The 502,596-nt window shown below is 44.1% G+C and overlaps 1 protein-coding gene and 1 long non-coding RNA gene across 2 annotated transcripts; both read right to left on the bottom strand.

Moving 5' to 3' along the window:
• Positions 1-19,587: 19,587 nt before the first annotated feature.
• LOC126175836 (uncharacterized) lies at positions 19,588-53,046 on the bottom strand. Its single transcript, XR_007535618.1, has 3 exons — positions 52,929-53,046; positions 39,947-40,126; positions 19,588-20,792 (listed from the first exon to the last, which is right to left on the bottom strand). It is a non-coding gene; the product is annotated as an uncharacterized LOC126175836 (long non-coding RNA).
• Positions 53,047-96,321: 43,275 nt separating this feature from the next.
• Positions 96,322-462,653, bottom strand: LOC126176564 (uncharacterized). The gene is made up of 5 exons (XM_049923724.1): positions 462,594-462,653; positions 284,444-284,567; positions 135,159-135,285; positions 115,373-115,498; positions 96,322-96,650 (listed from the first exon to the last, which is right to left on the bottom strand). Exons 2-5 carry the CDS (start codon positions 284,552-284,554, stop codon positions 96,322-96,324), a joined length of 693 nt encoding a protein of 230 aa, XP_049779681.1. The 5' UTR covers positions 284,555-284,567; positions 462,594-462,653.
• Positions 462,654-502,596: the final 39,943 nt, after the last annotated feature.

The raw sequence follows: 502,596 nt of genomic DNA, 5'->3' as shown, positions 1-502,596 counted from the left end.
AAATAAAGTATCTTGTGCTATGAGAGAGAGCTTTATATAATTCAGAGAACAAGCAATAGTTAAAATTTGAATTTCTGTTATCACAAGTACTGTTGAATCCTCCACTCTGTCAATAAAAACAAAACCTATGTACTATGTTCAAAACATCAAACACTTTAAGAATAAAGCAAAAATTATTTGGAACATTATTAAACAAGAAAGAAGCAAAATAGAAATTCAAAAAGAAACTGAGTCCTCAGAAAATAGCTTTGGCAGAAATGGTCATACTTTAAAAACATTGGTGACCATATTCAACCATTACTTCCTCACAGTGGCTGCAAATAGTGTCCCCAGTAATAAACAACTGAATACAGATATGTTAGATTTACTTGTTATGTTAGATTTACTTGTGCAAACACTGGATGCATCACTGCCAGACATTAGTCCCTTAAGCATAAAACCTTAAGGAGGTTACACAGTTCATTAGGTCACTAAATTGTAAAAATTCTGCTGGTTATGTATGATGGTGTTTGTAGTAGAATATTAAAATTTTGTGCTGACTTGAGGGGATTATGCTTTTGCTGCCTTTGTAAGTAATTTATCAGATGGTACAGATTTCATGATAGACTATATTGTGCCATAGTATCATTCACCTACAGAACTCTAATTACAGACCTATAGCTCCTTTCAGTCTTTTCAAAAGTACAGTAAAACTTGATCATAGGCAATTGCGTATAATTCAGAAAGATGACCAAACCCTACAAATAGTATAGTCCCGAGGCATACAATACAATAGAATTTTATATGCTAATTGGTGGATAAAATAGAATGTGCCTAATATGGAAATGGAATGCAAATTTCAAGACTTAATTAATAATTCACTCCATAAGGTGGAGAAAGAGCTTACACAGTACTACTATATTACACTATACCTAGGTTATTCACATCTATACGAGGATAGTGTTTTCAACACAAAGACTGTACAGCTCTGACAGTACTTTTATGTGAAAGAGATGCTTGTTGTTCCATCAAACAATGGTCCAGCTTGGCAGGATCAAGCATTCCAAAGAAATGCACTATCTGCTCTGCTTTCTGCATTTCAGTTTACTTGTGGCATTTTATGTGACAGTGTGATGTCAAACAAAAAGTATGTGTTGCTAACAAAGATGTGCGCTAAGCAACATTATTTTCTGCCAATTTCAGTTACTTAAAGTGATAACATGATAACACAAAGTGTGTGTCATAACATTTAATGAAGAGATTAGGGCAATCAAGGCAAATGAGAAAGACAAGCTCCATGTGCATGAAATAATGTTATGTTTCAAATGCAGTAAAATGCAAATTTAAGAAAACAGGGTAAGATATGGAATGAATGGATGAAAGAGAATGAGCAAATGAAAAGAAATGTGAAGAAGATAGGAAATGAAGGAATTAGAGAGATACTGTTGGAATGGTTTATAAGTGGACATACAAAAATCTTACTTTTGTCTGGCTGCACATTGCAGGGTGAGCATCTGAAAGTCACTAAGGAGCTTGAGAATACAGGTTTTAACGCATCCACAGGATAGCTGGACAGTTTCAAAATGAGACATAACATTGTGGTGAACGAAGGGGATGGAGAAGTTATCAATGTACAGGAAAGTGTAGCAACACAATGAAAGACAAAATTGAACAATCTAATTGTGAACTATGACCTGAAAGAAATGTTCAGTGCCAATGAAACCAGACTGTTTTATCATGCACCATCTTCAAAATCTTTAGCAATTCAATGTGATGAATGTCCAAGAAATATTCACAAGCTACAGTGTGGAAACATGTTAGGTTGTTAGGTTAAATGGAGAAGCCACTTCTGATTGGAAGGGCAGCAAAACCCCATTAAAAAAAAAAAAAAGTATTCTTCCAGTCACATGGAGAAGTGATAAAAAAGTGTGGATGGTGAGAGGTCTTATGGGTGATTGGAAAGGTAGCAAAACCACTTTTTTTTAAATAGATATCAGTAACTTTCCAGTCATATGGAGTAACAATGAAAAGATGTTGATGGACTGTGATCTTATGGAAGAGTGGTTGGGCTCTTTCAGTGCCAAAGTGAAAAAAGAAAATTACCACGTCATCCATTTCCCAGACAGTGCAACCTACCAGCCAAAAGACAAGTTAGCACACATGAAAGTGGCTTGGTTCAACCAGCTTCACATGACCCATGGACCACAGGGTTATTTTTCACATTCAAGTCCCATTACAGGAATTTATTAATGCTACCTCTTGTTTTTAGTGTTGAAGCAGTCAAAAGGGGATTTGCTCTAGCGTGGTCAGTTTCTCTCCTGGATGTGATAAACTGAATTGGCTTGGCAGTAAGGGAAACAAATCCTGCAACTGTCACCAAGTGCTTTGACATAGCCGGGTTTGAAGGCAATGAACAAGATGCGTCTGTACTCATCAAAGTTCAGGAAAATTTAGCAGCAATTGCTGCATTTGTCCAAATGCAAAACACTTCATGTACTTCAGATGACTACATTGAAAGTGATGACCCTGTTAATTCACTCCATTTTTACTTCGACATTCACCCCCGTTAGCTGAGTGGTCAGCATGGTGGGATGCCATGCCACAGGGCCCAGGTTTGATTCCTGGCTGGGGCATGAAATTTTCTCTGCTCATGGACTGGTTGTTGTGTTGTCCTCATCATCATTTCATTCCCATCTCCGACACGCAAGTTGCCCAATGTGGTGTCGAATGCAGTAAGTACTTGCCCTCAGCAGCCGAACTTTCCCAAATGGGGGACTCCCAACCCACAATGTCGTACGCTCATTTCCATTTTACTTTGCCAACAGACACAATAGAAATCTGCAACACAGAAGGTGGTGATGAGCAAACAAAGAAAGAAGAAGAGAAGCAAAATTATGTACCTAGAAAAAAGTTATATGCCTGAAGAAGGTATGCATCCATAAACGATGTAATGCTGTTTGTATTACACACAAATTCTTCCAAGCTGTTGAGAATTCTGTAAGTGCAGAAAACTACCTAGAAAAATAAATTTTCAGGAAATTCAAACAGGTTTTCCTCACTAATATGTGGTGAAAAAGTTATACATAAAGCACATAAACATAGGAATAATATGTATGTACACTACATGAATTTAAAGTTACAGTAAAAAGCAGACATGCTGTATCATGTATCAGAGTAAGAGTTTAATGTTCTATTGTATGGTACACATTAAGTGAATGTATACTGAACAGGAGTAAAATATGTTTATAATCACAAATTTATATTTTGGGTATGTTACTTAACAAATTTTATGCAGCCTAGTGGGTTCTGTGTAAACTTGTTCAATCTGGAAAATTATTTTAGTCCCATGCAATTATGTTTTGAGGAAGTTTTACTGTATTTCATAAAGTTGTCTATGACACTCATTTAATTGAACTGAAATTGTTAGTTGCTTGTCAGTTTGGCTTTTGTAAAGAATTCTGCATGCAGAAAGAAACACAAACCTCACAAATAAAAAGCTAGCAGAACTAAATGAGAAAAGTAATCCTGTTGGTATACACTGTAATCTTGCCAAAGTCTTTGATTGTGTGGGTCACAAAATTTTACTTAACAACCACAACTGTAATGAAATTAACAATTTCCCTGTAACATGGATGGAATCTTACCTCGATATAAGAAAAAAGATGTACATGTAAATCACCTCAGAATGGGGGAACATAGTACGTGGAGTGCCACAGGGATTGGTATTGTGCCTACTCTTGTTTCTAGCCTACATAAATGATTTTCCAGTGACTAAAATTCAAAAAACTGTAATGTTCACTGACAACAAAAACATCTTAATCAAAAGTCCATATTCAAACCTAACACAGCACAGATGATAACTGAACAGGCCTACAAAACAGGTCTACAACTGCTTCAAAGCTAATACTTTAAGTCTTAATCCCACAAACTATCACTTTATGCAGTTTCAAACAAGCAATAATTATCATAAATTGAATAAAACACAATGTTTTAAATTCCATTTGGTTCAGCTGGATAACATATTAAAATGTAGTCAACACATGGATAAACTTATCAATAAGCTAAATTCAGCATGTTATGCTCTTAGAAACATCTCTCGTTATGTTGGCCTAAAGAAAAGTGTGTTGGCTTCTTTTGGATTTTCTCTCTGTGTTGTCTTACTGGATTATCTTCTGGCCAGTGTACAAAAAGTAAATGAGGTGTTTGTTCAACAGAAACCAGGATAACAATATTTGCAAATTAGATGATCATACATCTTCCTAAAACCTTTTTAAGGACTTGGAACTTTTACATTCACTTCACATTATATTTACTCTCTAATGTTTTTCTTGCTTACAATAAAAATCAGTCTCAACTGAATTGTGTATGCATAATTTTCATTTAGAATTTATTTCCCTGTCCAGGGTTCAGAATGGATTTACGTACTGTGGTGGTAAGATATTTAACAAGCTCCTACATTACATTTATCATTTTCCATGGATCCCTAGAGAGGAGTATCTAGGATGTGGAAAGAGTCAAAGTTACTCATATAGATATTGTACAATCCCAATGCAGACAGAATTATGAGCTACAATCCTTGTGTTGGCCAACAGGAAGTTCCTTAATTCACTGTGAAACCGATCTTTATCTCTTACAAGACCTTAGATATACTCTGGTAAGTTATTGAATATATGAGTACCCATGTATTTGACTCCTTTTGTACTAATGTTAAGCTTCTGTAGCCCTTATACAGATAGCTTTTGGTTCTGGTATTATAATCATGTTTTGCACTATTTTGTGTTAAAAGAGACATGTTGTAAATGACAATGGACATCAATGAGTATATGTACTGAGAAGTAGTAGTTAGAATACCAAGTTTCTTAAAGAGGTCTCTGAATGATGATCTAGGACTGACACCAGATACAATTCTAATAACTTGGTTCTGAATTTTGAAAATGTTCTCTTTGTGAGAGGAGTTTACCCAAAAGATGATTCCATAACTCATTAGTGAATGGAAGTAGGCTGAATAAACTAACTTCTTGATTTATAAATCACCTATTTCTGCTGTCATGCGTACTGCAAATGTAGCTGAACTAAGGCATTTCATTAAGTCTACAGTGTGAGTTTTCCGATTTATGTTGTGGTCAATTTGTAGCTCTAAAAACTTGACACTATCTACAGCTTTAATTTCATTGTTTGAATACGTTACGCTTATAGGGTCAGGTATTCTTTGTTAGGTACTAAACTGTACAAAATAAAGCAGAAAATTCAAAAGAAAATTAAAAACATACTTCAGCAACCAGTCGTCTGCCCCCGGTAGCTGAATGGTCAGCGTGACAGACTGTCAATCCTAAGGGCCCGGGTTCGATTCCCGGCTGGGTCGGAGATTGTCTCCGCTCAGGGACTGGGTGTTGTGTTGTCATTTCATTCCCATCAATGTGCAGGTCACCGAAGTGGCGTCAACTCGAAAGACCTGCACCAGGCGAACGGTCTACCCGACGGGAGGCCCTAGCCACACGACCTTTCATTTCATTTTTTATCAACCAGTCATTCCAAACATTATATACATGTCTATATTTAGGATGTAACAATATTAGAGAAGGAAAGTTGCTACTCACCATATAGCGGAGATGCTGAGTCACAGATAGGCACAACAAAAAGATTCTAACAATCATTTTTGTCTATATTTGGGATTTGACAAGTCTTTGAGCTAAATGACAAATATTGGTGCTTGTTGTAAATCTGTACAAGTAATAATGCACTATAAATGGGACTCAGTATTTATAGAAGTAAAAATATTTCATTTGAAAATTACCATTGCAATCAAGTAAATATTAAACTTCTCATAGAAGATAAACAGCAGCTATATAGTAAAACGAAGGGGCAGCAGCTTGTCTTTTCTTTTCCTTTTTTTCTAAAGTAGCTGTTTTATTACCAATTTATTCAATGAAATTTAAATTGTATACACACAAATAACATTAAGTAGTATAGTGACAGTTTATTGTTAACAGCTATAGTACACAGATAAAATTTGTCTTGTGTCGTTGCACAGCTTGACTCATTCCATGGCTCTAAACAACCTCCTTCTTGGTCTGATATATGGAACATGATGAGTGGAGGATTCTTTAAGGTCCAGCTGAGTGGAGTCAACACGTTGATTAACTAATCAGGAAGTTCGTTTCACCTTATTTTGTTCCTATAAGTACTTCTCATTGAGATGATATTATGACAACAGTGTTGGTTTATGGAAATATGTTAAACAATAATAAACTTTATAAAAATAGGCCATTTATTCAGTAGAAATAACTGCTAAGAATACTGTATAAAGTAGATACTGAACATCTTGCAGAAGCCCATTTAAGGATCTCTGAATTCTTATACTGATTTCCTGTTCATTTAACTCTTAATCATATCTGTTACTCATCACAAAAATCAATTACAAGAGACAAGATACAAAACTAGACTTTTCCTTCTTATCTAGACTTCAGACTGGAATTGTGTATTCTGGCGCAAAAGTATTCAAAAAGCTTCCATCTAACATAAAGCAAAAAATTGGGAATCCCTAATAATTCAATGGGAAATTAAAAAATTGTTGTCACTACTTATTTTTAAAAATTCCAGAGTAATTCAAGGACTGAAAATTAATGCTAATGTCTAGCAGCGTCAAGCAGAAGGATAAGCTTCATGAGCCTATCACCCAAGATAGATGTGTTGTTCAATCGGTCACATAGGATAATTACAAACACGTTTCATACTTTGAGCCAGGAAATGGGATGATTTGCAGCAATACGGGTATCTACACAGGCAATGTGGCAATATCTGGCAATGTGGACTTTTCACACAGTGACCAATGTTGCAGCTTCCCTTAATGTGACAACAGAAAAAGGTTGACTAACAGTGTTTCACCAACCTACAATGGTGAACACAGAAACGACACTATGTCTTCTTTTTTCATGAGACCCAGTTCTGCATGCAACATCAGTATGAATGTATCCATGTGTGGAGGCTTCAAGGGGAATCCACATTGCCACATTATATTCAGTATCATCATCACATAGGCCCAGTGCCTGGTGTGATGTTATGAGGTGCTATTAGGTACACAACAGGATCAACGCTAGTTTTCGTAGCAAGTAATTTGGACAGTGGTCATTACAGTTCCAGCAAGTTAAGAGTGGTGAGAGTGCCCTATCTTCAATGTCCCTGTGATGTTACCTTTCAACAAAGAACGCATGATCGCATGTTGCCCATATTGTCCTGACCTGTCTCAGTACAGAAGGCATTCAAGTGCTGCCCTAACCAGCCAGTTCTAGAGACTTCTTACCTGCTGAAAACACCTGGTTATTGGGTGCCAAGAGACTTTGCCATCCACTACTATGAACTCTGCATATACATAGATGGAAAAATAAAATTTAAACACCAGGAAGGAGTTGTGTGACGTAAATGATAGTTGGTAGATGTATTTTTACATCTGAAAGATGATGTTTATTCAAATTGCATGCCAGTCACATAAGAGTGGCAGTAGTAAAGCCACTATGAGGATACAACTCATGTTCGCTTTAAATATATGCTGTAATGACTGTGAGCATTAGACACCTTCATGTTAGTCAAGAATGCCTTTAAGGTGACAAAGACACCATTATCAATACCTCACTGAGTTTGAACCAGGTCATGTAATAGGTCTACAAGAAGCTGAATGTTCCTTCTGTGATATTACAGAAAGATTTGACTGGAATGTAGCAACTCTAACAATTGCTGGCTGCAGTGGTCATGAGAATGTAAGGTTGCAAAAAGACTGGGTTCTGGATGGTCACATGCCACTACCAAGAGGGAAGACCATCATGTTTGGCATATGGCTCTGGTGCATCGTGCTACATCTGTACCAGTAATTTGAACAGCAGTTGGCAATACACTGATGCAATGAACTGTTACAAATTGTTACTTCAAGGACAGCTTCAAGCCAGTGTATTCCACTGACCCCAAACCACCACCATTTGTGACTTCAGTGCTGTCAAGTAACAGCTCATTGGAGGGCTGGGAGGAGGTCTGTTGTGTTTTGTGATGAAAGCTGGTTTTGCTTTGGTGCCAGTGATGGCTGTGTGTTGGTTAGGAGAAGGACAGTTGAGGGCATGCAACCAACCTGCCTGTGTGCTAGATGCATTGGACCTATATGTGGAGTTATGGTCAGAGGTGTGATTTTGTATGACAGCAGGAGCACTCTTGTGGTTATCCTGCACACCCTGAATGCAAATTTGCATGTCAGTCTGATGATTCAAACTGCCATTCGTGAACAGTATACCAGGGGGGTAATTTCCAAAAGGATAACAGTCTCCAACATACAACTGTTGTAACTCAACATGCTCTAGAGGATGTCAACATATTGCCTTGGTCTGCTCACCAGACCTGTCTTCCATTGAGTACATATGGGACATCATGAGATGACCACTCCAGCATCATGCACAGAGGGCATTAACTGTCCCTGTATTGACTGACAAACTGCAACAGGCACGGAACTTCATTTCACAAACTGACATCTGGCACATGTACGACACAATGCATGCACATTTGCATGCTTGAATTCAGTATTCTGGAGGTTACACTGATTATTAAAGCACCAGCATTTCACATTTGCAATTGCTTATCTTGTGCTTACATTAACCTGTGATCTTGCACTGTTAATTACTTACGCATGTCAATCAAACAATGGAAACTCCAGATAGGAATATCAGCAATGCAGGAAAAGACAGATTTATACATCAAGTTGCAGGCAAGCACAATTAAAAGACACTTACATAAAGCTTTTGGCCACAGCCTTCATCAGTAAAGAGAGACACACATCATTAACACACACAAACAGGCACATCTCATGCATACACGACTGCCAGCTCCAGCATCTCAGGCCAGAATGCAACTATCATGTGGGATTCAAGCAGCAGTCTGGAGGGGGAAGGGAAGGGGAAGGGATAGTAGTGTATGGGTGGAAAGAGAGACAAACACTGTATGTGCGGGTGTGCAGGGACTAGACTGCCAACAGGCACGCATCAGGAAATTGTGGGGCAGGGAGATGGGAAAAAAAGGAGCAAAAAAGGAGAGGAGCAGGGCAAAACAGGCAGATGCACTGGCAGAGGGCTGCAAGTAAACTGTGTGGTAAATGAGAACGAGGAGGAGATGAAAGAACAGAGGGAGTAGAAATTGTTGTGTGGATGTTGTGGGGTTAGCATGTTACCAGGATAATTACGAGAGTGGAGAATGTGTTGTAAGGATAACTCCTATCTGCACACTTCAAAAAATCTGGAGATGGAGGGGAGGATCCAGATGGCTCGGGTAGTGAAGCATCCATTGAAATCAAGTGTGTTATGTTCAGCTGCTTGTTGTGCCTCAGAGTGATCTACTTTACCAATGCAGCTACCCGTCTTTACCCACTCCCCTCCTTTTTTGCTCCTTTGTCCCCACCCCCTGCCCCATAACTTCTTGATGCTGCACCTGTTGGTAATCTGGTCCCTGCATGCTCTGCCAGACAGCATTCTTCTCTTTCCCCAGCCATATGCTACTATCCCTTCCCCTTCGCTGCCTCCTCCACATTGATGCTTGCATCTCACATGGCAGCTGCATTCTGGTCTAAGTTGCTGGAGTTGGCAATCATTTGTGTGTGAATGTGCCTGCTTGTGTGTGTGAATGGTGTGTGTCTCTCTTTACTGAGCAAGGCTGTGTTCAAAAGCTTTATGAAAGTGTGTTTTAATTGTGCCTATATGCAAGTTATATATGTTTCATAGAGAAATGTACTCCAAAAATTTCATTACTCTACATAATTTTTTTTGTTGCAATTTTTTTTCTGATGATCTTGTTGAAACAACATGAAATGAAGTAGCTATATCTGTCATCCAAGCTTAGTTCAACTAGATAGAGCCTTTGTTAGAGCCTTTGTTGCTGACAGGGTGCAGCTCTATGTACCAAATTTTGCATCCAACAATTTTCTTCATGTATTTTTCCTACTATACTGTATATGCTCAGTAAGTAAGATTTCATTTGCTGTCCTCTCAGGCATTTAAGTTTTAATGGAGCAGTGTATAAGACACGATTCCAAGTTTTAGCAGAACCAGTGAAAGCTAATGGGACACAGTACAAAATGCGTCTTCAAAGCAATATGCTAACTGCTAGGATTTAGATTTTCAAGGGGAACGTTTTTGGCACTTGTAATATCACTTGCACAATAAGAAAATACTAAATTTTATTTTAAATAAATAAAGGAAACATAAAGATTTTATACTTAGTTGATTTCGCACCACCTTCTACGGCAGTCAGCCAAAGATGAGCACTATACCATCAGTCATTCCATTAAAAACAGCAAAAATTGGAGAGCACAACAAAGAATCTCATTCATATGATGTGGCAAACAATGTAAAATTATTATAATTCCATACTGTGTATGAGGTGCCCCTACTGCTAATTACATTTTGTCAATTAATGGTCATTCACAGAATAAATCACCATACAGCTATGAGATGTATAAATCATTACATGTGCATTATCAGACATAATTGATAATGAATCTTATTTGTTCTTAAAAAATCCTGATACACTGAAGTGCCAAAGAAACTGGTGTAAGCATGTATATTCAAATACAGACATTTGTAAACAGGCAACACATATATAAGACAACAAGTGTCTGGTGCAGTTGTTAGATTGGTTACTGCTGCTACAATGGTAGGTTATCAAGACTGAAGTGAGTTTGAACATGGTGTTTTAGTTGGTGCAAGAGCGATGCTACACATCATCTCCGAAGTAGTGATGATGTGGGAATTTTCCTGTATCATCATTTCCCAAGTGTACCATGAATATCAGGAAGCTGGTAAAACATCAAATCTCTGACATTGCTGGAGTTGGAAAAAGATCCTGTGAGAATGGGACAATGACTACTGAAGATAATTGTTCAATGTGACAGAAGTGCAACCGTTCCACAAATTGCTGCAGATTTCAATGCTGGGCCATCAACAAGTGTGAGCGTGTGAGCCATTCAATGGAACATCATCGATATGGGCTTCCAAAGCTGAAGGTCCACTCATGTACCCTTGATGACTGCACAGCACGAAGCTGTATGCCTCACCTTGGCCCATCAACACTGAAATTGGACTGTTGATGAGTGGAAACATGTTATCTGGTTGAACGAGTCTCATTTCAAATTTTATTGAGTAGATGGATGTGTAAGGGTATGGAGGCAACCTCATGAAAACATGGACCCTGCATATCAGCAGGGGCTGTTCAAGCTGGTGGAGGCTCTGTAATGGTGTGGGGTGTGTGCAGTTAGAGTGATATGGGACCCCTGCTACATCTAGATACAATTCTGATGGGTGACATGTACATAAGCATCCTGTCTGATCACCTGCATCCATTCATGTCCATTATCCATTCCAACAGACTTGGGTAATTCCAGCAGGACAATGCAACACACCACACATCCTGAACTGCTACAGAGTGGCTCCACTATTCTAAGTTTAAAAGCTTCTGTCAGCCACCAAAGTCCCCAGAAATGAACATTATTGAGCATATCTGGGATGCCTTACAATGTGCTGTTCAGGAGAGACCTCCACCCCCTTGTACTCTTACAGATTTCTGGACAGCCCTGCAGGATTCATGGTGTCAGTTCCCTTCAGCACTACTTCAGACATTAGTCGAGTCCATGACAGGTGTCATTGTGGCACTTCTGTGTGCTTGCAGGGGCCCTACATGATATAAGGCAGGTGTACCAGTTTCTTTGGCTCTTCAGTGTATGTAGATAGAAATTTTCTGTGGGAACAATGTTAAGATGTGTCAGCACTCAAGGTTGTCATCACTGTGAAAACGGTTGAGGAGGAGATGAGAATTTTCTGTTGTCAACAGATACTGAATTTTTTTCTCTTCACACGTCACTACATTTCGAAATGCAATACATTAAATTACCTATGTCGTACCTGAAAGCTCCTTTCCTCAGTTAATTTATATCTTGATTTATTTCACATAGTTTTAGATTTTCTATAATGATAAGAGTATCTCTAAAAATGTTTCAGTAACACAACTAGTGAGAAGCCCAGTTCATGCTCTGACACATCAAGAGTTGGCGTTCTGGGTCACATGTAAAATACAGTGAGATGACAAAAGTCATGGTATAGTGATATGCATACACACTGAAGAACAAAAGCATTATGATCACCTGCTTAATAGCCCGTCTGTCTGTGTTTGGAACAAAACACATAACTGATTCTGGATATCAGGAATTTGACAGTTTGTTAGTAGGTTTGTGGAAGTATGTGGCATTTGATGTCTATAAACAGGTCATGTCATTTGTGTAAATAACGGGCCGCTGATTTGTGAAAGTGGTGATGGTGTCCGACATCGACACATGTGGGTTCTGTAGGACTTAAATCAGGAGAATTTGGTTACCGAGATGAACATGAGTTTACTACAACGCTCCTCAAACCACTGTAGCTCCAGCTCCAAGACATGGAGAATAATACTGCCAAAAAATGACATTGCTCTCAGTGATGGCATCAAGCATCAAGGGATGCAGATGGTTTGCAGCTGTCAACATGTCTTTGATTAATATGAGGGTTGGAACTTAATCAGTGGCAACTATTTATTCACAACTGATACAAAAGAGTTACATGTTTTCATATGTTACTGTCCTTCAGGGTAGTCACCAGTGCTGTGTAGAACCCATTGCCAGCAATGTGGAAGGCATAGTATTCCATTAGCAGGGCATATTCTGTTGCCTGCTGTATATGCTGTTCTCTGGCATGGTTTAAGTCAGTTTGTGTTCATGAGTATCTGGAAACTGCCAAGACTACTGGCAAGTGATTGTAAGCTGTAGCAAATTAGTATGCTTGGAGGGCTACCAAGAGTCATGTACCAGAGCTACCAAAGATACCTCAAAGACTATCCTCTTCTGTGGATACTCACTACTCTGTAGGAAGTACAGCATGTATCACTACTCATTCATTTGACTGTGAGTGGTGTGTCAATGGTAGGTCAACGGCCCATGTATACAGAAGACAAGGACCAGGGAGAACCAACCAACAAGTTCAAAGTGATGTATTATGCTGAAACTGAAACTAACCTAGTGTGCTTCACTTCCTCTGTTGGTAAACAAGCTGTGTCCAGTGTCAAGGAAAGGCAAACACATAAGGATAGGTGTTGATAAATAACTGGCAGTTGAAATGTGTGGTGAATACTGGTACCTTTTGGAAATGGCAACAAGGGATGGAAAGGAGCACTGTACACACTCAGTATGCATGACAGAGAGCCTCGTTCAACACATTTAAGAGGCTATTCTGGTAGCTGTTGAAGGAACAGGGTGCAGCCAACTGCAGACTGTGATGAATGTTGCAAAAAATGATGCCTGTTGTCTGGGCTGCAGTCACAGTTTGATCATTACAGTGACTGGCAGAGAAGCATGAGAATACCAGCCTTGATCACAGAGTTTATATGACGCATGCATTATCCTCAGAACTCATCATGGTCCCATAGTTCTGATTCAAATGGATGGCTTGATGCAGAGATTGCAAAGATTCTGTGACAAACAAGGCTGTGACTTCCTAGACTTGTGCTGTAGGACAGAACTTTAAATAGGTTGGGTGTGCACTACACTTCAGATACTGCTGTCTAGGTGGTGGAGGACACAAAACCTTTTTAGATTAGGTAACTCTCCATCCAGTCCAAACAATGATTGCTGTAGGAGACCTGTAATTGTCAAAGAAATGCCACCATAGGCAAGAGTATTAAAATCCTAGTGATTAACAGCTGAAACATATGCAATGAAGTGTTAAGAGTTTGAAATGCTCTTAAAAAGCAGTGAAGCTTGTGTAACATTAGATATAGTAAACTGTTAAAGTCCTAAAATTGACAGTAGTGATATTTTTTGGGAGAAAATTTAAGTATATATCAAAAGGATAGCCTAGTAGGAAATGATGGTGGTATTTATTGCAACAGACAAGAAACTCTTATCTGCCAAGATGGAGGCCAAGCTGTTTGGACAAGACTCACATACCAATTGTGGGAATAAACATAACAGGATCCTTCTACCGATGATCAGACTCTTGTGTTAGGTAAGTTCCTCAATCGTACTAAAACCATCACAGGAGACTTTAATCACCCAACAATCAATTGGAGTAACTGCAGTTTCCTTAATTTTTGGTGTGACAAAACATCCTGCAAAATATTATTAAATGTCTTCTCTGAAAACTACCTAAAACAGACAGTTAGGAACTCCACTCATGTTGGAAATATTTGGGATACAATGGCAACAAATGGACTGGGCTTCTCTGAGGATGTTCACAGTGAAATTACCATCAATTTTGAAACAATTATTACCAAAGTAAAAAAGGGCAAATAAAATGAGCAGAAGTGATCCACAAACTGACTATCTAATATGCTTGCCATCTATCTGTTGTGAAATCTTAGAACATATAGAACAAGCACAAACATAATGAGGTATATTAAATAGAATGACTTCCTCCGTGCGAACAGCATTTATTCTCAACACATCTACAATATGAAACCATCTCCTGTTTTTATCATGTGACATCCTGAAAGCAGCGTATCAAGACAGTCAGAAAGATGCAATGTTTCTGGCCTTCTAAAGGTACATTCATCAAAAAAAGTTTTTCATCACCTCGGTTCTGAGAGTTCCAGAACCTATACAGAAAATTGGAATAGATATCAACATGAACATCATTTCTGCCCTTTTTGTTGCTCATGAAAATCACACATTGCATGTTGTACCACCATACAGTGAGACCATCAGAGGTGATGGTCCAGATTGCTGTACACACCGGTACCTCACCTCTAATACCCAGTAACACAACCTCTTGCATTGATGCATGCTTGTATTTGTCATGGCATACTATCCACAAGTTCATCAAGGCACTGTTGGTCCAGATTGTACCACTCCTCTATGGCAATTCAGTGTAGAACCCTCAGAGTGGTTGTTGGGTCACATCATCCATAAACAGCCCTTTTCAATCTATCCCGGGCATGTTGGATAGAGTTCATGTCTCGAGAACATGTTGGCCATTCTAGTCGAGTGATGTTGTTATCCTGAGGTAAGTCATTTACAAGATGTGCATGATGGGGGTGCTAATTGTCGTCCATGAAGATGAATGCCTCGCCAATATGCTGCCGATATGGTTGCACTATCGGTCGGAGGATAACATTCACATATCGTATAGCTTTTACAGTGCCTTCCATGGTCACATGTCAGCTCCACATAAAGACAACCCAAAACAGCAGGGAACCTCCACCTTGCTGCACTTGCTGGACAGTGTGTCTAAGGCATTCAGCCTGACCATGTTGCCTTTATCCGGAGAAAGAAAACTGGTATTCTATGGATCGGAGCATGGAATGTCAGATCCCTTAATCGGGCAGGTGAGTTAGAAAATTTAAAAAGGGAAATGGATAGGTTACAGTTATATATAGTGGCAATTAGTGAATTTCGGTGGCGGGAGGAACAAGACTTTTGGTCAGGTGAATACAGGGTTATAAATACAAAATAAAATAAGGGTAATGCAGGAGTAGGTTTAATAATGAATAAAAAATAGGAGTGTGAGTAAGCTACTACAAACAGCATAGTGAATGTATTATTGTAGCAATATAGACACAAAGCCCATGCCTACTACAGTAGTACAAGTTTATATGCCAACTAGCTCTGCAGATGATAAAGAAATTAATGAAATGTATGATGAGATAAAAGAAATTATTCAGGTAGTGAAGGGAGACAAAAATTTAATAGTCATGGGTGACTGGAATTTGATAGCAGGAAAAGGAAGAGAAGGAAACATAGTAGGTGAATACAGATTGGGGCTAAGAAATGGAAGACGAAGCCCCCTGGTAGAATTTTGCGCAGAGCATAACTTAATCATAGCTAACACTTGGCTTAAGAATCACAAAAGAAGGTTGTATACATGGAAGCAACCTGGAGATACTAGAATGTATCAGATAGATTATATAATGGTAAGACAGAGATTTAGGAACCAGGTTTTAAATTTTAAGACATTTCCAGGGACAGATGTGGACTCTGACCACAATCAATTGGTTATGAACTGTAGATTAAAACTGAAGAAACTTCAAAAAGGTGGGAATTTAAGGAGGTGGGACCTGGATAAACTGAATAAACCAGAGGTTGTACAGAGTTTCAGGGAGAGCATTATGGAACGATTGACAAGAATGGGAGAAAGAAATACAGTAGAAGAAGAATGAGTAGCTTTGAGGGATGAAGTAGTGAAGGAAGCAGAGGATCAAGTAGGTAAAAAGATGAGGGCTAGTAGAAATCCTTGGGTAGCAGAAGAAATATTGAATTTAATTGATGAAAGAAGAAAATATAAAAATGCAGTAAATGAAGCAGGCAAAAAGGAATACAAACGTCTCAAAAATGAGATCGAGAGGAAGTGCAAAATGGCTAAGGAGGGATGGCTAGAGGACAAATGTAAGGATGTAGAGGCTTATCTCACTAGTGGTAAGATAGATACTGCCTACAGGAAAGTTAAAGAGACCTTTGGAGAAAAGAGAATCACTTGTATGAATATCAAGAGCTCAGATGGAAACCCAGTTCTAAGCAAAGAAGGGAAAGCAGAAAGGTGGAAGGAGTATATAGAGGGTCTATACAAGGGCTATGTACTTGAGGACAATAGTATGGAAATGGAGGAGGATGTAGATGAAGATGAAATGGGAGATACGATACTGCATGAAGAGTTTGACAGAGCACCGAAAGGCCTGAGTCGAAACAAGGCCCCGGGAGTAAACAACATTCCATTAGAAGTACTGATATCCTTGGGAGAGCCAGCCCTGACAAAGCTCTACTATCTGGTGAGCAAGATCTATGAGAGGCAAAACACCCTCAGACTCCAAGAAGAATATAATAATTCCAATCCCAAAGAAAGCAGGTGTTGACAGATGTTAAAATTACCGAACTATCAGTTTAATAAGTCACAGTTGCAAAACACTAATGCGAATTCTTTACAGACGAATGGAAAAACTGGTAGAAGCTGACCTCAGGGAAGATCAGTTTGGATTCTGTAGAAATATTGGAACACGTGAGGCAATACTGACCTTACGACTTATCTTAGAAGCTAGATTAAGGAAAGATAAACCTACATTCCTAGCATTTGTAGACTTAGAGAAAGCTTTTGACAATGTTGGTTCAAAATGGCTCTGAGCACTATGGGACTTAACATCTGTGGTCATCAGTCCCCTAGAACTTAGAACTACTTAAACCTAACTAACCTAAGGACATCACACACATCCATGCCCGAGGCAGGATTCGAACCTGCGACCATAGCAGTCGCGCGGTGACAATGTTGACTGGAACACTCTCTTTCAATTTCTGAAGGTGGCAGAGGTAAAACACAGGGAGTGAAAGGCTATTTACAATTTGTACAGAAACCAGATGGCAGTTATAAGAGTCGAGGGACAGGAAAGGGAAGCAGTGGTTGGGAAGGGAGTGAGACAGGGTTGTACCCAACCCCCAATGTTATTCAATCTGTATATTGATCGAGCAGTAAAGGAAACAAAAGAAAAATTCAGATTCGGAATTAAAATCCATGGAGAAAAAAGAAAAACTTTGAGGTTCGTCAATGACATTGTAATTCTGTCAGAGACAGCAAAGGACTTGGAAGAGCAGTTGAATAGAATGGACAGTGTCTTGAAAGGAGGATATAAGATGAACATCAAAAAAAGCAAAACAAGGATAATGGAATGTAGTTGAATTAAGTCGGGTGATGCTGAGGGAATTAGATTAGGAAGTGAGACACTTGAAGTAGTAAAGGAGTTTTGCTATTTGGGGAGCAAAATAATTGACGGTGGTCGAAGTGGAGAGGACATAATATGTAGACTGACAATGGAAAGGAAAGCTTTTCTGAAGAAGAGAAATTTGTTAACATTGAGTATCGATTTAAGTGTCAGGAAGTCGTTTTTGAAAGTATTTGTATGGAGTGTAGCCATGTATGGAAATGAAACGTGGACGATAAATTGTTTGGACAAGAAAAGAATAGAAGCTTTCGAAATGTGGTGCTACAGAAGAATGCTGGAGATTAGATGGGTAGATCACATAACTAATGAGGAGGTACTGAATAGAATTGGCAAGAAGGGTAGTTTGTGGCACCACCTGACAAGAAGAAGGGATGTTCTGAGGCATCAAGGGATCACCAATTTAGTATTGGAGGGTAAAAATTGTAGAGGGAGACCAAGAGATGAATAGACTAAGCAGGTTCAGAAGGATGTAGGTTGCAGTAGGTACTGGGAGATGAAGAAGCTTGCACAGGATAGAGTAGCATGGAGAGCTGCATCAAACCATTCTCGGGACTGAAGACAACAACAACAACAACAACAACAACACACATGCACTTATTACTAAATGCTCAATCATAAACAGTATCATTTGAGATTTGTGACTGGACTGAGACTTTCTTGATGGAGAGTGTACACTATGTTCTCTTGGATAAAGAACAAGTGACAGATGTAAAAGTATTTTCAAGTATGTGTTAGGGCAGTGCTTGGAACTCTGTTGTTCATGTTGCATATTAATGACCGCACAGATAATATTAATAGGTTCCTTGGACTATGGACTATTCACAGCTATGTAGGATGAACCTGCATAAATATTCCATCAGATCTTGATCAGATTTAAAAGTGGTGCAAAGATCGGCAAGTTGCTTTACAGGTTCAGAAAAATAAAATTATGTACGTAAAAAAAAGAAAAGAAAAAGTTGTATACTACGGCTACATTATGAATGTTAATGTTGGAATTGATCAGCTTAAACAAATACTTATGTGTAACAATCGGTAGGGATTTGAAATGGAATGACCACATAAGCTCAGTTGCAGGAAAGTGGGAGACAGACTCCAGTTCATTGGTAAAATACTATGGAACTGCAATCAGTTTACAAAGGAAATTGTTTACAAATCACGCATGCAACCCATCCTACAAGTGTGTGGGGCCTATATCAAATAAGACTAATGGGGGATATTGAATGGATACAGACAAGGCCAGCATGAATGTTCACAATTTTTTTGATCCATTAGAGAGTGTCACAAAAATGCTGAAGGAACTGGCAGATACTTGAAGACAGGAGCAAATTATCCCATGAAAGCCTACTTAGAAACTTTCTAGAATCATCTTTAAATGAGGAATATGGGACTATACTATAAGCTCCTGTCTATTTCTCCCATAGGGATGACAAAGACAAAATTAGACTAAGTACAGTGCAAACAGAGGCATTTAAGCAATCATTGTTCTCACAGTCCACATGCATATGGAACAGGAAAAAATCTTTAATAACTGGTACAGTGGAAAGTACCTTCCACCATGTACTTCAGAGTGGCTTACATTATGTAGATGTAGATGCAGCATAGAAGCTTTTATCTACTATAAGGACTTCTGAATAGGTCTTGCTGTTTGTTAAGAGGCTTATGTTGTACTTACCATCAGCACTATCTGATTGTAATCGAGTCACATGATTTTCATTGTAGATCACATTTTTTTGGTCTTGTTATTCCTCTGTTTGCATTATGTGTTTCATAATGGGCATTTCATACAGTAGAATACAATGAGATAATGTGGCAGGATTCTCTGAGCTGACAGGATTAGGATACACTTTTACACAATAGTAAACAAAACATTATTTAATAACAATTCTTATAAAAACCATGTACACATTTTCACAATTTTGATTCTTCATCACAAGTAACTTGAGCAATTTTTGACATCATCATTATTCATTATTTTCAGTGCAGATCAGTAGATTACACATCTCTCTCAAATTAATGATAATGTGTGGCAGCACATATTAATATTAAATTTATGACACTGAAATGGAATGGATGAATGAAAAATGAAAACCAATATATGCATTTCAATGAGCATTTCTATGTGAAGGCTAATTAGTGAATGGCTACAGTACCATACATAAGTAATTTGCTATGGATATTATTTATCATATGTCTGTTGATCATATTTGTCATTCTGCTTTTGAATATTTGAAATTAAATTTGAAGATTTTTAAGTAATTTCGTATAATGTAGAAAAGACTGAAAACAGTTTTGCCACAATCCTCTGAAAGGCACTGCACAAATATGTCAAACAAAATTTTATCATTTATTTTTTTAAAATGTTTCTTAAATGTATTGCTCCTCATCTATTGGAGCTGCCAGAACCCAAAAGTCTTTGAGGATTGTTACTGAAATGAATACTGCATGTTCATAAATGATAAACTATGATGAATTATGTACTGAATTTCCTATCGTGTGTCAAAGGCGTAATGAAATACTGCACATAGAAGTTCTAAGAGTTCAGAATTTTTCATGGCATTTTTGCTACTGTAATACAAAGCCACATTACAGATGGTATGCCATGATTATTAAAATTTGAAACTAAATGCTGTAAAATAATTGTGGTGAAAGACTGTGAAGCACTGTTGTGTGTCTGCTGGCTGTAAACCAGTATAAAATTAGTCTATTCACCAAGACACAACATAAATGTCAAAGTACACATCACAAAAGTCATTCAGCTTCTTCTGTCATTTACAGTCCTTGTCCTTCACTCTGTTGTTCTTAGTTAATAACTAACACTCATGCACACCACTATTTTCTCCATCTGACAACATTCACTTGTCTATTCACATAACATTGCTAACTCAAGGTGAGCAAATCTGCACACTGTCGCCATTCTGTGGTCCCAGGATGTTCTTGTTGGAAATGTGATGTTATTGATTGTACCAGTGGCCTTAGCAGCCACACTAGACTAGAAGCAACTTGTATGAGAGTAACCACAACGAGACAGAGGGATATTCCTGATGAAAGAGAAGACAAATGACCTAAAAACAAAAATATGTTATCTTTTAGTGAACTTACTGAAAATATAGTCAAAATAAAATACACATAACATATTGATGGCACCATACACATAATTATCAACATCTATTACAAACCATGTGAACAACAAAATACATAATTACAATTAGCTAACACTAACTATTAAGCTTAATGAGTGAAAATAAAACTATTGTGGAACATGAGGCAAACCCTAGAAACCTGTACTAGTGAAAGTGTAATGCAATTAACACTATGCAGTCTGAAGTTGCTAAAATAACTAACATACAAATTATTAATAAATTAATTTTTCATATTCATTCCAGAGTAGCATGCTACATAGGCAGTCATTAAGGAAAACAGCAGAAGAGAATGCAAAATATTCACTGCAAAGGATTCAGAAAAGATAAGAAAAGAAAATTGAAAGTGGGCTGAAAAAGAGAGGTGATGAGAAAAGTTAATAATGCAAATAAAATCTGCAATAAGATGGATGCAAAGCACCAACAAAAGACAATGGAAATAGGGTAACATACAACAACAAACTGACTGTGTTGGCACAGATTAATGCATACAATAAACTTCTTAACTGTGCACCTTTGCTATACTGCTGCCTCAGGTACAATCAAGTTTACTCGAGAGGTGACACAGAAACAGTGATTCCCTGTGATTTATGCTACAGGGCCATATGTTACACTACTACTGGGTGTTCCACTTAATCTTAAACATCATCAGTGAAAAATTATGTAAATGCTTAAGTTGAACAGTATTGCAGAAATATTGCTACAGACATATACATTTCTCTCATCTACATCTGTGTAATGGACTGATTTATTGTTTTTTTTTTTTTTTTTTTTTTTTTTTTTGTAACAGTTTCTTCATTAAGAAAAATCTTCAGGTAGGTGGAACAATTCAACCTATACATTACCAATGTTAAGCAGCTGCTACAAACAGGATTAATACCAAATGATCATTAAATTGCTATGAATAATATTTGGGACACTTGGAATATACTGCAATGCCCTACATATCTCTCCTATTGAGATTTTGAGGACAAGATTATATTAACTACAGCACATACAGAGGCATTTAAACAGTCATTCTTCCCACACTCTACATGAGAATGGAAGGGAGAAGACCATAATAACTGGTACAGTGAGACATACCCTCTGCCATGCATTTCACAGTGGTTTGCAGAGTGTAGATGTAAAATTATTTATGCTTACTCACTATAAATTTAAAATTGTAGAATAAACAAGTATGCTGATACTATGAAACAATCTTCTGCTTCTTTAAATATATTCAATCGTTGCTATTCATATTCTATTTCTAGCTTAGTATTTACATGACTACATTTACATTATAATCTTTATTTAATTAAATTTTATTTATTTATAACAGAGCCATTACTGAAGGAACTAAAAGAACTCTGTTACAGGATTTGAGTTGGAGGTGATCCTTGAGATATGAACCATGGTGTAGTAAAAGTTGTCTGATTAGGTTATGAAGTGTTTATTGTTAGAGAGAACACTATCTCAGAATCTCACTTAAGATCACTTCTCAAGCTCAGGAGCTGATTAAAGACTTCAGAACAGGCTGGCAATAAACCAAACAGAAACAGTCTTCTGACAGTTTATACAGCAAGAGGTAAATTACAGAAGTATTCAAGCATACAAGATATTGGATGCATGAAACCTATATTTTGAGAAGTTCAGTGTGGAATTATTACAAGTACATAAATGTTATTTGATATTTCAGATGGTGTTTTCGAATGTTATAACTAAACATAAATTCTTAGATGATTAATTTTTTCTGTCTGATGATGTTATGACTGATACAACATTTTTAAACTTATTCATGTAATAATAGTTGGTGATACATTTTGATTTTCAAGAAATATGTAGGCCAAATATTCCACTTTAAAGGATATGCACGTAAAGACAATGTAATAGAAAGCCATTTCAGATTGCTAGCCTTCTCATTCAACCACTTCAGAGGTATGGAATAAGTCAAGAAAGTAGTGACAGATGCCCATTCAAATGCTGATTATGCAACTGTGTAACCACAAAAATATATTTAACATTAGTGTGGCAACACTGCCAACAAAAAGTATTAATTGTGCTGGCCTTTGGTGGCCTTTTCCAGAACACTGGCCAGCACTAGGAAACATTGTATCACAGGTGCTGAACTAAGTGCGCGTATGACAAGAGAAGACCAAGACTTGCCCCCAGGCTATGGGCCAATAATGCCCCTTGGGCAGCAGGCATATACGTTGTCACCGCTGCTGACTGAGCTGCCTCAGTCTCTCAATCTTAGTACCTCAGTAAATCACATCAGGACTCAGTTTGCATTGCACCTTAGTACATCACTCTGTACTCCAGTCTTCCACAGTGATAGTCATTTCCTCACACCTTAGTCATTTTATATAGTTGTGATATGGACATGGACAAGATTCAAGAATTAGTACATGTTACTTGATTGCTGTTATCCACCAAACTTCAGACTGGACATTTTTGAAGATAAGTACTCAACTGGTTCCTGTGATAAAGTGTATTTTAACCATGTGTGCACTTTGTGTTGTAGTGAGAGGAAACCGGCCACCCAGCTATCATACCACCCTCTGCTCATCCACCCAGGAACCACAAAACATTACAAGAGGGTACAGCCACAACAATAATTGTACTCAATACATGCTTAACAAGAAACAACAAGTAGAAGAGCTGTTACTTCGTAATAAACAAGACAAGGAGAAAGGGTAACTCATACTTTGACATTTCTAATATTCAGCTGTGTTGCATGTACCACTGAATATCCATTCTCTTGTCACTGTCAGTCCATTCACTATAACTTGTAAGCCATGTTTCTACAGCTTTAGTGTTGCATATAATTTATTATTTGCTTAAATGTGCACAGTTATGTGTAAGTTACATAAATTATATAGCTTTGTGATGTCTCACCTTGTTCATCACATTTCAGTATTCACATTGTTTATTATTTACAGAGTTCTACCTGTGATTTTACTCGTTTTTTACAGCCGGTCACAGGGTTGGTCGCACAATTCACACACACAGTTACTGCTGGGGTCGTGGAAACTCTTGTTCTGGCATATTTTGTGTTGGTGTCCATGCACTGCTGTTGAGTTCATCAGGTGTCAGAGTTCTTGATTTGCGTTGGTTCAGGATCTGTTTGTCATTGCTTCTGTTGTATAAAAGTCCAGCCAAATTTCCCTTCTCTTCTTCTCTTTTTCATGTAGGGGTTTATTCAAGTTGTCGGTGGATGGGAGCCTCATACACAGTTCCTCTATGAAAAAGGGTTCCCTAGCGAGTTCATATACTAGCCTCAACTTTAAGTGTTTTGAAACACCTAGGGCAGCTTTCAAGAAGCTTGATTTAACTGTTTCCAGAGTCCTTAGGTCTTTTAGACTTAACTTTTCCCAAAAGAGATCTATTCCATAGGTTGTGATGGGAACTATTTTTGCGACGAAAAAGGCCATGGCTGATTTCAGTGACAGTCTGGATGTTGCCTTGATGTCAAACATGGATTTTGTGTCAGTTGCTGCTAGAGATTCAGAATGATCTGGCAGTGCTTGTGTTACATATAATTTGCTGTTCTGATTATCTTTGATTCCACATGTGTGTGTCTTGTCTTTCAAGTATCTCTGTCTATGTTTATTTGTGAGCATCTTTGTTAATGCTTCTGGTCTGGACAGAGTTTCTCTCTGTTTTAGTCATTTCATGCAGCAATCTTCAATATCATTCTTTACAACTGAACAATATAACTTGCTCATCAGAAAATCTGACAATAAACAGGTTGATAAGGAAAAAGTTTAAAGGTGCTAAGACTGACAACGGGGCTGAGTGCATTAATCATCACCTTCACTGACATTTAAAGGAGAATGGTATTATCCGTGAGAGCAGTTTACCATATGCAGTATGGTAAAGTTGAATCAGAGCTACAGAGTAGAGTGCTTATGCAATGCTTACGGTATCTACTCTGGCCTACCATGGACAATTTGCACAGAAGATATCATTGTGGTAGTTTAGATAAGCCTTTATCCTGGTAAGCTCAATTATTATATGATATATCTTATTAATATTATAGTGTGTCCTATTCCCATTTTGGTGGCCAAGAAAAGTTTTCAGTCATTTTTGTTTATTCTAGAATGAATTTTCACTCTACAGCAGAATGTGCCTTGATTCCAAACTACCTGGACATGAACCTGGAATCTTTGCCTTTTGTGGCAAATGCTCCACCAACTGAGCCATCCAGGCATGACTCATGATCTACCCTAACAACTCTACTTCTGCCAGTGTTGATGAAGGACCCTTTCTGAATGTATCCACTACAACTATAAACAAAGTACTAGCAGAATTCAAGATTTTTTTTTACATCACAACTGATAATCAAAATTATTTTGTAGATTTATAAATCAAATGAAACCATGAAAGTCAGTATGTATTCATTTGTCAACTGCTCTTAGAAGACTTCAGTATTCACAATTGCAAGCACAATGCAGCACATATTAATGGCAGTTCAGAGCTACTGTTGGGATAATGTACAATGAATGAAAATCACAGAAAGTGTTCTCTTTTGTGAAGCTGTAGATAAGCTGATGCTTTCAACTACTGCAGTCAGATCTGGCATAATGTTTTCTGACAGCCTTGTAAGTCAGTTTCTATAGAACCTTGGAACTGAACGTTTGGCTAATGTTGACTGTGTCCTGAATTGTCTTCAATGGACAAGAGATATGGATGTGAAATACAATCATAGTAAACTCACACTTTGCATGTACTCAGATTCTGGTGGATACACACTGATGAGCCAAAACATTATGACCACCTGGTTAATAGCTCGTTTGTCATCTTTGGAACGAAATACACCACTGATTGTGCATCTCATATTAGGTTTGTGGACGTATGTGGCATCTGATGTCTATGTGCTGGTAATATACACTACTGGCCATTAAAATTGTTACACCAAGAAGAAATGCAGATGATAAACGGGTATACGTTGGACAAATATATTATACTAGAACTGACGTGATTACATTTTCACGCAATTTGGGTGCATAGATCCTGAGAAATCAGCACCAATAACAACCACCTCTTGGCGTAATAATGGCCTTGATACGCCTGGGCATTGAGCCAAACAGAGCTTGGATGGTGTGGACAGGTACAGCTGCCCATGCAGCTTCAACACAATACCACAGTTCATCAAGAGTAGTGACTGGCGTATTGTGACCAACCAGTTGTTCAGCCACCATTGACCAGACATTTTCATTTGGTGAGAGATCTGGAGAATGTGCTGGCCAGGGCAGCAGTCGAACATTTTCTCTATCCAGAAAGGCCCGTACAGGAACTGCAACATGCAGTCGTGCATTATCCTGCTGAAATGTAGAGTTTCGCAGGGATCGAATGAAGGGTAGAGTCACAGGTCGTAACACATCTGAAATGTAATGTCCACTGTTCAAAGTGCCGTCGATGTGAACAAGAGGTGACCGAGACGTGTAACCAATGGCACCACATGCCATCACACTGGGTGATACGCCAGTATGGCGATGACGAATACACACTTCCAATGTGTATTCACCGCGATGTCACCAAACACAGATGTGACCATCATGATGCTAGAAACAGAGCCTGGATTCATCCAAAAAAATGACGTTTTGCCATTCATGCACCCAGGCGCTCCTGTCTGTGATGTAGCATCAAGGGTAACCGCAGCCATGGTCTCCGAGCTGATAGTCCATGCTGCTGCAAACGTTGTCAAACTGTTCATGCAGATGGTTGTTGTCTTGCAAATGTCCCCATCTGTCGACTCAGGGACCAAGACGTGGCTGCATGATCCGTTACAGCCATGCGGATAAGATGCCTGTCATCTCAACTGCTAGTGATACGAGGCCATTGGGATCCAGCACAGCATACTGTATTACCCTCCTGAACCCACCGATTCCATATTCTGCTAACAGTCATTGGATCTCGACCAATGCGAGCAGCAATGTCACGATACGATAAACCGCAATCGCGATAGGCTACAATCCGAGCTTTTTCAAAGTCGGAAATGTGATGGTATGCATTTCTTCTCCTTACACGAGGCATCACAACAACATTTCACCAGGCAACAGCGGCCAACTGCTGTTTGTGTATGAGAAATCAATTAGAAACTTTCCTCATGTCAGCACGTTGTAGGTGTCACCACCGATGCCAGCCTTGTGTGAGTGCTCTGAAAAGCTAATCAAATGCATATCACAGCATTGTCTTCCTGTCGGTTAAATTTTGCATGTGTAGCATGTTATCTTCGTGGTGTAGCAATTTTAATGGTCAGTAGTGTATTTTGCATAAATAATGAGCCACTGATTTGGGTACACAGTGATAGCACCCTGTAGCAACTCAGATGAGTTCCATAGGATTTATGTCAGGTGAATCTTGTCACCAAGAAATCAAAGTGAGTTCACTATAATGCTTCTCAAACCACTATAGCATGGTTCTGGCTCCAAGGCATGGAGAATTATACTGCTGAAAGATGACATTACGGTTGGGGAAAACATCAAGCAAGAGGGGATGCAGGTGGCTGGCAGCTGTCAGTTTGTTGATTGCTACCACAGGTCCGATGCAAACACAGAAGAATGTCTCCCAAAGTATAATACTGCTCCTACCAGCCTATGTCTGTGGTGTGCTGGACATTTCAAGCTACTGCTCACCTCGATGGTGCCACTTGTAGAGACAACAATCAACCTAGTGCGGGGTGCACCTGTAGAGCAGACACATTTCCATCAATCACTGATCAAATTCCAATGGTTCCATGCCTGCTGCTATCATAATTGACAATGTTGTTGGGTCAATATGTGAACATGTAGGGGTGGTATGCTGTGGAGCTCCATGTTCAACTACGTACAATGAAATATTTGCTCCAAAACACTTGTGCATGCACCAACATCATTGTCTTTTGGAAGAGATGCCGCAGACCATCATCCATTCTATTTTACACAACAGACAAGCCTCCAAACCCCATGTTCTGTGAAGAGTCGTGGACATCAAATCATTTAGCACCTGATGGTAGTTTCACTATCTTGCTATCTCTTTCTATAGGTGCTCATGACAGTAACACATGAACATCTGACCAGCTTCATTGTTTTTGAGATACTTATTTGCAGGCTCTGAATAATAATAATCTGCCCTTTGTTGAAGTCTTTTATCTCAATGGATTCCCCCATTGCAGCCCAGATCTTCACTAGAGTGATCCCCAATCCACATCTGCTCCGCTTACATACTTTTGTTACTGCGTCATGTGCCCACAACACCACCAGGTGACATTCAGTATCGTGGTGGGCAGTGGCCATAATGCTTTGACTTATCAGTGTACTTATGTATATTTTATATGTTATACAATGTGCTACATGAATTATTCCCTAGAGAAACTGTTGCTTCACTATCTCACATGTAATAATGTGTCAGCAAATCTACAACAAAAGCAGAGTATGTTTCAGCTTCAGATGTTGCTGTTGGAGTCATGTGAGTCTGAATGTCCATTTAAGGACCTGGAATCAACACCAGAGCAACCAACTCAACTGTTCGTGGACAACCAGATTGTATTACAGTTGAAGAAAAACTATACCCATCATGAAAGCACTCAATACAGGGACAAAGTTTCATTACATACATGAAAAGAAGATAATGACTCATTTCTTGTTTACTATACCAGATCAAAGGACCAGCTAAAATGACTCCTTTCTTTTTCATATGCTAGATCAGAAGACCAGCTGGAAAACATGTTTACAAAGCCACTTACAAATATTCTGAACTAACTGCTATTAATAGTACTGCCTTTAAAATCATTAAACACACAAGGGAGTAAAACAAAATACACACTGGTGTGCAAAATTAAAGCATCAAATGGAAATTTTGCAAGGTTGCATTTATTTTGCCACAAAACAGTACACATATGTGACGATAAAATACAAAACGTGTTCAGAATACAGGACGTAAACAACTGCAACATGCATAATGGTAGACAAAAATGTTCTTCATTTTTTCAAACTTAACAGATTTGCACACACGGATTCTGACAGCTGGTTAATGTTCTGTGTCGAGTGTGACCACATCTGGCAGCAACACAGGCATAAAAACAACGGGGCATGCTGTGAATTACGTCATCAGTCTCATGTTTAGACAATAATGCATGTTCCTCCTTCAGAGCTGCTCACAAATCTTAGTGAGTGGCTGGTGGAAGCTGAGGCGATTCAACCCATCTCCCAATCTATCCCAAATATGCTGTATGGGATTCAAATTGGGAGAGAGCCATGGGTGCAATATCTTTCATTTCCAAGAAAACATCAACCACCTGTGCTCTATCGAGCATTATCATCCTCCAGTACAAAGTCTGGGCCCACAACACCTTGTGACAACTGCACATGAGGTCTCAGGATCTTGTCATTATAGCTGACAGCAGTTAAACCTTTACCCATACAATTTTGTGAAGAGGTATTTGTGTGGTTAACATAATACCTGTGCACACCATTAGGATCTTCCTCGATACCAATCTCCTTCCACAGTGTTTGGGTCCCCAAAATTAAGTTTCACATTCCCTCCAGATGTGAATCCATCTTGAATTACTCTCCAGACCAAATCAGAAATCATCTGTGAAAAGAACATTGGCCCACAGCTTGTCCATCCGGACAGCACGCTGACAACACCACTCTAGACGTTCCCTTTTGTGAAGGTGCATCAGAGGTATACATACAGCAGGTTCCTGACAATAAAGGCAATTCTGCCGAAGTCTTCTGTACACCATTTGCCTCAATACAAAATGTCCAGTGGATGCTGCTGGGTCAGATGCTATTTGCCACGCATTACTAAGGCAGTGCTGTTGGGGCCTTACAACCAAATAACAGTCCTCTGTTACTGATGTCACAAATGGTCAGCCCTACCCTGGTCTTCAGGATACAGTTTCAGTCTCTATAAACTGTTGCCACATCCAAAAACAACAGAATGATTCACTTTAAGCCATCAGGTAACATCATTTTGCATCTTCTCTGTGCCATACTGCACCATCTGTCACTGTATACACAGCAGTTGTGGATGAGGGACTACCCAGAAAACACTATTCCATTGGATAGATGGCCTGACATCATCACTGGTGTGGTTGTCCATTGATTAGAATGCCACTTTCTGTGCTGAACACAATCGTACTGACGTCTGTTGACAGTTTGCATGATTATATCATGAATTAGACACAGAAGGGGGAAACAACAGTTTATTGCTTTATTTTTAGATGCCAGTGTAGCTTGTTATGCTGATTATTTGTGATGTGTATGTGTGTGTGTGTGTGTGTGTGTGTGTGTGTGTGTGTGTGTGTGTGTGTGTGTGTGTGAGGGGAGCTAATATGTCCTAGCTTCAGTGTGTGTGGTGGGCGATCATAGGTGGGTCCATTTCCTATCTAATGTCATGTCATTTTTGTGGTCTCTGATGAGTGGAGGTGGTTCTTCATCTGTCATGTATTTTATTAACTTAAAAAGCATGTCGCTGCAAATATTTGTTTGGTTATTTACTATACGTTTATTTTCTTTTCTTACCTTTTATTACCTTTTGAGTCTAGAAATTCTCATGTCAGATTAAAAGATACATAGGTGACATCCTCTTCTCAGAAACAATCCAGAAAATAAGATAGAACAACTACACACAGAGATAAACACACTACATAGAACAGAAAGTTCACTTTAGAGAAATAATAAGCAGGGCAAATAGGCATCATAGATATACCCATCATAAAGAAAAATAACCAACATGCATTCAAAATTTATGGGAAAACGACCAAAACAGACATAGTAAGACACCTATCATCTAACTACTCACAGTCCCGAAAAACAAGCAGCTCTCTGATACAAGCTCCACAGACTAAACACAGTACCACTTGACAAATGCAACTACAATAAGGAGCTAGACATAATTCAGATAGAAAAACATAATGGATACCAAAAATCTATAGTTACAAAATTGAATAACAAAAGCCAGAAAAAAAACAAAAAATTATAAACAAAACATCACATAAATCCACAATCCCACAACACAAACCATCAACACACAGAACAACAACAACATCAACAACTACACTACACAAGGCACAACATCAAACTCAACAGACAAGCTGGTACTCATTCACATACAAAAAGAAACCGAAACACAAGTTGTGAACATTATCAAGAAACAAGGAATAAAAACAGCATACAAAAACAATATCTCAATATGGAAATGTCTGAGGAAGGAAGATGACACTGACATATATTTTTAAAAAATCTGTTATTTGCCAATTCCAGTGTAACAGTTGTGATGCTCTATATTTAGGGCACAGCAGTGAACATCTGAAATAATTTATAAAGAACATAAAAGGGCATGGAAACATGGTGCCAGCCATTCAACATTTGCAGAACACCTCTGACATGAAAACCACCATCCTAACACAATAAAAAGAGACAAGAAAAGAGATTCAGTAACAAAAACATCTCCTAACCTTACAAGAGTACTTCCGAATCCAAAAGGCAATAATAGACGAGAAACATATAATAAACAACCAAACAAACATTAGCAATGAAACAGGATCCAAACTGATAAAATATGTAGGTAAAGAACAACTTTGCTAGCCTTCCTAGATCACCTACCATTGTACCATAATGAGGCATTCATTTACACACACAGAATTTGAGAGAGAGAGAGAGAGAGAGAGAGAGAGAGAGAGAGAGAGAGAGAGAGAGAAAGAGAGAGGGAATAACAGATACTCTCACTACCACCAATGCTAACAAAAAATGAATGCATCCTGCAATATTACAACAAAGAACACAGAATGGCAGTCAACCTAGATAACATATAGTGTAAGAGAAAGTGCTGTGTGCAAAATTCTACACATATGTGGAAGATAATGTTACAAATGATGTAAGAAACAGAAAAACCAAGAGTAAAGAATATAATTTTTGCCATTTAAGTAAAAACATGAGAACTGTTCAAGATCCTAGCAAGCAAAATAGTTCCCTGCACCGAATTCCTTTAAAATCTAGAACTATTCTGTAAACTTAGTGGTTAGACAACCGGATATGACTGTAAAATAGAGAACAACTTAAGATAATCACAGAAGGAAAGGTGATATCTTGATGAAATAAACTGAATAGAGCATTATATCTGTGGAAAATATAGTAAGATGTGACTAGCAGATCAACTGTTAAACATTGTGTATAGATTTTCTATTTTGTATAGAATATTTTATACATTTTATGAGATGTGATATAGATGGGAGGGTTTGTATAAATTTTGAAAGTGATGGGTATTGTAGCTGAAATGTGTGATTTACAAGAACTGATAAATCATGACTAACACAAAACACGCATCACACCTTTCAAACAACCTTCACAAACAAGTGTGCCTGATTTATCATCATTTGCCATTTCAGTAGGTTTGGAGGGGTTCCTGTCTTTGGGGATATCTTCTTTCTCTTCTCCAATCCTAGTATATGTTGCTATTTTTTCCTTTCTTACTTCTCATTTGAGGACCTGTCTATTCCCTCTTTCTATATTCACAAACTCCTACCACTGAAGACCTTCCTTATTTCCATGGTTACAAAACACCTAAATCTTATCTTTAGATATGAAGGCCGAAGAATCAGACTATACAGACACACATCCACATATACACAAATATACACTTCTACACAAACATTAAATCACATAAAAGGAAGGCTGTCATGACGTGACAACCATAAGGTGTGGTAGGGAAAATGTGTGTACATATGGAAATATGTGCACATATATAGGAAGCTATGATGGTTCTACATTGAATATACATAAGAAGAGGTGCACATACATAATGAACAACTATAAAGTGGTAATGAGTAATGTATAAGTAAGAGAGGTGCGTGAGCAAAGAAAGAAAACGAAAGTAAGAGTAGAATTAGTCATGTTGGTCACTAAGAAACATCAGCGTAATGACTACTCTGATGAATTGATGGATAGTGGAACATAAATAGAATAGAACTCTAGAGAGTAAATGATATATTAAAGAATGAATGCAAAGTTTAAGATAGATTTATATCTTTACCAGAAGATACTTAATTATGGTATACATAGAAATGTATACTATGGTAATGAACCATGAGGCCAACTCAGAAAGGATAAGGGGGGCGTACCTGACATTCAATAAGTACAAAGGGCAGGTGTACCTACGTAGAGATAGGATGATCTGTGGCCTAAAAAATAGGGATGATTTGTAAGGGGGTACCTACCAGAATGAAAGGAGGAAGTGCTCTCATAAGGTCAACCCACAGGCAAGAAATAGGTGCTGATCCTAGGAGAAGGGGACAGTATCATGACAAAAGTCACAAATTTTATAGGAATTATTCTGGGAAGTGTGAATTCTATGAACAACTAGCGTTATTAGGTTTCGTGGAAACAAATGAGTGTCAAAAGAACACTTTGATTTCGCTCAAAGTTCCTCCAAGCTACAAATAATAAAAGTTATACATACTTGAAAAAGTTAAAGCAAAAGATAAGAATAGAAAATACATTACTCATGTGTCATAAACACATGTAGTTTATGATTGAAAAAAAAAAAAAAGACAAAAAGGAAATAAAGAAAAGAAAAAGAGTTCTCAGAATTACTAAATATTAGTAAAGCTGACTAAAACCATGGGTAAATGCTCATGTCTTAATAACAAAGTAAAATAAGAAAAGAGTAGAGAAACAAGTAAGTGAAAGATTGTTCAAGAGAGGACAAAGAATTGTTATTAAAAGAAAATATATGTATATAAACATATGTAATAATTGTATACTGTTAAGATATGATATGTTGTTATGAGTGATATTATTTGCATAATGATTATGTATAAAATATCATGTGTTCGATCTGAAGGGGGGGGGGGGGGGGGGAGGATATGTAGTGATTCGAGAATTTCTCAGTAAATTCTAGAACCACTCAGCCTTCTACCGTCTTGAACATACAATATTCTGGATATGAGTGTTGGATGGTAAATTCTACCTACTGTGCATCACATGTTTGTGTGTGCAGGTTTAACATCAATCGCAGGAAGAAAGTAGATGAGGCGGTCGGACGGCACTGACAAGTAACTGTCGGGCAATCTATAGATGTTTTAGTGAGTGTGTAAGGAAGAACCACGAAGTTTATATGCAGCTCTGTACTTATTGTGTCATTGATTATTGTTATTAAAACAAGAATAGTTGAAAAAGTACTCTTGTAGGCTCTTGACTCAGCCTTGTTAGAGGCAATACTCATTTTATGATTCATGTTTAGAAAGGTCAAAGTATCCAAGCCAACTTTCTTTTAACTGTAATTTAATTTGTTTCTAATGTATGACTGTATGAAAGACTTACAGAAAGTTACCTATTTATGTGGAAAGTGAGAATTTTATGGTTTATGGAGATCAAATACACTGTTAATTGACAAAGAGTAAATTTTGTATGTCTACTTATTTCATAAGTAGAAAGATGCTTAGAAGTTCCTGTACCTAGCATTACTCAATGGAGAAGAAGTTAAGAGTGTTTCCAGCAGCCGGCTAGCCAGTAGAGAAGAGTGACTGCTAATTCCAAATAAGTCATCTCGTAAAGAAGTGGAGGGTGGTTTGGGGGAATTAATCGACATAACCCTGATTCACACTAACACTTTAAGTCATCAGAATGTTAGAAGCTTTGTCATAGCCCTGCAGAGACCACAGACACTAGCAAATACTGACACCTAAAACAACCATCACAGAATTTTCCACAGCATTGTTGTAGTAATTTCAGTGAGATTTATCTCACCATGTTTAGAAGTCATAGCTGAGGGTGCTTGTGTGTTAACTCTATCACACATCTCTGTTGTCAGCACACACTCATTAACTTCATAACTGGAATTGTATAGTCTAAAGACTACAAAGGGGTAAGCAGTTTGTGTATGGTCTATGCTTTGACCTGGAGGGGCTGTTGTGTACTGGTGATTTCTGCAACATGGGAGGCCGTACACCACAGGATGCACCCTAAGATTGGCATGCAGCATGGGCATTATGGCCTTTCAGACCATCATTTCATGATAGAAGTTTGTGTGTTACAGTACATGGAGTTTTATCACCATGATCCATGTTACAGTCTCCTATTGAACTACATTAGGGTAACTGAAATCTTACCCATTTTTACTGTATACCACACAAATGAGTAATCCTCCATCAATAATATTCACTCATAAATAATGAGATCTTATGTGAAAAGTCTGACATTGCAATTAGCATTGCCAGCTAACGTACTAATATAATTTCATGAACAGTAGTGTTCTTATCCCGTTTCCCTTCAACCCAGCCACAACTACTTTTGTGGCTTTAGATGAACACACATTTAGCAAGAATGCTGGATTCTGCATCTCATGTAAATGTAACCACAAAACAGGCAAGGAATTTGCATGAGTTGCTGAAAGTTAAGAATCACCTGCTTCATCTTATTATTTTTGTCTATGATATGCACACAAAGTAATGGTCAGGTCTGGCACACACATTAGAAATCATAGCAGAAGACCTGAGTTTATGATTGGTATTTTTACTGTATCATCTCTTCCTGCCCTGTCCTTCCTGCTACAGTGCTCATGCCGAAGGCTGGTGATGTGACTCACCGATCTTTCAAAGTGCTGCTGCGTAGTTACGCACGTCCTCTACACGCGGCGCTGTCTGCCAGCCATGCAGCAGCAGCGCCACCTAAGCGGCCAGCCAGCCAGCGGCCGCTAGACTCGGACTCAGTTATGATTTGACTGTTAAAGTGTGCACACGTTTTACTTTATTTACTTGATCTGTGACTTTCATGTATTGTGTCATCCTTGAAATATATTTGTTCAACTTGAAGTTATAACAGCTGGTTTGGTGCAGCTGACTACCTAATATGTCCTGTGTTTTCTTCAGCTCTGCGCAAGTAAAGTAACCTACATCTACTTGAATCTATTTACTACACTCGAGCCTTGCTCTTTCTATACAATTTTTGTCCCCTCTCCTTCCCTATATTAAAAAATTTACAATCCCTCACACTTCTATGTAGTCATGTTGCGATGTAAATTCTGTTCCCCTTAATTTCTTTCTTTCTTTTAACATCACATCTCAAAAGCTTTTATTCTCCTCTTGTCTTGCCTGTTTGCTGTTAATGTTTCACAATAGTATTTTGGATGAAGCTGAAGAATATTCATATATTTCCTTCTGAAAATGGGTTCCTACATGTTTCTGGGTAGGTCTGTGCAAGACAGTTAGGTGTCTTTCTTCAAGTGTCTGCCAACACAGATTTTTCATAATTTTTATGCCATTCTTGTGTAAGATAGATAAGTCTTATCAAAGCATGGTCCTCTTGTATATGTGCCCAGTATTCTTAATACTCTGATATCCTGGTATGAACACTATACACTTCAGAAGTTATCCATCCTTTCAATAAATCCCAGCTTGACATTTGCTTCAACTGTAACTGAACCTATGAAATCAATCTGTTTGATTTTGCTGTGCATTGTTAATGATTTCAGTTGTGCCTCACAAATTATACAGGCAAATGCTACTGTTAAGTTAGGTTTAGCAGAGTGCTCAATTTTATATGTACCTATATTTATAGGTAGTCTACAATTTTTACTTTTAGTTAATGTTACACCAGTAACAAATTAGATGTGTCTATGAAGGTTTTTTTGAAGTTTCAACACAATAAAACCTTTATGGGTTTCTCACCACATAACACTGCAGTGTGAGTGTAATGTTTCAGAAAGGTTACTTTCTCTCTCTTCTGGCAAAGTGGTGGTGTCACTGTCCCTCTCCTTACATAGGAAACTGGAATAACATTTCAAACCTTGCATGTTAAACTTGTTCTGCCACCGCTTAACAAAAACATACTTCCTGTTTGATGGATACTACAAGGGCTATTCAGAAAGTAAGATCCAGTTGGATTCAAAACGGAAATCACAGTGAAAATTTTATGAAGCTTTCACAAAGGTGTTGGGCAGTGCCTCTAGTACACCTCACAATTATGTAGTAGTAGTAGTGATGTTACTCTTTTCAGTTCTGAACAAACAGTGAGCACACAAAGATGCTTAGAAAATAGTGTCTCCCACCAAGTATGAGAGCCTGTTGAGAGACTTCATCTGCTTTCATGCAGCCACATAATATAATTGTCATGCAGTTCCTTCTTCACAACAATTTTCAGCTTCCCTCTTCAGGGGCAATTGAAAATGCACCTGCAGTATTTTAAATGGAAAGTGTCTGATCACCCACAACAAAGCCCGTGATTGGTCCCCCTGAGTTTCACCTCTGCTCACATTAACTGTTGGCTATGAAGACAAAATCTGGCACAGACAATATGTTGCAGACCACCACAGAGAACTGGTGGAAAACATAAGTGGCTGCCTTCTATAACATGGGTATTGGAAAACTGGTACAATGCAACAACAGATGTTTAAGTTGGAGCAATGGCTATGTAGAGAAGTAGCTGGAAGGTGTAGACAACAGTTGCAAATAAAACATTTTTGATTTACACAGTGATTTACATTAATGACTAATCAGGTATTAATTTCCAAATAGCCCTCATACTACGAACAAGTTGATGGGTTTCCAGTGGCTCCATCTCTATCACGTGTCATGGATCATGGTGAACTTTTACACCAAAAAGTTTGAAGAGATTGCACTAAGCATGCCCAACATGTTTATAGTGTGACAATATGGGAGGGACACACTAAATGAATTCATCACCAGAATATTAGATTTACCATGGAGGTGGAGGGGAATCAGCTGCCTCCCATTTCTGGATGTCTGCATTGTAATGAAACTGATCATTATCTCTTGTACTTGATGATATATGCAAATAATTCGAGTATGCAATACGTACAAACACTCAGAATACCCAATACACTTGGACAACTGAATTACTCAATACCCAAAAATACTTCAGAGATCATATAAATTATGGTTTTCTTTGTTGTGATTGAACAAAATATAGAAAATTGTTTCACTTAGTTACAAATATATTAAAATGTACTATAACAAAATATTTCAAAATCTGAAAAATTGTGTTGATTTTAAGTTTGAAAGAAACTTTCAAAATAAATTGAATTTTGTATTATTACTATTCACAAATATTACATTATATTTAAAAGAAGTTCTGCAATGTAAATGTCATGAAACATTGCTGAATTACTTTTTATGCAAACAATCAATATGTAATAATGATATCTTTGAAATTATAGTGAGTCATGAAGATCACTGGTTACTTTGTATTTCAGCTATTTATTTTTTGTTGGATGCTGAAAAGAGTTAGTCTGATTTGTGAGGGAAGTTGGAAGTAGTTGTAAAGATATTACTATTCTGGTATGTCACTTAACATTAAATGCCTTTTTCTGTGATAGAAAAACTGCCTGTAACAAGGTTATTTCCAGTAAACATTTTGAAGCTGAACCTTTTCATCCTCATGCAAGTAGGAAGTTTATATCACTGGATACTTAGCAACAATAAAGACAATAAACTTCGTATCATCAATGGAATAAGTTGGGTAATGAAAATTACCAAATTCTTATAATTCATGAAAATTATTTTATAAGTAATTCATCATCCTCTCATACTGGTTGTAATTAGTAGAACATTTCATAAACAGATGCAAAGTACCAGTTTTCCTAGTTTAACAATAAAATTGATCTTGAAATACAAACATAGAGGTTTTAACATGCAGAAGAAACCTGATGACAAACTGGGACATGAAGTATACCCCCACATACCTGTATCTTCCAGCAAATAGCTGACACCATCCAGGGCAGCAATACCTGTCTGTCGATGTGTATATGCAATTGTAAGTCTGCACTAGTCAAGCACAAGTTGCTCAGTTAATAGTTTCTGAACAGCATTATTAAGGAGGCAGCTGAGATACAAATGACAACAAATCTTGTTAGTCGAGATAACGGTTTTGCCATGAGTGGTGCTTGGCAACAAGCCTTTGAAGAAATAAGATGGAAGAGACAGTGTCTCCGTCACATAGGGCACCAATGGACAGTGGATGCAAGTTGCCATCTGCATAAGCAATTGGGCAGGCCACTGTTATACATTGTGGAATGGCCACTGCAACATTCAAATGCCTGCTGCTGATACCTATTTAAGAAGATAAGCTGTGACACACTGGCCCTTCAGCAGAAGATGAAAAGAGAGAGTAGCCTTTCTGAAACATCACATTCATGCACTGATATTATGTGGCCAGAAACCTGGGATGATTTTATTACAACAAATTAGACATCACATGAAAAGTAATGCATATGTCACAGTTACCTCAAATATAATGTAAATTACTTCTGCATCATTAAATGATAACCTCTGATGAGGCTCTGCCTGTCAATATGAAAGAAATTTGAAAACAAACGTTAGCTGAGTTGAACAAGGAGTCGAGGAAATAGTCTGATGCCTCATTTTGATTCAGAATAAGTTCCAGATTTAGGCAAAATATAGAGCTGAGTGATACGTGGCAGTGCTTCTGTGGACCACTTCTATCACCTGAGATCTGATTTCAATAATCAGTGATTAGCTGGTCTGTGTGGAGTGATGAAGCAGCATTCATTGGAGGGTCAGCTAATTACTGAAAGTAAATTTTACCAAAACATAGTATCCATTGTTAGTCTCTCTACATACTTTCAATTTATTCTCCACAAATAAAATGGTAACCTTTCTGTATCCTACTATAAGGTGAAAAAAGTATATTTTCTTGCATTTCATTTCAGTCTGTTATGCTTTCAAAACATAATGTGAAAAACAAGCTTAAAACTTTCATTCTAGAAACTGTTATGACAGAGATTTGGATGAAATGTGGAAAAGTGAGTAATATGTGACCAGAGTGTCAAAGCTGCTTATATGGATTCATTTCTTTTTGGAGCTTTCTTTTTCCTTACCTTTTTGCTTTCTTTTTATTTCCTTTAATTATATTGGCACTACACAAGATGCACATAAACCAACATGTAACTACATGCTATATAAAAGAAGAGACATTTACTCCAGAATGCACAATCTAATTCATTAAAATTATAATATGGTACACTAAAAACTTATTTCAGAAACCTTTTGCCATATGAGACTCTCTAGACCTGTGTATTATTATATATTATTATATGATATTATTATAAGCTTCATTTCAAATGTTAAAATATCATACCTAGAAGTGGGATAAGCAACAATGAGAAGGTTCCCACAAGAAGATCCACAGCAGGCTGCAAGAGTGAAGTATCTGCATCATCCAGAAAGCTTGCTCCACATGCTAAGTGGCCTCCTTCACCCAGTCCAACAATTGCTGCCCCTAGCAGCAATGCATCATGTGTTGCAGCTCCCAGCAGCACTGTATCAATAGACCAACATTCATGGAAATAATCATTCCAACAATTGACTTGTGTTAGCTTTGATACAAGGGATATCTTTGAATATACTCTCAGTTGTCAAGTTATTTATTTTTGCTTATGAATATGTATTGTGTTGATCAAAATAAAAAGTAATTTTGTACACTTTGTTTTATGAGAAGTATAAGTCTTACCTATAGTTCAATAGCTCATACCTAAATACTGATTTGAAAACATATCTTAATTTTACAAGCAAAATTACCATTCCAGAATCAATATAAGTACACAGTTGCTAAACCATCATTCATTCACATCAAGATTGAGTTTAAGAGAGTCAGATCAATAGGTCAATTAATGAAGAATTGGGGTTGAAGGTAGCCAAAACTTTATCAAAGGGGCCCATTATATCATTGCAAGAAGTAATTTCTGATACCACATTGGACTTAATGATGATGGTTGGAAAAGAAACATAATAATCTGAATGTAGCTACTAGCTGCGTAATGGCATTAAATTCTATACATAGAGAACACTAATTTTTAACACATCATTACAATCCAGTACCATAATTAAAAAGATGTGGATTTTTGTTCCTTTAATTGTCTTCATCAGATTTCAGTATCCAAAAAGTATTTTCTGTCTTTGGATTGAGACAGTGTAGCAATATAATACAGCACAGATTGTTATAAAAAGGGTCTTTCTATTTTATATAACATGAAGTAATGATGTTAAATAAAATGAAAATAATTGTACAGCACAACACACTACAAGCCAAACCCGTGCAAGAGAAAAGGACAAATACCACACCATCAAAAAATAAATAAAAATTAAAGATTCTTCAGAAATAGAATAAAGCAAAAACTTTCTGGATTATTGTTAACTAAGAGATATTTAAAAACAGTAAAGTGGATGGTCCTCAAATTCAGTAAACAGTTATGGCAAAAGTGATGATACTTTGAAGTCACTGTTCATTAAATTTTATGATTTCAGCCAATCAACATCCATATGTTAAAAATAAAACCAATTAAGTGAAAAGAAATTGAAGCATACATTTTTTACTGGTGTATGTCATTGAGCAGGGCCACGAGAGGCAGTTGCTTTTGTGCCACTGTGCCACTGCCACTGTGCCACTGTGGTTAATCAGTATTATACTGGTTAGGAGATAAAATTGCCAACTACATCAGTGGAAAAACATGCCATTTTGTTGAAATTTTGTGTCTTCCTGCCCCAATTTTGGTGGCCTAGGCAAACCACCAGATGTAAACGTACACTGATGGGGGCTACCAATGGTGTGCTATAGGGTTATTATTGTTCACTATCTATACAGAGTGAGTTTTTGATGTGCATGTAAAATAATGTAATGTAAAGATAATGCTAAAATGATTAGAAGGTTATATAGTCCCTACCATTTTTATGTAAACCCATATTTACAGAGATATTAGTATTTTCTGTGGCTCATTAATGACAAGCCAGAACAACACCACATTAATTCATATGTAAAATGATCACATTACAAAGATTTCATGGAGCTGTTTCATCCAAATGAAGCATGGTGGTAGCAAAATTCATAAAAAAACATCAGCAGTAAATCAACTGAATATGTGTTGTAAATTTAGAAATACCATACCTCCTCACCAAGCTTGGCCAACAGGGCTACTTGGTGAGTACTGCCGAATCAATTTAGTGTACTTTTCCTGGTACTGCATATCGTTAAAATGAACCAGGAAGTTCCTGTGCAGCTGCCTGTTCCAAGCAGTCAGTTTTGAAAGGTTTTTCAAATAAACAAAAAAAAATTGAAGTTAATCAGCATTATTAAACAGCTAAAATGGTTGTCCAGTCCTAGTCGCATCTTGCCTACTAATGGCTTCCAGGGGTAACTAAAATTTGATTCTTTAGTACCTCATATAATTATTGACTAAATTAAAAAATTTAAAATGCCGTCATTAGGACATATAATGCTATGTTAAAGGTTTAACACAACAAATCAAGTATCAAAGTTAGAAACTGTGTACATGTCAATAGGCAGTGTAGCTCATGGTATTCAAATTACTCAGACTATAATCATCGAATATTTGAGAATGAGAGTACTTAGCAACTTCCAAAAAACTTTACACATAATTGCAAACCATTTCAAAACTTTTTTCCTCACTGACAGTTCTCTCCACACTGCTCCAACCCCCAAACCCACCCACCTCCCCCCCACCTCCCCTTCCTACTGCCACCAGAAAACTGTGAAAGGAAAAAAGTTTATTATTTACTACATTTCCACTGTACATTCAGTAAAACTTCAGCATTAGCGTGTGGTTCTAATTTATTGCTTCTCTACTACTAATTCTAGTCTAAACACTTTTTGTGGACAGTGTACTAATATACCACTGAATGCACCTGCAGATTACTCAGACGGTATTTATTCAGTGAGAAACATGAAATTAACAAAACAAACATAATTAGTGCATTGTGTCCTAAACCATAGAGATTTTAAATGTTTAATATAAAATTATTTATTTAACTCATTAATCAGATGTTTGAAGCCTTTTGCAGATAGGAGTTTGATTCTTTAAAAATTTGGGGGAGAAAGGGGGGCGGGGTTACTGGCATTGATAAAGTGTTGGCTAAACAAAAAGATGGTAGAGGAATTCTGGTCTGCAATCTGTACTTTCTGTATGGATCAGCATACACTGCAAAGTCACCCTCATAATACGTGTTTGGAGGCAACCCGGTCAGTCTGAATGCCTTATACACACTGTCTGGCAAGTGCAGCAAGGCGGAGGTTCCTGCTGTTTTGGGGTGGCATTATGTGGGGCTGACATACACTGCTGGTGGTCATGGAAGGTGCTGTAACGGCTGTGCGATACATGGTAAATTCCATCCTCTGACTGGTGGCGCAACCATATCAGCAGCATATTGGCAAGGCATTCATCTTCATGGACAACAATTTGTGCCCCCATCCTGCACATCTTGTGAATGACTTCCTTCAGAATAATGACATTGCTTGACTAGAGTGGCTAGCAGTTCTCCAGACATGAACCCTATTAAACATGCCTGGGATAGATTGAAAAGGGCTGGCTGCTGTGGCTGAGCAGTTTTAGGTGCTTCAGTCTGGAACTGCGCTGCTGCTAAGGTCTCAGGTTCGACTCCCGTCTTGGACATGGATGTGTGTGATGTCCTTTGGTTAGTTAGGTTTAACTAGTTCTAAGTCTAGGGGACTGATGGCCTCAGATGTTAAGTCCCATAGTGCTTAGAGCCATTTGAACCATTTTTTAAATTGAAAAAGACGGTTTATGGATGATGTGACCCACCAATCACTCTGAGGTATCTACACTGAATCGCCATTGAGGAGTGGGAACATCTGGACCAACAGCGCCTTGATGAACTTGTGGATAGTATGCCATAGCGAATACAGGCATGCAGCAATGCAAGAGGATGTGCTACAGGGTATTAGGGGTACCAGTGTGTACAGCAATCTGGACCACCACCTCTGAAGGTCTCACTGTATGGTGGTACAACATGCAGTGTGTGGTTTTCATGAGCAATAAATGGAAATTATGTTTATGTTGATCTCTATTCCAATTTTCTGTACTAGTTCCGGAACTCTCGGAACTGAGGTGATGCAAAAACTTTTTTTTTATGTCTGTATAAAAAGGTTGCAACTACAACAAATTGTAGTGAAATGCTGGTATAATTAGAGAGGACTGATGTTAGTTAGAGAAGATCCACATGTCGTCACAGGTTTGTTTAGTAACCGCGATTGCATTATGGATATACTCAAGCTGCAGTGGCAGAGAGTAATTTTCCATCGCAAAGAGGACAACAATTAGAATTCTAAGACCCAAACAAGAGTTGGGCAACATATTACTTCCTCCCACATACATCTCACGAGAGGACCACTACAAGAAAATTAGATAATTAGAGCTCATATAAAGCGCTAGCGACTGTCTTTCTTTCCTCAAATCATTCTCAAATGAAACAGAAAGGAAAGAAAATCATAGCGGTATGATAAATACCCTCCACGACACACAGTAAGTTAGCTATCTGAGGATACAGGGCATCCAGAAATTAAGTATCGATTTTGTTGAAATGATTATTGTATTCTTATTATTTATGGTGGCATATGTTTATCACATGTTACATTCAACATGAGCACTACTCACATCCCGACAAGATTCCAATCTGCCGACTGCGGCACGAAAGAAATTCCGTAGCATTTGTGGTGTTATAGCTGCAGCAGCTTGTTCAATTCGGCTTGGAGCATCGCGAATCAGTTGGCACTGTGTCGACGGAACATACACCACTTGGTAAACTCCCAGACGAAGAGGTCCACGTGTGTGAGATCGGGAAAAAGCGCCGCCCAGATAATGGGCGCTGCGTGCCCAATTCACCTTCCAGTAAACACAGCATTCAAAAACGTACACACACCTGTAGCAGAATGCTGAAGTATCTCGTTCCGTTGGAAGTAAACATTATGCACAAGTTCATCCTGCACAAGCATCAGCCTCAATGATGCAGCTATCACGGTTAACTCTTCCACAAGTGCGGAAGATTGGATCGTCACTGCCTAAGATCTGATAGAGGATGCTGCGATTTGCATCTGCTTCGAGCAAATCCTGACACACGCTCATACGCTCTGCCAAAATAGCGTCACGTAATTGGTGGAGAGCCCGCAGATGGTACGGCGTTTTCTTCAGAGTGTGTCCCAACACTTCATGTATTGTCGAGCGAGGAACGTCCAGTTCCACCGGCAATCGCCACACCGATTTTGGACTGCGTTCAATGGATGTTCTAATCTCTTTTATTCGGTCAGCAGAGGTCGATGGATGGACTTGTCCGGTTTCCTTCTTAAAGGTACCAATGCGCTTCAACTCCTTGACTAATTGTTGAAATGCTTTCTCTTTAGGTCCACGTATATGGGAAAGGCTGTCAAATCTCGCCCAAATTTCACCATACGACAACTTCTGCAACTTTCACGTCACTACAGCTACCCTCTCCTGTACAGTTAACACTAAGCCTATTCAGGTACCTACAACAACAGAACACATGTTTGGTGATGCCATGAAGCCAATCTATCGTTTCCAGCACCAACTACAACTTTTACATCTAGAATGCACCTGCCTGGGTGCAAAGTTTAAACCTTTTTCCAACACTGAAACCGTGACATCATCCAGTTCCTTACTTGTAAGATTAATCGCAGTCCGTCGACAAGTATCATTTCCTGATATCCAGTGTCGACGACAAAGAAGTTGAAATTTAGAGCACTGCCTACTAGAACCACTCCTGTGCACCCAATACGATAAAGCATTCCCACCGTGGAATTCATTTCTTCTGTTGAACAAGCTGTCTTTCGTCTTCCGGAAGAGCAGGCGGAAGAGATTAGACAGGAGGTTACTCACCTTTTGTATCGGGCTCGGCCTCCACAAAGTAACATTTCTTCAGCCGAACGAGCAGCGATTCGGTCTATTAGAGAGGACTCTGAATTGTTAATTTTACCAGGAAAGGTAATGTTACCGTTTTAATCTCTAAGGCAGATTATGTGAATAAGATGTATGATTTACTTAAGGACCCGTCGTATCGTTATAGTACAGAAGTATCCCACGGATCGCATAAAAGGAACTACGATTTCACTTCCGAAGAAGAGTTCTTTACCTGAGAACACTATCAAAAAACTACGCCCTGCTGCGGCCGTTCCACCTATATTATACGGTTTGCCAAAGATCCATAATGATAGGGTCCCATTGCGCCCTATTGTTTATAATTTGGGTCCACCAACTTACAACTTGGCAAAATATTTAGCGTTGGCTCTCAGCCCTCATGTGGGTAAATGTGAACGCCATATTTCCAATTCCATGGATTTTATTCAGCGTTTAAAGTTGCTTCGTCTTGGTACCTCTGATTTACTTGTTAGTTTTGATGTGGTGTCACTTTTTACTCGGGTCCCTCTTGAAGAGTCATTGATTTTAATTAATGAATAACTTGATATGGAAACGACGAAGCTCTGCCGCATGTTCTGACGTCAACCTATTTTTCATTTGATGACAAATATTCCGAACAAACCGACGGTATTGCTATGAGGAGTCCTTTATCCCCCATGGTCGCTAATCTTATTGTGGAGGACTTTGAGGATATGGCCCTGAAAACCTCTTTTTTGAAGCCTTCGTTTTTTCTGAGATAAGTTTCTTGTTTGGTCACATGGAATAGACTCTTTGCACCAGTAATTGGACCGTTTTAATTGTCTTCATCCGAACATCAAATTCACAACGGAAATTGAAAAGGAGGGAGAGTTACGTTTTTAGGATGTACAAGTTTATAGTTTTGGATGCTCAACTTTTCGTTTCTTCAGGTGAGGACTGGTTCAGCCTGCCGTCGTTTTTGAACTCACAGAACATGTCCCATCACGCATTAGAAAATCTCTGTCAGTACTTTGAAGAGCCGTTCCATAATCTCTAGGTTAGCGTTTGGTGCGCTATGTCTATCGTCCTCATCGTTACACCGTTCTTTCGCCAAACTGTTAACGCTATCCGGGATGTCCAGAAACCGTTTAATCCATATGTATCCAGAACGAAATTTTCACTCTGCAGCGGAGTGTGCGCTGATATGAAACTTCCAGGCAGATGAAAACTGTGTGCCGGACCGAGATTCGAACTCTTGGGCAGCTTATTCAATAGAGCGCTTGCCCGCGAAAGGCAAAGGTCCCGATTTCGAGTCTTGGTCCGGCACACAGTTTAAATCTTCCAGGAAGTTGCATGTGTGTATCAACTCACAAAAGATAAACGACTGTATGGATGTTTGCAGCAAGACGGAGCAACTGCACTCAGTGCATGACAACCTCATACGAGTGCATGAGGTGTTCAGAGAGGAGAGAACACCCTAAGGAGGCAGTGCTGTCTACTTTCCGTCTCGCTCGCCTGAGCCGGCCAGTGTGGTCACGCGGTTCTAGGCGCTTCAGTCTGGAACCGCGCGGCCGCTACGGTCGCAGGTTCGAATCCTGCCTCGGGCATGGATGTATGTGATGTCCTGAGGTTAGTTAGGTTTAAGTAGTTCTAAGTTCTAGGGGACTGATGACCTCAGATGTTAAGTCCCATAGTGCCCAGAGCCATTTGAACCTTCGCTCGCCTGATCTCTGTGCCTGTGATTTTACCTGTGAGGTAAATTAAAGAATCAGGTCTACTCCAGTAATCTCCAGACACTGCAGGAGCTGCAGCAGAACACTGAAAATGCTGTTGCTGCCATCCTTCAGGCACAGCTGGTGCGCGTGTCTCACAGTTTGATAAACTGAGGAGAGCGCTGCATCGTTGTCAACGACGGTCATTTCTAACATCTTCTGTGTTGTTCATTAACAAGGATTCCTTTGATAGAACCCTAACATTCAAGGAACACCTATGTAATACAGCCGCAAAACTTAAAACTCGAAATAATATCATACAGAAGCTATGTGGGACGTGGGGCTCTTCCGCGGCTGTACTGAGATCTTCGGCTCTGGGACTTGTCTACACAACAGCAGAATATGCCGCACCGGTATGGCTAAACAGTAAACACACAGGTTGATCGATGCTCAACTAAAGTACACAATGAGGATGATATCAGGAACAATAAAGCCAACGCCTTTACACTGGCTACCTATACTGAGCAACATTCCCCTACCGGACCTGCGCAGAGAGAACGCTCTCTTACGCGAATATGGAAAAGTGCTGAACAACGAGAAACTGCCAATCCATAAGGATGTTCCTGCCCTGGAGATGAACAGATTGCGCTCCAGACACCCCTCTTTAAAAAAGGCAAAAAATACGCATCGTCTCAACCCGGATTATGGCAACCTCTGGAAAACGCGGTGGAGAGAAACCACCAGGATTCAATTTGCCAAGGAAAACTTGGACGACCTTGAATCGAATTCGGACAAATAACGGCAGATGTGCAGACAGCCTCCACAGGTGGGGTAAAATCACCACCCCGAGATGTGACTGCGGTGCGGACCGGCAGACGATTCGTCACATCGTGGAAGATTGCCCTCTGAGACGTTTTGCAGGAGACCCCAATGAGTTTCTGACCGCGACTGAAAGTGTAATAGACTATGTCACAAATCTGGATGTTTGTTTGTGAACTTTTGTTTGTTCAAATGGCTCTGAGCACTATGGGACTTAACATCTGTGGTCATCAGTCCCCTAGAACTTAGAACTACTTAAACCTAACTAACCTAAGGACATCACACACATCCATGCCCGAGGCAGGATTCGAACCTGCGACCGTAGCAGTCGCGCGGTTCCGGACTGAGCGCCTTAACCGCGAGACCACCGCGGCCGGCTTTTGTTTGTTATATACACTATTTTAAACACTTTTATATCTACAACTATATGTCATACACTGTGACTACTCTTTATTTCTGTGTCTTATGATTTTTATGTCTTTTTTTATATGATCTGTTACATGCCATAAGCTAAATAAATAAAACAAGGGTCAATCCACCGTCTTTTCTTTCTTTGTGCATTTCCTACTCCACTCTCAACTGTCGCCCTGCAGTTTCGTTTCCACGCAGCTCAATGTTTACGACGTCATAACTGCTGAAGTATGTGTCGTGCAATGATATAATTGTGCTGGCACGTCCAGTGGTATATGTAGAGACTGTGTTCTAAATGTGTTACGAAGAGAGTTATTAGTAAACAAGTAATAAATTAAAAGGTCATGACTGATGCGGTTGTTTTACGCAGTAAATGATATGTGTAGCAAGTATGTTTGAAATCGATCAAGAGGTTTAGGAGGAGATGTGGAACGAACATACATACATACACACATAGATATACTTTTATAATACACTGATCAACCGAAACATTATGACCACCTGCTTAATAGCTTGTTTGACCGCATTTGGAACGAAATACATCAGAGATTTTGTATGTCAGGTATAAGCCAGTTTGTTGGTAGGTTTGTAAAGGTATGTGGAATTAGATGTCTATTCACAGGTCATGCAATTCGCGTAAATAACGGGGCACTGAATTGCGTACGCGATGATGGCGCCTGAAAGCGACCCAGATGGGTACCATAGGATTTACACCAGGCAAACGTAGTCGCCGAGACACGAACTTGGCTTTTCTATAATGCTCTTCGAACCACTACAGCACGGTTCTGGCTCCGAGACACGGACAATTAGATTGCTGAAAGGTGACATCACCGCGGAAGTGGACAAAAAATGGCTCTGAGCACTATGGGAGGTCATCAGACCCGTAGAACTTGAAACTACTTAAACCTAACTAACCAGTCGACGACTCCGACCGGCGGAAGAGGACGCCAAGAATGAAGTAATGCACGTGGTTTGCAGCTGTCTTCGGTTACTATCACAGATCCCATGCAAGGGCAAAGGAATATTTCTTGTAGCACAATACTGCTCTGACCAGCCTACATCCGTGACGCGCTGCACGTTTCGAGCCGCCGTTCAGCTCGATGACGGCGATTGTGGAGACGACCATCAACCTAGTGTAGCAAAGATGTGATTCACCAGAAGAGTTGACACGTTTACATTGATCAATGGTCGAATCCCAATGCGTGGCCATTGCAGTCGTAACTGACGATGTCGTTGGGTCGACATGTGAACACGTAGGGGTGGTCTGCTGGAGAGCTCCACGTCCAACAGTGTACAATGAACGGTGGGCTACAAAACACTTATGTGTGCACCGGCACTGTGCTCTTTCGGCACAGATATCACAGGTCATCATCTGTCCTGAAAGTCTCTTCGGGTTTGCTGCCGGATCCTAAAATCAACTTGACTCGATATTTCGGCGATCCAACTGGTCGCCATCTTCAGGAAAATGCTGCTTCTGCTGATGAGTCCTGCTGAGAACTGCGGGACTCATCAGCAAAAGCAGCATTTTCCTGAAGATGGCGACCAGTTGGATCGCCGAAATATCGAGTCGATTTTAGGATCCGGCAGCAAACCCGAAGAGACTTTCAAGACTTATGCCGGCCGGTGTGGCCGTGCGGTTATAGGCGCTTCAGTCTGGAACCGCGTGACCGCTACGGTCGCAGGTTCGAATCCTGCCTCGGGCATGGATGTGTATGATGTCCTTAGGTTAGTTAGGTTTAAGTAGTTCTAAGTTCTAGGGGACTGATGACCTCAGATGTTAAGTCCCATAGTGCTCAGAGCCTTCAAGACTTATTACGCCGGGAAAGCCTAATAATCACATAATCTATCCTACTTTACAGGGCAGACAAACATTCTGAATCCCACGTTCTGTGAAGAGTCGTTTATGTCCAACCGTTTAGCGCCTAGTGGTACTTCCAATGTCCTTATACCACTTTCCGTAAATTCTCACGACAGTAGCGCGTGAATATTCGACCAGCTTCGCTGTTTTCAAGGTGCTCGTTTACAGGCTCTGCGTAATAATATTTTGCCCCTTGTCACCTGCTAGGGTGACCCTCCCCCCCCCCCCCACACCCCCGGTCTGTGTCCACTCCACTCACATTCTTTTGTTAGCGCGTCACGTGCCCGCGACAGCACCAGGTGGCAGCCAACGTAGCGGTGGGCTAGAGAGCCTGTATAGGGAGAGAGTGGCCATGGGTGAAGTTGCCCGTGATTGGTTGATTAGCTTTGGCAGAAAAATGGTGCCAAACGTCTCTCGCGCTTCCTATGTTCGCCGTGCTTTTGAGTTGATTTGAAGATTTTTGGAAACGATTAAAAGGTATTTGAATTAGTGAGAGACTTGTTATGCGTTGTGCGTGCATGTTCGATTTAGCTGTATATCGTTTTTAGTACGTAATTAGCGTTTGCGATCTTAAATACGAGTTGAAATAATGAAGCGTTTTGTGGTGAAGTCGGTAGGCCTACTTTTTTGAAGTAAACACGTTATTAACTGTACAGTATTGTTTTCGACATCTGTAATTCATTCTAGAGACGTTCGTAAACGATTCCAGGTTGTGCTGCATTTGGTTGTTCCAATAGACGAGAAGGTGGATTTCGCATGTTAGCATTTCCACGCAATGAAGGAAGGCGAAAGCAGTGGGCAGTCGCAGTCAACAGGGCTGAAATAAATCAAGCAAATGGTTCAAATGGCTCTGAGCACTATGGGACTCAACATCTTAGGTCATAAGTCCCCTAGAACTTAGAACTACTTAAACCTAACTAGCATAAGGACATCACACACACCCATGCCCGAGGCAGGATTCGAACCTGCGACCGTAGCAGTCCCGCGGTTCCGGACTGCAGCGCCAGAACCGCACGGCCACCGCGGCCGGCTAAATCAAACAGGGGCCTTGTGGAAACCAACCAAGTACTCTTATCTATGCGAAGTAAGTAGTTTTTGCTTTTTACTGCATATAAAACAACTTGCAATATACATAGTTAAATTTGAATACAGACCTGTATATTGGCTGAGTGAAAATTATTATAACACATTATTGTCATAAGTAAAAGCATTTAAAGACTGATTTCGCCATACTGTCTTGTGCTTTTGATTCGGTGAATGTGTACTCCACTACTCCACTACTGGCCATTCAAAAGTCCCGCCCGAAGTTTGGCAGAAAAATGGCCGCCGTATCGTCCGGTTGGCCACTCTGTCCCCATACAGGCTCTCTACGGTGGGCAGTGGTCATAATGTTTTGGCTCATCAGTGTACATGTTGATGTCTCAGTGTGTGTTTGTATCGTCTATAGTCCATAATAAAAAGTTTAAGTGGAAAGTTGTAAGTGAGTTTATACACAAGCTGTATTCTGCGAGTCAGTTTTAATTCTGGCGACGCTGTGTTTTGGGGTGGTTGTCTTTCTCACATGAGCTTAAAACCTGCGAAGATCCCGACACATAGTCCCCGCCCACCCCACTTAAGCTCCACCCCTGATCAGCAAGATGCTCCGCCCAACCGGAGCAAAATAATACACATCGTCGCAGATATGTTACTCCTAGAACGAGAACTAGAAAATGAACAATTTCCAACGTATAATGCAAAGACTTTAAGTGTCAGGTATTAATGTAAACGTTTACAGACACGACTACGATTATAACTGTATGTTATTGATGAAGTAGAAGTGTCTATAACTTAAAATGGATTTCCGGTACCTAATGGTATTTACAACAAGCGAACCAAAAAATCACGAATGATTTAAAATAATAAATGAAAGCGAAGTACAAACGTGCTGTCTGTTAATTATAATGTGAGCCAATTATCATCAAATTAATCGCTTAATATGACGTGATCTTTCGGGAGAACTACACTTCGCAAATAATGTGGTTGGAAATGTTGCGTATGTCGGTAATAAAAGCTTACGATGCCGCAGATGGCAACAGAGTTTATTTCTTTTATTCATCCAAAACAATCTTTCCAGATTATAAGACACAGAACAAACACAAACCAAAACAGCACAGTAAAAATACTGTGTTATGTCAGTAGAGACATAAATGTAAGCTTTATCCACCAAAGAGCTTGCACTATTTGCATTAGCTTCACTATCTTGTTTCTAGTCTCTGTTTATAAAATGTAGCTTGACTCATTAGACCTAAAGAAATGAAGAATATAAAAATCATACTGATAACAAAAACGTTATGAAGACAGTCGTATTTTCTATACGCAAATGCAGGTACTGTTTCCGGTCTTCCGTTGTGAGGGAACTGTAGGGGGTGGGGTGAGGTCCCGTTCCTGAGCGAGGTATGGGGGTGGGGTGAGGACCCGTCGTGGGCGAGCTGAGTGCGGGGTGAGTGTCGCAGGGAGGTAGAGTGGGGGGGATCCTCGCTGGGATCTTCGCAGGTTTTAGCGTTTGCTGTCTTTCTCGGCTGCCGCTGCCTGTAGTCGGGCCGTTCGCCAGAGCGGCGAACAGCTGTGGAGGGCGCCACTCACCGTAGAGGCCTGCGGCGGTGAGCAGCCCCGAGACGCCGGCCAGGTAGGCGGCGGTGGGCGGCGCGAGGCGCGCGCAGCAGGGCGCCGCGACGAGCGCGCAGAGGCGGCCGAAGGCGGGCACGGCGGCCGCGAACGCCGCCTCCTGCGTCGAGTAGCCGGCCACCGCCTCCCGCGCCAGCAGCGGCGTCAGCGCGCACACCAGCGGGCCGCTCAGCCGCCAGCACGCCTGCTGCGCCGCCGCCGCGTACGTCAGCCGCCTGCGAGCACACACACCACCGACACCTGTACTCTTGGTTACACCTCCGACCATAGATACTAGTAGCCTGGCCTTGCTGTGCAGAAGCTATAGGGCTGGTGTGGCTCCAACATAAACCACGTGACTGTTGGCAAAACGTGGCGGGATTTCAAATCAGCGGTCTGCCATCCTATGTTTGTATCGTATTTTACCCACATTTCTCAATTGACTGCCAAACGCTTCCTACGAAAATTTCTTTTTAATTTGCGAAAAATTATGCCAGAACTACAGTTGATCTGGATTTGTTCACAGTACCATTTTTAAAATCTAACAAATACAGCGAACGCCACTCTGGTGGGCAGCGGGACGAAATTACTGTAAACTATCAATTAAAGTAAAATGTCGTTAACATTCTTTTAAACAGTAAGAGAGCGCTCGTGTCGAAGCTTTAAACATTGGATTCGCCGCGTTATGAGCTCTAGTCACTTATAAAAGAAAATGGGATATGGGAATTATGTCTACTATAGGTGCCAAAATTGTCGACTTTAGGAGCAGGTCCATTTTAGAGTATCAATTTTAGGCGCATTTCAAAGGTTCAGTTCCCACTATTTTTACAAAAGTTTAAACTATCAGTTTAAAAAAAAATGATATTTTAGATGAAAGGTGCGACTTTGAAGTTTCAGAAAATAATTTTGGATCCTAGGTTCAAAAATGACAGAAACTGTAAATATAAATTATAAATATACATTGTAAATAATAACTAACCTTTGCTTCGAGCAAAGGCGCGTATGTGAAGATGGCTTAAAGTTTTTCCGTTTCAGGGCCTGTATCCAAAGCTGCCTTCGGTTTTCATCCTTAGGGAACTATGAGTAGGAACGAGAAACAGTTATACTTACTTCTGTAACCTAATTATCACAGATACTTTCCAAAATGTAATATGAGTCTGACTTTACAGGCATCACCTTCAACACTTTAATTTACGTGATATTCTATTTCAAGTGCAAAAAACATGTAAAAGTCACTTCAGCAGATTTCAATAAACGGATCTGCGCTATCGTAGAAACACTTCCACGTGAAATGTAATGCCATTTTCCCCGACAAAACGCTGAATGCAACCATAAGCGCAACACGAAACAACCATGTCTTGCCAACATTCACGTGACTTCAGCCCAGAGATGTTGGAGCCACGAAAATGAGGTCAGGGCCAGTCTATTATATTTATGGTCGAAGGGTTACACTCATAGGGCAAATAACTCTGGAGTGCGCACTGCGTTCTGCGCATGTTGTCAACATTAAACCAGGATTGTCACGTGTTTTCGGGACTTCGCTGTGGGTGTGTGCTTTCTGCAGCGTTTGAAGTTTATAATATCAATAGTTTTTGTTGTGTTTCACGGTTTGTTTATAGTGTAATAGCGATAGTGAATTACTGTTGTTGCTACAGATGCAAAGAAAAATATGCGAAAGGAGGGACAAATGGTTCAAATGGCTCTGAGCACTATGGGACGTAACTTCTGAGGTCATCAGTCCCCTGGAACTTAGAACTACTTAAACCTAACTAACCTAATGACATCACACACAACCATGCCCGAGGCAGGATTCGAACCTGCGACCGTAGCGGTCGCGCGGTTCCAGACTGTAGTGCCTAGAACCGCTCGGCCACTCTGGCCGGAAAAGGAGGGACAGTAACTTTTCATGGGTACATACCATGTAGCTCTAATTATAGTTATCATATTAGTAAGAGACACTGTATATGTTTAAAAATTTCGAGACACATTATAATTAAGGCTTGATTCTGTAGACCTATTTTTCTACGATTTTATGGCTATACAGGGTGTTACAACAAGGTACGGTCAAACTTTCAGGAAACATTCCTCACACACAAATAAAGAAAAGATGTTATGTCGACATGTGGCCGGAAATGCTTAATTTCCATGTTAGAGCTCATTTAAGTTTCGTCAGTATGTACTGTACTTCCTCGATTCACCGCCAGTTGGCCCAATTCAAGGAAGGTAATGTTGACTTCGGTGCTTGTGTTAACATGCGACTCATTGCTCTACAGTACTAGCATCAAGCACATCAGTACGTAGCATCAACAGGTTAGTGTTCATCACGAACGTGGTTTTGCAGTCAGTGCAATGCTTACAAATGCGGAGTTGGCAGATGCCCATTTGATATATGGATTAGCACGGGGCAATAGCCGTGGCGCGGTACGTTTGTATCGAAACAGATTTCCAGAACGAAGGTGTTGCACTGACTGCATTGCACTGACTGCAAAACCACGTTCGTGATGAACACTAACCTGTTGATGCTACGTGCTGATGTGCTTGATGCTAGTACTGTAGAGCAATGAGTCGCATGTCAACACAAGCACCGAAGTCAACATTACATTCCTTCAATTGGGCCAACTGGCGGTGAATCGAAAAAGTACAGTACATACTGACGAAACTTAAATGAGCTCTAACATGGAAATTAAGCGTTTCCGGACACATGTCCACATAACATAGTTTCTTTCTTTGTGTGTGAGGAATGTTTCCTGAAAGTTTGGCCGTACCTTTTTGTAACACCCTGTATAATAGATATTACGGCTCGTACAAAAGCTTACAAACAATCACTTCCTCTCGTAAATTTGCTAGTGGAACAGGAAAGGAAATGGTTAGTTGTTTCAGCAAATACAATCCTCCATGCATTTATCAGTGACTTGTCGATTATGTACATAGATTACTCAGTCTACTATTTATTTATTAAACTGGGAGCAAGTACGTAAAATGCGTTAAATAAATACTTCAAAGTGTCACTAGTAAGAAAAATTGTGCTTTAGGTGGCAAAAACGAGAAAATAAATACGCAGAAATACCAGAAAAAAGGACGAATTAGCGGGGATGTAATCGCTAATGTGTGGCAAATTCGGTGTTTTTCGGACACTTGCAAAAGTACTAGCGTACTGTCAAGTCGTTTACCAAGACTATCACTGCAAAAATGTACGTCAGGCTCTATAATACTATAAAGTGCCGTATCATACCGAAAACGATCAAAACTCGAGTGCATATGAACTGTGACACCTATCTCAAAGAAGCAGGATGTAATATCACTTGCCCTTAAAAGTTACGTAGCTGGTTTATTCTCGGTATCAAATGGGTACTGCTAAAATGTCTGCGCAACGTATGTAAATAATCCACGACACGTACGAAAAAAATCCGTCTGTATTAGGGATGTAGTGACATTCTAAATATACAGGGCGCTATACGGACAAACACACGACGTCCCGAGATCACGTGACCAGGCCGGCAATGTATGTTGACAACATAAAATCTGTTCTGCGCATGTGAATGCTCACTCCAGAGATATTTACTCTATGGTTACACTCACTTGCATCACATTACTTTTTTTTCTTTTGTTTTTGACAACGCATGAACCTGTGTTCTGTGTATGCCGCCTTTACAATCTGAAGACGGTCACTGTACGGCCGAAACCGGTTATGACTATGTCATAAACACGTCACTGCGTCTTAAATAAACAAAACAAAAAAACAATCAATCACGCACTCCATAGACAAAATGTCGTTTTTCCCAAAACCAGTGCATCACAGTCTAACACATACAGTGGTGACACTATGTGAAAACGTTGTTACTCTTTTGACAGCTCGAGCGACGCTATGCTGTGCTCATCATAAGAATAAACCTGATGTAAACAAACACAAACGCGGTGATTGGGCAGCAACCATGGTTTTTGTGCCGCTTTTGGAAGTAGGTCCAACTTATGTGTTAGATATCACTGTAAAAGAACCTTTAAGACATTCTGATGCAGCAACAGCCATCAATGAAACTTCCTGGAAGATTAAAACTGTGTGCCGGACCGAGACTCGAACTCGAGAACTTTGCCTTTCGCGGGCAACTGCTCTACCAACTTTTTTTTTCTTGATCTCATTTTTGTTCTATATTGTTCGTTGAATGTGTTCGTAGCGGACGTCCGATAACGACCGTTCGGGTTGTTCTTTGATCCGTTCGCTCTGTTTTTTTATTACAGAGGGTAGCTAACCGCTCTGACTGAACACGCTGAGCTACCGTGCCGGCGGCAACTGAGCTACCCAAGCACGACGCAAGACCCGTCCTCACAATTTTACTGCCGCCAGTACCTCGTCCCTACCTTCCAAACTTCACCGAAGTGCTCCTGTGAGACTTCCAGGACTGGAACTACTGGAAGAAAGGATACTGCGCAGATATGGCTCAGCCACAGCTGGATGATGTTTCCAGAATGAAATTTTCACCCCTGCAGCGGAATGTGCGCAGATTTGGAAACTTCCTGGCAGATTAAAACTGTGTGGCGGACCGAGACTCGAACTCGGGACCCGAGTTCGAATCTCGGTCCGGCACACAGGCACAGTTGCCGCGACCCGAGTTCAGGTCTCGGTCCGGCACACAGTTTTAATCTGCCAGGAAGTTTCGAAATCAGCGCACATTCCGCTCCAGGGGTGAAAATTTCATTCTGGAAACACCCATCAATGTCTTCCTTATCACACTTTAGCTACATAATTTCTATTTCATAAATCGCCTACAGGCACAGTTCCCGTAATCACTATTTGTGCCCTGATTGTCTCGCTGATAATACGTGCTGTGGAAATGGATGACACTGTTTCCTGCTTCCTAACAAAACACTCCCGCCGGACATGGTTACGCGAGAAAAAATTTGTTGTTAATGTTTTTCACAAAATCAGTTCTCTCATTTTTCAAAAAACAGTATGTAATAAATACACTATGTGCTCAAACGTATCCGGACACCTGGCTGAAAATAACTTACAAGTTCGTGGCGCCCTCCATCGCTAATGCTGGAATTCCGTATTGTGTTGGCCCACCCTTAGCCTTGTTGATAGCTTCCGCTCTCGCAGACATACGTTCAGTCAGGTGCTGGGAGGTTTCTGCTGCAATGGCAGCCCATTCTTCACGGAGTGCTTCAATCAGGATCTCGCTCGGTGGGATCTGCCACGAATTCGACGTTCCAAAACATCCCAAAGGTGTTCTATACGATTCAGTTCAGGACTCCGTGCAGGCAGTCCCTTGCGGGGATGTTATCGTCGTGTAACCACTCCGCCACAGGTCGTGCATTATGAGCAGGTGCTCGATCGTGTTGAAAGATGCAATCGCCATCCCCGAATTGCTCTTCAACAGCAGGAAGCAAGAAGGAGCTTAAACCATCAATGTAGACCTGTGCTGTGATAGTGCGACGCTAAACAACAAGGGGTGCAAGCTCCCTCCATGAAAATCTACCACACCATAATACCACCGCCTCCGAATTTTACTATTGGCACTACACACGCTGGCAGATGACGTTCACCGGGCATTCGCCATACGCACACCTTGCCATCGGATCGCCACATTGTGTCCCGTGATTCGTCACGCCACACAACGTTTTCCCACCGTTCAATCGTCCGATGTTTACGCTCCTTACACCAAGCGAGGTGTCGTTTGGCATTTACCGGCGTGATGTGTTGCTTGTGAGCAACCGCTCGACCATGAAATCCAAGTTCCCTCACCTCCCACCTAACTGTCATAGTACTTGCAGTGGATCCTAATAGAAGTTTGAAATTTGTGTGTGATGGTCTGGATAGATGTTTACCTATTACACATTATGACCCTCTTCAACTGTCGGCGGTCTCTGTCGGTCAACAGCGAGGTCGGCCTGTACGTTTTTGTGCTGCACGTGTCACTTTACGTTTCCACTTCACTGTCACATCGAAAATACTGCACTTAGGGATGTTTAGGAGTGTGGAAATTTCGCGTACAGACGTATGACACAACAGACACCCAATCACCTGACGATGTTCGAAGTCCGTGAGTTCCGCGGAGCGCCCCATTCTGCTCTCTCACGGCGTCTAGTGACTACTGAGGCCGATGATATGGAGTACCTGGCAGTAGGTGGCAGAGAAATGCACCTGATATGAAAAACCTATGTTTTTGAGGTGTTCGGATACTTTTGATCTCATAGTATATGTATTAGATATCTTATTATTAAGTCACCGTAAAAGAACATTTAAGACATTCTGATGTAGTAACAGCCATCAATGTTTTCCTAATCACACTTTAGCTACGTAATTTTTATCACGCGGATCATCGTTCGGCGAGAAAAAAAAATTGTTCGTAATGTGTTTCACAAGATTACAGACAAAAATCAGTTCTGACAGTTTTCAAGAAACAGTATGTTATAAATACAAGAAAACGTATTTGAGTTGGATGATGTCAGGTGAAACACCTTTCAGCCGTCTAGTTTCCAAACTTGTTTTATTTGGCTACCAGTTTCGGCGATTTACTACAACATCTTCAGGTTCCTGACCGACGTGTTGGAAGCTTCCACCTCGGTCCTGGTCAAAACAGGTGCCAGTAATACTGGTACTAGTAAATTTTTGCTTGCTATAGCAAGCCTTTCGACCATCATAAGTGATCGGTATAATAAGCAAAAATCTACTAATACCAGTATTGTTGGCCCCTGTTTTGACCAGAACCGTGGTGGAATCTTCCTACACGTCGCTGTTTTGACCGCAACCGAGGTGGAATCTTTCTACACGTCGGTCAGGTGTCTGAAGATGGCGTTGTAAATCGCCGAAACTGGTAGCCAAATAAAACAAGTTTGGAAAGTAGACGGTTGAAAGGTGTTTGATTTGACGTCCTGTTTGGAAAAGCCGAGTCCCGCAACCGTCGCTGAAAAGATGGAGATACAGAGTATTTTAGATGTGTTTGTGGCGTAACGATAGTGTCGTAGACTGATATTCGTGTGTGCTGGTGGAAGGAGGTTCGAAACTCGTTGTGGTCTATAATTTTTGTTTGTTCGGTCTCAGTACCTAAATCAATTAAATATGAAATTCATCAATATATGATATTAACTCATACTTAACCATCATTATTCAAGAAAAATGCACATCTTCCAGTTTCTAATTACATATCGCACGAAAAATTCTGGTTTTAATTCCAAATACGTATACATTCTTAATTATCGAAGAATAAATATTATTACAATTAAACTTTTTGGAGAAAAATGAAAAATCAAATACTGTTTAACTGAATTATTTTCCAAGACAGATGTAGTCTCACACGAGCCAGAGTGACAGGTGTCGTAGAAACATCGAAAACAATAATTTTCGAGGCGTCGAGCACACTGTACCAATACTGAATTTTTACAGTTGTCACCTTCGAACTGCAATCTGAACCCAATAGAATTGATTTAGAGCCAAGGTAAGGGATCTGACGGGAGAAATCAAGGCATTTAAGCTGCCAAACGTACTGGAACTAATGCATGAAGCTTTGCGACACGTCCTTGCCGAATACGGCGGAATGCAGAACAGCACGCCACAAAAGAGGAGGAAGAAATGTGGATTTCTTGGTGGCTTGGGATTCTGTTAGCGACCGCCTCATTATCAACGTAGCGGTACTGAAATGTATTCCACGGAGTCCGGATGCGTTCAGAGATTACCAGATGACTGACTGCAATACCTTCAATGGCTTCAATTTTTCACTAAATGGGAAATCAGCAGTGTGCTTTTACGGCACACTTTGCTCATGCAGAAAAATTGCCCTTGTTAAAGTCAGGAATTTTCATCATTCTTGTTTTTGATTCCAATACTATGTTAGCTAAGACCGAGAGAATGTTATGTTTTCCGCCCGGTCACCTGAGAAACGTATCGCCTGAGTTTTGCCATGTATTATTTCCTTCTGTTTAAAAATAAAAATTATTCAAAGCTGTATGTTTCTCTGCTTGTCTCTTTTTACATCTTTACTGTAGTTGTTGACATCACTGCAGATGAGTTGGATTACTTGCCTGGGCAGTGCTGTCGAAGTTAAATGCGCCGGTAAAGCTGTGGTCCCGTATTTATCGCTGAGTCGATGTACTCGTAACGCACAGCATTGTCGCATCCTCATTATCGTATTTCACTGTTCTCGAGACGGCTTGGCTTCCGCTCCACATGAAAGGAAATCCAATGAGGTTCCAGCAAACGCGGAAGAATACATAGTGTAATGTTTACATGAGATTTATTCTGATGATGAACGGTGTATAGCTCTCCAAGAAGTGAGAAAGCAGTCACTCACGTCCATCGTAAGGATATTGATGGTTCAAATGGCTCTGAGCACTATGGGACTCAACTTCTAAGGTCATTAGTCCCCTAGAACTTAGAACTAGTTAAACCTAACTAACCTAAGGACACCACACACATCCATGCCCGAGGCAGGATTCGAACCTGCGACCGTACGGCCGGATATTGATGGTTCTTAATTATTTTTCTATGTAATTAACGAAGTAGTTGCTATATTTTTGTGTTCCACGCATTAGTAAATTACCTAGAGACATGAATTGCTGTGAAATAAATGTAAAGACAGCCAATCTCACTGATTCAATGACATAAGCTACAACTTATTCATGAAGAAATACTTTCGAATAAGCGTATAATAGTGGTTTACTCCACTGAAAATATGAGAATGTAAACACATGCAGGGTGTTCAGAAATTCCCGTTACAAACTTCTAGGACTTGTAGAGAGGAGTGAGTACATAATATTTTGAATGGGAACCCTGAAGACATGTTTGCTATGTACGTGTAGGCATGGTGTGGAGTGGTTACATCGTATCAGCTCATGTCATTTGACCTCTGTCCTACCTCACTGACATGTTTTGAGTCTTATTCATATGGTTCAAATGGCTCTGAGCACTATGGGACTTAACGTCTGTGGTCATCAGTCCCCTAGAACTTAGAACTACTTAAACCTAACTAACCTAAGGACATCACACACATCCATGCCCGAGGCAGGATTCGAACCTGCGACCGTAGCAGTCGCGCGGTTCCGGACTGAGCGCCTTAACCGTGAGACCACCGCGGCCGGCCTCAGCAATGGTCTTGTGGTTATTGCTGTACACATGTCTTTAATATAGCCCCATAAAAAGGAGTCGCATGTGATCAGATCCGGAGAATATGGCGGCCAATCGAGGGCCCATGCCACTGCCCTTTGCGTACCCCAGAGCCAGAATGCGGTCCCCAAAGTGCTCCTCCAGGACATCAAACACTCTCCTGCTTCGATGGAGTCGAGTTCCATATTGCACGAACCACATCTAGTCGATTCCCCTTCTGAATTGGTCCTTGTCCAATTGGAACTATGGTTCTCCAAAATTATAATCACCTTCAGCAACATCTAAGAAAAACACCACCACAGACTCACACACAAAACACGACTTTAGGAAGGTAGCGAGCAAGAATATTTTTCTTTATCACTTCGATCTTAGACAGGAAGAAGGTATCTTATTAACACTTAAATTGAAGAACGACGAGATTTGTTTGTACACACTCATGAGGCGACCAAAAATGGTGACAGAGGTGTACCATTTCCAAAGACAGTGGCAGGGACGATATTTTGAAAGTAAATAAAATTATTTATCAATAATCGAGTACAAAAAGACACACATATGCAGAATGGTTATAATAATATGCAAGTACAATTACACCTCTCAAAAAAAAAAAAGGAAAAAAGAATACGAGCAAAATGAAATGGAATTATGTGTAAGTTTTCGCACACTTTGCACTCAGAATGGACATTCTAATCAAATATTCTCACATCTGAACCGTCTGTATTACTTACTAGAATACATTCAGTTGGTTTGTTAGCACTACTGCCAAAAACTTTTAAGTTAAGCAGCACTCGTTAAGAACGAAATGTCGGTAGATATAGCACACTTACTAGCTCTACATTCTAATTAAATACTTTCACTGTGCATAGCTCATTAAGACACACCCAGCATGCATGCTTATAGTGATACACAAGACCTCTACAAAAATTCGAGCAAAATGAAATAGTATTATATGTAAGACTACGCACACTTTAAAAGCACAATGATCCTTCAAATTAAATATTCCCAAATTTAAACAGTCTGTATTTAGGTCCTTCGCATGCATTTGAGCACAGCCCAGATGGGGCAACATTTTAATTGGCATTTTTATTTTAATAGCAGCTAGAATACTAGGGTCTGATTGGAGGAGAGGGGAGGACTGTGCTACATTATGCAGTGTGCCTTTGCACCATTTTACGTAAATAAGAGAGTCGGAACTTAAATAGTGCCAACTGTTTATTCACAACCGATACAAAAGAGTTACATGTTTGCGTCTGTTACTGTCCTTCAAAGTAGTCACCAGTGTTGTGTACAACTCGTTGCTAGCGATGTGGAAGGCGTAGTACACCGTTAACTGAGCCTGTTCTGTTGATGGTGCGAATGGAGCGGTCTACTACCAGTCGAATCTCTGGAACAGTTCTGAAGCGAATGCCACGAAGTGGTTCCTTCATATTCGGAATCAAATCAAAGTCACAAGGACTTAAATCGTATTACTGTTCGTTTTTGGAGCATCACCTGCAACCAGCTTTGCGAAAGAAGCGGCGACACTTTCTGCGCAACCCACCCATCATTTTGCACGACAATGCGCGGGCGCCTACAGCGCAAGCTGTGGCTGCTCTGTTTGGTCGATGGGGCTGGGAAGTACTGTACCATCCACCATACTCCCCGGAGTTAAGTCCTTGTGACTTTGATTTGATTCCGAAGATGAAGGAACCACTTCGTGGCATTCGCTTCAGAACTGTTCCAGAGAGTCGACAGGCATTAGACCGCTCCATTCGCACCTTCAACAGAACAGGCTCTGCTGACGGTATACTACACCTTCCACATCGGTGGCAACGGGTTCTACACAACGCTGGTGAGTACTTTGAAGGACAGTAACAGGTGCAACTCTTTTGTATCGGTTGTGAATAAATAGTTGCCACTACTTAAGTTCCAATCCTCGTACCACGGATATAATAGAACTTTCTGCAATTTTCACGCATCATTTTAGTACTATAGCCTGACTGGTTGGAAAAGAGAGATGAGGAGGTGTGTCTGTATAAAACACAATTGAGCTACTTCCCAATCTTCGATTTTTGAGCAGTTGTTTCATTTTTAATATTTTACTGAGACTGGTTGAAAGGAGAAATGGCGAGGGGGTGGAGCGTAAAGCACATTTGAACTAATTTCACCATCTAGGATTTTTGATTGCTTATTTCATTTTTAATACTTCGCTATGACTGGTTAGAGAGAGGAAAATTGGGGTGTGGCAGACAAGCACAATTGAGCTAGTTTCACCATCTTGGATTTTTTACTGGTCTTTTCAGTGTTAATGCTATGCTGTGCTTGGTTGTAGATATAGATGACAGATGGGTGTGGCTTTTTACGTGATAGGTAATAGGGACTTGGCTTGAGACGTCCCCTGCCCCTGCATGTAGGCAACCCCAATGCAAAAGTCAAATTTGTCCCAGTATCCTCATTACTTTCTTGTAACTACTTGCTGATGACACTGTGTATACGGGCAAGTATGGTCGTTGAGTGACTGTGGAATGATACAGGAAGAGTTAGACAGAATTTCTATTTCGTGTGATGAATGCCAGCGTAGTCTAGATGTAGAAGAATATATTTTAAAGCACGCGAGTAGGAAAAACATCCTTTTATATTTCGAATACAGTATTTGTGGAGCGCAAATTGTTAAAGTCATATCGATTAAATATCTAGGCGTGATGTTGCAAAGAGATATGAAACGAAATGAGAAGATAAGGACGATTGTAGGGAAAGCGAATGTTTAAATGGGAGAATTTGAGGAACGTGCGGCTCGTCTGCAAATGAGCCCATAGATAGAACACTATTACAACCTATTCTTGAGTACGGCTCAAGTATTGGGGATCTCTGCCATGTCAGAAGAAAGGAAGACATCGAAGCAGTTCAGATTTGTTACTAGCAGATTTGACGCGAGTATTGCGGAGATGGTTCATGAACTCGAATGAAAGTCTGCAGAGGTAAGTGTACGTTCTTTTCGCGAAACATTATTAAGAAAATCTACAGTACTGGCCATTAAAATTGCTACACCAAGAAGAAATGTAGATGACAAACGGGTATTCATTGGACAAATATATTATACTAGAACTCACATGTGATTACATTTGCCGGCCGCGGTGGTCTAGCGGTTCTGGCGCTGCAGTCCGGAACCGCAGGACTGCTACGGTTGCAGGTTCGAATCCTGCCTCGGGCATGGATGTGTGTGATGTCCTTAGGTTAGTTAGGTTTACGTAGTTCTAAGTTCTAGGGGACTTATGACCTAAGCTGTTGAGTCCCATAGTGCTCAGAGCCATTTTTTTTTTATTACATTTCCACGCAATTTGGACGCTTAGATCCTAATAAATCAGTACCCAGAACAACCACCTCTGGCCGTAATAACGGCCTGCTTATATCTGGGCATTGAGTCAAACAGAGCTTGGATGGCGTGTACAGGTACAGCTGCCCATGCAGCTTCAACAAGATACCACAGTTCATCAAGAGTAGTGACTGGCGTATTGTGACGAGCCAGTTGCTCGGTCGCCAATGACCAGACGTTTTCAAATGGTGAGAGGTCTGGAGAATGTGCTGGCCAGGGCAGCAGTCGAACATTTTCTGTATCCAGAAAGGCCCGTACAGGAACTGCAACATGCGGTCGTGCATTACGCTGCTGAAATGTAGGGTTTCGCAGGGATCGAATGAAGGGTCGTAACACATTTGAAATGTAACGCCCACTGTTCAAAGCGCCGTCAATGCGAACAAGAAGTGACCGAGACGTGTAACCAATGGCACCCCATACCATCACGCCGAGTGATACACCAGTATGGCGATAACGAATACACGCTTCCAATGTGCGTTCTCCGCGATGTCGCCAAACACGGATGTGACCATCATGATGCTGTGAACAGAACCGGGATTCATCCGAAAAAATGACGTTTTGCCATTCGTGCACCCAGGTTCGTCGTTGAGTACCCCATCGCAGGCGCTCCTGTCTGTGATGCAGCGTCAAGGGTAACCGCAGCCATGGTCTCCGAGCTGATAGTCCATGCTGCTGCAAACGTCGTCGAACTGTTCGTGCAGATGGTTGTTGTCTTGCAAACGTCCCCATCTGTTGACTCAGGGATCGAGACGGGGCTGCACGATCCGATACAGCCGTGCCGATAAGATGCCTGTCATCTCGACAGCTAGTGATACGAGGCCGTTGGGATCCAGCACGGCATTCCGTATTACCCTCCTGAACGCACCGATTCCGTATTCTGCTAACAGTCATTGGGTCTCGACCAACGCGAGCAACAATGTCGCGATACGAAAAACCGCAATCGCGATAGGCTACAATCCGACCTTTATCAAAGTCGGAAACGTGATGGTACGCTTTTCTCCTTCTTACACGAGGCATCACAACAACGTTTCACCAGGCAACGCCAGTCAACTGCTGTTTGTGTATGAGAAATCGGTTGGAAACTTTTCTCATGTCAGCACGTTGTAGGTGTGGCCACCGGCGCAAACATTGTGTGAATGCTATGAAAAGCTAATAATTTGCATATCACAGCACCTTCTTCCAGTGGGTTAAATTTCGCGTCTGTAGCACGTCATTTTGGTGGTGTAGCAATTTTAATGGCCAGTAGTGTAGGAAACGGACTTTGCGGCTGATTGCAGAACGATTCTACTGGCACAGACGTACATTTCGCGTAAGGACCGCGAAGACAAGAGAAGAGAAATTAGGGCTCTTTACGAAGGTGAATAGACGGTCGTTTCTCCCTCTCTCCATTTATGAATCGAACAAAAATGGAACTGACTCATACTGGTACATGAAACCCTCCGCCATACACCATTCGGTGGCTTGCGGAATGTGTATGTAGATTTGGATGTAGAAGTTCACCAGATGGATGCACCTGACAGAGCGTGTCTGCGCAGTTTTTGAAGACCACCTTATCTGAAGGTAAATCGTGAGTGGGGTTACCTGGTGAAGGCCGAGGCGAGCCCGCCGCACCACCAGTAGCAGCGAAAGCGCACGTCGAGGTCCAGACAGCAGCACAGCCGCCGTCTCAGACGCTGCAGGTGCAGCGGCAGCGCCGGCCAGCGCATGCGCGGACACGACAGCGCGCTCGCCCGGGGCTCCTCGGCCCTGCCGCAGCAGAAATGGCAACGATATATCACGTGCCGTATATCGATGTCTCCGTGAAGTAATATAGATATTTAAGCAACCCAATACTGCCATTGTATTGATGATTATCGATAAGTTTGCCTGCCGATAACATTATAATACTATTGGAGACGGCAGAAGATCTGGAATGTAGGATAAACGGAATGGACAGTATCTTTAAGAGGGATTGTAAGATTAATGGCAACAAAAGTAAAGCAAGGGTAATGGCATGTAGTCGATTTAAATGAAGCGATAGAGCCCGCACTGGATACGGTGGCCGATGCGCAGTACACAGTTTTTCTCCAGAGTGCTGGGAGAGTTCAATCATTTGTTCGGAAGGGGAGACCGACAAGTGTTTTCCACCTTTCGGTCGGTCAGCGATGACAAAATCGAAGCGCACATGGTGCAGTCTTTCTCAAACGACTTCACAGATGCTATTCGGTAAAAAAAAAAAAAGTTTCATAGCTACACAGGGTGGTCCATTGATAGTGACCGGGCCAAATATCTCACGAAATAAGCGCCAAACGTAAAAACTAGAAAGATCGAAACTCGTCTAGCTTAGAGGGGGAAACCAGAGGGCGCTATGGTTGGCCCGCTAGATGGCGCTTCCATAGGTCAAACGGATATCAACTGCGTTTTTTTTAACTAGGAACCCCCATTTTTTATTACATATTCGTGTAGTACGTAAAGAAATATCAATGTTTTAGTTGGACCACTTTTTCCCCTTCCATCTTCAATTTACGTGTAGCATTACGTCATAGCTGACGATAACGCCAGAGCAGCTGGTCTTCCGTAATACGGAAGTCTTGTAGCATACCACACGCAGGGTGGTGTTGAGTAAGAATTTCGTGAACTTCACTTTGGAACACTACCATCGCTGGAAGCCAAACAAGCTACAGCAGAGATGATAATACGCGCGCATTCAGCTAACAGGGATATTAGAGCCGTCACCGTGGTAAACAGCTGGCGTCATACAATGGAGCCGCTGGTCAGACCCATCATCTGTCCAGCATTCGCAGGGCAGCCACCACCAACCGCCGTTCATACACCGCGGCCTAGGATACGGAGCTCTCAGTTGTCCAGCCCTTCGGTTTCAGATTGCAACATAGGCTGAACCGCGAGGCCTTGCTTGTCAGCCGTTTCTGCTGCTGCCGTGTGACATCCAGGTACGCCAGACAGGCGTTACATTAGCCTGCTACTGCCTTCCACTCCAGATGCAGCAGCGCCTTCTCCCTCCACATTCATACACTCCTGGAAATTGAAATAAGAACACCGTGAATTCATTGTCCCAGGAAGGGGAAACTTTATTGACACATTCCTGGGGTCAGATACATCACATGATCACACTGACAGAACCACAGGCACATAGACACAGGCAACAGAGAATGCACAATGTCGGCACTAGTACAGTGTATATCCACCTTTCGCAGCAATGCAGGCTGCTATTCTCCCATGGAGACGATCGTAGAGATGCTGGATGTAGTCCTGTGGAACGGCTTGCCATGCCATTTCCACCTGGCGCCTCTGTTGGACCAGCGTTCGTGCTGGACGTGCAGACCGCATGAGACGACGCTTAATCCAGTCCCAAACATGCTCAATGGGGGACAGATCCGGAGATCTTCCCTTGCCGGTCTAGGAATGGTAGAATGATGGGTTCGATGACGGTTTGGATGTACCGTGCACTATTCAGTGTCCCCTCGACGATCACCAGTGGTGTACGGCCAGTGTAGGAGATCGCTCCCCACACCATGATGCCGGGTGTTGGCCCTGTGTGCCTCGGTCGTATGCAGTCCTGATTGTGGCGCTCACCTGCACGGCGCCAAACACGCATACGACCATCATTGGCACCAAGGCAGAAGCGACTCTCATCGCTGAAGACGACACGTCTCCATTCGTCCCTCCATTCACGCCTGTCGCGACACCACTGGAGGCGGGCTGCACGATGTTGGGGCGTGAGCGGAAAACGGCCTAACGGTGTGCGGGACCGTAGCCCAGCTTCATGGAGACGGTTGCGAATGGTCCTCGCCGATACCCCAGGAGCAACAGTGTCCCTAATTTGCTGGGAAGTGGCGGTGCGGTCCCCTACGGCACTGCGTAGGATCCTATGGTCTTGGCGTGCATCTGTGCGTCGCTGTGGTCCGGTCCCAGGTCGATGGGCACGTGCACCTTCCGCCGACCACTGGCGACAACATCGGTGTACTGTGGAGACCTCACGCCCCACGTGTTGAGCAATTCGGCGGTACGTCCACCCGGCCTCCCGCATGCCCACTATACGCCCTCGCTCAAAGTCCGTCAACTGCACATGCGGTTCACGTCCACGCTGTCGCGGCATGCTACCAGTGTTAAAGACTGCGATGGAGCTCCGTATGCCACGGCAAACTGGCTGACACTGACGGCGGCGGTGCACAAATGCTGCGCAGCTAGCGCCATTCGACGGCCAACACCGCGGTTCCTGGTGTGTCCGCTGTGCCGTGCGTGTGATCATTGCTTGTACAGCCCTCTCGCAGTGTCCGGAGCAAGTATGGTGGGTCTGACACACCGGTGTCAATGTGTTCTTTTTTCCATTTCCAGGAGTGTAGATCGATAGCTCACCAAGTGTACACATACCTGTCTCCGGCAATGTGTTTGGCAATTCGTTGTTAAATAATGAGAACCACTGAACTGTTGACGTCTGCTTTTGAATGCCTGGGTGTGAGAGCCGACAATGCTATTGTGACATACTGCAATAATGGGACCTCATCCCTCCGGCAGTGGTCCTCCCGCAACACGACCATTACAGTATTTACTACTTAACCGAAAAAGTGAACCATCGAGGAGGCATCGTCAGATATCAATGTAACTTTGTACACGTACTTACCATTGGTGGGTATGTAAATGATTAGATTTGCAATTCTCTTTGATAGGTTGGAATAGCCTTCAGAGTTCATTACTGTTGCTTAGTGTGTAGTGTTGTTACCAGGCCTGATGGGTTATACAAACGGCGTGAGCAGCGTCAGTTATTGAGTGATCACTGTGAAGAACACGGAGAGGCCACGTACTTGGGTAAGACTGAGCTACCAACAGCTGACAGAGTTTTAAAGGGGCATCACTGTGGCTCTATTTGGCTAGTAGGTCGAATCATGCAGTATCCAAATTTGTGGGGCAGCTGTGTGTGACAGCGGTTCGATGTTGGACTGTATCGGAACATGGAGCCACGCATACTCATCGTCAAGGTTAGGGTCGACTACATCGGACGACCCCAAAGGAGGACTGCGCTATGCACATCATAGCCCCTTTACATCTGCCCCTGTCATCTGAGAACAAATAATGGATTTCCTGCAAGATTCCATGTTATCCTGCACCATTGGCATGACACTAGCAGCAACTGGAGTAGGGAATGATCGATCCATGGTTATGTCCGCAGCTCGTGGTCTCGCGGTTGCGGTCTCGCTTCCCGAGCACGGGGTCCCGGGTTCGATTCCCAGCGGGGTCAGGGATTTTTCACCTGCCTCGAGATGACTGGGTGTTTGTGTTGTCCTCATCATTTCATCATCATTCATGAAAGTGCCGAGATTGGACTGATCAAAGGTTGGGCATTTGTAAGGGCGCCCCACAAACCAAACAAACCAAACATTAGCGTTCTCGCTTCCCGAGCACGGGGTCCCGGGTTCGATTCCCGGCGGGGTCAGGGATTTTCACCTGCCTCGAGATGACTGGGTGTTTGTGTTGTCCTCATCATTTCATCATCATCCGGGAAAGTGGCGCAATTGGACTGAGCAAAGTGTGGGTAATTGTACGGGCGCTGATAACCACGCTGTTGAGCGCCCCACAAACCAAACATCATCATCATCATCAAACCAAACATCGTCGTCCCATGGATACACTACAGCTGACAACAACAAAACGGCTGCGTTTGGAGTGGTGGCGTGGACGGGAAGAATTGACTGCTCATGAATGGTGTTACATCGGGTTCAGCGGTGAATCACTGTCCTGCTATACCCATTCTTCTAACGTTTTGGAGAGGTATAGCGTTGTCACTCCTGGTGTGATGGTGTGGTGAGTCATCGGATATGGCATGAGGTCACTGCTGGTAGCGACTGAGCTCTGACAGCACAATGGTGCGTCATGGACGTGCGTTGTCCTAACGTATTACCACTAGTATCACAGTGTCGTGGCGCCATTTTTATGCAAGGCAATAGTCGGCCACAAGTGACACTTGTCTCTGTAAACTATCTCCCTAATGTTGAGGTACTCCTGCTCTGGGTAGCAAGGTCCTCACATCTGTCTCTGACAGAAAATGTGAGGACATAGTCTGGACGTTAACTCCATCACAGTTCTATTATCCAGTGTATCAAAGACCAGTCGCAACAGCTGGCAGCCAGCTGTCCTCGGGAGAGGATGCAATGGCGTTATGACACCTTTCCGAACTGAATCAGAGCATGCATCCAAGCCAGAGGGACTGCAACACCATACTGATAAGTGGTCTTGTACTAGATTTAACTCTGTTTTTGTTATGAATGAAATACCTACCCCTTCGCTATATGACATTCTATTTGCTCATACGTTTCTCCTCTACTTGGGTCCTTCACTTCTTTGGTCAGGCAGTGCATGTGATACATTTTGCAAGTTGCAAGTAGAAGAGAAATAAAAATTAATTTAAAACTTTCGATAAGGATAGAAGCTGGAGTAATTGATTAAAATTTGTGTCAAGTCTGGGACTTGAACCCAGGTATCCCTCTTACTAGGCAAATGAGTTATCCAGTACAGGATCCTGGTTTTTTTGGCTAACATCGCTCCAGAGACGACCTTAGTCCAGTGTCCAGCTGAACACAAACTTCAGTTCACACCTCAGCCGATCTTGATTTTCCCCTTCTTAAAGCGTCAGTATTGCCGAGGATCACCGATAGTGGAATAGCACCCCAGCTTTGTACATAATGGCGAATGCCACTGTGGTCTACTGGATAACACATCTACCTAGTACGCAGGACGCCCAGGTTCAAGTCTCAGTCTTAGTACAAGTTTTAATTCACTACTTCAGCTTCTATCCTTATCGAAGATCAAGTTGAGACTCAGTATGTCTCCAAGAAGATTTAATTCCTTCAGATCAATTAAAACCAGTCCATCTCTTTTTATAAACCTGTAGTTTTAGAGTGCTATGGTCCCAACGTTTAAAGAAAATGGAATCATAATTTTATCCAGGTTTCCGATGAGATCGACAGGAATTGCAAAATGGCTAACAGGGATGGCTAGAGGACAAATATAATGATGTAGAAGCTTATCTCACTAGGGGTAAGATAGCTATTGCCTACAGGAAAATTAAAGAGACCTTTGGAGAAAAGAGAACAACTTGTATGAATATCAAGAGCTCAGATGGAAACCCAGTTCTAAGCAAAGAACGGAAAGCAGAAAGGTGGAAGGAGTATATAGAGGGTCTATACAAGGGCGATGTACTTGAGGACAGTGTTATGAAAATGGAAGAGAATGTAGGTGAAGATGAAATGGGAGATATGATACTGCGTGAAGAGTTTGACAGAGCACTGAAAGACCTAAGTCGAAACAAGGCCCCGGGATTAGACAACATTCCATTAGAACTACTGACGGCCTTGAGAGAGCCAGTCATGACAAAACTCTACCATCTGGTGAGCAAGATGTATGAAACAGACGAAATACCCTCATACTTCAAGAAGAATATAATAATTCCAATCCCAAAGAAAGCAGGTGTTGACAGATGCGAAAATTACCGAACAATCAGTTTAATAAGACACAGCTGCAAAATACTAATGCGAATTCTTTCCAGACGAATGGAAAAACTGGTAGAAGCCGACCACGGGGAAGATCAGTTTGGATTCCGTAGAAATATTGGAACACATGAGGCAATACTGGCCTTACGACTTATCTTAGAAAATAGATTAAGGAAAGGCAAACCTACGTTTCTAGCATTCGTAGACTTAGAGAAAGCTTTTGACAATGTTGAGTGGAATACTCTCTTTCAAATTCTAAAGGTGGCAGGGGTAAAACACAGGGAGCGAAAGGCTATTTACAATTTGTACAGAAACCAGATGGCAGTTATAAGAGTCGAGGGGCACGAAAGGGAAGCAGCGGTTGGGAAGGGAGTGAGACAGGGTTGTAGCCTCTCCCCGATGTTATACAATCTGTATATTGAGCAAGCAGTAAAGGAAACAAAAGAAAAATTTGTAGTAGGTATTAAAATCCATGGAGAAGAAATAAAAACTTCGAGGTTCGCCGATGACATTGTAATTCTGTCAGAGACAGCAAAGGACTTGGAAGAGCAGTTGAACGGTATGGACAGTGTCTTGAAAGTAGGATACAAGATGAACATCAACAAAAGCAAAACTAAGATAATGGAATGTAGTCGAATTAAGTCGGGTGATGCTGAGGGAATTAGATTAGGAAATGAGACACTTAAAGTAGTAAAGGAGTTTTGCTATTTGGGGAGCAAAATAGCTGATGATGGTCTGTTTCAGACAGAACCTGTGTGGGCCCAGTTCGAATATCAGCTCCTTCTTAGTGACACTATCCAGCATATTAAGAAACAGTTACAACAGTTGCGTGCGAGCTTGCCTCAGGAGAGGGTACAAAGGCTTTACGATACCTTTCCCAAACGAATCAGTGCATACACCCAGGTCACGGCTTGTACAAAGTCATACTGATAACTGGGCTCGTCCTGCCAAATTTTTTCCTAAAATTTGATTGTTTTGTAATCACTGAAGTAACATCACATACACTCTCAACCTATGAAGTTTCACTTCGTTTCCGCCTCTAGTTGTGGGCGCTTCACCTTTTTTTCTACATCTATGTGATGACTGTTAAGAAGAAAATTCGTTACGTTGCGCCGTTACCGAGTTATTCGGCATTGAAGTTAGCCAATCAGGACGCGCAAATTAAGGCAACCTGCCAGAAACGTATTCTTCGTTTGGTTTCCTCAGACCGAACAAACGTAGTCTTTGCTCGCCTTGTTTAAATTTATGATTTCCCGAAAGGCAAATTTTAACGGGAAACGAGCATTCAAACAAGTGGTAACTCACAGATCCAGAGATGCCTGTGCATCACCTCATTTTAGCACCTGTAGGTGCCTTAATTTGCGCGGGCTATGGCAAGGAAAGCGTTTCTGAAGAAGAGAAATTTGTTAACATCGAGTGTAGATTTAAGTGTCAGGAAGTCGTTTCTGAAAGTATTTGTATGGAGTGTAGCCATGTATGGAAGTGAAACATGGACGATAAATAGTTTGGACAAGAAGAGAATAGAAGCTTTCGAAATGTGGTGCTACAGAAGAATGCTGAAGATTAGATGGGTAGATCACATAACTAATAAGGAGGTATTGAACAGAATTGGGGAGAAGAGGAGTTTGTGGCGCAGCTTGACAAGGAGAAGGGACCGGTTGGTATAACATGTTCTGAGGCATCAAGGGATCACAAACTTAGCACTGGAGGGCAGCGTGGAGGGTAAAAATCGTAGAGGGAGACCAAGAGATGAATTCACTAAGCAGATTCAGAAGGATGTACGTTGCAGTAAGTACTGGGAGATGAAGAAGCTTGCACATGATAGAGTAACATGGAGAGCTGCATCAAACCAGTCTCAGGAGTGAAGACCACAACAACAACAACAACAACATGCTCCCAACGTTTAAAGAAAAGGGGAACATAATTTTGTCCAGGTTTCCGTTCCAGCGGTCTCACCTCTCGACAGGTGCGACGTTGTTGACGGCCTCCAGAGTGGTCCAGCGCTGGATGGCCGGCTCCTGCTTGTCCTTCTCCGCGTCGTCTTCGGCCCCCTCGCCGTCCTCGTCGCTCTCCTCGGGAATGCGAGGCAGGATGTCGACGCCCCCCAGCGGCAGCAGCTTGCGCTGGCTCTGCACGGGACTCCTCGGCAGCGGCATGCCCAAGGGCAGGCCCAAAGGGCCGTCCGACCCTCCCAGGGCCAGCGGCAGCGACAGCGACAGCCGCCCGTCCAGCTCTTCATCCGTGACCGCAGTGGCCGGGTTCCGCCAGCCGCGAACGCCCAGCAGCGGGCTGCTGCCTCCGGTGCCGCAGAAGTAGTCCCTGCCAACACTGTCTATGAATGCATCGGAAAAAATCTTACATTACATTTTTACAAATTCTCAAAAGAAAAAAAAAAACGTGTATTGCATAAAAAGTTCTCGGTTCACTTGCCGCATCAAATTCGTATGAAGTTCCAAGCTCTCGAACATAACACCTTCCATCATCGTAGTCAGGAACTAAAACTGACTGTTGTGAACAGTTTTTTTCCCCTTTAATTTCATTTCATGCCCCTCTTCCCTTCTGCAGCCAGCGGTATGAGGCCTAGTTTACACGACGACATTGGGTTGCGCCACTCGTTGCGTGGAATGAGTTGCACGAAAATACACTCCTGGAAATTGAAATAAGAACACCGTGAATTCATTGTCCCAGCAAGGGGAAACTTTATTGACACATTCCTGGGGTCAGATACATCACATGATCACACTGACAGAACCACAGGCACATAGACACAGGCAAAAGAGCATGCACAATGTCGGCACTAGTACAGTGTATATCCACCTTTCGCAGCAATGCAGGCTGCTATTCTTCCATGGAGACGATCGTACAGATGCTGGATGTAGTCCTGTGGAACGGCTTGCCATGCCATTTCCACCTGGCGCCTCAGTTGGACCAGCGTTCGTGCTGGACGTGCAGACCGCGTGAGACGACGCTTCATCCAGTCCCAAACATGCTCAATGGGGGACAGATCCGGAGATCTTGCTGGCCATGGTAGTTGACTTACACCTTCTAGAGCACGTTGGGTGGCACGGGATACATGCGGACGTGCATTGTCCCGTTGGAACAGCAAGTTCCCTTGCCGGTCTAGGAATGGTAGAACGATGGGTTCGATGACGGTTTGGATGTACCGTGCACTATTCAGTGTCCCCTCGACGATCACCAGTGGTGTACGGCCAGTGTAGGAGATCGCTCCCCACACCATGATGCCGGGTGTTGGCCCTGTGTGCCTCGGTCGTATGCAGTCCTGATTGTGGCGCTCACCTGCACGGCGCCAAACACGCATACGACCATCATTGGCACCAAGGCAGAAGCGACTCTCATCGCTGAAGACGACACGTCTCCATTCGTCCCTCCATTCACGCCTGTCGCGACACCACTGGAGGCGGGCTGCACGATGTTGGGGCGTGAGCGGAAGACGGCCTAACGGTGTGCGGGACCGTAGCCCAGCTTCATGGAGACGGTTGCGAATGGTCCTCGCCGATACCCCAGGAGCAACAGTGTCCCTAATTTGCTGGGAAGTGGCGGTGCGGTCCCCTACGGCACTGCGTAGGATCCTACGGTCTTGGCGTGCATCCGTGCGTCGCTGCGGTCCGGTCCCAGGTCGACGGGCACTTGCACCTTCCGCCGACCACTGGCGACAACATCGATGTACTGTGGAGACCTCACGCCCCACGTGTTGAGCAATTCGGCGGTACGTCCACCCGGCCTCCAGCATGCCCACTATACGCCCTCGCTCAAAGTCCGTCAACTGCACATACGGTTCACGTCCACGCTGTCGCGGCATGCTACCAATGTTAAAGACTGCGATGGAGCTCCGTATGCCACGGCAAACTGGCTGACACTGACGGCGGCGGTGCACAAATGCTGCGCAGCTAGCGCCATTCGACGGCCAACACCGCGGTTCCTGGTGTGTCCGCTGTGCCGTGCTTGTGATCATTGCTTGTACAGCCCTGTCGCAGTGTCCGGAGCAAGTATGGTGGGTTTGACACACCGGTGTCAATGTGTTCTTTTTTCCATTTCCAGGAGTGTAGTTTCGTATTTGACTGTAGACAATGCGAAACCAGTACACACTTCAGTTTCGTCGTTTTGTGGGTTACTGAGTCGTGTCTGAAATTAAAGTTTTGGCAGCTGCACGTCGCACGCGTTGTGTGGAGTTAAAGTGTGGCGTCACCGCCAGACACCACACTTGCTAGGTGGTAGCCTTTAAATCGGCCGCGGTCCGTTAGTATACGTCGGATCCGCGTGTCGCCACTGTCATTGATTGCAGACCGAGCGCCGCCACACGGCAGGTCTAGTCCACAGAGACTCCCTAGCACTCGTCCCAGTTGTACAGCCGACTTTGCTAGCGATGGTTCACTGTCTACATACGCTCTCATTTGCAGAGACGGCAGTTTAGCATAGCGTTCAGCTACGTCATTTGCTACGACCTAGCAAGGCGCCATATTCTGTTACTATAAGTACTATCTTCAAGAATGTTTTCTGAACAGATAATATTGTGACTCATGTACTGTCAAGAGCGACGTTCATCATTAATGGATTAAAGTTAAGTATCAAACTAATTATGTCCGCTTTCTGAATTCTCATTCCTTGTCATGTTCCAGACCTCACGTCAGTATAGTTCTTCCCTCCTCACGCCAGCCTGCTTGAGCTAAAACGCGTACATTTCGGCCTCCACTCGTAACACGGTGTTGGCTCTTCTGCTAACACAAAATAAAGCTTGTTGCGTGGAATCGCCGCATAAGAAAAATATAAGAAACGTGTTTCGATTCGTGAGTGGATAAAGAAAATACGTCAGCTCGTTTGCTCAGCATCCTTGCTGAAAAAATTTATAATGGGTGACCAAAGAAGTTCTTTTAATTATCTTAAAATGTTCACGTTTCCTCTAAATAGAGTCAATTACGCGATAAGAAATAAAGATACTGTAATACATGAAGCACTGTCGCCAAAAATGAAATTACACATCACATTGCGTGCATTACAATCGAGAACACTCGGCATGCTATAAGATGCGGCTCTAGTTGGTGAAGACACTTTTTCATTAACACCAATAATTATTAACATTAACAGCAGTAACTATTCGAAGCAGGCCGCATCAAGAAGAGTGGTTTCCAAACTACGCTCTTGAAGACAGATCTGTACTGTGGCAATATTTCAAAAGTCAACATATGTGAATGGGGAGCACCGCTGCGACGTTTTAAATAGGTGAATATTGAATAAAGAATGCAGCTTCTTGATTTGTGTAGCCTTTCCCCCTGTCAACAATATTCCTTAAAAAAAGAGAGTCGGCCAACTTTAACGATGGGATTTTAGTCTTTTAGACGAGAGCATTTCCATAGCTAGAATTACACTTGCTTGTATTTTTATTAATTCAGTTGTATATGTGCTCCTACTTCAATAAATTTTGCCCTTTAGCTCAGACATTGTCAAACTATCTATGTTCTGATCGCACGTCAAGGTCTCAGGAGCAGCAATATGTTTCTTATTTTTGTAGTCAGCATCACTTAAACCCCACAAACACCTAACCAAAGCATAGATACCCAAAAAGTGAACATTATTTCCGTTCCCCACTTCATATTTCTGTTTCTCTACATTCTACGAATACACACAACCTCAAAACTCATGCAACTAGTGTCGCCAACGTTGGAACACACCGAAACTGTTTAGTTTCATCGACGAGTTCCGCAAACGCGCGGCGCGCATGCGCAGTGGCCGGTAGCGCAGTTGCCTGCAACCTACTGTCGTCGTGTAAACCAGGCTTAATGCTGCTCCACTCTTCAGCCAACCAAACTTAAAACAATTATAATGAGAATATGCAAACAAAATGTGGGGCGTTTTCTGTTTCAGAGTAAAAATCAAAGAAGTACCGTTTAAAAAATCTAAAATATATACATTTTAAAAACACATAGCAGGAGGATAAAATTCTTCTGATAAAAGCACTGAATCACTGCACATTCACTTAAAATCTGAAGGACATGCACTAGGGTTAGAACTATTGCTGGAGGACAGAGTAAGTTACATAGGGTTGAGGGATGTGGGTAAAAAGATAGTGTGCTGTGGGGTAGAAAATATATGGATATGAGAGGTAGGACGGGAGCTGGATGGCGGGAAATGCAGTTGATGGGAAAGAGGCTGAGGAGTGGCGTGAATAGGATAGTGATTGCAGTAGGGAAGGGATGGGGATGGACGGAAAGAGAAAGGAGTCCTGATGTGGAATGGGGTAGGTAAGGAAGGGTTAAAGTTGTTATAAGGCATAAATATCGGGGCGGATCTCGTTGTCTGGGAGGGGGAGTTGGTTGAATTTGCGTTGGGATAGGATATGGAGGGCTACACTTGTGAAGGTGCGACAGTACACCAGGGTTGACGATCATCGTGAATAGGCTACTTCATGACGGCGCAACATCGAAAACTAGGTCAACGGCTAAATAAACCTATGGTATGCATGGTTTGCAACTGGTTGGCCGATTTCCTTCAACCTCTCTTTTTTTTGTTTCTTGAACGTAATACACTCCTGGAAATGGAAAAAAGAACACATTGACACCGGTGTGTCAGACCCACCATACTTGCTCCGGACACTGCGAGAGGGCTGTACAAGCAATGATCACACGCACGGCACAGCGGACACACCAGGAACCGCGGTGTTGGCCGTCGAATGGCGCTAGCTGCGCAGCATTTGTGCACCGCCGCCGTCAGTGTCAGCCAGTTTGCCGTGGCATACGGAGCTCCATCGCAGTCTTTAACACTGGTAGCATGCCGCGACAGCGTGGACGTGAACCGTATGTGCAGTTGACGGACTTTGAGCGAGGGCGTATAGTGGGCATGCGGGAGGCCGGGTGGACGTACCCCCGAATTGCTCAACACGTGGGGCGTGAGGTCTCCACAGTACATCGATGTTGTCGCCAGTGGTCGGCGGAAGGTGCACGTGCCCGTCGACCTGGGACCGGACCGCAGCGACGCACGGATGCACGCCAAGACCGTAGGATCCTACGCAGTGCCGTAGGGGACCGCACCGCCACTTCCCAGCAAATTAGGGACACTGTTGCTCCTGGGGTATCGGCGAGGACCATTCGCAACCGTCTCCATGAAGCTGGGCTACGCTCCCGCACACCGTTAGGCCGTCTCCCGCTCACGCCCCAACATCGTGCAGCCCGCCTCCAGTGGTGTCGCGACAGGCGTGAATGGAGGGACGAATGGAGACGTGTCGTCTTCAGCGATGAGAGTCGCTTCTGCCTTGGTGCCAATGATGGTCGTATGCGTGTTTGGCGCCGTGCAGGTGAGCGCCACAATCAGGACTGCATACGACCGAGGCACACAGGGCCAACACCCGGCATCATGGTGTGGGGAGCGATCTCCTACACTGGCCGTACACCACTGGTGATCGTCGAGGGGACACTGAATAGTGCACGGTACATCCAAACCGTCATCGAACCCATCGTTCTACCATTCCTAGACCGGCAAGGGAACTTGCTGTTCCAACAGGACAATGCACGTCCGCATGTATCCCGTGCCACCCAACGTGCTCTAGAAGGTGTAAGTCAACTACCCTGGCCAGCAAGATCTCCGGATCTGTCCCCCATTGAGCATGTTTGGGACTGGATGAAGCGTCGTCTCACGCGGTCTGCACGTCCAGCACGAACGCTGGTCCAACTGAGGCGCCAGGTGGAAATGGCATGGCAAGCCGTTCCACAGGACTACATCCAGCATCTCTACGATCGTCTCCATGGGAGAATAGCAGCCTGCATTGCTGCGAAAGGTGGATATACACTGTACTAGTGCCGACATTGTGCATGCTCTGTTGCCTGTGTCTATGTGTCTGTGGTTCTGTCATTGTGATCATGTGATGTATCTGACCCCAGGAATGTGTCAATAAAGTTTCCCCTTCCTGGGACAATGAATTCACGGTGTTCTTATTTCAATTTCCAGGAGTGTATTTATGAAAATAGAATCATTACAGTTATAATCACTCCGTTTACATGGGGCTCCAAAAAGCGGAATTCTTATACCGATTTTCCAATATCATTTCTGGGTGGTCATGTAAACACTTCAAAATCGCTTCTGGAAATCCGCTTCTAATTGCCGATTTTCCAATTCCGCAGTCGATTTTCGCTCCCATATAAACCCAAGCGGCTGTGAAAAGTGCTTAGGTTGTCAAGTTACGTCTTGTTTACAGAATATTCGGTTCATATGGACTTATTATGCAGTGAAGAAGAAGCAGGAATATTAGACTGAGCATGAAGCTGTCTGCCTGTAACATTTAAGTGAAGAGAAATAACGACTGTGTTGAATAAATCAGAAACTGGGTCAGCTGTTTTCCAGACGCTGTATTTAACTGGGCTAGCATATCCACTGCAAACCTTAACATGTTTAAAAGACAATTGAAAGCTATAATGTAACAGGCTATTATAATTAAAGTGTAGTTGCTCAAGTAGATCCATTGTGGGGTGTAATTAGCGTATGGCAGTGAAACCTGGTGGATATGCTAATGTGTTAATGTGGAACCGATATATGCTGGAAAAAATTAATTTCAAGTTTGACCACCAGGTAGAATTCTGGCGCTGTGCAGCATCTCGTCAATGTCTCCAATGCAGATATTAAACACGGTGTGCGAGTGGTTACTGATAATAAAATCATAATTATGCTTTTCTAACTAATTTGACTTTTTCTGTCGATGTCCCATTCCGGATCCATTACATTTCTATACATCTTTCTTGAATACACAGCACCAGATTTGCGCCTGGTGGTGTAGCGACATAACGTTGGGCGCCATATACGTTTGTAGCGACCCTTTTTTCTATCCCGACTTCCGTATCTTGCATGAAAGTAGGAATATTAATTTATCTATACATTGACTGGTATTGAGGAGCTTTGTTTTATCCCGTCTAGTTCTTAAATTAACCCCAGTGAGTCACTACACGTATTGTCTTCCCAGTTCTGAAGGAAAAAACCACAAGTAAATTAATACTAGTGTTTTCAATAGATTCTCGTTCACTTGTTTCTGTTAATAGTCTGCAGTTTATTCTTGATGAAAATCACGTAACCTAATTACACTCCTGGAAATTGAAATAAGAACACCGTGAATTCATTGTCCCAGGAAGGGGAAACTTTATTGACACATTCCTGGGGTCAGATACATCACATGATCACACTGACAGAACCACAGGCACATAGACACAGGCAACAGAGCATGCACAATGTCGGCACTAGTACAGTGTATATCCACCTTTCGCAGCAATGCAGGCTGCTATTCTCCCATGGAGACGATCGTAGAGATGCTGGATGTAGTCCTGTGGAACGGCTTGCCATGCCATTTCCACCTGGCGCCTCAGTTGGACCAGCGTTCGTGCTGGACGTGCAGACCGCGTGAGACGACGCTTCATCCAGTCCCAAACATACTCAATGGGGGACAGATCCGGAGATCTTGCTGGCCAGGGTAGTTGACTTACACCTTCTAGAGCACGTTGGGTGGCACGGGATACATGCGGACGTGCATTGTCCTGTTGGAACAGCAAGTTCCCTTGCCGGTCTAGGAATGGTAGAACGATGGGTTCGATGACGGTTTGGATGTACCGTGCACTATTCAGTGACCCCTCGACGATCACCAGTGGTGTACGGCCAGTGTAGGAGATCGCTCCCCACACCATGATGCCGGGTGTTGGCCCTGTGTGCCTCGGTCGTATGCAGTCCTGATTGTGGCGCTCACCTGCACGGCGCCAAACACGCATACGACCATCATTGGCACCAAGGCAGAAGCGACTCTCATCGCTGAAGACGACACGTCTCCATTCGTCCCTCCATTCACGCCTGTCGCGACACCACTGGAGGCGGGCTGCACGATGTTGGGGCGTGAGCGGAAAACGACCTAACGGTGTGCGGGACCGTAGCCCAGCTTCATGGAGACGGTTGCGAATGGTCCTCGCCGATACCCCAGGAGCAACAGTGTCCCTAATTTGCTGGGAAGTGGCGGTGCGGTCCCCTACGGCACTGCGTAGGATCCTACGGTCTTGGCGTGCATCCATGCGTCGCTGCGGTCCGGTCCCAGGTCGACGGGCACGTGCACCTTCCGCCGACGACTGGCGACAACATCGGTGTACTGTGGAGACCTCACGCCCCACGTGTTGAGCAATTCGGCGGTACGTCCACCCGGCCTCCCGCATGCCCACTATACGCCCTCGCTCAAAGTCCGTCAACTGCACATACGGTTCACGTCCACGCTGTCGCGGCATGCTACCAGTGTTAAAGACTGCGATGGAGCTCCGTATGCCAAGGCAAACTGGCTGACACTGACGGCGGCGGTGCACAAATGCTGCGCAGCTAGCGCCATTCGACGGCCAACACCGCGGTTCCTGGTGTGTCCGCTGTGCCGTGCGTGTGATCATTGCTTGTACAGCCCTCTCGCAGTGTCCGGAGCAAGTATGGTGGGTCTGACACACCGGTGTCAATGTGTTCTTTTTTCCATTTCCAGGAGTGTATTTATGAAACTAAATCGAAGTAAAGTTCAAGACGAATAGTCAGTTTCAAATGAACACGTTATTTTATTTAACAATAATTATTAATAAATCAGTTCATTCACACGATCGCATTCAAAGGGGTTCTTCGAATAAGTATCCAATCTGGAATCCCTTCAATATCAGAGATACTAAACAATGTTCTGTCCTTCGACTATAGGTACTAGTAGACTGGCCTTGCTGTGCAGAAGCTATAGGGCTGGTGTGGCTCCAACATAAAACCACGTGACTTTTGGCAAAACGTGGCGGGATTTCAAATGAGCGGTCTGCCATCCTGTGTTTGTATCGTATTATACCCATATGTCTCAATTGACTGCCAAACGCTTCCAACAAAAATTACTTTTTAATTTGCGAAAAATTATGTCAGAACTACATTTGACCTGGATTTGTTAACAGTGCCATTTATAAAATCTAAAAAATATATCGAAGGCCCCTCTGGTGGGCAGCAGGACTAAATTACTATAAACTATCAGTTAAAGTAAAATGTCGTAAAAATTCTTTTAAACAGTAAGAGTGGGCTCGTGTCAAAACTTTAAATATTGGATTCGCCGCGTTTTGAGCTCTAGTCACTTATAAAAGAAAATGGGATATGGGAATTATGTCAACTATAGGTCCCAAAATTGTCGACTTTAGGAGCAGGTCTATTTTAGAGTATCAATTTTAGGTGCACTTCAAAGGTTCAATTCCTACTATTTTTACAAAAGTTTAAACTATCAGTTTAAAAAAAATGATATTTTAGATGAAAGGTGAGACTCTGAAGTTTCAGAAAATAATATTGGAACCTACATTTATTTAATAGTATTAGGAGGTAGAAAAAAAATGCTCTTCATGTGTCGACTATAGGTGCTCTTACCTTACTATAATCTCACTTGTATATACAAAAAGGCGCGTATGTGCAGATGGCTTAAAGTTTTTCCGTTTCAGGGCCTGTATCCAAAGCTGTCTTCGGTTTTCATCCTTAGGGAACCTATGAGTAGGAACGAGAAACACTTATACTTACTTCAGTAACCGAATTATCACAGATACTTTCCAAAATGTAATATGAGTCTGACTTTACAGGCATCACTTTCAACACTTTAATTTACGTGATACTCTATTTCAAGTGTAAAAAACATATAAAGTCACTTCAGCAGATTTCAATAAACGTATCTGCATTATCATAGAAACACACGTGAAATGTAATGCCATTTCCCCCGACAAAACGCTTGAGTACAGCCATAAGCGCAACACGAAACAACCTTGTTTTGCCAACATTCACGTGACTTTAGCCCAGAGATGTTGGAGCCACGAAAATGACGTCAAGGCCAGTCTATTATATTTATGGTCGAAGGTTCTGTCCCTTTCGATAAAAAGATTGTTCCCGTTTAATATCCATAAACTGTCACGAACTGTGATTACTAGTTGCGTGAAGTAAAGCTTTTCCACTATCACAATACAAAGTCCGAATCTGTCCAAAAATCGTTGATTCCGTAAAATATTTAAGTCTTCACACGAAGTGACGTTAAAGTCAGAGAGATTACTGATCACCTCCCCGTTCCTCTAATATGACAAAAGTTCTAATTCTGATCTGAAATTAATGCTTCCCAAAAAACAATCTCGTCGCGATTTATTCTTGCGCCCTGGTTTAATAAAGTTCCTATTGTTGCTTCCTAAAGCTGTACGTCCTAATTGACTTCGAACAGACTAGAAGATAGAGACTGGAGTATCATAATTGCATTGTATGTCTATTTATACTTTAGTAAACGCTATCTTTGGTGTTCAAGACCTACGTTCTGTGACTATAATATTGATTTTCTCATATATAAGAATAACTAATAATTTAACCATTTCTATCGTTTTCCCCCCTCCCATGCTTCCAAAATTTATGATTAAAATTCTTTTCTTTTTCTACTATTTTTCTACTATAGATTTCCCTCTATTTGTCTCTTATTTCTATTTCGTAAATTACCGCTTGTGGAGGGGCTTGGGACATTTTCTGAATTTATATTTCGAGGGCATGGGAGCTAATTTGGGAGCTATTTTGGTTTATTAACAGCGAGAGGCGTTGTAGGTGTTACAGTGGCCAAAATTGGAACTTTTTTTTCAGCTTAAATCGACTCCGCATTAACGCATTGGAATATCTACCTAGTTTCGTTGCCATACGATAATTATATCCAGTAATGGACCTTTGTGAGTTGCTGCACTTTAATTATAACCCTTATGTTTTTATGTTACTTCATTAAAATATTGCCAACACATTTCGTGTAAATTAGACCTACTTGGGGTCTATCTGACTCCAGTGATATTCATTGAGACAAAAAAAATCCTTGGTATAGCTCACACAGGGTACGGTGGCCGATTTGCAGTGGTCTGTTTTTGTCCAAAGCACTCGGAGAGTTCACTCGTTTGTTCGAAAGGGGAAGCCGGCAAATGTGTTCCAAATTTCTGCCTGTCAGCAATGTCAGAATCGAGGCCCTAGTCCTGAAATCTTTCTCCAACGATTTTACAGATACTATTCGGTAAAAAAAAATTCCTTTTTACTTTACTTATAGCTTCATATGTCAGGTTTATAATGATGTGCCCATCATGTGTTAATGGTGATAGGTATTCTGATATTTACATGCATTTAAGACACTACGCAAAATTCGGAAAATTTTGCAATGAAAAATAGAGGGCGCTTTGCGTTTGGTGAGTATTACATAATATATTATCGCATAGGAAATTTAGCTAACGCATTGAATTTTTCTTTAGACGTGGATAGAAGTATCTGTCATCAGTCTCGAGAAAACTGATCTGATGTAGCACACTCATTTGCTGTCACGCAACTCCAGCGATAAAGCCAGAATGAAATATCTGCAACATTCCTCATATTTCATAAACGGTTCCAGACATTGAAATGAGATTTTGGCAAATGCCAGCATGCAAAGAGGTGAGTATTTTGCCATATCGTTATTACGTAAAATTTCAATATCTACCGTGTTATTCCACTAAGTGCAGACTTTTTCAATGAAAGAATGTAATTTTTAAGGGCCATCGATATGTGATGAAAGGAGAGATGCTGCGGGTTTTGGAACAACGTCAGGACATTACTTTTTTTTTTCTTTTTTTTTTACCGAGGATGCACTTTTCCATAAGCTACTGACTTTACTTTTCCTCAGTTCCTCACTTCATAACCTTAATAAACCACTGTTTCGGAATTCCCTCACAATTTTGTCTGCAAAACTTGTTAGTGAGGTGAGACTGTGTAAACTCTACTGCGTGTTCCATTTCAGACAAACAGAAGGACTCTCCACCGCGTATGTACAGTCAAGTAAAGGGACTGTTCAGACACACGTTACAAATGCCGAAATAAGGGGCAGGTACGGAAGACCTTCCAGATAGGAGGATACAAAAGCTCAAACAAAACTAAAAATGTGAGACTCCAGTTTCTCCTGGCGTATACAACTTTCAAGTAACTTCCGGCAATTCAGCAAGGTAACACTTTCAGCGACCGCCGATGTTTCGGCGGGAGAACACCCCGCCATTTTCAAGGCGAACTGCAACGGACAGGCGACGTACATGCAAATTTAAAACCTCGGTTCTCAGACTGATGCAGGAAAGATAACACACATACTGGACACTAGTGCCATCAAAGAAACTATAAGGACCTTGGAGGATCGATGTACTGAACATAAACGGCACACACGATTACAGATGCCAAGTAGATCTGCTATTGCCGAACATTGCTTGGATACTGGTCACCCTGTGTTATATAATAACACCGAGATATTGGCATGCACGTCCAGCTATTGGGACAGTGTTATTAAGGAGGCAGTTGAGATTAAATTAGCGGGCAACCTCGTTAACAGGGATGGAGGTTTTTGTTTGAACTCTGTTTGGAATACAGCTCTCTCACTTGTCAAAAATCATAGGGAGAGAGTCAACGCTACCTCTCCTGCGAGTTCGTGGTCTCACTATTGATATCTCTGACTTTGGTCATCTTTGATCTTTGGTGGCACTAGTGTCCAGTGTGGTGGTGGTGGTTAGTGTTTAACGTCCCGTCGACAACGAGGTCATTAGAGACGGAAGTGTCCAGTGTGTGTGTTATCTTTCCTGCATCAGTCGGAGAACGGAGGTTTTAAATTTGCATGTACGTCGCCTGTCCGTTGCTGTTTGCCTTGAAAATGGCGGGGTGTTCCCCGGCCGAAATATTGGCGGTCGCTGAAAGTGTCACCTGGCTGAATTCCGAGAAGTTATTTGAAATACTAAAAATGTGTGTGCGTGCGAGATTTCGGCTGTGGTCTCTGTGCTGGAAATGTTCAGTACGTGTGTGCAAAAAGTATTGATAAAGATTGTGGTTTTCATTGAGAACATGAGATAAAGTAAAACAATGTTATTTCCTCGTAATTGTCACAGCAATATATGTGCACTTTTCTTTCTATTTCCTAATAAATATATGTTTATGGCCTGTTTGAGAATAAGTCATAGTGTGTCCTCGGAGTCTTTCGTGACGGTATAGATGAATAAAACGTTTTCGGTTTTCAAGCCGCGTCAATTCGAATAAAATCCTCGAGCTTTCGATAGCCATCTCCGCAGTCGTCGTCAGGAGCTCACTGACTGCCGGGGCTGCTGCGGTTTCTCACTTATATAGGCATGATGACATCATCAGAAGCCAATCAGATAGACCCAAAGTAGCGCGCGCGCCTAAGTCGACCCGGGCAGCTAGCGGAGTTATTGCCCGTGGCAGCACAGGTGACGTCGGGTGGCGCCAGGGGCAGGCGCCACGTTTGAAACTGCCGCTCCCGCGTCGTGCATCTGTCTTTGCTTTCTTTCGATGTCCAGCATGCCCTGCTGAGTGTGTATCCCTGTTCTCTGTTGAAATTGTTGTTGTTTAAACGAATTTCGGCCGCATGAGCCAATCCTTTTGTGTTTCTAAGCAATGCTCCGCTATGGCTGACTTGTCAAGTCTCGCTTTGTTTTATATGGCGCTTCCGCCACTGTGCGTATTGTTTGTCTGATATACATGCTGCCACATTCACAGGCTACACCATACATGCCGGACACTCCAAGAGCAATGTCGTCTTTAACAGGGCGCAACATATTTCGTATCTTGGGGTCGGGCCGGAACACTGGTCTTAGCTCATTTTTCTGCAGCAGACGTCCTAACGTGCTGCTAATTGGTCCACAGTATGGCAGGAAAGCAGTCCGTTTGGCCTCTTCTACTGATTCACCAGGTGTCTTTCGTCGGCGGCCCTTGAGAATTTTATTCGAATTGACGCGGCTTGAAAACCGAGAACGTTTTATTCAACAAGTCATAGAGACAAAAAATATTATTTCATAACTACACGTTTTCTTAATTTGTAAGTCTGTGCTCAATCAGTATGGTGTTTACATCGTATTCTTTACTTCGACCCTTTTTTTCTTTCCGGTCCATCCAGGTGGTTCGCTGGTCACTCCTAGTGTTAATGAGCCAGGCTAAAATAAATCACTGCATTTTCGGCGGAATTCTTTTTAGATACTAACCAAAGCAGAGGTGACAGTAGATATTTTTGAATGATCACCATGGAAGTTTGGATGTGGAGGGCCCTCACTTGATATTTACAAAAAATGTGAGCGCAGGCTTCAATTTAGAACAGCACTTCCGCTCCAGCGCTCAGCACTCCCCCTATTGCCCGTAACCCCCACCACTACCTCTCTCCCAACTTGCGACCTGCCCTCTGCGGATCCGTTGGCCACGGCATTCTGTGCGAGCATTAGTAGGAGGGTAAATGTCAGTGGCGGCTCGTGAGTATAGATTCTGAGTGTTCATACATTTTTAGATTCAGATAAATTTGAGAACGCGAAATTAATGGCATCTGCTGAACGTGTGTAACTCTTATGCTTATCAACAAGTTTATGCAACTACAGGCATTGACGATAATAATAATAATAATAATAACAGTAATAGTTGTAATATTAATAATAAAACGCATAATTTATCTGACAAAGAAAGAACCGTCCTTGTGGATTTTTGTTGTGTTTCACATAATTATGTTCAGTTTAGAGTGATAACGAAATAAAGTGTAATATTTTGCAACTCTGTTTCGCTTTTTTGTATAAATCAGAGTTTTCGTGCTTTCCCATTTTTTCAGACATATGTACAAGATCCCTATCACAATTTACTTCAAGGCTGAAAATCAGATACGCTTGCGGTGCACCCACAGAGCAATTTGTGCTAATTGTACACTTCCTTGTTAAATGTTCGCTTGTAGCCACGCTAATTTAACTTCGTCGCTCTCTCAATAAAAAGGTCTGTTCTTGGAGACCTTAGCTCCTTTGCGGCTAACTTTTCCTGGTAATTTAGTTTTCTGTTCCCAGAATGTAATTTCCACTCTGCAGTGGAGTGAGCACTGATATGAAACTTCCTGGCATATTAAAGCCGTGTGCCGGACCGAGACTCGAACTCGGCACGTTTGCCTTTCGCGAGCAATTGCTCTACTGAATGAGCTAACCATGCACCACTCATGATCCGAACTCTCAGCTATACTTTTCTGTCAGCGTTTAAAATATGTTGTTCATGTTTACACTGCACACAAAAACCGATTCCCACACAATAAGCTACAAAATACAAATGTTGTAACTGCGTCCGGAATGGTCGCGGGATTGCAGAGAACGAAAGCGCGGCGGCACTAAACGGGAGTGGCCCGCGAACAAACAAAACAAACGGGGAAGGACGGACACGAACAACGAAGGACGACCGAGCAAGATCTATCAAACAACAACACGCAAATAGCAACAGGGTCACAAGAAAAACCTCACGAATCCACAATGTCCACTCGTACACAGAAACAAAGTAATGTAAACACGCTGTCTGTAGGCGAGACGTCGATAGACTAACGCGAGTATCAGACTGCCTGCTGAGCCTTTCTTTTCTTGTCATTTCCCTGCCCCATATGCGCAAGGGAGGGCTGTCAGCGGCACAATCCGCCGCTCTTCTGCCGAGTGACATGACAACTAAAACAAGAATAAAATGCTACATATGTAAGGCGATAAAATTGGGAACATAAAACAGAGTAAGAGGAAATAATGGAGGTAAAAATACACTGACAGGAAGACGTTCATGGGGGGACAATTAAAAAAGTCACCATCAAATTAAAAAAAACACAGTTGGCGATTCTTAAAGCACAAAGAAGACACTGAATGCACATGCACAGGTCAAAACTCGGCCCCAGTATTAAAAACACTTCAGAACAGCACACTTAGAACCCACTTGGAGCACACACGATGACGAATGAAACTGCCTGGTGGGACCTGCCGAGGGAGAGGTCGGAGAGGATGGAAAAGGAGGGGAGAGCAAGAGGCAGCAGGGGAGGCGGCGGGATGAAGAGAGTAGGGGCATCAGCGGGTACACGAAGAGGCAGGAGACACGTGGGGCAGGAGATGAAGAGGGAAGACAAGGCAGGAGGGAATGCAGAGACACTGAAGGGCAGCACGAGAGGGAGGGGGAGTAGGAGGGGTAAGCCGCTCAGGTGAAGGGAGGGGGAGGAGAGGCAGCCCTGTGGAGGAGGCAGGAAGATGGGGTTAGAGTTGGTAGGAAGGGTACCTGCTGAGCGAGAGGCAGGTGCTTAAATACATGATAGAGTACATCACTACTGGCCGCTGGGACCACGTACTCCACTGTGGCGCCCTCACATTATACAAGGGCCAGGAGTGCGTGTGCAGCTACGGCTCATGGTGTGACGGCTGGAGGCTCACATTATACGAGGGCCAGGAGCGTGTGCGCAGCTACGGCTTACGGTGTGACGGCTGGAGGCTCACATTATACGAGGGCCAGGAGTGCGTGCGCAGCTATGGCTTATGGTGTGACGGCTGGAGGCTCACATTATACGAGGGCCAGGAGTGCGTGCGCAGCTACGGCTTACGGTGTGACGGCTGGAGGCTCACATCATACGAGGGCCAGGAGTGCGTGCGCAGCTACGGCTTACGGTGTGATGGCTGGAGGCTCACATCATACGAGGGCCAGGAGCACGTGCGCAGCTACGGCTTACGGTGTGACGGCTGGAGGCTCACATTATACGAGGGCCAGGAGTGCGTGCGCAGCTACGGCTTACGGTGTGACGGCTGGAGGCTCACATTATACGAGGGCCAGGAGCGCGTGCGCAGCTACGGCTTACAGTGTGACGGCTGGAGGCTCACATTATACAAGGGCCAGGAGCGTGAGCACACCTATGGCTTATGGCGTGATGGCTGGAGGGACCTCCAGTGGTAATCGAGGTCCATGGCGTCTGGCGCAGATTCGAAACCCACAGCGATCGGTAGCAGAACAAACACAAACCTTCGTCTGTTGTGTAATGTCTGTGCAGTAATATCTACCAACATGGTCACTTGACTAGAATACAAATGAGGCGCTGAGATCCATAAGGGCCTAAAGCACACTGCCGACGCTGTTACATTTAAGTCAATATCAGAGAATTATGTACAGGTTTTTAACTACCGCTACCAGTCACAAAATTTGTTAACTAATGTATTACTTATTTACTGTGCGACGTGTTTCGAGGGAATATCTTATCATCTGGCTATATGGCATTACGAAAATAATCTCATTATAATATAAAACAGATGTTAAACAGTCTTTTCGTAAATGCTGTGGCTATCCTGTGGAAGAAGGGAAAAACCTAGTAAGAGGCGATGCCACTTTGTAAGGTGGCCTGATGTTTGCATTAAAATGTTTTGTAACAGTCATTCACTGGTGCTCAATTTGTAATGTATTTCGTCAACCTACACCTGTAATACGATAACAAGACGTGCAGGAGACATGTAAACATCTGATATCACACAGATCGACAGATCGATAGTCAATTCGAAACCAGCTGCATTTTGACCGCCATCTTGTCCACTGCTCTACAGATTTGTTACTGTGATCGTGTTTCCAAGTTACTGGTAGGTTTGTGAAAATTTGTGAACAGTGATCAAGAAAGCCAAGAGAGCCACAGAAATGAAAACACCTCAGCTCATCACAACGAGACTGCCACACCATAAGAACAAAATGAGTGAGTTACGAAATATTTTCATGCAAACATAAGTTCAGCTTACAAAGTGACATCGCCTCTTACTAGGTCTTCTCTTCTTCCACAGGATAACCACAGCATTTATGAAAAGAATCTTTAACATCTGTTTGATCTTATTATGAAATTGTTTTCGTAATGCCATATAGTCTGGTCAGGTATTCCCTCGAAACATGTCGCACAATAAATAAGTAATACATTAGTTAACAAATTTTGTGATTGGTAGCGGTAGTTAAAATCCTTTACATATTTCTTGACACAGTCACGGTCAAAATATAGTCAAAATGGGTTCTAATATCAGAGATATCAGTGATACAGCTTTTCGTGAATTTTCATACACACAATGCGGGCCTATAACATGAATAAACCTGACTCACCATAAGATAAACAGATTTCAGAAGCATGAGTAAATGCTACAACCTCACAATCGATGGTGATGTGATTTAGGCCCTTGTGATTCTCAGTGCCCCAAATGGATTACTGTATGACAAATTTCATAACTCAGTATATTATTACTCATTCAGAAAGCCACAAAATAGGTTTATTGTCAGTAAAACTTTAACGTATACTGACGACGTACAATCTAATGGTACTATGAGGGTCACTCCAAAAGAAATACACACTATTTTTGTAAAAATACAGTTTTCATTCTGCATGTGTGAAAGTTTTACAGTGTGTAGATACATCCTTCCCACTTGCTTTCAAACTTGGTTCAACCTGTTTCCGTGAGTGGCGCCGACACAGCATGTCTTCAAGATGGCTGCTACACTTGACGTTGGTCAGAAGCAATAGAATTGCTGTGCTGTGGAAACGAGACAGTGGGAAACATCCGCAAGAGGTTGAAAAAGGTGTATGGAGATGCTGCTGTCTATCGCAGTACAGTAAGTCGGTGGGAAAGCAGGTTACGTGATGAAAGCGGGACGGCAATATTGAGGATTGTCCTCACAGCGGCAAGGCTCGTACTGCACACACTCCAGACAATGTGCAGAGTGTTAACGAATTGGTGACTGCTGACAGACGCATCACAGTGAACGAATTGTCACGCTACATTGGGATAGGGGAAGGAAGTGTTTGCAGAATACTGAAAGTATTGGCGTTAAAAAAAGTTTGCACCAGGTGGGTTCCCAGGATGTTGACAGTGGCTCACAAAGAAACAAGAAAAACGGTATGCAGCGAACTTTTGGAACAGTACGAGAATGATGGAGATGAATTTCTTGGAATAATTGTGACAGGTGATGAAACATGGCTCCATCATTTTTCACCAGAGACGAAGAGGCAACCAATGGAGCGGCATCATGTAAATTCACCCAAGGAAAAAAAAATTCAAAACCACACCTTCTGCTGGAAAAGTTATGGCTTCAGTGTTTTTCGATTCCGAACGACTCTTGCTTATGGACATCATGCTGGGTAGAACCACCATAAATTCTGATGCATATGTGACGACACTGAAGAAACTTCAAGCTCGACTGAGTCGTGTTCAACCACATCGGCAAAAGCTGGATGTTCTGCTGTTGCATGACAATGCGCGGCCACATGTCATTCAAAAAAACCTGTAAGCGATCACAAAACTCGGATGGACAATACTGAAGCACCCGCTGTCCTGACCTGGCTCCATGTGACTATCATCTGAAACTTCCTGGCGGATTAAAACTGTGTGCCCGACCGAGACTCGAACTCGGGACCTTTGCCTTTCGCAGGCAAGTGCTCTACCATCTGAGCTACCGAAGCACGACTCACGCCCGGTACTCACAGCTGTACTTCTGCCAGTATCTCGTCTCCTACCATCCAAACTTTACAGAAGCTCTCCTGCGAACCTTGCAGAACTAGCACTCCTGAAAGAAAGGATACTGCGGAGACATGGCTTAGCCACAGCCTTAGCCACAGACTATCATCTGTTTGGGAAACTGAAAGACTCTCTTTGTGCAACAAGGTTTGAAGATGATGACTCCCTTGTGCACGCTGCCAAACAGTGGCTCCAACAGGATGGTTCAGAATTTTACCGTGCGGTATACATGCGCTGGTTGCAAGATGGCGTAAGGCAGTTGAGAGGGATGGAAATTATGTGAAGAAATGAAAATATTGTTCCTAAAGGATGTATCTACACACTGTAAAACTTTCAAAAATGTAGAATAAAAGATGTATTTAAAAAAAATAGTGTGCATTTCTTTTGGAGTGACCCTCGCACATAGTGACTGAATTAGCATATCTGACGGGTGTGCTGTAATCTATTCTAGTAGGATCTATGCCGAGTAAATGAAGATAAAAATCTGTCGCATTGTGCTACCACCTGGTGACACTGACGTGAACTGCTAGCTGAGTGGCAAGGGCTAGATGTGTACAGCGTGATCCGTGCATGTTGTTTATCATATCGGTGTGCATTTGGCGCAAGTCGCGCATGCACAAAAGCTTCTTAAAACGTGTACAACTGGCCCTATGCTCACGACCTGTTGGCAAGTTTCACATAGCCATATCCTTCCGAATGAGGCACGTATGTTACATTTAACAGCAAAGAAAGAAAAATGACAAGTAAATCCGCAAGGTGCCGAAAGTTAGGGTGTCAGGCGATCATCACAGGCCGCACCACCCGCTCCTTCCATCTCCATCATTTCTACCTCACTATTTATGGTCATCCTATCCACCTTACTCCTACCCTCAAATACCTTGGCCTCACCCTCGACCGCCACCTCACCTGGACTCCCCATCTCCGTACCATCCAAAATAAAGCTCACAACAGACTCCACCTCCTGAAACTCCTGTCTGGCCGGACTTGGGGTCTGCATCCTTCCACCATCTTTCACACCTACAAATCCTTGATCCACCCCATCCTCTGTTATACCAGCATAGTTTGGATTTCTGCCCCTCCCAGGTTCTATAAATCCCTCCAAATCCTCAAATGCCATGTGTTCCGCCTCGCCTTCCGCATCCACCTTCCGACCTCACGCGCATCCTCTACGACCTCATCCCCTTACCCCACCTTCTCCTTTTCCTTGAACACATCCACACACTATATATTGTCCGCTGCACTGATCTCCCTCACCCCCTGATGTCTCCCTTCCTCTCCACCCGCAGCCCGTTACCACACCTTTACCATTGTGTCCCACCCTCTCTCCATCTCCACACTCTCCGCCTCCTTTCCCAACGCAACTTCCACAATCTACCCCTCCCGGATGATGAGCTTCGCACTGACATCTACCCTTCCTACCAACTCGAACCCATCTTCATCCTGCCTCCTCCTCAGGGCTCCCTCTCCTCCCCCTCCCTTCTCCTGAACAGCTTCCCCCTCCTACTACCCCTCCCTCTCTTGTGTTCCCCTTCAGTGTCTGCCTCCTGCCTTGTCTTCCCTCTTCATCTCCTGTCCCACCAGTCTCCTGCCTCTTAGTGTACCTGCTGACACCCCTACTCTTTTCATATCGACCCTTCCCCTGCTGCCTCCTTTTCCATCCTCTCCGGTATCTCCCTCGGCAGGTCCCACCTGGCAGTTTTATTCTTCATTGTGTGTGCTCCAAGTGGGTTTTAAGTGTGTTGTTCTGGAGTGTTTTTAATACTGTAGCCGACTTTTAACCTGTGCATGTGCATTCAGTGACTTCTTTGGGTTTAAGAATTACCAGCTGTGTTTTGTAACTTTATGATGCATTTTTAATTGTCCCGAATGAACGTCTCCATGCCAGTGTATTTTTACCTCCATTATCTCCCCTTACTCTGTTTTATGTTCCCCTTATATATGTAACACTTTATTCTTGTCTTAGTTGTCATGTCACTCGACTGAAGAGCGGCAGATTGTGCCGCTGACGGCCCTGCCGTGCCCATATAGGGCAGGGGAATGAAATCACAATAAAGGAAAAAAAAAGTTAGGGTGTCCACGTGCCCTTACACAGCAGCCACCATCCTTTAATGTGTTTCGCTTACCCGTTCCACGCGGTGACCGGCGAGGGCGAGAGGTCGGCGAGCTCGACGTCGCCGAAGAGCGTGTAGGCGCGGCCCCTGCCGGCGGCGCGGCCGGGCCTGCGCAGCAGCGCGGCGCCCACGAGCGCGTGCAGCGAGAGGCCGGCGAGCAGCAGCTGCGCGCCCGCGTGGCCCAGCCGCCGCAGCAGCGCCTGCAGCAGCAGGGGGCCCGAGAACTGGCCCAGCGCGCGCGCCGCAGACAGCGCCGCGGACGACAGCTGCGACGGGCCGCCCACGTGCGACTGCAGCGCCGCCGCGCCCTGGCAGCTCGCCACCGCCACGCCCGCGCCTGCGCACAGCGCGCCGTCAGCGGCGGTACAAGGACACCCCACCAGAAACCAGCTTCCGCGAGCACTTGCTGAGGTGTTTACATCAGAATAAACATCGGGTGTTTATAATTAAAACACAGCAAATCACGGAGGACAACTGACGTCTGTAATTATCGTAAGGCAGCAGAAATTGGTAGATATACTAATGCGTTCATGAGGAACCGATTTACAACGAAAAAAATTTAGTTCCAATTTTCTCCACCAGCTGCAAATCTGGCCCTGTAGAGTGTTTGTTCGACGGAATGATATCCACGCTGTCATTTGACAACCGCAATGTGAATGAACACTGTCGCTATCGGGTACAAGACTGTGCGCTGTTGGTAAAAATTTCATGTACATCTACATGGATACCCTGCTAATCACATTTATACAGGGTGTTACAATAAGCTACGGCCAAACTTTCAGGAAACATTCCTCACACACAAATAAAGAAAAGATGTTATGTGGACATGTGTCCGGAAACGCTTAATTTCCATGTTAGAGCTCATTTTAGTTTCGTCAGTATGTACTGTACTTCCTCGATTCACCGCCAGTTGGCCCAATTGAAGGAAGGTAATGTTGACTTCGGTGCTTGTGTTGACATGCGACTCATTGCTCTACAGTACTAACATCATCAGTACGTAGCATCAACAGGTTAGTGTTCATCACGAACGTGGTTTTGCAGACAGTGCAATGTTTACAAATGCGGAGTTGGCAGATGCCCATTTGATGTATGGATTAGCATGGGGCAATAGCCGTGGCGCGGTACGTTTGTATCGAGACAGATTTCCTGAACGAAGGTGTCCCGACAGGAAGACGTTCGAAGCAATTGATCGGCGTCTTAGGGAGCACGGGACATTCCAGCCTATGGCTCGCGACTGGGGAAGACCTAGAACAACGAGGACAGCTGCAATGGACGAGGCAATTCTTCGTGCAGTTGACGATAACCCTAATGTCAGCCTCAGAGAAGTTGCTGCTGTACAAGGTAACGTTGACCACGTCACTGTATGAAGAGTGCTACGGAAGAACCAGTTGTTTCCGTACCATGTACAGCGTGTGCAGGTACTATCAGCAGCTGATTGGCCTCCACGGGTACACTTCTGCGAATGGTTCATCCAACAACGCGTCAATTCTCATTTCAGTGCAAATGTTCTTTTTACGGATGAGGCTTCATACCAAGGCGATCAAATCGTAAATTTTCACAATCAACATGTGTGGGCTGACGAGAATCCGCACGCAATTGTGCAATCGCGTCATCAACACAGATTTTCTGTGAACGTTTGGGCAGGCATTGTTGGTGATGTCTTGATTGGGCCCCATGTTCTTCCACCTACGCTCAATGGAGCACGTTATCACGATTTCATACGGGATACTCTACCTGTGCTGCTAGAACATGTGCCTTTACAAGTACGACACAACATGTGGTTCATGCACGATGGAGCTCCTGCACATTTCAGTCGAAGTGTTCGTACGCTTCTCAACAACAGATTCGGTGACCGATGGATTGGTAGAGGCGGACCAATTCCATGGCCTCCACGCTCTCCTGACGTCAACCCTCTTGACTTTCATTTATGGGGGCATTTGAAAGCTCTTGTCTATGCAACACCGGTACCGAAGGTAGACTCTTCGTGCTCGTATTGTGGACGACTGTGATACAATACGACATTCTCCAGGGCTGCATCAGCGCATCAGGGATTCCATGCGACGGAGGGTGGATACATGTATCCTCGCTAACGGAGGACATTTCGAACATTTCCTGTAACAAAGTGTTTTAAGTCACGCTGGTACGTTCTGTTGCCGTTTGTTTCCATTCCATGATTAATGTGATTTGAAGAGAAGTAATAAAATGAGCTCTAACATGGAAAGTAAGCGTTTCCGGACACATGTCCACATAACATATTTTCTTTCTTTGTGTGTGAGGAATGTTTTCTGAAAGTTTGGCCGTACCTTTTTGTATCACCCCGTATGCCTGGCAGAGGGGTCACCGAACCACCTTCACAATTCTCTATTATTCCAATCTCGTACAGTACGCGGAAAGAATGAACACCTATATCTTTCTGTGCGAGCTCTGATTTCCCTTATTTTATCGTGGTGATCGTTCCTCCCTATGTAGGTCGGTGTCAACGAAATATTTTCACATTCGGAGGAGAAAGTTGGTGATTGGAATTTCGTGAGAAGATTCCGTCAAAACGAAAAACGCCTTTCTTTTAATGATTTCCAGCCGAAATCCTGTATCATTTCTGTGACACCCTCTTCCATATTTCGCGATAATACAAAACGTGCTGCCTTTCTTTGAACGTTTTCGAAGTTCTCCGTCAGACCTCTGGTAAGGATCCCACACTGTCCAGCAGTATTCTAAAAGAGGACGGACAAGCATAGTGTAGCCAGTCTCCTTAGTAGGTCTGTTACATTTTCTAAGTGTTCTACCAATAAAACGCAGCCTTTGGTTAGCCTTTCGCACAACATTTTCTATGTGTTCCTTCCAATCTAAGTTGTTCATAATTGTATTTAGTTGAATTTACGGCTTTTAGATTAGACTGATTTATCGTGTAACCGAAGTTAAACGAGTTACCTTTAGCACTCATGTGGATGACCTCACACTTTTCGTTATTTAGGGTCTACTGCCACTTTTCGCACCATTCAGATATGTTTTCTAAATCGTTTTGCAGTTTGTTTTGATCTTCTGATGACTTTATTAGTCGATAAACGACATCGTCATCTGCAAACATCCTAAGACGACTGCTCAGATTGTCTCCAAAATCGTGTGTATAGATAAGGAACAGCAAAGGGCGTATAACACTACTTTGTGGAACGCCTAAAATCACTTCTACATCTACATTCTACATCTACATTTATACTCCGCAAGCCACCCAACGGTGTGTGGCGGAGGGCACTTTACGTGCCACTGTCATTACCTCCCTTTCCTGTTCCAGTCGCGTATGGTTCGTGGGAAGAACGTCTGAAAGTCTCCGTGCGCGCTCTAATCTCTCTAATTTTACATTCGTGATCTCCTCGGGAGGTATAAGTAGGGGGAAGCAATATATTCGATACCTCATCCAGAAACGCACCCTCTCGAAACCTGGCGAGCAAGCTACACCGCGATGCAGAGCGCCTCTCTTGCAGAGTCTGCCACTTGAGTTTGTTAAACATCTCCGTAATGCTATCACGGTTACCAAATAACCCTGTGACGAAACGCGCCGCTCTCCTTTGGATCTTCTCTATCTCCTCCGTCAACCCGATCTGGTACGGATCTGTTTTACTCGATGACTTTCCGCCAATTACTACGAACTGTGACCTCTCTGACAGGAAATCACAAATCCGGTCACATAACTGAGACGATGTTCCATAAGGAAGCAATTTCACTATGAGCCGCTTGTGTGGTACAGTACCAAAAGCCTTCCGGAAATCCAGAAATACAGTATAAATCTGAAATCCCTTGTCAATAGCACTCAACACCTCATGCGAGTAAAGAGCTAGTTGTGCTTCACAAGGACGTTTTCTAAACCCATGTTGACTGTGTGTCAATAGACCGTTTTCTTCGAGGTAATTCATAATGTTCGAACACAATATATGTTCTAAAATCCTGCTTCATATCGCCGTTAATGATATGGGCCTGTAATTTAGTGGATAACTCCTGTGCGAACGGGAACGGTAACAATTACAGAAAATGATGCTGAGGACGACAGAACGCCCAGTCCACGAGCGGACAAAATCTCCAATCCAGCCGGGAATCGAACGCGGGGCTACTTTCACGGGAGGCAAGCACGTTACCACCTACCTAAGCAGGCAGACAGTAACAATTACAGTATTGCACTGAGAGAATGTCCCGACTCAAATGTCTGAGGAGAAGCCCGGCGTCATTAAGTGATTTAAAGAATATGATAATGAAATTACAAAACACAAGTGAGCCGGGTGAGGCACCAATAAGAGGAAGCCATCCTATAACAGTGGAAGTTATTCGTAAGGTTGCTGTTGCTATTAACTGACATGCAGCACATTCCCCAGGTAGTGCTAGTGGTCGTGCAGTGTGGCGAGAGTTGTCCATCCCATGGTCAACAGTATGGAGTGATGTGTGGTCTATTTCACACTGATACGGTGCAGCAATTGAAACCTCATGATCCACAGCAACGTTCTGAATTTGCTCCTCAGTGTTTGCCACAGATATAAGTTGATGGCCTGTTGGCGGGAAATAGTCTATGGAATTACAAGTCATGTTTCGCACTAGATGGTGCAGTGAATACACAGAACCACAGAATTTTTCGTACTTTTAAACCAAGTGTCTTGCACAAAGAGCCATTCATCTCGCCGTATCTGAGGGTGTGTTGCATGGAACAACAAGCACCTTTGCTCTCGGTCCATTGTTCTTTGAAGAGCATACATCCACAGGCCCTGTCAGATGGCCGGCCCCTGTGGCCGAGCGGTTCTAGGTACTTCAGTCTGCAACCGCGCGTCTGCTACGGTCGCAGGTTCGAATTCTGTCTCGGACATGGACGTGTGCGATGTCCTTAGGTTAGTTAGGTTTAAGTAGTTCTAAGTCTAGGGGACTGATGACCTCAGATGTTAAGTCCCATAGTGCTTAGAGCCATCTGAACCCTGTCAGATGTACCGTGACATCTGCATGTTATCGAGACCTCTTTGTATAGCATGTGATTCCTGCTTTGGAAGGTCGGAACTGTGTGGAAACCACTGTTTTCATGCAGGGTGGAGCTACACCTCATGTCAACTGGGTGATGCCAATGAAAAATGTGCTTAATGCATCTTTCCACGAATGTATTATCCCCAGAGGTTTTCCAGATGATTGTCTTGTAACATCACCTGATCTGAATCGATTTGACTTTTGACTCTGGGGATATTTAAAAAGAGTTTACCAGGGGTACGTTCAGGCTCTCACTGACCTGAAGACCAGTATACAGGAATATGTTGCTGAGATTCCACCAGAACTGCAGCGAGCAATGGTTGATCACATCGTTTTACGTATGCAGCATCTCGTCGACGTCTCCGTTGGTTATATTGAACAAATTGTGTTAGTGGCACTTAATAATAAAATCAACGTTATCCCTTCCTCAGTCGTTTAACCCTTTCTGCCCACCTCCCGCTTCTAGTCCACTATATATGGAAACATTTCTTGCATTCACAGCGTCAAATTTGCACCTTGTGGCCAAAATTTGAACTAATTTTCTTCTACGGTTAACCGGTTCCGCATTAACGCATTCGAACATCTACCGAGTTTCCTTGGCATACGATAATTACAGTCCACACTGGTCCTTTGTGAGTTGCTGCATTTTATAACCACCCGGTACTTGCGCATGTTTACTTCCGCAAGTCGCTTGGGCAAGTTAGTTTCAGGCAGCTGTTGCAGGTACCTGCGAAAGTGAAACTTAAGCTTCTGGCGCGTATAAAACGTTCGAACTGCTTCTGGGAGTGCAACCGCGATATTTTGACATACGCACACCCTGTCATTTTCAAGGCAGAAATGCAGTGCCATAAAGGAGTGTAAGGAAATTTGAAACCCTCGATATGCAGAGTGTATGCGGAAACACACACACACACACACACACACACACACACACACACACACACACACTGAAAATACAAGCCACCACCCAACCAAAGATGACCAATTTCAGAAGTTATCGATTGTGAATATTAATTATAAAAAGTGATGGCGTGTTTTCTTAAATCCTGCGAGGAATCCTGTTCTGTCCCTGTTCAGGAAACAGAGGGACAGAGCTAATGCTAACTCATTTCTTGGGTGTTAATATTCACTATTGCTTTGGTTATCTTTGGCTGTATGGTGGCGCTAGCGTTTACAGTGCGTGCGTGTGCATATGTGTGTGTGTGTGTGTGTGTGTGTGTGTGTGTGTGTGTGTGTGTGTGTGTGTGTTATGTTTCCGCATATGCTTTGCACACCGAGTTATTAAATTTACTTGCACACAGTTATCTCTCTGCATTTGTGCCTTCAAAATGATAGTGTTTGCACGTGTCGAAATACCGATATGCAGGTGCACTTCTTTTTCATTTTATTTGATTTCACGCAGATCCCATTTCACCACCTACAATTATTTCACGTAATAATACAAACAAGACACTGCTCTGACTACTATTACAAAATATAAAACCTAGTTGAACCAACTAAGCAGTCAAGAGAGTACATTAGTCTGACACCACTTTTACAGAAAAAGCAATTAATTTTTTTTTTTAATCCATTTATATACATGCATAATGAAACGTACGAAAATATTCCCAAATTTAGAAGTTACCTTTTATAAAGATACAAAGACGGACGAAATGGCAGATATATCTGACAATGGACCTACTAAAGGAAATTAGAGCTACTCTAAGAGAAAGATAATGGTTAATTTTTTAAACACTGTGCAATGTAGCTGTTCTTGGATGATTGCATTCATCACATTCTACTAGTATGTATACTGTCCTCGTCAGTGTCGCAGGATTCACATTGTTACAGTCCCCCGCAAAAGAGTTTTCACCAGTCGCGTAGTGACATAGGCAAGCAGAAGTTTATAGTGTCATGCTTAAGAACCAGAGCAACAGCCACAGTTGTTACATAATTATTCTTATTGAAAAAATCTTGACGAAAAACGAGAAGTTACGAATAAAAGAAATATTTGGTTGAAGAAATGGATCCAAAGGCGTAGACTATAGAGTTATGTTGTCAAGAAACAGTACTGAATGCACATAGAGGTGGTGTTGATGTCAATAAAGTTTTTTGTTCCTTCCGCAAAAACATAAAGCTCTCTTACAGTGGGAGTGGCATTTTGATAGCTAATAGAGCGCAGTGTCCTTTCGTAAATACAATAATTGTCGCTCATAACGCCACTCCTCAGGCTTATATTCGTCCAATGAGGGCCCATCAGTTTCTCAGCTGAGAAAACTTTATTCTTCATCTACCTTCTATTTGGCAACATATACTGTATTCCAACATTACGAAATACCTCGAAGACACATTGAGGTGAGGTGTAACGAGCACGAATTCAGAAAATGTCGTCCTTGTCAAACACAGCTGGGTCTTTATTCATATGACCTAATGACTACTGTTGACAGTGTATCGCAAGATGATTCCAGTTTTCTACAGACTGGGCAAAATAAAAGTGTCCCAGAAAATATTTCATGCACCTTACGATAGGCAACCCAGCTTACACATTGATGCCCCGCCCCCGCCTGTGAGGATGAAATGTTGGATTGCCTATTTTCAACGTGCACGAAAGACTTTCGGAAGAAGTTGAAGTACCACCCTGTTCCCATCACTTTATTTTTGTCAACGAAAAACTTCATGAGGGTTTTTTTTTTTTTTTAATGGACTTGTAGTCCGGGGTGATATGTTACAATACAGCATCACCGGTCTATTGCGGTCTAACTGTGTTGGTGGGGCAGTAAATTTCCACAGGGCAGTGACTGCGTCACTGCAATTCACTTTGGAGGTGTGGCGGTGGGACTTGTAGTCCCGTACCACCCTCTGACGGTGATGGTACTACATGAGTAGGGCAGAGAATTATGCCTAGCATGGGCAGGTGAAGGTGTGGCGGTGGAACTTGTAGTCCCGTACCGTTTCATGAGGGTTTGTGCAAGTCGTCTATATGGATCAAAGACTCATTGCGACTGCGAGAGGGAGAGAGAGATTATCTCTGACTCGTGACATAAAAACTCTGTGTAAATAATGTGGAACATTACGTGTAGTATGAACTTACTTACTTCTGACTGAACTGTGATTAGCAACATTGTTGGAAGCTTCCATTTTGACTACGGAATGTAATTTGATTAATTATGATAAAATTTCATCTCATACAAGAGGATGATGTATACTGAAATATAGCTATGAAGATCATTTACGGAAAAATATAATTTCATGAATGGAAAAGGTACGTTTAATTCTTTCGTTGTTATATCTTATCTCTTGTATGCGGCTTGGGACATTATTTGGTGTGTCGGAACTGGTAGGGAACTTTGCATCCTGGGAATTAATTAAAATCTGCACCACGGTCGTTTATGCTTTGATTTGTAGATTAATTTCTGGACTTTTATCAAAATTAGTACACAACTTGCACACTGATTCCCGTGATGCAGAGTGAGTAGTCATGGCACCCAAGACGGCTTCCCTACGGCGTACGGTTGTGCCTCTGACTATTTGAGAATGTTTAGAGTCTACGATGACCGAGTCCACAGAAATTTTATTCCGGGTGTTGACTTCGACTTCGAGAATCAGACAGAGTACGATTACGAACTCTGTAACTGCCCTTTAAACACCATTAATCATTTTGCTTTGTGGACTTGAGGATTCAAACAGGAATTAAAGTAATACCTGGGAGTGTGGGAGATATCTGTGTTAAAAATACTGGGGAAGTGAATTCTCTCGCCCAAAAGTTTTCATTCAAGTAACCAGATATTATTCAGTTATAATAATTTAACTTCCGTTTACTGGGGAGAGAAGTTCAGACGTTTGCAGAAGACGTTCGACATCTGTTTATCTGTGCAAACGACTTAGGACACAATCTGCACAGCCCACTTCGATTTCCTGCAGAGGAAGCTGTCGTTTACTGGGGAGTATAGTCATCAGAATACCAAAACGAATTACAGAATGATTTAAAACGGTTGAAATGGCTCTGAGCACTATGGGACTTAACTTCTGAGGTCATCAGTCCCCTAGAACTTAGAACTACTTAAACCTAACTAACCTAAGGACATCACACACATCCAAGCCCGAGGCAGGATTCGAACCTGCGACAGTAGCGCCCAGAGCCCGGCCCAGAATGACTTAAATAAGATACCTGCACGGAGCAAAAATTGGCGTTTGACCCTGAACAACATAAAATTGTGAGGTCCTCTATGTGAGTATTAAAATATACAGTTAAGTTTTGGTTACACAATAAAGCATACAAACCTAAAGGCTGTCAATTCAACTGAACACCTAACGACCAACTTAAATTGTAACCATCACATGGGGAAGGCGAACCAAAGAGTGTGTTTTATCGACAAAACACTTAGAAGATGCAGCAAATCGACTAAAGAGATTGCCTACACTACACCGTCCGGCCGTCCTCCTTCTTACAACTCGTTGCTGGGGTACGTGTTTAAAAGTATGAACTCGTAAACTTGGAGAATACATCGTACTCTGCGCGAGCCGTGTCAAGTTGTCCACACCGAGTGATGTAATTCCCGAAGAACTAAACCGATCGAAACCATACACAACCCAGAATCGTCAACAGCATACGTAATACGTCAAGAGAGCAAACAGGAAGAGAGAGAAGGAGGGAGGGGGAGAGAGATGGGGGGAGGGAGAGAGACCCCTATACAAGCAGCCATCTGTGTGTGTCAGAATATTAGCAGATCTGGTATCTAAACAAGAAAACACACAGGAGAATTGAGTCGGCGGCGGCCTTACGTTTTCACCTCGGACACCAGAGACGCTCTCTCCAACAAACAAGGCGTGGAAGAGCTCTGTCGGCGGCCGCCCCAACCAGTTCGCTAGCTGCCAGCGACGTTGTTTCTGCGTCCTTCGTTTCAATGGCATTATTGGCATTTACATGTACATTAATACTCCGCAAGCCACCTGACGGTGTGTGGCGGAGGGTACTTTGAGTAACTCTATCGGTTCTCCCTTCTGTTCCAGTCTCGTATCGTTCGTGTAGAGAAAGATTGTCGGTATGCCTCTGTGTGGTCTCTGATCTCTCTGACTTTATCCTCATGGTCTCTTCGCGAGATACACGTAGGAGGGAGCAATATACTGCTTGACTCCTCGGTGAAGGAATGTTCTCGAAACTTCAACGAAAGCCCGTACCGAGCTACTGAGCGTCTCTCTTGCAGAGTCTTCCACTGGAGTTTATCTACCATCCCCGTAACGCTTTCGCGATTACTAAATGATCCTGTAACGAAGCGCGCTGCTCTCCTTTGGATATTCTCTATCTCCTCTATCAACCCTATCTGGAATGGATCCCACACCGATGAACAGTATTCAAGCAGTGTGTAAGAGGTCCATGAGTACGTCAGAGGTCCATGATTAAGGAATTTATTGCTAGCGCACTCGAGCAGATGTAATTTCGATGGATTGCTCACGCCCTGCCTGCGATATGTAAGCTATAAGAGAATCTCAGATCAGAGAGCAGTGTTGGCTGTAGTAAGAGCTGTGTCAGCAGTAGTGGTACTAGCGAGCAGTCTGGTGCATCGAGTTGGCTGGGCCGGTCGTAGGGAGCGATGGCGGTGCCTGAGCGATGTAGTATAAGGTAAAAGCAGCCGCGCACGTATGTAGTTTGTTACAACAAAATTTTTACTATTGTTATATCAAGTCTCATGTAATTTCTAAAAAGAAAAATCTATTTAACAATAACCTTTTTTATAAAATTAACTTTTTTCACAATCATTCATCTGAATTTAATGAATTTACTAATTTTTGCAGTCCATAGTCATCCCGATTACCATAAAAAAAATCAGTTGTTTCCTTTTATACACGACAAATCTAGCGGCCAGCATTGCACTCGGCTGTGCCAGAAAAATTTCTTAGAGGAGCAGACATATACGCGTTATCCGGCGACTTCATTGAGGTAAGAATTTTCAGTTTATTCAGTATGATCTTTCAGGGCCATGACGCAGCACTGCTGACGTCCAAATTTACCAGTTTAAATTCACAGTCAGTTAATTATTGAAAGGTTATATATGAGTCACATTTTTTATTAGGAGGTTAATCACGTTATTATTGCGAGGTTACGGAATAAAAATTTGTTGGGAGGTTACACTGAATGTGAATTATATAATTATTTTTTCTTTTGGGAGGTTACAAGTGGGTGAACAAGTGTACTGTAACTACTTCCTTGACTGCATTTCCTTAGGATTCTTCCAATGAATCTCAGTCTGGCATCTGCTTTACCGACGATTAATTTTATATGGTCATTCGATTTTAAATCACTCCTAATGCCTACTCTCAGATAATTTATGGAATTAACAGCTTCCAGTTGCTGACCTGCTATATTGTAGCTAAATGATAAAGAATCTTTCTTTCTGTGTATTCGCAGCAGATTACACTTGTCTACATTGACATTCAATTGCCATTCCCAGCACCATGCGTCAATTCGTTGCAGATCCTCCTGCATTTCAGTACAATTTTCCAATGTTACAACATCTTGACATACTACAGCATCATCCGCAAAAAGCCTCAGTGAAATTCCGATGTTATCCACAAGGTCATTCATATATATTGTGAATAGCAATGGTCCTACGACACTCCCCTGCGGCACACCTGAAATCACGCAGACGCGGACACCAAACTCTTTTGGAATATTGCTGCGCTGTGTAGGATCTGTACTCATACGACAGACGGAGGACATCGCAGAAGTCCAAAGAAAGACTGCTCGTTTTGTATTATCACGAAATAGACAAGAGAATGTCACAGATATGCTAGATGAGGTGGAAATCAATGAAACAAATTCGTTTTCGTTGCCGCGAGATTTTTTTTACGAAATTACAAGCACGAACTTTCTACTCTGAAAGCACATTTCGTTAACACCCGCCTACATAGAGAGAAATTACCATTCTAATAAAACAACAGAAATCAAAGTCCGCATGGAAAGATTTAGTGTTCATTCTTCGCTCGTGATAAATAGTATAAAATGGTTCGTAGAACCCTCTGCCAAACACTTAAATGTGAACTGCAGAATAATCGGTAACGAATAGTGATAATGATGGTTATTAGGACTTACGAGACACACAGTCATTCCAGGTGAACTCGTTAAATAATACGACGAAGAAGGAAGGAGGGCCGGCCGATGTGGCCGAGCGGTTCTAGGCGCTTCAGTCTGGAACCGCGCGACCGCTACGGTCGCAGGTTCGAATCCTGCCTCGGGCATGGATGTGTGTGATGTCCTTAGGTTAGTTAGGTTTAAGTAGTTCTAAGTTCTAGGGGACTGATGACCTCAGATGTTAAGTCCCATAGTGCTCAGAGCCATTTGAACCATTTGAATCAAGGAAGGATTATGGTTTAACGTCCCGTCGGCGTCAAATTCGTTAGAGACGGGGGTCAAGGATGGAAACGGAAATCGGCCGTGTCCTTGCAAAGGATCCCTCCCGATATTTTCCTCGAGCAATTTACGGAAATCATGGAAAACCTAAACCAGCACTGCAGAATGCAGTTTTAACCGTCGTCAGCCCGAATGCGAGTCCATTCCACCTCGCTATGTAATACGTCGAGAAAAGACTATCAACGTGCTGGAAACTGGAAGTTTAATAGCAATTTTTCTTCCACATCGTAGTGAAATTACTCTGTTTATCCTAATAAGCAGAGATGGATACTCATTAGTCCACTGAAAGTATACTGAAGCGTCAAAGAAACTGGTACAGGAATGAGTATTCAAATACACAGATATGTAAACTGACAGAATACGGCGCTAGGTTGGCAGCGCCTATATAAGGCAACAAGCGTCCGGCGCAGTTGTCAGAGTTGTAACTGCTGCTACAATGGCAGGTTATGAAGATTTAAGTGTGTTCGAACGTGGTGTTATAGTTGGCGCACGAACGGTGGGACACAGTATCCCTGAGGTAGCGATGAATTGGGGGAACTTCCCATACCACCATTTCAGGAATGTACCGTGAATATCACGAACCCGCAAAACAAATCTCCGACATTGCTGCGGCCGGAAAAAGATCCTTCAAGAACGCACCAACAACGACTGAAGAGAATCGTTGAACGTGACAGAAGTGCAACCCTTCCGCAAATTGCTGCAGATTTCAATGCTGGGCCACCAACAAGTGTCAACGAAACGCCATCGATATGGGCTTTCGGAGCCTAAGGCCCACTCGTGTACCCTTGATGACTGCACAACACAAAGCTTTACGCCTAGCCTGGACCCCAAACCACATTGGACTGTTGATGACTGGAAACATGTTGCCTGATCGGACGAGTCTCGTTTCAAATTGTATCGACGGGATGCACGTGTACGGTTGTGGAGACTACTTCATAAATCCATGGACCCTGCATGTCAGCAGGGGACTATTCAAACTGCTGGTGGCTCTGTAATTGTGTGGGGCGTGTGCAGTCGGAGTGATAGGGGAACCCTGATACGTCTAGATACGACTCTGAGAGGTGACACGTACGTAAACATCCTGTCTGATCACCTGCATCCATTTATCTCCATTGTGCATTCCGATGGGCTTAGGCAGTTCCAGCAGGACTGTGCGACACTCCACACGTCCAGAATTGCTACCGAGTGGCTCCAGAAACACTCTTCTACGTTTAAACACTCGCTGGTCACCAAATTCCCCAGACATGAACGTTATTGAACATATCTGGGATGCCTTGCAACGTGATGTTCACCCCCGCGTACTCTGACGGATTTATGGACAGCCCTGCAAGATTCATGGTGTCAGTTCCCTCAAGCACTACTTCAGACATTAGTCGAGTCCATGCCACGTTGTGTTGCTGTATTTTGCGTGCTTGCAGGTGGGCCCTACACGATATTAGGCAGGTGTACCAGTTTCTTTGGCTCTTCAGTGTAGAATAGTGACTTACACACAAAGATCCATGTTTTCTCGCTGAAAAGACGTTCATTCTCTTGCAAAAACACCTCTGAAGAAAATTCTCTCTCTCTCTCTCTCTCTGTCTGTCTCTCTCTCTCTGTCTCTGTCTGCCGGCCGGGATGGCCGAGCGGTTCTAGGCGCTACAGTCTGGAAACGCGCGACCGCTACGGTCGCAGGTGCGAATCCTGCCTCGGGGATGGATGTGTGTGATGTCCTTAGGTTAGTTAGGTTTAAGTAGTTCAAAGTTCTAGGGGACTGATGACCTCAGAAGTTAAGTCCTATAGTGCTCAGAGCCATTTGAACCATTTTGTCTCTGTCTCTCTCTGTTTGTCTATATATCTATCAATCTCTCTCTTTTTCTCTCTCCCGTTCTCGCCCCTCCTACCCACAGATCTGCGACCGATACATAGTTTTCCTAAGAGTCAGTACATGCGGCTGTTCAAATGAAGGCATTTTTAAGTTTCAGTTCTGGATGGCATTGCTATTCTTAAAGACAAAACACTAAATCGATAAACCAGTTATGGGGAAATGTACCAGCTGTGGCCGTTTTGGAAGGACGTTTCCGCCATTTACTTGCAGTGGCTTATGAAAAAGAATGGCTGTACGTGGGTTCCAAAATAGTTCCGACCTACAAACGACTGTGAAGTCTTAACTGTTGCGTGAAGTCACTCAATAGAATTAACACAATACTGCTCTGCACTAGAACTCTTCACTAACATCTATAAACCCTGACAAGCAGCTCCGTGGATCGAGAGGTATAAAGGGGTGGAGGGGCGAAGAGGGGGTGCTCTTCCAGTATTAAAGCGTATCCCACGAAAATTCAGGGAAAATGTACAATAATATTTGGATCATGCATAACTAATGATTAGCCTGAAGCTCCAGTTTGCCAGAATACTAGAAAATATAATCAATAATGTGGACGAGAGCATAACTTCAGTCATTATTGTGCCGAATATCAAATGTGGCTGATATACGTATTTTTTAGTGAAGGAAAATAGTTCATTCTGTTTACAATACCGATTGTCACTTCGAAAGAGCTGTGCAAGTAAATAGCTGCAAGTTAAGTTCAAATGGTTAGAGTCATCTGAACCATTTGAACTTAACTTGCAGCTATTCTCTCTCTCTCTCTGTCTCTCTCTCTGTCTCTGTCTGCCGGCCAGGGTGGCCGAGCGGTTCTAGGCGCTACAGTGTGGAATCGCGCGACCGCTACGGTCGTAGGTTCGAATGCTGCCTCGGGCATGAATGTGTGTGATGTCCTTAGGTTAGTTAGCACTATGGGACTTAACATCTGAGGTCATCAGTCCCCTAGACTTAGAACTACTTAAATCTAACTAACCTAAGGACATCACACACATCCATGCCCGAGACAGGATTCGAACCTGCCACCGTAGCAGCAGCGCGGTTCCGGACTGAAGCGCCTAGAACCGTTCTCAAATTAATTAACAGAATCATTATTTCACCATATTACGGCACTAGACGATGCGAGGTTAATTTGTTTGGGAACCAGGATATGCTGCTGTTGAAGAAAAAGTAGAACCATTTGAATGAAAAGGCCGCATCGTTTCTCTCTTTTTACGGACTCGACTACTCGCCCCTTAGCTAATATCTTCCTCAGCAGTCTTCTGACGAGCTCACAATGTTTATCGACCTAAATACACCAGGATATGCCAGTAGGGGAGTTGAAAAGTTGAGTCTGTTGAAGGTGCACAAGGGAAAATGACGCCACCTAATCATGCATAATTTCACTGACAGCGGCCTCAAAACCTTATATGTGTGTTACTGATATCTCGACCGCTTACCTTCAGGCCACCTTCAGAGTGGGCTGGCAATGCGAGCGCTGTACCTTCAGTCCGTCAGCTCACCCGGATGATGCCCAGAAGGTAGTAGTAGTAGTAGTAGTAGTAGTAGCTTTATTCATCCGAAGATATATTTTTTCAAGGATATAGGACATTTCAAAGTATTTGAAAATTTAGATCAATTTAAAATAAGCTAATTCATATACACATACATTTACAGACTTCTAGTTAGAAAAAAATGTTCAAATGTGTATGAAATCTTATGGGAGTCAACTGCTAAGGTCATCAGTCCCTCAGCTTACACACTACTTAACCTAAATTATCCTAAGGACAAACACACATACACCTATGCCCGAGGGAGGACTCGAACCTTCGCCGGGACCAGCCGCACAGTTCTAGTTAGAGATAATCATTAGATTTACTCCTGGTATAAAATACTATTTTTACAGATAACTTATTAAATAATGTAATGCGACATTGTTCACCCATATCTCACCATCAGTCACTGCGCACACTATACACACATTTTTTCATAACAAAGTGATCTCTGGGCCATTTACTGTACCGCAACTTCCCATTTGCTATCCTGGAAGACTGAGTCTGTATCCGTCCGTAATGAGTGAAATGTTGAGCTCAGAAAGAGGAAGAGGTGTTAGTATTGTGCTATGCATAGCTTAGAAGTAAGTATTTCTAGAAAGGAAAAAAACCTAAATTTAAGGTATATGTGGAATGTTGGATACATAATAATCATTATTATTTATTTGCATAACATTTTTTTATCAAACCCCTACTCTGTTTTAGCTAGCTAAGTAATCATTCAATGTATAAAATGTATTGCATAACAGGTACTTTTTAGCTGACTTTTTAAATAAGTGTATTTTTGCAATTTCTTTAATCTCTTTTGGTAATTTATTGTACAGTTTTATTCCTTGGTAGGAAATGCTGTTTTGAGTTTTATGTTTATTTTTTCTTGGTGAATGTAAGTTGAGTCTATCTCTTGTTGCATGGTCATGGACAGAGCTGTTTGTGCAGTAATTACGAATGTTATTTTTGATGTGTGCAACTGACTGGTAAATGTATTCACATGGGGAAGTTAAAATCCCTAGTGTTTTGAACAGATCTTAACAATGAGCTCTAGTAGTACTTTTGGTTATTATTCTTATGGCTCTTTTCTGGAGTTTGAAAATTGTGTTCATATTTTGTGCATTTGTTCCCCAAAAAAGAATGCCATAGCTAAGAATTGAGTGTACGTATGAATACTATGTAACTAAAAGACACTGCATGTTACACACTGATGATAGAATTCTAATGGTATAACATGCTGATGACATTCTGTTTGCAAGTACCTTTGTGTGTTCACACCACTTCAACTGAGAATCAATACTCATTCCTAGAAAGTTTGCATTTGTTGCACAGTCTGTAGAGGTGCCATCTACATTTAATTTAATACTGTCATTTTTTCTCTTCAAATTGAAATTCGTGGCATTAGTTTTCTTTATGTTCAATGTCACTTTATTGCTTATTGACCAGCCATAAACTTCAATCAGCGAAGAGGATTTCTTCACCATGAGTAACACTAGTGGGAAAGTCATTGATGTATATCAGGAACAGTATTGGTCCTAATATGCTACCATGCGGAACCCATATATTAATGTATTTTGGTTCAGATAAGTGTTTTACTAAATGTTTGGATCTGTTTGAAGTATGTGTTATCTCTGCGGCTGAAATACTGGGTGATCAAAAGTCAGTATAAATCTGAAAACTGAATAAATCACGTAATAATGTAGATAGAGAGGTACAAATTGACACACATGCTTGGAATGACATGGGGTTTTATTAGAACCAAAATACTACGAAAGTTCAAAAAAATGACCGACAGATGGCGCTTCATCTGATCAGAATAGCAATAATTAGCATAACAAAGTAAGACAAGAAGATAATGTTCTTTACAGGAAATGCTCAATATGTCCACCATCATTCCTCCACAAAAGCTGTAGTCGAGGAATAATGTTGTGAACAGCACTGTAAAGCATGTCCGGAGTTATGGTGAGGCATTGGTGTCAGATGTTATCTTTCAGCATCCCTAGAGATGTCGGTCGATCACGATACACTTGCGACTTCAGGTAACCCCAAAGCCAATAATCTCACGGACTGAGGTCTGGGGACTTGGGAGGCCAAGCATGACGAAAGTGGCGGCTGAGCACACGATCATCACCAAACGACGCGCGCAAGAGATCTTTCACGCGTCTATCAATATGGGGTGGAGCGCCATCCTGAATAAACATCGTACGCTCCAGAAGGTGTTTATCAGCCAGGCTGGGGATGATGCGTTTCTGTAACATATCGGCGTACCACTCACCCGTCACGGTAGCAGTTACAAAACCAGAATCACGCATTTCCTCGAAGAAAAAAGGCCCGATAACGGTAGATGTGGTAAATACAACCCATACCGTGACTTTCTCGTCGTGTAATGGAGTTTCCACGACAGTTCTAGGATTTTCGTTAGCCCAAAATCTGCAGTTGTGGGCGTCGACAGACCCTCGGAGAGTGAAATGAGCTTCGTCGGTCCACAACACGTTACTCAACCAATCGTCATCTTCCGCCGTCTTTTGAAACGCCCACACCGCAAATGCCCTCCGCTTCACTAAATCGCCAGGTAACAGTTCATGATGCCGATGGTTTTTGTTCGGATAGCATCGGAGGGTACGCCTCAGTGCCAACCAAACAGTAATGTATGGAATCCCGGTGCGACGTGCAACTGCACGAGCGCTGACTTCCCCGTGCATAGACGAACTCGCTACAGTCTTCATTTCTTCCTGAACTGTCTCAGTAGCATTACGCCTTGTGCTCGGTCAGCCACTACAGAGTCTATCGTCTAAACAACCCGTGGCTTCGAACTTCGAAATCATTGTGGCCACAGCTGCATTTGTCAACAGACCTTTACCCGTTCGAATTCCCTTCCTATGGCGATAGGATCGTGACGCTGAACTAGCACATTCCCCATTCTGATAATACAGCTTCACTAAAAGCGCCTTTTCAGGTAACATCAACATGCTGCGACTGCTGGCGCATCTGATTCTCTCTCTCACTGCAGCTCCTTTCATACACGATTGTCATATGCACTCACTGACGTTTTGCTGTCCAGCGCCATCTGTCGGACATTTTGTGAACTTTTTTTTGTTCTAATAAAATCCCATGTCATTCCAAGCATGCGTGTCAATTTTTACCTCTCTATCTACATTATTCCGTGGTTTATTAAGTTTTCAAATTTGTACTGACTTTTTGATCACCCGGTATCTGCAAGCCAAAAATCTAGTGGTCAGGTCAATACGCAGTGAAGCTATGAAGACGCACATGTGTTGCTTTGTCTGTTTGGCTTTGAAGTTTACCTGCGAAGATCCCGATGCCGAAGAGGTCTCCGCAGGGCAGGTACGCGATGGTCGTTCCCAAAGCCACCGCCGCGACGCCCACCGCTGCCAGCCACCGCCGCGGTCTCAACGTGCGGCACCATGCTTCTGCACACACATAGAAACACACACATGGCACAGTGCAGGGGAGCAGGACTAAGCCGACAGACTGGCATGCACTCATAAAGAGAACTACTTACCGGCGAATATTATTACGTTAGACGTCAACAACTACCGCCCAATCTCACTTCTGACTGCCTTAACCAAAATTCTTGAAAAGTAATGTACTGTACAGTAGCTTCAGACCTTTGTAAAACCAATGTTTTAACAAAATGTCTGTTTTGTTTCCAAAAAGGTTTTTCAACGGAAAACGCTATATATACTTTCACTAATGAAATATTAAATGCTCTGAGTAACCGGAAGTCACCCGTTGGGATTTTTGTGATCTCTCAAAGGCTTTTGATTGTGTGAATCATGGAACAGGAAGAAGATGCTCTGATATGCAAATTATTAGCTTTTCAGACCATTTACACAAGGTTGGCGCCGGTGGCGACACCTACAACGTGCTGACATGAGAAAAGTTTCCAACCGATTTCTCATACACAAACAGCAGTTGCCCGGCGTTGCCTGGTGAAACGTTGTTTCGATGACTCGTGTAAGGAGGAGAAATGCGTACCATCACGTTTCCGACTTTGATAAAGGTCGGATTGTAGCCTATCGCGATTGCGGTTTATCGTATCGCGACATTGTTGATCGCGTTAGTCGAGGTATGACTGTTAGCAGAATATGGAATCGATGGGTTCAGGAGAGTAATACGGAACGACGTGCTGGATGCCAACGGCCTCGTATCACTGGCAGTCGAGATGACAGGCATCTTATCCGCATGGCTGTAACGGATCGTGCAGCCACGTCTCGATCCCTGAGCCAACACATGTGGACGTTTGCAAGACAACAACCATCTGCACGAACAGTTCGACGACGTTTGCAGCAGCATGGACTAACAGCTCTGAGACCATGGCTGCGGTTACCCTTGAGGCTGCATCACAGACAGGAGCGCCTGCGATGGTGTACTCAACGACGAACCTGGGTGCACGAATGTGAAAACGTCATTTATTCGGATGAATCCAGGTTCTGTTTAGAGCATCATGATGGTCGCATCCGTGTTGGCGACATCGCAGTGAAAGCACATTGGAAGCGTGAATTCGTCATCGCCATACTGGCGTATCACCCGGCGTGATGGTATGGGGTGCAACTGGTTACACGTCTCGGTCACCTCTTGTTCGCTTTGACGGCACTTTGAACAGTGGACGTTACATTTCAGATGTGTTACGACCCGAGGCTCTACCCTTCCTTCGATCCTTGCGAAACCCTACATTTCAGCAGGATAATGCACGACCGCATGTTGCAGGTCCTGTACGGGCCCTTTTGGATACAGAAAATGTTCGACTGCTGCCCTGGCCAGCACATTCTCCAGATCTCTCACCAATTGAAAACGTGTGGTCAATGGTGGCCGAGCAACTGGCTCGTCACAATACGCCAGTCGCTACTCTTGATGCATTGTGGTATCGTGTTGAAGCTGCATGGTCAGCTGTACCTGTACACGCCGTCCAAGCCCTGTCTGACTCAATGCTCAGGCGTATCAAGGCCGTTATTACGGTCGGTGGTGGTTGTTCTGGGTACTGATTTCTCAGGATCTATGCACGAAAATTGCGTGAAAATGTATCCCAAGTCAGTTGTAGTATAATATATTTGTCCAATGAATACCCGTTTATCATCTGCATTTCATCTTGTGTAGCAACTTTAATGGCCAGTAGTGTATATTAATGACTTGCCATTCTATGTTCACGAAGATGCAAAGCTGGTACTTTTTGCCGATGATACAAGTATAGCTATCACACCCAACAGACAAGAATTAACTGCTGAAATTCTAAACGATGTTTTTCAGAAAATCATTAAGTGGTTCTCTGCAAATGGGCTCTCATTAAGCTTTGACAAAACACATTATATACAGTTCCACACAGTAGATGGAATGACAACATTAGTAAATGTACACTTCGATCAGAAACCTGTAGCTAAGGTAGAATATTCAAAATTTCTAGGTGTATGAGGGTTGAACTGGTAAAAACACACTGATGATCTGCTGAAACGTTTGAGTTCAGTTACTTATGCTCTTAGGGTCATTGCAAATTTTGGCGATATGCATCTCAGTAAATTAGCTTACCACGCCTATTTTGATTCTCTGCTTTCGTATGACATCATATTCTGGGGTAACTCATCATTGAGTAAAAGAGTGTTCATTTCACAAAAGTTGGTAATCAGAATAATTGCTGGAGCTCATCCAAGATCATTCTGCAGACACTCATTTAAAGAGCTAGGGATCTTCACTGTATCCTCACAATATATATATATTCACTTATGAAATTTGTTATTAACAATCCAAACGAATTCAAAACTAATAGCAGTGTCCATGGCTACAACACTAGGAGAATGGATGATCTTTACTACTCAAGATTAAATCTAACTTTGGCTCAGAAGGGGGTAAATCATGCTTCCACAAAAGTCTTTGGTCGCTTATCTAACAGCATCAAAAGTCTGACAGATAGCGATATGGCATTTATAAGGGAATTAAAATAATTTCTGAATGGTAACTCCTTCTACTCATTAGATGAATTTTTGAATATAGTAAGTGGGTAATTTCCCCACCCCACACCCAAAAAAAATTTAAGTGTCATTTAATATTTTGTGTAATGTAATACCTCGTATAGACACCTTTTATTAACCTGACACGTTCCGCATCATTACGGAGTGTCGTATTCATGATCTATGGAACAAGTACTAAACTAATCTAATTACCTTCCGATTTTCTTACCGTTCAACTAAATTCTACCACAAGAAAACAAGTCGCTTTGCTGTCAACCTTTCCCGAGGATCTGAGTCACTGCCAGGCGTAGGACTCGGATTCAGTTCTCGATACTGCAAAGGATTATTCCTTGGTGGGAGAACAGGAACGGGTGGACTCAGACTCGTGAGGCCATCTGAGGAGTCACTTGACTGAGGAGTATCGGTCCGAGGTCTGGAAAGCTGGCAACAGCCGGAAGAGCAGTGCCCTGACCACACGCCCGTCCACATCGCATCCACATATTGAGAAAGGCAAAGGATGACAATGCGGCCAGTCACCACCCTCCACTTCTCATCTAAGATATACACTACCTGACAAAAACGTGAAGCAGGAGGAAATGAAATGTTGAGTAGGTATGAGATGTTCTTTCACTGAATCCAGAATCGAGCCAAAATTACGAAGAACTCGACTGCAAGAGCCCAGTATGATGCACTTCCTCTGATCTAGATGCATACACTGATTCAGTTGTAGAGGGTGTCATCAAGTTATTGTATCCTCCCCTCAGAGAAGCTGCCCACAACTGTCTTCGATGGGCATGGGGCGAAGTTGACGTCATGGCTTGTCCGACAAATCTTCTGTCGGGGACAAATCTAGGGATGTTGCTGTGCATGGAAGTGCCTCAACATCACGCATACAATTCATGTGTGGATGAACATTATTCGTTTGAAATTTGGCACCACGATATTGTCACATGAGAGTTAATACCTTTGACTGCAGGACGTCTGTGACTTACCATTCTGATGCAGGGCTCCCTCGATCACTACCAGCCATGACTTTATGTCCTATCCGTTGGCCAAGAATAACATCGTTGTGCTTTCCACAACATTGGAAGAGTGAGACCTCAACCCAAGTCGCCGTAATACGCTCCAACGATGACCATCTAGGCTTGAGCAGAACAGCGATTCATCACTCTACAAAATGCAAACCCGTACATCAGTAGTCCATGTTCCCTGCTCGCGGTAACACCACAAAAGTAGATGTTTGTGTTGTAGTGTTAATGGTAGCTTATGCACGGGAATATAATTTCCTAGACTGGCAGATGCTAGCCTCCGCCAGCTGGAGTGGCCGAGCGGTTCTAGGCGCTTCAGTCTGGATCCGCGTGACCGCTAAGGTCGCAGGTTCGAATCCTGCCTCGGGCATGGATGTGTGTGATGTCTTTAGGTTAGTTAGGTTTAAGTAGTTCTAAGTTCTAGAGGACTGATGACCTCAGATTTTAAGTCCCATAGCGCTCAAGAGTCATTTGAACCATTTTTTGCTAGCTTCCGACCAATGGTGGTGGATGACACAGAATGTTGCAGAGAGTCCATTACCTGTTCCCGGATGGCAAGCATAGATGTGAAGAGGTAACGACGTGCTTGGTGCACAACAATGTGATCTTCCCTTGTAGTGACCGAACGTGATTGACTGGAACCTTGACGACGAGTATGCTTCCCTAATGCCGTCCAACATCAGGCCACTGTCACATCCAAATGCCCCATAGTTCTTGATATTGCACGATTCGTCCAGCAGACCAAATGGAGACCCACAATGGGGCCCTTTTCGAACTCTTTCAGTTGCTGATAACGCTGTCTCACACGAGTACGCCACATCTCCGTGCCATTCACAGTGATCCCTCAACATCTGTCCCTGCTGACGCTTTTTAAATAACCTATGAGGTTGCTAACAATACTATAATCGAATGATACTAATGCACTATCCTGCTTGTTCAATATGTCATTGGAATTGCAACTCTATACCCGCCGGCAGTCGGTAAGAGTACGAAGTTACGGTGACATCCGATCATGTATTTTGCGTACTGCTCTGTTTTTGGCAGGCAAAAGTAAGAGAAAAATTCCTCCGCTCTGGCCACAGTATAGCCACTTGCGACCGCCAACCGCCGTGTCATCCTCCGCCAAAGCAGTAATTTGGATGCGGTATGCAGGGGCATGGTGTCGGCCCAACGCTCTCACAGCCATTGTCAGCTTTGCAGGCCTTGGAGTTTGTACTTCTCATTCAAGTACCTCCTCAGGTGACGTCACGAGGGTGATGATGATGATGTTTGGTTTGTGGGGCGCTCAACTGCGCGGTTATCAGCGCCCGTACAATTACCCAATCTTTGCTCAGTCCAAATTTGCCACTTTCCTGGATGATGATGAAATGATGAGGACAACACAAACACCCAGTCATCTCGAGGCAGGTGAAAATCCCTGACCCCGCAGGGAATCGAACCCGGGACCCCGTGCTCGGGAAGCGAGAACGCTACCGCGAGACCACGAGCGGCGGACGAATCACGAGGGTGAGTGCGCCCCATTACAGTCCTCACACTCCTGCCTGGCAGTACCGGGGACTGAACCTCGGTCCTCCGCATAGTAGACATCTACGGTAACCACTCAGCTACGGAGGCGAACTTTTTTTTGGCAATGTACACGATGATTATAATTAAAGTTAAACTTTCAAAACGCTGTAGAAATAACACCTCTGGTCAGAATGACGTCAAATTGCAACGGAATATTATCGGAGAAGGGGGAAAACGTATGGCAGAAGTAAAAAAATAGTGTGAAAATTGATCAATAGATGGTTTTGCATGTGTTAGAATACGTAAATGAAAACACCTGTCATGCGCACGACCCGTTGAACTTGGTATAAACACGCTGGGTACACGGCTTTTCCTCCTTTCGCGTCTGCGACGTTCGCCATGACTGTCTCAATGCAGCATCGCGCCCTCCTTGTAAAGCTGTAATACCAGAATGATGAGTGTGCACATGTCGCTCTGCTGAAGTTCCGGACACTGAAGGGTTTGAAAGAAGACGTTAGTCCGAATACTGCCGTGGGTCTGGAGAAAATGATTCGGAAATTCGAAAGACGTGTTCTTTTTTGGTGTGCAACCTGGTAGAGGGAGGAAACGAATTGATTTGACGTCAGTGAAAGCACTGGCCGAGGCAATGCAGGGTGGTGCACGGAGAATTGCCCGAACATTGGACATACCCGTGAGCACGTTGCGTAAAATCCTACGAAACATCCTTCTCTGCTATCCATTCAAAATTACCCATGTGCACGAGTTGCTTGCTGTTGACCTGCCAGCAAAAGCGGCTTTTGCTTTAGGATTTCTTGCTCGCATGGAAGTGGACACTGATTGGCCGTGGAAGATCCTGTGGACAGACGAAGCCCATTTCCATGTGACAGCATATGTCAATACACAGAATTGTCGAATATTGGCAACGGAAAATCCACGCGCAACTCAACCAGTAACACTCCATACTAAAAAGGTAAATGTGTGGTGCGGGTTTACGGCATCATTTATCATAGGGCCATATTCTTTCGAAGAAACAGGTGCTTCCAGTCCTGTTACCTGTACCGTCACTGGTAAGCGCTATGTGTGTCTTTTGCGCAACCATGTCATTCCAGCTGTCCAACAGCGCGGATGTGTGGATGGGATCATTTTTATGCAAGATGGCCCACCTCCGCACATTGCGAATCCAGTTGAGCAGCTGTTGACGCGTCATTTCGGAAATGCTAAAATTATCAGCCGCCATTTCCCTACTGCCTCGTCGTCCCGATCACCTGATCTTAATCCGCGTGACTTCTGGCTGTGGGGCTATCTGAAAAATGTTATGTTCAGTGTTCTGATTGCACACTTAGCTGCAGTGAAGGCACCCATTGCGCAACACATTCTGAACATGACCCCGGGAACACTTCGATCAGTTGTGCTGTTTGCCGGCCGCGGTGGTCTCGCGGTTAAGGCGCTCAGTCCGCAACCGCGCAACTGCTACGGTCGCAGGTTCGAATCCTGCCTCGGGCATGGATGTGTGTGATGTCCTTAGGTTAGTTAGGATTAAGTAGTTCTAAGTTCTATGGGACTGATGACCACTGCAGTTAAGTCCCATAGTGCTCAGAGCCAGTTGTGCTGTTTCTCGATTTCAACTTGTTGCAGAAAACGGTGGCCAGCATATTGAACATGTTTTGCGCCAGTCACACGGAAATAAATAATCCGATTTGATTTTGACTGATGCTTTTATGCCGTTTTTGGCCTCAGGACAGTTAAAAACCGATGTGATTGATGCATTTTATGCGGTTTTCGGCCTCAGGACAGTTAAAAACCGATGTGATTGAAGCTTTTTGTGAGGTTTTTGGCGTCAGGACAATTAAAAACCGATTTTTCCAATCCGATGTGTTATGAGCTTGCCGTTTTTGGTGGACTTACGTAACTAACACATCATACCTGTGTACCCGTGCACGCTGAATAGTACAGTTAATTTAACATCAAACATACACCTTAGACGCCGGCCGTTGTAACCGAGCGGTTCTAGGCGCTTCAGTCTGGAACCGCGCGCCTCCTACGGTCGCAGGTTCGAATCCTGCCTCGGGTATGGATATTTGTGATGTCCTTAGGTTAGTTAGGTTTAAGTAGTTTTAAGTCTAGGGGACTGATGACCTCAGATGTTAAGTCCCATACTGCTTATGGCCATTTGAACTATTTTGAACACCTTAGGTGTTGTTGTATGATTCAAATGGCTCTGAGCACTATGGGACTTTACATCTGAGATCATCAGTCCCCTAGAACTTAGAACTATTTAAACCTAACTAACTTAAGGACATCACACACATCCATTCCCGAGGCAGGATTCGAACCTGCGACCGTAGCGGTCGCGCGGTTCCAGACTGAAGCGCCCAGAACCGCTCGGCCACACTGGCCGGCTTGTATGATTCAATTGTCATTTGCAGTCGACCACTATTAAATTATGGTGCTTATAGCGCCATCTATTGCTACATTTTGAAATTATTTATTTTTCTTCTGCCATAACTTTTCCCCCTTCTCCGACAATATTCCGTTGAAATTTGACGTCATTCTCACCAGTGGTGTTATTTTTACAGCGGTTTGAAAGTTTAACTATAATCATCCTGTAAATAAAATCGACTCATCTTCTTAGTGCACTGGTTTTCCCTGAATAGTATATAAAAAGTAAAAGGAAATGGTAATTCGTAAGCGGCGAGCAATGTAACATAATACATATGACAACTGGTACGGGCAATATTATTTCGAATGCCCGATAAAACAGACTAGGGACACCCGCGGGAAGGAAAAGAGTGAGGGGGAGGACTGTATTCCGCTCACAGTTCTCAGGCGTGCTTCTGAGCTGCCTGTTGTCGAATTCTTTGCCCGCCCATCCCTAACCCCAACCCGAGATTGTGCTCCCCCTCTAGTTACCTCGACATAAGTGGGACGGTAGATGCTAATCTTCATTTCTTTTGCTACATCCTTTGTTGCGCAGTTGACTGATCAGTGCGGAATTCGACGAGCGACTGAACAAATAGATCATTGTAACTCTATCATTCAGTCTTCAGGCTGCTACATTAAAAATCATGTAGCCTCTGCCGCATCACGAGACATGTCACCACATGAAGATCTGATGACAGTCTGCCTGTTCTGTACACATGTTACGAAACGATAGCATAGTGGTCCACAGCGGGAGTCAAGAGTGGGCACATGCCGCTTCACTGCAATATAATACAGGCTTTTTATTGGTTACAGAATTTCTAGCAATGATAGTCGGTTTCTCAACTAAAATTGAGATTCAATATTCCTGAGCACGTCGGGACGTGCTGTTATTTATACAGTTACTACACTGAAGAGTCAAAGAAACTGGTACACCTGCCTAATATCGTATAGGACCCCGCGAGCACGCAGAAGTGCCGCAACACGAGGGACTCGACTAATGCCTGTGGTAGTGCTGGAGGGAGTTGACACCATGAATCCTGCACGACTGTTCATAAATCCGTAAGAGTACGAGGAAGTGGAGGTCTCTTCTGAATAGCACGTTGCAAGAAATCCCAGATACGCTCAATAATGTTCGTGACTGGGGAGTTTGGTAGCCAGCGGAAGTGTTTAAAACTCAGAAGAGTGTTTCTGGAGCCACTCTGAAGCAATTCTTGACAGGCGAGGTATTACATAGTCCTACTGGAATTACCCAAGTCCGTCGGAATGCACAATAGACATGCACGGATGCAGGTGATCAGACAGGATGCTTAAGTACGTGCCAAAGTCGTATGTAGACGTATCGCGGCTTGCATATCACAGCAACTGCACACGCCCCATACCATTGCAGAGCCTCCACCAGCTTGAACAGTCCCCCGCTGACATACAGGATCCACGGATTCATGACGTTGTTTCCATACCGTACACGTTCATCCACACGATACATTTTTAACGAGACTTGTCCGACTTTTGTGGACTGACAAGAGCAGCCAGTCCACAATGAAGTAGCCGATAGGGCACGCGTCAACTCACGCCGTCTTGCGTTAAAGTCTGAAACAGGATACTTCATAAATGCTATAAAGAAAAGAACGGAGCGTCTCATATACTTAACTTTATTATCCTTGTGGTATACATCGTTCTTGTTGAGACATGCTTTGGACGATAATTATCAATTGCTATGTAAGGCTAATGGCGCCTTGCTAGGTCGTAGCTATGGACTTAGCTGAAGGCTATTCTAACTGTCTCTCGGCAAATGAGAGGAAGGCTTCGTACGTCTAGTCGCTAGCAATGTCGTCCGTACAACTGGGGCGAGTGCTAGTCCGTCTTTCTAGACCTGCCATGTGGTGGCGCTAGGTCTGCAAGTACTGACAGTGGCGACACGCGGGTCCGACATGTACTAATGGACTGCGGCCGATTTAAGCTACCACCTAGCAAGTGTGGTGTCTGGCGGTGACACCACACCGACCATGCAATATGTTTCTAGTCAAGAGTCCAATGCCGGTGTTGACGGGCGCAGGCGAGGCTTAAAGCTTTGCATCATGTAGTCATCAAGGATATACGAGTGGGCTTTCACTTCCGAAAGCCCATATCGATGATGTCTCGTTGAATAGTTCGCACGCTGACACTTGCTGATGGCGCAGCACTGAAATCTACAGTAATTTACGGAAGGGTTGCACTTCTGTATTTCTGTCACGTTGAACGATTCTCTTCGATCGTCGTTGGTCCCGTTCTTGCAGGATTTTTTTCAGGCCGCAGCGATGTCGAAGATTTGATGTTTTACCGGATTCCTGATATTCACGGTACACTCGCTAAATGGTCGTACGGGAAATTCTCCACTTCATCGCTACCTCGGAGATGCTGTGTCCCATCGCTCGTGCGCCGTCTATAACAGCACCCTAAGACTGGCTGAAATCTTGACAACCTGCCATTGTAGCAGCAGTAACCGATCTAACAACTGTGCCAGACACCTGTTGTTTTACATAGGCGTTGCCGACCGCAGCTCAGTATTCTGCCTGTTTACATATCTCTGTATCTGAATTAGCATTTTTTTCGCTTCAGTGTATACACTCGTTTTCTTTTTCACTGTTTCCAGCAAATTAAGCCAATCCTTGGTGCGATGGAGGTTTGACAATATTTTGCACACAATATCAGACTCCAAAATTCAGCCCTCAAAGTTTTCTCTGCCGCTGCCTCGTACACCTCTTACCGAGCTGCAGACAGGAACCGATGTAACATCCTCACGCGCTGATTCCCAGCACACTATAAACATGGCAGCTGTATAGAAGCCCGTCATTCGTCCCAAGTTCCCTCAAGAACTACCCTCCCTCTTGTTGCACGACGGAATCACAATAGTACTCTGCTATTTCTCTGTGGACAAAGCTGATCCATGATGGCTAGTTACTTCTATAAGGGGCAGTCAAATGAAAACGAGATAAAAAGGAAATAAACGTAAGTAAACTGCTTACTATTTCAAAAGTAATCGCCATAACTGTTAATACATTTATCCCACTGTGTGACGAGACGGTCAACGCCTTCATGGAAACATGTTCGCGGATGCCTATGGAACCATCATTGTACACAGGCGTGCACCTCTTCGTCCGAAGCATAGCAAGAGATGGCGTCTGTATAGAGGATGTCTAAGGGCTTCCCAGTGGCTCCTCAGTGAAACTTCTGCAACCTAGTCGAAACAACAGGGACGCCAGCTCCTGGAAACTAATGCTGACCTTCTTCTCTGACTGCAAGAGTCCACTGCTCATTAATTTTTTGGAACACGGCGCCACAATTAACGAAAAGCGGCAAGTGGACACTTTGCAAAAATTGAAGCGGGCTGTCAAGTTCAAGCGCCGAGGAACGTTGACGGACGCCATCAGTCTGTTGCAGGATAATGTCCGCTCACATGTTGCCAAGGTCGATTCTACTACTCTGCACGCCTCCATACAGTCCGGGTCTCTTCCCATGCGATTCCCATATTTTTGGAGCCCCGAAGAAAGACATTCGAGGTCACCGATTTGCTTTGAACGAAGATGTGCCCGCCTGGATACAACCCTGGTTTCGTAGGAAATCGCAGTCATTTTTCCATGAAGGCACTGACCGTCTTGTATCATAGCGGGATAAATCTATCACCAGTTAAGACGGTTTCTTTGAACTAATAACTACATACTTACTTGTTTCGCCGGCCGGGGTGGCCGAGCGGTTCTAGGCGCTACAGTCTGGAACCGCGCGACAGCTACAGTCTCAGGTTCGAATCCTGCCTCGGGCATGGATGTGTGTAATGTCCTTAGGTTAGTTAGGTTTAAGTAGTTCTAATTTCTAGGGGACTGATGACCTCAGAAGTTAAGTCCCATAGTGCTCAGAGCCATTTGAACCATTTTTTACTTGTTTCCATCTATGATATTTTCATTTGACTGCACCTTACACATTCCATTTTAAACGTCAGAGCTGTTGTAGTAGATTCTGTAGAACACAGATATGTAGATGTGCTCATTTATACTTAATCTATGGGTGCAGATGAAGCAGTCGATAAACGAAAATACCATTTTCGGCGCTAAAAGAGAGGGGAAACAGTGTGAAATTTCAAGGCTGAAGAGATTCTACTGGTCAATTTGAAGGGGGTTTTGAGAGATTTCCCACGTTCATCTAATCGTATACCGGCCGTGGGCGACACTTTACCTAACCAACCAGAAAATGTAGCTTCCAAAACACACTGTGTTCAACTTTAATTGTTGTAGTCACTATTAAAATACTGCATGACCAAGGTCCCAGGTACACACATGAAAACAGCAAATAAAAATATAGAAAGCATGAAAGTAATGCAACACCCATTAAGGTGATCAGATGTGAAGTTCTATAAGCAAGCAAAGTGTTGTGACTGGCATTAGCTTGATTTAGACTTTTTCAAAATGTTTATTCCCGGTCCCTACAAGATATATATTACTTATTTTCTGTTTCAGCGTTTTAATTTTTAGTTTCATCCTAACATTATGAACAAATAAATACATGAAATTGCAATGAATTCCAGATCAGTAGCTGCTTACAGGCGTTGATATATATCAATGGAGAAAGTTGAAAATGTGTGCCCCACGGGGACTCGAGCCCCGGATCTCCTGTTTACATGGCAGTCGCTCTATCCTATGAAGCCATCGAGGACACAGAGGATAGTGCGACTGCAGGGACTTATCTCTGGCACGCTCCCCGTCAGACCCACATTTCCAACTTACGTCCACACAATACAATTGTAGTGCTCCTGCCCACTACACTCTGTACCCGTGGTAGCCAATCTACCGATTCCCGTAAGAGTTTGAGCGCTGTGAGTGCATCCATACTGAAGAAGATCATTGGCTAGTAAGCTATAGCTATATGAAGATGGTATCTGTTCTTTCGGACATGTTCGAAAGGGGTTGGGTTGTTTGGGGGAAGGCCGGCCGCGGTGGTCTAGTGGTTCTAGGCGCTCAGTCCGGAACCGCGGGACTGCTACGGTCGCAGGTTCAAATCCTGCCTCGGGCATGGATGTGTGTGATATCCTTAGGTTAGTTAGGTTTAATTAGTTCTAAGTTCTCGGCGACTGATGACCTCAGAAGTTAAGTCGCATAGTGCTCAGAGCCATTTGAACCATTTGTTTGGGGGAAGAGACCAAACAGCGAGGTCATCGATCTCATCGGATTACGGAAGGACGGGGAAGGAAGTCGGCCGTGCCCTTTCAAAGGAACCATCCCAGTATTTGCCTGGAGCGATTTAGGGAAATCACGGAAAACCTAAATCAGGATGACCGGACGCGGGATTGAACCGTCGTCCTCCCGAATGCGAGTCCAGTGCCTAACCATTGCGCCACCTCGCTCTGTCATGTTCGAAAGAACAGATACCATCTTTATACATGTAAATATATGTTCAGTGTAAAAATTTTCAGGTCTTGTTTTACAGCTCGTTGGATATCCTGTATTTAATCATATGAGATCCTAACTCCTGCTCGTTGATTCAAAAAGGTGCCATCCAATTTATATTAATAACGTAAAAAGACGTACTTCGTATGCAATATTCAAATACACAGTCTCATCGAATGTATCCGAACACCTATTAGTGAAAATTAATAGGGGGTGTGTCGACTCTTCGCCATTGGCTTGAACGCTGTTGGGGGGCGCTTCAATGAGGTGTCTGAATGTCTGTGGAGGAATGGCAGCCTATTCTTCCCGAACAGCCGAAATCAGAATAGTCATGTTGGATGCCACGTTGTGGGGCAAAGTGGACGCTCTAACCCAGCCCGAAGATGTTCCATTAAGTTCAGGCTGGGACTCTGGACTAGCCAGTCCATTTCAGAAATGTTATTGTCGACAATCCATTGCCTGACAGTTGCTGTTCTATGAAAGGGTGCATTGTTTTGCGTGTAGAAAGAATCACAGCCTGCCGGAGTGTCCGAGCGGTTCTAGGCACTTCAGTCTGGAACCGCGCGACCGCTACTGTCGCAGGTTCGAATCCTGCCTCGGGCATGGATATGTGTGATGTTCTTAGGTTAGTTAGGTTTAAGTATTTCTAAGTTCTAGGGGACTGAAGACCTCAGAAGTTAAGTCCCATAATGCTCAGACCCATTTGAACCATTTGAACCAAACAACCAGAGTCGGCGAACTGTTCCTCTACTGTACGCAGGACACAGCACTGTAAAATATGTTGATATCCTTTTTCGTATATCATTTTCTTATTTGCCGTAAGGGGATCAAACCATATCGACGAGAAACGCCCTGCCCTTACACCGTAACACCATCAACTCCATAATTCGCTTTTGGCACGACAGGCGACTGGAGCTTACGTTCTTCAGGCATTCGGCAACCTCGAACCCTACCATCGGATTGCCACAGAGTGGAGCATGATTCACCATCCAAATCAATCGCTTTCAGTCACCCACTGTCCGGTGGAGTAGCTTAGCACAGACTATAGAAATACATTACTTGCGAGGAGGTCCTCAACCATTGTACTCGATTTTTCTTAAGTCCCTGCGCATGGTACAGGGTGGCACACGAAATGTGTTACCTACTGTTGCTTTCACAATTTACGACGCACATTAGATATGGGATCTCTACAGCAGTACGAGCAGAGCTTGGAAAAACAGATGAGTTACGAAGTGACGTGTAATTCACGATACTGCCGCTAGGAGACTAGTCAGCAGCAATGCCTGACAATGAAAGACTGACGACACAGCAACGATCGGCAATTGTGTTACTTTTTCATGAAAAGAAAAACCTTGTTGTGACTCAGAGGCGTTTTCGACAGCAGTTTAACACACGATGGGTCCCTTGCAAGAAGACCATCCACAGGCTGTGCGATAAATTTGTACAGGAAGGAACAGTATTGGAAGCGAAGCGACCTCGGCCTAAGCCTGCTTGCTCGCCGGGGAATATTGAAGCGGTACGAGTTTCTGTGCAGAGAAGTCCCGGGAAATCGTGTAGAAAGGCAGCAGTGCAACTGGGAATATCCAGACGCTCCGTTCAACGCATTCTTAAAAGTCACCTCCATATGTACCCATACAAGATGACCTGTGCACAGAAGCTCACTGAAGAACACAAGCAGCAGATACTTCTGTTTGCTCAGTGGGCGGAGGATAGGGAAGAAACTGTCAACGTTTGGTTTTAAGATGAGGCGCATTTTCATTTAGACGGTTTGGTTAACAAACAGAATGTACGCTTTTGGGCCACTGAAAACCCACAAGTGCTTCATGAACGACAACATTATGCTCCGAGAATTACAGCGTGGGCAGCAATTTCCAGTCAAGGACTTATTGGACCCTTTTTCTTTGAAGAAACTGTGAACAGTGAGCGTTATTTGAGCATGCTTCGCAATAGCTACATTCCACAGCTTGTTGCTGCTGCCTTGCCCTTCAACACGCAGTGGTTCATGCAAGATGGAGCAAGGCCACATACTGCAAACATTGTGTTGGAGTTTTTACACAAGCATTTCAACATGCGGATCATTTCACTCAGGTTTCCAGGTCGCTTCAATGACGAACAAAATTGGCCCCCCAGTAGTCCAGACCTCAATCCATGTGACTTTTTTCTTTTGGGGTACCTAAAGGAAAAAATTTTCCCGAAACGTCCACGTGATTTAATGGAACTCTGAAGACTTATTCTTCAAGCTTGCAGTGAAATTACGGAAGACATGTGCCGCAGGGTAATCACTAACTTCAGTGTTCGTTTGAAGGAAGTTAGGAAACGAAATGGTGGACATATTGAGCATGTGCTGAGTTAGAACAAATCTCTATGGGCGGTGCTTCATTGTAGTAGATGTTCCTTTCAGATTGTATTGACAATAAAGTTTATACTCAAAAACAAAATGGTAACACATTTCGTGCGCCACCCTGTAGTTGCACCAGCTGCACTGCTGGTACCACTTTGGAACTCACGAGTGTTTCCTTCCGCGATTTTCTTCAATCACCCTCCGCAATTCTCTACTGCCGCTGTCCGACAGTACGTGAGATCTGCCTGGCGCTGGTTTGGCTGTGGCTGTTGGTTCGCGTTTCCACTCCACAGTCACAACACAAGCAGTAGACCTGGGCAGCTTTAGAATGGTTCTAGTGTGCCTGATTGTTTCGTTACTGGGATGACATCCAATGACTACTCCAGGTTCAGGGTAGGTGAGCTCTCCAGAGCGACCCATTCTGCTGTTACCGCCTCTCTACTAGAAGCACAATTTTCCTCGCCTCTCTTTATTCTTGCGAGCCCGTCTCGTGACAACTAGTGTCCGTTCGGCATTACAGATAGGTGTCTGGATACTTTTGATCACACAGTATGCTAACCGTTTAGGTGTCACTGTAATCTACCTTAAAAGTATTAAGAGGAAATCTATCACTCGTCTGGAGTGCAAGAGGTATTGTGCACTTCTTGTCCATAGTATGTTTGGGCCATGGCATTTTTTCAAACTCTCCGAGAATCAGTTACATCAAAACTGGCATTTTTCATTTTATTTTCTACGAGTATCGGTCACAGTTGCGACCATGCTCATCTTTTTGTCATGGCTAGTTTCGGACCATTTTCAAATCATGCCCATTGACGTAAGAGAAATCATACAGACCCATCAGTGTACATACACTGAAGCGCCAAAGAAACTGGTATAGACATGCGTATTCAAACACAGAGATACGTAAACAAGCAGAATACAGCATGCGGTTGGCAACGCCTATATATGACAACAAATGTCTGGCGCAGTTGTTAGAACGGTTACTGCCGCTACAATGGCAGGTTATGAAGATTTAAGTGCGTTTGAACGTGGTATTACAGCCGGCTTACGAATGATGGGACACAGCATCTCCGAGGTAGCTATGAAGTGGGGATTTTACCGTACGACAATTGCACGAGTGTACTGTGAACATCAGATATCCGGTAAAACATCAGATCTCCGACATCGCTGCGGTCGGAAAAAGGGGACCAACGACGACTGAAGACAATCGTTCAAAGTGACACGAGTGCTGCCCTTCCCAAATTGCTGCAAATTTAAATTTTGAGCCACCAACAAGTGTCAGCGTGCGAACCATTCAACGAAACATCATCGATATGGTCTTTCTCAGCCCAAGGCCCACTCGTGCTCCCTTGATGACTGTGCGACACAAAGCTTTTGTAAGTAGGCTGTTTATGTTTTCTTTATGTAAGTAGGCCCGCATCTCGTGGTCGTGCGGTAGCGTTCTCGCTTCCCGCGCCCGGGTTCCCGGGTTCGATTCCCGGCGGGGTCAGGAATTTTCTCTGCCTCGTGATGGCTGGGTGTTGTGTGCTGTCCTTAGGTTAGTTAGGTTTAAGTAGTTCTAAGTTCTAGGGGACTGATGACCATAGATGTTAAGTCCCATAGTGCTCAGAGCCTTTATGTAAGTAGGCTGTTTATGTTTTCTTATTGGCAACGTTACGTAGCGCTCTATATGAAAATTACTGGCTGTGCTGTGTGCAGTCTGTGGCTAGTTTGCATTGTTGTCTGCCATTGTAGTGTTGGGCAGCGGCAGCTGGATGTGAACAGCGAGTAGCGTTGCGCAGTTGGAGGTGAGCCGCCAGCAGTGGTGGATGTGTGGAAGGAAATGGCGGAGTTTTGAAATTACATATATTATGACTTTTGATGATATTAAGGTAAATGCATTGTTTGTTCTCTATCAAAATATTTCATTTGCTAACTATGCCTACTAGTAGTTAGTGCCTTCCATAGTTTGAATCTTTTATTTAGCTGGCAGTAGTGGCGCTCGCTGTATTGCAGTAGTTCGAGTAACGGAGATTTTTGGTGAGGTAAGTGATTTGTGAAAGGTATAGATTAATGTTAGTCAGGGCCATTCTTTTGCAGGGATTTTTGAAAGTCAAATTGCGTTGCGCTAAAAAATATTGTGTGTCATTTTAAGCACAATCTTGTATAATTTTTCAAAGGGGACGTTTCACTTTATGCCTGGGCCCCTCAAACCACGTTGGATTGTTGATCACTGGAAACATGCTGCCTGGTCGGACGAGTCTCGTTTCAAATTGTATGCACGGGATGCACGTGTATGGAGACAGGTTCATAAATCCATGGACCCTGCATGTCAGCAGGGGACTAGTCAAGCTGGTGGTGGCTCTGTAATGGTGAGGGGAGTGAGTAGTTGGAGTGATATGGGAACCATGATACGACTCTGGCAGCTGACACAAACGTAAGCACTCTGACTGATCACCTGCATCCATTCATGTCCATTGTGCATTCCAATGGACTTGGGCAGTTCCAGCAGGACTGTGCGACACTCCACACGTCCAGAATTGCCACAGCGTGGCTCCAGGAACACTTCTCAGTTTAAACACTTCTGGTGCCCACCACATTTCCCAGACATGAACATTATTGAGAATATCTCGTATACCTTGCAACGTGCTGTTGAGAAGAGATCTCCACCCCTCGTTCTCTTGCGGATTTATCGACAGCCCTGCAGGATTCGTGGTGTCAATTCCCTACAGCACTACTTCAGACATTAGGCGAGTCCATCCAACGTCGTGTTGCGGGACTTAAGTGTGCTTTCGCGGCCCCTACACGATATTAGGCAGGTGTACGAATTTGTTTGGCTCTTCAGTGTATAACCAAATAATCATTATTGCTCAATAGTAATTACACTACTGGCCATCAAAATTGCTACACCACGAAGAAATTCAGATGATAAACGGGTATTCATTGGACAAATATATTATACTACAACTGACATGTGATTACATTTTCACGCACTTTTCGTGCATAGATCCTGAGAAATCAGTACCCAGAACAACCACCTCTGGCCGTAATAACGGCCTTGATACGCCTGGGCATTGAGTCAAACACAGCTTGGATGGCGTGTACAGGTACAGCTGCCCATGCAGCTTCAACACGATGCCACAGTTCATCAAGAGTACTGACAGGCGCATTGTGACGAGCCAGATGCTCGGCCACCATTGACCAGACGTTTTCAATTGGTGAGAGATATGGAGAATGCGCTGGCCAGGGCAGCAGTCGAGCATTTTCTGTATCCAGAAAGGCCCGTACAGGACCTGCAACATGCGGTCGTGCATTATCATGCTCAGATGTAGGGTTTCTCAGGGATCGAATGAAGGGTAGAGCCACGGGTCGTAACACATCTGAAATGTAACATCCACTGTTCAAAGTGCCGTCAATGCGAACAAGAGGTGACCGAGACGTGTAACCAATGGCAACCCGTACCGTCACGGGTGATACGCCAGTATGAGAATGACGAATTCACGCTTCCAATGTGCGTTCACCGCGATGTCGCCAAACACGGATGCGACCATCATGATGCTGTATTCATCTGGATTCATCGGAAAAAATGACGTTTTGCCATTCGTGCACCCAGGTTCGTCGTTCAGTACACCATCGCAGGCGCTCCTGTCTGTGATGCAGCCTCAAGGGTAACCGCAGCCATAGTCTCCGAGCTGATAGTCGATGCTGCTGCAAACGTCGTCGAACTACTCGTGAAGATGGTTGTTGTCTTGCAATCGTCCCCATCTGTTGACTCAGGGATCGAGACGTGGCTGCACGATCAGTTACAGCCATGCGGATAAGATGCCTGTCATCTCGGCTGCTAGTGCTGCGTGACCGTTGGGATCCAGCACGGCGTTCCCCATTACGCTCCTGAACCCACCTATTCCATATTCTGCTAACAGTCACTGGATCTCGACCAACGCGAGCAGCAATGTCGCGATACGATAAACCGTAATCGCGATAGGCTACAATCCGACCTTTATCAAAGTCGGAAACGTGATGGTACGCATTTCTCCTCCTTACACGAGGCATCACAACAACGTTTCACCAGGCAACGCCGGTCAACTGCTGTTTATGTATGAGATATCGGTTGGAAACTTTCCTCGTGTGAGCACGGTGTAGGTGTCGCCATCGGCGCCAACCTTGTGTGAATGCTATGAAAAGCTAATCATTTGCATATCACAGTATCTTCTTCCTGTCGGTTAAATTTCGCGTCTGTAGCACGTCATGTTCGTGGTGTAGCAGTTTTAATGGCCAGTAGTGTATTACATAAATACAAAAATATATTGACGGGTATTGGAAGAAAATACCCAAATTTCTCGTTCTTAAATTTATTAGATGTTGCCCGCTCTTGGAAAAATTCCTGCAGACTCCCACGAATGGTGGTGCCGCTGGAGCAGTAACGTGTGCTGACTTACCGGTGAAGGTGCTGGAGAAGACGTAGAGCAGCGGCGTGGCGGCGGCCTGCCACGGCGCGGCGCGCCCGTCCAGCAGCAGGTGGAGCGCCAGCACGCCGTACGACGCCACCGACAGGTTCACCGTCAGCTGCGGACACAAGCACACAGCGCCGACGCCGTTACATACCGGCCAGATTCAGCATCCTGATGCTGTTACCGCTCTAGCGCGAAACCATCCTGGCAAGAAGGCCGATGCTCATCCTTATTCGTATCATCGGATAATCAAGCGGAATGCAACTACAGAAACGCTGTAGTTAGGGTTGCCTAAACACGTCTGTTTTCGCAGAGGGAATGATGTCAGGTGTAGGAGATAGGAAAATGGCACAGGTCATCCCCGTTTTCAAGAAGGGACGTCGAACAGATGTGCAGAACTATAGACCTATATCTCTAACGTCGATTAGTTGTAGAATTTTGGAACACGTATTGCGTTCGAGTATAATGACTTTTCTGGAGACTAGAAATCTACTCTGTAGGAATCAGCATGGGTTTCGAAAAAGACGGTCATGTGAAACCCAGCTCGCGCTATTTGTCCACGAGACTCAGAGGGCCATAGACACGGGTTCCCAGGTAGATGCCGTGTTTCTTGACTTCCGCAAGGCGTTCGATACAGTTCCCCACAGTCGTTTAATGAACAAAGTAAGAGCATATGGACTATCAGACCAATTGTGTGATTGGATTGAGGAGTTCCTAGACAACAGGACGCAGCATGTCATTCTCAATGGAGAGAAGTCTTCCGAAGTAAGAGTGATTTCAGGTGTGCCGCAGGGGAGTGTCTTAGGACCGTTGCTATTCACAATATACATAAATGACCTTGTGGATGACATCGGAAGTTCACTGAGGCTTTTTGCAGATGATGCTGTGGTGTATCGAGAGGTTGTAACAATGGAAAATTGTACTGAAATGCAGGAGGATCTGCAGCGAATTGACGCATGGTGCAGGGAATGGCAATTGAATCTCAATGTAGACAAGTGTAATGTGCTGCGAATACACAAAAAGATAGATCCTTTATCATTTAGCTACAAAATAGCAGGTCAGCAACTGGAAGCAGTTAATACCATAAATTATCTGGGAGTACGCATTAGGAGTGATTTAAAATGGAATGATCATATAATGTTGATCGTCGGTAAAGCAGATGCCAGACTGAGATTCATTGGACGAATCCTAAGGAAATGCAATCCGAAAACAAAGGAAGTAGGTTACAGTACGCTTGTTCGTCCACTGCTTGAATACTGCTCAGCAGTGTGGGATCCGTACCAGATAGGGTTGATAGAAGATATAGAGAAGATCCAACGGAGAGCAGCGCGCTTCGTTACAGGATCATTTAGTAATCGCGAAAGCGTTACGGAGATGGTAGATAAACTCCAGTGGAAGACTCCGCAGGAGAGGATCAGTAGCTCGGTACGGGCTTTTGTCAAAGTTTCGAGAACATACCTTCACCGAAGAGTCATGCAGTATATTGCTCCCTCCTACGTATATCTCGCGAAGAGACCATGAGGATAAAATCAGAGAGATTAGAGCCCACACAGAGGCATACCGACAATCCTTCTTTCCACGAACAATACGAGACTGGAATAGAAGGGAGAACCGATAGAGGTACTCAAGATACCCTCCGCCACACACCGTCAGGTGGCTTTCAGAGTATGGATGTAGATGTAGAATCTAAAAAACTTGCAGACTTCGCTTTCTTTCATTCTACACTCACGCTCATAAATTAAGGATAATGCTGACACATGGTGAAACAACGCTCTGGTGGGCGGTTTGCGGGTTTAAATCACCTCGAGGTATGAACACGCGGTGCATTTGACCTGCGGTCGTCGCACGGAGGCGCTGGCAGCAGTCCATGTACGCAGAGGTGTGTTGGTGCGTGTCAGAGTACGGTGCAGCGAGTAAGTGTGCAGACGGTTTCATACGTGCTAAAGGTGACTGTGTGTTCAAAATCGCTCAAAGAGCACATATTGATGACGTTATGACGGGTAGAATACTAGGGCGACTGGAGGCTGGTCAAACACAGCAGGTCGTAGCACGGGCCCTCCGTGTGCCACAAGGTGTGATATCGAGATTATGGCAACGATTCCAGCAGACAGGAAACGTGTCCAGGCGCTACAGTACGGGACGTCCACAGTGTACAACACCACAAGAAGACCGATGTTTCACCATCAGTGGCGCAGACGGCCACGGAGTGCTACAGGTAGCCTTGCTCGGGACCTTACCGCAGCCACTGGAACAGTTGTCTCCAGCCACACAGTCTATAGACGACTGAACAGACGCGGTTTATTCGCATAGAGACCTGCAAGGCGCATTCCACTGACCCCTGGTCACAGGAGAGCCCGTAAAGCCTGGTGTCAAGAACACAGTACATGGTCATCGGAACAGTGGTCCCAGGTGATGTTCACGGACGAGTCCAGGTATAGTCTGAATAGTGATTCTCGCCGGGTTTTCATCTGGCGTGAACCAGGAACCAGATACCAACCCCTTAATGGCCTTGAAACGGAATTGTATGGAGGTCGTGGTTTGATGGTGTGGGGTGGAATTGTGATTGGTACACGTACACCCCTCCATGTCTTTGACAGAGTAAGTGTAACAGGTCAGGTATATCGGGACGTCATTTGGCACCAGTATATCCGCCTTTTCAGTGGTGCTGCGAGTCCCATCTTGAAACACTTCTTGATACGCAACTCCTTTTACTTTACAGACGAATATCTTAACAGAGACTGTTAGGCCAGCTTAAGTAAAAATGTCTGTTAGATTTCAGTTTTAACAGCATTTTGTCACAACACTCAAGATTAGGTATTTTGTGTACGATAAATTTATTAATAGTGCATAACAATGTTTCATTCTGACTCCGTAAATATTAGCTGTTCCAGTTTGCTCGTCAAACCGAGCAAAAGTTTTTAGCGTGCAAAAGCGTGTAATAAGAATCATTTGTGGTGCAAATTCAAGAACATCACGTACAAACCCCTTCAAGGAACTATGTATTCTAACCACTGCTTCTCAGTATATTTATACCGTACTGAAATTTGTTGCAAGTAATATATCTCTATTTCCAACCAATAGTTCAATACATAGTATCAATACTAGAAATAAGAACAACCCACATAAAGACCTAAAATCACTTACTTTGGTCTAAACAGGGCTCCAATATCTAGGAACAAACATTTTCAATAAATTGTCAGAAACAGTTAAACACTTGGTTTCAGATAAAGCACGGTTTAAGCAGAGTTTGAAACACTTCTTGATACGCAACTCCTTTTACTTTACAGACGAATATCTTAACAGAGACTGTTAGGCCAGCTTAAGTAAAAATGTCTGTTAGATTTCAGTTTTAACAGCATTTTGTCACAACACTCAAGATTAGGTATTTTGTGTACGATAAATTTATTAATAGTGCATAACAATGTTTCATTCTGACTCCGTAAATATTAGCTGTTCCAGTTTGCTCGACCGCCTGATCCAGAATATGCCAACCCCTCGTGCGGCCTGTGTATGTGTGTATGGTGATCATATCCCATATTGATGTCGGGGTACATGCGTTTTGGCGTTTTGTAGCACATGTGTTTCGGGACGGTTTTCTCAACTTATCACCAACACCGTGGACTTACAGATCTGTGTCGTATGTGTTCCCTATGTGCTTATGCTATTAGAGCCAGTTTTGCGTAGTGCCACGTTGTGTGGCATCACTTTCTGCAATTATCCTTGATTTATGAGCATGAGTGTATTATGTCATGTAGGATCATATTCTGGGGTAGCTCGTCAAACCGAGCAAAAGTTTTTAGCGTGCAAAAGCGTGTAATAAGAATCATTTGTGGTGCAAATTCAAGAACATCACGTACAAACCCCTTCAAGGAACTATGTATTCTAACCACTGCTTCTCAGTATATTTATACCGTACTGAAATTTGTTGCAAGTAATATATCTCTATTTCCAACCAATAGTTCAATACATAGTATCAATACTAGAAATAAGAACAACCCACATAAAGACCTAAAATCACTTACTTTGGTCTAAACAGGGCTCCAATATCTAGGAACAAACATTTTCAATAAATTGTCAGAAACAGTTAAACACTTGGTTTCAGATAAAGCACGGTTTAAGCAGAGTTTGAAACACTTCTTGATACGCAACTCCTTTTACTTTACAGACGAATATCTTAACAGAGACTGTTAGGCCAGCTTAAGTAAAAATGTCTGTTAGATTTCAGTTTTAACAGCATTTTGTCACAACACTCAAGATTAGGTATTTTGTGTACGATAAATTTATTAATAGTGCATAACAATGTTTCATTCTGACTCCGTAAATATTAGCTGTTCCAGTTTGCTCGACCGCCTGATCCAGAATATGCCAACCCCTCGTGCGGCCTGTGTATGTGTGTATGGTGATCATATCCCATATTGATGTCGGGGTACATGCGTTTTGGCGTTTTGTAGCACATGTGTTTCGGGACGGTTTTCTCAACTTATCACCAACACCGTGGACTTACAGATCTGTGTCGTATGTGTTCCCTATGTGCTTATGCTATTAGAGCCAGTTTTGCGTAGTGCCACGTTGTGTGGCATCACTTTCTGCAATTATCCTTGATTTATGAGCATGAGTGTATTATGTCATGTAGGATCATATTCTGGGGTAGCTCGTCAAACCGAGCAAAAGTTTTTAGCGTGCAAAAGCGTGTAATAAGAATCATTTGTGGTGCAAATTCAAGAACATCACGTACAAACCCCTTCAAGGAACTATGTATTCTAACCACTGCTTCTCAGTATATTTATACCGTACTGAAATTTGTTGCAAGTAATATATCTCTATTTCCAACCAATAGTTCAATACATAGTATCAATACTAGAAATAAGAACAACCCACATAAAGACCTAAAATCACTTACTTTGGTCTAAACAGGGCTCCAATATCTAGGAACAAACATTTTCAATAAATTGTCAGAAACAGTTAAACACTTGGTTTCAGATAAAGCACGGTTTAAGCAGAGTTTGAAACACTTCTTGATACGCAACTCCTTTTACTTTACAGACGAATATCTTAACAGAGACTGTTAGGCCAGCTTAAGTAAAAATGTCTGTTAGATTTCAGTTTTAACAGCATTTTGTCACAACACTCAAGATTAGGTGTTTTGTGTACGATAAATTTATTAATAGTGCATAACAATGTTTCATTCTGACTCCGTAAATATTAGCTGTTCCAGTTTACTCTATTGTATTCACCTAGTTTGACAAACTCCTGACAAATGTTCAAATGTTTTGTGATTTTTATGTTATAGTTTCTGACATATTCCACACCCACGAGAATCATCTCATTTTTGGGTCTATCGAACGTAAACTGAATCTAATCTATTCTAATCCTAGGTGTCCAGCTTTAGCCAGACGTGTCCGCTTTTTTTCCGCCCGTGTGCGGCCAGAGGCAGGATATTCGGAAATGCCTGTCACAAACTTCTAAGACTTATAGAGGGGAATGAGTACATATTTTGAATAGGTAGCCAAGTCCGGAAACCCACCGTTTCCGTATTACAGCCGTTTGAAAACATGTTTGCTAGGTAGGTTTGCAATAGGATAGTCATGGTGTGTGTCTGTGGGTAGGGGGGGGTGGATAGGGGGGGGGGCTTACGTCGGATCGGCTGATATCATTTCACCTCTATCCTACATCTCTGAGCCGGCCGCTGTGGCCGAGCAGTTCTAGGCGCTTCAGTATGGAACCTCGCGACCGCTACGGTCGCAGGTTCGAATCCTGCCTCGGGCATGGATATGTATGATGTCCATAGGTTACTTAGGTTTAAGTAGTTCTAAGTTCTATGGGACTGATGACCTCAGATGTTAAGTTCCATAGTGCTCAGAGCCATTTGAACCATCTACCTCTCTGACCGGGTTCCATCCTCATTCAAGTGTCAGAAGCAGTCTGAAAAGCTTGTAAATGTGATGCAGGGTAGGTTGTGCTGAGAAATAATTGTTAAGAAAAAAATTCGATAGGTTGCAGCGTTTGCGAGTTAATTAGCACTGCAGTTATCCAATCACGCCGTTGCGCGCTCAAATTTAAGCGGCTCGCCATAAACGGTAACACTAAACGTGTTCTTAATTTGGTTTCCTAAGCTGAGAAAGAGGCCGATAAAAAAATTGGACATGGGACGGTAGTAAGGATCGAACGCGAACCAAAGGCTGAGCAGTCACTTGCGCTCTCATCTACACTACGAGAACAAGTGGCATTAATTGTTAAGTGGCGGGCCGATTGAATTTGCGCGAGAAAAGGCCTGACTGGCTAACTGCAATGATAATTAACTCTGAAACGAAGCAACTTATCGAATTCTTTTCTTAACAATTATTTCTCAGCACACCTACCCTGCAACACCCTTACAAGCTTTTCACACTGCTTCTGGTTCAAATGGTTCAAATGGCTCCGAGCACTATGGGACTTAACTTCTGAGGTCATCAGTCCCCTAGAACTTAGAACTACTTAAACCTAACTAACCTAAGGACATCACACACATCCATGCCCGAGGCAGGATTCGAACCTGCGACCGTAGCGGTCGCGCGGTTCCACACTGTTCAAATGGTTCAAATGGCTCTGAGCACTATGGGACTCAACTTCTGAGGTCATTAGTCCCCTAGAACTTAGAACTAGTTAAACCTAACTAACCTAAGGACATCACACACATCCATGCCCGATGCAGGATTCGAACCTGTGACCGTAGCGGTCTCGTGGTTCCAGACTGCAGCGCCTAGAACCGCACGGCGTTGCACACTGTAGCGCCTAGAACCGCTCGGCCACCCCGGCCGGCATACTGCTTCTGGCCACCCTGTGTAAATATACTAACTAATGCTATTCTTATGCATTTGTCTTACGTTTTTCTTCCTAGGCCAGAGATGCCTAACATACAATGTCACACCAATGCTACACGCAGAGCGAGAGAGGCAAAGTAGAATGTGCCGATCAGACAATGACAACCCGCCGCGTGTCACCTCACTCGCACGCCGCCTCTGCTCGTGTTGAAACACGCAAGTGTCAATGAGAGCAACTTAGGAAGAAGACAGTAGTTAAGGAGCCTGAGCATTTACTTGCTTTCATAACAGCCAAATTATAAGGCTCTTGACTGCTTTTTTTTTAGTTTATGCTCATTATGATTCAGAGCTCAAAAACCTGACTGTAATTGACTACTAATAAACCACTGAAAATGTCCGTCTGATTCTGTTTTTATTTACAATAGGCAGTCCGGTATTTAGGACAAAATGTCTGGCTACGTATAACGCAGAATCCGGTTTTTCTCTCTTTGGACCTGGCAACCCTAACTATAGTGGAACGGAGCAAATAAATAAGGGGATAGTCAGTTTAATGTCAGGTGCTGCGGGAACGTTGGAAATCGGCGTGAGGGCTGATGCCGGTATAAAGCGACCCATCAGACTTCTCGAAGGCCTGGAGCGACCTCCGTAGAAGATTTGAAGGTACGTTACACTGCGAATTCTGCCTATGGGATGGGGCTAGGCCTGTCACAGTGCTAGTAGCAACGGTACATCCTGCCTTGTGCACCCAAAGTACTGTAGTCCTCCAGAAAACGAAGGGAGCGGATTACAGCCCTACATTTAAACTGTTTTCGTCCTGTTTACTATAAAGAAGATTTAGTGTATTCAAGACTTGTCGGAAAAGAAGGTCTTTCGCCCACTAAATAATCTGGGATATTAATTACTTTTCGAAAGTGTCAGTTACTATAAAATGATATTGAAAGCTAAAGCGATTCGGAGGAAGGAAACGGTCCCTGATTGGTTGGCACAAACACTCATTGTGAGAGCCAGAGTGGAAACGAAACCGCTCGATGACAACACTTGTTCCTAAATGTAAATGTCATGTGACTAGGGCCTCCCGTCGGGTAGACCGTTCGCCGGGTTCAAGTCTTTCGATTTGACGCCACTTCGGCGACTTTGGACGCTCGTGATTGGCAGACACGGAGGACTTCTTCACCTACGCTCGTGAACTGGTAGACAGATTTAAATATTGTGGTGCGTAATATTAGTGAGATGTATATCAGTTACCTTGCTACTCTGGCGTAGGTTTGCCATATCCGGGATCAGTTCTTGGCCTAGCCGTTTTAGCCAAATGGAAACAAGAAAGATGGAAAAGAAGGAAGTCAACTGTTTATTATTTCAAAAGTAATCGCCGTAACTATCAATACAATTATGTCACTGTGAGGCAAGACAGGCATTGCCTTCATGGAAAGATGTTTGTGGTTGCCTGTTGAAAGTAGGCTGTTTAGGTTTTTTTGTTGGTAACGCCACGAAGTGGTCTGTGTGAAAATCGCAGACTGCGCTGTGTGTAGTCTGTGGCTGGTTGGACTCATTGTTGGAATCTTCGCTAGTGTAGCGTTGGGCAGTGGGATGTGAGCCGCCAGCAGTGGTGGATGTGGGGAGAGAGATGCCAGAGTCTTGACAGGTTACTATGAGCGGACGATCTGGACGTGTGTCCATCAGAATAAGGAAATTTGTAAGACTGAATGTCATGAACTGGTATATATATTATGACTTTTGAACACTACTAAGGTAAATACATTGTTTGTTCTCTATCAAAATCTTTCATTTGCGAACTATGCCTACAGTAGTTAGTGCCTTCAGTAGTTAGAATCTTTTAGTTAGCTCCCAGTACTGGCGCTCGCTGATTGCAGTAGTTCGAGTCACGAAGATTTTTGTGAGGTATGTGATTCATGAAAGGTGTAGGTTATTGTTAGTCAGGGATAACTGTCTGAGTACGTTGAGTTTTGCTCAGCTGTTTGTAAATCAGATAACATAAGGGGTTTACCAGCACAGTCATTCTTAATTTTCAAAGGGGACGTTTCACTGTAGAACGATGATTGTACCCACGCGTGCACCTCCTATTCTGAAGTAAATCTACGACCCCTAATATCCTTCGTAAGTGTTCCAAAAACATATAAATCGCATGGGGAAAGATCACGACTGTATATCAGATGTTTAAGAACGTCCAAAAAGAAACTTCTGCAGCCTAGTCGAAACAACTTTGCAACAGAATGATGGCGCAAACATTTTTGGTCATTTGAACTTGATGGTGCGTGTACTGGTACGTGGACACTTTGCAAAAATTGAGGCGCGGTATCAAGTTCTCTTGCAGTATAACGCCTCCACACGTGTTGCCAAGGTTGTTTCGAGTACGCTGCGTAAGTTTCGCTGGAAATCCTCTACAAAATAGCAATCTCTTCCCATTCGATTACCATATTTTTGAAGCCGTGAAGATAGACATTTTCGGCCGTACATTTTCTTCGGACGGTGTTGCAAGCCAGGGTACAATTATAGTTTCGTAGGCAACCGCTAAATTTTTCTATCTTGCCATAGTTTCATAGTGGGATAAATGTTTTATAGTTATGGCTATTACTTCCGAAATAATAAAGAGATTACATACTTCAAATCTCTTTCGTTTCACTTGATTGCTCCTTATAATTACAGCAACACTGAACTTATACAGTACTTCAAGCAAATCGACGCTGCGTTGTGAATCGGGCATAGATATCGTAATGAAATCCACCCTTTTCGTTTCATTCGGGTTGTGACCCGGTGGCCACCGTGCCGTTTTAATTAGTTCCTGCTGATGCGATTGCACATGTCGTAAGCAGCGTACCGGATTCATCCGTTGTGTATCGCGGCACAAAGGTGAAAGTATACGTTGGGAACAGTTGTGCTTATGCACTGCAAAGCAGAGCTCTGTGCACTGGATTCCACAGGTCATGGGTGCAGGCCGTTAGCACAATACAGCAACAGCGTTTAAAATTCTTAATGTCACACGCCACCTATTCCATCGCAACGTACGTAGATAGTAATGTCATGGTTTTGTGTATATTACACAATAGTAGTAAAAGCTAATGGTGCAATACGAATTTGAAACCTGCGTGCATAACAGGGAACATGAACATTATACCCCTTTTTTCAGTGGCCGTGAAATAATTATTGCCGGCCGCGGTGGTCTAGCGGTTCTGGCGCTGCAGTCAGGAACCGCGGGACTGCTACGGTCGCAGGTTCGAGTCCTGCCTCGGGCATGGGTGTGTGTGATGTCTTTAGGTTAGTTAGGTTTAAGTAGTTCTAAGTTCTAGGGGACTTATGACCTAAGATGTTGAGTCCCATAGTGCTCAGAGCCATCTGAACCATTTTTTTTTGAAACAATTATTAAAAAGGTTCATATACTGTACAGCGCAAAACAGGGGAGCAGGGTTCCGTCATACCCTCCAGAATAGCAAAAATTATTAACATCACACTTCGTGCGAACCTTCCGAGGATATTTCTCATGTCTAAGAGACCAATACTAAGTAGTAATAACAGGGAATATTGAAGGTATACAATGGAAGGCAGTACATATGGCCACAGATTTATATGGGCCATGACAAAGAGTCATGGAGATGTTGGAAACCCTGAACTGGTAGAGGTTTCAGGATAGACACCAGCTACCCTGTGAAAGCGCACTTATGAAGTTTAAATAATCAGTATTATGCTAGGAAAATAGCAATAAACACGGTGCTAAAAATACAATAGGTCCAGAAAATCTTTCATGTTCTTTAAAGTGGGCACCCGAACTTACGTCATCTTGCACAGGTGCTGATAATTTTAGATGGGTTGCCTATTTTACGGTGCATGAAATATTTTCTGGACTATTTGTATTTTGCCCACCCTGTACTCTAATCCCTTACATATCGCCCCAATAGAGACCGTAAAGGCAAGCAGAAAATAATTACGACGCTCATTCAGGTATACAGGCATTTTAGCAGTCATTCTTCCTATGACGCTACTGGAGAGGGAAGTATCCCTAATATGTGATACAATGGAAAGTGCCCTCTGCCATCCACTTCACTGCAGTTTTCAGATTATTTGTGTAGATAAAGAACTGTCACATCAATGAACTGTGTTATAAAGTAGTTATATTAGTAAAAAAAATACTGTCATGTACTTGCCAAAGTTCACAAAAATGTTTTACACATGGCTACGAACATAAGAGGGCTTATTGTAAGATGAAAATGGAACAAGGAATGAAAGAGCAAGCTTTGTTGTATAACCAGAATAACATTACAGTGAAATGAAAATGCACAACGACCAAAAGAATGGCAGTTGTTTGCATGTTTATGTTTTTGCATATATGTGAAACGAGAATGTGCTGAAAGACAATATTCTATACCGTGTTGCTCGAGTCCCTTCACTGTAACAGGCTATAATCCTCCTTGACGAGCTGTCCACAGAGGAGTCAACAAATTAAATGTGCATATGGCATATTTTGACCGGGAGTCCACTTTCAAAGAGTTCAGCTGCCGATTCGCGTGTAGTTTTTAATGAAATTGTGATGGGCAAAACGCAACACCCAGTCCCTGAGCGAATAAAACCTCCGATCCAGCCGGGAATCGAACCCGGCCCTCTTGCCTGGCATTCAGCCACACTGACCACGCAGCTTCGGATGAGGACAAGAAAGTCAACAAGTTGCTGCTTAAGCTTGTCCACCCTGTTCAAACTGCCCAGTGTGTAAAGTGAGTCTCAGCGCCGCATATCTCAACTGGACCCACACGTTCCCTATCAGGTTCACGTCATTCCGTTTGGTTGTTTCCTGCAGATGTCCATGAGCCGGGTGCCGTGCACTCACATAACATCGTGAAATATGAACCCTTCACGACTTGATAATAAGTTGGTAAATACTGACCTAGTATTACATAACCATGAAATTACCACAGATAGGGTGTTGTGTGCTGTCCTTAGGTTAGTTAGGTTTACGTAGTTCTAAGTTCTAGGGGACTGATGACCATAGATGTTAAGTCCCATAGTGCTCAGAGCCATTTGAACCATTTTTTTTATACCACAGATAATGATGAGATGTGTTTCAGTGTCCACACATGATACGAGCCTAAGAAAATACACCCAGTTGTGTGTTATTGTTGTTTAGGAGTCCTCCAGAAGATACGGAACACAGTCATACACACGTGCAGCGACGTGCTGCCTAGTGCCCAGGTGCAACTGAGTTAAGAGGCGACGTTCGTGAAATTGACCGAAAATGTCATTTTCGAGTTTATTTTTTTATTTATTAGTAGAAGTCATGGGCAATAACTTCCCAAACGATGATGAAGTTGCATCCGAAGTAACTGAAAACAATTAAATATGTCTCGCGACCTTCCTGCACGCCCAATTTTGAAGCAACAACGATTTAACGGATTACTTTCAAACAACGCATTATGTATACCCTTGGGTTTAATAGATCATCTGTCACTCTGTTTTGTGTATTGGAAACAATAACTAAACGTCCGCTTTGTTTATGGCGAAGCAATTCCTGTTACGCCGCATTTTCATCTGATACAGTTGTCGGAATTGCAACCTATGATGCAGTTTTTGTATTTAATGATGGGAACGTAGGGAGAATTAAGGTATTAGAGAGAAGGGGCTTAAGGGCAGGAAATTCCATTCAAAATGTCCTAAGAAAAATCGATTTACAGCGCCTCTCTGCAGCTGAAAACTCAGTTGAAGACCTGCTAAAGGAAAGAAGGCAGAAAACGACAAACCAGAACAGAACTCTTGAAGGGAAAGAGGACTCTAGGTCCAAATCTGGGGCCGTCTGAAGAGGTGACATAAGAAAAAAATGTTACATTGATCCAAAAATGGCATTTTCTGTTAAATTATGCTTTTTTTAAAATTTTAGTAACCTTTTTCTCAGAATCCCTAATGATTAGAATTATGGAATTTCATTCACTTACTCCTACAGACCCAGCAATTGTCGTCTCCAGAGTAAATTTTAAAATTCTGAGTGTAAGCTTACATATAGGGCAAAATCTTGGAATTTTGCATGACTTTTATATTATCCTAAGAGAATTATAATTAAAAAATTATAAGCTTACTGTATGCAAAAATATTGAACAGAGAAAATTTTGTCGAAATCTGTTTAAGAGTATCTGAGAAAAAGGTACATATATTATTTCTTGAAAATAATTTTTTAAATTCTACAAAAAAATATTTAAATACATATAAGCGAAGGAAGTTAACAATAAATGCGATAATTTCATGTAAAGCATGTTACAAAATTTCGTTGCTGTATTTTCAGAATTGTGGATTTGGTGCATCTTTTAAACAGTGTGTCTTTTTCATAAACGTCTGCCCTTGAGGCTAGCCCCTGACAGGCGTATTTTGTAATCCCACCTTACGTCACACAAGTAGTTTCCAAGAGAATATCCATCCCCGAAACGCGGTGTGATTGTACTTATCATTGACGGGATTCAGGACTAGGCCAGAGTTGCGGACAGATCAGTGTAAATGAACAGTAAACTGTTGTCACCCACCACCTTCATAGTGCAGTTAATTATTTGTAAGGTTTTTATAAATAAATTATTGCAAATTGTTGTTAGTCTGTGTTGCTATCATTGCGTCACAGACGTCGCCTAACGCCGTTTGGCCATGTGACGAAGCGGTGTAGTTGCTGCATGCTCCTAATCAGGAGCGACTGATTTCTGTGGTGGGGATTCTCTTCCTGCAAAATATTTGTGTTTAACACCAAAAGCACTTGGTAAATACAACAGGAGACTACAAGGGGTAAGCTCACTTGCCTAACTACGTAGGATTTTCTTCCTCTGCACGCAATGACACCTTCCTAGACGTTTATGAGAGTTGTGAGTGTAGGTGACACTCATGGATGACACAAAGCTCTCCTGAGCCTGCTCCCTGTTGAAGAGGTAGGACAGTTACGTTTGAGACATGCGTTTGTAACTGACTGCCTTTATGATACGACGATCATCAGATGTCACCAGGTCTTGCACGTGTCAGTGGAGATATCACGACGTCTTTAACCTAGTCGACATTCAAGGTGTTCCTTTGCGTACCTTCTTCGTGCACCGCAGTCCTGGAGGGTGGGGTGCTTTCCGCTGTTGTCCGTGATGAACTTCTAGAGGTCAAAATGATAGTGTGTACTGTCTGGGTGAGCACGGCCCTCCCATTTTCTTCCGAAACGTAGGGCGCTGTTCTTTTGCATTCTCTACGATGTACGTATGAACCGTAATTTTTAGGTAACGAGAATAAACTGGTGGTTTTGACCGCGAGCGATCAATACGAGACAGATCTTGAAAGTTTTGTGAGTTCCTTTTGGGTGAGCAGATTTGTATGAGACCTTGACTTGTCATGGAGAAGAAGAAGTTACATTGCATTTTTGTGGGCGACGGACACGCTGAAGCCCTTTCTTCATTTGAGTGAGGGTAGCAGTGAAACGTGGGACTTAGAGAAAGTGGACGGGTCCTAATCAGTTACCGTTGGTTGTTTTTTAAAAAACAAAAGTCTCAACAATCATTTTTAAAAGATTTTACTACACTGGCGGCTGAAAGCCTTTATAGAAAAATTGCAAGTTATTGTCGGCTGAAGGCCACAAGCAATGTTACACACAATTAGCGGCTGAGGGCCTGATTAAGAAAGGATTCAAAATCATTGGGGGCTGAAGGCCAGAAGCAATTTTCAGAATACTCAACGGCTGAAGGCCTGAATTACAAATAAGGAAGGCGGTTGCATGTTAAAATACTAAAACCTTTTTAAAACAATCTTAACGAACTGTACCGAGCTATAGTGACAACTGCAGGCCTTATTGAGAGAAAATTCGAAATAATTTGTCGGCCGAAGGCCACAAGCAGTGTTACAAACAATTAACAGTTGAAGGCCGGAATTACAAGTGGGGAAGGCAATAACATGTTAAAACATTAGGGTAAATTTTAAACAATTATGACAACTTGTCCAAATAAGACGGAGAGATCTACAGACAGCGCTCCCCGGATCGACCTGAGGAAGGTGTAAGCGGTGAGACAGGCAGCCAAGAGTTGTACTCACGTAACAGGATGGCAACTCACACTAGGGGTAGCTTAAGCGCCGACCGACCGACTAACCAATCCGACTAACGTCCGATCACCGGTACAATGATGGAATATTTTTAGGCAAGGGCGAAGAGACGGATAGTACCATGTCCTCAGGAACACACCCAAGGCCGAAGGAAACACTAGAACCTAGGTAGACCTCCCAAAACGTTATGCACAGTACAATTCAAGAGGCTGTCGAACTATACGCCGTGTCGGACAGTATCAACACGACGAGGAAAGGTACACTGCCGGAAAAGTACTCTAACCTCCAGGGAAGGTAACTGGGGCGTTAGCTACCACAAGGTAGAAAATACCGCCGGTTGCACTTCACTAATAAGGATAATACTAAATCCAAACTAACATCAAGGAATAGAAGGCGGCTAATAGCTTCTGCCAACCTGACAGACTCCACTTGTTGCAGTTGGTCTCACCGACCCTGGGAGCAGCAACACGCAAACAACAGCGAGATCTCAAACAGTGGAGGTTTCTGTGGTGTCACCGCCAGACACCACACTTGCTAGGTGGTAGCCTTTAAATCGGCCGCGGTCCGCTAGTATACGTCGGACCCGCGTGTCGCCACTATCAGTGATTGCAGACCGAGCGCCGCCACACGGCAGGTCTAGAGAGACGTCCTAGCACTCGCCCCAGTTGTACAGCCGACTTTGCTAGAGATGGTTCACTGACAAATTACGCTCTCATTTGCCGAGACGATAGTTAGCATAGCCTTCAGCTACGTCATTTGCTACGACCTAGCAAGGCGCCATTATCATTTGCTATTTATCTTGTGATGCATGTACCGTCAGACCGATGTTCACCAATTATGGATTAAAGTTAAGTATTCCAGAAGCTACGTACTTTTCTTCCTACTATAAACTCCTATAACTGTTCCAGACCTCACGCCAGCCTGCGTGAGCTTAGACGCGTGCCTTTCGGCTACCAATCATAGTGGCTTGGCTGTCTTGCCAAGTCACAACAGTTTCAGTACTTGACACGGTTCACTCAACTTCAAACGTGCTGCCTTCGGTCGTCAGCTACAGCCCCTCGGTCTGACAGTGCCCTTACGCCGCCAGCGGTCCCGGCTTGCCCGCGTGCTGCGGACCTCCTCGCTGCTCCATCCAAAGCCAAACTGCCTGACGCACACAGAATACTAGCCGTGGCACCAAAGATAGTACCACAGTACTAGCTGTCGATAACCCTGTTGCTGCCACTCGCAGACTAACAAAACTAGCAACTCAGTGGCACCATTAACACAAGAAGGAATCGAAACGCCACTACCGCAATTACGCGACGTGAAGTTATGAACGGCAAGAGCAAGAGCCGCACACGGCTCAAGCACAATATAGTTCAGAGTTGATCGTTGCACAATAAGGAAGGCAATCAAATAGAATAACCCCTTCACAGTCCCAGAAGACCGTCAACATGTCTTTACCGGCTGAGGATGAGGTTTTCAGCTTTTTCTTGGAAGAGATGTGGTGTTGCGCCACTCAATGGATTGCCGTTTTGTTTCATCGCCTGTGGCAATATTCGACAAAAAAATTGTCACGATCAGTGTCACAAAGCACAAGATGATCCTCCGTTGCTGTTTATTTTCTTCTTTTATACAGGGAGGAACATAGCTGACACACACATTTGAGCACCCCAATTAGTGGACCAGTGTGTCAGCACTATCGACGGAGACGTCCAGTCGTGCAGCAAGGTGTTTGTGATCTGCCGATCACCTCAAATGGATGTATCCACACATTCCAATGCTATAGGAGCTACAGCTGCCTACGGCCAGCTTGCACACGGCAGATCGGACAGGTCGCAATGATGACAGGAGCCTCGCCGAACGACTCATTGTGCTTTTGTTCACTTCCAGGTCTCTGCAATCTCCTCTGAATATCTACGATGCTCTGGTTTTCCAACAAAAGAAACTTAGTGATAGCTCCCTGTTTGGGATGCACTTTCGCTGCAGTCGCCATTTTGAAGACTACGCATAGTGCTGCCACCGATCGGAACTTCATAAAACTATAGAGGCTGACAAACGTGTTGCATTGCTTACTGAACGCCCCTTCTTCGTACCAAGATATCTTGACAGACACTGTCCATGAAGTACAACAATTCTGTGAGTGTGCAAAGTAACTGCATCGGAAGGGAAACGGAATAAGCCGCGGAGAATAAGGGACAAAGCTGCAACAAGCGGAGCAAAGACACAGATGATGTCTTCACATGTTAGCCCCAGAGAAACTTGTCACAAACAGCTTCCACTTATCTCACGTTCCAGTTCGACGGCAGATTAACCAGTGGGATTTCTCAAGATATAAGGAATTCTGTTACAGATTTGTCATGTAACATCAAGACAATAGGTAGAGCTTGTGACTACAGACTGTCTTATATCATTAGGAATATAACAGTCAGACAAGTACTAGGACTCAAAGAAATACAGATGTAGAGATCGGGGTGTATAGAAATAAATAGAGAGATCATGCCACAAGAACGAATAAAAATATTACGTTGGTGGAAAAGTTCGTAGCGTTTTTGTTTCGCCTGTTGGTTTTCCAGTTGCCATTGGTTTATCTATCGATTGTCACGTTTCAGTTGTAATTCATTGTTGCCATTTGAGTTAACATGGATTTTGTCATCTGGAGACAATGACTGGAGCTGCGTATGCTAGAAAACGGAATGCCAAGCGGAGGAACTGCTGCATATTAGACATACTCTTCTGTTTGAATTCAATAGAAGGGTGACAGTAGTGGAGGCAGCCAGAAACATTTGTCCCGTGTATGGGGATAATGCCATTGGACAGAGCACAGCAAGAAAACTTTTCTCATCTTAAGGAGGATCGTTTTGACATTATAAACTCCACGTTCAGGAAGATGGACGTTGCTGAAGATCTTTTAAACGCATTAATCCATAATAATCCTCGTCAGTATACTCGAGACTTGGCAACTGTGATGCACTGTGGTCATTCCACCACCATGCGAAATTTGCAGAAGTGGGGAAGGCTGAAAAATCGGGTGTATGGGTACTGCATGCTTTAAGCAAAAATCACAAAAATCAGTGGGTGATCATATGTGCACTTGTTTGCTCGTCATCAATTGGCTCTTGAACAACACCGATCAATCCTATTCTGTATCGTTACTGGTGATGAGAAATGGTTTCTGTATGCTGACGTATGGCAAAGGAAGCAATGGTTGAGCCGAAACAAAGCAGCAACTCCCCGTTCAAAGACCTAGGTGCTTCTACAGAAGATAATGTTATGCATCTGGTGGAACAGCGACGGTGTGATATACTTAGGGTTACCAACATTTTTCTGTCAGAATAAGGGAGACCCGACAAAATTAATAGGCCTAACAATTTATTTAAAACTTAAAACATGTTTATTGCATGGACCAACCAAAAAACTTCCTCATAAGAATTATAAGCTGAATGTGTACAGAATTTTTTACTTAAGTCTATATTTGTTTACACTATTGGCAGCAGTCTGAAGCTGGCAATCGTTCTTTACAAACTGGACAAATTCATCACATGTGTAACAAAAATTAACACTTATTTGTAGTTCAGCTTTCGTTAAATCTAGATTACAACGGTTCCTATCATCAAACCATCTGCTGTTCATCAAAGAAAAAATTATTTCAGTGTGAGCATTAGATGCCGGTAAACTAAGAACAAAGCCAAGAATCTTATTTATCTCTTTAGCGTTAATTCCTTTGGCCTCTGCCTCAATCATCACAGATGCCCACTTTTCAACCGCACTACCGTCAGTCGAAATTTTTGTATTTATTATATTTTTCAAAGAACAAAATTCATTGTACAAGTTACCCTCATTTATGTCTACCTGAATATGCGTAAAGCACATTCTGAAAATCATTAAAATTAACCAAATTCTTAGGGACAGTGGGAGCAAGGACTGAATTGTAGCATTGGCAGAAATGTTTACATTTTTACAGTTTAAGTATGAAAGGTGTCATAAAACTCAACAAGATTATTTTGAAATCTTTTCTGATTGACAGGATCTAATCTATTTATAATCTTGTGTGTATTGCTTCCAAAAAACTAGTCATCTTTTCTTTGCAAAATTTTCTTTGGTAAAACTTCAATGGCACTACAGGACTCCATTATAGTTCAGTCTGAAATCCCTAGATATTTTGACATTTCTAAAATAATATTTCCAATATAAGAAAAAACTGGAGATGTGCTTTGAGAATTAACATTTTACTTGGATCCTCACCACTAAAATTCAAAACGTTTCCCTGTTCTTGAAATTCGACGCATCTGAAGCCACAGAAAAAAACGGTGCTGCACTTCTCTGGATCATTAAGCGCATCTAGGAAATCACTTAAACTTTTTGCAGTAGACTCTGCTTTCGTCCTACCACAACCTATTTTTTCGGACATATCCGAGACCATAAATACGTTCTTTGCAAGTTTATTTGCGCAGTCCCTGCTAATATACATTAGGTTGTGTTTCGCTGTATGATACACAAACGATAACTCACCCACAGTGACTTTGTCGGATTCAAAACTAGTGGGACTATTACTTAGGCATTGAAAATAGTTGGATATCTTAGATGTGTTACTTTCCCTAGCTCTGCTTTTGTGTCCTTCGGTGTTGGCGTGCTGTTGACAGTCTGTATGGCCACCTTGTGCTACGCTGAACTCACGCCTGCAAAGGGTGCAATACGCTTTAGAATTGATTCCTTTTACATGGTTAACCCACAAATGAGTTTCTTCCCATTTTCTTCTGATACGTCCTCTCTTTTTGTACGGAGTTTTGGATTAGGCGGAACGACAAAGAAACAAGATAATCGCAACGTGACTCGCGACACCGTGTTATGTTTTGTGTTGCCTACTCGTCGATTTAGTAAATGTATGGATAATACTAAATCGTATAGATTAACTGATGCTGTAACGAGATTTGAAAAATATGCGGAAGGGGTTTAAATCTTAATCGGTGTCATTTTTTCAAATGTGGGAAACTTTATCTTCCGTATCAAATAAAAACGGTAGACGGGAGTATGCTTAAAAATTCAGAAGAATACGGGAGTTCCCGTATAATACGGGAGAGTTGGCAACCCTGTACTACGAATTGCTTCCCGCAATCCACGAAAAACTACCAGGAAGACTGAGTGAAGTGATGCTTGTAGTGTCACCACCAGACACCACACTTGCTAGATGGTAGCTTTAAATCGGCCGCGGTCCATTAGTACATGTCGGACCCGCGTGTCGCCACTGTCAGTGATCGCAGACCGAGCGCCACCACACGGCAGGTCTTGAGAGACTTACTAGCACTCGCCCAGTTGTACGACGACTTTGCTAGCGACTACACTGACGAAGCCTTTCTCTCATTTGCCGAGAGATAATTAGAATAGCCTTCAGCTAAGTCCATGGCTACGACCTAGCAAGGCGCCATTAACCATTTCTAGAGAGAGTCTCACTTGTATCATCAAGAATGCTGTATACAAATGATGGATTTAAGTTAAGTATAACCGCAGCTACGTACTTTTCTTTATAGCATTCAATACGTATCCTGTTCCAGACCTCACGCCAGTCGGCGTGAGTTGACGCGTGCCCTTTCGGTTTCCTCGCCTTGTGTCTAGACTGTCTTGTCTAGACACAACAATGCTGGTCCACGATAACTCCCGCCCGCATTCTGCTAGGCGGACAAGAAATGTTGTACAGGAGTTTGGTTGGAAAAGCGTTCAGCATCCACCTGTTTCACCTTATCTTGCACCCTCAGATTTTCACCTTTTTTACTCTCTATCGAAAAAGGAACTATCTTTCCGGATGAAAACTAACTCCGAAAAAGGGTCGACCAACGCTCCGCCTCAAAACCAACGTCATTTTTGCAGTCGCAGAATCGAAAAGTTGCCTCAGCGTTGTCAGACTGCTGTAAATAGTGGAGGAGAATATATTATTAATTACTAAAGTCTCTCCTATGCGTATGTGCCGTGTTTATTAAACTTATGGAAAAACGCTACGAACCTGTGCACCGTAGAAGGCCTAAAGTAACAACGAAGTATCGGTCACTAGCGAAAAGATCAATAGTCAGACCAAGAACGAGGTGAAGAGATCAAATAGAAACTAATCACAGACAACAGGCAGATGCCGAACACTTGAGGGAACAAGGTGAAATTCTTCTTTCAAAGGCTTCTCTTATTTGATGAAACAATCTTAGTAATTCGTGGAAAGTTGAACGTAAGAAATATCCACTATTGTATCGCTGAGAATCTGTACAGCATGGGACATGTTCATCGTCGGGGATCGAGCAGAGGAAATGTTTGGTGTGGGATTACTAACCGACGGTAGATACGGGGATGCAAACTTACTGCCTTAATTTCCGTGTACTTGGTCATTAGCAGTTGTTTCCTTTTGTCAAAGACATTATTGGTCTGTTGGAGCACAATTGCTACAAAGCAAACTATAAGCACAAATGTTGCATACCTCATACTGTGGTATGACGTCTGGAATTCGCTTAGAAGTATTGTGCTTAGGCCAGCTAGTAGTATAACTGTTACAACTATGGAGAACGATTTTCTTGAAAGGTGGCAAAACGTCCCTTGGCACGCAAGCGAGAACACTGTTGCAAAAGGAACGATAAAAAGAGGCAGATCTGAATGAAAAGAAAATGTCTAGGGTCGTCCATGTTTTACGTAAGTTCGAAACTTAGTGAAGACTTCAGTGGGATGTTTTTAATAGCTTCCACAACGAAACTCCGTATAGAGGTCTGACAGAAATCCAAAAAGATTCTGGTCGTATGCAAGACATACCGGCGGCAACACACAATCATTAACTTCATTGTGCGCTAGCAATGGTATTGTTACCGTTGACAAAACCAGTAAAGCGGAGTTACTGAACACGACTTTCTGAAATTCCTCCACCAAACAAAATGCAGTAAACACTACAAAATTCGAATCAAGAACAGCTATTTAAATAATTTAAAAGTAAATACCCTCGTTGCGCGGGGCAAGTTAAGTCATTTAATAAAAGCACCCCGGCCTTTGGTGGCCGATCGGTTCTAGGCACTTCTGTCCGGAACCGCGCGACTGCTACGGTCGCAGGTTCGAATCCTGCCTCGGGCATGGATGTGTGTGATATCCTTAGGTTAGTTAGGTTTAAGTAGTTCTAAGTCTATGGGACTGATGACCTCAGATGTTGAGTCCCATAGTGCTCAGAGCCATTTGAACCAATAAAGGCAAGATATCCGGACCAGACTCTTACCAATTAGATTGCTTTCGGGGGGGGGGGGGGGGGGATGCTGAAAGCTTCATTTTTAGCACGCACACTACCACACTCTCGACGAAAGATCAGTACCTAAAGACTGGAAAGTTGCGCAGATCATACAGATATCCAATAAGTGCGTAAGTCGTAACGTTTCCCAATTTGTTTAATAAACACAACAGGTTCACGTAACACAGACTTTAGTCATCAATAATACATCCTCGTTTACTGTTTATAACAGTCTGTCAATGCTGAGGTAACTTGTCCATTCTGCGACTGTAGAAATCACGTGCTTCTGAGGCGGAGAACTGGTCGAGAATGTGCGGAGAGCATTTTTATCCGGAAAGAAATTTCCCTGAAGGTTGTTGGATAGAGAGCGGAAAAGGCGAAAATCTGAGGTCTCAACATCAGGTGAATAAGTTGGGTGGGAAATGACTACCCAATCCAACTACTTTATAGTGTTTTTTTGTCAGTCTATCAGAATGCGGGTCAGAGTTACTGTGGTGTAAAATCACTTCAAGCAGTCTTCTTAGTCGTTGTCTATATCTGCATCTACATCTACATCCATACTCCGCAAGCCACCTGACGGTGTGTGGCGAAGGGTACTTTGAGTACCTCTATCAGTTCTCCCTTCTATTCCAGTCTCGTATTGTTCGTGGAAAGAAAGATAGTCGGTATGTCTTTGTGTGGGCTCTAATCTCTCTGATTTTATCCTCTTGGTCTCTTCACGAGATATACGTAGGAGGGAGCAATATACTGCTTGACTCCTCGGTGAAGGTATGTTCTCGAAACTTCAACAAAATCCTGTACCAAGCTACTGAGCGTCTCTCCTGCAGAGTCTTCCACTGGAGTTTATCTATCAACTCCGTAACGCTTTCGCGATTACTAAATGATCCTGTAACGAAGCGCACTGCTCTCCGTTGGATCTTCTCTATCTCTTCTATCAACCCTATCTGGTACGGATCCCACACCGCTGAGCAGTATTCAAGCAGTGGGCGAACGAGTGTACTGTAACCTACTTCCTTTGTTTTCGGATTGCATTTCCTTAGGATTCTTACAATTAATCTCAGTCTGGCATCCGCTTTACCAACGATCAACTTTATATGATCATTCCGTTTTAAATCACTCCTAACGCCCACTCCCAGATAATTTATGGAATTAACTGCTTCCAGTTCCTGACCTGCTATACGAGGTGCAATCAAGTTCTAAGGCCTGCGATTTTTTTCTAATTAACTGCTCACCCGAAATCGATGAAACTGGCGTTACTTCTCGACGTAATCGCCCTGCAGACGTACACATTTTTCACAACGCTGACGCCATGATTCCATGGCAGCGGCGAAGGCTTCTTTAGGAGTGTGTTTTTTCCACTGGAAAATCGCTGAGGCAATAGCAGCACGGCTGGTGAATGTGCGGCCACGGAGAGTGTCTTTCATTGTTGGAAAAAGCCAAAAGTCACTAGCAGCCAAGTCAGGTGAGTAGGGAGCATGAGGAATCACTTCAAAGTTGTTATCACGAAGAAACTGTTGCGTAACGTTAGCTCGATGTGCGGGTGTGTTGTCTTGGTGAAACAGCACACGCGCAGCCCTTCCTGGATGTTTTTGTTGCTGTGCAGGAAGGAATTTGTTCTTCAATACATTTTCGTAGGATGCACCTGTTACCGTAGTGCCCTTTGGAACGCAATGGGTAAGGATTACGTCCTCGCTGTCTCAGAACATGGACACCATCATTTTTTCAGCACTGGCGGTTACCCGAAATTTTTTTGGTGGTGGTGAATCTGTGTGCTTCCATTGAGCTGACTGGCGCTTTGTTTCTGGATTGAAAAATGGCATCCACGTCTCATCCATTGTCACAACCGACGAAAAGAATGTCCCATTCGTGCTGTCGTTGCGCGTCAACATTGCTTGGCAACATGCCACACGGGCAGCCGTGTGGTCGTCTGTCAGCATTCGTGGCACCCACCTGCATGACACTTTTCGCAGTTTCAGGTCGTCATGCAGGATTGTGTGCACAGAACCCACAGAAATGCCAACTCTGGAGGCGATCTGTTCAACAGTCATTCGGCGATCCCCCAAAACAATTCTCTCCACTTTCTCTATCATGTCGTCAGACCGGCTTGTGCGAGCCTGAGGTTGTTTCAGTTTGTCGTCACACGTTGTTCTGCCTTCATTAAACTGTCGCACCCACGAACGCACTTTCGACACATCCATAACTCCATCACCACATGTCTCCTTCAACTGTCGATGAATTTCAATTGGTTTCACACCACGCAAATTCAGAAAACGAATGATTGCACGCTGTTCAAGTAAGGAAAACGTCGCCATTTTAAATATTTTAAACAGTTCTCATTCTCGCCGCTGGCGGTAAAATTCCATCTGCCGTACGGTGCTGCCATCTCTGGGACGTATTGACAATGAACGCGGCCTCATTTTAAAACAATGCGCATGTTTCTATCTCTTTCCAGTCTGGAGAAAAAAAATCGGAGGCCTTAGAACTTGAATGCACCTCGTATTGTAGCTAAATGATAAAGGATCCTTCTTTCTATGTATTCGCAGCACATTACACTTGTCTACATTCAGATTCAGTTGCCATTCCTTGCACCATGCGTCAATTCGTTGCAGATCCTCCTGCACTGCGTCTGCAAGACCTCTCAGTTGTTGACAATAAATGTCAGTAATGATGGTTACACCTCGGGGAAGCAATTCGTAGTACACCACACAGTCGCTGTTTCACCAGATGCAAGGCTTTGTACGGGGAGTTGCTGCTTTATTTGGGCTCAACCATTCCTTTATTTTCCATACATTAGCGTAAAGACCAATTTCTCGTCACCAGTAACGATTCAGAATAGGAATGGTCGGTGTTGTTCACGAGCCAGTTGATGACGAGCAAGCAGAGATGAACATACGGCCACCCACTGATTGTTGTGATTCCTGCTTAGAGCATTCGGTACCATACATCCGGTTTTCGAACCTTCCGCGCTGCATGCATCTGTCGCGACCGGTGTTGGAATGATTACAGTTCCTCACTTTTGCCAGCTCTCGAAAAATGGTTCAAATGGCTCTGAGCACTATGGGACTTAACATCTGTGGTCATCAGTCCCCTAGAACTTAGAACTACTTGAACCTAACCTAACCTAAGGACATCACACACACATCCATGCCCGAGGCAGGATTCGAACCTGCGACCGTAGCGGTCACGCGGTTCGAGACTGAAGCGCCTAGAACCGCACGGCCACATCGGCCGGCCCAGCTCTCGAGCACACTGATCTGAATCATTATACAGGGTGTTACAAAAAGGTACGGCCAAACCTTCAGGAAGCATTCCTCACACACAAAGAAAGAAAATATGTTATGTGGACATGTGTCCGGAAACGCTTACTTTCCATGTTAGAGCTCATTTTATTACTTCTCTTCAAGTCACATTAATCATGGAATGGAAACACACAGCAACAGAACGTACCAGCGTGACTTCAAACACTTTGTTACAGGAAATGTTCAAAATGTCCTCCGTTAGCGAGAATACATGCATCCACCGTCCGTCGCATAGAATCCCTGATGCGCTGATGCAGCCCTGGAGAATGGCGTATTGTATCACAGCCGTCCACAATACGAGCACGAAGAGTCTCTACATTTGGTACCGGGGTTGCGTAGACAAGAGCTTTCAAATGCCCCCATAAATGAAAGTCAAGAGGATTGAGGTCAGGAGAGCGTGGAGGCCATGGAATTGGTCCACCTCTACCAATCCATCGGTCACCGAATCTGTTGTTGAGAAGCGTACGAACACTTCGACTGAAATGTGCAGGAGCTCCATCGTGCATGAACCACATGTTGTGTCGTACTTGTAAAGGCACATGTTCTAGCAGCACAGGTAGAGTACCCCGTATGAAATCATGATAACGTGCTCCATTGAGAGTAGGTGGAAGAGCATGGGGCCCAATCAAGACATCACCAGCAATGCCTGCCCAAACGTTCACAGAAAATCTGTCTTGATGACGTGATTGCACAATTGCGTGCGGATTCTCGTCAGCCCACACATGTTGATTGTGAAAATTTACAATTTTATCACGTTGGAATGAAGCCTCATCCGTAAAGAGAACATTTGCACTGAAATGAGAATTGACACATTGTTGGATGAACCATTCGTAGAAGTGTACCCGTGGAGGCCAATCAGCTGCTGATAGTGCCTACACACGCTGTACATGGTACAGAAACAACTGGTTCTCCCGTAGCACTCTCCATACAGTGACGTGGTCAACGTTACCTTGTACAGCAGCAACTTCTCTGACGCTGACATTAGGGTTATCGTCAACTGCACGAAGAATTGCCTCGTTCATTGCAGGTGTCCTCGTCGTTCTAGGTCTTCCCCAGTCGCGAGTCATAGGCTGGAATGTTCAGTGCTCCCTAAGACGCCGATCAATTGCTTCGAACGTCTTCCTGTCGGGATACCTTGGTTCTGGAAATCTGTCGCGATACAAACGTACCGCGCCACGGCTATTGCCCCGTGCTAATACATACATCAAATGGGCATCTGCCAATTCCGCATTTGTAAACATTGCACTGACTGCAAAACCACGTTCGTGATGAACACTAACCTGTTGATGCTACGTACTGATGATGCTAGTACTGTAGAGCAATGAGTCGCAGGAGTCAACACAAGCACCGAAGTCAACATTAACTTCCTTCAATTGGGCCAACTGGCGGTGAATCGAGGAAGTACAGTACATACTGACGAAACTAGAATGAGCTCTAACATGGAAATTAAGCGTTTCCGGACACATGGCCACATAACGTCTTTTCTTTATTTGTGTGTGAGGAATGTTTCCTGACAGTTTGGCCGTACCTTTTTGTAACACCCTGTATATTAATGCGTTTAAACGATCTCCATTAAACGCCGAAGGCCTTCCTGAACGTGGTGAGTCGCTAAAGTCAAAACAATCCTTAAAAGGAGGAAATCATTTTCTTGCCGTGCTCTGTCCAATGGCATGATCCTCATACACGGTGCAAATGTTTCTGGCTGCCTCTGATGCTGTCACCCCTCTACTGAACTCATACATAAGAATATGTCGGAAATGTTCCGATTTCTCCATTTGGCACTCCATTTTCTAGCCTCCACATTTCCAGTCACTATCTCTAAATGACAATATGATTACATATAAACTCAGGTAGCAACACTGAATTACAAACAAAAATCACAATTGTTAAAATAAGCCCACAGTAACCGGAGCACCAACATGTAAAACAAAAACGCTACGAACTTACGTGCAAACCTAATAGAAGTAACCCGCCGAATTTTAAACCCATATCATTGACACTGATCTGAAGTAGCAGTTTGGAACATTACCTCGAAGAAAACGATCTATCGACACATACGCATCACGAATTCAGAAAATACCGTCGTTGTAAAACACAACTGGCTCTCTGTTGACGATAAGTAATGGATGCCTTCGACAGGGGATCTCAGGTTGGTACCGTATTTCTGTATTTACAAGGCGATTTCGACACCATTCCTCAAAAGCGGTTTCTAATCTAACTTTGATGTACGGAGTACCGTCTCACTTGCGCGACTGTATTCGTAATTTCCTGTCGTAGAAACTAGCGGGAAAACATCTAGTGAGATCAAAATGATATTTGGGATTCTCCAATAAGGTGTCATAGGGCCTATGCTGCTTTTAATCTATGCCAATGCTTTTGAAGAGAATCTGAGCAGTACTCATGGATTGTCTGCAGATGATGCTGTTGTCTATCATCTAGTAAAGCCGTCAGAAGATTAAAATCAATTGCAAAATGATTTAGGCAAGACATCTGTATGATGTGCAAAGTGGCAGTTGACCCTAAATGATAAAAACGGTGACGGCCTCCACATGAGTGCTAAAAAGCTTCGTTAAATTTCGGTTACACGCTAAAACACACGAATTTAATGGCTGTCAGTTAAACTAATTACCAACGGGTTACAATTACAACTTAAACTGGAACCATCACACAGAAAATGTTGTAAGGAAGGTGAATCAAGAAGCACAGTTTCTTGGCAGAAGATTTAAAAGGTGCAAAAAATTTCCTAAAGAGATTGGCTACTCAACGCTTGTACGTCCTTTCCTGGAGTATTGCTACGCGGTTTGGAAACCCCACCACGAGATAAGATTCAGGAAGTAGACCGGAGTAACAATTTTTTGTTAGTCTAGTTGTTTTATTGGCTTAAAATGTTCCTTAGAGAATCTATTTTTAAAATTGATTCATATAAAATATGCGATAAATGTTAAAATATGTTAAATCCGCTATTTACTGGTTGGCGGTCTGGTGCATCCGAGCGCTCTAAAGCAATCGATGTAATACTACAATTGTTAGCGACGGCACAGAGGTCCAGTTACTTTCGGATAATATCACAGAGGATGACTAAAATACTGTTCTCAACAAGCTTTCTCTTCACGATATGATTCGTTTATGCTAAATAGTCTGAAAGAATGTGGTTCTTTCGCGCCTGCTTGTCATTTCGCTTGTCTTTTATAGGATGTAAAACGTCAGTGCTTAAAAATGACAAACAAACGTATTTATACGGGTATAAATTCCAGTCGTGCAAAAAAATCTTCGATTGGTAATTGGAAGCCAGTTAATCGATGCAATCTTGTAAAAGGCAAAATGTGCGGTGCTGGCATTCCCGAGTAAAGGTTTGTTCAATTTCAACTTAAAAAAACACAACTTGAAACTTTCAACATCTGTTTTTTCCAAACAAAATTTTCGAGTCGGCCGGACCTATAACTCATGAAATATACATGCAGTTGCATTATACCTTTTTGTAACTTGTGAGTCGGTGTTTCTTCTGCTGTAGTACATAGGATTTTTGCAATACATTTGAATTTCGATTTTTGGTGCACGTTTTTATAACGACTTTTTTTGTCGAAAAAGTTGACTTGAATTTCAGAGTGCCGCCAGTTTCTTAAAAACCATTTTTTTAAATATCCATACATTCTACGTTAGACAATATCATCAATTTCAAAGTAGATATCGAAATTTTGTTCTAGGTTGAAAACTGTAGCATTCAGAGCTCCCACTAATTACCTTTCGTTGAAGCCGCATTGTGGCCTCTGTGTGCAAGTTTTTACTTTAAAAATACGGAACACAATCTTAAGAGTGTACGACAAGGGTCTAAAGTTAGTTTGGTTATTTGTCTGTTATGTTATTGAAAAAAATCTTGAGTATCTGTTCGAAAATCGAGTCACCTTGGCCTACCCCCTTAACGGAGGACATCTTGAAGCTCAAAGAAGACGACAAGGGACATATATCTCAGTGGACTCAAAAAACGTGTACTAAATTTTAAAGCGAGAAGTACTTGCCACCGCCTCCTATACACACTGTGTACCGTGATTCATCAACTGCCGTTTTTGCTGGATCCCGTGATCTTACATAGATAATAGTAACATGTTGCTACTCAGCGGTCCAGATAAAACTCAGATTAGGCTATCTGATCAAGAAACCAACGATCGCTGGCATTTACACTCCTATTAACACTTATTTTCGGTAATGGTGACATTATCGGCAGTGATGACTCCACATCATTTCCAATGTGAAATGTGAATACACGACGAAAAGGCCACACATAGCACTTCAGGGCGGTGGAGACAATCTTCCATATCGCTCAAGAGTGCGAAAATCGAGCTTATCAAAGTGACATGGCGGGCACGCTCAAATTATTCCAGCTGCAGGAAAGTGGACTGAATAATTAGATATCACTAGACGGAAAGTTGAAAGGAACCTCTTGTCAGAGAAGTAAAATTTTCAGTACAAGCAAAAACGTTATACAATGTCTAAAACATAAAATTCGCTTTCTTTTGTGTTATAGTAATTTACTTCATTCTGTACATGCTCATATCCATCTGAAAGTTGTTTCAAGTCAAATCAAATGCTCAAATGTGTGTGAAATAGTATGGGACTTAACTTCTAAGGTCATCAGTCCCTAAGCTTACACACTACTTAACCTAAATTATCCTAAGGACAAACACACACACCCATTCCCGAGGGAGGACTCGAACCTCCGCCGGGACCAGCCGCGTTTGAAGTCAAGAGGAGTCAAAAACATCATTAAAAGCAATCGACGTCAGTCTTTTCAAAATGGACCTCTTGTCGTTATGGGGAAATAACACTGCCTCGGTGAGAGGCCGCTTCTCTTCACAGCTGCGTATGCAGTACTTCAAAAAATTATATCTCCTAACTTTTTTAGGCATTTTAAGGAGCTCAGAGTAGCTTTGTGTAAAAGAAGAAGGTTTTGTAAATACACTAACACTGAACAAGGCAACTGGTCGCTTAGACCCATTATCAAATTTGGGATCTCAGTAATCCATTTTTGGGGGTTTTGTGAATTCTAAATTTTAGATGGTTTTGGGCCTATTAATGACTTCAGAGCCAAAAATTGGTCTAAAAGATTATATGACAAAAAATAAAAATACCAATATTCCACACAGAAGCTCAATTTGGGACGAATTCATTAGGTTTCAAATTTTTGTACATTCTAATGTACTGTTGTTGTTGTTTTTGTGGTCTTCAGTCCTGAGACTAGTTTGATGCAGCTCTCCATGCTACTCTATCCTGTGCAAGCTTCTTCATCTCCCAGTACCTACTGCAACCTACATCCTTCTGAATCTGCTTAGTGTATTCATCTCTTGGTCTCCCTCTATGCTTTTTACCCTCCACGCTGCCCTTCAATACTAAACTGGTGATCCCTTGATGCCTCAGAACATGTCCTACCAACCGATCCCTTCTTCTGGTCAAGTTGTGCCACAAACTTCTCTTCTCCCCAATCCTATTCAATACTTCCTCATTAGTTATGTGATCTACCCATTTAATCCTCAGCATTCTTCAGTAGCACCACATTTCGAAAGCTTCTATTCTCTTCTTGTCCAAACTATTTATCTTCCATATTTCACTTCCATACATGGCTACATTCCATAAAAATACTTTCAGAAATGACTTCCTGACACTTAAATCTATACTCGATGTTAACAAATTTCTCTTCTTCAGAAACGCTTTCCTTGCCATTGCCAGTCTACATTTTATATCTTCTCTACTTCGACCATCATCAGTTATTTTCCTCCCCAAATAGCAAAACTACTTTACTACTTTAAGTGTCTCATTTCCTAATCTAACTCCATCAGCATCACCCGACTTAATTCGACTACATTACATTATCCTCGTTTTGCTTTTGTTGATGTTCAACTTATATCCTCCTTTCAAGACACTGTCCATTCCGTTCAACTGCTCTTCCACTCCTTTGCTGTCTCTGACAGAATTACAATGTCATCGGCGAGCCTTAAAGTTTTTATTTTTTCTCCATGGATTTTAATACCTACTCCGAATTTTTCTTTTGTTTCCTTTACTGCTTCCTCAATGTACACATTGAACAACATCGAGGAGAGGCTACAACCCTGTCTTACTCCTTTCCCAAGCACTGCTTCCCTTTCATGTCCCTCGACCCTTATAACTGCCATCTAATTTTTCTGTACAAATTGTTAACAGCCTTTCGCTCCCTGTATTTTACCCCTGCCATCTTCAGAATTTCAAAAAGAGTATTCCAGTAAACATTGTCAAAAGCTTTCTCTAAGTCTACAAATGCTAGAAATGTAGGTTTGCCTTTTCCTAATCTAGCTTCTAAAATAAGTCTTAGGGTCAGTATTGCCTCACGTGTTCCCATATATCTACGGAATCCAAATTGATCTTCCCCGAGGTCAGCTTCTACCAGTTTTTCCATTCGTCCGTAAAGAATTCGCGTTAGTATTTTGCACCCGTGAGTTATTAAACTGATAATTCGGTAATTTTCACATCTGTCAACGCCTGCTTTCTTTGGGATTGGGATTATTATATTCTTCTTGAAGTCTGAGGGTATTTCGCCTGTCTCATACATCTTGCTCACCAGATGGTAGAGTTTTGTCAGAACTGGCTCTCCCAAGGCCGTCAGTAGTTCTAATGGAATGTTGTCTACTCCCGGGGCCTTTTTTCGACTTAGTTCTTTCAGTGCTCTATCAAACTCTTCACGCAGTATCATATCTCCCATTTCATCTTCATCTACATCCTCTTCCTTTTCTATAACATTGCCCTCAAGTACATCGCCCTTGTATAGACCCTCTATATACTCCTTCCATCTTTCTGCTTTCTCTCCTTTGCTTAGAACTGGGTTTCCATCTGAGCTCTTGATATTCATGCAAGTGGTTCTCTTTTCTCCAAAGGTCTCTTTAATTTTCCTGTAGGCAGTATCTATCTTACCCCTAGTGAGATAAGCCTCTACATCCTTACATTTGTCCTCTAGCCACGCCTGCTTAGCCATTTTGCACTTCCTGTCGATCTCATTTTTGAGAAGTTTGTATTCCTTTTTGCCTGCTTCATTAACTGCATTTTTATATTTTCTCCTTTCGTCAATTAAATTCAACATTTCTTCTGTCACCCAAGGATTTCTACTAGCCCTTGTGTTTTTACCTACTTGATCGTCTGCTGCCTTCACTACCTCATCCCTGAAAGCTACCCATTCTTCTTCTACTGTATTTCTTTCCCCCATTCCTGTTAGTTGTTCCCTTATGCTTTCCCTGAAAGTCTGTACAACCTCTGGTTTAGTCAGTTTATCCAGGTCCCATCTCCTTAAATTCCCATCTTTTTGCCGTTTCTTTTTTTTTATTCTACAGTTCGTAACCAATAGATTGTGGTCAGAGTCCACATCTGCCCCTGGAAATGTCTTACAATTTCAAACCTGGTTCCTAAATCTCTGTCTTACCATTATATAATCTATCTGAAACCTGTCAGTATTTCCAGGCTTCTTCCTTGTATACAACTTTCTTTTATGATTCTTGAACCAAAGTGTTAGCTATGATTAAGTTATGCTCTACGCAAAATTCTACCAGACGGCTTCCTCTTTCATTTCTTAGCCCCAGTCCATATTCACCTACTACGTTTCCTTCTCTTCCTTTTCCTACTACCGAATTCCAGTCACCCATGACTATTAAATTTTCGTCACCCTTCACTATCTGAATAATTTCTTTTATCTCATCATACATTTCTTCAATTTTTTCGTCATCTGCAGAGCTAGTTGGCTTATAAACTTGTACCACTGTGGTAGGTGTGGGCTTCGTATCTATCTTGGCCACAATAATGCGTTCACTATGCTGTTTATAGTAGCTTACCGCCATTCCTATTTTCTATTCATTATTATACCTACTCCTGCATTACCCCTATTTGGTTTTGTATTTATAACTCTGTATTCACTTGAACAGAAGTCTTGTTCCTCCTGCCACCGAACTTCACTAATTCCCACTATATCTAACTTTAACCTAATGTACTATACGTCTTAATTTGTAATTTTAACGTACCACTAGACAAAGGACTTTTAAGGTAAATATACGCATGCAGAATTTGTTTCTTAAGTATGTCATTTTAAACAATGACAATTAATAGATATTTTGAGATACGTTTCACTTTAAAACACATTATCTCAAAACATCTATATTGCATCATCAATATTCAACCTAACTCACCCAAATTTAGAGATAGAAATCTATGTTATTTACAAACTGTTCAGAATTTAATACTGAAAGTAAAAGTTACAATAGCTCAAAATCCAAAATTTTCGACAAGAGGTCACTTTTCACTTTCCGTCTCACATGTATACTTTAGGCCCACATGTTAGTTTTGACTTCACACTTAACTTTTCTATTCCTATTGACATGTTCCTGTACATACAGTTGTTTGCCTCGTGTGTGTTTCTGCCACACAATAAGTAAATAAACACGACAGGAGTGGAAGCTCGGCAACAAATGGCAGCATCTTCGTGACAGACAGGAAAGTGGCAGTTGATTTACAATCTCGTCATTGAATACTTAGCTGTCAGTTAATAATATAGTTGTGCAGACTGAGGAAAAGCATGGGAAGCCACACTGAGGTTGTGTCGTACACTGTCACTAAAAACAACAAAAAGCTTCGTCTACTCATAAAATCCTCTAATATGACGTCTGACATAATAAAGTTAGCAAAGGGTCCCATCATTCTCATTGCGAAAAGCTGAAACAACTGAATTGAATTGTGGGATCTGTTAAATATTTCTTCCCTGCGTTTTTAGCATGTGAATGAAAAAGGCAAATGCTGATATTTAGCTAGGAACACTAATTTAGCTTCTTCACTTTTAATATCAAAAGCAGTTTAGACTCTTTTCGGCTGAACACTGCCACCCCGCAGTGCCTACATTATAAATATAGAGGTCATAAACGGTGATTGTTTGCAACGTATCACAATGATGTAGTTGAAGTCGAGACGAACAATTTGATACAGGACGCTTGTGGTCCATCAAGCCGGGGAACATCCCCAAACTGGCCTACAAAAGCCACCTAAGCAAGAGCTCATGTTTGCCGCGCGAGATTTTGGCTAAAATAGTCGTTGAATAATAAAATGCCCTTCTTCTTGCACTTATAACATGTAAAATTGACGACCGTCTAAATTTTACTTCGCAAAAACTCGTTCAAATGGCACTGAGCACTATGGGACTTGACATCTTGGGTTGTCGGGTGTTCTGCCGATTATCAGCGTCGTACTTGCACGATATTTCGGTAGCGTAACTCGTTAGCTTCATCAGGTGCGACCTGAGACTACTCCTCGAGTAGACCTGTCCCAGTATTTATGCCTGTGGCCTTCCCCCTACACAAGTAGCTCCCTCTGCGGTCCGCGTCCGCTCGCTGCGATCTTCTGGGGCATTGCCACAGGCATAAATACTGGACCAGGTCCACTCGAGGAATAGTCTCAGGTCGCACCTGATGAAGGTAACGAGTTACGCTACCGAAATATCGTACCAGTGCGACGCTGATATCCGGCAGAACACCCGACAACCCATGATGTCATTAGGTCGCTGGGAAAGCCTGAAGAATTACGCTATGGGACTTAACGTCTGAGGTTATCAGTCCCCTAGAACTTAGAACTACTTAAACCTAACTAACCTAAGGACATCACACACATCCATGCCCGAGGCAGGATTTGAACCTGCGATCGTAGCGGTCGCGCTGTTCCAGACTGAAGCGCCTAGAACCGGTCGGCCACACCGGCCGGCTTACTTCGGAACACTGTGAGTTTTAACAGGATAAATTAAATAGTTTTCTTTGACTGACCTTCTTACTGTGAAACTATTGTGGCTGTAAGCGTTGAGATTAGATCAAACTGTAAAGGTCATTAGCCTTCCACAACGTTCACAAAACTGGTATTTTGTTTCATAATCCCCACTGAAAACTTAATAATGATAACGAAATAGTCGATCAAATTGTTTGTCTCAACTTCCCATACACTACTGAGGTACGTTCTGAACAGTTAGCGGTTACACCTTGTACCATGTTCCGTGGTACAAACTTCTTGCAGGTAGATGTGGCAGTTGAGCAGTAAATGTCTCTAATATCGTAGTATCATCATTATTGTTGACGACGGCATCTCTGAGGCATGCAGCAGCAATCTATTTTATTTTGCGAAAGCTCACAAACTGCCTCAGGGAGTCACTGAGATGATACAGGATTTGGCGTGGACTTCATTAAAACAAAGGCGTTTTCCGTGGTGACGGTATCTCAATCACCAACTTTCTCCCCAGATTGCAAAACTGTTTCTTGACGCCGATGTACGTATGGAAAAATAAGGGGAATCAGAGCTCGCACGAAAAGATATAGGTGGTCGTTTTTTTCCGCATCCTGTTCGAGATCGGAATAATAGAGAATTATTGTGAAGGTGGTTCGATGAACCCTCTGCCAGGCACTTAAGTGTGATCTGCGGATTATCCATGTAGACGTAGATGTAGATGCAGATACTCAATGAGACACAAATAGAATCTTTGTTCACCTCATTCCATTGCATTCACATTTTTTTTATTTTTTTTTTTATTTTTTTCCCCAACCATGACATAGGGGACCTAGCTTTGTGAACAAGGAGTGCTCTATGTTCATAAACATGAAGTCTGTTTCCAAATTATTGACAGAGTGTTGAGAACATGGTTTATCATTAATATTTCATAAATTTCTGAGTTTAATTTCTAAATGGTATAAGCGTATTCAGGAAAATGACATACACATAACGTGGGTGAATAGTATGGCTATCGAGAAGAGAGGCCTTGCGCTGTTAGTGACATTGTTATATGTGAACGGTAGCAATTACAGTGCTGCATAGACAGACTATCCCCGACTGTAAGGTCCGAGAAGAGGCCCAAAGCCATTAAATGGTTTAAGGAAGATGATAACGGAATTCGAAAACGCGCGTGAGTTTTGTGTGCCCCTTAGAAGAAGAAGGCCCCGTACTCCGGTGGAAATTATTAGCGAGGCTGCTGTTGCTAAAACTGGCCATGCAGCGTGGACCCCGGGTAGTGCTACAGCTCACGCAGTATCACAATTGTCCATCCTATGTTCAACAGTGGGGAAAGTTTTATGATCTATTTTACTCTAGTTCCCGTCCCAGATCCAGACGTTACAGCAACTGAAACCTAATGATCGGCAGCAACGATCTAAATTTCCTCTTCGGTTTCTGACACGAATCGAAGTTCACAACATATGGCTGGGCAATATTGTATCGACTGACGGGACACGTTTTAAAATACAGGGTGTAGTGAATATACAGAACTGCTGAATTTGGGCTACTGTTAAACCATGTATTGTGCATGATGAGCCATTGCACTCGCCATAAATCACTGTGTGGTGTGAATTCACAGGCACTTTTACTCTCGGTCCGTTCTTCTATGAATAGAATACACCCAGTGGGCCTGTCAGGTGTGCCGTGACGACTGCATTTTATCGAAACCTCCGTATACAGCATGAAGACCTTTGGAAGAGCGCAACTGTGTGCGAACCACTGTTTTCATGCAAGATGAGCAACACCTCTTGTCGCTCGCCCAGTGAACGATCTGCTTCATGCAGTATTCCATGAACTTCTTATCTCCAGAGGTTTTCCAGATGCATGGCCCGCAATATAACCTGAACTGAATCCATCTCACCTTTTTTTTTCATCCATACTCCGCAAGCCACGTGACGGTGTGTGGCGGAGGGTACCTTGAGTACCTCTATCGGTTCTCCCTTCTATTCCAGTCTCGTATTGTTCGTGGAAAGAAGAATTGTCGGCATGCTTCTGTATAGGCTCTAATCTCTCTGATTTTATCCTCATGGTCTCTTCGCGAGATATATGTAGGAGGGAGCAATATACTACTTGACTCTTCGGTGAAGGTATGTTCTCGAAACTTTAACAAAAGCCCGTACCGAGCTACTTAGCGTCTCTCTTGCAGAGTCTTCCACTCGAGTTTGTCTATCATCTCCATAACGCTTTCGCGATTACTAAATGATCCTGTAACGAAGCGCGCTGCTCTCCGTTGGATCTTCTCTATCTCTTCTATCAACCCTATCTGGTACGGATCCCACACTGCTGAGCAGTATTCAAGCAGTGGGCGAACAAGTGTACTGTAACCTACTTTGTTTTCGGATCGCATTTCCTTAGGATTCTTCCATTGAATCTCAGTCTGGCATCTGCTTTACCGACGATCAACTTTATATGATCATTCCATTTTAAATCACTACTAATGCTACTCCCAGACAATTTATGGAATTAACTGCTTCCAGTTGCTGACCTGCTATTTTGTAGCTAAATGATACGGGATCTATCTTTCTATGTATTCGCAGCACATTACACCTGTCTGCATTGAGAATCAATTGCCATTCCCTGCACCATGTGTCAATTCGCTGCAGATCCTCCTGCATTTCAGTACAATTTTCCATTGTTACAACCTCTCGATATACCACAGTATCATCTGCAAAAAGCCTCAGTGAACTTCCGATGTCATGCACAAGGTCATTTATGTATATTGTGAACAGCAACGGTCCTATGACACTCCCCTGCAGCACACCTGAAATCACTCTTACTTGGGAAGACTTCTCTCCATTGAGAATGACATGCTGCGTTCTGTTATCTAGGAACTCTTCAATCCAATCACACAATTGGTCTGATAGTCCATATGCTCTTACTTTGTTCATTAAACGAGTGGTTCAAATGGTTCAAATGGCTCTGAGCACTATGGGACTTAACATCTGTGGTCATCAGTCGCCTAGAACTTAGAACTACTTAAACCTAACTAACCTAAGAACATCACACACATCCATGCCCGAGGCAGGATTCGAACCTGCGACCGTAGCGGTTACGCGGTTCCAGACTGAAGCGCCTAGAACCGCCGGCATTAAACGACTGTGGGGAACTGTACCGAACGCCTAAAGCGTTGGCTCTAAAAGAACGCGTTTGCCAGGGACATGTACGGTCTCTACTCGATCTGAAGGCCAGCAAATACACGTCGCTCAGATTCCAAAAGACCTGTGCAAGCAACTGTTGCAGACCACGTCGTGTTAAGGACGCAGCATCTTGTCGGCTTCTCCGGTGTTCATATTGAACAAATCATGTAAGCAGCTGTTGCTAATAAAATCAAAATTATGCCTTTGTCTCTTGTTTGACTTTTCCTGCCCACTTCCCGTTCCTAATCTATTACATATGGAAACATTTATACGTCTTTCATGCACTCACAGCGCCAGATGTTCTGCTATTGGCGAAAATTGAAACAAATGTTTCCCAGCGTAAATCTACCAAGCTTCGCGAACGTACGACAATTACTACCCCCACTGGAGCTGTGTGAGTAGCTGCTCTAATTATGACCATCCGGTAGTAAAGCACACCTTTAGACAGTGAACAGCGGAAATCAGTCGTTCCTCTGAACATTTAACCTCGTTTTACAGGACGTTAATGTTAGCCATCGTGTCGCAATGTCATTAGACGGGATGTTCAAAAAGTCTCTCCGCAGTGCTGTATGATTTGTAGCCGCGAGTGCCGTATGATTGTTCGCCTGCCTGGGTTACTTCCCTTCAAGTGTACTCTCCCAACATTCAACTGTTTCGTTTATCTCAGCCAGCGCCAGTAGTATCGTTGCTGTGCGTCGTTACCAGTTGACGTGAACGTTTAAGTTTAGTTCCTTTGTTTCTTCCGTTTTGTCACTGTTAAGGTGCTAACCATTGAGGAACGTTTGTTTTTAGTCGAACAAGTGTTCAAAGCTGGCGGTAAATACACAGTTTCAGTTCGTCTAACATTTAATTCAGTTTTCCCGGAGACAACACTCCCACATCGCGATACTGCGCGAAATTTGATTAACAGATTTCGAAGTACGGGTTCAGTGACAGATGCACCGAGAGGTGGTCGTCCTAGCGTTTTCACTGAGGATAAACTACTCCATATTTCCGATAAAGTGTCCATCAGTCCGAACAAGTCAGTAAGAAAACTCGCCCAGGAAATCGATGTTAGTGTCGGAACCGCCCACACAGCTGCAAGGAAAAAATTAGAACTTTTCCCATACAAAGTGACAGTCGTGCAAGAACTGAAAAATACTGATCTTGGCAAGAGACTGCGTTATTATCAATGGTTCAAAAATTTCGTTCAACAAGATGGAAGGGGTATTCTTAATGAAACTTTTTCATTGATGAGGCGTGTTTTCATTTATCCGGGTACATGAACTCGCAAAATTCTCGTATGTGGAGTACTGAAAATCCATTTTGTATTCATGAGGAACCACTTCATTCAGTGAAAATAGTTTGGATTGCAGTCTCTAGACGTCAGACCGAGCGAGGTGGCGCAGTGGTTAGCACACTGGACTCGCATTCGGAAGGACGACGGTTCAATCCCGTCTCCGGCCATCCTAAATTAGGTTTTCCGTGATTTCCCTAAATCGCTTCAGGCAAATGCCGGGATGGTTCCTTTGAAAGGGCACGGCCGATTTCCTTCCCATCCTTCCCTCACCCGAGCTTGCGCTCCGTCTCTAATGACCTCGTTGTCGACAGGACGTTAAACACTAATCTCCTCCTCCTCCTCTAGACGTCAGATTGTGGGTCTCATGTTTTTCAACGGAACAATAAACGCACAACGATACTGCTGTGATATTCTGTACCCATTCATAGGAAAACTTGTGTTAAGTGAAACACCGAACGCTTATTTTCAACAAGATGGTGCAACCACGCATACAGCTCTCGTTTCAATGTCACTGCTTGCTGATGTTTTTGGTGATCGCATAATTTCACACGGACTTTGGCCTTCATGATCGCCTGACCTAACACTACCCGACATTTTCTTCTGAGGTGCAGCAAAAGCAACTGTCTGTAAAAACCGTCCAAAATCCATCGATGAATTGAAAACTGCAATATCCACTTTAACTGCTTCTGTTACAGAAGAAATGTTACAGTTTGTGTTTGGAAACATGATTAGACGAATTGAATTGTGTATTCAACAGCAGGGGGGGGGGGGGGGGGACACTTTCAACATTTAATGTGAAAATTTGTAAGTAAAATGAATATTCTATTAATTTATAACTTGTATTTCACTGAGTTTCATTTCGGTATGCTCACTGCAGCATACGGCACTCGCGGCTAACAATCATACAGCGCTGCGGAGAGACTTTGTGAACACCCCGTGCTTCACCACCGCTGTAGCTGCCAGAACGCCATATGCTGCCGCCTTCTCTCCAGACGTACGTCTGGAGTTTAGTTCTCCATAGGCACTATCATCTTCATCACGCCCACTCTTTCTCTTTCCGACCGTTATCAATACTACGCCCTTGGGAATCAGACGTGCAGTGTATTAAACTAGTCAACGTGTCAGAGGTAAGTTATAGCCAGACGCAATGATCGTTTATCTAACTACCTCTCTAGCGGTAAGGACAGAACCTACTTTCAGTGAAACAATTCCAATGAATTCTTCGCATGCAGTACTATAAATTCGCCAGGGGTCCCCTCTCTGGACCAGTCTCAATGTTTAATAAAGAATAAGACCGTGTTAAAAACCTCCTGGCGCTTTAAAACTGTGTGCCGGACCAGAAATCGAATAAGGGACTTTTTCTTTTCGTAAACAAGTGCTCTAACCACCTGAACTGTCCGAGCCCACTCACGAGCCGCTCTCACAGCTTTATTTTCTCTGATACATCTCCTACCTTCCAAATTTCACAGAGCCGGCCGGTGTGGCCGTGCGGTCTAGGCGCTTCAGTCTGGAACCGCTTGACCGCTCCTGTCGCAGGTTCGAATCCTGCCTCGGGCATGGATGTGTGTGATGTCCTTAGGTTAGTTAGGTTTAAGTAGTTCTAAGTTCTAGGGGACTGATGACCACAGCAGTTAAGTCCCATAGTGTTCAGAGCCATTTGAACCAAATTTCACAGAAGATCTTCTGCTTACTTTGCGGGACTAGCATTCCTGTAGGAAAGGATACTGCAGAGACAGGGCTTAGCCAAAGACTGCGGGGTTGTTGCCGAAATGGATTTTCAAAAATCGTTCAAATGGCTCTAAGCACTATGGCAGTTAACTTCTGAGGTCATCAGTCCCCTAGAACTTAGAACTATTTAAACCTAACCAACCTAAGGACATCACACACATCCATGCCCGAGGCAGGATTCGAACCTGCGACCGTTGCGGTCACGCGGTTCCAGACTGTAGCGCCTAGAACCGCTCGGCCACTCCGGCCGGCAATGGATTTTCACTCTGCAGCAAGAGTATGTTGATATTACACTTTCTAGCATATTGAAACTGTGTCAGAACGGCATTCAACCTGGGATGTCTTTCTCGGCAAGCGCTCTACCACATATGAGATACTGAAGTAGAGCTGTGAGGGTGGGTCGCGAGACGTGCATGAATAGCTGAGTTCGAGCACTTGCCTATGAAACGCAAAGGTCCCACTGTGGAGACTCGGTCTGGCACACAGTTTTAATCCGCCAGGGAGTTTCATATCAGCGCACAATCCGCTGCAGAGTGAAAATTCATTCTCTATAGAATCGTCTGACTTATTACTGTGTTAGTTTGTTGAAGCCGCCATCCTCATGCTCCCTTCTTTTCCACTGTGCAGTTATCTCGGCCACGGTTATATTCTGGAACACAACTACAATGACTGAAGTAAATCATGTGTCCGACTGCCAATTACCAGCAGTGTTAGCAATTAGTCAGTTCGTTTCCTGTTCTAGTCAATTCGCAGAAACAGATAAGGGGGCATTAGCCTATAGCCATGACGGGGAAGGTGATTACCTGCTCGCCTTCGCCAGCCGTTGTGGGCGAGCGATTCTAGGCGCTTCAGTCTGGAACCGCGCAACCGCTACGGTCGCAGGTTTGAATCCTGCCTCGGGCATGGATGTGTGTGATGTCCTTAGGTTAGTTAGGTTTAAGTAGTTCTAAGTTCTTCGGGACTGATGACCTCAGATGTTGAGTCCCATAATGCTCAGAGCCATTTGAATCATTTGAACCTGCTCGCCTTCCCTTCCCGAGGAGCAACAACAACTCACCAGCAGAGGAAAACGTTTTCCAGCGTAAATCCGTTCCGCATTAACACATTGGAATATCTACCAAATTTCGCTGCAATACAATAATTACAGCCCACATTGGACGTCTGTGAGTAGCTTCATTTTGATTGTAAACATCCAGCTCTAATGCACACGTTTAGCCAGATTGGTGAGCAGAGGAAGTCAGGCATTCCCCTGAACACTGAAGCTTCCATAGCCGCCAGTCGATAAAGCACATTTATAACAAAGGCACCCTTCATTCATTCAATTGTAATTCAACAGCTTCAGATTTCGGCGAGCCATGTCTGCTATTAGCTAACCTAATGAAGCATTGGTTTGGTTTAGCTATTCCTGACTGACCGATCTCACAGTAATATCCCTACCACTAGTGATGCCTACACGCAGCTCGCGTGAAATCCCCGATGGAATGCCCGAACTAATCGTGCAAACGGTGGGAAGGTTATGGTTGACCTCCTGTAGACGACGAAAGAAGAATGGAAGAACTGATAAAAGCCAATCTCGAGGAAGATCATTTTGGATTCCGGAGAAATGTAGGAACCAGCAAGGATTTTAATAGCCCTACGACTATACTTTGATGATAGGTTAAGAAAATGCAGACCTCTTTTTATAGCATTTCTAGACTGAGGGAAAGCTTTTGACGGCGTTAACAGGAATAATCTCTTTGAAACTCGGAAGGTACCAAGGATAAAATACAGGTAGCGCAAGGCTATTTACAACTTGTACAGAAACGAGACAGCAGTTATAAGACTCGACGAGCATGAAAGGGAAGTAGTGTTTGAGAAGGGAATGGGACAGGGTTCTAGTTTATGCCAGATGCTATTTAATCTGTACATTGAGCAAGCAACACAGGAAGCCAACGAAAAGCTTATTGTAGTTTAATCGCGACGTTATTCGATCTGGACATTAAGCAAGCAATATAGGAAACCAAAGAAAAACTTAGTGTAGGAACTGAAGTTCAAGGAGAAGAAATAAAAACTTTGAGGTTTGTAATTCTGTCACGACTTGGAAGAGCAACTGAACGGAATGGACAGTGTCTTGAAAGGAGGATCAACATCTACAAAAGGAAAACAGGGACAACAATGTAGACGAATTACATCAGGCAACTGTGAGTGAATGTGATTAGGAAACGAGACACTGAAAGCAATAGATTAGTTTTGCTATTTGAGCAGCAAAAAAACTGATTATAGCCGAATGGAGAGGATATAAAATATAGACTCGCAACGGCAATGAAAACGTTTCTGAAGAAGAGAAATTTGTTAACGTCCAATATAGATTTAAGAGTTGTCTAGAGTGAATGACAAACAGTTTAGACAAGAAGAGAATAGAAGCTTTCGAAATGTCGTGCTACAGTACTGAATATAACTGGGGAGCAGAGAAATTTCTGGCACAGTCGTAGAGGGAAACCGAGAGATGAATGCAATAAGCAGATTCAGAAAGATGAAGGTTGCAATAGTTATTCCGGGATGAAAGGGCTTGAACAGGATAGAGCAGCATGGAGAGCTGGGAAGCTGGGACAAACCAGCCTTCCGACTGAAGACCACAACAACAACAGACTACAAGGTCATTAAAGATAGAGCATAAACTGGGATAAACGAAGGATGGAGAATGAAATCGTGCACACCCTTTACAAATGAACCGTATCGAAACTGTCCTCTTTCGATTGGGGGAAAACTCACAGAACCAAAACGTGGATGAATTGAAGGGTGTATCAGCTATTCCCGCACACGAATCCAGTGCCTCAACCACTGCGCGCACCGAAAGTCAGAGACTGGGCACAAGATCGGGTGGAACAAGGATGAGGTAGGAATTTCATCGTTTCCTTTGCAAAATAACCATTCAAGCAATCGACCTAAATTGTTTAGGGTTAATGCAGGCGTCCATGTGTGACTCCTCAGATAAGAAATTGTGCCCCACTCCTCCGTAATGCAAGTAAATTACTGTAACCACAGCACCAGCTCCATCGGTATGAACCTTACGCCGGCCGGAGTGGCCGAGCGGTTCTAGGCGCTACAGTCCGGACTGATGACCACAGAAGTTAAGTTCCATAGTGCTCAGAGCCATTTTTTGAGCCTTACAGACAAGCCGAATTCGATGTTACTCATTCTTCTCCGCTATTCTTTCTCGGAGGAAACACGCCCATAACGCAAATTTTTGATAGATTAGAGCAGTGTTATTACTTAATCTATGGCTATTAACTTCCCGTGGCTGGGTTTCACACTCATTTCGTATTGGTAGAAGAAAAACATTTCTGCCAGACATGAGTTTTTCCGATCAGTTCATTGTCAGTTTTGCTCCTTTATAACTGACTTCATGTAACAACCAGGTGAGCAAATAAACAAAAGCCTCATTACATGCGTAATGATAGCTGATACAAATTCCTAAGCTTGATAAGGTTGCCGTATCAGTACTTGAGATTTCATTAAATAATCACAAACCGAAAGTGGCGTGTCCTTCAACTATAATCTTTGCGGCTTACATAAACAAAGGGATATGAGGAGTCAAGCTATCTGTTCAGCGTCGCGACGTATTTCTTTCCCCAACAGTGCAAGTGTTTCATCATGGAGCTTTTGGAGGAGATTGATGTTGAAGGCTTGTTCACATTACAAGCCAAACGCTGTCTAATAAAGAAGTACGTGCTCGGGAGACTGAGGGACTCCTCGTGCAGTTCGCTGTCTGGAAAGATGACATTCACTAATCTGCGAGAAACAAGGAATGTAGATTTTTGGACATACACTGCCTCGATACACACACATTTAAAAAAAATTGCATCACCTCTGTTCTGAGAGTTCCGGAACCTGTACAGAAAATTGGAAAAGAGATAAACATAAACATCATTTCCGCCCTTTTTATTGCTCATGAAAACCACACATTGCATGTTGTACCACCATACAGCGAGATCTTCAGAGGTGGTGGTCGAGACTGCTATGCACACCGGTACAACTAATACCCAGCAGCACGTCCTCTGCATTGATGCATGCCTGTATTCGTCGGTCGTGGCAAACTATCCACAAGTTCATCAAGGCACTGTTGGTCCAGATTGCTCCACTCCTCAACTGCGATTCGGCGTAGATCCCTCAGAGCGGTTGGTGGGTCACGTCGTCCATAAACAGCCCTTATCAATCTATGGTTCAAATGGTTCTAATGGCTCTGAGCACTATGGGAGTCAACATCTTAGGTCATAAGTCCCCTAGAACTTAGAACTACTTAAACCTAACTAACCTAAGGACACCACACACAACCATGCCCGAGGCAGGATTCGAACCTGCGACCGTAGCAGTCCCGCGGTTCCGGACTGCAGCGCCAGAACCGCTAGACCACCGCGGCCGGCTATCAATCTATCCCAGGCATGTGCGATAGTGTTGATGTCTAGATAACATGCTGGCCACTCTAGTCGAGCGAGGTCGTCATCCGGAAGGAAGTCATTCACAAGATGTGTCTAAGGCTAAGTGTGTACCGCTCTACACAGAGTGACCGTTAGATGTTTTGTTTTTGCTTTATGTCTGAGTAATCACTGTTTGAGGTGGTTAGTGAGCTCTTTGTTAGATGCCTTTTGATCACGCCTGCAGGTTTAACCTTTAATTACACTGCACGTGTCCTCTGGGTGGCGCTAACAAGCAACAAACTACTGACAACCACACAGTCCACCAGACGTATTGGAAGTTTGTGGCAAGTCCCTGTGGGACAAACTGCAGAGGTCATCGGTCCCTAGACTCAAACACTACTTAAACTAACTTACGCTGTGAACAACACACACACCCATGCCCGAGGGAGGACTCGAACCTCCGCCGGGAGGGGCCGCGCAATCCGTGACATGGCGCCTCATACCGCCCGGCAACTGCTTGCGGCGACACAGTCCCCTTGACTGTTCAGAGATGTCACTAAACCCGACAAAGTTGTACATAACCATGCATGAGCAGCGCCTATTAGACGGGGTGAGTCTGACAGCCGATCAGTTCCAGTCATTCCACCAGGAAGGAGGTACACGGCTTGTGTCGTCTGTAGTTCAACCTTGCGTACGGGTCAATACCGCGGCTCGATCGCGTCCGCATTGTTAGTTTGTGCCAGGAAGGGGGCTGTCCAGGCGTCTCGGAGTGAACCAATGCGATGTGATTCAGACATGTAGCAGGTACAGAGAGACAGGAACTGTCGATGACATGCCTCGCTCAGGCCGCCCAAGGGCTACTACTGCAGTGGATGGCCGCTGCCTGCGGATTATGGCTCGGAGAAACCCTGACAGCAACGCCACCATGTTGAATAATGCTTTTCGTGGATCCATAGGACGTAGTGTTACGACTCAAACTGTGCGCAATAGGCTGCATGATGCACAAATTCACTCCCGGCGTCCATGGCGGAGTCCATTTTTGCAACTACGACACCATGCAGCGCGGTACAGATGGGCCCAACAACATTCCGAATGAACCACAGGATCGCCATCACGTTCTCTTCAATGATGAGTGTCGCATATGCCTTCAACCAGACAATCGCCAGAGACGTGTTTGGAGGCAACCCGCTCAGGCTGAACGCCTTAGACATACTGTCCAGCAAGTGCAGCAAGGTGGAGGTTCCCTGCTGTTTTGGGATGGCATTATGTGGGGCCGACGTACGCCGCTGTTGGTCATGGAAGGCGCCGTAACGGCTGTACGATAAGTGAATGCCATTCTCCGACCGATAGTGCAACCATATCGGCAGCATATTGGCGAGGCATTGGTCTTCATGGACGACAACTAGCCTTAGAGACACTGTCCAGCGAGTGCAGCAAGGTGGAGGTTCCCTGCTGTTTTGGGATGGGATTATGTGGGGCCGACGTACGCCGCTGGTGGGCATGGAAGGCGCCGTAACGGCTCAGACATAAAACAAAAACAAAATATCTAACGGTCACTCTTGATAGAACGATGGGTTACAACCAATATCTTTTAAGAACAGCTGCCAAAAGCAAAACTCGAAACAGCATCATCCAGAAATTCTGAGTATATCATGAGGATCAAATGCATCAACACTCCGTACTTCAGCTCTGTGATTGGTTTATCCTGTTGCAGGCTATTGCTCACCAGCCTGGATGAATAGTGCTCATATAGAACATGTTGGTACACGGCTCAGCCATAGCATGCATCTTATAACCAGCACCATCAGACCCACACTTTCTTTAATGCTACCCATATTTAGCCACATACCACCTCCACCTCTGCGGCGGAAAACAGAAAACCACGCATCAGCGAAGGTAAGCTTCGCTCCCGTCACCCATCCTTGGAAACCGCAAGAATGTTAGTCGGAACGGCTCTAATACTGATGACTGCTGGAGACACACATGGCAGATTAATATTACGACAGAACAACTTAAGATCTCATGCATACCGATCAAGCCACCCGGCTTTTAACTACCGTGCAAGATCTAATCGGTTCTTAACAACCAAGAACCAACAGTGGAAAGTGTACCGACTCTTTGCACAAGTGGAAGAAAATAATTCACCAAGTTGTGAGTGTGCTGCTGAAAAGCAGACTGTTCGCCATGTCCTCTGAGAGCTGTCCCTAACGATCCAAGAGAATATCTGGTGACAACGGAGGGATCAATAGACTATATGCGTGACCGGTATATAAGTTTGTAGTTTGAAACAATCGTAATATTCAGCTTGTGTAAAGTTTGGAAGGTAGGAGACGAGGTACTGGCAGAAGTAAAGTTGTGAGTACCGGGCGTGAGTCGTGCTTCGGTAGCTCAGATTTTAGAGCACTTGCCCGCGAAAGGCAAAGGTCCCGATTTCGCGTCTCGGTCCGGCACACAGTTTTAATCTGCCAGGAAGTTTCAATCGTAATATTATTTGTCTGTGATGTAGCCATACGCTAAATAAAATAAATAATGAATAACTGTACCACAGACTGCTTCTCTATCCTGTCATGACCACACAACACGTACGTTTGGTAAAACAACTCATTAATCAGCCACTGAGTTAGAAGCACCCACCAAAGGTTCATGTAACTGCTGCAATCGCCGCGTGATAAAAAGTCATATAGATATTGTCAGATGTAGGCTCGGATCCAGGGTTCGGTTCCTACGGTGGGGGACGTCACAGTAGTCTGTTACCCCTCCCCCCCGCCTTCCACGTCCCTTTCATTCACCAAATACACCGACGGAAAAAATTGCAACAAGAAGGAGATGAGGGATATAAACGAAAGTTTCTACATCTGAAAGACGACGCATATTCGGAGTTCGGATCAGTCGTATAGGAGTGTCGCTAGTAGCGCCACTTTTTTTTTTTTTTTTTTTTTTATCAGTCTACTGACTGGTTTGATGCGGCCCGCCACGAATTCCTTTCCTGTGCTAACCTCTTCATCTCAGAATAGCACTTGCAACCTATGTCCTCAATTATTTGCTTGACGTATTCCAATCTCTGTCTTCCTCTACAGTTTTTGCCCTCTACAGCTCCCTCTAGTACCGTGGAAGTCATTCCCTCATGTCTTAGCAGATGTCCTATCATCCTGTCCCTTCTCCTTATCAGTGTTTTCCACATATCCCTTTCCTCTCCGATTCTGCGTAGAACCTCCTCATTCCTTACCTTATCAGTCCACCTAATTTTCAACATTCGTCTATAGCACCACATCTCAAATGCTTCGATTCTCTTCTGTTCCGGTTTTCCCACTGTCCATGTTTCACTACCATACAATGCTGTACTCCAGACGTACATCCTCAGAAATTTCTTCCTCAAATTAAGGCCGGTATTTGATATTAGTAGACTTCTCTTGGCCAGAAATGCCTTTTTTTGCCATAGCGAGTCTGCTTTTGATGTCCTCCTTGCTCCGTCCGTCATTGGTTATTTTACTGCCTAGGTAGCAGAATTCCTTAACTTCTTTGACTTCGTGACCATCAATCCTGATGTTAAGTTTCTCGCTGTTCTCATTTCTACTACTTCTCATTACCTTCGTCTTTCTCCGATTTACTCTCAAACCATACTGTGTACTCATTAGACTGTTCATTCCGTTCAGCAGATCGTTTAATCATAGCGCCACTATGAGGATGCAGATCAGGTGTGCTTTAAATACATATTGTAACAGTCGTGAGTGTTAGCTTTGAGACTGGACGTGGGTAGTTGATGTCAGTCAAGAATACCTCTAATGCGACTAAAACGCCGATAACAGCACCTCACTTTTGAACGAGAAGCTGGATTACAGAAAGACCTGACAGGAATGTAGCCACTGTACATTAATTCTGGCAGCGGTGGTCACCAGAGCGTACGGTCACAAGAAGACCGAGCTCCGGACGGCCACGTGGCTCTACCGAGAGGGAGGGCCATCGTGTTCTGTGTACGGCTCTGGCGCATCGTACTGCGTCCGCAGGAGCAATCTGAGCAGCATTTGGCGAAAACAGTTACACAACGAACTGTTACAAATCGGTTACTTCAAGAAGAGCTGCGAGACACACGCCATCTAGCGTACATTCCACTGAAACAGAGGACGACCGAAGAAAGGCAGAAATACTGAATTCAGTGTTCCGAAACTGTTTCACTGCGGAAAATCGTAACACGGTCCCTGACTTCAGCCGTCGCACGGACGCCAAAATGGAAAATATTGAAATAAACGATATCGGAATTGAAAAACAACTGCTATCACTTAGTAGCGGAAAAGCATCCGGACCAGACGAGATACCCTTAAGATTCTACAGTGATTATGCTAAAGAACTTGCCCCCTTTCTATCAGCAATTTATCGTACATCGCTGGAAGAACGTAAAGTACCTAGCGACTGGAAGAAAGCGCAGGTCGTTCCCATTTTCAAGAAGGGTCATAAATCAGATGCGAATAATTATAGGCCTATTTCGCTTACGTCAATCTGTTGTAGAATAATGGAACATGTTTTGTGTTCTCGTATTATGACGTTCTCAGATAATACAAATCTCCTTCATCATAACCAACATGGATTCCGCAAACAGAGATCATGTGAAACTCAGCTCGCCCTATTTGCCCAAGAAATTCACAGTGCCGTAGACACTGGCGAGCAGATTGATGCCGTATTCCTGGACTTCAGGAAGGCATTTGATACGGTTCCGCACTTACGTTTAGTGAAAAAAATACGAGCTTACGGAATATCGGACCAGGTTTGTGATTGGATTCAGGATTTCCTAGAAGAAAGAACACAACATGTCATTCTTAACGGTTCAAAATCTGCAGATGTAGAGGTAATTTCGGGAGTACCGCAAGGAAGCGTGATAGGACCTTTATTGTTTACAATATACATAAATGACTTAGTTGACAACATCGGAAGCTCCGTGAGGCTATTTGCAGATGACACGGTTGTCTACAAGAAAGTAGCAACATCAGAAGACTCGTACGTACTCCAGGAAGACCTGCAGAGGATTAATGCATGGTGCGACAGCTGGCAGCTTTCCCTAAACGTAGATAAATGTAATATAATGCGCATACATAGGGGCAGAAATCCATTCCAGTACGATTATGCCATAGGTGGTAAATCATTGGAAGCGGTAACGACCGTAAAATACTTAGGAGTTACTATCCGGAGCGATCTGAAGTGGAATGATCACATAAAACAAATAGTGGGAAAAGCAGGCGCCAGGTTGAGATTCATAGGAAGAATTCTAAGAAAATGTGACTCATCGACGAAAGAAGTAGCTTACAAAACGCTTGTTCGTCCGATTCTTGAGTATTGCTCATCAGTATGGGACCCTTACCAGGTTGGATTAATAGAAGAGATAGACATGATCCAGCGAAAAGCAGCGCGATTCGTCATGGGGACATTTAGTCAGCGCGAGAGCGTTGCGGAGATGCTGAACAAGCTCCAGTGGCGGACACTTCAAGAAAGGCGTTACGCAATACGGAGAGGTTTATTATCGAAATTACGAGAGAGCACATTCCGGGAAGAGATGGGCAACATATTACTACCGCCCACATATATCTCGCGTAATGATCACAACGAAAAGATCCGAGAAATTAGAGCAAATACGGAGACTTACAAGCAGTCGTTCTTCCCACGCACAATTCGTGAATGGAACAGCGAAGGGGGGATCAGATAGTGGTACAATAAGTACCCTCCGCCACACACCGTAAGGTGGCTCGCGGAGTATAGATGTAGATGTAGATGTAGACCCCAAACCACCACCGTTTGTGACTTCAGTGGCGTCAAGCGTGAACTCACTGCAGGGCAGAGTGGAGACGTGTTGTGTTTTCTGATAAAAGCTGGTTTTGCCTCGGTGCCAGTGATGGCCGTGTGCTAGTTTGAAGGAAGCCATTTGAGGGCCTGCAACCAACCCGTCTGCGTACTAGACACGCCGGACCTATACCTGGGTTTACGGCCTGGGGTGGGATTTCGTATGTCGTTATCCCACGCAGCGCGACTACAAATCTGTACGCCAGTCTGTTGATTCGAGCTGTTGTACTGCTATTCATGAACAGCATTCCAGGGGCTGTTTCCAACAGAATAACGCTGGCCCATATACTGCTGTTGTAACACACCATGCTCTACAGGGTGTCGACATGTTACCATAGCCTTCTCGGTCGCCAGCTCTGTCTTCTATCGAGTACATATGGAACTTTCTCCGATTTTACTTAATGTATTCGTCTAGGTAGCCGTTCAGATCATGAAGGAGAAGAGAAAGGTAATAAAAGACAATGATGAAAGAATAAAAAGTGGTTTAAATGGCTCTGAGCACTATGGCACTTAACATCTTTGGTCATCAGTCCCCTAGAACTTAGAACTACTTAAACCTAACTAACCTAAGGACATCACACACACCCACTCATCACAAGGCAGAGAAAATCCCTGACCCCGCCGCGAATCGAACCCTGGAACCCGGGCGCGGGAAGCGAGAACGCTACCGCACGACCACGAGCTGCGGACGATGAAAGAATACATTGTACCAGAAACTGCCTGGCAGATTAAAACTGTGTGCCTGACCGAGACACGAACTCGGGACCTCTGCCTTTCACGGGCAAGTCCTCTAGAGCACTTGCCCTCGAAAGGTAAAGGTCCCGAGTTCCAGTCTCGGTCCGGCAGACAGTATTAATCTGCCAGGAAGTTTCATACCAGCGCACACTCCGCTGCAGAGTAAAAATCTCATTCTGGATACATTATACCAGATTTGCTGATGACATCGTAATAGTTGCAGACAACGAGAAAGAAACGAATAGAATGCTGCAAGTCCCGTGATTAAAAGCGAACTGGCGGAATATGAAAGCAACTGTATCACGGAAAAATATGGGAGAAATTAAAACCAATATAAAACCTGATGAAGTTAGAGCTGAACAACTGAAATAATTTTGTTATATGAGTAGCGTAGCCATGGAGGACAACAGCTGCTTAATGGAAGTGAAGTAATGGATGATATTGGCAAAACAGGCATTTATGAGTAAGAAAAACGTTTTAACCAGCAAACATACGAATACAGCTGCCAGAAAACCCTTTGAAAAATTATTTGTGTGGAGTACATCGCTCTACGGAAGTGAAAGCTAGAATCTGAGTACAATGTAAAGGAATCGACTTGAAGTTGCTGGAATGTGGATATGGTAGCAAATGGGAAGAACGAGCTGGTAGACAAGAAAACCTATCCGGAAGTCTCAAGGAAAGTCAACGAAGAGAGAAGATTATTGAAGGAAATGTGACAGCTATCATTCGAGATACATCGGCCATACAGAAAGGAGCTCTGAAATAAAATTTAGGGAGCATACTGGTCTGAGCGCTCACTTGCAGGAAACATCACACACAATATCCGATATTGCCGCTAATTTTTAGATACATCATCGGGAAGGAAAGGGTAAAATCTTAAATATTCTAGAAGGACATGAGCTTACTTAAATGATGTTTCTACATTCTTACCAAGCTGAAAAATTATCCGTGCAAAAACTGAAAAAAAATTGTGTAAGTAATAATTAATTGTAACGACTTCGCATTTGGTATTAATGCCCTATAGCAGCTTTGAAAGTAACTGAAAATGTTTAGAAATTAAGTGTAACAGTGATTTGGACATAAACGACGCAAATAGAATGTAATTAGAATTATATTAATACCTTCAGCTGCTAACAGGCATTGATATATATCAACAGGGACAGGTGAAAATGTGTGCCCCAACCGGGACTCGAACGCGGTATCTCCTGCTTAAATCGCAGACGCTCTATCCATCTGAGCCACAGAGGGCGCAGCGGATAGTGCGACTGCAGGGACTGTCTCGCGGACGCCTCCCGCGAGACCCACATTCTCACCTTGTATGTCCACACACAACATTCGTAGTGTCTCACCCCAACACACTCATTCATTACTCGTGGAAGACATACTTACCAAGTTCCGTAAGAGTTCGGGGAATATGTGCGCATCCGCACAGAAGAAGAAGGTCATGACCGGTGTTGCCAGAAAGAACAGACACCATATCCATATAAGCAAACAGAATGTGGTGTTTCTGATTATTACGGCTTGTTTACAAAAATGCAGAGCGCGGTATCTTGTTACAGCTTGTTTACCACATTGCTCATGCGGGGCTTTCCGATTAGGCCATTTTGCAGCTTGTGGTTAGTTTGAATACCGGCAACAGCAACGCTTCCTCCCTTGGCTGTCTACATTGAAGGTTAAATGTGACTTCATTCCAACCGATTTTCTCCATCATGTTTTAAAAGCGATTCTTTTGCAGAATATCTTTATGAATTATTAATTTAATATCCACTTCGTTCTTGATTTTAACGTTTTACTGGGTTATTTTTTAGGCTTCGGGATAGCCTTAGCCCATAGATTTTATTTCTCGACTTCCGCATATTTTTGAGTCAGAAATTTTAAGTCGGGTGTGTGCTTTTACCGGATTTTAAACAGATCGCTCTTATAGATTGACTGTAAGTAGAGACAAACCTAATCGCTTTTATTTTCCATTAGCTTCTATTCCTAAAACCCCTATAAATTGTTTTATACATTCGTATGCAGATAAACACCTAATAACGCAAATATAGTACGTGAAACCGGTCGTGTCTTTCAATAAAGTCCGCAGCTCGTGGTCTAGTGGGTAGCGTTGCTGTCTCTGGATCACGGTGTCCACGTTCGATTCCCGGCCAAGTTGGAGATTTCCTCTGCCCTGGGGCTGGGTGTTTGTATTGTCCTCAGCAATTCATCATTCGCATTATCATTCGAGACAGTTGCTAGCTTGGATTGAGTTTAACATTGGAGTGTGTAAAAATCGGGACTTTGTAAGGGCGCTGATAACCAAGCAGTTGAGCGCCCCACAAACCAAACATCATCATCTTTCAATAAAGATTTCATACAATCGCTACAGTCCTCCTTATTCAGCATAAATCAAAATTAATTCGACATGTCATCAGACAAAAGACATCCATCATTAACATTCTTGAATGGAAAGTGCTGGGAAAGAAAGGAAGAAGACGGCATAGGATGAACTATTGGAAAGACATCGAGAAGTGGATGGGATTTGATAGCTACCGGGTGATCAAAAAGTCAGTATAAATTTGAAAGCTGAATAAATCACGGAATAATGTAGATAGAGAGGTACAAATTGACACACATGCTTGGAATGACATGGGGTTTTATTAGAACCAAAAAAATACAAAAGTTTAAAAAGTGTCCGACAGACGGCACTTCATCTGATCAGAATAGCAATAATTAGCATAACAAAGTAAGACAAAGCAATGATGATGTTCTTTACAGGAAATGCTCAATATGTCCACCATCATTCCTCAACAATAGCTGTAGTCGAGGAATAATGTTGTGAACAGCACTGTAAAGCATGTCCGGAGTTATGGTGAGGCATTGGCGTCGGATGTTGTCTTTCAGCATCCCTAGAGTTGTCGGTCGATCACGATACACTTGCGACTTCAGGTAACCCCAAAGCCAATAATCGCACGGACTGAGGTGTGGGGACCTGGGAGGCCAAGCATGACGAAAGTGGCGGCTAAGCACACGATCATCACCAAATGACGCGAGCAAGAGATCTTTCACGCGTCTAGCAATACTTTGTTTTTTAGGTTCTAATAAAACCTCATGTCATTCCAAGCATGTGTGTCAATTTTTACCTCTCTATCTACGTTATTCCGTGGTTTATTAAGTCTTCAAATTTATACTGACTTTTTGATCACCCGGTATATGGAAATGAAACGAGTAACCAGTATAAGAGGAGACTGGTTGCATAGACAAGGCATTAAGCAGCCTTTAGATGTAACTTAGGATCAAGAACCACGAAGGTACATGAAAAAAAAAACACAAAAGAAAAACAAGAATCTTATTATTTCCGTTGACTCTGAAAATAAGAAGATTATTCATCGTCGAAATATAGTATGTTATGATAGAATTTTCCAGCACGGAATTCCGCCGGGAATTTTATTATAAGTTACGCTGTCCCAGCCTTACAAAATTGCAGACCTACGATCCTCGCTGGATGTAACGTCACTAGTTGTGCTTCTTTCTTCTTTCTCGGCATACGAATACTTTTTATCGTATAGCGTATTGATTCATCTGAATGTTCTGTTTATAATAGACGCATGAAAGCCGACGGGTGAGATTAAACAGAGCGTTGCGCTCATTGGTCCGATTCTGAGCAGAGCTCTTCGATCGCTGCCAACTGATGTGGCAGCGACGCCAGATGGTCCATCAGTTAGATTGTTCGCAGATAGCGACCAAATCTCTGACGTCGGGTTTCCACTGGAGTCATAATTATTTTCCTGAGAATCAACCTCTGAACGCAGCCACTAATGTGCCGGCCCCTGTCGCCGGAAGTTGAGTCCTCCCTCGGGCATGTGTATGTGTGTGTGTGTGTGTGTGTGTATGTTGTTCTTAGCATAGGTTAGTTTAAGTAGTGTGTAAGTCTAGGCACCAATAACCTCTGCTGTTTGGTCCCTTAAGAACTCTCTCTCTCTGTGTCTCTCTCTCTCTCTCTCTCTCTCTCTCTCTCTCTCTCACACACACACACACACCGGCCGCGGTGGCCGTGCGGTTCTGGCGCTGCAGTCCGGAACAGCGGGACTGCTACGGTCGCAGGTTCGAATCCTGCCTCGGGCATGGATGTGTGTGATGTCCTTAGGTTAGTTAGGTTTAAGTAGTTCTAAGTTCTAGGGGACTGATGACCTAATATGTTAAGTCCCATAGTGCTCAGAGCCATTTGAACCATTTTGAACACACACACACACACACACACACACACACACACACACACACACTAATGTGCGAATAATTCATTATGACACCAAGAAAGAGTTAGGCGACATAAACGAAAGTTAGTAGATGTTTAGTACGTCTGAAAGATAATGTCGATTCAAATTTCGCACCAGTCGCATAAGAGTGGCGCAAGTAGTGCCACTATGAGGATGCGATTCACGTTTGCTTGAAATGGACGCTGTACCGGTCGTGACCGTTAGTTACCTTGGAGATGGACGTGGTCAGTTGATGTTAGTCAAGAATACCTTTAAGGTGACAACGACGCCGTTATCAACGCCTCACTGACTTGGAACGAGGCCGTGTAATAAGGCTTCGAGAAGCTGTTCCCTCCGCGATACTGCAGAAAGACTTGGCAGAAATGTAACCACTGTTCATGATTGCTGGCAAAAGTGGTCACGAGAATGTACATTCGCAAGAAGACCGGACTCCTGACACTCATATGGCACTACCGAGAGGAAAGACCATCGTGTTCGGCGAATGGCTCTGGCGCATCGTACTGCATGTGCAACCGCTATGTGAGCGGCAACTGGCACCAAAGTGAAAAGAAGAACTGTTACAGATTGGTTACTTCAAGGGTACCTCCGAGACCGACGCCCTGCTGCGTCCATCCCGCCGACCCCAAACCATCCCCAATTCAGTGGTGTCAAGCGAGAGCTCGTTGGAGGGCAGTGTGGGGACCTTTGGGTTTTTGGATGAAAGCTGGCTCTGCCTCGGTGCCAGTGATGGCCCTGTGTTGGTTAGAAGGAGGCCAGTTGAGGGCGTGCTAGACACACTGGACCTACGTCGGGAGTTATGGTCTGGGGTACGATTTTGTACGACATCACGTGGACTGTCGTGGTTACCCCGTGCACCCTGACTGCAAAATGGTACGTCAATTCTGCGTTTCGACCAGCTGTGCTGCCATTCATCAACAGCATTCCAGCGGGTGTCTTCCAACAGGATAACGCTAGCCCCCATACCGCTGTTGTAACGCAACATGCTCTACAGAGCGCCGATATGTTGCCTTGGCTTGCTCGATCACCAGATCTGTCTCCAATCGAGCACACAACGAACATTATCGGCCGACAAGTCTAGCATCATCCATAAACAGCTTGAACCGTCCCTGTGTTGACCCGTCAAGTGCAACAGACATGGAGCTCCGCCCCACAAACTGATATCCAGCACCTGCACAACACAATGTGTGTAGGTTTGCATGCTTATGTTCAACATTCTGGCTGATGAACCGGTTATTAAGGACCAGCGTTTTAAATTTGGAGGGACCTATGTTACACTTACATTAGCCTGTAATCTTGCAATGTTAATGACTTAAATATGTAATCCAGACAAATGTATTCCCAACATTTTATTACTCTGCATTAATTATTTTATATATATATATATGAAGACAGTAACTTGTTCTCGAAAGAACAGTTACTGTTGATGACCGTGCAGCTTTTCCCTGGAATAAATTATGACTAACTGACAACCTCAGTCGCCGACAGGTGTTGTTGATATACCTCGATGTGGACAGCTGAAAATGTGTGCCCCGACCGGGACTCGATCCCGGGATCTCCTGCTTACATGGCAGACGCTCTATCCATCTTAGCCACCGAGGACACAGATGAATAGCGCGACTGCAGGGACTTATCAACAACACCTGTCGACAGCTGAGGTTGTCATTTAGTCAAAATTTATTCCAGGGAAAAGCTGCACGGTCATCAACAGTAACTGTTCTTTCGAGAATAAGTTACTGTCTTCGTATATATAGTTAAAAAAAAGGCTACCCAGCCATTGACCTTCGTCTGTGCGAACGCGCACAGGTTGCCCAAACTCTTACGGGAATCGCCAAAGAACGGGCGAGTAATGAGTGAGTGGGCAAATGTCTATAAGGTACAATACATACGTAGAATTGTGGACAGTTGGGAATGTGAGTCTCACGGGAAGCGTGTAAGGGATAAGTCCCTGCAGTCGCACTATTCATGTGTGTCCTCGGTGGCTCAGATGGATAGAGCGTCTGCCATGAAGCAGGAGATCCCGGGTTCGAGTCCCGGTCGGGGCACACATTTTCAGCTGTCCACATCGAGGTGTATCAACAACACCTGTCGGCAGCTGAGGTTTTCAGTTAGTCATCAATTATTTTTATTTTCCTATTTTTTTCCGTCAGCGTATTAACAGCTATACTTAACTCATTAAATCTGCACACCGAGCGAGGTGGCGCAGTGGTTAGACACTGGACTCGCATTCGGGAGGACGACGGTTCAATCCCGCGTCCGGCCATCCTGATTTAGGTTTTCCGTGATTTCCCTAAATCGCTCCAGGCAAATACCGGGATGGTTCCTTTCAAAGGGCACGGCCGACTTCCGCGTCCTTCCCTAATCCGATTACCTCGCTGTCTGGTCTCCTTCCCCAAAAACAAACAACCAACCAACAAATCTGCACAAACCTTCCTTCATGGGTCACTTACCTCTTTCTTTTTAAAAAAAAAAAAAAAAAAAAAAAAAGAAGAAGAAGAAGAAAAAGGAAAGAAAGAAAATAATTTCCGAGTAAAATTCAAACAGCGCGTTCCGTCAACAACTTCAAAGATATGAAGTTACGTAATTAGCTGTGTGTTTGCAGGTGCATGACTGCAGTCCTGGCGCGCACTGAAACCTGGCTCCACACTGACTTAGCACACACCTAGAGGGGTCAAAAGATACTGGTGCAGCCCACTGATTAAGCAGGAGAGGCTACATTCACATCTGTTAAACTCCTCCTTAACGTCACTATGACGGGTACAGTTGGTGCCCGATACCTGAAACTACAGGTGACATCACGGTCAGCACAAGCGTATGTGCGCCGAACAGAAAACATCTACTGCGAGTACTAGCCTTCAATCACTATCACACGCCACAGTTATTGCTTCCAGTTCTCCATCATCTCTGAGAACCATTGTAATTACTTTCGGTATCACTATCCACGCCACGCATTATTATTTTATCCACTTCATCTCGACAGAAATTTATTGCTGCATGTACTCGTGCTCAATTTTTAAAGGTGTTCGCACAATGGAATGCAATTTTCTTTGGTAATTTAATTAAATTTCTCCTCATACAAATGTTTCGCAGCTATTACGTTGGAGAGAACGTTCCTGGAAGCTACCTAACCTTTCACAATAGACCAAGTATCATCTACTGGATTTATTTCCGGGTGGCAAGGATGAAGCCGTAAAGCAACATGACCAGCAGTTGGTAGAATCTTAGAATCGTATCGACAGAGTTTGTTGTTTGAACAAGCTCATTTAGAACAGAATTCAACATGCGATCTGAGAATGAGATAGATTCCTTTGTTAGTTACTTTCAGAGTCGTTAGTAGAATTGAACGTTGGACCTTTGTTTATTTTAACTTCACGATAAAATGCAGTGTTGATGATGATGATGATGTTTGGTTTCTTGGGCGCTCAACTGCGCGGTCATCAGCGCCCGTACAAGGTCCCCATTTTTTACAAAGTCCAATCTAGCCACTTTCACGAATGATGGTGACAATGATGAAATGATGAGGCCAAGCAATGTCGAGAATTAGTACAGAGGTAGGCTTTAAATTGGGAATAACTTTTTTCTGTCAAATGGTTCAAATGGCTCTGAGCACTATGCGACTTAACTTCTAAGGTCATCAGTCGCCTAGAACTTAGAACTAATTAAACCTAACTAACCTAAGGACATCACACACATCCATGCCCGAGGCAGGATTCGAACCTGCGACCGGAGCGGTCGCTCGGCTCCAGACTGCAGAACCGCAAGGCCACTCCGCCCGGCGTTTTTCCGTCAACCACATTTCGTAATTTGATTGGTTTACATGGTTGTGGTAATCTCCCATAGCTTGATTTGACTTCCACATAACACTTGCTTTAGGAATAAAGCCATTTTCATAACTTGCATCAGTTATTATTAGGCGTTTTCCTTTTGATATAGGTTTAGGAGACTTCCGGTCGTATTATCTTGTGACTATAAAGTGAAAGTTTCATCAATGTAAACAATGTCTCGATTTCCTCTCAACATTTTTTTTTATTGCTTCAAATTGCAATTCTTTTCTGCTCAGATGCACCTTGTCTCTAAGTCTGCTTACTTTTTTTCTTCCAGTGGGAACCTAATTTCTTTAATAAGTGCCTTACACTACTGTTGCTACCTTCAAAGTCTATAGCTTCTTTAAACTTCTGTTTAATTCCTTCCACTATAGGGTTTCGATTTTTGATCAGATGAAAGCTGTAAATACTTCTAACAACGACCTTGATAAAACTATCAATGTCTATAACTGTTTTGTATTTACCTTTTTTATGTGGAACTACAGATTTCCTTCCCCTGCCAGATTCCAACAGCCTCCCTTCTGTTTTAATTTTCTGGATAGTGCTACGTGGAACGCCTTTGGTCACTTGGATGTGTGGTGTCACCGCCAGACACCACACTTGCTAGGTGGTAGCTTTTAAATCGGCCGCGGTCCGCTAGTATACGTCGGACCCGCGTGTCGCCACTGTCAGTAATTGCAGACCGAGCGCCACCACACGGCAGGTCTAGTGAGACGTACTAGCACTCGCCCCAGTTGTACAGCCGACTTTGCAAGGAACGGTTCACTTACAACTACGCTCTCATTTGCCGAGACGATAGTTAGCATAGCCTTCAGCTACATTTGCTACGACCTAGCAAAGCGCCGTATTCAATTGATATTGAGATTCTATTAATGTATCATCAAGAGCGATGTTCTACAAATGTGGATTAAAGTTAAGTATTCCAGAAGCTACGTACTTTTCTTTATAGCATTCATTACGTATCCTGTTTCAGACCTCACGCCAGCCTGCGTGAGTTTAAGCGCGTGCCTTTCGGCTTCCTCTCATTGTGTCTAGGCTGTCTTGTCTAGACACAACAGGATGTTCAGCTGAATTTGCTGCACCGCAGTCTTTTCCTACCTGAGAGGACTCATCTTCCATTAAATTAAAGCTTTATGTACAATATCCTGAAACTGACTATTCAGTTTTCTTGCCTTTCAATTCTAAAATGCTAATAGGCGTCTTAATATCAATCTGCGCACTAGTATACAAACACGGAAAATCACAAAGGACTATCGACCTTGTACCGGATTCGTAATGTACACAGGTGGAAAACAGAAGTCAGCCAAATGTATCAGCGCTGAACAGTACATCTCTGCGCATGGGCAGTGACCGTCAGGCAATTGTAAAAGTCACGAAGCATTTTCGACCGTCGGGGAAGTCTATCGACTTTCTTGGTCTTAGCCGGCCGCGGTGACCGTGCGGTTATAGGCGCTTCAGTCCGGAACCTCGCGACTGCTACGGTCGCAGGTTCGAGTCCTGCCTCGGGCATGGATGTGTGTGATGTCCTTAGGTTAGTTAGCTGTAAGTATTTCTAAGTTCTAGGGGACTGATGACCTCAGATGTTAAGTCCCATAGTGCTCAGAGCCATTTGAAACTTTTTTTTTTTCGTGGTCGTATCGAGACTTAGAGCGTTAGGCATCCCGAGGGCCGGTCATCCATCTTGTATTTACAGAAAAGTATCACCGTGGTAAGCGTACAGTTTCAGGACAGCGTTTGGGAATTGGCACCATCACCGTGTTTTTGTAATAACAGTTTACGGATCAGAAATGATGTGACTGGTTGTTGTTTTGATCACCTCGCTATTCCCACGTTTGAAAGAATCGTCTGCATCACAAAGCTACGTTCTTTTCAGAAATGGTCTGCAAATACCCTATCATTGTGTGTGCCTCATTAGTACTAAAAAACTGTATCCGATTTATTGGCTGCATAACAGTTATCTTATTCGATCTGACCTGATTATTGAATTCGTTTTAATTGATCTGTTTATTCACTTAAGGGCCATATATGTTACATAATTTTGTCTATTTACATATGCATATTTCGCGATATCACAAAACGTGCTGCCCTTATTTGAACTTTTTCGATGTTCTCCGTCAGTCCTATCTGGTAAGGATCCCACATCGCGCAGCAGTATTCTCAAAGACGACGGATAAGCGTAATGTAGGCAGTCTCCCTAGTAGATCTGTTACATTTTCTAAGTGTCTTGCCGATAAAACGTAGCCTTTGGTTAGCCTTCCCCACAACATTTTTATGTGTTCTTCCAATTTAAGTTGTTCGTAATTGTAATACCTAGGTATTTAGTTTAATTTACGGTTTTTAGATTAGACTGATTTATCGTGTAACCGAAGTTTAACGAATTACTTTTAGCACTCATGTGGATGACCTCACATTGTTCGTTATTTAGGGTCAACTGCCAATTTTCGCACCATTCAGATATCTTTTCAAAATCGTTTTGCAATTTGTTTTGATCTTCTGATGACTTTATTAGTCGATAAATGGCAGTGTCACCTGCAAACAACCTAAGACGGCTGCTCAGGTTGTCTCCCAAATCGTTTATGTAGATAAGGAACAGCAAAGGACCTATAACACTAACTTGGGGATCGCCAGAAATCACTTTTGTTTTACTCGATGACTTTCCGTCAGCTACTACGAACTGTGACCTCTCTGACAGGAAATCACAAATCCAGTCACATAACTGAGACGATATTCCATAAGAACGCAATTTCACTACGTGCCGCTTGTGTGGTACAGTGTCAAAAGCGTTCCGGAAATCCAGAAATACGGAATAGATCTGACATCCCTTGTCAATAGCACACAACACTTCATGCGAGTAAAGAGCTAGTTGTGTTTCACAGGAACGATGTTTTCTAAACCCATGTTGACTGTGTGTCAATAGACCGTTTTCTTCGAGGTAATTCATAATGTTTGACACAATATATGTTCCAAAATCCTGCTGCATATCGACGTTAACGATATGGGCCTGTAATTTAGTGGATTACACCTACTACCTTTCTTGAATATTGGTGTGACCTGTGCAACTTTCCAGTCTTTGGGTGCGGATCTTTCGTCGAGCGAACGGTTGTATATTATTGTTAAGTATGGAGCTAATGCATCAGCATTAGCATTAGCATTAGCAATGGTATACAGTCTGGACCAGAAGAATTGGTAGGTTTGCAAAAGGATAATCACCGGGGGGGGGGGGGGGGGGGGGTGTTACATCGGATCGGCTTATGTCATTTGACGTCCATCCCACCTCTCCGCCATGTTTCGAGCCTCATTCAAGTGTCTGTGAGTGTCAGAGAAACGTAGATGTGCACACGTTTTCAGAATACACCGACACGATCCTTCTGAACGACGAAGCTCACTTTACTGGAAGAGCTACTCGTCGCCTTTATCGAGATCGCACACCCGAATTGGAAAAGGTAGCACTGCATCACATTGAAGAGAACCCGTCAAAGAATGTACGAGCAATTTCTTTGGCTGTTAAGGAGTGGAATTGTAAAACAAGTGCAGTACTCAGTCACGCCAAATCAGTTACTCGTAAAAGTTGTCGCATGTTTTCATATCGATGTAGCACGGAAACGGTACGTTTCCCGACATGGGTTCCATTTCTACTCACTCCCTTCTACAGGTTCTGGAAACTTGTAACGGGGATTTCCGAACACCCTGCATGGTCCACAGCAGGCAATTCTAGTGTCAGCTAGATTTGCGAAACAAATCTACTCATTTAAAAGCACTGGTGTGTGTCCCATTCAAATGATTTAATTGAAATACCTCGCCACATTAAATTCTTTGTTTTGGGTGGTTTAATGTCATTGGATCTTCATACAGAGTTAGTAAAGGTTTATAGCGAGGATATTTGCTCAGTTCCAAAAATTATGAAATCAGAAGTATAATATTCATTTTCAAAGTGCCGCACGTGCACTGTCCCACATCAGCAACTAGAGATTAAAACATCGATAAAGTTTGTAATTGGGCACTGAGATAAAAAATGGACTTTTCTTATTCTTTACCATGCAAAGAGTAAAACCGATGAATAGTACAAATGATAATTGCACTTACTAGCTTAAAAAAATATACGAGAAGAGGCATGGCATGCACATGAAAAGAAATCATCTTCCCTTAGTACACTGCATCTTCATACAAAGAGCTGAAGATTGACATGGAAAACCTGAGTGATTTGAGGTACCACTGTTCAAACAACCACCCAGTTCAACATACACTATGTGATCAAAAGTATCCAGACACCCCCAAAAACATACGTTTTTCATATTAGGTGCATTGCGCTGCCACCTACTGCCAGGTACTCCATATCAGTGACCTCAGTAGTCACTAAATATCGTGAGCGGGCAGAACGGGACGCTCCGCGGAACTCACGAACTTCGAACGTGGTCAGGTGATTGGGTGTCACTTGTGTCATACGTCAGTACAAGAGTTTTGCACACTCCTAAATTTCCCTAGGTCCACTTTATCCAATGTGATAGTGAAGTGGAAAGGTAAAGGGACACATGCAGCACAAAGTGTACAGGCCGACCTCGTCTGTTGGCTGACAGAGACCGCCGACAGTTGAAGAGGGTCGTAATGTGTAATACGCAGACATCTTTCCAGACCATCACACAGGAATTCCAAACTGCGTCAGGATTCACTGCAAGTATTATGGCAGTTACTTGGCAAGTGAGAAAACTTTGATTTTATGTTCGAACGGCTGCTCATAAGCCACACATCACGCCGGTAAATGCCAAACGATGCCTCGCTTGGTGTAAGGAGCGTAAAAGTTGGACGATTGAACAGTGGAAAAAGGTGGCGTGGAGTGACGAATGGTACACATGGTACACATGATACACAATGTGGCGATCCGATGGCAAGTTGCGGGTATGGCGAATGCCCGGTGAACGTCATCTGCCAGCGTGTGTAGTACCAATAGTAAAATTCGGAGGCGGTGGTGTTATGGCGTGGTCCCGTTTCTAATGGAGGGGGCTTGCACCCCTTGTTGTTTTGCGTGGCACTATCAGAGCACAGGCCTACATTGATGTTTTAAGCACCTTCTTGTTTCCCACTGTTGAAGAGCAATTCGGCAATGGCGATTTCATATTTCAACACGATCGAGCACCTATTCATAATGCACGTCGTGTGGCGGAGTGGTTACACGACAATAAAATCCCTGCAGTGGACTGGCCTGCACAGAGTCCTGACCTGAATCCTACAGAACACCTTTGGGATGTTTTGGGACGCCGACTTCGTGCCAGGCCTCACCGACAGACATCGATACCTCTCCTCAGTGCAGCACTCTGTGAAGAATGGGCTGCCATTCCCCAAGAAACCTTCCAGCACCTAACTGAACGTATGGCTGCGAAAGTGTAAGCTGTCATCAAGGCTAAGGGTGGGCCAACACCATACTGAATTCCAGCATTACCGATGGAGGGCGCCACGAACTCATAAGTCATTTTCAGCCAGGTGTTCAAATGGTTCAAATGGCTCTGAGCACTATGGGACTCAACTGCTGTGGTCATAAGTCCCCTAGAACTTAGAACTACTTAAACCTAACTAACCTAAGGACATCACACACATCCATGCCCGAGGCAGGATTCGAACCTGCGACCGTAGCGGTCGTGCGGTTCCAGACGGTAGCGCCTTTAACCGCTCGGCCACTCCGGCCGGCTCAGCCAGGTGTCCGGATACCTTTGATCACATAGTGATTTAGCTCTGATTTCCCCATATCCCAACGGTTAAGGAAATTACTGGGAAACGTTTAGAGCTCAATGGAAACATCAGGGCAACTGTAAACGGGAATTTTGCAGATCTGTCAGAATTACAGTTCATGCATTGAATCGCCTCAATGGAGGAACGTCAGACAAATTGTATTGACCTAAAGGTTGAACAAGTTGAAAAATAAATGTATATTTGACATTAAAAGCAGGACTGAGAAATTTTCATTCTATCATTCCATTCGCCCAACATTTTATTTGAAACAGCTGCTCTTTACATTCAAAAGCGAGAACTTGATCTCAGTATAAGCTGCATCTCGTCGCTGCAATTGAGTTCCGATCCTAATGCGGTACATCTCGAAAGGCAGTCACTTTGTCGTGAGTTCCTTCCATCCATAGCGCATCAGCATTGCGGGTATATACCTTGTTGACTCACAGACGATCAGTCATCAGTCATCGCTGTCCGCTGTAGTGGTATATCTTTTTGAACAGGAAAGAGAAGAAATCTCTTGCAGCAACGCGAGAGCTTTGACCAGTACCGGCCAATCAGAGCCTTGGTCACACGCACGGTAGTTAGTTTGATCTCGTGCAATTTGAAGCACAAAAGCCCTGTCCTCTCGCCACTCGTTCTGGGCATCAGTCAGGGAGTACTTGAAAGGGCGCGACCGTCTCGACCAGAGCATGCGTGCTTAGCAGCAGGAGGAGGACATTTAGAGCATTTATTATGATAATGTTAGAGGAAGAAGAAGAAATGAATTAAAATTTGTGCCAAAGCCGGGTCTTGAACCTGGGTCGGCAGGTGTGCTTATCAGTACACCACTGCAGCAGTATATGAACAAAGCTGCATGGACTACCCTACTCCAGTGCCTTCCATAACACAAACTTCTATTCACGTCTTCACCTTATTTCCCTCTTCTCAAATAAGCTGAAGACGTGAATTGCTCTAAACGTACTAGGCGCTCCGCGTTGCGCCTTCTGCAAAAGTCGAACGTCGCATTGGCATCCTGTGAGATATTCGCAGGAGGTCGGACGTATTTGTGCACCCACACAGAAGAAGGTGGATTCAATGTTCAGCTACGGCAATCAATTATATGAATTCGTGGTGTCTGTTTTTTTGGGAAATTGCAGGGGGAGAGGGGAACGACCATGAGGCGTACTGAGATAGTCTGTGTAGTGCGATAACGCTGTATCCCGCATGGCGCAGTGGTTACGGCACCTGTCTAGTAAGTAGGAAATCTCGGGTTCGAATCCCATCCCTGTACACATTTCCACTCGTCGCCGTGGATTCCCCGTAATGTCCCGATACATCTGACAGCAGCGATCCACTCCCTTTCCGTTCCTTTTCTCCCCTCTCCACCTTCAATTTTCATGTAACGTATAAAAGCTGCGGGTTCTGCGTGGTGTCTGTTCTTTCGGACATGTCCGAATTTATCACTAGAATTTATCACTATATCACGAGAGGACGACCCTCCAGTACAAAGGAAAGTGGGCAGCGTTGTGTTGTCAGAAGAGATGCAGTAACGGCGGAATGGTTCGGTCAGGAGAAGTCACGGCTTCGAAACTCATTTCAGCTGAGTAACAAATCCATAAAGGACCTTTCAATCACTATGAATCTGCCCAGATCGACTGTTGGTGATGTTATTGTCAAACGGAAACGCGAATAAACGACCACAGCTAAACCAGAATAAGGCAGATCTCATGCACTGATCGACAGGGATCCCCGAGCATTGCGAATGTTTCCAGAATGGTAGGAGACGAGGTACTGGTAGAAGTAATGCTGTGAGGACGGGGCGTGAGTCGTGCTTGGGTAGCTCAGATAGTAGAGTACTTGCCCGCGAAAGGCAAAGGCCATAAGTTCGAGTCTCGGTCCGGCACACAGTTTTAATCTTCCAGAAAGTTTCATTGCGGATGTTGATTGTAAGAAATCGTATGAAATCAGTGATAAGAATCACAAAGCTGCATCTATGAGTCGATGGTTTCTGGACAACAATATTCCAAAAATGGACAAGCTTGTCCAGAATCTCGATCTGCACACCGTGAAACACCTATGGCTTGAGGTGGAACGTCGACTTCGTTCCAGGACCAAGCCTCCATCGTCACTACATCTCTGGTTTCTACTCTTGAGGAAGAATGGGCTGTCATCCCTCCAGACATTCTACATCTACATCTACATCCATACTCCGCAAGCCACCTGACGGTGTGTGGCGGAGGGTACTTTGAGTATCTCTATCGGTACTCCCTTCTATTCCAGTCTCGTATTGTTCGTGGAAACAAAGATTGTCGGTATGGGCTCTAATCTCTCTGATTTTATCCTCATGGTCTCTACGCGAGATGTACGTAGGAGGGAGCAATATACTGCTTGACTCCTCATGATGTTCTAGAAACCTCAACAACAGCCCGTACCGAGCCACTGAGCGTCTCTCCTGCAGTCTTCCACTGGAGTTTATCTATCATCTCCGTAACGCTTTCGCGATTACTAAATGATCCTGCAACGAAGCGCGCTGCTCTCCGTTGGATCTTCCCTATCTCTTCTATCAACCCTATCCGGTACGGATCCCACACTGCTGAGCAATATTCAAGCAGTGGGCGAAAATGTGTACTGTAACCTACTTCCTTTGTTTTCGGATTGCATGTCCTTAGGATTCTTCCAATGAATCGCAATCTGGCATCTGCTTTACCGACGATCAACTTTATATGATCATTCCATTTTAAATCACTCCTAATGCGTACTCTCAGATAATTTATGGAATTAACTGCTTCCAGTTGCTGACCTGCTATATTGTAGCTAAATGATAAAGGATCTTTCTTTCTATGTATCCGCAGCACATTACACTTGTGTACATTAAGATTCAATTGCCATTTCCTGCATCATGCGTCAATTCGTTGCAGATCCTCCTGCATCTCAGTACAATTTTCCATTGTTACAACCTTTCGATATACCACAGCATCATCCGCAAAAAGCCTCAGTGAACTTCCGATGTTATCCACAAGGTCATTTATGTATATTGTGAATAGCAACGGTCCTACGACACTCCCCTGCGGCACACCTGAAATCACTCTTACTTGGGAAGACTTCTCTCCATTGAGAATGACATGCTGCGTTCTGTTATCTAGGAACTCTTCAATCCAATCACACAATTGGTCTGATAGTCCATATGTTCTTACTTTGTTCATTAAACATTCAGACACTTCATTAAAAATATCCTTGGCAGAGTTCAAGCAGTCATACGGGTGAAGGGTGGATAAACCCCATATTCATGTCCGCCAATAACTGTACGAATAATTTTCATCAGCTCGTGCATTTTGTCGAACACACTCCATACATTTTTATTCTACTCTTATTTTCAGCTGCCATCGAGTCATTGCTTTCACCTGCCCTAAATAAAGTATAAAAACTGGACAACTGACTGCTATGACTTCATTCTTAATTTGTGCTATTTTCTATTCGACGCATTTTTCTACGAATTATTTTAGTCTCACTGAAATTGACTTACTTGACTATTGTAAGCTTGCGGTATTTACCTGCAGAAAAGTTTACACTGAAATGACGAAGAGGTCTGTAAAGACGCGAATCACAGCAGTTATATCACTTACAAACAGTCGTGACGTTTAATACGATTTTGCACTATTTCCTACAAATTTTACGACGTCTCAAATTGTCGACCGATCTACATACTGACCGAGATGTGTGTGTTCCCCTTCAGATCAGAATACAGGCCACGAATCTATACGTAAAACCAACAAGCCAACAACAGTGTGCCGAACAGCGACGCAGGTATAATATTTACGTGTTTCTGATCTAGTTGTGCTGAAGTGTTAAGGACAACAGTTTGGACTCATATTTTCCGCTGCGTATCTGAATACATGCAGGTGGTTCAAAGCCACGAATCATTACTTTCGCGAATCGTTTCGTTGTTACCAAACCTTAAATGACAGAAAAAATAAACGGAACTCATCAGTTGCTTGTTAGAAATTGCGTTGCAGCGTGGAGACCTTGCGTTGGCAGTTACTTGTTTGTAACGTTCGGGTGTTCCTGTGTACATAGCTCCGATAATTATCTCGTGTCTGCCTCTAGTGTATTTCCACACCCAAAGTCTCTCACCGCTGAACTCTTATTCCAGCATTTGGATCAGTTAGAATGTTTAAAACACTGGACTCGTATGTGAAGCTGCCGCTTATCAACTTGTAGCTCATAGCGATTTTTGGACCAACGAAAAGCCTTAGAAAACGTATAAAATGGCGCAAGATGTTTTCAGTTCCCAGAAAAACAGATATTAACTACAGGTAGACCCCGTTGCACGAGGATTTGTTATCCACGATTTCGCACATAAGCGATTTTTGTTTTAAGTCCAGTGCTGCCATCTCTTGGCAGTACGCGGTAGCAGTAATGCCTTAGCACATCTAAACACGCATCTTCTGTCATCTTCGTAGGAAAGTGTAACGTCAGTTCAGTCCAGCAGAGCTGTGAAGGTGCACTTCAAAGTGTCTGTGTTTAAAATACTGAGTAAAGGAAAGGAAGCCTACCTGTCAAGGGAAATGAGCATGTACGAAGATAATTTTCATTACAGACAAGGACGGAAGTGTGAGAGCGTTGTTGACATTTGAGCGTGCTTTTGGAGTTAGTTACTGTGAAAACTGCTTGTGACTATGCGGAATCATATCGAAAAACTGCTCTCTGTTCTAATGACTTAAGTATGACTAGAGTGACCAAACATCGCTCTGACGTAATGAACAGGATGGAAAAAAATGCTAACCCATTGGACTGAACGCCACAGCAAACAGCATATGCCTGTCTCTGGAGCTGCTATTGAGGTTAAAACCAAGAAATTGTAAGCAGATTTACCGAAAGAAGAGGATTATTCAGCACTTTTCTCGGCTAGTTCAGGTTTTTCTGATCGCTTCAAGCATCGTTTTGGCTTTCACAGCATTAAAAAGACAGGGGATCCAGCTGCGGCAGATGACGTTTCAGCCGAGGAATTTAGAAAGAGGGTTAGTTAAACTGTGGCAGATAAAGGCTATACTGCGAAGTAGGGTTTCAACCTTGATGAAACTGTCTTAATCTGGAAAAGAATGTCTAGGCGTACGTTCATTTCTATTGAAGAAAAAACAGCATCTAGATTTAAGGTTGCCAACGCCTGACGTATCCTTCTTTTTGGAGGGTATGCTGCGAGGGATTACAAATTAAAACTCCTTATTATCTACCACTCTCAAAATCCTAGGCATTAAAGGGTTGTGGCTAGAGCAGGCTGTGAGTTCATTGGAGCTGGAATAATGATTTTATGGTATTCTTTTGTGTTTCAGTGCTAAGTTTATAAATGTATAAATTTTACATTAAAATGGGTTTCACAAGGACGATAACGGTTATTTTTTGGTAAAAATGCGAAGAAACTCTAATTTAAACTTAACATGTGAGTAAACGAGAACCTAACCCCGTATCTTGTTTATAAAATGACTCGATTTGTGCGAATTATGTATGTATGGTGATTCTGCGGAACGTAACTATTGCTTACAACGAGACTTACCTGTACAAGGAAAGGCAGCTGATACACAGTACGTACAAGACCCAAAAGTGAACAATAAAAATGGAAAACCCGATTAAAAAGGTCGTAAGGTAGGTTAGCGATCTTCCTCCCCTGCTGTTCAACCTGTTCATCGAACAAGCAATAACGGAATTAAATCAAAGGTGCAGGAGTGAGATTAAAATTCAGTCTGATAGGACCGCCTTGTTCTCTATATTCATGAAATATCTGACGGACAGCGTGAGCAGCGATCAGAAACTGTTTGCTGATGACGATGTAGCGTATAGTGTCCCCACACTTTGTGTGAATGGAGATTACTGTGTAGTTTTTACGAACATTTTATTTAAGTATATAACTGTTTTGAACTTTAGTAATATTTTAGTAGTACGAATGGAGCAGTTACCAAAAATGATAAAGTTCAAAGCAACTGAATACTGAATATAAAACTCTTTGGAGGACTATATAAGCCTTCGTTAGCGTACTGTTTAAGCTGCTGCCGTAATTACCGTGACTGTTTCGACTACTGGTACATGTAGTACTAGTAATATTCCAAGTCAAATGCACGTGCTCGAGCGAACCATTTATGTCTTGTGAAGTGAACTTTGTGAAAATATATTGCAGAAAAGTATTTCATGGTGTTGTCACGTTCTGAGTAATTGTAAAACTTAATCTTTGAAGACAGTGTCTCTGCCCAAGCAAGCGATTAATGACAAAGGGAATTAATTCAGTACAATCCCAAACTAGAAGAGCTAAGGCAAAGAGTTCAAACCAGGAAGATTTTTTCTAATAATAATAATTCCATTCGCAACGAAAAGTCAGAGACGTACCAAGCATTGTTGAGAGCTGACTCGCAAGGAGGTAAAAATAGAAAGGAAATAGCACAAGACTTATGCTGTATGTTGTTTTGAAGCCAGAGCGAGCGGGGCCTGCCGCCATCTTAAATAGCCCAAAACCGTAGCAGACTACTGTTTACGATTCTTCCTTATACATTATTTCTGTCGTGTGCATGCAACAACTGCTGTAAATACTAAAAATTACACTATTTACATGAGTAACACAGTGTCAGGATGGCAGTAATGAGGTGGTTTTTCTGTTCCTGAATGCGTATTTGCGCTAGTAATGCGACACACTTGGTGTTCCAGTGTAACGACAAGCGCCGGCACGAAGATGAAGAACGCAAGAGTAGAGAAGGCTGTGAGTTGATGTCATCCAATAAGATGTGCACTAGCAGGGGCACTAGCAGAACCGGACAAGAATCGAAGCAGTAGAGGAGAGGCACTAGAAGCGTCCTGATTAGTGATCCATATGGACTTGTTGGATTATTTGTATGGACATTGTATATAGCGAAGGACATTGATTACTTGTATGTCGCCAATTCCTTGCGACACGACATTGTAAATACAAAGTTAAGTATTGTCAATCTGCTTTACTGTAATAAAACCGTTAACGTGATTTGCTTGAATTGTTGTATAGCTATGCGGGAAAGCAGCATCCTTTAGGCATCCTGTAAGACACAAGTGCGCAGGACGCCACATTTGGCCTCGTTAATGTAACTTAACGTTTTGTTGATACATTCCGAATAATCGAGAAGAGAAGGAAGTGATGCGAAATTCATGCTTTCGTAATCCATTTATTTCCACTTTTATTGTATTTGTATCGGTGGCAAATGAAGTTGGAACTCCGAAACCAATACTTGTTTGCTTACTAGTACGTCATCTTGTTTGTTACATTTTCAGCTTTCAGCTCGTATCCACAACGTTTTTAATGTCCACATTTGCAAAAACTTACCTACTTGTTCTTTGATACCTGATGAACGCGTACAATGGAGAAAGAAGCAAGGTATGGATTGTATTTTGTGCATGTCAATAAAATGAACATTACTGAAATGTCGAAGAAACAGAATTGTATAGAGGTATACCTCCATGCAGGATGTTGTTGTCTTCAGTCCTGAGATTGGTTTGATGCAGCTCTCCATGCTACTCTTCCCTGTGCAAGCTTCTTCATCTCCCAGTACTTAAAGCAACCTACATCCTTCTGAATCTGCTTAGAGTATTCATCTCTTGGTCTCCCTCTACAATTTCTGCCGTCCACGCTGCCCTCCGATGCTAAATTTGTGATCCCTTGATGCCTCAGAACATGTCCTACCAACCAATCCCTTCTTCTAGTCAAGTTGTGCCACAAACTCCTCTTCTCCCCAACCCTATTCAGTACCTCCTCATTAGTTATGTGATCTACCCAACTAATCTTCAGCATTCTTCTGTAGCACCACATTTCGAAAGCTTCTATTCTCTTCTTGTCCAAACTATTTATCGTTCATGTTTCAATTCCATACATGGCTACACTCCATACAAATAGTTTCAGAAACGACTTCCTGACACTTAAATCTATACACGATGTTAATAAATTTCTCTTCTTCAGAAACGCTCTCCTTGCCATTGCCAGTCTACATTTTATATCCTCTCTATTTCGACCATCATCAGTTATTTTGCTCCCCAAATATCAAAACTCCTTTACTACTTTGGGTGTCTCATTTCCTAATCTAATTCCCTCAGCATCACCCGACTTAATTCGACTACACTCCATTATCCTCGTTTAGCTTTTGTTGATGTTCATCTTATATCCTCCTTTCAAAACACTGTCCATTCCGTTCAACTGTTCATCCAAGACCTTTGCTGTCTCTGACAGAATTACAATGTCATCGGCGAACCTCAAAGTTTTTATTTCTTCTCCGTGGATTTTAATACCTACTCCGAATTTTTCTTTTGTTTCCTTTACTGCTTGCTCAATATACAGATTGAAGTACATCGGGGAGAGGCTACAACCCCGTCTCACTCCTTTCCCAACCACTGCTTCCCTTTCATGCCCCTCGACTCTTATTACTACCATCTGGTTTCTGTACAAATTGTAAATAGCCTTTCGCTCCCTGTATTTTACCCCTGCCACCTTTAGAATTTGGAAGAGAGTATTCCAATCAACATTGTCAAAAGCTTTCTCTAAGTCTACAAATGCTAGAAACGTAGGTTTGCCTTTCCTTAATCTTCCTTCTAAGAAGAGTCGTAAGGTCAGTATTGCCTCACGTGTTCCAATATTTCTACGGAATCCAAACTGATCTTCCCTGAGGTCGTCTTCTTCCAGTTTTTCCATTCGTCTGTAAATAATTCGCGTTAGTATTTTGCAGCTGTGACTTATTAAACTGATAGTTCGGTAATTTTCACATCTGTCAAAACCTGCTTTCTTTGGGATTGGAATTATTATATTCTTCTTGAAGTCTTTGGGTATTCCGCCTGTCTCTTACATCTTGCTCACCAGATGGTAGAGTTTTGTCAGGGCTGGCTCTCCCAAGGCCGACAGTAGTTCTAATGGAATGTTGTCTACTCCCGGGGCCTTGTTTCGACTCAGGTCTTTCAGCGCTTTGTCAAACTCTCCATGCAGTATCATATATTCCATTTCATCTTCATCTACATCCACTTCCATTTCCATAATATTGTCCCTTGTATAGACCCTCTATATACTCCTTCCACCTCTCTGCTTTCCCTTCTTTGCTTAGAACCGGGTTTCCATCTGAGCTCTTGATATTCATACAGGTCTCTACAAAGGTCTCTTTAATTTTCCTGTAGGCAATATCTATCTTACTCCTAGTGAGATACACCTCTACATCCTTACATTTGTCCTCTAGCCATCCAAGCTTAGCCATTTTGCACTTCCTGTCGATCTCATTTTTGAGACGTTTGTATTCCTTTTTGCCTGCTCCATTTACTGCATTTTTATATTTTCTCCTTTCATCAATATAGTTCAATAATTCTTATGTTACCCAAGGATTTCTACTAGCCTTCGTATTTTTACCTACTTGATCCTCTGCTGCCTTCACTACTTCATCCCTCAAAGCTACCCATTCTTCTTCTAATGTATTTCTTTCCCCCATTTCTGTCAATTGTTCCCTCATATTCTCCCTGACACTCTGTACAACCCCTGATTCTGTCAATTTATCCAGGTCCCAGCTTCTTAAATTCCCGCCTTTTTGCAGTTTCTTCAGTTTTAATCTATAGTTCATAACCAACAGATTGTCGTCAGAGTCCACATCTGCCCGCGGTAATGTCTTACAATTTAAAACCTGGTTCCTAAATCTGTCTTACCATTACATAATCTATCTGATACCTTCTAGTATCTCCAGGATTCTTCCATGTATACAACCTTCTTTTATGATTCTTGAACCAAGTGTTAGCTATGATTAAGTTATGCTCTGTGCAAAATTCTACCAGACGGCCATATGAGCCATTTTTTGCGGATGTTCCTCCAACAATATTGTTTGTGAAAATAATTAGTTTGTAGGCTATCGGTATCTCGGTTAGATTGGAGATTTTCCATTTTGTTGAGGAAGGTAAGTGACGTTATCACGTTAAGTCTTTATTTGAAGTTGAAGGTGGAGAAAGCACACACTAAGGAAACATTGCCTCTGCGTTGTTGTATTTGTGGATCTGAAGGTGAAAACAAGCGTTTAGGAAATAGTGTTTTTGCGGTATAGTGTTAAGACTTTTTTTGCGACTTAAGCATGATCATCGATGTATTTTAGATAATATCTGCGAACCTCTATGCAGACACACGGACTGCGTTACCTTTGTAATTAGGAGAATGAACGTCCTACCGTTGTAAATGATATAGTGAGATTTTCCGTGCTGTCTCGACTTCAATAGCTTTTCCTATAACACCGTAAACGACAAAGCAAGAACCACTGTTATTGAGGACACGATAATTGTCTCTCCTACCGTGCGAGTGCTGTGTTTTAAATAATTTCAGTGGTGGTGGGTTTGTTTGATTCGGCAGCACTTATAAAATCAAAGCAGGATCGTATCTGTACATGAAAGATAACTGGCAGAGCGGTTTCTGTTTTAAAAATAAAAACGGTGCCCACAGTCTCATCTGCCCCGTATTTAATAATCAAAGATATGTTAAAAGTAAATTTCAGTTTTACGTCAAACAAATAATTTGCAAATGTCGTAAAGTAAAGTGGTACGAGGAAGTCAAAGATTAGATAAAGAAAAGTGTGTAATGTTATAAAAAGCATAGTTCAGATTTATTAACGTCCAAAGAGAGAAATTATTTCATATTTCTTAAGTTAAAAATGTGGGAAATTATCTCCAGGATTTTATTTATAGGAAAGATGAATAATTCTTGAAGAAAGAGATAATTTATTTATTTCTGAGAGTGCGAGAATTTTAAAACGAATTAATACGGCGGTAATCAAGTTATGCAACGATATTTTTGTAGTGTGGTTGCTACCATGGTGCCACGGTGTTGCTAGTATAGAAGTTATCTCTGATTATATGTATAAACATATGTAAATAGTTAAACATTTATGTTACGCTGTTGCTTAGCGAAGTTCGTTGTCGTGTAGTAGAGTCACACACTAGAAGATTTTGTATTGTTGTTGTTAGCGGCGAGGTCCAATATCCGAAAGTCTGTCCAATGTATCCTATAGTCCATAGTATTTTCCATTGAAGATGAGATCGTCTTTGGTGGCAGTTATTCGTACGAATCATGTATATCTTTCGATAGTCACTATTATCATAATCCGGTAGCTACCACCGGTCCGTAAAACCACACAGTACCTATGGCATTTTTGTTGTGCACATCTTCGTAGTGGTACGTAGTGAGTGCTGTATCGAGAGAATTTCAACATCCAGGTAAAAGCGTCTGCGTTGTGATCTGGACAGACGACGTTTCCGATACAGAAGTTTACTCCCACTGGCTATCTTAGGTGTAGTCTTACTGGTGATATCGAGTGAAGTGCTTCCACGATAGAGCTAACATAGCGGATTCTTGTTTTGCGCTTCTTGAGTGCAACTGAGCGAAACTCGATTTCTGCTGGCCGACGTTTTTCTCCCCTTACGTGTCGTTATGCCTCTGGAGTTTCTATACGTTCTGTTATTCCTAAGAGGGCGGTAGTGTCTATAGGGTGGCGCAATACAACGTATATATGACATTAAAAGCAAATAAATTCGAAAATGGTCACAGTCGAGTTCACTTAACATACGGGGTGTCCAAAAAGTCTCTCCGCAGTGCCGTATGATTGTTCGCCTGCCTGGGTTACTTCCGTTCAAGTGGACTCTCCCAACATTCCACTGTTTCGTTTATCTCAGCCAGCGTCAGTAGTATCGTTGGTGTGTGTCGTTACGTGTTGAAGTGAACGTTTAAGTTTAGTTCCTTTGTTCGTTTGTTTCGTTTTTGTCACTTAAAATGATAACCATTGAAGAACGTCTGTTTTTAGTCAAATGGTTCAAATGGCTCTGAGCACTATGGGACTTAACAGCTATGGTCATCAGTCCCCTAGAACTTACAACTACTTAAACCTAACTAACCTAAGGACAGCACACAACACCCAGCCATCACGAGGCAGAGAAAATCCCTGACCCCACCGGGAATCGAACCCGGGAACCCGGGCGTGGGAAGCGAGAACGCTACCGCACGACCACGAGATGCGGGCTGTTTTTAGTCGAACAAGAGTTCAAAGCTGGCGGTAAATACACAGTTTCAGTTCCTCAAAACATTTCATTCAGTTTTCCCGGAGACAACACTCCGACATCGCGATATTGTGCGACATTTGATTTACAAATTTCGAAGTACGGGTTCAATGACAGATGCACCGAGAAGTGGTCGTCCTAGCGTTTTGTCTGAGGATAAACTACTCGATATGTTCGATAAAATGTCCATGAGTCTGAACAAGTCAGTAAGAAAACTCGACCAGGAAATCGATGTGCTCGCATCTCGTGGTCGTGCGGTAGCGTTCTCGCTTCCCACGCCCGGGTTCCCGGGTTCGATTCCCGGCGGGGTCAGGGATTTTCTCTGCCTCGTGATGGCTGGGTGTTGTGTGCTGTCCTTAGGTTAGTTAGGTTTAAGTAGTTCTAAGTTCTAGGGGACTTATGACCACAGCAGTTGAGTCCCATAGTGCTCAGAAATCGATGTTTTTGGTGATAGCATAATTTCAGAGGGACTTTGGCTTCCACGATCGCCTGACCTAACACCACCTGACTTTTTCTTCCGGGAAGCAGCGAAAGCAACTGTTTATAAAATACGTCTAAAATCCATCGATGAATTGAAAACTGCAATATCAACTTTCACTGCTTCTGTTACAGAAGAAAAGTTGCAGCTTGTGTTTGGAAACATGATTAGACGAATTGAATTGTGTATTCAACAACAGGGGGGACACTTCCAACATTTAATGTGAAAATTTGTAAGTAAAAGTGAATATTCAATAAATTAATAACTTGTATTTCACTGATTGTCATTTCGGTATATTCACTGCGGCATACGGCACCAGCGGCTAACAATCATATGGCGCTGCGGAGAGACTATTTGAACACCCCGTAAAAAACTCAGTGCTCAACAGATGGCGGCGTGCGGTTCTAGGCGCTACAGTCTGGAGCCGAGCGACCGCTCCGGTCGCAGGTTCGAATCCTGCCTCGAGCATGGGTGTGTGTGATGTCCTTAGGTTAGTTAGGTTTAATTAGTTCTAAGTTCTAGGCGACTGATGACCTCAGAAGTTAAGTCGCATAGTGCTCAGAGCCATTTGAACCATTTTTTGAACAGATGGCGGGCTGTTGTTTCAGAACCCAGCTACTATTACATGCCACCAGGTGGCATAGTTATATCGTTGTAGTGGCGTTAAAGGGGTATCTGAGAAATATGGGCAACTTTCGATGCATTGATTTATATCGTTTCGCTTAAAAGGATGGTATCCAATCTAAAAGCTTGATACTACATTTCTCGTGGCGCTTTCCTTTGCTACACCAGAAAAGAATGCACCATCACAAACTGATGATGAACATTACGGAAGGCGAACTACTCGCTGTTGAGAGGAATGTCTTTACACTTACCGTATTGCCAAATGCACTGAGGTTCACGGACATCATGTGGAGCATTTATTGCATTAATGTGGTATTTATAGGTAATCACGCTGTAACAGCATACGTTCTCAGAAATGATAAGTTGACAAAGGTACATGTATCACACTGGAACAACCGAAATAAAATGTTCAAACGCACCTACGTTCTGTATTTTAATTTAAAAGACCTACCTGTTAGCAACTGTTCGTCTAAAATTGTGAGCCATACGTTTGTGACTATTACAGCGCCATATATCACAAAGCGGAAAAAGTGATCCAACTAAAACTTTGTTATTTCTTTAAGTACTACACGAATATGTAGTAAAAAATGGGGGTTCCTATTTAAGAAAACGCGGTTGATATCCGTTTGACCTTTGGCAGCGCCATTTAGCGGGCGAACCATAGCGCCATCTGGTTTCCCCCTTCAAGCTAGACAAGTTTCGTTCTTTGTAGGTTTTTCGTTTGACGCTTATTTCGTATGATATTTGGCCCCGTCACTATCAATGGACCACCCTATATATATATACATACATATATATATATATATATATATATATATATATATATATATATATATATATATATTCTAAAAGGTATGCTTCCTAGGATCTTCGATATTTGAACAACAAAATATGTTCGTCGCGCTAAGACGTTCACTTAACTGATTTTGCAGATTTTCGAAGCACTCGTGTTGATAATAATTCTGCTTTGTTCAAAGGCCTGGTGCAAGACTTTCAACTGTACGCCAATTCTGCTACTTGAGTGTCCCCAACCTAATACAATAATTCTACCGGGCAAAGGTGAGCTACAGTTGAACGTGGAATCCGAGGCGTGTCCTGTTCTTGGCGAATGTTTACATCATTGAGAGGTGAAAGTTAGGTTAAAGACGGGCGTAAGTATTCCGCTGTCCGAACAGGATTCGATGCCGCGACAGTTGGAGATTTCAGCACGCACCTTACCACTAGACCATCAGGCTCGTTTCTTGTTGGTGCAGCGTGAGGGACAGATTCAAACTTGCCGTTTTCTGTCAAGCTGCCCGTTGGCATTCGTTTAGGGGCTTTGAGACAAGTTTGCTTCGTTACGAAAATTGTACCGTCTCGTCGCAGTGCCTCGTGACAAATCCGGCGACTAATCTGTTCCTGAAGCTGATACCGCGCTGTTTCCGTGCAGCCCCGCCGCAGACTGCCGCGTCACGGGACTGATAAGGCAGGTCGTGGCGTCCGCGACCGGCTCGTCTGCGGCCTTCGCTTCGTCATAAATGCTTTTTTTACAGCCGCGATAAATCTCTACTCGCGCAGCTCCTGTGGTCTCGTGACACTCGCGAGCTGTCTACAACCGTCCTGGCGTTCCTACTGCACTGTGTGACTGCAGACGCCAGAGCACCGATGCGATGTTTCAGGTGTGCTCGCTGACACGGACGACCAGCAGATTTGCGAAGTTTCAACCGAGTTAGAGGCGCCATTTTACACGATGTTTACGGGAAACGGGGCCATGTTTAAGCGCGAGGCTCGTTTACGCAGAGCATTTTAATTGGGAACCGTCCTTGCTACAGCGCTAACGACAACAGAAGAAAGGTACTGCCACGTACTGATGGCTCTCACCAGCTTCACGCCTCCAGTTAAGTGAACGTCTTAGCGCGAGGAACATATTTTGTTGTTCAAATATCGAAGATCCTAGGAAGCATACCTTTTAGAATTGAGAATATATATATATATATATATGGCGGTCCATTGATAGTGACGGGGCCAAATATCATACGAAATAAGCGTCAAACGAAAAACCTACAAAGAACGAAACTCGTCTAGCTTGAAGGGGGAAACCAGATGGCGCTATGGTTGGTCAGCTAGATGGCGCTGCCATAGGTCAAACGGATATCAACCGCGTTTTCTTTAGTAGGAACCCCCATTTTTTATTACATATTCGTGTAGTACTTAAAGAAATAACAAAGTTTTAGTGGGATCACTTTTTTCGCTTTGTGATAGATGGCGCTGTAATAGTCACAAACATATGGCTCACAATTTTAGACGAACAGTTGCTAACAGGTAGGTCTTTTAAATTAAAATACAGAACGTAGGTGCGTGTGAACATTATATTTCGGTTGTTCCAATGTGATACATGTACCTTTGTCAACTTATCATTTCTCAGAACGCATGCTGTTACAGCTTGATTACCTGTAAATACCACATTAATGCAATAAATGCTCCAAATGATGTCCGTCAACCTCAGTGCATTTGGCAATACGGTAAGTGTAAAGACATTCCTCCCAAAAGCGAGTAGTTCGCCTTCCGTAATGTTCGCACATGCGTTGACAATGCGCTGACGCATGTTGTCCGGCAGTTTCGGTGGGTCACGATAGCAAATATCCTTCAACTTTCCCCACACAAAGAAATCCGGGGACGTCAGATCCGGTGAACGTGCGGGCCACGGTATGGTGCTTCGACGACCACGCCACCTGTCATGAAATATGTTATTCAATACCGCTTCAACCGCACGCGAGCTATGTGCCGGACATCCATCGTGTTGGAAGTACATCGCCATTCTGTCATGCAGTGAAACATCTTCTAGTAACATCGGTAGAACATTACGTAGGAAATCAGCATATATTGCACCATTTAGATTGCCACCGATAAAATGGGGGCCACTTATCCTTCTTCCCATAATTCCGCAACATACATTAACCCGCCAAAGTCGCTGATGTTCCACGTGTCGCAGCCATCGTGGATTTTGCGTTGCCCAATAGTGCACATTATGCCGGTTTACGTTACCGCTGTTGGTGAATGACGCTTCGTCGCTAGATAGAAAGCGTGCAAAAAATCTGTCATCGTCCCGTAATTTCTCTTGTGCCCAGTGCAGAACTGTACACGACGTTCAAAGTCGTCGCCATGCAATTCCTGGTGCATAGAAATATGGTACGGGTGCAATCGATGTTGATGTAGCATTCTCAACACCGACGTTTTTCAGATTCCCGATTCTCGCGCAATTTGTCTGCTAATGATGTGCAGATTAGCCACGACAGCAGCTAAAACACCTACTTGGGCATCATTATCTGTTGCAGGTCGTGGATGACGTTTCACATTTGGCTGAACACTTCCTGTTCCGTTAAATAAAGTAACTATCCGGCGAACGGTCCTGACACTTGGATGATGTCGTCCAGGATTCCGAGCAGCATACATAGCACACGCCCGTTGGGCATTTTGATCACAATAGCCATACACCAACACGATATCGACCTTTTCCGCAGTTGGTAAACGGTCCATTTTTACACGGGTAATGTATCACGCTGCAAATGCCGTCCGTACTGGCGGAATGTTACGTGATACCACGTACTTACACGTTTGTGACTATTACAGCGGCATCTATCACAAAGCGAAAAAAGTAGTCCAACTAAAACATTCATAATTCTTTACGTACTACACGAATACATAATAAAAAATGGGGGTCCTATTTAAAAAAAATGCAGTTGATATCCGTTTGACCTATGGCAGCGCCATCTAGCGAGCCATCCATAGCGGCATCTGGTTTCCCCCTTCGAGCTAGACGACTTTCGTTCTTTGTAGTTTTTTCGTTTGATGCTTATTTCGTGAGATATTGGCCACCCTGTTCATATATATATCACAGTAAATTATGGGAAGTACTAAAAAATATGGGAGTACCAGATCACCTCGTTCATCTCATACGGAGTTTATACTCTGACCAAGAACCCTCGGAAAGAAATATGTATGGAACAACTAAAAAGGTCAAGATTCAAAAAGGGTTAAGGCTGTATATTATGGCCTAATTATCCCATCTGTATGCAGAGCACCTTATGAACAGCGCCGGGATAAATGAAGAAGAAACCGGAAATAAAGTACCTGGGATAAATATAAACAATCTTAGATACGCAGATGATACTATACTGATGGCAGAAAGTGAAGAAGGGTTAAAGACTTTCTTGCAGAAGGTGAAAGAAGAAAGTGAAGAGGCTAGTATTAATATTAAGAAATCGAAAATTATGGCATCTACACCTATCACTTCATGACATATAGGAGGAGAAACAATGGAGGTAGTGTCTACGTTCAGTTATCGTTCAATTATCTCGGTTCCCAGATTACTGTTGGTGGTGACTGCAGCCACGAAACCAGGAGACGCTTGTTGCTTGGTTGAAAGGCAATGTCAAACCTTGACAAGGTTTCAAGGAGTAGAGATATAACTGTAGCAACAAAGATCCGTAATGTAAGGGCTATGGTCTTTCCAGTTGTGATGTATGGATGTGAGACCTGGACCATTAGAAGAGCTGTACGGCGAAGAATAGACTCCTTTGAAATGTGGTGGTGGAGGAAACTTCTTAGAGTCTCATGGAATACAAAGAGAACGAATAGGTCAATATTAGAGCAAATAAAACCATAGTGCTCCCTGGAAGGTCTGATACTAAAAGACAAGCTGACCTACTTTCGACACATCGTAAGAAGACATGTTTCACTGGTAAAAACACTAATACTAAGATCGAAGGCACTAGAAGAAGAGGCCGTCAGAGGATGAGTTGGATCGATGGCACAACAGAAGTAATGTTTTACTACCTGGAAAGTCTACAGCAGAAAGTGCAGGACAGAAGAAATTGGCATGCTTTGGCTCATGGGGTCACGGAGAGTCGGAAGCGACAAAACGAATATATATAACGTATTCGCAGCTGTAAACAAAGACAACTATCAGCAAGCGGTTACTTCAACATTAAGTATCCAACCACACTTCATGGCCAATATTAAACTTCCATACGTCGTCATTAATGTCTACAGCCTGCCCTCGTACATTCAGTATGTGTAATCCCGTACAGTGGACACATTTTAATTGAAGGTCGCTTTCTCTGCGTCGGCGGATAAATAAGATATTGCAGTGCCTGCATTGTTCAGAAAACGATTTAATATTCCATCGGACATACATGCACGTTCGAAGGAGCATTGTATTGTATTTTTCATCAATACAGGCACTGCGATATCGTAGATAAATATGTGTTCGTAAACAGGAGCTTATTCTACTTTGCTGCGTACATTTGTACATTCTGTAAGCCTACGCATATTTTGTGTGTACATAAACTTCAACTTGGGCAATGATGATGAACAGTTCTTTAATTAACATTCTAAATTCTATGTAGGTCATATTATGCTAACACGTGGAAGATCACTAAAAAAATTTCCTTACTGTCAGTATACTTGTTTTTCTGCTACATTATTTGGTGGAAGCAAGACTGTAATCTTGCTTACAACCAACAAAACATATTTTGAAAAATTTAGACGTGTATTTTTTGGTCGTTATTGTGTTCTATGATATGTATAAACTTGCCCCATAAGTGATCAAACCTGCCCAATACCTGGGGCACATTAACGCCCTGGGCTTGAGCCTGTACGAACTTATTTTTGCATTCTTAACTGTAATGTTGAGTCACCAGGACATATGCCAATTTATACTTTAATAACGAAGTTATAAGAACAGATATTTTAAGCACGATAAATCTTACCAAAAAAAAATTAAAAAATCCGAAAAGAAACCACATAAATGTGCGCCAGTCTCCCTTTCAGTATTTAACTCACAGCTTTTTGCGGTTGACTTGGTTATACTGGGGGATACGGAACTCGACCTGCATCTCCTTATGTATGAGATATGTGAGAAAAGTAATGTGACAGATTTTCTTTTATTCACCAAAGCTTTTCTTTTTTCAAACAACGATGTTGTCCCATTAAAAGTAGTTCCCATCGGTAGCAACACGCCGGCGAATCATTGTTCCCAGTCTTGGAAGCAGCGATGGAAGGTTTCAACTAGAAGGGCATTCAAGATGTCGAACACATTCTTCTCTAGAATGTTCTCCAGAATCTCAAAATGACATTCATTTAAAATATTCGGCAGTTTCGGGAAAAAAAAGTTACAAGGGCTTAGATCAGGTAAATACGTGGTCTGTGGAACAGCAGGAATGCCTTTTGAGGTGAAACATTTCGTGATGGAAGTAGCCGTGCGACAATGGGCGTTGTCATGATGCTACGTCTGGTCTCACTCGATCCAGCCTTTTCCTGAGCCTTTTAAGGCGATCTGTGTAAAACTCTTGGTTGAAAATTTGTTCTGGACGAACAAATTCCTTATGCATGATACCCTTATCGTCAGAAAAGCAAATTAGCCTTGGTTTGATCTTTGATTTGCTCATTCGAGCTTTCTTCGTTTGACGAGATGTCCCAGTGTGTCACTCCCCACTTTGACGCTTTGTCCCAGGATCGTACTCAAAAATCCAGGATTCATCACCTGTGATCACACGACTGAACCATTCGTGATCATTGGCAATCCTCTCAAGAAGATCGACATACACGTTTCTTCGAATGTCCTTCTGCTCAGTTTTGAGGTTTTCCTGCACCATTTTGGCACAAACCTTTCCCATGTGCAAAACTTCAGTCAAAATTTCATGTACGGTGAAAGTGTTTAACAGGTCACCCGTTACTTTTATTGTTGAACCTAGGTATTATCTCACAAGAGCACGCACACGATCGATCTTTTCGTCGGTTTTTGAAGTTGGTCTCCCTGAGCGAGGCTCACCTTCAATGTATTGTTGGAGGAGGAAGATGATGATAGAAGCGGAGAGCAAACACGGATTAGGGAAGGATATGCTAACCACTGCGCTATACAGCTCCGTATTGTGTTCTCGGTCTTCCAAAAATTATTTGCGCCAGCGAAACCCTTGTGCTATTGATAAGGAAAGTTCCCCATAGGCCTGTTTCAACCTATCAGAGGTTGCACTTGCAGATTCCCCAAGTTTAACACAAATTTTGATGGCATAACGTTTCTCTAAACTCCGCTGTACCATTTTCTTCACACACAACAAAAATACAACTTATATATAATTAAGGCGAGGTTGGCTAATGATCGCTTCAGTGTGTATGGACACCGGGCTCGAACTCTTACGGGAAGCGGCAAAATGCGGCGAGCAGTGAGGATAATGGGCAGCGGCAGTACATCATTAGTGCGTGGATAAGTTGAGAATTTGGGTCTACGGAAGGCGTGCTATGGTGGCCCATGCAGCTGTGATTACTGGTGTGTCTGGATGGCACACAGTAGTCAGCGCATTTGCCTACAAAGCAGGCGATCCAGGTTCGAATCTCGGACCGACATAAATCTTCAACTTCGTCATTGATTTAAGTGACAGCCCACAGGCAGCTAATGTCATTAATTTCTTCGTGCCTTGAAAACACAACTTCACAGATGGCGCTCTAAAAAATCACGTGGTGGCTAGTCGGAGCAGAAACTTGGACTTAATATCTGCAAGGAATGAACACACCTGTCTACGCAAGTAGAACAACAAAGCAGTGTTGTCAGTCTCATTAATTTTCTCATACCTCGTATAATGACAAAACAATGTAATTTAACCACATCCATAAAGAAGACTAGTTACGGCCTTTTGTGGAAAATATCATGTTATAGCTAAAATAATGATCGAGACTAACACACTGGAACAAGTTCATCACACTCTGCTACCTGCGTTGTTACATCTCTTATGCTTAGGGTAATTATCCTGAAAAGAAATTGCAAAGATGCTTACAAACACATGTTACACTGAAGAGCCAGAGAAACTGGTACACCTGTCTAATATCGTATAGGCCCCCGCGAGCACGCACAAGTACCGCATCAAGACGTGGCATGGACTCGACTAACGTCTGAAGCAGTGCTGGCGGGAACTCGCACCACGAATCCTGCAGGGCGCTCCATAAATCCGTAAGAGTACGAGGGAGTGAAGATCTCTTCTTAACAGCACGTTGCAAAGCATTCCAGATATGCTCAATAATGTTCATGTCTGGAGTCTGGTGACTCGCGGAACTGTTTAAACTCAGAAGAGTGTTCCTGGAGCCACTCTGTAACAATTCTGGACGTATGGGCTGTCGCATTGTCCTGCTGGAATTGCCCTCGCCGGAATGCACACTGGACATGAATGGTTGTAGGTAATCAGACAGTATGCTTACGTACGTGTCACCCGACACAGTCGTACCTAGACGTATCAGGGGCCTCATATCAATTCAACTGCACACGCCCTATACCATTACAGAGCCTTGATCAGCTTGAACAGTCCTCTGCTGACATGCAGGGTCCATGGATTCGTGAGGCTGTCCATCCGCTAGATACAATTTCAAACGAGACTTGTTCGACCAGGCAACATGTTTCCATTCATAAACAGTCCAATATCGGTGTTGACCGGCCCTGACGTGGCGAAAAGCTTTGTGTCGTGCAATCATCAAGTGTACACGAGTGTCCCTTCGACTCCGAAAGCCCATATCGATGATTTTTCGTTGAATGGTTCGCTCGCTGACATTTATTAATGGCCCACCATTGATATCTGTAGCAATTTGTGGAAGGGTTGCACTTCTGTCACGTTGAACGATTCTCTTCAGTCATCGTTGCCTCCTTTCTTGCAGGATCTTTTTCCAGCCGCAGCGATATCGGAGATTTGATGTTTCACCGGATTCCTGATATTCACGGTACACTTGTGAAATGGTAGAACGGGAAAATCCCCACTTCATCGCTACCTCGCACATGCCGTGTCCCATCGCTCGTGCGCCGACTATAACACCATGTTCAAACTCACTTAAATCTTGATAACCTGCCATTGTAGCAGCAGTAACCGATCTAGGAACTGCGCCAGACACTTGTTGTCTTATATAGGCGTTGCCGACGGCAGAGCCGTATTCTGCCTGTTTACATATCTCTGTATTTGAAGACGCATGCCTATAACTGTTTCTATGGCGCTTCAGTGTAGTAAGCACAGCAGATCAACGATTGTGCGTTAAGACTACTTTGAGAAAGGAACCAGAAATTAATTCAAAGACTCTTCTCTTGCTCAAATCAAATCTTTTTAGAGAAATGGGTGTCATATCCTCTCGAAAATTACTGACATGTTGCGAGCAACTGTCACAGGTTCAAAAATTCTTACCATCAACTTGTCATGGATGTTGTGTTATGTGTATTGACCTCTGTGATTTCACAGCTGATTGGTTGCTGTATTGCAGCATTTTCGGCCTATGGTTGTTTGGATAATTTAGCTAGATTCGACGTCATTACCGTTCCATGGCCTTATAGTCAGATTATCAGTCGCCTCCATAGCTGAGTGGTCAGCGTGGCTGATTGCCATGTGGAGAGCCTAGTTCGATTCCTAACAGGTTGTAAGTAGACTGTTCAGGTTTTTGTGTTTGTAACGCCACGTAGTGCTCTATATGAAAATCACTGACTGTGCTGTGTGAAGTCTGTGGCTGGTTGGCATTGTTGGAATAGTCGCTATTGTAGTGTTGGGCAGTTGGATGTGAACAGCGCGTAGCGTTGCGCAGTTGGAGGTGAGCCGCCAGCACTGGTGGATGTGGGGAGTGCGATGGCGGAGTTTTGAGAGCGAATGATCTGGACGTGTGTCCATCAGAGAGAGTAAATTTGTAAGACTGTATGTCATGAACATATATATATATATATAATGACTTTCGAACACTATTAAGGTAAATACATTGTTTGTTCTCTATCAAAATCTTTCATTTGCTAACTATGCCTATCAGTAGTTAGTGCCTTCAGTAGTTAGAATCTTTTATATAGCTGGCAGTATTGGCGCTCGCTGTATTGCAATAGTTCGAGTAACGAAGATTTTTGTGAGGTAAGTAATTCATGAAAGTTATAGGTTATTGTTAGTCAGGGCCATTCTTTTGTAGGGATTGTTGAAAGTCAGATTGCGTTGCGCTAAAAATATTATGTGTCAGTTTAGTGTTGATCATAGAAAGAAAGATCCCTTACCATTTAGCTACAAAATAGCAGGTCAGCAACTGGAAGCAGTTAATTCCATAAATTATGTGGGAGTACGCATTAGGAGTGATTTAAAATGGAATGATCATATAAAGTTGATCGTCGGTCAAGCAGATGCCAGACTGAGATGCATAGGATGAATCCTAAGGAAAATACTGCTCAACAGTGTGGGATCCGTACCAGATAGGGTTGATAGAAGAGATAGAAAAGATCCAACGGAGAGCAGCGCGCTTCGTTACAGGATCATTTAGTAATCGCGAAAGCGTTACGGAGATGACAGATAAACTCCAGTGGAAGACTCTGCAGGAGAGACGCTCAGTAGCTCGGTACGGGATTTTGTTAAGGATTCGAGAACATACATTCACCGAAGAGTCAAGCAGAATATTGCTCCCTCCTACGTATATCTCGCGGAGAGACCATGAGGATAAAATCAGGGAGATTAGAACCCACACAGAAGCATACCGACAATCCTTCTTTCCACGAACAATACGAGACTGGAATAGAAGGGAGAACCGATAGAGGTACTCAGGGTACCCTCCGCCACACACCGTCAGGTGGCTTGCGGAGTATGGATGTAGATGTAGATCAGAACAAGTAAAGAGAGAAATGTCTGAGTACGTTCAGTTCTGCTCAGCTCAGCGTAAGAGGTTTATCAGCACAGTAAGTCAATAATTTTTCTAAGGGAACGTTTCAAGGTCAGTGATTTTATCCGCTTCGGGACTGGTTGTTGTGCTGTCCTCATCGTCGTCGACGTGGAAGCTGTTTATCTGACTCAATAAAAAGACTTGCACTAAGTGGCCAAACAATACCAGATGGGGGTCTCCCGGCCTATAATGCAATACAGTCGTTTTATTTTTGTCAGATTGTTTTACTCCAGCTCAAAATTCTTGTTTTAAAAGTTACATGAAATACGTAGAATAAAAAGTTGTTACATGGCAGCTTATCCTCAAATGGTTCAAATGGCTCTGAGCACTATGGGACTCAACATCTTAGGTCATAAGTCCCCTAGAACTTAGAACTACTTAAACCTAACTAACCTAAGGACATCACACACACCCATGCCCGAGGCAGGATTCGAACCTGCGACCGTAGCAGTCCCGCGGTTCCGGACTGCAGCGCCAGAACCGCTAGACCACCGCGGCCGGCTAGCTTATCCTCAAACTATCACACAATATATTTCATACTGTAAATACACATCCCAGTAGTCAGTACAGTCGACCCTGGAACGATGCATCATATTTCACATAATATTCACTACTGCCATTGATTGTTCACCGGTTATTTTGTGCAGCCATTGGAGCTTCTTATAGCTGGCGCCGGACGTGGAAGTTAACTTAAAGGGACCAGAGAGTCACAAAATTGTTCAGAGCTGAAGGCAGTCCTCATGAGCAGGTAGATGACAAGACAATTCATTACGTACATCCCATTTCCGCAAAGTGGGCGACTCAGTGGAAGCCTGTCTCCCAAAACCCTGCTTTGTCCAAAATGCTAGTAGAAATCCTTTCAAGAAAGATTAAATAAAAAACCTAGTTATAGCCCTCTGAACATGACAGCATGGGATCAGCCATTTTCCTGCAGCCACTTCACGAAGGAATGATCGTTTAAAATGTGAGTAACAGGGACTCAGACTGGCCCACAGCAATTATTTCTGTAGAAGGCGCACTTCCCGCATGCTTCTACTTTAAGCCTTTTGGTTGCCCCTGATCAATACCTGTCTTGGAGTGGGAGGGTTTCTTCGCCACACCAGACAATTATTGGTTGGCCATGACAAAATCTGAGAGAGGACTTTGTTAAACTCATTTATTATATTATTATTGGTCAATATTCACAAGATCTGCTGGAAATGGCTGGTAAGATTCCTACGCTGGCAGAAACAGCCAAGCTTCATAGAGTTAAGTCAGAAGACACTTGCTACTGGGAATACACACTTGCTGCATAAACATCAATTAGAGCAGTCTTGCTGCCAATGCGTTACACAGAAGGACGTCTCCATCTTACATCTGAGTACAGGGATCGAGTTAGAATCTCCCGCCATTACTGCCGCTTTCTTCTACACTCAGCCGGCCGGGATGGCCGAGCGGTTCTAGGCGCTACAGGCTGGAACCGCGTGACCGCTACTGTCGCAGGTTTGAATCCTGCCTCGGGCATGGATATGAGTGACGTCCTTAGGTTAGTTAGGTTTACGTAGTTCTAAGTTCTAGCGGACTCATGACCTCAGAAGTTAAGCCCCATAGTGCTCAGGGCCATTTGAACCATTCTACACTCACGCTGTATAAGAGTGTTATCACTGAATCAGGAGGCTGCGAGGCTAGTTGATTTACATCTGGGTTTAATTGCACAGTTTTGGCGTTCGTAGCCAGTTATTTACTCCATCGTATACTTTGGCGATTCTACAAGTGCCATTACTCATTTTCTTGGGGTTCTCTCTTTAAAACACTAACCATGTTTGCATTCATTGGCCGTATCCATGTACTTTCTTTCATGTTTCCACCCTCTGTGCTAAGGCTATATTTCATAGTTACAATATTTTTGTCCACTTAGTGCATAATTACATACTTAATTCAATGGGTAACTGATTTGTTTGATGTTTTATGATAATAAACCAAATTGTTATAGTGAACACTACTTTCTTTTGCAGTTAGATAAGTCACTTCGTTAATATATCCATGTATCACGTGTGGTGCAGTAGCCATACTTTCACGCTTAATCCCCCACCACCTTCGCAGGTTTCCTTCAATAACACTTTATCGTTGTATATTTTTTTAATATGCATCTTATTATAGGTAGCTTCCCTTATGTGCAGGTCACCAGGGATCGGACTTACAGCATCCTAGATGTATGCTGGTTCAAAAAAAATGAAAAATGGCTCTGAGCACTATGGGACTTAACATCTATGGTCATCAGTCCCCTAGAACTTAGAACTACTTAAACCTAACTAACCTAAGGACATCACACAACACCCAGTCATCACGAGGCAGAGAAAATCCCTGACTCCTCCGGGAATAGATGTATGGTAAATAGGTCAACCAATACGTCACACTCTCACAGGTGAAAGCATACGAAAACAGAAGCAAAAGCCCTCCAGTAAACTCGGGCCCGCAAACATTTGCGAGACTATTGCGAATATGTGGTTACGAGCTGCCACTGACTTCAGTATGAACAGTAGGTATTGTCGTAGTTAGTCAAATGTAAATTTTTCGATGAAGTCTCCATATAATTTGGTTAACATTTTATCCCTGACCTACCTTAGCAAGAAATACAATACTACTTCAAGGCGTTAAAGCTACATTTTGTGGTACACTCGTAGCTACTATAGAAGGTGTTACACAAGTCGGCCTCGTATTTGGGTGCTAAGGTTCACAAGTCCTTGTAGTGAGTTACGAGTTCTCTCAAATCCTCCTGTATCATCTCGTATTTAGACTAAACTGTACAGTTCGCTGCCAAATCTTCAATCATATCAACGTGAGTACTGTACACTTCCCTTTTGAGATGACAAAAAGATCTAGACATTTGGGTCAGGTAATCTCCTAGGTCAAGGTGCAGGCCGTGCTGGACCTATCCAGGTTTCATCATACTGGCGTATTAGATGTCACCTTACGTCAGCAGCAAAATATCCCGGTGCACGAACGTGCATCTAGCACAGTCCCTAACCTTGGGCTACGGATGATATTTGAGCCCAGTTAGAAGTCGAATTAGATAAAAGACTTAGCCGTACATATCAGCTAAATATTCACTAACTACGACAATCTTTCATACCAAAGTCAGTGGCGGCTTAACCACACATTCGCAGTTATCTCACAAAGGCTCATTTGCAGAGCCATATTCGCTGGGACGTTTTGGCTTCTATTTTCGTATAGTTTCACCAGTTAAGTTTTCGCTTATATGATACTTCCTGTATGAGTAACAGGATCTACAAGAAGTATATCGTGACCTTATGGTTGGCAAATTTAAGATCTTTTCTTTTCAAATGCTTATATTTGATAGGAAATAGAGAAAATTTCTTTATAACTATGTTGCAGCCCATAAATATGGAAATCCAACGAAACCCGAAAATAAGATTTTCGAACGTTATTGACGCGAAATTTACGTAATGAATAACAATATCTTTCACCATCTTCCACAGGTGAATTGCAAATTTACTAATTTACGCCTGTCCGCAAAGATTCCAAGCAAGAATTTACAAATTTCATTCAAATTGTAGACTTTATTATTAATACGAGCGTTCTTCTTCATGATTTCCGTGTTTTTTACTTATGCTCGTTTGGTTGTGTTTCTGCCGGTGCTGACCGACAATAAGCACATTTCCGCGGCATTTCCTGCACCTTTAAATATATGGATACTAACTGAATCGGTGAGTTGGAAAAGTCATCTCCCAGAAAGTAAATTTTTTAGGAGACACGAAAATCTATTTTACTACACAGCGGGCTTAATTACGGCGTCGTGCAATTTCCACGTAACAATTGATCCCAGGATGAAGCTATACACACCGTTATATATATTTCAACAATCTAATGTGGTCTGTAATTAACGTTGAATATACTAGAATGACTCCTTTTCGAACCTAATGATGTTGACGAGGCAACTAGCTTTCTGTTTGCAGCGGAAAGATTGTGTTACGCATGTTTGTGTTATTCATATACATTACAGCAATACCTGCGTTATGAGAATACAGATTTCTCCATAAGGTACTCAAAATACAACCACAATACGGCGAAGCAGATAATGGTGGGTATGCTTCATCTTTATCTCGTCCATCTTTCGCTGGCCAGAGGTAGATACTGTTATAAAGTAGCTTCTACTCGTCAGGTATGTATTGTACACTTTTCTTTATATCGTCCAGTTTCTTCTTTATATAATACACTCTATATGCCAGTTTATATGCACATGCCCCTTCTGTGACTCAATGCCCTTTTGAGGAGCACTTCTGTTGATAGGACATGAACCTCCTTTTACACCAAACGATGAGTACAGATATAAAGATCAGTTATCTCCGGTAACCATAATTCGAAAAAAAATGGACGAGACACCTTTTGCAACTCATTGACTGAACTGTTTCCGAAGAGCGCACGAGCTTCACCATTGGAGGCCCTGTAGCTGTCCAATCAGGTGAGTTGTTTGCTTGTTGTTATTCGGTGTCAACAAAACGGTATCCCAGACGCTTCGCTGACCGCTGCAGAGCGTGTATCTTGCTGGTGCGTTTGCATTATTTCCGTCTATTTTTTTATATGTTGTAGCCCTGATCTTTCGTATACTGATGTGTATTTCGGCACTAGTAAATGGTCTGGGATATGAAACAAGAGAATGGTACATCGTTATAGCTTTAGATAACAGCAATAGATCGTAGTTCAACAATGGTCCGAATTTCCAGAATGAGATTTTCACTCTGCAGCGGAGTGTGCGCTGATATGAAACTTCCTGGCAGATTGAAATTGTGTGCCCGACCGAGACTCGAACTCGGGACCTTTGGCTTTCGCGGGCAAGTGCTCTACCATCTTCTTTTTTTCTTTTTTTTTTTTTTACTTGCGACCGGAGCGGTCGCGCGGTTCCAGACCGATGCGCCAAGAACCGCTTTTTTTAGACCTTTTTTTATTTATTTATTTATTTTTTTTTATTTTTGTAGTGGACCGGTGGGGGCTCGGGGGGCAAAGTGAGCAGGGGTCGAAACCTGAGGCCTGGCCACAGTGTCCCCCTCACCACCACCGAGCCTGTGGTGCTTAGGGAAGTGGGAGACACAGGAATCAACAGTAGTGGAAGGCGTTGTTATTTATTTATTTGCATGTGTTTTTGTAAGATTCACTAATAGCTTGAAATTATGGGAACACATATGCGAAAGAGAAAAGAAATATAAATTCTGGTTAAAGAAAAAGAAAGGAAAAAGAAAAAGCGAAAAGAAATAGAATCCGCGCAATCTGCGACGCGCTCTCCCATCCGCGGAGGTAAGAAGTAGAATAGATCGTAGGCGGTTGAAACTCAGACACCGCCGGGGGAGGAGGGGTGGGTGCCCTCTGAGCCAGCCACCCCCCAACTCAGTGGAGGTCTAACAAAGACCGCTCGAAGATAGTTAACAAATAATGTTCGGTAACGTGCCGTGTTTTCGAGAGCTGCATGGGCTGTTCGTAAATAGGTCCAGAAGTCGAGGCGGGATTTAGGTCCCTCATGAAAGAGATAAGCGACCGCCCATCCTTTGACCCACGTAATAGCATGACATCTGGCGGCGGGAAAATGTCGGTCCTCCGGGTATAGAAACATTCGAGGTTCGACTGTGTCTGGTGGCACCCGGAGATAGCAGGCAATGATTTGCTGCACGAAGCGCCATACATCTTGCGATGAGGCGCATGTCAGACGGTGTTCATCAGTGTCCAGTTGCTGGCAAAGGAGACAAAGAGGGGATTCTGACAAGCCAATGTTGTGCAGGCGCTGCTTCGTGGCAAATTTCCTGTTGACTATGTGATACCACAGTGCCCGGACGTTCTTAGGGAGGAAGGGCTGGTGGACGGTAGTCCACACTATGGGCCACTGGGTGGAGGGGTGTTTGGTCTCCATCACATTCCGGGGAACACAGCGCAGCAACAGGCTGTAAAAATCCTTAGTCCTAGGTGGGCGTGTATCTGGGAGACTGGTATGTATGTAACTGTAGTCGACGAAAAAGGTCGAAATATGGGACAAATAAGGCACGATATGGCCTACAGACACCGGTGGTGAGGTGGAAGCAGGTAGGAGGACCTCAAGCAAGCTGCGTGTTAGAGATGTACCCTGGCCCGTCCACTGTTTTCTCGTGGTACTCATGTACAAGGCTGCAGCTCGCATACGGACATTGACGAGCCCGACGCCACCATACCGTGAGGGCAGGGTAAGTGTCTCATAACGGACTTTAAACATTGAACCAGCCGTGAGATAATAGCCAAATGCCGCCTGAAAGTTGCGCCCAAATTGGTTCACATCGCGCGATGTGAACCAATTTTGATGCCACATAAAGATTAATAAACTCAACCCGTTGAAGTGTGTCCTGGCGGCGCAAGAGGTTCTGGCGGACGTCGTTGCGGATGACGTGTAACAGGCGACGGAAATTCGTTGCCGCCGTGCGTGTGACTGTGGGGGTAAAGGTAATGCCCAGGTACCGGAAAGTCCGCACAAGCGGCAGGGGTGCCACTTCACCCTCCTGGAGGCCTCGTCCAATGTGCATTGCAGAAGATTTGGCGACATTCATGACACTGCCAGCGGTAGCCCCATAACGGGTAATAAATTCGAGGACTTCCCGAATCTCAGAGCCGGAGCGAATGAGGAGAAGGAGGTCATCAGCATATGCCCGACAGCGAAAAGTGTGTTGGCGTAGGGTGAGGCCAGAGAGCTTGGTCGTCAAGCCCCCATTTAGGGGCTCAAGGGCAATGGCATACAGGAGGGTAGAGAGGGGGCACCCCTGCCGTATCGAACGGCAGATAGGTACAGGCCCTGCTAAACGTACATTGACTTGGACACGTGAACTGGCACTGTCGTGAAGACGCCGGATGACGTCGAGAAACGGAGGGGGGATGCCCATTCGGGTTGCCACCGAAAACAGGAAACGATGACGCACTTTATCGAAGGCGCTATCGAAGTCTATAGCGAAGACCGCTGCCCGGAGCCTGCAGGCCGCCGCTATCGCAATGAAGTCGCGGCATTCCCCTGTGGCAGTCTGTATGTTAACCTGTCCGCCAGGCGTCGTTTGTTCTGGCGAGAGGATATGAGGGAGCGTAGCTCGGAGCCGCATTGCCAGTAAGCGCGCGAAAGTCTTGTAATCGGCATTGAGTAGGGTGAGTGGTCTGTAACTCGTGACCATCGAACCACGGGCTGGTTTGTGGACTGGTATAATGATGCCCTCAGCAAAGGCGGGTGGGATTGCTTGGTCAGATGTCATCAGTTCTTGATACATAGTCGTCCACCGTGGTGCCATGAGGTCCCGAAAGGTACGGTAAAACTCAATCGGTAAGCCGTCAATGCCGGGCGATCTGTTGGCTGCACCCTTGGCGATTGCGTTGTTGACTTCGTCTAGCGTGACCGCCACTGTCAAAGCATCCGCCTCCGTGTGGGGGAGGGTGCGCGTGACGTAATGCAAAATGGAGTCGTCTGCTGCAGTTTCAGCGTCTTCATCACTATAAGTACGACGGTAGTGCTCGACGAATGCGTGGACGATGTCATTCTGAGTGGTCACCTGCGTTCCATGAGGCGTGGTCTGAGTGCTGATGATCTGCCGACGACGCCTTCGTTTGTCGGACACTATATCATGCATGGATGGAATTTCTAAATCCGCGTGATCGTGGCGTCGCGTCTGTATCACGACCCCTTGCAGTTTCCGGCGTGCCAGCGCAATTATCTTCGCCTTAGTTCTTTGCCGTTCCAACTGGTTGTCCGGGGTTGGCGGTTGAGCATCCAGATCTCGGAGAATCGCGTAATAGAAGTCAACAGTGGTGCGATGCCAGTCGGCCATGTCCTTCCCGTATCTCATCAGTGTCCTCCGGATCGCCGGCTTGGCGCAGTCCAACCACCATGTCAATGTCGAGTGGTAGCGGGGAAGGCGTCGTTCGCAGGCTGTCCACGTTTCTGTGACTTGTTGGCGACACGCCAGGTCATGCAAGTGTGAGGTATTGAGTTTCCATGGCGCACGGCTGCGCCATACTGATTGCGGCGGAAGGAGGACCGTACAGATGTAAGCGCAATGGTCGGAGAAGGCCAGCGGCCAGCGTTCGGCGCCCCGTATCGCAGATCTAAGAGTTTGTGAGACATATATCCTGTCTAGTCGGCTTGCGGAATGACTTGTAAGAAAGGTATGGCCAGAAAGGTCGCCGTGTTGTACTTCCCAGGTATCGTGAAGCAGGAGGTCTCGCACCACTATACGTAGCTCCTGGCATGTAGTATAGTGGGGAATCTGATCTTTAGGATGCAGAACGCAGTTAAAATTACCTCCTAGTAGGCAATGGTCATAACGCCCTAAAAACAGGGGAGCGATTTCCTCGGAATAAAACTGGGCTCTTTCATGCCGTCGGTCGGTGCCTGAGGGAGCGTAGACATTAATGATGCGTGTCCCCATGGCAGTGAGTGCCATGCCCCGAGTTGATGGAAGGAAGGCGACATCGGTCACAGAAATCCCGTGGCGGACGTAGGTGGCCACCCCGCGGCCCATAGGATCACTCGCGGAGGCGTGGGCGGTATAGCCATTGATATCCGGGAGACTAGCCAAGTGAACTTCCTGCAGAAGGGCGAAATCAATATCCGAAGCCCAGAACATCTCCTGCATAAGGCGGATTTTCACCCTAGAACGGATGTTGTTGGTGTTGATGGTTGCTATCCGGTAGGCCTGGTGTCGGATTTCTGGAGGCTGGTCCACTCCGCCGTCCGCGCAAGGGTGTGGGCGTCGCAGCGGAACGTTATCCCGCTGGCCCGCAGGGGAGTCTGGGGAGAGTATGATTAGTGGTGCGGCCGTGACGGCGCAGGGTCCCGTAACGGCTCCTGCTCCTTGACCTCCTCCTGGTGCCACGCCGTGGAAGCGGAAATTGGTTTTATCGTCCATTTTGTCTGCAGAAGATGTTGTAATTGTGCGCGGTGTAGTGTCGCCTGTGAGACGTTCATGATTTAGTTCAGCGTGAGCACGGGGCGCAGGCACACCGGTAGATGTCTCCGCGCTCATTACGTCTTCGCCAGCAGTAGTTGGTTCTGAGGCCTCGTGCTGGTCGACGGTTACGTCCTCCTCGACTTGTAACGTCTCCTCTTGGCCGGAAACAGTGCGACGTCCTCGCTTGCGACGTTTCGGGGAACGTTGTTTCCTTGTGCGACCCTCCGTGTCCGACGACGGAAGGGAGTCGCGTCGTTCTGGCAGAAAGGCCGCTGTAGGAACGATGAGCGAGTCGATCTCCATCGTGTTTCCGAGGTCAGGGTCAGCGTCTGGTTGCGCCGGCATCTACGGAGCGGCGTCAAGGGCCGGCCGAGGCGGCGGGTCGTCCGAGGCGCTCTCCGTCGGTGTCTGGTCGGGCTCGTTGGTGGCGTCGTTTGTGGTGACCGGGCGACGTTGCAAAGTGGTAGGAGAAGATAGAGCAGCGGCATAGGTCACCGGTAGCACTGTAGGTTGCGACGTGGGTGGTTCTTCGGCAGCTGTAAGTTGCGTAATACGCCGTTGTAGGCATTCGGATGTAAGGTGGCCTTCTTTGCCGCACCCGGAACAGGTCCGAGGCTGGCCGTCGTATAGAATTATGGCACGGCATCCGCCGATCTGTAAGTAGGACGGGACGTGGCTTCGGAGATCTATGGTGACCTGTCGGACTCCGTTTAGGATAGGATACGTCCGAGACTGTGTCCACTTCTCCGCAGTGTGGCCGTGGACTGTACCGTATGGGCGTAGTGCCGCGACGACTTCCTCAGCTGGAAGTTCGAATGGCAATTCGAAAATGCGTATCGTTCGCATACCTAAGCCTGCGTGGTCGACGGTTACCTCCCCCACGTTGCCATCAGCGTGACAGAAGCGGAGCCCCTGCTTGGTCTCACGTAGTATGCGTTCGCACGCCGCGTCGTTAATGATTTTCACATAGATCGTGCTGCTCACGATGGAAAAATGTGTGCCGATAATATCGGTCGCCGGGATCTTCACTTCCTCTCACAGAAAACGCTCCACCTCGAGTGCTTTGGGTCGGGCATAATCGTTGCAGAAAGTAAATCGGAGTGTTGGTTTACGGTAACGGTTCGCCATGGATCGTACAAGGTAAGCCGGCACTTAAGCAACGGACGTCAAAATGTAAACAAGGCTAGCTCGCGCGCCGCACGGAGTCAACACGTACGCGTCCGCTCTGTTGCCCTGCCGAAGGCAGACTGCAATGTCCATCTGAGCTACCGAAGCACGACTCACGCCCGGTACTCACAGCTTCACTTCTGCTTCGGTAGCTCAGATGGTAGAGCACTTGCCCGCGAAAGCCAAAGGTCCCGAGTTCGAGTCTCGGTCGGGCACACAGTTTTAATCTGCCAGGAAGTTTCAATGGTCCGAATTATTTCAAGTATTTAATCAAGTGCTGAGAATGCTAATCACGAGTGAATACAAGTAATTTTGTGGTCTCACTGCGAAACTTCTATAGGACCGGTATCATTTTCAAACAAAGTTTGCGACACCATACTACGAAGTTTGTACTGTATCGCCATTACAAAACATAGTAGCACTTCTTTCTTTATTTGTAGAGAAGTGAGATAGTGGTAACATCAAATCTAAGGCGAAATACAGAAATAAGAGCAAAGTTGGGGGTAAAGAGCCTAAATGAAAAGATACGAGAATACATAAAAAAAGACGAAGACCATATCAGTAGGATGCAGAATGGTAGTTTACCAAAGTACTGCCCGTGTGCATAAAAACAGGATGAAAAAGCACACGAAGAACCTGGATTAATTGTACACGAAGGTATGACAGGCAACAGCAACAGAGTAGAAGAAGATTGAAAAGCAGTCAAGTCGTACTAGTGTCAGAAACACGCCGCCGACAACCGGTTAAACTGCGTTCCCCGCTGACGTGTCGTGCTACCTATGTCTCTGGACGACAACCAATCTGAAGGTCAGCTTTAGTTCTGCACACAGGCAGTACAATACTGAAGCTTACTAGTGCTAACTTTCTTTAGTATCCGCTGCACGTAAGTGAATACCACCAAGATATCACCTTCCTGTGTTAGGACAAGCAAGTCACCAAAACTAGTACTTGATTCATATCACCTTAAATATTCCTTAAAGCAGATCCACAATCGATTTGCTATTCTCACGGAACAGATGTACCAAAGACATTAATTTATGCAGTGATTTCTGTGACGATGAATGTTAAACAGTTCCTACTTTTTTTAGGAAACATTTAGAGAAAGTCGGATATATATGGCAACAGGTTAAAGCTCTATGCCGAGCCAGAATTTGAGCCTACAGGTAGATCCCCGACTTTTGTAGGCAGTTACCAAAACAGCCCGCTGAAGGTAAGGAATCTGGATGCGAACCTCGGTCCAATTTAAGCTTGTCACATACTACCAAAGTATCATGTAATCCGCATAGTGTAAGAAAATTCATTAGCAGCTTCTCCAGGAACGATACGAATCAAAACCAAGCTTTTAGATTACCAATGGTCCAGTGTTACTCAAACATCATCATTAAAATCTTACCTGCCTCCGTAGTCGAGGTCGCTAACGCACTAACGCACATCTATTCGATGACGCTCGACTCGGAGGTACGCCGTTCGAATCCTGGTGGTGGATGAAATTTTCAATGCCAGTATTTGGCTGACAAGGGGAGACAAGGTGGCGGCGTAAGGCCCTTGATCAGCAGTCTTTGCCGCAATGTCCTGGATTAAATACAAAACATTTCCATAGTGTCTCAAGACGTGGGTACATGTGACACTGTTCATGGTGATACGTCTGTCGGATGGGGACGTGAAGCTTGGAAGCCTGTTATTCGAGGGGAGTAGGTTATGTTGACTATGGGTAGCGTCTTTGATTAGTACTCAAAACGCCCTCGGTCCCGGGTCGAACCGCACCAATTCTTAATTTTTGAATACAAATCATTAACAATGGTGCCCGAAACTTTCTGCATAAAGAGTCACTCTCAAGCTGCCAATGGCCTTGTCAAAGAGGGCAGAGGAGTGGACATAGGGTCAGAGCACTGTCTTGTCCTTGGGGTGTGAAACTGCCCGTAAAAGGCGGAAGAATCAGCAATGATCAACAACATAAGGATGGGGGAGACAGTGCAAACCGCTGCATTGAAGACACATAGTATACATATATCCACAGGATATGTGGCCCGTAACTGAGAAAGTGTCGTGGTGATCTCTCCATGTGCAAAAGATCCTGGACTATGCCCACAGTCGAATAACTAGGAAGACAGGACAGTGAGTGAGTTACTGTGAACACTTCACTGATAGGGTGGTTCTCATGAGACTCGACAACAAAGCAACAACGACAACAATAGTTCAGGTATACATACCGACGTCGCAAACAGAAGATGAAGAAATAGAGAAAGCATTTGAGGATATTGAACGTGTAATTCATTACCTAAAAGACGAAAATCTAATAGGCATGGGGGATTGGAGCGCGATTGAAGGGGAAGGAGTAGAAGAAAAGGTTACGGGAGAATATGGGATTGGGACGAGGAATGAGAGAGGAGAAAGATTAATTGAGTTATGTAATAAATTTCAGCTAGTAATAGCGAATACTCTGTTCAAGAATCACAAGAGGAGGAGGTACAGTTGGAAGAGGCCGGCAGATACAGGAAGATTTCAGTTAGAGTACAACGTGGCCAGGCAGATTCATAAATTAGATATTGGATTGCAAAACATTCCCGGGGGCAGACATACACTCAGATCACAGTTTGGTAATGATGAAGAGAAGGCTGAAGTTCATAAGAGGCTAGTCAGGAAGGATCAGTGGGCAAAGAAGTGGGATACAGAAGTACTAAGGACTGAAGAGATACGCTTGAAGTTGGCTATAGATACTGCGATAATGAATAGCTCAATAGGCACTACAGTTAAAGAGGAATGGACATCTCTAAGAAGGGCAATCAGAGAAAAACGTAGGTACAAGGAAGGAACTGTGAAGTAATCGTGGGTAACAGAAGAAATACTTCAGTTGCTCAACGAAAGAAGAATGTACAAAAATGTTCAGGGAAATTCAGGAGTACAGAAATACAAGCAGAAATGCAAGTCACTCAGGAATAAAGTAAACAGGAAGTGCAGGGAAGCTAAGGCGAAACGGCTACGTGAAAAATGTGAAGAAATCGGAACAGAAAAGACTGTCGGAAGGACTCACCCAGCATATAGGAAAGTCAAAACAACATTCGGTGAAATTAAAAGGAAGGACAATAACACTATGAGTGCAATGGGAATTACACTGTTAAATACGGAGAAGAGAGCGTGTAGGGGGAAGGAGTACGTTGAGGGCCTCAATAAGAGGGAGGACATAGCTGACGACGTGATGGAAGGAGAAATATGAGTGCGTAGGGAAGAAATGGAGATCCAGTATTAGAATTTAAAAAAAGACATTAGGGATAGATAACATTCTATCGAAATTTCTAAAATCATTGTGGGAAGTGGCAACAAAACGATTATTCACGTTGGTGTGGAGAATTTATGAGATTTGCGATATACCATCAGTTTTTCGGAAAAACATCATCCACACAATTCGCAACACTGCAAGAGCCGACAAATGCGATAATTATCGCTCAATCCGCTTAACAACTCATGTATCCAAGTAGCTGACAAAAATAATAAACAGAAAAATGAAAAACAAAACTGAGGATCTGTTAGATGATGAACATTTTGGCTTTACGGAAGGTAAAGGCACCAGAGAGGCAATTCTGACGTTGCGGTTGACAATGGAAGCAAGACCGAAGAGGATCAAAACACTTTCATGGCATCTGTCGACTTGCGAAAGGTGTTCGACAATACCAAATAGTGTAAGGCATTCGAAATCCTGAGAAAAATAGGGGTAAGCTGTAAGGAAAGACGGGTAATGTACAATATGTAAAAGAACTAAGAGTGAACAATAAGACTGGATGACCACATACAAAGGGCGTGGATTAGAAAGGGTGTAAGACAGGGATGTAGTCTTTCGCCATTGTTGTTCACTCTATAGGTTGAAGAAGCAATCAGGCAAATAAAAGAAAGGTTCAAGAGTGGAACTGAAATTCAATGTGAAAGTAACCAATAGTAAGATTCACTGATGACACTTCTGTCCTCAGTGAAACTGAAGACGGTTCTAGGCGCAGCAGTCTGGATCCGAGCGACCGCTACGGTCGCATGTTCGAATCCTGCCTGGGGCATGGATGTGTGTGATGTCCTTAGGTTAGTTAGGTTTAATTAGTTCTAAGTTCTAGGTGACTGATGACCTCAGGAGTTAAGTCGCATAGTGCTCAGAGCCATTTGAACCATTTTTGAAGCTGAAGAAGAATTACAGTATTTGCTGAATAGAATGAAAGGTCTAATCAATACGGAATATGGACAGAGAAAGACGAAAGTAACGAAAGAGATGAAGTAAGGAGTTCTGCTTCATAGGCAGCGAAATAGCCCCTAACGGACGGAAGAAGGAGGACATAAAATGCACACAAGCACTGGTTAAGAGGGCTGCTGGCATCAACATAGGTCTCAATTTGAGGAAGAAATCTCTGAAAACGTATGCTTGGAGAACAGCATTGTATGGCAGTGAGACATGGACTATGGGAAAACTGGAACAGAAGAGAAGAGAAGCATTTGAGATGAGGTACTAAGAATAATGTTGAAAATTAGGTGGACTGATAAGGCAATGAATGAGGAGGTTGTCAGCAGAATCGTAGAAGAAAGGAATATGTGGAAAAGGCAGACAAAAGGAAGGGACAGGATGGTACGACATCTGTTAAAATATCAGGGAATAGTTTACATGGTAGTAGAGGAGGCTGTGGAGGGTAAAAACTGTAGAGGAAGACAGAGATTGGGGTACACTCAGCAAATAATCCAGGACGTAGGCTGCATTTGCTACTCTGAGATGAAAAAGTTCGCATAAAAAAGGAGTTCGAAGGGCCACGTCAAACCAGACAGAAGACTGATAACTAGAAATATGTGCCGGCGCCGGGTTTCACCCCTGCTCTTCTCTCTCATCATACGACACAAACATTACACTGTGTTACTAATACTACACCGTACTACTATACTCGCATCCATTACCCTTACCCAAACTTCACAAATATACGACATACCTCAGAAGGAAAGGGGCCACTGTGTGGGGAGTAAATACACCCTTTCTGTTAGATGGCTGAATTCCCCCGTGGCATATCCTAGTCAACAATGCCACGCGACATTTTTACAGTAAACTCTTTCGCCACGCTGAACCATCATCACACACTAAATTAAAATATGTTTGTGATTGCGTTTCAGAAAGTTGAGTGATAGCAACAAACGACATCCAATCGTAGTCCTTTCTTGCCTATTTTGCAGGTACACGCAAAGCGTATTCGTTCACACCGCAGCAATCTGTTAGTGACAAAGTAATTTCATCCAAGCTATAGCTCTGTATCTGCAGCTACCGATAAACTATATCCACTGGTTTTGCAAACTGAAATGTTAGCGTCCATGACGTGTAAATTCGTATTGTGGAATAGCAGTAGAAAATTTTCAAAAAGTGTATCAAACTCTTTTCAATTATTACCATCTTACATTTCCTTACGGACAAAATGGATATGTTTCAACTACATAGCTGCCCAACATATATGCCAAGGGGCAAAAAGTCTTAACCAAAAAGATTGGTTCAGATGACTCTAAGCACTATAGGACTTAACATCTGCCGAGGCCGAGGCAGGATTCGAACCAGTGACCGTAGCGATCGCGCGGTTCCATACTGTAGCGCCTAGAACCGCTCGGCCACCCCGGCCGGCCTGAGCGGGAGATCTGGATTCGAATACTGGCCTAGGTACAAATTTTCATTCGTTCAAAATTGGATGAAATGAAGTCGCACAATCCACTAAAAATAGACATTGTAGTACTCTTTCAAATAAATATCAGGACTCTTAACTGAAGCTATTCATCGCATACAAATACCTAGCGGTAAGATTGCTTATTCATATAAAGTGTAATAATTACAGAGTTTAGAAAAACAAGCAGCCATCTTCAGTGAAATGGCAGGATTATGCGCACTTGCAGTTCGTCTACTAAAGGGTTTAGCTAAATGCATGTGTACGGCCTCCACACGAATATTGGTCAAGGAAATAATAGTTCATGTCGAAAATGTCGGTCAATCTTATGCTATAACGTGCCTTTGCCAATAATGCTGTGAACTCTTTCTGCATAGATCCTACACGTATCATTCGTGTGAGTCGGACAAGGAATCCAACAGATAGATTAATGGCGTAATGATAACACCGTGCCTTACATGTTGAGAGACTGGTATTGAGGATTGTCTCAATAATGCCACTGCAGGCTACAAATGTTCAGTTTACGGTAAGAACGAAACGAAGTTAACAGCGTTAATGAATGTTTAGAACTTACTCGCTGAGAGAACTCCAGACTTGTGACTAAAACGCCATTCAGAGTCTAAATGAGCCTAAAAACGAAAGAGAACTGATTGATCACCTGGACGCCAACGTATCACACCTGTGCACACGGTAGACGGCAGAAAATACATCGTGCAGTGCTTTCGCGACGAGAAAGGGGCTGAATGAGCAGCTAGACTAGACACATTGAGTAATGGCACACGGAAGCACCGACTACGAAGTGCGGCAGACTAATGGCTTGTCGGTTACAAGGACAGGCAACATTTGTGCAACTAGCGTTTCTTGGATGGCAACATTATCGCAGAAACTACACATACGGGAACTGTTAGTGCAACAAGACTTAACAAAGAAAGACCTTGCCTCGTAAAGCGTGGCACTACTCGTGCTATCAGTTCAGAGTGTCGCCTTCTAATGAACAAGAATTACGGGGGTGTTTGATCAGTAGAATATTACGATGCTAAGTCCGGTTAACGAAATTTGCTAGTCCATTCAGTTTTCGTCTGTGTTTTACTTAATATTGTAAGCCTGAAGCACAAGAGGCGAGCATATGGGATCGATGTATTTCTGTAATACTTTCGGACATTATTTTTATTTTTGGCTTTAAAAGAAGTAAATTATACCATAAATTCCATTTGTTTTATTCGACCATAAATGACATCTATTTCGCACTGTACAATATTTTGGTAATGAAATTCCTCACACATTTTATTATCTATTAAATCAGAAACCGATATAATTTTGTCAAAACAAACTCGTTTTCCATAAAAAGGCATCATATGAGAGAAAATATAAAATGTTTATTACTTTTGCGATGCGGCCCAAGCAGTGATTCATATAAAACTCTGTTTTCAAATTAAGTACAATAATATAAAACTAATTACATTTTTATAAATTTTAGGAACCTCAAGAGGCTTGTTTTCTTTGTAATTGTTCACTCACATAAGCAGGAAAATATGTACAAAATACTCATTTTACAAAGGTTTGAAGCTCCTCTTTTCGTTCTTCCGTGTTTGCGATTTAAAAACTGGGTTGTTTTGGAAATCAGCCTTATGCAAACATAGTAAGTTTATTTTTATTTTTACCCAGACATGTTTCGACACCAATGTGTCATCTTCTGTGGGTCAAATTTCTATTTGTTAAAATTACATCGCTAACTGAATTGTATTATTATAAATCGTTTTTAGCGCTCGTTTTCGTCGGTTTTTTTTTAACAGCATGTCATCTGCAAAATTTTCCGTCCTGTTTCGTGTCCCTCGTTGGGGTCACAGTCAGCGGCTATTTAGTGCATTGCTTTCACTCAGTTTTTCACAAATTTCCACTCGCTACTTCACCTCACATGCACTTACACAAAATGTGGCGAAATGAGATCTGAGCAGACACTTCTGACAACACACTCATTTCGCCTATATTCCAGTATCTGCCTTCCCACACAGTTTAACCTTCTGCAGCTCCCTCAGGTACTACGCAAGATAATGCTTGATATCTTAACATATTTCCTGTCACCCTGTCCCTCCTTCTTGCCATTGTTTTTCACATCTTCCTCATCTCACCGGTTCTGCGAAGAACCATCTCATTTATTATCAGTCCTACAAATTTTCAATAGCCTTCTACTGCAGTATTCCTGAAACGCTTCGATTTTCTTCTTTTCCAGTTTCCCCAGAGCCCTCGATACACTCCCATTCAATGCTGTGTTCCAAACGTACGTTCACAGAAATTTTTTCCTCAAGTTAAGGGCTATGTTTAATACTAGTTGAATTCTTTCGACCAGGAATACTCTCTTTGCTTCGGCTAGTCTGCCTTTTATGTGTCCCTTGCTTCCACCATCATGTGTTGTTTTGGGTTCAAGGTAGCACAATTTCCCCACATTGTCTACTTCGCGGTTCAAAATTTTGATGCTAATTTAATGCTAATATCATTTTTGCTACTTCTTATTATACACGTCTTTCCTCGATTCATGCCGGCCGGTGTGGACGAGCGGTTCAAGGCGTTTCAGTCTGGAACCGCGCGACCGCTATGGTCGCCGGTTCGAATCCTGCCTCGGACATGGATGTGTGTGATGTCATTAGGTTAGTTAGGTTAAGTAGTTCTAAGTTCTAGGGGACTGAGGACCTCAGATGTTGAGTCCCATAGTGCTCAGAGCCATTTGATTTTCCACGGTTCATACTCAATCCACAGTGTGTGCTCATTAGACTGTTCATTCCAGGACCCGCAATTCTTAGTCACTATGACTGGGGGTACCAATATCATTAACTTTGATAATGGCCTCTTTTCACCGAGCGAGAGGTTTTTTAGATGTGTCATATCCACTTGCAGACAGTCAATGATGATTACAACTGCAACAACAACCATATTGGGGGTTGTTTGCTACGTCTCACTCATCCTTACAAATAGTTGCACATACTCTCTTTGGGATTAAGATGGAGTGATTTAGCAGACCACCAAAGAAAGACTTTTTTTACTATGGGATTCAACTCCCACATCAGAATTAATCGTCTCCCATACCTACGTGAATAATTTTTGTGTATATTGTATATTCTTTCAAGTCCTTAATCATCTACGGCTTTAATTTCCGTATAACCTTTCAGGAAACATTCCTCACACACAAAGAAAGAAAATATGTTATGTGGACATGTGTCCGGAAACGCTTACTTTCCATGTTAGAGCTCATTTTATTACTTCTCTTAAAATCACATTAATCGTGGAATGGAAACACACAGCAACAGAACGTACCAGCGTGACTTCAAACACTTTGTTACAGGAAATGTTCAAAATGTCCTCCGTTAGCGAGGATACATGCATCCACCCTCCGCCGCATGGAATCCCTGATGCGCTGATGCAGCCCTGGAGAATGGCGTATTGTATCACAGGCGTCCACAATACGAGCACGAAGAGTCTCTACATTTGGTACCGGGGTTGCGTAGACAAGAGCTTTCAAATGCCCCCATAAATGAAAGTCAAGAGGGTTGAGGTCAGGAGAGCGTGGAGGCCATGGAATTGGTCCGCCTCTACCAATCCATCGGTCACCGAATCTGTTGTTGAGAAGCGTACGAACACTTCGACTAAAATGTGCAGGATCTCCATCGCGCATGAACCACATGTTGTGTCGTACTTGTAAAGGCACATGTTCTAGCAGCACAGGTAGAGTATCCCGTATGAAATCGTGATAACGTGCTCCATTGAGCGTAGGTGGACGAAACTAAAATGAGCAATAACATGGAAATTAAGCGTTTCCGGACAAATGTCCACATAACATCTTTTCTTTATTTGCATGTGAGGAATGTTTCCTGAAAGTTTGGCCGTACCTTTTTGTAACACCCTGTACATATAGTGTCTGTTTATCTGACATGTCCAAACGATTAGAAACCACACATATATAAATATATACGGCATGATGGCCATTAGGATAGTTTCCGTGTGGATGCACTCTCCCTCCTGAACCTTTGCGCGTGATGCGACGAGTAATGAGTATATGCTTGTGTTGATATGGTGTCTGTTGTTTCGGACATGTCCGAAAGTACAGACACCATATCCATATAAGTTTATAGTTCTGGCAATACCAGCCATGACCTTCCTCTTCTGTGCGGATGCAGACGTATTTACCCGAATTCTTACGGGACTTGGTAAGAATGTCTTCCACGAGTAAAGAGTGTGTTGGTTCAAATGGCTCTGAGCACTATGGGACTTAACTTCTGAGGTCATCAGTCCCCTATAACTTAGAACTACTTCAACCTAACTAACCTAAGGACGTCACACACATCCATGCCCGAGGCAGGATTCGAACCTGCGACCGTAGCGGTCACAGGGTTCCAGACTGTAGCGCCTAGAACCGCTCGGTCACCCCGGCCGGCGAGTGTGTTGGGTAGAGACACTACGAAAGTAGTGTGTGGATATATAAGGTGAGAATGTAGGTCTCGCGGGAGGCATGCGCGAGATAGTCCCTGCAGTCGCATTATTCTCTGTACCCTCGGTGGCTCAGATGGATAGAGCATCTGCCATGTAAGCAGGAGATCCCGGGTTCGAGTCTCGGTCGGGGCACACTTTTACACCTGTCCCCGTTGATATATCGGGTAATCAAAAAGTCAGTATTAATTTGAAAACTGAATAAACCACGGAATAATGTAGATAGAGAGGTACTAATTCACACACATGTTTGGAATGACATGGGGTTTTATTACAACCAAAAAAATACAAACGTTCAAAAAAGTCCGACAGATGGCGCTTCATCTGAGCAGAATAGCTATAATTAGCATAACAAAGTAAGACAAAGCAAAGATGATGTTCTTTACAGGAAATGCTCAATACGTCCATCATCATTCCTCAATAATAGATGCAGCCGAGAAATAATGTTGTGAACAGCACTGTAAAGCATGTCCGGAGTTATGGTGAGGCATTGGCGTCGGATGTTGTCTTTCAGCATCCCTAGAGATGTCGGTCGATCACGATACACTTGCGACTTCAGGTAACCGCAAAGCCAATAATCGCACGGACTGAGGTCTGGGAACCTGGGAGGCCAAGCATGATGGAAGTGGCGGCTGAGCACGCGATCATGACCAAACGACGCGCGCAAGAGATCTTTCACGCGTCTAGCAATACTTTGTTTTTTTTTTTGTTTTGTTCTAATAAAACCCCATGTCATTCCAAGCATTTGTGTCAATTTTTACCTCTCTATCTACATTATTCCGTGGTTTATTAAGTTTTCAAATTTATATTGACTTTTGATCACCCGGTATATCAATGCCAGTCAGCAGCGAAGATATTAATATATAATTTTAATTTAGTAATGCGTATAGTGGACAGGGGGAGGGGGGGGGGGAAGGGAGGAGCTACACAAGTAGTCTGCGACAGGACGGGGATTTGGGTCGGACGGGATGTGTGCTGGAACAGCCGACCAGTCCAGCTTTGGGAGCTGTGTAACGCGGACGTGCTGTATGTTTCCGCCTGCGGAGAGCGCTCGCTCGCTGTTGTTTACTTCCAGCAGCCGCCACGAGTTGCTTACATGTACCAGAACCTTGGCCAACCATTTTCGAAAATCAACACCGCGATTTACCTTTGCAATTATTACATCCTACAAAAGGCTCTGGAAACGGAACGATTCCTACTCGATGTAGCTAAGATCCCAGCTTCCGAGAATTGGGCATCAATTTGTCCATCTTAAGCAGTACGGTGTACCTGAAAGTTGTCAATAATGCGGCGTGCGTACGAATATTTCGTGACACCAAACATGGACTACGCTTTTACCACACCGACGCCAACGTCGCCGCGGTCACTGTCGACCACTCAAGTTTGGGCATGCACGCCATACGAGTGTTCGAACTTCCATTCGAGCTCCTGAAGGAAGACTTTGAAACGGAACTTGTTGTACCGTTCCAATGTTTTATTAAATTGCTAGCACGCAGAAATTATTAGCAAGAGTTTCTTCTCTTGCAGGTAATACCTCAGCTGGTGTCCAAAAGGAGAGAATGGACTAAACAGTGTTATTTATCGTCCGCAGCTCGTGGTCGTGCGGTAGCGTTCTCGCTTCCCACGCCCGGGTTCCCGGGTTCGATTCCCGGCGGGGTCAGGGATTTTCTCTGCCTCGTGATGACTGGGTGTTGTGTGACGTCCTTAGGTTAGTTAGGTTTAAGTAGTTCTTAGTTCTAGGGGACTGATGACCATAGATGTTAAGTCGCATAGTGCTCAGAACCATTTGTTATTTATTGAATTTTTTCTGTTGTGTACCACGTTTCCCATTTTCCTTTCCTTTGTGCGGCCTGGGCGGCATAAATGAGTGAGTGTGTGAACTAGCAGAAAGCGTTAGGCGCAGATTGTAACACTGCATGAATGGTCGTTCTGGGGTAGGGTAGTACCAACCCCCAAAGCGAGAACAAGTTTAACAGAGACCAAGTTTGCAGGTCAGGGCAAAGATGACACGAAGACGCGCGTATTGGCTCTGTCAGGTTGGCGCACCACCCGCACCACGTTTGTAAGCGGAACGGTTAGGTGAATTAGGTTAGAAGAGCACTTGTTCCTGGGTCGTGGTGCTGGACAGACATGGAGACGCAGCTCTAGTTTTGGTAATGTTAACATAGGTATTATACTGTCTGAAATCTGTTCTGTAATGAAGTACAGATGTTGAAATCAGGTGCGAAATTACCACTGAACCCCATAAGGGAATTGATTTTCTTAATTTACTCGAATTTCAGTAGACCTTGCGTTAGTGCCTTGTTCAGGCAACGCACCATGCGCCTTAAGCTCACGGTCACGTTATTGCTCTGTGCTTAACGGAAATTCATTCATTCAATGTATTTTAATCTGCTCTTCCATTTACAGTAATACTTTGGGGATTTTTTATTTATTTTCCATACGTTTTCTTTGTGAACTTGCTTTTGCGCCATGTGGTCGGTTGGAGCAACCGCCGCATTGATAAATTGTAGTTTCGGTCTGAAAATATATTGTACACGATGAATAATCAAACGATAGTGAGCGAGTGTAAAATAGGGAAGGAATAATCGTGTGTCCATATTTTTCTGGGTTTCTGTTGGCTACTGAAACTTGGCCATGTGGGTTGAACAGCATTGAAGTGATGTTTCTTGTGCACCCCCTTAACGATTTGATTTGTTGGCGATGTTGTGCGTTAAGTAAAATACTCGTGCCACTAGGAAAAGTATCGGATTTTAATGTCCACTGATTTGATAAAGATTTGCGAAATACTCTTCCACCCTGACCTAGTTTTGCTTGCAGTGTCTTTGCGGAACTTGTTCTGAGTAATCTATAGCAACTGAATGTAATAACCGTGGGTTTAGGTATAATTTTGCGGTTGTATAAAATTACATTGAAGCCAGGTCTCCACTCCTCTGTCCCATTCCATAATTACGTGGTGAAACTGAACCATGTTAACTAGAGACCGGTTTTGATGATGTACATTGCAAGAGAAACACGACTAGGTGTTGAAATACCATCGGTACTGAATAAATATCAATCAATCTCTACCCTCGACTGATTATTTACTCCGTCCATCATAAAGAATAGGTGGCAGTCAGTACCACAGTCGAATTCTGGGTCATGAAAGCAAATAAAAGCTATATACTGCCTATTAAGCCCTGTATAGGTGCCTTCTGTAGTGGTTCAAAAAAAATGCGTTATCCGTTGCGGTCAAATTTTTACCGGTTCGTTAAAACCTTCCGCTAGAAATTATTAATACCCAGCAAGAACTCGCAGGGGCCAGTAATTTCGTGGACCACACGAATTTAAGAAACCATTTACTACAGGCGGTAGCTTGCAGGAGCGGTAGGACAGGTCAAAGCGACGGTAGTCTACCTACTTAGGTAGACTTTTACCACCACCAGTACTGGAAGGGTACGTTGCAACTTTATCGCGGTTTTCCGCCCCTATGGTCACTTAACGGTGTACGACAGATCACCGATCTCCGTTGACACGTGACGTCTTATCTAGGAAGTAGCAGGTGCCCCGCGGTCGTTGTATACGACGGCCAATCGAAGACTTGTTCCGGATGCGGCAAAGGAGGTCACCTCAGGTCTGAGGGTCTTCAGTGGCCCATTGCTCAATGGTTGGCCGCTACCGATCACCTACGCATCGGCGCTCTCTTTTCCTCCCGCCGACTGGCGTCAGTCGGACCATGTACCAGCGTCACTTCAAGCTGCCACGGATAACGCCGGGGTCGACGCGTCACGCTCACAACCTGACCCGACTCCGACGCCACCAGCAACAGTGACGACTGACTATTCCCTCCCGGTCAATAACACTTACGTCAAGTCGCTTCTCGTCCCCGCGGTGGCCTTCCTCTCTGACCGCCGCAATTCCCTCCCGTCTTTCGTCACAGAAGGACGGACACCCAAACAACTTTCACCTAAACGGCGCAAGAGGAGGCGTCGTACGTCCTCGGGACGAGACAACGCACCGCCCGCTGACGCTACAAGGGCCTCGGAGAACCTGCACGACGAGGAGAATGACGACGACGCGACGTCGGATCTGGTTGCGCAGGTTCCTACTCGGCCGGCTCGCCCATGTGCACCTGAGCCAATGGACTCCACCGTTACAACTGTCGCCATGACGTCGTCCGCTCCTACAGACGACGTAAACATATGAACGCCACACCGACAACGCCCTCGATGGCGTGGACTGATGACGAGGAGGAGAAGGATATGGGTGTTTAACGTCCCGTCGACAACGAGGTCAGAGACGGAGCGCAAGCTCGTGAGTGGGAAGGATGGAGAAGGAAATCGGCCGTGCCCTTTCAAAGGAACCATCCCGGCATTTGCCTGAAGCGATTTAGGGAAATCACGGAAAACCTAAATCAGGATGGCCGGAGACGGGATTGAACCGTCGTCCTCCCGAATACGAGTCCAGTGTGCTAACCACTGCGCCGCCTCACTCGGTAGGACTGATGACGTCGACGATGATCTGAGCCACACGCTGGGGACGAAGTTACCCCAGACGGAGGCCTAGTGACCCGACGGGAACGCCGTCAGATGGCGTACGGCTGGGCCTGCCTCTGTCACGTCCATCTTCACTCAATAGTGATGCAGTTCCTCTTCAAGCTGAGGCTCGAATCCCAATGTACCGAATAGGAACGATCAACACTAACAATATTAGAGCTCCTGGGTGAATATTCGACTGCTGCAAGAGATGATATCGGCATCGGACGTCATCTCACTATTATAGAAAGAACACTGGCCGCACTTCCGGACGTCGAGGGCTGTACCACTTATCCCGCCCCTGGTCACCACCAAGGACGTAGCCATCGATACCCGCGAGGGCATCCTGGTAGCTCATGTCACATACCTTCCGTCCGCCAACTGCATGGCGATCACCATCATGGGGAACATATTGTGAACATTTACGCACCGTCAGACTCTACACGCAGACATGAGATGCGTTTTGCTATTTGGGCAGTAAAATAACTATGGGAGAACTACAGAGGGTGTAAAATGTAGACTGGCAATTGTAAGAAAAGAGTTTCTAAACAAGAAAAATTTGTTAACATATAACATGGATTTAAGTGTTAGAAAGCCTTTTCTTAAGATACACTACTGGCCATTAAAACTGCTACACCAAGAAGAAATGCATATGATGAACGGGCATTCGTTGGACAAATATATTATACTAGAACTGACATGTGATTACATTTTCACGCAATCTTGGTGCATATATCCTGAGAAATCAGTACCCAGAACGACCAACACAGGCCGTAATAACGGCCTTGATACACCTGGGCACTCAGTCAAAAAGAGCTTGGATGGCGTGAACAGGTACAACTGCCCACGCACCTTCAACACGACACCACAGTTCATCAAGAGTAGTGACTGGAGTATTGTGACGAGCCAGTTGCTCGGCCACCATTGATCAGATGGTTTCAACTGGTGAGAGATCTGGAGAATGTGGTGGCCAGGGCAGCAGTCGAACATTTTCTGTATCCAGAAAGGCCGGTAGAGGACCTGCAACATGCGGTCGTGCATTATCCTGCTGAAATGTAGGGTTTCGCAGGGATCGAATGAAGGATAGAGCCACGGGTCGTAACACATATGAAATGTAACGTCCAATGTTTAAAGTGACGTCAATGCGAACAGGAGGCGACCGAGACGTGTAACCAATGGCACACCATACCATCTCTCCGGGTGATACGCCAGTATGGCGATGACGAATACACACTTCCAATGTGCGTTCACCACGATGTCGCCAAACACGGATGCGACCATCATGATGCTGTAAACAGAACCCGGATTCATCCGAAAAAAATGACGTTTTGCCATTCGTGCACCCAGGTTCGTCGTTGAGTACACCATCGCAACCGCTACTGTCTGCGATACAGCTTCAAGGGTAACCGCAGCCATGGTCTCCGAGCTGATAGTCCATGTTGCTGCAAACGTCCTCGAACTACACTCCTGGAAATGGAAAAAAGAACACATTGACACCGGTGTGTCAGACCCACCATACTTGCTCCGGACACTGCGAGAGGGCTGTACAAGCAATGATCACGCGCACGGCACAGCGGACACACCAGGAACCGCGGTGTTGGCCGTCGAATGGCGCTAGCTGCGCAGCATTTGTGCGCCGCCGCCGTCAGTGTCAGCCAGTTTGCCGTGGCATACGGAGCTCCATCGCAGTCTTTAACACTGGTAGCATGCCGCGACAGCGTGGACGTGAACCGTATGTGCAGTTGACGGACTTTGAGCGAGGGCGTATAGTGGGCATGCGGGAGGCCGGGTGGACGTACCGCCGAATTGCTCAACACGTGTGGCGTGAGGTCTCCACAGTACATCGATGTTGTCGCCAGTGGTCGGCGGAAGGTGCACGTGCCCGTCGACCTGGGACCGGACTGCAGCGACGCACGGATGCACGCCAAGACCGTAGGATCCTACGCAGTGCCGTAGGGGACCGCACCGCCACTTCGCAGCCAATTACGGACACTGTTGCTCCTGGGGTATCGGCGAGGACCATTCGTAACCGTCTCCATGAAGCTGGGCTACGTTCCCGCACACCCTTAGGCCGTCTTCCGCTCACGCCCCAACATCGTGCAGCCCGCCTCCAGTGGTGTCGCGACAGGCGTGAATGGAGGGACGAATGGAGACGTGTCGTCTTCAGCGATGAGAGTCGCTTCTGCCTTGGTGCCAATGATGGTCGTATGCGTGTTTGGCGCCGTGCAGGTGAGCGCCACAATCAGGATTGCATACGACCGAGGCACACAGGGCCAACACCCGGCATCATGGTGTGGGGAGCGATCTCCTACACTGGCCGTACACCACTGGTGATCGTCGAGGGGACACTGAATAGTGCACGCTACATCCAAACCGTCATCGAACCCATCGTTCTACCATTCCTAGACCGGCAAGGGAACTTGCTGTTCCAACAGGACAATGCACGTCCGCATGTATCCCGTGCCACCCAACGTGCTCTAGAAGGTGGAAGTCAACTACCCTGGCCAGCAAGATCTCCGGATCTGTCCCCCATTGAGCATGTTTGGGACTGGATGAAGCGTCGTCTCACGCGGTCTGCACGTCCAGCACGAACGCTGGTCCAACTGAGGCGTCATGTGGAAATGGCATGGCAAGCCGTTCCACAGGACTACATCCAGCATCTCTACGATCGTCTCCATGGGAGAATAGCAGCCTGCATTGCTGCGAAAGGTGGATATACACTGTACTAGTGCCGATATTGTGCATGCTCTGTTGCCTGTGTCTATGTGCCTGTGGTTCTGTCAGTGTGATCATGTGATGTATCTGACCCCAGGAATGTGTCAATAAAGTTTCCCCTTCCTGGGACAATGAATTCACGGTGTTCTTATTTCAATTTCCAGGAGTGTATTCGTCCAGATGGTTGTACTCTTGCAAACGTCCCCATCTGTTGACTCAGGGATCGAGACGTGGCTGCACGATCCGTTACAGCCATGCGGATAAGATGCCTGTCATCTCGACTGCTAGTGATACGAGGCCTTTGGGATCCAGCAAGGCGTTCCGTATCATTAGATCTCGACCAACACGAGCAGCAATGTCGCGATACGATAAACCGCAATCGCGATAGGCCACAATACGACCTTTATCAAAGTCGGAATCGTGATGGTACGCATTTCTCTTCCTTACACGAGGCATCACAACAACGTTTCACCAGGCAACGCCGGTCAACTGCTGTTTGTGTATGAGAAATCGGTTGCAAACGTTCCTCATGTCAGCACGTTGTAAGTGTCGCCACCGGCGCCAACCTTATGTGAATGCTCTGAAAAGCTAATCATTTGCATATCACAGCATCTTCTTCCTGTCTGTTAAATTTCGCGTCTGTAGCACGTCATCTTCGTGGTGTAGCAATGGTACTGGCCAGTAGTGTACTTCAATGCTGATCGAACTTATCGGTAACAAATCTGGCAGCATGCCTTTGAACTGCTTCGATATCTTCCTTTAAACCGACATGGTAGCGTTCCCAAACATTCGTGCTGTGGTCAATAATAAATCGCACTAGTGTTCTATACGGGTCTCCTTTATAGATGAGCTACACTTGGCTTCCCTAAAATTCACAAAATAAACCGGCATCGACCATTCATCTTCCCTACTGCCGTCCTTATGAGCTAGTTTCATTTCATATCGCTTTGCAACGTTACGTCTGTATATTTAACTACAAGTTGTGAGCTTACGGAGTGCGCCTCATCTCGTGCATGCACTCACCATTTTAGTGGTGAAATAGCGAGTAAACAACAATTACTCTGACACAGTACTTGAGAGATCAATGTCAGTTATTTCACCTTGATATATATTTCGTTGTGCACAGGGCGTTGTTAGCACAGCTTCAGTCAGTAAACTGAATATACGTACCCGTGTTAAGTAGATTAAACTATAGTTTTCTTGAAGGTCAGGATCCTACAAGAAATCGTCACACGTTGCAAAACCATGGAACACATATGTCGCGTCGATAGTTCCGATGCCACAACGTAGGTGCACGCTCTCCTAAGTTGGCACTACGAGAGAAGACTGACCACGCCGACCACAGCGCCCTGTGCCCGACGCTGTGGAGCTCAGCGAGTGCCGTCTTGATTTCTGCCCATTTCCTCAAGAGCAGACGGCCAGGAAACATCGCTTCGACTACCGAGTGGGCTAGCTTGCTATTGAGACTTTGATCCGACATGGTCTGCGGCTTCTCACCTACGTGCTCATCCTAGACAAAGTTTCATTTACTTGTGTTTTTTGACTCTAGTAAAAAACTGTTTGTTACATGCAGTACCGAAGTGCTTCACCTCTCCTGCTCGCTTCCTTCACTCTGGGCATATATTACAGAAGCAGTTCACAAGACCAGACCCATTCGCCGCCTATCCAGGCGGGATACAAAAACATATAAGATCGTTTTACTGTTTTTGAGCCCAGTAATCTGATTAAATCCTCAGAAACAGAACTTCCTAGGATTGTAATAAGTTGCCTTGACAATGACGGTGAGATGTTTGAAGATACGAGGTGCATTCAAGTTCTAAGGCCTCCGATTTTTTTTTTTTTTTTCTAATTAACTACTCACCCGAAATCGATGAAACTGGCGTTACTTCTCGACGTAATCGCCCTGCAGACGTACACATTTTTCACAGCGCTGACACCATGATTCCGTGGCAGCGGCGAAGGCTTCTTTAGGAGTCTGTTTTGACCACTGGAAAATCGCTGAGGCAATAGCAGCACGGCTGGTGAATGTGCGGCCATGGAGAGTGTTTTTCATTGTTGGAAAAAGCCAAAAGTCACTAGGAGCCAGGTCAGGTGAGTAGGGAGCATGAGGGATCACTTCAAAGTTGTTATCAAGAAGAAACTGTTGCGTAACGTTACCTCGGTATGCGGGTGCGTTGTCTTGGTGAAACAGCACACGTGCTGCCCTTCCCGGACGTTTTTGTTGCAGTGCAGGAAGGAATTTGTTCTTCAAAACATTTTCGTAGGATGCACCTGTTACCGTAGTGCCCTTTGGAACGCAATGGGTAAGGATTACGCCCTCGCTGTCCCAGAACATGGACACCATCATTTTTTCAGCACTGGCGGTTACCCGAAATTTTTTTTAGTGGCGGTGAATCTGTGTGCTTCCACTGAGCTGACTGGCGCTTTGTTTCTGGATTGAAAAATGGCATCCACGTCTCATCCATTGTCACGACCGACGAAAAGAAAGTCTCATTCATCCTGTCGTTGCGCGTCAACATTGCTTGGCAACATGCCACACGGGCAGCCATTTGGTCGTCCGTCAGCATTCGTGGCACCCACCTGGATGATACTTTTCGCATTTTCAGGTCGTCATGCAGGATTGTGTGCACAGAACCCACAGAAATGTCAACTCTGGAGGCAATCTGTTCAACAGTCATTCGGCGATCCCCCAAAACAATTCTCTCCACTTTCTCGATCATGTCGTCAGACCGGCTTGTGCAAGCCCGAGTTTGTTTTGGTTTGATGTCACACGATGTTCTGCCTTCATTAAACTGTCGCACCCACGAACGCACTTTCGACACATCCATAACTCCATCACCACACGTCTCCTTCAACTGTCGATGAATTTCAATTGGTTTCACACCACGCAAATTCAGAAAACGAATGATTGCACGCTGTTCAAGTAAGGAAAACGTCGCCATTTTAAGTATTTAAAACAGTTCTCATTTTCGCCGCTGGCGGTAAAATTCCATCTGCCGTACAGTGCTGCCATCTCTGGGACCTATTGACAATGAACGCGGCCTCATTTTAAAACAATGCGCATGTTTCTATCTCTTTCCAGTCCGGAGAAAACAAATCGGAGGCCTTAGAACTTGAATGCACCTCGTAGTATCACTGCAGAAATTCCACGCCCCAGAGGTTTCTGTGAACTCTCAAAGTTTCAAAAGAAGAATCTCCTGGTTGGTTATCTTTAAGATTCTTACAGTTCGTAGTTAAATGCAAACTTTCATACCTGTTCCCTATATCATTTTGGTGTTAACATTTTTTTTAACTTCATCTCTCTTAATAGTGTCATGTAAGAGACGTTTTTCATAACCCGAACTAATTAACAATTATCTTAGGTCCACTATGACTCAGTCACGACCCTCTAGATTATCAATTTCGTCAATTGGAAATAGCGTAGCCAAACGTATACATTCTGACGAAGCAATCTGAAAACTTGCAGTGAAAAAAGTCAGAAGAAAGAGTTCTCAAGCTACATATTAACGTCACCTGTCACTTAGTTTATCTTTGGTTATCTGTACTACGTCATTCCTCCTCACATGAACCACGTACCTTGCCGCTGGTGGGGAGGCTTGCATGCCTCAGGGATACAGATAGCCGTACCGTACGTGCAACCACAACGGAGAAGTATCTATTGAGAGGCCAGACAAACGAGTAGTTTCTAAAGAGGGGCAGTAGCCTTTTCAGTAGTTGCAGGGGCAACAGTCTGGATGATTGACTGATCTGTCCTTTTAACACTAACCAAAAGGGCCTTGCTGTGCTGGTACTGTGAATGGCTGAAAGCAAGGGGAAACTACAGACGTAATCTTTCCACAGGGCATGTAACTTTACTGTATGGGTAAATGATGATGGCGTCCTCTTGGGTGAAATATTCCGGAGGTAAAATAGTCCCCCATTCGGATCTCCTGGAGGATACTACTCAGGAGGACGTCGTTATCAGGAGAAAGAAAACTGGCGTTCTACAGATTGGAGCGTGGAATGTCAGATCCCTTAATCGGGCAGGTAGAACATTTAAAATGGGAAATGGATAGATTAAAGTTAGATATAGTGGTAATTAGTGAAGTTCGGTGGCATGAGGAATATAACTTCTTGTCAGGTGAATATAGGATTATAAATACAAAATTAAATAGGGACAATGCAGGAGTAAGTTTAATAATGAATAAAAAATAGGAATGCGAGTAAGCTACTACGAACAGCATAGTGAACGCATCATTGTAGCCAAGATAGACACGAAGCACACGCCTACCACAGTAGTACAAGTGTATATGCCAACTAGCTCCGCAGATGATGAAGAGGTTGAATGTACGATGAGATGAAAGAAATTATTCAGATAGTGAAGAGAGACAAAAATTTAATAGTCATGGGGGACTGGAACTCGATAGTAGGAAAAGGAAGAGAAGGAAACTAAGTAGATATATGGAATGCGAGTAAGGAATGAAGAGGAAGTCACCTGGTAGAATTTTGCACAGAGCATCTCAGTCATAGCCAACACTTGGTTTAAGAATCATGAAATAAGTTGTATACGTCAAAGACACCTGGAGACACTGTAAGGATAGATTATATAACGGTAAGACACAGATTTAGGAACCAGGCTTTATATTGTAAGGCATTTCCCGGGGCAGATGTGGACTCTGTTCAAAATCTATTGGTTATGAACTGTACATTAAAACTGCAGAAACTGCAAAAAGGCGGGAATTTAAGAAGCTGGGACCTGGATAAACTGAAAGAAACAAAGGTTGTAGAGAATTTCAGAGAGAGCATTAGGGAACGATTGACAAGAACGGTGGAAACAAATACTTTAGAAGAAGAATGAGTAGCTTTGAGAGATGAAATAGTGAAGGCAGCAGGGGATCAAGTACGTAAAAAGACGAAGGCTAGTAGAAATGCTTGGATAACAGAAGAAATATTGAATTTAATTGATGAAAGGAGAAAATATAAAAATGCAGTAAATGAAGCAGGCAAAAAGGAATACAAAGCAGGATGGATAGAGGACAAATGTAAGGATGTAGAGGCTTATCTCACTAGGGGTAAGATAGATACTGCCTGCAGGAAAATTAAAGAGACCTTTGGAGAAAAGAGAACCACTTGTATGAATATCAAGAGCTCAGATGGAAACACAGTTCTAAGCAAAGAAGGGAAATGAGAAAGGTGGAAGGAGTGTATAGAGGGTCTATACAGGGGTTATGTACTTGAGGACAATATTATGGAAATTGAAGAGAATGTAGTTTAAGGTGAAATGGGAGACATGACACTGCGTGAAGAGTTTGACACAACACTGAAAGACCTAAGTCGAAACAAGGCCCGGGAGTAGACAACATTCCATTAGAACTACTGACGGCCTTGGGAGAGCCAGTCCTGACAAAACTCTACCATCTGGTGAGCAAGATGTATGAGACAGGCGAAATAGCCTCAGACTTCAAGAAGAATATAATACTTCCAAACCCAAAGAAAGCAGGTGCTGACAGATGTGAAAATTACCGAACTATCAGATTAATAAGTCACAGCTGCAAAATACTAACACGAATTCTTTACAGACGAATGGAAAAACTGGTAGAAGCCGACCTCGGGGTAGATCAGTTTGGATTCCGTAGAAATATGGAACACGTGAGGAAATACTGACCTTACGACTTATCTTAGATTAAAGATTAAGGAAATCAAACATACGTTTCTAGCATTTGTAGACTTAGAGAAAGCTTTTGACAATGTTGACTAGAATACTCTCTTTCAAATTCTGAAGGTGACAGGGGTAAAATACTGGGAGTGAAAGGCTATTTACAATGTGTACAGAAAGCAGAGGGCAGTTATAAGAGTCGAGGGGCAGGAAAGGGAAGCAGTGGTTGGGAAGGGAGTGAGACAGGGTGGTAGCCTCTCCTCGATGTTATTCAATCTATATATTGTGCAAGCAGTAAAGGAAACAATAGAAAAATTGGAGTAAGAATTAAAATCCATGTAGAAGAAATAAAAACTTTGAGGTTTTGCGATGGCATTGTAATATTGTCAGAGACAGCAAAGGACTTGGAAGAGCAGTTGAACGGAGTGGACACTGTCTTGAAAGGAGGATATAAGATGAATATCAACAAAAGCAAAACGAGGATAATGGTATGTAGTCGAACTAAGTCGGGTGATGCTGAGGGAATTAGTTAGGAAATGAGACACTCAGAGTAGAAAATGGGTTTTGCTATTTGGGGAGCAAAATAACTGATGATGGCCGAAGTAGAGAGGATATAAAATGAAGACTGGCAATGGCAAGGAAAGCGTTTCTGAAGAAGAGAAGTTTGTTAACATCTAGTATAGGTTTAAGTGTCAGGTAGTCTTTTCTGAAAGTATTTGTATGGAGTGTAGCCATCTATGGAAGTGAAACATGGACGAAAAATTGTTTAGACAAGAAAAAATGGTTCAAATGACTCTAAGCACTATGGGACTTAACATCTGAGGTCATCAGTCACCTAGACTTAGAACTACTTAAACCTAACTAACCTAAGGACGTCACACAAATCCTTGACCGAGGCAGGATTTGAACCTGCGACCGTAGCAGCAGCGCGGTTCCGGACTGAAGAGCCTAGAACCGCTCGGCGGCAGCGGCCGGCAGACAAGAAAAGAATAGAAGCTTTCGAAATGTGGTGCTACAGAAGAATGCTGAAGGTTAGATGGATAGATCACGCAACTAATGAGGAGGTACTGAATAGGATAGGGGGGAGAAGAGGAATTTGTGGTGCAACTCGACTAGAAGAAGGGATCGGTTGGTAGGACACGTTCTGAGGCATCAAGGGATCACCAATTTAGTATTGGAGGGCGGCTTGGATGGTAAAAATCGTAGAGGGAGACCAAAAGATGAATACACTAATCAGATTCAGAAATATGTCGGTTGCAGTAGGTACTTGGAGACGAAGAAGCTTGCACAGGATAGAGTAGCATGAAGAGTTGCATGAAACCAGTCGCTGTACTGAAGACTACAAGAACAACAACTACGTCATTAATAATCTACTAAATTATGCTGTTCGTAAAAATGCGTTTTTATTTATTTATTTATTACCGTTCATAAAGCTGTTTGCAAAATAGCTTATAATTTGCTTAATTAACTAGTTCAAAAAATCAATTACTCCCAAAAAAATATTTGATATTTTTGTGGGGTTGGGAGCGGGTGAGGGGGATGATAAAACTCCGTGCCGTTTGCCAAATTACCTAGTAACGGCATTGCTTTGCCATGTTGTTTGCCCACTCGTTTTATAATAATCACGCCACTACCCTGGTTGCGTGTGCACTCAACGAAACGGAGATGGGGCGGTAAGTCTTTAGGGAGCAGCACAGAAGTATGGACGCAACATTTATAAAAAGACTGCCCGTGTGTAAAATACTGGAATAGATGGCTCGGTTCCACCTCGAAACACGGAGACTGTGTACGAAAAAGACGTCTACACAGAGCGGTAGTCCCTTCGTTTGACAGGAAGTTGGAAAGAGATATGGAATGCAAGTGATAGATTTTGCCACAAGAACTACAAAGTTCCCCAATTACCACCTCCAGAGTATGATTTGCCCTGACAAGTTTGGTGCCGCCAAACTATGTCCGAGGCGATAGTTTCATATAAATATGAGGATAATTGATAATATTCATGAGAGTGAACTAAATATATCTTCCAGGAGTGATGTAACAAAAAAAATACGCGAAAAATTGGAATTAATAATAGAAACTAGACCTGGAACTGACCTGAAATTCAAAGGCCCTGACTGACGTAGAAGTAGAATAAATACACTCCTGGAAATTGAAATAAGAACACCGTGAATTCATTGTCCCAGGAAGGGGAAACTTTATTGACACATTCCTGGGGTCAGATACATCACATGATCACACTGACAGAACCACAGGCACATAGACACAGGCAACAGAGCATGCACAATGTCGGCACTAGTACAGTGTATATCCACCTTTCGCAGCAATGCAGGCTGCTATTCTCCCATGGAGACGATCGTAGAGATGCTGGATGTAGTCCTGTGGAACGGCTTGCCATGCCATTTCCACCTGGCGCCTCAGTTGGACCAGCTGGACGTGCTGGACGTGCAGACCGCGTGAGACGACGCTTCATCCAGTCCCAAACATGCTCAATGGGGGACAGATCCGGAGATCTTGCTGGCCAGGGTAGTTGACTTACACCTTCTAGAGCACGTTGGGTGGCACGGGATACATGCGGACGTGCATTGTCCTGTTGGAACAGCAAGTTCCCTTGCCGGTCTAGGAATGGTAGAACGATGGGTTCGATGACGGTTTGGATGTACCGTGCACTATTCAGTGTCCCCTCGACGATCACCAGTGGTGTACGGCCAGTGTAGGAGATCGCTCCCCACACCATGATGCCGGGTGTTGGCCCTGTGTGCCTCGGTCGTATGCAGTCCTGATTGTGGCGCTCACCTGCACGGCGCCAAACACGCATACGACCATCATTGGCACCAAGGCAGAAGCGACTCTCATCGCTGAAGACGACACGTCTCCATTCGTCCCTCCATTCACGCCTGTCGCGACACCACTGGAGGCGGGCTGCACGATGTTGGGGCGTGAGCGGAAGACGGCCTAACGGTGTGCAGGACCTAGCCCATCTTCATGGAGACGGTTGCGAATGGTCCTCGCCGATACCCCAGGAGCAACAGTGTCCCTAATTTGCTGGGAAGTGGCGGTGCGGTCCCCTACGGCACTGCGTAGGATCCTACGGTCTTGGCGTGCATCCGTGCGTCGCTGCGGTCCGGTCCCAGGTCGACGGGCACGTGCACCTTCCGCCGACCACTGGCGACTACATCGATGTACTGTGGAGACCTCACGCCCCACGTGTTGAGCAATTCGGCGGTACGTCCACCCGGCCTCCCGCATGCCCACTATACGCCCTCGCTCAAAGTCCGTCAACTGCACATACGGTTCACGTCCACGCTGTCGCGGCATGCTACCAGTGTTAAAGACTGCGATGGAGCTCCGTATGCCACGGCAAACTGGCTGACACTGACGGCGCCGGTGCACAAATGCTGCGCAGCTAGCGCCATTCGACGGCCAACACCGCGGTTCCTGGTGTGTCCGCTGTGCCGTGCGTGTGATCATTGCTTGTACAGCCCTCTCGCAGTGTCCGGAGCAAGTATGGTGGGTCTGACACACCGGTGTCAATGTGTTCTTTTTTCCATTTCCAGGAGTGTAGGTACAAAACTGCTCATACAAGGTAAGATTATCAAGAAGCAGGTCGGAATTACACTACTGGCCGTTAAAATTGCTTCACCACGAAGATGACGTGCTAAAAACGCGAAATTTAACCGACAGTAAGATGCTGTGATATGCAAATGATTAGCTTTCCAGAGCATTCACACAAGGTTGGCGCCGGTGGCGACACCTACAACGTGCTGACATGAGGAAAGTTTCCAACCGATTTCTAATACACAAACATCAGTTGACAGGCGTTGCCTGGTGAAACGTTGTGATGCCTCGTGTAAGGAGGAGAAATGCGTACCATCACGTTTCCGACTTTGATAAAGGTCGGATTGTAGCCTATCGCCATTGCGGTTTATCGTATCGTAACATTGCTGCTCGCGTTGGTCGAGATCCAATGACTGTTAGCAGAATATGGAACCAGTGGGTTCAGGAGGGTAATACGGAACACCGTTTTGGATCCCAACGGCCTCGTATCACTAGCAGTCGAGATGACAGGCATCTTATCCGCATGGCTGTAACGGATCGTGCAGCCACGTCTCGAATCCTGAGTCAACAGATGTGGACGTTTGCAAGACAACAACCATCTGCACCAACAGTTCGACGACGTTTGCAGCAGCATGGACTATCAGCTCGGAGACTATGGCTGCGGTTACCCTTGACGCTGCATCACAGACAGGAGCGCCTGCGATGGTGTACTCAACGACGAACCTGGGTGCACGAATGACAAAACGTCATTTTTTCGGATGAATCCGGGTTCTGTTTACAGCATCATGATGGTCGCATCCGTGTTTGGCGACATCTCGGTGAATGCACATTGGAAGCGTGTATTCGTCATCGCCATATTGGCGTATCACCCGGCGTGATGGTGTGGGGTGCCATTGGTTACACGTCTCGGTCACCTCTTGTTCGCATTGACGGTACTTTGAACAGTGGACGTTACATTTCATATGTATTATGACCCGTGGCTCTACCCTTTATTCGATCCCTGCGAATACCCACATTTCAGCAGGATAATGCACGACCGCATGTTGCAGATCCTGTAGGGCCTTTCTGGATACAGAAAATGTTCGACTGCTGTCCTGGCCAGCACATTCTCCAGATCTCTCACCAATTAGAAACGTCTGGTCACTGGTGGCCGAGCAACTGGCTCCTCACAATACGCGTCACTACTCTTGATGAACTGTGGTATCGTGTTGAAGCTGCACGGGCAGCTGTACCTGTACACGCCATCCAAGCTCTGTTTGACTCAATGCCCAGGCGCATCACGGCCGTTATTACGGCCAGAGGTGGTTGTTCTAGGTACTGTTTTCTGAGGATCTATGCACCCAAATTGCGTGAAAATGTAATCACATGTCAGTTCTAGTATAATATATTTGTCCAATGAATACCCGTTTGTGATCTGCATTTCGTCTTGGTGTAGCAATTTTAATGGCCAGTAGTGTACTATGCGCGCACAAGACGCGTTGCGATGGAGAAATGGACTGACCTTCGTGACTAAGGAAAACCACAGAGGTTTGCGGTGCCGGAGGTAGTTGCTTATACAAGGAACATGTCTTCGGTTTTTGCGAAATGGTTCTCAGGCAGGAAAAAAGTTAATACAAAGTTCCCATTTTTATTATTACCCAGTATGAACACTAAAGGTAGAAGAAGGGGAAAGTAAACGTACTGAAAGTGGATACAATCCAGCACCTGCGAAAAAGAAACCGTAACGTCACGGATCATGAAAATGAAAAAGATATGTCGACTAGCCTAAAACGTTCTTTCTTCCTTTTCTCTAGCATTTATACTGTCGAGTGCGGGATCCGCTTTTTCAGGATTTGGCAGTTTATTTGTATTATTTAACTTTGTGAGCAGATGCGCTTCCTCATGCCACAATCGTCGAGGAACCATAATGGAGGGAAACCGTATTCGCCATCTGAGTGTAAATCGCATAAACTTTGTTCTTTGACTGATCATATTTTAACTGTTTACGTGTCGTATTTTCTGGGGCTTAATTTGGGTATTAGGTAGCATTCACCTAAACCAGCGTGGGAAACCGCCTGAAAACCACACTCCGGCTGCTAGTGTAAAAGACCAACGCTGTTAATACGCCGGGCAGTTTCGGCCCGTGTCTGTTTCTCCTCCCTAACTCGCAACCGAGCGTTATGCTACACAAGCACGTCAACTTAAAAGTCTCTAGGAAGAAATTAATATAGCAGTATCCATTAATGCCAAGATTCGACATTACTGAAAAGGTAAACGATCGACGCACTGTATGCCGCAGAATTTCTTTTTATGAATACGTGTCACAGAAATTAGAAACAAGAAGGAAACAGACCTTGGGAAAATCCCATGTCTACTCAAAGGAAATGGTTAATCCCACAGACGAGACAACCACGAACTAACACACGTAGAATATGAAAGAGACCTTTAGTTGGAGCACTAATGTTTTCTACGGCTAAATTGGTAGGATTGAGACTCATCTGCTGTCAGACACACTTCATGCCGTGTACACAAGAATACGTCACGAATTACTGACACATACCTATTTATAGAAACAGCCGTTGCGGATATCTTCACTATGAAAGGAAAATATGACTGATCTTATTAGGAAGTTAGAAAATTTAACAACAGCAAGAGATCTGATGCGCAGTTCTACACTATGCTAACAGGAGCATTCTATTTTAATGTTACAGAGATAGGTGCTGCAACGCTTAATACATTAAACAACCATTTGGGAAGAGCGATGTGCAGAGTCTCATGCAGTTATCAGGATATACAGCGTGGTCCATTGATAGTGACCCGGCCAAATATCTCCCGAAATAAGCGACAAAAGAAAAGACTACAAAGAACGAAACTTGTCTAGCTTGAAGGGGGAAACCAGATAGCGGTATGGTTGGCCCGATAGATGGCACTGCCATAGGTCAAACGGATATCAACTGCGTTTTTTTTAAATAGGAACCCCAATTTTTTACTACATATTCGTGTAGTACGTAAAGAAATATGAATGTTTTAGTTGGACCACTTTTTTTGCTTTGTGATAGGTGGCGCTGTAATAATCACAAACATATGCCTCACAATTTTAGACGAACAGTGGGTAACAGATAGGTTTTTTAAATTAAATTACAGAACGTAGGTACGTTTGAACATTTAATTTCGGTTGTTCCAATGTGATACATGTACCTTTGTGAACTTATCATTTCTGAGAACGCATGCTGTTACAGCGTTATTACCTGTAAATACCACATTAATGCAATAAACGCTCAAAATGACGTCCGTCAACCTCAGTGCATTTGGCAATACGTGTAAAGACATTCCTCTCAACAGCGAGTAGTTCGCCTTCCGTAGTGTTCGCACATGCATTGACAATGCGCTGACGCATGTTGTCAGGCGTTGTCGGTGGATCACGATAGCAAATATCCTTCAACTTTCACCACAGAAAGAAATCCGGGGACGTCAGATCCGGTGAACGTGCGGGCCATGGTATGGTGCTTCGACGACCAATACACCTGTCATGAAATATCCTATTCAGTACCGCTTCAACCGCACGCGAGCTACGTACCGGACATCCATCATGCTGGACGTTGGAAGTACATCGCCATTCTGTCATGCAGTGAAACATCTTGTAGTAACATCGGTAGAACATTACGTAGGGACCGAGCGAGACGGGGCAGTGGTTAGCACACTGGACTCGCATTCTGGAGGACGACCGATCAATCCTGCGTCCGGCCATCCTGATTTAGGTTTTCCGTGATTTCCCTAAATCGCTCCAGACAAACGCCGGGATAGTTCCTTTGAAAGGGCACGGCCGACTTCCTTCCCCGTCCTTCCCTAAACCGATGAGACCGATTACCTCGCAGTTTGGTCTCTTCCCCCGAAACAACCCAACCCAACCCATTACGTAGGAAATCAGCATCCATTGCACCCTTTAGATAGCCATCGATAAAATGGGGGCCAAATATCCTTCCTGCCATAGTGCCGCACCATCCATTAACCCACCAAGGTCGCTGATGTTCCATTTGTCGCAGCCATCGTGGATTTTCCGTTGCCCAATAGTACATATTATGCCGGTCTACGTTACCGCTGTTGGTGAATGACGCTTCGTCGCTAAATAGAACGCGTGCAAAAAATCTGTCACCGTCACGTAATTTCTCTGGTGCCCAGTGACAGAACTGAACACGACGTTCAAAGTCGTCGCCATGCAATTCCTGGTGCATAGAAATATGGTACGGGTGCAGTCGATGTTGATGTACCATTCTCAACACCGACGTTTTTGAGATTCCCGATTCTCGCGCAATTTGTCTGCTACTGATGTGCGGATTAGCCGCGACAGCAGGTAAAACGCCTACTTGGGCATCATCATTTGTTGCAGGTCGTGGTTGACGTTTTATATGTGGCTGAACACTTCGTGTTTCCTTAAATAACGTAACTATCCGGACATTTGGATGATGTCGTCCAGGATACCGAGCAGCATACATAGCTCACGCCCGTTGGGCATTTTGATCACAATAGCCATAGATCAACACAAATCGACCTTTTCTGCAATTGGTAAACGGTCCGTTTTCACACGAAGCAAATACCGAAGTGGTCCAACTAAAACATTCATATTTCTTTACGTACTACATGAATATGTAATTAAAAATGGCGGTTCCCATTTAAAAAACGCAGTTGATATCTCTTTGACCTATGACAGCGCCATCTAACCGGCCAAACATAGCGCCATCTGGTTTCCCCCTTCAAGCTAGACGAGTTTCATTCTTTGTAGTTTTTTCGTTTGATGCTTATTTCGTGAGATATTTGGCCCGGTCAGAATCAATGGAGCACCCTGTATATGGGGTACGGAAACACCAAAAACACAAGATGTAGGAAACTAGTTGGCATTCAAAACCAGCTTGCGGTCATCTCGGAATGTACAAATATAAGTACTGCACCGCTTTCAGTGGAATGTTGTACAATTCTTCCTGCAAGATAGTGCCAAGTTCAGGTAACGATGGTGGAGGTGAACAGCGATCAAGCACCCTTCTCTCCAAAATAAACCGCAAAAGGGCCAGTAACACTGAGGTTTACTGACTGGTGCGGCCGGTGCAGGTGTTACAATTCGTCCCCGTGTTCACAAAAACAATCCTGGACGAAGCGAGCTGTGCGAACAGTATCCAGAGTGAGATTTTCACTCTGCAGCGGAGTGTACGCTGATATGAAACTTCCTGACAGATTATATCTGTGTGCCGGACCGAGACTCGAACTCGGGACCTTTGCCTTTCGCGGGCAAGTTTTCTACCAACTGAGCTATCCAGGCACGACTCACGACCCGTCCTCACAGCTTTACTTCTGCCAGTACCTCGTCTTCTACCTTCCAAACTTCACAGAAGCTCTTCTGCGAACCATGCAGAACTAGCACTCCTGGAAGAAGTTAACCCGCGAAAGGCAAAGGTCCCGAGTTGGAGTCTCGGTCCGGCACACAGATTTAATCTCTCATGAAGTTTCAGAGTTAGTGTCGTCTCGGAAAACAGCGCCGTCGTTAGGAAACAAACACTGTAGCATGGCATGGACCCGGCTTCTGGAGCTACCTTCGTATCTTTTGGTTCTAAAAGGGTTCACGAGTGCGACTTTCAGTTCTGCAGTGCATTTTTTATCTGTTGCCCACTTATTTTTAGTCACAATCCTCTTCACTGACCGCCTGTCGCGATCACTCAACACCCATTTTCGCCCGCGTTGTGTCTTAGCGGATGATGGTTTCCCGCTTTCCCTGCGTGCGGTATAAATTTTTCATATGGTGCCTCTAGAAACACCAGATACGAGGCGTGTTTTTTAAGTAAGTGCTGTTTTGAAATTAAAAAAACAAAACGTGCCAAGATATCTCAATAATTTTATTTTTACATGAAAGCCTGTACCGTAATCTACGCACTGACGCCATTACAGTCTGATTCTTCCTTTTTTACGTTGTGTACTGAATGTTTCAGATGTCTCCGATAATCGCTGAGTCCTGCCGACTGTGAAGTACGGGCTTTTATACGATTTCTTAGTGCTAAAGGCCTAAAAGCGATCGATATTCATCGTGAGATCTGTGCAGTTTACGCAGAAAACATTATGAGTGATGGAATGGTAAGAAAGTGGGTGAGAGCATTTAAAGATGGCCGCACAAATGTGCATGATGAACAACGGAGTGGGCGTCCTTCAGTTGTTAATGAAAGTTTGGTGCAGGAAGTGGACAATAAGGTGAGAGAAAACAAACGCTTTACGATTTCCTCCTTGCGGGATGACTTTCCTAATGTTTCTCGTAGTGTTTTGTAGGGCATTGTGACGGAGCACTTGAATTACCGAAAATTGTGCTCACGTTGGGTACCGAAAATGTTGACGGATGTGCACAAAACCAAATCGTTTAGACAGTGCATTGACTTTCCTTGAGCGGTACCACAACGACGGTGATTATTTGTTAAGCCAAACTGTTACGGGCGATGAAACATGGGTGGCCTACGTCACAGCAGAATCAAAGCAACAGTCCATGGAAGTTGAGCAAGGGCGTCGTTTTGCTGCAAGACAATGCCCATCCGCATGTGGCGAATCAGACCAAAGATCTCATCACATCTTTTCGATGGGAAACTCTAGATCATCCTCCGTACAGCCCCGATCTTGCGCCCAGTGACTACCATCTGTTCCTGCACTGGGTGGTCAGCGTCTTCAAGATAATCACGAAGTCAAAACAGTGGTGATGCAGTGGTTAACAAGTCAGGCGACAGACTTCTATGAGGAGGGTATTCGAAAACTGCTACAACGTTACGACAAGTGCCTCAATATTGACGGAAATTATGTAGAAAAGTAGATTAAGGTACAGGATTTTATGTAAAAATATAATTAGTGCGATATCTTAGCACGTCTTTTTTAAATTTTAAAACGGTACTTACTTAAAAAACTCGCCTCGTACTTTGGATATCTTGGTTGCGGAAGCACGCAACACAGGAGCACTAATATTTGTCCGCATTTAAAGACACTTACCTCCGAAGATATTTGATGGTGTAATAGGGAACTTTGTCAAATGTCGTCTAATATTTCATCAAATCTAGGGCCTCACTGTAGATTTGATCAACGAAGTCACTTGTCTTCTGTTCACTGCAATGTGACATGTTACCACATGGAGCTCTAGCTTCGCTGCCGCATTCTGTCGTCTGTAGTGTTTTTACAAACATTGCCGGTAAATATAACTGATGTGTGCCGACAACTACAAAATTAATAGAGATGTATGAAGGTGATGAGGCGCTTTACAACGTGAGGCACCCTGAATACAAAAATGGATTAAGAAGATTGGAGACCTGACCTGATCTGACCTGACGTAACCTAACCTAACCTAACCTAACCTAACCATCTCCTGTAGCAATGAATCGGAGTGTTATAGTGAGCCTGTCTTCTGCAGATGTAGCAGTTCTTAAGTGAATATTGTGCTTTGTCATGTGAGGATACACTTCACTGAGCACATACACAAATGTATGCTCATCCATTCTTAAGTAATTTATGTACGACTTGAGGTCCTCCACTATAAGCTCACGTAACAAGTTTTGTTGAATGCTTTTATCGTGTCGTCGTAAAACCAACGGCTTCAACCAGGTATGTTCCATTTTTTCCCCCACTTCTCTTCCGCATGTGCACACAGTGCAATTGTGGTACATGCAACTGCTGCGGTTAATAACAAGTTGTTGTTGTCAGCCATCTTGAACTTTGACGAAAAATATGATGACAGTGTAATACCCCTTCTAGCGCTACGTCAAAGATCTTTGTCAAATATATTTGACGGAATATTTGATCACGTCTTTGATAAAATCTTTGACAAAGACATTTGACAGTGTACTACCGGCCTAAGCGCTGTCGGGCGTGGCCGGCACTTGGATGGGTGACCCTCCCGGCCACCATGAGCTGTTGCCATTTTTCGGGGTGCCCTCAGCCTCGTGATGCCAACTGAGGAGCTACTCGACCGAATAGTAGCGGCATCGGTCAAGAATCCCATCATAACGGCCCGGAGTGTGGTGTGCTGACCACACGCCCCTCCTATCCGCATCCTCCTCTGAGGATGACACGGCGGTCGGATGGTCCCGGTAGGCCACTTTTGGCCTGAAGACGGAGTGCTTTTGTAGGTTCTGCTGTGTTTAAGACACTAAACAGTCATTTAGGAGAGCGGGGTACAGAGTCTAATGCAGTCATTAAGACGTATGTTTAGCGAAGTTTTCGTAAGTGCTTTCAGTCGAATACTGGGATGAGTCAGTTTAATCCTCCATGGAAGTTTTTCCTTCCTCTTCTTTCTCCAAACACCGAGCGAGCTGACAAGTGGTCAGGCACTGTAATCGTAGTCGGGAGCACGGCCGTTCAAATCCCCGTCCAACCATCTAGAATTGAGCATCCCATGGCTTAATAGTCGTTGCCTGACGAACATACGCAAATGGTTTCTTTGAATAGAATACGACTAGTTCCTACCCATCCTTTCCTATCAGACTTTGTGCTCTTTCTCTAATGACATCGTCAGTGTTAAATTCCCACCTTCTGTCCTTCCCTATTCCTATTGTCTCCGTCTCTGATGATTATACTGATGAGACGTAAGACTCTCCTCTTATTTTCGGACAGAGACATATGAACAGTGATCATCGTGACGAATACAGGGATTAGCGACCACAAGGCAGTTGCTGCTAGGCTGAATGCCGTAACACCTACAACCATCAAAAAGAAACGCAATGTATTTCTATTTACAAAAGCTGATAAAAATGCTCTTAACGCCGTTTTAAGAGACATTCTTCACTCCTTCAGATCTTGTCATGTAAGCGTAGAAAAGTTGTGGAATGATTTCAAAGATATAGTATCGACAGCAATTGAGAGATAGATACCATATACACTCCTGGAAATTGAAATAAGAACACCGTGAATTCATTGTCCCAGGAAGGGGAAACTTTATTGACACATTCCTGGGGTCAGATACATCACATGATCACACTGACAGAACCACAGGCACATAGACACAGGCAACAGAGCATGCACAATGTCGGCACTAGTACAGTGTATATCCACCTTTCGCAGCAATGCAGGCTGCTATTCTCCCATGGAGACGATCGTAGAGATGCTGGATGTAGTCCTGTGGAACGGCTTGCCATGCCATTTCCACCTGGCGCCTCAGTTGGACCAGCGTTCGTGCTGGACGTGCAGACCGCGTGAGACGACGCTTCATCCAGTCCCAAACATGCTCAATGGGGGACAGATCCGGAGATCTTGCTGGCCAGGGTAGTTGACTTACACCTTCTAGAGCACGTTGGGTGGCACGGGATACATGCGGACGTGCATTGTCCTGTTGGAACAGCAAGTTCCCTTGCCGGTCTAGGAATGGTAGAACGATGGGTTCGATGACGGTTTGGATGTACCGTGCACTATTCAGTGTCCCCTCGACGATCACCAGTGGTGTACGGCCAGTGTAGGAGATCGCTCCCCACACCATGATGCCGGGTGTTGGCCCTGTGTGCCTCGGTCGTATGCAGTCCTGATTGTGGCGCTCACCTGCACGGCGCCAAACGCGCATACGACCATCATTGGCACCAAGGCAGAAGCGACTCTCATCGCTGAAGACGACACGTCTCCATTCGTCCCTCCATTCACGCCTGTCGCGACACCACTGGAGGCGGGCTGCACGATGTTGGGGCGTGAGCGGAAGACGGCCTAACGGTGTGCGGGACCGTAGCCCAGCTTCATGGAGACGGTTGCGAATGGTCCTCGCCGATACCCCAGGAGCAACAGTGTCCCTAATTTGCTGGGAAGTGGCGGTGCGGTCCCCTACGGCACTGCGTAGGATCCTACGGTCTTGGCGTGCATCCGTGCGTCGCTGCGGTCCGGTCCCAGGTCGACGGGCACGTGCACCTTCCGCCGACCACTGGCGACAACATCGATGTACTGTGGAGACCTCACGCCCCACGTGTTGAGCAATTCGGCGGTACGTCCACCCGGCCTCCCGCATGCCTACTATACGCCCTCGCTCAAAGTCCGTCAACTGCACATACGGTTCACGTCCACGCTGTCGCGGCATGCTACCAGTGTTAAAGACTGCGATGGAGCTCCGTATGCCACGGCAAACTGGCTGACACTGACGGCGCCGGTGCACAAATGCTGCGCAGCTAGCGCCATTCGATGGCCAACACCGCGGTTCCTGGTGTGTCCGCTGTGCCGTGCATGTGATCATTGCTTGTACAGCCCTCTCGCAGTGTCCGGAGCAAGTATGGTGGGTCTGACACACCGGTGTCAATGTGTTCTTTTTTCCATTTCCAGGAGTGTAAATTAATAAGTAATGGTACTGATCCCCCATAGCACACCAAACGGGTCAGACCGCTGTTGCAGAAGGAGCGAAAAAAGCATGCCGAATTTAAAAGAACGCAAAATCCCCAAGGCTGGCAAAGTTTTACAGAAGTTCGAAATATAGCGCGTACTTCAATGCGAGATGCTTTTAATAATTTCCATAATGAAACTCTGTCTCGTTATCTGGCAAGAAAACCCAAAGAGATTGTGGTCACACATAAAGCATACCAGTGACAAGGCTCAATCAATACCTTCAATGCGCGATAACAACGGTGAAGTCACTGATAAGAGAGTTACTAAAGCAGAGTTATTAAACACGGTTTTCCGAAACTCCTTCACCAAAAAAGACGAAGTAAATATTCCTGAATTCCAATCAAGAAAACTGCCAAGATGAGAGACATAGAAGTAAATATTCTCGGTGTCGCAAAGCAGCTTAACTCACTTAAATAATGCAAGGCTTCTGGTCCAGATTGTATACCTTTCAGGCTCCTCTCAGAGTATGTTGATACAATAGCTTCATATTTAGCATATATAACCTCTCGCTCACAGAAAGATCCGTACCTTAAGACTGGAAAATTGTTCAAGCCACACTAATACCCAAAAAGGGAAGTAGGAGTAATCCGCTGAATTACAGGCCCATATCACTAACGTCGATTTGGAGTAGGGTTTTGGAACATATACTGTAATCTAACATTATGAAGTACCTCGAAGAAAACGATTTATTGACACATAGTCAGCACGGGTTCAGAAAATATCGTTCTTGCGAAACACAACTAGCACTTTATACTCATGAAGTAATGAGTGCTATCGACAGACATGTCAAGCTGATTCCATATTTTTAGATTTCCAGAAGGCTTTCAACACCGTTCCTCACAAGCGTCTTCTAACCAAACTGCGTACTTACAGAATATCACCTCAATCGTGCGACTGCATTCGTGATTTCCTGTCAGAAAGGTCACAGTTCGTAGTAATAGACGGAAGTCCATCGAGTAAAACAGAAGTAAAATCCGGCGTTCCCCCAAGGAAGTGTTATAGGCCCTCTATTGTTCCTGATCTATATTAACGACATAGGAGACAATCTGAGTAGCCGTCTTAGACCGTCTGCAGATGATGCTGTCATTTATGGTCTTGTAAAGTCATCAGATGACCAAAACTAATTGCAATATGATTTAGATAAGATACCTGTATGGTGCCAAAAGTGGCAACTGACCTTGAATAAAGAAAAGTGTAAAGTTACTCACATGAGTAATAAAGGAAATCCACTAAGTTTCGATTCGAGTCACACAAATCTGAAAGCTGTAAATTCAACCAAATACTTAGGAATTACAAATACAAATAACCTAAATTGGAACGATCACATAGATAATGATGTGGGTAGAGCAAACCAAAGATTGCGATTTATTGGGAGAACACTTAGAAGGTGCAACAGGTCTACTAAAGAAACTGCTTACACAACGCTTGTCCGGCCTATTCTGGAGTATTCCTGCGCGGTGTGGGATCCGCATCAGGTGGGACTGACGGATGACATCGAAAAAGTACAAAGAAGGGCAGCTCGCTTTGTAGTATCGTGAAATAGGGGAGATAGTGTCACAGACATGATACGTGAATTGGAGTGGCAATAATTACAACAAAGGCGTTTTTCTATGCGACGGGATCTTCTCATGAAATTTCAATCACCAGTTCTCTCCTCAGTTTTCTTCTCTTGTCACCCACCTACATAGGGAGAAATGATCATCACGATAAAATAAGAGAAATGGGGGCTCGCACAGAAAAATTTAAGTGCTCGTTTTTCCTGTGCGCCGTTAGAGAGTGGAACGGTGGAGAGACAGCATGAAGGAGGTTCACTGAACCCTCTGCCAGGCGCTTTATTCTGAATAGCAGAGTAATCATGTAGACGTAGATGAATTAGGTAGGGCCCACGTAGACCTCCACTTGAAAGGGCTACTTTTATCCAACAGCGATTAACTTGTAGTTTTCGAGTCAACGGTGATACTGATCTGCTTACGACCACATTTCGTGCCAAATGATCCATTGAAGCATTTAATTCGAGTTGGGTTACTTTGAGACTATGATAGATCATTGATGTATGATCACCGTGTCTCTCGGCACGGTAAGGATCCTACGTAATGATGTTGTAATGAGATTTCGATAGTCGCCTTATGCTGTAGGGAGGTACGCAATCAACGCAGTTTTGAAATAGTGTATTGCGCGACCAGATTTTCCTCTTCATGTTGATGTAATCTTCAGTATGAAGACTGGTTCGATGCACCTATCCACGCTTTCCTGCGCGAGCTCTTTCCTCAGTGAATAGCTACTGCATGCTGCATCCCATTGAACCTACTAGCTGTCTACAGGGCGGTCATAAGCAGCCCGAAAAGCATATTGGGGAGTTGCAGGGGAGGTTGTGCTGAGCAAAAATTGCAATCAGGTCATAGCGCGCACAAATAAAGAACTTGCTCGTGCTAAAATGAGGTGATGCACAGACATCTTTGGATCCGTGAGTTACCACTTGTTTGAATGATCATTACCTGCTAAAATTTGCCTTTTCGGAAATCATAAATCTAATCTAGGCGAGCAAAAACTGCTTTTGTTCGGTTTTAGGAAACCGAACGAAGAATAAGTTTGGTGACACTGCCTCTTCCCGGCGGGGTCAGGGATTTTCTCTGCCTCGTGATGACTGTGTGTTGTGTGATGTCCTAGGGTTAGTTAGGTTTAAGTAGTTCTAAGTTCTAAGGGACTGATGACCATAGATGTTAAGTCCCATAGTCCTCAGAGCCATTTGAACCATTTGACACTGCCTCTGGCAAGCTGCCTTAATTTCCGCGACCAGGTTGTCTAACTTCAATGCCGAATAACCCGGAAACGGCGCAACGTGTCGAATTTTCTTCTGAACAATCATTTCTCAGCACAACCTCCGCTGCAACGCCCTTACAAGCTTTTCCGTCTGTTTCTCACCACCCTGTACAGATCTTGATCTCTCTCTACAATTTTACCCCCTTTCTCCTGACCCTTCCTTCTGTTATGAAACTGACGATTCCTTGATACCTCAGGATGTGTCCTATCAATCGATCTCTTCTTTTAGGCAAGTTGTGATACAAATTTCTTTTTTCTCCCAATTCCATTCAGTACATCTTCAGTTTTTATTCTCTCCATCCAACTAATTTTCAAAATTCTTCTGTAGCACCACATTTCAAAAACTTCTATGCTCTTCTTGTCTCAACTTTTTATCGACCGCCTATCACTTCCGTACGAGGCTTCTATTTTTCAGAAACACTTTTGTTGCTATTGCCCACCTGTATTTCATACGCCCTTACTTCGGCGATCGTCAGTTATTTTGCTACCTAAATAGTAAAACTCGTCGACTACTTTTAGTATCTCATCTCCTAATCAAATTCTATCAGCATCACTTGTTTCAGATCGGCTAAATTCAAATCTCTTTTTTTTTTACGGTGCAAGATACTATTTGCTCCGTTCAATTGTTCCTCCAAGTGCTTTGCTGTCCCTGGCACAATTACAGTGCCATTTGTTTCTTATCCCTGAATTTTAATTCCTTTTCCAAATCCAACTTCAGTTCCCTTTCCAATCTTTCCTTGGTTTCCTTTATTAGTCCTTTACTGAATAACTTCGGGGGATAGGTTAGAACACTGTCTCATTCCCTTCCCATCTACTTCTTCCCTTTCACGCCATTCGACTCAAAATTTCCGTCTGTTTTCTGTACATAGTATTTACAACTTTTCGTTTCCTGTGTTCCCACATAATTTCAAAAATTTCCTCTATCTCCTAAGATAAGTCGTAGGGTCAGTATGGTCTCGCATTTTCCTATATATCTCGAAAACCGAACTGATCTTCCCCAAGATCGGCTTCTATCGGTTTTTCCATTCTCCTGTAAAAAGTTCGTGTTATTATTTTGAACCGATGACTAATTAATCTGATTGCTGGATAACATTCATATACTGACAGCACTTATATTCTTTGGAATAGAAATTATCACATTCTTCTTATTAAAGTCTGAGGGTATTTCGCTCACTTGATATATCTTGCATACAACGTAGAATAGTTGTGTCATAACTGGTTTTTCTAAGGATCTCAGTATTGTTTCGACTTAGGTTCAAAAATGGTTCAAATGGCTCTGAGCACTAATGGGACTTAACATCTATGGTCATCAGTCCCCTAGAACTTAGAACTACTTAAACCTAACTAACCTAAGGACAGCACACAACACCCAGCCATCACGAGGCATCGACTTAGGTCTTCTAGGCCTCTGCCAGTTCCCGCAATATCATTACCACTCACTCGCCATACTCACCATATTATTCTGTAACTGAAGAATTAATATTATCCTCCAAATAGTTATAACGTATTGAACAACACTTAAATATGCAGAAAGCGGAATATTTACAAATGCCGCGCAAAACACAATCTCATGTCTCACAACAACAAAAACAGAAGAAAATGCCGGAATCTGCTTATAGCGGTTTCTATAGCGGATTTCTTCACTTGATTCTAAAATCAGTCACTAGATTTAAACTCTGAGGTGTAAATGTCGTATGTTCCTAGATACCCTCTCCTCCAGGTAAGAGTACACTCCCATACTAGATGGTTAGGCTAGCTGTCGTTTCGAAAGAAGAGAGGTAGATTAGTGTTAACGTCCCGTTGGCATCAAGGACATTTGAGACGGAGCACAAGGTCGGATTTTGTCAAGAAGGGGGAAGGAAATCGTCCGTGCCCTTTCAAAAGAACCATCCCGGCATTTACCTGAAGCGATTTAGGGAAATCACGGAAAACCTAAATCTGGATGGCCGGACTTGGATTTGAACCGTCGTCCTCCCGAATGCGACCCCAGTGTGCTAACCAAACCAGTTCGCCCTCCTTAAAAATGTAAAAGTTGTGATACCGACTACCTGTAGTATGTTTCTCGACATGCGTAGGAGGTGTAACCTTTTTGCCTTTTTCTAACATGCGACACGCTATGCATCCGTTTATCGCAGCCCATTCAGTGGGTACCATGCACGGTGGCGCAACGGCATCATACGCGTGAAACTCCCCTCTCACACGCACATCCACTGAGTGACTCGTCTGACGAATAGAGCTCACCCATTCATCCGAATGGCATGCGGCAAGCAAGTCATTTCAACTTCTGAACTCTCTCGCAGGCTGCGGGTGACTCAAAGGGTGTCAGCTGAAACAGACCAACATCATCAAGTAAGCACCACAACAAACGTAAGGCAGGGTCCGTAGACTGATCACTACTGGACTAAGGTGAGTCACATTAAAACCGTAAACAGGTTTTAAATATTGTTTATTCTGCACATGAGGCACAAAGCTGTACGATTTCTCAAAATGATACAGCTGTGTTCAGTGATGGTCAGCGCTTGGAACGAGCTTTAATTCTCGTGCCCCATCTTCTTCAGAACGGAACTTCTTGTTGGTGTAATGCTATCAAACGTCACGCTGCTGTTTTCCTTCACAATGGCTTTAACGACTCTACCGTTTTCTGAGGTAATAGACCGATGTGCCTTAAGCAACACCCACAGACGTAACACTTTTTACGAACCTCCGACTCCATTTGCAGAATTTGTTGCCGCGACAGACATGGATCTTCATTCTACTATAAGTTTCAGTCGATTTCGTACCTTTTCAACGCATAAAAATAATAACAGAACACTGTTTGTTAGTGGGATGGCCATCCTAGCACTCATTGTGTGTCATTGTTAGTAGGTCTTCCAAAGCTGGGAGTAACTACCCCTGAGATATAAAATGAAATTTTCTGAGGAGGGGGAACAATCCAGAAGGGTTCGATTGAGCTTCAGCTATGACTCTTAACTATTTTTGAGAGATGATTACTATTTCACCCGCCAGGTTAGCCGAGAGCGCTAATACGCCTGCTTCCTGGACTTGGGTAGGCGCGCCGGCCCCGGATCGAATCCGCCCGGCGGATTAACGACGAGGGCCGCAGTGCTGGCCAGCCTGGATATGGTTTTCAGGCGGTTTTCCACATCCCACTAGGTGAATACCAGGCTGGTACCCGCGTCCCGCCTCAGTTACACGACTTGCAGACATTTGAAACACGTTCTCACTATTTTATGCTTTACACTAGACGCAGACAGCTGGGGTACACTGATTATGTCTCAGGGGGTGCAGGGTGGCGGCAGGAGGGGCATCCAGGCACCCCTTTCAACTAATCATGCCACATCCGTTTGTAGCCTTGCCGACGCTGCAACTTGTGGGACAAAGACAAAAGCGAAAGAATAAAAGATGATTACTACTATCACAGTTTTTAAATACTCCAATATTGATTACATGCGTTAACAATAACATAGCTTTCGAAATGAATCTATCAACATCATCTTCTTCACATAGTTCCCCCGCTACACACGTACTTTGTGCCATGAATGTATGACAGAAAAACTGATTCATACATGCATATATAGCTAAATATCTCATGAAAGTGTCAAATGCTCAATATCTCATTAAAGTGTCTTTTGTGAGTAGTAGGTAGTTCCTGCAATGCACCAGAAATTGGTTCGTTGCTAACATTGCAACAGATAAACAAGAAAAGTGATGGCACAACACAATAATAACTGCACGTGGGTGCTATAGTCATGCACACAGTATTACTATAGCTATTATTATTATTATTATTATTATTATTATTATTATTACTGCCTGTATCATCCTAGATCACACTGACGATGCCTTAAAGTGAAAAAGGGAAACGCATCTGGAATAAATAAAATATAGTTTAGCAAGAATAGGTGGTTATTATTTACAAAACATATATTTCTGTGCTTGCTGTGGAGGATGGTCACGCAAACAAACTCACCTTTCGTAAGAAGGGCCATAGTGAAAAACAGATCAGACATGCGCGGCCCTATCGACCAGCTGTGCAGTGGGTGAGTGGTGATAATACAGATGTGGCACCAAAGTGCGTTTATGCAATAATTTCACTGTCGATAACTCCTGACATCGGTCATCTTTAATTAGTGATGGCGCTAGTGTTTACATTGTGTGTGTGTGTGTGTGTGTGTGTGTGTGTGTGTGTGTGTGTGTGTGTGTAATCTTTCCGCAGTTTCTCCGCAAACAGGGGTTTTAAATTCCCTTGGACAGGATTACCTGCCGCAGTTATGCCTCGAAAATGACAGGGGGAACTCTTGTCGAAATATCGGCCGTTGTCGACGTCACCCAGAAGCGTTCCTGTAAATTATTTATTGGGGGGGGGGGGCACACTAAGTGATGCAACACACTGTTTTTCTCGGCCACTCTCGGTTGAAAAAATTTCGAATTTCTTGTGGAACATCGCGGAATATTCCCGCTTCAGACCCTATAGTTTTAGTAAGTTAAGATAGGTGGCAGTGCTACACATAGCTTTCAAAATGGCGTCTGTATTGGAGGTGCGTTCCAAGCAGAGACCTGTCATTGAGTTTGTTTTTTCGGAAAACCAGAGCATCGCAGATATTCATAGGCGTTTGCAGAATGTCTACGGGGACCTGGCAGTGAACGAAAGCACTGTGAGTCATTGGGCAAGGCGTCTGTCATCATCGCAACAAGATCATGCAAACCTGTCCCATCTCCCACGTGCCGGCCGGTCGTATACAGCTTTGACTCCTGCAATGTTGAAACGAGCAGACACTCTCCATCGAGGCTATCGATAGATCACAATCAGTCACCTCACTGCTCAATTGGACGTCTCCGTCTGTAGTGCTGACACACTCGCCCACCACTTGGGGTTCTCAAATGTGTATGCCCGTTGGGTTCTTCACCACCTAACAGAAGACCATAAACAGACAGGAACATTTGTGCGGAATTGCTTGCGCGTTGCGAGGCAGATCGTAGCAAATTTTTCCCGGACATCGTCACAGGCGATGAAACATGGGTTCATCGCTTCGAACCGGAAACAAAACGGAAATGGTGCCACACCACCTCTCCTTCGAAGATAAAGTTCGAAGCCACGCCCTCAGCCGGTAAAGTCATGGCAACGGTCTTCTGGGACTCTGAAAAGGTTATTCTGTTTATTTCCTTGCTCATGGTGCAACGATCAACTCGGTTTGCGTTACCTTCACAAAATTGAAGAAAAGACTTCAGCCTGTTCGTCGCCAAAAAACGCAAACGGTTTTCTTTATGACAACTCACAGCCTCAAACAAGTCTGTGCACCCGAGAGAAGCTCACAAGACTTCATTGGACTGTTCTTCCTCGTCCAACCTACAGCCCGTATCTTTCAACTTCTGTCTTCCATCTTTTGGCCCAATAATGGACGTACTGTGCAGGTAGCAGTACGTGGGTAATGGGGAGCTTATTGATACAGCAAAATTTTGATCCCTACGTCTACCAGTAGAGTCGTACCACGCGAGTGCACAGGCTCTCCCAGTAAGGTGGCATAAGGCCAGTGCACTGAGCGGAGTTTATGTTGAAAAATATGATTTTATAGCCAAAAGAGTGGGGAATAACTTGGAGTATTGGAACCCTGAATAAAATCAACCCGCTTTCAAACAAAAATATGTTGCAAAAAAAAAAAATGTTCAAATGGCTCTGAGCACTCTGGGACTTATATCTGTGGTCATCAGTCCCCTAGAACATAGAACTACTTAAACCTAACAAACCTAAGGACATCACACACATCCATGCCCGAGGCAGGATTCGAACCTGCGACCGTAGTGGTCACGCGGTTACAGACTGAAGCGCCGAGAACCGCACGGCCACACCGGCCGGCTAAATGTGTTACATTACATACTGAACGTCCCTCCTAGACTCTCACTCGCATGGAATGGTTCGATGTATTTCTGAAGAATGTACTTCCAAGCTATTTGTAACCAAAACCCCAAAAGTATTACCAATAGTTGCTGGGGGACGAGAACAAACAAAGTGACGGAAAACCACATCGCGGACGAGTTAGACTCATTTACAATATGTGTATCACCAAAAAACAGTTATAAAACATAATTTCGTGGCAACTAATTTTCACTATTTCGTAGCCAGATGGCAGACTTTGAAGCTCAAAGTGATTTACACTAAGTGCACATATGCGGCTTTTAGCTTTAAAGTCTGCCAGGTGATGACAAAATAGTGGAAACTAGTTGCCACAAAATAAGAAATAATTGGTTGCGTATTATGGTAGAGCCAGTGATGGAAGGTGTGGGATATGGGGACAGGAGTGATTAGGTAAATGTCTTAGGATCGGAAGATTTGGTTGTCTGGGAGGGAAAGATCGTGTGTTTGCACTGGAAGAGGATATGGAACATGTGTAGCTGCTAAATAGGTTGGGCGTGTTGGTGTTAGCACCAAGCTAGGATTGATAGCTAATGCGAGAAAGGAAAGTGTTATGAGAGTAATTTTGATGGATATTAGATTCTATGGAAATATTCCATGTGGATGAGGAGAATGGGGAATATGATACGCGAGATGGAATGCATGGCTTTTGAAAATTGTGAGGGACCATTAGAAACTGAGTGGAGTACATATATACTGGCGGAAAAAAACTGGCTGGATACAATCATCATTTTCAGCTAGCAGTTTTAGTTTATTGTGAGCTATCCTTCAATGGTTAGTAATGAGTGGTCCATTAGTGCGTGCTACCCTCTTCTAGCCACCAGTTACACATCATTACCCTAGCAGCATATACTGCACATGCCTCAATATCACCAGTTTTCATAATCCTTTTGCCCCTTGGAAGTATGTCACATGTAGATATTGTGCTCTTTGGCATTTTACATCTGCTTTCAGGTTCCAACTTCGACAATTATGCTTCAACTGAGCACTTTGTAACACTGACTTCCCTAGCCACACATGACATGGCGCTCCTAGATCTACAAATGCACACAACATGTACAAAGGTCTCTACGTATTATAATGTGATGCAGGCTTGGCCGGCTAATTTCATTGATGAAATCTTCTCGGGCTACCAGTCGAGTTGTGGTGTCAGAGCGTTTCGACAAGTTTCCTACCCATCATCTTCAGGTGTAGTCTCAGGTTCATGTCAGGTTCCTTTATAGCCACTGGACCGCACGCTGCTTTGGCGGAGGCTCAAAGGGTGGGACAGTCATGTTCCTAAGAAGAGATACCGCGGTCGGTGGATGTAGTGAGTGGAGGGCGATGAAGTGGAGGGGATCTGGGCGTTGAGTCCTGGTGCTGCATATCTCTTCCGCATACTGCCTCTACTGGCTTCACATCCTGAAGTATTTTTGCTAAGGCTCGAGAAAGGTGCTGTGCCGTGGAAATGAGTTCTGGGATTCGGTCTTCAAAGAGACAGTGAAAAGAAGAGTATGTGACGATCTTGTCAACTGGGGGTTGGGTTGTTTGGGGGAAGGTCATCGGCCTCGTCGCATTGGGGAAGGATGTCGGCTGTGCCCTTTCAAAGGAACCATCCCGGCATTTGCCTGGAGCGATTTAGGGAAATCACAGAAAACCTAAATCAGGATGGCCGGACGCGAGATTAAACCGTCGTCCTCCCGAATGCGAGTCCAGTGTGCTAACCACTGTTGTCAACTGGGACAGTGGTTTCCAGCTGAACTTGGTGTGGGATGCTGTGTTACCAAAAATACACCAGGAATGTTCTGATAGAAAGTGGCGGAGTCAGCTGGCGAAATAAGCAGCACGAAGACCCTATGCCTGGACCTTCATCCACCCTGGTGGGGGTTCCCTGCATCACTGGCGTGACGTATGTCTGGAGGCGTGGAAGTGGCCCACATGTTGGCCCTCAGCAGAAGAGCCGCGTTCCAGCGGCTGTAAGGGAATGAGCTGGACACGACCCGACTCTTCTCCTGATGATGACGATTAGACTACTTGTCGAAACGTTGCCACAACACGCTGCCATGAGCCAGATGATAATCCGAGAAGACTTCACCAATCTTGGTATATTAGTACTAGTCTGGTTTATTTTGAGAATTTAGATTCATTCGTCTCATTCTTTATGAGAGACGAAATTTTCCCAATCGTTGATGTACTACATTACTGGCCATTAAAATTGCTACACCACGAAGATGACGTGCTACAGACGCCAAATTTAACCGACAGGAAGAAGATGCTGTGATATGCAAATTATTAGCTTTTCAGAGCATTCACACAAGGTTGGTGCCGGTGGCGACACCTACAACGTGCTGACATGAGGAAAGTTTCCAACCGATTTCTCGTACACAAACAGCAGTTGACCGGCATTGCCTGGTGAAACGTTGTTGTGATGCCTCGTGTAAAGAGGAGAAATGCGTACCATCACGATTCCGACTTTGATAAAGGTCGTATTGTAGCCTATCGCGATTGCGGTTTATCGTATCGCGACATTGCTGCTCGCGTTGGTCGAGATCCAATGACTGTTAGCAGACTATGGAATCGGTGGGCTCAGGAGGGTAATACGGAACGCCGTGCTGGATCCCAACGGCCTCGTATCACTAGCAGTCGAGATGACAGGTATCTTATCCGCATGGCTGTAACGGATCGTGCAGCCACGTCTCGATCCCTGAGTCAACAGATGGGGACGATTACAAGAGAACAACCATCTGCACGAACAGTTCGACAACGTTTGCAGCAGCACGGACAACCAGCTCGGAGACCACGGCTGCGGTTACCCTTGACGCTGCATCACAGACAGGAGCGCCTGCGATGGTGTACTCAACGACGAACCTGGGTGCACGAATGAAAAACGTCATTTTTTCGGATGAATCCAGGTTCTGTTTAGAGCATCATGATGGTCGCAGCCGTGTTTGGCGACATCGCGGTGAACGCACATTGGAAGCGTGTATTCGTCATCGCCATACTGGCGTATCACCCGGCGTGATGGTATGGGGTGCCATTGGCTACACGTCTCTCTTGTTCGCACTGACGGCACTTTGAACAGTGGACGTTACGTTTCATATGTGTTACGACCCGTGGCTCTACCTTTCAGGTGATCCCTGTAAACCCTACATTTCAGCAAGATAATGCACGACCGCATGTTGCAGGTCGTGTACGGGCCTTTCTGGATACAGAAAATGTTCGACTGCTTCCCTGGTCAGCACATTCTCCAGATCTCTCACCAATTGAAAATGTGTGGTCAATGGTGGCCGAGCAACTGGCTCATCACAATACGCCAGTCACTACTCTTGATCAACTGTGGTATCGTGTTGAAGCTGCATGGGGAGCTGTAATTGAACAAGCCATCCAAGCTCTGTTTGACGCAATGCTCAGGCGTATTACGGCCGTTATTTCGGCCAGAGGTGGTTGTTCTGGGTACTGATTTCTCAGGATCTATGCACTCAAATTGCGTGGAAATGTAATCACATGTGAGTTCTAGTATAATATATTTGTCCAATGAGTACCCGTTTATCATCTGCATTTCTTCTTGGTGTAGGAATTTCAATTGCCAGTAGTGTATTTTACGCGGTCCCTCTTGGTAGGGGACGCGGCGAGCGTGACCCGCTGACTGACCTGTATGACGAAGGCTCCCGCGGCGACGGCCCAGCCGCTGGAGCAGGTAGGCGCCGTGGACGGCGGGGCCACGTCGCCGCTGTAGCTGCGCTGCAGGCGCGGGCCCCTCATCTTACGTCACCACCTGTGGGCACGACAGCGGCCAATGCGAGCGCGAAGAGGCGACGGGACGCTGCAGCTAGCTGCTGCCGCCGCGCTGGCGAAGGCTGCCGCCGCTGCGCGCGCGCACCGTCGTGATGCAACTGCACCGCTGTCCGGCTGTCTGCCACCGAGTTTGCGTCGCAGCTTGAATGGAATGACGTCTAACTGCTCGCCACAGACGTCAGACATGCTTCACTGTTTGCCATTAAATATTCAACACCAGGAAGGATACCAGTAAGGAAGAATACATTCTTACAATCTTCAACATGGCTGTGAGACGTTAACTGTACAAAAATATGATATTTATACTTTTGAATACATTATGGGACTGGCAGTGATCAATGTGTTACAAATATTTACTATTAAAAACAGTCTTGATCACGATTTATTTATCAAGGTGACCGGTTCAAATGGTTCAAATGGCTCTGAGCACTATGGGACTTAACATCTATGGTCATCAGTCCCCTAGAACTTAGAACTACTTAAACCTAACTAACCTAAGGACATCACACAACACCCAGTCATCACGAGGCAGAGAAAATCCCTGACCCCGCCGGGAATCGAACCCGGGAACCCGGGCGTGGGAAGCGAGAATGCTACCGCACGACCACGAGCTGCGGACCAAGGTGACCGGTTTCGACCACTTTACATCGTAATTTTATTTCACCAAACATTATTTTATTACAATGTAAAGATAAAGATACATTGTAATCACCAAACATTATTTTATGACTGATTATCTGTTTTAGAATTTTTGCTTAAACGCTTTTAGACTGCATATTGCTAATTCACATGCTTTTATTTTTGACACTATGGCGCATAGTATTATAATTTTAAATACCTTCCATTTTCATTATTTTTATTTGTTTATAAGACTGGCATACAACTTAAGGAATAGCAGTGCCTTTTAAAAATTGGCACATGTAATTTAGATACGAACTTCATAGACCATATTTCATAAATATAGACAACTACTTCGTATCGTATTTGTGCAGCATGTAGTATACATGTCAGCTAAAGATTATTGCAGCCTACTCATTGAAAATCGTTTCAATAAAGACATGTTGCTGCTCAATAATACCTCGTCTGACATGAGTCTTTGCCATTCCACTTTCGCAACAACTTCGTTCGAAAGAAGCCTGCTATCACATCTTTGCACTGGCGTTTGTCCTCACCATGGGAACGACTAGTTCGCCTATCAACTTTACAACAACTTTAGCGGAAAGAAGCCTGCTGCCTCATCTTTGGAACGACGTCCAACTTCACCATGGCAACCGGAGGTTACAAATGGTTCACTAACAGGCCTTGAGAGGGAAACCCATGTACTGCCAAACCGAAGTTGATTTATCCTACATATTTAAATATTTTAACGCTTCTTAATTGACAATAGCTGTTTAATAAGCTAAGTTTAGTGTGTATTTATTTTTAATTCTTGGCAATGATCTTTTAACTAAGAAATTTTACATTGTTATTCGACTTATAACTCATTGGTTAGCAATGACATGACGTGAGAAGTGGGCGGAGCCTCCATTATACATAGTAAGACGTGCACTGGTTTCTCCAGTAGTGATTCTCCAACAGAAAGAGGTTCCTACTCAATGGTAATTCATCGATTTATTGCTTTATAACTTTATCTATTTTCTTTAATGTATGTAGCCCTCTAATTATAGCTTTGAATACAACATGTAGGTATGCAGATGACCACAGCAGTGATCGAAACCGGTCACCTCGATTAATAAATCGTGATCAAGACTGTTTTTAACAGTAAATAAAAAATGATATTTATAATCTAACCGACCAGTCTCAGCAAGATTTTCCTTTAACTCGGTTTTGACACCGACTATGGGTGTGTAATAATACAGTTTTCTCGTTATGACAGTACTGAAGGGCGATCTGTTTTAACTGTTAAAAAGTATTCAAAAGCCAAGATCGCACCAAATATGTTTTATTCAAGACAAACAGTTTCAACAGTCTTCGCTGTCATCTTCAAGTCTTAAACATCATTTGTAGTAAAACATGTTTATTTTACGCTGAAACTCATACACGAGAATCAAGTGGATAAAACTCAGCACATTATAACATTTTGTCATCGCTGCGCGGTTTTAAATATTTTAGCGATGACAAACGCTTATGGTATGCTGAGTTTTATCCACTTGACATCTCGTGTACGAGGTTCAGCGTAAAATCAACAAAAAGATGTTTAAGACTTGAAGATGAAGCAAAGACTGTTGAAACCGGTTGTCCTGAATAAAAAATACTTTGTGCGATCTTGGCTTTTGAATTTCTTTTAATAGTGGATAATATTGTCAAAAAATAAAACTAGTAATAGAGTCGCCACTATCGGCACTAGTCCTAATAACCAATAAGGAAATGATATTTTGTTTTTCTATACTGTTTCTAGGACCTGTATCTTATAGGATCCATCGTCTCCTCATAAACAAATACGACTTTAAAGTAGCGTTTTGCACTAATAATTGCTTAAAAAGTAATCTTATTTATAATTTGGAACCAGTGCATGCTCCTTTATAAAATTCAACTGTCTATAAAATTAGCTGTGACACACGTCCAGCCTGTTATATAGGACGACTAACTGTTGTTAGATATAACATATCATATACAGAGTGGTCCATTGATCGTGAGCGGGCCGAATATCTCACGAAATAAGAGTCAAACGGAAAAACTACAGAGAACGAAACTTGTCTGGCTTGAAGGGGTAAACCAGATGGCGCTATGGTTGGCCCGCTATATGGCGCTGCATAGGTCAAACGGACATCAACTTCGTTTTTTTAAATAGGAACCCATATTTTTATTACAAATCCGTGTAGTACGTTAGGAAATATGAATGTTTTAGTTGGACCACATTTTTCACTTTGTGATAGACGGCGCTGTAATAGTCATAAACATATGGCTCACAATTTTAGACGAACAGTTGGTAACAGGTAGCTTTTTTAAATTAAAATACAGAACGTAGGTACGTGTGAACATTTTTTTTCTGTTGTTCTAATGTGATACAAGTACCTTCATGAACTTATCGTTTCTGAGAATACATGCTGTTACGGCGTGATTACCTGTAAATATCATATTAATGCAATAAGTGCTCAAAATGATGTCCGTCAACCTCAATACATTTGGCAATACGTGTAACGACATTCCTCTCAACAGCGAGTAGCTCGCCTTCCGTAATGTTCCCACATGCATTGACAATGCGCTGACGCATGTTATCAGGCGTTGTCGGTGGATCACGATAGCAAATATCCTTCAACTTTCGCCACAGAAAGAAATCCGGGGACGTCAGATCCGGTGAACGTGCGGGTCATGGTACGGTGCTTCGACGACCAATCCACCTGTCATGAAATATGCCATTCAATACCGCTTCAACCGCACGCAAACTATGTGCCGGACATCCATCATGTTGGAAGTACATCGCCATTCTGTCATGCAGTGAAACAACTTGTAGTAACATCGGTAGAACATTACGTAGGAAATCAGCATACATTGCACCATTTAGATTGCCATCGATAAAATGGGGGTCAATTATTCTTCCTCCCACAATGCCGCACCATACATAAACCAGTCAAGGTCGCTGATGTTCCACTTGTCGCAGCCATCGTGGATTATCCGTTGCCCAATAGTGCATATTATGCCGGTTTACGTTACCGCAGTTGGTGAATGAGGCTTCGTCGCTAAATATAACCCGTGCAAAAAATCTTTAATCGTCCCGTAATTTCTCTTGTGCCCAGTGGCAGAACTGTACACGACGTTCAGAGTCGTCACCATGCAATTCCTGGTGCATAGAAATATGGTACGGGTCCAAGCGATGTAGATGTAGCATTCTCAACACCGACGTTTTTCAGATTCCCGATTCTCGCGCAATTTGTCTGCTACTGATGTGCGGATTAGTCGCGACAGGAGCTACAACACTTGGGCATCATCATTTGTTGCAGGTCGTGGTTGACGTTTCACATGTGGCTGAACACTTCCTGTTTCCTTAAATAACGTAACTATCCGGCGAACGGTTCGGACACTTGGATAATGTCGTCCAGGATACCGAGCAGCATACATAGCACACGCCCGTTGGGCATTTTGATCACAATAGCTATACATCAACACGATATCGACATTTCCCGCAATTTGTAAACGGTCCATTTTAACACGGGTAATGTATCACGAAGCAAATACCGTCCGCACTGGCGGAATGTTACGTGATACCACGTACTTATACGTTTGTGACTATTGCAGCGCCATCTGTCACAAATCGAAAAAAGTGGTCCAACTAAAACATTCATATTTCTTTACTTACTACACGAATATGTAAGAAAAAATGGGGATTCCTATTTAAAAAAACGCATTTGATATCCGTTGGACCTATGGCAGCGCCATCTAGGGGGCCAACCATAGCGCCATCTGGTTTCCCCCTTCAAGCTAGACAAGTTTCGTTCTATGTAGATTTTTCGTTTGTCGCTTATTTCGTGAGATATTTGTCCTGGTGACGATCAGTGTACCACCCTGTATATCATCTGACGCCTGTTCTACCTCTCTCACCTGGTTCGAGCGTCATTCACGTATGAGTGAGTGTTGTAACAACATGGTTGAGTACACGTTTGCACAATACACCGAAATGATCCTTCTGAATGCCGAATCTCACGGTGCTAGTCGACTTTATCAACATCGTTCTCCACAACTTCCGACTCCATCGCATATTCTTTTCAACACAATTACGCAGCAGCTTCGAGAAAGGGTACCTTCACCGTTATCAGGCATGACTAGCTATTCAAGGAGACGCCACACACACGAATCGGAAGAGGCCGTTCTGCACCACATTGAACAGAACGAGTCAGCGAGTACACGAGCAATTTCTTTGGCTATTAATGAACGGAACTGTAAAACAAATGATGTATTTGGTAAAGTCTAATCAATTACTCGTAAAAGTCGTCGCATTAGCAACATATTTTCATACGGTTGTAGCATGGAAAGGATACATTTCCGGACATGGGTTCCAATTGAAAATATTATCTACTCATGTTCCCCTACACAGGTCCTAAAAGTCTGTAATGGGAGTTTCTGAACACCCTGTATAACTCGACCTTTGCTGGTCTTTTATTAATTGCACGCCGTAAGCCTAAAGAAGTTGATGACGTGAGTATCCTGCACACAGATAAGAAACGCTTCAGGCTTAATATCATGGAAGAATTAGAAATTTTCTGACCCATCTCTCTTAATGACGGTTTCATTCAGAGTGAACAGTTGCAGCTACGTAATAAAATTTTCTTCAGTGGTATTAAGCCCCTGCTTAGAAACGTCTGAAAATGACTCCTCTTGTTCCTCAGTGTGGACTCTAAAATATTGAATTCCTCTCCCCTTTCTATTTATTACGTTTCAATCGTTTTCATACAAAATATGTAGAATAATTTATATTGCATAGTCCTGTATAAATTTCAACTTGAATAATACTGGCTATTGACCTGTGAGATGAACACTTGTATGCCGTTTAAAATCTTTTTGTAACTCAAGCAGCTGATTTCTTCTATTGTTAGTAGATGGTTTGACTTTTTCGTGCCCACTGTGTGGCAACTTTGGCCTGTGAGCCTCTTAGTCTGATGCCACCTCCAATTTCTGCGTCTTCTTCCAACCCTTACCGGTGTAGGTATGTAGCTGACGATTACCAAGTTCGTCAGTTCCAGTGTCTGTAGTTTTATATGGTTAAATATTATCTTCTTATGAAGTATTTTATATGAAGAGAGTATTTTGCTCTTAAATCTATTCATCTGTTATTACATACCAGTACAGTCTCCTCATAAATCTTTTCGGTATAATAACCACCTATTCTTGATTTTTCTCTGTGTTAACGTTTTTGGGTAATTGTTTGGATTTTCTGATGAACACACACATGGTCAGTGCCGAAAGCAAGTTAATGTAAAATCTCGTTGCAACCAGTTGGCTGCATTATACATATCAGAAGAGTGCGTTATTACATTTGTAGGTAATTTGGTGTTGTACAGAGTGCGAAATTCACACATAGGTTCCACCTTACAAATGCTCTAACCAGGCAGTGCACTGGGTGGATCTGATCTTGGGTGGAAGACACGAGTACGTTTTTCCATGTAGATTCAGCCCTGGGTCAGAGTTGATCTACATCTACGTCTATACTCTGAAATCCACCTTGAGGTACATGGCAGAGGAGATGCCCCGTTGTACCAGTTATTAAGGTTTCTTCCTATTCCAGTCTCTTATGACGCACTGGAAGGATGACTGTTTGAATGCCCCTGTGAATGCAGTAATTATTCCAATCTTATCCTCACGATCTCTATGTGAGCGGTACGTAAGGGGTCATGTGTAAAAGAAACACAAAACTATTGCTAAAAATGAGAAAGAAAAACCAGTTAAACATTTGTGGGATGGCCGCAGGGAAACTGTTAAGGCAAGGACACACAACAGTCAAGTGAGATGGCGAATTGCAAAACACTGGATTCATACCTGGGAGAACGGTGGTTGAAACTCCCATCCAGACCTCTAGCTTATGTCTTCCTACACTCTTCTGTGACTGCGTATTGCATATTCTGGGCTATTGCCTTCACAACATACTCTACTGTGCTGTTGTATGTATAAGTACGCTGTTTAGGTTTTTATGTTGGTAACGTCAGAGAAAATCACTGACTGTGCTGTGTGAAGTCTGTGGCTACTTTGCATTGTTGGAATTTGCTATTGTAGTGTTGGGCAGTTGGCTGTTAACAGCGCGTAGCGTTGGGCAGTTGGAGGTGAGCCGCCAGCGGTGGTGAATGTGGGGTGAGATGGCGGAGTTTTGAGAGCGGATGATCTGGACGTGTGTCCATCAGAGACAGTAAATTTGTAAGACTGTATATCATGAACTGATATATACAATGACTTTTGAACACTGTTAAGGTAAATACATTGTTTGTTCTCTATCAAAATCTTTCATTTGCTAACTATGCCTATCAGTAGTTAGTGCCTTCAGTAGTTAGAATCTTTTATTCAACTGGCAGTATTGGCGCACGCTGTATTGCAGTAGTTTGAGTAACGAAGATTTTTGTGAGGTAAGTGATTCATGAAGGGTATAGGTTATTGTAAGTCAGGGCCATTCCTTTGTAGGGATTATTGAAAGTCAGATTGCGTTGCGCTAAAAATATTGTGTGTCAGTTTAAGCACAGTCATTTTTCCAAGGGGACGTTTCATAAGTAACTATGGATGTTAAAATACGGGTTGGCCTGAAACAGTCTGAAAAGCATGTAAGGAGGCGTCAGGGTAGGTCGTGCTGAGAAATAGCTGTTAACAAAAAATACGATACGTTGCGCCGTTTTCGAGTTAATTAGCATTGAAGTTAGCCAGTCAAGCCATTGAGCGCGACCATTGAAGCGGCCAGCCAGATACAATTACCGTCAGTTGTTCTCGTAGCGTAGGAGACTGGTCACCCTTTGGCTCGGGTTCGATCATTACTGCCATCGCATGTCCAATTTTTGTATCGCTCTCTTTTTCGATTTAGGAAACCAAACTAACAACACTTTTGGCGACACCGTCTCTGGTGGGCTGCTTGAATTTGCGCGCGCAACTGCCTTGTTATCTACTCCAGTGTTAATTAACTAGTAGAGGGCTCAAGGTATCGAATTTTTTTCTTAACAGTTTTTTCTCAGCGCAGCCTATCTTGCGACACCCTAGAAGCTTTCCAGAGTGTTTCTGGACACCCTGTGTAGCCTCTCTTAGACCTGCAATTTAGTATTCAGACTTACTTATTTCACTGCACTGGTACTAACAAGTATGTCAGTAAGTCTCTCTTTGAGCGAATAAATGATGTCGTATCTGCCAATCTAACTCGTTGGATTTTGTGACTTTAGCCTTAACTTAGAAGTAATCATGACACAAGTTTTTAAATCTTACCATTGTAGTACGATGAGGCCAAAGAATTTATATATCTTCTCTACTGCTTCTAAATAAAGAACTGTTTCTTGAGTAGCCCCTGCAGCCCTTTTAAGGACTAAATTTATATTGTGACTCCTTTTTTTGCGCGCTTTTGTATACATCACTCATGACAGATGATCCATCTTATCCTTAGCCGATACGCTTGCTCACACCTAACCCCTTTTGGTCTATAGATTCAGTTAATTCATGTTCTTCCTTATACTGAGTGAGCTTTGGCCAGGGTAAAACTGCATCTGTAAAAAAACTCCACAATCAACTATCATGATTTTTGCATAAGGAAAAACTTCTCTTGACTGATCGATTTTATTAATTTTCTCACTTTTCTTTCCCATTTTAATATGCACTCTAAGACAAAAAAATAACGCACCACGAAGAAATTATCCGAATGGAACTGAATCGGTAGGTGTGACGTACACGTACAAAAAACAAACGATTACAGTTTCGGGAAATTTTGATGATTTATTTTAGGGAAAGAGGTTCATAAGTTGAGCAAGTCAGTAGCGCGTGGTCCACCTCTGGCCCTTATGCAAGCAGTTATTCGGCTTGCCATTGGTTGATAAAGTTGTTGGACGTCCTCCTGAGGGATAATATGCCAAATTCCGCCCAACTGACGCGTTATATCGTCAAAATCCGGAGCTGGTTAGAGGATCCTGCCCATAATGCTTCTAAGGTTCTCAGTTATCGAGAGATGTGACTACCTAGCTGGCCGCAACTGCAGGGAACCTCCACCATGCTGCACTCGCTGGACACTGGGTCTAAGGCATTGAGCCTGACCGGGTTGCCTCCGAACACGCCTCCGACGATTGTCCGGTTGAAGGCATATGCGACACTCATCGGTGAAGAGAACGTGATGCCAATCCTGAGCGGGCCATTCAGCATGTTGTTGGGCTCATCTGTACCACGCTGCATGGGGTCGTAGTTGCAAAGATAAACCTCGCCATGGACGTCGGGAGTGAAGTTGTGCATTATGCAGCCTACTGTGCACAATTTGAGTTCGCAAGCGCGAACGCAAGCAGTAGAAACCCTCGCAGTGTGCGGACCGGCATTATCTTGCTTAAATATAAGCGCAGTATGACATGCCACGAAGGGCGTAGGCACCGCTGTGCTGTAAGGGTGCTGCGTATGACAACCAATGGGGTCCTACTATGAAAAGAAATAGCTCTCCAGATCATCACTCCTGGTTGTCGGACCGTATGGCTGGTGACGGTCAGATTGGTACCGCACCTCAGTCCGGGACCTCTCTGGACACGTTATCTCTGGTCATCAGCGCTCAATTCGAAGCTGGGCTCATCACTGAAGACATTTCTACTACACCCAATGAGATTCCAGGCCCCTATGATCAGCGAAGGTGTGTCTGGAGACGCCCTAGACAGCGGCGGGATTCCAACCTGACTGTCGCCCAACGTACGTCCCGATAATCAAAACTGATGTCTGGAGTGTTACTTCGTTTCATAGCAGGACTCCATTGTCATCCACGGCACTCTCCCAGCACAGCGGTAGGTCAACTGTATCCTACGCCCCGTTTTGTATCATGGCAAGCCGTTCTGGGCCTACATTTCAGCAAGATAATGCCCGCCCGCACACGATGATAGTGTTTGCTACTTGTCTTCGTGCTTGCCAAGACCTACTTTGGCCAGCAAGGTCGCCGTACCTCTCCCCAACTGAGAACGTTTGCAGCATTACGAGCATGGCCCTCCAACCAGCTCGGAATTTTGACGATCTAACGCGCGAATTGGACGGAATGTGGCACGATATCCCTCGGGAGGAAACCCAACACCTCTATCAATCAGTGCCAAGGTAAATAACTGCTTGCACAAGGGCTAGAGGAGGACCAATGCGTTATTGACTTGTTCAGTTTGTGAAACTGTTTTTCTTGAATAAATCATCCATTTTTTTCTGAAATGGTAGTCATTTGTTTATCTATATACGTACATCACATCTACTGATTTCCGTCCCATTCGGGTAATAGCTTCGTAGGCGTCTTTTTTTAAAAAAAAAAAAGAGAAAAAAGAATAACGTGTGTGCCTTGTTTCATTCCTATTTTGCCCTTCTGTTCCTAGAAACATTTTATCCTCGGAGGCATTGCCCGAGTCGCCCCAGCATAGTTACGTTCCTTCTCGTATCGCTGGATAGTGTCCTTAATTGTGAAGTGATTATTTTCTGCACATCATCTTAGAAAAAACAAGGGAGAAAGTGCCACGGATATGATTCACGAACGGAGATGGAAATCATTAAGAGAAACGCGTTTTTCGTTGCGGCAGCAGTTTTCATGGTGTTTCAATGACCTACTTACGCCTCAGAGTGTGAAAATATTTTGTTAATGCCCACCTACATAGGGAGAATTTATCGTCATAACAAAATAAGAGAAATCAGAGATCGCACGGAAAGATTTAAGCGTTCGTTTTTCCCGCGCGCTGTTCGAGAGTGGAATGGTAAGGAGATAGCTTGAAGGCGGTTCGATGAACCCTCTGCAATACTCTTAATGCTCAATTGCAGAATAATCATGTAGATGCAGATGTAGGACGACATATCGCGACGTGACGCTGGCTCTCAACAATACATGGGTCCCCGCGGCGGCCAAGGTCGTTGCTGAGCAACAGTCTGAGACGAGTCGAATGGTGAGCGAGTTCATGTTCCCGGCCTCATTCATTACGGTCTCGGGAAAACCGTGAAATGCAGTAAGAACACGGAGCAGTCATAGCAGTCACAAGGTAAGCTATCAACAAACATCTGATTTAAGTCAGTCTGTAGCACCGAAAAATACAGGCGTCAAAGCGATTGCATCTTTCTGAGGACGCATAACGTAAATTCTCACAGGCACTTAATACCTAATAGGAGATGCTGGACATAGCAGTTGAATTCGGAGAGACTTCGCTTTCAAACTAGTCACCCAGAGTGTTTATCACGGTTTGTCTGAGGCAGTTTGCGTTTACTAAACACGAGTTCTATAAATGTTGTAATTACTGGAAAGTCTCTAAGCTACAATACATTCTCTTACAAAGTTACCACGCTCGTATAGATTACTTTCGATGAGTCGAGTGTATCACCATTCAGTCTTGGGACTAGTGCAGCAGGGGATACAACCCATCGGCTTTGAACAATGACGTCACAAGTCGCCAGAGAGCATGTATTACAGAGATGAAAGAGCTGAGGAGAATGTTGAGAAACAAAGGAATGCGAGAGAGATAAACATTGATCTTGTCAAAAGCATAAGTGTTTTTTGACTTAAAAAAAAATCTCACGAGATAGAATAAACTGATCCTACTTTATTAAGCAATATCTTGTCAAAAGCAGAGAAGCGATTGTTCTTAATGTTCTAGCTCCCTTCAGTACGTAATAAGTGTTTTTTGACTTAAAAAAAAAATCTCACGAGATAGAATAAACTGATCCTACTTTATTAAGCAGCTCCCTTCAGTACCTAATAAGTGTTTTTTGACTTTTTAATTAAAAAAATCTCATGAGATAGAATAAACTTATCCTACTTTATTAAGCAATATCTTGTCAAAAGCCGAGAAGCGATTCTTCTTAGTGTTCTAGCTCCCTTCAGTACGTAATAAGAGTTTTTTGGCTTTTTTAAAAAAAAATCTCACGAGATAGAATAAACTGATCCTACTTCATTAAGCAATCAGTACAATAATGCACCCAATATCAAGCGATCGCTTTTAGATTTACATTCAATTATTTTAATGATAGTGCTTATTAGAACACAGAACTGCTTTATTATCTATGCCTCGAAGTGAAGACATTACGATCTATGACTAAGGAATGACGTCATTGTTCAAAGCCGACGGGTTGTATCCCCTGCTGCACTAGACCCGGTAAGCTATCAACAAACATCAGATTTAAGTCAGTCTGTAGCACCGAAAAATACAGGCGTCAAAGCGATTGCATCTTTCTGAGGACGCATAACGTAAATTCTCACAGGCACTTAATACCTAATAGGAGATGCTGGACATAGCAGTTGAATTCGGAGAGACTTCGCTTTCAAACTAGTCACCCAGAGTGTTTATCACGGTTTGTCTGAGGCAGTTTGCGTTGACTAAACACGAGTTCTATAAATGTTGTAATTACTGGAAAATCGCTAAGCTACAATACATTCTCCTACAAAGTTACCACGCTCGTATAGATTACTTTCGATGAGTCGAGTGTATCACCATTCAGTCTTGGAAAAAAAAGTTTTTGTTGCCCATATCATACGAAATACATTTTTATAAGAATTTCTAACGCATTATAGACTGCTTTGATGCATCAGGCTGTAATTTTGTCACAAAATGAATTTGTCTTTTAAATCATTTGCGCTTTATTAACGGAACGAAATACGACTTGAAATTGTTGTTTCTGCTTATTTGTAATTAATGTGGATCAGGGTTGCCGTCTTCGTGCCAGTGCAGTTTGTATCAGTCGCAATCTAGTACACCAATACTTGCTTTGTTTACTGCAATCATATTACCCAATACTGAGTTTCATTTCGGTGGCAAGAGATTTATAGCATTGCGTATCATTTGTATCTGACCTTTTACGCCATTTTGTTCCTAATGATCTGACACATAAATTAGTTCCGTCGACGACGAGTTCATTAGGACCCCTACGTACGAACGACATAGCCCTGGCGGCGCCAAAGGAAACTGTGAAAATAGCCGTGGGCTTGAACGAGAGACTTGATGTTAGTGGCTATTGTGATATCTCTGCTTGGTGCGTATATTTAATTGGATTTCTTTATAGTATTATTTGTCGTCATTTTTTCGTTGGTTTAGAGAAAAATTTTTTAATCTCCGTTGTGCGTAAGAAGCAGAGTATTGTCTCTTCTGCCTCGGCGGCAATTCTAACATTTCGTCACCATTTAGTCCTTTCAATTATAAAACACGCGGTCCGTCGTGAGTCCTAATGCTCCACTACATTTTTGAAGAGAGGAGGAGTGTTGAAATTGTTTGCCTGTATTTCAGTGTGCTTATTTTCACTGAGTAGCCAGGGGTCTTGTCATCATTCTCAACTTCGTGAAAAATGTTTAATCTTGTTGCAAATATTTGTAAATGCAGCGTGGGTTGATGTGAAATGCAGGTGGCGAAGACCCCCGAGAAACGTTCTCGGGACCATTTCATGTGGCGGTACAGTAGAGATCATGTGTGGTAACCTGTTCGTCGTGATACATGGTTCGACAAATCAATACCGAGTTGTAAAATATTTTATTGTTGCGATTTTCTCGTTTTTAGGGTTCCGCACGTCATTCGAAACCCTTACAGGATCACTCTGTGGTTTCTCTGTCTGTCTCTCTGTCCAACCGTTAAAAGCCCTTTTTCTCGGGACAGGAAAGACGAATCAAGATGAAATTTATGTCACTGAAGTGTATTGCCCCTCGGCGGAGTAAAAAATTGAAGCTTCTAAGCCAATATAAATCAAAAGTTAGCGCCACGTTTTGACACAAACTCATTCCTCAAAACGTTGACTCAGAATCACGAAATTTGGCAAGCAGCAAGGTTTCACGTACAACTAAAGGCAAAAATCCGATCAGTAATAATTTGTGATTACATGACACGAAACAAAAAATGTTTTTGGCATTTATTATCCAACTGTTGACTGTCCGTCTGTTGAGACACCTTTTTCTCAAGAATGGGCCGACGTATCGAGTTGAAATTGATGTCATATACTAAAGTACAAAACATAGCCTTCTCAGCCAATGTTATCAAAAGTTACGGGGATTATAAGTAAGCGAAACTTACAGGGTACTTCCGGTTGAACCAGAATCATGAAATTTGGTAAGGAGCAAGGCTTAACGGTAAAAGTAAAGGTGAAAATCCAAAAACTGCTGATCTGTAACTATATCACACGAAGAAAATGTTTTGTTTGACATTCTCGAAAGTCTTCGAATTCTCGGCACGATATCTTGCCAGTGTCGATATCGATAACAGACAATATTTGTGCTCATAATCAATGGTCAGCATAGTTGCCTTCCAAGCAGTTGATCCGGGTTCGATTCCCGGCCACCGCAGCAGGCTTTTAATTCAGCAGTTGAACGGAATGGACAGTGTCTTGAAAGGAGGATATAAGATGAACATCAACAAAAGCAAAACGAGGATAATGGAATGTAGTCAAATTAAGTCGGGTGATGCTGAGGGAATTAGATTAGGAAATGAGACACTTAAAGTAGTAAAGGAGTTTTGCTATTTAGGGAGTAAAATAACCGATGATGGTCGAAGTAGAGAGGATATAAAATGTAGACTGGCAATGGCAAGGAAAGCGTTTCTCAAGAAGAGGAATTTGTTAACATCGAGTATAGATTTAAGTGTCAGGAAGTCGTTTCTGAAAGTATTTGTATGGAGTGTAGCCATGTATGGAAGTGAAACATGGACGATAACTAGTTTGGACAAGAAGAGAATAGAAGCTTTCGAAATGTGGTGCTACAGAAGAATGCTGAAGATAAGGTGGGTAGATCACGTAACTAATGAGGAGGTATTGAATAGGATTGGGGAGAAGAGAAGTTTGTGGCACAACTTGACTAGAAGAAGGGATCGGTTGGTAGGACATGTTTTGAGGCATCAAGGGATCACAAATTTAGCATTGGAGGGCAGTGTGGAGGGTAAAAATCGTAGAGGGAGACCAAGAGATGAATACACTAAGCAGATTCAGAAGGATGTAGGTTGCAGTAGATACTGGGAGATGAAGAAGCTTGCACAGGGTAGAGTAGCATGGAGAGCTGCATCAAACCAGTCTCAGGACTGAAGACCACAACAACAACAATCAAACTTATACTGAACCGTCCGTTCGTGAGTTCTACTCACACTTGCCAGGATTTTGTTTTTCTTCTGAAGAGTCCTGTCTGGTGTGCTATTCACGAAAGTGAGACTGATGGGAAAGCGGTTATTGATTGCTTTGCAGTCCGGCCGTTTGTTCTTAATTCCTTAGCACAAGCGGAGAAACTGGGTTTGCCGGGAGTTATCGTTGGATTTGATGATCCCAGTCTGTTACAAACAAGGGTGGTAGAGAGAATAATGTTGAAGGACCTTCGGTGTGGGGGTAGTCGTTTTTGAGAGTAATATTTGTCCTGAAATGGTTTTCAGATTAATGGAAAATAGGACATCCACCACCATGTTTTACATAATAAGAAAGCATACAACCAGTGGGTCAGTAATACTGTCAGATGGACGAAATAGTTACAAAGGATAGGATGGGTGGGGTATAAACACTTATCAGTTAGCAATGCTACTGAATTTAGAAACAAAGTCACTGGTGCCTTTAGTGACACAGTAGGGGGATACGGGGAAGGGGCAGAGAACAATAAAAGTATAAAAGTATCACTGACCAGAAGAAGTGGAAAATGTCGCAAAGAATATGCGCGACGGAAAAGTTTACAAGAGCGAAAATTTATTTAAAAATTTAGGATTTTTTATTTATTTTGAATAAAGGGCGTGTCTTATGAGTAAAATTCTGCTTTTTTAGGTTTAATTTTTGCAGGCTGTTGATGAAATATGTTAAACGTGCTTATTTGGGCAGTATTAGGATATTCTGGGTGGCTGGGGATTTAATTTTTTGGAGAACTACTCATTCTAACTGGGTAAGTAAATATTTTTAATTTATTTGTACGATTCACTGAATTTTCGATATTTTTTATTTTGTTCACTTTCTCTACTGATCTTCTTCTTCTTCTTCTTCTTCTTTACCTTTTGACTAGGCGTTCTCTGGTTTGTCAGTCTCATTCCGTGGATGTACTGGACCAGCTGTTCTCCCATCTCTTGGGTGGTCGTTTGTGCAGTCGTTTCCCTTGCGGCCGTCCATGATTTTTAACTAGTCTTGTGGTGTCCATCCTTTCCACTTGATGAATCCAATTTCTTTTTCTTCTCTTCATCCATTTATTTATATTTTGTATTCCATACTCATCCCTTACCAATACATTTATCCTTTTTCGTTAGGCCTGTTTTGTTGTAGTAAGTGCTGCTGAACATCTTATAGTTGTAGTTCTTATCTACATAATAGTGTTACTGTATGATGGTGTGGAGCTGTCCTATACAGATACAGTTGAGTTTTATTTAGTTAAATACTGAAATGATGGTAGTTTACCCCACCCCCGCCAAGCTGCTTTCTGGAAATATGGCAACTGGTTATGAGATTTAGTGGAATATATTGTTAGATTCACGTTGTAGCTGAACATAGGTAATTCGGTCTCCAGCTGACTACGTACACAAAGTGTTGTTCTGTATTAGTTACGATTTGTTATAATTTTTATTTTTTAGTCTGTACTGCGTGCCATGGTTCCCAATGCAGCTTTAGAGCCCTTTTTACGATCCTCGATTCACATTCTGTCGAATTAATGCTGTCTTAATAACTTGTAATTGATCGTAATAGTTGTGATTCGAACTATTTTTCTCCCAGCGTTGTATTGGGTGATCATAATTAAAGTTCAGCTGCTCACAGATGTGCAATGTGGGCTGTAACTTGGTGGATATTCAAATGCATTAATGCGGAACCCATTTAGGCTGGAAAAAAATTAGTTACAATTCTGGGCGCCATTGCAAGTCTGTCTCTGTGAAAACAAGAAAGAAAGACATATTGAAGTGTTTGCATTTGTAATGGATTATGGACGGAACGTGGGCAGAAAAGGTCAAACAAGCGAGAAATTATTAACCGCCGCTTACACAACCCGTTCAATATGAACACTCGAAACGTCGACGAGACGTTGTACAGCGCCAGATTTGTAACTAGGTGATCAAAATCGGAACAATTTTTTTCCAGTGTAAATCGGTTACGCATTAACGTGTTAGCATATATAGCAAGTGCCGCTGCCGTACGATAATTACAGTCCACACTGGACCTCTGTGAGTACATGCAGTTTAATTATAACCTCCCGGTATATCGGGGCAATGACCCAACAGCCCTAGCTCAGTTACGCCCCTGGCTTGTAAACGTATAAAATAAACTTAAAATGCTCACCTTAGAAAGCTATGCAAGCGCAAGCGCGGCGCCACAATTTTTTGTACTCTCCAGTCTGTGATAGAATCCCGTTTTAGACTGCACGGAGACATTCTTCAAATGTCTGTAGATAATGAACTGGCAGGGTAAACACAATGGTTCAAATGTCTCTGAGCACTATGGGACTTAATATCTGTGGTCATCAGTCCCCTAGAACTTAGAACTACTTAACCCTACCTAACCTAAGGACATCACACAACACCCAGTCATCACAAGGTACAGAAAATCCCTGACCCCGCCGGGAATCGAACCCGGGAACCCGGGCGCGGGAAGCGAGAACGCTACAGCACGACCACGAGCTGCGGACAAAACGCAATGCAGTTGCCCCATAACCGGAAGTCAAATAGGCATAAGTCTGGTGACTGATCAGTTCATGTAAAAAGACCTCGGAATCCGATCCATCAACCATTGAAAGGGGAACTGAGTTTTTCAATGAACACATCACGAGGTCAGAAATACAAGAAGTGACTAAATTCAACAACATGCGTTATAACGGAGCAAAAATCATGTTACATACACTACTGGCTATTAAAATTGCTACACCAAGAAGAAATGCAGATGATAAACGGGTATTCATTGGACAAATATATTATACTAGAACTCACATGTGATTACATTTTCACCCAATTTGGGTGGGTAGATCCTGAGAAATCAGTACCCAGAACGACCTTGATACGCCTGGGCATTGAGTCAAACACAGCTTGGATGGCGTGTACAGGTACAGCTGCCCATGCAGCTTCAACGCGATACCACAGTTCATCAAGAGTAGTGACTGGCATATTGTGACGAGCCAGTTGCTCGGCCACCATTGACCAGCCGTTTACAGTTGGTGAGAGATCTGCAGAATGTGTTCGCAGGGCAGCAATCAAACATTTTCTGTATCCAGAAAGGCTCGTACAGGACATGCAACATGCGGTCGTGCATTATCCTGCTGAAATGTAGGGTTTCGCAGGGATCGAATGAAGGGTAGAGCCACGGGTCGTAACACATCTTAAATGTAACGTCCACTGTTCAAATTGCCGTCAATGCGAACAAAAGGTGACCGAGATGTGTAACCAATGGCACCCCATACCATTACGCCGGGTAATACGCCAGTATGGCGATGACGAATACACGCTTCCAATGTGCGTTCACCGCGATGTCGTCAAACACGGATGGGACCATCATGATGCTGTAAACAGAACCTGGATTCATCCGAAAAAATGACGTTTTGCTATTCGTGCACCCAGGTTCGTCGCTGAGTACACAATTGCAGGCGCTCCTGTCTGTGATGCAGCGTCAAGGGTAACCGCAGCCATGGTCTCCGAGCTGATAGTCCATGCTGCTGCAAACGTCGTCGAACTGTTGGTGCAGATGGTTGTTGTCTTGCAAACGTCCCCATCTGTTGACTCAGGGATCGAGACGTGGCTGCACGATCCGTTACAGTCATGCGGATACGATGCATGTCATCTCGCCCGCATCTCGTGGTCGTGCGGTAGCGTTCTCGCTTCCCACGCCCGGGTTCCCGGGTTCGATTCCCGGCGGGGTCAGGGATTTTCTCTGCCTCGTGATGGCTGGGTGTTGTGTGCTGTCCTTAGGTTAGTTAGGTTTAAGCAGTTCTAAGTTATAGGGGACTGATGACCATAGATGTTAAGTCCCATAGTGCTCAGAGCCATTTGAACCATGTCATCTCGTCTGCTAGTGATACGAGGCCGTTGGGATACAGCATGGCGTTCCGTATTACCATCCTGAACCCACCGATTCCGTATTCTGCTAACAGCCATTGGATCTCGACCAACGCGAGCAGAAATGTCGCGATACGATAAACCGCAATTGCGACAGGCTACATACAATCCGATCTTTATCAAAGTCACGGACGTGATGGTACGAATTTCTCCTCCTTACGCGAGGCATCACAACCTCCCGGGCTCGATTCCCGGCGGGGTCAGGGATTTTCTCTGCCTCGTGAGGACTGGGTGTTGTGTGATATCCTTAGGTTAGTTATGTTTAAGTAGTTCTAAGTTCTAGGGGACTGATGACCATAGATGTTAAGTTCCATAGTGCTGAGATCCAAGAGAGCATCACAACAACGTTTCACCAGGAAACGCCGGTCGACTGCTGTTTGTGTATGAGAAATCGGTTGGAAACTTTCCTCATGTCAGCACGTTGTAGGTGTCGCCACCGGCTCCAACCTTGTGTGAATGCTCTGAAAAGCTAATCATTTGCATATCACCGCATGTTCTTACTGTCGGTTAAATTTCGCGTCTGTAACACGTCATCTTCATGGTGTAGCAATTTTAATGGCCAGTAGTGTACATATCACTTCGCTATTGCAACGCATCAGGCTCTTGCTGAGAGCAGCGTTAATAATCAGAAGGACGCGACGTTACTGTAAGGCTTACATACGACACGACGCGCTCCAGGAAGTAAATATAACACAACAGGCAAGATCGAGGGGTGGCTGCTTTACTCCGAGGCACAATTATAGGACGCTCTGCAATGAGCGAACATCATCAGGAAAGATATCGCACATCGTTCGGCTCACGTACGCGGGGCGTTCAATAATTAATGCAACACATTTTTTTTCTGAAAGCACGGTGGTTTCATTCATGATTCAAGTAAACAATACAATTCCCTACTCTTCTGCCTTCAAAATCTAATTTTCAACATAATCTGCGTTTAATGCGACAGCCTTAAGCCATCTCATTGGGAGGACTGGATGCACGCATGGTACCATACTACTGGTCGACGGTGGAGCCAACGTTTTGTTGCATCACTAACCTCCCCGTCATCCACGTACCGCTCCCCACAGAGTGCATCCTTCTTTGGGCCAAACAGATGGAAGTCGGAAGGTGCGAGATGCGGGAATGTAGGGTGGATGAGGAGGAGCAGTCCAATGAAGCTTTGTGACCTAATCTCGGCTGTGCAGACATGTGTGAGGCCTTGCAGTGTCATGGAGGAGGAGTCATTCGTGTGCATTTTTATGGCGACGAATAGGCTGAAGTCGTTTCTCCAGTTGCCTGGGGGTAGCACAGTACACTTTCGAATTGATCGTTGTACCATGAGGGAAGACACCAAACAGAACAACCCGTTCAGTGTTCCGGAAGACTGTCGTCATGACTTTACCGGACGAGGTTGCGGTTTTTAACTTTTTCTTCGGAGGAGAAGTGGTGTGGCGCCAACTCCATGGATTGCCGTTTTGTTTCCGGTTCAAAGTGGTGAACCCATGTTTCATCGCCTGTGAAGCTGTCAGACAGAAAATTGTCACGATCGCACTCGTAACATGCAAGCAATACCGCACAGATGGTCCTTCGTCGCTCTTTGCGGTCTTCTGTTAGACGGCCAGGAACACAGTGGCACACGCCGTTGAGTACCTCAACTGGTGGGCGAGTGTGCCAGCACTACCAACGGAGACGAACAGTTGAGGAATGAGATCCGTCGGCCGGCCGCGGTGGTCTAGCGGTTCTAGGCGCTCAGTCCGGAACCGCGGGACTGCTACGGTCGCAGGTTCGAATCCTGCCTCGGGCATGGATGTGTGTGATGTCCTTAGGTTAGTTAGGTTTAATTAGTTCTAAGTTCTAGGCGACTGATGACCTCAGAAGTTAAGTCGCATAGTGCTCAGAGCCATTTTTTTTTTAGATCCGTCCACCGTCTCGAATGAGAGTGTCCGCACGCTCCAACATTGCAGGTGTACAGCTGTGTGCGACCGGCCGGCAGCCGGAGATCGGATAGGTTGTGAAAACACACTTGACCTCTTAGCAACAAATAATCAAACCCGACACAGGGATTAGTGAACACACGGTTGTCGTAGCAAGATTGAATATTTTAATCCCCAAATCCTCCAAAAATAAGCGAAAAATATACCTATTCGAAAAAAGCAGATAAAAATTCATTTGACGCCGTCCTGACAGACAATCTCCACTCATTCCAAATTAATATTATAAGTCTAGATCAGATGTGGCTTGAATTCATAAAATAGTATCGGCATGAGAGATTTATACCAAATAAATTAACAAACGACGGAGCTGGTCCTCCTTGGTACACAAAACGGGTTACAACACTGTTGCAGAAACAACGAAACAAACATGCCAAATTTAAACAACCGCAAAATCCCCAAGATTGGCCATCTTTTACAGAAGCTCCAAATTTAGCGCGGACTTCAATGCGAGATGCTAATAACAGTTTCCACAAGTAAACCTGGCAGAAAATCCAAAAAGATTCTGGTCGTATGTGAAGTATGTTAGCGGCAAGAAACAATCAATGCCTTCTCTGCGCAATAGCAATGGAGATATTATCGAAGACAGTGCGGGGAAAGCAGAGTTAGTAAACACAGCCTTCCGAAATGCCTTCACGAAAGAGGACGAAGTAAATATTCCGGAATTCGAATCGAGAACAGCTCCCAACATGAGTAACGTAGAAGTAAATATCCTCAGAGTAGTGAAGCAACTTAAATCACATAATAAAAGCAAATCTTCTGGTCCATACTGTATACCAATTAGGTTTCTTTCGGAGTATGCTGATGCATTAGTTCCATACTTAACAATCACACACAACCGCTCGCTCGACAAAAGATCCGTACCCAAAGACTGGAAAGTTGCACAGGTCACACCAATATTCAAGAAAGGTAGTAGGAGTCATCCTATGAATTACAGGCCCATATCGTTAACGTCGATATGCAGCAGGATTTTGGAACATACATTGTGTTCCAACGTTATGAATTACCTTGAAGAAAACTGTCTATTGACACACAGTCAACATGGGTTTAGAAAACATCGTTACTCTGAAACACAACTAGCTCTTTATTCACGTGAAGTGTTGAATGCTATTGACAAGGGATTTCAGATCGATTCCGTATTTCTGGATTTCAGGAAGGCTTTTAACACTGTACCACGCAAGCAGCTCGTTGTGAAATTGCGCACTTATGGAATATCGTCTCCGTTATGTGACTGGATTTGTGATTTCCTGTCAGAGAGACAACAATTCGTAGTAATTGACGGAAAGTCATCGAGTAAGACAGAAGTGATGTCAGGCGTTCCCCAAGGTAGTGTTATAGGCCCTTTGCTGTTCCTTATCTATATAAACGATTTGGGAGACAATCTGAGCAGCCGTCTTCGGTTGTTTGCAGATGACGCTGTCGTTTATAGAGTAATAAAGTCATCAGAAGATCAAACGAAATTTCAAAACGATTTTGAAAAGATATCTAAATGGTGCGAAAATTGGCAGTTGACCCTAAATAACGAAAAGCGTGAGGTCATCCACATGAATGCTAAAAGGAATCGATTAAACTTCGGTTACACGACAAATCAGTCTAATCTAAAAGCCGTAAATTCAACTAAATACCCAGGTATTACAATTGCGAACAATTTAAATTGGAAGGAACACATAGAAAATGTTGTGGAGAAGGCTAACGAAAGACTGAGTTTCATTGGAGAACACTTGGAAAATGTAACAGATCTACTAAGGAGACTACCTACACTACGCTTGGAATACTGCTGCGCGGTGTGAGATCCTTACCAGTCAGGACTGACGGAGTACATCGAAAAAGTTCAAAGAAGGGCAGCACGTTTTGTATTATCGCTAAATATGAGAGAGAGTGTCACAGAAATGATACAGGATTTGGGCCGTACATCATTAAAATAAAGGCGTTTTTCGTTGCGTCGGAATCTTCTCACGAAAATGCAATCATCAACTTTCTCCTCCGAATACCATAATATTTTTTTGACACCGACCTAAATAGGGAGAAACGATCACCACGATAAAATAAGGAAAGTAAGAGGTTGTATGGAAAGATATAGGTGTTCGTTCTTCCCGCGCGCTATACGAGATTGGAATAATAGAGAAATGGGAAGGTGGTTCAAAAATGGTTCAAATGGCTCTGATCACTATGAGACTTAACTTCTGAGGTCATCAGTCCCCTAGAACTTAGAACTACTTAAACCTAACTGACCTAAGGACATCACACAACACCCAGTCATCACGAGGCAGAGAAAATCCCTGACCCCGCCTGGAATCGAACCCGGGCGTCGGAAGCGAGAACGAGACATTGTTCAAGCACCAATAGATATCTGCGATGCTCTGGTTTTCCGCCAAAAGAAACTCTGTGACCTACCTCTGCTTGGAAAGCACCTCCGTTATAGGCGCCATTTTGAAGGTTATGTAAAGACTGCCATCTGCCGAAATTCCATAAACTATAGGTTTTGAAGCGAGAATATTCCACAATGTCGCACATCAAATTCCGCACATTTTTCAAAAGAACGAGAAAAAATGTGTTGCATTACTTGTTACACTCTGTATTAGCGAAAACCGTAGCAAAATCCTTACCGTATTTCTATAAATTACACTCCTGGAAATGGAAAAAAGAACACATTGACACCGGTGTGTCAGACCCACCATACTTGCTCCGGACACTGCGAGAGGGCTGTACAAGCAATGATCACACGCACGGCACAGCGGACACACCAGGAACCGCGGTGTTGGCCGTCGAATGGCGCTAGCTGCGCAGCATTTGTGCACCGCCGCCGTCAGTGTCAGCCAGTTTGCCGTGGCATACGGAGCTCCATCGCAGTCTTTAACACTGGTAGCATGCCGCGACAGCGTGGACGTGAACCGTATGTGCAGTTGACGGACTTTGAGCGAGCGCGTATAGTGGGCATGCGGGAGGCCGGGTGGACGTACCGCCGAATTGCTCAACACGTGGGGCGTGAGGTCTCCACAGTACATCGATGTTGTCGCCAGTGGTCGGCGGAAGGTGCACGTGCCCGTCGACCTGGGATCGGACCGCAGCGACGCACGGATGCACGCCAAGACCGTAGGATCCTACGCAGTGCCGTAGGGGACCGCACCGCCACTTCCCAGCAAATTAGGGACACTGTTGCTCCTGGGGTATCGGCGAGGACCATTCGCAACCGTCTCCATGAAGCTGGGCTACGGTCCCGCACACCGTTAGGCCGTCTTCCGCTCACGCCCCAACATCGTGCAGCCCGCCTCCAGTGGTGTCGCGACAGGCGTGAATGGAGGGACGAATGGAGACGTGTCGTCTTCAGCGATGAGAGTCGCTTCTGCCTTGGTGCCAATGATGGTCGTATGCGTGTTTGGCGCCGTGCAGGTGAGCGCCACAATCAGGACTGCATACGACCGAGGCACACAGGGCCAACACCCGGCATCATGGTGTGGGGAGCGATCTCCTACACTGGCCGTACACCACTGGTGATCGTCGAGGGGACACTGAATAGTGCACGGTACATCCAAACCGTCATCGAACCCATCGTTCTACCATTCCTAGACCGGCAAGGGAACTTGCTGTTCCAACAGGACAATGCACGTCCGCATGTATCCCGTGCCACCCAACGTGCTCTAGAAGGTGTAAGTCAACTACCCTGGCCAGCAAGATCTCCGGATCAGTCCCCCATTGAGCATGTTTGGGACTGGATGAAGCGTCGTCTCACGCGGTCTGCACGTCCAGCACGAACGCTGGTCCAACTGAGGCGCCAGGTGGAAATGGCATGACAAGCCGTTCCACAGGACTACATCCAGCATCTCTACGATCGTCTCCATGGGAGAATAGCAGCCTGCATTGCTGCGAAAGGTGGATATACACTGTACTAGTGCCGCCATTGTGCATGCTCTGTTGCCTGTGTCTATGTGCCTGTGGTTCTGTCAGTGTGATCATGTGATGTATCTAACCCCAGGAATGTGTCAATAAAGTTTCCCCTTCCTGGGACAATGAATTCACGGTGTTCTTATTTCAATTTCCAGGAGTGTAGTTATATTTATAGACGGAGCAAGTGAAATTAGACAGTTGCATGAGATTAGATATTGCACCGAATACTTTATAAACCAGGAGAATTTTTGGAAGTTTACAGTGTAATGAATCCAATAATGAAAGTTCGTTACAAGAATTGCTCTGAAATTAAATATCACAATACTATCAGAAATGTGATTCCAGACTACTTCGAGCCTGATAATGTACAATATCGGTTTCATGTTGATGTCGATGGCTTCTCGAAAGATAAATATTATCTGGTCCTGAGAGTAGTTTTAAATTATTTAAGTGCGAAGCGGCGGATCGCTGAGCTTAATAGTCGGCGCGGTTGCGGATATCTGCGGATATGCACATTAATAACAACTTTGTGCATAAAAGCGTGCACCGATGCCGATATATGGCAAATAGTGTGCAGATATTTGTAATAATAACTAATAATAACGGCATCAGTATCACAATTTTCGTCTATTTAGAGTGATGAAATGAAATGTCGTGTGACTAGAGTCCTCCGTCGGGTAGACCGTTCGCCGGGTGCAAGTCTTTCGATTTGACGCCACTTTGGCGACTTGCGCGTCGATGAGGATGAAATGATGATGACTGGGAGAACACAACACCCAGTCCCTGAGCGGATAAAATCTCCGACCCACCAGGGAATCGAAGCCGGGCCCTTACGATTGACATTCTGTCGCGCTGACCACTCAGCTACCGGGGGGGGGGGGGGGGGGGAGGGGGAACGGGTCATTAAGAGTGATGATTATTATTGCCATCATTGCAACGTATCCCGGAAAGGGTAGATGCGTTGTTGACATAGCCTATGCAGAACCGTTATTCCTGGTTTTCCTCGCTGATACGTGTTCATCCTGTTTCCGCCGTGCCAACTGCTGTCTTACATCTCACTCATTCCTGTTTCGTCTGCAGCGACTGTATTTATCGAAAGCTGTCACGAAGTGACATGAAGACTGCTGTAGGACACTTCTTCCATTCTAATTTTCGCTCCATGGTCTGACTTCTGTTTCTGTACCAATGTTCGGTATAAAATCAGTGAATCTATCAAACTTATTCTTAAACATATTTACAAGTAGACAATGCAACTCTTATCATATTTGGAAGTCTAGGAAGCTAACATGGTTTAATATTGCTGTGGATTAACGTAAATATAATAAATGAACCATATAGCTAATTTTAACTAGTATACGGTATGTGACAACTTATAACACTTATTTTACCTCCCAAAGTTGTTGGGAAGTTCACAAAATATTTTAGAAAATCCATTTCATTAATTACGGTAGAAACTTGTGACTTATCAAGCGTGCCAAGAGTAAGACAGGCAACACTGTGTTACAATGTGATCATTACTCATTCATAGTTAGTGGAATGTAAATTACGACGGCTGACTATAGCAGATGAAAATTTAAGCCAGGGGCAATCTGAGCGTCATAGTTCTGCCGTACCTAAGGGATTAAAACAATTACAAAGTTTTAACATCTGGCGAGTTGTATGCGGTGCAGATATCGATTTCATTTCTCTTATCCGCGTGGGTCTTGAAATGTATCTAGAGGTAGACAAAATTCTTTTACTGTAGTAGTACAAGCAATACGACCTTCTGTATGAATAATTCGATACTGTTGAACATATAGAAGTCATTATGTCATTATTTCATAAAGCATGTTTTATACACAACATTAGAATTTATTTTGTGTTATAATCGAGCAGAATACGTATGTATAACTTAACAATAAAGGTTCATCATCTTATTATTTATTTTGAAAAACAGGAGGTAATTAGAAAGAAAAAGGAGCTATCTGTTCAGTTAACAATGTGTTTTTCTCTTATATGATCTATTAAATACGTAATGGATGATCTACAAACTCCAGAAATCCTTAATATTTCATTTAGGATGTTTTCAACTGAACTTTATCATTTAGTATTTAAGTATCTGTCACCTGATTGGAAATGACAGGTTCATTCAAAATATCTCATTTACAGAAATACATTGAAATTTTGGTTCGTAGTAAACATATAATGCACAGAACTGCTACATACAATATATAAAAGAAATTTGTGTCAATTATCACATCTCTCAACTGGAACGTCCTGTTATCTATTAACGGGATAATAATTTGTTTTATTCAAAAATATTTCATTCAAAGATTTATTTAGAAAAATTTTCGAGTTCTAGATCATTCCATTGTATATTTGGAAAAGGTTTAAATAATAAATATTATATTCAGGTCACTTTAAACTCCTATTTTCTGAAAATATATAATTTTGCCATATTAATGTCATAAGTGGAAAATTATTTATATTAAAAAGTTTGTTTCAAGTAGCTTCGCGCATGAAAGCTAAGGTTGTAAATATAACCAAAAAGCGCCAATTGCATGCTCAATCTATCTACAGTTTCCTGTGAGTCGACATCTCAAAATCGGTTATCCTGAGTTTGCAGTATGTTCTGATTTAGTAAATATGCTGCTATGATTGTATCTATTTTTTCTGATGTGTAATCATGCAGTGTTGTTGTAGTGGACTGACAAGACAGCCAGTCCACAGAGACGGGTAACCGAAAGGCACGCGTTTACACACGCAGGCTTGCTTTAGGTCTGAAACAGGATACGTAATGAATGCTATAAAGAAAAGTACGTAGCTGCTGGAATACTTAACTTTAATCCATCATTTGTATACAGCATTCTTGATGATACAAGTGAGACTCTCTCTAGGAATGGTTAATGGCGCCTTGCTAGGTCGTAGCCATGGACTTAGCTGAAGGCTATTCTAACTATCTCTCGGCAAATGAGAGAAAGGCTTCGTCAGTGTAGTCGCTAGCTAAGTCGTCGTACAACTGGGACGAGTCCTAGCAAGTCTCTCTAGACCTGCCGTGTGGTGGCGCTCGGTCTGCAATTACTGACAGTGGCGACACGCGGGTCCGACATGTACTAATGGACCGCGGCCGATTTAAAGCTACCACCTAGCAAGTGTGGTGTCTGGCGGTGACACCACAGTTGTATTGTGTGAAGTTGTTTGGGCGTAAATAAATGTCAAAAAAGACAGACAAACGTCTTTCAAACACCACATAACAAATTCATCCCTTGGACAACGAGCTGGTGGCAAGAATGAGAGATAAGTGCGTTATTATTCGTTTGTAAATTTTTTTTCAGTCATAATTATGTAGTGAAGGAAGTAAAATTAACCAAAAGTGCACTTCCTTTGATTGATTTTTTTACCTTTATAGAAAGAGATACTAAACCTCCAACTGCGGACACGTAGGACTTTTTCACAAGACAGTTCTCTCTGTGTGGAAGCTGGGGTACTCGCTTTGTCGGAAACCTGTGGAAGAAGGTGGGGAGGGGGGGAGGGAACGGATTTTCCTAATAACCGACCATAGTGGGGCTCTTTTAAACACTTTCGCCATGATATTTTGTTTTCCTGAGACGTCATGGGAACTTTTTTGATCGTCTTAAGTCATTTAGACTAGTTTGATTTTGCCTTCCGTCTTTTCTTGAACTAAGCTTTTCCCCTCATTCTCTATAATCTGTTTTGCATGTTCTAGTTTTGTTGCGCCTCTTATTATTTTCCCCATCACCGCTTCTTCCACCGCCAGGTTAGTTATTCCTGGATGTCTCAGCAGATGTCTTTCTAACTAACCCCAGCATCTGATAGACGTTCCTGTATAACACTACTCCCTAGACCGGATACTTGTTTAATGCTTTCATTACTATTTCATTTCTAATTTTAATGTGAAGCATGTCAGTAGCCTCGCTTATCCTATTCATCATCACCATATTCTGTGATAATTGTACTGCCCAGTCCTTTCAAAAGGTCTTATGAGTTTTCCTTACAGAAGGGTTACGTTGCCTGAGAATCTTAGCACTGGTATCTGTTTCTCCTATGTACATTCCTCTTCCGAAATTTCCTTTCACATCCTTTCTAGCATCTTCGATGTACAGGGTTAGCAAAAGACAATTTTCCCGGAAAATATTTCATGCACCTCAAGTCAGACAACCCAACTTACGTCATCCGCCCTGGGTGGAAATGATTGACTAGTGTTTATTTCCATTTATATCTTGCTTATTTATTTCGTGCAGTAGCTTTTGTGTGAGGTGCGTTTCTAGTGAAAAGTGTTTATATACCTGTTTTCAGCTGTGTAATATACTTCTGTTTTAAAAGTTTGCGGATTTTGCTATCTTAGGGTACAGTGTAAACTTTGTAGAGATTTTAGTGTTCGTTTATTCTTCTCGTTTACAGTTTGTGTTCATCCCGACTTCAGTAGTTCCACAGACGACTAATTTTCTATCTTCTGGAGGTCTTTTTGTTCTTTCTCAATTAGTCCTGACTACTTTGTTTGTATTTTTGGAGATTTTATATAGTTTTTTTTTCACAGTACGTTATGGGTATGGACTGTGCTTGTTCTGTGTGGACAGTACTAGAATTGGCTGCTGTCTGTAACCAGCTGGAAGCTGCGTTTCCCACGGTTGACAGACTTCAGGCATTTGCTCAAAGCTGCAGCGACATGAATGATTCAATGGTGACACCTGCAACACCTCTGCTTCCTTTGCAATCCTCTGGTAATCCCGTTCTCGTTGCGCCTTCCGATGCGTAACCTCTGACCGGTCTTTCTCTCGGGTTGCGTACGGTGGTGAGTTCGGTCGTATATGGCAGGAGGGCGTAAACGGAAACTGGCCGTGTGACTGGCTCCTTACGCCTTATCGACAGGTACGAGATGCCAAGCAATGACGATAACAATTATAAGCCAGCACAGGATACCGTTCCTCTTGGGCCAGAGGCCGATTATCCCACCCTGTCCGGACAAGTGCAGAGGCGGGTACGCTATACGTTAGAAGCTCCACCGTTATATGGGTAATGGAGCCCCTCGTGGAAATAGCTAGCAGGTCGGAAAATAACGCCACTGTGCACTTAGTATGCTTGCCGAGAGGTTTCGTTCGTGTTGTGGAACGGGCTCTGTCGGTGGCTATTGAGCGTGTTGGGTGAAACCGACTGCAAATCGTGGCTAATTTCGGCAAGAACGACGCCTGCCACTTGGGTTCTGATGCCATACTCGGTCCCTTTCGGCAGATGGCTGATATGGCGATGGCAGCTAGCACTGCACTTGGGCTAGACGCTAAGTCAATCGCCGGCCTCTGGTTTGGAGCACAGTGGAAGGTCTACTCCAGAAGCTCAGACGATTCTGCGACGGTATCGGATGCGAATTTTACGACACCTACTGTCGAGTGCAGAATTGTGGGGACCATCTTTCTTATTGGATGACCGGTTCCCACGGAGCTACGCTGTCATCATCGGATCTTAAAGCATAAGATTAACCGAAAGGACTTCTTCCATTTTTAGCAGCAGTTTATCGTAGGTGACTGGAGCAATCAACGGTACCTAGCGACTGGAGAAAAGCTCAGGCCACTCGCTTGTACAAGGTGGATCGCAGGATAGATGCACATCATTAAAGGCCAGTCTCGCTAACTTTAAGCTGTTGTACAGGGTGGTCCATCTGAAGTTTCGGATGAGATTATCTCGAAAACTAAACCTTAGGTGAAAATAGTGGGTAAGACAAGTTCGTAAGCTCAAAGAGGGACATCAAATGATACTACACGTGACCTCCAGCCCCCGCCCCCTTGGGTGGGGTGGGGGGCAACTTTTAAATCTTAAATAGAAACCCCTATTTTTTATTGCAGATTCGGATTCTCAATAAAAAAGTAATCAAGTTCTGTCTTAAACATTTTTTAAACCATTGACAGATGGCGCTGAAATCGAGAAAAATTAAAATTGGGAAAGAATACCGATTTATTTAGAATGATCCGAGAAGGACAAATCAAATCAGTACTCGTGTATTTCTGCCAATGGGCCTTGGAAATGATAAGAGGTGACAATGATTTTTTTAGATACGTTATGTTCACCGATGAAGCCACATTCAAAAACAATGGCGAATGAAATCGTCATGATTGTCCTTATTGGTCAACTGTCAATCCACACTGGCACTGACCCGTTGACAATCAACAGAAATGGTCGTTAATGATCTGGTGTGTAATTTTAAACGGTTACTTGATAGGACCGTATTTTTTTGAGCGAAATGTTACTGGGGAATCTTATTTACAACTTCTCCGCGATGATTTGTTGGAGCTAGTGGAAGATATCGATTTAGAAACAAGGCAACGAATGTAGTTCCAACAGGACGGGGCAGCTCCCCATTGTGCTAAAAATGTGCGGAACGTTTTAAATTTACGGTACCCTGGTCGGTGGACAGGACGCGGCGGTCCAATTCAGTGGCCTCCACGTTCACCAGACCTAACATCTCCTGATTTTTTCTTGTGGGGTTATTTCAAAAATATTGTTTATGAAAGACAGCCCCCAACCAGAAACGATATGGTGCAACGCATCCGAAGAGTGTGTGCAGCCATACCACGGGATGTGCTGCTCAAAACTGTGGACAATTTTCGCAGACGATTGACTTTATGCACTGAAGCAAATGGGGATAATTTTGAACAATTTCTTCGAGGCTTATTTCATTAATTAAGCACCCCAAACTGTGAGAGGCAAGGGAATTCACACTAGTGAAGCACCCCAAACTGTGAGAGGCAAGGGGACTCACACTAATGAAGCACCCCATGGAACATCATTCTACTACGATCATGTCGTTGTTCCTGGGTAACGCTAAAAGTAGGATGCAGTACATTTTGTACAAAAATAAGTTAATTTGGCGTGGCGAAAGGATTGGTGCACATTTTTTATCGATTTGATGCGTCTTTCTCGGATAATACTAAATAAATCAGAGTTCATCCTAAATTTTACTTTTTTCTCGATTTCAGCGCCATCTGTCAATGGGATAAAAAATGTTTCAGACAATACTTGATTACTTTTTTATGGAGAAGGAGCGGGCGGCTGGAGGTCACGTGTAGTATCATTTGATATCCCCCTTTGAGCTTACGAACTTGTCTAACCCACTATTTTTACCCGATGTACAGTTTTCGAGATAATCTCATCCGAAACTTCAGATGGATCACCCTGTAGAATTATGGAATCTGTCTTATTCTCACGTATTATTGTTGGATCTTTCCCACTCGTTGCTTATAGGGTCCCTAAAGGATGCTGCGTTCTCAGATTACCATACAACAATACAGGGTTATTACAAATGATTGAAGCGATTTCACAGCTCTACAATAACTTCATTATTTGAGATATTTTCACAATGCTTTGCACACACATACAAAAACTCAAAAAGTTTTTTTTAGGCATTCACAAATGTTCGATATGTGCCCCTTTAGTGATTCGGCAGACATCAAGCCGATAATCAAGTTCCTCCGACACTCGGCGCAGCATGTCCCCATCAATGAGTTCGAAAGCATCGCTGATGCGAGCTCGCAGTTCTGGCACGTTTCTTGGTAGAGGAGGTTTAAACACTGAATCTTTCACATAACCCCACAGAAAGAAATCGCATGGGGTTAAGTCGGGAGAGCGTGGAGGCCATGACATGAATTGCTGATCGTGATCTCCACCACGACCGATCCATCGGTTTTCCAATCTCCTGTTTAAGAAATGCCGAACATCATGATGGATGTGCGGTGGAGCACCATCCTGTTGAAAGATGAAGTCGGCGCTGTCGGTCTCCAGTTGTGGCATGAGCCAATTTTGCAGCATGTCCAGATACACGTTCCTGTAACGTTTTTTTCGCAGAAGAAAAAGAGGCCGTTAACTTTAAACCGTGAGATTGCACAAAACACGTCAACTTTTGCTGAATTGGGAATTTGCTGCACGAATGCGTGAGGATTCTCTACCGCCCAGATTCGCACATTGTGTCTGTTCACTTCACCATTAAGAAAAAATGTTGCTTCATCACTGAAAACAAGTTTCGCACTGAACCCATCCTCTTCCATGAGCTGTTGCAACCGCGCCGAAAATTCAAAGCGTTTGACTTTGTCATCGGGTGTCAGGGCTTGTAGCAATTGTAAACGGTAAGGCTTTTGCTTTAGCCTTTTCCGTAAGATTTTCCAAACCGTCGGCTGTGGTACGTTTAGCTCCCTGCTTGCTTTATTCGTCGACTTCCGCGGGCTACGCGTGAAACTTGCCCGCACTCGTTCAACCATTTCTTCGCTCACTGCAGGCCGACCCGTTGATTTCCCCTTACAGAGGCATCTAGAAGCTTTAAACTGCGCATACCATCGCCGAATGGAGTTAGTAGTTGGTGTATCTTTGTTGAACTTCGTCCTGAAGTGTCGTTGCACTGTTATGACTGACTGATGTGAGTGCATTTCGAGCACGACATACGCTTTCTCGGCTCCTGTCGCCATTTTGTCTCACTGCGCTCTCGAGCGCTCTGGCGGCAGAAACCTGAAGTGCGGCTTCAGCCGAACAAATCTTTATGAATTTTTCTACGTGTCTGTAGTGTGTCGTGACCATATGTCAATGAATGGAGCTACAGTGAATTTATGAAATCGCTTCAATTATTTGTAATAGCCCTGTACAAACGAATAACATTAGTAGTTCTATTTCTATAAGCGGCCTGACAATACACAACTTTGGAGTTATGTCGGTGTCGAAAGTGAAACGCAAACAGCAATAGTGTTCGCTATAGTCGAAGCCCAGAGAAATAACTGATAAGGATCACAACTAGTTCTTCTTGTAGCACGGTCCGCAAATACGTTCCACTTATGTCAGTACACTGAGGCGATCTGAGCGGCCAAGGCTGGAAGGAGCGGCGCTTTTATTCACTTATCGCAGGGGGCAACTTATCTCACTCTATTCCTGCATGGGATCCACAGTACTCTAGATATCGGCGCTCAGGTTGATGTTGTGTTCCTCGACTAGAGGAAGGAATTTGACGCCGTCCCGTACCTCCAAAAACGAGCTTACCGAGTCTCTGATCAGATTTACGACTCGATTCAAGACTTCCTTGCAGGTAGAAATCAACGCCTCGCTCTTAACGGAACAAGATCAACAGGTGTGAAGGTAATTTCCGGAAAACCCCAAGGAAGATTGATAGGACCGTTACTAAAATTACGTACGCTTCCGCGGCCAGAGTCCGTAGACACACAAGTTTTCCGAGTATCGTACCGCGTCATAATGTAAAAAACTGCAAACAGTGGAAGAAGCATTAAACAACAGCAGATCCTCACCCCCTCCACTGTAGCAACCTATTATAATAAAGTTCCTGTTTATTCCTTTTCAAGTGACCAATCATAACTACGACCTTTTAAAATTATAATGTAACGTAATGCACAGTGACTGGCAATGACAAAATATAAGCGACTCCTCAGAGCTAAAGCCGCTCAGTATAACCAGAAGAATGCCGCTGTAACTGTGGCTGAAACGTGGGTTTTCCAGCATTGTTTTTTAACATTATAACGTTGTGAGGTGGCAGAATAAATGTTCAGATTCACACCTTACATAAGACCTTTATAAATCACAATGAGAAGGTAAAGATGACACCTAACGTAAATCAACAGTAATTAACACACCATTCCTATACAATGTATGTCTTTGAGCGAAAGGTAGAACAGGGGATGCGTGTCGAGTCGCTTTTAGTTTTGAAAAGCCAGCTCCCCAATGGCGTAGCGAAGCCGTGCTGTGGGAGTTACCCCAGAAACCACTTAAATGGGTGCCAGGAAGGAGGACAGCGACCCTGGGCCACGTGATTCAAGCCGGAGGACCGCCTGTAGCGGGTGCATCGGTACAAGGGCAGAGAAGAAGCTTCAGAAAACTGCGTTTTTGAAATTCCAGCGGGATACGAACAAAAGCAAGTGACGCATTTTCGTCCATCGAGTGCGACACATGGAAAGGTTAATGTACTTTAGGCGTATGGAACAGGCAAAAAAACGTCCGATTGGCGGAAACGCACTGGGAAGGAGACCAATACGGAAGTTTTGATGCAGTTTGATAGAAGAGACGTTGCGATTTTTAGAGGGTGTTTCTACAAAATAAGAGGAACGCTCCTATTGGTCGAAAAAAGCCGTGACGTGAAAAAGGAACCCAGGTGGAGGGAGGCAGTTCTGCCGAGTATGACAAGAGAGAAATTTTTCGAGAGGACTCTTCTCTGAACTGGGGTCAAGTGCAGAACAGAGCACTTAACACTCCGCACGATGCAGAGAAGAAAACCGAGCGAGGTGGCGCAGTGGTTAGACACTGGACTCGCATTCGGGAGGACGATGGTTCAATCCCGCGTCCGGCCATCCTGATTTAGGTTTTCCGTGATTTCCCTAAATCACTCCAGGCCAATGCCGGGATGGTTCCTCTGAAAGGGCACGGCCGACTTCCTTCCCCATCCTTCCCTAATCCGATGAGACCGATGACCACGCTGTCTGGTCTCCTTCCCCAAACCAACCAACCAACCAGAGAAGAAATTGGTGTGGACACTGTGTTCACAGTGGGTGCACAACAGCTAAAATTAGCTGTAGCAACGTTTAGCTCCAACTGTGGAGAAACGAACCCGCCAAATTAGTTAATTGTTCTTGCGAGAACTGAGAGGGCACTATAATATGCACACTGCTCCAACCATGCATGTGTATATCGCCACATAATAAGACTAAGGTTGAGAACATGTTTTCTCCCATAATGAGAAACATAGGGAAAGTGTCTGCTGGAAAGTTCAGCAAAGGCCAGATTAGTTTTGTAGGAATTTCAGTGGCAGAGATTGGCCTTGCAGACAGCAGCACGTCGCAGCTTAAGGTGAATACCACGTGCAGTGGCGTAAACTTTGGTGGTTCACCAGCTTGTGTCCACGGTAAACTCAAGCGGCCTTGAATAATCTTGCACTCAAATTTGTCACTTGACTAACCAACCACCGTAGACTTGATAGTTATCCTAAATAGTACCGAACTTTGAACCGGAAACGAACGATTTTCGTAGTACTGACCAACATCATAACGTATGTGTTGGAGCAATTTTGTAAAGAAACTTCCAATTAAACATTCATTTTATTGTGCTTAGGATTAATGGAAAGATAATTCCAATTAACTTTCATAATATTGTGTTTATGAACTAACGTGCTTTCAGAGACTTAATATTTAACATTATTGTGTATAAACTTATTTCACATTTTGATGTTGGCAAGATGCGTTATTCATTGCGCAGTTTTTATGTTGGCAAGTAGAAAACTGTATGAAAGCTGTAATTTTGTGAGAAATAGTGTACATTAAACTTGTCATTTCACCGCACACACTTGTTCTCAATTCTAGAATAAGCAAAAACAAACCCCCGCAACCTTACAACGTCATTTATGTCAAAAGAAGGTTACTGTTTACAATGTGTATAAATGGTCTCGCAGAAAGTATTGGATGCTCTTTAAGGCTGTTCGCAGATGATGCGGCTGTCTATAGCAAACTAGCAACGCCAGAAGACAGTATCGATTTGCAGAATGACCTGTAGAAGACTGATGAATGGAGGAGGGACTGGCCTTTGACCGTGAACATAAATAAACGTAACGTAGTGCGCATATGTAGGAGCAAAAGTCCATGAGTGTACAGCTACATTAATGATGGAAAGATTACTGGAAACAGTATCCATCGTAAAATATCTTGGAGTAAGTATCCGGAACGACCTTAAGTGGACCGACCACATAAAACAAATAGCACGAAAAGCAGAAATCAGACTGGGATTCATAGGAAAAGTCTTAAGGAAGTGGCTAACAAAAGACTTCTTCGACCGATTCTTGAGTATTGCTCATCAGCATGGGATCCTGTCGGGTAGGCCTAATAGAAGAAATAGAGAACATCCAACGAAGAGCGGCGCGTTTCGTCACGGAATCGTTTACCGTTTAGTCGGCGCGAGAGCATTACAGAGCAGTTCAACAAACGCCGGTGGCAGGCGCTGCAAGAGAGACATTGTGCATTATGGAGAGGTTTGGCTCTGAGCACTATGGCACTTAAGATCTGAGGTCATCAGTCCCCTAGAACTTAGAACTACTTAAACCTAACTAACCTAAGGACATCACACACATCCATGCCCGAGGCAGGATTCGAACCTGCGACCGCAGCAGTCGCGCCGTTCTGGACTGAAGCGCCTAGAACCGCTCGACTACCGCGGCCGGCTGGAGAGGTTTATTATTACCTACTCCCAAATACGTCTCAGGAAGCGACTACAAAGAGAATATTCGAGAAATCAGAGCATATACAGAGGTTTGCCGAGAATCACTCCTCACACGCGCTTTTCGTGAAAGGCGGTGAAGGGGGGGATCAGTTAGTGGTACCAAAAGTACCCTCCGCCACACACCATCAGGTGTCTTGCGGAGAAGTGATGTATATTTAAATGTCGACCAGGTAACCTGGTGATCATTTTAGGCGTTTAGTAATACAGATTACCGTAAGCAAATAACTAGCCAAGTTTCACCAATTACAGGGTTGATAAATCATGAAATTTAAGCGCTTAATATACTTTGGCAGTCGCTCTCATCTCTTGAAACCGGGTAGTCGGATTCGGAAGTTTCTTGGAGGACAATGAGGATCGGCAATTGAGTTTCGTAGACGGACTTCAGCATCAAAAATGGTTCAAATGGCCTTAAGCACTATGGGGCTTAACATCTGAGATCATCAGTCCCCTAGACTTAGAACTACTTAAACGTAACTAACCTAAGGATTCGAACCAGCGACCAGAGCAGCAGCACGGTTCCAGACTGAAGCACCTAGAACCGCTCGGCCACAAAGGTCGGCACTTCAACATCATTAGCGCAAAGCAAGCGTGGTTTTACGACTGCAGTTGAGCTATAGCAAATGGCAGCTGCGAATTTCAAAGACGAATGTACGATTATTTAGCCAATTATACGGCGCCAGCGCAGTTTTGGTGTTTCTTTGCTTAGCAGAGTGCCACTGAATGACACTGTGGTGCATATCGGTTCCATTTTACCTCAGGACATTACAGGTTCTTTCACGCATGTCTTTGTCTGTTGGTAAACTGAACAGCGAGCAGCGCTTATGGTGCGGGAAGTAGCCTTTCACGGAAGAACGTTACAATTGCCGTACAGAATGACCACAGTGGCACCGACTATGGTCGTCAGAAGCCATCACTAGAGGTCGCCCGATAACATCGGCCGACTGTTTTGGTCACGCTTCCAGTCTCCGTCAGTTTTTGGCGGGTCCAAGGAGGTTAGGTGAGAATCTACTCTATGTACGAAGTAGGCTAGATTTTACCCTCCTAGTAAGGGATGGATATCATAACGCCTCAATGCTAGGAGGCGAGTGTTCCATTGAGGCTTTTGATATAGAAAAGACGCCGAACGTATCTGACTGAGTTACATCTGTCGCGAAAAGAACATCTCTCAGTTATTGGAATAACCAGATATATTTTACAAACACATGAGATGAAGAGAGAGACGTTGTCGTATAGATAAATACTCGATATGTTTCGTGATGACACTGGAAAGCAAGATTACAAACATTCTGTACAACTTCATACAAATTCAGCAAAATAGATATAAGTCAATCAGTCTTCGGTGACTGTCATTCAGCGTACGTCTGAAGGACAGAAACATAGATTTCAGAATGACACACTCTGGATACCTAAAATACTGAAAATCGAAAAAAAAGACACCATAGTGGCAAAACACCTCATATAACAGAATCACCATCCTACTGGCATATAAACGTTAGTAATCAGTAATACTAATTTGTAGTCAGCTAATTCCCACTTACCACAACTCCAAAATAAGATCCAATATATTAACATCAATCTTAAGATACGCCACCCTTCTCACTTCAACAAATTACTTTCTGAAGTAATAATTTACAGACAAAATTTCCGATAAAGATTTTGCCTACTTTTGGTTTTCAATAAAGCTGCGACTTCAGTCCATAGATTTGAGCTAGATCATCCTTATTTAAATTTTCTGCATTTTTCGTCCTCGGGATTCCACAAATTCTTTCTTTCCTGAACTAACTTTATCGGTTTCTCAGACTCCATATTTAGTGTGTGAGAATCTCTGTGGATTCTACCGAAGAAACCAAACTGATTTGTGCTTCATTGATCGTCGTCTGTAATCTGTACGTTTGGACGGTGCGATCGGCTGCATTGTCACCGGGCACTTACTGTCATTCTGTGATTAGAAACGCTCGGACGTCTTCGGACGTTGTCGGTAGTCGTCGGAATACGCCAAACCCGGTGACACTGTGACCACAGGCCAAGAATTAATTTTCCGTCTAGCAGTGCAGTGCAGCGTGCGTGATTTACGTAGAACTTGTTCAAGTGCGATCCTTGCGTTAGTTCTGTTGGTTTCTGTATTCGGAATGAAGTTAACACATTTAATGGAAAATAAACACTCCCCAGCATGTGTGAACACTCACTTAAAAGGCGCTCTGTGGAAAGGCTGGTATGACATTGTGAAACACCCTGTAGCACCTCCTTGAGTCGTAGTTGGGTAGAGAGTATGGGAATTCGCCTGTTCGCTCTTCATTTTCCCGACCGAGTGTACACGAGGAACTTTATGTCGAACGGTAATTTCTACTAACAGGTGGAAGTCGTCGCCATTGGTAGTCCACCAAGTCCACTGGTTGCCAATTTCTTCATGGAATATTTTGAAAGACAGGGGTTGGACTTGGTAGCTACTAAGTCTAAGGTGCGCTACAGGTACGTCGACCACACACTCGTCATATGGAGCCACGGTGGAGAACTCCAGGTGACTTCCTAAGATATCTGAACAGTCACCATGCCAACATAAAATTTACTATGGCGATAGAAAAGAACCAACAGTTACCCTTTCTAGTTGCGCTGGTCATGAGGAATGCTGATAGCCTGAGCCACAGTGTGTATCGAAAACCGAACATACGGAATATTACCTGCACAAACTCTTACACCATAACACAAGGCAAAAAGAGGGATGATTAATACGGTCGTAACGAGCATAAGACCGGTATGTAAACCGCACCACATCGGACTAGGGATCCAATACATGGAATGCGTTCTGAGGATCAATGAGTACTCCATCACCCGCACGGGGTCTAATATTTGGTGAAGTGACAGGTCGGAAGAAGAAACGTCGGGTACGACCTCACTGCCATGCATCCCCAGACTAACGGATGGATGCGGCCCTATACTGCAAAGACATGGGATACAACCTATTTACAGTCTCAGCAAGAAGATCAAAAAACGTCTCAGATCGGCAAGGGGCAATAGAGGGGCATTGTCGAGAATATACCGCATACCACGTACATTTGGAAAGGTCTGTGTTGGAATGACTCGACGACCAACAACACCAGGATCTTCGAACATAAATGGTGTCGCAGGTGAGTCAGGTGGAGAAAACGACCGTGGCAGAGGACCGGTTTTACAGAGAGTATTCTGCGGCATCGTGACCTTACTCAGCTTCTATTTATCGCGAATCTCTTGGCCAGCGCAAAGGCCCAAGTGACTGGAAAAAAAGCGGAGGTGACTCCTGTATATAAGAAAGGCAAAAGAAAGGACCCGCATAATTATAGACTGAAAGCTTTATCTTCGGTTTTGCAGGACTCTTCAACACAGTCTGAGTTAGAATGTAATACATTTTCTTGAAACAGAAAACCTACTGTTCACAAATCATCACGGATTTAGAAAGCATAGCTTGTGCGAACTCAGCTTGACCGCTTCTCGCATAATATCCTACGAACCATGAACAAAAGGTAACACCCAGGTTCCATATTCCTACATTTCCGGAAAGTTTTTAACACGGTGTCCCACTGTAGACTGTTCAGGAAGGTACGAGAATATGGATTTGCTTCCCAGATATGTGAGTAGCTCGAAGATTACTTAAATAATAGAAGACAGTACGTTGTCCTCGAAGGCAAATGTTCATCAGAAAAAAGGGTATTTCAGGAGTGGCCTAAAGAAGTGTGACAGGACCGCTCTTGTTCTTTGCGTACATAAATGATCTGGCGGACAGTGTGAACAGAAATCTGCGCCTATTTGATGATGGCACTGTGGTGTACGAGGAAGTGTTGTTGTGTGACTGAAGGAGTAAATACACTGAAGAGCCAAAGAAACTGGTACGCCTGCCTAATATCGTGTAGGGCCCCCGCGAGAACGCAGAAGTGCCGCAACACGACGTGGCATGGACTCGACTAATGTCTGAAGTAGTGCTGGAGGGAACGGACGGCATGAATCCTGTAGGGCTGTCTTATATCCGTAAGAGTACGAGGGTAGCCGGCTGCGGTGGTCGAGCGGTTCTAGGCGCTTCAGTCTGCAACCGCGCGACCGCTACGGCCGCAGGTTCGAATCCTGCCTCGGGCATGGATGTGTGTGACGTCCTTAGGTTAGTTACGTTTAAGTAGTTCTCAGTTCTAGGGGACTGATGACCTCAGAAGTTAAGCACCATAGTGCTCAGAGCCATTTGAACCAAAGTACGAGGGCGTGGAGACCTCTTCTGCACAGCAAGTTGCAAGACATCCAAGATATGCTCAATAATGTTCATGTCTGAGGTGTTTGGTGGGCAGCGCAAGTGTTTAAACTCAGAAGAGAGTTTCTGGAGACGATCTCTAGCAATTCTGCACGTGCGGGGTGTCGCATTGTCCTGCTGGAATTGCCATCGGAATAAATGGTTCAAATGGCTCTGAGCACTATGGGACTTAACATCTGTGGTAATCAGTCCCCTAGAAATTAGAACTACTTAAACCTAACTAACCTAAGGACATCAGACACATCCATGCCCGAGGCAGGATTCGAACCTGCGACCGTAGCAGTCGCGCGATTCCTGACTGAGCGCCTAGAACTGCGAGACACCGCGAGACCACCGCGGCCGGCTTGCAATCGGAATACACAGTGGACATGAATGGACGCAGGTGATCAGACAGGGTGCTTACGTACGTGTCACCGGTCAGAGTCGTATCTAGACGTAACAGGGTTCCCATATCACTCCTAATGCACACCATCACAGAGCCTCCACCAGCGTGAACGGTCCCTTGTTGACACTCAGGGTCCATGGGTTCATGAGGTCGTCTCCACACCCGTACACGTCCATCCGCTCGATACAATATGAAATGAGACTCGTTCGACCAGGCAACCTGTTTCCAATCTTCAACAGTCCAATGTCGATGTTGACGGGCCGAGGAGAGGCGTAAAGCTTTGCGTCGTGCAGCAATTCGTCGAATGATTCGCGCGCTGACGTTTGTTGATGGCCCAGCATTGAGATATGCAGCAATTTGTGGAAGGGTTGCACTTCTGTCACTTTGAACGATTCTCTTCGGTCGTCGTTGGTCCCGTTCTTGCAGGATCTTTTTCCGGGCGCAGTGATGTCGGAGATTTGATGTTTTACCGGATTCCTGATATTCACGGTACACTCGTGAAATGGTCGTGCGGTAAAATCCCCACTTCAGCGCTACCTAGGAGATCCTGTGTCCCATCGATGGCGCGCCGACTATAACACCAAACTCACTTAAATCTTGATAGCCTGCCATTGTAGCAGCATAAACCGATCTAACAACTGGGCCAGACACGTATTGTCTTATATATGCGTTGCCGATCGCAGCGCCGTATTCTGCCTGTTTAGATATCTCCGTATTTGAATACGCATGCCTACACCAGTTACTTTGGTGCTTCAGTGTAGGATGAGTTTGACAGAGTTTCTTGTTGTTATGATGAACGGAAATGTAGAAAAATGTAAGTTATTTCGGATGAGTAGGAAAAACAATCCTGTAGCGTCCGAATACATCATTACAGGGTTATTACAAATGATTGAAGCGATTTCGCAGCTCTACAATAACTTTATTATTTGAGATATTTTCACAATGCTTTGCACACACGTACAAAAACTCAAAAAGTTTTTTTAGGCATTCACAAATTTTCGATATGTGCCCCTTTAGTGATTCGGCAGACACCAAGCCGATAATCAAGTTCCTCCCACACTCGGCGCAGCATGTCCCCATCAATGAGTTCGAAAGCATCGTTGATGCGAGCTCGCAGTTCTGGCACGTTTCTTGGTAGAGGAGGTTTAGACACTGAATCTTTCACATAACCCCACGGAAAGAAATCGCATGGGGTTAAGTCGGGAGAGCGTGGAGGTCATGACATGAACTGCTGATCATGATCTCCACCACGACCGATCCATCGGTTTTCCAATCTCCTGTTTAAGAAATGCCGAACATCATGATGGAAGTGCGGTGGAGCAACATCCTGTTGAAAGATGAAGTCGGCGCTGTCGGTCTCCAGTTGTGGCATGAGCCAATTTTCCGCTGGCTACGCGTGAAACTTGCCCGCACGCGTTCAACCGTTTCTCCGCTCACTGCAGGCCGACCCGCTGATTTCCCCTTACAGAGGCATCCAGAAGCTTTAAACTGCGCATACCATCGTCGAATGGAGTTAGCAGTTGGTGGATCTTTGTTGAACTTCGTCCTGAAAAGTCGTTGCACTGTTATGACTGACTGATGTGAGTGCATTTCTAGCACGTCATACGCTTTCTCGGCTCCTGTCGCCATTTTGTCTCACTGCGCTCTCGAGCGCTCTGACGGCAGAAACCTGAAGTGCGGCTTCAGCCGAACAAAACTATATGAGTTTTTCTACGTATCTGTAGTGTGTCGTGACCATACGTCAATGAATGGAGCTACAGTGAATTTCTGAAATCGCTTAAATCATTTGTAATAGCCCTGTAGTAGTGTGCTCCTTAACACAGTCAAACCGATTAAATATCTAGATGTAACGTTGCAAAGCCACATGAAATGGAACGGACACGTGAGGTTGGCAGCACGGAAGGCTAATGTGTCGACTTCGTTTTATTGGGCGAATTAGGTCGTCTATAGCTGGTCTACAAAGGAGACAGCGTACAGAATATTCGTGCGTTCTTGAATTCTGCTCGAGTGATTAGGATCCCATCACGTCGGATTAAAGAAAGATGTCGAAGGAATTCAGAACCCTGCAAGTGGAACGGGAAAGGAAGTGATTAGCAGTGGTACGTGAAACCCTCCGCCGTGCACTGTACGGTGTCTGCGGTGTATGTGCGTGGGTGCAGATTTATTACCGGTAGTTTCGATCAGCGTGCAAGTATTGCGGAGATTCTTCGTGTAATCCAAGGGAAATCCCTGGACGGTAGACTACGTTCGTTTCGCGAGGCACTGTTGAGGAAATTTAGAGAATCGTCATTTGAGGCTGACTGCAGTACGATCCAGTTGCCGTCAACGCACACTTAGCTTAAGGACCACGAAAGGTAAGATGAGAGAAATTACGACTCGCCTGGAGGCTTAGACAGTCGTTTTCCCTCGCTCTGTTTGCGCCTGGATGAGGAAAGAAAATGACCAGCAGTATAAGTGGTACCCTCCGCTATGCACCTTACAGTGGCATGCAGAGTGTGCATATACACTCCTGGAAATGAAAAAAAAAAACACATTGACACCGGTGTGTCAGACCCACCATACTTGCTCCGGACACTGCGAGAGGGCTGTACAAGCAATGATCACACGCACGGCACAGCGGACACACCAGGAACCGCGGTGTTGGCCGTCGAATGGCGCTAGCTGCGCAGCATTTGTGCACCGCCGCCGTCAGTGTCAGCCAGTTTGCCGTGGCATACGGAGCTCCATCGCAGTCTTTAACACTGGTAGCATGCCGCGACAGCGTGGACGTGAACCGTATGTGCAGTTGACGGACTTTGAGCGAGGGCGTATAGTGGGCATGCGGGAGGCCGGGTGGACGTACCGCCGAATTGCTCAACACGTGGGGCGTGAGGTCTCCACAGTACATCGATGTTTTCGCCAGTGGTCGGCGGAAGGTGCACGTGCCCCTCGACCTGGGACCGGACCGCAGCGACGCACGGATGCACGCCAAGACCGTAGGATCCTACGCAGTGCCGTAGGGGACCGCACCGCCACTTCCCAGCAAATTACGGACACTGTTGCTCCTGGGGTATCGGCGAGGACCATTCGCAACCGTCTCCGTGAAGCTGGGCTACGGTCCCGCACACCGTTAGGCCGTCTTCCGCTCACGCCCCAACATCGTGCAGCCCGCCTCCAGTGGTGTCGCGACAGGCGTGAATGGAGGGACGAATGGAGACGTGTTGTCTTCAGCGATGAGAGTCGCTTCTGCCTTGGTGCCAATGATGGTCGTATGCGTATTTGGCGCCGTGCAGGTGAGCGCCACAATCAGGACTGCATACGACCGAGCACACAGGGCCAACACCCGGCATCATGGTGTGGGGAGCGATCTCCTACACTGGCCGTACACCGCTGGTGATCGTCGAGGGACACTGAATAGTGCACGGTACATCCAAACCGTCATCGAACCCATCGTTCTACCATTCCTAGACCGGCAAGGGAACTTGCTGTTCCAACAGGACAATGCACGTCCACATGTATCCCGTGCCACCCAACGTGCTCTAGAAGGTGTAAGTCAACTACCCTGGCCAGCAAGATCTCCGCATCTGTCCCCCATTGAGCATGTTTGGGACTGGATGAAGCGTCGTCTCACGCGGTCTGCACGTCCAGCACGAACGCTGGTCCAACTGAGGCGCCAGGTGGAAATGGCATGGCAAGCCGTTCCACAGGACTACATCTAGCATCTCTACGATCGTCTCCATGGGAGAATAGCAGCCTGCATTGCTGCGAAAGGTGGATATACACTGTACTAGTGCCGACATTGTGCATGCTCTGTTGCCTGTGTCTATGTGCCTGTGGTTCTGTCAGTGTGATCATGTGATGTATCTGACCCCAGGAATGTGTCAATAAAGTTTCCCCTTCCTGGGACAATGAATTCACGGTGTTCTTATTTCAATTTCCAGGAGTGTAGATGTAGATGTGGATGAAGAGCTACCGGCTGAGACCGATCACACACAAAATTCGTTGACAGGTAGCTTCTCGCTAGGGAGAATAGCTACCACGCCCGCTTTTTCACGGAACCCACCATACAAACATGGCAGTAATTACAACAAGAAAGAAGGAAAGCCTCAACGTAAACAGACTACGGATTGCCGTACTGCAGTGAAGGATCCTTTCAGGTACGAAAGGGAGAAGCAAGGAGTAATAACCGGAGAAAAGCCCTCCGACGTTGGCGCAACAAGCATATAAAACCTTCGGCCGCGGCTCAATTCTAGTCCGCCACCATCAGTGGGCCAGTGTCAGCCATTAGTGATGGCGAAGCGTCAGAAAAATAGTCAGACAATTGTCAACCGAAGATCTTGAGACAGAAACGAACACGTTGTTGTTGTGGTCTTCAGTCCTGAGACTGGTTTGATGCTGCCCTCCGTGCTACTCTATCCTGCGCAAGCTTCTTCATCTCCCAGTACCTCCTGCAACCTACATCCTTCTGAATCAGTTTAGTGTACTCATCTCTTGGTCTCCCTCTACGATTTTTACCCTCCACGCTGCCCTCCAGTTCTAAATTGGTGATCCCTTGATGCTTCAGAACATGTCCTACCAACCGATTCGTTCTTCTAGTCAAGTTGTGCCACAAACTTCTCTTCTCCCCAATCCTATTCAACACCTCCTCATTGGTTATGTGATCTACCCATCTAATCTTCAGCATTCTTCTGTAGCACCACATTTCGAAAGTTTCAATTCTCTTCTTGTCTAAACTATTTATCGTCCACGTTTCACTTCCATACATGGCTACACTCCATACAAATACTTTCAGAAACGACTTCCTGAAACTTAAATCTATACTCGATGTTAACAAATTTCACTTCTTCAGAAACGCTTTCCTTCCCATTGCCAGTCTACATTTTAAATCCTCTCTACTCCGACCATCATCAGTTATTTTACTCCCCAAATAGGAAAACTCCTTTACTACTTTAAGTGTCTCATTTCCTAATTTAATACCATCAACATCACCCGACTTAATTCGACTACATTCCAGTATCCTCGTTTTGCTTTTGCTGATGTTCATCTTATATCCTCCCATCAAGACACCATCCATTCCGTTCAACTGCTCTTCCAAGTCCTTTGCTGTCTCTGAAAGAATTACAATGCCATCGGCGAACCTCAAAGTTTTTATTTCTTCTCCATGGATTTTAATACCTACTCCGAATTTTTCTTTTGTTTCCTTCACTGCTTGCTCAATATACAGATTGAATAACATCGGGGAGAGGCTACAACCCTGTCTCACTCCCTTCCCAACCACTGCTTCGCTTTCTGCCCCTCAACTCTTATAACTGCAATTTGGTTTCTATACAAAGTGTAAACAGCCTTTCCCCCCTGTATCTTAACCTTGCCACCTTCAGCATTTGAAAGAGAGTATTCCAGTCAACATTGTCAAAAGCTTTCTCTAAGTCTACAAATTCTAGAAACGTAGGTTTGCCTTCACTTAATCTAGCTTTTAAGATAAGTCGACGGGACAGTATTGCCTCACGTGTTCCAATATTTCTACGGAATCCAAACTGATCTTCCCCAAGATCGGCTTCTACTAGTTTTTCCATTCGTCTGTAAAGAATTCGCGTCAGTATTTTGCAGCCATGACTTATTAAACTGATAGTTCGGTAATTTTCACATCTGTCAACACCTGCTTTCTTTGGGATTGGAATTATTATTTTCTTCTTGAAGTCTGAGGATATTTCGCCTGTGTCATACATCTTGCTCACCAGATGGTAGAGCTTTGTCAGGACTGGCTCTCCCAAGGCTGTCAGTAGTTCTAATTGAATGTTGTCTACTCCCGGGGCCACACGAACACGTAATACGTCATTTATAGGTCTGTCTACCTTTCTTTGTGCAATAAGATTCATTTGCTTATCCTGAGAATCAACCACCAGTCCCTTCAGATAGTTTCGATACTCTGAAGATCTCCCTGTATTTCGCTAAAATTTTCTAGCGCTGGGACTTCGCTATACGCAACAGAATCACCCACGAATTACTTCAAGGAGCTTCCGCCGTTATGCACCAGGTCATTTGTATATACGAGATGCTAGGAGTATAAGTGTATACATTGTGATCATTGTTACTTTAATACGTACCACTTTCAGTGTATTTAGTTGTTTTTCCTCTACGTCTAACAGTCTTCCCGCGAACACGTCACATAATTTACTACCAGATGATTTTTGCACAATTGTAACAGCACCACTAAGCAGACTATGCATGTCAGTATAGACAACCGTTTTGCATCCACGCGTCCACACTTCAACACCTGGCCCACCCAGCGGAAAATAAGCACAAAGGGCTTCCTCTTGCCACATGTACTAAACAAACTAACAACATACTACTCCTACTACCCACAATTACTAGTCTGCAAATGAAATAAATACTAATGTAGTGTTGTTTAGAAGAACGTCATCAATAAAAATTACTGCAATTATACCCCTAACATTCTGAACACAACCTTTGCTAGGTGACTCCTCACGTCAAAATAAGAAAATAAATCCTTACAGCAAATCTCTGAAAATCCTTTTCTTCTGAATTACTAATATAAGAACATTTTACGAAGTTCGTCAGTCATAAACTCATCATAAATGTTCACAATGCCATCTTTTCTTTTCTATACACAAATGCACTCATTAGTTCTGTGTGGTATCGTTAGTTTTCTAAGCTATGTTGAGTCCTTGTTTCTTCAGTATGGTTTTGTCGTTGTATGTCATTTGTTGCTTAGTATCTGCTGATCTGTTGAGTATTGTATTGTGTCTGACTGTGTGTGTTCCATGGCTGTGTATTGTCGATTTCTGTATTTTGTTGTTTATTTCACCTACTGTCTTTGCATCACAGCCGTTCTTCTGTGTCGTTTGTTTCACTACGTGTAGTTCTTCTGTACACTCATGTCTGTCCACAGTTGTTCTGTTTAGTCTGTGTAGCACAGTAAGTATCTGAAACTGGTTTGTTATTGTGATATGTGGCTACTGAATGGGTTGTGACCGATTACGGTAGTGGCTGTACGCTTCCTGAAATTGTGAACTCACATGTATTGTTTCTTTTGTGTATGGTGCAATCTAAGACACTAAGGCTTTCGTCTGTTTGCATATCAATGCCGAGCTGCATCTGTGGATAGATAACGTATACACCAAAGGTGACAATAGTTATGAGATACCTCGTAATACCGTGTCAGACCTCCTTTTCCCAGCCCGTATCTCGTGGTCGGGCGGTAGCGTTCTCGCTTCCCACGCCCGGGTTCCCGGGTTCGTTTCCGGAGCCTCGTGATGGCTGGGTGTTGTGTGCTGTCCTTAGGTTAGTTAGGTTTAAGTAGTTCTAAGTTCTAGGGGACTGATGACCATAGATGTTAAGTCCCATAGTGCTCAGAGCCATTTTTGAACCTCCTTTTCCCAGCCGCAGTGCAGCAACTCGATGTGGCGTCGACTCAACAAGTTATTGGACGTCCCCTGCAGGAATATTGAGCCATGCTCACTTTATAGTCGTCCATAATTGCGAAAGTGTTGCCGGTACAGAGTTTTGTGCAATAACTGACCTCTCAATAATGTCGCATAAATTTTCGATGGCGTTCATGTCGGGTGACCTGGATAGCCAAATCATTCGCTTGAACTGTGCAGGTTGCCCTTCAAACCAATGGTGAACAATTGTGGGCTGGTGGCATGGCGCATTGTCATCCATTAAAACTCCATCTCTGTTTCCAAAAATTAAATACATGAGTGGCTGAAAATGATCTCCAAGTAGCTGAACATAGCAATTTCCAGTCAACGATCGGTTCAGTTGGAGCAGAGGACCAAGTCAATTCAATGCAAACACAGCCCACATCATTATCGAGCCTCCACCAGCTTGCAAAGTTCCTTGTTGACGACTTTGGTCCGTGGCTTCGTGGGGTCTGCGTAACACCAAAACCCTACCATCAGCTCGTATCAACTGAAATCTGGACTCAGCTCACCAGGCTACGTTTTGCAGTCGTCTAGAGTCCATCCGAAATGGGCACGAGCCCGGGAGACGCGCTGCAGGTGTCGTGCCTTTAGCAAAGGCACTCGCATCGGTCGTCTGCTGCCGTAGCCCAGTAAGCCAAATTTCGGCGCACAGTCTTAACGGATACGTTCGTTACACGTCCCACACTGATTTCTGCGGTTATTTCATGCAGTGTTGCTTGTCTGTTAGCACTGACAACTCTACGCAAACGCCGCTGCTCTCGGTCGTTAAGTGAAGGCCATCGGTCACTGTGCAGTCCGTGGTGAGGGACAATGCCTGAGTGTGGATCTCGGAATAGTGAATTTCCTAACGATTTCCGAAATGGAATGTCCCATGCGTCTAGCTGTAACTACCATTCCGCGTTCAAAGTCAATTAATTTCCGTGGTGCGGGCATAATCTTTTCAACATGAATCACGTGAGTACAAATGACAACTCCGCCAATGCACTGTCCTTTTATATCTCGTTTACGCGATACTACCGCCATGTGCAAAACGCTATGTCATGACATTTGTCATCTCAGTGTATGTAATCATATAGGGTTTTTTTACACGAGTGTGTGGTTCGTCTATTAGCAAAATTACAATATCGTCTACATTTCAGTACAATGTTTTATTTTGTACTGCTTCGAAGCCTAATTTTCTCTCTTTTGCATTTGTAACTGTAGAGGACGTAGCACAAAATGCATATAAAATCGGTTTACGGATTAATGCGGAAAAGACTGAGGTAATGGAGGTATCAAGAGAAGCCCCTAATGACTCCCATTATAGGTAGGGATATGGATATTTGCTAAAGTGGAAAATTTTAAATACCTTGGTATATTGTTCAACAGGCAAAATAATTTAATACAGGAAGTAAACCAACGTAATATGAATGGCTCTAAAACTTATTTCAGTCTAAAGCAGATAATGTCATCCAAGAACCTGTCAATAAAGGGCAAACTTAAAGCATACAGTGCCGTGGTACGGGCTGCATTCAAGTTCTAAGGCCTCCGATTTTTTTTCTAATTAACTACTCACCCGAAATCGATGAAACTGGCGTTATTTCTCGACGTAATCGCCCTGCAGACGTACACATTTTTCACAACGCTGACCCCATGATTCCATGGCAGCGGCGAAGGCTTCTTTAGAAGTCTGTTTTGACCACTGGAAAATCGCTGAGGCAATAGCAGCACGACTGGTGAATGTGCGGCCACCAAGAGTGTCTTTCATTGTTGGAAAAGCCAAAAGTCACTAGGAGCCAGGTCAGGTGAGTAGGAGCATGAGGAATCACTTCAAAGTTGTTATCACGAAGAAACTGTTGCGTTACGTTAGCTCGATGTGCAGGGCGTTGTCTTGGTGACACAGCACACGCGCACCCCGGACATTTTTTGTTGCAGTGCAGGAAGGAATTTGTTCTTCAAAACATTTTCGTAGGATGCACCTGTTACCGTAGTGCCCTTTGGAACGCAATGGGTAAGGATTACACCCTCGCTGTCCCAGGACATGGACACCATCATTTTTTCAGCACTGGCGGTTACCCGAAATTTTTTTGGTGGCGGTGAATCTGTGTGCTTCCATTGAGCTGACTGGCGCTTTGTTTCTGGATTGAAAAATGGCATTCACGTCTCATCCATTGTCACAACCGACGAAAAGAAAGTCCCATTCACGCTGTCGCTGCGCGTCAACATTGCTTGGCAACATGCCACACGGGCAGCCGTGTGGTCGTCCGTCAGCATTCGTGGCACCCACCTGGATGACACTTTTCGCATTTTCAGGTCGTCATGCAGGATTGTGTGCACAGAACCCACAGAAATGCCAACTCTGGAAGCGATCTGTTCAACAGTCATTCGGCGATCCCCCAAAACAATTCTCTCCACTTTCTCGATCATGTCGTCAGACCGACTTGTGCGAGGCCGAGGTTGTTTCGGTTTGTTGTCACACGATGTTCTGCCTTCATTAAACTGTCGCACCCACAAACGCACTTTCGACACATCCATAACTCCATCACCACATGTCTCCTTCAACTATCGATGAATTTCAATTGGTTTCACACCACGCAAATTCAGAAAACGAATGATTGCACGCTGTTCAAGTATGGAAAACGTCGCCATTTTAAATATTTAAAACAGTTCTCATTCTCGCCGCTGGCGGTAAAATTCCATCTGTCGTACGGTGCTGCCATCTCTGGGACGTATTGACAATGAACGCGGCCTCATTTTAAAACAAGGCACATGTTTCTATCTCTTACCAGTCCAGAGAAAAAAAAATCGGAGGCCTTAGAACTTGAATGCACCTCGTAGTGCCAGTATCGTTTTATGGGACAGAAACCCTACCTTCAACAACGAAGGATGAAGAAAATTTGTTGGTTTACAAAGAAAAATTATGAGAAGGGTCTTTGGGTCTGTCCAGGAAGGGAGCTCGTGGAGACGTAGAAAAGAAAAACAAGAATTGTACAAGCTGATAACGCAACCGAACATCGTTTAAAAACTGAAAGTGCGGGGAATAATCTTGGCAGGCCACATTGATAGGAGACCAGACACCTCTCGGGCAAAAGCCGTGCTTACGGAAAGCCCTGATGGTACCCGTACAATCGGAAGATCCATAAAGCGATGGGAGGATGAACTACAGAAAGATCTTTGCCAGCTAGAAGTCCGCGACAGCTGGATCCAAAGTGCACAAGATCGCCGTCTATGGAGGAGCATTGCGAGGTCGGCGCATGATCTACAGGGTCCTCGATCGCCGATGTGGTTGATTGGTCGCATACGTAAGTAGCTTTGAAGTAAATGTTAAAAACCTCCACAAGATAATAACATGTTATAATAATTTTTAGAAAGAAAGTAATTAAAAACCCTCCAACGGTATAGGGGCTAGACAAAAATATGGAAACACTGCCAGAGATGCTTGCTCGAACATAAATGTGGATGCTGGCCGCGCCTGCGGATTGCGCACAAACGGCACCCGCACAATGTCCTGAATATACAGCAAGTGTCAGTCATGGTGAGAACAGTGTTCTTATAGTTATGATTGTATTATGTGGGAGCCACGCGAATGCGAACTTGGCAAAATTGTTGGTGCTCATACGATGGGCGCTTCCTTAACGAAGGTAGCTAAAGTGTTTGGCGTTTCAGGAGTGATAATATTGTATATTTATTCCGCATGGAGGGCAAACAGAAAATACCATCCGCTAAGTGACAACGCGAGAGAAAGTCTGTTTTGGATGATCGAGGCAGACAGTCGTGGAAGAAGACTGAAACGACAAATTAGAGAGTGACAACTGCAAATGTCATTGCTGAAATCAATGTCGCACTTTTGTATCATGTCAGCACGAAAGCAACACAAAGGTAGCTCCATAAGCAGGAAATTGCAGCGCGAGCTAGAGTTCCAAACAGCCCATTAGTGACGCAAATGCTCGCAGCAGGTAAACGTGTGCCGAAGCCATAAACTTGGACTGGATGAAACTCATTTGGTCAGATGAGTATTGTTCCACACTGCCTCTACCTTCTGGCCTAGTTTGCATCCCAAGAGCGCACCATAGCGGGGGTTCGAAGATAATTTCAGCAAGCATGTCGTGGTATTCTATGGGCCCCATGGTTATTCTGCAAGGTCGTATTGCTGTCTTGGGTGATTAGGTTCATTCCATGCTACAGTGTTTGCTCCACAACGGTGGTCCTGTGTGCCAAGACGACATGGCCCCTCTTAACACAGCTCACACCGTCCAGGATTACGTTTGTGAGGACGAAGGTGAAATGACGCATCTCTCTTGACAACCACAGTCACCGGATCTCAATATTATTGAGCCTTTGTGGTCTACTTTTGAGAAAAGGGTGTGTGATCACTACCCGCCTCCATCACTCTTACCTAAACTTGCCACTATTTTGCAGGAAGTGAGATTCCCTTGAAAACCGTACAGGACCTGTATTCATCCATTCAGAGAAGATTGGAAGCTGTTTCGAATGTCATGATTTCCTTAAACCGTGTTAGCATGGTAATATGTTGTGTTTTTTGGTGTTTACATATGTTGGTCTACTCCTGTAGCACAAAGAATGCTGAAACATTTTTGGGTAAATATAATCTAATGAAACAGTGTCGGAATACAGTGGAATTCCTCCTCAGTATGCACACCTTCCCCATGAACCATGGACCTTGCCGTTGGTTAGCAGGCTTGCGTGTATCAGCGATACAGATAGCCGTACCGTAGTTGCAACCACAACGGAGGGGTATCTGTTGAGAGGCCAGACAAACGTGTGGTTCCTGAAGAGGGGTAGCAGCCTTTTCAGCCGTTGCAGGGGCAACAGTCTGGATGATTGACTGACCTGGCCTTGTAACACTAACCAAACCGGCCATGCTGTGCTGGTAGTGCGAACGGCTGAAAGCAAGGGGAAACTACTGCCATAATTTTTCCCGAGGGCATGCAGATTTATTGTATGGTTAAATGATACAATATTATTGAAATGGAAGAGAAAGTAGATGAAGATGAAATGGGAGACATGATACTGTGTCTAGAGTTTGACAGAGCACTGAAAGATCTAAGTCGAAACAAGGCCCCGGGAGTAGACAACATTCCATTAGAACTACTGACAGCCTTGGGAGAGCCAGGCCTAACAAACCTCTACCATCTGGTGAGCAAGATGTATGACACAGGCGAAATACCCTCAGACTTCAAGAAGAATATAATAATTCCAATCCCAAAGAAAGCAGGTGTTGACAGATGTGAAAATTACCGAATTATCAGTTTAATAAGCCACGGCTGCAAAATACTAACATGAATTCTTTACAGACGAATGGAAAAACTGGTAGAAGCCGACCACGGGGAAGATCAGTTTGGATTCCGTAGGCATATTGGAACACGTGAGGCAATACTGACCCTACGACTTATCTTAGGAGCTAGATTACGGAAAGGCAAACCTACGTTTCTACCATTTGTAGACTTAGAGAAAGCTTTTGACGATGTTGACTGGAATACTCTCTTTAAAATTCTGAGGGTGGCAGGGGTAAAATACAGAGGGGAAAGGCTATTTATAATTTGTACATAAACCAGATGGCAGTCGAGGAGCGTGAAAAGGAAGCAGTGGATGGGAAGGGAGTGAGACAGGGTTATAGCCTATCCCCGATGTTATTCAATCTGTATATTGAGCAAGCAATAAAGGAAACAAAAGAAAAATTCGGAGTAGGAATTAAAATCCATGGAGAAGAAATAAAAACTTTCAGGTTCGCCGATGACATTGTAACTCTGTCAGAGACAGCAAAGGACCAGGAAGAGCAGCTGAACGGAATGGACAGTCTCTTGAAAGGAGGATATAAGATGAACATCAACAGAAGCAAATCCAGGATAATGGAATGTAGTCGAATTAAATCGAGTGATGATGCGCGAATTAGATTAGGAAATGAGAGGCTTAAAGTAGTAAATGATTTTTGCTATTTAGGGAGTAAAATAACCGATGATGGTCGAAGTAGAGAGGATTTAAAATGTAGACCGGCAATGCAAGGAAAGCGTTTCTGAAGAAGAGAAATTTGTTAACAAATGGTTCAAATGGCTCTGAGCACTATGGGACTCAACTGCTGCGGTCATTAGTTCCCTAGAACTTAGAACTAGTTAAACCTAACTAACCTAAGGACACCACAAACATCCATGCCCGAGGCAGGATTCGAACCTGCGACCGTAGCGGTCTTGCGGTTCCAGACTGCAGCGCCTTTAACCGCACGGCCACTTCGGCCGGCAAAATTTGTTAACATCGAGTATTGATTTAAGTATCAGGAAGTCGTTTCTGAAAGTATTTGTATGGAGTGTAGCCATGTATGGAAGTGAAACGTGGACGATAAATAGTTTAGACAAGATGAGAATAGAAGCTTTCGAAATGTGGTGCTACAGAAGAATGCTGAAGATTAGATGGGTAGATCACATAACTAATGAGGAGGTATTGAATAGAATTGGAGAGAAGAGAAATTTGTGGCACAACTTGACTAGGAGAAGGGATCGGTTGGTGGGGCATATTCTGAGGCATCAAGGGATCACCAATTTAGTATTGGAGGGGAGCGTGGAGGGTAAAAATCGTAGAGGGAGATCAAGAGATGAATACACTAAACAGATTCAGAAGGATGTAGGTTGCAGTAGGTACTGGGAGATGAAGAAGCTTGCACAGGATAGAGTATCGTGGAGAGCTGCATCAAACCAGTCTCAGGACTGAAGACCACGACGACGATGCTCCGACAAACAAGACTGAGGATAACGGCTTTAAAAATAGTAGCTCTTATTTTTCGTGTTGTTATAGTAGACGACAGATGGTAAGCGCCGGATAACATGAGAAAAGCCCATGCTCATTATTTGACGATACTTTCTGAGATGGTGGAATATGCAGAAATATAAGGCAGTATGCATACATTGCATACTCATTTTCACGTGCAACTGAAGAAGTTTAGAAGGTCAGAACTGCTGAAGGTCGGTATATCGCAGTAGAAAATAGCCACACAGTCAGCGAAACCTAGTCAGCAGCACAGAACAGAGAATTTAAGACCTGTTTGTATACAACCGTGCTGATGCATTCGCGTATCACATGACAACGCTGCACTTGGCACAATAGCCAACTGTATCTTGTTTACATCTCATTTTCCTTCCCCTTCTCTCTCTCTGTCTGTCTCTCTTTCTCTCTCTCTCTCTCTCTTTCTCGCTCTCGCTCTATTGTGAACTCCGAGGAGACGCTTTCACCGTAAATGGAATCATAGGTTGCATCGTCAGTTAATAGTCACACATAAAAAACCAGCTAAGACAGGCCTTCCAAAATATTTACACAACGAGTAAATGTAGCGTTGTGTGCTTTTTGTTAAGCTACAGCAGAAACATATAGTGATTTTGTCGCATACAAAAGTAATTTTTGACGTTTATAGCTACCGAATTGCGATACCGACATTTTCAATGGAACTATTCTGAACAGCCAAAGAAACTAGTACACCTGCCTAATATCCTGTAAGGCCCCCGCGAGCACGCAAAAGTGCCGCAACATGACGTGGCATGGGCTCGACTAATATCTGAAATAGTGCTGGAGGGAACTGACACCATGAGTCCTGCAAGGCTGTCCCTAAATCCGTAAGAGTACGAGTGGTTGCTGATCTCAGGACGTTGCAAGGCATCCCAGATATGCTCAATAATGTTCATGTCTGGGGAGTCTGGTGGCCAGCGAAAGTGTTTAAACTCAGAAGAGTTTTACTAGATCCACTCTATAGCAATTCTGGACGTGTGGGGTGTCGCATTGTCCTGGTGCAGTTGCCCAAGTCCGTCGAAATGCACAATGGACATGAATGGACACCGGTGATCAGACAGGATGCTTACGTATGTGAGACATGTCAGAGTCGTATCTAGACGTATCAGGCGTCCTGTATTACTCCAATGCACACTCCCCACACCATTGCAGAGCCTCTACCAGCTTCAACAGCCCCTGTTGACATTCAGGGTTCTTGGATTCATGAAGTTGTCTCCATACCAGTTCACGTCCATCCGCTCGATACAATTTGAAACGAGACCCATCTGAACAGGCAACATGTTTCCAGTCAAATGGTCCAAATGGCTCTGAGCGCTATAGGACTTAACATCTGAGGTCATCAGTCGCCAAGAACTTAGAACTACTTAAACCTAACTAACCTAAGGACATCACACACATCCATGCCCGAGGCAGGATTCGAACCTGCGACCGTAGCGGTCGCGCGGTTCCAGAGTGAAGCGCCTAGAACCGCTCGGCCACAGCGGTGGGCCTACGAGTGCTGCGCGCTTTTCAAGAATCGCATCACTAATAACAGTTCTATTGGTGGGACTCTAGACAGCCACTAGTGTCTACAGTTTCTAAGAGATATGCTGAGACTATTACTGGAAGACGTCTCAGAGGATAAACGGCAATCGAAGCGATGTCAACAGGATGAGCTTCCATTCCATTCCACACAGATAATCGCAGACCTACTTAACGTAACATTTGGAAATAGACCGATCGGTCATTCGGAAAACAAAAATATTGCCAGTACTCTCCCCGCAGTTAACTCCAATGGACTTATATCTCTGAGGTAAATTAAAATAACGGATCCACAAGGAATCAGCGACGACTCCTGAAGACATGCAATGACGTTTAACACGGGCCTTTGCTGCGATATGTTCAGTAAGAAATTCAACGTACAGTACTGTCTGTCCGGATTCTATTTATAGCGTGTATCACTGTTCTATGTCAACAATTTTAACACTTCATATGAGACTCATAATAATGAAAGCATGAGCCACACCTGAGCTTGGTACAGCAGGGCAGAGGTTCTGCCGGCCGAAAAAGTTTCAAGACTGTAATTATAAAAAAAAAAAAAATAGAGAAACTCTAAGATGATGTTTTTAATGCTGCAGGCTTTTACCCAGTATCCCCGAGTTGAGTGCAAAGCGCAGAACGTTCGTACAACCATGTGAAACTATCAGGAAAGTCCTTCTATGGGAAGTTGTTCAACTCCCACCTCAAATTCGCACCTACTTCGGTTTTAGAGACCCAACAGAGACCCGTTCTGCACTTTGTCGTTTTGTGATAGCTTCGTATAGATAACATCATGTCTCGTCTCCGTGATGATTTTTTCTAGAAAATAACTGTCAGCGTTATGGATTTAAATCAATACGCAGTAGGCGTTCAACCATCTTTGTTTTTGTCAAGGTGTGCAGAAAGAAAAATGCACACACTTTTTTCTTCTTCGAAACGTTCTGGAGACGTTCTTGAACACTGCATTGAGAGATGTTGCGGCATTCCGAAGTGTGACGCAACGATGACATCCTCTGGCTGCACGCCCACTATTTAACGCTGTCTGCTCATAACTGACAGGTAGAATGCACATCTGTTTACGATATTGCAGTGTCTGTGTTGTTAAGAAGAACGATCCAACGTCCTTCGGACATGAATGCATGTCCTAAAGAACACTTCATCGTTCTTCTTAACAACACAGACTCTGCAATATTGTACTTATCAGCCCTTACCGGGCAGCAACTTTAAATTAAAATGTCCCCCCCTGTACAGGAATTACAGAGTATGTATACGAGTACAGGTTTTGACGCAGGAAAGATGACATACGGACGTGTGGGTCCGACCTTGATGCGTGCACGGGTAGCCAAAGGGTTTAACACAATCCCTCGCGTAAAGCAAGAAATCCTGTGCCTGCCTAGCACAAACTATCATCGTCGTCATTTCCTTATAAAGCTGATGCCTGTTCGTCTTTGCAACTGCGAATACATTTCATTTATGTCAGTTGCTTACATGTCTTAGTTCAAGCTACCACTATAGTCATTGCGGTGACATTGCTGATACTTCAGGGATAAAATTAGTTTCCGTGCTCTTGGATGAATAGTGTATTGTATTCTATTGCACTGTATGGAACTGGGGACCCAGAAACGACGGAGAGGCTTCGTCCCCGCCGTCGTCCGCATTGGTACACAACCCCACAACGGGCTACAGCAGTCCACTCACCCCACCGCCGCCCCACACCGAACCCGGTTATTGTGCAGTTCGGCCCCAGTGGACCCCCCCCCCCCCCCCCCCCCGGCAACGTCTCACACCAGACGAGTGTAACCCCAATGTTTGCGTGGTAGAGTAATTATGGTATACGCGTACGTGGAGAAAGTGTTTGCGCAGCAATCTCTGACATAGTGTAACTGATATGAAGATGGTATTTCTTCTTTCGGACTTGTTCGAAAGAATGGATACCATTGGTGATTTTGCAGCTCTCGATGAATGAAATTACAATGACATCCAGACATTTAGCTGCTTACAGGCGTTGATAAATATCAACGGGGACAGTTGAAAATGTGTGCTCCGACAGGGACTCGAACCCGGGATCTCCTGCTTATATGGCAGACGCTCTATCCGACTGAGCCTTCTGTGTCCTCGGTGGCTCAGTCGGATAGAGGATCTGCCATGTAAACAGGAGATCCCGGGTTCAAGTCCCGGTCGGGGCACACATTTTCAACTGTCCCCGCTGATGTATATCAACGCCTGTGAGCAGCTAAAGGTCTGGATTTCATTGTAATTTCATTAGTGTAACTGAGGCGGAATAAGGGGAACCAGCCCGCATTCGGCGAGGCAGATAGAAAACCGCCTTAAAAACCATCCATAGACAGGCCGGCACACCGGATCTCGAAACTAATCCGCCGGGCAAATTCATGCCGGGGACCGGCACGCATTCCCGCCCGGAAAGCAGTACGTTAGATCGCACGGCTAATCAGGCAGGCTGATGAATGGTGTACTTGAGTGATTCGTCTTCGTTGGTTCATTCTGTATTATAGTGATGGCTAAACGAATTAGTGGTGGTAGTTAATAAGACAAATATCATATTAAATTCACAACAATTGACAACGCTGATCTTCACAAGGAACGCAAGCAATTTTCCAGGCTGAGAGACAAATCCTACCTTACTCATTGCGACGAATTAAAGCCCAGAAACATTGTAGGAGACGAAGAGGACTACGTGATGCAGACCATTTTATTGAACAAGAAAGCTGTCTTACAAGATGATAGCTGTTTATTTCGCACTGACGTCATTTGAAGATTCCTGTCTCACCAGAAAAGTTGTTTCTCCCTGTGTTTACTTCAGCTTAGGTGTACAGCAGAGATCCTGTTCTCCAACACCAGAGTAGTAAAAAATTCCGAGGCTCTTTGATTACAGAAGTGTAACTTTCGACGTCGCCCTATGTGAAACAAAAGGAAAGGGTTCGGATATTCCCGTCTAGGGAAACTTGTCACCATTTTGAATTGACAGAAATTCACAATTCAGTTATTTTGTGGTAGAAGTGAACATGGTGGATAGTTTTGCGCCATATTAAATATACTGAGAAATCAATGTGATAATTACAAGAAATGGAAGGTGCCTCTACGTTATGTTCTGCTATAATATTCTTATTGTTAAATTTGCTGAATAAAAACTTAGAGATGTACTTCACCGGAATGTAATTTCACAATATAACAGGAAGCGAAAATATGGCACACAAGAAAACACTGTTGTCTCCGAGGAGAGCACATGCTGAACTAAGTTCAATTTCTGACAAATACTTTTTAGTTTGTTATCAAGTTACATCCAAAGGAATCCTGCACGCTGTACTTCGTTTAGTGTATGACCTTTACACTGAGGTTACGAAGGTTATGGGGTACCCGCTAATATCGTGTCAGACCTTTTCCGAGTCCTAGTGCAACAACCTAACGTGGCATGGACTCAACAAGTGACTGGAAGACCCCTGCAGAGCTACTGAGCAAAGCTGCTATGGCCGTCCATAACAGCGAACGTGTTGCCGATGCAGGATTTTGCCCACGAACTGACCTCTCGATTATGTCCCATAAATGTTCGATGGGATTCACGTCGGACGATCTGGCTGGCCAAATTACTCTCCCCAGCTGTGCAGAATGTTCTTCGAACCAGTAGCGAGAGGGCGTGGCCCAGTGACATGGCGCTGTGTCAATGTTCAAATGTGTGGGAATTCCTAAGGGGCCAAACTGCTTAGGTCCTCGGTCCCTAGACTTCCACACTACCTAAACTAACTTATGCTAAGACCAACACACACACCCATGCCCGAGGGAGGACTCGAACCTCCGGCGGGAAGGGCGCTATGGCACCCATAGTACATGAAGTCCATGAATGGCTACAGATGATCTCCAGATAGCCGAACATAACCATTTCCAGTCAACTATCGGTTCAATTGGAGCAGAGGACGCAGTCCGTTCCGTGCAAACACAGTCCATACCAATATGGAGCCACCACCTTCTTGCACAGTGTCTTGTTGACAACCTGGGTTAATGGCTTTGTGGGGTCTGAACCACACAAGAACGCTACCACCAAGTCTTACCAACTGAAATCTGGACTCAACTGACCAGGCCTTGGTTTTCCAGTCGTCTAGGGTCCAACCGATACCTTCACGATCTCAGGAGAGGTGCTGTAAAGCGATGTCGAGCTGCTAGCAAACGCACTCGCATCGATCATCTGCTGCCGTAGCCCATTAGCGCCAGATTTCACCGCACTGTCCTAACGAATACATTCGTCGTACGTCCGACACTGATTTCTACGATTATTTCACAAAGTGTTGCTTCAATGTTAGTATTGTCAACTCTACGCAAACGCCGCTATTCTAGGTCGTTAAGCGAAGGCCATCTGTCGCTGGGTTGTCAAAATGGTTCAAATGGCTCTGAGCACTATGGGACTTAACTTCTGAGGTCATCAGTCCCTTAGAACTTAGAACTACTTAAACCTAACCAACCTAAGGACATCACACACACCCATGCCCGAGGCAGGATTCGAACCTGTGACCGTAGCGGTCGCGCGGTTCCAGACTGTAGCGGCTAGAACCACTAGGCCACCCCGGGCACTGGGTTGTCGGTGGTGAGAGGTAATGCCTGCAATTTTGTATTCTCGGCACACTCTTGACGCTGTGGATCTCGGAATATCGAATACCCTAACGATTTCCGAAACGGACTGTCCCATGCGTCTAGGTCGAACTACGGCATTCAAAGTCTGTTAATTTCGGTCGTGCAGCCATAATCACGTACGAAACCTTTTCACATGAATCGCCTCAATAGAAACGACAGCTCCGCCAATTCACTGTCGTTTGATACCTTGTGCACGCCAGACAACCGCCATCTGTATGTGTGCATATCGCCTAAGTGTAATGTTTTCCTCTGGTGCTACGAAGTAATAATAACTTCTCTTGGCTTAATGCCAGTTGCAAGTCTTTCAATTTGACGTCACTTTTCCAACTTCCGTGTCCACAATCTACGCCAGATATCCAGCTGGGGAAAGGATACCTAAAGTTTCAAGTGGAATCTTAACACGTATCGTTCCTGACGACGCCTCCCATCATTGAGGGGTAAAGGCTATGTGGTGTCACCGCCAGACACCACACTTGCTAGGTGGTAGCCTTTAAATCGGCCGCGGTCCGTTAGTATACGTCGGACCCGCGTGTCGCCACTATCAGTGATTGCAGACCGAGCGCCGCCACACGGCAGGTCTAGTCTAGAGAGACTCCCTGGCACTCGCCCCAGTTGTACAGTCGACGTTGCTAGCGATGGTTCACTTCCTACATACGCTCTTATTTGCAGAGACGACAGTTTAGCATAGCCTTCAGCTACGTCATTTGCTACGACCTAGCAAGGCGCCATATTCAGTTACTATAATTACTATCTTCAAGAATGTATTCTGAACAGATAATATTGTGAATCATGTACCGTCAAGAGCGACGTTCATCATTAATGGATTAAAGTCAAGTATCAAAATAATTACGTCAGCTTTCTGAATTCTCATTCCTTGTCATGTTCCAGACCTCTCGTCAGTATAGTCCTTCCCTCCTCACGCCAGCCTGCGTGAGCTAAAACGCGTGCATTTCGGCCTCCACTCGTAACACGGTGTTGGCTCTACTGCTAACACAAAAGGCTAGATTAAAGGCAGGCTGAAAATTTCCGTAGAACGGCCAGGAAGTGGTTCCACTACCTCTCGAATCCAGGCATACTCTTTACCACAAGATCACCACATCTATCAAGTGCAAGAAATAAAATAATGTAACATTCTCTTTTATTTATACATGAAATTTGGTATTCTCGGCACACTCTTAACAATGTCGATCTCGGGATATCAAATTCCCTAACGATTTCCGAAATGGAATGTCCCATGCGTGTAGCTCCAGCTACCAATCGACGTTCAATCGGCGTTACGTTAAAATGTACATCCACCCAAGCGTAAGATAAAAAGAGAGCAGACAAGTCAGTAACGGTAAAAAGGCAAAGTATCGATGTATGAAAAAAATATACCTGTAGGTTGTTACACAGTAGAAGTTCGTTAAGGGAAGGAGCTCCTTCCCGTTACTATTGTTCGTCCGTCCTCAGTAAGCAGACGTAGGTATGACTAAGTGGCAAATCTTGCACCCTATATTGCTCTGGGCAGTAATTTGGCATGTTTATCAAAAGTATCTATACCTATACATCCCTCACATGTGTTTTTATGTTGCGTATTTTCAGTTTTAGAGACAGTGTGTCAGAAAGCAGTGTGTTCAAAAGTAGTCAAAGCGATCGTGTAACGCATCTTGCCGTTTGAGCATTGCATTCCGAATGGAACTTGCATCTTTAAATACGAAGTGCGACTCATTTTTGCATTTACGGTAGAAATTGAAGTAAGAATTTTCACGGTCAATCTGCTTATCGAACAAAGGTACGTTCATCTGCACCCACGGCTGTGGTATGTGGTTTAACGTGGCGTCAGAGTGCATCGCCCCTGCCTCCCTGGAACTAACGGAAATTAGGTGAATTGTGTGTGTACGTGCGATGCCAACTCCCTCCAGCGACCTATCAAGACCTCACTGCTTTCACGCCACGACGCGTCGCCGCTGTTCTCCGTGCCAAAGGTGGAAATACCGGCTATTGGGTGGGTGGTCATAATGTCCTGGCTAATCCATAAAATTAAGTTTGCACGGAACCATTGGAGCGTGAGTCCTGCTCGCAATAGCCAGTTTATTTTTTTGTGAACTTCAGGCTAGACATATCTCTGTCCGCTTGCTACAGGGGTGCCTATGGTTCAAATGGCTCTGAGCACTATGGGACTTAACATCTATGGTCATCAGTCCCCTAGAACTTAGAACTACTTAAACCTAACTAACCTAAGGACATCACACAACACCCAGTCATCACGAGGCAGAGAAAATCCCTGACCCCGCCGGGAATCGAACCCGGGAACCCGGGCGCGGGAAGCGAGAACGCTACCACACGACCACGAGCTGCGGACAGTGGTGCCTATGCCCAGCCTCGTGGACCCTGGAGCAGTGACCGAAACCTGTGACAAGTTACCACGTTCAGGTGTGCCTTTGTTTAATATTTGTCACGTTTATATTTATTTCTTGGTTAAGTTGTGCATCTATGTGCTGTTTGCTGTTTGATTCTATGACTATGAACTAATAAATGTTACGGATGCTCCACATACCACAAGTGCAACAGAGACATCGGCAGGAGAGCAGCGGCACAGTTGAGGTACCCCGAGCGAGACAAGTGCTGACGAAAGCAGATGAGCGACTGAGTGATTGCTCACCCTAAGTGAGGGTCGCGCGATGCGTCGACGTGAATCACCCAGGAATCTAATGTAAACGTCGATAAGAGCAACGGCAGTCACAAAGCGTGTGGAGATTATTGGAACGCCTAAACTGCGACGTACTCACTCGAGAGCCTACGTCAATCTAACGGCACGCCAAATAGCCACTCAGCTCGCAAAGGATTGCAATCCAGATCAAATACCTGAACAGAAAGGCAACGAAACGACCAAACTGTCCTTCCCCTTTGCTATAGAAGAGCTGAGTAATGCCACAAAGAAATCCAAAATAGAGAGAGCCGCTACACTAGACGACATCCTGACAACATATCAAACATTTCGGACCGAAAGCTAAATAGTGGCTTTTGGACATGTTCAACACCTGCGACAGTGCAAAATTCCTAGCACCTGGCGAAAAGCCAAGATAAGGGCTGTTCTTAAACCGGGTAAAGAAGCCAGATACTCAAAGAGCTACCTCGCAATCTACCTGCTATGCCACCCGTATAAAATTTTCGAAAGACTGATACAAAACCGCCTCACAGTGGCTGTGGAACCTATCCTCATACGGCAACAGGCTAGATTCCCTCCTGAAAAAACTGTACCGCACAACTGCTCAATCTGAATCTGCACATACGACACCAGCAATCTCCGACTTCTGCTGGAGAAGGTATATGCTATAAACTTAAAAACTTCATCGAAAACCTACTTCACAATCGAAGATTTTAAAATCGGGGAGTTGATCAGAGCGGATTGCAGACATACATGTTGCGGATTACTTGGAGGAACAGAAAAGCAAAGATACGGGTCAGTGGACAGACTACAGTACAGTGTGTAATTATGACTGTAATTAAAAGGAAGCGGAGGTGTGTGCGACATGGAGTCATCCGAAAGGATGAAAGATGAACCGAGGGAGGTCTATGCTTGATTCTAAGAGATACAACCCAGATGCCAGCCTAATGTAAGGTGGACAAACGATAAAGCAGCAGCAGAATGTATGCATGGAAAAGTTTTTTTTTATGAAGTTCTGGTGAAACCACGTGAGCAGCTTGGTCGTGGAAACACTCAGAAGTCACATACATACCATCGGCAGGTACGTGAGTGACAACAGCTGCAATTCTCTGTGACTGGTAGAACTGCGATCAGACCGCATTATGTTGATCGTGTTTAGTGTTATTACCAGGCCTGATAGGTTAAATGGTTCAAATGGCTCTGAGCACTATGGGACTTAACATCTGAGGTCATCAGTCCCCTAGAACTTAGAACTACTTAAACCTAACTAACCTAAGGACATCACACACGCCCATGCCCGAGGCAGGATTCGAACCTGTGACCGTAGCAGCAGCGTGGTTGCGGACTGAAGCATCTAGAACCGTTCGGTCAGAGCCGCCGGCGAAAACTCCTCAATGTAGCATCGTAGTGGCAGATTGGAATTCCGATACACCTGAACAACAACCTGTACGAGGTTCGCAAACTGATACCGCACATCTGTCCGACCATCCTTTTTTGCGGTCAGGATATTCTTGGTAAGTGCAAAGAGTTGCCACAAAAAGTGATACAGTAGGAGACAACACAGTAAATGTAAACAAACTGAACAAGCTTTCGGTGTTTCAGTGTCAGAGACACATGCGCTATCCGATCAAATGTATCCAGGCACTCCTATGTGATGAGGAAGTGATCACTTGATGTCACGAGAGAAGGAAGATCAACCAGTACAAAAGGACGAGGAGAGTACTGTTCTGTCCGTAGACAAGCAGTGACCGCAGAATGGGTCGAATAGGAGAGCTCAGCGACTTCAAAGCTGGACTATACATTGAATGTCACCAGAGTAAGAATTCCGTCAGGCATGTTTCAACCCTACTAAAGCTGCCCAAGTCCAGTATAGGTTGTGTGGTTGTGTAGTTGAAACGCGATGGAACAACGACAAACAAACCAAGACCAGCCAGAACTCACGTACTGTCGGATATCGACCGTCGAACATTGCGGAGGGTGGTTGTAAAATATCGTATGAAATCACTGGAAGGAATCACTCGTGAGTTCCGAAGTGCTGCCAGCAATTCAGATAGCACAGTTATTGTGCGTAGGGAGTTAAAAACAATGAGGCACAATGGTCGAGCAGTAACTTCCAAGCCACACATTCCTGTAGTGAATTCTTACTAAGCGTCACTTGAGGTGGAGTCAACAGTGACGCCATTGGACAGTGGATGACTGGAAACGAGTGATGGTAGCGATGGCTCGCTCTGTTCCGTGTGGAAATCCGATGGAAGGGTGAGAGTTTGGAAACGTCTACATAAGGTTACCTGCATTCATGTAGAGTGGCGCCAGTGAAGCACGGTGTAGGAGGTGTTACGTTGTGGGTTTTGGTGTAGTTCCTTTATTGTACTTAACGAAATGCTAAATGCGGAAGGATATGAACACATTTTACAACAAACAACAGGGCAACAGTTCCCAGACGATCATTGTATCAGCATGATACGGCAACCTGTCATCAAGCAGCATCTCTTGGCAATAGTTTGAGAACAGTAACATTCATTAAATGGACTGGCCTGTCCAGATCCCGAAATGAATCCAATGGCATGAATTAGAACATCGACTTCGCTCCAGATCCCAGCGTCCAACTTCATTACCTTCTGTGGTTTCGGTTGTCGACGAAAATCGAGCTTCTATTCGCCCCCCCCCCCCACTCCCCCCCCCCCCCCCCCCCACAGATATACAGACACCTCAGTGTCCCCAGCAGAGTTCAAGTCATCATAAATACGAAGGGTGGACACACCCCATATTAATGTCCGCTAATAGTGTGTAGTGGAGGAAGCAGCATTTACTTTCTGCACAATATATTGCAAGTAATATTTCCAAGAACACTTTTTATCTACTCTCCGTCTTAACGAATTAAACTCGTCACTTCATGTTTGAGCATACTAGGACAGTAAAATTACGCTTTCAAAAAAGCTCAAAATAAAAAATATATTTATACAGCTCGTTAGAATGAAATTACAATGAAAAGAATACCCACGACTGCATATAGGCGTTGATATAAGTCAACGGGGTCAGTTCAAAATGTGTGCCCTGACCGGGACGCGAATCCGGGATCTCCTGCTTGCATGCCAGACACTCTATCCATCTGAGCCATCGAGGACACAGAGGATAGTGCGACTGCAGGGACTTATCTCTGGCACGCCTCCCATTAGACCCACATTCGCAACTCAATGTCCCGCACTATACTCATAGTGCCCCTGCCCATTATACTCATTACTCGCGGCTTTATATATATATATATATATATATATATATATATATATATATATATATATATATATATATATATATATATATATACAAGATGGTATCTGTTCTTTCGGACCTCTGTGTCCTCGGTAGCTCAAATGATGGATAGAGCGTCTGTCGGGTAAGCAGGAGGTCCCGGGTTCGAGTCCCGGTCGAAGCACACATTTTCAACTGTCCCCGTTGACTTATATAAATGCCTATATGCAGTTAGGTGTAATCTAAAAAAAATATTCATTCCACTTTGCTGCAATGGATGCAGAAATGAAACCTGTTGCGTACCTTACTTAAAATGACCCCAGTCATATTCTAATCTCTTCCATAGTTGTTGACGGAGGACGACAACCTTCCACTTCCTTCTTTCTAGGTATGAAATCAATCATTGTTCAGGTATTTCTGTAATTCCGCAAAGCTCCACTTTATAGGCTACCTAAGTATTACTTTGTCCATACAATAAACTACTTCTGTTAAATCAAAGAATATACCTGCTGTCCACAAACTACCGTCAGCCATACTAGAAACTCAGTCGGCCGGTGTGGCCGAGCGGTTCTAGGCACTTCAGTCTGGAACCGCGCGACCGCTACGGTCGCAGGTTCGAATCCTGCCTCGGCCATGGATGTGTGTGATGTCCTTAGGTTAGTCAGGTTTAAGAAGTTCTAAGTTCTAGGGGACTGATGACATGTTCAGTCCCATAGTGCTCAGAGTCATTTGAACCTACTAGAAACTTATAAAATTATTTACAGTGGACAACTCCTTTCATGAAGCCATGTTTGGAGTCTGGAAACAAATTATATGTACTAAGATATACCACTATATACCTATACATTGATTTTTCAAAAATTTGGAAAATACTCGTATCAAAGAATCTGCCCAACAATTGTCTACATTATCAGTTTATCCCTCTTTTAATACAGGGTAGTCAAAATAAAACTGGCCAGGAAAATGTTTATAAGACTGACGCGAAACAATTTGCTAAAACTATTTGTATTGTATTTGCATACATCGATATCGAAACATATCAGCCATCTTATTGAGAATAAGACAGTATTTTCACTTTTTTGTTGTAGCTCTTCCAGTGTGTGAGGATTATTCGAGTACATGCGACCTTTCGATTTGCCCCACAGGTAAAAATCAAATCCACAAAGATCAAGTGATCAAGGTGGCCAGCAGAATGTACTGTACTACTACTGTTTCGAGAGCGGCTTATCGACCAGTGGAGTCATGAATACCATCACCACAGAACGTATGGTGCCTCCACCATTATACAGAATATTACACACGCGCAAAGCATCGCTTACACTCTTTGTTTACAAAATATGCTACAAAGATGTTACGACATTCACAATATCTTTGTAGCATGTTTTGTAAACATACAGTTTGAGTGACAATTCGCCTGTGTGTGATATTCTGTATAAGACCTTCTAACTTCAAAAAGACCAAACATATTCGTGTAAACAAATGAACTTGAAAATGAGAATAAATTCTCGAGGCTCGTTATGCTGAGCTTGAAAAAATAAGTAACTGGTGCAGTTTTCGTTATTTAAATCATGACTGAGACGTTTGCAAGCTTTCCTGAAACATCTAATACGATTAACTACATCGAGTGTATATTATGTACACGTCCGCCCCCTGTATCTGAGTCGAGAAGGCGACAGAATGTCAATACTAAGGGCCCGGGCTCGATTCTCGGCTGGGTCCGAGATTTTCTCCGCTCAGGGGCTGGGTGTTGTGTAGTCCTCATCATCCTTTCATCCCCATCGACGCGCAAGTCGCCGAAGTGGCGTCAAATCGAAAGACTTGCACCCGGCGAACGTTCTCCCCGACGGGAGGCTGTAGTCACACGACATTTTATTTTTTATGTACATAAAGCCGAAACAAGAAGTTAAAAAGACACAGTTTTCAAAATACAGTTGACATGAAATTCGTAAAGATAAATGTGTATCAGTATTATGCGAGTTAAAGATCGGTAAAAATCTAGTACCCGTCTTAGCTAAATAATGTCACGTAAAAGTATCTGGTTACTATATTTCTTCAAATATTTTATTAACTACTACTACTATGGGTACATTAGCTTAATAGATGGCTAAACTCCTCTATAGTCCTCCCCTTCCATATCACGTCTGAGCTAGCAACCGTGTCTAGCGACCTTGTCGACAAATGTTATACTCCAACCTTGCTCCTTTCTACAGCTTATAGGTCCGCGACCCAGCCGTATTGATTTGTGATTTTCTGTCTATCCCTAAACTATAGTACTTGAGTTGCTGCCCATTGGAACGCTCCGTCTGTAACAATCCTGCCAATGACGAGACACTACGTTGTCAACACTGAGATATTCTACTAATACACGTCTTAAATAGCTAAAATGTCTTTTTTTACAATCTTTAGCATGGCTACGGGATATGTTATAACCTGTGAATTGTCTAATCTCAGTGAATTTGAGATACAAAACGAACCGAACACACTCCCACAGTCCCTGCGTCTCACCTTCATTTTGGGACACGAGGCTGACGTTAAATGCTTCTGTTGGCTTTAGTAGTTAGGGGTGTACGTTTTATTTGCTGCTACTGGTGTTCAAGGACCATTACGGAGCTGACCGAACTCATTCACATGCGGTGACAAACAAACAGCCCTCGAACGACTATGTCCAGCGCTTAAAGGCTGCTCTCCAATTTGGAACAGCCCAAGTTTCTGCCTTAATTAGGTTATCGTGGCTCCGTAAATGATAGTGGCGAACGAACCGAGTCTACATGCGGGTTACACTTACAGCTGAGTTTCTTAGCGAGTTCAGCCTTGAGAAATTCGTCGTTGTTGTGCCATCCGCCATCTTTCTCCCGAAATAATCGAACGCGGGAAATGAAAATTTTGTCTAGCATACAGCTTTGCCAGACGTTGCCTTAAAACTTCGAGAAACAGCTTAATTTTGCGAATGTCAATTTTTTTTAAATTTTTTTACGCATATGGCATTATTTGAATCTGATTTTTTACTTTACAGCATTTATGTTCTAAAGCGTAGAGTGCCTGTGAACGCCAAAAGTAACTTTTGCTAAATTTTTTTTTCCACTGTGCTTTGAACCAATAGCTCATAGATTCAGACTAAGTTCGCACTTATAAATAAAAATAGAAGTATCTTAAACGAGTAAAAATCGTTTCTCGTCTAGATAAATCGATGTCAGCTAACAAAGTAATGTTAAGTCTCAGAATGCTGTTCACAAATTTTTCCGTAAAACAAATATTTAACACAGAATAGGAAAACTCGGTCGCCGATAAATTACGAAATCGTTATGCGTAACGCAATCGCTGTAGCAGTCTGATAAAACGAAAGGAGCTGGTAATTCTTTAGCCATTAAGCACTGCAGTTTATGAAATAAAGCTGTTATAATTATTGTGGAAATGACTGTAAACGGTTAAAGAAGTGCTAAAAGAGAAATCACGAACAGTAATCCAACTTCCGTATGTCTGAATACCCTAGTATCCATAATCAATCCAGCGTTTATCATTATCATACCCGCCATGTACTGTCGTTTAACATATTTTCTGTTTAAGATAACCCTCGAAACGAAACTTTTTAAAGAGTTTACTTTCTGTTTCGGGTTAATAAAAAAACTGTAGGTGGCAGCAGCATAATGTCCTCAAATAAATAGACTTACAAAAGTTGTCAAAAAAAAAATGGTTCAAATGGCTCTGAGCACTATGGGACTCAACATCTTAGGTCATAAGTCCCCTAGAACTTAGAACTACTTAAACCTAACTAACCTAAGGACATCACACACACCCATGCCCGAGGCAGGATTCGAACCTGCGACCGTAGCAGTCCCGCGGTTCCGGACTGCAGCGTTGTCAAAAACAAGAGTTCGTTTGGTGTCGATGGAATTTCAAACAGAAGACCTCTTCTAAGTTAATAATGTCCATAATAGAATATGTAATACATCATTCGCACAGAAGTTTTTTTTTTACAGTCAATGTAAACTATACTGCTGTTAAACCTTTTTATAAGAAACGTGACAAGAAAGACTTCTTTCGATCTGTTTCCTAAGTTTTCAGAAATATTCGAATAACTGATGTATTATATGTATTGTATGTTAACCAGGGGCCTAGAAACTATGGACAGGCTCCGCCCCCGCCACAGCCGCAGTAGTCCACAACCCCACGACGACTACCGCAGTCCACTTCACCCCTCCGCCGCCCCACACCGAACCCAGGGTTATTGTGCGGTTCGGCCACCGGTGGACCCGCCAGGGCACGTCTCACCCCAGACGAGTGTAACCCCTATGTTTTCGTGGTAGAGTAATGGTGGTGTACGCATATGTGGAGAACTTGTTTGCATAGCAATCGCCGACATAGTGTAACTGAGGTGAAATAAGGGGAACGAGCCCTCATTCGCCGAGGCAGATGGAAAACCGCCTAAAAATCATCCATAGACTGGCCAGCTCATCGGACATCGACACAAGTCCGCCGGGCGGATTCGTGCCGGAAACCAGGCGCTCCTTTCCACTCCGGAAAGCCGTGCGTTAGACTGCTCGGCTAACTGGGCGGGCAATAACTGATGTACTCAAGAGTACTTTGACATTTAAGTAGTAACAGTTAACTTCTCACTTCACACTTTCAATTACAAAACGGTTGCTCGACTGCGAATGTTATTTATTCACACACCATATGTTGGAATTCTTAAATAGTAAAATATTGCCAGTCGATATTTTTTGCGACCTTTTCAAGGCGTTTGATAATGTAGATACGGTTACCCTTTTAGAAAAATATCAGTTTTACTCGGTTGATGGCTTTACAAACAGTTGATTTCAGTCGTACTCATCAAAGAGAATACAAGACGCTGTGGTGAATAACACAAACAATGTTGCTGGGGAGAAAGCATGAACTTAGTACCACAGGGCTTAATTTTGGGTCCACTCCTATTCCTCATACATACTGCCTGACAAAAGAAAGTGAAGCGCCCAGAAGAAATGGTCGGACATCGATGTAAATTCGTATACCCACACACCGTCGACTTGTACGTAAATTATTAGAGTTACCATTCTCCGTGACAGGTAGGACAGCCACCAGAGTGCACTAGTTGCGTTCATGTATAGTGTTATTACCAAGTGTAGAAAGGTATATAACGGAATTGAACAGTGTCAAATGTTGAGTGCTCCTGTGAGTAAGCTTTATTGGCACCTGACAGACTTTGATGATGATGATGATGATGATGATGATGATGATGATGATGATGATAATGATATTTGGTTTACTGGGCAGTCAACTGCGTGGTTATCAGCGCCTGTACAAATTCCCAATACTTTCACTGTCCAGTTACGTCACTTTCGCGATTGATGATGAAATGATGAGGACAACACAAACCCAGTCTGGAATCAAGCCCGGGACCCTGTGAGCCAGAGGCAGCAACGCTAGCCACTAGGCCACGAGCTGTGGAAGACAAGCTCTGAAAACGGCCTCATTTTGTGTCTCCATTTGGCTGGCTGGTAGAATCATGTAATGTCCAGTTTTTTGGGGCATTTGGGTGTAGCAGTGGTACGATGTTCGGCTACATGGCAACATGAGGACATGAATACTCATCGCCAAGGTTCCGTACGAGCATATGTGTCCACCACAATCGAGGATCGCCGTACAGTGCACCAGGTACATCGTAACCCTTTCACATCTGCGCCTGTCGTTCGAGAACAAGTAATGGACTCCTGCGACATTCTGTGTCGTCCTCTATCTCTGGTCTAAGATTAACAGCAGCTGAACCAGGGAATTATCAATCCATGGACAGGCTGCTGTTAACACTACAATACAAAAGCCTACGTCTGGAGTGGTACAGTGACCATTAAGCACCGATTGTTGCTGAATGGCGTCGCACTGTCTTCAACGAGCAACTACGGTTCTGTACCATCCCGAATGACCATCTTCAGCAGGTATGGCGGCAGCATGGGAGCAGGTCCCATTTTTTCAATGTTTTTTAGACGCTTAGCTGTGTTACTCCTGGCTTCGCGGCTTGGGGAGCCACAGAGTATGTCTTCAAGTCACAGGTGGTACTGACTGAGGGAACCCTGAAGGCACAATGATATGTTACGGACATCCTGGATCCTCATGTGTTATTCATACAACAGAACAGTGTTGCCGTTTTTCAACAGGACAATGCTCATCCACAAATGATACGTGAGTCTAAGAAATGTCTGTGTGCTGCTGAAGTACTTCTGTGACTAGCAAGATGCCCAGATCTGTCCCTGATAGAACATGTGTAGGACCAGCTCGGATGCCAATCCCTTCCCAGTTCCTGTTTCAAGGATTTCAAGGACCAGTTACTGCAGCTGTCGGCCAGGTCACCTAGAGTAAGTGGGCCCATACTGGCAAGTTCTTTGTAAATTTGACTCGATCTTGTAATCACTGAAACAATATCTCAGACCCTCTCAAATCTTGAAGTTCCATTCCGTGTCCTCTTCTCCTTGTGGGTGTTTTGCATTTTTGTCAGGCAGTGTGTAAGAATGTCCGTTCATTTAACATTCATCAAGCATAATTAGTAATTTTAAAGACCTGAGGACGATACCAGTGATGTACCAAGCCCCATCAGAGGCAAAGCAACAGACGAAATTGTTAATCGTGTTTGTCTAAGAATTATTAAGTGCTTTTCCGAAAATGAAGTGTTCCAAAGCTTTGAGAAAACTCCTCACATTTTGGTGATAAAATCTTCTCTGTTTGACAGCCGAGTCAATGCGTTGTTCTCCAGCAACGTTTCGGCAAGTTTCTTACTTGCTATCTTCGGACGAAGTCTCGGCTGTCAACACGAGAAGATTTTATCATCGAGATTCGCCGAGAAAACCTGCATTCTCCTTACATTTTGTTTTGTACGACAAATAGAGGTACACTAACAACTGATGAAGCTAATGAAGTGCATTGAGTAAAAAGGGTGGAATGCTCCTAATATTTGGGTGTCCATATTGATGAACACATGCACTGGATGCAGCATATCATAGAGCTTCACAAACAATGAAATTCAGCTCCTTTCGCTCTTCGTACTTGCTGGTGCCTGAAACTAACGAATCAACCACATGAGACCTCGTATTTCTGCTCAAAAATGTGTTACGGAATAATTTTCTGATGTAGCTCATGACTTAAGAAGAAAGTATTGCTCGCACAAAAGTGAGCAGTAAGAATAATATGTTGTGTTAACCCGTGGTCGCCATCTAGGTAACTCTTCTATAAGAGGCGTTTTAACTGCAACTTCACAACAAGTATTTTCGTCACTGAAACTGGTCATAAGTAACCTATCACAGTTCGAGTAGTGATGTCCATACCTACAACACCAGAGGAGAAAATGGGCGCATCAACAAAAATTTTCGATCATTTGCCCAATAGCATAAAATGTCCGGTAGGTAGCAAAGTAAGTTTTAATTCTAACAATATAATTACTTCAGAACAACACCTCCTATTTCATAGACGAATTTTTGTTTAAAATCTGGTATCCTCTAAAAAAACTAGTTTTAAATGTAGCTGCATGAGTAGGACTGAAAAATGTTAATGTTAAAAGAACACGCATACATATCCTGCAAACTGACTTGGCCGGCGGCTGTGACCGTGCGGTTCTAGGCGCTTCAGTTTGGAACCGCGCTGCTGCAACGGTCGCAGGTTCGAATCCTGCCTCGGGCATGGATGTGTGTGATGTCCTTAGGTTAGTTAGGTTTAAGTAGTTCTAAGTCTAGGGGACTGACGACATCAGATGTTAAGACCCATAGCGCTTAGAGCCATTTGAACCAAACTGACTCGCTCCATATAATTTCTATAAAAATAACGTTCAAGTTATCTATGCAACATGCAGCTAGGTTACAAACCATGGAACGGTAAATAAAGTAGGTACTACAACAAAGTTCGTGGTTTAGAACATTACCGGCGTCGAGGTAGTTAGTTCGAAATGACACCAGCACTCGCCCTAAGTCGTTTTGGGAAACCACCGAAAATCTGAATCGAGATGGACGGACATTTATTGTATTAGTGAACATACCATAAACGAGACCAGTGCTTGAAACATTGCATCACCTCGCTTCATAACAGCATTTGCACAACAAATGGCATTCTGTATCGGTGCTGTTTTACTAGTAAAGTTTGTTATCTAGGTTATCTGACTTGCCTTTATGAGTCGCCGAGCGCCGTAGTATAATCATAGACACACTGGACTTGTATTCGGAAGGAACGAAGGCTGGAGCCTTTCCAGACAACACGATTTAGTTTTTCCGTGTCTCTTCCTCATATGTTAGGAGAAAAGGTCACGGCCAGTATCTTTCTCCGTATTTGTACAGTTCGAGCTGCGCTCAGAGTCTAATGACCTCGTCCTTGACAGACTGTAGAATCAACTCTTCCTGCCTTCATTTCCGCGATCTCAAGCTCTACGGATGAATAAATTAATGAGCACATTCCCCGTCACATTACTCACAGCATGGCGTGTGTCTATTCACGTCTTCCGAAATGATCATTAACTGTCGAGTATTTCGAAATCGAGAAAGGTTACTCACCAACGACGGGTGAGACAGGCACGTGGATGCTGTACTGGTTACTTGACAACTGGTAGGGGCACACGAGGGAAGAACGTTAGGTGTGGGTCCGCCGCTCGTGGTCTCGCGGTAGCGTTCTCGCTTCCCGAGCAGGGGGTCCCGGGTTCGATTCCCGGCGGGGTCAGGGATTTTCACCTGCCTCGAGATGACTGGGTGTTTGTGTTGTCCTCATCATTTCATCATCATCCAGGAAAGTTGCGAAATTGGACTGAGCAAAGATTGGGCAATTGTACGGGCGCTGATAACCCCGCAGTTGAGCGCCCCACAAACCAAACATCATCATCATCATCATCACGTTAGGTGTGGCGTCATGTCGCAGAACACCAGTGAGCTCGCCCGTGGTTAAGCGGCTGTCAGCTCAGCTGAGTTACACAGGCCGCATGTCATTAGTGTGTGTTACCTCGGTAAGGTGTCTTCCTCAGCCTTCCCTGTGTTCACTTGTTGATTGGCAGGCCCTCATAGTAGTGGTGGTTGTACCGTACACAGCTGTGACCGCGCAGACGAGCTCGCACCATCTCAAATAAGATTTAGTGGCAGTGACAATAAAGTGGAGCTGCTAAACACGGGTTTTCGAAATTCCTTCACCAAAGAAGAGATGCAAATATTCCACATTTAGAATGAGAAAGCAGGTGCCAACATGAGTAACTTACAACTAAACCTACCCCAGGGATACATCTCGATTTTGATCGGCTTTGAATATGTTGCAGTGTACAGCAAAATAAGAGACATCGTTTTATGCGTGCCCATAAGGTCGTTATAGTGCGTGCCGTTATAGAGGTGAAACATCCCTTTGAAAAAACTTGTTTTTAATAGTTCTGAATGAATACAGTTGAAATGGTAACTGATATAAAAAAAAACAGAATAAAAACTCTATAGTTTTTAATGTACGTTTCAATGGTGCTTCTCGATTCGTAGAAAAAATGACTTTTTCGAAATCACCTCCCCCCCCCCCCTACTATTTTCTTTCAGTTCAATGTTTTAGTAACAGAAAAACCTATAGCATCGTTAATGGCTCTGAGCACTATGGGAGGTCATCAGTCCCCTAGAACTTAGAACTACTTATACCTCACTCACCTAAGGACATCACACATATCCATGCCCGAGGCAGGATTCGAACCTGCGACCGTAGCGGTCGCGCGGTTCCAGACTGTAGCGCCTAGAACCGCTCGGCCACACCGGCTGGCAGCATCGTTAATACAAAATTCAATCATACATGATGAATTGGTATTCGAAAGACGCAGTTGTCGGAAATAAGTTAGAAATATCTTTATATCGCTGTATGTATACCTGATATGTGTCTGTTTCAATGCAATTCCCATGTTGGGTTGTTTAATAAGATTTTCCTATAATACAGGGTGTACATAAAATCCGGGAACACTTTCAATTATGTATTGCACAAGAAACAAACATTGTATAGTATCATATGAGGTGTCACCGCCAGACACCACACTTGCTAGGTGGTAGCCTTTAAATCGGCCGCGGTCCGTTAGTATACGTCGGACCCGCGTGTCGCCACTGTCAGTGATGGCAGACCGAGCGCCGCCACACGGCAGGTCTAGAGAGACGTCCTAGCACTCGCCCCAGTTGTACAGCCGACTTTGCTAGCGAAGCTACACTGACAAATACGCTCTCATTGGCCGAGACGATAGTTAGCATAGCCTTCAGCTACGTCATTTGCTACGACCTAGCAAGGCGCCATTACCAGTTACAATTGATATTGTGAATAATGTACAGTCAAGGGCGACGTTCACCATTTATGGATTAAAGTTAAGTATTCCACCAGCTACGTCCGTTTTTCTAAATTCTAATTTCCTTGTCCTGTTCCAGACCTCACGCCAGTCTGCCTGAGCTAAAACGCGTGACTTTCGGCTTCCTCTAATAACACGGTGTTGGCTCTCCTGCCAACCCACAACATCATACATATGTCATTTTGTAGAGGGACCCTGAAATTTTTTTCATGTATACCGCCACAGCGTAGTTTGGTAATTTGCCGATAGTCAGCGCTAGTCGCAAACGTGGCAAGTTCAGGTGCGGAGCGAGCTGTTCCGTGAAATGGTCTCCCCGATCACCAGATCTCACTCCGTGTGACATTTTTTCTGTGGGGACACATTAACGATCTGGTGTATGTATCGCCTCTACTACGTGATGTAGCAGAGCTCAGGGAAAGAATACGGTAAGCGACTGTCACAGTCGACGATGCCATGCTGGGACGGTATGGCAAGAATTCGATTACCGTATTGACGTCTGCCGGGTCACTCACGGTTGTAAAAAAACTTTCAGAGTTTCTCTTCAATACACAATATGTATGACACCTGTACAATGTTTAGTTCTTGTGCAATAATTAATTCAAAGTGTTCCCGGACTTTATGTACACCCTGCATAGTCCAAATTTATATTCTTCGTTGTCCCACGCGCATTGCGCGCAAAACCAAAGTATATTCTGTGCTTTCTCATAATTGTGCAGATTGACAATTTTGTTACAACAATAATACACAAAAAATTTCAAATATAGCATAACTAAATCCGAAAAAGTTTCAACTTAAAAACAAAAAATTACACCAAATATAAAAAGAAAAACAAATAGAGCTCAAGATATTTTATATTTCATAAAAGAAAAAGAAAATATATATATAAGGATATATGTAGACTATACACTTAGAATTTTTGTCATGGGAAAGACATATTAACCCAACATCGCAATTGGCACCTAAGCAGAGACAATCATATCGGTTTCTGGTGCATCTATATCGACATATTTCTAGCTTATTTTTGACAAATGTATCCTTGGAGTACCACTTCGTCATGTATAAGTGAATTTGATCTACTTCTACATTTATACTCCGGAAGCCACCCACGGTGTGTGGCGGAGGGCACTGTACGTGCCACTGTCATTACCTCCCTTTCCTGTTCCATTCACGTATGGTTCGCGGGAAGAACGACTGCCAGAAAACCTCCGTGCGTGCTCGAATCTCTCTAATTTTACATTCGTGATCTCCTCGGGAGGTATAAGTAGGGGGAAGCAATATATTCGATACCTCATCCAGAAACGCACCCTCTCGAAACCTGGACAGCAAACTACACCGCGATGCAGAGCGCCTCTCTTGCAGAGTCTGCCACTTGAGTTTGCTAGACATCTCCGTAACTCTATCACGCCGACCAAATAACCATGTCACGAAACGCGCCGCTCTTCTTTGGATCTTCTTTATCTCCTCTGTCAACCCGACCTGGTGAGGATCGCACACTGATGAGCAATACTCAAGTATAGGTCGAACGAGTGTTTTGTAAGCCACCTGCTTTGTTGATGGATTACATTTTCTAAGGACTCTCCCAATGAATCTCAACCTGGCACCCGCCTTACCAACAGTTTATTTTATATGATCATTCCACTTCAAATCGTTCCACACGCATACTCCCAGATATTTTGCAGAAGTAACTGCTACCAGTGTTTGTTCAGCTATCATATAATCATACAATAAAGGATCCTTCTTTCTATGTATTAACGATGTTATACGTTTTGCTATTAGTCAAACTTCGAACTGAAAGAAAAAATAGTGGAGGGGGGTGGCGATTTTTAAAATAATCACTTTTTCGATAAATTTGGGTGCACCGTTCTAATGTACATTAAAAACTACAAAACTTTTATTTGATTTTTTTTTATATCTGCTACGGTTTCAACGACATTCAATCAAAAATACTAAACTCAAGTTTTTCGAGGATGTGTTTCACCCAGTCAACGGCCGTATGGGCACATATAAAAAAATATGTGTCTCTCTTATTTTGCTCTACATACAACGAAGTCCATCGAAATCGAAGTGTATCCCTTAGGAATGTTTATTTGTAAATACACTCGATGGAACGAAGTAACTTAAATCACTTAGTAAAGTCAAATCTTCCAGTCCAGATTGTATATTAAATTGGTTCCACCCGGAGTATGCTGATGTTAATACAGCAAAAATACGCAAACACCGCGAGAAATGCTTGCTTGTGTATGAATGCAGATGCTGGTTAAGCCGGCAGACAGCGCTGTTCTATCTTTTTTTTTACTATAAAAATACAGCGACCAGCCACTTTTTTTTATTGCGTTTTATTTATGCCAATATGCATTTCGGGTTTTCACCCATCTTCAGCTGGCAAATTACATGTATCTTCAGTTTCTACAGTGGTAAAATAGCGACAGCAGTTTGAATGCTGCAGCTGGCCTGTGCAAAAGCAACGATTTCAATCATTTACTTCAATTTCGCGAGTTTAAAGTTACGCACTATCAGTTGTTCATTTTACTTACATTCTCCTCTCCTTGTTTTTTCTTGGCCTTTCTTCTTTTTTGTAACAGCACAAACAATTTTTATCACGTATTTTATACAGGCGCACTGCGTTATCCGCCATGTTGTCGACTGACAGTTTTGTTTACATATAAGCAGTTTATCTAAAAAACTTAGTTTACATCGTACTTAGAATACTTCTATCACCCAAGTCAATGTTTAGTAAACAGTAGCTTAGCTAGAACCTCAAAACTTTCGTAAAATATAAATCTGTCCATAGATAAACTGCTTGTATGTAAACAAAAGTGTCAGTCGACAACATGGCGGATAACGCAGTGCGCCTGTGTAAAATACGTGACAAAAAGTGTTTGTGCTGTTACAAAAAAGAAGAAAGGCCAAGAAAAAACAAGGAGAGGAGAATGTAAGTAAAATGAACAACTGATAGTGCGTAACTTTAAACTCGCGAAATTGGAGTAAATGATTGGAATCGTTGCTTTTGCACAGGCCAGCTGCAGCACCCAAACTGCTGTCGATATTTTACCACTGTAGAAACTGAAGATACATGTAATTTGCCAGCTGAAGATGGGTGAAAACCCGAAATGCATATTGGCATAAATAAAACGCAATAAAAAAGTGGCTGGTCGCTGTATTTTTATAGTAAAATATCATTATCCACGGCCACGGTGCTCAACAGTCCAAATAAAATGGACAAATTGTTGTTGTTCTATCTGACTACGAACGTCATCTGTGCAGTGTCCTCAGTATATTTATTGCAAGTATCAGTCGTGGTCAGAGCAGTGTTTCGTGCAGCAGTGTGCATTATGTCGGAGCTCTGTGCATTCGAACTTAGCCAAATTGTTGGTGCGCATATGGTGGGTGCTACTTTAACCCAAGTTAGCCGAAGTGCTTAGTGTATGAAGAGGTACCGTATCGAAGGTTTATACTGTGCACAGGGAAGGCGAAAAAACAATGTCCGCTTAGCCATAATGTGAATGGAAATGTGTGTTGAGTAATCGTGACAGACGGTCGATGAGCAGGATTGTGACGAAAAATAAGGACTACAGCTGATAAAGTCACTGCAGAACTGAATGTCGCACTTGCAACCTCTGAAAGCCCCAAAACTACACGAAATGTGCTCCACTAGCAGGGAACTGCAGGGCGAGCTTTTGTTCCAAAACTCATCAGTGATGTAAATGTCCGTAACAAGGAACGTGGCGTCGAATTCATAAAACCTGGATTGCAGAGCAATGGAAGAAAGTCATTTGGTCTAACGAGTCTCGTTCCACACCGTCTCCGACTTCTGACCGAGTTTACGGTGCAAGAGTGAAACATGGAGGGGAGTTGGTGATAATTTGGAAAGCCATATCGTTGGTACTCCATTGGCCCAATGGTTATTTTGTAAACGTGCATTACTGCCAAGGACTAAGTGACGCTAGTGGCCGATCAGATCCAGGCCCATGGTACAATGTTTGTCCCCGATGGTGATGCTGTATTCCAAGATGACAATGCTTCTGTACACACAACTAGCATCATCCAGGATTGGTTTTGAGAGCATGAGCATGAATTGTCGCATCCCCCCTGACCAACACAGTCGCCAGATGTCAGTATTATCTGACTTTTGTGGTCTTCTTTGGAAAGAAGGGTAAGTGATCGCTATCCACCACAGTTACCTCAACGTGCGGCAATTTTGCGGGAACATGCCCGTGAAAATCACACAGGACCGGAATTTATACACTACGGGATGATTGGAACGTATTAGGTGGGGTAATGTATTGATTTATTGGAAACATAAAAATGTTCAAATGTGTGTGAACTCCGAAGGCGCCCAACTGCTGAGATCATCTGTCCCTAAACTTACAAACTAATTAAACGACCTTAAACTAACCTATGCTAAGAACAACACACACTCCCATGCTCGAGGGAGGACTCGTACCTCCGACGGGAGGGCCCGCGCAGTCCGTGACATGGCGCCTCAAACCGCGCGGCCACTCCGCGCGGCTGTTTTTGGAGTCTCCATATTTTTGTCCACCTCATTTAGCTCGATATTTAGCAATCATACACAACAGTTCGCTCAACAGAAGATAAGTGCCTAAGGACTGAAAAGTTGCACAGATGTCACCAATACACAAGAAAGATTATAGCAGTAGTCACCTCAATTACAGAACCATGTCACTGTCGTCGGTTTGCAGTAGGATTCTGGAACATATACTGAGTTCGAACATTAACTGGAAGAAAACCACTTCCTGACACATAGCCAACATCGATTCAGAAAACGTCGTTCTTGTGAAACACAACCAGCTCTTTATTCACAGATGCTAATGAGTGCAGTCAAGTGACAGTGTGTGAGACTGTGGTGACACCCAAACAATGAACCATATTGTGAATGAATGTCCAATCAGACGCTTCCCTGGTGGCAGTGAGAAACTCCATCAAGCATCCCACGCGGCACTCCGCTGGATCGAGTCCATCAACATCCGAGTGTAGTCTGAACCGTTTTAAAACTTGTGTACTGTATATAATTTCACATGTTCATTTTTATATATATTTCTTTGTTTTTCTAAATGTGTATTACTGTAATTGATTCATACGATAATAATAATAATAATAACATACGATCTCAAATTGATTCAATACCTCTAGATTTCGATAGCGTTCCTCACAAGTGGCTTCTAATAAAATTGCGTACCGACGGAGTACCGTCACAACTGTCCCTCTAGATCTGTAAGTGACAGAAACTCATCGAGTAAAACTGAATTCATATGTTGCGTTCTCTAGGGGCGTGTTACAGATCCTCTGCCGCCCCTAGTTCATTTAAACGATCTGATAGACTATTTGAACAGCCTTCTTAGATATTTTGCAGGCGATGCTGTTATTTACCGTCTTACAAAAGTCATCAGAAGATTAAAACCAATTGCAAAATAATTTATACACGATGTACGTATGCTATGAAACCTGCTTATTGACTCTAAACAACAGAAAGTGTGAGGTCACCCACAATGAGTACTGAGCCGGCCGTTGTGGCCGAGCGGTTCTAGGCGCCTCAGTCCGGAACCGCGCTGCTGCTACGGTCGCAGGTTCGAATCCTGCCTCGGGCATGGATGTGTGTGCTGTCCTTAGGTTAGTTAGGTTTAAGTAGTTCTAGGTCTAGGGGACTGATGACCTCAGATGTCCCATACTGCTCAGAGCCATTTGAGCCATTTGAATGAGTACTGAAATGAATTCTTTAAATTTCTGTTAATTAATCACGCAGATCTAAAGGCTGTGAATTTAACTAAATACGTAGAGATTACAGTTACGAACAACTCAAACTAGAACTCTCACATGGAAAAATATGCTTGTCCATCCTATTCTGAACTACTGCTGCGCGTTATGGGTTCCTTACGACATAGTATTGACGGCGGACGTCGAAAAAGTGCAAAGATGGGCAATTCGTTTTGCACGAGGGTTGGAACTTAAGTAGTGGCAACTACACTCCTGGAAATGGAAAAAAGAACACATTGACACCGGTGTGTCAGACCCACCATACTTGCTCCGGACACTGCGAGAGGGCTGTACAAGCAATGATCACACGCACGGCACAGCGGACACACCAGGAACCGCGGTGTTGGCCGTCGAATGGCGCTAGCTGCGCAGCATTTGTGCACCGCCGCCGTCAGTGTCAGCCAGTTTGCCGTGGCATACGGAGCTCCATCGCAGTCTTTAACACTGGTAGCATGCCGCGACAGCGTGGACGTGAACCGTATGTGCAGTTCACGGACTTTGAGCGAGGGCGTATAGTGGGCATGCGGGAGGCCGGGTGGTCGTACCGCCGAATTGTTCAACAGGTGGGGCGTGAGGTCTCCACAGTACATCGATGTTGCCGCCAGTGGTCGGCGGAAGGTGCACGTGCCCGTCGACCTGGGACCGGACCGCAGCGACGCACGGATGCACGCCAAGACCGTAGGATCCTACGCAGTGCCGTAGGGGACCGCACCGCCACTTCCCAGCAAATTAGGGACACTGTTGCTCCTGGGGTATCGGCGAGGACCATTCGCAACCGTCACCATGAAGCTGGGCTACGGTCCCGTACACAGTTAGGCCGTCTTCCGCTCACGCCCCAGCATCGTGCAGCCCGCCTCCAGTGGTGTCGCGACAGGCGTGAATGGAGGGACGAATGGAGACGTGTCGTCTTCAGCGATGAGAGTCGCTTCTGCCTTGGTGCCAATGATGGTCGTATGCGTGTTTGGCGCCGTGCAGGTGAGCGCCACAATCAGGACTGCATACGACCGAGGCACACAGGGCCAACACCCGGCTTCATGGTGTGGGGACCGATCTCCTTCACTGGCCGTACACCACTGGTGATCGTCGAGGGGACACTGAATAGTGCACGGTACATCCAAACCGTCATCGAACCCATCGTTCTACCATTCCTAGACCGGCAAGGGAACTTGCTGTTCCAACAGGACAATGCACGTCCGCATGTATCCCGTGCCACCCAACGTGCTCTAGAAGGTGTAAGTCAACTACCCTGGCCAGCAAGATCTCCGGATCTGTCCCCCATTGAGCATGTTTGGGACTGGATGAAGCGTCGTCTCACGCGGTCTGCACGTCCAGCACGAACGCTGGTCCAACTGAGGCGCCAGGTGGAAATGGCATGGCAAGCCGTTCCACAGGACTACATCCAGCATCTCTACGATCGTCTCCATGGGAGAATAGCAGCCTGCATTGCTGCGAAAGGTGGATATACACTGTACTAGTGCCGACATTGTGCATGCTCTGTTGCCTGTGTCTATGTGCCTGTGGTTCTGTCAGTGTGATCATGTGATGTATCTGACCCCAGGAATGTGTCAATAAAGTTTCCCCTTCCTGGGACAATGAATTCACGGTGTTCTTATTTCAATTTCCAGGAGTGTATTTATTCACAACTATTTATTCACAAAAGAGTTACATGTTTGCATCTTCTACTATCCTTCAAAGTAGTCACCGGCGTTGTGTAGAACCCGTTGCCAGCGATGTGGAGGGCGTAGTATACCGTTAGCAGAGCTTGCTCTGTTGGTGATGCGCGCCTACTGCCTGTCGAATCTCTGGAACAGTTTTGAAGCGATTGCCACGAAGTGGTTCCTTCATCTTCAGAATCAAATCGAAGCCCCAAGGAGTTAAGTCCGGGGAGTATGGTGGATGGTACAGTACTTCCCAGTCCCATCGACCGAACAGAGCAGCCACAGCTTGCGCTGTATGCGCCCGCGCATTGTCGTGCAAAATGATGGGTGGGTTGCGCAGAAAGTGTCGCCGCTTCTTTCGCAAAGCTGATCAGAGGTGATGCTCCAAAAACGAACAGTAATGCTGTGCATTGACGGTCTGACGTAGCGCATTAGGATAACACCATCACAGTCGTACACGAGAATCACCATACTGGGGCTCTGACGCACTTTCGACTTTCGCGGCTGCCCATAATGACGCCATTCGTTGGACTGGCGTTTCAATTTTGGCTTCGTGACATTTGCTGCAGAACTGTTCCAGAGACTCGACAGGCAGTAGACCGCTCAATTGGCACCATCAATAGAACAGCCTCTACTAACGGTATACTACGCCTTCCACATGGCTGGCAACGGGGTTCTACACAACGCTGGTGACTACGTTGAAGAACAGTAACAGGTGCAAACATGTAACTCTTTTGTATCGGTTGTGAATAAATTGTTGCCACTACTTAAGTTCCAACCCTCGTATAAGGCGAAAAAGGGAAGAGAACGTCCCGTATATGATGCGCGAGTTGGGGTAGTTACCATGAAAGACGTTTCTCGTTGCAGCGGGATTTCTTCACGAAATTTAAATCACCGACATTCTCTTCTGAATGCGAAAATATTCTTTTTACTCCTAGCTACATACGGAAAGTAACCATCGTAATGAAAAACCGAAATCAGAGCTCGCACGGAGAGATTTAAGAGTTGGTTTCTTCCACGTGCTATTCGAGAGTGGAACGATAGGGAAATAGTCTTAAAGTGGTTCTATGTACCCTCTGTCAGGCACTTAGGTGTGAATTACACAGTAGTCATGTACATGTAAATGTAGTCAATTATTCCGTACTGGATTCTGTTTCATAACTATAACGTAGGTATTAATGGTGGAATATATCTTTAAGCATGACTCTCCATGAACACTCTAACATTTGCTTCTTCGCCAAATGAAGTGTTTGCTCATGTGCCTCCTTCACTGTCCAAACGTCATTGCTGTACATCACTGCCGTTCTAGCGCCTTTTAATAGGTATTTTTTGTCTGAAGGGATCACTGGCCATCACCGCCGTACTTAAATATGCAGTGTCTGTTCTTTCGGACACACCAAGCTCAAACTCTCCTGGGAATCGGCGAGATGTCGCGAATAATAAGTCAAATGAGCAGGAGCATTACATCAGTATGTGTGGTATAAGTTGAGAATCTGCGTACAACGGGAGGCGTAGTACGGCAGTACGTGCGACTGTGGTGACCACTGTTTCCGGATGTGTAGTGGCCAGTTCATCTGCCTAGTAAGCAGGAGACCTGGGTTCGTATCCCGGTCCGATATAAATTTTCAACTTGCCCCATTGATATAAATCAATGCCCACTGGCAACTAATGTCTTTATCCTTTCTTCCAGGAGTGCTAGTTCTGCAAGTTTCGCGGGAGAGCTACTGTGGAGTTTGGAAGGTAGGAGACGAGGTACTGGCGGAATTAAAGCTGTTAGGAGGGGCTGTGAGTCGTGCTTGGGTAGCTCAGATGGTACAGCACTTTCCCGCGAAAGGCAAAGGTCCCGAGTTCGAGTCTCGGTCCGGCACACAGTTTTAATCTTCCAGGAAGTTTCAATGTCTTTAACTCTTCTCTGTCTTGATTCATAGTGGCTGCAGGATCAAAGCGGTGCCTGTTCATTCGGACATCTCCGAAAGAACAGACACGACATATATTCGTATATTCTCACGAACATTTTTCGTGTTTTATGAATTCATTAATTTCTTTTTTTATATAAATTTTGTACTCTTCATTCTGTGAAATACGTACTTACAAGTTCCATGATAGCGCAGCCCTGGCTCGTACGGTCCTACGGAACCTGATAAAAAGCAGCACCTGCGTATCTAGTTCCATCACCTGTTATTACTGTCCCCACGTTCTCGAATTTGTTAGCACTTGATACTGAGTTTACGCCAAACGCCGTCTTCAGGTGTCACACACAGTATTCAACAGTAATCGAAATTGCGAAGCATTAATTCAATTTTAGTCGTTCTGCTGCTCTAGCTAGCAATCTTCATCTATTCTCTCCAATGTTTCAAGTTACCCCTGATTTTCTTGCTTGTGTTCTCATATTAACGCCACACGGTTTCCAAACAAAAGATTGTGAGAAATTTGGAATTCAGGCAAGTAATTTCACATTTAGGCAACAGTTACTCAGAGATATATCTCCATGTAGGCCAATACTTAGGGACAGAGCATAACAGGAACACTTTTATTAAATTTGAGAAGGGCTGATGGGAAGATGGGGGCTGATTTCTACGCTTCAAAAAACGAAATTGAAGTCCATATAAACAGATGTTGGAAATTTATAAGGTTTATCAGATATTAATGAAAGAGCGCTCCACAAGTTTCACAGGTCGGAAACTCATCATAAACCTTTGAAATTCTTCCGCTTGCTTCTAAGGCGTACGCGGTCCTCGCACCATGGCCTGCCGTACGGCTTCAAACGCCTTGAGAGAATGTCGAATGTGGTATTTGGCAGCCGACACGTATCAGAAGAATGCTCTCCCAACAAGGCAACATCTCCAGTCACCTGCGCGGAATAGGCAAGCGACTTTCCAACTTGTTCTTCCTACTTAACATCAGAAGGTCATTTAAATAACTTATTCTTCTCTTGTCGGGACGAACACGACATTTCGTGCAAGAGATAGAGCATATATAAATGACCTAGTAGATAGTGTCGGAAGTTCCATGTGGCTTTTCGCGGATGATGCTGTAGTATACAGAGAAGTTGCAGCATTAGAAAATTGTAGCGAAATGCAGGAAGATCTGCAGCGGATAGGCACTTGGTGCAGGGAGTGGCAACTGACCCTTAACATAGACAAATGTAATGTATTGCGAATACATAGAAAGAAGGATCCTTTATTGTATGATTATATGATAGCGGAACAAACACTGGTAGCAGTTACTTCTGTAAAATATCTGGGAGTATGCGTGCGGAACGATTTGAAGTGGAATGATCATATACAATTAATTGTTGGTAAGGCGGATGCCAGGTTGAGATTCATTGGGAGAGTCCTTAGAAAATGTAGTCCATCAACAAAGGAGGTGGCTTACAAAACACTCGTTCAACCTATACTTGAGTATTGCTCATTAGTGTGGGATCCGTACCAGATCGGGTTGATGGAGGAGATAGAGAAGATCCAAAGAAGAGCGGCGCGATTCGTCACAGGGTTATTTGGTAACCGTGATAGCGTTACGGAGATGTTTAACAAACTCAAGTGGCAGACTCTGCAAGAGAGGCGCTCTGCATCGCGGTGTAGCTTGCTCGCGAGGTTTCGAGAGAGTGCGTTTCTGGATGAGGTATCGAATATATTGCTTCCCCCTACTTATACCTCCCGAGCAGATCACGAATGTAAAATTAGAGAGATTAGAGCGCGCACAGAGGCTTTCAGACAGTCGTTCTTCCCGCGAACCATACGCGACTGGAACAGGAAAGGGAGGTAATGACAGTGGCACGTAAAGTGCCCTCCGCCACACACCGTTGGGTGGCTTGCGGAGTATAAATGTAGATGTAGATGAAACTGACCGCATAGATTTCCCACGAGCAACCTCACATCGCCCGCCCGGTTGGCCCTGCGGTCTAACGCACGGCTTTCCGGGCGGGAAGGAGCGCCTGGTCCCCGGCACGAATCCGCCCGGCGGACTTGTGTCGAGGTCCGGTGAACCGGCCAGCCTGTGGATGGTTTTTAGGCGGTTTTCCATCTGCCTCGGCGAATGCGGGCTGGTTCCCCTTACTCCGCCTCAGTTACACTATGTCCTTACTCCGCCTCAGTTACACTATGTCGGCGATTGCTGCGCAAACAAGTTCTCCACGTACGCGTACACCACCATTACTCTACCACGCAAACATAGGGGTTACACTCGTCTGGTGTGAGACGTTCCCTGAGGGGTCCACCGGGGGGCGAACCGCACAATAACCCTGGGTTCGGTGTGGGGCGGCGGAGGGGTGAAGTGGACTGCGGTAGTCGTCGTGGGATTGTGGACCACTGCGGCTGCGGTGCGGACGGAGCCTCTCCGTCGTTTCTAGGTCCCTGGTTAACATACAATACAGTACAATACAACCTCACATCAAAATTTTCAGTGTGAAAAATTATCATAGACTTACTAAGTAATTGTAAAGTACACATACGAGGATCGTTCAATAAGTAATGCAACACTTTTTTTTTTCTTTGTCAGTTTCGGTTGAAAAAATGTGTAATTTGTCTTGGGACATCATGGAATATTCCCGCTTAAGTCCCTATAGTTTCATGGAGTATACATAGCCTCCAAAATGTGGAATTTGTCTTGGGACATCACGGAATATTTCCACTTGTTCCTATAGTTTCATTCGGGAGGACGACGGTTCAATCCCGCGTTCGGCCATCCTGATTTAGGTTTTCCGTGATTTCCCTAAATCGCTCCAGTCAAATGCCGGGATGGTTCCTTTGAAAGGGCACGGCCGACTTCCTTCCCTAATCCGATGAGACCGATGACCTCGCTGTCTGGTCTCCTTCCCCAAAACCAACCAACCAACCTATAGTTTCATGGAGTATACATAGCTTCCAAAATGGTATCTGTAACGGAGGTGCGATCCAAACAGAGAGCTTTCATTGAGTTTCTATTGGCGGACAACCAGAGCATCGCAGATATTCATAGGTGCCCCCAGAATGTCTACGGAGATTTGGTAGCGAACCGCGCTGAGTCGTTCTGCAAAGCGTCTATCGTTATCGCAACATGGTCGTACAAATCTACAGGATCTGACGCTTACCGATCAGCCGCATACAGCTGTGACTCTTGCAATGTTGGAACGTGTGGACACTCTCATTCGAGGTGCTCGACGGATCAGAATCAAGTGCCTCGCTGGCCTGGACCGGGACTCTGACGGTGTTGTTCTGTTTGATGTTCTCCCTCACGGTGAAACGATCAACTTTGAACTGTAGTGAGCTACCCTGAGGAAACTGAAGAAACGACTTTAGTGTCTTCTTTGACAGATAATTCCGAAGAACTTCTCCTTCTCCGTGACAACACAAGGCCTCACAAAAGTCTGCGCCCCCGAGAGGTGCTCACAAAACTTCATAGGACTGTTCGTTCTCATCAACCCTATAGCCCAGATCTGGCACCTTCCGACTTCCACCTGGTTGACCCAATGAAGGACGCACTCCGCGGAAAGCAGTGTGCGGCTAATGGAGAGGTCAGTGATGCAGCAAGACGTTGGATCCGATGTCGACCAGTAGAGTGGTACCCTGCGGCATACGCGCCCTCTCAGCTAGGTGGCGTAAGGCCGTCACATCGAACGGAGATTGTGATGGAAAAATTGGGTTCTGTAGCCAAAAGAGAGGGGAATAATATGGTGCATTGGAATCTTGAATAAAACCAACCTGCTTTCAGCAAAAAATGTGTTGCATTACTTACTGACTACCCTCGTATAACAGTATCTGTTCCCATCGGAGACCTGCTGCATGATCTCATGGACTTTTCGTCAAGCGGTAGTGACATAACGACCTACTGCTCAATACTTACCTTGTGGAATCCCTCACGGGACCAAAAGACTAGGACTCAATTGCATTCCAGAACACATTAGTGTATCTGTGCTATTCTTTAGCTTTCTTCATCGATGAACTTAAATACACTGCTTGCCATTAAAACTTTAACACGAGAAAAGATAGCAGATGACGAATTTTTACAAACTGCATGTATACAATATAGCAGGAAGACTACATGATTTTTAGGTGATTCTGGGGAATACAGGGTGCGAAATTTATTTCACGAGATATATGTTGGAGGAAGCAACATATTGGTTGGCTTTTGTAGGTACATATGCTCTCGGAACTTAAACAATACAGCAAGACGTGCTGCAGAACGCCTCTCTTGTAGTGGATGCGTTCAGCGTCTCTGTGATGCTTTCACGCTTACTAAATAAACCTGCAACAAAACGCACTGCTCTTCTATAGATCATCTCTGTTTCCTCCATCAATCCTATCTCGTATGGATCCCGAACTAATGAGCAATATTCAAGTATTGGTCGTGCGAGGCTTTTGTGAGCTACCTGATTTGTGGGTGGACTGCATTTCTGGAGGATTCTCACAATGAATCTATCTGGCGTCTGCTTTACTTGCAGATAAGTTCATGTGGTGGTTTCACTTCAGATTCCTGGGTATTATATGGAAGTAACTGCATCCAGGGATTGTTCTACAATTGTGTAATCGTAAAATAAACCGTCTTTCTCTCTATGCATTCGCAATACGTTACATTCGTTTATGCTGATGGTCAGTTGCCACTCCCTGCACAAAGCATCGATCCTCTACTGGTCTTCCTGCATTTCGCTACAATTTCTTAGCGTCATGGAGCTTCACACATTATCTACTGAGTCATTTATACATATTGTGAAGAATAATGGTCCCATAACATTCCCCTGAGGCACACCCGAAGCTACTTTGTCGTCTGTAGACTTCTCTCTCTTCGATCCGATCACACAGTTGGTATGGTATTCCGTACAATCGTATTTTGTTCAGACGGCAGTGCAGAACTATATCGAATGCCATCCGAAAGTCAAGAAACACGGGATTGCCTGGGCGCTTGTATTTACTACTTTCTGGAACTCGTGAACGAACAAAGAGAACTGGGTTTCACCCTATCGTTATTTTTGGAAACCATGTTGATTCCTATAGAGGAGATTTTGTGTCTCTAGTAATGCCATAACACGCGAGCATAAAACACGTTCCAGAATTCTACAACTGAGCGACGTCAGAGGTATAGGCTTATAGTTATGTGCGTGAGCTGGACGACCAGTCTTGAAGACAGGAATGACCTGTGCCTTTTTCCAATCACTTCGCTCCTCTAGAGACCTACAGTACACTGTTGCTAGAGTAGGGACTAGTTCTTTCGCATACTCTTGTAGAATCGTACTGGTATCCCGCCAGGTCCAGTAGTCTTCCCTCTGTTGGGCTAGCGGCTAGGCAAATCAGAGGTGATGTTGTTGTGTGCCAATGGCATCCTGTATAATCCCTCCAGATACTGCGCCTGTGTGACAGCAGTCTAGCTCCTCGGAGCCTCCATACACGGACAAGTCCATCGTGATGCTGAAACCAGAACTGCGATTCGTCTGAGAAGACGATGTAGTGCCAATCATGGTTCCAGTGTTGTCTTTGTCCATTTCGTGGCTCGTAAGATTCTGCACAGCAAAGAGAACAATACGACATTGCGGAATGTTGATAATTTTCACTTTTGGACCGTCTAATTACAACTGAATGAAACACCATTTCCGTGCCATTTTTGGCGCTGTTCTTCTTCTTATTACTCCACACTTTACAGCACTAGGAACTGAACACTCGTTTTGGTAGCATGAAAACAAGTGTTCAGTTCCTTGTGCTGTGAAATCTGGAAACGAAAAAACTGGAATGGCAATTATAAAAAGAACAGAGCCAGACATGAAACAAAAACAAAACACGTAGAACATCTTCCACGGAACCTGAAACTGAAGATGCGTTGCGAAGAATAAAGACGAAAAGCGTAGGGCACGAAAATGGTGTTTGATTCAGTTGTAATCACATGGTCAAAAAGTGAAAATTATCAACATTCCGTTATATTACACGAAACTAAAGACGACAGGATTACAAAAGTTGAAGAAGAATATAGCGTCCTCTCGGGCGCTAATCACGTGGAAAATTGAGATCTCGATTGGCGATTCGTATTTCCTTACTCAACCCGTCGGTCCCATATTCGCATCTCAATCGTGGGATTCCAAGCAACGAAAGCTGTAATATCACCGAACGATATTCTACAATCTCGACAGGCTACGATCCTGCCACTGTCGAATTCCCACACTTGGTGCTTGCTGGTGGAAGTTTCTGCTCCTTACACCAGGAATAGTATGACTTTTCTATACAAATGAAAAAAGCTTTACTTACGTATAGCACGTCGACTGGGTTCTGTGTATCTACTTCGTGCGGCTTGTCGTTTGTTACATGTCGCTCTCTTGTTTCGGTTTCAGTGGCCAGCAGATAAGGACTTAGCCGTCTGCGAGACGTTAAACCCTAATGTTCCTTCGTTTAAACATAGTTTGTAACCACAAACCAATAAGCCACGAGTAACCGGCGCAGTAGTGGATGTTGGCATGTTTTCACTCACACTTCTAAACCCACGATGGTAGGTTCACGTCATCTATTGAAGAAGACCCATAGTAGAATTAATTTCAATATCTGTTTCGCTAGTTGTATTTGCTAACGTGTACGGACTAAAACTTATTATGAATTTTGAACTACTATAAGTTAATAATTCCATGGTCCTCACTGAGTGTGTCTGCGACCTGTCCTCGAACATGTGAGTCAAGTTCCTGTTGTATCTGCAGCAGTACAGTTTCTAATGACGTCGTTGACGACGGGAAGTCAAACCATGATCTTCCTTCCTTTCTGCAACAACAGTGTAACAGAATATGCTACTATGTTGAATACTGGGGCTTTGGAGGTATGTTACCACTGTCTGCTCTGCAAGACTGCTATACTGACGATCGCTGCGGAAGATCAGATGGGTTTTGCCCACATCATAGAAACTAGCAGTAGACTATTTCTGTGAAAAGTTGCTTCACTACGAAGAAATTCGCCAACTGAAATTCAGAGCATGGAGTGGCATGTAAATAATTAGAAGTACAGACCGACAGTACCTACTTGGTCTTAATACGACCTCTCGTGCTTCCAAGATAAGGAGATGCAATGTAATCGAGGAGGGCACCTTCGGCGTTAGTGGAAAGTCATAGAAATTATCATTTGGTGGAAATAAATTCTTCTCCAAATGATTTACGAACTATAGCCTATTGGCATGTCAACTTCCTAAACTGAAACACTCAGAAGACATATCGAACGTCAGTTTAACTTGGTACACATCATCGACGAGTACGTAAATGACGATAGAGATGCAGTTCTCTGTGACAGGTAGAAAGTCCGCCTAAATGTATTAGTGTTGATTGTGGTTAGTGTTGTTACCAGTCCTGGTACGGTATATAATGAGCGTGAACAGCGTCAAATGTTGAGTCACCTCAGTAAAAGACACGGAGGCACCACGTATCTGTATGAGAAAGCGTTATCAGCACGTGACAGATATTGAATGGAGCCTCATTGAAGGTCTCCACTTGGTCTGTAGGTAGAACCATACAATATCCAGTTTTGTTGGGCATTCGCATGTGACAGTATTTCGATGTCTGACTGTATGTGAACTTGAGGGCAGGCAGATTCGTCGGCAAGATTCTGGTGCACCATGTCTAACTACCACAAGGGAGCAACACCATATTCTGTAGCATGCACTTCGTAACACCTTCACATCCGTACCTACCATCCGATAACAAGTAATAGACCCCGTGCAATATTCCGTGGTCCTGCACCATTGGTCAGAGACCAGCGAGGGCCAGTCTAGGTATTTACCGCCCAATATGTACGCTGCCGTGACCGTGCGGTTCTGGGCGCTACAGTCTGGAGCCGAGCGACAGCTACAGTCGCAGGTTCGAATCCTGCCTCGGGCATGGATGTGTGTGATGTCCTTAGGTTAGTTAGGTTTAATTAGTTCTAAGTTCTAGGCGACTGATGACCTCACAAGTTAAGTCGCATAGTACTCAGAGCCATTTTTTTGTACGCTGCCTTCGACAACACAACACAAACGAGTGGGTCTAGAGCGATGCCATGAACAGAAAGCATTGACTGCTGATGATCGATGTCCCATTTTATTCAGCAATAAGTCGCAGTTCTGCACTACCCCCGATGACCACTATCGGTGAGTATTGCGGCGACGTGGGGAGAGGTGCCATTCTTCCATTGTTTTGGAGAGGTACATCGGCGTTACTGCTGGCACCATGGTGCGGGCTGCCATCGGGTATGACTTCATGTCACGCCTGGTAGCGATTAAAGAAACTCTAACTCAGGGATATGCTGCCTCCTGATGTCTTATCTCTCGTGCGACAGTACTGTGGCGCCATTTTTCAACAGAACAATGCTCGTCCACGCACGGCATGTCTCTGTATGACCAGCCTGCCTGATGTTGAAGTACTCCCGTGACCATCAAGATACCCAGATCAGTCTCCGACGGAACTTGTGTGAGCCCAGTTCGAATATCAGCTCCTTCTTAGTGACACTATCCAACGTATCAAGAACCAATTACAACAGTTGAGAGCAAGCTAGCCTCAGGAAAGTATACAACTGCCTTACGATACCTGTCCCAAACGAATCAGTGCATACACCCAGGCCAAAACTGGTGCAAAGTTATACTGATAACTGGGCTCGTCCTGCCAAGTTTTATCTAAAATTTGATTATTTTGAAATCACTGACATACATTCTTAACCTATGAAGTTTCACTTCGTTTCCGCTCCTAGTTGTGGGCGATTCACCTTTTTTTCTGCATCTACGTGATGACTGTTAAGAAGAAAATTCGTTACGTTTCAACGTTTCCGAGTTATTCAGCATTGAAGTTAGCCAATCAGGTCGCTCAAATCAAGGTAGCCTACCAGAGACAGTGTCACCAAACTTATTCTTCCTTTGGTTTCCTCAAACCGAACAAACGTAGTTTTTGCTCGCCTTGTTTAAATTTATGATTTTCGAAAAGGCAAATACACTCCTGGAAATGGAAAAAAGAACACATTGACACCGGTGTGTCAGACCCACCATACTTGCTCCGGACACTGCGAGAGGGCTGTACAAGCAATGATCACACGCACGGCACAGCGGACACACCAGGAACCGCGGTGTTGGCCGTCGAATGGCGCTAGCTGCGCAGCATTTGTGCACCGCCGCCGTCAGTGTCAGCCAGTTTGCCGTGGCATACGGAGCTCCATCGCAGTCTTTAACACTGGTAGCATGCCGCGACAGCGTGGACGTGAACCGTATGTGCAGTTGACGGACTTTGAGCGAGGGCGTATAGTGGGCATGCGGGAGGCCGGGTGGACGTACCGCCGAATTGCTCAACACGTGGGGCGTGAGGTCTCCACAGTACATCGATGTTGTCGCCAGTGGTTGGCGGAAGGTGCACGTGCCCGGCGACCTGGGACCGGACCGCAGCGACGCACGGATGCACGCCAAGACCGTAGGATCCTACGCAGTGCCGTAGGGGACCGCACCGCCACTTCCCAGCAAATTAGGGACACTGTTGCTCCTGGGGTATCGGCGAGGACCATTCGCAACCGTCTCCATGAAGCTGGGCTACGGTCCCGTACACCGTTAGGCCGTCTTCCGCTCACGCCCCAGCATCGTGCAGCCCGCCTCCAGTGGTGTCGCGACAGGCGTGAATGGAGGGACGAATGGAGACGTGTCGTCTTCAGCGATGAGAGTCGCTTCTGCCTTGGTGCCAATGATAGTCGTATGCGTGTTTGGCGCCGTGCAGGTGAGCGCCACAATCAGGACTGCATACGACCGAGGCACACAGGGCCAACACCCGGCATCATGGTGTGGGGAGCGATCTCCTACACTGGCCGTACACCACTGGTGATCGTCGAGGGGACACTGAATAGTGCACGGTACATCCAAACCGTCATCGAACCCATCGTTCTACCATTCCTAGACCGGCAAGGGAACTTGCTGTTCCAACAGGACAATGCACGTCCGCATGTATCCCGTGCCACCCAACGTGCTCTAGAAGGTGTAAGTCAACTACCCTGGCCAGCAAGATCTCCGGATCTGTCCCCCATTGAGCATGTTTGGGACTGGATGAAGCGTCGTCTCACGCGGTCTGCACGTCCAGCACGAACGCTGGTTCAACTGAGGCGCCAGGTGGAAATGGCATGGCAAGCCGTTCCACAGGACTACATCCAGCATCTCTACGATCGTCTCCATGGGAGAATAGCAGCCTGCATTGCTGCGAAAGGTGGATATACACTGTACTAGTGCCGACATTGTGCATGCTCTGTTGCCTGTGTCTATGTGCCTGTGGTTCTGTCAGTGTGATCATGTGATGTATCTGACCCCAGGAATGTGTCAATAAAGTTTCCCCTTCCTGGGACAATGAATTCACGGTGTTCTTATTTCAATTTCCAAGAGTGTATTAACAGGAAATGAGCATTCAAACAAGTGGTAACTCACGGATCCAAAGATGTCTGTGCATCACCTCATTTTAGCACCTGTAGGTGCTTTAATTTGCTCGCCCTATGTACCTGATAGCAATTTTTTCTCAGCATAATCTCTCCTGCAGCACCCTCACACGCTTTTCGGACTGTTTATGACCGTCCTGTAGATAGCTAGTAGGTTCAATGATACAAAAATGGTTCAAATGGCTCTGAGCACTATGGCACTCAACATCTAAGGTCATCAGTCCCCTAGAACGTAGAACTACTTAAACCTAACTAACCTAAGGGCATCTCACACATCCATGCCCGAGGCAGGATTCGAACCTGCAACCGTAGCGGTCGCGCGGTTCCAGACTGAAGCGCCTAGAACCACACGGTCATACCGGCCGGCTAGGTTCAATGGGATGTACCATGCAATAGCTATTCACTGAGGAAAGAGCTCGCACAGGAAAGCGTGGATAGGTGCACCAAACCAGTCTTCATACTGAAGATTACAACATCAACATGAAGAGGGAAATCTGGTAGCCCAATACACTATTTCAAAACTGCTTTGGCTGCGTACCTCCCTGCAGCAAAAGGCGACTACCGAAATCTCATTACAACATTGTAACGTAGGATCCTTACTGTGCCGAGAGACACAGCGATTATACGTTAATCATCTATCATAGTTTCAATGTAACCCAGCTCGAATTAGATGCTTCAGTGGATTATTTGGCACGAAATGTGATCGTAAGCAGATCAGTATCATCGTTGACTCGAAAATTACAAAATGAATCGCTGTTGGTTTGAAGTAGCCGTTTCAAGTGGAGGTCTACGTGGGCCCTACCTAATTCATCTACATCTGCATCTACATCTACATGATTACTCTGCTATTCACAATAAAGTGCCTGGCAGAGGATTCAATGAACCACCTTCAAGCTGTCTCTCCACCGTTCCACTTTCGAATGGCGCACGTGAAAAACGAGCACTTAAATTTTTCTGTGCGAGTCCTGATTTCTCTTATTTTATCGTAATGATCATTTCTCCCTATCTAGGTCGGTGCCAACAGAATGTTTTCGCAATCGGAGGAGAAAACTGATGATTGAAATTTCCTGAGAAGATCCCGTCACAGCGAAAAGCGCCTTTGTTTTAATGATTGCCACTCCAATCATGTCTGTGGCACTATCTCCCCTATTTCGCGATAATACAAAATGAGCTGCCCTTCTTTGAACTTTTTCAATATCATCCGTCAGTCCCGCCCGATACGGATCCCATACCGTACAACAATACTCCAAGATAAGGCGGACATGTGTAGTGTAAGCAGTCCATTTAGTAGATCTGTTGCACCTTCTAAGTGTTCTGCCAATAAATCGCTGTCTTTGTTTTGCTCTACCCACAACATTATCTATGTGATCGTTTCAGTTTAGGTTATTTGTAATTGTAAGCCCTAAGTATTTAGTTGAATTTACAGCCTTCAGATTTGTGTGAGTTATCGCGTAATCGAAATTTAGCTGATTTCTTTTAGTACTCATGTGAATAACTTCACACTTTTCTTTATTCAGGGTCAATTGCCACTTTTCGCACCATACAGATATCTCATCTAAATCATTTTCCAATTCGTTTTGGTCATCTGATGACTTTACAAGACAGTAAATGACAGCATCATCTGCAAATAATCTAAGCGGGCTACTTAGATTGTCTCCTATGTCGTTAATATAGATCAGGAACTATAAAGGGCGCATAACACTTCCTTAAGGAACGCCGGATTTCTGTTTTACTCGATGACTTTCCGTCTCTTACTACGAACTGTGACCTTTCTGACAGGAAATCAGTGTATTAGTCAGTGTACCTTAGTTTCTTTGCTAGTGGCCCGCGGTTCACAACATACCGTAACGTCTTTCCTCCGAACGGCCGTGTTACGAATATCTTGCTGCAACACAACAGTGACAGCGAATACGCATCAGTTGTCCGTTATCTCTTACGACTGCACAAGCGAGATCAACTGCGATTACATCAGAATGAAGAGTCAGCTGACTGTTGGACTGTTGGATAAGTGGACGCTAAAAGTATCTCACATTACCTCTAACGCAGAGCTGGCAGATATCGCGTTATGTCAATCGCCCAATGCGGCTGTTGGAGAATACCGTCATCTTTCCGCAAAGAGCACGAAATCTGTGACGTGAGCATAACACGCTGTGCATGTCGCCAACATCAAACTAAGATTGTCACGTGACTATGGTATAAGCCTGTTTATATTTTTCTATAGGGCGAAATTTTGATATTGCCCGTATTTGTCCTGTCCTACATCTACTACATCTACATCCATACTCCGCAAGCCACCTGACGGTGTGTGGCGGAGGGTACCTTGAGTACCTCTATCGGTTCTCCCTTCTATTCCAGTCTCGTATTGTTCGTGGAAGGAAGGATTGTCGGTATGCCTCTGTGTGGGCTCTAATCTCTCTGATTTTATCCTCATGGTCTCTTCGCCAGATATACGTAGGAGGGAGCAATATTCTGCTTGACCCTTCGGTGAAGGTATGTTCTCGAAACTTTGACAAAAGCCCGTACCGAGCTACTGAGCGTCTCTCCTGCAGAGTCTTCCACTGGAGTTTATCTATCATCTCCGTAACGCTTTCGCGATTACTAAATGATCCTGTAACGAAGCGCGCTGCTCTCCGTTGGATCTTCTCTATATCTTCTATCAACCCTATCCGGTACGGATCCCACACTGCTGAGCAGTATTCAAGCAGTGGGCGAACAAGCGTACTGTAACCTACTTCCTTTGTTTTCGGATTGCATTTCCGTAAGATTCTTCCAATGAATCTCAGTCTGGCATCTGCTTTACCGACTATCAACATTATATGATCGTTCCATTTTAAATAACTCCTAATGCGTACTCCCAGATAATTTATGGTATTAACTGCTTCCAGTTGCTGACCTGCTATTTTGTAGCTAAATGATAAAGGATCTATCTTTTGGTGTATTCGCAGCACATTACTCTTGTCTACATTGAGATTCAATTGCCATTCCCTGCACCATGCGTCAATTCGCTGCAGATCCTCCTGCATTTCAGTACAATTTTCCATTGTTACAACCTCTCGATACACCACAGCATCATCTGCAAAAAGCCCCAGTGAACTTCCGATGTCATCCACCAGGTCATTTATGTATATTGTGAATAGCAACGGTCCTGTTTTCACACGTTTATTTACTGGCAAATTTCCTTACTAGTAACAGCAATGGTCAATAATGGTTGCTGCTACGAATCAAATTGTAAATGCGTCAAAGTGGGAAAAGTTGCTTTTCATAGGTACTTACCACAAAAGTTTAATTATGGTTGAGATACTAGCAATTGGCGCTTTATGTGTTTAAAACTATCGAGACACATAGTTAATGTCGTATATCTAATTTATGTGAATGCATGGCCGTACAATGGCGTCTTACAAAAAAATGGTTCAAATGGCCCTGAGCACTATGGGACTCAACTTATCAGGTCATTAGTCCCCTAGAACTTAGAACTAGTTAAACCTAACTAACCTAAGGACATCACAAACATCCATGCCCGAGGCAGGATTCGAACCTGCGACCGTAGCGGTCTTGCGGTTCCAGACTGCAGCGCCTTTAACCGCACGGCCACTTCGGCCGGCGGCGTCTTACAATTACAGGTACAAACGAAAGGGGTAAGCAGAGGACAATGAAACGTCCTAATGTACGTAGAAAATATAGAATCAAACACCTTCAACTGTCTAAATTTCCAGTTGTTAATTTCCTTGAACAACCAGTTTCAGTGCTATATTCCGGCATTTCAGGCCTCGTGACCGAAGTGTAGGATGAATCCCATCTCCGATGCAGTCAAAATAGGAGACACCATTCAGTGACTGCTATCCGTAGATTTCTTCTTAAGACAGAGAACCCTTCAATCATCACTATCCTGAAGATGACGTAATCTAACGCTGAAACTGGTTGCTAAAACTGATTCGACATTTTATTCTGAACAGCTTAGGTTTTGCAAATATCTTTGTAAATATAGGTTTCAAAATGGCTCTGAGCACTATGGGATTTAACTAAATATAGGTTTACAGAGACTTAAAGCACATATGTCCGGAAACCAATGGCTTCCCTGATAGGACATATTACGGACGGCTGACGTCGAGAACACGGCAAGTGTCATATCCCGATTTCCCACAAACTTCGCACAGTGGAGCACGTGTTAAAATATGAGAACACATGTCTCAGCTTATCCGTAGATTCTCGATCGTTTCTGAGAAAACAGCGGTCAAAGTTTTCGAGATACTTTACGTGCTTTTAGCGAGCTAACTGCACAACCGATGCGGTCTCACAGTGGCTGAGTTCGCGGCTTCATACTTCTCCGCCCCACATTTTAGTTTTTCATTTATCAACCCATGTCGGTATCAGATTACTCCACGAACTTTTTCTAATGTATAATGAATTTCGGCTGTCTTTAATCGCCTACTAATTGTATGTCTGATGAAGGAATTTAAAAAAGCCTAAATAAAAATGAAGAACAATAAATGAATGAGAAAGGTCTTTGAAATTGTTGTAGTATATCTTGATTCATAACCAATAGCAAGCGCCAGTTAACGATAAAGTGATCCGTTATGGGTGGTTTGCGTGAAATTACTGCCAACAGGTGAAATCTCCAGCAATGTTAACTTTGTTTCTATCCCGGGTGAGATTCATACGAAGAATTGTCACTACGGAAGACCTGCCATAGCGCGATGGTCGCAGTTCGGAATTTCTATGTTTCGAATGTTTCTACTATCGGCATAATCCAAGGGAATGCTCCAGTCTTCCTGAAGAATAAACATAAGAATAAAGTATAAGAATTAACGCAAGAATTTGTGCAGTCCTAAAGCATCGACTGCGTACCGATTAGCGCAGCGCAACGGAATGGCATCCAAGAAGGCCCTGACTCACGCGCGAATGGAAAGAGTGGGCAGCGCCACATATCCAGGAAACACAGTTCAGCGTCCCCTGTCAACGCTGACTTAACCAGAGCCAGCCGCCCATTGCTGGTCGGGTCCAGTATGATCGCAGTCTTCTAGAGCATCTGTACTGAGTATTAGCAAGACGTTACTTAGCCTGCGTTCTGCGAGCAGTTGTAGTGAACAGTAATTGCTTGTAGGAGCACTACAAATTGAGTTATCTTGATTTTCTTTTTAGAAATGAAGAATTACACTAATCTTCAAGTTTTGTACAGACAACTTTGGATTCCTGATACCGGTCATGGCAACTTCTCTCCTTTCTTGTTTGTGTCGGTGCTAACTCCCTCAGTAGCCGACACAACTGAATTGATGTAAAAATGAAATACAAGAATACGAGAATTTAAAAAAAACGTATCTCTTGAAAGTACCACACACACAAGCATTACATAATAAGTGTATAACAGTGTGAAACTCAATTGTATTTTTAGAATTAATATAACGCTCTCACATCCCCTACCTTGGTAAAAAACATTCCTACACTAACCTTCTATGGACAAGAGTAGAGAGATGAAAAAATGAAATAAAACAGACTAAAACATTAATCGAGTTTCGAGCACGGGAAGCAACTCAGTAGCCTCAATGTTAGCCAGTGTGCTACCATTTCTGTTGACAAAGTTGTATGCTAAAAGGTATCTACGTTACGTCAAAAATGTTGAACGTCGTTTTCTCAGAAACGGTCGAGTGTCTACAGATAACCCGAGACACAGGTTCACTTATTTTGACTCCTCTTACACTGAGCGAAGTTTCTAAGAAATCTGATTATGGCACTTGCCGTGTTCTCCTCGTGAACGCAAAATCTTATGACAGAGTTTCCGAGGATCGAGACTGCAGATGTGCACTCGAGGACAAAAACATAACAACAAGTAAGTGTTCCACATTGACACCGTTTAAGAGGAGACAGGCTACAGAACATCACGTCATTGAAGCCCGTGCCCATTGAAAAATCCTAGGGGCATTCTGAATGCATTGACAACCAACCACAATGACTTCCTTGAGTACATCGACTCTGTCAACAAGGTTGGAACACATGAAAGCGTTTGAATATACCCCCACCACAAAAAAATCAACAGGTTCAAGTCTCGCAAGCTAGGAGGCCGTGGTATTGGTGAGCCACGAATGATACACCTGTTACCGATGATTCGTGCTGCATCTTCCCAAACGGTGACATGAAAGTGTCAAAGTAATAATATTTCAGTCCGTTGAAGTAGTGAAAGAAAAAGGGGCACGCATCATCAAGGAGCTCACAGATGAAAACTTCCAGCACTGTTTCCATCAATGGAAAGCTCGCGTGGATCGTTGTAGGGGTAGAGGAGGAGAGTACACTGAGGGTAGCGATAAGTAATTATATATGTTTTTGCAGTAAAATGTTTTGCAGCAATAGTACTGTTATTTTATAGTCACACTTCGTACATTATAATCTCTGTCATTTCGACTATATTATACATCTCTCCAAGCCATTATGCTTATTTTAAAGTAGTCACAATAGGAAACTGTACTACTAGTACTGTGGAGTGATGAATGTCTTAAGTGCGATTAACTTTAAATTTCATCGTCTACACGAGTCTCCGATTAACCCTCCGTCACACGCACTGCGGACTGTGAGTCCGCAGTTTTATCTTTCCATCAACAATCACTTATAAATTCAAGATTTCCATTAGCGGCTTTTTCTACCTTCCCCTCCTTCCGTAACGAATTATTGGCAACAATTGAAGTTAGTCATTATTGCCAGAAGCAGCAGTCTCGTGAGGTGCGGAGTGTCAGTCCGCGTGTGTGCATTCGTGTGGCGCGGTTCTATCTACAGTTCTTTTACGATGTATTGCAGGTAAGCAGGTTTCTTCCTTTATAATATTACAAAACACCGACAGTTACGTTTAGAAACTTTATTTATTTATTTATTATCCAAACTGTCATACAATTATGAGCCTTTTAATTGACCAACACCGATTAGTGAAATAAGTTATACACTTTTTTTTTTCAGAAGAACGGTGAATGACGATCAGGTTTTGCAGTCGTTGGACGAAGAGCTTGGTAATGAAGAATTTAGTGATCTGGAGTCAATATTCGAAAGTGATCACTATTCAGATAGTAAACAGTCGCTGAATGAAAGTGATTCCATCGACAAATTTGACTTGTATTTTGGGAAAGACGGTATGCAATGGAGCCATCGACCTCTAATCCAAAACAGAAGAGTAAGAAGACTTCAACATAATATTGTCAAGCATTTACCGAGAGTCATAGGCGAAGCAAAAAATGCCAAGCGTCCAATTGATTGTTTACAACTTCTCTTCACAGATGATATTTTAGAAGAAATTGTTTGCTGCACTAATATTTACATTGCTACCATCCGTTCTAACTATTCCAGAGAAATAGATGCTGCAGACACTAACATTACAGAAATCAAAGCTTGTTTAGGACTCCTTTTCTTGGCGGGTGTGCTACGAACATCACACCCAAATTTACTAGATCTCTGGGCTGCAGATGGTACTAGAGTGGAGTACTTCAGACTTTCAATGGGCATAAACCGTTTTCGTTTCTTGCTGACATGTCTGAGATTTGATGACGTCAGAAACAGGCCTCATCGGAAGGAAACAGACAAATTACCTGCTGTCTGATTCTTGATAGATCAGTTCAATGAAAATTGCAAGAAACCTTATAGTTTATCAGAACTAGTTACGGCAGATGAAATGCTGGATGCATTCAGGGGCAGATGTGGAGTTATACAATACATTCCATCAAAACCGGCAAAATATGGTGTAAAAATGTTTGCACTTATAGATGCAGGGATGTTCTATTCCAGACATTTAGAAATATACTGTGCAAAGCAAGTGGATGGGCCTTATCTCTGCGATAACACACCTCATGCTATTGTCAAAAGAATGGTGAAATGCATATCCAAATCTGGCACAAATGTAACATGTGATAATTTGTTCACATCAATTCCACTTCCGACTGACTTGTTGGAAAATGACAAGCTGACAATGGTTGGAACAATTCGAAAAAATGAACGTGAAATTCCTCGATTTATGGCAGTAGCAAAAGATCGTCCTGTGGAATCCAGCATTTTTGCATTTAGGAAGAATATAACACTGGTTTCATATAAACCTAAGAAAGACAAGGTTATAGTATGAAGGCTTTCACGACCGGATGACGACACCAAGACTCACCGGAGGAGAAACACCCCTCTGAAGATGTCCAGCGCAGCTCTGGACGAAACGTTAGGAGTTGAAGAGTTTCATGGACCACGACCTTACATCCCGGAAGGTTTACCAGAAGATAAAGATAAGGTTGTTCTGGTGCTGTCTACTTTACATGATGATGACAGTGTTGACAGTGATTCGGAAAAGTGCAAGCCGGAAATAATAACATTTTACGACGAGACTAAATCTGGTGTGAATAAAGTTGACAGCCGGCCGCGGTGGTCTAGCGGTTCTGGCGCTGCAGTCCGGAACCGCGGGACTGCTACGGTCGCAGGTTCGAATCCTGCCTCGGGCAGGCCCTTAGGTGTGATGCCCTTAGGTTAGTTAGGTTTAAGTAGTTCTAAGTTCTAAGGGGCTTATGACCTAAGATGTTGAGTCCCATAGCGCTCAGAGCCAATAAAGTTGACAAGATGAAATGTACATACTCTGTGACAAGAATTACCAGAAGATGGCCATTTCTAATTTCTTCCTCTCTTCTAAATACTGTTGGAATCAATGGATACATAATTTACAAGAGCAATTCGTATTCAACAATTCCCAGAAAAGACTATCTAAAAGTTCTTGCCAAAGAACTGTTGCATGATTATATGACAATGAAGGTCAATCATCTAAGTACACCGGTGAACATCAAGAATCGTGTGAAGGAAATTTTGGGAAGATGCAACTTTTGTGATAGGAAAAAAAAACAGACCGACGAGATTTTTCTGCAATGTGTGCATTAAATTTGTATGCCTGGAACATGTCGGTGCATATCTGTGTAGTGAGTGCAGTGAAAATGGCAACCACCACAAGTGATTTACTCGAATTGACAGTGAGGCTGTAAATTATAGTTTTCTGAAAAAGTTTCTGAACTAATTTACTTAAGATAGGTGTTGGTTAATATTCATTTGGAAAAACACTGAAAAAACAGAATAAACATAAATTTCAGCGAGTACAATAAATGTTCTTATTGGTTTATGGGTAAACTATGAGTTAAAATATTTTATGTACACTACTGATGCTGAAATACATTGTGTTTACGAATTCATTGTTTTATTTATGTTATCCAGACTCAGCTGTAATGTCAGAATTGTTCATGAAAATGGTATAAAACGCAATGCGGACTCTCAGTCCGCTGACGTGTAGCGGAGGTAAAATATCGCGCGTGTACCGGAGGGTTAATAAATTATGCTACGGAGGAATTACGATATGGCTTTCTAGTACGTCGACATGAAAATGTCCCGAAAAACTTCCAGTTTGGATCTATGATATGCAGCGTTTTAGCGAATTATCACAATCTGAAATATTTTCAATGGTGATTTCAGCTTATCTATGGATAAACTAAGATTGTACCAGAAAGCAAAAACAGAAGAATTTCACCTTTGAAAATATTTCAGAGTGTGACAATGCTGCATATCATAGCTCCAAATTCGAAGAATTTCGGGACATTTTCATTTCGACGTACTAGAAAGCCGTATCTTAATTCCTCCGCAGCATAATTTATAGCCGAGCGGTTCTAGGCGCTACAGTCTGGAACCGCGCGACCACTACGGTCGCAGGTTCGAATCCTGCCTCGGTCATGGATGTGTGTGATGTCATTAGGTTAGTTAGGTTTAAGTAGTTCTAAGTTCTAAGGGACTGATGACCCCAGAAGTTAAGTCCCATAGTGCTCAGAGCCGTTTGAACCATAATTTATTAAACGGCGACTCGGATAGACGTTGACATGGAAAACAAAACCTAAAATATAACGACGGATTTCCCTTCTTTTCCTATGGCAAAAAAAGAAAAAGTAGCCACATCTTATCCGTTGAGCCATACGAACATTTTTTTTTTTTTTTTTTAGCCGAAACCTGCAACGCTTGTCGCAAACTAGTGAAATGTCTTTGCAGTTAGCTACTCTAGATTCCAAATATCGCTTGCAGATTGTAAAGATGCCTATTTCATTTAATCGTATGGCTAGGGCCCACCGTCGGACAGGCCGTTCGCCGGGTGCCGGTCTTTCAATTTGACGGCACTTCGGCGACCTGCAGTCGATGAGGATGATAGGATGATGATGAGGACAGCACAACACACAGTCCCACGGCGGAGAAAATTCCCCGACCCAGCCGGGAATCGAACCCGGGCCCAGAGGACTGACAATCCGTCACGCTGACCTTTCAGCTACTGGGGGCGGACGAAGATGCCTATGAACCGCGTGAACAAAATCCATAATATGTTTGAACAGGATCTGTCAGTGTTAAGTATGTGATGACATCGAAAATCTGCAGGGGGCGGACCTTAGACCGTATTGTAGTCACATCACTTTGGAAGCAATGTATGCTGGAAGCAAAATTTCCGTCCTGCACATCTCAGTGCTCACACTATAAATATTCCACTCAAGTACTGAATTACAAATCGTCGCAGTTGGTTTTTTTTAGAGTTTTTAGTACACTTTGCTAAGGGGGTACGCTGAAAGCTGGAATAACACATTCGAAAGAGGACTCAAGGAAGACATGCAGCTGCAGTGGCATGATATGATCATTGTTCAGCGTACTACTGTAAGTAGCACGTGGCGCCTTTCTGCGCATCCCAATCTGCATCTACATCTGCATGGTTACTGTGCAATTCAGAATTAAGTGCCTGGCAGAGGGTTCATCGAATCACCTTCTACCGCTCCACTCTTGAATAGCGCGCGGGGAAAACGAAAACATAAATCGTTCCGTGCGAGCTCTGATTTTTCTAATTTTGTTGCGATTATCATTTCTCGCTATGCAGGTGGACACCAACAAAACATGTTCCACACTCTGAGGAGAAAGTTGGTGATTGAAATTTCACCAGAAGATCCTGCTGCAACGAAGAACGCCTTTGCTTTAATGACTGCCATGCCAATAGGTGCATCCTTTTCGTGACACTCTCTCCCCTATTTCACGATAATACAAAACGAGCTACCCATACCTGAAATTTTTCGATGCCCTCAGACGATCCTATCTGATACAGATCCCACACCATACAGCAATACCCCAGAAGAGCTGGGACAAGCTTAGTGTAAGCAGTCTCTTTAGTAGACCTGTTGCATTTTCTAAGTGTTCTGCCAATAAATCGTAGTATTTGGTTTGTTTTCCCCACAACATTATGTATGTGATCGTTCCAATTTAAGTGATTCATTATTGTAATCACTAAGTAGTCAGTTGAATTTGTAGCTTTTAGGTTCGTGAGTTTCATATTGTAACCGAAATTTAGCGGATTTCTTTTAGTGCTCATGAGGACGACTTAACACTTTTCATTATTTAGTGTCAACTGCCACTTTTCACATCATGCAGATACCGTGTCTAAATCGTTCTGCCATTTGTTTTGATCGTCTGATAACTTTACCAGACGGTAAATGAGGGCATCATCTGCAAACAACCTAAGAGTGCTGCTCAGATTGTCTCCTAAATCGTTTTCCATAACCGACTTGACAGAAAATCCTAGGAAGTTCTGGTCTTACGTTAAATCAGTAAGTGGCTCGAAACATCATGTCCAGACACTCCGGGATGATGATGGCATTGAAACAGAGGATGACAAGCGTAAAGCTGAAATACTAAACACCTTTTTCCAAAGCTGTTTCACAGAGGAAGACCACACTGCAGTTCCTTCTCTAAATCCTCGCACAAACGAAAAAATGGCTGACATCGAAATAAGTGTCCAAGGAATAGAAAAGCAACTGGAATCACTCAACAGAGGAAAGTCCACTGGACCTGACGGGATACCAATTCGATTCTACACTGAGTACGCGAAAGAACTTGCCCCCCTTCTAACAGCCGTGTACCGCAAGTCTCTAGAGGAACAGAAGGTTCCAAATGATTGGAAAAGAGCACAGGTAGTCCCAGTCTTCAAGAAGGGTCGTCGAGCAGATGCGCAAAACTATAGACCTATATCTCTGACGTCGATCTGTTGTAGAATTTTAGAACATGTGTTTTGCTCGAGTATCATGTCGTTTTTGGAAACTCAGAATCTACTATGTAGGAATCAACATGGATTCCGGAAACAGCGATCGTGTGAAACCCAACTCGCTTTATTTGTTCATGAGACCCAGAAAATATTAGATACAGGCTCCCAGGTAGATGCTATTTTTCTTGACTTCCGGAAGGCGTTCGATACAGTTCCGCACTGTCGCCTGATAAACAAAGTAAGAGCCTACGGAATATCAGACCAGCTGTGTGGCTGGATTGAAGAGTTTTTAGCAAACAGAACACAGCATGTTGTTATCAACGGAGAGACGTCTACAGACATTAAAGTAACCTCTGGCGTGCCACAGGGGAGTGTTATGGGACCATTGCTTTTCACAATATATATAAATGACCTAGTAGATAGTGTCGGAAGTTCCATGCGGCTTTTCGCGGATGATGCTGTAATATACAGAGAAGTTGCAGCATTAGAAAATTGTAGCGAAATGCAGGAAGATCTGCAGCGGATAGGCACTTGGTGCAGGGAGTGGCAACTGACCCTTAACATAGACAAATGTAATGTATTGAGAATACATAGAAAGAAGGATCCTTTATTGTATGATTATATGATAGCGGAACAAACACTGGTAGCAGTTACTTCTGTAAAATATCTGGGAGTATGCGTGCGGAACGATTTGAAGTGGAATGATCATATAAAATTAATTGTTGGTAAGGCGGGTACCAGGTTGAGGTTCATTGGGAGAGTCCTTAGAAAATGTAGTCCATCAACAAAGGAGGTGGCTTACAAAACACTCGTTCGACCTATACTTGAGTATTGCTCATCAGTGTGGGATCCGTACCAGATCGGGTTGACGGAGGAGATATAGAAGATCCAAAGGAGAGCGGCGCGTTTCGTCACAGGGTTATTTGGTAACCGTGGTAGCGTTACGGAGATGTTTAACAAACTCAAGTGGCAGACTCTGCAAGAGAGGCGCTCTGCATCGCGGTGTAGCTTGCTCGCCAGGTTTCGAGAGGGTGCGTTTCTGGATGAGGTATCGAATATATTGCTTACTCCTACTTATACCTCCCGAGGAGATCACGAATGTAAAATTAGAGAGATTAGAGCGCGCACAGAGGCTTTCAGACAGTCGTTCTTCCCGCGAACCATACGCGACTGGAACAGGAAAGGGAGATAATGACAGTGGCACGTAAAGTGCCCTCCGCCACACACCGTTGGGTGGCTTGCGGAGTATAAATGTAGATGTAGATGTAGATGTAGAACTGTGTGACAAACATTACAGAAAGCTGTAGCCATTTCATCCACCGCGTTTGCCACAGGTTCACCGACGGGAATGTGCTGGGAGATTTGAATTTTATCGCTGTTAAATTATAGGCTGGGTAGTTAAAAGTCATGGGAAGGCACTGGATGTGAGGTCCGTCGTTCACTGCTGGATCTCATTCGGTGCGTTTGTCTGTGTACAGTCCTCGTAGGAAAGTGTTCCTAATTTCCCACATTCAAATCGCAACGATCTGACACGCGGTAGACCGTCGATTGCCCAATATGACTCTGCGGAGACGACGTGACATCCGTTCGTTAAACACTTGTGCTCCTCCTGTGTGGCGATTGTCTCATTTACTGTGCCTCGCCAAAAAGCTGAGACACCCAGAAGGGCCTGAGCAACCCAAATGAAACCTTACGTATCGAGAGCGTACCTGACGTTATTTCAGTCACAACAATACCGAGTGATTTTTACAAAGAACCTGGTAGTATGATCCCAATTATTGATATGACGTTGGACCTACTCTGGCCTGCATGGACGCACTGACTAATTTGGGAAGTGTTGGGTAACACTATGATATCATTTCGTGAGTCAAACTGGCCCACAACTGTTGTAGCTGGTCCTTGGCATCTTGGATACTGGAAGATCTCAGGAAATTAATGGCAACGGGAAAACCTCAACATCATGCAGACTGTTCGTAAAGACATGTGCCATGTGTGGTCGAGCATTGCACTTTTGAAAAATAGCACCACGATACTGCCACATGAGAGGCAACACATCAAAGCGCACAACATCTATGACGTGCCATTGTGCCATCAGAATTCCCTCAAGTCATGCCCAACAGGTCCCCACACTATGACGTCAACAGTAGCACTATTGTGCTTCATCATATGATTGGAATAATGGGATATCTCCCCAGGTCTCCGCCATACCCTCCAACGATGGACATCTGGGCTAGTGCAAAACCGCGACTCAGCGCTAAACAAAACGCTACGCCATCCATCAGCATCCTATAGTCCACTCTAACGCGGCCATTTTTTCTGTGGTGTTAACAGCAGTCTATGCTTTGTGACGGTAATTCCCTAGTCCACTGCTGCTAGAGTCCGATCAATGATGCGGGACGACGCAGAATATTGTAGAGTGTCCGTTACTTGTTCTCGGATGGCAAGCGGAGATGTGAAGGAGTCACAATGTGTCTGGTGCACAATACGGCGATCCTCCCTTGTGGTGGTCAGATCTGGGCGACTGGAACCTTGACGAGCAGTATGCCTGTTCTCACGATCTCATGCAGTCCAACACCGGACCACTGGCACATCCAAATGCCCCAAGAACGTGCATACTGCACGATACGAAAAGGAATGGCGATCCACAGCAAGGCCCCTTTCAAACTGTCGGTTGCTGATAACGCTGTCTCACACGCGTACGCGACTTGTCCGTACCCTTCACAGTATTCACTTAAGATCTTAGGCCGTTCACGCCCCATATACGATTATATCCTATCAGATCTGCTAATAATACTAAACACGAACAACACTAATACACTCTGGTGGCACGAAAATAAATAACAAAGTACACCAATTACATAATCATAATAAACGTATAAATGCGTTTATATGACTTGAACTGGAGCATACGTTCAGTAAAGTGCTCCTCAACCCAACAGGTGGTCTGAACACCACAGAGTTCTGTTAACCTGTGCATCCATCTGTGTTGCTCTGTGACTCTGGTCTTTTTTTTCCTGCAAAACTATACGCTTTATGGAGCTCTTCCTTTCTTTGACGCTGTTGAAATTGCGTGCCTCATTTTCGTTCCGAGGAACGACTGTTGCATTAAAGAAATGACTTTTGCCTTCGCACTCTTCAGACGTAAGATATTTTGAGGCGAATCCAATGGTGTGCAGTATGGATGTCGTAGACAACTGAACTTGTTTGGTTGGTTGATTTGGGGGAGGGATCAAGCAAGGTCATCCGTCCTATTGTTTGAGGGAAGGATAGGGAAAGAAGTCGGACGTGCCCTTTCAAAGGACCATCCCGGCATTTACATGAAGCGATGTAGGAAATCACGGAAAACCTAAATCAGGATGGTCGACCCCGGGTTTGAACTGTCGTCCTCCCGAATGCGAGTCCAGTGTGCTAACCACTGCGCCACCTCGTTCGGTACATCTGATGTAATATTTGTTTGTGCATTTTTAGGATTCCGTACCTCAGTCGATAAAAAAGGAACCCTTTTAAGATCACTTAGTTGTTGATCTGTCTGTCTGTCTTGTGTCCAACCATTTTTCTGAGGCACGAGTGGACGTGGTAAGTTAAAATTTATGTCATGTGCTAGAGACTACGGGCTCTTGGACGCGTAAAAAATTGAATCTTCCAAGTCAATGCACTCAAAAGATACGGCCATTTATATCACATACTTTGATACTCGCAAACTCACTCATGAAAATCTGCAAGGTACTTCCCCTTGACCTAGAATCATGAAATTAGGCAAGAAGCAGTACAACCAAAAGGAAACATTCGAAAAAGGTTGAACTGTAACTACACCACACGAAAAATTTTTTATCATTTGTTTTTCGACTCTCTGTCTCGGCGACTGTTAAAAACCCTTTTTCTCAGAAACTGATCGACGTATCAATAAGATTTACGGTCCCTTGGCAGTGTAAAAGCTTTAATCTTCTGGGTCAATGTAACGAAAAGATACGGCTATTTACTTCACATATTTCATGCTCACAAACTCACTCTTGAAAGACCGTTGACTAAATTCATGAAATTTGGCAAGAAGCAAGGTTTCACATCACCTTCTAATGTTCCGTGGCACCACAGAGAGCGGATGCCTAGTCTGCTCATCATAAATGACTTGGGCCCCCTAACCACGTACCGTGTACAACGGGATGTGTCGCGTCAAATCTATTTTAATACATTTGATGTCATTATCAACGTTTGTTGACTATCCATGTTTTATATAAATAAATTTCTCGAAAAGTGCAAATTCCAAAGAAACCAGGTGCTGACAGATGTGAATATTACCGAAATATCAGTGTAATAAGCCATGATTTTAAAATACGAACGGAAACTGAGAAATGTAGCCACACACGACGAAATACTGAGCCTACGGTTTATCTTAGGAGACACGTTAAGAAAAAGCAAATTTAATTTATAGCATCTATAGATTTTAAGAATGCTTTTAACAATACTGATTAGCATACATCTTTGACATTCTGAAGGTAGCGAGACAAAATATCGAGACGAAAATCGTTTTCAACTTGTAATACAGGAAGGCTATATACAGCTTGTATAGAAATGAAATTCCGGTTTCAAGAGTCGAAAGACATAAAGGAGAAGCAGTGGTTGAGAAGGGAGTGAGAGAAGGTTGCAGCCTATCCATCATGTTATTCATCTGAACATTGTGCAAGCACTAACGCAAACCAAACAAAAATTTAGAGAAAGAATTAAAGTTCAGGGAGAAGATATAAAAACTTTGAATTTAATCGATGACATTATAATTTCGTCGCACACAGCAAAGGACTTGGTAAAGCAGTTGAGTGGTATGGACAGTATCTTTAAAGGAGGTTATGAGAATCAATAAATGTAAAACAGTGGTAACGGATTGTAGTCAAATTAAATTAGGTGATGCTGACGGAATCAGACTAGGAAATGAAACACTGAAAGTAGTAGATGCGTATTACTAGTTGGGCAGCAAAAAGTGCAGGTTGGCAACAGTAAGGAAGATACTTCTGGAAAAGGTGAATCTGTCAGTACTGAATCTGAATTTTAAGCTTTAGGGTGTCTTCTCTGGTGATGTTTCTTTAGAGCATAGCGTTCTACGGAAGTGAAAGCGAACAATAAGCAGTTCAGACAATAAGGGAATAGAAGCTTTTGAAACGTGGTGTTATAGAAGAGTGCTGAAGATTAGATAGGCAGATCACGTAACTCATGAGGTGGTACTGAGGTGAATTGAGGAAGTAGGAAATTTACGTCACAACTTGACTAAAAGAAGTGATTAGTTACTAGGACACATACCGAGCCATCAAGGAATTGTCAGTTTGCTAATGGAGGGAAGTTGGGGGGGGGGGGGGGGGGGGAGCGGGGAGGGTAGGAGTAAAATTTGTTAAGTGAGACCAAGGTTTGAATACAATAATCAGGTTCAAATGCATGTAGGTTGTAGTATTTATGCAGAACGAAAAGGCTTGCTCAGGATAGACTGGAATTGGGAGCTGCTTCAGGCTTCGGACTGAAGACAACAACAGTAACAAAAGTGTAAGCATCTGTTCAGTTTTGTGCGCATCTAATATCACTGGTAACATAATTATTCGACGGGAACGCAAACCTTATCATGATTAAGTATTCAATACTTAAATGGTTTGGCCTCCAGCTACTTCTATGATTTTTGTACACGATCCGTCATCCTTCAACATTACACACAACGGGTTAGCTACGAGACCGAATTGGAAACACAGTTTTTCACAGTCATTGATCTACACCTTCTGCTTTTGGTCCTATTGAGGTAAAGAAAAAAGCAAATTTGATCGTATAGTTTCTCACTGAACTGCTCCCTTCTGGCTAAAAACCAACTGTACTCACAACACAGCACGCCGACACTGCGTAGTGGACTACTGGCCCACCAAAAACTTCCTTCCTGCTGCTCCGATCCGCACTGCAGCGCGGTCGACTCGGGACTGAAGCATTAGGTTATCGGGGCATTCCTGCGGACCTGACTCATACTTTCACTGTCACTGCATTGCTTCCTCTGACTTCCGGCCAAACAGAGATGGTTCCACATTCTGGGATAGAAACACCAGAGAAACAAACATGATGAAGGGCACTAGCTTGCCGTTCCTCAAGAAATGTCCAGAGGTTGCATAAAAATAAGAAAACACCAAAAACACAACACATTACTATACGTAATACAGTGCAGGAAGCCCGTTGGCATTCAAAACAGCTTCCAGTCATCTAGTAACGGATAAATGCAGGTTCTCTACCATTTTGAAGGGAATCTTGCACATTCTCCTTGCAAATAAGGGGCAAGTTGAGGTGACGATAGTGGTCGCTGATAGCTATCACATGCACTTCTCTCCAAAGGCTTAATAATACTGAGATCTGGTGACATAAGTGGTCAGGGAAGGTGCGGCGTCTCATCCTCGTGCTCACAAAACCAGTACCGCACGATGCTTCTTCGAATACATCGCCATTGGGGAACAAACATTGTACCATGGGATCGACCTGATCATCTACATCTACATCTACATACATACTCCGCAATCCACCATACGGTGCGTGGCGGAGGGTATCTCGTACCACAACTAGCATCTTCTCTCTATGTTCCACTCCCAAACAGAACGACGGAAAAATGGCTTCCTATATGCCTCTGTATGAGCCCTAATGTCTCTTATCTTATCTTTGTGGTCTTTCCGCGAAATGTAAGTTGGCGGCAGTAAAATTGTACTGCAGTCAGCCTCAAATGCTGGTTCTCTAAATTTCCTCAGTAGCGATTCACGAAAAGAACGCCTCCTTTCCTCTAGAGACTCCCACCCGAGTTCCTGAAGCGTTTCCGTAACACTCGCGTGACGATCAAACCTACCAGTAACAAATCTAGCAGCCCGCCTCTGAATTGCTTCTATGTCCTCCCTCAATCCGACCTGATAGGGATCCAAAACGCTCGAGCAGTACTCAAGAATAGGTCGTATTGGTGTTTCATAAGCGGTCTCCTTTACAGATGAACCACATCTTCCCAAAATTCTACCATTGAACCGAAGACGACTATCCGACTTCCCCACAACTGCCATTACATGCTTGTCGCACTTCATATCGCTCTGCAATGTTACGCCCAAATATTTAATCGACGTGACTGTGTCAAGCGCTACAATACTAATGGAGTATTCAAACATTACGGGATTCTTTTTCCTATTCATCTGCATTAATTTACATTTATCTATATTTAGAGTTAGCTGCCATTCTTTACACCAATCACAAATCCTGTCCAAGTCATCTTGTATCCTCCTACAGTCACTCAACGACGACACCTTCCCGTACACCACAGCATCATCAGTAAACAGCCGCACATTCCTATCCACCCCATCCAAAAGATCATTTATGTAGATAGAAAACACCAGCGGACCTACCACACTTCCCTGTGGCACTCCAGATGATACCCTCACCTCCGATGAACACTCGCCATCGAGGACAACGTACTGGGTTCTATTACTTAAGAAGTCTTCGAGCCACTTGGGAACCAATCCCATATGCTCGTACCTTAGTTAGGAGTCTGCAGTGGGACACCGACTCAAACGCTTTCCGGAAGTCAAGGAATATGGCATCCGTCTGATACCCTTCATCCATGGTTCGCAGGTTATCATGTGAAAAAAGGGCGAGTTGCGTTTCGCAGGAGCGATGCTTTCTAAAGCCGTGCTGATGCATGGACAGCAACTTCTCTGTCTCAAGGAAATTCGTTATATTCGAACTGAGAATATGTTCGAGAATCTTGCAACAAACCGATGTTAAGGATATTGGTCTGTAATTTTGAGGATCCGTCCTTCTACCCTTCTTATATACAGACGTCACCTGCGCTTTTTTCCAGTCGCTCGGGACTTTACGTTGGGCAAGAGGTTCGCGATAAATGCAAGCTAAATAAGGAGCGAATGCATTAGAGTACTCTCTGTAAAACCGAATTGGAATCCCATCAGGACCTGGCGATTTATTTATTTTCAACCCACTTAGCTGCTTCACAACCCAGGGATGTCTTATCACTATGTCCTCCATACGGGAATCTGTACGAGACTCAAACGGCGGTATGTTTGTACGATCCTCCTGCGTGAAAGATTTCTCAAATGCTAAATTTAAAATTTCAGCTTTCGTTTTGTTGCCTTCCGTTGCCAGGCCAGACTGATCAGTGAGTGACTGGATGGAAGCCTTCGACCCGCTTACCGATTTTACGTAAGACCAGAATTTCCTTGGGTTTTCGGCAAGATCTTTTGCTAAGGTATGACCGTGGTAGTGGTTGGATGCTTTGCGCATCGCTCTTTTTACAGCAGCACGAATCTCTACTAAAAGCCAGCCAGAATGGTCACGTAACCCTTGGCGGTAAGGCGAACTTGTTGGGGCCAACGGAACATCACGATATGGCTACTCAAATCATTACTGAACCCCCGCCATGTTTCACTCTCAGGAAGTGAACTCGGCCAGAATTTGTTAACTATATGAAACAAGACTCATCCGATCGAATGACTTTCTTCCATTGCTCCGTACGCCAGGTTTTATGGCTTCGGAACCACGTTTTCCTCTTATGGGCATTTGCATCACCGATGAGTGGTTTTGTAATTCCAGCTCACCGTGTAATTCCCTGCTTATGGACCTTCCTTAGTGCTGTTTCAGTGCTGACAGGGTTCGCGAGCGGCTGTCGCCCTCTTATTTTTCGTTACAATTTTGTACGCGTTGTGACTTAGCGGATGATGTTTCTCCGTTTTCCCTGTACGCACTACAAATCCTCGATATGATGCCTCTTGAAACACCAAACACTGAGGCTCCCTTGCTTACAGAAGCACCCAGTATACGAATACCAACAATTTTCCCACGTTCTAATTCACTTAGAGTCGACATAACGCACTCACAGCTACATATAACACTGTCCTGACCACTGTTGACTCTTGCAACGTATTTAGGACATTCCACAGGCGCGGTTCGTGATCAAATACAACGGCACAACCTGCTAGCATGGTTGCCACCTGCATCTATGTTCAAGGAGGCATTTCTCACTGTGTTTCCATGCTTCTGCGCAACCCCTGTAAATCTACATGTCCACAAATACTCTGAAATCTACTGTGAAGTGCATGGTAGTGAATACTTTCCACTGAACCAATAATTAGGTGTCTTTCAAATAACATTCACGTGTGGGTCACGGGAAGAATGGCTGTTCGTATGCCTCTTTGCGTGCTGTAATTAATCTGATTTTGTCTTCGCTATCCTTGGAGGAGCGATACGTTGGGGGTTGTAGTATATTCCTAGATCCAGCACTTAAAGTTGGTTGTAGAAAATTTCTAAGTAGGCTATCACGAGACAGTTTCTGTCTACCTTCCAACGTCTACCAGTTCAGATTTTGAGCGTTTTCGTGACACTCTCCCACTGGTCAAACAAATCTTTGAGCATTCTTGGTGCCCTCCTTTGTATCAGCTCATTATCCCCTGTTAGCCCTATCTGGTACAGCTCCCAAACACTTGAGCAACAATGTAGGATGGATGTCACGAGTGAGATTACTATTAATATTTGTTAAAAATGACGAACTTCCTCCAGCTGTATTAAGGTGTTGGTTTTATTGGTAACTAGTTTCGATGTTGTTGCAACATCGTCTTCAGGCCCATACTCCCATACTTGTTGGCAGAAATCGTATGTGTCAAACACTAGTAGTCAGTGGTGATATAGGCGTGTTCCATATATGCCTATCTCACCACTGACTACTAGTGTTTGACACATTCGGTTGCTGTCAACAAGTATGGGCCTGAAGACGATGTTGCCACAACATCGAAACTACACTCCTGGAAATTGAAATAAGAACACCGTGAATTCATTGTCCCAGGAAGGGGAAACTTTATTGACACATTCCTGGGGTCAGATACATCACATGATCACACTGACAGAACCACAGGCACATAGACACAGGCAACAGAGCATGCACAATGTCGGCACTAGTACAGTGTATATCCACCTTTCGCAGCAATGCAGGCTGCTATTCTCCCATGGAGACGATCGTAGAGATGCTGGATGTAGTCCTGTGGAACGGCTTGCCATGCCATTTCCACCTGGCGCCTCAGTTGGACCAGCGTTCGTGCTGGACGTGCAGACCGTGTGAGACGACGCTTCATCCAGTCCCAAAAATGCTCAATGGGGGACAGATCCGGAGATCTTGCTGGCCAGTGTAGTTGACTTACACCTTCTAGAGCACGTTGGGTGGCACGGGATACATGCGGACGGTCTAGGAATGGTAGAACGATGGGTTCGATGACGGTTTGGATGTACCATGCACTATTCAGTGTCCCCTCGACGATCACCAGTGGTGTACGGCCAGTGTAGGAGATCGCTCCCCACACCACGATGCCGGGTGTTGGCCCTGTGTGCCTCGGTCGTATGCAGTCCTGATTGTAGCGCTCACCTGCACGGCGCCAAACACGCATACGACCATCATTGGCACCAAGGCAGAAGCGACTCTCATCACTGAAGACGACACGTCTCCATTCGTCCCTCCATTCACGCCTGTCGCGACACCACTGGAGGCGGGCTGCACGATGTTGGGGCGTGAGCGGAAGACGGCCTAACGGTGTGCGGGACCGTAGCCCAGCTTCATGGAGACGGTTGCGAATGGTCCTCGCCGATACCCCAGGAGCAACAGTGTCCCTAATTTGCTGGGAAGTGGCGGTGCTGTCCCCTACGGCACTGCGTAGGATCCTACGGTCTTAGCGTGCATCCGTGCGTCGCTGCGGTCCGGTCCCAGGTCGACGGGCACGTGCACCTTCCGCCGACCACTGGCGACAACATCGATGTGCTGTGGAGACCTCACGCCCCACGTGTTGAGCAATTCGGCGGTACGTCCACCCGGCCTCCCGCATGCCCACTATACGCCCTCGCTCAAAGTCCGTCAACTGCACATACGGTTCACGTCCACGCTGTCGCGGCATGCTACCAGTGTTAAAGACTGCGATGGAGCTCCGTATGCCACGGCAAACTGGCTGACACTGACGGCGGCGGTGCACAAATGCTGCGCAGCTAGCGCCATTCGACGGCCAACACCGCGGTTCCTGGTGTGTCCGCTGTGACGTGCGTGTGATCATTGCTTGTACAGCCCTCTCGCAGTGTCCGGAGCAAGTATGGTGGGTCTGACACACCGGTGTCAATGTGTTCTTTTTTCCATTTCCAGGAGTGTAGTTGCCAATAAAACCAACACCTTAATACAGCTGGAGGAATTTCGTCATTTTTTAACATATATTATACTAGCTGACGTTCCAAGTCGTCCGTTTCAGTTATGGATATACGAAGACTACTAATATTGTCTGTAGGGTCATTAACATGCATCATAAACATCAAGAGCTGCACCAGTCTTCTCTGGAATACACCTTAAGTTGCTCCTACATTGTCGATGACTCCCCATCTGAGATAAGGTGTTGTGCCCTCTCCACCATGAAATCTTCAATCCAATCACAAGTCTCACTTGAAACCCTCTATGTTGGTACTTTTGATGGCAAGCGTATGTGTGGAACTGAGTCAAATGCTCTTTGTAAGTCAAGAAATACTGCATCTACTTGAATGCCTTGATCCATGGCTTTCAGGATGCCATGTGAGAAAAGCACAGGTTTGGTTTCACGTTACCGATATTTTCGGAGTCTGTGCTGGTTGTTATGGAGGTCATACTTTTCGAGAATCTCATTTCGTTTGAGCTGCGAATATGTCCTAAGACTCTACAGTAAATGAATCTCAAGGATATTTGATGGTAGTTTTGCTGGTCACTTCTGCTACCCTGTTTGTAGAGAAGTGTGACTTGTCATCAACTGATCTTGCATCACTGACATAAAATGATGTACGAGGTGCATTCAAGTTCTAAGGCCTCCGATTTTTTTTTCTCCAGACTGGAAACAGATAGAAACATGCGCATTGTTTTAAAATGAGGCCACGTTCATTGTCAATACGTCCCAGAGATGGCAGCACCATACGGCAGATGGAATTTTACCGCCAGCGGCGAGAATGAGAACTGTTTTAAATATTTAAAATGGCGACGTTTTCCTTACTTGAACAGCGTGCAATCATTCGTTTTCTGAATTTGCGTGGTGTGAAACCAACTGAAATTCATCGATAGTTGAAGGAAACATGTGGTGATGGAGTTATGGATGTGTCGAAAGTGCGATCGTGGGTACGACAGTTTAATGAAGGCAGAACATCGTGTGACAACAAACCGAAACAACCTCGGGCTCACACAAGCCAGTCTGACGATATGATCGAGAAAGTGGAGAGAATTGTTTTGGGGGATCGCCGAATGACTGTTGAACAGATCGCCTCCAGAGTTGGCATTTCTGTGCGTTCTGTGCACACAATCCTGCATGACGACCTGGAAATGCGAAAAGTGTCATCCAGGTGGGTGCCACGAATGCTGACGGACGACCACATGGCTGCCCGTGTGGCATGTTGCCAAGCAATGTTGACGTGCAATGACAGCATGAATGGGACTTTCTTTTCGTCGGTTGTGACAATGGATAAGACGTGGATGCCATTTTTCAATCCAGAAACAAAGCGCCAGTCAGCTCAATGGAAGCACACAGATTCACCGCCACCAAAAAAATTTCGGGTAACTGCCAGTGCTGAAAAAATGATGGTGTCCATGTTCTGGGACAGCGAGGGCGTAATCCTTACCCATTGCGTTCCAAAGGGCACTACGGTAACAGGTGCATCCTACGAAAATGTTTTGAAGAACAAATTCCTTCCTGCACTGCAACAAAAACGTCCGGGAAGGGCTGCGCGTGTGCTGTTTCACCAAGACAACGCACCCGCACATCGAGCTAACGTTGCTCAACAGTTTCTTCGTGATAACAACTTTGAAGTGATTCCTCATGGTCCCTACTCACCTGACCTGGCTCCTAGTGACTTGTGGCTCTTTCCAACAATGAAAGACACTCTCTGTGGCCGCACATTCACCAGCCGTGCTGCTATTGCCTCAGCGATTTTCCATTGGTCAAAACAGACTCCTAAAGAAGCCTTCGCCGCTGCCATGGAATCATGGCGTCAGCATTGTGAAAAATGTGTACGTCTGCAAGGCGATTACGTCGAGAAGTAACGCCAGTTTCATCAATTTCGGGTGAGTAGTTAATTAGAAAAAAAATCGGAGGCCTTAGAACTTGAATGCACCTCGTAGGTCTCGGGGATGAAATCATGGAAAATTGAACGACAGGTACTGATAGCAATGTTGTAACGCTCAGAAATTACCTCCACTCATCTCATGTGAATGAAATTAATTGAGTTGATGTACTGAGGCTGAACTTTAACTTGCGAATAAAACTTAAAGAATATATAGTGAAAAGAGCCATTCTATTTTAAAACAGTATATGTCATAAAGTACTTTTCACAATTACGTTAAGAATCAAAGTTTTTATTTACTTTTCACTTATGTTCAAAGTGCCCTCCAACACACAACAGACCAACTCGTCCAGATTTTTTGAGAAATCGCTTGGAATTTCTGTATTCACTACTGTTGTTACGCCCCGTCGCAGTTCACACAAACTTGTTGGAAGAGGAGCGCATAGGTGGAGACTTTCGCAAATATACCTCAGAGAACTAACGCGTTGTGAGATCAGGCGACCCTAGAGTCCAATGGTGGGATGCGAGATCAGTACTCCCCTCTCGCCGGCTGATCCATCGTTGAGCCAGCTCACTGTTTACAAATACTTTTACGTGCAGGCGCTCTGTCCTGTTCAACAATGAAATCTGCGGCATGTTCTCACAATTGTGGAAACATTCTGGTCTTCAACAGAGCCTGGTACGTGATTCCTGTAATGGTATTTTCGACAGTAAAGAAAAGGGTCTTAAATCTTTTTTCGGAAAATGGTGCTAAATAAATGAAGCGGTGGAGTCTCTCTCTTACTTTCTCATTCTCTCTCTCTCTCTCTCTCTCTCTCTCTCTCTCTCTCTCGCTGTGTCTCTCTCGCTCTGTCTCTCTGTCATGTTCGAGTATGGCACGTAACAGGTTTGTTTCCCTAGTTCGTACGTTCCTTCTTTTGTGTTGTTAGAGGACGCCGAAATGCACGCGTTAACCTCACGCAGGCTGGCGTGAGGTCTGGAACAGTTAAAGGAGTTGAGTCTAGTAAGAAAAGAACGTAGTTGCTGGAATACTTAACTTTAATCCATAATTGGTGTATATCGGTCTGACGGTACAGGCTTTATAATCTCAATATATACTGGTAATGGCGCCTTGCTAGGTCGTAGCAATTGACGTAGCTGAAGGCTATGCTAACTATCGTCTCGGCAAATGAGAGCGTATTTGTCAGTGTAGCATCGCTAGCAAAGTCGGTTGTGCAACTGGGGCGAGTGCTAGGAAGTGTCTCTAGACCTGCCGTGTGGCGGCGCTCGGTCTGCAATCACTGACAGTGGCGACACGCGGGTCCGACGTATACTAACGGACCGCGACCGATTTAAAGGCTACCACCTAGCAAGTGTGGTGTCTGGCGGTGACACCACACCTTCTTCACTCAAATGAAATGCAGCTTCATTACTGAACATCAAACAAACTGTTATCTTGCATCTCCACGGCCAGAACGAATTCACAAAACTCTGTATGTTATTGTTTATCACCATCATGAAGGGCTTGTAGCAACTGGATTCTGTATGTTTTGAAACATAAAAGTCACCGAAAAACACACCAGAGAGCCACCTGAGGAATAGCTCTCTCTCGGAGCTCACAACGACTGGACTTCTGCGCCCTACATCTTCAACGAACACACTCGGACGGCCTTTGGATTCCCCTGTGTGTGCATTGAATGGTCTGTGCCGCAGGAAACGCAGCACTGTACTAAAAATGGCTCTGAGCACTATGCGACTTAACTTCTGAGATCATCAGTCGCCTAGAACTTAGAACTAATTAAACCTAACTAACCTAAGGACATCACGCACATCCATGCCCGAGGCAGGATTCGAACCTGCGACCGTAGCAGTCGCACGGTGACAATGTTGACTGGAACACTCTCTTTCAATTTCTGAAGGTAGCAGAGGTAAAACACAGGGAGTGAAAGGCTATTTACAATTTGTACAGAAAGCGCGGTTCCAGACTGTAGCGCCCAGAACCGCTCGGCCACACGGGCCGGCACAGCACTGTACTCTTGACAAGACTATCGCCACACAATTGTAAGTGAACTGGACACATTAAAGAGAATGCGAAACGTCTTTTGTCGTTGCGTTGCCGCCATCTCGAATTGACCCAATAGAGCTGCATCAGGCGTGGCCCCATCGCCAACCACGTGAACCGGCAGCTAACAAATTAGGCCAAGCTCATCGTTTAGTTTCGACTCTATCGCCTTTCATATAGGAGACATATTCTTGTAAAAATCTTTCTGATCTACCTTGTGGCCTCGCGGTCTTGGGCGCTATGTGACGGAGTGCGCGGCCCCTCCCGCCGGAGGTTCGACTCCTCCCTCGGCCATGGGTGTGTGTGTTGTTCTTAGCATAAGTTAGTTTAAGTAGTGTGTAAGTCTGGGGACCGATGGTCTCAGCAGTTTAGTCACTTAAGAATTCACATACATTTGAGCACTTTATACTTTGTACCTCCCTTGTGCCACTGTTAGGTACGGTTCTCCAATCAAACTTTTCCTCTCGTGGTTCTATTCCGAAATGGAGAATCATGTTTGTTCAGATGTAACAGGAAGAAAAGAAGGGAAAATCTGAGTCAGTCCCTAGGCATGCGAAGACAGCCTGACCGTTAAAGCGTCTGCTCGTGAAAATCAGCATATCCTGGTTCGACTCCCGAACTGGTACAAAGTTTCGTTAGTCATAACACGTTCCTAGATTAGTATTTATGAGGTTTCAATCACTGACGTCATTTCATGTCTTTGCATCTTTATTGATGTCATCTCTATTACATTCACTACATTTTACAGCGGAAAAATTTACTGGTCTCATTAGCTTCCTCTGGTACCGTTCTTCTGCGTTTCCTGTTCTTCGATTGTTGTACATTTTTCTTGGTGATAAACTTTTTCACCGCGTGTTCAAACGTATTACGAGGCAGTATTTTCGTCGGAACATAATCAATAGAAAGGATTCATTAAATTTCGGGAGTGCAGCAGCACAAACTTTATTTCTTCTAATATTTCAGAAATATGCCTTTCAACCATCTTCAATGCGGGGCGACAGACTGAAGCTACTGCACTCGCTCCGTCCTTGTAGACAGGCGGATCGCACTACTACGTATGCGGCCACAGAAACGCAAGCGCCAGAGACGTTAATCGGCGGCAAAGAGTGTTCATAAACCGAATCAGTAGCTTCGCGGTCGGTCCATGCTGGGGTATCGATGTATCATTACGAGCTGTCCTGTAGCAAGGTCCTTGATGATTTACTAACGGAAACGGAGGATTCCATGTCTCGTCCATACTGAAACCGCTAGCCTTCTCTTAGTTAACTTCTTCGCCAAAGAAATTTTAACTGTTTCTTCCGCAACCGAGGAAAAACGAAGTCGATGCCAAAATATTGATATTTTCATTCCACATAGTCACCTGGTCTATGCACTGTGTAACGGAACTGAAATGATGGTGGGCTGACAGTAATTTGGAGCCTGTGCGTCTGAAACGGGCGCGCTTGTGTGAGACTGCCAGGGAGTGCACCCTGATGCCATCTATTGGCGAAACTGGGAATTAGCGCTGTCAGACAATGCACTAAGCTCTCAGAGTCAAATGTATTCTTTTTCTTGGTAATTATAAGTTATTACTGTATAATTTAATGTTGTAAAACGCTAGTAGTAAATTATTATGACTGGTATGGACTCCAGGGTAGTAAATATAAATATTCTTAAATACTAAATGATTTCGGTAAAAAGGTGGTAGGGGAACGCCCCCACTCTTGGTGATACGAGCGTAGCTAGGGGTAGCTGGAGACACAGGGACTGAACAATGGAATGGCCTGGGGAGTGTTGACGTGATCGGACGTGCGTAACTGTGCTCACGCAAAAGTGATTGTGCAACAGCGAAGAGGCGAATATCGTCGCCGTCTTTGGAGTAAAACGCGACGAATGGTTGTTGAAGCCGCCTATATGCCACTGGGGCTGATTGTAAGATTTCCTGTGCCCAGATTTTATGGCGGACGTGCAGTAGCTTATACGAGTGCTACAGCTCATAGTTCCAGCCGCCATTAAGGGCATGAGGCGTAAAGAGCTGCGTTAGCCACATGCATCTCACCACCAGCACCGACACGTCTACCCAAGGCAAGACTGCTTGCAATTGTTAAGTCGAACTTTGTATACATGTAAAAGGAGAATACCAGTTTTCTTTTATGCAAGTGCAGAGGACAGAATATAGTAATGAGTAAAATTACGATGCATGTTGTTCATTGTAAAGTGTAGTAACCTCAAACATAGTATAGTGAAATCAGACTGAGGCCACCATCGCCTCTTTCATTTACAATTCTTTTGGTTGTAGAATACTTTAGCGTATAAGAATGTTGAAAAGAGCAATGGTCACACCAGAATGAGTCGCCTATTTATAGTTACTTAAATTTTTCTGAGCAACCTTTCAAGTAAAGTCACTTAACTAATTCTGTATCAATGGTCCAAAGAGTAATATCCAAAATCATTAAATAAGTTGAAGGATAGAATTTTGTTAACCGAAGTTGCATAACCTGTCTTGGTAGTAATTACCAACCCAACTCACAGAAATTGAGAGAGTATTTGCTTTGTAGAATCATCTAGAATGATCAGAAATAGTAATATTCAGAATTAAGTGTAAATTCAACTCAAGCCATTTCACTTTGAAATGAGCCCAAAATTGATTTATTCTTTTGCTCCTTCAGAGCTGGCGACCGTAGTTATAAGTATTTTCAGGAGGATTCGACGGTAAGTCTGCTGCTCTCGTCGTGCTGATAGGATTATCCACTGCTGCTAGCAGTGGTGATTGGATACATAAGCTCACTACCAAGTTAAGTGGGTCAGGTAGGCAGTGTTACCGTGTGAACTGTAGGGCACTGTAGGCCGTGGATCGAACCCGTTCAATCATCACAGCTCTTAGGGAAATAGTCTGGTTAGGAGTGTACTAATCATTACGTAAATACTGGCGAGTAACGGTCAAAAATGTATACGCAAGTGAATTTAGCAAGGTCCACGTAGCACCTAGTTAATGTGGTGCAATGGCGAGGGTAGGAGTGGAGTAAAAGTGAGCTGAGCTTGTGGCAGCTGTGCTGTATTCAAATATTAACTACGTGAATTCACTACTGCCTCTTACCATTGGGACTGAGCTATTTACAGTTAAAATACGTAGCAGTAAGCGCAAAGGCGTGACAGCTACAAGTCCGTATTGGTTTTATACATACGGAATTGGGAAGTGGGTCATTCCGTCAGTGGAGGGGGTTAAAACAACTGAGTCAGTGGAGAACATACCCCATTTACTGATGGAAAGATTCAGCGGTTCGGTCGCAACTGCTCTGACACAGCCGATTTATTGGGCTGTAGGTGCTGGATGTACGTACAGTGTTCCATGAATTTTTTGTGGACTATACGAGGTGTTTCCCCTATGCGGGAAAAGCTCACTCGCAGGGGAACTCGTAAACCTCCACCGTGTGGAACATCAAGTCATCGAAAAGTGCTGCACTCTTCAGTAGACGATGTAAAACCACTGTGACATTGTGCTTGGTGGAGACTCGAATATTTTTGACGACAGGCTTCCCAGATATGTTCACAAAGCGCACAGCACTGCTTGCGAGAGCAGTCTGCACGATGCGCTTCTGCACTTAAAAAGGTCGTTCGATATTCTCCACAACCGGCACGTAAGGCGCTACATCTAAAACCTAAGGTGGAACAAAGAAAAAGACAGAGAGTGCTTATAGATATTGACTCTGAAATTATTGATATATCTGAACACCTCTTAAATAAGGAGATAATTCAGAGGCTTCCTTCACTAGGATACAAGTTAGTTGGCAGCTTTTCTAGGAGCTCTTTGCGGTGTGGGGGCGTAGCCATGTATGTGGAAAACGGCATCCCATTTGAGTCAACTGATGTTTCAAAGTACTGCACTGAAAAGGTGTTTGAATGTTGTGCAGGTGTGGTTAAATTTAGTGGAGCTAAACTTCTAACTGTTGTTATTTATAGATCCCCAGACTCCGATTTCACAACATTTTTGCTAAGTCTTGGTTCATTTTATAGAAAATACAAAAAGTTAGTTATATGTGGTGACATATTAATTGTATAAGTGATTGTGCAAGGAAAAGGATGCTGGTAGACCTCCTTCATTCATATAATCTTATGCAAACTGTATTCTTTCCAACGAGAGTGCAAGGGAACAGTAGAACAATCATAGACAACATTTTTGTTCATTCCTCATTACTAGAAGAGCATTCTGTTAGCAAAAAGGTGAATGGCCATTCAGATCATGATGCACAAATTTTAACTCTAAAAGATTTTTGTGCTGAAGCACATGTTAAATATAGTTATCAACTGTTTAGGAAAGCTGATCCAGTTGCTGTAGAGACCTTTGTAAACCTTATCAAGGAACAAGAGTGGCAAGATGTTTATAGTGCTGATACAGTTGACGATAAATATAATGCGTTCCTGAAGACTTTTCTCGTGCTCTTTGAAAGTCGCTTTCCGTTAGAACGTTCAAAACAGGGTACTAGCACAAACAGGCAGCCTGGGTGGCTGACTAGAGGGATAAGAATATCTTGTAGAACAAAGTGGCAATTACATCAAAACGTTAGAAACAGTCAAAATCTAAATGCAGCAGTCCATTATAAACAGTATTGTAAGGTGCTAAAAAATGTTATTAGGAAGGCAAAACGTATGTGGTATGCAGATAGAATAGCTAAGTCTCAGGATAAACTTAAAACCATATGGTCAGTCGTAAAGGAAGTGGCTGGTCTGCAGAGACAGGTCGAGGCTATAGAATCAGTGCGTCGTGGGAATGTCCGTATTACTGATAAGTCGCATATATGTACAGTATTCAATAATCACTTTCTGAATATAGCAGGTGAACTAAATAGAAACCTAGTCCCAACAGGGAATCATACAGCGCTCTTAAAAAAAAGTGTTCCGAGTCTGTTACCTGAAATGCTCCTCCATGATACTGACAAGAGGGAGATTGAGTTAATAATTAAATCACTAAAGACCAAGAACTCTGATGAATATGATGGGGAACTAGCAGAATACTGAAGTATTGTTCTATGTATGTTAGCCCAGTACTTAGCCATATCTGTAACTTTTCCTTTAGGAGTGGTCGGTTTCCTGACCGATTAAAGTACTCGGTAGTGAAGCCACTTTATAAAAAGAGAGGCAGGGATAATGTTGACAATTTTAGACCTATTTCTATACCATCGGTGTTTGCTAAAGTTATCGAGAAGGTTGTATATACAAGGTTACTAGAGCATTTAAATTCACATAATTTGCTGTCAAATGTACAGTTTGGTTTTAGAAATGGTTTAACAACTGAGTCCGCAGCTCGTGGTCGTGCGGTAGCGTTCTCGCTTCCCGCGCCCGGGTTCCCGGGTTCGATTCCCGGCGGGGTCAGGGATTTTCTCTGCCTCGTGATGACTGGGTGTTGTGTGATGTCCTTAAGTTAGTTAGGTTTCAGTAGTTCTAAGTTCTAGGGGACTGATGACCATAGATGTTAAATCCCATAGTGTTCAGAGCCATTTGAACCATTTTTTAACAACTGAAAATGCTATATTCTCTTTTCTCTGTGAGGTTTTGGACGGATTAAATAAAAGGTTGCGAACGCTAGGTGCTTTCTTTGATTTAACGAAGGCTTTTGACTGTGTTGACCACAAAATGTTACTGCAGAAGTTGGACCATTATGGAGTAAGGGGAGTAGCTTACAATTGGTTCGCCTCTTACTTTAAGAACAGAAAGCAGAAGGTAATTCTCCGCAATATTGAGAGTGGTAGTGATGTTCAGTCCCATTGGGGCACTGTTAACTGGGGCGTTCCCCAAGGGTCGGTGCTGGGGCCACTGCTGCTTCTTATTTATATAAATGATATGCCTTTTAGTATTACAAGTGATTCAACAATATTTCTGTTTGCTGATGACACCAGCTTGATAGTGAAGGATCTTGTGTGTAATATTGAAACAGTATCAAATAATGTAGTTCATGAAATAAGTTTGTGGCTTGTGGAAAATAATTTGATGCTAAATCACAATAAGACTCGGTTTTTACAGTTTCTAACTCACAATTCAACAAGAACCGATATTTTGATCAGACAGAATGGGAATATAAAAAGCGAGACGGAACAGTTCAAGTTCCTAGGCGTTCGGATAGATAATAAGCTGCTGTGGAAAGCCCATGTTCAGGATCTTGTTCAGAAACTAAATGCTGCTTTATTTACCATTAGAACAGTATCTGAAATAAGCGAAAGTTCAACACGAAAAGTAGTCTACTTCGCATATTTTCATACGCTTATGTCGTATGGTATTATTTTTGGGGTAATTCTTCTGATTCAAAAAGGGTATTTTTGGCTCAAAAACGGGTTGTTCGAGCTATATGTGGTATAAGTTCGAGAACCTCTTGTCGACCCCTATTCAATAGTCTGGGAATTCTGACATTGCTCTCACAGTATATATTTTCTTTAATGTCGTTTGTTGATAGCAATATTAGCTTATTCCCAAGAGTTAGCAGCTTTCACTCAGTTAATACTAGGCAGAAATCAAATCTGCATGTGGAATGCACTTCCTTGACTCTTGTGCAGAAAGGAGTGCACTATTCAGCTGCATCCATTTTCAATAAGCTATCACAAGAACTCAAAAATCTTAGCAGTAGCCCAAACACTTTTAAGTCTAAACTGAAGAGTTTCCACATGGCTCACTCCTTCTATTCTGTCGAGGAGCTCCTGGAAGATCTGATAAATTAAGCGAATTCCTGTGTTACATTGTTGATTTTCTTCATTTAAACTTACGACTTGTCGCCTGAATACGTTTCTTATTTTTCATTTTATCTGTTTCTACTATCGTGTTATAATTTCATGTATTGACTCGTTCCATGAACATGGAGACATCTCCTTAATTTGGTCCCATGGAACAATAAATAAATAAATAAAAAATAAAAAAATTAAACCCTGTCGGATGCTCGCCAAGCACAAAGTCGTGGTGGTTACACACCCTCTACCAAAGACCGGAGCACCTTTGGATGACTTGATAATCCACAAGCCCAGCATATTTCCGGATTGTTACTAACCACAAACTATTGCCTCACACATGCTGTTTCAGGAGAGTATGTGCTGTCATGCTGATGTAGTCATCGTCTCTGAACTGTTACTCTACTGTACATAGTACACAGTACTGCAACATATGTTCATTTCCTTCATCATTTAACGTTCCCTTAAGTTCAATAAGGGGACAGCACATAACCACGAAAAAGACACCCATATATGAACACCACCTCCTCGGGATTTCATCACTGGCACAACAAAAGACGGCGGGTAACATTCTCCAGGCATTCACCAAATCCAAACCGTTCCTCCTGATCCCCACAGTGTACAGCGTGGTTCGTCGGTCCAAATCACTCGTTTCCAAACATCAACTGTCCAGTGGCGTCGTCTTTTACACCATCTCAAACGTCGCTTGTAACTGACCTCAGAAATGTGTGGCTTATGAGGAGCTGCTCGACCGTTGTAAGCAGTTCCTTTTAACTTCCTACGTACAGTCACTGTTCTAGCCGGACTCCTGGTGACACTTTGGAAATCACGAGTGATTTCTTCCGATTACTTCATGCGACTTTTTACAACCACCATTCGCAATGCTCGACGATCCTTGTCCATCAGTACATGAGTTCTGCCTGATTTTAGCTTAATAGTGGCTATTCCTTCGCGTTTTTACTTCACAATCACATCACCAATAGTCAACTTGACAGCTTTGGAGGAGTTTAAATATGTCTGTTATTTGTTACTCAGAAAACATACAAAGAATAGTCCGCATTCGAAGTCACTGAGTATCTCCTGTCCGACTCATTCTGCTGTTGTTGTCTTAATGTTTCTGTTTTGACAAAAACTACTCCCAGCCTTCTTTAATAACGGCAGGTCCGCCTAGCGTGACTTCTATTCGTGAATTCCCCCTTATACAGGGGTAGCCGAACACTTTTGATCAGACAGTGTACATCACTTTCAGATACAAAATTACAACTGGTTCGGTTGAGAACAAGATACTTGTTGACATCACCAACTACCGAGTTGCACTACTTAAGGATCACAATCTAAGAGTTTCTCTTTTGCCCGTGCAGGTCGCAGTTCCGACAGAGATCGGACACCTCCAACGAAGTTCGTCACCTTGATTTGATTCATTGGTTTATCCTCCAAAAGTAATTTTGTAATAAATAATGTTGCAAATATGAAGCGTCATTTAAAATGATGCACACTGTCGTCAGTTTCGTGCGGAAGTTTCTACGGTCTGCCGTAGCTCAAAGACAACGTAACCTACCGATTGAAATTTTCATACACTCTGAGTCCAGATGTCTCGACCATTTGTCATACTGGAGACGATAAGCTGCCTACCTCTTCCGATACCTACAGCCATAAAAGTGATGTAGCTGGGTACTGATATTACGGCCTTTAACGTGGCAGGATCCACAAACAGATGCACAAAACTAAAAAAGGCTATATCTCTGACGTCGGTCAGTTGTAGAATTTTGGAACGTGTTCTACGCTCGTCCATTTTGACAGTTTTGGAGACCGAAAATCTCCTGTGTAGGGACGAACATGTGTTTCGAAAGCAACGATCGCGTAAAACCCAGCTCGTACTGTTCGCCCTCGAGACCCAGAAAGCAGTGGACACAGGAACCTCGGTAGATGCCGTGTTCCTTCACGTCCGGAAGGCATTCCATACATTTCCACACTACCGCCTACTGAACAAGATACGAGCGTACGGAACATCAGACTAGGTGTCAACGACTGTGATATGGGTTTCAAATAATGGAGCACAGCAACCAGTCGCCCTTTCCTTTCAGGCCTTATTAGAGCAAAACTAGATTTCGGCTAGTGCCTAGCTATTATCATTGCACTATTTCATAGTTTCAGTACATGTCCTAGTACATCAGTCCCCTGTTGTTCGGTCTTCTGTCACAGTTCATTCATGACTTGAATGATCTATGGCAGAAACTCGAAGAATAGGGAACTGACGTACTAGGATAGATATTGGAACTATGAAATAGTGCATTGATAATGGCTAGGCACTAGCCGAAATCTAGTTTTGCTCCAACAAGGCCTGAAAGGAAAGGGCGACTGGTTGCTGTGCTCCATCATTTTAAAAATCAGACCAGATGTGTGAATGGATTGAAGAGTTTGTAGCAAACAGAACATGGCATGTCATCATCACCGGAGACATATCTTCAGACTTAAAAGTAACTTTGGGTGTACCCGAACGGAGTATTACAGGACTACTACTTTTCACAATATTTATAAATGATCCAGTAGATAGCGTCAGAGGTTCCCTGAGGCTTTTCCACGATCATGCTGTTGTACACGGAGAAGTCACAACGCTAGAAAATAGTAGCGAAATGCAGGATGACCTGTAGAGGATCGACGTTCTGTGCACGTACCCTCAACATAAACAAATTAATGTATTGCATATAAATAGAGAGAAAGACCCAGTAGTGTATGATTGCACAATTGCAGAACAATCACTGGGAGCAGTCACGTCCATAAAACATCTAGCACCAAACTACGGAGCGTTTTAAAGTCGAACGAGCACATAAAACCAATCGCAAATGAGGCAGATGCCAAAGTCACATTCATTGAAAGAATGCTCATGACGTGTGGTGTACACCTATAGAGGAGGTAGCTTACAAAAACCTCGTCCCACGAACACTTGAATATTGCCCGTCAGTGTGGCATCTGTGGCAGATAGAATCGAAAGAAGAAATACACTCCTGGAAATTGAAATAAGAACACCGTGAATTCAATGTCCCAGGAAGGGGAAACTTTATTGACACATTCCTGGGGTCAGATACATCACATGATCACACTGACAGAACCACAGGCACATAGACACAGGCAACAGAGCATGCACAATGTCGGCACTAGTACAGTGTATATCCACCTTTCGCAGCAATGCAGGCTGCTATTCTCCCATGGAGACGATCGTAGAGATGCTGGATGTAGTCCTGTGGAACGGCTTGCCATCCCATTTCCACCTGGCGCCTCAGTTGGACCAGCGTTCGTGCTGGACGTGCAGACCGCGTGAGACGACGCTTCATCCAGTCCCAAACATGCTCAATGGGGGACAGATCCGGAGATCTTGCTGGCCAGGGTAGTTGACTTACACCTTCTAGAGCACGTTGGGTGGCACGGGATACATGCGGACGTGCATTGTCCTGTTGGAACAGCAAGTTCCCTTGCCGGTCTAGGAAAGGTAGAACGATGGGTTCGATGACGGTTTGGATGTACCGTGCACTATTCAGTGTCCCCTCGACGATCACCAGTGGTGTACGGCCAGTGTAGGAGATCGCTCCCCACACCATGATGCCGGGTGTTGGCCCTGTGTGCCTCGGTCGTATGCAGTCCTGATTGTGGCGCTCACCTGCACGGCGCCAAACACGCATACGACCATCATTGGCACCAAGACAGAAGCGACTCTCATCGCTGAAGACGACACGTCTCCATTCGTCCCTCCATTCACGCCTGTCGCGACACCACTGGAGGTGGGCTGCACGATGTTGGGGCGTGAGCGGAAGACGGCCTAACGGTGTGCGGGACCGTAGCCCAGCTTCATGGAGACGGTTGCGAATGGTCCTCGCCGATACCCCAGGAGCAACAGTGTCCCTAATTTGCTGGGAAGTGGCGGTGCGGTCCCCTACGGCATTGCGTAGGATCCTACGGTCTTGGCGTGCACCCGTGCGTCGCTGCGGTCCGGTCTCAGGTCGACGGTCACGTGCACCTTCCGCCGACCACTGGCGACAACATCGATGTACTGTGGAGACCTCACGCCTCACGTGTTGAGCAATTCGGCGGTACGTCCACCCGGCCTCCCGCATGCCCACTATACGCCCTCGCTCAAAGTCCGTCAACTGCACATACGGTTCACGTCCACGCTGTCGCGGCATGCTACCAGTGTTAAAGACTGCGATGGAGCTCCGTATGCCACGGCAAACTGACTGACACTGACGGCGGCGGTGCACAAATGCTGCGCAGCTAGCGCCATTCGACGGCCAACACCGCGGTTCCTGGTGTGTCCGCTGTGCCGTGCGTGTGATCATTGCTTGTACAGCCGTCTCGCAGTGTCCGGAGCAAGTATGGTGGGTCTGACACACCGGTGTCAATGTGTTCTTTTTTCCATTTCCAGATGTGTAGATATGATCTGAGCAAGAGCAGCGCGTTTCGTTACAGGTCCATTTTGTAAGAATGAAAGCGTCGCGGAGATTCTCAGCCAACGTCAATTGCTGACATTGCAAGAGACGCGTTCTCCATCACGTGGTGCTTTACTGTTGTAGTTGCGAGAGCCTACGTTCCTAGAAGAGTCAACCGATACAGGGTGTCTCAAATCTTCTGGGTCAAATTGAAACAGGTCCTAGTCGATCCACACCCAATTATATTGAGACAGGGAACCTGTGGTCGGAAATGCATATTTGCTGTGTAATGGATATACACAGGGTACACCGACAGCGTAACAACAACGTAGCTCGCAGTACTGCAACGGCGCGTGCAGTTCTGTCGCACTCTCGCTAAGATCCCGGGTATATGTTGTGCACTGGAATAGGCAGCGGGTGATAAACAGCGTACGCCCCTGACCACCCCTAGACATACTGCACACAACTTAGCCCACAGCATGTGTGTCAAGTGACGACCGCATTCGTCTCAACGGCGCATTAACCTGTGCCGCATGCACACCATTACCCCTGATGTCGGTTGTCCATTGCATCAAACTACTCGTGATGTGTCCATGGTGAGGTGTGTTACTGTGTACAGCGCATGGTGCATAGTCAAAGATGCATTTAATGTAGGCTGCGGCAGGATGTAGTGTCCATAAAGCAGCACCAACGTTCAGAAATCACTTTCCTGTCAGGCGTAATCCTAATTCAATAAAATGGTTCAAGTAGTTCTGAGCACTAACATCTGAGGTCATCAGTCCCCTAGAACTAAGAAAAACTTAAACGGAACTAACCTAAGGACATCACACACATCCATGCCCGAGGCAGGATTCGAACCTGCGACCGTAGCGATCGCGCCATCCTAATTCGAAGAAGTTTATCTCCGTGGATACAATCTTACGAGAGACGGGGTTGTACACGTCACAGAGAGTCGGACAATGTTCCCGGCAAAGACATGTCAGAACAACGGACTTTGGGGAGATGGTGTTGGATCGTGTGGTTGACCCCCAGCAATAAGCAGCTGTCGACTTGCACGTGAAACGCACACTTCTAAGGATACAGTTTGGAGAGAACTGGTGCAACAGGTATCATAAAGAGCGTGTCCGAGCACTCGCAGCAACGGATTTCGAACCCCATGTTTACTTCTGTCAAAATATTATCCAGCGCAGTGCTGTAGTGCCGAATTCCTTACAGTTTATATTCTTCACGGATGAGATCTCATTTACCCGTATGGTGCTTTTGACAGCCGCAACAGCCATGTCGAGAGTGAGGACAATCCACACGCCACCCACATCTGTGATTATGAGCAACGATTTTCTGTCAGTGGATGGTGTTGTGTACATAGTTCTGCGTAGTCAGCGCGTACAGAACTTTCGCACTAGAGCGCGTCCCGTTAAGCACAACAGCGCAGGCGCAGCGCTCGTCCGTCTCCGCACTACGAGATGGCGCTGCCATAGAGACGGACCAAATTCTGCTTCCACCGATCCACGTATCAATATGTAACGCAGCCATTGAGATTGCTGCTAACAGAGAACCTTTTCTCCTGACGGATCACACTCGCGCAGTGATACCTGAACACGCGAGGTATTGTAACGAGTGTACAGATCTCCGATTAGTCTGTACCAGTCTGCATTAGTCTGTACCAGTCTATAGTCAAGTTTCAGTCTGCGCCTAATAAGATTATCATATTCCTGTACATAGCCATGAAGATAAATGTATAGACACTTTGTCAAGTATCAGAGATATGTGAGAATAAGATTAACGTACCAAGACCAAAGGAACTTCAGATTGTCAATTGTAAACAGCATCCAGAATCAAGTTACGTAATGTCTATGCTTTTTATTATTTTAATAAATGAATGTGAAAATTAATCAAGCTCTGTTTAAAGTTGGTCACCGTCAATCTGCTACTCTAAGCGTGCAAGTGGCATTTCTATCGTCTGACCTAACGGCAGAAGATAAACATGCCACGATAAGACCACGAGACATATTGCTGACACTCGCCTACTTCGTTAGAGCGACAAGTCAAATAATCTGATGGTGTGTGTACCGAAGGTCTTACAGTACACACACCACAGATGGGTAGGCATTGTCTGAGCTCACATGATAGGTTCTTATTTGCTGCCTCCCCGTTTGACTGGTCCACGTTACCTGGTGTTCCTGCTAGATGTGCCGCCAGAGTGCTTGGAGACTGTACGCTTTGTTGTCGGCCAAAGGACGTGGTTTCAACATGACGGTGCACCAGCGCACTTCGATGTTAATGTCCGCGGGCGCATGAAAAACACGTACTCTTGTCGTTGTATTGGACTGAGGGGTCTTGTCCCATGGCCAGCGTGATCGCCGGACCACACACCTCTGGACTTTTTCCACTGGGCTTACGTCAAGATGTTGGTGTATGAAACCCCCACATAAACGGATGACGATCTGCTTGCTAGGATCCAAGCTGCCCTTACTGGTGCAACAGACACGAGGAATCCTTGGGAGAGTGCGCCTTTGCCAGGAGACTGTTGGTCGTCAGTTTGAACAATTACTTTGAGCTACTTTGTTGTTATGCGGTGTACTCTGTGTACGTCCATAACACAATACACGTGGATTTCCGACCATCGTTTCTATATCTCCATAGAATCAGTTGTGAAGCCACTTTCACATGTTTCAGTTCCACCAGAAAGTTTTGAGACACCCTGTGTATTGCTTCCTCCTACACGTATCTCACGGAAAAGCCATGCATGTAAAATTAGGTTCGAGCTCACACGGAGGCTAACAGACAGTCGCTCTTCCAGCGAGCAGTCGTGACTAGAACAGCGAAAGCGGGAAGTGACAATGGTACATAAAGTACCCACCGCCACACACCGAAAGGCGGTCTAAGACATATAGATGTAGATGCAGATAGCCAGCCTCTGTGGACGAGCGGTTCTAGGCGCTTCAGTTCGGAACCGCGCTGCTGCTAATGCCGCAGGTACGAATCGTGCCTCGGGCGTGGATGTTTGTGACTTCCTTAGGTTGGTTAGGTTTAAGTAGTTCTAAGTCTGGGGGACTGATAACCTCAGATGTTAAGTCTCATAGTGCTTAGACCCATTTGATTTTTTTGTACATGTAGATAAACGCAAGAACTGATTGTTTTCATAAAATACTCTATTGGCCATTAAAATTGCTACACCAAGAAAAATGCAGATGATAAACGAGTATTCATTGGACAAATATATTATACTAGAACTGACATGTGATTACATTTTCACGCAATTTGGGTGCACAGATCCTGAGAAATCAGTACCCAGAACAACCACCTCTGGCCGTAATAACGGCCTTGATACGCCTGGGCATTGAGTCAAACAGAGCTTGGATGGCGTGTACAGGCACAGCTGCCCATGCAGCTTCAACACGATACCACAGTTCATCAAGAGTAGTGACTGGCGTATTGTGACGAGCCAGTTGCTCACCCACCATTGACCAGACGTTTTCAATTGGTGAGAGATCTGGACAATGTGCTGGCCAGGGCAGGAGTCGAACATTTTCTGTATCCAGAAAGGTCCGTACAGGACCCGCAACATGCGGTCGTGCATTATCCTGTTGAGATGTAGGGTTTCGGAGGGATCGAATGAAGGCTAGAGCCACGGGACGTAACACATCTGAAATGTAACGTCCACTGTTCAAAGTACTGTCAATGCGAACAAGAGGTGACCGAGACGTGTAACCAATGGCACCTCATACCATCACGCCGGGTGATACGCCAGTATGGCGATGACGAATACACGCTTCCAATGTGCGTTCACCGCGATGACGCCAAACACGGATGCGACCATCATGATGCTGTAAACAGAACCTGGATTCATCCGAAAAAATGATGTTTTGCCATTCGTGCACCCAGGTTCGTCGTTGAGTACACTATTGCAGGCGCTCCTGTCTGTGATGCAGCGTCAAGGGTAACCGCAGCCATGGTCTCCGAGCTGATAGTCCATGCTGCTGCAAACGTCGTCGAACTGTTCGTGCAGATGGTTGTTGTCTTCCAAACGTCCCCATCTGTTGACTCAGGGATCGAGACGTGGCTGCACGATCCGTTACAGCCATGTGGATAAGATGCCTGCCATCTCGACTGCTAGTGATGCGAGGCCGTTGGGATTCAGCACGACGTTCCGTATTACCCTCCTGAACCCACCGATTCCATATTCCGTCGATCTCGACCAACATGTCGCGATATGATAAACCGCAATCGCGATAGGCTACAATCCGACCTTTATCAAAGTCGGAAACGTTACGGTACGCGTTTCGCCTCCTTACACGAGGCATCACAACAACGTTTCACCAGGCAACGCCGGTCAACTGCTGTTTGTGTATGAGAAATTGGTTGGAAACTTTCCTCATGTCAGCACGTTGTAGGTGTCGCCACGGGCGCCAACCTTGTGTGAATGCTCTGAAAAGTTAAGCATTTGCATATCACAGCACCTTAATCATTTGCATATCACAGCACCTTCTTCCTTTCGGTTAAATTTCCCGTCTGTAGCACGTCATCTTCGTGGTGTATCAGTTTTAATGGCCAGTAGTGTATATGTTGGTTTTTACTTCTGTCCAGCTGGTCTTTATCCTTAGCCAAGCAATGTGGCGCAGTGTTTAGCACATTGGACTCGCTTCTGGGAGGGCAACGCTTGTAACCCGCGTCCGGTCATCCTGATGTAGGTTTTTCGGGATTTCGCCAAATCGCTTCAGGCAAATGCTGGGATGATTCCTTTGAAAGGGCACGGTCGACTTCCTTCCCTATGCTTCTCTAATCAGATGAGACCGATGACCTCACTGTTTGGTCCCCTCATATCAATCAGTCAACTTATCTTTGTGCTTACACTACCAGATTAAATCGTCAAATTTTGTTTGAAAGTTTAATCAAAGCCAGCACTTGTAAGCCGTATTTCTCGCCGTGGATGGGTGGTTGGCGTGGTCGGAGCCCAGACAGCGGGAACGGGCAGTCGGCACTCGGCATTTGGCTTATCTCGGCTGACTCACTCGTATCGCAGTGCGCCAACCGTATCACACACACAGGCCCGCCGCCGCCACAGTCACGCAGCCCTCGAGCGCTTTTATTCACGAGCACCAGCTCGCCGCGGCCCGTGGGCGGACCAGTTAATTTCCCCTCCGAGCAGCTCCTCAGCGGCACACTAGGAAACCAAGGTCGAAGCATTCCTCTGCTCCGGAATTAACACACGCTGCTTCCGTGAAATGCGGAGACTCCAATCGAAAGAAGCAGTTTCCTTTGTAAAATGCGGACGCCAGTATCATAAACTACCCAATCGTGATCACTAAGTGGGAAGGAGAGCGATAGAACCCCAAAGAAGAAAAGTTTTCTTATGAGAGGCTTTCGAAGAAATGATCCAAGGCTTTAAAAATGAAAACCGCTGAAGGGTTCGCAATGTTATTGCCTACGGAGAAAGGAGTGGTGCCTATAACAGAGCGCTGAAGTCCCAAATTCGCCGCTAAAGCGATATAGGCGCATACCCACGTAACGACAGAGAGACCACGCACATGCTTCGATCGTCTTCAGCACTATGTAGTGCTGTAAACAGGGAAATTGAGATTCCAAAACAAGAACAATGTACTGTAGTGCGTTTCTTTACAGCTGAAGTAGTGCGAGGAACGGAAATTCATCGAAGAATGGCGCAAGTATACAGAGAACACTGCATGTCCGTTGCGTCTTAGCATGGCAATATGACCACCAACAGTAAATTCTTTTTACTAATGTTGATTATGCACTGTGCTAGGAAAAAGACCATCGGATAAAGGTCACAATGACACTACCAGTCATGCTGCCCCTATACACATTCTTCATACTCCGATGGGTGGCTACCGGTGTTTGTCCTTCGGTATCCAAGAAAACAATAACAGTACGTTGGTTTCTCTTGCAAACATTTGACAATAACGTCGTCATAGATCACATTTCCACATTTACCACACGCACGTCAGAAAGATACAATTTCACACTGATCCCTTGCCGATATGTCGATGCTTATATACCCGTGTCAGATGTCGCATATACGAAGTAGCAACGCCGTAAATCAGAAACTCTTTGATCGCCCCTTATGACTCATATTCTTGTGCGTCAGCCTCATTGTTGCGAGTCATTGAACAAGTCATAAAATTTTAATCTTCGTTTTGTAATGTCAGCTTCCAGGTTTGATAATTTCTCCGTTGCTTCAAGGGGAAGTTTAGTCTGTCTCCCTCCGCCATACTTTCTGGGCTAAGAATTTTTCTTCATAATCCCTCGTTCGAGTGATCGTTCTTGCTATATCCTCGAGGAGCACCTGTATATAAATGAAGTAGTGGATAACATCGGAAGTTCCATGGGAGTGTTCGTGGATAATGCACTTGAACGCAGAGGAGGAGGAAAGCTAAATGCTGAACTGCCTGAAGTGAATCGACGCGTAGCGCAAGGAGTGTCAATTGTCCCTCATCGTAAACAAATACACTGTTCAGTGGCATTAATGTGACCACTTGTCGGAAACCTCCGTTCTGGAATGGTACACCAAGGGGCGCTGCTGCTTCGTGAGAATGCAAGTCCCCATATCGCAAATGTCTTAACGCAGTAGTTACACTACTTCAAGCGGGGGACACTCGAGCAAACACACTGCGGTCCTGGCCGCACTGCACAACGACCGCACTGTTTTCCGTATCCTCCGGACACGCTTTATACAACCTCCACTGCTAGTGCATCTGTGCCAAACACAGTAAGATGATTTGCTGAACATTACAGATGTAGATCACGCATGTTTACTTTAAATGTTGGTATGAAGACGTACTTTACTTCGCAAACCAGTGCAAGTATTTCAATGAGGCACTGTTTCACGTATTTGCATGCTAACAGCACGGCTTATTAATACAAAAGGTTCCTCTTACGACGTATATATCTGGGCTGAGTAGGCCACAGTGCAGAACATGCCACTAGAGAAAAATTCACGACATTCACATGGAATCGAATGCAAGGGCCTCCAGATAATAACTACGAGACCAAATCATACATCCACGCAAGCAACCACCAGTGGTAAATATCTTAGATGACCATTCCTCCCAGCGTAACGCGACGAGGCAGTGCAACTTGTGAAATTCCAACCTCGGCAATTTATCGCGTGCTTGACCCACGTAACGCAAGCTGCTAGACTGGAGTAGAAAGTGGGTCGAGGTCCACCGATGCTGGAGGCCTGCAGTGAGACCACTCGGTTGACCATCCGCCTTCACAATCATCGCATTTCGAATAACACCTTTAGACAGGCAAATTCAAAGTGTATTAACAAATATTAATTTACTATTTAGCCTTTGTTTCAGAGTCGCAACAGTCTTTACCCATACGCAGCTCGATTATCCAAGGGCAACACATCAGAGTGTGTAAATACATTTCGTTGATTCACTGAAGTTAACAGGCTTCTAGGTAATGATGACGACCACGATGATGATAACGATGGTGGTTAGTGTGCTGATCCGAACGCCTGGTTGTCGTTCGTTGACCGGTGTACTGTTTATCAACTGGGAGGGGGGATGGGGGTGGGATGGGGAGGGGTGAGTGTTGGGACCAGAGATTGTAAGTTCCTGAGCATCAAATCTGCGGCCATACGCTCTGGATAAACAGACGCCAATCACATTCCCACTTGCTTCAAGTCAGACACAAAGTGGATTTTGTTGGAGGAGCTGCCTCTTCGTCAGTTTTGCTGTACCGAGACCAATTCTCTCCGCCTTCATGTGCGCAGAGGTCTTCACTGGCACCATAACAAGAGGCGCTTACAGAGCACTATCATAGTGTTGTTATTCCTCCCTCTCCTTCTTCACAATTTGTATGATGAGGCCCTAGGCTTGGGACCGGTAAAGTGGGGCGGATGTCCACACACACAAAGGTTAGACATCACAGTATTGTTATCAAACCTGAAGCTCTGTACGCGAGCGGAATATTAATCCTGAACAGACGATCTGGAAAACATCCTGAAGGAAGAACGAAAGAATGCGAGGAAAATACTTGGCCCAGAATATACGGTGGGTGGATGCATAATAAACTCCTGAAAGGCAAAACAGAAATTATCAAACGTGGCAGATTAAATTTTTATAACTTATTCAATGACACCCAATAATGGAGCTTACGCACAAGATTATGAAACATCAGGCGCGTACATGCAACGTAGCGCGACTCCGATTTGGGTACATAAACACAGACATGTAAGCAAGTGGTTAGTGTGGCATTCTTGTATTTTCGACGTGCGTGCTGTGAATGCGGCAACGTGAACTATGGCAACGTTATTGCCAATTGCATGCAAACGTGACCAACTGTTAATAAACAGGGTGTCCGAAAAGACTTTCCCTTATTACATAAATTGATAACTCAGGCTAGAAGTAAGATACAAATATGAAACTTGTGTAAAATTGTTTACAAGTATCAAAGTTTTTTTGTCTGTTTTAGGTTCGCAGTACGTAAGTAGTGGATGAGGTGCAGTGCCCAAGAAGCCATGTTAACCAATCAGGAGAAGGCACAGTGTGTCCTGTGGTGCCATGAGACATGATCACCAACCACAGTGCAGACACACTTCCAGACAACATTTGGAAGGAATCCAGCTGATGTCAAGAGGATTAAAGCCTGGTATGAGAAGTTCAAGAACACAGGATCGGTTGCTGACCTTCCGAGGTCTGGTCGACCAAGGACCTCTGCAGACAAGGTGGAAGCTATAAGGCGGTCTTTTCTGCGAAGTCCGAAGAAATCGGTGCGCAGGGCCTCATGTGAATTACAGATGCCAAAAATCTCTCTCGATGACATTTTACACAAACGTTTATTGTTTCGTGCATACAAACTGTAAATCGTTCATGCCTTGTTGCCCAATCACAGTACACGTCGATATGACTTGGCGGTCGAAATGCTATCACGTATTGAGGACGATGATGGTTATCACAGACGAATTACCTTTTCCGACGAAGCGACCTTTTTTGTCAGTGGAGTAGTGAATCGCCATAATGTGCGCATTTGGGGTTCACTACCCCCTGGTTAGATCATGCAGTGCACTAGAGGTAGTCCAAAGGTGAATGTTTGGTGCGCGCTACTGCACGATCGAATTATCGGGCCATTCTTCTTCGCTGAGACTACCATCACATCTGCAGTGCATCTGGACATGTTGCATTTGTATGCTGTTCCTCAGCTGCTTCAGTATCACCCCGATGTCTTGTTTCAGCAAGACGATGCACCGCCTCATTGGGGTTTGGACGTCCGTGCCTATCTCGATATGACCTTTCCTGGGCGATGGATTGGTCGTGATGGGCCAACGGTTTGGCCTCCACGCTTTCTTGGCATAACCCAATTAGACTTCTTTCTAGGGGGTTATGTCAAGGACGAGGTCGACCGGTGTGCCAGATCTTGAAACGCTGCGGCAACGGAAAACCACAGTCGTTGAATCGATCCCTCCAGTGATGTTGGCTAATGTGTGGACGGAAATTGAATATCTCCTAGATGTGCTACGTGCTAACAAGGTTGCTCATGTGGAAGTTTACTGATGTGTGAAAAAAACTTTGATAGTTTGTAAACAATTCGACACAAGTTTCATATTTGTATCTTACTTCTAGCCTGAGTTATCAATTTATGTAATCAGGGAAAGACTTTTCGGACACCCTGTACTGAAATTGGCTGCCGAAGACAGCTAGACATCCATTGTAGAATGAATAATGCGTATGTAGCAGCTTGTCTCTCTTAAATAATCATTGTGGAATGGTGCTGCTGCTTCATGATAACGGACGTCCCCATATCGCAAATGTCGTAACGTAGAAGTTACGGCAACTCAACTGGGAGACACTTGAGCACCCGAGCTATAGTCCTCATCTATACCCATGCGATTATCACGTCTTCTGCCCCCTTAAAGAAGGCACTGAAGGGTCGACGGTTGCTGTCGGACGAGTACGTGCAATAGAAAGTTACAGATTTCTTCACACAGCCGGACACGATGTTCAACCACGCGCGTCCGTGGGATTACTCTCACAGTGCTCACGGCGATTTTGCCTGACTGGCCTAACGATCCCGGACAGTACGGCATTCCAATAGGAACTTTTTGATTCGCCAAATTTGGTGGATACGCCATGGATCCAACAAGTTAAAAAGGACCTCGGGAAAGCACAGACAGAGGCGGTGGCTGCAGGAATTTGTTCAGTAAAAAGCTAAATTCTTGGATAGCACACCCGAAGAATGAGGTTACAAAATAAAACAGGAACCGAGTGGACTGAAGAAAGAGCAATAGCCCACGGAGAAAGAATAAGTGCCATTTGGGAGCCGGGCCTCCTTCGGGCATGGGTGTGTTTGTCGTCCTTAGCGTAAGTTAGATTAAGTTACATTAAGCAGTGTGTAAGCTTAGGGACCGATGACCTCAGCAATTTGGTCCTGTAAGACCTTACGACAAATTTCCAAATTTTTTTGCCATTTGGGAGATTAGAAAAACGAATCTAAAAGCACCGCGTGATACACCAGTGTCCACACGCAAATAATAATAAGAAGAAGAATAAGAATAATATGTTAATCATCTGGAGAGTGTTGGAGAATGGACAAGATAGAAAAACCGTAACAGGTCTTTTAGCACGAACTCCTCGTTGCGCACCGCTAAGTGAACATTAGGACACGTAGTCGCTAGCGTATTCTAACTTAGAAGTACCGTCTTCATACACTGTATCATCAGCGTTTCTTCGACGTAATTGTATAAGAGCGCCATTAGAGAATACTGCCAAGTCTGTGACAAGGACCACTGTGAGAACTGAACTTCGTGTGGGTACATTTAGTGCTTATCTTAAAACTAAGTTTGGAGGTACCTACGACGCAGGAACGAGAGATACAGTGCAACTGTACCAGACAGATAAGAGTGCGTATCAGAATTCCATACCAGTCCCGGCGTTAGATGACGGACTTTCCTGCCGTGCAAGGTGTGGCGTGAGCCGTTACCATGTCACTGTGAACGACGAGGGAAAAAAATGATTGAATCTTCTTGTTCAAAACCAAGCAATGGATTAGTGAGGCATAACAAGGAATTTTATTGCCTCTCGTGTTCGCGGTGCAGTTCGAGCCGTTTTTTCATCATCGCTCGAGTCAACTCACTCGTACTGAAAATTAGTTTCCGTCTATGGATTGCACAAATATTCCAGTCTGCACACTACCAAGCTGCCTATCGTGTTTCTAAGAGATTTGTTGCCGGTAAGCAGTGTGAGAAAAGGGGAAAATGAGTCACTTCGCGAAAATCGCGAGTGAGAACAGGAATGAGCGTCAGTTTGAAGGGAACTACCTTCCTAACTCAGGTATCGTTGCACACTTCACCACAGACGTCTCGGAGCATAAATCTGCTTATGCCTCTCTTCTTCCTCTTTTTCGTATGGCCCGCACCGACGCAGGCTCTGCATGGATATTTACGGTTTTGGCATTGTTAGTTTCGCCGCAGTGGTAACACCGGTTCCCGGCAGATCACCGAAGTTAAGTGCTGCCGAACTTCGCTAGCACTAGGATGGGTGATCATTCAGGTCTGCCGAGCGCTGTTGGCAAGCGGGGTGTACTCGGCCCTTGTGAGGTCAATTGAAGAGCTGCATGATTCAGAAGCCTCGGCTCCGGCCACGAAAACTGGCAACGATCGGGAGAGCGGAGTGCTGACCACGCGCCCCTCCATGTCCGCATCCAGTGACGCCTGTGGGATGAGGATGACACGGCGGTCGATCGGTACAGTTGGACCTTCCATTGGGTTATTGTTAGTTTAAGGGTTAGCCGTATGTCCTTTTTGTCGTCACCCCTTTACAGAACATGTGTACCTCAGTTGCCTGGGTACAGTGTCATACACGTGAAAGTGAGCGAAAGTTTTCTAAATATCTGCGAATCGTGTAACTGAGACAGGACTTGGGTACCAGTCCCGTATTTACCTACTAGGACGTGGGACACCGCCTAAAAACCGCATCCAGGCCCATCCGAATCCGACCCCAGTCGTTAATCCGCCGGAAGGATTCGATCCGTGGCCGGCACATCTCCCCGACCCGGAAGCGGCGTTTTAACACGCATGAATATCGGGGCGGGTTCCTTATGCCTCTCCTAGCTCCAACAGACCTGCGCTGCCTGTGGGTCGTACAGAACAAGGTGCTACATCTACAGATACACTCCGAAAACAACCGTATAGTGCGTGGCGGAGGTTACAATGTAAAACTACTAGTCACTTTATTTTCTGTTCCACTCGCAAAGGGCCGGCAGCTGTGACCGAGCGGTTCTAGGCGCTTCAGTCCGGTTATGGGACTTAACATCTATGGTCATCAGTCCTCTAGAACTTAGAACTACTTAAACCTGACTAACCTAAGGACAGCACACAACACCCAGTCATCACGAGGCAGAGAAAATCCCTGACCCCGCCGGGAATCGAACCCGGGAACCCGGGCGTGGGAAGCAAGAACGCTACCGCACGACCACGAGCTTCAGTCCGGAACCGCGCTGCTGCTACGGTCGCAGGTTCGAATGCTGCTTCGGGCACTGATGTGTGTCATGTCTCTCGGTTAGTTAGGTTTAAGTAGTTCTAAGTCTAGGGGACTGATGACCTCAGATTTTAAGTCCCATGGTACTCATACCCATTTCAACCATTTGAATCCACTCACAAATAGAGCAAGGTAAAAAAGGCTATCCATATGCCTCCGTATGGCACGAATCTCTCTTATGAACGTTGGCGTCAGTAGAATCAGCCGCAAACGCCCTTTTTGTAAATTTTCCCAACAGTGCTCCTCGGAAAGAGCGTTGCCTTCCCTCGAGTGATTTCCATTTGAGTTCCAGAAACCTCTCCGTAATACCTGCGTGATGTTCGAACCCACCGGTGCCCACCTATGAATCGATTCAATGTCTTCCTTTAATACTACATGGTACGGATCCCAAACACTCAATCAGTATTCAACAATCCCCTAAATGCGGTCTTCGTTACAGATGAACCACATTTTCCTAAAAGTCTCTCAATAAACCGAAGTCGACCATTCGCCTTCCCCACTACAGCTCTTACATCCTCATTCCATTTCGTATTACATTGTAACGTTACACCCAGATATTTAATCGACGTGACTGTGTCGAGCAGCACACTATAAATGCTGTATTCGAACATCTGCATTAACTTACATTTTTCTACATTTAGAGCTGGTTACCATTCATAGGGTATAAATGCAATGCTCCACGCTACACACGCATCGCGAGCCTTGTCAGTGAATACTGCCTCGTAACTCTTCCAGAGGTACTAAAAAAAAACTCGCCTTACGACTATGCAGGAACTCAACACACTCGAACAACCCCTTCATTCTAAATGTGGGAAACTAAGATTATACCCACAGGTGGAAACACAGCCGTCCAAAAACACGCCATGCTAGGGACGCCTAACCACCTATGGCACGCTAAAAACACAAAAACAACGTACATATCGGCGGATCCCTTCATCTCAGCAAATATGACTGTAACTACCACACAAATGAAAACAGCCGCCCATCCGGAAACAGCAGGGAAGCCAAAAAGAAGGAAGGAAGATTGGGTTTAACGCCCCGTTGACATTGAGGTCATTAGAGACGGAGCACAAGCTCGGATGGTGTCAAGGATGGAGAAGGAAATCGTCCGTGACCCTCGAAACGAAACATCCCGGCGTTTGCCTGGAGCGATTTAGGGAAATCTGAATGGCCGAACGAGGGTTTGAACCGTCGTTCTCCCGAACGCGAGTCCAGTGTGCCAACCACTGTCCCACCTCGCTCGGTAGCAGGGAAGCCAATTTGTACGCTAAATACAAACTTCACACTGTGTGATCGGTTTATGACCAATCGACCACTCACATGACAACCATGGCAAGTTATAGATACGCAGACGCAGCAGCTGACCCAGGAGATATCGTCCGTGCCTAGCCTCATCGATTCGACTGATATTCTTTGTGACGAACCTGAGCTATGACATTGGTAGCGAGCACTGCATGGTACCCACTAACTAAAGATAACCATATTCTTGCATGATCTGTCGCAGCAAGCTAGAAAACCTGCTGCTGCTCTTACTACTCGTCCAGACTGTCGCAGAGCTAGATTTTTTTTTCTTCTTCTTGACGCTTGCAGTGACACCGTCCTCCCCCCACCCCCTCACCTGCCCCCACCCCCCGCCCGCCCTTAAAACCGCTTCTCTTCAATCGCTTTCGTCCACTCTCTATTACCATGATAGGCCCGTGTTAGTGGGTAACCCTACCCGGACGCACGGACGACACAGATCCGCATCTTGTAAACTCCTCGATTAAAACTAACGAATGCAGAGGTAACAGTAGAACTTTCGTGATTGTCACCATGTCGGTTCAGGCGTGGAGAATCTCTAACCTTTAAGAAATAAATAAAGAAAAAGCCTCTCTCACTGTTCGTCAAGATAGAGCTCCAGGTTCGCCATCATGTTCAAACCTAAGTTCAATTTCTGTGGAATCTGTATACAATCCGCTGCAGAGTTACTGATTCATTATATTTAAAAAAAAAAAAAAAGAACAGGCCGAAGGAAGAATTAAGTCACTACCAGGACACAAGTGCCTTGCAATACAGGCCGGCCGCGGAAGCCGTGCGGTTCTAGGCGCGTCAGTCCCGAACCCCGCGACTGCTACGGTCGCAGGTTCGAATCCTGCCTCGGGCATGGATGTGTGTGATGTCCTTAGGTTAGTTAGGTTTAAGTAGTTCTAAGTTCTAGGGGACTGATGACCTTAGATGTTAAGTGCCATAGTGCTCAGAGCCATTTGATTTTTGGACCTTGCAATACAGCCTCTAGTCTCTACGCCGAGGTGACAAAAGTCGTGGGATATCGATATGCACGTATACAGATGGCGGTAGTATTGCGTAGACAAGGTATAAAAGGAATGCATTGGCGGAGCTGTCATTTGTACTCAGGTGATTCCTGTGAAAAGGTATATGACGTCCTTATGGCCGCACGGTCATAATTAACAGATACCATCGGTGACCATGCGGCTCTCTTAGAATGAAATGAAAATGAAATCAAGACCCTACGCTGTCGACAGGCGTTGATATACATCAACGGGGACAGTTGGCAATGTGTGCCCCGACCGGGACTCGAACCCGGGGTCTCCTGCTTACATGGTAGACGCTCTATCCATCTGAGCCGCGGAGGGCACAGAGGATAGTACGATTGCAGGGATTTATCCCCTGCACGCTCCCCGTGAGACCCGCATTCCCAACTTAATATCCCCACACTACATTCGTAGTGCCCCTGCCCATTACACTCATTACTCGCGACAGAGAATCTTACCGAGTCCCGTGAGAGTTAGGGCAATGCGTGGGCATCCAGCACAGAAGAAGAAGGTGAATGGCCGATTAGCCTTAACTATATGAAGATGGTCTCTGTTTTTTCAGACATGCCGATCCCGGGTTCGAGTCCCGGTCGGGGCACACATTGTCAACTGTCCCCTTTGACTTATATCAACGCCTGTCGACAGCTTAGAGTCTTGATTTAATTATCATTTCATAATTGACAGACTTAGAACGCGGAATGGTAGTTGCAGCTAGACGCATCGGACATTCTATTTCGGAAGTCGGTGGGTAAATCAATACCTAGAGCCACGGTGCCAAGAGTGCGCCGAGAATACCAAATCTGAGGCATTAAGTCTCACCTCGGACAGTGCAATGGCTGACGGCCTTCTCTTAACGGCCGACAGCAGCTGCTGTTGCATAGAGTTGTCGGTGCTAACAGACAAGCAACACTGCTTGAAATAAGCACATTGAATGTGGGACGTACGAAGAACGTATCCGTTAGAACAGTGCGGTGAAATTTGTCGTTAATTGGCTATGGCGACAGAGGACCTTCGCGGGTGCCTTTGTTAACAGGACGCCTGTAGCGCCTCTCCTGAGCTCGTGACCATATCCGTTGGACTCTAGACGACTGGAAAACCGTGGCCCGGTCAGATGAGTCCCTGTTTCAGTTGGTAAGAGCTGTGATAGGGTTCGAGTGTGGCACAGATCCCACGAATCCGTGGACCCTAGTTGTCAACAAGCCAATGTGCAAGCCTGTGGTGCCTTCGTAATGGTGTCGACTGGGTCCTGGTTATGTTTGGTTATTGGAGACCATCTGCAACCATTCACGGACTTCATGACCCTAAACAACGATGGAATTTTTATGGGTGACAAAGCGCCATGCTACCGATCCACAGCCGGCCGGGGTGGCCGAGCGGAAATGCGCGGCGAATTTTGGCGTTTCTTACTCGCCAGACACCGGCTCAGATCGACGTCCACATGCTTTTGTACCCCGATAAGACTTTCTACCCTTCCGCCAAAACTCACTCTGTGAATTGGATCTGTGGCCACACGATTCGCTATCTTTTTACTTCTGGCGACAAGTCTACGCTAGGATATTGGACTTATCTCAACGAAGGACACTGCGTCCTGATACGCAACCCACGCTATAAACAATATTTTTCCAATTTCTTACGGAGCACTTTCGATGACCCACCTAATAGCTGGAACGTCCAAGTCCTGAGAAGCTGAAAACTGTATAAACCGAACCGAACTGAATAGATCTGCTACCCAGAACCCACGCCTACGCCTACGCCATGAGAAGACACGTTTGGACGAGCTGACATGCTGTAGGCGAAGACACTTCAGGAGCTCCTGTAAGAACTGGACTTTAACTACAAGTCGCACGACGACTTTAATTAATGAAAAAAAATGAACTTTTCCTTATTTATTCCTCATAATTTGTTCTTAAAGGAAAAAGAAATTTGATTTTGGCTTTGAGAAACTTTTTTTTTGTTCCAAAAGATTGCTTCTTCGCCAGCAAGACGAAGGAGACTCATTTTTGTTTACTGGAAGGAGAAACCAGTATAATTGGAGTCTTTGTTTTCTTTTGAAAAAAAAAACTTTTCCTTATTTATTACTCACAATTTGTTCTAAAAAAAATAGTTGCGTCACACATAAAAAAAGAAAAACAAAAAAATAAAAAAATAAAAAAGCGGTCCTAAAAAAGGGGTAGCGTCAAAAAAACGGCGGTTCTAGGCGTTACAGTCTGGACCCGCGCGACCGCTACGGTCGCAGGTTCGAATCCTGCCTCGGGCATGGATGTTTGTGATGTCCTTAGGTTAGTTAGGTTTAAGTAGTTCTAAGTTCTAGGGGACTGATGACCTCAGAAGTTAAGTCCCATAGTGCTCAGAGCCATTTGAACCATTTTGAACCGAGCCACAATGGTTCGAAATTGGTTTGAAAAACATTTTCGACAACTGGAGCGAATGATTTGGCCACCCAGACCGCCCGACATGAGTCCCGTCGAACATTTATGGGACGTAATCGAGAGAGATCAGTTCGTGCACAAAATCCTGAACCGGCAACGCTTTCGCAATTATGGACGGCTATAGAGACAGCTTTCTTCTTCACACTATTCACTTCTATCTCTGCTTACTGCCTTTTATACAGGTTCTAGATTATATAGTAGTACTTGCTGAATCAGTAAAGCAAATGCAGTTTATGCTGCTAAAATTTGCCAAAATACTAAGATAATCTGAAAATAAATAAGAAGAAAGCAAAAACTATGGTAGTAGGAAAGACAATAGAAAATGATAAAGTTAATATTAAACAAGAAGATGATGTTCTAGAGCAGGTTGAGAACTTCTGGTATTTGGGGAGCACAATCACTGACGACAATAAATGTGTGGTGTCACCGCCAGACACCACACTTGCTAGGTGGTAGCTTTTAAATCGGCCGCGGTCCGCTAGTATACGACGGACCCGCGTGTCGCCACTGTCAGTGATGGCAGACCGAGCGCCGCCACACGGCAGGTCTAGAGACACGTCCTAGCACTCGCCCCAGTTGTACAGACGACTTTGCTAGCGATGCTACACTGACAAATACGCTCTCATTTGCCGAGACGATAGTTAGCATAGCCTTCAGCTACGTCATTTGCTACTACCTAGCAAGGCGCCATTTATCCTTTGCTATGTATCTAATGAAGCATGAACCATCAGACTGATGTACTCCAATTATGGATTAAAGTTAAGTATTACATCAACTACGTACTTTATTTAGTAGACGCGTCTCCTTTAACTGTTCCAGACCTCACGCAGCCGGCCGGAGTGGCGGAGCGGTTAAAGGCGCTACAGTCTGGAACCGCACGACCGCTACGGTCGCAGGTTCGAATCCTGCCTCGGGCATGGATGTGTGTGATGTCCTTAGGTTAGTTAGGTTTAAGTAGTTCTAAGTTCTTGGGGACTTATGACCACAGCAGTTGAGTCCCATAGTGCTCAGAGCCATTTGAACCATTTTTGAAGACCTCACGGCATCCTGCGTGAGATTATAGCGTGCATTTCGGCCTCCTCTAGCAACGCGGTGTTGGCTCTTCTGCCAACACTACAAAATGTATCACAGATATAAACAGAAGAATAGTCTTGGCAAAGCAAGCTTTCCAAAATAAAAGGAATTTACTAACAGACAATAGTATAAGCCTAGAAACTAGGAAAAAGTTTGCCAAAACTTTTGTCTGGAGTAGTGTCTTAACATAAGGATGTGAAGCGTGGACTCTGGGAAAGGCAGAGAAGAAGAGACTGGAAGCAATGGAAATGTGGATATGGAGAAGAATGACGAAAACAAGCTGGGTAGATAGAAAAAGTAATGAACAGGTCTTAAGAGAAGTGAATGAGAACAGAACGCTGCTAAACTATATAGGAAGAAGAAAATCAAAAATGATAGAGCACGTAATGAGACACAAGCAGTTCGTAAAGAATGTATTGGAAGGAAAAGTTTCAGGGAAAAAAACCAAGAGGCAAGCCAAGAGAAACGTATTTTAAGAACATAAAAGAAGATATGGGGATAAAATCGTATGAAGAATGGAAGACGCGACCGCTACAGTCGCAGGTTCGAATCCTGCCTCGGGTATGGGTGTGTGTGATGTCCTTACGATAAATGGCTCTGAGCACTATGGGACTTAACATCTATGGTCATCAGTCCCCTAGAACTTAGAACTACTTAAACCTAACTAACCTAAGGACAGCACACAACACCCAGCCATCACGAGGCAGAGAAAATCCCTGACCCCGCCGGGAATCGAACCCGGGAACCCGGGCGTGGGAAGCGAGAACGCTACCGCACGACCACGAGATGCGGGCTGTCCTTAGGATAGTTAAAGTTTAAGTAGTTCTAAGTTCTAGGGGACTGATGACCTCAGACGTTATGTCCCATAGTGCTCAGAGTCATTTTGAATTGAAGAGGATGACAATGGAGAAAGGTATGTGGCTAAATCGGCAAGGCATAGCCTTAAGTTTGTGATGATAAGAGACAGCGTGGCTCAATATTTCTGTGGGCGGTTTCCAACGACTTGTTGAGTCGATGAGACATGGAGTTGCTGCACTAGGCCGGGCAAAAGGGGTACGACACGATATTATGAGGTATCCCATGACTCTTCTCTCTTCAGTGTGTTGTAGCAGGGAAGGGAGAGACTAAATTTCTTCAGCTATTCCATATCCAGTCATGACAAAACTCTACCATCTGGTGAGCACGATGTATGAGACAGGCGAAATACCCTCAGACTTTAAGAAGAATATAATAATTCCAATCCCAAAGAAAGCAGGTGTTGACAGATGTGAAAGTTACCGAACTATCAGTTTAATAAGTCACAGCTGCAAAATACTAACGCGAATTCTTTACAGACGAATGGAAAAACTGGTAGAAGCCGACCTCGGGGAAGATCAGTTTGGATTCCGTAGAAATGTTGGAACACGTGAGGCAATACTGACCTTACGACTTATCTTGGAAGGAAGATTAAGGAGAGGCAAACCTACGTTTCTAGCATTTGTAGACTTAGAGAAAGCTTTTGAGAATGTTGACTGGAATACTCTCTTTCAAATTCTGAAGGTGGCAGGGGTAAAATACAGGGAGCGAAAGGCTATTTACAATTTGTACAGAAAGCAGATGGCAGTTATAAGAGTCGAGGGGCATGAAAGGGAAGCAGTGGTTGGGAAAGGAGTGAGACAGGGTTGTAGCCTCTCCCCGATGTTATTCAATCTGTATATTGAGCAAGCAGTAAAGGAAACAAAAGAAAAATTCGGAGTAGGTATTAAAATTCATGGAGAAGAAGTAAAAACTTTGAGATTCGCCGATGACATTGTAATTCTGTCAGAGACAGCAAAGGACTTGGAAGAGCAGTTGAACGGAATGGACAGTGTCTTGAAAGGAGGATATAAGATGAACATCAACAAAAGCAAAACGAGGATAATGGAATGTAGTCGAATTAAGTCGGGTGATGCTGACGGAATTAGATTAGGAAATGAGACACTTAAAGTAGTAAAGGAGTTTTGCTATTTAGGGAGTAAAATAACCGATGATGGTCGAAGTAGAGAGGATATAAAATGTAGACTCGCAGTGGCAAGGAAAGCGTTTCTCAAGAAGAGGAATTTGTTAACATCGAATATAGATTTAGGTGTCAGGAAGTCGTTTCTGAACGTATTTGTATGGAGTGTAGCCATGTATGGAAGTGAGACATGGACGATAACTGGTTTGGACAAGAAGAGAATAGAAGCTTTCGAAATGTGGTGCTACAGAAGAATGCTGAAGATAAGGTGGGTAGATCACGTAACTAATGAGGAGGTATTGAATAGGATTGGGGAGAAGAGAAGTTTGTGGCACAACTTGACTAGAAGAAGGGATCGGTTGGTAGGACATGTTCTGAGGCATCGAGGGATCACAAATTTAGCATTGGAGGGCAGCGTGGACGGTAAAAATCGTAGAGGGAGACCAAGAGATCAATACACTAAGCAGATTCAGAAGGATGTAGGTTGCAGTAGGTACTGGGAGATGAAGAAGCTTGCACAGGATAGAGTAGCATGGAGAGCTGCATCAAACCAGTCTCAGGATTGAAGACCACAACAACAACAACATTCCATATCCAGCTTAAGTCACTCAGTACTTATTAGACCCCGTGGAGCTACCACATTGCGTGGATGTTGACTGTTACCTTTCACACATGTTTTGTGGGATGGATATCGCGTGCTTTAGCGGGACAGTCGATGTGCGATGGAGGGTCTGAGTTTCGTCAAACGAGGAGCTTATGTAAACAGCCCTGTTAACACAGCTGGAAAACTCACATCTTGGAAGACGGGAATGTCCACAGCATACTCCTCATGAGCAAGGACTGAGTCGACAGGAATACTGGAATAAAACTCCTGGTTAATGTTTGTGGTAAGCTGAACCAGTGGGCTGAAGTCACAGTACGAAAAACCCCTCAAATACATCAGAAAAGCACTTCCAGTTCCAGTATCCAAACAACACGGGCTAAACGCCTTATTCGGCCGTCACTGTGTTCCATGTCTTCACCATCTGAACAACAACAAAAAAAAAAAAAATCATCGTCCGAAAACGTCTTGAAGACTCAACGCTACCAACCGGCCGCCGTGTCGTTCTCACCGATAGGCGTCACTGGATGCTAATATCGAGCGCGTGTAATCACACCGCTCTCCCGGCCGTTTTCAGTTTAGGTTACCACTGCTGCTGATTCTCCATCACGTAGCTCCTCAATTGGCCTCCCAAGGGCTGAGTGCACCTCACTTGCCAACAGCACTTGGCAGACCCGGATGGTGACCCATCCAAGTGCTAGCCAAGCCCGACAATACTTAACTTTGGGGACCGAGCGAGGTGGCGCAGTGGTTAGACACTGGACTCGCATTCGGGAGGACGACGGTTCAATCCCGCGTCCGGCCATCCTCATTTAGGTTTTCCGTGATTTCCCTAAATCACTCCAGGCAAATGCCGGGATGGTTCCTCTGAAAGGGCACGGCCGACTTCCTTCCCCATCCTTCCCTAATCCGATGAGACCGATGACCACGCTGTCTGGTCTCCTTCCCCAAACAACCAACCAAACAACTTAACTTTGGTGATCTGACAGGAAACGTTATCACTACTGCGGCATGGCCGTTGGCTGCTTCATCTGAAAGAGAGGCAAATCACGGCTCATCTGACCACATTACAAACGTCCAATTAACTACCGTCCAGTTACTGTGTATTTTGGCCCACTGAAGGTATGGATCTTTGTGTATCGCTATGAGCACAGGCCTTTTGCAAGGTACTCGACTTCAAATATCCACTGCCTGCAGTTCCTTTCGCATTGTTCGCTCAGGAATTGGTTGAGACAGACCAGCTTACAGTTACAGCAGCAATTCCTGTCTGGCTTGAAAATCAGTGTCATTGAGGATGTGTTACATCGCTGCAAATGGTGCACCATTCTTTGACACGTTGAATGGGTCTCGTAGCTACACCAATAAATAGGCAGTTCATTGGCACGTCAAAACACGATATCTCTTTTCTATTGTTCTGTCCAATCTTTATGACGACACGTCTTCATGCGTTGACTGCAAACAGCGGCCTGGCTCATATTCGCCACTGTACTGCTGCGGCTTACGTCGACGATGGGGGGTCACATGAGCGCACGTTACCGGTTCTACACTACCCACAGCACTGAAAAAGAGAGCAGAGTGCTCTTTTACGGCTGCAAGCAATATTTTGTCCAGTGAACTTGTGTTTTTTAGACTACGTGAAATCACCGACATCTGAAAGAAAGTTTATCAACCAGTTTGCTCTCATCAGATTTGAAAAACCGAGCGAAACAGCGCAACGTTCACGAAAGTGCTGGAGGAGCAGAGTCCTGATATGTTTTCGCAAGTTTCTCTAAATTATTTCGTGGGACTGTCACGTTGATTTTACACTGCATCGTTCTCTAATTCGAATTTGTTGCACCGTCTCCAGTGGCCTAAATGTTGACATAATGCCAAACATATTCCACCCAACAGTTATAAAGCCGAAGGAACAAAAAAAGTTGAGAAAAGGGTTTTCAGAGACCGCTACTAGTCAAAATAGCTCAAAATATCGCTTTAGTATGGAACCGCACGACCGCTACGCTCCCAGCTTCGAATCCTGCCTCAGGTATGTATGTGTGTGATGTCCTCAGGCTAGTTAGGTTTAAGTAGTTGTAAGTTCTAGGGGACTGATGACCTCAGATCTTAAGTCCCATAGTGCTGAGAGCCATTTGAACCATTTGTTTGTATCAGAAAAAACGTCAAAGGACTTGGAATATCAGATGCACCAGATAGTTAGTGACTTGAAAAAGATTACGACATGAAAATCAACAAAATCAAAAGAATGGTAATGGAGTGCAATAGAGTTAGACCACATGACACCGAGGAAATTAGATTAGGAAATTAGATTTCTGTAATTCCATTTGGAAATAAAGTGTTCATTTGCATTGTTATCTACACTCCTGGAAATTGAAATAAGAACACCGTGAATTCATTGTCCCAGGAAGGGGAAACTTTATTGAGACATTCCTGGGGTCAGATACATCACATGATCACACTGACAGAACCACAGGCACATAGACACAGGCAACAGAGCATGCACAATGTCGGCACTAGTACAGTGTATATCCACCTTTCGCAGCAATGCAGGCTGCTATTCTCCCATGGAGACGATCGTAGAGATGCTGGATGTAGTCCTGTGGAACGGCTTGCCATGCCATTTTCACCTGGCGCCTCAGTTGGACCAGCGTTCGTGCTGGACGTGCAGACCGCGTGAGACGACGCTTCATCCAGTCCCAAACATGCTCAATGGGGGACAGATCCGGAGATCTTGCTGGCCAGGGTAGTTGACTTACACCTTCTAGAGCACGTTGGGTGGCACGGGATACATGCGGACGTGCATTGTCCTGTTGGAACAGCAAGTTCCCTTGCCGGTCTAGGAATGGTAAAACGATGGGTTCGATGACGGTTTGGATGTACCGTGCACTATTCAGTGTCCCCTCGACGATCACCAGTGGTGTACGGCCAGTGTAGGAGATCGCTCCCCACACCATGATGCCGGGTGTTGGCCCTGTGTGCCTCGGTCGTATGCAGTCCTGATTGTGGCGCTCACCTGCACGGCGCCAAACACGCATACGACCATCATTGGCACCAAGGCAGAAGCGACTCTCATCGCTGAAGACGACACGTCTCCATTCGTCCCTCCAGTCACGCCTGTCGCGACACCACTGGAGGCGGGCTGCACGATGTTGGGGCGTGAGCGGAAGACGGCCTAACGGTGTGCGGGACCGTAGCCCAGCTTCATGGAGACGGTTGCGAATGGTCCTCGCCGATAGCCCAGGAGCAACAATGTCGCTAATTTGCTGGGAAGTGGCGGTGCGGTCCCCTACGGCACTGCGTAGGATCCTACGGTCTTGGCGTGCATCCGTGCGTCGCTGCGGTCCGGTCCCAGGTCGACGGGCACGTGCACCTTCCGCCGACCACTGGCGACAACATCGATGTACTGTGGAGACCTCACGCCCCACGTGTTGAGCAATTCGGCGGTACGTCCACCCGGCCTCCCGCATGCCCACTATACGCCCTCGCTCAAAGTCCGTCAACTGCACGTACGGTTCACGTCCACGCTGTCGCGGCATGCTACCAGTGTTAAAGACTGCGATGGAGCTCCGTATGCCACGGCAAACTGGCTGACACTGACGGCGGTGGTGCACAAATGCTGCGCAGCTAGCGCCATTCGACGGCCAACACCGCGGTTCCTGGTGTGTCCGCTGTGCCGTGCGTGTGATCATTGCTTGTACAGCCCTCTCGCAGTGTCCGGAGCAAGTATGGTGGGTCTGACACACCGGTGTCAATGTGTTCTTTTTTCCATTTCCAGGAGTGTATATAAACGTTTTATTCTTTATTTTATCGTAAGCAGGCCGTTCGCAGGGTGGGTGCCGATCTTTCAATCTGACGCCACTTCGGCGACCTGCAGTCGATGAGGATGACAGAATGACGATGAGGACAGCACAACACCCAGTTCCTGGGTGGAGAAAATTCCCCGACCCATCCGGGAGTCAAACCCGGGCCGAGAGGATTAACAATCCGTCACGCTGACCATTCAGCCACCGGGGGCGGACGATATAGATGTGAAAAGTAGCCGATAAACAATACTGACAAGAAGAGAATAGAAGCTTTTGATATATGATGTTACAAAAAAAAATGGTTCAAATGGCTCTGAGCACTATGGGACTTAACAGCTGTGGTCATCAGTCCCCTAGAACTTAGAACTACTTAAACCTAACTAGCCTAAGGACATCACACACATCCATGCCCGAGGCAGGATTCGAACCTGCGACCGTAGCAGTCGCGCTGTTCCGGACTGCGCGCCTAGAACCGCGAGACCACCGCGGCCGGCTGTGATGTTACAGAAAACTGTTAAAGATTGTATGGATAGCCTACGTAATTAATGAAGATGTACTGGGCGGAACTGATGAGAAAAGATATTTACAGTACAACTTGACTGACGCAAGGGGTGGGTTCATAGTGGCATCGAGAAATATTTTGTTTGTTGATGGAGATAAGTGTGGGGGACAAATACTGTAGGAGGAGACCAAGGGTCGAATACAGTAAGCATGCTCAAATAGACGCAGGTTGTGGGTGCCATGCAGCGATGACGTGATTTTCACAGGGTCGATTAACTTGAAGAGTTGCACTAAACCACTCTTCATACAGAACACTGCAACAAACAACGCAGCAATTTCGTAAACTCTCTGTCCAGCGCTTCTTGCATATTAGCTCAGTTTAAAACTGTAAGCTGTCGGATCTGAAGAATCGCGGTATCCGGCGCTGGTCAGTATCCCAGGGAAGGAGGAAGTAACCGCTGGAATTATCGTTGTGGTTCGACAGGGAAGGAGGAAGATGCATAAGGTGTCAGTGGTAAGTTGCGAAATGCACTTTTTTGTGATGGAAACCACTTGCTAAATAAATTTGTCTCAAAAGTACTTCTGTGAACCTATGATATCTCTGAGACGCGCTTAATATTTTCTGGCGCGCAGGCTGTTCGCAGATAACGGAAAGTAAACTAAATGCGGAAGCAGATGTACGAGCAATCCAGTCAGCTATCGTAATTCTCGTAACCACTCTAATCTAGCGTCTCTTACTTAGAGATAGTAGTCATAGTTTAATCCCTTATGTCGTAAGTTATGACACAACTTTCATAGGTAGCTGCTGGGATAGAAGCTGGGCGCCCGAGACGGGAGAAACGAAATCACCTTTAACAGTGCGCTTTAATTCTTTTAGAGACAGCAAAGGACTTGGATGAGCAGCTGAACGAAACAGACAGCGCCTTTAAAGAGGTAATAATATGAAAATCAACAAAAATAAAACCATATATTTTTATGGATATGGTCTCTGTTCTTTCGGACATGTCCGAAAGAACAGACACCATCTATGACCTGCAGCCGTCTAGAAGGAAATTAGAATTATATTAATACCTTCAGCTGCTGACGGACGTTGACATATATCAACGGGGACAGGTGAAAATGTGTGCCGCAACCGGGATTCGAAACCGGGATCTCCTGCTTACATGGCAAACGCTCTATCCTTCTTTTCTTTTTGGATTCGTTGTTGATCGTAGTGTTTGGAACACTCTGAGATACCGTTCCGGCTTTTACACAACACCCAGTCCCCTGCCGGGAATCTAATCCGGGCCCCCTGGGTGATAAGCGGAAACGCTATAAACGAGTGAATTGTCTGTGTATTGGTTATACCTGAGCCACCGAGGGCGCCAGAGGATAGTGCGACTGCAGGGACTATCTCGCGCACGCCTCCCGCGAGACCCACATTCTCACCTTGTATGTCCACATACTACGTTCGTAGTGTCCCACCCGAACACACTCATTACTCGTGATCTTACTGAGTCCCATACGAGCTTAGGCAATATGTGTGCATGTGTCCGAAAGAACAGGCACCATATCGATATAAATACACTCCTGGAAATGGAAAAAAGAACACATTGACACCGGTGTGTCAGACCCACCATACTTGCTCCGGACACTGCGAGAGGGCTGTACAAGCAATGATCACACGCACGGCACAGCGGACACACCAGGAACCGCGGTGTTGGCCGTCGAATGGCGCTAGCTGCGCAGCATTTGTGCACCGCCGCCGTCAGTGTCAGCCAGTTTGCCGTGGCATACGGAGCTCCATCGCAGTCTTTAACACTGGTAGCATGCCGCGACAGCGTGGACGTGAACCGTATGTGCAGTTGACGGACTTTGAGCGAGGGCGTATAGTGGGCATGCGGGAGGCCGGGTGGACGTACCGCCGAATTGCTCAACACGTGGGGCGTGAGGTCTCCACAGTACACCGATGTTGTCGCCAGTGGTCGGCGGAAGGTGCACGTGCCCGTCGACCTGGGACCGGACCGCAGCGACGCACGGATGCACGCCAAGACCGTAGGATCCTACGCAGTGCCGTAGGGGACCGCACCGCCACTTCCCAGCAAATTAGGGACACTGTTGCTCCTGGGGTATCGGCGAGGACCATTCGCAACCATCTCCATGAAGCTGGGCTACGGTCCCGCACACCGTTAGGCCGTCTTCCGCTCACGCCCCAACATCGTGCAGCCCGCCTCCAGTGGTGTCGCGACAGGCGTGAATGGAGGGACGAATGGAGACGTGTCGTCTTCAGCGATGAGAGTCGCTTCTGCCTTGGTGCCAATGATGGTCGTATGCGTGTTTGGCGGCGTGCAGGTGAGCGCCACAATCAGGACTGCATACGACCGAGGCACACAGGGCCAACACCCGGCATCATGGTGTGGGGAGCGATCTCCTACACTGGCCGTACACCACTGGTGATCGTCGACGGGACAATGAATAGTGCACGGTACATCCAAACCGTCATCGAACCCATCGTTCTACCATTCCTAGACCGGCAAGGGAACTTGCTGTTCCAACAGGACAATGCACGTCCGCATGTATCCCGTGCCACCCAACATGCTCTAGAAGGTGTAAGTCAACTACCCTGGCCAGCAAGATCTCCGGATCTGTCCCCCATTGAGCATGTTTGGGACTGGATGAAGCGTCGTCTCACGCGGTCTGCACGTCCAGCACGAACGCTGGTCCAACTGAGGCGCCAGGTGGAAATGGCATGGCAAGCCGTTCCACAGGACTACATCCAGCATCTCTACGATCGTCTCCATGGGAGAATAGCAGCCTGCATTGCTGCGAAAGGTGGATATACACTGTACTAGTGCCGACATTGTGCATGCTCTGTTGCCTGTGTCTATGTGCCTGTGATTCTGTCAGTGTGATCATGTGATTTATCTGACCCCAGGAATGTGTCAATAAAGTTTCCCCTTCCTGGGACAATGAATTCACGGTGTTCTTATTTCAATTTCCAGGAGTGTATATATTCTGGCAATACCAGCCATGACCCTCTTCTTCTGTGCTGATTTACACATATTACCGGAACTCTTTCGGGACTTGGTAAGAATGTCTTCCACGAGTAATGAGTGTGTTTGGGTGGGACACTACGAATGTAGTGTGTGGACATACAAGGTGAGAATGTGGGTCTCGCGGGGGGCGTGCACGAGATAGTCCCTGCAGTCGCGCTATCCGCTGTGCCCGCGGTGACTCAGATGGATAGAGCGTCTGACATATAAGCAAGAGATCCCGGGTTCGAGTCCAGGTCGGGGCACACATTTTCATCTGTCCCCGTTGATATATATCAACGCCCATGAGCAGTTTAAGGTATTAATACAATTCTAAAGTAAAACATGGATAATGGAATGTAGTCGAATTACATCAGGTGATCTGTGAGGGAATAAGATTAGCAAACCAGTCACTTGAAGTAGTAGATGACTTTTGTTATTTTGGCAGCAAAATGACTGATGGTGGCTGAACTCGACAGGATGTAAAGTATAGACTAGCAATAGCAAGGAAAGCGTTTCTGAAGAACAGAAATTTCTTAACATCCAGAATAGATTTTAAGTGTTACTAAGTATTATCTGCAAGTATTTATATGGAGTTCAAAAATGGCTCTGAGCACTATGGGACTCAACTGCTGTGGTCATAAGTCCCCTAGAACTTAGAACTACTTAAACCTAACTAACCTAAGGACATAACACAACACCCAGTCATCACGAGGCAGAGAAAATTCCTGACCCCGCCGGGAATCGAATTTATATGGTTTGTAGCCATGTATGAAAGTGAAACTTGGACGATATACGCTTTAGACAAGAAGAAAATAGAAGCTTTTGAAGTGTGATGCTGCAGAATAATTCTAAAGAATAGATGGGTAGATCACGTAAGTAATGAGAAGATACTGAGCAGAATTGTGGAGAAAACAAATTGTGACACATGACTAGAAGAAGCGACCTGTTGACAGACATCGAGGGATCACCAATTCAGTACTGGAGGGATGTGTGGAGGATATAAAGCATAGAGGGAGACCAAGCCATGTGTACAGTTAGTGGATTCAGAAGGATGTAAGCTGCGGTAGTACGGATTGTGGAAGGAAAGTCGAATGGTCGAGTTCGGTTTAGTGGGAGAATTTTAGGAAAATGAGGTTCATTTGTGAAGGAGACCGCTCATAGGGTGCTAGTGCGACCTATTGGTCGAGTGTGTGGGATCCACACCAGGCCGGATTGAAGAAACACATCGAAGCAGTTCAGTATCAGTAGGTTCGAACAACACGCAGGTGTTACGGAGGCGGTTCGGGAAATTGAATGGGAATCCCTGGAGGGAAGGAGACGTTCTTTTAGAGGAACGCTACTGAGAGGCTGACTGCAGAATGATCCTGCAGCCACCAACATACATTTCTAGTAAGATACCTGAAATTACGGGTCATATGGAGGCATAGAAACAGTCGTTTTTCCCTCGCTCTGTCTGCGAGTGGAACAACAGGAGCCGGCCGGGGTGGCCGAGCGGTTCTAGGCGCTTCAGTCTGGAAACGCGTCACCGTTACAGTCGCAGGTTCGTATCCTGTTTCGGGCATGGATGTGTGTGATGTCCTTAGGTTAGTTAGGTTTAAGTAGTTCTAAGTTGTAGGGGACTGAGCTGTTACGTCCCATAGTGCTCAGAGCAATTTGCAGCATTTGTACAACAGGAAATGAAACGGCTACCTCCAAAAAAAATGGTTCAAATGGCTCTGAGCACTATGGGACTTAACTACTGTGGTCATCAGTCCCATAGAACTTAGAACTACTTAAACCTAAGTAACCTAAGGACATCACACACATCCATGGCCGAGGCAGGATTCGAACCTGCGACGGTAACGGTGACGCGGTTCCAGACTGTAGCGCCTAGAACCGCTCGGCCACTTCGGCCGGCCCTTGTTTGTAAGGCAAAACCAAAACTTAAAATATCTCCCAAATATTTCCAACTGGAATCTCCTCTATCCCACTACAGTTTTGCCAGGTATTTGGCTGGAAAGACCTTGCCTGTGGAAGAGCCGGCTCTACCCTCGATGTAGGTAGTAAAATCCATTAAAAAGAAAAGGGCACAAGAACTCAGTCATACCCACAGACTTACTAAAAATAACTAAGAACCAAAAGAATTACAGACATTGCTACGAGTGGGCATTGATAGAAGTCAACGGGGAAATTGAAAATTTGTGCTGGACTGGGATTCGAGCCAGGGTCTCTTGCTTAATAGGCAGATGCTCTGACAACTTCGCCATCCAGACACAATCGATCCCGCGACCATTAAGATGAGGATGGCCAATTGATTACATCAGTGCGGATCCATGCCACGCTCGAATTCTTACGGGAATCGGCGAAACGCCGCGAGTTATGATGCTAATAGGCAAGGGGCACTACATTTGTAGTATTTGGGTAAGTTAAGAATCTGGGTCTGACGGCAGGCGACAGACTAACTAGTCCGTGCAGGTGCGATGACCACTGTGTCCGGATGGCGCAATGGTCAGCACATCTGCCTAGTAAGCACGAGACTTGGGTTCGAATCCCAGTCCGGCACAAATTTTCAACCTTCCCCACTGATTTCAGTCAATGCCCACTCGCAGCCTGTGCACATTATTCCTTTGTGTCTTAACTCATAGTGGCTGCTGAATCAAAATGGTGCCTGTTCTTTCGGAGATGTCCGAAAAAACATACACCACATATAGAAAAAAAAAATAAGTACTAGACTGCTCACTGCTAGCGTTCCCATAATGAACAGGAAAAGAGATGCCAATTGTAGGCCAACGCTGTGTTTGCACTTAGTAAATGATGCCAAAAATCTGATAAAACCTTGCATTCGCAATGACTTAAGACATGCAGAAGATATTCATAAGGTCTCTGTGTCCCTGTTAGAAACAATAGTTAGACAGAAATGCGTTTTGACGTTATATTACAGACCACTATAATTCAAGTCCAAGCTTTTTGAAGGTTAAATACAATAAAACTGTGAATAGGTAGGTAGATAAAATTGTGTCATACAAAAATAAGTAAATGAGTAAAAAATAAATGCACAAAATAGCTGCAGACGAAGTATCAGCAAACATTAAACAAGAGCTGAAAGCAAAAGTTAGTGGATGATAAAATAATCTCACTACTTGCAGCTTCAGAAGTTTCGTGCAACTAACCTGAAACTTGCCGCAATTCGCTCCTGCTTTCGTCATATAGGAACGCTGCAATCTTGAATATATATCTGTAACTTTCCTTCTTTCGATGTAGACCTAACACAGAGAACTAGGAAACTACCTTCATTTAAGAAGAATTTCAAGGCGGACTTCATTTGTCAATATGACTCTCTCACAAAACATCTTTTTATTTTGTTCTTTAGTTTCCGATTGTTGTGTTTCACACCAATCAAATCACAAACAGAAAAGCAAATCTCCGCGCTCTGACCCAGTCAAGGTCATACTCCGCCGATGGCGTCATTTGGATGGAATACAGAAGGAAAGCGGATCAGCAGACAGATCTCCCGGCCGTTGTCGGCTTTCTTCGCCTTGTATCCGCTACAACTCAATCAAATAGCTCGTCAATCAGCCTCACGAGGCTGAGTGAAACCTATTCGGGTCCTACAAGCAAGGAAAATTCCTGGAAGTACGAGGAAAGGAACCCGGGTCCTCAACATAGAAGCCAAACACGCTGACTGCAGAGCTACAAAGAAGGATCGTTTAAAATCACTAGGCCACTATACGAGGTGCATTTAAGTTCTAAGGCCTCCGATTTTTTTTCTCTGGACTGGAAAGAGATAGAAACATGTGCATTGTTTTAAAATGAGGCCGTGTTCATTGTCAATACGTCCCAGAGATGGCAGCACCGTATGGCAGATGGAATTTTACCGCCAGCGGCGAGAATGAGAACTGTTTTAAATACTTAAAATGGCGACGTTTTCCTTACTTGAACAGCGTACAATCATTCGTTTTCTGAATTTGCGTGGTGAGAAACCAGTTGAAATTCATCGACAGTTGAAGGAAACATGTGGTGATGGAGTTATGGATGTGTCGAAAGTGCGTTCGTGGGTGCGACATGAAGGCAGAACGTCGTGTGACAACAAACCGAAACAACCTCAGGCTTGCACAAGCCGGTCTGACGACACAATCGAGAAAGTGGAGAGAATTGTTTTGGGGGATCGCCGAGTGACTGTTGAACAGATTGCCTCCAGAGTTGGCATTTCTGTGGGTTCTGTGCACACAATCCCGCATGACGACCTGAAAATACGAAAAGTGTCATCCAGGTGGGTGCCACGAATGTTCACGGACGACCACATGGCTGCCCGTGTGGCATGTTGCCCAGCAATGTTGACGCGCAACGACAGCATGAATGGGACTTTCTTTTCGTCGGTTGTGACAATGGATGAGACGTGGATGCCATTTTTCAATCCAGAAACAAAGCGCCAGTCAGCTCAATGGAAGCACACTGATTCACCGCCACCAAAAAAATTTCGGGTAACCGCCAGTGCTGACAAAATCATGGTGTCCATGTTCTGGGACAGCGAGGGCGTAATCCTTACCCATTGCGTTCCAAATGGCACTACGGTAACAGGTGCATCCTACGAAAATGTTTTGAAGAACAAATTCCTTCCTGCACTGCAACAAAAACGTCCGGGAAGGGCTGCGCGTGTGCTGTTTCACCAAGACAACGCATCCGCACATCGAGCTAACGTTACGCAACAGTTTCTTCGTGATAACAACTTTGAAGTGATTCCTCACGCTCCCTACTCACCTGACCTGGCTCCTAGTGACTTTTGGCTTTTTCCAACAATGAAAGACACTCTCCGTGGCCGCACATTCACCAGCCGTGCTGCTATTGCCTCAGCGATTTTCCAATGGTCAAAACAGACTCCTAAAGAAGCGTTCGCCGCTGCCATGGAATCATGGCGTCAGCGTTGTGAAAAATGTGTACGTCTGCAGGGCGATTACGTCGAGACGTAACGCCAGTTTCATCGATTTCGGGTGAGTAGTTAAAAAAAAAAGAATCGGAGGCCTAAGAACTTGAATGCACCTCGTATATACTGGTCCCTCCAATCGGCGACTTCAATTCAGGATCAGCAGCCCCACTTCTCCGCTATGGCGTAGTAACACAAAACAAACTGCCCATCTTTGAAATTTTTTATGTCCTCCGTCAGTCCTATTTGATAAGCACCCCACACCGGGCAGCAGTAACTCAGGAGAGGATGGACACGGGTAATGTAAGCAGTCTCTTAGCGGACTAGTTACATCTAATAAGAATTCTGACAATAAAACGCTGTTTCTTTCGCCCTCCCCACAATATTTTCTATGTGAGAGTTCCAGTTTGAGTTGTTCGTAATTGTATTACCTGGATAATTACTTGAATTCACAGCTTTTAGACTTGTGTGATTTATCGTGTTACCGAAATTTAACAAATCCCGTTTAGCACTCATGAGGATGATGTTCAAATGTGTGTGAATTCCTAAGGAATCAAACTGCTGAGGTCATCGGTCCCCAGACTTACATACTAGTTAAACTGACTTATGCTAAGAACAACACACACACCCATGCCCGAGGGAGGCCTCGAACATCCGGCGGAAGAGGACGCGCAATCCGTGACAGGGCGCCTCTAACCGCGCGGCCGCTCTGCGCGGCCATGAGGATGACCTCACACTTTTTATTGTTTAGAGTCAATTGGCGGTTTTCTCACCATGCGTATATCATATCTAAACCACACTGGAACAGTTGTGGATCTTCAGATGACTTTTTTTATTTTTTTATTTGGCCTTTGAGTGTATACTCAATTTAGCCATCGGCAACACATAGTGACAATGTACACATAATTGAATAAACAAATACAGAAATGCATATTTACAAGATTAAAAAGCTTAACTGCTACAGTTTTGTACATAATGTTTTAAAAATTGAATTGAATTGAATTGGAAAATAATTAAAAGTATCTTGGCTTACAATTCACACCAATTCTGAAATATCTTCATCAGCAAAACATATTTATAATTTATGTACACCATTAAAACCTACAGATTGTAACCAGTACTCTTGATGAAGTTAACTATCACTTTATATAGACGAACGTCTTTAGTACACAAAAGAGAAGAAACTGATTGAGGAAGATGGTAGCCCATACTCAGCAATGTCTTCAGAAAGACCAACCGTTCACGGTCAAATTTGGGGCACATAAATAAGATGTGGTTGACATCAGCTTCCGACTCAGGATCACACTCACATGCTGGTGAACTGTAAACGTTGATCCGATGTAGATGTTGTGGGAAAGAGGCATGATTGAAGCGGAGTCTTATGATGGTAGAAATCGTGGATCGGTCCAGATGTATCCTCATGAACCACGGCTGTGAAGGAATCCGATGTTGTAGCACTGCGTAATAACCGCCTTTTGTCTGTTGAGAAACGTCCCACATTTCCTGCCATTGTTGTCTTGCGTGATCCTTGACTTCACGTAAGTAGTCTGTATAATGAAGGTGCAGATCCAGGACGGTGCCTAAGGTTGCCGCTTGTTTGGCTAGTGCGTCAACTTCATCGTTATAGAGGATACCAGAGTGGGAAGGTACCCACAACAAATGGATCGTTCGGCCCGTGCGTGTGCTGCGAATATATTCAGATATCACATCCAACATATAACTGTTGGTTGTTTTGTTCCATCGACTGTACTGAATGTTTTTAAGAACGCTTTGCGAGTCAGATACTATCAATATCTTGGGGAAGGAAATGCTAGAGACAAACTTAAGTGCTTCCAAAACTGCCACTGTCTCCGCTGTAAAAATAGAAGTGCTCGTAGGCAGTTTGAAGGTTTTGCGGATCTGGATCTGAGGGCAGAAAAAAGCGCATCCTGTTCACTCTTCTTGCGGAATTTTGGAGCCATCGGTATATACACAGAGAAAACCCGGCCACTGTGCTTGAACGAGACGATTGAAGCCAACGTTGACATTAGTACTGTCCAGCCAGGTCGTACTTAAATAATGGACCGGGATCTGGGAGCAGAGCATTTGAAAATCATATTCAAAAACAGGTAGATGCGCTGAACGCCGTATAGAATGTATGACAGGTGACCAAGTGTCAAAGCTGGCACAAACGGCTGGCACTTTATTTCTTCTGTGGGATGCAATCCACAGTCGATAAATGCAGTCTCTACTTTGACAGACGGAACTGTTCATAATGGCCATGCCTTGAATGTAGAATTTGTCCGATAACATTTGGCGCCTAATGCTCAAGGGCATCTCCCCTGCTTCTATTAAAAGGGCGTTGGTGGGCGTCGATCGCATGGCTCCAAGACAGGTACGAATGGCTCTGTATTGAAGAGTATCTAATTTGGAGAGATGAATCTTTGACGCAGTGTGGTAGAATTGACAGCCATAGTCTAATCGAGATCGAATTATCCCTCGGTACATGGTGAGTAAAACACTCTGGTGCGCTCCCCACCAGACACGAGTGAGTGATCCGATTATATTTAAACCTTCTTCACACTTGGTAACGGTGGATCGGATGTGAGGCGCCCAGCTTAACCGAGAGTCAAAAATCATCCCCAGAAATCGAGAGTGAGATTTTATTTGGAAGGTGTACTTGCCACAGGTAATGTGATCTTCAGTGCGAGCTGTCGTCGACTTGGAGAAGGGAAAGACTGCTGATTTCTCAGCCGAGATCTCCAGCCCATTGATAGAGAGCCACTCATCGATGTGTGCGATGGTTGTGGTTAATGCTGTTTTGGCCTGAAGATATGAAGCAGCAGTAGAATAAACACATATATCATCAGCATACTGTAGGATTTTTGTGGGGGGAGTAATTATGCGTTCTAGGTCGTGCGTATATAGAGTATACAGGAGAGGACTTAAAACTGCACCTTGCCATGACTTTACAAGACGGTAAATGACATTTTTGTCTGCAACGATCTAAGAAGACTTTCCCCTAAATCGTTTAAATAAGTTAGGAACGGCAGAGGGGCTAACGCCTCCTTGGAGAACCCCATATGCGAATTCAGTTTTATTCGATGACATTCAGTGAACTATTACGAACTGCCGCCTTTCTGATAGGAAATGAAAAATCCAGTCGCACAATTGCGACGATGCTCCGTACCCACGCACTTTGATTAGAAGCCGCTGGTGTGTAACGGTGTCAAAAGACTTCTTGAAACCTAGAAATATGTAATGAATTTGAGATCCTCTGTCGATTGTACTCATTACTACATTTGTTTCACAAGAACGACATTTTCTGAATCCGTACTGACTACGTATCAGTAAGTCGTTATCTTCCGGTTAATTCATAATGTTCGAACTCAATATATGTTCCAGAGTCGTACTGCAAATCGAAGACAGTAACATGGTTCTGTAATTGAATTGATTACTGCTACTATCTTTCCTGGGTATTGGTGTCACCTGGTCAGTCAATAGGTACGTATCTATCGTTGAGCGAACTGTTGTGTACGATTGCTAAACATCGAACAACGGGAGGCGGACGAAAATATGGGAACTCCAAAAACACAATACATTATCCCACCTAACAAGTAGTAGGAAAACCGCTAACATTCAAAGCAGCTTGCAATCATCTTGGAATATGGATAGATACTTGTCCTGTACGATTTTGAAAGGCATGTAATACCGTTATTCTTGCAAAATAATCGCAAGTTGATGTATCGGTGATGGCGATGGTTAGCGATCACGCACCCTTCTCTAAAAAGTACACTACTGGACATTAAAATTGCTACACCAAGAAGAAATGCAGATGGTAAACGGGTATTCATTGGACAAATATATTGTACTAGAACTCACATGTGATTACATTTTCACGCAATTTGGGTGCATAGATCCTGAGAAATCAGTACCCAGAACAACCACCTCTGGCCGTAATAACAGCCTTGATACGCCTGGGCATTGAGTCAAACTGAGCTTGGATGGCGTGTACAGGTACAGCTGCCCACGCAGCTTCAACACGATACCACAATTCATCAAGAGTAGTGACTGGCGTATTGTGACGAGCCAGTTGCTCGGCCACCATTGACCAGACGTTTTCAATTGGTAAGATATCTGGAGAATGTGCTGGCCAGGGCAGCAGTCGAACATTTTCTGTATCCAGAAAGACCCGTACAGGACCTGCAACATGCGGTCGTGCATTATCCTGTTGAAATGTAGGATGATACGCCAGTATGGCGATGACGAATACACGCTTCCAATGTGCGTTCACAACGATGTCGCCAAACACGGATGCGACCATCATGATGCTGTAAACAGAACCTGGAGTCATCCGAAAAAATGACGTTTTGCCGTTCGTGCAACCAGGTTCGTCATTGAGTACACCATCGCAGGGGCTCCTGTCTGTGATGCAGCGTCAAGGATAACCGCAGCCATGGTCTCCGAGCTGATAGTCCATGCTGCTGCAAACGTCGTCGAACTGTTGGTGCAGATGGTTGTTGTCTTGCAAATGTCCCCATCTGTTTACTCATGGATCGAGACGTGGCTGCACGATCCGTTACAGTCATGCGGATAAGATGCCTGTCATCTCGACTGCTAGTGATACGACGCCATTGGGGCCCAGCACGGCGTTCCGTACTACCCTTCTGAACCCACTGATTCCATATTCTGCTAACAGTCATTCGATCTCGACCAGTGCGAGCAGCAATGTCGCGATACGATAAACCGCAATCGCGATAGGCTGCAATCCGACCTTTATCAAAGTCGGAAACGTGATGGTACGCATTTCCCTCCTTAGACGAGGCATCACGACAACGTTGCACCAGGCAACGCCGATCAACTGCTGTTTGTGTGTAAAAAATCGGTTGGAAACTTTCCTCATATCAGCATGTTGTAGGTGTCGCCACTGGCGCCACCCTTGTTTGAATGCTCTGAAAAGCTAATCATTTGCATATCACAGCATCTTCTTCCTGTCGGTTAAATTTCCCGTCTGTAGCATGTCACCTTCGTGGTGTAGCAATTTTAATGGCCAGTAGTGTAGATCACAAAAGCTAGATAATACTGAGATCTGATGACTACGCTGGCCAGGCGAGATGCAACAACGCGCCCTCATGCTCACATAATCAGTCATGGACGACGCGAGATATGTGAACAGGCGTCCTGCCGTCTTGGAATACAGCATCGTCATTGGGCATAAACATTGTACCATGGAATGTACCTGATCAGCCAAAATGGTCTCGTACTCTTTGGCGGTAATGAAGTTTTGTAGAATAACCATGCGACCCATGGAATAAGAACGATATTGCTGTCCAATTTATCACCGGACGCCGGCCATGTTACACTCCTGGGACGTAAATTCTGCCAGAAGTTGAAAGCAGTGTGAAACAAGAGCCATCCGACGAAATGACTTTCTTCGACTGCCCCACACGTGGGTTCGGCACCAAGTTTTCTTTGCGGACGTTTGCATCACTGATGAGCGGTTTTGGAAATCCAGCTCGCACTGTAATTCATTGCTTCTGGAACTCGCTTTGTGTCGATTTGGTGCCAACTGGTTTCACGACTGCGACGTTCACTTCTTTTCGTAGCTGTCGTATGCTTGTTTTTCGTCACAGTGCACTTCAATGACAGTCGACCACGGTCACTAAACACAAGTTTTCGTCCGCGTTCCGATTTAGCGGATGATGTTCTCCTGCTTTCTCTGTATGCGGTATAAATCTCTTGAAACACAAAACACTTGCGCTACTTTGGTTACCGAAGCACTCGCAATAAGTGTACCAGCAATTCGCTTTCATTATAATTCAATTAGCTCTTCCATAATACCACGTAGAACTCTGTTCTGACCACTACTGACTCTTGGAAGGCATTGAGCACACTGCACATACGCCATTCGTGGTCAAAAGCAACAGCCCAACCTGCAAACTTGTCTATGGCTCTGAGCACTATGGGACTTAGCATCTGAGGCCATCAGACCCCTACATTTACAAGGGAATCTCCCCATCGGACCCCCCTCAGATTTAGTTATAAGTTAGCACAGTGGAAAGGCCTTGAAAAACTGAACACAGATCAATCGAGAAAACAGGAAGAAGTTGTGTGGAACTATGAAAAAAATAAGCAAAATATACAAGCTGAGTAGTCCTTGCGCAAGATAAGCAACATCAAGGATAGTGTGAGCTCAGGAGCGCCGTGGTCCTGTGGTTAGCATGAGCAGCACGAGAAGTCCTTGGTTCAAATCTCCCCTCGAGTGAAAAGTTAAATTTTTTACTTTCAGACAATTATTATCTGTCCGTCCGTCCGTCCGTCCAAAAATTTTAAAAACGTTAAAAACATATGTTTTGACAGAGCACAGGGAAAACTGTGCGCCGGCCGTAGTGGCCGTGCGGTTCTAGGCGCTGCAGTCTGGAACCGAGCGACCGCTACGGTCGCAGGTTCGAATCCTGCTTCGGGCATGGATGTGTGTGATGTCCTTAGGTTAGTTAGGTTTAATTAGTTCTAAGTTCTAGGCGACCGATGACCTCAGAAGTTAAGTCGCATAGTGCTCAGAGCCATTTTTTTTTAAAACTGTGCGACTGTTAAACTGTTGCATTCATTTGTTGCAGTTTATGTGACAAACTCTAATTTTTTCATCACTTTTTTGGGAGTGATTATCACATCCACAAGAAAACCTAAATCGGGCAAGGTAGAAAAATCTTTTTACCCGTGCTCCAAGTGAACAAGTTAGGTGGGTCGACAACATATTCCTGTCATGTGACTCACATGCCGTCACCAGTGTCGTACAGAATATATCAGACGTGTTTTCCTGTGGAGGAATCGGTTGACCTATGACCTTGCGATCAAATGTTTTCGGTTCCCATTGGAGAGGCACGTCCTTTCGTCTACTAATCACACGGTTTTGCGGTGCGGTCGCAAAACACAGACACTAAACTTATTACAGTGAACAGAGACGTCAATGAGCGAACGGACAGATCAGAAACTTTGCGAAAATAAAGAAAGTAAACTTTTCACTCGAGGGAAGACTTGAACCAAGGACCTCTCGTTCCGGAGCTGCTCACGCTAACCACGGGACCACGGCGCTACTGAGCTCACTCTATCCTTGATGTTGCCTATCTTGCGCATGGACTACTCAGTTTGTATATTTTGCTTATTTTTTTCATAGTTCCACACAACTTCTCCCTGTTTTCTCGATTGATCTGTGTTCAGTTTTTCAAGGCCTTTCCACTGTGCCAACTCATAACTAAATCTGAGGGGGGGGGGGGGGGGCGATGGGGAGGTTCCCTTGTTAGAACTACTTAAACCTAACGAACCTAAGAACATCAAACACATCCATGGCCGAGGCAGGATTCGAACCTGCGACCGTACCAGCCGCGTGGTTCCGGACTTAAGCCCCTAGAGCCGCTCGGCCACCGCGGCCGGCAAACCTGTCTAGCATCTGCATTCATGCCCATGCACGCATTTCTCGCTACGTTTCCAGGCTATTGTCCAACACACGTATTAATCACTGTAGCACTATGACGCCCTTAACAACAGCATTTGGCTTATATAGATAACGCTAAATACGAGGCGTGTTTTTTAAGTAAGTACCATTTTGAAATTAAAAAAAAGACGTGCTAAGATATCTCAATAATTTTATTTTTACATGAAAGCCTGTACCTTAATCTACGCACTGACGCTATTACAGTCTAACTCTTCGTTGTATACGTTGTGTACTGAGTGTTTAAGATGCCTCCGATAATCGTGAGTCCCGCCGACTGTGAAGTACGGCCTGTTATAAGATTTCTTAGTGCTAAAGGCCTAAAAGCGATCGATTTTCATCGTGAGATCTGTGCAGTTTACGGAGAAAACATTAGGAGTGATGGAATGGTAAGAAAGTGGGTGAGAGCATTTAAAGATGGCCTCACAAATGTGCATGATTAACAACGCAGTGGGTGTCCTTAGGTCGTTAATGAAAATTTGGTGCAGGAAGTGGACAATAAGGCGAGAGAAAACAGACGCTTTACGATTTCCTCCTTGCTGGGTGACTTTCCTAATGTTTCTCGCAGTGTTTTGAATGGCATTGTGACCCAACACTTGAATTACCGAAAATTGTGCGCACGTTGGGTACCGAAGACGTTGACGGATGTGCACAAAACCAAACGTTTAGACAGTGCATTGACTTTCCTTGAGCGGTACCACAACGACGGTGATGATTTCTTAAGCCAAACTGTTACGGGCGATGAAACATGGGTGGCCTACATCACACCAGAATCAAAGCAACAGTCCATGGAAGTTGAGCAAGGGCATCGTTTTGCTGCAAGACAATGCCCGTCCGCATGTGGCGAATCAGACCAAAGATCTCATCTTGTCGATGGGAAACTCTAGATCATCCTCCGTACAGCCCCGATCTTGCGCCCCGTGACTACCACCTGTTCCTGCACTTGAAGAAACACCTGGGCGGTCAGCGTCTTCAAGACGATAACGAAGTCAAAACAGTGGTGATGCAGTGGTTAACAAGTCAGGCGGCAGACTTCTATGAGGAGGGTATTCATAAACTGGTACGACTTTATGACAAGTGCCTCAATATTGACGGAAATTATGTAGAAAAGTAGATTAAGGTACAGGCTTTCATGTAAAATGAAATTATTGAGATATCTTAGCACGTCTTTTTTTTTATTTCAAAACGGTACTTACTTATAAAAACACGCCTCGTAACAGTGCCGCAGACACGCCTATTCGCGGAGGCTTCTAGCAGATAGCAGAAAGCAGGTACGCTGAGAGCGGAAGCAAATACTGGCTCACCGACACGAGTGACGCGCGGCCTCGGCTGGCGTGCAGATTCGCGGCGAGCAGCTAGCAGCTAGCAGCAGCAGCATCTGGCGCTCGCCAGCTGTAAACAAGTGGCAGGTGGCGGCGCGCCGCTTACCACGACTGGAGCACGCCTCCATGCTGTTCCGAGCCACACACAGGCCGCCGCTGCCGCCTCGATCGCACTGTTTACGCGCTCAGGGAAGCGGCCGGCGGCGTGTTATCTTATCGCGGCCTCGCCTAGCTGCTCGCCCCTCCTTCTCTCTCTCTCCGATACCGAACGACGTCGCCAACTTCCTCTGGTAGGTACGCGCTCGTCAGATCAATTACGTGCGTGCAGATTTTACTCGATTCGCAATGTGGCAGATGCTGCTCCAGTACCGTGCGCTTCTCAACTGTTACCGAGAAATCGAGGTCATACTGTTAGGAGCCTGTGAATGCCACACGAGGGAGTCAGTAGTAGAGATGGGCAAACTTGTTCATCCTTGGGAACTAATTCACTGGCGATCGCTCTTTTTTGGAAACCGTTCACTTTTACTCGTTCCCCATTCATTTCTGCAGGGTATATGGTTCTTAGGAAAAACTCAGAATTAGCACCATAGCTGACTGAAGATGAAAGGCGCCAAGAGGGGGACTTCCACCCGCTCTGGAGTCCAGAGTTTTTATTCATTACAGAACTCTTACACACTTGTAGCAGTAACTTTCGTGATTCTGCGAAACCTTTCGTTTAGCCAACTATAACGTCATGTGGCTGATGGCAGTGAATAATAAGAGTGTCACTCCAAAAGAAATGCACACTATTTTTGAAAAACACAGTTTTCATTCTGCATGTGTGAAAGTTTTTGTTGTGTACGTAGTTCCGCGTAGTCAGCACGTACACAACTTCCCCACTAGAGTGCGCCCCGCTAAGCACAACAGCTCAGGCGCAGCTCTCGTCCGTCTCCGCACTACGAGATGGCGCTGCCATAGAGACGGACCAAATTCTGCTTCCACCGATCCGCGTATTAATATATAACGCAGCCAATCAGATTGCTGCTAACGTAGAACCTTTTCTCCTCGCGGATCAAACTCGCGCAGTGATACATGAACGCGCGAGGTATTATAACGAGTGTAAAGACCTCCGATTAGTCAGTCTGCATTTGTCTGCACCAGTCTGTGGTCAAGTTTCAGTCTGTGCCTAATAAGATTACCATATTCCTGTACATAGCCATGAAGATAAATGTATAGACACTTTCGTCAAGTATCAGAGATATATGTGAGAATAAGATTAACGTACCAATACCAAAGGAACTTCAGATTGTCAATTGTAAACAGCATCCAGAATCAAGTTATATAATGTCTATATTTTTTATTATTTTAATAAGTGTGTGTGAAAATAAATCAAGTTCTGTTTAAACTTGGTCACCATCAATCTGCTACTCTAAGCGTGCAGGTGGCATTTCTGTCGTCTGACCTAACGGCAGAAGATAAACACGCCACGATAAGACCACGAGACAAATTGCTGACACTCGCCTACTTCGTTAGAGCGACAAGTCAAATAATCTAATGGTGTATGTACCGAAGGTCTTACAGTACTCACACCACATTAGGAAAAACTGAGAATTAGCAGCATAGGTGACTGAAGATGGAAGGTGCCAAGAGAGGGACTTGCACCCGCTCTGGCTCTTATCCATTACAGAGTTCTCACAGACTTGTAGCAGTAACTTTCGTGATTCTGCAAAACCTCTCGTTTAGCCAACTGTAGCGTCATGTGGCTGATGGCAGTGAATAATACGAGGGTCACTCCAAAACAAATGCACACTATTTTTGTAATAATACAGTTTTCATTCTGCATGTGTGAATGTTTTACAGTGTGTAGATACATCCTTCCGTCTTGTTTTCAAACTTAGTTCAACCTGTTCCCGTGAGTGGCGCGGTCACAGCATGTCTTCAAGATGGCTGCTACACTTGACGTTCGTCAGAAGCAACGAGCTGTCACAGAATTCCTGTGCTGTGAAAACGAGACAGTGGGGAACATCCACAAGAGGTTGAGAAACGTGTATGGAAATGCTGCTGTCGATCGCAGCACAGTTAGTCGGTGGGCAAGCAGATTACGTGATGAAAGCGGGTACGGCAATATTGAGGATTGTCCTCGCAGCAACAGGCCTCGTACTGCAGACACTCCAAACGATGTGCAGAGAGTTAACGAATTGGTTACTGCTGACAGTGAACGAATTGTCGCGCTACGTTCGGATAGCGGAAGGAAGTGTTTGCAGAATACCGAAAGTGTTGGCGTTAAAAAAGGTTTGTGCCAGGTGAGTTCTCAGGATGTTGACAGTGGCTCACAAAGAAACAAGGAAAACGGTATGCAGCGAACTTTTGAAACAGTACGAGAATGGTGGAGATGAATTTCTTGGAAGAATTGTGACAGGTGATGAAACATGGCTCCATCATTTTTCACCAGAGACGAAGAGGCAATCAGTGGAGTGCCATCATGCAAATTCACCCAAGAAAAAAAATTCAAAACCGCACCTTCTGCTGAAAAAGTTATTGCTACGGTGTTTTTCGATTTCGAAGGACTCTTGCTTGTGGACATCATGCTAAGTGGAACCACCATAAATTCTGATGTATATGTGACGACACTGAAGAAACTTCAAGCTCGACTGAGTCGCGTTCGACCCCATCGGCAAAAGCAGGATGTTTTGCTGTTGCAAAACAACGCACGGCCACATGTCAGTCAAAAAACCATGGAAGCGAACACAAAACTCGGATTGACAACACTGAAACACCCGCCTTACAGTCCTCACCTGGCTCCTTGTGACTACCATCTCTTTGGAAAACTGAAAGACTCTCTTCGTGGAACAAGGTTTGAAGATGATGACTCCCTTGTGCACGCTGCCAAGCAGTGACTCCAACAGGTTGGTCCAGAATTTTACCGTGCGGGTATACAGGCGCTAGTTCCAAGATGGCGTAAGGCAGTTGAGAGGGATGGAAATTATGTGAATAAATGAAAATATTGTTCCTAAATGATGTATCTACACACCGTATAACTTTCAGACATGTAGAATAAAAGATGGATTCAAAAAATATAGTGTGCATTTCCTTTGGAGTGACCCTCGTATTAGGTGGCGCAAGAAAAACCGGCTCCGAGTACAGACTGCTCTCCAATTGACGCACGATTTGTTTACAGCAACAAGCAAAATAGATAAACATATAATAATTAGGCAGTAAAGAAATAACAAATAAGCTAATGCAAACAACAACATGGAAACAATAGATGGCGATTGCTGGGCGACGATTAGCAGTCTAGTACTCGGGGCCGATATTTCGAGCGCCACCCTGTACCACAGAAATAATATTGTAGAAGTTATCGTATTCTCTTCACAAAATTTGACACCAGACACTAGATTATGGAGCGCGGACTTCATTCGGTTGTAAGTCGGTCTGTCTTCCATAACAATGAACATGCTATTTTACCCTGGATCAAAAAAAGATGGAAAATTGCCACTCCCGTGTGCCGTGCCGTGCCGTGTGTAATAACAAAACAAACTTGGCTTTTTATTAGTATGTCTTCTGTCGTTTATCGAAATCGTGAAGTAAGCGGATATGTCCTTTTGCTACCTGAAAAGATGTATGTATTACATACCACGTAATTTTTATGTAATTTACGTAATTATAAAATACATTTTAATTACCGGTCGTGGACGCTGAATGGATTATGAAAAGAACCAAAGTCCAGAGTTCAAAAACGGTTTGAAACAGGTCTAGAATGGGCGTGCGCAGTGAACGAAACGAACAACTCGAAACTGAACTAACTAGGAGCAGTAGGCAGTGGAACTGCGACGTGTGGCCACGCGAAGAAGGACGAGTCCGGCCGAGCGAGACCGAGACCGAGACAGAAGGGAACGGGACCGAGGCTGGAACGAGACCGGCCGATGTGCCGTTGCAGGAACGAGACCGACCGTTTCCCGTTCCCGGGAACTTTAAGTAGAAAGCCGCGACCGAAGTGAACTATGAAAGACAAATGGTTCAAATGGCTCTGAGCACTACGGGACCTAACATCTCAGGTCATCAGTGCCCTAGAACTTGGCACTACTTAAACCTAACTGACCTAAGGTCATCACACACATCCATTCTCGAGGTAAGATTCGAAGCTGCGACCGTAACGGAAGCGCGGTTCCAGACTGAAGCGCCTAGAACCGCTCGGCCACCACGGTCGGCTATGAAAGACAGTTCCTTACAATTCGTGCCTCGCTCCTTCCGTTCATCTTGGTGAACCGTTCCTTTGGACCCGTTAGTTCACGAACGACCCATCTCCAGTCAGTAGGCGAACATCGGCGCTAGCACAACCCGTTGAAGGGCGGACTAGGAATCTTCCCGCACTGCATTCGAATTACGTCATTTTTACGGTTCCGTACCTAAGTCGGTAAAAACGGAACCTACATAACATCACTTGGTTGTCCGTCTATCTATAAGCCTGTTAAGAAGAGTTGCGATTTATGTCAAATACTAAAAGGTCTACCATCTGTTGGCGCCGTAAAACATTTAAGATTCTAACAAGGGAAACCTCTCTCAGATTTAGACGTAAAATGGCACGGTACCGTGGCTTGGGGAGTATCTATGCAAGATGTAAAAGTAGATATAAAATGTAGACTGGCAATGGCTAGAAAAGAGTTTCTGAAAAAAAAAATTGTTAACATCGAATATACGAGGGCAGTTCAATAAGGAATGCAACACATTTTTTTCCTGAAACAGGGGTTGTTTTATTCAGCACTGAAATACACCAGGTTATTTCCCAATCTTTTAGCTACACAACACTATTTTTCAACGTAATCTCCATTCAATGCTACGGCCTTACGCCACCTTGAAATGAGGGCCTGTATGCCTGCACGGTACCATTCCACTGGTCGATGTCGGAGCCAACGTCGTACTGCATCAATAACTTCTTCATCATCTGCGTAGTGCCTCCCACGGATTGCGTCCTTCATTGGGCCAAACATATGGAAATCCGACGGTGCGAGATCGGGGCTGTAGGGTGCAATTCCGCACAGATGGTTCTCCTTTGCTCTTTATGGTGTTCGGTTAGACAACGAGGGACCCAGTGGGAACAATGAATATCCCAACTGGTGAACAATTGTGACAGCACTACCAACAGAGATGTCAAGTTGAGCACTGAGTTGTTTGATGGTGATCCGTCGATCATCTCGAACGAGTGTGTTCGCACGCTCCGCCATTGCAGGAGTCACAGTTGTGCACGGCCGGCCCGCACGCGGGAGATCAGACAGTCTTGCTTGACCTTGCGGCGATGATGACACACGCTTTGCCCAACGACTCACCGTGCTTTTGTCCACTGCCAGATCACCGTAGACATTCTACAAGCGCCTATGAATATCTGAGATGCCCTGGTTTTCCGCCAAAAGAAACTCGATCACTGCCCGTTGTTTGCAACGCACATCCGTTACAGACGCCATTTTAACAGCTCCGTACAGCGCTGCCACCTGTCGGAAGTCAATGAAACTATATGAGACGAAGCGGGAATGTTTGAAAATATTCCACAAGAAATTTCCGGTTTTTTCAACCAAAATTGGCCGAGAAAAAAAATGTGTTGCATTACTTATTGAACTGCCCTCGTAGATTTAAGTGTTACTCAATCTTTTCTGAAACTATTTGAATGGAGTGTAGCCATCTATGAAAGTGAAACATGGTCAATAAACAGTTTGAACAAGACCAGAACAGAAAATTTTGAAATGTGGTGCTAAAAAGGATTGCTGAAGATAAGATGGGTAGATCGCGTAACTAATGAGGAGGTACTGAATAGAACTGGGGAGAAAAGAAATTTGTGGCACAACGTGACTAGAGGAAGGGATCGGTTGACAGGACACACTCTGAGATATCAACAGATCACCAACTTAGTATTGGAGGAAAGGGGGTGCGGAAGGGGGGGAATCGTTGAGGGAGACCAAGAGGTGAATACAGTATGCAGATTCAGAAGGATGTAGGTTGCAGTAGAAAGCTTGTACAGGACAGAGTAGCATGGAGAGCTGGATGAAACCAGGCTACAGACACAAGATCAAAATAACAACAGGATTAAAAGTTAACAATTTTCGGATATTTTCCTTTACTTATATTGTGAAATGTTTCTTCTTGCCAAATATTGCGAATCTATGACAACGGAAAATACCAAATAATTTTTGATTGGTGTGTTTGCCAGTACGATAGTATGTGACGTAAATGGCCGAATCTTTTGATTGTATTGACTTACAAGGGAAACTCCCCACTGCATCCACTTCACATCTAATAGTAAGATGGCCCAGTGGATATCCCGTCATAAACTGAACATAGATCAAGCATGAAAACAGGAAGAAGGTGTACTGAACTGTGAGAAAAGAAGCAAAATAGAAACAGTGAACGCTCCAAGCTCAAGACAAGAAATTTCGGCCAAATTACAAGAACTGCAGCTTTGTTGTTGTGTAGTCATGGTATTGGACTGCAAAGCGGGAAATCCGTATTCAATTCATCTTCATACTCCATTTATTTGCCACAAAATTATGAACTTTCCGTGCGGTCATTGACGTATCTGTTCTCCTGTAGTCTTGGCAATTGTCATACCATATATTGGGTATAGAAGAAGAGTCACGTGGTAAGAATATTTCACCGTAGCAAGTAAATATGATGAATAGTGGGAGCAGGCGAGATGTCGCATAGACCTCTCGCAGAAATGAAAACAACAAATAAACGGGTGTGAACTTCGTTGCAATAAAGGAGTTCAAGAGTCGAAACTTCCAACATACGTCCTAACATATGTGGTACTTGTATAGAACAAACAGGAGGCTCGTACGACTGGAAGCCCCTTTCTTACAACTTGCTTTTGCAAACACCACGACACAGACACAAATCGCAAGATAGCCCAAAGACAGTTCAATCAAAATATACGGCCATTTATGTCACATACTATCGTACTTGGCAAACTCACCCATCAAAAACTATTTGGTATTTACCGTAGACTGAGATTCGCAATATTTGACAAGAAGAAACATTCCACAATATAAGTAAAGGAAGATATCCGAAAATTGTTAAATTTTTAATTCTGTTATTATTTCGGTCTTCTGTCTGGAGCCTGGATTCATCCAGCTCTCCATGCTACTCTATCCTGTAGAAGCTTTTTCATCTGCTAATGACTACTGCAACCTTCATTCTTCTGAAGCTGCTTACGTGTTCACCTCTTGGTCTCCTTCTACGATTTTCGACCTCCACCCCCCCCCCCCCCATCAATACTTAGTTGAAGATCTCTTGATGTCTCAGAATGTGTTCCGTCAACCGATCCCTTCCTCTAGTCAGGTTGGGCCACAAATTTCTTCCCTCCCCAGTTCTATTCAGTACCTCCTCATTAGTTACGCGACCTTCCCATCTTATCTTCAGCATTCCTTTTTAGGACCACATTTCAAAATTTTCTCTTTTGGTCTTGTTTAAACTGGTTATTGACCATGTTTCACTTCCATAGATGGCTACACTCCACGCAAATACTCTCAGAAAAGATTTAGTAACACTTAAATCTATATTCGATGTTAACAAATTTCTCTTCTTCAGAAACTCTTTTCAAGCCATTGCCAGTCTACATTTTATATCTACATCTTCATCTACATCTAAATCTGAATAGATGCTCCGCTAGCCACGGTACGGTGCGTGGCGGAGGGTACCGTGCACCACTATTTGTCATTTCCTTTCCTGTTCCACTCGCAAATAGAGCCAGGGACTAACGATTATCTATATCCTCTCTACTTCGGCCATCATCACTTATTTTCCAGCCCAAATTGCAAAACTCATCTACTACTTTCAGTTTCTGAGCACCACCTGATTTAATTCGACTACATTCCATTATCCTTGTTTTATTTTTGTTCACGTTCATCTTTTGAGTCCTGCTCTCAAGTCACTATCCATTCCGTTCATTTGCTCTTCCAAGTCCTTTGCTGTCTCTGATAGCATTACAGTATCATCGGCAAACCACAAAGTATTTATTTCTTCTCCCAAACTTTAATTACCTCTCTAAATCCTTCTTTGTTTTTCTTTACTACTTGCTCAATGTACGGATTGAATAACATAGGCTACAACACTGTCTCACTTCCTTCTCAATTACTGGTTCCCTTTCATGCCCCTCGACTCATAACTGCCATATGGTTTCTGCACAAGTTGTAAATAGCCTTTTGCTCCCTGTATTTTACCCTGATACCTTCAGAATTTCAAAGAGAGTATTCCAGCCTATATTGTCAAAAGCGTCCTCTAAGTCCACAAATGCCATAAATGTAGGTTTGCCTTTTCTTAACTTATCTCCAAAGATAAGTCGTAGGGTCAATATCGTCTCGCGTGTTGCTACATTTCTCCGGAATCCAATGTGATCTTTCTCATGGCCGGCTTCTACCAGTTTTTCCATTCGTCCGTAAGGAATTTGTCTTTGTATTTTGCAACCATGACTCATTAAACTGATAGTTCGATAGTATTCACAGCTGCAAACAACTGCTTTTCTTTGTAATTCAAATTATTACATTCTTCCTCAAACCTTAGGCCATCTCGCCTGTATCATACATCCTGTACACCAGGCGGAAGAGTTTTGTCATCGCTGGCTCTCCAAGGCTATCAGTAGTTCTTCGGATTGTCGTCTACTCCTGAGATCGTAATTCCCTTTGTCTTTCACTGCCCTGTTAGATTCTTCTCGCAGTATCGTATTTCCCATCTCATTTTCACCTACGTACTGTTCTATATCTATAATACTGCCTTCAAATTCATCTCACTTGTATAGATCCTTATGTTCAAATGGCTCTAAGCACTATGAGTCTTAACGTCTGAGGTCCCCTAGACTTACAACTACTTAAACCTAACTAACCTAAGAACTTCACACACATCCATGCCCGAGGCAGGATTCGAATCTGCGACCGCAGCAGCAGCGCGGTTCCGGACTGAAGCGGCTAGAACCGCTCGGCCACAGCGGCCGGCACGGTCGTTATGTACTCTTTCCACTTTTTAACCTTCCCTTTTTTGCTTAGTATTGGTTCCCCATCTGAGCCCTTGCATAGACCCTCTATATACTCGTTCGATGTTTCAGCTTTCCTTTTTTTGTTTAGTACTGGTTTTCCATGTGAGCTCTTGATTTCATACAGCTGCTTCTCTTTTCTCCAAAGGCCAATTTTTCTGTAGGTGGTATCTGTCTTTCCCCCTAGTGATATATGCTTCTAAATACTTACATCTGCCCTCTAGCCATTCCTGAGTAGTCATTTTACACCATCTGTCAATCTCATTTTTAAACGTTCCTATTCCCTTTTCCTGCTTCATTTCCTGCATTTTTATATTTTCTCCTTTCATCAGTTAAATTCAGTATCTCCCATGTTAACAAGGATTTCTAATAGCCCTTGTCGTTTTACCTATTTGATTCTCTGCTCCCTCGCTATTTCTTCTCTCAAAGCTGTGCATTTATCTCCTATTGTATTCTTTTCCCCTGTTGTAGCCAGTCGTTACTCTCTCTGAAATCTCAGCAGCCTCTGGTTCTTTAAACTTATCGAGGCCCCGTCTCCTTAATTTCCTACTTTTTTGTAATTTCTTCACTTTTTATATACAGTTCATAACCAATAAATTGTGATCAGAGTCCACATCTGCCCCTGGAAATGCCGAACAGTTTAAAATCTAGTTCCAAATTCTCAGTCTTACCATTACACACTGAAGCGGCAAAGAAACTGGCATAGGCATGCATATTCAAATGCACAGATATGTGAACAGGCAGAGTATGGCGCCGCTGTCGGCAACGTCTACATGAGACAAGTGTCTGGCGCAGTTGTTAGATCGGTTACTGCTGCTATAACGGCAGATTATCAAGATTTAAGTGAGTCTGAACTTGGTGTTAATAGTCGGCGCGCGAGCAATGGGATACAGCATCTCCGAGGTAGCGATGAAGTGGGGATTTTCCCGTACGATCACTTCACGCGTGTACCATGAATATCAGGAATCCTGTAAAACATCAAATTTCAGACATTGCAGCGGTCGGGAAAAGATCCTGTAAGAACGGGGTCAACGACGACTGAAGAGAATCGTTCAACATGACAGGCGTGCAACCATTTCGCAGATTGCTGCATATGTCAATGCTGGGCCATCAATAAGTGTCAGCGTACGAACCATTCAACGAAACATCATCGATATGGGCTTTCGGAGGCGAAGGCCCACTCGTGTACCCTTGATGACTGCACGACACAAAGCTTTACGCCTTGCCTGGGCCCATCAACACTGACATTGAACTGTTGATGACTGGAAACGTGTTGCCTGGTCGGACCAGTCTCGTTTCAAATTGTTTCGACCGGATGGACGTGTACGGGTATGGAGTCAACCTCATGAATCTATGGATCCTGCATGTCAAAGGGGACTGTTCAAGTTGGTGGAGGCTCTGTAATGGTGTGGGCGTGTATCTAGCTTACGATAATGGGTTGGAGCGATATGGAACTCCTGATACGTCTAGATACGACTCTGACAGCTGACACGTACGTAAGCATCCTGTCTGATCACCTGCATCAATTCATGTCCATTCTGCATTCCAACGGACTCGGGCAATGCCAGTAGGACAGTGCGACAGCTCACACGTCCAGAACTGCTGCAGAGTGGCTCCAGGAACACTTTTCTGAGTTTGAACACTTTCGCTGGCTTCCAAACTCCCCAAACGTGAACATTATTGAGCATATCTGGGATGCCTTACACGTGCTGTTCAAAGGAGATCTCCACCCCCTCGTTCTCTTACGGATTTATGGACAGCCCTGCAGGAATCATGATGTCAATTCCTTCCAGCACTACTTCAGACATTAGTCGAGTCCATGCCACGTCGCTCAGTCCGGAACCGCGCGACTGCTACGGTCGTAGGTTCGAATCCTGCCTCGGGCAATGTGTGTCATGTCCTTAGGTTAGTTAGGTTTAAGTAGTTCTAAGTTCTAGGGGACTGATGACCACAGATGTTTAGTCCCATAGTGCTCAGAGCCATTTGAACCATTTTTTCCATGCCACGTCGTGTTCTGCGTGCTCGCGGAGCATTACCCGATATTAGGCGGGTGTACCAGTTTCTTTGGCTCAGTGTATAATCGATGTAAAGCCTTCCTGTGTCTCCAGGTCTCTTCCACGTATACAACCTTCTTTTATGATTCTTAAATCAAGTGTTAGCGATGATTAAATTATGCTCTGTGCAAAAAGCTACCAATCAGCTTCCTCTGTCATTTATTTTTCCCTGTCCATATTCACCTAATATTCTTCATTATGTTCCTATTCCCACTCTCGGAGTTCAGTGCCTCATCATTTCGTCTGCCTTAACTATCTTCACTGTTTATTTAGCTTATCACACATTTCTTCGATCTCTTCATCTGTGGAGCTAGTTAGCATATGAACTTTTGCTACTGTGGTGGGTGTGCGCTTTACGTGTATCTTGGTTACGATAATGCGTTCACTATGCTGTAATTATAACCCTGTATCCACTTGAACGGAAGTCCTCTTCCTCCTACTACCACACTTCACTAACTCCTACCATATCTAACTGCAACCTATCCATTTCCCTTTTTAAATTTTCTAATCCATCTGTGCGGTTATGGGATCTAACTCCCCCCCCTCCCCCCTACGATACATAGAATGCCAGATTTGTTTCTCCTAATGCCGACATCCTCCTGAGTAGTCCTTCCCCAAAGATCAGAATGGGGGACCATTTTACCTCCGGTATATTTTACCCAAGAGGATTCAATCATCATTTAACCATACAGAAGAGCTGCAGTCCCTCGTGAAAAATTACTCTTGCTTTCAGCCGTTTGCAGTACCAGCACACCAACACTGTTTGGACTGACGTTACAAGGCTAGATCAGTCAATGATCCAGTCTGTTACCCCTGAAATTACTGAAAAGCCACTGTCCCTCTCCAGGTGCCACGCGATAGACTGGCCTCTCAACAGTCCCCCCGCCCTCACCCTCCGTTGCGGCTGCATCTACGGTATGTCTATCTGTATCGTTGAGGCACACAAGCCACCACACCAACGGCGAGGCCCATCCATGGGTCATGGGGGAGGGGGAGGGGGAGGAACCATAATTAAATCGCATGAAAAAATATATTTTTGACAGTTGTTGTCCGTCCGTGTGCCCGTCTAAAATGCCCCTTTTTCTCAGGAACGGTAGGGGTATCGAGCGGCAAGCTATCTCAATTATTAAGATCTACAGTCTATTGGCGGTGTCTAACATCTAAGCTTCTAATTCAAATGCAGTTAAAAGAAACGGTCATTTTGTCATATATTTTGACTCTCGCAAAGTCACTCATCGAAACCTGTAGATGATCTATATATACATATATATTTCCCGGAGTGGCCGTGCGGTTCTGGGCGCTACAGTCTGGAGCCGAGCGACCGCTATGGTCGCAGGTTCGAATCCTGCATCGGGCATGGATGTGTGTGATGTCCTTAGGTTAGTTAGCTTTAATTAGTTCTAAGTTCTAGGCGACTGATGACCTCAGAAGTTAAGTCGCATAGTGCTCAGAGCCATATATATTTCTTTCGAATAACCCATTTGGAGGGTACGATGAATCAACTTTGGCTACTCTTCATTGTATTAGATTTCTTCAGTTTCCAAATTTCCTTCATCCTTTTAGAGTGTTGTTCCCTTTCTTCTTGAGTCCACTTTTGTCCAGTTATTTTCTTTCTCTCCTGAAATTCTGCCTTTTGAACTGCCTTTCTGAAATGTGTTCTGTTTTCTATTGTGTCTATTGTAACTCCAGCATTTTCAATGTCCTTTTCAGTCTCTATGAACCATGCTGGCTTGGATTTGTAGCTATTGAGTAATGTGAATATCCGCTTGGTTAGTCTGTTGTTATCCATCCTGAATATACACTCCTGGAAATTGAAATAAGAACACCGTGAATTCATTGTCCCAGGAAGGGGAAACTTTATTGACACATTCCTGGGGTCAGATACATCACATGATCACACTGACAGAACCACAGGCACATAGACACAGGCAACACAGCGTGCACAATGTCGGCACTAGTACAGTGTATATCCACCTTTCGCAGCAATGCAGGCTGCTATTCTCCCATGGAGACGATCGTAGAGATGCTGGATGTAGTCCTGTGGAACGGCTTGCCATGCCATTTCCACCTGGCGCCTCAGTTGGACCAGCGTTCGTGCTGGACGTGCAGACCGCGTGAGACGACGCTTCATCCAGTCCCAAACATGCTCAATGGGGGACAGATCCGGAGATCTTGCTGGCCAAGGTAGTTGACTTACACCTTCTAGAGCACGTTGGGTGGCACGGGATACATGCGGACGTGCATTGTCCTGTTGGAACAGCAAGTTCCCTTGCCGGTCTAGGAATGGTAGAACGATGGGTTCGATGACGGTTTGGATGTACCGTGCACTATTCAGTGTCCCCTCGACGATCACCAGTGGTGTACGGCCAGTGTAGGAGATCGCTCCCCACACCATGATGCCGGGTGTTGGCCCTGTGTGCCTCGGTCGTATGCAGTCCTGATTGTGGCGCTCACCTGCACGGCGCCAAACACGCATACGACCATCATTGGCACCAAGGCAGAAGCGACTCTCATCGCTGAAGACGACACGTCTCCATTCGTCCCTCCATTCACGCCTGTCGCGACACCACTGGAGGTGGGCTGCACGATGTTGGGGCGTGAGCGGAAGACGGCCTAACGGTGTGCGGGACCGTAGCCCAGCTTCATGGAGACGGTTGCGAATGGTCCTCGCCGATACCCCAGGAGCAACAGTGTCCCTAATTTGCTGGGAAGTGGCGGTGCGGTCCCCTACGGCACTGCGTAGGATCCTACGGTCTTGGCGTGCATCCGTGCGTCGCTGCGGTCCGGTCTCAGGTCGACGGGCACGTGCACCTTCCGCCGACCACTGGCGACAACATCGATGTGCTGTGGAGACCTCACGCCCCACGTGTTGAGCAATTCGGCGGTACGTCCACCCGGCCTCCCGCATGCCCACTATACGCCCTCGCTCAAAGTCCGTCAACTGCACATACGGTTCACGTCCACGCTGTCGCGGCATGCTACCACTGTTAAAGACTGCGATGGAGCTCCGTATGCCACGGCAAACTGGCTGACACTGACGGCGGCGGTGCACAAATGCTGCGCAGCTAGCGCCATTCGACGGCCAACACCGCGGTTCCTGGTGTGTCCGCTGTGCCGTGCGTGTGATCATTGCTTGTACAGCCCTCTCGCAGTGTCCGGAGCAAGTATGGTGGGTCTGACACACCGGTGTCAATGTGTTCTTTTTTCCATTTCCAGGAGTGTATATCCAAAAAACTGTAGTCTCCTCTTCCTCATTACATGAGTTAGTTTCTCCGTTTTTTTTTTTTTTTGTTTGTAATGAACCCTCAAAGCGTGAGTTCTTCTCGCCTGTGTATGATTTTTTTTCTGTTCTTCCACCAAAGTAAGATGCTGAAACACTAGAACATATATTGTGTTCTAACGTTATGAAATCCCTCGAAGAAAACAATCTACTGACGCACAAGGACCACGGGTCCAGAAAGTATCATCCTCATGAAACATAGCTGGCTCTTTTTCAGTTAAAACTTCGGGGCTGAGAGGTCATAGCCGATGTATAAAGCTGCTTTCTTACATTTCGTCCCTAGCTGCGGGAGGCATCTTCCAAGGTAAAACGTCTACTGCCACTAAGACTCAGGAGCTCTCGCATTTATAGAGCGCTTACAGCCCACCACCATACATCATGTGATGCCTACTGTATGTCTGTCTGTGGATGGTGTCATCATTCCCTATTAAAAGTAATCTGCTGTCATTCTGTTGGCGCAAAGCCGACGTGTATATTTGATGTAACTTCAAGCCTCCTTCTTTTCTATTTCAATTATTATGGTGTTTGTGAATGTCTATTGCTTCTCTATACATGCACGCACGATAATGCGGTGCTCTTGCTAAAACTCTCGTATCACTGAATTTTATTTCATGGTCCCCATGTCCAAAAACATGTTCTGCCACGGCCGAATTTTCGGTACGTCGCAGACGATAGTTCCTTTTGTGCTCGGCTGTGCGGATGGTGGCACTTCTTTTCGTAGTTCCGGGACTACTAAGTAGCGATGCAGATACTTAGTCACATGCTACAAACTGACGCCCACTACAGGAGATGCTCCAAGCTTTGTCCAGATGCATCAAGACACGCCTGGCACCAGCGCAGCATTGAACGGCGCATCCTCTCAGAGGTACCTGGTGTGTCTCAAAGACAGCCTGCTGCTGCAACAATCCTGCCCACTAGATCTTCCAACGATGTAACAGGTGTTTCATACTCAAGGCCCTTCAGATACGCCAACAGGAAAAGATCCATTGGGGACAGATCCCGTGAACGTGGTGGCCATGCGACTGGCCCACCGTGACAAATCCAGTGGACAAAAAAGTTTGCCTGCCGACGAGCCCTCACTTGCCTGCTGAAACGCGTGGGAGGGGGGGAGCGGGCTTCGTCGTGCTGAAGTCGAATGTGGCGACGAACAGGTATTGAAATATCATTCAGCATGTCCGCCAGAATCTCTCGCAGGAATACAAGATACGTGCGACCATCAAGTCGATCCAGAAGGACGTGCGGCCCAGTTAAGTAGCCTCCGCCGATGCCAGCCCAGACGTTAAGGGTAAATTTGCGTTGGGAGGCATGCGTACGTGTAGCATGTGGGTTCACATCTGTCCGCGTATGCAGGCTCTGAAGGTTCATCATATCCTAGAGTGAAAACGCAGCATCATCAGAGAAGAGGAAACTCGCTGTGAAGTTTCGGTCTGCAGCGGATTTCTGCAGAAAGCACTGCGCAAATCCCAAGCGCTTGCTGTATTTCCCCGGTTGCAATGCCTGGAAGCGTTTTAAATGAAACGGGTGCTGTCCTTGGTCGTGGGCAGTGCCTCAGACGGAAGGTTGGGGGTATCAGTGGCGCGGGATACGCCTTGTGTACTTGTTGACGGCGTACGCTGCACTCTTTCGAGAACATTTTCTTCGGCCGCAACTGTCTGTGTTGTTTGTTGGCGACCAGCATCGGGCTTGTGCACATGGAACGAGCCGGTTTCGCACAGTCGGCGACGCATGGTGTGGCACGGTACCTTCCCTCGGGACATTTCGCACGATAGAATCGCACGGCTTCTCTTCCACTGCAGTTGGCCACGCCGCAAATGAAACGCTTCTCAGCCATTACTCCCAACGCTTCAACGGCGTGAATGGTGACGGTCACCGTCCACTCTACCCATGTTTGTTTAGGAACGCTCTCCCGTGACCGTAGCGCCCTCTCGTGGTGCTCGAGACCCCCGTTTCTATGTGATTAATGATCCTTGTTGTATGCCCGATGCGCCATGTCAGTTTGTAAACGTTTTCTTGAATCACCCTGTACATTTGTCACCAAATGTGTGGAATTTTAAATACGTAGGTGTTGCTAGGGATGCGACGCATCCTTTGCCGTTATTAAGTATTCATTAATCCTCTTGGTGGGTCTAAATATCGTTTCGACTTATATTTGGCCAACACTTCCCAATTCAATCCGTAATTTTATTAATGAACGGGAGAAAAACTTTTCCATATGGCGGCCGTTGTTGCTCAGAACTTCCTGTTTCTTCTCGTCTTTGACGGAGTGCTCGATCAGCCTCCTTACTAGCATATCCATTTTTCTTGAACTCCGAATGCAATTGATTTAATTCATCCTGCAAATAAACCGACTCACAGATTTTGTTGGCTCTGTCCACCAAGGTTTTAATGGCACCTCTTTTTTTGTCTAGGATGATGGTTTGATTCCTTGTGCCGGTATCGATCAGTGTGTGTGTTCTTTCTGTATACCTTATGGCACAGAGTCCCGTCCACTCGTTTAATTGCAGATAAGTATGGGGTCAAAATCGTCCTTAGACCCACCAAGAAGATTAATGAATATTTAAGAAAGTCAAAATATGCACGGCACCCCCTAGCAACACCTGGGGTATACAAAATTCAGTGTAGTTGTGGGCAAATGTATACAGGAACCATGAAAAGTATCAAGACCAGCGTAACCGAACAGAAAAGGAACTGTCGCCTGGGACATGCCGAAATATCGGCCGTATAAGACCATGTTTGGCGAGATCATCATCATCATCATCAGCCAATTCAATCATTAGATGATGTGGCCTCTTCGAGTCTAGGATTCAGGTAGGTTTTCAGAAGTCTGCTCCAAGTGGGACGGTCTTGGGCAGTTCTCTGCCAGGTGTTACCAGCGATCTTCTTGATGTCTTTGTCCCGTCTGTCTGGTGGTCTTCCTCTAGGCCTCCGGTGCTCTCTCGGACTCCACTCCAGTACTAGTTTCGTCCATCTGTTGTCTTTTCTTCTTGCAACGTGGCCAGCCCACTGCCATTTCAAGGAACCTACTCTCTCTGTCATTAACCTTCGTCACAGACCGGATGTCATCTGCCCCTTTCCTGTCCTTTCTTGTATAGCCCAGCATTGATCTCTCCATGGCTCTCTGTGCTGTCCTAAGTTTCCCTTTTGTGAATGAGTTCAGTGTCCATGTCTCACAGCCATACGTCATCACAGGAAGAATGCATTGATCAAATACTGCTTTCTTCAGATTTACTGGCATTTTTGATCTGAATACTTTTGAATTCTTCCCAAATGCTTGCCAGCCAAGCTTGATGCGTCGATAGATTTCTGGCCTTATGTCTCCCTTCATATTTATAATCTGGCCAAGGTACACATATTCACTGACCTCTTCTAGTAGACTGTCCTTGACTTTCACATCTCCAGCTGGGACCCATTTGTTGGATATTACTTTTGTTTTGGAAAGGTTCATGTTCAAGCCAACCAGCTGACATTCTGATGCAAGATCTGCAACTAAATTATGGAGATCTGCGAAGTCTTCGGCCAGTAAGGCAATATCATCAGCAAATCTCAAGTTGGTAAGCCTTCTTCCATTAATTCTAATTCCCTTGCCTTCCCAGCTCAGCTTTGACATAGCCATTTCCAATACAGCAGAGAACAGTTGGCGAGATGGCAACCACAAAATAAAATTCGGTAAGACGAGCGTTTTAGCAAGGACGTTGCATTATCATGAATTCATATATAGAGAAGCAATAGAGATTCATAAACACGATAATCATTTTAACAGAAAAGAAGGAGGTTTGAAGTTAGATCAAGTATGGATGTCGGCTTTGCGCAAACAGAATCACAGTCGACTATTTTTAAATGAGAATGATGACGCCCTCCAGTGACAGACATACAGTAGGCATCACGTGACGTACGGTGGTGCTCTCTGCGCGCTCTATAAATGCGAGAGCTCCTCAAGTCTTCGGGCCAGTAGCCATTTTCCTTCGGAAGACGCCTCGCGCGGCTGGAAACGAAAAATTAGAAAGCAGCTTGTATATCGATCACGGCCTCTCAGGCCGGAAGCCTTAACTGAAAAAGACGGGTGTCCGTGAAAGCCTACATTGCATGACGGCTGGTTCTTTGTTCACACGGAGTAATGAGTGCTATCGACATGAGGTCTCAAATTGATTCCATGTACCCTGATATCCAGAAGGATTTTGAAACCGTACTTAACAAACAATATTGCGTGTCTATGGAGTTTAGTCTCACCTGCGCGATTGGATCAGCGGTTTTTTGTTTGAAAGGACACAGTACTTGATGGAAATCATCGAGAATAGCAGAAGTGATGTCCGGCGTACACCAAGGAAGTTTTATAGACACTCTGCTGTTTTTAATGCATATAAACGAGTTGGAAGACGATTTGAACAGCCCTATTGCTTTTTTTTGCTGATTATACTGTCATTTATCGTCTAGTAAAGTCTTTAGAAGATCAGTACGAATCGCAAAATGATTTACACAAGACATTTGTGTCGTGCGAAAAGTGACAACTGACCATGAATAATAAAAAATTTGAGCTCCTCCACATAAGTACTAAAAAGAATTCGCTAAATTTCGGTTACAAAACAGATAAGACAAAGTCAGAGGTTATCGTTTCAAGTAAATACTAAGAGATTAAAATTACGAACAACTTTTTGAAACCATCACGTAGAAAATATTGTGGCGAAGGCGAACCAAAGACTGCGAAATTGGCTGAAAAACTGGCAAAATACTTAGGAGTCATAACGAATCTTTTGAAAAGACTACCTACACTACTTTTGTCTGTCTTTTGCTACACTACAGGCCATTAAAATTGCTACACCAAGAAGAAATGCAGATGATAAACGGGTATTCATTGGACAAATAAATTACACTAGAAGTCACATGTGATTACATTTTGACGCAATTTGGGTGCATAGATCCTGAGAAATCAGTACCCAGAACAACCACCTCTGGCCGTAATAACAGCCTTCATACGCCTGGGCATTGAGTGAAACAGAGCTTGGATGGCGTGTATTGGTAAAGCTGCCCATGCAGCTTCAACACGATGCCACAGTTCATCAAGAGTAGTGACTGGCGTATTGTGACGAGACAGTTGCTCGCTCACCATTGACCAGACGTTTTCAATTGGTGAGAGGTCTAGAGAATGTGCTGGCCAGGGCAGCAGTCGAACATTTTCTGTATCCAGAAAGGCCCGTACAGGACCTGCAACATGCGGTCGTGCTTTATCCTGCTGAAATGTAGGGTTTCGCAAGGATCGAATGAAGGATAGAGCCACGGGTCGTAACACATCTCAAATGTAACGTCCGCTGGTCACATTGCCGTCAATGCTAACAAGAGGTGACCGAGACGTGTAACCAATGGCACCCCATACCATCACGCCAGGTAATACGCCGGTATGGCGATGACGAATACGCGCTTCCAATGTGCGTTCACCGCGATGTCGCCAAACACGGATGCGACCATCATGTTGCTGTAAACAGAACCTGGATTCATCCGAAAAAATGACGTTTTGCCATTCGTGCACCCATTCGTCGTTGAGTACACCATGGCAGGCGCTCCTGTCTGTGATGCAGCGTCAAGAGTAACCGCAGCCATGTTCTCCGAGCAGATAGTCCATGCTGCTGCAAACGTCGTAGAACTGTTCATGCAGATGGTTGTTGTCTTGCAAACGTCCCGATCTGTTGACTCAGGGATCGAGACGTGGCTGCACGAACCGTTACAGTCATGCGGATGAGATGCCTGTCAATTCGACTACTAGTGATACGAGGCCGTTGGGATCCAGCACGCCGTTCCGTATTATTCTCCTGAACCCACCGGTTCCATATTCTGCTAACAGTCATTGGATCTCGACCAACGCGAGCAGAAATGTCGCGATACGATAAACCGCAATCGCGATAGGCTACAATCCGACCTTTATGAAAGTCCGAAACGTGATGGTATGCATTTCCCTCCTTACACGAGGCATCACAACAACGTTTCACCATGCCACACCGGTCAACAGCTGTTTGTGTATGAGAAATCGGTTGGAAACTTCCGCATGTCAGCCCGTTGTAGATGTCGCCACCCGGCCCCAGCCTTGTGTGAATGCTCTGAAAAGCTAATCATTTGCATATCACAGCATCTTCTTTCTGTCGGTTAAATTTCGCGTCTGTAGCACGTCATCATGGTGTAGCAATTTTAATGGCCAGTAGTGTATATGAGGGGCAATCAAATGAGACAGAGGGAAAAAAGTAATAAACTGTCTATTTTTCAAAAGTAATCGCCATAGCTGTTAATACATACGTCCCACTGTGAGGGAAGGTTATTTTCTTAAGGGAAAAATGTTTCACGTTGCTTGTGAAACCATGATTGTACTCATGCGTGTACCTCTTCGTCCGAAACAGATTTACGGCAACGAATATCTTTCTTCAGGGTTCAAAAATTACGGAAATCGCATGGCGTGAAATTGGGACTGTGTGGACCCGCCCACAAGTTGCCAAGGTTGTTTCGAGCACGCTGTAGATGTTTGGTTGGGAAGCTCCTGCACATCCTCCACACAGTCCCAATCTCTCCTCATGCGATTTCCATACTTTTGCAACCTCGAAGAAAGACATTCATGGCTGTCGATTTGCTTCGGACGTAGAGGTGCACTTCTCGGTACAATCATGGTTCCGTATGCAACTGTAAACATTTTTTTCCTGAAAGCACTGACCATCTTGTCTTACAGTGGGATAACGGTACTAATTGTTACGGGGATTATTTTTAAAATAATAAATAGTTCACTAAAGGTATTTTTTTCATCTGTCTCATTTTCAGCTGACTGCCCCTTATATACTGAAGAGCCAAAGAAACTGGTACACCTGCCTAATACCGTGAGGGCCCCCTCGAGAACGCGGAAGTGCCTCAACACGACGTGGAATGGACTCGACTAGTATCTGAAGTACTGCTGGAGGGAACTGACAGCATGAATCCTAAGGGCTGTCCATAAATCCGTAAGAGTACGAGGGGGTGGAGATCTCTTTTGAACAGCACGTTGCAAGGCATCCAAGAGATGCTCAATAATCGTCATGCCTGGGGAATTTCGGTGGCTGGCGTAAGTGTTCAGACTCAGAAGAGTACTCCTGGAGGCACACTGCAGAATTTTAGACGAGTGCCGTGTCGCATTGTCCTTCTGGAATTGCCGAAGTCCATCAGAATGCACAATGGACAAGAATGGATGCTTACGTACGTGTCACCTGTGAGATCGTATCTAGACGTATCAGGGGTTCCCATATCATCACTGCACACGCCCCTCACCATTACGGAGCCTCCACCAGCTTGAAGAGTCTCTGCTGACATGCAGTGCCCATTGATTCATGAGCTTGTCTCCATAGCCATACACGTCTACCCGCTCGATATAATTTGAGACAACACTCGTCCGGCCAGACAACATGTTTCCAGTCATCAACTGTCCAATGTCGGTGTTGACGGGCCCAAGCGAGGCGTAAAGCTTTGTGCCGTTCAGTCATCAAGGGTACACGAGTAGACCGTCGGCTCCGAAAGCCTATATCGATGATGTTTCCTTGAATGGTATGCACGCTGACATTTGTTGATATCCCAGCACTGAAACTGCAACAATTTGCGGAAGGGTTTCACTTCTGTCACGTTGAATGCTTCTATTCAGGCGTGGCTGGTCCCGTTCATGAACCATCTTTCTCCGGCCGCAGCAATGTCGGAGAACTGATGTTTCACCGGATTCCTGATATTTACGGTTCACTCGTGAAATGGTCGTATGGGAAAATACCCACTTTATCGCTACCTCGGATATCCTGTGTCCCATCGCTCGTGCACCGGATATAACACCACGCTCAAACTCACTTAAATCCTAATAACCTGACATTGTAGCAGCAGTAACCGATCTAAGAACTGCGCCAGACACTTGTAGTCTTCTATAGGCGTTGACGACTGCAGCGCCGCATTCTTCTTGTTTAAATATCTCTGTAACTGAATACGCGTGCCTATAGCTGTTTCTTTGGGGCTACAGTATAGTATTGCTGCACGGTATGGGAAAATTACCAGATACAGTTAAGTGGGGACATCGTCTAATATTAACGCAAAATCACTGAGAGAGTGTCACGGATATGGTACGCGAGCTGGAACGGTAATCATTAAAACAAAGGTGTTTCCATTGTGGTGAGATCTTTTCACGAATTTTCAATCACTACATTTCTCCTCCGAATGCGAAAATATGTTGTTGACTGCCACCCTCAAACGGATAATTGTCAGGAAAATATGAGAAATCAGAGCTCGTACGGAATGGTTTAGATGTTCATTTTTCACATATGGTGTTCGAGAGTCGAACAGTCGAGAAATAGTCTGGAACTGGTTGTGTGAACCTTCTGCCAAGCATTTGGATGTGAACTGCAGAGTAGTGATGTAGATGTAGGTGAAACACTAGTGTCACTACAACGAATCATGTTTCTTCCGAAGAGAACAACAATAATAATGATAATCATTGTGGTACATACGTGGCGATTTGTACTCAAGATATAATGAAGAATCGTGATGAAGGGGTCATTTGTTTATTCATACATTTATGCCCTTATCGCAGTGAAGTCGAGCTTTGAATAACGTACAGTGCATTTCCAATGTCCACATGAATGTATCGATACATAAAATTTCATTTCATCCTGTTTCTTTACTATCATAATGTACATTGTGTACTACTGATCAAAAATACCCAGATATCTATTAGTGGACATTAATATAGGGTGTGTTCGCCCTTCTCTTTCATGACGGCTTGACACTGGGGTCTAGAGCGAAGTCAACGTTCTAACCAATCCTAAAAGCATGCCATTGGCTCATTTTGGGACTCTGGACAGGTCAGTCCATTTCATGTATGTTATTATTCACAAACCATTGCCTCACAGATACAAACAATCATCGCCTGAGAATTCTTCCTCTACTATACGCTGTACACAGCAATATAATATATTTTCATAACCTTCCGTATTTAGATTTTTCTTAAATGCAGTGCGAGGGTTATAACCTAACAATGAACAACATATCTATATCGTAACACCACATCGTCTGTGCTTCATCTTCGGGGCTACACATGATGGATGATACCATTCTTCAGGTATTCGCCAAGCCCAAACACTTTCATCGGATTGCCACAGGATGAAGCGTGACTCATCAAATCATTCGTTTTCAATGATCATCTGTCTGGTGGCGTCGTTCTTTACATCACCTCAAGCATCGCTCAGCACTGACTACGAAAATGTATGACTTATAAGGAGCAGGTCGACTACTGTACCCTGTTCTTTTTAACTCCGTACGCACAGCCATTGTGCTAACCGTATTGCTAGCAGCACTTTGAGACTCACGAGTGGTTCCTCCAGGCGATTTCATGCGATTTTTTACAGCGACCCTCCGCAGTAGTCGATGATCCCCATCCGTCATTACATCTACATCTCCATCTGCCTCAGGCAAATATACGTAGGTACACATAGACTTTCTGTGTTTAGGATATTTTATTTGTTAAACATACACTCCATCACTCCTGTAACAAACAATGCAATCTAACAAAAGCTATGCAGGTTACGGTGAAAATAGCTACGAAACTTCCGCCCTGCACCAAACGGTGGCTTGCGGAGTATATCGTTTGGTGCAGGGCGGAGGGCACCCTGTACCACTACGTCATTTGCTTTCCTATTCCACTCACAAACAGAGTGAGGCAAAAACGACTGTCTGTATACCTTCGTACGAGACCTAATTCCTCTTATCTAGTCTTCGTGTTCCTTACATGAAAGCTACGTTGGCTGGAGTAGAATCACTCTGCACTCGGTCTCAGATGTCGGTTCCTAAATTTCCATAATAGTGCCTCGTGAAAAGAACATCGTCTTCGCTCCAGGGGCTTCCATTTGAGTTTACAAAGCATCTCCATCACACCTGAATACTGATCGAACCTACTGGTTCTAGCAGTGCACCTCTGAGCTGCTTCGATGTCCTCCTGTAATCCGACATTGTAGGGATGCTAAAAATCGAGCAGCACTCAAGAATGGGTCGCACAAGCGATCTATACGCCTTCTCCTTTATAAATTAACCACACTTTCCCGAAACTCTCCCAATGAAACGAAGCCGACTATTCATCTTCCCTGCTACCACCGTGACACGCTCGTTCAGTTTCATGTAGCTTTAAGCGTGCTAATATCTCACTACTTAAGCCGTATTCGAAGGTCACAGAATTGTTTTTCCTAATTATCTGCATTAACTTGCATTCTTCTACATACAGGGCAAGCTACCATTCATCACACCAACTATAAACTCTGTCTAAAAGAGCCATAAATTCCTGCTCACCCTGTCCATATATATATATATATATATATATATATATATATATATATATATATGTGTGTGTGTGTGTGTGTGTGTGTGTGTGTGTGTGGTGCATCAAAAAATGTATACACACTTTGAAGCGTCATAGAAAATTTATTTCCCGTTCTACAATGTTAAATTTCTGGAAATGGAAAGCTTAAAGTCTAGTTGGAAAAGTAAATGTACTTTGCAAATGTGATTAATGTTCAAACTGGTGGCCTTCAGCATCAATACATTTCTGAGTACCAGTCACCACTGATTCCGTACATCGTACCAAAGTGTCCAATGAGGTTTCTGCGCACACCGCCTGAATCTCATTCCAAAGTGAGTCCAGGTTACGTGGTTTACGTTTGTACACCTCATCTTTTACTGTGCCTCATAAGAAGAAATCCAGCGGCGTGAGGTCTGGAGAGCATTCAGGAAACTCTATTGGTCCCCTGCGTCCTATCCACTGGCCTGGCACATTGTGATCCAGGTATACTCGTACGTCCCTATGATAGTGCGGCGGGGCGCCATCTTGTTTTAAATAAAACTCATCATTACCGTATAATGCACGAATGGCAGGGAATATGGAGTCAGCAAGCATTGTTAGGTACGTTTCTCCAGTAACAGCACCTTCAAAGCGGAAAGGCCCAATGAGTCCCCTTGCAGACAAACCACACCACACATTTACACCAGGCAAATCCATAGCCTTTTCAACTGCAATGTGAGGATTATGTTCAGCCCAGTACACACGATTGTGCCTATTGACAGTTCCATTGAGTTTGAATTGGGATTCATCCGACCAAATTATGCTACCCATAAATCCCAGTTCACATCTCACCATCTCCTGAACTCATTCACAAAATTCTAACCTTCGATCTGGATCGTCGTCACCTAGCTGTTGCAGCAGCCTTGGAATGTACACACGAAACTTGCCTTTCTTCAGAATGCATAGCACACTACTAGCACTTACATTACTCTTATGTGCCGCTTGCCTTGAAGATTTTTGATGCGAACGCTGAAACAGTTCCAAGACCGCAGTTGTGGAATCATCATTTGTAGCTGTACGAGGTCACCCTGATCGACCAGCGTATGGCCATCCTGATTAGGTTTTCCGTGATTTCCCTATATCGCTCCAGGCAAATGCCGGGATGGTTCCTTTGAAAGGGCACGGCCGACTTCCTTCCCCATCCTTCCCTAATCCGATGAGACCGATGACCTCGTTGTCTGGTCTCCTTCCCCAAACAACCCAACCCCTGATCGACCTTTATGCACATCACACACTGTTCCATGAATTTCGAATTTGTCTCGTAGATGTGTAATTGTTAACCTTGAAGGTGGTTCTGTACCATACTCAATTCTCCACTGTCTTCGAACCGCAGCTACATTCTCAAACTTCCAGTACCACTTAATTATCTGCTTCCGCGCTTCAAAGCTCAAACGGACGTCCGCCATGTTGCAGTTACTTCCTTGCCACTGCTGCCACCTGTTGAAGAAACATAACATTACTTTCTCACAGATATTTAACCTTGCAGAACGGGAAATAAAATGTCTATGACAGTTCAAAGTGTGTATACATTTTTTGAGGCACCCTATATATATATGTCCGTTAACGTCGTCCAACGGCGCTACAGAGCGTGAAGTTACAGGCGCTGTACCAGATGGCCCACGCACGCCGTCCTCCGTTGACTTTAGTTATTATATTACAGGATTAATCAATACAAAGATTAATTAAATAACAATATCTTGTTATATTCATGTCATCCTCTGGCAAGCCTCTTTATCCAGCGTATGTTCCTTGTCGATGCTGCGGTGTTCCATTACTCCATTTATGTGATCTGTCCAAGAACGTCGTGGGCTTCCGCGCTTACGTCTGCCGGGTGGTTCCATTCATAAACCTTCTTTGGCCACCGATGATCTGGCATTCTCATCATATGTCCGTACCATTTTAATGATTTTCTTTCAATTCTATCTATCACTGTATCATTTGCCTTCATTCTAGCTCTTAATTCATCATTAGTTTTCCTTTCGATTCTTGATACTCTGGCACTTCTACGCAAATAATCCATTTCCACAGTTGATGAAGATTTTTAATCCTTCTTTCCTGTGATAAAAAATTTTTTGTGTAGAGATAACGATTTTAATAACAGTCAGTTCAATATGTCCAAGAGTTAAATATTTTGTTACTGAGTGTCAAAAGTAATTGAACATGATTGTTGTGAATGACTTGATTCCTGAAAGCACAGTTGATAAGTTATATATAGAAAAATAAGATATAGCTGTTTTGTCTTTCTATAATAGACCCCCAAACTTTCACCCTTATTAATTCATGCTTTCTAGTTACGGTGACAGCAGCATTTCTAATGATTTTTGTTACGATCCGCACCTGATATTAGCTGCCTTACAGGGCCAAGTTCATATTTATTTAGAATGTCTGTTTAACGCCCTGGACTTGAAAAGACAGTTCACATGTTTTGTCCATTTGCGCGCTAAGTGGTAAGCAAAGTTTGCACACATTAGTACACTCACCGTGCTGATACAGAAGGCCGGAAAATGACAATACCAGCAATGGCGAGTAGGTACTACGTAACACACACATTCTCTTCGCATTTCAATCAGCAGTGCCAGGAGTCACCATTTTACACAAAAGATTGGTTCGCGAAATGTTTAGTTTATCGTAAGACGCTGACAATTATCATGATGGTCAATTTGCGAAGGCGATATACATCTTAACGAGTCAAACAACACCGAAACGGAAACTGTGAAGGACCTGAGTGTCTCCAAGAGGCTTTAAAACTGAAAAGGAAGCTCTCTGAAGAGGAAAGAGAAGAGGCAGAAAAACAGTCGGCCAGAGTGGCCGAGCGGTTCTAGGCGCTACAGTCTGGAACCGCGCTACCGCTACGGTCGCAGGTTCGAATCCTGCATCGGGCATGGATGTGTGTGATGTCCTTAGGTTAGTTAGGTTTAAGTAGTTCTAAGTTATAGGGTACTGATGACCTCAGAAGTTAAGTCCCATAGTGCTCAGAGCCATTTGAACCATTTAATGCACCCCATACAGATAATAGCAGGCTAAGTTCAGACCATAGTTTGTTGCATATGCTTTGGCTCTGTAAGGAAGTGTAGACATTGCAGGCACACAGCTGGATGCAACACTCACAGCAGCGTTGAAGAAAGTGTAGAAAATGTATGTTTGTCGTGGAATGTATCAGTTTATGCAGTTACAGTCGGAGCTAGCCATTTTGGGAAATAAAACATGATACGTAGCGCAACTGATGGAAAATGAAATCACTCCCATCACCGAAGACAGCTTCAAGTAATTGATCTGTAATGCGACAGGGAATATAATGACTGTCTAGATTTCTTCAAACTTTTTCCTCAGGATTTTTTAAAATTTTTATTTTAATATTATTATTGCTATTTTTAGTTTTCTGGCTATTGGCACGTACCCATACATTCATTTCAACAGTGTGCTTCGCCAATTCAGAGTATTCATTAGCGTTAAGCCGTATCCTAGTACGAAGTTACACAGGCTTATACTTGTCATGTGATGCCACGCAGGCGATTTCCGGGTCAGTTATGACGATACGAAGATAAGGATAACATGACACCCAGTATCCGAGTGTAGAAAATCCCCGGACATCCTCAGGATCGATTTCCTCGTTTACAAAAGTCTCCACACGGCTCCCCACCCTATTTCCTGTGTACGGGGTACTGGCAAGAGATCAAAAAAAAAAAAAGGTTCAAATGGCTCTGAGCACTATGCGACTTAACTTCTGAGGTCATCAGTCTCCTAGACTTAAAATTACTTAAACCTAAGGACATCACACACATTCATGCCCGAGGCAGGATTCGAACCTGCAAACTTAGCGGTCGCTCGGCTCCAGACTGTAGCGCCTAGAACCACACGGCCACTCCGGCCGGCAAGAGATCACAGTCTAGCTCGCCAGGCATATTTGCTGTGACGACCTATCCTAGGAGCACCAAGCAAGGGGATGCAGTGATAAGCACAGGTAATACCCATTCTGGAAAGTGACGTTTCAAATCCACGTCCTGCCTGTGGTGTCACCGCCAGACACCACACTTGCTAGGTGGTAGCCTTTAAATCGGCCGCGGTCCGTTAGTATACGTCGGACCCGCGTGTCGCCACTGTCAGTGATTGCAGACCGAGCGTCGCCACACGGCAGGTCTAGAGACACTTCCTAGCACTCGCCCCAGTTGTACAGCCGACTTTGCTAGCGATGGTTCACTGACAAATTACGCTCTCATTTGCCGAGACGATAGTTAGCATAGCCTTCAGCTACGTCATTTACTACGACATAGCAAGGCGCCATTACCAGTTACTATTGATGCTGTAAAACATGTACCGTCAAGAGCGATGTTCACTCATTATGGATTAAAGTTAAGTATTCCAGAAGCTACGTACTTTTCTTCCTACTATAAACTCCTATAACTGTTCCAGACCTCACGCCAGCCTGCGTGAGCTTAGACGCGTGCCCTTCGGCCTCCCGTCCTAGTGGATTGGCTGTCTTGCCAGTCCACAACACTGCCATTCTGATTTAGGTCTTTCTGATATTTCCCTTAACAGCTCCAGGCAAATGCCCAGATGTAGGGATGTTTCGTTTGGAAGGGCACGGCCGATTTCCTTCCCCATCCTAAAGGAAAAGAAAAATCGGCGCTTGTGCTCCAGTGACCTCGTTGTCGACAACATGTAAAAATGTCTTCCTTTCTTTTCTCCTAGAGGCAACAGCCATTGGCGCACGTGCGGCTACAGTCCGACCCACGAACGATGGCAGTTCGCGCATGTCGAGTACGGACGAGATTGCGTTGTTGACGATTCCAAGCTACAATTACGGTACGCACATGCACGTGCTTTCCGCTTGAAGAAAGCGCATGCCCTGCAAATTATGTCTCTCCTTCGCTTATGCGGAGTGTATCACTTACCACCACCATCAGCGATGACAACTAGCAACAAATGGAATAAAAATTCTCAAAACAATTCGCTACGATCATGTTTAATGCTCACATTAGCTACGGCATTCAGATCAGAGCGCCCAGAACACTACTGAACGCTCGTTGACTGTCGCAGAATGCGTGACGTAGATGCGCAGAACAAGCTCAAACTCAACCGTCACCGGTCCTGACTCTAACTATAGTGACCATGCGGCTCGGTCGGCGGAGGTGTCACGTATTCTCGCGGTAGCAACATGAAAACGCTACAAAACACAGTCTTTTTGTAGTTGCAAAAAAAGGACCATGTTCCTTCTTTGCAACACGGCACATACAATGGACCGACGGGCGCGATAAATCGAGTAATCGTAAATGTATATGAAGATGGAATCTGTTCTTTCGGACATGTCCGAAAGAACACATACCATCGGTGACCATGCAGCGCTCTAGAATGAAATGATAATTAAATCAAGACCCTACGCTGCCGACAGGCGTTGATATACATTAACGGGGGCAGTTGAAAATGTGTGCCCCGACCGGGACTCGAACCTGGAATCTTGAAACACTTGAAAAATACATGGGATTAACTTTGGGACAGTCCCAAAGTTACCGCTCCCGTGGCTGACCTTTTACAATTTTGAGGTTGTAAAGTAATGAATACAAATTATAAAAACTATTATGAGACAAAAGAAGTGTCATAGTACTTAATTCTCAAAGTAAATACGTATTATTAATGTAATATGCACAGTTTCCTACTAGCGTATGAAAGTTTTCGGGAAACAACGTTGAAAATTTGGCGCCAGTAACAAACACAATATATTCAGACGACAGCGCGCGATAGCTTCCAAGAGTTGCCACCAGATGACAGCACGTACTAACGTTACAGTAGCAGCGATTGAGTGCCAACTCCAAACAAATAGCGTTAGCGCTTCACACAAAGGCTGAAAATCATGCGCTGTTCCAAAGTTACCCCATTTTAGTGTGTTCACAAAGTTAGTTACAGTGCTGAACACTATATTCTCTGTCTCCATATTCATGGTATTTGCCAGTTGTTTGTACATTAACTCTATCTCTTCACTGTACCGTCTGTGATTTTTATTACGATATGTATCGAATGGCAGACTCATCTCTATAATCAATGCCCGATAAAAATTCTTGATCTTTGATACAAAATGGTCTTATTGTCATCTCAAGCACTTGCACTGATTTTTTACCCTCTTAATGTCTACTACGACAGGTGTCTTGTTAAACATCGTACCCGAGTCTTAATGCCGAATGTAGCCAGTTCGCATTTATTTCAATGCGACATTAATAGATGCAAGGATGTTTTTGAGCTCCAGTGTCGGTATGTGCAGATTCTACGCGATACGGTTGCCAAACCTAGCTGGGACCTCGCCGGGACACTCTGAGATGGACGTGTAGAAATGAAGAAAAAATTTATTTAATGTAATTACTTTTTATCTAGAACACAATTACATGAAACTTGTTGCGGCGGAAGTAGTTGGCACACCATATTTTTCGGAAGATTTCGCCTTTTTCACCAAGTCTTTTTGCAGCTGGAATTTGCGTTCACGATTTTCGGTTTCCTTAAGAGAGTTAATCCACCTCACTTTCACGCAATGCTTAGATTTCCATTCTTCCGAGTCACCCTTAGTTTCTAAACAGTTCTTCAGATACATATATTCCTGAAAACAATTGTCGCCTGAAATCTTCACGCCATTTTAGTCAGAGATGTAATAGTGTTTTCCATCATCACCCGATGTGGGATTTCAGATAGCGCCATCCAGTCAAATACTTGATATTTATTGAAAGAAATAGCCCATTTCTCTAAGCAGTCAGATGCTATGGCATAGAAAGCCCTTCCTCAAATTTCGAAATCAAATTAATTATTTGTTTGTTGGTTAGGATTCTCATTCATTAATTTGTTCAAATTCATCTTCGTTTGGATGACAATAAAATTGACAGTCTTCCTTTCATTCAGACGTCTTTAGGTGTCGACAACTCTTATTTCAATTACCGAGACTTTACAGTAACAGGACTGTGCATAATCGAGACAAAATTCGGTCTTGTCGGGAGAATAAGGTCCCAATAGGGTCGTGTCGTGTGGAAACCACACTACGCGCTACACGAAGCTAGTAACGTTTTTGACATGTGCTGCCATCTCTTAAGCGTTTCGGGTACTTCCAGAGTGGCTAGCTGTCCGCGCCTTTAATCACTACATACATAAGAAAAGTTATCGTCGTTGCTGATACAGAAATAAGTTTAGTCAAATTAGTTGCTTGTTCTGTAGTATCTGTGACGTGACGTAAATTGTATCTTGTTGTAGTAAACCAGTTGCATTTGCAAAGGAAGTAGAATATACTATTTGTGTAAAATACGAACTATCAGGCGTTTGTGTCCCTTTGAACATGCCAGCGACAAGATTAACTGAAGTGGAGGCGAATATCTTCGTTTATCTGTAGCACCAGAATACTTCAGTGACCAACTGTGTTCATTATTATATATATCTAATTTATTACAAGTTTTAAATAATTTATATGGACATCCCATCTGAAAACTGTTTCGAGTGATTACATTTTACTTCTACAGCTAATACCGGGAAGCTTTTATTTTTTAGAAGAAATTTTATGCTTTACCAAATTTCAAAGCTCGTTTAATAACAACAGTAACGTCTGCAGAAACTGATGGCAGCTGCCTGACGAGAATGTATTTTATTAGCATCATCATCTCTCTGTTCTTTGTTTTAAGTTGCACGATTTCTTTTCGCCATGTTACTCTTTAAGTCTCCGATTTTATCGCCTGTTTTTATTATTTCTTCTCTTCATCTTTCTAACAAAGTCTGTAGGCTGAAGAGCGGCATACTAAGCTGCTGCCAGCCCGCTCCCTTCGGGGGGGGGGGGGGGGGGGGGGGGAATTGAAATTCAATAAAGACAAAAAAAAAAAAAAAAAACTGACGAGGGGAAGGTCTCAGACAGCCAACCACCGATTCTCTTCATATTTGGTAAGTCACTTGTGTACAACCTAAAATGAAAAACTTCAGGGTATTTTGGTTAAGACGACCCTTTTTTCGATCAAGCCATCACGCAGTCGACTCTGAATTGACTGGATCGATAGATAACTGAAAATTGAGAATTTTTCACATATATAAATGGGGACCGTAAACACATATTTTCCTGTAAACCGAGGAAAGACACGTTTTCGACTTCCGCTTGTGTATACAGAAGACATGCGCTGTTAAACGAAAGTGCCGCTGATGTAGCGACCAAGACACTTGCTCCGAAGCAGAAAAGATGTGTTCAATTCCTAGTTATTGCATTTTGCAGCTTCATCTTCCATTTATGTTTTTTCCCTGCGTCGAAACTGGTAGGAATAGGAGTTTTAATAAGGTAAATAAATCAACGAAGAATAATAACAAAGGAGGCAGAAAAAATTTTCAAACGACTTGGATTAGTAAAAAATTAAAATTTTAAGCCTCATTGTATGGAGCCAATTCCGGGTAACACTGCTATGAAGACGAGCTTCAAATGGTTCAAATGGCTCTGAGCACTATGGGACTCAACTTCTGAGGTCATTAGTCCCCTAGAACTTAGAACTAGTTAAACCTAATTAACCTAAGGACATCACACACATCCATGCCCGAGGCAGGATTCGAACCTGCGATCGTAGCGGTCTCGCGGTTCCAGACTGCAGCGCCTAGAACCGCACGGCAACGTCGGGCGGCAAGACGAGCTTTTGATGCACATTATCGCATGTGGGAGAAAAACTAACCCTCGTCGTATTTGGTAGTGCACACAAAAGAAAGCATTCGTATACGGTGCAATATTCCATCACAGTGTCTGAAAAATTGTCGCCTAATTTTTTTCCCGTGCATAAGAAATTAATAATTAATTTCGTCCTCAAGGTAAAGTAGACGTCAATCATCTAACTGACTTGTTAAAAAATGTTGACTCTACTTGCTCCCAATCCGGGAAACTGAAAAATTCAATTAGCAAAACATATTTTTGGGAACATTTTAAAATCATACGTTGCTGATAACAAGATTTGCCTGCTTAGTATGCGTGAAAATTAATTCCTTAAAACGGTTTATTTTTAAATGTAAACCAAGTTTATTTTCCTCCAAATCTTTGGAAGGAACATTGTAGTTGCGCAAATATTGCGCTCGTTATATATTTTTGGTGCCATGAGTATATTTACTTCAGAATGCAACTGGTAATTGAACAAGTTCTGGTCTCTCATAAGGTGTGTATTTTAGAATTCATGTTTACATGGTTTTTTTCCTTTTGTTCCATACTACATATTCCAAAAATAAGGAAACCAAAGTGCTTGCAGTAGAAGAAATATGTCTCACACTATTGAAGATGAACAAGTGCTCATATCTCTCAATGTAAGTACTTTGGAGCCCACGTTTACTACACATTTTTTTCCTCTTTCGGTCCATACTGCTGTCTCTGAAAGTTGCTTAACCTACAATCTTAACAACAAGAGTAACGGTTCCTCTATTCCACTGCCAGAGGTATTAAAACGATTTTTCGCTTCCAATTATCGACTCTGTCGTTTTCAGACCAGGGTCCCTTCTCCCAAATTGATACATTTACCCTTCTCCATCATTCCTGAAAGTCTGTAACATAATCAAGGATTCACCCTGTACCTGTCAATTTATCATCTCCTGTAAACCTCATATGTATTGGGTGTAGTGCTAAAACCCAGTCTTTTGTCAAAAAACTAAAAGTCTTTCATAAAAGTAAGGAAAACTAGCATGGAAACATCGAACAGCCGCAAATTGCTATTCAACTATCATGGTGCAACGGTGGACATAACAACAGATAGTTGTCAGTATGTGGGTGTTATGTTGACACGTTGCACAAAGGATTGATCTGACAAGTACCCTTTGGCTCCTGCAAGAAGCAATTTCCACCCCACACTACTGCAGAAATCAGACAGACGCTCCTAACGTACCAAAAATGCCTGGCAAACATTCAGCAGTAAATGTCTTCCGGAGTCGTCTGCTGTAAGGAAAAGACACAAAAATATTCCATTTTCTTACGTAACTAGTGGGATACTTGGGCACTGGAGTATTGCTAGTTAGTGTAAGAAAACATTAAATGAACGGAAAATACTATTTATTGCAAAATCTGAGAAAATCAAGTGAAACTTTTTTTTATAAACTGATACACAAATTTCCGGGTTCTTTTGAGAATAGGAGGTTATCTCGTATGGATACGAATCCTGTTAATGAAATTTATATACAAAGTGTGGGGAAGCTCTTTTATACCTTCACTTTAAGAATGTTATTTACTCAGCAGAATGGCTGAGAGCCGTGCCCACTCAACTTGAATAATTATCCGATTGAATTTTTCTAAGTACGGTCAAGGCTGTTGCATGAGAAATGTAATGGAGTGATGTGAATGAAGTATGTTATTTGTAATGGAGGAAAGATGGGGCCGCCTACGCTGTAGCGCACAACACCATGAGCTGCGACCACTGCTGCCTGCATCGTTCAACGCTGAAAAATAACAAAACTATCTCTTTCTATCTGGATTTACCTTCGCCAATCTAACTCTCACTACGCCTTGATGAAGTCATGGACTCCTATCTGCACCTAGTCTAACTATTAGCGTGGTACACCTATCAGATAACCAGTCCATCGCGATGCCACTCAATGTTCGCTCACAGGCGCTAACTAATACTCTGTCTGTGTCCACAATGCACATTAAGTGTCGCAGCCAATACAGTGAACAAACGCTTAATCGCCAGCGACTCAATACAGAGTATCACTCCGATTCGCTAGCGACAGAGGTGCTCTCTCAGTGCAGTACTGAGTAGAGACTTTGTTCCTCGCTCTCTGCGTACACGCACGAGCGAACTCGCTCCCGCTATGTGTTCCCGCTTCAAGAGCGTCACCGGAACGACCCCTCTCCACGCAAAAAGCGAAAGGGTATATCATTCGCTGTCTTTCCTTCACCCCTCCAGCTCATTGCCTAGAAGGCACTAACAGCTCCTAATGTAAGCAGGTAAGCAGGATGGTGATGAGGAGTTGCCAAGTTAGGGCTCTGTCCCTGGCAATGCATAGCTGTGGCAGCATCCACGAGGATGCCTGCACTTCCTGGCATAGGTGCACATCTCAGTGCTGGGTGTGAGAAGGTGCACAGAGTCATGTTGTGGACTCTAGCATGGATGGCAACATCAGTGCCAACAGCTATGGAGCATGTCTGCACAGGGTGGCAAGCAACAGCGGTGTTTGCCTGTACACAGCAATGGTACCCCAAGTAGTTGGCTTGCAGTTGATGGAAATTAGCTGTCAGTTGGCCCTTCAACTGGAAGGCACCATGTCAGCAGCATTTGGACTTAGGTGTGATTGGTCGATCTGCAGCTAGTGAAGATAGTGTCTAGCAGTGACTGCTTGATGACCTATTTAAGGATGACACGTACTCTCTTAGCTGGCTCGAGGGTGTACCTTATAATGCTCACTAAAATGGCATTGTTAATGTGAGCCAGTGCTTCACTCTTTCTGAAATGGCAGCACTGTCTCTCCCCTGAAACACAACTGAGGTAATCATGATATCACCTGTTGGTGAAGCAGTATTTCTGCTGCGTCAGCGATTTCACAGCCCTGGCTGCGCCATGATAATGTAGCAACTTTGCCTTTTAGGAGCCCTGGGTGGCGACTTCTGTAATGTCAGCATAGTCTGAAAAAATTTCTTGTGCAAGCACACCTAATGGGACCTGCCAATGAGGTTTTCCTGCTAAGTAAGTCATGGGTCTCTTCCACTTGGCTAAGCAAAACCATAATGCAACATATCTCAAACTCTTTGGTCTATTTCAGTGGACCGCAGACAGTCCTTGTCTCTTGTAATGATCTTGACACACCTCTCACTCTTTACATACATTACATCTGGATTTTCATTTTTCTAACTCAGATGCAATGACAGTGCTCATTAGCTCTTAACTAATTCTTACTTCCTTAAGGTTTACCTATTCGACAGGTTACTGGTGTAAAGGAAGCACAGGTGGACAGGTGGTTTTTTTTCTCATTTAGATGCTGGTTGCACAAAGGAGAGTAACAATTATAATAGTACCCAACATAGAGGCATTTTTTACCATGGCTCTGTTGTGTCGCCTAATACAGTATTGTTGCACAAGCTGGAGCACCTGCCATGCAGCAATACGTCCTTTCTGAGTTGCTGTTAACCCATCCGGTGATTGGAGAAGATTTGTCTCGAAGATATCATTGAAGCTGGTTATTTTCTGGGCTGGCAGCACTTCCAGAGGCTTACCCTGCCAGTACACTAAAGGATGTGCCATAATGAAAAAATTACTCTTAATATATCACAAGTCATGCTGTTGATTAACTAATGACTGCCTTGCAACTCTAGTTGTATTGTGAACTTACGTTGCCTTCCTCATAACAGGTACAACAATCATTTCATGCTTGTACAGAGACATATCGAATGTGCTCCAGCTCTCTGAAAATACAGTTGCAGTGCCAGGATGTCCCAAATGCACACTGATCTTCTTCCCCTGTAAATAATTGTACCCTACAAAGTTCCTGCAATACTTAAGATTACATGGGCCAGATATAGAATGGCTCAACCTTCTGGACAGTGATCACATTCACCCATTGACTTTAGCGCCAAATTTTTCCTTTCTTTGGGAATAAGCATTACCTCCTTCATTCTAATTTGCATGTACTGTCCCCAAGCCTTCCATCTCAACAGATAAGCGTGGACTGTATAACATTCATATGAAGCTCTGGTACTAACTACCAAAAACTGGACTACTAAATAAAGTGGGGCACACTCAGTATTGATTCCTGCCATTGTGATAAATAAATCAGTGATCGGGCAATGAGCTCTAATGCAGCTGATAGTCCCTTCTGTGACTTTTGTAGCCCAGTCAGTAACTTTTAAGAGGCAACAGTGTAGGGCTCAAAGGGTCTCCTGCAAGCATGCTGCCCCTACTTGAGCAAATTCTGTATTGTCATCCAGTGACTGAAAGAGTCTTGCTATAGATGTTCTGTTGTCCAGCAGATTTAGCTGGGTCTATACACTGATCAGCCACAGCCACACATTATAAACACTGACCTACTATCGACATAAACCCATCCAGGTGATAGCAGTGTCGCTGGGGATGGAATGACTACTAGTCAGACACATGCATGGTGCATGTAGTATCAGTGAGCGTGTTGTCCATGTGCAGAATGGGGAAGGTGCCCCACCAATCTGAGTTTGACCAGGGCACATTGTGAGTAGAGGGACTAGTCCAGCAGCAGCGCATTTAGTTAGTGCAGGTTGCCTACATCTGGGACAAGTATGAACTCAGTGACAAACCTATTGTTCTCCTTTGATTAACAGGTACTTTACATATTGTTCTGGTAAAAGGATCCTTCCTTTTGATTGATAGGCACTTAACCTATTATTCCCCCACCCCTGCCCCTTCCCCAACCCCCTCCCCCCTTACTGCTGCAGGTACACTTTCAGGTTATTGGAATAGGCCCCTCTCACTCTTATCAATTTGATCAACTACTTAATTAAATTGATCAATTAATTACCCTCTCACCCACTGGTAAACCCCCTTCCCACCCCCCTCTGTCCCACCCCTCTCCTTCCCAGAAAATGGTGGGAAGTTCAAATTCCATCAGGACAATCCAACACACAATGGCTACCTCCACTAACCTAAGAAAATGGTGGAAAAAGAGCACTTTTGCTTCTAACATTCTGTGTGGCGTCTGTTGTTCTATATCATGTCTCCCTACCACATTCACGCAACGACGCTCTGAGCATGTTTTTTAGGGAATTGACTAGTTTGAACCTGGGACCTGTTGCTGGTAAGGAGACGTCAGACCACACGACATTTAGAGTTCAGAAGAGTTCAGTGAGACTAGCGATGATATAACTAAATACTTAATGATTTCAGTGTCAGCTCCACTGCACTCCCTGTAAAAGAATCTTAATACTAACTAATTTTAGTGAAAGGGGTTCAAGGCTTTCCTATTTTTAATTAGCTGGTAAAATAACGTCGAAAAAGCAGTTAAGTTTACCATTGGAAATTTTATTCTACTCACAAAACATTGTTTGCAAATTGCACTATTGATAAAAGGAAATGTTTTAATACAGGATGATAAAAACCAACTGCGTTCAACAAAAATGTGAACGAATATTCCCTGAATGGGTTTCCAAGTTCTACAATGGATCGAAGGATGACCTATGCCATATCACATCTATAATCTAGGTTTAAATTAAGTTTCACAAAAGAGAAAACTATCAAAATGGTCTACAGTGACCCTCAATTATCTTTAATTACTTATCTAACTTGTCGTAAATGACAGTGGCTGATGTGGCTTCTCAATAACTATATAACAGAAAAATCATCGCGTTTCAGATTTTTACTTCAAGTGGCAAATGTGAACACCATGAGCTTTAATTGACGATCGACACTAGTATTACGCAAAAAGGGGGTGTAACAGATGAGACTTCTGCAGTTCTGAGTGAAGCTTTATGAGCTGTTATGTGACATCGCGTGCATTCATTACCTTGTCGGTGTTCGTCAGGGGGCGGCGGGCAGCACAGCTCCGCTCACCTCGCTGTCTCGGAAGCAACTCCTCCTAACTTCTCCTTACTGCAATTTACTGAAGTTGGTTTAAAAGAACTATCTGGCTGTGTTTTCATCTGACCAATCAGGGTCTCAGTGTTAACCTTAAGCTCCACCTACAAAAATTCTGTCTATCCAATGAGAAACGCTATACTTTTCGTGGTGGGGCAATGTTTCTAAAGTTTGCAACATAACAGAGACGCGAAAAAGTCTCACACTAAAACTTGCAGCTGGTGTGGTCCTTTTAGTGTTATCGTAAGATCTATACTGTTCTTGTGGAGGGCTCTAGCTTTTAACATATGCTGGGAGGTGGTCATAGCGGTTAGCTGGCGATGTTGGTGCCTTCTAGCTTAACACTGTTCTGCTCTCAGCTTCTGTTCTCGTGTCTCCCCTCGGAACTGCGTCTGTCTCACAGTGTGAAGGTATGACATGCATTTAGGCATTCTTGTGTTAGTCTGTGGTATTCCATTTGCTCACTCGTTACTCGTATTACTTTGGTTAATTTAATGTCACGATTTATTCGGAGCTATGTGACATACTACTGGATTTGCTTATCATGTCAGGGTTTTCATGGAAGGTGTTGAATTTGCCCGACACCTTACATATCACCACTCTTCGAACTTAATTTTTACACTGCAGTTAGGCAATGATTGAATCGTTGTTTAAGACAGTCAAAACTTATTCCTTTATCTAAATTTTGTTGCCTACTATTCAGCCACATTATTCTGTTCTATGCTAGTTTGTATTACTAATTTATATTTTTATATTCTTCCACATTATTATCAAAAATATGTTTATATTGACAAGGGAAGAATATTTTTATTCTATTATAATTATTACTTTTAAAATATTTTCTTTCTTTATTTAATTGTGTAGTTTGTTATCGAAAGTGAGGAGTCTTTCCCATCGATTTTCTTAGAAATGTTGTTTTTAT

This window comes from Schistocerca cancellata, chromosome 3, assembly GCF_023864275.1.
Source record: "Schistocerca cancellata isolate TAMUIC-IGC-003103 chromosome 3, iqSchCanc2.1, whole genome shotgun sequence".
Classification (NCBI taxonomy): domain Eukaryota; kingdom Metazoa; phylum Arthropoda; class Insecta; order Orthoptera; family Acrididae; genus Schistocerca; species Schistocerca cancellata.
This window is presented reverse-complemented; position numbering and strand designations above follow the sequence as displayed.

Bases quoted from the DNA above. Each gene is read 5' to 3' on its own strand.
- LOC126176564 (XM_049923724.1), bottom strand. From the start codon at position 284,554: ATGAGGGGCCCGCGCCTGCAGCGCAGCTACAGCGGCGACGTGGCCCCG. The intron at 115,499-135,158 runs GTAAGTCAGCAC...ATGTGTGTGCAG, and splicing joins CTTCTCCAGCACCTTCACCG to AAGCATGGTGCCGCACGTTG. The intron at 96,651-115,372 runs GTAAACTTCAAA...CGCTGTGCGCAG, and splicing joins CGGCATCGGGATCTTCGCAG to GCGCGGGCGTGGCGGTGGCG.